Source organism: Crotalus tigris, unplaced genomic scaffold (genome assembly GCF_016545835.1).
Source record: "Crotalus tigris isolate CLP2741 ecotype Arizona unplaced genomic scaffold, ASM1654583v1 scf7180000017568.12009008, whole genome shotgun sequence".
Lineage (NCBI taxonomy): Eukaryota > Metazoa > Chordata > Lepidosauria > Squamata > Viperidae > Crotalus > Crotalus tigris.
In genome coordinates this window covers 2,656,403-3,061,568 of record NW_024096478.1, presented here as the reverse complement: position 1 = coordinate 3,061,568, position 405,166 = coordinate 2,656,403, and the positions used below count along the sequence as shown (strand labels likewise).

Genomic DNA, 405,166 nt, shown 5'->3' with positions numbered 1-405,166 from the left:
AAAAAAAGTCATAACAAACCAAGGATCTCTGCACGTTTTTTTAGACTGACATTTTCATAGTGAAGCATAATAAATGCTGATATCAATCCTTTGTGTAATACAGCAATCTGTTATTTTTATGCAAATTGCTAGGAACATCTGCCTTTACTTTCTAGGCAATTTAATAGATTAATAACAGCTTTGATTCTATATTTTTCCTGGAGTATTCTATAGAATATATAATTATTTTCTACATATATATACAATTGTTATACCAAATACACAAACAGTTTATATTACATAATTATGATTTACAATCCCACAAGAGCATGAAACAAAAACGAATAAAGCAAAGGCAAAAAAAAAAGCAAATTCAGATATTAAAATTTGGGTTCATAGAAACAGAGTTGTGAGGTATTACTTAGTCACTGAATCCAACTCCTTATTTTATGTAAAATCCAAATATATATAAAAGCATCCATGAAGGTAACTATTGTGTTTGAAGGTATCCTGGTGAGTGGGAGAATATTATCTCACGGGTTCTACTATCTAACTGATCTTAGCATTTGGAAGTTTTTTCTAAAACTTTAGAAAAATTTAACCACAATCTGCCTACTCTGAATATGAATCCATTATTCTGTGTCCTGCATTTTGGGATGATGGAGAATAGGACTTGGTCTTCCTGTGAAGTCCTTTCAGATATTTGAAAAATGCCATCAAACACATCCTCCCGTAATCTTACCTGCTGATCTCCATATTTTTCTACTATTGTTTAATTCCTAGTCTGCTAGTTGTCTCTGTTGTCTTTCTCTGAACTTGTTCCAGTTGATTGGAATGGTTTTTTTTTAATTGTGATGTCTAAACCTGGACATAATTCTTCACTTCACTGCAATATGATGTGAAATTATTTCTTCCTACGGGTATGTTTCTTATATTTTGTTATGGTATTTTATTATACTATAAAGTTGTTTCTTTCATTTTTGATAAGACATTATCTGGTTCAGTCACTATAGTTTATTAAGTAACACCAAGTGAAAGTGAAGTGACTGTTATAATAATAAAATTATGAAGATTTCTGACTTACCTGGAAATGGATAGTGGGTTGATGCTTGCTGATTTATTGTGTCAGAAAACATTCCAGTTAATGGAGATAGGGAAAATTAGACAAGAAAATTACTTATTCTATTACAGGTAGCCATTTTTTAGTGACCATTCGAAGTTACAACAGCACTGAAAAAAGTGACTTATGACCGTTTTTCACACTTAGAACTGTTGCAACATCCCCATGGTTACTTGATCAAAATTTAGAAGCTGAGCAATTAACATGTATTTTTGATGATTGCAGACGACTGCAGTGTCCCAGGTTCATCACCTTTTGTGACTTTCTGACAAAGTCAATGGGGAAATCAGATTCACTTAACAACCATGTTACTAACTTAACAGCCACAGTGATTCAGTTAACAACTCTAGCAAGAAAAATCGTAAAATGGGACAAAAATCACTTAACTTTCTTGTTTAGCAACAAAAATTTTGGGCTCAGTTGTGGTCATAGGTTGAGACCACCTGTGTATCTGAACTAGAGATTTAACTTCCATTGGTTCTGGTTTGTTTGGAAAGGATCAAGCCAGGTTTCTAGGCCTCATGTAACAATAGATAAACCATGAAAAAATATATCAGGGTTTTTTTAGCTATACATACTGACAGGATGATCTAAGCAAGGAACAACTGAATGAACAAAACTTAATTTCATCTCTTGATAATTACAGTACATAGATATATCAATATAGTTTTCTTGGTAATTATATGAAGATGGTTTGCCATCATTTTTTTAAATGTTTTGTCTACAGGCCTTTTATTTTCTTGTGTTCTGCCATTCAGTTATAGAATAGGTTTAGCTTTTTCAGATCTGCCAAAGTTCGTTAGGTAGTTTTAAACAAAGATTTTAAATAGCACATTATAGTTTGCTAATTATTTTTTAGGGTTGGTTTAATATTATGCACCAAATAGCAACTCTCTCACCAATATAGCCATGGTATAAAGAGTTTTGTGGCTAAATTTTATTAGCTTTGCAACACTTAATGTGCACACCCTTCTAAATCTAAAGTATCCCCTTGTTCCCAGCTATATTTCTTCTGCTGTGGATGGGAAGTGTTAATACTAGCTATGACAGAGAATAATTTGAAATTAAGAACTACAATTTGTTAGGAGTTGCTGATAAAATTAGTTAAAAATTAATAGAAATGTGCATCTACTATATCTGGGCTACAAATCTGTACAGTATGGCTACAGGTAGTCCTCGACTTACAACAGTTGACCATTTGAAGTTACAACATCACTGAAAAAGTGACTTATGATTGTTTTTCACACTTACAACCATTACAGCACCCCCAGGGTCATGTGATCAAAATTCAGATGCTTGACAACTGACTCGTATTTATGATGGTTGCAGCGTCCCAGGGTCAAGTGATCACCCTTTTCAGCCTTCTGACATGCAAAATCAATAGGGAATTCAGATTCATTTAATAACCATGTTATTATTTTAACTTGTCGATAGTAATAACACAAAATCTTCCAAAGACAATATAGTAATCTCTTTAATCCCATCCATCCTATTTAGCTATTGTCATCCCTAAAACCTGCTGAACATAATATATATTTTATAGTATCTCATTCGAACTTGATTATTTTCTTGCAGACTTTTCATTACCAAACTAGGTAACATCATCAGTTAATGTTATCATGTTACCTAGTCTGGGTAATGAAACATCAGCAAGAAAACAAGCAAGCTCAGACAGCACTAAAGATCCCTTATTTCAGCCCTGAGCTACCTCTTTTATTAATATTTCATTCACTCCCATCATATTCTTCATGAATTTACCTAAGTTGTTATTCTCTTCCTCTCTTCTTCACTTCTCCAGTGAACTGCCCATTTTTATCCTTGATCCCTCCAAAATAAACCAGCTAATTTGTGTAATTCTTCATATTTGATGCCAGAATAATGGTTCAGAGCTCATGGGAACATCAAAGACTTTGCAAGTCTTTAAAACAGCTGCCGCATCTTTTCATTACATGGCTGCTCACTCCATCTAGTCATGGTGGCACAGTGGATAGAATGCAGTATTGCAGGTTAACTCGCTGCTCATGCCAGGAGTTCGATTCTGAGTGGCTCAAGCCAACTCAGCCTCCCATCCTTCCGAGGTCGGTAAAATGAAGATCCAGATTGTGGGGGGCAATATGCTGACTCTGTAAATCTCTTAGAGAGTGCTGTAAAGCACTGTGAATTGGTATATAATTATAAATGCGATTGCTATTGCTATGTACCACATGCTCCTAGATAAAGACTTTTCCCCCCCTCTTCAACTGAGTCTGATTCTTAGATACTGCCTGGACAAGTCCTTACAGTTTTTTTGGCAAGGATTTTCAGAAGTGGGTTGCCATTGCCTGCTTCTTAGAGCTGAGAAAGAGAGTAACTGGCCCCAGGTTACCCAGATGGCTTTTTGCCTTAGATGGGACTAAAACTCACAGTTTCTAATCTGATGCCTTAATCACTACACCAAACTGGCTCTCCAGATAAAGACATAACTGCTCCTATGTTTGTACTTTGCACATTCCAAAGTACTTTTGGAATTTAATTCCAAATCTTGCTCTGCCCTACTATCTACCATCGTCACTTAATCATCAATTGTAAAGTTTATTACACTTTATTACATTTTGTTTGCAAGAAGTATGAAAGTTATAAAGCACAAAATGTTTAGATATGAGGGTGAAAGTTCATCCTCCAAGCTTGTGGGTTGGTTTCCAAATGTTTTGTTACCAGACTAGGTAGCATCTTAGCGGAGTTTAGGGGATGTCAGGGTTCTTCTATAAGGGCTTCATGTTATAAACAGAAGAACACTGACACTGACATTCCTAAACTCTGCTGAAGATGTTACCTAACCTGTAACGAAACATTCCGAAACCAACCCACAAGCTCAGAGAATGAACTTTCACCCTCATCCTACACCCCAGCTACAGATATTTACCACTATTGCATATTTAGATATGCCCATTAGAAACTATCATAGCAAAATTATATTTAGAGTACCCATCAAGTAACAGTTTGCCCTTCCAATTATTCCTGATGTTAACCCATAACCTTTTTTCCAAGTAATACAGGAAAGATACACAAACACACACAAAATAATGGTGTATTCCTTAAACAGCACAATAAATCAAGCTCATATTTAAACACCAGCCTATTTTCTACAGATATACACAATATCAGTTCTTAAAATGATAAAGGGAAGCATTTTCTAACATTGTCTTGTTTCTCCCAGATCCTAGATTTGACATGCTTTCAGTTAAATCTATTAGTATTGGTTAAAAATTAGTGATTTTTTCTGCCTGGAAAAGTTCTGTCTGGACCCAGTACCAACCCAGATTGCAAAAATTAGTGAATTTAATTCCCTATTGATTTGTGGGCTTATTGACAGAAAGCAATCTTTATAATTTGTGGAAGAAAATCTTCAAAACAACCAAAGGATGACCTCATCCCTCAGTGTGAATCATTCAACTGTGAGGTACAAGGCAGAAACAGTCCAACAGAAAATATCAGCTCTATATAAATAGATAATTCAGAAAGGAAAAAAAATATCTTTGGATACAAAACATCACAGAAAAAAATCTAGCTGACATTAAGCTTCTCACATTTGAGAAGATAAAGCAGAATTAGGCCAGGTTCGAGCAGTAATTGAGAAATTGCAACAATCATTAAGGGGTGAGGATGAATACTAGTTCACATTTCTTGTTACAGCAATATTTTATTCCTTCTTCCCTTCCTCTCTTTTTATCATGTTAAATAAGTTCTTCATAGAGTATTATTGCATATATATTGATTTGTTTGACAATTTAGAAGTGCACATATTTTTAAAGCTAATTTTGAGATATCCTCCAAAAGTTATACATTAATGTCCGTTTTCTCTTGTTCTGTTTTTACTTTACTTTTATTTTTAATGTGTTTCTATTTGCTGTTTTGGTTGTTAACCATAGTAAAAATCTTTCTATTCTATTCTTTAATATCCAGAATGAAAGCTCTGTATAATGCCTCATCTATTTTGTTCAAATTAGCGCCATTATTCTTTTATTTATTTATTTGCAAAATAGTGAAAATGTAATTTCTGTGAAGCTCTTCATAGTAATAACAAACATGTCTCAGCAAAATAGAGTTTTAAGATATATTAAATTGTTCTGAAAGAGAATTACCATATAAGTATTTATATTAGGAGGAAGAAGGTATAATAAAAGAGAGGAAAATAAAATGTGCATACAGATAATGAACATTGCTTATAATAGGCATTAACAAAGCTATTGTTGGGAGTGACATAGGCATTTTATATAGATGAGCGCCATTTAGATGCATAATTAGAGAATTAAACAAAAGTACTATCCAATTTTCTTCTCAAAACTTTTGGCAGCAAACCCAGTAGAAGTGTCTTGTGTATAAGAAGATATACATGTTCAGATTATATGAGTGGTCCTTGATGTAGCAATGAAAGTATATGGTATCTTAGTGCTTTTTGTTTGCTTATTGAAGAGACTTTCTGCAGAGCTCCCACATTTCTACTAATTGTCAGACTTTACACACATAAATATGGCCATGAATGTCTACTGTTGAGTCCTTGGCGGGAAGCAGACACGAGAAGCAGTTGAAGTTCTCAGTTTCCTTTATTCAGTGTTCAGCTTACAAGTAGATGGCTTCAGCAGCTCCCCAAACCTCCCAGCTTCTTATATAGACACTTCCCGGGTAAATGCGATACTTTTCCCGCGCATGCGCACGGCGCTGGCGACAGCCTGTCTGGTCCCGGGCAGCTTTGCACCTGCCCGGGACTGCCTGCAAACGCCCGAGCCGTTTGCAAGGCTCGGGACATAACACCCCTTTCCCCCGGGCTAAAACTACTACCAACATATAAACATTTATTTTATGCAGTGTTCTGCTTCTCAGTGCTCCTATCGTTACCTGGCTTTTGTTTAGCCAGCAATGTTATGTAATCCTCTAAGTATTTAGGAGACTTCTTTGCTCTCTGTGACCTTCTCAGCTCTGGGTTACTAGCATGAGTTCCCTGACTGGAGGGAGATGTGAGCCTGTTCTCCTTATTTTGCCTTGGTGCCTTCCAAGGACTGTGCCCCAATGCCTGGCCTGCTTGCTTGCCCACCGGGCTCGTCAGGCCAGGGCTTCTGTCACTTTGTGACCTGGTTGACCTGCCTAGCTGTAGACCCTCGGGCCCCTTGAAGTGATAGCCACTGCTGGGCGTCTCTGTTGAACCTCCTAGGTCCGTCCAAGACCTGTCAGGAGGCTGACCATTCCCTGAACCCCGTTCTGTGTCCGGGCTTGTGTGGGTTCCTGTACTTTCCCAAAACTCAGTTACTCCCTGATTTGGGCTAGAGGTGTTGTAGTCGGGACTTGGTTCCTCGACCACCTCCCTGTATGTTTGACCCCCTGTAGAATTTGGGGTAAGGTCAGGCCAACCTTGGGGATTGTGTGCCAGCTCTCTTGCGGGGAATGATTTGTTGGGATGCCCCGGGTATCCTCCGTGACTGGAGTGCTGTGTGATGTGTGTGGAAGTGAGTATGCCCCCGGGGTGACTCCCTGGCTGGAGTAGGCGTGAGTGCCTGTTGTGTGGGTAAGCTCCATGAATTCCTTTTCGGAGCAATTGCGGAACCCTGGGATGGGCCGTTTGTGGCTCCATCAGTGGAGATGGGCAGCAGCTCGTGCCCTTCCCTTTGCTCCAAAGGGTCCCCCTCTCCCCCTGGAAAAGACCCAGGAGTCTCATCTGAAAAGTCCCGCCGAGGGCGGAGTTGGTCGATGTGCCGACGCAGGACACGACCGTTGTCCAGGGCTACCTCGTAGGAGAGAGGACCTGTGACCCTGGAAATAGAAGCGGGGACCCATGTATGACCAGGCACGTAATTGCGAGTCCAAACCGGGGCACCCACAAGTAGTTGTCTAGGTGCCCTAGGATGTGAGGTAGATGAAGGCAGTCTGTCCGGATGCAACCGGTCAAGCTTCGTAGTAAGTTTGCGCCCCCAGCGAAGTTCAGCTGGGCTTCTCCCTGTAGAAGTGGATGGTGTGGTGCGGTAAGAAAGGAGAAAGTCAGCCAACCTGTGTTGCCAGTCCCCATAGGTGAGTCTTTTCAAGGCGTCCTTTGTGATGCGGACCATGCGTTCAGCCATACCGTTGGTGGACGGGTGGAAGGGTGCAGACGTGGCATGATGAATCATGTTAGCCTGTAAGAAAGCTTGGAATTCGGAGGAAGTGAATTGAGGGCCGTTGTCAGACACGATGACATCTGGAAGCCCGTGTGCAGCAAAAATCCCCATCAGTACCTGAATAGTCTTTGCAGTGGTGGTGGAAGAGACAGGTACAACCTCAAGCCATTTTGAATGGCTGTCAACAAGGACCAAGAAGAACTGGCCCTGAAAGGGCCCAGCGTAGTCAATGTGCACACTAGACCATGGGGACTGCGTTTCCTCCCATTTATGCACGGGAGCTTGGGGCATCTCTGGGCGAGATCGTTGGCAGAGGTGGCATGCGTGCACCTTAGCCTCAATATCTTTATCTAAAGCAGGCCACCACAAGTGGCTTCGTGCAAGAGCCTTCATACGGACAATGCCAGGATGACCCTCGTGGAGGGATTCTAATACCCTAGTCCTCATTGAGGTGGAAATAACAATCTTTTTTTCCCCAAACGCAGACCACCCTGGAAATGGACAACTCGTTTCTTTTGGACCAGAAACTCTGACCTCAGGAGAAGGGGCGTCGCTCCGTCCAACCGGACAAACCAGAACGGACACGTGCAAGTTGTGATCTGTACCTGTTTCGCGGCAACATCCCTGGGAAAAGAGGGAGCCTCGGGCAAGGCTTGGATTGATAGAATGTTGACAGCTGGCGCAGGTCAGCCTTCTACTACTGGCAGAGGCAATCTACTGATCCCATCAGCATGGCCCTTCTTTTCCAGGCTTGTGGAGTAAAGAAAAATCATATGCCAGACAGAAAAATAGACCACCTAAGTCCATTCCTTGGGGAATGATTTGGGCATCTGCTTTAAGTGTGCTAAAAACAGTCCCAGCCAGAGGCTTAGGTCAGTAAGACCGGAATGCCTGCATATAAAAATCGGTGGATTTTTTAATTCCAGCAACAACAGCCAAGCCTCCCTGTCTATCTGAGCGTAGTTGCACTCAGCAGAAGACAATGTTCTGGAGTAATATGCAACAGGAACCTGAGTTCCATCAGACCTGAGGTGGCTCAGGACAGCTCCTACCCTGTAAGGGGACGCATCACATGCGATGCACACAGGAAGAGATTCGTTGAAATGTGCAAGTACACTGTTAGAAGTGAGCAAGGCCTTGACTTTGTTAAGCACAAGCCTCATGTGTATGTGACCACTGCCTACACTGCTTGTTTGTTCTATTAGCCTTTTTAGAGACTCAGCTCCACTAGCTTTATGTGGAAGAAGATTGTGAGAAATTCAGGAGGCCCAGGAAGGCCTGAAGTTCGCCTTGGACTTTGGCCTAGGTTCTTCTAAAATGGCAGTTAGTTTGGATTCAGCAGGGTGAATCCCAGCAGCATCAATTTTGAATCCCAGAAATTCAGTAGAAGGCACCCCAATTTTGCATTTGTCTTTTTTGAGCTTGAGGCCTGTTTTCCTGAATCTTAACAGAACAGCCCTTAGCCTTTCAGCTAGAATGTGTGTGGAGTCTCCTGCAATTAAGACATCATCAAAGTAGGGGCAAACCCCCGGTATGCCGCATAGTGTGTTTTCCATTACGCTTTGGAAAATCCCAGGAGCGACATTCACTCCAAACTGTAGCCTTTTTACCTTAAAGGCTCCCCTGTGGGTCACAATAGTCTGAGCTATAGCAGCAGCATCATCAATCAGGCAGCTGTTGATACGCTTGAGCTAGGTCAAGCTTTGCAAAAACGCGCCCCCCCCTTGAGGGAGGCCAGAATATGACTGACCACAGGAACAGGATAGGCATGTTGCTGCAATGCCTTATTCAGAGTGCATTTGTAGTCAGCACAAATGCGAATGTCCCCATTTGCCTTTAGAGGCGTGACAATGGGGGTCTCCCAAGGACTGGAATCAACAGGTTCTAGGATTCCCTGTTGAATCAGTTTGTCTAACTCAGTGTCAATTTTACTCTTTAAAGCAAAAGGGACCCTTCTTGCTTTAATTCTAATGGGAGTGACAGTGGGGTCTAGTTTTAAGGACACAGGGGGTCCTTTGAATGTGCCCAGCTGGGGGCTGAAAACATCTGCAAATTCTTTGCAGACTTCCCTGTAGGTCGAGTGTTTGTAAGCTGTTGAGTCCTGTGACGTGTATCCCCAGGGCCTCAAACCAATCGAGTCCTATGAGACTCGTTCGTTCACCCCCTACTACTAATAAGTCTAGTGGACCTTCAAAACTCTTGTATTGCACGTTAAGGGTGGCCTCCCCCTTAACACACACTCTTGAATTTTGAAAATCTGTTAACACAATGTCAGAAGGCCTTAACTTGGCCTGAGTTCCACTACCGGAACAAATCTTCCTAAATGTATGCAAGGAGATAATTGAAAAGGCAGACCCTGTGTCTAGTTCCATAGATAATGGAACCCCTTGTAGCTTCACCTTGAGTGACAGCTTTTTCTTAATTGGCTTGTGTGTGCCTGTCCTAAGGATGCTTCTTCGCGAAGCGCAAAACCCTACCCTATTCTGGCTGGGGAATCTGGTACCTTTCAGGCGCGGTTCTTCCTGAGGTTGTACCTTTCGTCGGCCCAGACACACAGCTGCAATGTGTCCTTGTTTGCCGCATGCCCGGCAGGTAGCGGAGCGGAACTTGCAGTCAGTTCTCCTGTGGCAACCTCCACAGCCGATGCACTTGAGCGGAGCTGAAGAGCTTCCCTTCTGTTTTTCTTCCGTCGTGGGGTGGAGATGGTCGACTTCCTCGTCCGGATCCTCCTCGGAGTTTCTGTGGGCGTCTTCCTGGTGCACGGATGCAACCTCTGGACTGTTTCTGATTGGCCGCATGTTCTTGACAGCGCCGCCTGCTGCTTCTTCTGCAGTGACTTCCCTTAAGGCATCTTGGTAGGACAATTCTTCTTTAGCGAAAAGTCTCTGTTGTAGATCTCGATGCCTTAACCCGCACACGAATCGGTCCCTCAGTCGTTCTTCGAGGTCTTTGAACTCGCAGTGCTTGGCGGCCGTCCGTAATGCGGCGATGACTTCTTTGGCCGACTCACCGGGCCGTTGATCCCTCTGCTCGAAGGTGTGGCGCCATGCGATGACGGACATCTTGGGGTGGAAGTGCTCCTTCAGTAGCTTCTTCAGATCTGCGTAGCTGACAGACTCTACTGGAACAGGTGCTGCAAGGTTTTCTGCGATGTCGAAGGCGTCTTGACCGCAAACACAAAGCAGGGTGGCAGCCTTCAAGCTCTCTTCCCTCACTTGGTTTGCCTTGAAGTAGTTCTCCACCCTGGCTACGTATGACTCCCACCGCTCTGGATGTGAGACGTCGAATTCCGAAAGCCTTCCGATTTTCGCCATCTTCAGATCTTCAGGAGACGGGTCTATCAGCCAGCCTACCCCCGAATGCGCACCGGATTGGCGGGCAGCTGCCGAGTCGACGCCGTTCCTTTCCGCCGCTCAGGACTCCTTGGGTAAGCTTACACTTCTTCCTTTCCAGGTAGTGCAAGGCATCCCACCTTCATCGCCAGTATTGAGTCCTTGGCGGGAAGCAGACACGAGAAGCAGTTGAAGTTCTCAATTTCCTTTATTCAGCGTTCAGCTTACAAGTAGATGGCTTCAGCAGCTCCCAAAACCTCCCAGCTTCTTATATAGACGCTTCCCGGGTAAATGCGATACCTTTCCCGCGCCAGCACCTGCACATGCGCACGGCGCTGGCGACAGACTGTCTGGTCCCGGGCAGCTTTGCACCTGCCCGGGACTGCCTGCAAACGCCCGAGCCGTTTGCAAGGCTCGGGACATAACATCAACTCTGTTGAAACTGAACTCCATATTCAGTGACTGGCTAACAGCAGAAGCTTCGTAAACTCGTAACGACTAAAGAAGTTGATTCAATGAAGACAAGAAGAAAATCATACGCATTGAAGATCTGCAATACCAGAAATTATAGAAATCAAGCCATATCTTTATATTAGCCCCTGGATTTAAATCCTAAGCATTTTCCTCTCACACTTTTGACCCAAAGGATTTTGGGATATTCCTTTCACAGCCTTGAACTGGAAAACACCTAAGTAATATTTACCTATCTGCCGAAGAAACACTGGCTGTTACCTTGCCAATTGCAGACATTATACAACCTCCCTCTCTTATTTTATTCTTCCTAAATAAAAGGTGCCATGAGAATTAGAGGATATTATTTCAATACAGTATTATCCATTTCTTTCTTTGTCCACTGATTATTCATCAATAATAAAAAAAAACTTAGCACAGGAAACAGTATTAAATCTTTTAATGGCTCCTGGGTGATGGTTCCTAGGTGTAATGAATTTTCAGAATTCCTTTGCTGAAAGATAGATACCTTTTTCTTTCTTTCTCCAAACGTTATATTCCTCTCTCAGGTCAAATACTTAATGTATCTGGTGAATGGGACTGTACCTAACAAAAATGTATTCTACAGCATTTTTACAAAAATTTATAAGGTATCATAAAATACGTTATCACGGCGTCTACCAGATGCCTTTGACAAGACACTTTATTTTTGCTACAACTAACATAGATAACTGTTTTGAAACACAAAGCTTTAAAATATTTCAGTATCATATATAGGTGGAAAATAAATCAATAAATAAAAAAATGAAATATTATTCATTTAGTGAACAGCTAGAGAATTAAAGCCCAGTCAAGTTGGGCTTTTAATGCATCATAGTTGATTTTCCTGAGCTGCTGTTCAGATAACAGATTTAGCTCTCTATGAAAAACTGGCTCAAAAGCAGCTAATTCATGGTATTGGGAGAGGGGTGAGCAAGAAAGGCTCACTGCTTTTATTTTTATTTTTTTGACAACCCTCCCCACACAAACTCTCCTGCCCGTGATGCATGGGGGTTATGTAGGTAGATGTTGCTCAATAAAGGAAAAGTAAATGGAAGGAAAAAGTGGGTAGATATGGCTCTTCAAAATCTAGGCCTCCAATGCTACCTGGCTGCTATGGAGCACCCTCTCCATAGTCTGCAGGCCAGGGGTCTTTAAACTTGGCCCTTTTATGACTTGTGGACTTCAACTCCCAGAATTCCTCCCCTGGCTGAGGAATTCTGGGAGTTGTAGTCCACAAGTCATAAAAGGGCCAAGTTTGAAGGTCCCTGCTGTGGGCACAGGCAGATGGAGGAATACAGAGGGGCTGCTCCAATCACAGGGGAAGCCAAGAAGGAGCAATTCTTTTGATTGCGAGGCCTATGTCCCCACAAATATATGTAACTTGGCTGGTAAAGAATTCCCTTTTCCAGTTTTTTCTTGTAATCTTTAACAATGTAATATTGTTAGCTGAAAGACACAGTGGAGAGATTGTGTTTTAGCAGAGAGCGCTGTCTTTCTCCTTCTTCATCAAGCAAGACTCTCTGTCTCTCTCTCTAGACTGGGCAGCTATTATTTGGACTAGATACAGATCCCCAAAACGGGGATCAAATTGGAAATTGGATAGGTACAATGGGAGATCCAGGCTGAAAGAACTGGTCTCTCTCCACCCAGCCACATTCCCACCCAAAAAAAAAAAAAAAAAAACCAGAATATAAGCAACCTTGCAAAGTAGTAGCCAGTAAAGAGGACAGTCTAAACTTTCCAATAGGAACTGGGCAGATTTCGACTGCTGAGTGCATCATGAAGCATGCTGTTGGTGAAACATCAAACATCCACACTAAAAAAAGTTTTGGAAGAGGAGAAAATGTACTGCTTTAAAATAGGACTAGCTAACAATGATTCTCTCTAGCTATTGGCTAGGGATTATGGCAACATCGTGAGGCCATGTCATATAAAAGCAATTACTGGGTCATGTTTATGCCATGACTAGGGAATATGTAAGGGTAAAATAAATAACATATATCCCCATAAATGGACACAACTTTCTGATTTATCTGGTCTTTTCCTAATGGTACATCCTTTGAACAACACATGAGATCCAGAGTAATTGCTTTGTGGTGTGTGTGGTTATTCAGTTGCTTCTAATTCCCTCATAACTTGATGCTGTTTTTTCACTATGATTGTTTTACAGTAAATGCTTGAGTCATCAATGATAGCATCTAGTCAGTTGCCTTTTGGTCAGGTTCCTTTTCTATTGCTTTCAATTCCCCCCCCCCCAAGCATTAGAACTTTTATAATTACTCATCCCTTTGCATTATGGGTCCAGTAATTTGTTAGGAACCTTTCCTAAACAAAGTGGTGCTACCTGCGTGGGGTTTTTGGATGCAGCTCCTCACTCCTCTTCAAATTCACCAGAATTGCTTTCCATCTTTTGAAATAAATGAAGCAGAAACACTTCAATATATGCCTTCAATGCACTTTGGTTTAGATAAATCCCTGATTATTTGGCTGGGTTAAAGAGATGCCAAGGCATGAGAGTGCCTCTACTCTTTTCTGCTGTTAGCTGAAGTGTTGCTCTTTTTATATTTCAGCATTTGTACATTATGCTCCATACGGTAGCACTATCCAGCTTGATCCTGATTAGCTGAAGGTATGCAGATATGTGTGAAAATAAGTTAAAGGAAAGTCCCTACCCCACAATATTTGTGACAATACGTGGGAGAAGAGAATGAGAGAAAACAGGGACAAAGAAGAAAACGAGGAGATAATCCTTTTAATTCACTTTAATTTTATAAAGAGAATTTAGAATTATGAATTCAAACAGAATAATGATATTTTGTTGCCCTTTCAAAAATGCTGAGAGACCCAAACAGACGCGATAGTGTATGCGTTAGTATTCTAATGAAGAGAAGCTATGATAAAGAATGTGACTGCTGGTCTTCTGACTCCTCGCTGCCAGTAAAGACTTGGTAGCTGACTCCAATTGCACCGTTTTTGAAACAGCCTCACAAAACGGACAGAGAGGCAATTCACAACGTGGGCATAATGTTGCCACTTTTCCAAGTAGCTAAGTTATCGTTTTCCATTACAGGATGATTTCAGGTGAGTAAACACAATTTGAATTCTCTCCAGAATCAAGCATTTATTATTCCTTTAGCTCCATCACATGTTCATGTTTTAAAAAATAACTATTCAGAAGCAACCTGTTTATTTAATATACTGTACATTTATATTTAATGGGGGAATCTGCCTAATTGCAGGACTTGAGAACCTCATGCAAGATATATTGTGGTGCTTCAGTCAAGTGAAAGGAACTATTGACACAGGGGTCATAGAAGGTGGGTTTATTTTTTCATCTGTTCTTGGAATCAGCAAAGTATTTTCTTTGGCTAATTGTTTGCGTGATCATGGTTTTGTTTCTGTTCAAAGGCTGATGGTGTAAGCTGCAAACAGCACAAATGTGATGAGGTTTTTAAAGGGCTTTTTAAAGGTCTAAAATGTGAATACCACAAACCTGCCTGTTCTCACAGCTTTTATACAGAATCGTGATTCAGTGTGTTAATCATTAAGGCAGAATTCCTCCCCCCCTTTCTGTTTTTGGAAAGGAAAGAGTTGAATAATTTGCTTCTGTTTCTTCATGAAGACCTTGTTAATTGTTACGCTGCATACATTTTATTCAATTTTGATATGAGAAAAGGGGAGCAAAGTCTTTTAAAAAAGAGCTCAAATGTCAAGCTGTACAATTCTTGATTTTATTTTGCCTAGCTGATTTGATAACACCTGTGAAATAAATGAAATTGGTTATCATTACCTTTTAGCCTAATAGCCTTTCTGCTGATATGGGAATTTGCGTTGAACATAAAATTATGCAACTTTTTATCTTTTTTAACAACCAACAAAATATAGGTTCCATTTAAAAAAAAATCAGATTATGTAATGTGGTAAAACATTTTAAATCATTTAAGAAACTATTGGGATCTCTAACAGCCTAAACTCCTCACATTGAACTGTTTGTTAATGTTAACTATTCGAATAGCTAATTTCTCACTATAGCATTTTACTTCAATTAATTAATCTATTAAAAATAAGTAGTTTTTAATTGTTCCTCAGGTGTGAATTTCTGCATTTTGCTATTAATACTACTGTTTTCTGAGTAAAGCAGAATACAGGCTTCAGCCCACAGGGGATAAAGACAGAGAGCAAAGTTAAGGCTATTTTCAGGGAAACCTGCTTTGTAACAATAATAATTTATTACATTTTATGCTGCATGTTAGCCCTGGGAGATAGTCCAAACAAGATACATCACCAAGAACACTATCTTTATTGTAAGGTTACACTGACAGAATCTTGCAAGACTGCAACTATTTCTCCTCTCTTTTCCTTTTATTCTCTGGAAAACTAAAATGTTTCCCACCCTTTCCCCCCTTCTATGGATTGAGACTTCTTTTATGTGCCGGTTGTCTAGTCCAGAGGTCCCCAACCTTTTGGGCACCAAGGACCGGTTCCATGGAGAGAGGTTTTTCCGCGGACTGGAGAGTGCATGGTTTTGTGTGCTGCCTGCATCCCACGGATGGAGCTTTGCTTGTTTATGTGGACTGGTTGCTGTAATGCCGCGGCCTGGTATTGGTCCACAGACTGGGGGTTGGGGGCCCTTGGTCTAGTCTGTGGCTGTCCCTCTGGCTCTGAAGGTCCTTCCAACATGGCATTTACACAGCAACTCTTGAGAGGTTTACAATTGTTAAAAACATTTAAAAACAGAGGAACAGGACAAAACACAAAAATTGCACAAGACAAAAGACAATAATGGCAAAGAAAACAAATCCAGAGGGAAACAAGGGAAAGAAAGGGGCCATCGTGCTCACCAAGGGCCTGGTACAGACTCATGCACACTATTTGTTAGAATGTTAGAGCTTTACTTCTATCATCTTTAAGATGCTGACGAAAACTCAGAAAACTTTATCCTATTTTTATAATTATATTCTTCTGAAATTTTGAGGGTGTTGCATGTAATAGTGCAGTGATTTGCATCAACTTCCTAAGTTGGTATTAATAGTGATGGTAATAGCAATTATATTTAGGATCTGAAGAACCTTGAGAACCATACTGGAGATCATAAACACCTTGAGAAATTAGAACTGGGAATCACTGGCTAGATGTCTTGAGGGACACGCTTTGTATTATTTAGGATAATCATGTTAATTGCAGGGCAATATTAACTTTAGGATAAGTTCCATTATCATCAACACAATAACTTGCTTTTCAAATCTTCAAGATCTTTCAAGGTGGTATATAAACTATAAAGAAAAATAAAATAAAAATTTTTAGCAATAGGGAGAGGGAAAGTTCTAGTAGTTGATTAGAAAAGCTTTAGAAAATGACTGTTGTATATAATAATGCACCTCCATATAATGACTTAAAACCATTTATTCCCAAATGAGTGAAAGATCATTAGCACTCAAGAAGCAAAGATGAAATCTTAGTTGGTTCATTAACGTTTATAAATAACAATGATAGGTTGTAGATCGTAAAGTATTATCTGGGTAGGAGAAATGTTCCCGTCTGAATGTAAGTACTTAAATATATAACGTTTTGTTCTTCGTGTGCTAGTTTCTTTTAGGGTGGCCTTAAGTTATTACCAATAACAAAAAAAAAAAAGCAGATGAGTGTAGTGATTAAAGCACCAGACCAGAAACCTGGACATCATGAGAACTAGTTGTGCCTTACATGAGGTTGTACCTGCATGAAGCTAGCTGGGTACTTAGCCCTAGAAAGAAGGCAATGTAAAACACTTTTGAAAATGTTGCCAACATATAGCAAGATATTCTAGGACTAGGTAGTTACCAGGATCTAACACAACCCCCCCCCCCCAAAAAAAAACATAACATCCCTATACACTATTTATTGTTTACATTGTTACATTATTTCATTGGCATATTGAAAAAAAGAAATTTATTTATGTAAATATAAATTAATCCTAGCAATGTTATTCTCTACATTTCCAAGCTATAAAATTGAATCAAAAGTGTTTTTATGAACTCTTGATATAATGAATATAGGCAATCTGTGTACTGTGTATATCTTTAGTTTTATGATATTCTTATGACTGCTGAGAATCACGATAAAACATCAAAAGCAAATAAATTAAATTATAAATTAATTCAAATCCCTTATGAATTCCTGCAACACTAACAAAAGAGGCATTTAAGTGATGAAGTTGGAAACGTCATGGGACTAGGACTTAAATGAGAGGGTAGAAGAATAGAATAGAATAGAATAGAATAGAATAGAATAGAATAGAATAATAACTTTATTGTTGCTTTGAATGTACACTAATCGACACACATTAAAATGAAATGTCATTGCATACAGCTTTCAAAGGGTCCCCACCTCCGATATACACTGCATAAATATGACAAAAATAAATAAATACAGAATTATGCATATACCCACATATATGACACAGAGAAACAACAGTTTAATTCGGGGTATGTATACATGTACACAGAGAGAAAAGTGAATATTGCGAGTTTACCAGGCAGATGGCATAGGGAACAAAGCTATTACAGAATCAGGTAGTCCGGCTAGAAATACTTCAAAACCTCCTCCCAGAGGGGAGTAACAGAAACGGACCGTAAAGTGTGTGTGGGGGGTCTCTAACAATGCTTTGAGCTCTAAACATAAGTGCTTATAAGCAGCATCCTGAATACCAGGAAGCAAGAAGGGTAAATGCTACACACCAAAATATAAATAATGTTGACACTTCAAAGAAAGCCTTCTTTCATATTCCCCCATAATGCAACTTGTCCAATTCATTGATTTGGGGAGGCTCTTTCCTGAAGATGTTAATGGTTGGGTAGGTACCATACATACTGGTGAGGCATTTCCTCATGTATTAAAATGATTCACCATTAACAGCCTTAAAGATTATTACAAAAACTTTGAAGTCTAATCAATGACGCAGTGCAATTGTGCTAGGACTTGCTATATGGTCTTGAAGAATGTTCTCGATAAGTCTTGCTGGATACATTATTAGTTGCAGTTTCCAAATTATCTTTAATGGCAAGCTGACATGGAATGTGTTCCCACTGTCCAAATGAGAGATTACTACAGCCAGCAGCTACCTATCTAGGAAGAAGTGCAACTGCAACTCTAGATAAAAATTGATTGAACATACTTTGGGCCACAATGCCATGTAGATCTTAAGAGTCAGCAGTCCCCCAAATTGTGTCCTTGTTGTTTCAGAGTTGGAGGCCTACTCATCTGCCATAAGACACTATTCTTGTGCTTTTGTCTTGTTGGAATTCAGTTTCAATTTATTGCTGCATCTAGAAGTCAGTTCAATGCCTGCCCTGATAGGAATAAAGTTGGGGACAGGTTTGTGACAAAATATTTATCCCTTTTGGATCTTCTGAATTTTTGCACATTTCCCTTACTTAGTGTCCTAATTATTTGTTAGTTTGATTTATATAGCTGTCCAACTCTCAAAGAGGTCTCTGGTTGGCTTACAATTGGTTTACAAAGAATGGGATTAAAAATAAAAAGTACACCCCCAGCAAAGAAAAACAGATAACCAAGGCCAACCAGATGGGTTCATTTTGCATTTTAGGCCAGTGCCTGGGGTATATATAGTATAATGAAGGTAAAGTGAATAGATCAAACTGAATTTGATGTTTGTTTAATTTAGTTCATTAATAAAGGCACTCAACATTTGTTATGCCTGTGGGAAAAAGCAATTGCCTGTGAAAAGATTGGATTCTTCCTGTTTTTTCTCTCTGAGCAATGTAGGTACTAAAGACAGGCCTGAATATTTTTGGATGCTTTTTTTCCTCGTGATTGCAAATTCTGAAAGCAATTAGAGAGCACAAACTAAAATTTCAACCTAAAAAATTTACAGAAAAAAGATTATGAGGTTCTGTTGATTTCTCAGGCTATGGTTTCAAAATTTATTGCAAGGGGAAGATATGAATTATCAATTATATATAGATTGAGAATATTTAGATAATACTTAAGAGTGCTAATTTAAAACAATAAATTCATTATTGAGTGGGTCAAAAATACAATCCAAACCTACTGCATATTTCAGTACATAGGGAGAATGACTCTTTGTTGTCCCCTTCAATGTTATTGTATTAGTCTCTGCTATCTGATATGTAAGTCAGCAAAATCTTCTCAAACCTAATGATTCTGGTTTGTGATACAAAAAAAAGTCCCATTGCTAGTAATACTGCAGGCATAAATGTTCAAAATGTGTATTGGCAGCTGTAACAGTACAGGCCCACTTTAAAAGTCCAGTTTTAAACTGCTAACCAATAAAGAATAAATAACTTCCTAAGATTAATTTAATATGAACTGGTTGATCAAATACAGTACAACATTTCAATGCTGGAAATATTAAACAAAAATTAAATTGATATTGCAAAGTTGTCAGGAAAATTGTGAATAACTTTTAATACAGATAGATGATACTTTTCTTCCTTTTAATGGAATTATTATTCATGACACAAAGTTCAGTATGCTGTGTGGATTTGAGATAACGATTCCACCTATGAGAATGGGACTTGCTTCTGTACAGATGTAAACAGGACTGTGTGGGAAGGCTACAATGGTAACAAAGTGTAAATAACTCAGTTAGTTACCACTTGGCGTCTGGGTGCAATTCAAAGCACTAGTGGTGACTTATGAATTCTTTTGTGGCATGGGGCCATTACCCGTGTTTTCCCCAAGACCTATCCCATAAATAAGCCCTAGCTTGATTTTTTATATTACGCCTAATATAAGCCCTATCCCCAAAATAAGCCCTAGTTAAGATCCCACCCACTCCATCCCACCGTCTGGTTGCACGAAGTGGGGTGAGGAGCATGCGTAAAAATCAAGCCCCACATCTGCATACCTCAGGACCTCCGCAGCCAGGCTTCCCACACCCTGACACCTGCCTTGCCTCACAGTGGCAGCAGCAGCAGCGGCAGCCTCATCCAGCAGGAGTCTGTGTGGCCAGTAGCCCACTTCTTCTAGTTGCTGGCAGCCGCTCATAGCAGGACCTCGCCACTGTGAAATGCACCATGTGGTGTTTTGCCATGAGTGGTGGCACCTGCATGATTTGCCACGTGGTATCCTGTTGCGAGTGGCCACAGAAGTTGGGTTGTGATGCAACAGGTGTCGGGGCGTGGGAGGCCTGGCTACGGCAGTCCTGAGATAAGCGGGTAATACATCCCCTTAAAATAAGATCTAGTGCTTCTTTTGGAGGCAAAAAAAATATAAGACAGGGTCTTATTTTCAGGGAAACACGGGTATTTGTAGACCTGCCTCTCCTTCATTGTTGCTATCCATCTGCACTAGGAGGCACAGTAAGATTCCCATCGATCAAGGAGTATCATCTGTCAGAATCCAGAAGTGGGCCTTTTTTGTTGTGGCACCTGCCCTGTGGAACATAATTCCTCCAGACACTAGATGGCTCCAATTCTGCTGGACTTTTATTAGCAAGGAGGACAAATCGTCACGGTCTACGATGGTTATTTTAACTGCTTTTTTTTGTCTTGGATGCCTGTTATGCATTTGACTTTGCTGTTGAGTTTTTAAAACTGCTGTTAGCCACCCAAAATCATCATAGTGAGATAGGCAGCCATAGAAATTGAATAAAATAAACATGGATAAATGATTGCACTATTATCCTATAATTCTATGGTATTTTCCTGGATATAATATTTAGTAATTTATTTCTCAGGAGCTTTCCTCTCTACTGAAAAGTGCTATCAACCCATCCTTAAATCAAGAAAACATACAGCCTGAAATGTACTGCTCCCATTGGTGAGACCTATTCCAAATTTCTTGCACTGCTGCTAATTCTGAGTTCATTGGCACAAAGGCACCATTATCAGGTTCTTAGAAAGATAGCAGCTGACCAGGGATGCAAGAAGAGGTAAAGTGGCTCTCTAATTCCAGTCATTACTGGGTCATGAAATGGATAACACATACCTTATGACTATCCTTGGATGCTATCAGCTAATGAAAAAAAACATTCATTGGCACAACTAAAGACGATTTAACCCTGTTTCACTAACAAGCAGAGGATGAAGATGAAATAAATAAAGGCATTCAACAGTGTAGAACAGTGGTTCTCAACCTTTTTAATGCCGTGACCCTCAACCAGTCGTAAGTCGAGGACTACTCAACTGGTGCAGCACCGTTTGCAGAATGGGACTTTTGGCAGGCTCAGCAGGGCAGAGAAAGCCTTGACAATTCCTATTGGCTTTTGAATAAAAAGGGAGTAGCACAGCTAAGGAAAACGGGAAAAAAATGGTGGACTGCATTGTTTGGTGACCCCCATGAAATGGTCATTCGACCCCAAATGGAGTCCCGACCCGCAGGTTGAGAACCACTGGTGTAGAAAGAAGTCTTCATCACAGTCCAGGCCAAGCTGGGAATAAACAAAATGGAAACTGCTTTAGAAAGGTTGCATTTAAAAGGTTTTATTGAAGGGCATACAGAACGGTGTTGCTGGGAACGGTGGGTTTTTATACCTTCTGCGGCTCTTGAGGTTGTTTCCTGTTTGAGGCTTTGTATTTCCTGTGTCATGTACTTTGACCTGAGTCTGAGTGTGCCTTTTTGGTATTGGTGGGTTAATCCTATTATGTCCCCAAAGGTCATGTCTTTTAGAGTTTGGGTGGGGTATGTAGATTTTAAAGGTCTTTGTCTTCCTAATCTCATAGCTTTTAGCTTCCTGGCTCCAACCATCCTGTATGGATTATTACATCTGCATTTCTAAAAGGTGATTTCTGCTGAGTTTTCTGGCTGGGGGAGGGAGAAGTTTCTGCCTTTTGAAGATCTCCATTATTCCTTTGGAGAAATATATTCTGCCTTTCCCAAATTATTTCTTTCTCTGGATTCTTCCCACAAAGAAAAGATGCTTCCAACATACCTTGCCCTTTGCTGCCAAAAGGAAAAAAAAAAAAAGGCAACATTGAAAAGATGAAGCTAAATAACTGCCCCCCCTCCAACGCACATGTTCTTGGGAACAAACTTAGTTGAACTCACTGCATTCAGGTTTTTTTTTAAGTAGCTTTGCACAGATTTTAGTCCAAAAGGAATTTCTCTTTTGCTTCTATTAAATTTCTTCACCGCGAAAGAAAAACAACTCCAGAGTAAAGGCATACTGTAGTAAGAATATAAATCGTCCTTGATTTTCTTTTAACGCCACCTTCCCGAATTGTAGAGTTCTCCTTTTTTCCGTCTCTTGGCTGAGGTTGCGCCCAGTCCAGCTGACAATGCGGGAACTTTGCCCTTTATATGCAATGCTAACCTTGACGTTACAATCCATATAAGTCGGCCTCGCATTTCGCTCCAATATCGGCGCCCTGAAACTTGCAGTTGCAATTCCCAAGGTTTTTTCACGCCCGCGCAGTGGGCTGATTTTCCCCATCGAAAGAGCTTTGCAGGATTATCACACGCCGTCCCTGGCTGCTTCTGTGTATTTTACCAGCGGGAGGGACTTAGTCAGCAAATCCTGCTCGGAGGAGCTTTAGCCAATGAGGAACCTCGCCCTGCTTGCTAGGGGGGCTTCGGAGTTGGCGCTGGACGCCTGCAGAAATGCGAGGCGGTTCTTTTGCTGGGGCTGCTAGCAAAATGGGGTCCGGCAACAGAGGTGGTGACTTAGCTCGCTCGGCAATTGGCGGGATTCCGTAGAATGCATCCATCATGTAGCCTCGCCTGCCCAACCCCATGGATCGAGAGGACTGTTTACCCCACACTTTTGCATAAATACATCTTTGCCGCTGGAAGATGAAATGCTTTTCCCGCTACCTGCCTTACCTCTTCCGACCTCCGAACACCATCCTCTCTTCCAGCTGCCACACAGAAGGTACTGAGCGGAGAGGAGAAGGGCAGGATGGGTGGGACGCGAGGTAGGGCGCCGAGCCGAGGGGAGGGGAAAGAGGAAAAAGTGGGAGGAGAGCGGCGTCGCTGCTGGAGATAGCCTTTGGCAGCTGGTGCGTGACCGGGCTTGGCAGAGCTGGGGGGGGGGGTTAAAGGTGTGTGTGGGGTGTCCGCGATCAGATTTCGGGGATCTCGGTTTGGCCTTGTGGGAAATCTGCCCTTACAGGAGAGTCGCCGTTCTTCATCAAGGTGAACGTGGTGCACGATACTACTACCCTTCGAGGAGGCTCTTCTGCAATTGGCTGCTTTTGGGCGATCACGTACAAAGGTTGTTTTTAAGTTTCATGGGCTCTGACTGGTTTAGGGTTTGTCCGGAGAAGAAACGAAGAGAGAGGTTTGCACTCCCGTGGAAGCAATCTCGTTCGGTCCGTGGAAAGCGTATTTTACACAGTGGTTGATTTCGCTCCCCCTCCCTCATCCTTGGGAGTCTGGTGTTTTTTTTTTGTTTTTTTTTAAGATCTCTGCCCTGTAGAGGTGAGATCAGCCACTGCATACAGTACAGTAAGTTCTGAGTAAGATTTTACATGCTAAGGAGTGAAGGTAAGCTTATCGAGGTACAAGGCTTGGCAAACATCCGACTTTTTTGTGCAAGTTTTTCGTTCTGCACTGGTCTGCATGATGTTTACAAGAGCAATATCAGGCCTTTTTTTAAAAAATGAATTATCCTTCATTCACAGTCTAAGAGTTAATGTAAAAGCTTACAGAAAATAACACCGAAACGTTATTCCCTCGTACTATAAAAAATTATCGGGTAGAGGGGCCACTATGATAGGCATAGTACAAAATCCTGGACCTATAATTAGTGAGCAGTAGTAAAGAAAAGTTTCCAAAATGTAAGTTGTGTTAATTTATATGTAAACAAGTCAAGTGAGTGTATTAAACAAGCTTAAATAGGACTGTGATGCTGCAAGTTAACTAATTAAAATGTAAAACTGTAATTGTCTACAGAGCACATTCTAATGCTGAGTTGCCATTAATCTATATATTTTAGATCAAAATTCATTTTAGTTTGGTTCAGTAACTTACAAGATGGGAGAAGAAAATAAGATAGGGTTCTAATTGTCCTCATAAAAGGCCAGAATATTAAAAAAAAATGTGCTTGAAATTGGTTCACTTGGGATATAATGCAAATTTAGTAAATTTGCCATCAGGAAATAGGCTTGGATTATGCTTTCCTGCCTTTGATTTGTACAAATAAAATATTTCTACAATAATATATTCTGTTTTTACATGACTAATCTGCATCCTATAATTTTGGGACTTTTTTAGAAATATTCCAGCATTGAACATTTCTAAAATACTATTACATTTATTTAAAATCCATTTGTTTTTAAGAGACACATTTTTTTTTAATGTGACCTGGTATGTGACAGGATTTCCAAGCATGTCTTAGTTAACTATCTTGGTTTATCTTAACTTGCTATAATTTCTATTTTCTTTCTCCCTTCTTGTCTCAATTTTCTCATTATTTTGATAATGGCCTTTTGACTTCTATGGCTCTTTCAATGTTTTTAAATTTGATACTGATCAGATATACCGGTACTGGATTAGCATATATCCTTAGTCTAACAGAATGTGTAAATTGCAATCCACTTCAACACAGCAGGGTACATAATTAGGCAAAGGTAATGAAAAAGCCATTAATATTGATATTGCTGCAAAGTAATATTGAAATCAATGCAAAGAAATGGCCAGATATTGACACCTGAAGGTAGACCTGAAAATATACTAAAAGAAAACAATATACATCTCCTGGTGGAGATGGGCAACAAATTAATAAATAAAAAATAATACACATGTGTATTAACTGATCTGCTGAAGAAGTGGCAAGGAGGAATCCCTTAAAGTAGAAAGTAATCAACCAGCTATCCCTGTGAACAGTAAATGTTAGTTGATATTTCTTTCCTTTTGATGTTAAAACACAAACAATATAATTCAAAAGATGTGGCCACTTCTAAATTTGATATTGGAAGTAATTGGATATATTATCCCTTGAATTCTTTGTTTATACTGTGAATTTCCCAGAGCTTGTCTGGAGTCAAATGGCACTAAATAAAATTAAAGGAATAGATAATAAAGTCTATCAAAAGAAAAAAAAGTGAAGCCACTTCAATCTAATCTAACCAGCCAACCATAGGAGAGAAGCAAATCAAAAATTGTGTCAATTATTTCTGTAATTGATATGTAGGATTACATACTTTTCTGAATTCTGACAATTGGCCCAATATTTGTTTATTTAAACTATATGGCCTATTCATCTCATTACAGTACTGTGATTCTGAGTGACTACTGTAACTTAAAACTAGTAAACAGCAAAACAAATAAATTAAGAAATTACAACAGTCAATCGCTATATCATATGCCAGAGATCTAAACAGATGTTTCTGTTTTGTAATTAATAAGAAACAATAAACTAACAAATCTCCCTTAACACCGGGTCCAAATGCCTGAGGGAGGGAAAATAGGTCTGCAGTCCCTTATGAAAGATCAGCAGGGCCATTCTGCCCTGTAGGAATGCTGGTCTACAAAGCAGATGCTACAGTGGTGAAAGCATAGTTCCTGAGTCTCAGAAGATGGCATTGCTTAAAGAAAGAGACCAAGAACATGGCCACTCTGTCAATCCTGATGGGGTGAGCCAAACAATCTGAGATAGTAAGTTCCACTAGTAACCTGGCTCTGTGCCATGTAGACACTAACCATCATCTTGAATTGCAATCTAGAAGCTCATTGGAAGTCAATGTGTTTTTTAGAGAAACATTCAGAACTGCTTGCCTCATTACATTCTGAACCAGTTGCAACTTTTGAATGTTCTTCCAAGTGCAGCTCCATGTAGAACAGGAGTGTCAAACTGTTGGCCCAAAGGCCGGTTGCATTATACGGAGGTTATGCCCACTCTAGCAGTGCACATCATGTGATGCAGTGGGTTTGACACCTGTGATGTAGAACATTCTACAGCAGGGGTGGGGAACTTTGGCCCTTTTATGACTCGTGGACTTCAACTCCCATGCAAGTTGAAGTCCACAAGTCATAAAAAGACCAAGGTTCCCCACCCTGTTCTACAGTAATCGGTGTGGAAAATGATTAAGCTTTGTATAATCATGAGTAGGGTCTCCTCATCCAGAAACAGATGTTATTGGCTCAAAATTTGAATTGGGCAAAGGCCCTCAATGGTTGCGGCTTGCTTCTGGATTCCCTCTTGTCAGGATTGAAGTGAAACCCATTCTTCTTTCTCTAGATACCAAATCTCTAGGCATTGGGAAAGAATTTTGACAGCATCACTTGGTTGACCTGGGGCAAAAATGTAGGTTTCTGTGCTATGCTATGTTTACATAAAGTTTGTTGCCACAATTGATTGTCTTTATGCAGCATATGAAACCATAAACATTATATTATGGCATTGTGCAACTACAAACCTTGTTGATATAATCAAGTGGATTTTTATTATTTGTTGTAATATTTTTATGTTATTGTATGATGGCTTAGTTACAGTATTCTATTGTAAGTAGCCTGGCAGGATGTGGCATATAAATCTGGGCATAAATAAATAAAAAATACAAAGTTGTACTCTCAGATTAATAATATTTTTGAAAGCCATCCAAAGATTTTCTGTGAATTTGACATGATTTTGACTGGTGATTGATTTGGCAGGAGTTGTGTCATAATGCAAGTTACATAATTTGCATCATTTGTATAATGATGATGTCACAAAACATGTGAGATAATTGTAGATTGTGCCTGATGTACATGTGGTAGAAAAAAAATGCTGATGTTGGTTTTGTCCATCCTCATGTTTCGCATCATCCATTATTAAGGAAGGGCCCATTTTGCCTGGGTAATTTCAAGCTAGTAATTTTCATCTAGACCAGGGGTTCTCAACCTTGGCAACTTTTAGACTTGTGGAAAGAGCTAGAATAGCACTATGTAGCTATAGATTCTAGAATGTATTGCCAATGTATGTGACCCCATTCAATGACATGGCTGTAAATTCTCTCATATAGTCAAAGTTCTATAAAGTTCCTAATGCCCTTAATAAGTACATGTTGCTTTATCTAGGTTTGTAAGAGTAAGCGAAGAACCAGGAAAGAAAAAGGAAAAACATATTTAAATTCAAAAATAGTACAAAGCTCTAGAGAAAAATCTGCTGTTTATGTAACAAGGAAACATTCCTGGTGCCATTTTATAGCCAACAGATTTGGGATAATAATTCAGTCAAGAAGAAAGATAGAAAGAAACTGGCTTTGTAACTTTAACTGTGGTATTGGCCTAAATCACACAACATAGTTAGTCATAATGTTTGGAGACTTCATGGGAAAAAGATTCAAAAAAGTCAAGATGGTGGATGCAATTGTAATTGAAATTCCATTCCTTCTTAATACGTATTATATGCACATAAAAATGGGTAGGGCTTTTCATGAGCATTTTAATGCTCTTTCATGCATAATGCTATTTGTTTGTGAATAAATTGAAGGTGTGAATTTAACAAGTGCAGTTTATTCAGTAAATAATAGCTAAACAGTTACTTAGTACATGTAAACCTAGTGACAATTTTAAGAGGGTTTTATGAGAAGAAAATAAAGCAAATTATCTCTGCAAGGCTATGCGTATAGTAAACCCATGTTTGTTTATTAGTTTTATATCCCACCTCTTATTCAAGAGCAGAAAGCTTGTTTGGAATAATGAGAATCAACTCAATAGTCAATAAATTGATATCAAGGAAATGATTTACTTTTAATTTTAAATAACATTTTCAGCTAGCAACTTTGGACTTGATTAGCATAAAATGTTGAGCAGCTTAGAGAAGTTTAACATTTTTAAAATATCAAAATTATTCTTTCCCAGAATTTTTCTGACATATTCATGAAGCTGAATTCTATTTGAAACAATATTTATTCACTGAATTTCTGGAATATTCTGGTTTAAAAAGAAAAATGTGCTCTCACATGATAATAGATATGTTAATAACTGCTTAGGTCACGCTGGCTTTTTTTTAAATATTGTTGAGGAATTCATCAGATTGCAGGAGAAATAAAAAACACATTATGTCCAATCAGAGTTAAAGCTACTTTTGCAGCAAAATTTAGAGAGTTTAGATGAAATGTAAAGAACTAAGCTGTCTTTAATTTATAGAGCTCCAGAAGAATGGAAATAATGCTGTGGCATTTCAGCTGGCAGGTCTTTTACTCAAAAGACCCTATTTCTGATTTTTTTTTCCCTAAGGGAGGGTACAACAGTATTCATGCTTTCTTAAGTTGTCTGGGAAAAAAGGAAACCTAGGCAGCATTTTAAAAAAGTCAAATTGCTTTCCAAGTGAATTCTCAGTTGCTGGGTAAGAGCTTTACATGGCAACCAATTGAAAAGTTTTCTTTATTCACCTGCCAAGAAAGAAAAGACAAAAGAATAATCAGAAACAAAGCTAGGAGGAATTATAATATACCTCAGGGTGTCTTGATTTCCTGCCAGTTCTCCAAAGCTGGTTAGAAGATGGGTTCACTCACTGTACTACATTTAAATCAAATTCTATAATGATTTAATGCGACTGACTTCTATGCATTTCTCGTGACTCAACTCCGATTTCTGTTTAGCTTTTAACCAATTTATAGTAGAAACATGAAGCATTTAACTTGTGTCCATCAGCTAAAATTTACCTTTAAGTAGTTAAGTAAATACTATTTTAAAGAGATGGTGCACAGCAGAGTGACAAGCAAAAATCTAGGTGGCAAAGAGACTGACAGTTTTAGTGCTATTTTGTGGTTGGTCATGCTTTGGCAGCCCAGATCTGAGAACCTTGTTGTTGAGAGATTTGGATTATATCTGGATAAGTTCATATTCAAAGCCCTCCTTAGTCATAGAGATCACTTTGCCAGTTATTATCTCTTAATTTATCCACATGATAATATTGTGAGAATAAAATACTAAATATGTTATTTTGAACTTCTGAAGGGAGGCTGAAATATATATGTAACAACTATATATATGATTTTATTTAATTTTTCCATCTGGGTGTAAAATAGGAGGAATTTAAAGTTGCATTAATGCAGATATCTCTGTAGTAGCTTTAAATGGCTTTGAGTATAAAGGTAATTCAACACTTATTTGGCATGTTTAATCACAATGAAATGGCGCAGCATGGACATTGAATTGTGGTAAAATTGTGTTCAGAAGTATTTATTTGAAGAATACTTGGAACCTGGCAAAAGAAAAGGAATTTCAGATCTACTAATTGGGTGTATATACTGATTACTCAGCTTGGAGTTTTCAAATTCTCAGTTTCAAGAATATTATTTAAAGATTCTCCTTTTTAAAATATAGTTTTAAAATAGGATGTCCTACAGCTCTGTGTAATTATTTAAATGAAGGTTGTTATAAGAATGTAATTACAGGAAATAATCTTATTCCAAAAAGATGGCTTTCGGGGTATTATATCAAAAAGAGAATGTAATGGTATTGAAAATTTTTATTATGGCATAAGCTTTCATTGGTAGGACTGGAATTCATTCATTCATTCTTCATATTTCTTAACCACCCATTTATTTATTTATTTATTTATTTAATTTTATTTACATGCTGCCCAATCCCAATCTTCCTTAGTATTAATTAGTATTAATCAAGTAAATAGTTTGGCAGGTATCTTTATGCATATTAACATAGAGAAGAATAAAGATGTAAATAATGAAGCCAAAACTTATGACTTCTCTAAATATCTATGTAGAGTCCAAATGTAAGTAAAAGAAAGATTACTAAGCACAGTACAGCAGCTACTAGAATTACAGTAATGATAAATACATATCTGAGTTTCTTTATACAATATATTTTGAATAAAACCTACCTTAAGAGCAACATAGTTATATAGGAAAATTCTAACATTTGACCTGTGCCTCTTTATAGTGTTCCAAGAAAAAAAAAATGCTTTATATATTTTAGCCTCCAGTCCCCTAATTATCTTCGTTGCTCTTCTCTGCACTCTTTCTAGAGCAGTGGTTCTCAACCTGTGGGTCGGGACCCCATTTGGGGTCGAACGACCATTTCACGGGGGTCGCCAAACAACGCAGTCCGCCATTTTTTTCCCCTTTTCCTTAGCTCTCTTGAATAGAGTCTAATTCTATTGGCTTTCAAAAGCCAATAGGAATTGTCCAGGCTGTCTCTGCCCTGCTGAGCCCGCCAAAAGTCCCATTCTGCAAACGGTGCTGCACCAGTTGAGTAGTCCTCGACTTACGACCGGTTGAGTAGTCCTCGACTTACGACCGGTTGCGGGGGGTTCGCGGCATTAAAAAGGTTGAGAACCACTGTTCTAGAGTCTCAACATTTTTTTTAAACTGTAGTGACCAAATCTGGATGCAGCATTCCAAGTGTGGCCTTACCAAAGCATTATAAAATGGTATTAACACTTCACATTTGTCCATTGGTGTCTTTTAGCATACCAATTTGAGGTTTGAAGCTCCTGAGTTTATAGATCTTTTGAAAGATTTCCTTGTGTTTCCATCTTCAGTGTCTTTACAGATGCTATTGAAGTACTATTTTTTGCCTCTTCTAACAGCTTTCTGAAACTCTTTGTTAAGTTTCTTTCTGAGATTTTTGTCTTTCTTGGTTTCTCTTCTTTTTCTGGGCAATTTCCATGGTCCTGCGACACTGAATTTGCTTTCTTCACATTCATCATTAATTTTTAAGTTCATTCCATAATACCTTGCCTATCCTCTTGACATAGTACACCGCGGACCTGGTGTGTATAACATAGTTTGTGTACAATCTTAGTTTCACATTATATTAAAAGTAGTCAGTTTGGTTTAATGTATTGGTTTATAAATCCAGCAATTATGGTTTATATGATAAGGTATAGCTTAACAAACCTGATTAGGTAAAATATATGAAATTATCCAAATTTCCTATCTTTTTCTGCCCTCATGGGATCTGAATTCTCTTGCTTAAAACGTTTAAATCTTTGTACTGTACAGTTCTTACAAGCTAATGAATAAGTGTGTGATCAGAGGGAAGTCCTGCTATATATTTAGAGAAATGGCTGGTGGAGCAGTTTTTCAAGCTGTTATAGATGTGGTGTACAAATCCATCTCGCAGGAACTCTTGCCTGAGGTGTTACTTTTATTTCAAGTGCTCATAATTTGTCTTTTTAAAAATTACTGCTTTCATGAATCATTTTGGTTGTGGAATGGCAGGTATTTAAATATTTATGATATTTTCATTCTAAGACTTGAGCATAAAATACTAGGGAGGAGCTTAATAAATAGACAGAAGCCAGCTAGCTGAATGAACGTTGGGAAAATACAAGCTTTCCTTTAAGGATCTTCAGCAAATGGAGACATTGGCAGTTCAGAATAATTTCTCTGGGCTTAAAATGCACAGCATCAGTTTCTCCTTAGGTTGCTAACCAGGATAGGACATGCTTTCATTATCCTTTCCAGGAATGGATAGAAATTTAGAAATAGGCCACAGCTGAGGCTAGGGAATGCAGGGAAGACTTTTTATCTTTAAAAGAATTGGGTGAAAATAAAACAAAGCAGATCCATTTTTTGGTTGGCCCCATTAATCTTATAGAAGACGTTTAAGTCATCCAAAGAAACAAAATCCATAATATTTGTTAGCATATTGAATAAGCATCGTTTGTAAACTATGGGTTTATGGCTGGTTGTATTATGCAAGCCCAACCAGTTGTGATTATTTTGGTAAAACCTGGTTCTCCAACTTGTAGCCAGCCTTATTTTCTTAAATGCAAAATGAGTCTTCATAATTGACATTCATATATTGTTTTAAAAGTACTTCAAAGCATTTTTGCCCACTCTTCAACCAGCAAAGCTGCCAGATTGCCTTTGGGCTGTTAGAGTCAAAATAGGAAAGGGAGTTATTGAATGGGGATGGTTATAAAAGGCCTATTAATCAAAACCACATTTTCTCAAAAATCGACCCATGAAATGGAAAGTGATTGGTGATTTTTTTTTCTAGCTTAGGCAGGAGCAATAAAAAAGCAGAGCAATATGTCAGGTCTTAAAAACTGCTGCCCAGATAGAATACCTGACCATCATAGTTGCCAAAGTTGAAGAGTGGATTGAAATCTGGAAGCAGATTCTTAAGCCAGTTTCTTCATTTCCAGTCAGTTTTAGTTGAATGACAAGCAATGTAAGGCTGCTGTGTGGAATAATCCTCAGGTAATATCAGTGGGAATAACACAGTCTTATTTTTTGGTGCCTTCAAGTTGATGTTGAGTCCTGATGACTACCTAGACAAGTCCCTGATATTTTCTTGGCAAGATTTCAGAAGTGGTTTGTCATTGCCTGGTTTGTTTTTTTTTTTTAACAAATTTTATTGGTTTTTTATTTCTTAAAACAAAGTGGTGCTGGGGCAATCAGACATCCAACAATAAGGCCATATATGAATAACTCAAATCAATGCATTAAATATTCCCTCTCTATTTCCCTCAAGTAGCATAATATATTTAAAATAATCCATTTCTAAATTAAATTTCTATAAATTCTAAACCTGTTTTTAAGCTTTATAAATTTACAGTTACCATAGTCAAATTTAACCTTAAATAAACACATTATCACTTCAGGTATCCTTTTCAGATATATTTTAGTTCTGATCTCTTAAATCCTTAATTTTATCACAAATCTTGTTTATTTCTTCTTCCACTACATACTATGTATCCTGATTAAAATAAAATATTAGTCTACCCTATACATATATAATCCATCAATCAATCAATATCTTTAACCTAGCAAAGTAATATCAAACCTTAAATCATTTCAGGCTGTTAGGCAAAATTCAAATTTCATCCAAGTAATCATCATGCCTTAAAACACCCATATTATCACACAAAAACATCATCTTACTAATTTAACATGTTCAATTAATTATTGAATCAATCCAGATCTAAAAGATTTTCTTCATTCCATTACATAGTAGTTTTCATACAAATAAACCTGTTATTCTAAAAGTACATTCTTAGTCTATTTAAAATATATATTCTAGTAATCACCCATTTTTATCTTACTTCGAACTCTAAATCTTAATCCTTAAATCAGTCCATAATTCTACAGTGCCTTTTAATCCATCCCATATAATTTTAAGTTTCTCTTTTCAGTCATATTCTGGCCTTCTTTTTGTGCCAGGCAGGTTTCCATAACAAAGCTTCCCTTTCAGCCGATAGATCTCCTTCTGTTGCTTGTAATGTCATTTGAGTCAATAAACAGCATCCCATCCTCTGGATTGAGCATCTGTTTCTCTTGTCCTTAAAGTCTCGTTGCTTTAAAGGTTCAAATCTCAGTCCTTGGTTCTTCTGATCCTAAAAGATGTAGATGAAGTGTTTGTAAGGTAAAATAAATTTCTCTTTAATCTCAATTGATTCCTCTTCTGGTGTATTTTGATTTATAGAATGGTCAGGTGCAGTCTGAAAGTCAGTTTTGGGGTAAGGTTTCTGGCTCTTAATTCTGTAGTAATCTCTTTCATTTTAGTGCATATTTCTTCAGTAGCCTCATAAATCTTTTCCAATATAAGTTTACAGTTTAATTGAGAATGAGGTTTCTCCATTTTAATAGTAATTGAAGAGAGTCCCTTTTTTCTTTTAGTGGAGGCTGTATTTAATAAAAATTAAGCAATGTCCACCCCCACAATTCCCACATTTGCCTCATCTTATCTTTTCTCTTCAAGAGTAGCTTGAAGGTCAAATCCACCTCATCTCCAAACAATAACCAGCAGTTGAAGTGTTAATTTTTTGCCACTAGATGTCCTCAGTAGATTAAAAAATCATTCCCAGATACCATTTTCCCCTTTTTTCTGTCTTTTAAAGAAAAAGGTGGAAAAAGAAATAATCTTCCAGTATAAAATAATAGTACAGCTCTAAAAAAGAATTTTTTCTGTACCCCAAAGTAAATAAAAAATAAAATGTGATCATTAAAATTATTTATTCTATCCTTTTGTTCCCACACAAACAAAAGCTGCTTTTTCAAGATAGGGAAATAATTCCAACGAAGCTTTTATAGGGAAAAAAAGACAAAATAGGGTGAAGAGAGGAGCAGGAGGGGTCTCACCTGGATCATCCGCAGTGGGTCTTTAACGCTTAGATGTTCCTGTGATTTCAGCTGGTGCAGCAGGGTAATCGGCCATCTTACTGGACAATCTTTGCTCCGCCGGCCCTAAGGAGATAGCTGGGGTTGCGGGAGAAGCTGCCACCCTCCCGCAGTCACCAGCAAGCCTCCTCCTCGGTGGTCGCCCCTCCAGGGTGACTTTTGACCCACTAGGTGGCGAAGAAAACACGACCGGAGTGGAGACAAGTCTCCAAACATGACCGGGATCATCGCAATCCGGAACCGGAAGTCATCATTGCCTGGTTATAAGGCTGACAGAGAGGGACTGGCCAAGCTAGCCAGTCTGGCTTTGTGTCTAAGGTAGGACCAGAACCCATTGTTTCTCAGTTTCTAGCTTGATGCTTTAACCACTACACCAAACTGGCTTTCACCGTGGAGGGCATAAAAAAGAATTATGTCATTAGATAATTGTTTAACTTATCAATTACTCTTAACTTCTCTTGGTGACAGGAATTGAACTTGGGTGAAATTGAACCTGAGTTTCTCATCTCTTCATTGAATATCTGAATCATGGTGCCCCACTCTCAGGTTATTAGATTTTGGCTGAAAAAAATCGGTGGTACAAAAAACTTCTCTTTGCTATCTTCTAGTGCAGTATCTCCCAACCTTTTCTATACCCCCTACCCCTAGAATGCTTCTGATATATTCTCGCACCCCTTACAAAAGTTCTAAATAATGGCAACGAATTATGCATATACACTATAATTTTGAAAACCCAAGTTTTCGCACCCTCTGTAATATCGTCTCGCACCCCTGGCTGGGAACCCCTGTTCTAGTGGTTATCTGGATGCTTGCATCTGATAGCCCTGTTCCACTCACTGTTTACATGAAATGGGTTTCATTGTTGGGGAGAGGGGTTTAATGTGGCTTTCCCTCTGATTTCTCTTGGGCAGGAATAGGCTGGCTCTGGGTACCCATTTGGGTAGGCAAGGGGAAAAAAATGACACTGCTTAAAGAATAGTGCCCAACTCCAAAGTGTTTGAGTACCCTTGTTTCTCTAGACCAGGGCTTTTCAGCCAGTGGTATTGGTACCACCTGTGGTACATTGGCACCTGGCAGGTGGTACACGACCATCCTAGAAAAGTGGTAGCGGGGAGGGGAATAAGCTGAACCAGTGGCAGCACCACACAAGCCTGAACGAGATATGGCTGGAGCTGCAGGGCTGTCGGGGCTCAGCAGAAGCGCCAGGATGAGCGCCAGGCTCCAGCTGTAGCTCGGCGCTGATCCTGGTGCTTCTACTGAGCTCTGAAGAAGCGCTGATTAGCTGGAAAGCAGCACTGATCCTGGTGCTACTGCTCAGCTCAGAAGAAGCACCAATCAGCTGGAAAGCAGCACTGATCCTGGTGCTTCTGCTGAGCCCAGAAGAAGCGCTGATCAGCTGGAATGTTGCAGCATCTCAGGGTCTTGTGATTTACATTCAGATGCTTGGTAACTGAGTCATATTTATAACGGTCACAGTGTCCCAGGGTCATGTGAAGTGATCAAAACCTGCTGCAATCACCCAGCAGATGGGGGGAATAAAAACCAAACACCCTCCACCCCACCCCCACTGCCGGTCCTCAACAGAAATGCTCACAACAATAAAAACCTCGGACAGGAAGAAGAGTGCGGCGGGGCGGGCAGGCAGGTGTCTTTCTCGGCTGTGCCTTGGGGGGCACTTTTTCAGTGCCCTTGTAACTTCAAACAGTCACTAAGTGAACTGTTGTAAGTCGAGGACTACCTGTACTTTATCACTTTTTTCCTTTTTTTTTTTTTTTTTGGTCATCAAGTTTTTGACACTTTGCTAGGCGACTGGTGGTCCTTGGATATTGCCATATCTTAAAAGTGGTATAATGAGTGAAAAGGTTGAAAAGCCCTGCTCTAGACTACATGATAATACCTAGAAGAGTCTAAATCCCATGTGGTGGGTTCAGTGGCCCTTTCTGACCCTCTCAGTCCCCACAGTTTGCTATGGCTATGATCCTATGTGATGGCTTGGTTAACCCTGATTTATTGAATAAATCACAGTTGTATCCTCCCAGCATGGTAAGTTGTAAACCATGTTTTAATGGCTGGGTGCTCAAAGCTTAGTCAAAACCAAAGCAATGACAAAAAATAATCAGGATATTAGAATTAGGCCTTTTGCTCACTGTATTACCATGGAGTAATACAGAAACCCACTAGTTGTAAGTATTATAGTATAAGATTCAAAATATCATTGGGCCAATATTTCCCACAGTGGAATATAAAAACAATATATAATTGTATGTAATACATGGCTTGCTGGTTGTAATATTTAAAATTATTTTCTATAAACATGAAAAAAAATCCCTACAATAGGTGATGATTTCATTATGTTTATTTAGCTGCCAATATTGCAAGATTCTGATGGTATTTAAATACTGCATTAAAATCATAAAAACATGATTAACCATTGGGGACATAGAGTACATTGCATCTGAATCAGGAACAGTGTTTTGGAGGGAGAGGAGGTGAACTATGCCATTTAGACCCTCCTTAATTAAATTGTTTCTTTTCTTGGGCTTGTGTAATGTGGATTCTTAGGATATGTAGGTTTGAGTCAAGGAGATGCCAACAAGAGGTAACTTGCTGCTTCAAATTGATGTGATTGAATTTTTGGTGCCTCCTTACCTCAAAAACATATTTTCCTGAGATCTGTCAGCCCTACAAGGTTGACCAGACAAAGAAATAGCTCTAAATTGTAGGGCTAAAGCCATTTTTATCAAGACTGGCTAAGTAACAGAATCTTGCAAGTCTGAATGTGCTTCTCTTCCTCTTTCAAGTGAATTTGGGATGTCTGAGATGCTTTTGGACCTTCCTCTGTTTATCTGCTAGTTGACCTTCTGCAATGTTTATCTGCTAGTTGACCCACTAATGGATCTTCCCCCTTTCCATCAAGATCATTCGCTTTACTCTCCCAGCAATTATGCAAGTTCAGGAAAAGACTCATGGTCTTTAAGGAAACATTGACAAGTTAAGGAGAGAATAACAAGGAGGATGCATGTACCATGCCTACTCTAAGTACCTTTTTTTGCTTCAGATCTGGAATGTTGTGTATACCTGTTAATCATAAAAACAAATTAATTGTCCTACCTGCAGCTGAAGTTGGATGTAGGCAGAGAAGAAGCACTTATAAGTCTTTGAATTTTATTGACTTGATCATAAATGAGCAAACAAGTAGCAGAGAAAGTAACAGCAGATAGAGAGTTGTAAATCAGATGAGGCATCTATGCAGTTTATGTGTTATTTGTAAAGCAACTTTATAAATATGCTGGTTTGTGACCAACCAAAGGTTAAGGCCTGTTGTGGCTTAGAGTGAAAGTTAATCATCTAGAGCAAATGAAGTCTATAGAATCCAGTTTCAGGGTCAGAAGTTGAACATTTGTAAGGTAAGGAATATAAAAGACCAGGAGAACGTGAAACTAAAGGAATGTATGTCAAAAAGCTTCCCAATACAGGCTGGCAATCTAGCACAGGTTCCTCTCCAGTGTCAGTATCCAAGGAGTCCATAACAACAATAAATCCTATATAATCATAAGGACATGATAGCATCAGCATTTCAGCCAACCTTTTTCCTGAAATCTGATGGTCTTCACCCAATTTCTGGAAATATAAGTGCAGAAGGTTCATCTTCCAAAATATTGGAGAAGTCACAAAGAAAGACGGCCTCCATATTATTGTTCCTCAACAACAATCCAGGAAGAAGGAATCAGAAGCATGACTTTCTAAATGGAACAATGGAGTGTCAAGATTGTCTCCACAGACAAGTAAGTCCCATAAGAAATGGGACGTGAACCATATACACTTTAATAGGTAATAACCAGCAATGTGTATTCAGAAACCTAATGGTAACTACTGCAGCTCTCACATAATTCTGCTAACTTGTATCCTACCAGCAGTCAGACAACTGTATTTTTCAGTAATTCACCTATGACAGTGGTTCTCAACCTTTCTAATGCCGCGACCCCATAATGCAGTTCCCTATGTTGTGGTGACCCCCAACCATTTATACATCACCGGGTGCCAGGGGTGTGGCCAAAGAAAAGGGGGAAAAATGGCGGACAGCCTTGTTTGGCGACCTCCGTGAAATGGTCGTTCGACCCCAAATGGGGTCCCAACCCACAGGTTGAGAACCACTGACCTATGAGATGATGAGGGCACGAGTTGCCAGAGCATACTATTCCAGAAACACATCTAGACAAAGGTTGCTAATTTGCCTATATTCTAGTAGGAACTCTAGAGAAGGAGTCCCCAACCCCTGGTCCATGAACCAATACTGGGCCGTGGCATGCCAGCAACCGGTCCGCACAAACAAGCAAAGCCCCATCCACGAGATGCAGGTAGCACACAAAACCATGCATCCTCCGGTCCACGGAAAAACCTCTGTTCATGGAACTGGTCTCTGGTGCCCAAAAGGTTGGGGACCTCTGCTCTAGAGAACTCTTAGGAACCCAAATCAACTCCCTTCAAGGAAATCAAAAGATAACAATGTAATTATATTGGATATAATTATATTGGTTATAATTATATTGGATTATATTTGGACAAGTCCCTCTGTCTTGCTAAGATTTAATTTGAGCTGTTTTGTCTTAATCTAAATTTTAAGAATTTCCAAATACTGAGTTAGGACATTCTCGTTCAATCCAAGATGGAGATACACAGTTGGTTATCTTGAATTGATTAAATTAATCCTGAATGGATAGGTGGTTTCTTGCAGTAATTTTATGAGATTATTAAATAGAATGGGCGAGAAAGGAGACCAGGGGTATTTCACACCACAGAGCTTGTTACAGTTTTCTCTGACAGACCAGATGGACAATCTGCTTGAGAGCTAACAGGCAACCTAAGACAACTCCAGGTAACACTGAACCTAAGCATATACTAACTGACATCTTATCTAATGAAGGACCATATTTCAATAAGCTCCTACCTCCAGGACAGCACAGCAGTGATGGGAATACAGAGCAAAGATGAGCAGTGTCTCTCTGTGAGAAGAGAGAGAGGCAATGCCCCTAATTAAGCTATGCCAGCAGCTGGGGCTATATACAAGTAATCAGATTCTTACCCTTCTGTTGAAAACAGCTCTTTAACTGTGGACCTGTATTGTTAATTGGTTTTGCTCCTTGCAAGTCTGACATTTGGACCGGCTCATGAAATTATCTGGTACCAGAACTCTGGATTGTTATCAACAACTCTGATGTCTCTGCCTCTCTCTTGCTAGCAGATTGTTAATGGTTCAGGTTACAAAGTTATTTATGGACTCTGCACTTCTCCATCAGGATGGATATAGACTCCACTGATTTAATCCCACCTGCTCAGACTAAGACAAAAAAACTCTGCCACGCCTCCTTCTGGGTGTGACTTCCCAGTTTTTGTCTTAGTCTCGTGCTCAGCAAGACGCTTTTCAGAAGGCTCCTAGCTAAGTTTGATTCTTTCCTTTTTTCTTTTAGGCTATTCAAATTAAAATTGGATACTTTAAATTCAAATTGATTAACAATTAGATTAATTCGGCTTCACTTCCAAATTAAGAGGATTGCGTTGGGGGGGATAGGGACTCTGTCCTCCCTCCCCTGCAGCCCTTTGGGCTTTGAAAAGGAGGCTGCAGGCTTCGTTCGTTAGGGAGCTCCCGTTCCGACGATCTGTAGCCTCTTTGCGATTCCGCCAATTCAGCTGGGTAGCGGAGGTCGGCTTTTCAACTCGGAGACCTCCTGAGTGATTTACTTGCCTCGAGGCCTTGAGGGAGAATTCCTGACTGCAGCTTTATCTGGATCGCAGCAGGGGCTGCGCTACTAATCGCAAGTGCTTGGGGACTGGGGGAGGAATCCCAAATCAGCCTTGTATTCCCCTGCTGTGTAATTGATTCTCCTGTTTAAAATACGACAGGGTTTTGCTTCTCCAGGCCTTAAGGCCTGGTGGCCGCCATTTTGACCGCATAGTCTAGCGCGGCTGCTTCTAGAGGTCCCACGTGGCGGATGCCATTTTGGAGGCCTAATTGAAATTTTTGCATAATCATTGGCAGTTATTCCTGCATTATTGCGGACGCATAGTTGTTGCCTGTGTCACTTGGTCTGTGAGCAGACCTGTTCAGGGGGGAAGATATTTTTGTATCCACAGGAGTTGTGGTCAAACTTGAGGGGGCTACTCCAGGTGTGGGCCTTGGCTGCATTTGAGCAGACCAAGGTGTTATTAACTGGTCCTAAGGCCTAGAAGAGAAGAGCGAAGAGATTCTTTTATTGTCCACCTGTTTCTCAGTTTAGCCCGTGACCTTTTGTCACAAGGCCTGTACAGACAGCATTAGAACACTGTCTGGCTGTTCTTGCCATTGACTTCTGTTCAGAGCGAGGATCGGTTTTCCATCTCTGACTGTGATCTGCGTGTTGGGTTCCTCCCCCCATTTCTAGGTACTACTGTCCAGGAATACCTAGACAGCAATGGCAGACAGCTCCTCGCCCCAGGCTTCTCAATCTAGTGTCCCCCCCGCTCAAGCAAAGCGCAGATCTGAAGAATTGGACATGGGGGGGGAAGAAAAAAGCTAAAACCAAACATCTGTCTTCCAAAGATACTTCCAAATCAGCCGGGCGAGAGGCCACAAGGAGACACTTAGCATTGGAGAGAGAATTCTCCAAGGCACAAAGGCTCAGATCCAGTGGGACTGAAACGGTTTCCCCCGCCCCACTGGATACTCCTTTGACAGAACCTCAATTTGAATCATCTCAGGATGCCCCAAGACCTTGGTCTCCTCGGGGGGAAACCGAGCAGGTAGGTCCTCCTCGCTCCTCTCCTTCATCAGCACACCAACCACCTGAGACCAGGTGTGCCTCAACGGAGGTTGGGGTCAGTTCCAGGGACCAAGGGGAAATGTGGTCCCAGGCTCAATTCCAGGCCTTCATGCACCAAGCATTCAGGCAGTTTATGTCATCAACTGAGAGTAGCCAGGTGCAGTCCCATCCTACTCCTCCCGCATCTATTCCCCCACCTCTGGTGGAGCGTGATACTAGACCTAGCTCTGCTGTTTCGGAGACATCCTCACAATTAGGGGAGGAGGGATCAGTGGAACTGGGAGTTGCAGACACTCCCTTGTCTGAGGAGGAGGATCCAGCTCCTGAACAGGTGACCTCTTCCGGGCTTTTCGATCCGGCCATTTTTCGGTCACTCCTCGTAAGGGCTATTGACACGGTAAAACTTACCTCAGCCCAGGAGGAGACTCCTTCTTCCTCATCCAACCGGGAAGCCAACCCTCTGTTTGCGGAAAAGGTCAAGGAGGAACCGCAGATTCCATGCCCACTAGTCTTCAGGTCTACGGTGGAAAAGCAGTGGGCATCCCTTGCTACCACTCCTTCACAGAGCAGTTTAGACAAGAAACTTTACAATGTCTCTTCTTCTTTCGCTTCTCTTCTAGAAGTCCCATCTGTAGACGCTCCGCTGACCTCTCTGTTCTCCAATACCGCCGTCCCGGGGGACATGGCTGAATTTCTTGAAGGCAGAGGACAAAAAGTTCGAGTTCTCTTTTCGTAGAGCTCACCAATCTTCGGCTTGGGCCATAAGGGCGGCAACCTCATCCTCCTTCTTTGCACGCTCGGCAATTATGTGGTTGCAGGAACTCCAGACGCTCATTCCGCCGGATCAGGTCAGAGCGCACCAAACAATAGGGAAAATAGTGGCAGCATCCGAATACATTGCGGATGCATCCTTACACTCGGCTAGATGTTCAGCCAGATCCATTGCAGCCTCAGTGGCGTCACGTAGGCTGCTCTGGTTGAAGCAATGGCGCACGGATTTAAAGGCAAAGTGGCGCTTAGCAACATCTAGGTACAGTGGCACCCAGCTTTTTGGTCCGGTCCTAGAGCCTCATATCATTGAGGGCAAGGACAAGCGCAAGGCGCTGGCCCATCCCTCTAAAAAACCAGATAGACGGCCCCAACAGGACTTCCGTAGGCCATCATTCCGTCCCAGCGGTTCCTGGGATTGGAGACAGCCCTTTCGGGCAGGGCAGTCCTGGGATTGGCCCAGAGGCTCGTGATCCTATTCTTTCAGACAGGATCGGCAACAGGACCGCCAGAGTAGTGCAGCCAGGGGTCAGTTCCAGACCAAGCGTCCCTTCAGGGGATCAGGCAGTCGTCCTTACAGGCGGTCCAAGTGACGCCAAGGAGGACTACCCCATTGGGGGTCGACTGGCACTGTTTTACGACGTTTGGGAAAACACAACCACAGACGCCTGGGTCAGAGAGACCATAAGACAGGGTCTCTCCCTAGAGTTTCGATCTTCTCCCCCAGATCGTTTTATACAGTGCCCGGTTTCAAACAATACATCAAAAACACAACTAATCACAACAGCCATCGCTCATTTATTAGAGATCAGAGCCATAGAAAGGGTTCCTCAGGAACAGATCGGGGAAGGGTTCTACTCCATCCTGTTTGTAGTTCCCAAAGCCTCAGGCGGTTGGAGGGCGATACTGGACCTAAAGGGTCTAAATTACTTCCTCATTTACAGGAGGTTCAAGATGCAGACCCTAAAGTCCATCTTGGCAAGTATCAGGAAGGGGGATTTCCTTTCCTCCATCGACCTGACAGAGGCTTACTTACACATTCCGATCATCCAGGAACACCGCAGGTTCCTGCGGTTCTGTTACGCACACAAACACTACCAGTACCGGGCTCTTCCCTTCGGCCTATCCTCGGCCCCGAGGGTCTTCACAAAAATCTTGGCCGTGCTGGCGGCTCATCTAAGGATGATACCCGTACGGGTACAGTGCTACCTGGACGACATACTGATACAGTCCAAATCTTTCCAATCAGGGCAGTCGGACCTGGCAATCACTATTCAAACACTTCAGGATCATGGGTTCTCCGTGAATTTCAAAAAGAGTCACATCACACCCACAAGACGTCTGCTCCATCTAGGAGCTCTGATAGATTCCAGCCTATGCAAGGTATATCTCTCCCAGGAGCGACAAGTCAGCATCCGGAAGCTGACACTGCAGATCCGAGGGGAAAAAAGAGTACCCCTGGTACAATTATCCCAACTCCTGGGGAAGATGGTCTCTTGCCTGGGCATCGTTCCTTGGGCCAGACTGCACTCCAGGAACCTCCAGTGGTTCCTTCTTCCTTTTCAGAAACGCAACATCAGCGCCTCCAACAGGAAGGTCAGGGTTCCCCATCACACTCTGTCCTCCCTCCTATGGTGGACCTCGTCCGCCTTGTCCAAGGGCACTCTGTTCAAGGAACCCACCAGGATCACCCTCACCACAGACGCCAGTCTGTTCGGTTGGGGCGGTCATATTCTGAACCACTTAGCCCAGGGTCAGTGGTCCAGTTCAGACTTGGCTCACAATATAAATTGGCTGGAGCTCAGGGCCATCCACCTGGCTCTCCAAAGATTCTCCCCCCTGGTATCAGGGAAACACGTATTAATCCTGACAGACAACATTGCGGCCAAAGCTCACGTAAACAAACAAGGGGGCACCCACTCTTGGACACTCATGCAGGAAGCCCAGGCCATAGGGCTGTGGGCAGAGTCCAACCTGAGGTCCATCAGGGCAGAGCACATATCGGGGGAGGCGAATCAACAGGCAGACTCCCTGAGCAGGGTCACAGTGGATCACTCAGAGTGGAAGCTAGACTCAATCCTATTCCAGGAAATATCACGCAGGTTCAGACAGCCCATCCTAGATCTCTTTGCCTCTCCGATCAATGCACAGCTCCCCAGATTTTTTACCAGGTTTCCGGCGAGGGGGGCGGAGGGAACGGACGCCTTCCGGAGCAGATGGCCGGAGGGCGTACTTTATGCATTCCCTCCTCTTCCACTAATACAAGCGACCATTCGCAAGCTCATCCAGGAACAGGCAGAGCTAATCTTAGTGGCTCCATTTTGGCCAAGACGCCCGTGGTTTGCCGACCTGGTGGACCTGTCAATTTCACCTCCATGGAAGATTCCCCCGGACCGAGTAGCTCTCAGCCAGGGGAACCTCCAACATCCGGATCCACAGTGGCTCCAATTAGCCGCTTGGCACTTGAGCGGGAGAGTCTGACCAAACAGTCTTTCTCCTCTGGGGTTATTTCCGTCATCCAGGCCTCGAGGCGTCCCTCGACCAACAGAATCTATGACGCCACTTGGAGAAGTTTTTGCTCTTGGTGTACCAAAAAGCGGCTTTCACCGCTTGCTGTCTCCATCCCAGACATATTAGATTACTTACTTGAGGGGTTAACTAGAGGTCTGTCAACCAGCACCATACGTAGGCAGATAGCAGCCTTGTCGACAGTTCTCACCTGTGACAACCAGGTTTCCCTGTCCCAACACCCAGCAGTCAGTGCCTTTCTCAAGGGTGCGGCCAATGTAGGGCCCCCCACGGTTCATCGTTATCCATCCTGGGACCTCTCTAAGGTGTTACAGGCTTTAACGTCCTCTCCATTTGAACCTCTGAAAGTTTGCTCCCTTCACTTCCTTACATTGAAGGTAGCCTTCCTAGTGGCCATCACGTCGGCCAGGAGGATTTCAGAATTGGCGGCCCTGTCGGTCAGGGAGGACTTGTGCATGTTCCATGAGGATAGAGTGGTCCTCAGGTTGGATCCTGCATTTGTTCCAAAGATCAATACAGGGTTTCACCGCTCGCAGGAACTAGTCCTTCCTAACTTCTGTCCTAACCCTTCCCATCATCTGGAGAGACGGTGGCATATGTTGGATGTGCGCAGGGCTCTGCGCCATTACATTAAACGAACCTCGACCTTCAGGAAGTCCGAGGCATTATTCGTGTCCTTTCAACCCTCAACTATGGGTCGGAAGGTCTCTTCTTCCACCATTGGTCGGTGGATAAGGATGTGTATTTCCAGGGCTTATATTTCCCAGTCCCTTCCGGTACCTTCACATATTACTGCTCACTCTACACGTAGTGCTGCTGTCTCAGCGGCTTGGTCTACCCAGGCATCACTCGAGGAGATTTGCAGGGCTGCGACATGGTCCTCTCCTTCCTCATTCATAAAACATTATAGGATAGATCAATTTGCAGCAGCTGAGGCTGCTTTCGGTAGGAGAGTCCTACAGCAAATAGTGGGTTCTCAGGGGTCACAAGCCTAGACTCCCTCCCTATAGGGACATGAGCAGCTTTGGTATGTCCCAATCAGTGGAGTCTACATCCATCCTGATGGAGAAAAGAGCGTTGTCTTACCTGAACGCTTTTTCTCAGCAGGATGGTGTAGACTCCACACCCACCCTGTTAGTGTTAGTCTAGGCCTGTGTCTTCCTTTTTTGTTTGGAGCCTTGCGTCTGGTAGCTTCGCCTCGACAAAAACTGGGAAGTCACACCCAGAAGGAGGCGTGGCAGAGTTTTTTTGTCTTAGTCTGAGCAGGTGGGATTAAATCAGTGGAGTCTACACCATCCTGCTGAGAAAAAGCATTCAGGTAAGACAACGCTCTTTTTTCAGACCTTAAGTGCTAACTGACTAATTACTTGCCAATTCTTGGTTACTATCAGAAACCTGATGACTGGGAAATGCCTCAAGTGACTGCTAGAAACAAAGAATCTACAAGACACCCAAAATGGATTTTATGTCCTTATGTGTTTGGTCATGGCTTTAGGATAAATAGAACGTGGTCTTTGATAAAGAATTAACAAATTGTTCATATACAGTTTATGACCTCACTGATCCGAAGCAAAAATTAGGTCAGATATATGCTTACCTGTTTACATGAGAATATAGAGGGAGGGCAGGGTGGGAGCAAAGATGACATAAAACAAAAAAATGCCTCTCATGTCAGACACAAGTACACAATAGCTACATTTTTCTGACAATCTCATCAGATTTTCATGTTGGTATCATTGCTTTGGATTGTGTTGCCTCTATAAGTTGGACTAGTGGTTACTTGGTACTCTTGGTACTCTTCTGTAGTAGATATGATAGCCAGAAAGTTTTGTACAACTACCAAGTCAGATCATGGCAATTGAAATTCCCCAAAACTTTAAATCTAGAAGATTACACCACCATTTCAAGGAGGTCAGAAAGAGAGGATATTGGGCAGCCGGATAGACAGTAGCATATGTAGTATGTTTATAATCCCCAATATCATACACGTGTTCATATCCTGATAGCTTTGAAACACAGCATCTGGTCACCCTCGGTACCTTATCTTAGAAAGTCATCCCAATTTCTTCTATCAGATCCTGGGGATAGGGTTGCTGCAGTATCTGAAATTCAGTTGTGTAGATTTCCAAGAGAAGAAAACTGCTCATCATCTCCCATCTAGGACTTGGGAAGTTCTAAGAAAATGTTTCCAGTAATAAAAATATCAAGGCAGAAGAATATTGTAATGCCGCCTTCCCAATTCAGTGTTTACTATACTGCTAGGGGATTTTAAGAGTTGTTATCCCAACACCATGGGCAAGTTGTCAAATTATACTGAGCCATGGTGGCACAATGGTTAGAATGCAGTATTGCAGGCTAATTCTGCTGACTGACAACTTTCAGCAGTTTGAGTTTCACCAGCTCAAGGTTGACTCAGCTTTCCATCCTTCTGAGGTCAGACAAATGAGGACCCAGATTGTTGGGGCCAATATACTGACTCTGTAAACCTCTTAGAGAGGGCTGTAAAGCACTGTGATGTGGTATATAAGTGCTATTGCTTTGTTATTTATTAATCATTTTCTTTAAAGTTTTTAAAAGAAAATGATAAATGAACATGTAATAAAAATGAATTTGATAAGATCTCTTATATTACTGAGTTTGGGGCAAGATGATGGTAATAAATTTAATTATAAATTTATTGTTTCAGGGCTGAGTTCTTGAAAAACAGTTACTTGCATATATACTGAGAAATAAATTCCATTTAATTTAGTTAAAATGTATCATAGATTGTCCTTAAAAGAATTTGCAAATGAAATGGGTTTTTTTCCTGCAAAATTGACACATCTCAAGATTGTTTTGTGGGGTAGTCTTGAATATATAACTGAATCTGATCATTTAGGCTCCAGAAAAAAAATTTCCAGGTTCGATTATGCTTTGAAAACAAAATAAATGGATACGAACATTTTCATGAATGTTCATAACTTAACAATTGTAAATGCATTGACAAGCTTATAGGAAATATCCAGCTTCCATGATCATGAAAGTTAACATCTTATAGAAGCAATTCAGTAGGTGAGTTTGATTTTTAGATGCAAAAATGGAGGATAGAATTTTAGCATCTGTAACTTCCATAACCCCAACTTACACACAGTTATTAAAGATATAGTCCAGGCCTTCAGACACATGTGGACACCTAGTTCTCTGGAGAAGGTTTCAGTGCTGAGAAAGATGGAAAGAAAGAGAAGAAGAGGTTGACAAGCAAAGAGATAGTATGAACTTAGATGATGGGTACATTATTAAAGATCTAAAAGACCAGATTAGGGACAGATCATCTGAACAGAAAACCTACTTATATGGTCATTAAGACTCAACACCGTCATAATAACACATTATCAGTCAATGCACAATTCCTAATTGTTTTTATAAGGCAATTTCCAGTTTATCCTGGAATTACATGGTTTTTTGAACTATATAAATTATGTATATTATAATAATATTTTGTAAGTAAAAACTCATAATTTTTTCAGGGTAAGAGAATACTCTTTTACAATAAGTGAAAAAAATTCTGCAAAATAGGAATTAAAGCAATTGTCAAAATTTATCTCTATATTACTAAATCTCTTACAGTGATTATGTTGTGGTTCCGGCTAATGAAACATTCCAAAGAACTTCCAGGCATTTATTTTTCCTAAAAGTCTTTTATTGTTACAAAATGTGGGCACAGGCACAAGGGAGGGATGCTAGGATCTAAGTTCTCTTCCTCTGAGCAGTTAAATTATCAGCATGTTCCCTCCCTAAATTAGCCCTCATATCTCACATTATCCAATTAGTGTGAAGGTCAAATGTTTTCTTCCTCTTTCTTTCCTGGGCTTTACCCCCAACGCCCCTTCTGCTCTTTATTAACCCCATATTTACCAGACAATTCTGCATATTGTCAAAAGCAAGAATATACAATATTTGCAGCGTTGACAGATTATCTGTTAACCCAAATGGTATAATATACAGGTAGTCCTCAACCTAAAACTAGTCACTTAGTGATCATTCAAAGCTATGACAGACCATTCAAAAGCTACTTATGAACTGATTTTGAAGTTGTGGCAACTGCAGAGCCCCTACAAAATTTAGGCACTTGGCAACCGCAGAGTGAACAAAATTTAGGCACTTGGCAATCAACCTGCCCTTATGACTGACCACAAAAATGCTACAGTGGCCAACCATACCTATATCCCCTCCACACCAATTGGGAATGACTGTAATAAATTGGGGCCACTTCAAAATGGTGCCCGCTTCTTGGATAGAGCTCTGGAGATTGTATTGGGGAAGGAGAGCAGGCCATTCTGCCCCTTGGCTTCCTTGTAGGCCATGCAGTTCTGTCCTGGAAGAAGGTGCCCTTTCAGAATGAATTGTGGCCATTCCCAAATTGCTTTTTCAGGCACCGAGTCATTTAGCCTTCAGCATATAGAAAGTCATATAATGGAGTGGATGCTTCCAGAAGGAGATCTACAGTAAAAGGTAAGTAACCAATAGGTGACAGGGTGTGCGGAAGAGAGTGTGGGACCTAGCAAGGCCTGCAGGGATCCAGTGGGACATGGAAGAAGGCCCAAGGCCTGCAGGGATCCTGATGGATAAGAAATGGAGCACAGGGTGCCAGAAAGGGTGAAAGAGGTCTTGGATGTCTGGACCAGGCCACATGTGAGCTGGGGCAGTGCTTAGCACAGTCCTGGGCTGCGCTAGGTCTCCCAGGGCTCTCCACCCCTCAGCACCCATGCTCCACCTAATGACCACAGGGAGAGCTAGGATGTTGTTGTTGTTAATTGCGAAATCGTGTCCGACCCGTCGCGACCCCATGGACAATGTTCCTCCAGGTCTTCCTGTCCTCTGCCATCTTCTGGAGTCCATTTAAGTTCACACCTACTGCTTCAGTGACTCCATCCAGCCATCTCATTCTCTGTCGTCCCCTTCTTCTATTGCCCTCAATCTTTCCCAGCATTAGGCCCCTCTCCAGTGAATCCTTCCTTCTCATTAGGTGGCTAAAGTACTTGAGTTTCAACTTCAGGATCTGGCCTTCTAAAGAGCAGTCGGGGTCGATCTCTTCTAGGACTGACCGGTTTGAACGCCTTGCAGTCCAAGGGACTCGCAGGAGTCTTCTCCAGCACCAAGAGCTAGGATAGAGAGTCATTAAGTGAGGCAATCACATAGGTGCCCCGCTTAATGACCATCACAACTTTTGCAGTCTCCATTATGGTTGTAAATTGAGGACTACTTGTACTGCAACAAGTTTTGCATCGAGGTACCTAAAATCTGCCAATTTAAGGAAAGTATAAAAAATTTGGGACCCATTACGCCTTGGAACTGAAATTTCCACAATGTTCAAACTAGTTGTATTTGCAAAGTTGTGGCTATTTCACTATCCCCACGATTATGGCATTGGGAATTCTGACTGTCCCTGCCAGTTTCTCACAAGCAAAGTCAGTGGGGATGCCAGGGTGAAGACATGAGTCAAACCCTCTGATTTTTTGCCAAAAAGAATGGTCTTTCTGTTTATCTGTTTAGATAAGTAAATACTGACTTATTAATGAAGTTCCTTTGCCTCTTCAATTATTTTTCTATGTATGATGAATCCTCTTCTTAGATGATCATGGGGCCATCCATCAGTGGGGTTAAAAAAATTGATCATTCTAAAATTTAATGTCCCTTTTGGTAATCTGAAAGGATTACCCAGTGGGTAACAGGGTTGTTTTTAAAATGAGCTTGTACAACAATGTTGTAACTATACATCAGCATCACAGATTCTTAGAAACTTGTAAGAATGACCTCATTTCCTTTGTCTCAGCTTATCTTAGTTGTGTTCCAGGATATTTCTCCAGTTATTTTTCAGACCATTGTGCATCAATGGTAGTTACACTATTGTTTTACAAAGTAGGCAGTGAATGAGGTAAATGGAGCTGCTGGCTATATGCTAGTTTGCAGAACAAAACAAAATGGAGTCTGCTGAACAGAAGACAATACTTTATATTTTTCTCCCTCAATATAATACGCAGTGGTTCCATAAAGAGTACCGTATTATGAATGTACTGTTTGCTTGCTTGTTGTTACCTCAGGCTTCCACAGGGTGGGGATGTTCATTAACAATCAATTATCATTCTGTAACTCAGTTCTTGTTAACTACAAATGCCTCCTAAGGTCCTTTGTTAGCAACATTCCATTAAAAAAGAGAGAAGAGCATTCCAGTTTTTGCATTTCAGCTAAAAAGGTAGTCAAACAAGGGGGAAAGGGAGAAAAAGAAGTTATGTCAGTATTTGATGTGGCATGGAAACTTTTTTCAAAGGAAAGTTGTTGGTTTTTTGTTTTTTTGTTTAAAGGCAAATCAATTGTACTTGAAATTAATTAACCAATTTGTAAACATGATGTTCCCTGTATTCTTTGTTTTTAAGACATTTTGCCCGTGGGGTATATGATTAGCATTTCCCCTTGGAAATTAGTAACTTGACTAACTTGATCAAGCTCATAAGTGCTCAATCTGGTTGATGTAAGAGTTTTATTTTTAATGGCTTCATGGTGCTAAAAAGGACTGGGAAGCCAAGAGTGTTGAGAGACCATTAACAGATACAATATATTGGCAGTTTATTTAATAAGGCAAACAAACAAGGCTACTTTAATTACGGGAGCTGGTCTAGAGAGGCAGCAGCAAACCAGCAAGCAAAGAACCCCTGTTGTGAAAGTGTTTTCAGAAAAGTGCTCTGAATAGAAACATTATGATGACCTGTCAATATTGTCCTTTCAAGGAAAATAACAGCATTCATGCATTTTGTATAAGGGGTAGATCAAACAGGCAATCAAAGTCATCTTATTATATATATAAGCTCCCCTGCGTTGTTTGTAGCACTATAGAAAAGCACAGGCATTTCAGGATGGGCTTATTTGCCTGCAGCTGTTGAAGCAGTCATCTTTCAGTGTCCTTAAGGAAACTGCCCTGCATTTTAAGGTTGTATCTTATCCATTTCTGCCACATCCTTTACATGATTTAGGTTTTTTTTCCCTTTGTGTGTCTTGGGATATTAAATCTGAAGTATTTCTGGCGATTATATCATGACATAAAAGAATGATAAGAACCATTCATTGTAAAAAATGTCCTTCTTCACTAGGTGAGTAGTTCCCAGCATGATGCCAGACTGCAATCTGGAGTGGTCCCAATGTCCTCTACTGCATGTTTTCAGCAGTCCAGACTCAGTAGTAGACTAGCAGTTATTTGCAGCATAAGCAGCTGCCTAGTCAGCATTGCATCTGGCCTATTGATAGAACATGGCTAAAAAAGAAAAGTTTCTTTCCTAATTCAGCGGTAAGCAATGTTTAAGCAATCTCATCCCAATAGCAGTGAATTAAAGTTCTTGGTATTTTTTTGCAAGAGTACACGTGAGAGAATAATAAGCAAAGAACTTTTTCAGATGTTCAGCCTAGAGCTATTCACAGATCTATTCACTGTCCAGCAGCATTCTGGTCTAACTGCAGTTGTTAAATATGCTGTGATTTCTTGCATTTGATTGATCTTTTAACCATGGTCATTGTTGTGTCCTGAGCCTGCTGAAGTATTCAGCAGGCTCAGAAATGTTGCAAACGGTCCCGGGCAAACCAAAAGCTGCCTGGGACCAGACTAGATGGCACCAGCCTTGTGCACACGTGCAAGGTGCGAAATAGCCAGATTCTTATTGGTTGTTGTTGTCCGGGTTCAGGATGCTATAAAAGGCCTGCGTGCCTTTTGCTGTTTTGCTGGTTGTAAGGAGAAGATCAATAAAGAAGCTTGTTGTTCACAATGTGCCTTCGTGTGATGCCTGAATCCCCAATACATAAAACTGGCGACAAAGGTGGGATCCCTGCAAGCAAGAGAAACAAATAGGACTCACCGAGAAAGTCCTGAAGACTGGGAAGACGGCGTCCTGCATTTGCGATTCAGCCTGCCAGTACAGCATCGCTGGAGGTAAGCTCGGCAAATGGACCCTTTCCCCAACTACTAGCTTGCAGAGGAGGCAATTAGCGAAGGCAGTAAAAGTTTACAATGTCGAAAATTGGCCGCTTGACGGACTTTGATATCTCCCACCCAGAACGTTGGAATTCGTATGTAGAGAACTACTTGAGAGTTAATCAAATTAGGGAAGATGGCCTTAAAGCGGCAACATTTCTGTGCGTCTGTGTCCAGGAAACATTCGACATTGCTGAGAACCTGGTGGCCCCTGCACTTCTGGAGTCAGTAACATACGCTGACTTGAAGAAGATGCTTAAAGAACATTTCCAGCCTAAACTTTCTGTAATTGCATGGAGGCATGCGTTCGAGCAAGAAACCAGAGGCCGGATTTCATTGCTGCCTTAAGACAAGTGGCCAGGCCTTGTGAGTTCAAGGACCTGGAAGAGAGGCTGCGAGATCGTTTCGTTTGTGGCCTACGAAGTAGAGAACTGCAACAGAAGATATTCGCCAAAGAAGAAGTATCGTTCCAAGATGCCTTAAGAGAAGTTGCAGCTGAAGAAGCAGCAGGCGGCGCTGTGAAGGCTTTGCGGCTCACCAGAAACCCTCCAGCTACCGTGACCGTCCATCAAGAGGTCACTCGAGAAGATCCGGAATCGGATCCTGAAGAGGAGGTGGACAGACTTCACCAGCCAGCAAAGAGAAGGCCAAAGGGGCATCCAGACAAGGCCCCAGCATCTCCTCAGTGCTTCGGGTGTGGAGGATGCCACAAGCGAGCTGATTGCAGATTCCGCTCCGCCATTTGCCGGGCATGTGGCAGGCAAGGCCACATTGCCTCCGTCTGTTTGGATCACCAGAAGGTCCAACCTCGGGAAGAATTGCTTCAGAAAGGTACCAGGGTCCCCAGCCAACACAGGGTGGGTTTCTGTGCATCGCGCAGGAGTATTCTGAGGACAGGGACACACAAATTCCTTAAGAAAAAGCTTCGCATTGACGTAAAGTTGCAAGGGGTTCCCTTATCGATGGAGTTGGACACAGTCTGCTCTATCAGTCATTTCACATGACACCTTCAAAAGGATTTGCAGCAGTAGTGGCCTTCAAGTCAAACTCAGGCCATCGAACTTAATCCTCACTGACTTCCAGAATTCTAGAGTCAGTGTGAAGGGGGAGGCTACGCTCAAGGTGCAGTGTAAGGCCTTTGAAGGCCTACTAGATGTGGTAGTTGGGGGTGATTGCACGAGCCTTATTGGCCTCGATTGGTTTGAGGCCCTGGGAATCCAAGTGACTGGGCTGTACAGCTTGCAAACGCCAGGCCTTGCAGAAGTCTGCAAGGAGTTTGCTGATGTGTTTAGCTCAGAGCTTGGTTCCTACAAGGGGCCTCCCATTTCCTTACGCTTAGACCCAGCTATCACACCCATTAGGATTAAGCCTAGAAGGGTGTCTTTTGCTCTCAAAAGCAAAATTGATGCAGAGCTGGACAAACTGCTGCAGCAGGGAATCTTAGAGCCTGTGGATTCTAGTCCATGGGAAACCCCCATTGTGATGCCTCTAAAGGCTAATGGAGAAGTCCGAATTTGCGCGGACTAAAAGTACACACTGAATAAAGCACTGCAGCAGCATGCATATCCAGTGCCTGTGGTAAGCCACATCCTGGCCTCCCTCAAGGCGGGGCGTCTTTTTGCAAAGCTTGATTTGGCTCAGGCCTTTCAACAGTTACCTGTTGATGAGGCAACAGCTGAGGCTCAAACCATTGTAACACAGAGAGGAGCCTTCAAGGTTAAAAGACTACAGTTTGGTGTTAATGTAGCTCCTGGCATCTTCCAAAGCGTGATGGAGTGCACACTTCGTGGTATTCCTGGGGTTTGTCCCTACTTGGATGACGTCCTCATTGCTGGGGAGTCATCTCAAAATCTAGCTGAAAGACTAAGAGCTATTTTGCTTTGTTTCCGATAAGTAGGCCTGAAATTGAAGCAAGACAAATGTAAAATAGGAGTCAATTCTACTGACTTTCTAGGATTCAGAATTGATGCTCAAGGTATCCACCCTGCTGAATCCAAGCTTCAAGCGATTCAGCAGGCCCCCAAGTCCCAAGTCCAAGAGTGAGCTGCAAGCTTTCTTGGGGCTTTTAAATTTCTATCACGCATTTCTCCCACATAAGGCTGCAGTGGCAGAGCCGGTACATCGGTTCTTAGACAAGCAGGCTCCATGGCAGTGGACTAAAGTCCATGGAAGGAGTTTCAATGAGGTTAAGGCCTTGCTCTCTTCAAATGCTGTATTAGCGCATTTCAATGGGCAACTGCCTGTGTGCATCGCATGCGATGCATCTCCTTATGGGGTGGGAGCAGTACTAAGCCACCTGAAGGCTGATGGGACACAAGTCCCTGTGGTCTACTACTCAAGGACTCTGTCATCTGCAGAGCGGAATTACGCTCAGATTGACAGAAGCCTCGGCCATAGTGGTTGGCATAAAGAAATTCTATGATTTCTTATATGGCCACCACTTCACGATCTACACAGAACATAAGCTTCTGCTGGGTTTGTTTACTACTAACAAACAGACACCACACATTATTTCTCCACATATACTGAGATGGTCCATTTTCCTGTCAGCATATGACTACATGCTAATTCACAAACCTGGAAAAGAGATGGGCCATGCAGATGGTCTCAGCAGATTACCTCTAAAACAGATAGAAGCAGATCCTGCTCCTGCTATTAATATTCTTCCCATTCAGGAGTTGCCTGAATCTCCCCTCAATGCTAGAGATGTGGCTGCTAAAACAGCCACTGATCACACGCTTACACGTGTGCTGACATGGGTGTTGTCAGGATGGCCTGACACGTGTCCAAATACTGAGTTTCAAAGCTTCTGGCAAAGGAAGCATGAGCTTTCCCATGTTCAAAGGGTGCCTGTTATGGGGTAGTAGGGTAGTCATCCCAGCCTCATTGAGGTCTAGAGTCTTGCTCTCTCTGCATGAGGGACATCCAGAAATAGTAAGGATGAAAGCGCTTGCGCATAGACATCTCTGGTGGCCTGGGCTCGATAAAGATATTGAGGCCCAGGTGCATGGATGCCAAGTGTGCCAACAGTCACGGCCTGAAATGCCTCAGGCACCAGTACATACATGGGAGGAAACACAAACCCCTTGGTCAAGGGTACATATAGATTACGCTGGGCCCTTTCAGGGGCAATTCTTTCTTCTTGTTGACAGCCAAACCTCCAAGTGGCTAGAGGTTTCCTGTTTCCTCCACTACTACTGCCAGGACCATCCAGGTGTTGAGAGGAATTTTCGCCTCACATGGACTTCCAGATGTTCTGGTTTCAGATAATGGCCCCCAATTTCCCTCTTTTGAGTTCCAAGCTTTTCTTCAGGCCAACTTGATCCGGCATGCGACTTCTGCTCCCTTCCACCCATCTTCCAACGGCCAAGCAGAGAGGATGGTGCGCATTACCAAAGATGCTCTCAAGAAACTGACTTATGGTAACTAGCAGATTTTCTTCTTGCCCACCGCACCACCACAGGAAAGAGCCCAGCAGAACTCCGCTGGGGTCGCTGCCTCATCACCAAACTGGACAGGTTGCACCCAGACCGGGTGGCTTCACAGGTGTCACAGCCGTGGGCACCTAGGAGACTTCAGGTGGGCAATCCGGTCTGGGCCAAGGATCTATGGGCCTGGACGTGTCTGGGTCACAGCAGTGGTATGCAAGGTCTCGGGGCTGTGTCATACGAAGTGGCCTTGGATGATGGACGTGTCATCCGCAGACACATCAACCAACTGCGCTGGAGGCTTCACAGCAACACTTCTGCTCCTGTCTCTTCTCTGGGGGGGGGACCATAATCTGCATTCTGGTTCACAGTTTCCTAGTTCCGGCAGCGTCTCACACGATGCTGAAACTGCTCCTGTGGCAGTTCAGGGGTATTCACAAACTTCAGCAAGTGCTCCAGACAGGGAGTCGCACCGGGGGTATCCACACAATTCAAATACAGCCCCAAACAGGGAATTTCACCGGGGGCACTCACACAGTTCAGCTATTGCTCTAAGAAGGAAGTCTCCAGAAAGGGGGTTTGCCATGGAGGCGGCTCCTGACTCTGGCACCTCTGGCACGTACACAGGAGCTATGGGGTACTGGGGCACTTCCGCCACTCAGGCCACTCCAGCTGCTGGTCTTGGGCTCGAGGGACAGGTCTCCCAAGAGCACAATTGCAGACTTGGGGAATTCCACCCCTCCACTGGACTTGGGGAATTCCACCCCCCTCCAAGGAACTCTGGCTTGGATTCAGAGGATCCAGCCAATTGGCAGCTGGGTGGGTCACCTGGGTCCTTGGGGCATCAAAGTCCTGGTCTGCCTAGCCTGGCAGGCGAGCAGGTAGGCCAGGCACACCCACCGGCCATTAGAAGGTCACAGCGGGCCAAGTGCCCACCCAAACATCTTGGAGACTATGTGAGGTTTGTGTCAATGCAAAGGGATCCTTGCTAGTCTGGAACAGGATGCTGACTAACACTCAGTATAGAGTGTTATCTACAATATATGATTTTGGGTGCATTTTTGTTTAGTTGAAATAATTATTGTGTATACGTGCTCTGCCTGTGTGCAGGCCATTGCAACTGCACTATTCCCTGCCTCTTGAACAAATGTACCTGTGTGTACAGCTAAGATGTGTTTTATCTAGGGGGGAGGGGTGTTGTGTCCTGAGCCTGCTGAAGTATTTAGCAGGCTCAGAAATGTTGCAAACGGTCCCGGGCAAACCAAAAGCTGTCTGTGACCAAACTAGCTGGCGCCAGCCTTGCGCGCATGCGCAAGGTGTGAAATGGCTAGATTGCTATTGGTTGTTGTTGTCCGGGTTCAGGACGCTATAAAAGGCCTGCATGCCTTTTGCTGTTTTGCTGGTTGTAAGGAGAAGATCAGTAAAGAAGCTTGTTGTCCACAATGTGCCTTTGTGTGATGCCTGAATCCCCAATACATAAAAGTCACCGCAAATTGTATGCTTAGATTTGGAGAAAGGATAAGGCGCAAAAGTAAAAAAAAAAATACTTTCTATTATAACATTAATCACAAGTTTGGCTTACATTTGTGAGCATTCCATAAGGTATAATGAGTAATGCAGCATGAATTCCAATTAACCTTGACTCTAAACGAGCACCTATGAATGTCAACACAAATGTGTCTTTGGAGACTGAAATCAACTCCTCAATTTGGCAGAAATCCCTGGTCTTCTGAGGTGAAAGCAATTCTGCACAGAAAGCAAGTTTTGTATTTTATGCCCTACCAAGCCAAGGGCTTGACTAGTGATAAAATCAAAATATTATAATGTGCCCAGTTTTGACAGCACATCAGATTTATATATTGAAATACATAAGGTAAGTAAGGTACACACAATATGTATGCAGGAGAACATATTTTAATGAATATCGTGCAATTGGAAGATAGAGAAGAGAATATTCAGTTCTCTCTCTTTTAATACTGCATGGATCCTCTAGAACAAAGTGAAAATAAGTGCTTGAGCTTATTAAATCATATAATAATAAAATTTCTGATTATCCTGAAATATTTCAAAAATCATTTTTTTAATATTTAGGTAGGAGCCTAGAAAAGCAGTTGATACCAGCTTCCTCAACATCTCATTTTTTTTATAAAGAAGAGCTCAAAAGTGTTTGCCTGCATTTACCCTATAACACATATATGTAGGGACACCTATAGGCAAATTTGATTGTTATTGTTATTCAGTACTTTATAGTGAGTCATACACAAAACAACTTGATCTATCTATAATTAGATTGGAAGAAGAAACATTGGAGAGGAAGAAGAAGCAAAGTTGTCCAGTAACATGTATTTCTTTTTCCTTGTGGGTATCTGTCCATGCTGAGAATGTTCAAATGTTGAACATTTGTAATTTGGAAGGTGCCAGGTATTCTGAGCACCTGAAAATGCCTCTTGTTTTCTTTAAGTTGGTCATCTCAGCCTAGGATATAACAACAGAGATGTGGCTGCAGTAACTATACAAGGGAAAGGATTGTTGAGATAAAGACAGTAAGATCTTATTTTCTGCACATAAATGCATGCAGCCTCTTGAACTTTTCCATTTCACCATTGTCTGCTCTCCATCTGGACCTTGAATGACTTTCTAATGTGGATTAGAATGTGAAACATGTCTGCCATAGGATTATCTAGTTATATTTGTGGGGGTAATATATCACCAGCTTTGTAAAATCCATGGCGGGTGTATTCATAATCAGTAGTTCCATTTAAATGCAAGTTCATGGCTGTTTGTAATAAATTTTCCAACGCACAACTCAGTATGCTCTTTTTCTCCTGATCTGACTCAGTGGGACTCTGCTAGGTGTAATTTTTTACACTGACCATTGTTTGCACACACTGCGGTGGATTGAAATATTACTTATCATTTACATTAGTGGTTCCCTAGTGACTGTTGGCTGCTTTATCTGTAATTTCTGATGCCACATGCCCTCCCTCCAGCCTTCATAGATCTCAGCTGAATACATAAAGATGCCCTTGAGTCAAACTTGAATTTGGTGACTACATAGACACAAACACGGGCAATTTTCTTGGAAGAAACGTTTTTGCCATTACCTTCTTTAAGGATATTTTTGGGCTTTGACAGCCCTATAATACTTTGTTCAGATTAACTGGGTCCAACCCCATGCAGCATCAGCCAGGTGCTGCCATCTGCTGAGATAAGCTGAATATTTATGTTTGCTTGCGTTCCTGAGCAAAACAGATTTATTGCTGGTTAACACTGTACAGATGCAGATGTAGGGTTTCCATTTTCTCAACTCTTCCAACTGCCATGGTGCTAGGGCTGGAAAGGGGGAGCAAAGTGCGGTATTTTGGCAAAATTCCAGGGAATTAATTGTTATTCTTTGGAGTTCTCTGTACCCAGGAGTTCCAGGACAAGCCAAGACAGAGAATAAAATCAATTTAATTCAGTTTGCTTATTTTTTCCCCATGAAGTTGTATATACAAATGCATAACTGTATGGGTAAGAATGCTATCTTTCCCTGAAAATAAGACCTGGTCTTACATTTTTTTGCCTCCAAAAGAGGCAGTAGGTCTTATTTTCAGGGGATGTCTTTTTTCCCAACACTTGCCTCAACTCACGGCGGCAGCACCAACAGTCCCATCTAACAGGAGGCCGCGTGGCTACCAGCCCACTTCTGCTGTTCAAGGCTATTTGCGACAGGAGGCTGCATGGCCTGCCACGCCGTGCTGCCGCCATGAGGTGAAGCAGGTGGAGGAGGGGGTGGAACTGCCCCAAGCACCCCATAGATGAGAAGCTCTGTCTGCTTGCGAATGGGACGCTTGGAGACGGAGGTAATCATTCCATTTCAAAGAGCCCCATTTGCAAGCAGATGGAGCTTCTAGTCTCTGTCAGGTCTCTGGGGGGAAAGTGTTTGGGCACCTATGGGCACTTGGGAATGAAGTGAATCGCTTCTTTCCCCAGTGTCCCGTAAGGGCCCAAACACTTCCCCCACCTCTGTCTCAGCATGTGGGCTTATCTGCTCTGTGCCAAGGGACCGGTGGACTGTGGCTGCTGCTGGACACCGTCGGTCCCCACGCACTCACAGCCGCTTGTGCTGGCCACGCCCAACCCCCAGGCTTATTTTTGGAGTAGGGCCCATCCCCTAAAAATCAGGCTAAGGCGGTGGGTCTTATTTGGAGGCGAAACACAGTAGCATCAAACTGTGGACTAAAAGAGCCAATAGCTAACTATGATCATAAATGCACTTTTTTCAGCCTTTGAAATTATGAAGATTTCCATGCAATCAGATGATTATTGATATATTACTTGGTTCATGCTGTTCTTCGTAATGGTAAGAGTAATCATAACACAGTAAGCAGACATAACAGTAGAAAGTCTAATTCAGCAGCAAGAATGCTATCCTGAAATAATAAGGTAATGGTGATTGGTTGGAGAACATGCCTGCTAATGATTTTCTAGCCAAGTTGCCTCCTTTCCTGGAAGCAAAAGATTAGAAAATGGCTTGTTCAGGGTTTGCTATGTGATTTGCAGGATTTTTCTTGGAGCAGTTGACCAGGGAGTATCCTTGTAAACAATCATAAAACAGTCCATCAGATTCTGAGATGGTTAGCTGTTCAGAGATCTCAATAAGCCTTAAACCAGGTATGAATAGTCGCTTTCTGTCTGCATCAAACAAGGGAAATATTAATGGGCATGTTTCCCAATGTACCATTCCTATGCTTGTCATCATTTCAATAACTGAATATATAGACTCAGTGAAGCATGAAGCCAATTAGTTTCCACTTTGCCAACCTGAGTGGGTGTTTTACTCCTTTGCTGTAAGTGAAAGTTGGACACTTGTAGAGTTATTAATGTGACCAAAACAAGGCTTCTTTATCCTAATATTTGTATAAAAGATAGAGTTGGGCAGATTTGTTGAAGAACGAATGTACTCACTGACATTTCCTTTTCTATAGAACTATTGAAAGTACAGGAGTTCTGGTCTTATTCACAAGCTACGTTAATTTTAACATGTGATCATTCAAAAACTAGTTTGGGTGCAGCATGAAGAAATCTCATTCTTCATCTTTGCTCACACATGGCTTTCATTTAAGTGGCTCCAAATGCTGTGCTGTTTTGTAGGATGTGTTTCTGAATTCTGGCTATATAGATACTTGCTAGTAAAACATAAATGATATATTAACAAAAAAGAAGCTCTCCCTAAAAATAAATTAATCTGTACAATAATAGGTACTCTAGGCTTGAAAAAAGCTCTCTGTTGATAGAAGTGTATAGGACAAACACAAGGCCCACAGGCCATATCTGTGGGCTCAGATTTGGCCACAGTGTTGTCCCAAAGATGGCAAGGGACCAGCCACCGCTGGCCCTGGCCCACAGCAACACGGCTGGACGCCCCCCCCCAGCGCATGCACAGGAAACATGAGTGCTTGTGAGCTGGCGGTGCGCAGCAATAGCTGCAGCTCATTTGTCTCATCCTGCTCTGCCAGACCTTGCCCCATCACGCCTGGCCATGCCCCACTTTGCCGGGCCTCTGCTCCAGCAGAGTTCTTTGAAGTGCTTCATTAGTCGGAACCTCTGACATCTGCTTTGCCGGCCCCACTTTGCTGGGCCTTGCCTCTCCTTGCTCAGGCTATGGAGTTCCATCAGCCCTGCACCCCTGGACATGGGGTGCAGCCATCCTTTATGGGATGGCTCACACGGTGCTGGCCGCCAGCAGTTCCAGTGGGAAGGTGAGGCCATTTGGGGAGTCGCATTGTGATTCCCAGAAAAGTGAGAGGCCCAAAATAAATATGTTTAATTATTTGCAAAGGACTTCTGGGCAGATGGCATGGAGATGGTGCGCAGGCAGGCGAGAGAGCAAACTTGCAGATTGGCTTCATGGTCTATTCTTGCCGTCTTCCCTCCTTAAAATCCAGCTGATAATAGAACTCAATGGGAAGATAAGAGGAATTGGCATGAGTTGAAATTAAAAGGCCGAGTCAACCCTCGTCCCCCGAATTATTTTGTCAGAGACGTTTGTCACTTCTGCTTCCTCTCATCTGCTCTTTTATAATTTAATCCAGCCTTACCCATACTAATCTCTTTTGGGTGTCATGGACCACAGTTCCCATCATCCTGTGGCTATGCTGGCTAGAAATGGAATGCCTTATTTTCTCTGCAGTATGCGCTTAGGAGGCAGTAGGTCTGTGGGATTTAGATGTATTTAAACATTTGATTCTTCTGCCTAATTTATTAAATCAACATCTAATTTGAAATTAAATGTTTCGGAGAAATCCAGGGTGGTTTACAAGAAGAGTTTCAAAGACAGCTGTTGTAAAACATCACCAGCATTGCTTAAAATAATATTAAAAGTGTGTATTTTAAGAAAGAAAAATATTAGTAGTAATTTAATTAGTGCCGTTTGATCATTAAATGTGTTGTTGTTCTACATATGCCTGGCTGAACAGTGTGTTTGGAGTTGCCTCTAAACGGGTGAGGGATGCACTGTTCATATTTTCCTTGGGAGAAAGTTCTATAATTGGGGTGCTGTCTCTGAGAAGGCTCTGCTTGTGGCCACTGCTCTATAAACCAAACCAGTGGGACCATCTGGTCTTAATGGATAGTAAACAAAGATGATTAAGGGGCTGGAGGCTAAAACATATGACAAATGTTTGTGGGAATTGGTTATGTCTAACCTAGTGAAAAGGAGTAGGGTGATAGCAGTGTTCCAATATTTGATGGGCTACCACAGAGAAGAAGGGGTCAACCTATTTTCCAAAGCATCAGAAGGCAATAATAGATGGAAACTAATCAAGAAGAAAACCAGGCTAGAACTAAGGACTTGTGAAAACAATTAACCAGTGAAAAGGCTTGCCTTCAGAGGTTGTGGATGCTCCATCATTGGAGGCTTTTAAGAAGAGATTCGATATTCCATTGTCTGGAATGGTATAGGTTTCCTGCTTGAGCAGGGGGTTGGACTAGAAGACTTCTAAGATCTCTTCCAACTCTGTTATTCTTTGAGAGAAGCACTGCCAACCTTTCCTCCTCCCCTCGTCCCTTCCTGGGCACAGAGAGACGGAGGGAGAGAGGGAATAAAGGAGGAGAGGGAAACAGGAAGGAAGGAAGGAGATTGGAATAAGAGGGAAGGCGGGAAGATCTGAGGGAAGTCCTGCCTTAGCATGGGCACCAGCAGCCCTGCTGCTCTTTTGGTGGTCTCCCATCCTATTGTTGAGGATATTTTGGTTACAAATCCAGTCTCCTTGCATAGAGAGGGAGGGGGCCTCCCTCTGATCCACCCACTTTGCCCTCCTACACCCACCATGAGCAACCTGGCCAAGGAGAGCGAGCACAGCAGCAGCAGCCTTGAGGAGGAGGTAAGCACAGCTGGGCACCAACTTGTGGAAGTGGGTCTAGGCTAGGCTGGGCTGCAGGGTCCGGTGCCGCAGGAGCTCAAGGACCAGGCTAGGTGCTTAACCTCCACTGTCCAGAGCTTCAGGCAGCCTGCCTCCCATCTGGGGGGCCCCTGCGTAATCTGAGAGGGACGGTGAGGCTCCTCCAGTGGAACATGCCCTGGCGCTTGGCCCAGTCCCAACCCCCTCCGCCCCAGGCATCCAGAGGCACGCGACATGAGCGACGTCAAGCTGGCCACGCCCACCCAGTAGGCCATGAATACCCAGTGGGTCACACCCATCCGGCCCTCTGAGGGCAACCACAATGCTGATGCGGCCCTCAATGAAATTGAGTTTGATATTCCTAGTATAGGAGGTCCTTAGGAATAGCTTTAATAGATATGTTTGAAATAGAGCTAATCAGTGAAAACTAATACGCAATCTAGAGCTACCAAATATGGGTTGCAGAAATCCAGAGGATCATTAGAGAGCAACAAAGAGCTTCAGAAGACTCTCCTTTTTGCCCTCTAGTGCTCATCTAAATTTAGAAATTTGCTCTTAATCATTTGATTATAATCTTGAATATATGGTACCACTTTCTCTCAATCTCAGTCATTCTCTCGCATATACACACATGTAGAGTATGTATGTATGGAAAAAAGAACTTTCCACACAGCAATTAGCTCCATGCTAAAGGCCATGAAGGAGCCTTGAATGTTGCTCTTTCCACTGATGTCACTGGGAGCTCATTATCCTCATTATTGGATGTGAAATTCCTCTGGGGTTTTCTGCATCTACTAATATTCTAAGTTATAATAACAGAAATACCTAAAATTGGGCTTGACAGCAATAAGGCAAAATGTGGATAGTTTTGTATATTGAAAGAATGAATAGTTGAAGGATCTAATGCTTTATCCTTCATTTTCTGAATATTTCAGGCCCTCTGTGCCTGTAATCTGCATATGAATTTCATACTTAAAACCTGACTTAACTTGGTTATTTCTGTAGTATAAATAGCCAGTTGAACAGCAACCAAGTGTTGCTCCTGGAACACATTGAAACGAGAGAAAAGTCACACTTGGACATGCATGCTAGAGAAAAACAGAACACCCAAAGGTGATGCGGGACAACTTGCTGGGTGGCACACATAATTGCTTCTCTGAGTTGAAGCAACCTACATGCCCTGCCATCTGCTGCCTCAGTGCTTGCAGCTGTGCGGGCTACATATGTGCCAGCAGGAGGAGGTGGAGAAAGAAGGAGGGAGGGAATAAATATGGCATTTCTTGTGAAGATCTCACTTCCTTGGGAGACATGGTGAATGAACTAGACATGTCTCCAAGGATCCTCCTGGATATGATGAGAAAAAATACTTGATAGCAGCTGCTCAAAGTTATGGTGACTATGTCTTCTCTTTTAAGAAGGGACAGCTTGAAGTTAAGCAAGCCATAAAAATTAAACAGGCCTAGGAGATTGCTCACCAAACACTTGATAGTGAGTGGACGTGTAGGTTTTCATTCAGTTGATTATCAGCCTTGCTTCTGGTTCATTGAGGAAAATTCTAAGAGCACTATATATTCTCAGATCAATGGTATTCACTGAGATGTTAGTTAATAAGGATGGGTGAAGTTGCCTGGCCAGTTTTAATTGTACAACATTCACTTCTTTCACTTCACATGTTGTATTTTAAATTGCCATGTTGACCCTTTTAGAACTCGGCTTTGCACATAATTGGCTCTGTATTTTCATATTGTCTGCCTCCATGTTTGTTGTTTTTTTTAAAATCTGGTTTAATGCAAAATATGATGGTCAAGGCACACATATCTGGTAGGCATAATGCAGTGAGCCATCATTTATTTAAAAAAGCAAAATTGTCTCAGTTTGCACCATGCTACACCACAACTTACAAATTACTCAATATATTAGCCAAAACCAAACAATTTTTTGGGGCTCAAATTCAGCATGTAAGAATTCATTCCTCATCTTAGGTTAAAAAATTGATTCCCCTGGGTTGGCTGCCATTCCAGTTCAACATCTCACCAGCTAGCAGAGAAAACGTCTACCAATCATAGAACTGCAGCAGGAATTGGGCAAGTCTGATCACAGGACTGTTGTCATTCCCAGACTTGTCCCATGACCCATTCAGTTGTTGTATGAGTTGAATAATAGAAAGGCCACAAGAGATTTGAATCATGAGCTTTGAGCAGATTTTCTCCTTTGCTTTGATAAAAACAGATGATGTTGATTTCTAGCTTCCTCCATGTTTTGTTGGGAGGAACTAAGAGACGGGGCTATCGTTCCACTATTATGTTTTTTTAGTCTTTCACAAAATGGGCAAGGACCATAAATTTAAAGCATGTGCATATTGCCAGCTGAACAATCTAGCACCATTGTGTAAGTCTGTTTTAGAGAGGCAATAGCAGAATGACAGCAGGTCATACAGATGAAAGGAAGGAAGCTGGCTCACATGAACTTGAAAGGCCAATGAGTACCTCTCAAATCTAATCCATTCTTGGTCACTTTGCCTCCAAAATAATAGATGGCAAGGCTTTGCAGCCATCACTGGGTTCTGTTAAAGGGGTAAAACACTACTGTAACACTGGTATATAATGAAAGAATTATGCTTGACCCACTCATAGGCTGAGAACAAAGCAACACCATGGGTTTGCTGCAAAAAACCAAAATAGGTTGGCAGGCATGTTTGTCCCACAGTTAGATACAAAGGGTAAAACTGTCTCAGTTCAAACTGAAACAGTCAAATTGCTCTTACAGCAGCCAGGCTTAATGTACACTTCCAGAGAATCAGGGTTATTTGTTTTCTAGATCTGCAAAAGCTGAAATTCATGAATAGCAGGAACCCAACAGTTCTCAGATCAAATGGAATTGTTATGTAAACAGCCGTCTCCCATGGCCATAAAGAGAGAGACAAAAGATCTATTGAGTTGGACAGTATATCCCAGCAAAATGGATCTCATGTTTTTCCCAGAATGTAACACCAAAGGTCTCACCCAAGTGTCTTCAAACATGGCCCTTTTATGACTTGTGGACTTCAACAGGCACGCTGGCTGAGGGATTCTGGGAGTTGAAGTCCACAAGTCATAAAAGGACTAAGTTTGAAGACCCCTGGTCCAACCACTCTTTTCCAGTTGACACTGAAATATCCATCTGCTTATCATAATTATTGTTTTGATTAATTCCCAACCTCAGAGTCAACTTCAGAGATCTCTATTAAAGGTGGGACTTTCTGTCTCCTTGACTTCTGTGAACTTCAGTTGGCTGATTAGGTGGGTGTGCATGTATATATGATTCTGTCATTTCTGCTTATCAAGTTATGTTGATTCTGAGAATCTCTTGCTGTCAACCAGTTAAAAAAATAGTTTCTAGAGAGCAGAGATTTACTGTGGTGTCTGGTAGGGATTTCCAGTTAGGATGGTGATTTGAGAAGTTGAGCTTTGCAATAACTCCTCTGAGAAAAAAAATCTGCAATTTACATTTCTGCCAATTTTAGGTTAGAAAAAGTGATTAAATCTGATAAAATGTCTGCTCTCTCCCAAACAGAAGTCCAGATGAGGTCTGACTTCTTTCCGTTGTGATTTAAAAGTCTCAAAGATCCTAAAAATGAATAACATGTTTCATATTTATTGTGAAAGACTAATAGTTGAGGCACATAAGGAAAAGATAGGCATTTACAAATCCAAGTTTTTGTCTTGTTAGTTTTTATTTTATCTCAAAAGGTTAACGTATTTGGATTTCATTTCAAAGTATCATTAGCTGCAAAGGTATAACTGTTTAGTGAAATTAAATGCACAACAATTCTCATGTATACATATTTCATTTGCTAAACTATAACAATATTAAATGTGGAATCCTTGATGTTCTCTGAGCTTGGCTGTTTGCTTGCAGATGTTTCATTACCTGACTAGGTAATATCATCAGGACTAGTAAGTATGAGGTTTGTTCCATATTTACCGTATATATAGTAGCTTGCCCTGCCAGTGATGTGAGTTGTGGTTTTCTCCATGGTAGTTCTTTGATTTGGATATTGTTTTTTGGGTTTGATTGTTTATCTGGTGTTAATCCCTGCTTATCTAAGTATAGGCTGCTGGAAAGGATGTGTTCTGTGGTCATTCAATCCCTGATTGAATTCAAGGGAAGTATGGTAACCCTCACAGATATGAACTTTAGATGAATTAAGTAGTCATCCAAAAGACATGAATGGCAGTGTTTGAACAGATCGCTTATATCTTTGGAAAATGAATGACAGAGTGGTATGAATGATAGTCATAGGACATAGCCACAAAGCTAAGAAATAAATGATTAAGTGTTTATATAATCCCCCCCTCCGATGAATAGTATTTTAGACTGGAGAAATTTGTATTTTTGAAATGTTTTTAAGCATGTTTTTTGTGTGATCTAAGAGGCGATGGAACTTTAGATGCTTATAAATATATCCATAATTAGTTATTGCTATTATGGGTATAATTTCTAATCCAGGATATGCATTCAGTTTCCCAAAGGGAAAAATGTACAGTTTGTAAGAAACCAAAACCAGGGAAGTAATATATTATAAATCTTGCTTTTCATGACTTGATATAATATCTACTCATTCAATATTCTAGTCTAATTAATCTAAAAAGAAAGAATTTAGAGATATATAAACAACATCTCAATATTTATAAAATGTATTTTTTTCTACTTTTGATCAGCAATGTGACAGTTTTCAATCAACCCCCTCCCAGCTTCAACCAGTTAAAGAAATTGGATTGTTTTCTTCTTATCCCCCTCCCTTCCCCCAGCATGGAGACATTATCACCATGGTTACCTGGATACCTGTTTAGAGGAGGATGTGCTGTAGTAATTTAGCTATTGAAACCTCTTGTCATTTTGCCTTTAAGGAGAAATTCATCAATACTTCATGGGTTTAAAATGAATGGTTGCTTAAGCAATGTTTATACTAAGTGGCAATAGATTTTGATCAAGAATGATAAAAACTGAAATGAATTTGGAACATTACTGGACAGTGGTCAAGTAACTTGGTCAGTGACACATCTAGAGGAAATAAAAAGGTTAAGATTATGGCCAGCATGAATGATATATAGGAGCAAAGCTAGACAGATAATTGAGGATTTTTGTTACCACTTTGTTCTGTTTTACACTTGAAATATACTTTGAGTTTGTTTGTTTGTTTATAGCATGGTGATTCTTGGAAAGATAAGGATATCTTTATTATAGTCACTGATCAGTTCATAAGATGTAAAAAGCATTAGAATAAGCATTTTCTTTAAAAAAAAAACCACTTTACTACAAAATCCTAAAGATAAGACAGTATTTTCCTGTGTAAAGCAAAGGCAACAATAAGACATTTTTTGGAGATGTTAAAGTTCAGGTCCAATCATGTAAAATTGCCTGCAGAGCAGGAAGAACTACTGTTGGCAGATGGAGTTATTATAGGGAAGCTGCCATAGAAAGGACATTGAAGAGACACATGGCCTGGAGTCTCAGGTTTCCTGCAGATTACAAGGACAAGTTTGTTCTGCAAAATGGGATATTGTTATCCATTCCTTTCAGCATTGAAGCGAGCCAAGAGAGATCTACAGTATGCTGGGCAGATAATTTGCTGGCATGAAAGCTTTCCTTCCCACCCGTATTGGTTACCTATACTTTATTGGAAAGTTAAACAAAAGATATACTGTAAGTTTAATATTTTCAAAGAACTGATGTTTTGAATTTTCATCGGTTTTCTTCTTGGCAATTTTGCCAAGCAGATGCTGGCATTTTAGTGGGGGAGAATAATATCTTTCCTAAATCCCAAACATTATACTGTATTTTATTTGCTATTTTGGTAAATGAATGTGTTCCTTCTTTTCTTCCCTTACTTGTATTTTTGGAGACAAAAATAATTCTTCTCATTTGTCAGAATACATTGTTACAGAAAAAAAACCCTTCAGAAAGTAAGCCTAGCATTTTGTTGTTGTTAGTTGTGAAGTTGTGTCTGACCCATCCCGACCCCATGGACAATGTTCCTCCAGGCCTTCCTGTCCTCTACCATCTTCTGGAGTCCATTTAAGCTCACACCTACTGCTTCAGTGACTCCATCCAGCCACCTCATTCTCTGTCGTCCCCTTCTTCTATTGCCCTCAATCTTTCCCAGCATTAGGCCCTTCTCCAGTGAGTCCTTCCTTCTCATTAGGTGGCAAAAGTACTTGAGTTTCAACTTCAGGATCTGGCCTTCTAAAGAGCAGTCGGGGTTGATCTCTTCTAGGACTGACCGGTTTGAACACCTTGCAGTCCAGGGGACTCGCAGGAGTCTTCTCCAGCACCATAGTTCAAAGGCCTCAATTCTTTGGCGCTCAGCCTTTCTTATGGCCCAACTTTCACAGCCATACATTGCAACTGGGAAAACCATGGCCTTGACTATATATACTTTTGTTGGCAGGGTGATGTTTCTGCTTTTTAGTATGCTGTCTAGATTTGCCATAGCTTTCCTCTCCAGGAGCAAGCATCTTTTAATTTCTTGTCTGCAGTATAAAAGGTCTAAAGGTCACATTCATTTGCTAAGTGCATTACTAAGGAATCAGCTTTTTGAGTAGGGCATCTCAAGAAATGGGTAGGAATTGCAGGAATGCTGGACTAAAAATAAGGAAAGAAGTAAGTTGAAATAATTGAATTGTGAAAGCCTGTCGAAGTCTCCCACTCTCCCATCTTAAACACAACACTATCAAATGTGAGGTTATTTTCAGCATCTTTCTCAGGTTACCAGTCAGTCTCAGGAACAGATAATGTCTTCTCAAAGTCCCCCCTCCCCAGTGTTTCACTGCCTCCTTGATAGTTCTGTCTTTTATAGCTCTCTCATACCATCTCCAATACCTTTATGTAAGGCCACTTCTGTATTGTGCCTATGAACTGTACCCATGCTGATGCCAGGTAAGCAGGCTAAAGAAAAGTCTGATTGTACTTGGTGCTCTCTGAGCTTTGTTGTTTTCTTAACAAATGTTTCATTACCCAAACTAGGTAACCTCATCAGTGTGACTAGCATTGATGATGTTACCTAGTTTGGGTAATGAAACATAGGCAAGAAAACAATCAAGCTCAGAGAGCATCAAGGACCCTTTCTTTCATCCCTGAGCTACAAATATTCTCTTTTGTTGAAAAAAAAAATATCCACCACTCTTCCAGGAGCATAATATTTATAACATCTGTTTAACATGCAGAAGGTCATTGGTTCAAAACCCCAGAGAAATCTTCCTATCTTTTCCCTCCTGAGTTTTGTACTTCTTTAAAAAAAACCAAAAAAACCAAAACAAAACAAATTTACTTGTTTCAGGTTTTTGCTGTCATTTGAAGTACATGGGTTTCATCCTGCTCTCCAGGTACCCCCAGTGCATAATTACTGCAGAGGATTTATCATTGCAATTACCTTATGCCAGATAACAAAAAAAGTCCAGTGCGGCCAGGAGACTTTTTTTTTTTTTGAGCCTAGTGGAATAGTAGGAAGCTCAATAGAAAAAAAGAACAATTGAGGGGGGCAATTTCTGTGAGATTTTTTTAAATATGAAGCAAATATTGTAACTAGTATGCTACTAGAACAGTGCTACTGGTAGCAGTAGCTGCAGCAAAGGTTGGGGGAACTAAACCTGGAAAAATGCTATTATTTTTTTTTTGTAATGGTACTTCAGAGAGCAGCTATTGACCTGGATAGTGGGCATTTCTGCCACTGCACAGCATGGCCAATCAAAGTGCAGAGTTTAGAGTTAAAGGCAAATAATGCTTGAGCTGCCAGAAGTCAGAAAACTCTAATCTAAGCACAGAGTAGGGAAATATTCATAGAATCACATCTGCAGTGCTTTGGCGGTGATATCAGTGTAACCACCCAAATTTGCAAAGCAGAAGTGCCCAAGAGAGCGTGGATTATTTTTGGCACTATTACAGCTTCTCCAAGAAAGAGATGAGACTTTCTTGAGGCAAGTGTTTTTCTTGACAGCAATATGGCTGTTTCTTCTTTTTAAAAATATTCAAGTTTTTTTTAGAATCCAAATACTAACCAGTCCACTTCCAGGCTTTTTTTTTTTTTCCAAGATTATCCAAATTCACCAGCATTACACCCCTTGTGGCTTTTATGCATAAGTTTTACAATTATTAAATGATCTGAATTATACAAGAGGCAAAAATAGCAGACAACATTAAGAGACAAGGAGAAACAGAACGGCAGACCAGAAACTTTGCCGTAAAAGAAGTTAACAATTGTGAAGAAGGGAGAGGACACTTTTGCCTGGATGCAGAGCACTCCAGAGCCCATTCTTTGCCTCCAGTCCCTTTTTATAACAGTAACTCTAACAATAACCCATAGTCGAGGCATATTTGTAGAACGCTCTAGCTCTCTATTGTTTTGCCTCACTTTTTTTCCTTCAAAAATGAAAGAGGTACTGCTATATCTCTTTCAGTGATGCCTTAGACTCAAGTTACCTTAGGCCAGCGGTTCTCAACCTATGGGTCGCGACCCCATTTGAGGTCGATCGACCATTTCACGGGGGTCACCAAGCAAGGCTGTCCGCCATTTTTTTCCCCTTTTCCGGCGGGTGCCTTACCTTCCTTGGGCTGGGCCAGCTGGTGGCCCAGCCGGTGGTCGGCCTGCTCTGTCTCTGACGCTTGCCAGCTACGCCTCGGCCGGCGCAGGAGGCGGCACCACGCATGTGCGGCGCTCCAGGGCAGGGAAAGTCCTTGACTTATGATCGGTTGGGTAGTCCTTGACTTACGACCGGTTTAGTCCTCGACTTACGACCGGTTGGGGGTCGTGGCATTGAAAAGGTTGAGAACCACTGCCTTAGGCCTTATATGGATGAGACATTTTGCTGTGGGTCAGAATGGCAGATCCATTTTTATTGGATTATTGGAAAGTGGAATGGCCAGGTGACCATTTGCCTGCTGTTCATACAACTGTCCATGACTTCACTATGCTGAATGCAAGATAAAAAGAAGAGTGATTCAAATATAAAAAGAAGAGTGATTCTTTTTCTCACAAAGCACATTTTTTCACATCCCTGCCTTTGAATAACAAAGACAAACGGGAGACTTGCATTGTTTCTGTAGTACTTTTGAAAAAAATTTCCCATACTGACGGCTTGTTCCTGAAGCCTCTAGTTAAATGCAATTCTAACAACAGCTGAAAAGAAAATTATGTCCCCTGTTTATTGGCATCTCTTTCAGCACAGAAGGGTCAGCTGCGTACCAGTGAGCCAGAAAATGCTCTGATCAAACATATGTTGGCTCATTTTTGCCATTCGTTTTTGAGACAAAGGAATCAGGATGTGTCAACTGTTATATTCCCTTGGGGAATAATTTTTCACTCTTTATGAAGGTGGTGAATTATTTTTATAAACGCTTATGTTTATAACCATACAAATTATATATCTATAAAATGTGAAGCAATATTGTTTTCCTTAAAATAGATAGGTGCAAATGTTGCCCTTTTGATTCTGTCTTAGGCTGATCTTCTCCATCCTGTCCTGGAGAAAACTGTGTCAGTGTTTCTCAACCTTAGCAAATATAAGAGATAGGGATTCAACTCCCAGAATTCCCCAGCCAGCATTCCCCAGTTCTGCCTTATGGAACATTCTCTCCCTGGTTAGCTCCATTCCTCTTAATGTTCTGGAAGTCCCACAACATCTGGTTCTACCCTGGTGTGCGTGTGCGTGTGTGTGTGTGTGTGTGAGAGAGAGAGAGAGAGAGAGGGAGGGAGGGAGGGAGGGAGGGAGGGAGAGAGAGAGAGGGGGGGGGGGGAACTGGAGACTTGTTTAGACAGCTCCAGTATTGAGATGAATGAACTCATTTTGTCTCTGCTTGGGGTTTGTATATTTTTAGTTTTAATCATCTCAATTTTAATGCTGATTTTTCTATTTTTAAATGCCTTTTTATATAGGTAGCTCTCAACTTACAACAGTTCATTTAGTGACAATTCAAAGTTACAACACCAAAAAAGTGACTTATGACCATTTTTCACATTTACGACCATTGCAGCATCCCCATGGTCACATGATCAAAACGGATGCTTGGCAATTGACTCATACGTATGACGGCTGCAGTGTCCCGGGGTCATGTGATCTCCTTTTGCAACCATCTGACAAGCAAAGTCAATGGGGAAGCCAGATTCATTGAACAACAGGGTTACTAAATTAACAACTGCAGTGATTCACTTAACAACTGTAGCAAGAAATGTTATAAAATGGGGCAAAATTCACTTAGCAACAGAAATGCTGGGCTCAATTGTGGTCACAAGTTGAGGACTACCTATATATGTATTTCTTTTTACTGATTATTGCATACCCACAAGAGTCACTTCTTGTGAAATGGACAGCAATATGGATTTGCTGAATAAATAAATACATTGCTTGGGTTGAGAAACAACTGATCAATGTGGTTGCTAAGAAATGACAATGACTTTATGGCTCATAACCAGCGAGTCAAAAATCATAAACCTGATGCTGTTCAAATTTGTTGGAACTATAGTATTCCTAGTTGGCCAGTGTAGTGCCACTGTGTGGAAGAGAGAATTCCAGTGTCCAAAATAATGTACAGAATGAATGACCCTGAGGAACAAGAGGAAGAGCTTGCAAAGAAGATCGTAGTCAGATAAAGAAATCTGAAGTCCATAATTTGAGAAAGTGTTTCAGAGATGACTTCCCCTCAAGTTCTCATGCACATAAAAGGAAGGAAGGGGGAAGAGCATTCAGACTTGGAAGAAATTTCTGTTACTGTAAACTTAAAATAAAAGTAGTTTAGTATTCATAAATTTGGTTCCTTAGTCTGGTTTACCTTGAAGACTGACTGTCAGGAGAGGAGTGAAATGTGATACACACATGGCCAATTTGAGGCAATGATTACATCCTTAGCACTAGTTCTGCTATTAATTGCAGATAACCTTTTAATCCTCTTTCCCATCCAACCAAGTGTTAGCTTCTCATAGAACAGTGGTTCTCAACCTGTGGGTCGGGACCCCATTTGGGGTCGAACGACCATTTCACGGGGGTCGCCAAACAATGCAGTCCACCATTTTTCCCCCCTTTTCTTTAGCTGTGCTACTTCCTTTTATTTTATTGGCTTTTGAAAGCCAATAGAATAGACTCTCTTGAATAGATTCTAATTCTATTTGCTTTCAAAAGCCAATAGGAATTGTCCAGGGTGTCTCTGCCCTGCTGAGCCCGCCAAAAGTCCCATTCTGCAAACGGTGCTGCACCAGTTGAGTAGTCCTCGACTTACGACGGTTGAGTAGTCCTCGACTTACGACTGGTTGGGAGTTGCGGCATTAAAAAGGTTGAGAACCACTGTCATAGAACATTAACTAGACTAGTTCGCCATTTTTGAAATGGAAGTTCCAGTATAGTTAGAGGACATCAGATTGGAATAAATTGCTTTGTAGTGTAAAATTTAAATCCCAGTAGAATCAACTTTCCCATAATGGATCCTCATGTTAAACTTTGGACTGATACTTTTTTTTCCATCTTTATGTATTATAAACAGGAAACAGGGATGTTTTCACTGGAACCTGAATCAGTGCTTAGCTCCACCTAATAGAACTATTCCCATTCTTTCCTTGGGTCTATGACAATTCGCCACGGCCAACTCGTTATGGGACAACTCTCTGTGGGACAAGAGTTACACTAATATTCAAGAAATGGTGGAATAGAATCATTAAAAAAAGGATGCAAAAGGAAGGACAAAAATGAAATGTGAATGACAAAAATTAAAATATTTTTTATTTATTTTAAATAATTAAATTAAATTGTTAAATTGTCCTGTGGCTATTTGTTTATGGCGAATTGACGCGTCTCTACCTAACAGCCATTCTCATTCTGTCCTAGTAGCGTCTTGGAGAAGGCACAATACATTAAATCTCTCACTTAAGGATTCTGCAGTGATAACATGTTCTTTGTATATAGGAGATCTTTTCGTCTGAAAATTTAGTTAGGCTTTGGGATGCATATATCTGGTTTTGCAAATTGTTTTTATTGGTATGAGATGTTTGGATTTTAATTGCTATGGTAAACCGTCTTCTTGTAATCTAAAGATTAGAACCAAAGTCTTTCTTCCTGTTGAGATACTTGAGTCCCTGTTTCATGTCTTGCTATCATAATTAAATTCATGACACAAGATCCTTTTCATCACAGCACCTAGCCCTTAAAATTCCCAGATCTGGCACAATTGTCTAGTCCATAACTTCAAAGGTTGATTAAAACAAAGATGTTAGGCCTTTGTGTTAGAATTGCTTTCCTCCAAGCTGCTCTTTTTGATACTACTGATTGGGTTATCATGTTACTTCGGTTTTGCTTTTAATATTGTGTGATGGATATATTTGGATCTTTATTGTAATATGTCATCTTAAGTTCCCTTGCCAGTCTTCAGAAAATGCAAGATTTTGAAAAGGAAGCATGGTTTTTTTCCCCTAAATAGCCAGCCTCTTCTTTGTTTTGTGTTAGGAAGACTGTTCTATTAGTGTGTTTTAAAGGACATGATGGATATGTAATTTTTTTAATGTTATTGGCAGGGGTCTCCTTTAATCTGGTTATTTTGATTTTAAAATAGAGGCTTGACAACAGATAGATAATAAATCCCCGTGTGATTTCAACTGGGAAGCTGGAATTGTGGGTGAAGAGAAGGGCATTTATATGTTCTTTTTCTGCAAATCCATAACCTATGAGCTTCTATAGGGTACCTCTGAATGGCAACCACACTGTGAAAACAGATCAGAAACCCACAGTTGCTTGAATTTGTTATCCATTTAAATTAAAAAGCTCAGTATTTTTCTCTCAGCAGCAGTGCTTGGCACGTATATGCATAAAATCCCCCCTACCCCCGCTGCTATCTTTCTTTCTTTTTAATCTGGTTTCTTAGTAACATTCCTGAAGTGGAAATTTCAAAACAACACAAAGTGGCCTTTAATAGCTTTAATAAGAAAAGGTTACTGAGAAAGAGGCTTTTTCTTCCATTTTCAAGTGCATTGAATAAGGAGAATAAAAGAAATTTAAGAGAGCAATGGCATGTTAAACCCTGATTATAAAATCATCAAGATATGTTTTAATCTCATGCCTCATCATTAAAATTAATATGTTCCACAATTTAAATTTCTGTCTAGGATCCAATACTTTAATCAAAAATCCTAAAGCAAGGGAATAATTGAGAAATAATTCAGCTGATAAAATCAGATTATTACTTTTGAGCATCATTATGCATTCTCTGTTACCTAAATAGAATCCATAGCATAACTTGGCTGTTGCAGGATATATGTAGAGATAATGAGAAACTTCCTGGCTGTACAGGTTTTGGATTTTTTTGCTTTTATCTTGTTTTAAAATCTTTGCCCACTACAGCAGTTTGGTCTAACTGACACTGGCCTTTAAAAGGCCCTTTCTTGAAATTCACATGTCATTTTATCTACAGTGTTCCCCCCTACCAGCCTCTCACAAAATGGTGGTGAAGTTGATCTATGATTGTCTTTACTCCTGCAGTCTTCACTTGCCTGCAGAACAGGCAAGTAAAATCATGAGCAATCAATGCTTTTTAAACTGACCAATAGGAGTGCCAACATGCCGCCAGTAACGAACTGGCCAAAACGACTGCCTTTTTAAAAAATTCATAAAATGTTATTTCTGATCATATGCAGAAAAATCCGAGCAGTTGCTATGAGGGGTGATTGCCAAGCAGGCTGGCTTTCATTCTCTTAGCAGAGTTTGTTAACCTCAGTAACTTTGAGGTGTGTGGACTTTGAAGCTGGCCAAGGAGTTCTGGGAGTTGAAGTCCATCCATCTTAAAGTTGCTGAGGTTGACAAACACTACTCTAAGTTAATGTATGTATGTTTGTTAATAATGTATGTTAATATACATATGTAGCATGCTTGTTCAAAACTGGATTGTTCTATGGTTCCTAATCATTACTCTTTTTGTAAATAAAAATGTATTTGATGTTTACCAAGCATTCTAAGCACAAGCTGTGCTTATCTTCTGCGCACCTTTGATGGAGACCACAGCAGTATAAAGAAACTGAAATGGTTTTGATTTTAATACCTTATTTGGTTGCAGCAGATTCTGGATAAGGAATAGAAATGTTTCATAGAGCAATTGTAAAGTGAATGGTGAATTCTTTTCTGTCACTTCTAAAGCTCTCCTTGCTTATCACATCAGGAAGCTGGGAGGAGGGGATATTGTTTTATCTTTAGCAGTTCTGATTTTTGGAAAGGGTTAATTTCTTCTCACCTTAGTTACAATGGGAAGAAAATAGTCGGGAATTTTTGGAGAACTGAGAAGTGATTTACTGTATCCAAGTTAACCACATTCTGATTCTAGAATATCACCTTTTCAAGGTTTAGAACTGGTAAGGACAACACCGGTAGTAGATTTACTTCTGGAGAGTTTTGGTGGGAATTTTAGGGGACAGGAAGACTATTTCTTGTCCTGTTTAAGCTCTTCTTCACTGGTGGAATCACATTCTAACCCTATCTGTCTGTTAATATGTGGAATGGGATTCATTTGGTAATCCATTTGGATGAATAAAAATGACTTATAGGATCTGAGTCAAGTGGGCGTGAATATTTTTATATAAATTCAAAGGCAAATTATCAACTTTCTGCCTTCTAGAAATTTTACTGACCTTTCAAAGATTTGTGTTGCTCATCCAAAATCAACACACATTTCTAGAAAATGTGTGATGCCTATGTATTCTCAAATTATGTATCCTCCTGTAGAATCAACCCAATAGTTTGTTATCTGCCTTATGCTACAGGTTAAAACCTTTCACTTTATCCTGTCAGCCTGACAAGCCCGCTATGCACAGCCAGTAGTCCTTGAGATTGAAAGCATTCCAGGTTGTGAGATATCACACATCAGCATCACTGTCTTCTCTATTTAGATCTACTTAGATCATGCAGTGTTTGCTAATTAAGAAATATGAATTAGTTTAGGAGAGTGACAGTGAACACTCTATTGTGTTTTAAAATATGGTGGGAGGGAAGAAACATTAAAGCGTTATTAAAAACAATAGCCATTGTATATGTTACATAAAAAATAAAATAAAATGAGACTTCTTAAAAAAAAGTAAACCCACCAAATTATGAAGACAATTTCTCAAGTTTGTACAGTTTAGCAAACTGAAATTGTAAAAAGATTTAGGCTTAAAAATACTGTAAGAAGGAGAAAATAATATCTTAAAAACATTAGTGTCCTCTGAATTTTAATGTTCTAATATTATAGGAAAAGCTTTAAACAAGGTTAGACTTTCCAGATCTGTACAGTGATGTAGAATGCATTCTAAATGTCTACTATGCTATTGTATTATGGAAAATTTCATATTGATTTTTGTCATCTGCATTCACCTTTTTCATCACTATCTGCATATCTATTAACTATTCAAACATAAAGTAGGACCATATCATGCTCTGTATCAAATCTCATTCTATGATTCATCAAGTACAGGTAGTCCCAACTTAATGATCATAATTGAGCAAAAAGTTTCTGTTGTTAAGTGAGACATTTGTTATGTGGTCCCCCATTTTTGCCCTATTGCCTCAGTTGTTAAGTGAATTACTGCAGTTGATAAGTTAGTAACCTGGTTGTTATGTGAATCTAGCTTCCCCATTAACTTTATTTGTGAGAAGGTCGCAAAAGGTGATCACATGACCTTGGGACACAGCAATCATAAATATGAACCAGTTGCCAAATATCTGAATTTTGATCACATGACCTGGGGATGCTGCAACTGTGGTAATTGTGAAAAATGGTCATAAGTCTCTTTTTTCAGTGCCATTGTAACTTTGAATGGTCATTAACAAACGTTGTAAGTTGAGGACTACCTGTACAGTATACTACTTTCAAACATCTAAAGTATGTTGCTTTCCTTGGTAAAAACGAACGAAGTTTTGGGTACTACAAGAAGCAAAATCATGATTTACATTCTCATCATTAAGTTCAGCAGCACTAATATATTATTTACTTAGATCTATTCAGAGACTTGATGAATTATATAAATAAGTAAAAATGCATACAAGTATCTTCCGCAGAAAATAACTATTTATTTCAGATGTAGTTTGTGCCTTTTGTCATACTGTTTTTTTTAATATAAATCATAGTTAAAGTCTGCCTTCTTTTAAAAAAAATATTTTTTCTTCTTTCTTCTCTAATGTTATGCTACTCCCCTGTACCCATTATAAATTATTTGAAACCTTTGAGATAGGATAATATAAATATTGATTAAATATTTAATCAGCATGCATACTTATCTAAATTAGATTATCAACTACGATAGTTTTGTTATAGTAAGCATGTGGCATGATAAAAAATATAATTGTGTTCACTTGACATTGAAGCATCTTCATAAAATGACCATATAAAATTTTAGAATTCACATTCTCTTCTTGAAAATTCTTAAATCATTATAAATGCTATGGTTAATGTTATTTATCAAATTGGATTAAACAAACCAGATTACCATCTGGGTTTTAATAAAATAGATGAAATGTTTTCTTTTTATGGAGCTATTTCAAAGAAGGAAATGTTTTAATCATTTAAGGAAAACGGAAACATAACACCAAACACTGTAGTTTACATTTCTAGAATCAGGATTCTATATGCACAGTTCAGCTGTATGGCCTCATAGAATTATTTGACAATGTTAATGTAAATCCAGCTATATTTTGGGTATATGAATCTGCTATGTATACAAATTAAGAGGATTGTTCCTTGATTCTTGATTTAGTTGCGGCTATTAGGTTTCCTTCCCTGAGGCATTTGATAATCGGTTTAACAGAACGTAGTCATTTGTCTTGTTTGCGGACTATATAACAGATGGATTTGTGATTTTAGTAATTATGATACAAATGCTAATAAGATGTGGTATCTGTTATTAATTAACACTTTTCAGCTTCGGTATGGCTGGGTTATAGGGATTGATATCATATTAAGCACTAGGTTTTTATGACTTGTATTTTGAAAGACCTCCCTGAACTCTTGAAAAAAAATCATTTTAAACATGAAAGATTAGCAATGTACCCCTTGTTTGTCCAAGCTTCAAGATAAGAAGCTACTAGTTATCTGAACTCTCAGGTCTTTGATTTAGCTTTCCCAAAGGAATTGTGTTGGTCACTAAGGATTCTCTTTCAAGATCTCTACAGATAGTCTTCAGCTTATGACTATTTGTTTAATGACTATTAAACATTATGATGGCGCTGAAAAGAATAACTTATGACCACTCCTTGCACTTATGACCATTGCAGTATCCCCATGGTCACGTGATCAGAATTCAAGCACTAGGCAATCTGCATGTATTTATGATGGTAAAAACAACTCTGAAGTCATGAGATTGTTCTTTGCGATCTTTCCAGGGGACTGCCAACAAGCAAAGTCGATGGAGAAAGATGGATATGCTTAACAACGGGTAATTTATTTAATTGCAGCAAAAATCAGGTACAACTCACTAACAACTGCATCATTGGATGGAAGTTCAGATCTCAGTTGTGATCATGAGTCAAGGACTACTCATATTTCATTTGACTAGTATCACTTGGGAATGCCTACTGAGCTAAAGTTCAGATTTATAACACTGCCGCTTTCTAAATATATAAGAAAAATGATGATTGTCAATATAGAAAATCCATTGAATATGGATTTGGTGAGCCCACATTTACAGTAGGTAAGGCAGTGGATCATGTGAAACACTTTTGTCAGTCTATTTTTTTTTTAAATAGTACTATTACATTTTAAAATATCTGATTTATCTGTGAGATTAGCAATTGCAAAGAGTACAGTTAGCTTATTCCACCATCTGCCACTATCACTGGTTAAGGGCAGGGAAATTTCGTAGTCACCAAGTATTATGGGTTAACAAGAATTCAGGATAGTCTGAGGGTAGCATCTCCAGGCATCAAAAAAATATAAAAAGAAGTTGCTTCTGAATCATGCTCCTTTAAGCATAACTGAAAAAACAACCCACAACTATTAACAATAGTTAATTAACAATAATGTTTTTTCACACCATTCTGTGATTGACAGAAGCTAAATGTCTTTCTTTCTACCCATTTAATACCATTCATAAACGTGCACAGTATTCATTTTTATTTTCCTTTTCTTCATTTATAAAACATTGAAATATAATTCAAAAAGACATGCACTAGTATCTACAAAAAGTGTGAGTTTTCCAAAACAAAACTGACTCCTAAAATAAGTTCTGTCCACATGGGAGTTAGCATAACACAAGAGTATTTATTAAACTAACATTATATTCATTATGGGGGTGGGTTTGGTGTAGTGGTTAAGGCATCAGACTAGAAACCGGGAGACTGATTTTTAGTCTCACCTTGGGCACAAAGCCAATTGGGTGACCTTTGGCTAGACACTTTTTCTCATCCCTAGGAAGAAGGCAATGGCAAACCACTTCTGAAAACCTTGTTAAGAAAACTGCAGGGATTTGTCCACACAGTCTCCAACACATTTAGCTAAACCAATCAATTTATTTTTGAAAAGGCACATAAATGTCCAATATACATAAAACATTTTCTATTGCAATAATAATAATAATCTATAGCAGAGCTCCCCAACCTTTCTGGGTTGGTGGCCTGGAGGGAAAGGGGGGAGCAGGAAAATGTATGTGCATGTGTGTGAGAGCACATGCAAAATGGGGGCACAGATGGCGATGTTAGTGCCCGTATACATCTGCATGTGGGCCACATTCACCCACAGTGGCACTGGTGGTGGCGCTGGTGCCCACGCGCATGCGCAAACGGGCTTCTAGCACCCTCATGGTGGCACTCGCATGAGTGGGAAGGATGGGTGCACACATGCACGCGCTCGCCAGCCATTCCCATGGCCCGGTGGCCAACAGGTCACAGATTGGTACTGGGCCGTGGCCCACAGGTTGGGTACCCCTGAACTATAGGAACATTACATAGATACTAAAACGGGATTAAATTGACATTCCATAACAAACACTCTAGTTCTTGATTCGCTATGTTCTTGAATATTTGATTCAGTGTGGGTTATCAACTATTTACAAATAGTTATTATTAGTTTATTTTATAACGAGCTTGTTAAATTTTCTTGTATTAGGCAGGATTCTGAATATTTTGGTTACCAGGTGATATATAGACATTGGGAGATATTTTAAAGGAAGATGTTGCCACTGCACTTTTTGGCAAACGTTATTAGTGTTTCACTTCCTCAAATAACAAGCATCAATAATTTATACTTTTAAAGTATACACTCAATAATCTACCCAGTTTCTCCAACAAAGAGATTGCTTTTCTATTTCCAAATTTGGATTTGCCCAGAATATTAATTTAGAATGATCATGAAGATCAAACTGGAGTTAGCCATACTTCCCTATAATGAATGTGGTAGGAGAGCTTTTCCTATAATTGAACAAGCATTACATTGCCATCTGCCATGATTACAGGTTTATTTGTTTCCTATTCTTTAGTAAACTGACTTAAATGCTATTAATTTAGTAAACTGATTTAAATGCTAATAATTTAATTATGTAAGATGTGTATGTACACACAAACTATATATGTAAGACCCCTTTGCCATTTTGTTTAGTATTTGAAAGATATGCTTTAGTAGATTTTTACTTCATTTTTCTCTCCCCCATCTTTTGCATTTATAGTAAAAATAAATTAGAATGTTAATAAAGATTCCACAATTTATTCTTGAAGTGAAATACAATCTTATTGTCAGATATTTTAAATTTAATTATTACAGTTACATGCCACCTTTACCTTTTTGGTAGTTAAGATATATTCTAATTTTGTATCATTTCCCCCTTCCTTCCCCAGTAACAGCCAGTGAGATAGGTTGGTCTGCCACAGAAAACTGTTTTTTATAGAAAGAAATTTGTTAAACATGATCTTTTTGTATGTCAGAAACTGGCAAAACATTTTATTGTGTACCAATCAAAAATAGACATGGAATATAGACAGGTCATATTCTACCAGAATGGGAGTTCTACTGTAATTTTGGCAAGCAGTGCCAAAGAATTGCCTGTTATATAAATGACTTGCATGCAGTATGGAACTTGAAGCTATTCCCATATATTAGCCACTTAATTCTGCAAGGGAAACATATCTGTGTAGACTTCTGTCCACTGAGGCTTTCGCCGCGTTCTGAAAAACTTCATGGTCAGTTCCAAAATCCAAGAAAATTCATTCTGAATATAAGTGTGCAAATATCCACGCAGGTAGTCCTCAACTTACGACCATTTGTTTAACAACTTTTCAAAGTTAGGGCCATGCTGAAAAAAGTGACTTACAACCGATCCTCACACTTAGGACTGTCACAGTATCCCTGTGATCACGTGAAGACACTTGGTGTTTGGCATATAGGATGTAGCATCCTTGTGTCACACGATTGCCATTTGCAACCTTCCCAGGAGAGGAGGGGGAGGGCTTCCAACAAGCAAAGTCAATGGGTGAATTAGATTTCCTTAACAACTGCAGCAAAAAACAAGGGTCATAAAATCACATCACTTAGTGGCAGAAGTTCCAGTCACAATTGTGATTGTAAGTCGAGAGCTACCTGTACCTAATTTTAGAACATCATGGCCGTGACCAACTTTGTCACATGGCCTCATTGGTTGAACTTGGTAAAACTTAGCTTCTTCTCTGCAGGAATGGGGTTTTATTGAAAAGGTCTTCTCCAGGATTTAATGGATTGTGATGGATTAGCGAGGGCTCTGGGGAATATGGCTAATGAATATCTTAGCTCATCAGGCTAAGGATAATAAAAAAGCAATGAACCAGCATCAGAAAGTTTCTAGAAGTATGCATATTAGCAACTTCAAGAAATAGAGCTGTACTCCCAGCAGTTGGTTGTTTTAGAAATTTGGTTGTTAATTAATATATGTAACACTATATGACTATAATGGACTGGATTTCACTTTGGGTTGTATATGTAATAAGCAGTGGTGGGATTCAAATATGTGAACAACTGGTTTTCTGTTTGGATGCCGCTTTCAGAAGTCCATTCTGGGCCTGGACAACATAAAAATAGGTACCGGTTCTGCTGAAGTGGTGTGAACTGAACGAATCCCACCACTGGTAATAAGTGATTTAATTCAATCTGTTTTGTGATCATTAACATGGAAGGTTACTATAATATAGTTGAAAACAATTACTGTAATTTGTTACCTTACGTCAGGGGTGTCAAACTCAATTTCATTGAGGGCCGCATCAGCATTGCAGTTGCCCTCGGGAGGCTGGGTGGATATGGCCAGGGTGGGTGCAGCCTACTGAGTGGGCATGGATGGAGTTAATGTGGCCTACTGGGTGAGCATGGCCAGCTCTACATTGTTTGCTTCAAGGGCGCCTGTGGGGGCCTGGGCAGGAGTGGGACAGATCTGAGTGTCTCTGGCAGAAGGGGGTGGGACCAGGGCAAGTGCCAAGGTATGGTCCACTGGAGGAGCCTCACTGTTCCTCTCAGGCCATGTGCGGGGGGGGGGCTGGATGGTGGCATGGGCTGCCCGGAGCTCTGGGCAGCAGAGGTCAAACACCCAGCCTGGCCCTCAAGCACTCGCGGCACCAAGCCCAGTCCACTTCCCCAAGGGGGTGCCCAGCTGCACTTACCTCCTCAAGGCTGCTGCTGCTGTGCTTGCTCTCTTTAGCCAGGTTGCTCATGATGGGTACAAGGGCAAAGTCAGAAGGAGGCCCATTCCCTCTCCATGGGAGGAGACCCGGCTTTGTATCCAAAGCTTCCTTAGCAATAGGATGGGAGATCCCAGGATAGGCCAGGAGGAGAGGGCAAGGGGATGGTGAAAGGACAGCAGAGTAGGATTAAGGCAGGACTTCCCTTAGACCCTCTCTCTCCTTCTTTCCTTCCTAAATACAGAGTGGTGGGAAAATATTTGAGATGAGGGAGGGAGAAAAACAGGCTAGAAACGCATCTGGGGAGGTGTCACCCTTCGTAGGGAATGAAGAAATGCACCATTGCCTGGAAGTGGCCAGCACATGGCCCTCACCTACTTCATATATCTGGCTTGGTAGGCTCTGGGGGAGGAGATGCCACGAGCAGCATGAGAGTCAACGTTACCTTCACAATGCTGCCCAGCCCCCAGCCTGCCCGGTTTCGGCAGGCAGTGAGGCGCTCTCCTCACAGCGCCGAGAGGCTGAACCAGGTGGCGCAAATCTGAAAAGAAGCGTGATGCTGGCCAGCCCCCAGCCTGCCCAGTCTCAGCAGGTTGAGCTGGAAGGTGCGAAGCTCGCCAGCTTTGCATCTTGCTGCCTGCTGAAACTGGGCAGGCTGGGGGCTAGGCAACATTGCACTTCTCATCAGATTCGCACCACCCAGCTCAGCTCTTGGCGCTATGAGGAGAGCGCCCTGCTGCTTGACAAAACTGGGCAGGCTGGGGGCTGGCCATCATCGTGCTTCTTTTTGGATTCGCACCACCTGGCTCAGCCTCTCGGCGCTGTGAGGAGAGCGCCCTGCTGCCTGCTAAAACCCCTCTCCCAGAGCCCATCAAACCGGATATGTGAAGTAGGTGAGGGCCATTTGCTGGCCACTTCCAGGCAATGGTGCATTTTTTCATTCCTCACAAAGGGTGACATTTCCCCAGCATGCACCCAGGGGGCGGGGCTGACATGGCAGGGGCTGGTTCCTCACTGTTTCCAGATGGCCTTGTGGAGCTAAGGTTGAATACATTTCAGCATAGATGGCCACCACAAAACTGTACATTGGCTCCCAGCTGGCCTGGGCCAGGGCCAAGGCAGCGGGGGCCGTTCCTTCACTGTTTCCAGGATGGCTTTGCGGGCCACATGAAACCACTTCGCTGGCTGCATCCAGCCGCTGGGCCTTGTGTTTGATATGTTTGCTTTACAAAATGAACTGGTAGGTCATAAGAAATTATCCTTTGATATCTGTATCTTGTAATCTTGTTCTTAAAAACTTGTCTTGAGCGCATCTTTGTATGAAAAGGGCACACAACTAAAGAGGTAAAAATACACACAGGTAGACATACAAAAGTGGTTTTGAAGGTATTGTAGAACTCAGCAGGGTTTTATAGTGGCGCTTAAAAGTTTAATTTTCAATATTTCTGCATAAATGTGATCTAAAATGTTATCTGTTTTCAACTCAGGTCCTAAAACTATAGTAGGTAAAGAAAATTATACAAATTAGTCCAAAATATATATTTATGTGGAAGAGCCGAGGTGGCGCAGCAGTTAGGGTGCAGTACTGCAGGCCACTTTAGCTGACTGTGTTCAGCAGGTCAGCGGTTCAAATCTCACTGGCTCAAGGTTGACTCAGCCTTCCATCCTTCCGGGGTAGGTAAAATGAGGACCCAGATTGTTGGGGGTAATGTAAATATATATATATATATATACATTGCTTACTGGTGTATACCGCTTAGAGAGTGCTTGCACTTAAAGCGGTATATAAGTCTCATAAATAAATAAATAAATAAAATATTATACTTGGTCATTTATTTATTAAGGAAAATGATCCAAAGCTGTATATGACAACCAGACAAAGATATTATAATAAAACATAAAAAATAAAAAGATGGCAGACAGGATGAAGTAAGGAGTCTTATTCTTCCTCCCCAAAGGCTTGGATGAAGATTCAAATCTTGCCAGCACTTCTAAACCACAGCAGATTTGGGGCTATCTGGATCTCAGCGAAAATCTCATTCCAGAGGGCAAGGCGTTGCTACAGAGAAGGTGCACTTCCAGGGAAATGATATTATTTAATTGAAGGAATTCTGAGAATGCCAATACTGCAAAATAGAAGCAGCCAAGCAGATATTATGAATGACACTAAGCCATATGCCCATTATATAGTAGCCCTGGTGGTGCAGTGGTTAGAATGCAGTATGCAGGCAAACTCTGCCTACAGTTTGGAGTTCAATCTTGACTGGACTCAAGATTGACTTAGCCTTCCATCCTTCAGAGGTTGGTAAAATGAGGAGCCAGATTGTTGGGCGCAATGTGCTGACATGTATAAACTGCTGTAAAGCACTATGGAGTGGTATATAAGTCTAAGTCTATTAATTAGTGTGGTGTAGTGTGCTGTGGCATGACGTAGCGTAGCATAGTATAATATTTTGAAGTAAATCACCAATGGACTGTAACTATTGAGTTATATACTTTCTCTAAAAAATGTTTCACATTGATAGGTAATTTAGTTTTCATAAAAATGCACTCCATCCAGGAATGCATAATTTTGACACATTGATTCTTGAAATGTCACTTTATCACCTGTGATTAGATCTCCCTTTCTTAAAGCTAGTTACCTTGCTCTTAGACTCTTTTAAATCATTTTGTACTAATAAAGGAGAATATTTGCAGCTCAGAGTGGACATGAGGGTTCCTTGGTGCTCTCTGAGCTTGTTTTTTTCCATGCAGAGGTTTCATTACTAGCACTGATGATGTTATCTAGTTTATAGATAACATCATCAATGCTAGTAAGGCATGCAGTGTGTTGTCAATTTATATTTGGTGGTTTGCCCTGTCAGTGTTGGTGGGGGTGGTCTTAGAAATTCTTTGGTGGAGTGATTTAATGTTGGTTCTTTGGCAGTTTCTTGATTGAGGTATTGTTTACTGCAATTAACAACAACAACAATAATAGAGTTGGAAGGGGCCTTGGAGATCTTCTTGTCCAACCCCCTGCTCAGGCAGGAAACCCTATACCATTTCAGACAAATGGTTGTCCAATCTCTTCTTAAAAACTTCCAGTGTTGGAGCATTCACCGCTTCTGGAGGCAGGTTGTTCCACTGATTAATTTTTCTAACTGTCAGGAAATCTCTTCTTAGTTCTAGGTTGCTTCTCTCTTTGGTTATTTTCCATCCGTTGCTTCTTGTCCTGCCTTCAGGTGCTTTGGAGAATAGCTTGACTCACTCTTCTTTGTAGCAACCCTTGAGATATTGGAACACTACTGTCATGTCACCCCTAGTCTTTCTCTTCATTAAACTAGACGTACCCAATTCCAGCAACCATTCTTTATATGTTTTAGCCTCCAGTCCCCTAATCACCTTTGTTGCTCTTCTTTGTACTCTCAACATCTTTTTTACATTGTGGTGACCAAAACTGGATGCAGTATTTCAAATGTGGCCTTACCAAGGTGCTATAAAGTGGTATTAACACTTCACGTGATCTTGATTCTATCCCTCTGTTAATGCAGCGTAGCACTATGTTGGCTTTTTCAGCAGCTGCAGCACATTGCTGGCTCATATTTAACAGATTGCCCACTAGGATTCCGAGATCCCTCTCACAGTTACTACTATTGAGCAAGGTATCACCTATACGCTATCTGTGCATTTGGTTTTTCTTGCCTAAATGTAGAACCTTACTTTTTTCACCATTGAATTTCATTTTGTTAGATAGCACCCAAGTCTGTCCAGATCCTTCTGAATCTTAAGCCGATTTTCTCGAGTGTTGACTATTCCTGCCAGTTTAGTGTCGTTTGCAAATTTAATGAGTTTCCCATCTATCCCCTCATCCATATCATTGATGTTGAAGAGCACTGGGCCCAGAACAGAGCCCTGGGACACCCCACTACAAATTTCATCCTAACTCAGTGGTGGCGAACCTATGGCATGGGTGCCAGAGGCGGCACTCAGAGCCCTCTCTGTGGGCACGTGCACAGTAGCCCAGTCCTAGGCCTTCAGCTGGGTTTTATAAAAACTTTTTGCTTTAGGCCTACCGCTGTGTGCAAAAAAAAAAAAGTTCAATCAATCATTTATTTATTTATTTATTTTATGAGACTTATATACCGCCTTAAGTGCAAGCACTCTCTAAGCGGTGTACACCAGTAAGCAATGTATATATATATATATATATATATATATATATATTTACATTACCCCCAACAATCTGGGTCCTCATTTTACCTACCTTGGAAGGATGGAAGGCTGAGTCAACCTTGAGCCGGTGAGATTTGAACCGCTGACCTGCTGAACACAGTCAGCTAAAGTGGCCTGCAGTACTGCACTCTAACTGCTGCGCCACCTCGGCTCAGTCAATTTCAACTTCTCGCAGGGGAAAAAAAGATCTTGTAAAGTTGGAATTGATTGAACTTTTTAGTCCCACCCAGTTTGCTGTTACCACTGCAGCCATGCCCACCCAGTGGGCCACACCCACCCAATTGGCCACACCCACCCAGTACCCGACAATGTATAAGTGGGTTTGGGTTGCAGTTTGGGCACTCGGTCTCTAAAAGGTTCGCCATCACTGCTCTAACTCATTGTCCATTGAGGATCACACGCTGAGTATTGCCGATCAGCCAGCTACAAATCCATCTGGTGGTGATGTTGTTTAACCCACATTTTTCTATCTTATCAAGTAGTAGGTTGTGGCCTTAGCTAGTACTAACTAGTACTTAATAGTACTGATAATATTACCTAGTTTGGGTAATGAAACATCTGCAAGAAAACAAGCAACTTCAGAGAGCACCAAGGCCCCCTCAAATTGTCTTGTCCCTGAACCCCTGGACTTGTCAACTTTTAGGGAACTAAAGGTAGATTAGATTCATTAGTATACATGGTCCCTTTGTCCCCAGCAGAACATGACAATAGTTATTCATGTTTTTGGAGCATTATTGATCTTTTCTTTTCCTGACAGTTTGGAAAAGATATTTGTACTCCTTAACTCCCATGAGTTGAACACATATGTACAAAAGGGGTAAGGGTCACATCAGGATACAGCATCCACCATCTTCATTTTTTTGGTCTGACCCTTCCAAGCAATGCTCTTCTCAAACACCCATATATTTTGGCTTTCCACACCACTTCTCCATTTGCAGAATTCCTTGGAGTTCCCTTTTTTATGTTTTTAGTTTAATCTTTTTACCAAAACTCTTTCCTCAAATACCATACCATTTACAGGGGCTCAACTGAAAGAAGACATCTTAGCTTGTTTTCAGAGATTATACCTTTTATTTTCAAAGTTATCACAATTTCATGCATAACTGAAATTATTTATTAAATTTATATGCCCCTTCTCTCTCTCTGCTGAATGAGTCTGGATGGCTTGTGCTGACTCCAGAGCCTTACCAACTCTTTGGTATATGGTACATTCCTTAAACCGTTTTTCCACTTCCTTAGCCTATTTTTTTTTTATCCTGCTCAGCTTATTTGGCTTATAAAGCAAACCACATCTGCTGCCTATAAGGTCAAATATTGTCATGTTCCTTTCATTCCACTCATCCCTTACATGAAATCCTGATAGACTGAAATGCACTTCAGGGGCTGAATAAAATCTAAAATATGAAAATTCATAAGAATACTTTTAATGCATTTCAGAATTACTTTTCATACATTTTAGTGAACAGTATAAATTAGCATATAAAATCTGAAATAAGTTCAAAAATTAGCAACCATTACAGTCACAATAGGTTCCAAAGAAACAGAAAATAATAGAAAATTGTGTTGCCAAAAAAGTTTGCCAATTGCAAATGTAAAAAGAGGAAATTAAGATAAATGCATTACAAAAATTTACAAGACAGAAGAAAAAAATTAGACTTACTCTATTGTCACTTTGAATGTACATTAATCAGCATACATTAAAATGAAATTTCGTTACATTCAAATTGAACTCTTCCATTCAGTTAACTAGACAAGAAAACAAGTAAGATTCTTACCAGACTATTTTTGCTCCTTCAAACATTAGTTTAGTGAGTTGATTAAAATGTATCTTGAAATCATGTACATTCCTCCTGTAATAATGTCATTTCAGCCAGCAGTTAAATTAGCTTTGCATAGTTAAATACACCTCTGAGTGAAGAACTTAATCATTTAAAAATATATCCAGGAAATGTATTCTTCAGTTTGTCCTGTTAATTGTATTACATGCCTTTTTGCTTCAAGAGTAGTATTCTTACAGGTTAGATCTTCAACCAGGTATTATTATTCCATATTTATTTGTGGTGTGCAATTAAGAACAAGAACTAGAAGCCAGAATTTATATCATGCAAACTGCCACATACATTTGCTTAGCTATGCACTTATAAACAGTATTAGTCTAAAAGGGGTCAGGTTGGTGATGTGATGGTATATTAGTAGAAAAACATTCCAGATCCGAGGTTTATTATTTTTTTTAAAAAGCCTGAATAAAGTAATTTATTCTACACTATCAAGAGTTAGTCCTCTTGATAATGTATAAATAGAGCATCGGCATTTAAAAATAGAGAAAACAGAACGTCTCATTTGTGGAAGGGCTTAGAAACAGAAGATAAGCTTATGCTACAAATTTTATGTTTCAGCCATGGAGATGTACTGGCACACTAGCATATGGCTTTGAGCTTTGCAAATTGCAAATCCTATTTACAATGTAAGTAGTTAAGCAAATTACTATTCTGTTGCAGGGTTGTGTAAGTGACAAGGGTTTGCAGCCTTCTTTCTAAAAGGTATTGAAGTGTTATTTGATCCACTGAAAATATTCCATTCTTTTAATTAGCAAGGATGCTGCTGCATAGAAGTCAGTAGCAGGAAATGAACATAATCTATGTAATTTATATAGGTAATAATTTAGATGATACAGAATTCTTTTGCTAGGCATTATTGCTTATTAGATAAAGATATTTGAATTTGGGAGATGTATCACACCGAACATCTGGGGGATGGTTGAGCTAGTCATTTGAAAGAATGTTGAGTTGCCTTGGGAGGAACTGGATTCAAATCTTTAGTCATTTATGAGGCTAAATAGCCCTTGTGTATGTCAGTTTAATCTAAATAGAAAATGGCATAAGGCTGAATGGCAAAAATGATCTTTTATTATAGCAATCAAGTGGTGAAAAATTAAAATATAATTTAACAAAGAACATGAATGGAATACGATTATGATGTGAGAGAGAGAGAGAAAAAAGAGAGAGAATTGGTCTCTCTAATGGCCTTGCGTGCTTTTCTTAATAATTGCAAAACCTTATTGTCATTTATCTAGCGTTCTTGTTATATATTTTATAATTCTGTGAGTATATTATTATTCCCTGTAGTTTATGTTCTTGATGGACAATGTATATTTAGAATTTTATGGTACCTATTTAGGAATGGTATAAATATTACTCTGTGCTCATTCTGGAAGGTAGTTATCTTTGCTTTGCCAGTTTTATCTGATTTTATTATGACATAAATGAAATGCATTCCTCATTATCCCCATTTCAAAGATGGGGAAATGAGGCTGGGAAAAAAGAATTTCCTTAAAATATTAATGCATGTCTGGCATAAAATTTGAACTCTAATTTTCTGTATTAAATTGTGTATCTTCAGTGACTTCATCCAGATGGGCATCATTGTGAATCTGATTTTCAGTCATCTCCTCAATCCATCCAAACTGTCAGAATTTAATTGTGTTCTTTACAACTCTGGCTTCAGAGTTTGCTTCAAACTCTGATTCACTCCTAAGGCGTAATCTGGAACCAAATATCTGTCATGATTTTAGTTAGTGAAAAAGTATCGGTAGTCCTATGACCACAACAAAATTTATGTTGCTAAGTGAAATAGATTTTAAGTGAGTTTTGCCTCATTTTATGACCTTTTTTGCCACAATTGTTAAGTGAATCACTGCCGTTGTTAAGTTAGTAACAGGATTGTTAAGTGAATCTGGTTTCCCTATTGACTTTGCCTGTCAGGAGGTAGCAAAAAGTGATCTCACGACCCCGGGACACTGCAACAGTCATGAATATGAGCCAGTTGCCAAGTGTCTGAATTTTAATCACGTGACCATGAGGATGCTGCATTGGTCATAAGTGTGAAAAATGGTCATAAGTCACTTTTTCAGTGCTGTTATATCTTCAAACAGTTGCTAAATGAACTGTTGTAAGTCAAGGACTATCTGTATTGATTTGATATTCTTTTCTTGTGATCGCTTTCATATAATAGTATAATAAAATTTCTGAACAAAATTTATTTTGATTTACCGTATAGTGTAAATCCCTGCTATCACAGTTTATAATCCATGATTTCTGGCTCAGTGTTTGTTTATTTGTTTACTGAGTATATTTAGATATTGCATACCTCTTAAAACTCCTAGAAAGAGATGAGAAGCAATTAAGCATTCCTTGATTTCCTATGATGTAGGAATCCAGTCTGTGTTTGATTCTGTAGTATGTGCTGTCATTTGGCTTAGGGTTCCTCCTGACTAGGATAAAAGGATGATTGTCAGGCCAGAGATTACCTGGGGAGGTCCTTGGTCACTCCAGAAGTCATGAAATCCTAATCCAATCAGAGGCCACACGGATGGCATTGAAAATCAGTCACCCAGCACAAAAGCCTGATAAACTCTTGAACTATATTTGGCTAGGTCAACTTAAAACTGTGCATCTCACTATGTTACCTTCAATTCTTTTTTCTTTCTTTCCTTATAACTGGACGCATGTGCTTGATTTATGCAGATTTATTAATGTGAAAAATCATTATGAGAGTTTTATGAGATCATTTGTCTTTTATGCCTAGATTGCTTTAGAACCAGTCTTTTGCCTTGGGTGGGCCACGTTGAGTGAAGAGGAATTGTCTTGGGCCGTATATAAAATATATAATATGGTTAATGTGTGTAGATCACAATGTTAAAAGAACCATCTTGTAGGGCCGCATTACCCATAGACCACAGTTTGGACATGCATGATTTCATGTGTTTACACAAGTACACCTAAAAGGAATTAAGTGGAAGCAGGCAGGATTGTCCCCTCATTTCCAAGTACTTAAAATAATCTTGGAGATTTCTCCCATTCCATGATCAAAGGAAAGCAGACTAGATACATCCAAGGCTAACTGGCTTATCACAGATGCTACATCAAATTTATCTTTAGGGAAAGGCATCTGGGGAGGGAAGGGGTCAAAAAGTCAAGGTAGTGCTTGTGATAGCACAGTTGTAACTTCAGCCCTTTTGCAAATGCATTAACAATGTGCACATATACAAGTGGTATGATTTCAGTTGCATAGCTACAGCTGTCATCTTGAATATTTGGTAGCAGGACACTGCGAGTACCAAATCAAATCTGATATTTACTTCTAGCTTGAACTTCAATACATCAGACCATAGTTTATATAACTATGTAATCACTGATATACACTATAAATAGAATAATAAAATATAGGTAATCCCCGAGTTACAAGTGTTCCCTTAGCGAACGTTCGAAGTTACGCAATAAGCAAACAGATTAGATTCATAAACAAAATCATGACAGTCTAGCATTCAAAAATTGAAGCAATATTTTGATGTCTTTCAACTAAGATGATTCTACTTAGGAGTTCAAATTATATTAATTATATTAAAAGAGCCAAGGTGGTGCAGCAGTTAGAGTGCAGTACTGCAGGCCACTTTAGCTGACTGTGTTCAGCAGGTCAGCGGTTCAAATCTCACTGGCTCAAGGTTGACTCAGCCTTCCATCCTTCCAGGGTAGATAAAATGAGGACCCAGATTGTTGGGGGCAATGTAAATATACATATATACATTGCTTACTGGTGTACACCGCTTAGAGAGTGCTTGCACTTAAAGCGGTATATAAGTCTCATAAATAAATAAATAAATAAGTGCATCCAAACTGAGATGTTGGGCCTTCTATTTGATCAGGACAATACCTTTCTTCCTTGACATTAAGAATTTAATATTTAGTACATCTAACTGTTACTTAAAACTTTGAAAAATAATGTTCATAAATACCAAACTCACCTCATGAGGTGACTGCAGAATAAATCATAATAGAACACTATAAATAAACTCCCTAGAATTCAGAACTTAAAATTAAAACAGTAAAGAACAGGAGAGTCAAAATAACCTTTTTAAACATTTTGATTTTTGATATGTTTTAAAGAATATTGATGGTTGAAGCAACTGAAGTTGAATTAAAAAGCAAAGTTGTTGGCTAGCTAGGGAGAAAGACATGTACTGAAATTTGGAATTGTAAATAGAAAATTTATTTAGGATTACTGTAAAGTATGTAATTTGATTGGGTGCATGCATACTGGAATGGAAGAATGCAAATGAAGAGATGCATATGCAAAATATAGAAAAAAGGCGAGTGTAAGAGAGAAGCAAGTTTGGCATAAAAACTTCAAGGTTACGAGTTCACTGAATACTGAAAAAGCTTTGGACTTCATAACTAGACACCATTTATCATAGGCAACTCATAGCTACAATATATTGTTCTATTTATCATGTAGAGAACCTAGGGAGATGAAATCTGTGCCTATTCTGCATTCACTGAAATAATCTTTTTCTTAGTCTGTTTGAAGGTTATGACTTCCATCATCTTTCCATCCATGAAGTACTTCTTTTCTAACCTTTTATGTGATTTGACTTACTAATTTTGCTAACTTAATGCCTGGCTTTATATAGAGCTAAGTGATTCTGGAAAATTCACTGGAAATCAATCATGCTACTAGCCTCCATTACCATGGGATATACTTTTCTAATGTCTTTAGAAAGCTGGAAATGAAATTTATCTTTGGTAATGACATTCACAAAATTAGATTGCATGTTTTGAGAATATAACACACACACACACACACACACACACACACATATACACACACATATACATACATATGTACACATACACACACACTCATGATTGGAAGGATAAAAGTATAACAATTTAGTAGTAGAAATCTTGCTCTTCAAAAAGGGAAAGAAAAAATGTTTATGTTCATTCATAAATAATACTTAGAACATAATTATTTTGAACCTTTTTCAAATAAAATCCCTGTAGGTACTACTGTAGTACACTGAAATCATATCTTTTATGTATTCTGGTAAAGAGGATGTCATTTAATTGAATAGAACTAGTATAATAAAGGAAATCCTTATTTATTTATATTCTGATTGGAAAATATAGGTAGGAGGAGGATGTCCCTGTCTTTCTGTTGTTCTCACCTTTTTCATTGTGTCCAAACTATACAATATAATTGGCATAGAATTCTAATTTAATATTTAACATGAAGAAATTGTGTGGGCTGGATGTTTCAAGTTATTTCTCCAAGTAACATCATATAACATTTCTAGCCCTATATAATTCCATGGCATTTACCTAATCTGCAGAACATTCTCCCTTGCTTTAGTTCTTCCTTTTCCTGATCAAGTAACCTAAAAGCCAGCATATTTGTCAAAGGTGGATTTCCAGGTGAGGAATGGCGAATTTAACACATCTCCAGATGGACCAATCAGTAGAATGGTCCTACAGAAACTCTCCAGAAAAGAAAAGGATGAGAGATTGCCAAGAACTGCTTCTTGCAAGGAGAACATAGGACTGTGGTTTGAGATGGGAAAAGAATGTGAAGAGGGATCAAATCCTATGGCAACATCTGAATGAATTAAAGATCAAGACTGTTAGAAGCAAAAGGAAATAGTATAATGTTGGTTTCTTTGACCAAGGCTATATCAAGACATGTTTCTATAAAGCTCTGGAAACCCTTTATGGACTTTTTGCTGCTGAGCTGACCTGATTATAGGTTTGGGATGCAAGTAACAAGTGTTTAATTGCTGAGTTACATTTAAGATTTTAAATATACATAAACTTTTTCACTAGTCAAGGACACCTGCATTTTTGGATCTGGGATACAGAAAAAGTTCATCATGTGCTACTATACTGTAAATTCTATAGGGATATTTGGAGTGGTTCCATCTTGCTACATCAGTACCTAGCACAGGGGTGTCAAACTCGCAACGTCACGTGACATGTTGTGATGTGTCACAACTTTTTTGCCATTGCCGGCAATGGGGAGGGCGCAGTTTCGCTATGATGCATCTGGCCCGCGGGCCGGTAGTTTGACACCCCTGACCTAGGAAGAAAGACTAATTGTTATATGAACGTCCTTTTCTCTGATACGAAATTATCTGTCATCTGTTCAGTGGCTAAAGTTTTTGTTGCCTTAAAAGAAGATGGCAATTGATGCAAATCTGAAAATTTTTATTTCTCCTTTTTAATTAAGTTTTAGGTCATTTCATGATTGATTAAAGTAAAACTGATCATTTGATTGAATATAACTATTCTTTTATGTTTAATGTATGATTTTATTTATTTATGTATTTAATTTATTTATTTATCAAATGTGTATAGACGTATAGTACTGTATATCTCAGAAAAATTGACCCTGGACAGTGCACAACAAATTATTTCAAACATGGAGTGTTATTTTTGTTTTGGGATGAGGTTTTCTTTGATAGAACAGTAAGGTACAAATATAATAATGAAACTTATAAATAGTACCCAATTATCAGAAACTGTCCTTTTTCATATAGAAAAATTTAGAACTGTTAAAACTGCAGATTCTAACTATGTAGGACAATTGCCAACTCTCACACGTTCATAGCCTCCTATGGTCACATGATCATCATTTGGGACCTCCTGCCAGCTTTTGACTTTGCTTGTTGGAAGCTGACAGTGAATGTTGCAATTACATGACTATAGGATGCTGCAACATTATAATTGCAATCAGTTAGTAGAAATTTCAGTGGCTATCTTTTTTTTAGCAGGAATTTTTAAACAGAATGGTAACCTTTTGCAAAATATTCTTCAGATAATAACATTTCTTGCTCAAGCATCCAAGAAAAATGGGGTTTATTTATTTAAAAAATTTATCAAGATTTAATGAAGGCTTTGTAAGAAATACCGTATATATAGTTTATAACTCAAATAATCTATGTACAGTTTTGCATTAACAAAAATACAACTTAAGACATATGTTCATTTCTTTATTAAAATTAAGATTTCTGTACCCTTAAGGAGCATGAATTCTCCAAATAAAATTTTGTTGTTTCATAATGCTAATAAAATGTGTATCTACCAGTTATTTCATTTACCTCAACTGTTAAAAGCACTAAATCTTAGTTCTGAAAACTAGATGATCCCTTTAACACATAGTATTTATTTTGACATAAAATATGGGAGAGAATCTAATGATATTGAGATTAAATTACACAACTAAATTTGTGCTCCTGCAGATGTCAAGAGAATCTAATCCTAAATAGGATTATAGCCAATGTGCTGTGCTTACGTACTGGCTGACTTTCATCAGTGATCAAACATGAATTTTGTAGCATGTGAAATTTCTGTCTTGGGGTTTATGAGGTGGAACCTCCAGGAGGATACTTACGACTTGCCATGCTAGTAATTTTTGTATTACAAAATCTCTCAATGTAAGATGACAGTATAACCTAATAAATCCTTAAAACTATAAAAGCTTTAGTGGGTCAAGGTGAACTCTGCAAATTTCTACACTGTCCTGTGTTAATGTACAGTTAAAGGCTATAAGAAAAAATATATGACAAATTGAAACTGTTGATTTCAAATCAGAATAAGCAAAGGGATTCATGTTACAAAGCATTACACTTTGGTCAGATGGAAAATATATTTTATTTTTCATACCTATTTATTTATACACACACACACACACACACATGCACCTTCAAGTCAGTTTTAAGTCTTAAGCAACTGCCTGGGCTAATCCCTGCAGTTTTCTTGGCAAGATTTCAGAAGTGGTTAGCCACTGCCTGCTTCCTAGGGACTAAGATAAAGTGACTGATTGACAGTCACCCAGCTGGCTTCATGCCTAAGGTGGAACTAGAACTCACAATCTCCCATCCTGCTGCCTTAACCACTACACCAAACTGGCCTTCTATAAATGAAGCTTCCTGAAAACCTGAATAATACCTCCCACCTTCTGATTTGCTTATTGAATAGATGGGTGATGCAGCTCACATGAATGACATAGATTACCACCATCATCCAGCAGTTTGTACAGAACTGCTGGACATGTGAAATCTAGTTGAGTCTTATTCACATTCTAGTAATGATCTACACATAAGTCTGCTCAAGAATTTAAAGCTTAACTTGCATGATTTCCAATAGGGGTTTAATATTAGAAGCAGCAGTCAAGTGATGTTCAGTCTGGACTTCAGACTTGAAGTGGGTATAATTATTTGAACTAATCTAGATAATTAGAAGTTAGTGTGCAAAAGTGGCATGATCAAGTACTAGGCAATTTCCCATGCCATTTGATGTTGAGACTAACACATTATTACAAAATTGCTAGAATATAATTTGGTATCTTACAACAGAGAGCAACCTTTTGAGCACCAGGGACTAGTTCCATGGAGAGATTTTTCTGTGGACTGGAGGGGGCGTGGTTTCATGTACTGCCTGCATCCTGCGGATGGGGCTTTGCTTGTTTGCGTGGACTGGTTTCAAGCATGCCATGGTCCAGTGCCAGTCCATGGACCGGGGGTTGGGGACTCCTGTCGTACAACATTCTATCCTAAGTACTGTTTAGGGCAGGGATGTACAACTATGACAACTTTATGACCTATGGACTTCAACTCCCAGAATTCCTGAGCCAGCCTCATGGGAGGAATTCTGGAGTAGAAATCCACAAGTCATAAAGTTGCCATAGTTGCCTATCCCTGGTTTAGGGAGATCTTATAGTTAAGTGACTGCAGGAGTCAATATATACAATACAAAAACTTAGAATTTTTTTTTTAATCAAAGTCCTTTCCATGAAATATAGAAGGACATGACTATAAAATGCCCTCTCTTTTGGAGGGGTGGAACAATATTTGCAACTCTAAAGACTATTCAGTACTACAAATATTGTTCTGTTGCTGGAACAATTCTTAAACATTTGTAGAAAATAGAAAATGGTCTAAGGAAAAAAATGTTCATAATTGCCCTAGATCATTACTCAAATAAAGCCTTATCTGTCATGCAGTCATTTTCCATAATCACTTCAACTTTCAGGATACTTAATTGCTAGAAATATTCCCCCAAAAATAGCATACCATCATGTAAGCGTTTAGAAAATATTATTTCATTTCATAGATGCAGTTGAAGATCACCTAGTTGGTGTTCAGTACTAAGTGCAAATCCTTGCATTAAAATAAAATCTAGAATGGTTCTTATGATATTTAGGATTTATTATATGCCAGCTGCATAACACCACTGTGAAACATGGATTTCACTAGCAAGATTGACTCCAACCATTGTTTTGCTTGCGGTAACAGCAAGAACGGCATATCTAAAGAAGTATTTCCCATCAGTACTGGTTTTGTATAATAGTATACTTCAAAGAGTATGCAATAAATAAAGAAAATACCTGAATTTAAATTCCCAACAGTCTTGTGGCCTGATGTTCACATGCTGATGAATTTTTAGCAGTTGCTTAAATGAAAGAAATCTTTTTTTCCCCCTTTGGAGGCTATCATGAATAATGAAAGGGAGGAACAGTGGGAGAGAATGGTGCTGTGGCTAGAGGGGTAAAATTCCATGTAAGACATACTTGCAAAACTTATTTGAAAGACAATATTAAAAAAAAAGCCCCTATCAAAACTTAAGGACAATGTGCTACTGATGAAAATTCCTTTTGAAAACAGTTTTAACAAATTAATCTCTTGGGTTGTTCCTGTTATAAATTGATTCGGTATTCAGGGTAAAGAAAAAAGATGGGAATATAAAATTAGGCTGACATTCCTGTGGCCTTCAAGCAATCCTGGTTCATTTCCTTACTCAAGCAGCTCAGTAGTCACATGATATGGTGGTAAAGATTAGAAATAAAAAATTATGGGAGGACATTTTTTTTGCTTTAGAGATCAGCATATGGATAAAATTTGTCACTTCCACTTGGTAATACTGTACTCAGTGACCCTAAAGACTTAATACGTTCTCCTACAAGAACAGGGCTAAAATAATAAGGTGTTAAGATGATGTAAGGCAGCAGTTCAAATATAATTTTCTTTAAACTAAGCATTAGTTTCATTAGTATAGGATATATAGTTTTGAAGTAAAAGGCAACACTCCACTTCTCTAAATAAGCAGGAAAATAGTTTATATCTGGTTTCATTAAAGATAACCCTTGACAAGCAGTAAAGATAAATCAAAATGTTCTATTAGGCCTGTAGTTTTCCAGCTATGCTGCCCCTCAGGTTCAGTAATTCACGGATAATCTACAGAGCAGCCTCTCACATATTATTGTGTTTCTAAACAGCAAGTATGTCCATGCAAGAGGAAGGGGGGGGTGGGATCAAAAATATTAAGATGGCAGCCACTGTTGAGTGGGCAAAGCCATGCTCCATTTCTACACTTTTACACTTAACCATTCTGTGTGTAAAAGGAATATTCTGAGGAATATTATGGAGAAGAGAGAAGTAAAGAAATCTTTCTAAACTTTGACTAGAGGAAGAATATAATTTGAAAGTGTATTCTCACAAAAGCAGCTTCTACAGTTATCCAGAGTTCTTCTTTAAGATCGAATAGAATGTCACAAAAGCCATTTGGATGAAGTCAGTCTAAGGAAAGACAGTCAGCTAGTAGAGTGATATATATTTATTTAGGGAGTTATCTGCAGGGAAAATGTGTCCAATAATAGTACTAACCGGATTTTAAAAAATCCTATTCAGTTCAACACAGAAGAAAGATGCAATAGCCTGAACTCACAAGCTGAAACACACCTAGAGATTCAACATTCCTTTAATTAAAAAACACCATACTTTAATTTACTATACAGAATAGAAATACTATTTGATTGTCTTAGCTATTAACTCTCAAGTTCCAGTAAAGAAACTATGGCAATTTACATTGGTAAATGTACTGCAGTAATTCCCTAAGAGGGAAGCAGCAACAAAATGAAATCAGGCTGGCAACTCTAGTTACAAATCTAAATAACTGAAAAAAATATAGTTAATATTCTTTGTTTCCAATGTGAGTATGTACCTCATCTTCTTTTCCCTGTTTACTAAGTCACAAAGCTCAGAATGTCTTTGGTTCAATATTTTTTTAATGACTTCACACCCTGTTTATGATCCAAGCAAATACCTATAGGGTTTGCACAATTTTGATCACATTGAAAACTCAAGAGACTTCTCCCCACTCTCAGTTTAAGAATAATGAAAAACAATGGAATAATCAGTCAGATATATGTGAGCATTTAGATTTTTAAAAGGGCCTCAATTTTGTTTATTTTTCACTTTTAGTGGATTGTTATTATTATATTTGCTGCCCAGTGTTTGATGGATAGCTAGGTGGCCATATAAATTTTACAGATAGATAAGCAGACAGTTTTGTACTGAGGGTGAAAGACTCACCATCTGTTGAAGTAAATGCACACACCCTTCTCATGAATAATTACAAGTCATTTTGTGATTAGGACAACATCAATTGCAACCACAAGGGTCATCAAATAGCCTCAAAACTTGTAGTTGGCACTATTACTGCTTACCATAGATACTGTAAAAAGGAGAGAAAACTGCTCAGTTGTCATCTCTAGTACCTGGAAATTGACAGATGGTGTAGAAATGACAAGATTTGAAGTAGCTCTTGCAGGCCTCAAAGTAGCAACCTGTGAAGGAAGGTGTCTGGAATTCCGAGAGACTAAATTGGACAAGTCTCTGGAAGAAGCTACACTTCATCACCTACTCATTATACCTTGGACGATGGCTATGATTTGGAGACATATAGACAAGGAACTATAAAAATGGCACAATTTCTTCTCAGGGTTAACTTCCCAAATGGGATTGATAAATAGAGTCCCTAACAGGCAACAAGACCTTTCAATGAATACTATAATCATTACTTATTGTGAACAAACCAGGTAAAGTCTACTATTGAGAAAACAGCTAATTTAGATCTTCCAGCAGAGATCTAAAATTCTCTGACAAAGCCATTGCAACATCAAGATGCAGTTCCATTTTTATGAAGTGTAGTTTACTACTTTGGATACTACTATTTCTTATTCCTCCCTTATTTAAGGTTTTTTTCCCCTGTTCAGCCTATAGACTAAGTGACTATTGTTAACCAAACCAACATCTCTGCCCTCAGAAACTCTAGTTCCATACATAGAATTCTTAGGAGTATTACCTCTGTAAATTTCTCTAACCCAGTGGTTCTCAACCTTCCCAATGCCGCGACCCCCAACCAAGTGGTCGTAAGTCGAGGACTACCTGTATTTCCCTGCAGGGGGGCAGGAGGTGTGCATGCTCCGCCTCCTCTCCTGTGACTGGAGCGCATGCTGGGCAGGCTGTTGCCCAGCAACCACCTCGGCCCGGGAGCGCCGCGCATGCGTGTGCCGCCCCCTGCGCTGGCTGAGGCATAGCTGGCAAGCGGCAGCGATGGCGCAGACCGACCACCGGCTGGGCCACGAGCTGGCCCAGCCCAAGGGAGGTAAGGCACCTGCCGGGCCCCACGTGCGCCAGCAACTGTCCCTGCGCCCGCCGCTGCCCGTTCAGTGTGGCGGCAGGCAGGCCCAGGCACTCCTGGGCAGCCATGGCACATGGCAGCGAGGGCGCAGGGTGACCACCGGCTGGGCCACCAGCTGGCCCAACCCAAGGGAGGTAAGGCACCCTCTGGGCCCCACGTGCACCAGCAACCCTCCCTGTGCCCGCCGCTGCCCCGCTAGCCTTACCTTGGCCACTGTACGTTCAATGTGGCGGCAGGCAGGCCCAGGCGCTCCTGGGCAGCCATGGCACACAGCAGCGAGGGCGCAGGGTGACCACCGGCTGGGCCACCAGCTGGCTCAGCCCAAGGGAGGTAAGGCACCCGCCGGGCCCCACGTGCGCCAGCAACCCTCCCTGCACCCGCCGACCTCCCACCTCCCACCCCTGGCCCTCTTTTACTTATATTTAATAGTTGCTCAGCAGGGAGGGGTGGAAACGTCCAGAAAGCTCTCCTTTGTTGCAGATAACTTGCAGCACTGTTTGCAGACTGGGACTTTTGGTGGGCTCAGCAGGGCAGAGACAGCCTGGACAATTCCTATTGGCTTTTGAAAGCCAATAGAATTAGACTCTATTCAAGAGAGTCTATTCTATTGGCTTTCGAACGCTAATAGAATAGAATCTCTTGAATAGAGTCTATTCTATTGGCTTTCAAAAGCCAATAGAAAAGAGGGAGTAGCACAGCTAAGGAAAAGGGGGGGAAATGGCGGACTGCGTTGTTTGGCGACCCCCGTGAAATGGTTGTTCGACCCCAAATGGGGTCGCGACCCACAGGTTGAGAACTGCTGCTCTAACCTGTTCATTAGCTATCTCTTTGGTCCCTTAACATAGTATTGTGAGACAGTGACAGCAAAAATACTTAGAATGCTGATTTTAAAAGTGAAGCCAATAATGTTAACAGAGTAGGCATATATAAAAATTGTTTAGTTTGATTATGGTTTAGTGGCACAGTCCTTGAATGATCATGATACAAGCTATGTTTTAGATCAGCTTTTTAAAATATAGGATTAGAGGGTGGGGAGTTGTAGCACTTTGTTTCAGAAAGTCTAGCTTTCATGACCTTATTTTGGATTTATAGCATTTATATCTTATAAAACAAGTTTAGAAGCCCTGGTGTGGGTCAAGACAAACCAATACAATTGAAAGAATTATGACAATGGTATAATTTGTTTGATTTCTTATGTCATTTTATATCAAGGATGCAAATGTGAGGCTCTGGAACCATACATGTCCAGCTTCCCTTTGGGGACATTTTTGGATTTTTAAAGATACAAAATAGATGCTTAAGCTTGTACATTCTTAAGTGCAAAGTGAGGTGCAGTTCCCAAGTTGACAGAAGTTGTGTGATAGATAGATGGATGGATAGATAATGTCAGTTTTAAAATATAAATAAGGAAAGGCTTATTCTCCTAGGAACTGAAGATTTATCTGAAAGCTACTGCTTTCTGATTCATGTACTCATATAATAACAACTACATGCTACTCCTATAAGTGATACATAATTTTTTTTTCTTCAACCTGTGGGAAGCATTTTTTCTTCATTGTTACTACTTGGAGGTTGCTAAGATGGATATTTAAAAATAACCATTTTTCTGACAATGCAACTGTAATATACCTTAAGATAAAAACATTAAGTGCTGAACTCCAGATCTCATTAAAATATCATGAGAGTTCAGATTTGGGCATAGATTTTTGTATTTATTTTGGCTGACAGTGATTGTCCAAACACCCAGCCATAGAAGTTATTTTTTTAGAATGTGCATCTGGTTCTTTGGCACGCATACAGTTGGCGTGAATGGAAGTAGGGACATTTAGCAGACCAGCTACCCACTTAGTAACCATTAAAATGAGATGAGTACTGCATTGTATTGGCCTTGTGCCTATTATTGCCTACAATAATTAACAGAGTGCAATCTGAGGGAAGGACTGAAATAAAGGATGGCCATAGAAGGGAGGATCACACTTTTTTTGCCAAGTCTTTTGCAGGTAGGTTGAAGAAGCAGTGGCTGCTATTTCCCATTTTTAACTGCTAGGCAAATATATGGCTCTTTATTTTATGGTGGTTTTGTTATTAGAAAATGTACTGTTGCATTATTGTTGGATAAGATGGGCAGCATACAAGAATTGGGAAACAATATAATAAAAATACAGTTCCTCCCCTGATTTAGCAAAAGTGCACCCAAGGAAAGCAGGCATGAGGCAGGACCTTTTCAGTGATGACTGCATGTCCTAACTCTTTCTCCAGAGGCAGATTCAGCAAACAAGAGACTGGCCCTTTTTGTTTTTCAATATTGCATGCCAGGAAATGCAACTGAAATTTCTGATCATAGTGTGAGATTATACACAAAGGAATTGTTTCTGTACTATTATTCTCATCTTCCTAAAGAATGTTTATGTTGGTGCAATGCCCTTCCTTTAGGGGGCAAATTACAACATATTGAAAATTACTGCTGTCGGATGGCAAGCTGCTTCAAGACAAATATACTCTTCTAGTATATTCCATCCCAGGGTGTCATGACTTCTGTTCTGTGTGAACGTGTAACAGTAGAGAACATACTTGTTGTTGGAGACTATGTAGTGATACAGAAACCCCCAAATCAATCTCTGAAGCTTCTAAAGAATTATTTGAAAGCAGGAGACATTTGAGAATTGCACCAGGAAATGAAGAGATATTAATTAAGTAGACTTCATTTGAAGTGCTTTTGATCGTTTTCTTTTTAAAATGTGAGAATACTGCATTTCCTAAACAGATCAATCTGTAGGTTAGCAAGAGGTTTATTCAAACCAATAATGTGCATTTAGGAATTATATCTTTAATTTCTCTGCACAGTTTAAATGCAACATGTATTTCTGCAATTATCATTTCTTCCTATCATTTGTCCATTGATAATAGCAGTATACTTAGTACATGTTGATGTCATCAGCATCCTTGAACTGTCATATATACAGTGGGGCAAAAAAGTATTTAGTGGAAAATAAGTATTTGGTCAATATCAAACGTTCTTCTTAATACTTTGTTATATATCCTTTGTTGGCAATGACAGAGGTCAAACATTTTCAGTAAGTCTTCACAAGGTTGGCACACACTGTTGCTGGTATGTTGGCCCATTCCTCCATGCAGATCTCTAGAGCAGTGATGTTTTGGGGCTGTCGCTGGGCAACACTGACTTTCAACTCCCTCCAAAGGTTTTCTAGGGGGTTGAGATCTGGAGACTGGCTAGGCCACTCCAGGACCTTGAAATGCTTCTTATGAAGCCACTCCTTCATTGCCCGGATGGTGTGTTTGGGATCATTGTCAATGCTGAAAGACCCAGCCACGTTTCACCTTCAATGCCCTTGCTGATGGAAGGAGGTTTGCACTCAAAATCTCACGATACATGGCCCCATTCATTCTTTCCTGTACACGGATCAGTCATCCTGGTCCTTTTGCAGAGAAACAGCCCCAAAGCACGATGTTGCCACCCTATGCTTCACAGCAGGTATGGTGTTCTTTGGATGCAACTCAGCATTCTCTCTCCTCCAAACACGACGAGTTGTGTTTCTACCAAACAGTTCTACTTTGGTTTCATCTGACCATATGACATTCTCCCAATCCTCTTCTGGATCATCCAAATGCTCTCTAGCAAACTTCAGACGCGCCCGGACATGTACTGGCTTAAGCAGGGGGACACGTCTGGCACTGCAGGATCTGAGTCCCTGGCGGTGTAGTGTGTTACTGATGGTGGCCTTTGTTACATTGGTCCCAGCTCTCTGCAGGTCATTCACTAGGTCCCCCCGTGTGGTTCTGGGATTTTTGCTCACCGTTCTTGGGATCATGTTGACCCCACAGGGTGAGATCTTATGTGGAGCCCCAGATCGAGGGAGATTATCAGTGGTCTTGTATGTCTTCCATTTTCTAATTATTGCTCCCACAGTTGATTTCTTCACACCAAGCTGCTTGCCTATTGCAGATTCAGTCTTCCCAGCCTGGTGCAGGTCTACAATTTTGTTTCTGGTGTCCTTCGACAGCTCTTTGGTCTTCACCATAGTGGAGTTTGGAGTGTGACTGTTCGAGGTTGTGGACATGTGTCTTTTATACTGATAACAAGTTCAAACAGGTGCCATTAATACAGGTAATGAGTGGAGGACAGAGGAGCCTCTTAAAGAAGAAGTTACAGGTCTGTGAAAGCCAGAAATCTTGCTTGTTTGTAGGTGACCAAATACTTATTTTCCACCATAATTTGCAAATAAATTCTTTCCAAATCAGACAATGTGATTGTCTGGATTTGTTTTCTCATTTTGTTCTCTCATAGTTGAGGTCTACCTATGATGACAATTACAGGCCTCTCTCATCTTTTTAAGTGGGAGAACTTGCACAATTGGTGTCTGACTAAATACTTTTTTGCCCCACTGTAGTTGTTGCAAACATCAGACTGATGTCTCGCAATTCTTTCTGATATCTAACACTATTTTGCTACAACATCACTGTCTTTTGTATGCTTATAAGAACAACTTCTTGTGCTGCAGTCCAGTACTTTCATATCAAGTGTGTGGCCAACTGTTTTTTTTAATCAAGACAAGTTTTTCTTCCCAATTGATTTCCTGATTGTTTAATTGCTCCTCTTTCCTTGTTCTTTAGAATAAAGCACCAATGATTATTCACAACTATCTATTATGAGCTGGACTCCCTCTGTAACAAGACTTTTCAGAGACTTCAGAATAACAGAAGGCCAAATGTACTTTCCCAATTACTGTATATCTCATGCAGCTACTACATACAATGGGGCCACTATAAAGAAGTCTTTTGGTTCATACAGTTTTCCTTCTTACATGGAAGAACCTTTCACATACTCTGTCCAGATATCTGGGTAGAATCAGTGAGCAGATGGTCCCTCATATATCATGAGGTCTAGAACCAGTGTAGTAGCCTCAAGTTGGTTGTAGTCCACTATGCAGGTAGTCCTCCCTTAACATTTGTTCGGTGACCATTCAATTATAACAGCACCGAAAAGGAAACTTATGACCAATCCACTAAGTTCCAGCCATCATAGCATCCCGGTGTTACATGATCACAATCTGGGTGCTTGGCACCATCTTGCACTTACGACAGCTACAGCATCCTGTGGCCACCTTTGTGAACATTTGTGAACTTGCCTGACAGTTTTCCATGAGTGAAGTCAATAGGGAAGCCAGCGGGAAAGGTTGCTATTTGCTTTGGTAAATCACACACACCCTCCTCCACCCAGCAGCAGCCATACCATCACCACCCCGGTCTTACTGTCCTTGTGCCACACATTGTGCCTTGCTTGCCTGCTTGCTTGCAAGCCACCTAAGATTTACATAACGACCCCAAATCTCACTTAATAACAGTGATGGAGATTGCCACAGTTAAGCAATGTGGTCATGTGACATCACATTTTTCAAATGCATTGTGATAGAAATTTCAATCTCTTTACTGTCGTTAACTGAGGACTACAGTACGTGTACCACGTTTTCCATGCCAACAACCTGGATCATGTATTTTGCTTTGACTGCAGTTTCCAAGATGTCTTCAAAGGCAATCTTATAGAAACCAAGTACATACATGTAGTCCTTGATTTATGACTGCAATTCAGACCAGAAATTGGGTTGAAAGTGATCAGAAGTGATTTTATGATTCTTTTTTCCCCAGTGATTAAACAAATATGGTCATTGTACGCGCCAATCCATTCCAATGGATCACATGACTGCAGAACACACGGCTGTATGTAAAGGTGATTGTCAAGCGCCCGATGCCATATGGCTATTTTGAACTGCCAGGCCATAGAGCATCTATCTGTTCCATGGTCATTATAAATGCAAGTGGTTGTTAAGCAACCTGTTTTAAGTTGAGGACTATCTGTAGTAATGAGAATGCTAGTTACTGCTACCAAGTATAGCTGTAAATGTATTAGCTAATGGTCATTTTGGATATACATATATGCACGCCCACCCATAATGATGTCAAGAACCATCAACTGTAAGATAATTATAAGTTGTACTTTCAATTTAAAGAAAAGTGACAAACTCTATTTTGTGTAGTCTTGTGTGTGCCTTCAAGTCAGTGTTGACTTCTGGCGACTGCTTGGATATGTCTCTGCAGTTAACTTATAATAAACAATCTGAAGACACCAGCACTTTGATAATACACAAGCAGTCTACTTAAGACTGATACCGTTTTCATTTAAGAGAAATGAAACATTGTAATTGGCAACAACTGCCAAGAATCATGAAAAATGCAACAAAGCCAGGCAGGGATGCTAACATGTACCAAGAACAAACCAAACAAAATTGCCACTCCATAGATAGAACCCTTTGTGTTACCCGTCTTCTGGGCGATGCACGTTCCAGGATATTGTTAGAAGTAAGGTCTTCATCCTGGTTCATCCAAGCCGGGAATAAATAAGCAAACATGGTGACTACTTTGGGAAGAAGGTTACAGTTTATTGCAGAAAGATAGTTCTTCAGGAAAGTGCAGAGGAGAGAAGGAGAAGAGCGAGATTGAGCACATGGGCAGTAGGTTTTATACCCCTCCTAGCCTTTTGTTTGGAATAGTTTCCTGCTCCTGTGGCATGAACCTTGAGGCTGTTTCTGAGTGTTTGTCTAGGCCTTGATATCTGTGGTTTAATTCTATTATCATATCCTGCTTCCCAGGTGATGGGGCTGACTCCTAGAGTTTGGGTGGGGTATGCAGATCTTCTCTTTTGTCTTCTTGATTGCTCTGGCTTCAACTTTCTGATGGTTTTACATCTGCATTTGTATGGGGCTAGCTCTTACTTGGGGCAGAGAGATAGATTTGGGGCCAGGTTTGGTTTTAAAAAGTCCTTTTGAGGAAAAATATATTTCTCTGCCTTTTTAATATTTCCTTCTCTGGGCTAACTTCCCTCAATATGGAAACCAGAGATTGTGTAGTTGCTATGGCCATTGATTCATTCTTTTATTACCTTTATATCCAGCTTCTCTTCTAAGGAACAAGGTGACATACATGGTTCATTAGAAAAAGAACTCTCTTCCTCAAAAGGAAAGAGACACATTATGCTGTAATTAAGACCAACTGAAACATCATATTGTGAGCAAGCTTATTAAATTTACAATTATTTTTTTTTTCAAAGTAGAGGTTAAAGAGAAAATGTGGGGGTGAAGAGAGACACTGCAAGGCCTAATTTCTTTGTGAAGAATTGAGGTATCTGGATGTGGTTTCCAACAGAATACACTATCTTGTTTACTGCATAGCAAATATTATTAGGTGTCCAGTCTTGAAAATTAGCTTAATGTGGGTTCCAGAATCATTTTGATATTTAATTTCAGGGGTAGAAATGTCTTCCAAGTGGTAATTTCTGCTACTAATCATGGACACTCATGGTCCAGGATGGAGGTAGGCAAGGAAAATAGGAAAGACAACATGGGAGATGTTATGTTTGACCTCCTAAACTTCTGGTATTAAAAGAAGAATTTGAAAAAAGCAGTTCCACTTTACGTTTTTATGGGCACAGCTTTTGAAAAGGGACAGGTTTCTTAATAATAATAATCGTGGATATATTTTATATATAGGAGAAAGGCAGAGAAGTTACTACTGGGAAGTTCTCCTTCCCTAGAAATGCCAAGATTAAAAAAAAAAAAAAAAAAAAAAAAAAACAACCAAACTCCTGATTGCAAACCATCGGCTGCCTGAAGGTCTTTTGGCAGGAAAAAGCCCGGTTTAGAAAGAATCCATATAGGTGAATCCTGAACATTTTGCGCAGCAGTAGGAAGAGAGAAAGCTGCCTTCCCGCCAAATCAAAGCCTCCGTCTACCTCACCTGTCCTGGAGATGCCAGCCCTGACGGTACCACCGAGCTACAGCCCCTTCCCAAGTCGATCCTGGCGAGTCCTCATAACTGAAGGCGTCTCGGATGTCTCCCCCCCACCCCTCCGTGCCCCGTCACTCAAATCGGGACCTCAAGCGACCGAAGACCGGCAAAGACGATCGCACAGGTTCCGCGCGCCTCGACGGCGGCCCTTCCACGTGACCGTCACTACTGTCCAGGCGGGCTCGCTCGCGCGTGGGGACGATAGAATTCCCCGGTACTGGGAGAGGTTCGGGGCCGGGGGGGGGGGAAAGAGAAGCAGCCTCACCGCGCCCCCTCTACCCGACCTTTTCTCGGCGGCTTCAGGGGTGGTGGTCTTCGGAAAGCTCCACTGCAGCAGAAAAGCTGCTCCCGCGCGTGGGGGACGGGTCCCCGGGCCGTCGCGGCGGTTGGCCAAAGCCGAACTGTATGGGAGGAGCCTGGGCTTTAATGCACCATAAGGTTCCAGGAAGCTGCCGCTGCCGTTACCGCAGAAGCCTGAGCGGTCTCCTGCAGCAGCAGCAGCAGCAGCGGTGGCGGCGCGCTCCCTCTCCGCCCGCCCGTGCTCCGTCTCAGCGTGCTTTGCAGCAGAGCCAAGCCGAGCTTTAAAGAAGCCGCCTCGCTTGCCGCAGCGGCGCCAGCTCTGCCGTCTCCCCCTCCGAGAGACACCCCCTCCTTTCCCGTTGGCAGCGCGTGGGGCCGGGGTTTTGGCGTCGCAGCCTGTTCCCCCCGCTCCCCGCTGAAATTGTGCTAAGTGGGGGTGTGTGCGCAAAACGCCCGCGCGCGCGAGGGAGAGGATTGGCGTCGGAGCGGTGATCTTTTGCAGTAAACGGACACCATTTTGTGGCTAGCGGCGTTGTGACTTGGGCCATCGCTGGGAATTGCTGCATGCGGAGGAGAGCTCGCCAGCCACAAGGGGAACCTGTTGGGCGTCGCGATCGGGAAGTAGCCCAGTTGCGGCACTTCGCCTTGGAACTGGGGATTGCAGCAGCTTCCCTGGGCATCGGCTCGTGCGCGGCAGCGGCAGCCTTGGGAGGAGGGAACTTGGAGCTTGTGCAGCAGACGCCGCGAAAACCTCAGCAGCAGCAACCGCAGCAGCAGCAGGCGAAGGGGAATTGGACCTTGCGCATCCCCGTTCCTGGGTGGAGGCGAAGGAGGTTTGCACCTTTGCGCCAACGGCAGGAAGAGAAAAGGGCTTGGACCTTTGCCACAGCAGCGTCCCTGGCAGGAGGAGGAGGAGGTGAAAGCTTGCTTGCTTGCGTTTCTTTTCTTTTTTTTTTTTTTAGTTTTATTTTTTTTTTCCTTGCAGGGCAGAGAAGCATGTTAGTCTCAATGCAGCTCCCCTTCCCTCCTCGCCGCTAATCTCAGTCGTGGTGGGGCGATGATGGATACTTGCCTGCCTGTTCTCACTTCCCACAAAAGTAAGCCCGCTGTCAATGGAGGAGGACATTGATACCCGCAAGATAAACAACAGTTTCCTGCGCGATCACAGCTATGCAACAGAAGGTAATGTAAGACTAGTAGGGGAAAAGAGAGAGAGAGAGAGAGCAGCTCTATTCCACTGCGGGGAGGCGCCTTGCCAAAGCTCAGCTCAGAGGCACAGATCCGGCAGCAGAATGGCGCGGTGTTGAACAACAATCGTGCCTAGGGCGGATCGCGGGGAAGTAGTAGTTGCGGCGGCGGCGGGTACGACGGCGTTAGGGGAGCCAGCATAGCGGGAGCATATAGTCAGCGATGCTCGGAAATCTTGGCCGCCCAGCAGCAGGTGGATCAGGAGGGAAGGTCCCTGGGGCAATGTGTATGAGCCATCTCTAGGTGATGTCAGCTCCAATTCATCAGGGCCTTGATCATACCTTCTCTATGTGTCAGCAGCCTAGCTTAACCCTCTCCTGGGAGGGGTGGGGGTGTCAGGAGCCTCCCTTGGGGCTTGCTGAAGCCAAGGACCAGAGTGGCCCTTGGAAACAATGGAGGCCCATAGGGATGAATGGCAGATGAGAAAGGATGTTGACCCCTGTTGGGTACCATTGAAACCAATGTAAGCTGAGAATAGGTGAGCAAGAAACCAGGGGCTGGATCCTGGGAGGGGGGGATAGAGTGGATGATAAGGAAAGCGATCCTTATCCATCCTAAGCCATTCCTTCCTTTCTTGTTATTTAAAAAAAAAACCTTATTTTTGATTTTTCCTTTTATTTCTTTTGCATCATTTTGAAAGCATATTTTTAAAATTAAAACCTGCTTTTAATACGTGTGTTCATAGTCCAGAGGTTAGAATGACAGATGCCTTGCCTCCACCCTACACACACACACACACACACAGAGAGAGAGAGAGAGAGAGACACAGAGGATGGCAGGCCTGGAAGTGGGTTGACCTCTTTTCCCAAAAAGGAAAGTCATGGCAATGGGATGGTGCCCTCTGGGGGTTGGAATGATAGACTTAAAATAACAAAATGCCCTCATCACCTCTAGAATTGGATTGCCTTCTTCCTGACCAGGGAATGACAGAATTGGGGTGGTGGCTTTGGGGCGGTTTTGAAATCAATTGCTCCTGGGAGCACTGATCCAGCACTAGAATGATTGACACCCAAACACGCATACGCAAATTCAGGATACAAGAACAATCTGGGAACTGGATGGCTCCTGGGAGGAAGAGAAAAATGAGCTGTAGCTCTTTGCTCTTGGGTTTTTCCACTTCAAAGGAAAAGTCCTGTTTTCAGCTGATCAAGATTTTACTATGAAACTATACAGAGGCTGTAATGCCTTTAGTGCTAGTTTTTGTCAGAGAAATCATTTTAATTTTTATGCTAGAACATAAAACTGATTTCAAACCTCAATGAATTCTGTCTAGCTCTGGATCAAGAAGTATTTGAAAATGCTTCTGATTTAGTTCATTGCCATCACAACCAAACTGCCTTTCTTTACATTTTAGTACTCTGCAGATTTTTGTACAGATAAAGTAAATGGAATATTTAATGTTTGAGGGCATGCATTTGCTTAATACTGCTTCTCACAGCTGCAGTGGAACAGAATTTTCTGAGGGGAACCTGTTTTTGACCAAGAAGTTCTAAAAATACCAGCTCATTGTTATTTTAGTGACAAAGACACAGTGCTTCTGCTTCTTTCTGGCTTCAAAGATGCAAAGCAGTTCTGGGTCTTTCTCTGGGTGTGAAGACGCTAGCATTTTCTATAAACTGTTCCCATGTAATGGCAGTTCCCATGCAACTACATTTATTCCTGTCTGGTTTGTAGAATAGTTACTCTCCAACCACACAGAATAGATATTCAGTGTTCTTTATATTTCAGAGTCGTAAGAGTTTATTTGCTGAACAGAGCATGGGAACTTTATGTCTTGCTCTCCTACAAGTAACTGTTGCTTTGATGACTGGCAATTGTTACATGATATTTCAGTCTCTAACTGAACTGTCAGTTGTAATTTTTTAAAGACTGTATGAAAACTGATTTCAAACCCCTAACACTATGGAAAGCCTTATTGCGAGTCATACTTTTTGAAGCTATACGTAAGTTAGTATTTTCTGTTTTTTTATTTTTATTATAAATTGCACACTGCATTCATTATCTGTTTACAAAAGTTATTTTTATAGACGCTTCAGTAATTTGATTCAGAGTAACAAAAACAAAACAGATAAGTAATAATAATAAAGTTGGAAGGGATGTTGGAGGTTATCTAGTCTAACCCTCTGCTCAGGCAGGAAACCCTATACCATTTCGGACAAATGGCTGTTCAGTCTCTTCTTAAAAACTTCCAGTGTTGGACCATTCACAGCTTCTGGAGGCAGGTTGTTTCACTGGTTAATTGTTCTAACTGTCAGGAAGTTTCTCCTTAGTTCTAGGTTGCTTCTCTCCTTGCTTAGTTTCCACCCGTTGCTTCTTGTCCTGCCTTCAGGCACTTTGGAGAAGAGATTGACTCCCTCTTCTTTGTGGCAGCCCCTGAGATATTGGAACACTGCTATCATGTCCTCATCCTTCTCTTCATTAAACTAGACATACCCAGTTCCAGCAACCGTTCCTTATATGTCTTTAGGATTATTGTACTAGATTTATGAGTTTTTAGTAGAAATGAGTTTGTCATCTTTTTAATCATTTCAGAAATAAACTATTCCATGCTTTCATGGAGTTACCTTGCAGTAAAATGTGAGACGCATACACACACGCACACATTCAACAACTATTATTTAGTTTAGATGCTGCACCAAATTATGCATAACTGTAAATATAGAAATTAAAGCATTCAGTTTTTCTCCTATGGAGGGAAGGGGAATATAAGAACTAGAAACTCTTGATTGCCCTGACTACGTTTAACCATGGTGTGCTGTGATGACTAAGTTGTATTGTAAATCTTTTATTTAGTTGATTTCAGGTACAATGGACTCATTGTTTTTGTTTATACTTCCCCTTCATTTAATGCACTTGCTATTTAAATCAAAAATTTTGTCTATTAAATCAAGGCTTTCTTAGAAATTATGCCATTGTGTCAATTGCATAATAACATAAATAATATAAATAAGTTTTAATGGACATTTGGATTTAACAAACATTCCCTACCTCCATTGTTCAATAAATCAAGGGTTATTGTATCTACTTCTTACGAATTGTTTAGTAGCTGAATATTATCACAGAAAATCAAATCACAACTAAAGCTTCAATAGGAATAAATGATCTGAGCTTTGAGCCCTTAAGGCATTGTTATAGATCAATGAAAAGTTCCACTTGCTGTTTCAATGTGGAAATACCTTTATAATTCAGCCTTAGACACCAAGAATGGCATAATCTATGTAGTAATGTAATCTTAATATCACTTATATTAGTTGCTAATTTATCATTGTATACAAACATTATTTTAGAACTGTTAACTATTTGTATACTGACTAATGATCATTACAGAAAGGTTCAGTACGTTAATATTTTACCATATTTTCTTGGACTTGATCAGAAAGGTGTTTTTTTATTACTACATAGAAAGTGCAATCTTGTATTTTTGTAGTGCAAGTGTTATGCTGGCTCTTCTTTAAAAAGTACAGTACATTGATTTCCTTGTAAAGATTCCCATGCTGTAAAAATGAAACATGATGTATTATAATCTTTGGCCTTTCAAATGTATTGATTATTTATGTGTATGCAAAGAGGATGTGAATCTAGATATTACTTGTTTTTATTACATTTTGTTGACATACTTTCATGTATTTCCAAAATTAGACAATAAGTATAATTTCAATATTTGCAGATTGGCAATTGGAAAAATATTGAACACTTTCAGGAGGTCCCATGCCAGTGATAAACATTTAAGAAAATTCATTGTCTGTTTCAATGGGATTTTTATAAGAAAGTTTCAATTATTTTTCATCATACACAAAATGGAATTCTTCAAGTCAAAGTATTCCAAGGCTTTACAAGACTGAGGCATCTAATATTATCTGGCTCCATCCTTATTCTTAGTAATATCCTGGCTAGCATGGTGAGCCAAACTCATGCAATACGTATTAACCTCACTTCCATCTAGAATTTCATTTTGGTTTAACCTAGATAAACATTTCTTCTACCATTTCTTTGAATTGTACTATCTTATCACTATTTATTGCTTAATGGCAAAGTTCTGATAGATCAAAATCTAAATAAACTCATTGCTATATAGATCCTCACTTTTCATTGTTGGTTTGCTGTTTGTTCCTACATTCTATGGATTTTTTTTATTTAATTTCAATTTGAGTTCAGTTGGTGAATTAATATTATATGCGAATTCATCAATTGGGTTTGCAAGTTATGCTTTTATATATCATATGTAAGCCAAATTACTGATTTATTAAGCTAATTATATTTAAAATAAATAATAGTACAAATACCATTCCGTCAATGATGAAACTCTTCTAGTAATTTTAAGTGGGAATCTTGATTGAGCTAATATGCTTCAGATTAGATTTTTTTTTTTTTAAAAAAAAAAGCTTGCCTAATCTAGCTTCCCAATTGATAAGTTTAATTGATGTGTATGTTCACAAATTTGGACATAGGTGATTTTAGCTTAATATCTATCAGAACTCAGTATAATGTATCAGCAAATATTCCTGATTTTCATGACTTAATGTATAGGTGCCAGCATCAAAGAAGCATTTTTACTACAAATTTCAATCAGGAGAATGATCTGGACGATATCTATTTATTTATTTATTCAATTTTTATAGCTGCCCAACTCAACCAAATGTAGTTATAGAACCAATAGAGCATCAGTTTTATTTAGTGCATCATGAAAGCTGGAAAATGCAAAGAAAATACTAGGAAAATGTATAGAAGAGCATCATCATAGGACTTTCCTTTCTGGTAAAGCATACAGTATGAGACAAAATAACAAAATTTAACAGCTAAAGACCACAAAGGTAAAGGGTAAAAAGCTACATTAACAGGAAATTCTGAATGAGAAATAGAGAAAGGGACCCTAATTCAGGAGTCTTTAAACTTGGCCCTTTTATGACTTGTGGACTTCAATTTCCAGAATTCTTCTGCCAGCGTGCCTGGCTAAGGAATTCTGGGAGTTGAAGTCCACAAGTCATAAAAGGGCCACGTTTGAAGACTAATTCATGCTAAAATGATACATCAGCAATAAAATGTATGGATAGTTTTTGGATTATATGAAGATATTGGTTTATTAACTGTTTTTATTACATATTTGAATAATATATGAACATTTCTCCAAGGCAGTTAACGAGAGTCAACAATTAAGCACTAGAAACAAGTGTTTTGTTTTTTTAAAAAAGATAACTTTAGTCATTAACAAAGACATTGTACACATTTCCTAGAGGAGGGTGTTCCAAAGACATGAGACCACCAGCGTCTAAAATAATGAAAATTTCATTCTTAATTTCCGCAATTTGGCTCCAAGTCCAAATCTTTCCACTTTTACTAATCTGGTGGTTTGATTTATGCTGATTTATGACTGTAGAAGGTAGTACAATTTGATCCACAACAGATTTGGTTTAATTGACAGTCAATAGTTTCCCCCTGTTGACAGAATAACCCTAGTATTAATGGGAAACCTTTTTTTAAAAAAATAGATACTTGCTTGGAAATTAACCTCAATAAAATGAGCCTAGCCCCGGAATATTTTGTAATTATATTTTGTGGCCTCTCAGAAGATGTTACTAATCTGCCACTGAATGCCAGGAAATCATATCTGAAACAAACCTTTTGTCTTCTATTCTAATTCACAAGCAGCTATCCAGAATAATCATTTTGGCAAGGATCTACAACAGCGGCTCCCAACCTTTTCTATATCCTCACCCCTAGAACGCTTCTGATATATTCTCGCACCCCTTACAAAAGTTCGAAATAACGGCAATGAATTATGCATATACACTATAATTTTGAAAACCCAAGTTTTCACACCCTCTGGAATATCATCTTGCACCCCCAGAATAAGAAGCATGCTCGGTGCCTTAAAAATTAATAGTCAGTTGACGAGGGAAGATACCATAGACACAGTTCTGTGTGTAGAGCTGAGCTTTCTTGAGTCCTGTAAAGAGTAGAAGTTATGGAAGGTGATTCTCCTACAGGAAGCTAATTTCTGCTAAAGTAACTAAACTGAGGATTCAGACTTGACAATCTAAATATTGAACTGCATTTATTATGGATATTGTCCTGTTCATTGTTTTAAACAAAATACCAAACCACTCCATAATTTGCTTCTTAAGATAAGGTGGAATATATTGTATACAGGTAGTAGTCCACGACTTACAATCACAACTGACCACAAAATTTCTGTTGATAAGCAAGACTTTAGTTAAGTGAATTTTGCCCCAATTTTATGACTTTTCTTGCCATAGTTAAGAGAATCACTGCAGATGTTAAGTTAGTATCATAGTTGTTAAGTGAATGTGGTTTCCCCATTGATTTTGTTTATCAGAAGTTCACAAAAGGTGATCACATGATTACAGGACACTGCAACAGTCATAAATATGAGTCAGTTGCCAGGCATCTGCATTTTGATCATGTGATCATGGGAATGCAGTGACGTAAGTTTGAAAAAGAGTTATAACTCACTTTTTCCAGTGCCATTGTAACTTCGAATGATCACTAAATGAACTGTTGTAAATCGAGGACTACCTATAATTGTTTCTGCTATTAAAATAATATTGGGAAATACATTAGGTAAAAATATCTGCATGTAGTGTTACATTGCATGGCACAAGCCATGTGGAATCTGGGGAACCCATCTGTGAACAATAGTGTTTTCAAAGCATTTTCATAACAGAAAAATGGATAGAGAAAGCAGTTTATGAAGATACAGGTAATCCCCCAGATACGAGTGTTTTTTTAGTGATATTTCACAAAAACGAAGTTATTCAGAAAGGGTACTTACATTAAAAATTCAAAATTGCGATCAAAAACAGGCCTCTGTAGCCATGTGACTTGGATTCAGTCTTGGCTGCTGCGGTGGCCATTTTAACTCTGTGGCTTGCCTGGGCCAGTTCGGGCCTACGAGAAACCAGAAGTGGGGTTTTTTTTGTGCCTGGTCCCATGGCCAAGCAAAATCAGGCCGAAAGGACTCTTTGTTTTGTTTTCCTGGAGCTGCATGAGCAAGATCTGCTGCTTTCTGGGCTTGAGGACTGGGCTTGTAGAGAGCTAGAATTACTTCTCTAAGTATTTTTAAATATTCTTTTTTGTTACTGTATAGCAGGGCTTTTCAACCAGTGGTACGGGTACCACCTGTGGTACATTGGCACCTGGCGACCATCCTAGAAAAATAGTAGTGGGGGAGGGGAATGAGCTGAACTGGTGGCAGCACTGCACAAGCCTGAGCAAGAAATAGCTGGAGCTGCAGGGCTGTCAGGGCTCAGCGGAAGCACCAGGATCAGCACCAGGCTCCAGCTGGAGCTCAGCGCTAATCCTGGTGCTTCTGCTGAGCCCTGAAGAAGCATCAATCAGCTGGAATGTTGCAGCATCTCCAGGGTTTTGTGATTTACATTCAGATGCTTGGCAGCTGATTCATATTTATGACGGTCACAGTGTCCCAGGGTCATGTGAAGTGACCAAAACCTGCTGCAACCAGCCAGCAGAGGGGGGGATAAAAACCAAACACCCCTCACCCCACCCCCGCTGCCAATCCTCAATAGAAATGCTCACAACAGTGAAAACCTCAGACAGGAGGAAGAGCGCAGCCGGGCAGGCAGGTGTCTTGCTCAACTGTGGCTAGGGGGGCACTCTTTTCAGTGCCATTGTAACTTGGAATAGTCACTAAGCGAACTGTTGTAAGTCAAGGACTACCTGTACTTTATCACTTTTTTCCTTTTTTTTTTTTTGGTCATCAGGTTTTTGTCACCTTGCTAGGTACTCGGATATTGCCATATCAGCTTCTGGATGACACGTCCGACCCATGGGCCAGCACTTTGACCACCCCTGCTCTATAATACTGTGCTGTATTGTTTGTAATTACTTTGGGAACTGATCTGCTTTTTATTGCTTTGTAAGTACAGTACATTGCAAGATTGTTTGCATTTGCCTGAAACTTACAGCATGTAGCTGCTGCTGCTCCTTTCCCTAGCATAGACTCACCAAAGATTTTGCTAACACTTACTGGAAGGAAATTCCCCACCACCACCACCTCATTTTGAATTTTGGCTGGAGAGGCTTGTCCTGATAAGGAGAAGTGTTTTTTTTTAAAGGTTTTAAATTTAAATTATCTCCAGAAGTTGTGGGTGTTCCCTCACTGAACGCTTTGAAGAAGAGTCTGGATAGGCATTTATCAGAAATTCAGTACAGTACTGTACTCTCTTGTGAGAGCAGTGGGTTAGATTAGATGACCTCAAGGTTCATTCCATCTCAGTTACTGTTGCAAGCCAACAGTTCTATAAACTCCACCCCCATCTCCCTCTGCATGCTTGGCTGGAGACACTTAAGCTAATGGCCGGCAAGTGTTTGTGTGTGTGTTTTAAAGTAATCAGAGATTTCTGTAAACTCCTAGAGATGCTTAAGTTAATTACTTTAGTGGCAACTACAATCATAGAGTTCTCCACCCCACTCTGAAGAAGCTTGAGTAGCCTAGCAACAAATGGCTTTTTTAAAAAAAAGCCTACTGCCTACTTGGGAGGCAGTTTACAAATACTGTAGTTACTGAAACTGGAAACAGCTGATTTGCGGCTGGAAACAGCCTATAGCAGCTTCGAGAAAAGTTTCTCATTTCAGGCAGCCATAGGAGGAAATAGTAAATCAAATCTTTGTTCATTTAATGACCTATTTGATTCAATTAATAAGTTTGATTTTAAAATGTAATATTGAATCTGATTCATTTGATGATTAGGAGCCTGATGGGCAGGCTCTATTAGGCTCGTACCTCGGGGGCTACCTGTAGTTGTCCAGTGAAATTTGCCCCTTGCTCCAGGCGGGATTGAATTCCACAATTCCATTTCATATATATCATTACAGCGATAGCGTTATTTGGTTTAATATTTGCACTGTTGCTTATCAGAGGAATGTTGGGTCTGTGGTACCTACGTTGTAGTATCTGGACAGCAAGAAAATCCAGAAAAAATAAACTCTGTTGCTACCATCTAGTATTAATCTAGATTTTTGCAAGCCTTATATGGTATGTCAATGTTTAAGTTAGCTTGTTGAACCAATACAAACCCAAGTATGTTTATGTGCTTTTAAAAGGAACTTAATATATATTAAGTTATGAATGTATGTATTTAATCAGTCATTCATTTCTAGCCTGCCCCAATCTCAAAGGAATAATGGTAATAAATACCAATACAAAGACTAGAAGTCAGTTAAAAATAGTTCCAACATGGACAGTAAATTGACATAGAGAATGTTTATTTTGGGCAAAGTTTGAGACAATTGATGCTGAAATAGACAATAATTGATAGAAGAGCAACAGGTGTTGGCCAAATTAAGTGAAAGATAGTGGCTACATTTGACTTTGGCTTGAATGAAATCAGCCACTGTGGTTTTTAAACAGTTGTTTATAGTGTGACATAAAACTACTGACTGTCTAAAGCAAACTGTTGAAACATCTTAATGATAGCTCAAGAAAATAACATATAACTAAGGTTTTTATTAATGAAATTTCTTTGGATTTTTAAGGAAAATCGTGATATATATTGCTAAGGAATTCTTCAGATATGTTCTAGCTTTAGTGAAAGAATGATTTTGTTTTGAGCTTATTCCTTAATCAAACTTTTATTTAAAGCTGAAGAACAGTTTGGATGCATTTTAAAATGTTGCTACAAAGCTTTTGTTTGTTTACATTTAATCGTACTATTTTCTTCTTAGACCCTTATTTTCTCATCAGTGTCTGCACTGTTCTAAGACTTGTAATTTTACAACATCTCATTTTCTGAACCACCCTCTACCATTATTTCCACTAGTTGGAAACTTTAAAACATGGACTTGGAAATTGGTGTACACTGATAATGATTCAGAATATTCTTGATGTGTCAGAATCACAGTTTTTCTGTCAAGTATAGAAATTTATCAGTTTAGCTGCAGCCGCCAAAAATGCCAATGCTGCATTAACAGAGGGACAGAATCAAGATCACGTGAAGTGTTAGAACTGCTTTATAACGTCTTGGTAAGACCACACTTGGAATATTGCATGCAGTTTTGGTCACACAATATAAAAAAGATGTTGAGACGCTGGAAAGAGTGCAGAGAAGAGCAACAAAGATGATTAGCAGGCTGGAGGCTAAAATATATGAAGAACGATTGCAGGAATTAGGTATGTCTAGTCTAGTGAAAAGAAGAAATAGGAGTGACATGATAGCAGTGTTCCAATATTTTAGGGGCCACCAAAAAAAAGAGGGGGAAGGACAAGAAGCAACAGATGGAAACTAATCAAGGAGAAAAGCGACCTAGAACTAAGACTGTTCCTGAAAATTAGAACAATAATCAGTAGAATTCATGCTTTTTTGCTATAAGTATTTAACTCAAAATTTGAGTTCTCCCTGAATACCTGTCTGTAATTTTTCACTACATTTAAACATTGTGGTGCTTGCCAGAACTTGCCACAAAAGTTAGTAATTTCGGCCATAAGCAGAGATTATTATAATCAGAATGGATTATCTATTACAGGGCTTTTCAACCTTTTCACCCATTGTACCACTTTTAGGATATGGCAATATCCAAGTAACACCAGTTGCCTAGCAAGGTGTCAAAAACTTGATGACCCAAAAAAAAAAGGAAAAAAGTGATAAAGTACAGGTAGTCCTCAACTTACAACAGTTCGCTTAGTGGCTGTTCGAAGTTACAGTGGCACTGAAAAAAGTGCCCCCCAAGCCACAGCCGAGCAAGACGCCTGCCTGCCCGGCCGTGCTCTTCCTCCTGTCTGAGGTTTTCATTGTTGTGAGCGTTTCTGTTAAGGATTGGCAGCGGGGGTGGGGTGGGAGTGTTTGATTTTTATTTCCCCCCCATCTGCTGGGTGGTTGCAGCAGGTTTTGGTCACTTCACATGATCCTGACACTATGACCATCATAAATATGAATCAGCTGCCAAGCATCTGAATGTAAATCACAAGACCCTGGAGATGCTGCAACATTCCAGCTGATCGGCGCTTCTTCTGGGCTCAGCAGAAGTACCAGGATCAGTGCTGCTTTCCAGCTGATTGGTGCTTCTTCAGGGCTCAGCAGAAGCAGCAGGATCAGTGCTGAGCTCCAGCTGGAGCCTGGCGCTGATCCTGGTGCTTCCGCTGAGCCCTGACAGCCCTGCAGCTCCAGCCATCTCTCGCTCAGGCTTGTGCAGTGCTGCCACCAGTTCAGCTCATTCCCCTCCCCCGCTACCATTTTTCTAGGATGATCGCGTACCACCTGCCAGGTGCCAATGTACCACAGGTGGTACCCATACCACTGGTTGAAAAGCCCTGATTTATTGTACTCCAGAATCCAGTCTCCCATCTTAAAAGAATCATGAGTTGTGCAAGTGAACAAGCCGAGACAGATAATAAAAGTTCTTGCTAAAATGGTAATGTAGCTCAAACACATTTCATGGGCATCAGGTTACAGCTCTATATTCTGCTGCAGTTTAATATGGTCTAAATTGATCTAATATGACTTTGTTTCTGCTTGAAATTCATGCTAATAGCAAATTAAACAGCTTAGGGGTGAGAAGTTTTTACTTTCTGACTACTGCTGAACTCCCCATCTCTGTGCAAACTGTGGCTATTAAATTATATTCAGCAATACCTGGAGGGTCCTGAACTATTCTAGCATCTGATCATTGCAGAAATATTCCAAAAACAGGCTTAGGCGCCTCCTTATTACCTTCTATGAGAAAAGGGTAAGTTACTTTGGGTATTGCCATTAAACAGAGTTGTCCAAGCTTCACTGAAGTATTTGTAATTAAACCAACCTTTTCTAATGCGGATATTATTCATTTAGTATTCTCTATTGCTTGTATTATTGATTGGGGATTGTCCTTCCATTGTGATCTATTTTTGGACAGGAAACACTTGGAATCAAGAATTATTCCTCTGGTATAGAAGTTTTGTTCTCCCTTCTGCTATTGCCATATCAGAAGGATAAGGAGAAATTAACAGAGGTGTGCCCCAAGTTCTGTTCACTTACCGTAAATGCCGGCGTACAAGGCGACCCGGCGTATAAGACGACCCCCGTCTTTATAGCCGGGCCGCATTCCTAGAACGTCGTCTTATATGCCGGAAACTACCAGTATTTTCGGCGTATAAGATGACTCGGCGTATAAGACGACCCCCATCTTTGGCGCCGATTTCAGCACTCGTGGAAGTCATCTTATACGCCGGCATTTACGGTACCTTTACACTATACAGCATTAAGTGTTGACAAAAATACCTTCACAATAATTATATAAATAGAAGGTGAGGAAAGAGCGAAATGTGTAACATATTATGGTTGTTCTAGTCTAAGAGGGGAAGTGTGTTTGGAGGCTACACATTAAAAAACCAGAATTCTGCTGTAATTTTCCTTTTCTAATCCCCCATTTTAATTTTGAGCATGAAGTCCCAATTTATTAGAAACACTGATTTTATTGGCTTCGATTGGCTGGCTGGCTTGGTTGCTGGGTTTTGTACGTGTAAGTAATTTGTCTCTAACGTCTTTCGATGGATAGCAACCTGTAGTACTAGTTTGTTGCTATAGCAACAGCCTAAAGGTTTTCTGAGCTCAGAATCCTAGAGAATTGGTCAACTTCTGCATAAAACTAAATAGGGTGGGAAGATTACACAGGTTTCATTAAACAAAGAATGCAGCAATCTACAAATTCTTCAATGTGCTCAAACTATTGGGGCAAGATGGCTCAAGAGATAATATTCCCATTTCATTACTTCCTATTAGAAATAGCACCTGCATTGTATAGCTATAATGGAAGGAGAAAACCCACACTGTGTTGTACAACAAAGGCAATAGATACAACTAAGAAAGAAGCAGGAGAATATTAACATTCCTCTGACAAACAGTTGTGAAATATCTGTGTGGAATTTGAATTGGGAGGAAATTTGTCTTCTGCCAGCTGGCTTTCAAGCTCATGCTTTTGTGGACAAGGCCTTGGTAATATATCAGCAGGACCCAAAGATAAAAAGATGGAGCTGAGTTGCCAGCATGATTTTCATCCCAGTGACAGCACTTTTATTCCATTCATTCCTACTTATATAGTATTTGTCCCTTCTTAGTTCTTTTCTGAGGAAGGGCTGATTTCTATTAATTTCAAGGCATTTATTCTAGATAAGTTCACAGAATCTCCATTGTCAGCAAGAGTAAAGATATTCAAGCCCAAGCCAACATTTTCCTGAAAGTGTGCAGCTTTGCCTTCCAATTTTATAAATGATTACAAGGCCAATGGCAATTTGAAGGAAGAGGAGAAGGTAAGATTTATTCTTCCCTCTCCCAGTCACTCTTCTTATGGCTAGGAATGTTTAATTTCAAAGACTCTTAAGTGGGTTGATGGGAGCTTTCTTTTGTAATATTTCATGCCATGTCTGTAATTATTTAAGGAAAATCAGAAGATGGATATGCATCACATGCATTAAGTATAATATATCATTCCCCTGCCAGGAAAGAAAAACAGTTGGTGAGCTTTCTTTTCTCCCCTGAGATGGACATTCCAGAGAAATTCCTGAGACCAGCAGGTGCTGCTTTTTAGCAAGATCAGCTTCCTCAGTCAAACTGACTAGCAGAAGCTACTGACAGATTTCACCTGCTTTTTTGGTGGGTAGGTGGGAAATCTAGTCCATAAAAGGACTACAGGTGGATAGAACCAACACTTTCCTGCAAGGAGAGAAAGAGAAACAGACCAAGTTGCTTACCTTGATAGAAGAGGAAGACACTGCTGCCCTATGATGTCTTCTTGGGTTTCTTGGCTCATACATTGATATTTAACATATTTTATATGAAATTGGTGTGGTTGGTATTCCGAGTACATGAATGACTCTCAGTTCTTTGGAAATCCAGGGAAGCTGTTCAAATTCTAAATCAGTATCACAGAGTGCTTGAAGGAAAAGAAATAGTATTTCGAGTAGGGTAGATTGAAATTTAGACTAGAACATGGAAGAGCATGTTCAATGGCTGGCTTCTCGTAGTTTGAAAACCTGGATTTAGAAGAATATTGTTTGATAAATGTAGAAAGAAGGTAGATCGTATCCAATGGTTCCAAATGCTGAAGGAGAAAAGCGTTCAAGAAAGATTGGAAGTCCTGTGAAACAAAATATGGAATTGTAAACAATTCCCATTAGAAGGAAACATAGGGAGAAATCCAAAAAGTCCAGAGTGGATACAGAGCTCTCTAAAGGCTAAACAGAAAAGAGTCCATATGCTAGGATATGGAAGGAGGAGAACAAAAAATAATCAAAGAATACAAACTAATTTCCAGAAATTGTAGGAATTATGTCAAAGAAACCAACAGTTCAGAATGAGCAGAGGTTTGTGAGAAATATGCAAAACAGTAAAAACCAAACAAAAAAAGAGTTCTTTGTAACCTAGAAATAATAAGGCAAAAAGAGTATAATTCCATTGTGAAGAGAAAGTGGAAGATCAGTAATTCGTGATGGTGAAAAGATAGAACTTTGCCTCCTTTTGCATTTGTCTTCTCTCAGAAGAGAATTGAGTTTACTTATGCCACCAGGGGAAATGGGGAAAATGCAGCTTAGGATAGACAAGAACTGAACTAATTTAAATAGCTAATTTACGTAAATTATTAAGAAAGCAAGTTCAAGTTAGGCATCAGTAAGAACTTCCTGACTGAATTGTTGGCCAGTGGCAAAGGCTACCACAAGACACTGAGTTCTCCTTGGTGGAGGCCTTTAAACAAACTGGATAGTCACCGTCAAACATGTGTTACTTGATCCAGCACTTAGAGTTGGATAAGACAACTTCTAAAGTATTTTGCAACTATTAGGGGTCTATGAAGAGAGGCCAGTAAATTTTCTATTACCATTCTAGTTGTAGGCACTTTTTTTTAAAATGATGCAACTGCATAAACTAGGTTGGCTCTTCAATAAGATATTGATTAGTTGGGTTAGTTGGGTTTATGCAGATGATACCACTCTAATGGCAGAAAGTGAAGAGGAACTAAAGAGCCTTTTGATGCGGGTGAAGAAGGAGAGCGCAAAAGTAGGCTTGAAACTCAACATTAAGAAAACCAAAATCATGGCATCCGGCCCTCTCAATTCCTGGCAAATAGATGGGGAAGAAATGGAGGTAGTGACAGATTTTATTTTTCTGGCTCAAAGATCACCTCAGATGGGGACTGCAGCCAAGAAATTAAAAGACGCTTGCTCCTGGGAAGGAAAGCTATGGCAAATCTAGACAGCATTCTAAAAAGCAGAGACATCACCCTGCCAACAAAAGTGCGTATAGTCCAGGCCATGGTTTTCCCAGTTGCAATGTATGGCTGTGAAAGTTGGACCATAAGAAAGGCTGAGCGCAAAGAATTGAGGCCTTTGAACTATGGTGCTGGAGAAGACTCCTGCGAGTCCCTTGGACTGCAAGGCGTTCAAACCGGTCAGTCCTAGAAGAGATCAACCCCTGACTGCTCTTTAGAAGGCCAGATCCTGAAGTTGAAACTCAAATACTTTGGCCACCGTAATGAGAAGGAAGGACTCACTGGAAAAGGGCCTAATGCTGGGAAAGATTGAGGGCAATAGAGAGAATGAGATGGCTGGATGGAGTCACTGAAGCAGTAGGTGAGAACTTAAATGGACTCCAGAAGATGGTAGAGGACAGGAAGACCTGGAGGAACGTTGTCCATGGGGTCGTGATGGGTCTGACATGACTCCGCAATTAACAACAACAAAAGTTGGGTTATGTTCTCTTTTATTAATATGTTGTCTAAATTTTGCTAATAAACTTCATGTGTTATATTAAGTATTTTAGTTGAATTGTAACTTTGTTTTGTAGTTAATTGCATTCTTTTTTTGTTACCTACCTAAATACCATTATTTGACCAAAAGATAAGTATAAATAAATAAGTAAAATAATAATAAAACATGTAGCTTGACTGAGTTCTTGAGCTGGATTTCCTTATGTATAAGAAAGTTCAGCATTTGAAGGAGAATAGCAAATTATTAGCTATGGGTCTAAAAGATCATTCAAATTTTAGTTTTCATTTGCAGGGACTAGAAATATATGTACTGTGGTATGATTGGATTCATATAACATGTTAAGCTCTAAGTGGCTAAGCAATGATTTTCTTAACTGACGACTATTGAGCACACATAGTAACTGTGTTCATCCAATAAAGCATTACCTATGAACCACTACGGCTGATATCAATCTAAATCAAAATCAAACTAAACCAGCCTCATTAGTATGGAAACTTAGCATATAAACCCAGGTTAATGGCAAGTTTGTGATCCCGGAAGATGAACTTTTCATATTGTCCATTTAAGTAAGGCTGTGGGATAACTAACCTTTATATTTTGTTAAATCCAGATGCTGCCTCCTATCCCTAAGCTTGTATATATTTATCTACTTGGCCTTTTGACAACTGTTACCCATGGCTCAAGGTTATAAAATTACTTAATATATTATTTTGTGGGGGAGAAAAGAGAAATGCGATGAGCAGGGAGAATATTGTGCCAGAGACATTAGTGGCCCATGTGGCGTTTAAAGCTGAGTGGCATTATGAAGTCAACTCTACAAATAGTGCCTAATAGCTTTTGGGTACCTGTATATCATTTCTGCAAGCCCTCAAGCTGTTCTCGCAGTATGTCAGCCAAGATTCTGCCACTTTTGGAATCTGTTCTTTAGTTTTGTTCCCTACTCCAGAACATTAATTGGCATAATTGGCGTTTTAATTATTTTGTTCCCTTTGCTTATATAACTTAAGTGACTACAGTATTTAGATAACAAGCCATGGGCATTCCTTTGAAAAACAGTGCAAAGTTAATAGTTCTAGTGGAAAATGATCTATAGGGTGGTTTCGCCTTTTAATGACTGCAAACTTCTCTATTTGGTCTTTGTTTGGTAGTGCTTGGGCTAGCCCTCAATGCATCATAAAACATAGCTATTAACTAAACCTCCTGACTCTCTGAACAAATTACTGCAACTTTCCTACGCTTGGTTCGGTTTTTGCCTGTAGACTCTGAATAACAATAAAATCTTAATGGAGATAAATACAGTTATCTCCCTGATGTCTAGTTTGTCACTCGAATAACAGTTTCAAATATTGGAAGTACATGAATTTATATGTATTTGGACAGCTCAGGAAAAATATAAATCTACTCTACTGAAAGCAGTAACATTTTGCATCACACACATGGTTAGGTGCAAAATATGAGGGGAGGATTGATACTTCTTTCAGGATCTAAACTGATTGTTAGACTGGAATAATAATTCCAGGATGTTTACATCTGTGCATCTACACATGATAGTTTTACTTCAATTCCATGTGGATAACATGTCCCAAGGGTTATTTCAGTAAAACAAACCAAAAGGGAATTTGATATGCACAGATCATCTAATTTCACTTCTAAAGAATTATTGTCAAAATTAGATGTTGTGAAAATTAGATGTTGACAAAAACCAGTGATTCATTTGTTAGAAATATGTTAGGAACTATTTTAGTAATTTTAGTAATTTTATACATTGTGTTATATAGACTGAAACAGTTGTGATTGAACACATGCTCCATTACTAAGTTGTAAATTGTTCATCAGTTTCATTGCCTATATCTGCAAGAGGAAGTGTGATGCTGTGCCCCAACAGAGCATGACCTTCTCTTCTACTGTGGAAGCTGACAGACAGCCTCTAGAAGCAAAATAATTGCTTTCTTCCTTTCCAGAACCCTGGAGAATACATGGAAAGTACATCAAAGGGATTTTCCATTTCCCTTCATTGCTGATAAGGATTGCAGAATAGAGTTTTTCTACATGTAATATAGAAGGGTGTAGTTTATGCTTCATTCCTTGATAATATGTATCTTTGGAGCATAGTTGCATAAAAAGCTAAAGGGCACATTAATTGGAAAGTCAGTACACTGTAGCAGAGAGTATGAGCCAGAAATGTTTCCTTTTCCTATATGGTAAACAGCAAGTACAATTGAACCCTTAGTATTAATTTTGCTAAAATCATAACACAAAAGAAATAGGATGTTGTAGATCAACTATGTTTCTAGAAATCACAGGAAAATTACCCATCTTACTCATTTAAATTGATTAAATTTAAATCCTATCTTTCCATACATAATGCTCAAAGGTAACTCTAAAAGTACAATCGAAGAGCAAGCTTATTAAAGCATAAGAAGGACCAGTCAGAAAATCTTAATAGTTTTATAACCTGTGCATGATCTCTTTTGAGCAGGCCCAAGACAAGCAATCCGTGGAAGACAGTTCTTTTATTCATGGGTGTCTAGAAGTTATTAGCTCTTCTGAAGAGCCCAGTCAACAGCAGTGTTTGAGAAATCCAAATATGATGTTTAGAAAGTAGAAAGCATGGCAGAAATCCAAATAGGATGTAAGTAAGATATGACATACTGAGCTGATTTATTATATTAGTGGCCCAACTCATAGGAAGTCAAAATCAGCTATACTGAACTATCTTCCAGTACAGTTATATTTTGGCTACAATCCTCCTTAACATAAAGCACAAATCAATTTTTTCTTTTCTTTTCCAAGTAGAAACAAATTTTACATTGTAAACCTTGCATCCATATTGGACTTTTGATCTAGTGCAAGGTTGATTGGACTCTTCTGTAAACTGAATATACTGGAGTGTGCAGTTGACTGGCAGAACCTTAATTACAGAGCATTGCCTTTTTATGACCTGGTCCCTACTGGAAATTTTTGGCTAGCAAAGAAATGGTATGCCAGATGTCTACTTATGATTATCTTTAGTCCTGAAGAGCAGTTTGGAAGGAACCATCTCAGCTGGAAAATGTAAATAATGCACACATCAAGAGACTCTGATTTGGCAGCAGCTAAAATTTCCCCACAGTAGTCCTTTTTAATTGTGTCCATCTCCTTAGAATCAAGGAAGCAGTCATACTTATTTAGCTATCTCTTTGATCAACAAGAGATAGTGAAATACATTGGTTTGCAGCACGGATTATTTTTCTAACTATGTAAACAAACTAAAAGGAAATAAATAGAGTAGACCTAAATCTAAGAGTAAGGCCAACTGAGTTTGGTGGACTTAAATTCTGAAGAAGCATATATAATATCAAATATTCCAACTGCTTGGCTTATACATGAGTGCTTGAACATAACTAGGTCCTGTATGTTTACTTTAGGAATTCTGCTGGGAAGATCAGTGTCTGGGGAATCATTGTCTTTGGTCAAATGTGGTTAAGGTACATTATTAGTATTCTTTCTATTCCAGGAAGTCTTTTTACATCAGTGGTTCTCAACCTTTTTAATGCCGTGACCCCCAACCAGTCATAAGTCGAGGACTACTCAACTGGTGCAGCACCGTTTGCAGAATGGGACTTTTGGCGGGCTCAGCAGGGCAGAGACAGCCTGGACAATTCCTATTGGCTTTTGAAAGCCAATAGAATTAGACTCTATTCAAGAGAGTCTATTCTATTGGCTTTCAAAAGCCAATAGAATAAAAGGGAGTAGCACAGCTAAGGAAAAGGGGGAAAAAAAGGCAGACTGCGTTGTTTGGTGACCCCCGTGAAATGGTCGTTCGACCCCAAATGGGGTCCCGACCCACAGGTTGAGAACCACTGTTTTACATGGTGGAAGCAGCTAATTACTGTAGGTGTCACCGGGGGCCAAAAGTTGCTTTTTTGGTTCTCTGGCTTTTTCCAACACAATGGCATTATTGCCTCTTCATTCTGTACAACTACTGAAGCTCAATTTTATATGTTATTCTTTCAGTACTCGTCATTGTGTTTTCTAACCTAGGGTTTGAATTTTATGTTTGAATTGATAGTTGTTTTTGGAAATAAGAACAATGCCTTTGGTTTGCTGCACAGCAACTTCCCATTTAATGCACAGATTCCTTCTAAAGTAAATTCAGGAGGAGCTGGGAACCTGAGCAATAACAATAACACTGTTTTATGTGAACATCAGGTTTCCCACTCCTGAATTAAACCAAAAGACAAAGTTCTGATCTTGCAATCTTTCTTGGTCTAAAATGCTTCTATGACGAACAGCCATATGTTTGCTACTGGTGTATACCTGAATCCTTAGAACTCTACTAGTAACTGGAAAGACTGCACCTGATATTTTGTTTTATTTCTTTTCTATTCTGGGGAAGAAGGAAACAGAAGAAGCTGCTTTTGTTAATTTGTTCAATAGCTGAGCCTCAGAATGAGAGGCTAAGAATTCAGAGAAAGAAATAATGCTGATAAGAAATTTCCCTGAGAGTCATTCTTCGAAATCTGATTTAAAGTAGGGTGGTAAGGAAGCATTTTTGCCAAAGGCTTAATTTATATTTTGTGAGGAAGCCAAAGCACAGAGAGTGTAGCCATTCCTTACATAGCATCTGCCTATTTTTATGCACATATATTCATACTCCCTTTCCCTCACATGGATACACACAAAGGTACTATATTTTCTGTCTCTCTCACACACACATCCATATGCAAGTGTATTTTTAGAAGTCTTTAAGCCTGGTTGTCATGCACTGTATATGATTGGAGCGAGGTGATAATTATTATGTAGGGCTAAATTTATCTTCTCAAATATAGTCACCATGTAATTGAGGTGGGGCTAACTATCAGTCTGTTTCTATTCTGCCAGAAAATAACTTTTCTACATGAGCCGAGGTGGTGCAGCAGTTAGAGTGCAGTACTGCAGGCCACTTTAGCTGACTGTGTTCAGCAGGTCAGCGGTTCAAATCTCACCGGCTCAAGGTTGACTCAGCCTTCCATCCTTCCGGGGTAGGTAAAATGAGGACCCAGATTGTTGGGGGCAATATAAATATATATATACATTGCTTACTGATGTACACCGCTTAGAGAGTGCTTGCACTTAAAGCGGTATATAAGTCTCATAAATAAATAAATAAATAAATAAATAAATAAATAAATAAATAAATCTATTCAATTGTTGGTAAATGTTTTCCTATATTTCTACAGTTACCTTACCTTGAAACCCCCAAAAAGCAGTTTTCTGATCAGAATCTCAGAAATGTAGACAGACACACAGACAGATAGATCCCACAGTCTATCATTGAGGGTTGATCACCTTTTTTGTTTGGACTCATGTGCATATCTGGTGCATCTTAGCACCTGTAATCGTAGGTGAGGAAGACTTTGGGGCAAAGAGATGCTGTCTAGGGCAGGGATAGGCAACCTTGGCTCTTTTATGACTTGTGGACTTCAACTCCCAGAATTCCTGAGCCAGATGGCTCAGGAATTCTGGGAGTTGAAGTCCACAAGTCATAAAAGAGCCAAGGTTGCCTACTCCTGGCCTAGCGAATAGTCTGATAAGATAGCATAATCTGCAGCTGCATAGTGGGCAGAGGACGAGAAGGGACCTTCCCTAATTTCTCAGGCTGTAAAGGCGGCTAGAGAGTTTTATTTTCAGACTTGTTAATGTAGCTTTACAAAGACACAGAATTAGTTTTATCTGGGTGTGTTTCTGCCCCTGCCTGTATTTCCACCATCAGTCTTGCAAGTCCGAAAATGAAATACTTCCATTTTCTTCTTTAGAACCCGAAATGTTTATTTTAGGTTATGGAAAAATTAATAGTGCTTTAGGCCACAAGAATTGGCATGTCTTCCTATAACATAAAAGTAACTGACATTTGAAGATTCCATCCAAATGGTAGCAGGAGGTACTGATGCTCCCCTTGGTACGTGCTTGAGAATGGAAGGTGCAAATAGATCATCAGATCCTTCTGTATAAGCAGCTGTTTGGGAGTTGGAAGGAATTTATTTGTTCCGGATTGGTGCTGCTTGATTAATATAAGGTATTTTTAGTTTCCTGTTTTATGATGGAATGGGGATTGACAGCAAGTCACTCAGTACGTTATTTCTATCCATCTGTTTCTCTTTTCCACTCTTGTGGCCTTCATTTGGAAATAAGAAGTATATATCAGCAGCTATTAATAGCTAAATCCTGCAGCAATCTGCTCTCACAGATGGTCATCTGAGCCTTTGAAGCCCAAAGCCGTAGATACCCATTTTATTTCTTTATTTCTAATTAGTAGGATCATCTTTCCCTGTGCAGGTGCACCACTTGCACATGCAGGATTCCATGTAGGGATCAATAAAAATGTCTGGCTTTCTCCATTCCTCTATTACTGGCAAAGGAAAAGCAGCACATATTTCCCATATTCATTTGGGTCTTCTCTCTCCACTAACATATTTAGTTAAATTGCTTTTATTTGAAAAAAAAAATAAAGATCTGTTGGAAATAATGGTTGCTGTATAAATGTATACTATGTAACTTATACTAAGTCATTATATGTTGTAGGGGAATGTAAGTATTCTGATCTTTTTTAATGTTGGCTTTATTATTACAGTACTGGAGTTATGATTTGATTATATTTATCTATATATATCCTGATTACTGATTACTTAATGATGTATGTGACTTAGAGTCACTTGCTGACTAATATAGCACATAGATCATGTAAATAAATGAACATAAATTATAAGAATCTACTTGTTTGTACCATGCAATTGGCAATAGAAAAACGCCTGCTCACAGAAGGGAGGGGAAAAGAGACTGTCATTACAAGAACAAAATTAAAATTATTCAAAAGAAATAAAATGAGAATTAATACTGTGGGTGTTGTCAAAGTTAGATTGTCAGTATTTCTTTCATAAGAGTCGCCTTTTCCAGATTACTCTGTCAAAGAATGGCATGATGGATAAATTGCTAAAACATGTCCTAAAATAATGGTTGGAACTGAATCTATTATATATTGTGAAATTCAGTTTATGAAAGTCTATTATATATTGTGATTATTAGTTCTTCTGAAAGCCTGAAAGTGCTCAATTACTGCCCTTGGAGCTTTGTGTTAGAAATAGATTCAGTATGAAAATTCTTTTCTTCTACTTTTGAAATACCATGTGCAGAGATCTAGCATTTCTTTCCACATATGTTGCAGGAGGATGCGTAGCAAGGTGAAAGTGAAAACATAGTTAGTTTCTGTTAACATGCTAATGTGGGCCTCCTACAAATTAAACAAATTACAATTAATGTTTTTTGTTACACAGAGAACATATGTTGAAACAATAAATTCAGTCTATGAGAATCGAAATGTGTCTCACAATTAGAAATGAGAGAACATCATATATTGTGGGACCGTATGAGTATTACCACATAATGTGAAACTCCATATATCTGATTTAATTTTTAAAATGTTATTAGATTCACAAACATTAAAAACCAACAAGGACCAAATAATAAAACAAAATGTAAAAAAACACAATGCAAAACAACGTATACTGGTCTTTTCACAAGATAAAAGTTTTAAAAGCACACCCTTTCATAGAAGCAGGATTTCTGATCACAGGGATATGTCCTTTAGTGAGTCTTGAACCTAGATGTTTATAATTCCAAGGTGGTCTTTGCTGGAGTATAATAATATTCTTGGATATAATAATACACTGATGTTTCATGTTCTCAAACCCTGAGAAATTAATGGGCACCAGTCAGAGAAATAGTTGGGTGGATATAAGAAGAGGCAACACAGCCCAGAGGTGAGAACCATAGGAAGGAAACATTTCAGAGGCTTTCATTTAATTGGCATGCTCTAAATCTGCCTGGGAACCTGCTTTTTCAGTTTCCACCATCCAGTATTATGTTTTCATTAAATAAATATACATTTAAATCCATGCAGTTCTCATGTTTTGTGTTCTCTAGCTACATGAGCTTAACAAATACTAAAATAACAGCTCTTAAAATTCATTTGATCGGAAAGATTGTTAAGTTTAGACTGAGTTAATTGATTAAGTTGAACCATTTCGGGAGTTTTCATTTCAGCACCATGGACAGGTCAGCAATACTGTAGTCTAATCACTGCAATTTCTTGGCAGTGTAAAAACACAATATAGCAGACTATTTGATGAAAAACCTTCAGGGAGAGCAGTGTCCTTGGAATCTAATGAATGGAGAGATCTATATCAGGAATGAAAATCAATAACCACCACCCGTTATTTTTAAAATAATCCTGGGATAGGAGCCACTGAAATAAACTGTGCCGCTACTCCTCTCTTCTGAAATAGGTAAATTAATAATTGATGCCAAAGAGATGGTCCTCTGTTTCAGGTTTGCTTGTTAGTTGCTTGTTACTGATTTTTTTAATGCAATTCAAAAGTATTTATTCAACAAACATGTTGTCTGAGTTTATCATTCACTAATACAAATTAAATTCCTAACCCCTTGTTCGTTTCTCCAGCCATTGATAAAATAAGTCCCAAATTTGAAAATATTCTGTCTCTTCTTTTTCTTTCAACCTCAGAGTAAGGAGGAGGATATTTTCCTTCATCCACATTTTGCAGATCTCTAGATTGTTCCCATTTTCAGTGATCCTGTTACTGATGGCATTACATTCCTTCATGTAACTGAAGATGATTCTCAACTTCATTAATGCGAATTCTATGAAGAAAGGGAGGTTTTGTTGTTTATTAATTCAATGTGTATGTCCACCCACTCATCATATGTAATGGTATGTGGGAATGACCTTGGAAGACAGGTTGAAAACCTGTCCACAGTTGGGAGAAAAGCATGGGAAGCAATTCAAAAAGGGCCTCCCTAGTTTTCTGGACACTAAAAATAGAGAAGGGAAGAAATACTTTCAGTCTTGCAATAATCTGTTTATATAACATTAAAATAAGGTTGCCTAGTCAGCAGGGCCTTCTTCTAAGATAGCAGGGTTTGAGCCATTGGGATATTAGGAGAAGTGTTGCTCCATGAGGAAGGTGCAGTGGCAGAGAAGAGGTGCTTCCTCGGCTTCTGAAATGGTATTGCTTAAAAGATGGGATGCAGAGCAAGCAGAAATAATTGGAGACATGTGGTCTCTAATAACTTGGCCATCATGCCTCAGGAAGAGTTTTGTTGATGATAACCATCATCTTGAATTGGTCTCAGAAACTGAGTGTTAATGGGTGCAGATTACACAGTAATATGTTAGTCGGTCATAGTGAGGTAAGCCTGTAATTATTTGCAATGTTGCATTCTGGATTTTGTATAATTTTAAACTGGTCTTCCAGGACAGCCCCATGTAGAGTGCATTATAGTAATCCAAACAAGTGATCAAGGTGCGAGTTCTAATCCAGGAACACAGCTTGATGGACAAGATGGCTTTGTACAGAGGTCCTTTTGTCACAGCTGCTACGTACTAGTTGAGAATGAATTGAGAGTCTAAGAAGACCCCCAAATTACATACTGTTTAGACTCTGAATTTCCTTCTGTTCTCACTGCAGTATTTCCTTGATTTGGGTGAAGAATTCTGGAATCTTTACAATGTTAGGAAAGGTTCAGTCCTAAACTGGAATTATCTTGACCCAAAAGCAAGTATAGTGATCACACAGTATGCATGATACTTTTTTTGCTTTTATCTGAAATTATTGAAAATATATTTATAAAATCTGCTGACATGAAAAAATAATTATTGTTAGAACTATAGGACCACACATTTTATTAATACCATGTTTTTATTGCCCTAAAATGTTATAAAATCTGAATCCTAGTTATACACCTTTTTGCTTTAACTCTTCATTTTGCGTAAAAGATGATACATGGTTAGAATATAATATAAACATATAATATTAATAGAGCACAATGTTAATTTCTGCTCATCTGTAAATTACTCGCTAATAATAGTGTTATTTGGCCTTTTCCCTGCTATTTATTAGTCATTCTATTATAAGGAGGGTAGTCAGTGTCATAATTAAGGTATTGGATTAGGTCTGGTGAGAATTAAGATGAAATCCAAACACAGCTGTAATTGCTGCTTTGGGGATAAAATAGAATGTTCCCCATATTAGCCAACTTGAACTCCCAAAGGGGGGAAAAATGGGATACGTACATATATAACAAAAGTACAATAAAAAGTAAAATTGTTTATATGAGCCCATTTAAAGAATAATCTCCAGAATATATTTAGATTTGTTTTCCTATGAGTGCATCCACTTCCTTAAGAAAAGAATAGCAATAACCTAAAATACTAAATGACAAAATTTAACAGCATGTTGGACCTACTATCAGTTAATCAGCAGTCTTATTTGATTTTGAAATAATGTGGTAAGTTTCCTTCACGTTTGGTGGAAAGTTTTGGAAACTTTTAATAGTCGCATTTATTCCCCCCCTTTTTTTGTTAGACAGTAAAGTCTCATGGCTCCAATATCTGTTGAAGAAGCAGATTGGATTATTTCAAACTTCTTAAAAAAACACGGTTGCTATGGCATAATATCTCCACTCTTTTAAAAGGGCTAATTGTGCTGGCAGATGAAAGCTGTGACCTCTTTAGCTTAGCAGTACTGATGACTACGTGGTTTATAAGGTTGGGGAAAAGGAGTTGTTAACCCAGATAGCTACTCTTTCTAGCACGTTGCAGTCAGAAAGTGACAGCTGCCCATTTTTAGCTGCCAAGTTGCTCCCTTGAGAATGTTCTTGTAGATGTAAAAGTCTCAACATAGTAAAAAGAGATGGGCCAAATTTAACATAAATAGAAAATTTGAGGTGCTGATTGCACTATTCATATTCATGTATTAATTTAGTGCAGTCTATATTTCATTAAAAATAAATAGGGTTGCTGCACTGTATCCAGAATTTTTCAGTTGATGCACATTAAAAACATTAAACGATGTGACAGGTGTAAATGAGTCTGAAATCTGACGTAGATTTGTGGAATTAGAATAATGTTTCAAATTGTTTGTCATGTACATCCTCACAGAGGTCTTAATTTTGTGTGTGGTGGGGTATACAGTATGCTGTTAAGAGACTGTCAATTAGGATTTCATTTTACGCCTGAACATTATAGCAGAAGAATAACTGCATTAATCTTTATTGCTTTAAAAAAAACAATATCTTGATTGTGCCTATTTTAAAGGCTGTCATGGATGAAGAGCCAAAAATAGACCAGCATATTGTGATAGGGGATGATATTTTTGAGCACGGAAGTGGGATTATTAAATGTGGAAAGCATAGTAATCCAAAGAGCTTGTTAACTCAGGCTCTCAGGGTTAACTAATTTGCAGATCTCAGTGGCAGTGAGAAAAGCAGAAGGGTGTTGATGAGTGTCATGGAGAAAGAAAAAGTAGGGAGATCAGCAGATAGCAGGGAAAGCCATGTGGTCAGAGAGGAAGTGTGATCACACTTAGTTCATACAGAGAAGCACCTTGTGAAATTGCCAGTAGGAAAATAAGAATCTGCGCACAAGGCATTTTTCAAATAAATGTATGTATATATGTATGTATGTATGTATGTATGTATGTATGTATGTATGTATGTATGCAAAGATGTTCTTGGATAGTAGTTACATTCTCCTACTGTCCTGACCTTGATTCCTTTTATGCTTTGCTGAGCCCATACTTCAGTGATGTCTGAGGTTATGGAATCCATAAGGTAGCACCAGCAATATTCATCATGACAAATAGGTAGTATTTGTGTCAGCGTGGCATGAATTGGAGGGCTAAATACATTTAATGGATAAATAAATAGTAATGCTACAATTGTATTGAAGGACAACATAGAATTAAAAAAAAACACATATAAAGAGCAGAAAAACAATGTTTTTAGTATTTTATGGTATATTTCAAAAGTTTTACTGTCAAACCTGATGAAAGCAAACATTATGACATGAGGTACCCAAGAACAAAGAAAAGAAAAGTGACTTCCTTTGGACCATCTGGGGATTCATGGGTTTTGAACAGCTCTTAGAATAAGATCAGTTTGTTTGTTTGTTTCCCACCTTTATTATTTTTATAAATAACTCAAGGCCTAGCAAACATATCCAACATATCTGTTCCTATTTTTCCCACAACAACAGCCCTGTGAGGTGAGTTGGGCCAAGAGAGTGTGATTGACCCAAAGTCCCACCTTGGCTTTCATGGATTAGAATTCACAGTCTCCTGCTTTCTAGCCTGGTGCTGTCATGGTTCCGATAGATCAAACCCATCAAAAGAACTTCAAGGCAAAATTCTTCCTTAAAGAACATTTTATTCAGGAAACAAAGTATCAGCACTACATAATTGAACCCCAAAACTAAATTCCCTTCCCCCAGATACAAAGTAACAAAGTACAATTCCCACCCTCGATGACCTGTCATAAATCACATTCCCCAATTAGAGAAAAGTGCGGGCTTCCTCCCCAGCATCTCAGCCTGGGCCAAAACGTTATCAGTTTGTCCTTGGGTTCCCACAGCAGTGTTATCGTTATGACTAGCTGAGCTTTCATTCCAGCCCCCCTCCCTGCAGCACCTGATTCCTAAAAGCAAGAAAAAGCATAGAAAAGGAGAAGAGAAAATGGCGGCATTTTCATCATTTGTCAAAGTGGGAACATCCAATGTTAGCAGCGTTGACAGGTGCCTTAACCACTAGGCCAAACTGGTTCCCAACTCTCAGAAAAGTTAAAAGATTTCATTGCACATGGAACAAACAAATTCAAGATGCTTAAATACCAAGATTGTGTAATAATATAAATCATATAAAGTATGGGCAGTACAGCACTTTTTCTCTCAGCATATAGCAGCATAGGAAGTACCATTAGTTATCATCAGTAATACACATTTTTTTGTCTGTGTGATACATCACAAAGAAGTTTGCCATCCTTGAAATTGTGGCTTCCATCAACTGTAAAATCTGAAAATATGAACATTTTTGTATGAGAAACATCTCTGCCGGCTTGTGGCTGGAAGCATATGAACTAAGGCCTATACAGTAAAAGCAAAGAAACCCTTAACTTATGAGAGAAGAATATGCAAGAATACACCACAATTGAGACCAAAAGTTCCATTGCTAAGCAAGACAATTGTTCTGAGTTTTGCCCATTTTAGTTATTTATTTATTTTATTAGCTTATAATATAAAAAACAAAAATATAAAAGCAAACAGTAGAGAACAAAGGTAAGAGGAAGGGAAAAAGAGAAGTGTAAGAGAGGGGAGAAAAGAAAAAAAAGGCATTGACTTCCGACTCCCTCTGTTGCAGTAAAATAAGGCATTAGCATTGAACCTCAACTTTTTACATCTCTATAGTAGTATAAACTAGCCATTTCTGTAACAACAAATCAGTCTAATCAGTAAAACCCAAAATCAAAATCATTTTTTTTCCACCTCCAAGTAGAAACAAAAGTACTTATATTATTTTCTTTTATCAAAACAGTGAATTTAGCCATCTCAGCTAACTCCATCAACTTTTGTAGCCATTCATCCCTGGTGGGAATCCAAACGTCCTTCCATTGTTGTGCATCAAGTAGTTTTGCCCCATTTTATGACCGTTCTTGTTGTTAAGTGAATCACTGCAGTTGTTAAGTTTGTAACACAGTTGTGAAGTGAATATGGCTTCCCCATTGTCTTTGCTTATCAGAAGGGTTGCAAAAAGTATTCACATGACCCCAGGACACTGCAGCTATCATAATTACGTGACAGTTGCCAAGTGTCCTAATTTTTATCACATGACCACAGGGATGATGTGAAAAAAATGGTCATAAGTCACTTATTCGGTGATGTTGTACCTTTGGTCACTTAAAAATGGTTGTTCATTGAGGACTACCTGCAGTCATGCACATCTGTACTTTTTGCAAATTAATAGGACAATACTGCCATACATGAAAAATCCTGGTGGACATGGCCACCATCCGGATTCTTTTTCTGACTAACCCCTCCTTAGAACACTCCTGCTAGGGGGCAAAACCTGTCAAAAAGTGGTAAAACAAAAATGACAAAATTTAAGATTGAAAGTGCAGGAAATTGGTTTAGCTTTTCTAAAGGAGAAAGTTACATATATTATGACAAAGGCAGGAGAGGATGTATGGAATTTGTTCCTATCTCAGTATTACTCATCAGCATCTTCTGTTTTAAGCTCCTTCCCTTGGTGATGCAGCATTCTTAAGTTATTTCCCAGAAAAAAAGATCAAGAAATTTTTACTCTCTCTCGGAACTCAGTCCTGCAGTCATTTTTGCAGTCGCAAGACTTCTCGCTTGAATTGGGGAGAGAGACATTAAATGCTAATTGACGAAAAATTATCTCTGAAATCTTTACATTTTAGACTTCTGCATGATGTCCTAGAGGACCTAGACTGATATGGCAATTAATGGGGATTCAGGGATCAACTTTCATTTAGTTTGCATATATTTAAATATTTGATAGCTGGAGGATTTGAGAGATGGAGTAAGAGCTGCAATGTCCACCATGAACCTGAGCCAGATCATTGAGAGCCTGATATACACCTGGGTCACATGTTAGGCTTGGTTTTTCGCTTAGTGTAGTGGCAATGTGAGTTGGCCAGGGGATTGTCAACAGATGTTCCTTGTCAAGGCCAAATCATTTTCTGATTACGGTGGAGTAATTTTGTCCTGCTTCCCAATACAGGGAGGCTCAGTCAATTTGTTTGAGCCACCCCAATGCATCTGTTGGGTTTCAGAAGGAAGTCTGGGAAATTCATGAGACTATAGGGCAGAGTTTAGCCACCTCTAAGATTCAGAGAGTGACAGATGAAGTCAACAGAATAATTGACTGCAGAAGGCTTTAATTTCCAATGGTTTCCATATGTACAAGTAAGAGAAAGATTTTACCATAGATAAAGGTAATGGGAACTGAACAACATAAAAAATAATTTGAGTATGTATAGTGTACAAATGATGAAGTCGTGATTATAAAATGTACAGTGTTTTGACAAATCTTTTTGTTAAGATTTGAAGGACAAGAGGGTTAAGTATAAGGATTAAGCCAAGGATTGCATGATAAAGTGGGCTAAGAATTTTGGTTACAATATTAAGATCATTGGGAATGATTGTGGGTAAATGAAAATCTCACTGTCTTATAGAAGGATTTTTTTTTATATAAAATGATGTACCATTACATATAACACCAGAGAGATTATCTGAAATGTATAAAGTTACTTCTAGGCAAGACTGGAAATGTGAAAGACATGAAGGGACAATTTTAACTATGCAGGGTAAACTTGTGAAAAAGCAAAAAAAAAAAAAAGGTTAGAAATATATATGATGATAAAAGAATTTTAAAAGATTAGTATTGAGAAGAAACCGTAAGTTTTTCTTTTGGGACAGATGGATAGCCAAAATGACTAGAAAGATTCATGGAAGATTGATTTTGCGTATAATAACTGCAGCAAGATTTTTATATGCACATTGATGGAGAAATACTGAAACACCCACAATGGATCCGGAAGAAAAGATTGCAAAGATGGGAGAATTGGCAAAAATAGCAAAGTTGACCTTTTTGGTCAAGGACAAAAAAAATAAAATATTTTTCATAGAAGACTGAATTTTGGGTGAAATAGGAAAAGATTGAAAAGATCTCCAGATTTGAAAGATGATCTCTTGATTTGATGATTGAAAAAACATTAAATACAAGTAAGGAATCAGAGTGATGTACACTTTAGAACAGATTTCACTGTGTTGCCTTTTTTCTTCCTAATAATACTAGCTAAAATAAAATACACGATGGATCATTAAAGAAAAGTGAATTGCCCCATAATACAGTAACATTATACCCTAACTTTCTACATTATTACATGTTTGGAGGTGGATATGTGGATGTGGGTATGTGTATCAGTTATACGCAGTGGTGGGATTCAGCCAGTTCACACCAATTCGCAGGAACCAGTAGCTAATTTTTTGTTGCTCAGGCCCAGAATGGACTTCTGGAAGTGGCATCCACACAGAGAACCAGTTGTTCACATATTTGAATCCCACCACTGGTTATACATTTTTATAATGTATGACTCTTTGTGGCTTTACATATCTAAAGTTATTTAGCTGTGTTTTTTGAGACTCTAGAAAGAGTACAGAGAAGAGCAACAAAGATGATTAGAGGACTGAAGGCTAGAACATAAAGAACGGTTGCTGAAATTGGATATGTCTAAGCAGGACAAGAAGCAATGGATGGAAACTAATCAAGGAGAGAAGCAACCTAGAACTAAGGAGAAACTTCCTGACAGAACAATTAACCAGTGGAACAACCTGCCTCCAGAAGCGGTGAATGCTCCAACACTGGAAGTTTTTAAGAAGAGACTGGACAGTCATTTGTCCAAAATGGTATAGGGTTTCCTGCCTGAGCAGGGGGCTAGACTAGATGACCTCCAAGGTCCCTTCCCACATTATCCTTATTGTTGTTGTTGTTGTTGTTATTGTTTTGCTAATGAGGATGTTCAATGCTCTCCTGTTAAGAATGAAGGCAGTTACTACTATATTTCTGTAAGAGGGCTTTACACTAGACAGAGCAGATCTGTTTATTTCTATGGTTACTGTTTCCTATGAAATTCAAATGTGGATTTGGCTTGGTTCAAAATGTTTCAAAATAATTGAACACTAAATTAGAGCACTGCATATGTGACAATTTTGATTTTGTAGCACTTTTATTTCCAAATGCACATTTTTCCTGTCACCAGGTTCATCCTTCTTTTATGACATCAATGCATCTGAAAAAACAAGAATCTCTGAAAGGGTAGATTATTCAAAATTATTCAGTACTACCATGTACTCTTTTAAGTACAACAACTAGTTGCATTTTTAGGGATATGAATGGATATGAGGGACAAAATGTGGTTGGGAGTATGTGTGGACATTGATGCAGCAACTGCAGGAATCTCCTCGAACTAAATGCATCCTTTCCAGGAAAGATTATTGCTATTTTAAGGTGTTTTCAGCAAGTGTTCCATGTATACCCATGCACCCACTGAATCTTGCCCTTTGAATTTGGATTGCTGAACTGCTCTAATTGCTATAAAATAATAATAAAGATAGATTTATTTATTCCTTACATTTATATACCATCCATTTTGCTGTTAAGTGACTCTGGGCAGTTTACAACATCATAAAAGTGTAACATAAAACAATTAGAATGTTATAAACATTAAGCATTAAAAATTAAAATACTAAAAATTAACAAAATCTAGATAAAAACGGACTAATATGTAAACAGGTAGAGGTGGGATCTTCTCCTAATCTACTAACCTGATCCAGAGTGGATGTGCCCATTGGGCTTTCAGGCTCTTTTGGAAGGTCAATAGGGTGGGGCAGATTTTTTGGGGGGGGGGCACAGTGTCCCAAAGGGCAGGAATTGTGGCAAAAAAAGACTATTCTCCTGGATTCCACAAGCTGAAATTCCCTGGCCAACAATATCCACAGCATGCCCTTTCCTTACTGTATACATCAGTCAGATTAAATTCATAGTGGTTTGAATTCTGAACAAGCATGAAAATTTTTATTTAACTATAGAAATCAGTCTACTTATATTATTGAGAACCCAGCCGTGTGAAAGAAAATTAAGAGTTCTGTTAATAAATTACTACAGGGTTGGGATAGATAGTTTCCCGTTTAATATAAGCTAAGTGCTGGTATTCTTCCAGTGTCTCTTCTAGATATTTGATTAGAAATCACAGTTCAATGGTTAACTGTAATCCAAGTAGAAACTGTGGAAGTTCTGAGGAACTGCATTATTGCATAGCAGATTGTGAACCCAATAGTGAGTGCAATCTGCAAGTTTAATTTTGTCTCTGGGATTGTCTTCTGGGATTGCCTGCACTGGCGGGTCAAATTACCCCAACAAATAATAGCGAACTACCTCCCATATTCATTCATCATTCTTTTATTAAAATCCACATTGTATACATATTTTCTTCTGAAATAGCAAAAAATATGAGATTTATTTGCAAGAAGTCCTTTGTAGTATTATTTAATGAATATCCCTGAATGTATTATTATATTCCATAAGACGGTAATGAGTAGCTAGAGAATGATGCGACGTAAGCTAAATTCTGTGCATGTTTCCTTTGTAAGTAGATGACACACAGATCAGAGGAACTTTCTTCCGAGTTCAGGATTGCGGTTTGAGATATATGCAAACAGTATTTACATGTGCTTGAAATGACTTAGTTCCATGGATCTTTTTAATAAGTTTTAAAAGACATTTTTGAATGGTGATTATTGATTTCAAATGGAAGTTGATGGCATGAGTGAATAATATAGTTGCACTGAAGTAGAAATTAGAAATCCACAGAAACTGAGATTTATGAATGTTACACACAGGAACAAATGCTACAAATAAGATTCTGTTAATTAACTTTCTGGCTAGCTGGAGGTAGCATAGTAAAATATAAAAGCCACTGTGAAGATTTTTCCAAAGACAGAAATTGACTTCATTTCATTTTAGTGGTTAAGTCTGCACAAAGATTTTTAAGTATATCTTTAAAATTCCACCCAGAAGCTGGAATCCCTGTGAGATGGGTGGCATATGAATTTAATAAATAATGATAATAATCTGGACTTGGCTTTTATTTTTATTTTTTCGATAATTTCTCCAAAATACAGATGTAGCAAGAACATTGTTATATATAATGTGCCAGGCCATCACCTCATTGCTAAAAATAGTAATATTTATATATCAAAACATTTACGTTCAACCAGCTTTCTCTGTTAAAAAATATTGAGGGTGCAGCACATCACAGAGTTTAAAAGTAATGAGCTAGTTTAAAGGAGACTTAGATTAGTCATAATTAATTTAAATCAATGAATTTCAGCGCATGACTAAGTCTAAATCCAAATTGCTTGATTTTTAAACAAATAAAATAAATCCCGTGAAAACCAATAGGATTTTTGTTTTAAAAAGTTAGGTGATAAGTAGAATAGAATGAGGCTTTGTCAGCCTCTTACAAAGTAAAATTTTAACAGCTCACCATAGTCCAAGATATAGCAGGGAGAAAAACGGTACAGGATTCTTGGGCCATAATCATGGGTAGGTATAGTAAACACCTGGAATTTCAAAGTCATGTCAGGGACAACTTTGATGGTTGTTTATTCCATCAGTGGCTGAGCATCTGCCAGGAGGCTGTTTCACACATCCTTCACACCAAAATGCTGTCAGTAGCCTTTTGTTCTGTTCTGTTTTCCAGGATACATTTCCAAATAATGCATTGCCGGCACTAACTAAAATGCTGTTGCCATTTTTTGCCTTCTAACAGTGCCTGTAGTATCTATTTAGGCTCATGTTTTTGGAAATAAAGACGGGACTTGAAACTATTGGGTATAAGCCAGTGCCTGCTAGCGCATTGGTCTCCATTACTGTCTTTATATTTCTCTGGTCTAGAGACCACTGCTGAAAACCTTCTGCAGTGAGTGTGTGTTTCTGTGTGTATTATCCTACTTCTACATTTCAGATGTAATTCTAATGCTAAAGTATAGAGAACCTACATAGGACCATGTTTAGAAGGTGAGGGCCTTTGAGATAATGTTGATTTTAAAGATTAAACTTGGAACTTTGAAATGAGCCTGGAATTAAACATACAGCCAAATAAATCAATATAACTACAGAAGGTTGGTTGTTTTTTTAAATGTGCCTTAACTGATTATTTTTTGGTAAGAATATCATAGTGAACAACAGTTTTGTAAAATGATTCCCCGTAAGTGGAGCTTTTTTATCTTTGAAAGATAAAGATTTTTCTTTTTATTCACTATCAAACTATGGTGCAATCAGCAGGATATTCTTTATTTGGGAAAGATTCCTAGGCTTTATGTATGGGAGTCTTAAAAGCAAACTTTTGAAGCTGCAAGTGAGGCACAATTTGTTCTATAGGAACTTGCATTGATCAGGCTAATCATTTCCTGTAATTAAACTCTTCAGAACAGTAAAGTTAATTTCCCTAATGCACATAAAAAGCTGACACACTATATGAACTAGAAGATTTGCAGATATTTATAGGCACCCATGATTTCATTCCACACTAGAATCAATTAATATCATCAAGTTGCTTTTCCTCTGTCACCAGCTCCTTAGTCATACTGTATGACTGACGTAGACTTGGCAGTTCTGTGCTGAGCTAAGCTACCAATACCCTTGAGGCCAATAAAGGTTATTTGGATGCTTTCATAGTTTGGAGAAGGATGAAAGCTCCAGATTGCTGAAGTGCTCCTAAACTGTGATACAACATGTGCAGCTCCAGCCCTTCTGCTGAGGTGGAATTGGTTATGGGGTGAAAATCTAGTCAAATCTATGTTTGATCCATTATAGAAAATGATTTATGCAGTTGTCAGTTCAAAATTTGGTTCGAAGTTGACCTGGAACTTATTCAGGTATGAGTACAATGGCTGCTAATACTGTACAAATCTTCTGGTTTCCATGGGCAAATTAATGGAACTGACAAGTGGATGGAGTGATTTACAACCTGATTTTATTAGAGAAAATATATAGGTAGGCAATCTTTCTCTCTCTCTCTCTCTCTCTCTCTCTCTCTCTCTCTCTCTCTCTCTCATTTTTTCTATCCTCTCATCAGAGTCAGAGTAAGTGTTCAGGATTTGCTCTTTGATGATGTATATAGGAAGGCTACTAGCACGACTAAGTGAGAAGCTTATGTGTTGAGGAGCTTATGTGTCTTTTTATAATATGTATGTGCTCAAAGGGGAAGAAAAGAAGCAGAATCAGAAAGAAGGTTTGGCTGGGCTGAAAGAGGTCCATGGAACCCAGAGTACTATCCTCCTGTCTTGACCAAGAAGGCTTGCCAAGGTGTTTAAGTATTTTCAATGTTAGCACTTTCCATTCCCTGAGAGGGAGGCACAGAATTATAATTCTGCCCTGCTTGCTTAACACAGAGAGCCACTTCCACAGCCGAAGCAAAGAATTACGTTTCTCATGAGATTTGCTAAAATGGTCCAGATAGGAGGCAAGGCCTCCACTCTGACAGGGGAGTGTATTTCAGATGTGATTTTAGTGTTGAGCTATTTGGAAGGCGAGGCTGTTGAATAATTCATAAGAACTAATATATTCTATAAATTTCAGGAGATTGTTTCCTCTTTGCTTGTTCAGGAACGTATTCATTATTTACCAAATTATTTTTATAGACTCTTCTTGCTTTGTATCTCATTTAGTAGCAATTTGATGAAAGAGGAGCTGGTTAGAATTTCTGCTATTTGTTATTGTTTCTTTCTTTTTTAAAACTTACCCTGCTTCTTATGCACTTTGGAGCTAATGTACCTGTATATATGCCCCTCTTACTCTCGGTAGTGACCTGAGGTAGGCTGGGCTGGAACTCAAAGAATCATTATAATTTACTGAGTGAGTTTCTTAGCTTCAGCAGAGAGATTTAAATAGAAGATTCCTCTTCGTCCCAGACTAATGCAATTCTAATTTCACTGACAGACATTGGTATTGGCAAATTCACAGAAACACTTTTGGAACAGTTCACACCTTTGAGTGTGTTGCCATGGTGAATGCAGCGAAGAGGGAAGACCCATCTTTATACACATTCTAGCATATTGTGCCTTTCCGGTGCATTTTTGTGATAATCTTCTGCCTCTTTTTATTATTATTATTATAAAAGTTTTTATTTTCAATTTTACAATACATTACAATCTTAAAAATACTTCAGATAAAATAAAACAAATAAAATAAAACAAATTGATACACACCCCTTTCGGTATTGCCTACCCATTTCCCCCCAAACCGCATCCACCCCCAACCAACTTGCCTCTTTCCCTCTTCTTCCTCTTCCTCACTCTCCACCTCTCCTCAACCTTCCTACTTACTTCTCACCTTCTTCTACCTTCTCGCTCTGGATGCGGTCCAGGGGACATGCCCGAGCAATTCCTCTCTCCAAATTGAAACATTAATATTATATATAGTAAAACTATTTCTACTTTATCTGAACTACTTAAACTTCGACCCATCCACCCCCCACCCCCCTCCCCCCATCCCCTCCCCGCCCCCGACTTCCCAGAGCAAAGTACAGGATTATACAAACATATTAAACATAATCTATTTAAGTTTACTAATTATACAATGAACAAAATCATATTAACCCTTAACTCTCTTCAAAATTTAACATCATAATTTTATAAACAAATTCATTACTCATAAAATAAATGAAACTTTGTAGTTCCATACTTCTTCTGAACATATTCTAGCCATCTTCTCCATACATTAAAATATCTCTCTTGTGAATGGTCCTTTAAATAAGCAGAAATTTTAGCCATTTCTGCTAAATTAGAAACCTTAAATACCCATTCTTCTAAAGAAAGCAGAGTATCCTTCTTCCAATATTGACCCACCAATAATCTTGCTGCTGTTATTAAATTCAACAATAAAATATTTTCTTTAACATTAAAATCCACAAAAATGCCCAAAAGAAACAGTTGGGGAGATAATCTTCTGCCTCTTAAGATACAAGTCTTGCCTTTGGGGTTAGAGAGCCCACTGAAAGATGCCTACAGACTTTTGCCATGTAAACTAGCCATGATTCTGAATCATCCAGAGAACTGGTGAACCTGCTCTGATGTGAGGGTTCATTGCTTTCCAAGGACTGGATACAACATAGCATAGCAAATCTATAGTACACAATACTTTATTGCAGCACACACTTTCTCTAACAATAGGCGATTGCTCTGGGTCAGCTCCATCCTTCTAAAACAGTGGTTCTCAACCTTTTTAATGCTACGACCCACAACTGGTCATAAGTCGAGGACTACTCAACCGGTCGTAAGTCGAGGACTACTCAACTGGTGCAGCACCGTTTGCAGAATGGGACTTTTGGCGGGCTCAGCAGGGCAGAGACAGCCTGGACAATTCCTATTGGCTTTTGAAAGCCAATAGAATTAGAGTCTATTCAAGAGAGTCTATTCTATTGGCTTTCAAAAGCCAATTGAATAAAAGGGAGTAGCACAGCTAAGGAAAAGGGGGGGAAAATGGCAGACTGCGTTGTTTGGCGACCCCCGTGAAATGGTCGTTCGACCCCAAATGGGGTCCCAACCCACAGGTTGAGAACCACTGTTCTAAAACTTGCAAGGTGATAAGTTGTAAATATGTCTTTATTATTCTCTTTAATGCTTAGTGTTTTTTTAATATTGGTTCAAATAAAAGTCTCTAATGTTACATATAGTCTTTGCCTTTCCCCAAACATTCTCAATGTTAGTTGAGGCAAGGTGCTGTTTCAGTTGGGCTGCTCCTTTACTAGTTGCTATTGAATTCCCAGCAAACCTCCCAAGTTCCAGGCAGGACTCCCATCAGACCATGCTGCTCACTCCTAGCGTGTGGTCCTGGCAGCTGAATGAAAGTCCTTCTGCCTGCTTGTAATAGCTCTGATCTCCAGACAATATCCTTGCTTTCCCGACTATATGCCGTTTGCTATTATCTTTCCTGCCACTGTCTTAGATTGGGTGGAGTGAGGCTGCCTCTGGACGTCAGCACATCCAGGAAAACACAGGATGTGGCTCAATTCTTACAGGCAGTTGAAATACCTGCTTGTATGTCTGTGAGTAAATGTATACGTGAATGTCTGAATGCATGAGGGAACTGTTGAGAGGGAAGCAATTCTGTTGCTCCGCCCCAGCTACAGATAGTCCTTGACTTACAACAGTTCATTTAGTGATCGTTCAAAGTTATAATGGCCGTGAAAACAGTGACTTATGACCATTTTTCACACTTACAACCGTTGCAGCATCCCCATGGTCACGTCATCAAAATTCAGACGCTTGGCAACTGCTTCATGTTTATGACGGTTGCAACATCCCGGGGTTCACATGATCCCCTTTTGCGACCTTCTTTCAAGCAAAGTCAGTGGGGAAGCCAGATTCCCTTATGGACAAGATTGCTAACTTGTCAGCTGCGGCGATTCACTTAACAACTGTAGCAAGAAAGGTCATCAAATGATGCAAAACCCACTTAGCAACAGAAATTTGGGTGGTCAGCTGAGGTCATAAGTTGAGGAGTACCTCTGTAGCTGCTTTTCCAGAGCACAGACAGCGGTCCTAACTTCACTCACACCTGGATTGCTTGGGCTCCTTTCAGTCACTTGCCCCCTATCTAAAAAGACAACAGGATCTGGATAAAGTTTATGTGGGGGGGGGGGGATGAAAGCCAACAACTTTCAAGCGTGTGGCAGGGCCTTTTAGCAATAAGTCAGCAATACGGGAGTAGTGATTTGTGCAAGGAGTTTATTGGCAAAATGCACTGAATTGCAATCAGTGCAAAAAAAGAAGAAGAAGCCTTACATAAGCAATTTGTATGTGAGTAGGTCTGATGACTAAAAATCTTAGCAGTGAGATTTTTATAATCAGTGTTATTCCATATATGAATTGTTTATGTGAATTCGTTTCATATATCAAATATTCTTAAATTATGAACCATCTCATGATCAACAGTTTCTAACCTGCTCTAGCTGCTAGCAAGTATACACAAAAACAATGAATTTGTATAAGGCAATACTTTTAAAAATCCCAAGCAAAGCCTGTAATTTTTCCACTCCTGCTTCTTTGAAATTACACTAAACACTACTGGAAGGTATGTCTTAGAGATTTGCTATGAGTCTTTTAAGTAAAGAGTACACCTTCTTTCCCATTAATTTTAAAATCTTGAAATAAGAACTGAACTTTTACATTAAAGTTAGAAAATATAGCAATTATACAGAAAAAGATGACAAATATCCTATCAATAAATTAGTCCAGAGAACTTTGTGATACCTTTGAGGATTTTTTTTCACTCTCATGGAGCATTGTGGAAGGAAATTATAGAGAAACCTTGGCTATTCCTGTTTCTGTAAAGCTAGTCATAAACTAATTACCATATTTTTGCTAGCTTTGGAATTAAGCTTCTTCTAAAGCAGTGGTTCTCAACCTTTTTAATGCTGCGACCCCCAACTGGGGTCGTAAGTCGAGGACTACTCAACTGGTGCAGCACCGTTTGCAGAATGGGACTTTTGATGGGCTCAGCAGGGAAGAGACAGCCTGGACAATTCCTATTGGCTTTTGAAAGCCAATAGAATTAGACTCTATTCAAGAGAGTCTATTCTATTGGCTTTCAAAAGCCAATAGAATAAAAGGGAGTAGCACAGCTAAGGAAAAGGGGGGGGGGAAATGGTGGAATGTGTTGTTTGGCGACCCCCGTGAAATGGTCGTTCGACCCCAAATGGGGTCCCGACCCACAGGTTGAGAACCACTGTTCTAAAGCAAATCTCAACTGTATATTTTAGTCCCAAGGCTGAAAGAAGGACTCAGAAGTGTCTATTTGCATTACCTGAGGTGATTGAAATTCTAAAATGATTTGTGCATAATTTATTACTCTTGATGTCATTTTCCTCATACTGTAACTTCCCCTATTAGCTCATATTAATTTAAATTTGTAAATAAGAAATCTGGGTACATGTTGTTACACATACATACTGTATAGTCATAATCTCTCCCTCTCTTTCAGAGGAAACATAGCTTTGAAGAAATTTGGAACTCTGAGGATGGGAACAGGAGTTTCTCATAATTTTCATATTTTCTTTTCTCTTACAATTTCAGTTTCATTGCAAGAATTAATAATCATAAATGTGGTCTGAGTCTTGCATGAACAAATAATTTCACTTGGCATTTCAAAATAACAACAACAATAAAACAACAACAACATAATAGTAATAGTAGTAGTAGTAGTAGTAATAATAATAATAATACTGTTGGAAGGGACCTTGGAGTCCAACTCCCTGCTCAGGCAAGAAACCCTATACCATTTCAGACAAATGGCTGTCGAGTCTCTTCTTAAAAACTTCCAGTGTTGGAGCATTCACGGCTTCTGGAGGCAGGTTGTTCCACTGATTAATTGTTCTAACTGTAAGGAAATTTCTCCTTAGTTCTAGGTTGCTTCTCTCTTTGGTTAGTTTCCATCCATTGCTTCTTGTTCTGCCTTCAGGTGCTTTGGAGAATAGCTTGATTCCCTCTTCTTTGTAGCAGCCCCTGAGATATTGGAACACTGCTATCATATCACTCCTTCTCTTCATTAAACTAGACATACCCAATTCCAGCAACCGTTCTTTATATGTTTTAGCCTCCAGTCCCCTAATCATCTTTGTTGCTGTTCTCTGTACTCTTTCTAGAGTCTCAAAAAGCACAGCTAAATAACTTTAGATATATAAAACCACAAAGAGTCGTATATTATAAAAATGTGTAACTGATACACATACCAACACCCACATATCCATCTCCAATCATGTAATAATGTAGAAAGTTAGAGTATACTGTTATTGTATTATGGGCAACTCACTTTAATGATCCATTGTGTATTAGAAACACAAGTTAAGATAGGCAAGAAAATGGTAAGTGAGCATCTGTCCACCCTAGATGAATTCAAATCACCAGGACCAGATAGATTACACCCCAAGGTTCTGAAGGAACTGGCAGCTGTGATCTCAGAACCACTGAACTATATCTTTCAAATATCCTGGAGCATTGGGGAGCTACCAGAGGACTGGAAAAGAGCTGATATAGTTCCCATATTGAAAAAAGGAAAGAAAAATGGATCCAGGAAACTACAGACCTATCAGCCTGACCTCAATACCTGGGAAGATTCTGGAAAAGATAATCAAGCAACGAATCAGCGAATGCCTAGAGGCAAACAAAGTCCTTACCAAAAGCCAACATGGGTTTGTCAAAAACAGATCATGCCAGACAAATCTTATTGCATTCTTTGACCAGGTGACAAAATTAGTGGACCAGAGGAATGCTATGGATATAATTTACTTGGATTTCAATAAGGCATTTGATAAAGTAGACCATAACCTACTACTTGATAAGATAGAAAAATGTGGGTTAGACAGCATCACCACCAGATGGATCCGTAGCTGGCTGACCGGCCGTACTCAGCATCTGGTCCTCAATGGAACTGCATCTACATGGAGGGAAGTGTGTAGTGGGGTGCCCCAGGGCTCTGTTTTGAGTCCAGTTCTCTTCAACATCTTCATCAATGATTTGGATGAGGGGATAGATGGGGAACTCATCAAATTTAATTCTGAGAAGATTAGATTTTATGCCAGTCCTTCTCTACATTATGAACTTAAATATAGAACGGTGCAGAATCATTCCAATAATCTATATCTCTTCAATCATTTTGGAGAATTTTGTGAACAATATTAGGGGGACATCAACCATTAGGGTATGTGGGGCTAAATAAATCAATGTGCATGGTTCATTGATCATCTTTGTTGTAAAACAAATGGTCTGTGATTGGATAATCAAATAAAGAAGCATCTTGGGTTTGAATGGAGATGCATTATTTGTAAACCTCACATTCTTTTATTGTTTCATAATTAAATATAGGAAATTTGCAATTAAACAGTAGTAGACATATTTTCAACTGACATGCTTTTTTTGCTTTCAACCATTGTTTTGCTTTTTTAAATCAATTATTAATGTTCCTTTATTGTCAAGATTGAATTGCAAAAAAGATGCTTTGATCTTGCCATTATGGGAAGGCTATTGGTTGAATAGTGGCCTATCAACTTCTTCCTCTTTTTCATTTGCTTGCTTGCCAAAACTCTTAAACAAAACTAATGTACAGTTTGGTCAGCCTTAAATAGCCCAAAGCAAAATTTCTTTATTGACCTTAGTTGTTAATGCACTATGACTGGGCTTTGTGGCTTAGCCATGTTGAAATTCTAGGTTTTGTTGATACTCATGCAGCTTTCAGGTTCAATTAACCTTTCCATTTAACAAATTGTGAGAGTTCATGCCATTGGTGTGTGAACTTCTGCTGATCTGATCTTTCTTTCTGGTATGTGGTACTTTAAACAAATAATTTCAACATATTCCCTTTTCTTGTTCATCTTGTCTCTTTGGTGTACATTTTAAAGATCTTTGGTGTGCATTTTAAAGGCACTTAAAGGTCAGTTAGAGTCACTAGTTTTGTGAAATGGTCAGCTATATAACTTTTTAAAAATAAAAATTATGAAATTTTAAAAATTATGAAATATATCTATTATTATGTCTTTAAAAGTTGACCTTATTCCAGCTGATTATATCCTACTGGCAATGACATGGTAGGGCTTTATTTTTCTGTTTTATATAGTCACTCTTGTTGCATTGTATAAGTTAAACTATATGCTTCAGAAAGATTAGTCCAGTTACAACAAGGGATGGTTGTAAGATTTCATTGCTGGCACTTCTAGGTAGGGTTGAAAAGGCTGTGATGCTACTGCTAGTTACACTAACTCTGCATAAGGTAATGTCTTGTGTTCTAGCGCCAAAGATTTATTTTCAATGATAAAGTTATTTTTATTGAAATATTTGCCCCAGCTTCTGTTCAGTGTGTCTTGATAACTAAATAAGACTGATGGGTACATATACCGTATATGCCGGCATTTAAGACGACTTCCGGAAGTGCTAAACTCGGCGCCAAAGACGGGGGTTGTCTTATACGCCGAGTCATCTTATACGCCAGAAATACTGGTAGTTTCCGGGGTATAAGACGACGTTCTAGGAAGGCGACTCGGTGATAAAAACGGGGGTCGTCTTATACGCCGGGTCGCCTAATACGCTGGCATATACGGTATTAGTGTGACAAAAGTATTGGATTTTAAAAGTAGTATTAACTCACACTTCTGTAGGAACCACATAATTACTACCTAAAATTAAAGTGTGAGAAACCAAATTAAAAAGCCACTCCAATATAATGTGTACTTTGGATACATTAAACTCGACTATGTTTTTTTTTTTTTGCTGTCTTTTCTTATAGCAGATGAAGTGTTACATTCCATTTCCCTACTTTCTCTCTCATTGTCCTATAGATTGTAAGTCAAGCCTGAGACCTGCATCTCAGTTGTGTCCTGGATAAGAGGAGTCACGTGTGTGTGTGTGTGTGTGTGTGTGTGTGTGTATGGCTTATTCCTTTGTCAATCTGTTAATTTAAATTGGTATTTTCTATTTTGGGAAGAATAAGTGCAGAAACTGCTGCCACTGCCTATCAAATATGAAGCTGCATTACATTGCCAATTGTGTAGGAAACTTGATAGTTGTTTTTACTGAGGAAACTCTAGGAACATAATCTGTACAGTGGACGTAATGGCATCTTAGACTGGTGATTTTGTATGAACATCAGAGTGTGTGAAAGCTATGGAGATGAAATGCATATATTCTGCCTCTCCCTTCTCATCCTTGGGGCACAGTTGCTTCTCCCCTACTGTGAAAGGGGTACTAAAATTCCCCAAGTCATTGGAAGAGATATAACCCATCTAGTGGCAATAAAGAAAGACAGCAAGCCCAAACTAATCAGTGGTGCCCTTAGGCTGCTTCAGTTTCTGTGACAAATTAAAAGAGTTTGAGGGGTAAACTGAGGAGAGAAACCAGAGGGGATTGTACAAGACGAGGCAGCTGAATGTAAAAAGTTTGGGGAAATTAGGCTGCCTGAAAGATCCAATTTGCATGTTGAAGAGGCAGAAAAGGTTCAGAGGGTGAAATCCAATTAACAAATCAAAGGCAGTCCCACAATTAATGGGAGCTAGAAGATATAAATAGGGCCAAGATGTATATTCAAAATGGATAAATGGAATTATTTCTGCAAGAATTTCTTGATTCAAGAATATGTCTGACTTCAAGCTCATAAGTAAAAATTTATCCAGCTGGACATCCATATTGAGATATGCAGATCTCTGGCATGGACAACTTTACCTTTAGTGCACCAAGTGAAATTATGAATGTTATGAAAATTGTGAAATGTAGCTTGCTACAACTCTCTAGGCAAGAATTTCAGGAAACTATTAGGACCAGAAGCAGTATTACAAGGATGCTATGTTGACTTATGCAAATGCAAATACAATTTTAACCTACATCAACTGAAGTATAATTTCCAAATCCTGGAAAGTAATTGTTCCAATTCATTTTGGTTCATAGATTCCACTTCAAGTAGATTAAAAGAAATACAAAAAAGTTTAGAGAGCAATAATGGATGTGATCAGAGGAATAGGAACTAAATCCCACGTGAAGGAATTGAAGGAGCTGAATGTATGTAGCCTTACGAAACAACAACAATGAATTGGTCCTGATAACCTTAAATAGTCCTTTCCAACTCTAGTTTTTCATACCTGCCTGGTATTTATCCTATTTGACTGGAAAAAAGCCCACTTCTTTTATACTGTCTTTTAATAATTGATTATGATAGTTTTTCCACTATGGTTACGATCTCTTAAGTGTGGCCACCTCAATTTACAGTTCACATTTAAAGAAGAGGTCCCTTACGTCTTTCCAATTCTCAACATGTTCACTCGTTAAATTATACATATGCTAATGAAGTGTGAAAATCAACCAAATGACAATTCTCTGTAATCGCTTAATGTCTCCAGAGCATTGTGGATTGTTTTTATTATTATTTTATGATTTACAATGCATTCCGAGTCATGTTTCATTTAGGGCGTTGTTCCAACAGCTGGGGTTAATTAGGATTCTGTCCTATACTGTTTTAGAAAGATGTTCAGGTGGGTGTTGCCACCCAGAGAACAGCCTGCATTTGCCATTGTGAATTAATTGATTGTCTTCTTTTTATTAGAACTTGAAATGACTTTTCTTTTTCTTTCTGCAATGTCTGGATGCTACCCACTGCAGCCTAGAAATATTAAATGGGATGAAAAATTAAAATTAATTTGCTAACATGGTGTAATAGTTAAGAGTTGTATTCTGCTGATTCTAGTTTACCATCAGATAATCAAAATTGATTAGGTGACGGCCAGTCTGTGATTCTTGCTTATCGCACAGGTTGTTAGTGGGGATAAAATGAAATTATGCAAACCTTCTTGAGCCCTGGAGAAAGATAAAACATAAATGAAATCAATTTCAGGTTGTTTATGTTGATATACATTTATTTGGATTTTCTGTAAGACTCGCTCTGAATGATTTTTTCTTCACCTTGCTGGCAGTAGTGATTTCTTTTAAAATTAGAATATTTATTATGTAGCTTTATTACGCTGTTGCATTCATTTTTACTTTTTATCTTGCTTCATAGAATTTTCTTTTCTGATAGTAAAGATATGGAATGGAATAGAAGATTCCAAAACATTTGCAAAATATTCTTTCAGTTCGATAAAAAAGAAATCAAAATATCATTTCCTTTCTTTCACAGTTTGCATCTTAGTATCCTTAAAACAAATCATCTTTCATGAACCATCAGATGGATAGTGTTGATAGGTAACCAACATTATATAAAGATAGTCATGTATTTGACACTGTTTTAATTTGCATTAGGAGCAGAATTCTCCAGCTGAGATTTTCATGAATGCCTTTGTGTCCTTAAAATGTAGGACACTGAACTTTGAGGCTAGAACTGTTCCCAAGATTACACATAAAGCTGGGAGGTAGAAAAATATCCAACAAGAAGGCTCTGGTAAACAACTTGTGTACTGTTGGCAAGAAAGCTGCATGGATACATGCAGTGCTTTTTTTCTTAAAAAAAAAAAAAAAAAGGTGCCGGAACTCACACACGTCATACAACCCACCTTGCCTACCCTACAAGGTTCCATCCAAAAAAGGTGCCGGAACTCCGTTCTGGACGTTCTATGAGAAAAAAAGCCCTGGATACATCCATGCAGTCTCTAGGAGTTAAACTCAGCTTCATTTTTTTAAAGATACAACTTTATCATGTAGATATATCATGTAGATATTACTGACATAAAAGGTAAAATCTCTTTGCTATATAAATAAAACTGTAGAAAATACTTGCATCCACCCTACCTTGTTTGGTCTATAGAAAGCATATAAAAGTTAGGAAAGTAAGATAGATTTGAAGTACAGTTGTGTTCTGATGATAAACATGTAATTTCTAAAATGTAAATTTCATAATACAGGCTAAAGACCATATGATCAGGTGAGCTAAGAATTTTGGTTACAGAGATGATTCACTGGAAGAATATGTGGATAAAAGAGTTGAAGTTTACGTTTTGATCTTAAAGAGAATTTTTATAAAATGATATATTGTGACACTAGAGAAACTATCTAGAATGTATAAAGGAATTTCAAATGTATGTTGGAAATGTGAACAACATGAAGGGATATTTTATCATGCTTGGTGGACATGTAAAATAATTTTAAAAATTGATTCAAATACATGGATGCAAAGAATTGTAATTTTCAGTGGAAGCCAAAACTTTTCCTTTTAGGAGTCATGGATAAACCGTTAGAAAAGGGCTATGGAAGATTATTTCAGTATATGATAATTGAGTAAAATTACTATATGCAAAGATGGAAAAATTCGTAATAACCATGCAGGAGTGGTTGGTGAAATTGACCAAGCTTGCTGAGATGGACAAATTGACTTCTTTGATGAGAAAGGTCATTATTGACGATCATCAATGATTGGAAACCCCTTACGGATTTTTTTGCATGGGAAAGAAAATGATTTTGTGACTTACGGTTCTGATGATCAGAAAGCGTATATTATTGAAAGAAGGGAATTCTGATGAGATCTGTGTGATAGAGATTTGATTAGAATTATTCGTATAACTGCTGAAATCTAAAGCACCTTTCATATAGAAGTAATCCTCGACTTACGACCACAGTTGAGCCCAAAATTTCTGTTGCTAAGCGTAAGATAGTTGTTAAGTAAATTTTGCCCCATTTTAATGACCTGTCTTGCCACAGTTGTTAAATAAATCTGGTTTTGCTTGTCAGAAGGTCACAAAAAAGTGATCATATGAGCCCAGGGCATTACAACTGTCATATATATGAGTCAATTGCCAATTGTCTGAATTTTGATCACATGATGATGGGGATGCTGCAACGGAAAACAGTCATAAGTCACTTATTTCAGTGCCATTCTCACTTCAAATGGTCACCAAATGAACAGTTGTAAGTCAAGGACTACCTGTTTGTATTTTCTGCTCTTTTATTTTCTTTTCCTCTTTTTTATTTTTCACATTACTATTTTTTTTTCTTTGAATGTATTTCTTATCAATGCAAAATCTTTAAATAAAAAGTTTTAAAACAAAGAATGTAAAAAAAACTAGAAAAGCAGGAATGCATTTATTTCGCTTACTGTACTAGATGTGCAAACTCCAACTAGCTTATTGGATAAGAGGACTTCCTGGGCTTTGAACTATGTGAATGCTTGCTAATCTCCTGCCTCAGGCAGCAACTCTTGGACCAAGCTCAAGCAGGCTGGCTTGCAAAGGCTTTGCTTGCGGCCTTCTGAGTTAATTACATTCTCCCTGTGTGTGAGCTTGATCTCTCTTTATGTACACTCTTCCATTCATCCTTCTTGGAGGTCAATCTACCAGATGCCCCTGTGAGCATGCTGGCAGAATAGAATCGAATCTAGTTCTCTTTCGCCAGGATCACATAAGCAGTTGAGATACTGTCTTGATGGGCCATTTCCTTTCTGTTTCCCCCTCTTTGATGGGATTACAAATGTGGCATTTTTTTGTGAATAGCCTTACTTTCCTTAGAAGAGTAAACATTCCTCAGAGTCCAGGGATGCTAATTATCCATCTGAAAATACTCCCAGTTTGCTGAGCATTCACAGGGCTGGCAGCGTGGCATAGATTTAGGTAGTTGGATCGATCTCTGCCTTTTGTCCTGCTCTCCAATTCCCTTCCCCATAGCAAGAGAGAAAATAGAGCAAAAATAAGGATATCTGAAATCTTGAAAACTGAAATCTGATGGATTACTCTCTAAATCTCAGGATTTATAAATAGTGTATCTCACTGGAAGTGTTGAGGGCTTGTCATTTTGCAGCTGAATCTTACTCAACCCTGCTCCCCATTAGATATGTTGGATTCTAACACCAGATTGCAGTCAAAATGGTCAAGAAGAATATTTTTTTCCCTTCGTTACATTCATTTTTCCACCAGTGCTCTTTCTTTTAGAACAGGAATAAGAGTTTTTGTCTCAGAGTAACAAGTTTCATTAAGAATGAATTACTTAATGTCCTGTTTAATCTGATGTAAAACCAATTTTGTAAATATGCTGCTTGGGAAAATAGTTTGAAAAGCAAATAGAAGCATTTCTATACCTTCAATTCTATTGTAAGCATATTTTATTGGACATCATCTGGAATTCAGTAACTATTTGATAGAGCATAGGGTATTTTATATTTATTTCCTAAGTGGACTTTGCACTTGTCTGTTACATTTCTTGCTGCTGTAATTCTTTTTTTTTACATATTCCAAAGTAATAGTTTTTCCATCCAATATTAAGCCATCTGTTTAATGTGTTTTTCTATCTCTAATTGAAGTCATTAATAAGTGTTGATATTTTTTCCAGTTTGATGAACACTTTGGGGGTATGATTTTCAAGGTATTACGTATCCACTTAATTATCATGCTTAAATAGCTTTCTAATTAGCATATCAGAGAGTACTCTGTGAAAACAAGATATATTATGTTTATAGTATTCCTACAATCTATTATGGAATTTACCTGATCTAGAACTGAAATAAGAATGTATCTTCTTAATTACTCTTGACAAGTCCATTCCATCATTTATTCATCTCTTTATGATCTACTAATTGTCTAATTCTTTGGGACTTCCTTCTGTCCCATATTGAAGACATTTGTTTTCTTCCATTGATCTGGCTCTTCACCAAAAAATTCTCAAAGATAAGGGCCAGATCATCATATAGATCAGTGTTTCTCAACCTTGACAATTTTAAGGCTTGTGGACTTCAACTCCCAGAATTCCACAGCCAGCATTGTTGGCTGTGGAATTCTAGGAGTTGAAGTCCACATGCCTTAAAATTGTCAAGGTTGAGAAACACTGATATAGATCCTTATTATTTTAGGAAACAATTAATTTGCTTTTGAAGATTTCAACTTATTCAAAGTGTTCTAAGGAAATTGAAGATATTTGGATTTCCAAACAAAAATGGGTATTTTATCATATAGTACACTTCTTCCTTGCATCTATTCCTTTTCAACAAATAGAATCCTTCAGTTGCCATATTCCTGTAATGAAATCCCATCAGACCTCTATAATAGCTTTAAGTCATATTTACTGCTGCCTTTCTGTAGTACTGTAAGAAATCAACCTCTTCTTGTTTATTCTCTATATTCTGAGCATTAGTGTATGGGTAATGAAGGCCATTGACTTTGTAAACCAATGTCATTCCAATATGCCTGAATTCTATGGCGCAAAAGTCTTTATTTGAAATCCTTAATTCAGTAATTTATTTCTGCATTCCTTCTTATGAACCTTGTCATCCTTTTGACGAACACATTCCTATCAGTCTTTTGGATGGACATTCCATTATTTGGCTAATCCAGATCATGATCCAAAAATCCATCCAGTATCATTGGGTTGTTATATTGAGATTCCTATAATATATAAAATCTAGTTTTATAGGCCAGGCTAGGCATATTTCAAAAAGAGGCATCCTTGCTAGATCTCTCTGTCACTCTTCTAGAAGTGAATACATCTTAGAAAACACTTGGAGACTGTTCCCTTGTTGCTTAGAGTGAAAGGAAAATATCCTCACTGACAGATAAGTTATTTTTCAGAGAAGTTTAGCTATAGTTATTTAACTGTTTATTGAAGGGAGTTTTGAGAAACCTCAGAGTTCCCTGGTTCATGACAGAAATTATGTGTATACATTTGCATGTGATTATCTTTACTGAATTGTATGAATCTGCCTGAAGAGATTTACACAAAGATTAATATTAAGTTTATTTTTTAATCTAATGTATTTAATTTAGATGCTACCCAACTCTGGATGATGTTGATATGAAGTGCTCAATCTCTGCTCATCCATTCGTCATATTTTCCAGTAGCATTTATTATTATGCCTATGAGCCTTGCTGTCCATTATGCAAAAAAAAAAATAATCCTTCAGTATCTTTATGTTTTTTTGGAAGGAAGATACGATTGCTTTTGAAAAAAAATGCAGGTAGTCCTTGACTTAGGACCACAATTGAGCCCAAAATTTCTGTTGCTAAGCAAGACAGTTGTTAAGTGAGTTTTGCCCCATTTTACAACCTTTTTTGCCAGTTTTTAAAGTAAATCACTGTGGTTGTTAAGTTAGCAATGCAGTCGTTAAGTGAATCTGGCGCCCCCATTTGACTTTGCTTATCAGAAGGTTGCAAAAGGGGATCCTGTGAAATAGAATAGAGCTGGAAGGGACCTTGGAGGTCTTCTAGTCCAGCCCCCTGCTCAAGCAGGAGGACTTATACCATCTCAAACAGGTGATTGTCCAGTCTCTTTTTAAAAACTTCCAGTGATGGAGCACCCACGATTTCTGGGGGTAAGCTGTTCCACTGGTTGATTTGTCCTCACTGTCAGGAACTTTCTCCTTAATTCCAGGTTGCTTCTTTCTTTGATCCGCTTCCAACCATTGTTTCTTGTCCTTCTCGCTGGTGCTCTGGTGAACAATCTGACCCCCTCTTCTTTGTGACAGCCCCTCAGATACTGGAATACTGTTATCATTATCTCAAGGAGACTGCAACTATCATAAATATGAGTCAGTTGTCAAGCGTGTGAATTTTGATCACGTGACCATGGGGATGCTGCAGTGGTTGCAAGTGTGGAAACCGGTCAGAAGTCACTTTTTTCAGTGCCGTGGTAATTTTGAACGGTCCCTAAATGAACTGTTGTAAATCAAGGACTACGTGTACTTGTAATGCACTCTTAAAGCCCTGTAGAAATGCCAGATCTTATATCTTGAGGTATGTTGAAGGAATATAACGTATTCATTCTTTTTTTTCTTCTTCAGTCATATTGTCGATGCACTGGCATCCAAAAGAAAGTTTCTTGGAAATAAGTGTCATGTATTTCCTTGAAATTTACTTCTAAATGTGCATGTTTAGCTAAAGCTGATGCTTGGTCATCCAGGCCTCCAATGATGTCTAAATATATAGCTGGAGATATGTATCTTCATTGCAAGACCAAGGATAATTAAGGCAATGAGGGTGACGACACTACTTGCTGTAGACACCTACCATTAGTTGCCACTGACCAACATTTTATTGAGACAAGTTATAATCTTTGGAACTATGCAGAAATTGCTTGTCTACCTTTCTTTTGTGACATGGCCTTAACCCATGGGAAATTACATTTTATATTCTGTGCACAGGGCATAGCAAAAAGCGAATCTCTTTATGCAAAACGTCTGAGTCTTTCGGTAAGAGCCCTGCAAAAGCTTCCATTTAAGCCTAGCTAATTATGACTAGCAACCTGTGCTATAAATTAAAGCTTACAAAGAACTTATGACCAGTCAAGGTCTGTAATGTTTACAAGCCAGAAGGTCATGGAGGAAAAACAGCAAGGAACAGCCCTTTAATATGCCATTGGCCTAGCTGTCGAAATTATTAATTAAATTTTATCTCCTCTCCTGCATGCTTGAGTGCCACCCATAAGAATCTTCAGATGAGAGGACCCCATGCACAGGAATAATTGGGTGCTTATCACAGGCCAACCAGTTTTGTAATATGATGTTTTGGTTGGCAGCTATCAAAATGTACTGATGGATGATACCAGAAGTCTTTAAAATTACTAAATTGAGCACTATGTACATATCAGTGGAGTAGTCCTTGGATTTTAGATCTTTAAATAAAGAAGATAATTGAGTATTGATAGAATATGTACTAATAAATGTATTCATAAGTACCTTTAGGGGGAAAAAACCCCAGTGAGTGTATCTCACACATCCCTTATGGAATGTATTATGAAGGAGAAGCATTTTTGTAGAGAATTAGTAGATTAAAGAAACCCTTCTCTTTTCTGCATTTTAGTCTTGAAAAACAATTTTGATTTAGTTTACTACTGTGTCTCGAGTCTAATCCAAAGGGCTTAAAAAGGCTTCATTAGAACTTAATATGTAAGGCATTTTTTTTCTTTTTAGGCATCCTATTTGTCATTCTGACTTCTGCCATTCAGTTGCTCCTGTGTGTTTGGCACAATGTTGCATACAAATTACCTGGATGCATGAGAGGCTGGAGGCTAAAACATATAAGGTTTTATATGCTAGAATTGGGTATGTCTAGTTTAACAAAGAGAAGGACAAGGGGGGACATGATAGTAGTGTTCCAATATCTCAGGGGCTGCCACAAAGAAGAGGGAGTCAAGCTATTCTCCAAGGCGCCTGAAGGCAGGACGAGAAGCAACGGATAGAAACTAACCAAAGAGAGAAGCAACTTAGAACTAAGGAGAAACTTCCTGACAGTTAAAACAATTAAACAGTGAAACAACCTGCTTCCAGAAGCTGTGAATGCACCAACACTGGAAGTTTTTAAGAAGAAACTGGACAGCCATTTGTCTGAAATGGTGTAGGGTTCCTGCCTGAGCAGGGGGTTGGACTCGATGACCTCCAAGGTCCCTTCCAACTTTATTATTATTATTATTAAGATATTCCTGGGATGTGCTAATAGAAATAACAAAAGCTAGGTCAGGTTAGAGAACAGTAATAGCTACAGGCCCTCTCTTATGAGACAGATGAGAAGCACCGCAATACTATTTGATACAGTAAATTTTATCATACCAAGCTAACTTGCATTATTTGATCCATCAAATTGAACACAGCCAGTCGATTGCTTATGGTGACACACCAATGGAATGGAGCAAAATACCTAAATGTTTATTAAACCATACTAGCGATTAGTAAACCTTTAGGTCCAGGTAGTCCTTGACTTACAACAATTCCATTAGTGACCGTTCAAAGTTACAACAGCACAGAAAACTGACTTATGACCATTTTTCACACTTATGACCGTTGCAGCTCCCCCACAATAACTGGAACTGGTTTACATTCCTTTATCCTTTACAGCTCAAGATGACTTTATTTTCTTCTTCTTCCCAATAATTTTGCAAAAGTATTAATGCTTTGTGTTTTGGTGAGGATTATTTCTGAAGATGTTTGAGGTTATGTTTTTAAAAAAATAGCATAAAAACATGTCAATGAATATGAATAATGTAGAGGTTAGTGGAAGCTCACCATGAGTTTAAATAAGTTAGTGGATCACTCCAGAAAGTACAACTTTATCCTGTTGTATGAGTCTGCTCTCCGTAGTTTCTACTGCTTGTCCAGTGCTTGTGAGAACAGGAAGAAACTATTCTACACTGTTTTGAATTAGCCCATGAAGTCATGAAAAGCATCTCCACGTTAAATATACAATTAAAATAACTTACAGCAATATATATACCAAAACACTTAGTTGTTTATTTCATTTTATTAATGATAAAAAGAAGCACTTGAATGGGAAAAGCTTTTATTAATAAAAAAAGCTTTTATTAATAATAACTGAGTGTCCTAATATTGCTTATATGGGTGGGAATTGCTCCAAATGTCGTATTTTCTGGCAACAAAAACAGTTGGTCTATTCTGACATTTGCAGTCTCTGAAAAGTCATAGTGATGGAGAAATGAATTATTGGGAAGGAAAGAGTGATCTCTGCTTCCCGTCTAGCTAGGTTATAAAAGGTCAATTTATTCCGCTTCTGACCCACTGAACCAGTTTATTTAATGCTGTTCCATTTTGGAAATAGTAATAGAAAGCTTAATATCACAAAAACCTCCTTCGTCCCCATTGAGAATTAACAGAGTGATCTGCCAGTAATCTTACATCCATTAATTTCATAGCTATAAAGAAGGATCATGGTGGCCAGGGAATTGCTGGAAGAATGAAGCTTGAATCAAAAGTAAAGCTGTCATAAGCAGACCTTTGATTCTAGCAGAGTCATCCCACTTTCTACCGATGTTCAAAAAGCTGCTAGGGATCTGAACCAGATGGTTTTCTGAGGACCATAATAAAGATATTTCAATAGCACTCTTTCCAATGGAGAAGCTTCCATGTTTGGTTTTGTACTACGATCCTTTATTCCATCATGGTGGGAGCTGATGGAACTGTAATCCAAAATATCTGGAGGTCCAGGTTGGGAAAACATGTCATAGTTTGGCTGGATGACTTTAAAAGCCAAACAAGACTTTTAAACACCAGAGAAGCTACAGAGACCTGTATTATATGGAATGAAATAATGTTCACAATGAATGTTTTAAAACAATTGTTGTAAAACACATTAATGGGTTCAGTAAGGATTTGCCAGAATTTATAATTTGGGGGGAGGTGGGCTCCTCCCCCAAAAGACCTTTGGCAAATTCTCTTTTGAGTGGACACCTTTCCCACCCCACACACATCTAAATAAAGTATCTGAAATGTTTCCAGGGATCAGAATTGTTAGTTTAAGCCAGTAAAGGCAATGGGCTATATTATAAAACTCAATATTGAGTTTTCAATATTGGCCTCTCCTGAAACTCCCATTTCCTAGGCCAGAGTTATCAATACAGAAAAAAATAAAATGAATTATCATTGGATGCAGCATGAAGAAAATGGTAATGGCAAAGTGAGCAAATGAAATTCTGGCCTGAGGCCAGTCTTTAAAAGCCCCTGTTCTGTACAAATGTGGAGGATTACTGGCTGCTCATTCCACAGATAATAGCTCGATTTGTTTACCGTGGCTATTTTTGCGCTACATAACCTAAGATTTCTGTCCTTTATCCCTTCTATCACTTTAGCTGAAGGTGAGTTGATTCTTTGCTGCAAAAGAAAGCAGTCATGTATGAATCCATGGAGTGTGATAGATCTCTATTCTTTGTTGTGCTACTCTCTCACCTCAACAATGATTACTTTGGTAAAGCCACACACTTAATTTACAGCACATCTGTCACTTTCCTCTGTTAAAGGGATAGCAGCCAATTCAATAGCAAGCCTGAGAGGGTCTTTCCAATTCCAAGGTGCCTTTCTTGAGGAGTGCTGAGCTAGTGTGATTTCACTGGGCTCTTGTGATGGATTCTGAATTGGCCTGAATACAGAATAACAGAGTTGGGAGGGACCTTGAAGATCTTCTAGTCCAACTCCTGGCTCGGGCAGTAAACCCTATATCATTTCAGACCTTTGGTTGTCCAATCTCTTCTTAAAAACTTCCAATGTTGGAGCATTCACAAGTTCTGGAGACAAGTTGTTCCACTGATCAATTGTTCTAACTGTCAAGAAATTTCTCCTTAGTTCTAGGTTGCTTCTCTTCTTGATTATTTTGTTATCAGTGGAACCATCCTGGAGGTTCTGCAGCAAGCATTTGCTAATGAGTAATTTGCACAGCCTGGCTTGACTGTAACTCAACACAACAGTGTAGGCGAAGCCAAACCTTTTTTAGCTGTTGAGAAGCTGATGCTGACATTTCACACCTGTCCCTGTTTTGTTTATAACATTGTTCTGCTAATGCTTGAAGCAAGGAACAGTATATAGTGTTGCTCACCAAGCACATGGCTTTAAACAGATCACAGGGATTAAGAGTGAAATAGAATATGACAGGTTGTGTGCAGTGGCATCCATGCCTGGCTCTGCTAACCTTTATTTAACGCAATCCAGTCATATTAGCCCCATTGAAATTATAAGCATAGTTCTCTGGGCACCTGACAGTTAAGTACCAGTGCTAGAATACAAATAGCAGAACAAATAGACCCACAAGCCATTGTGCCCTTCAGAATCCCTCTCATCACTGCAGTAATACGTTAATCCCTTGCTGTGATTTAAAAATTCCATCAGAAGAGAATAATGATTTCGGTTCTGGGGTTTACTCTGGTAAAACATTACTGGATTAATTTTATCTTTGCTATTACAGGCATAATTCAAGAGTTAGTGCAATCTATTTCTTAAAATAGGGACTTCTTTAAAAAAACATAACTCTTGGTGCTTTTCAGGAGAAACCGTGTTTTCCCAAAAACAAGACCCATCCCGAAAATAAGCCCTAGCTTGATTTTTTGGGATGGCCCTACCTCAAAAAATAAGCACGGGGGGTGGACATGGCCAGCACAAGCGGCGGTGATTTGCTCGAATCCCAAGCACCTTATAGGTGCCCAAACACTTTTCCCCCAAACGGAGGTCTGATGGAGACTGGAAGCTTCGTCTGCTTGCAAACAGGGCACTTTGAATCAGAACAATAATCTCCGTCTCCAAGCGCCCCATTTGCAAGCAGACGGAGCTTCTAGTCTCCATCAGATCTTCATTAATTGGAAAAGTGTTTGGGTGCCTATGGGGCACTTGGGGCAGCTCCTTCCCCTCCCCCACCTGCCTTGCCTGGTAGTGGCACAGCACAACAGGCCACGCAGCCTCCTGTGAGCGGTTGTGAGTGGCTGCAGAAGTGGGCCGGCAACCATCCGGCCTCCTCCTGGACAGAGCTGCTGGTGCCACCGTCACAAGGTGAGGCTGGGGTCGGGAAAATAAGACCTACTGCCTCTTTTGGAGACAAAAAAATAAATAAAATAAATAAAACCGGGTCTTATTTTCAGAGAAACACGGAAGTTCATTTTACTAAAATCAGTTTCTTGCATGCATACTATTAGTATTTGTGAGACTAGACAGCACTAAACAAAGCAACAGCGCTTTTCTTTGAATGTACTTTAAGAGTTCCATACACTTGTACCATGGTTTCTTTAGGTTATGCCCATGCTATCTTTTGTTAAATATGTTTTAGGCAGACCCAGATTTATCATGAATACTTGCTTATCTTGAACTCTTGTTTTCTGGTTAGAAATCTGTTTTCTGTTCAAAAGTTCTAAGAAAATCATATTCATCATTGCATTCCTCATACAGCCAAATATTCCTTAATGCAAGGAACCGGCAAACATTTTATCTGGGATCTTAAACACTGAGCATGTTTCAGATTTTTTAATTTTTATTATGTTGTGTTCATCAAAATATTAATCCAAGCATAATACCCCTTCTCCCAGATTTTAAAGTACAAGAATCCTTATGGCCACTATTCTGGAATACAGGTTCGTTTTCTTCTTTCAGTTTGCAATTGTTATAACATATATAATGATTTGTAATCAAAGCAAAGTTGTAACTCAGTAAGATCAGACTGTCTAAGTTAAAGAGCGCTCACAGAAAAAAAAAACCATAATCTCTTATCTATTTTTAAACACTCTGAAGAATCCAATGAGCACAAAATAATATTTTCTGATGATTTCATTTTTAATTCAAGTTTTATGTTTCTTAATTGATACTCCAAAATTGGACCCATTGATACTCCAAAATTGAATATCCCAGTTCTTAGTTCAGCTATATAACAATCCACCAATATAACTCATTTACTTGTTTAACGTTTTAATTCCTTATAAAATTGAACTGTTGGTTTCTGTTCAAGTATTGTATCTTACATTCAATGAGACAGGCAGCCATATAATTGTGTTAAATAAATAAATAAAAAATAAGGATCCTAAAATTGCAAGTGCCTTGGAGGATAACTAGAGCATCTGGGATACACTGTTTAGTTAGAATGTGTTTCAGCCAAATTTATTGCCAGGAAAATATTGTAGCTGAATCACCTTCAAAATGCAGGCTCATGAAGCCTTTGAAGCAGACATTATCTATCTATCTATCTATCTATCTATCTATCTATCTATCTATCTATCTATCTATCTATCTCATTTGGAACTGCCTATTTATCACATAGAGGGACTCTGGGCGGTGTACACTACAATATTAAAGCATAGAAACAATATATAAAAGTTAAAATTTAAAAAGGGCAAAGATAATTAAAAATGACACGAAATCGTTGAAATCATTGTCTGAATAAATGTAATGGTCATTTGTTTGACTCAAGCTTTGGAATAATACATTTCTTCTATTGTCTAATTAGGATTGTTCCATACTGTCAATTTATTCTGTTATGTGGGATCAAAATGTAATGGCTTACCTACCGTTAACCAAATATGCCCATCAACTTTCGGACTGGCAGTGAAAATTTCTGTTTAAATGTTTAAAACTTCCAAGATTTCAGAGGTGTTACACAATTACTCTCCAAGCAGGCCCAAAGATGAAACATTCATTAAAAGGCAGGCATTTTATAGATTTTAATATAAATTTTATAGATTTTAATATAGATTTTATATTTAGATTTTATAGATAGATTTTAATACAAAAACTCAAAGATGCATTTGAAAATCTGGTAGATTAAAGCTGTAATCATTGTAAAATAAGCTCAGTTTAGCTATTTGTTTGTTTGTTTGTTTGTGTCCTGTCTTCACTATTTTTTATAAATAATTCAAGAAAGCAAACATACCTAATACAGTACTTCTTTCTTCTCCTGTTTTCCTCATAATAACAACCCTGTGGAGTAAGTTGGGTTGAGAGAGAGTGACTGGCCCAAAATCAACTCAGCCAGCTTTCATGCCTAAACCAGAACTAAAACTTAAGAGTTTCCTGCTTTCTAGTCTGGTGCCTTAATCACTAGGCCAGGGGTAGGCAACCTTGGCTCTTTTATGACTCGTAGACTGGCTCAGGAATTCCGGGAGTTGAAGTCCACGAGTCATAAAAGAGCCAAGGTTGCCTACCCCTGCACTAGACCAAACTGGCTCTTATTAAATCTAAAACGCAGGGGATATTTTTTTTCACATGCTGATCAAAACTGTTCTAATTACATTTTTAAAAATTTACTCTGCTTTTAGTGGATGAACTCATGGAGTCCTCAGTAGGATTCTAATTTAAAAATTAGTCAATTTTAGATGACATCTGAATATTTCTCTTTTAAAGGATTCTTGTTTTGGGGGGGTGAACTATATTAAGAAGAAAATCTGCACCAATATGTTAGTTCTTAGGGATATTATTTAAGGCATAAAAGAATCATTGCTTTTACCTCAGCAGCAAAAAGGAGATTCAGAAACTCTAATTTTATGCAAGTTGTTCAAGATTCACTTTTATTATATACCAGAATCCCCAGAGACAAATCATTTCAAGCATTTACAGGAAAAAAAATACTTAAACTACACTCAGAACAATTTGAATGCTCTTTGAAATGTGTTAATCAGCACTCCTGGGAATTAGGAGAGAAAGCTGGGAAGTTGTTGGTTTATCATTTAAAACAGAAGAACACTGAAAGTTTTATCTGGAGTTCAGGTTAATAATAGTAATTTACTGAGGCAGCATTGATTTTTAATCAGTTGTATTATTTTTCTATTCATTTATAAATGTTAGGAATACTTTAATTGAACTGTAAATTACCGATTTCATGGAAGTTAATGAAATGGAAGACCTTTCACAGGCAGAGAAAAATAAACTCATAACCTGAGTTTACAAAGGAATTTCAGTATATGAATCCAGGGACACCACCAAGCCAGATGGCCTTCTTAATTGAATGGTAGACAACTTTCATAGAACCTATAATGTTAAAGGTTAATACTTTAATCTATATTTCCTTTATCATTTAATGAGATTTATATTACAGTCATATTGAAATCCAAGAAAGACCCTCCTTGCGAATTATAGACCAAATATTTTTGCTTACTGTGGATGCACATATCTAAACTGTAACATTAACTAGAAAGTTACAGAAAGTAATAGAAATTGTGAAGTTTACATCTCGGTTTGGGTTTATTAAAAAAACTAGATGAGCATCTGACAATATTTCCCTGGTTGATATTTTGAATATTATGGCTATAAATTAGAATCAGTTCTAAAAAGACTTTTAAAATGATTCAGATTGAATTTATGAAGTGCATTCAAAGAAGAGATTATTTCTATCATTTAATTTCAATTTAGTATTTGCGTTCAGATACTGAAGTTAAATGGAATTATTATAAGTGAAATAATCTCTCATTCTATAAATTATGATACCATTTGTCAAGGATTCTTCTTGTCTTCTCTAGTCTTCAGTTTTGTTTTTTTATATTTCTTTCTTGAAACAACTCACAATATGTTGAATTAAATACATCTAAATATATAGATGCAATTTTGGTAAACATAACTTGATGGTTAAAGCTTCCATTAAGTCTCTGGTGTAAAATTAATGGCATTAAAATTAATATTACATAGAGAGTGATGTTTCTTTTAAGAAGGATTGCAGCGTTAATTTCTGCTGGGAATTTTATTCAGCTAGATAAGTTAATAAGAACATTATTTTTGGTGGACTAAAGCCCATTGAATGTCCTTGGCCAAGTTTGTTTTCCAATGTTATGTTAAAGGAAACATGTGAGTAGAGATCTTGAATCAAATAAAAGCAAACACTATCCCCATGGGTATCCTGTTCTTTCTTTCATATAGCAACGGAAGCTAAATCTAGAAATGTGGTTGTAAAGTTAGAAACATACTAATCCCTTAAGCAGTGTTTCTCAGCCTTGACAACTTCAAGGCATGTGAACTTCAACTCCCAGAATTCCACAGCCAGCATTGCTGGCTCTAGAATTCTGGGAGTTGAAGTCCACATGCCCTAAAGTTGTCAAGGTTGAGAAACACTGCTTAGAGTAATGTCTCTATGTAGAGTTAAGGAGAACAAATGAAGTATAGGTTGTCCTTCTATTGCTCTAGCTGTGTCCATTAAAATGAATATATATTTCAGAGGGGATAAAAAGAATTGAATCTATCATAGGGGGGAAGAAACTGCAGCATTGTTCTTCATAGCACAAATAAATTATCTGAATACAGGCAAGTCTAATAAGAAAGAAAATTTTGAAAAAGGCTAGTCTTACTTAAGCCTGCCAATAGGACAGCAGGTTGCAAATGACAGTAGAACTTTGGGGTATGTACGTGCAATTTGATGCAGTGTGGCTTAAGAGAAAGTAACTAAAAATTAAAGGTAAATGATTCCCTTGTCTAATCGTTTTCGATCTAGGGGGCAGTGCTCATCTCCATTTCATAGCCGAGGGAGCCAGCATTGTTCCAGGATATCTCTGTGATCGTGTGGCCAGCATGATTATATGCAGAGGCACAGGGAATGCTGTTACCTTCCCATCAAAATGATACCTATTTATCTACTCGCATTTGCATGCTTTCAAACTGCTAAGTGGGTGGGAATTGAGGAAAGTAACAGGAGCTCACACTGTCACACGGTGGTCAGGTCTTGAACTGGGCTGTCAGTTTTCCAGTTTACAAGCTCAGGGTCTTTAAGCACTGAGCCATCACAACCCCCCCCCCCCAGATGGATATCTGATGGATATTACAGAAAGTAACTGCATCCTTGTAAATACAAGACATTTTCACCTATTCTGTACCTTTTCGATTTTATGTACCATTCCTTCTGAATTTAAGATAACTAGGAGAATGTGAAAAGTGGATTATGCATCTTTTGCTGTAGCTTTTACTTTGTATGCTGATATTCGCTTTTGTGCATTGTTTAATTCAGGTGTTCTTTAAATTATTCATACCATACACAGTCAACAGGGGCTCTGTGGTGACTAACGATCGGTAAGGTTCCTTTCCAGTTATATCTATGCAAACATTTCATGACTGTGTGTTCATGTGACAGTGCAAGCAAGAAAACTTTTGTGCATATCTCAGGTACATCTGGAACATAAATCCTTGGTTTTCCTGTTTACATGGATGCCTCTGCATACAAATCTTTGGTCGTGCATCTTGGTTGGTTAAAATGTCAAAATATGGTTAATATTATATTAAGCTAGAAATAATATGCCTAACATAAAAACTTTGCTACCTTTTTTCAAGAGGATCAATTGTACTTTCAATAATTGAAGGAGAAAAGAGCCTTACCATCAACTTCCAGGTTGTCAATTCATTTAAAGCTAATCTTTGATGTGAACTCACTTTTACCGTGTTGATACAAAGAATCACGAATGAATATTGAATATAATTTTGCCTGCAGTTTTCAGTTCTCTTACTCATCAAGGAACTCTTGTACCATATATTAATTATTAGATTAAGCCCTCAGCTAGCAATATTAGCAAGATTTGAGAGGTAAGAGAATAATGTTTTTCCAGAGCCATTAATTTTACCAGCTAATGTAATTTTCAGGGTAAACTACCACACTTCTCTTCCATTCAGACTATGTCCTTTGTAACAAGAAATATAGAGAAATTACCACTGAGATTTTATGACATGCAAGAAAGAAATCAGTAGTTAACAATTAGTACTCAACAGGCCAAACCAGATGAAAGAATATAGGGACTGATTTAAGAGGGAAATGGGGCACATTTAATTCCTTCTAAGGTGGTTTGTGGAGAGTAACTTCATTTCCAGAACTGCCAAGAAAGGAAAAGATTGAAAGGGACCCATTGCTATTTAAATTATCCTCAACTATTTGTATGAAAATTAAGATGAGATTGGCTTAGTATCTCGTAATTTAGTCAATTATTGCATTTTTAAGAATATAAAATATATTCTGTAGGAGATCACAGAAAATTTAAGTGCTTTGAGAGTCTTTCAACAAAAACAGCTAACTAAATTTAACTTGTTATGAGACTAGAAGCAAACAAAAACTTTTAAAGGAACAACTCCAGCTCCCTAGAAATTGTCTGGTTTTGGGGGGATACCCTTTTAGAATCATTCTGTTGGTCTCATATGACCGTCTACAGAATAAACCAAACAAATCCTTCCTTCTCCACATCTTAGACAAGTTTACTAGTTACCAAAGCAAAAGAGCAAATATCAGCGAGCCCACAATGTATTTCTTAGTCCTGATCTGCTCCACAAGATAAGATAACCTTTATTGTCATTTTTTACTGTGGGCACAACAGCAAATATCAAAAATAAAATTTAGTTGGCCGCTCTCAAAGTGAAACACATACATGACGCACACCTAAACATACTATGAACAACATATGCCTAGACCCACAACCCTACATATACGTAGCAAATAAATATTAAATACTGTCCATCTTGAATATATAACAGAACATATGTCCCCAACCTGATATTGGACACAGAATCTACTCTGATTTAGTCATTCCTTTTTGCAATTTCCCTCTTTGTTCCTTCATCATCACCAAAATTCTCAATTATCAGACCATGTAACGGACTTCTCAAATATACCTCAGTAACTTTGAATGTGTTTTGCATTCTAATAATAATGGCTTATGATAGTCAACTAGATCAAGCTGATAGCGTATGGTTCTTCACATGTGATTAGTGAGCAATGATCTTTTTTAGTTAATCTAACAACTTTACCTCATTCCTTTTATAATAGCAACAATGAGAAAGCTTTATGTTTAGATTAAAATTTCATCCTTCAGCACTAGCCGTGTCATTTTCAGTGAATATTTTTAATTCCTTTTCAGAAGGAATTTAATTAAATGCTTTCTGATTCTTGAAAAAGTATTCAATAAATATAAGAGTCTAAGGTCATATATTTATTACAGTCTGTACTGTAGCCTTTCCAGAAATACAGAGAATCAGAAATCTTCTGTTCTGTAGGAGAGAAATGTATGTGCTTGTGATCCATACACTGATATTAACTAAAAGTGGAATTCAGATAAACACTTTGGATTTGGCTTAGGGTTTTTTTATTTGATTGATTATTTTGGAGGTACAGATCATTATTTTGAAGGATAATCTATGACTAGGAAGCCAAGTGAAATGTACAACTGTTTATCACACATCTCTCTTACCCCACAGTTTTTTCTATGATGTGCAAACACATCATACACACATAATACACAAGATCTACCAACATCTTGTAACATGTTGCTTCTGAGCAACAAAATTCATAAACCCTTTTCTTGGTATCCTCCAAGTTCTTTGCATCACCTGACTTTTATTGAGAGCTCAGTGCTTCTTCTGGAAACATATCCCTCAGTTCAATAGAAAAGGATAAGCTGGGTAACAAAGAGACCTAGGCAAGGGAACAACCCTTCCAATTTGTTTTCTAGTAAACATTACATTCTTCTGAAACAGTTCCATGGTTGTGAAAGTGCCTTCGCCTGCTTAAGCACAATGTATTGTTTGTTCCAGCCTACCTGTATATGCATACCATTGCAGGACATCAGTGGCCAGAATGGAATATAAGTTTTTTCTAACTGTTACTACAAGCAATTGGATAAGTACTTACAACCATCTGTTTAGTGACCGTTCGAAGTTACAGTGGCACTAAAAAAAAATGACTTATGATCAGTTTCCATGCATCCATTGCAGCATCCCCATGGTCATATGATCAAAATTCGGGTGCTCGGCAACTGGCATGTATTTATGACAGTTGCACTGTCTTGGGATCATGTGGTCACCTTTGGTAACCTTCCCAACTGGTTTCCAAACAAGCAAAGTCAATGGGAGAAGCCAGATTCACTTAACAATAACATGATTCACTTAACAATTACAATGATTCATTTAACAACTGTGGGGAGTTACTACCTTATAACTGCTGAAATTTTAATTATGTAAATTTGTTAACTTTATATCCCCTGGAGCAGGAGTATATAAAGTTAACAAAGTTAGCTCTTTTATGACGTGGACTTCAACTCCCAGAATTCCTGAACCAGCACAGCTGGGAGTTGAAGTCCACGAGTCATAAAAGAGCCAAGGTTGCCTACCCCTGCCTTGGAGGAACTTAAATTTGATCTATTGATTTTTCAGTGCTTTTGCGTTTAGAAGTATGTCTTCAGTTTCAGTACAAGATGTTACTCTCAATGCTCATTCAGTGACCATTTGCCAACTCTCCATTATAGGACAGTATTTCCAATTCTCATAAAAAGATGGACTACTCTGCAAATTGTAAAATTGTTGCTGTAAGACAGTATGAGAATGTTTGTAAGGAAATCCTTACCTGAGTTGAATGGAATTTCCCAGTAAGACCTGGAAGCCTGCAGTTGTAAGCACTTTTATTCCTAGTGGTCATTTACACACATTTTATTAATATTTGTGTTAGATTATTGTAAGGACTTATATTACTGGAGAGAGATTGCCTTGGAAACATTTGAAAACTACAACTGTTAGAAATGTCTGCAATCTTCTGCACTTTCTTCCAATGATTTCCTCTTGATTTATTTTTCAGTGTATATAGCCACCCCTCTCAAATATATGACTCTGGGCGGCTCACAACAATTTAAAAATATATAAAACAAAGAAAAAACACTATAGCTTACAATAAAAAGATACTTAAACAATATAAATATCATCCAGTGGACATAATCCATGGCTGAAATATGGCAGAACCCATCAAGAATAATCCACATAATATGGAGCATAGGGGAACTGCCAGGGGATTGGAAAAGAGCTGATGTAGTTCCCATCTTCAAAAAAGGGGAAAAAAACAACCCCAGAAAATTACAGACCTATCAGCCTGACCTCAATACCTAGGAAGATCCTGGAAAAGATAATCAAACAATGAATCAGCAAATACCTAGAGGCAAACAAAGTCATTACTAAAAGCCAACATGGGTTTGTCAGAAATAGATCATGCCAGACAAATCTTATTGCATTCTTTGACCAAGTGACAAAATTAGTGGATCAGAGGAATGTTGTGGACATAATTTACTTGGACTTCACTAAGGCATTTGATAAAGTAGACCATAACCTACTACTTGAGAAGATAGAAAAATGTGGGGTAGACAGCATCACCACCAGATGGATCCGTAGCTGGCTGACCGGCCGTACTCAGCATGTGGTCCTCAATGGAACCACATCTACATGGAGGGAAATGTGTAGTGGGGTGCCCCAGGGCTCTGTTCTGGGCCCAGTGCTCTTCAACATCTTCATCAACGATTTGGATGAAGGGATAGATGGGGAACTCATCAAATTTGCAAACGACACCAAGCTGGCAGGAATAGCCAACACTCCAGAAGACAGGCTTAAGATACAGAAGGATCTGGACAGACTTGAACACTGGGCACTATCTAACAAAATGAAATTCAATGGTGAAAAAAGCAAGGTTCTACATTTAGGCAAGAAAAACCAAATGCACAGGTACAGTATAGGTGGTACCATGCTCAATAGTAGTAACTGTGAGAGGGACCTCGGAGTCCTAGTAGACAATCACCTTAAATATGAGCCAGCAGTGTGCTGCAGCTGCCAAAAAGGCCACCACAGTGCTAGGCTGCATTAACAGAGGGATAGAATCAAGATCATGTGAAGTATTAATACCACTCTTACAATGCCTTAGTAAGCCACCTTGGAATACTGCATCCAGTTTTGGTCACCGTGATGTAAAAAAGATGTTGAGACTCTACAGAGAAGAGCAACAAAGGTGATTAGGGGACTGGAGGCTAAAGCATATAAGGAACGGCTGCTGGAATTGGGTATGTCTAGTTTAATGAAGAGAAGGACGAGGGGGGACATGATAGCAGTGTTCCAATATCTCCAAAAAGAAACCCCCACTAAAATCCAAGATAGAGAACAAGAAAACGGCAAAGCTCTCCTCCCATACATAAAAGGCATCACTTTGGACCTTTGCACCTTTCCAAATTGGCTGAATCTAGGAAGCAATATCAATCTCTTCTAACGCCTCCAAATAAATCATTGTTCAAAATGCAATATTGAACACTTCCTGTTTTAAATGCAGAGTTTTTGTTTTTACAGCCCAGAAATAAAAGGTCTTGAAAAACGGCTGTAGTTTAAAACTGTGATCATTCTGTTAGCTGATAATGCTGCAAGTAATTCCTGCTTCCATTGGTAAGCAAAACATGCAGAGATGTCTTAGTTTACTGCTCTCTTAACCTGTCTTGGCACAGACTTTGATAAAGCTGAAGAATCTTTTATCTTATGTCTTAGATCTAAAGGCAAGAAATAAAGAGGAGGCAAACCTTATTGCAATTCTCCTGTGGTGTGCCTGGATTGGTGAGAGAAAATTGTAATTTTCTCAGCAAGCAAAAGGTATCCTGTTGTGCAGGAAGGTGAGGTTTAATCCTTCCTTCGTCCTCCCCTATTGGTTACTAATAAAAATCATCCCACAGGATCTCCCTGGCAGGAGAGCTGCCATGGTTGTCAGTAGAAGCTTGCCAATCGGGGCTAGTAGATAAAAGAGCTGAATTTTCCTCAAGATTCCTCAGTGTTAAAAGAAAAATTAAGCCTCCCTTCCCTACATATCATGATCTAGATGAAGATCATCCTTATCTATGTTTGCTATTAATCTTTTCTTCATGATTTTGCTATTATGACTAATATCTCATGCTTTGGAGGATGTAACTTTAATGATGATGAGTACTTTAAAAGATATATAAATGTGGTATCCTGCCTTTTAAAAATCTGTCTTGGCTGCTGAGTCGTATCGCAACATGACAGAAATGTGACTGGTGAAACTTTGTTGGAGCAGATGTTGGCATGGCTAGAGGAAATCTTGTATCTTGACCTGGATTTTTTTAATATCAGGACTAGCATTGGTTTTCAAAAGCTAACAATGTTAAGAACATGGTGGCTGCCAATGGCACATGTATGATAGTATTTTACTGCAATGCAAAATGAAGATGTATAAAATAATGTGCTACAAGCTGATGTCATGATGATTCCTTTGTAATTCCATGGAGCAAATTTTAAAGCAGCTCTTTCTTAGAGCAGGGGTCCCCAACCTCCGATCCGTGGACTGGCATTGGTCCATGGAATGCCAGAAACCAGGCCCCGCAAAGAAGTGAAGCCCCACCCACAGGATGCAGGCAGCATGCAAAACCACACCGCCTCCAAACCACAGAAAAACCTCTCCACAGAACTGGTCCCTGATGCCCAAAAGGTTGAGGGACGCTGTCCTAGAGTATAATGATAAGATTATCTGGCATTTGAAAAAGTAATAATTAACAGTAAAAGCCTGTAACCTAATGGCATCCAAAAATCAAAGTAATATTTAAAAGGCAATACTGAAAATTATTTAGCCCAAGAAATGTTAGTATTTTTTAACAAATACCTAGCTGGAATAATGTTTTTTTAAATTGAGTTGTTGATGGAATTAGCTGCCCTCCTAGATCACGGGTGTCAAACTCACCGCATCACATGACGTGTCGTGACGTATCGGGACTTTGTTTGCATTGCTGGAACTGGGGGGCGCGGCCTCGGCATGATGCAACCGGCCTTTGGCTAAACAAACATTTTTCAGATTGAGTTTGGTCCGTTATACAGAGGTTTCTTTGGAATTATTCCTTGTCATGAAAAACTTTTACTCAGTACTTATTACTTCATAATTTCCTGGACCCCATAGAATATTGATTCCAGTGTAAAATGCAGGAACCTAATACTTTGTAGAAGAATTCACTTCTCTTTGTTGTAGGATAAGGTTTGCATGCTTCATTTCAATCAGGTTCCCTGGGAAGAAAAAACTGGAACCTCATGAAATGAAAACAGCATAAATAAGAGTCATCGTCTAATTTAACCCGTCCGAGTTCTCTTGTTTTTGCACTACGTTTGCTATCATAGTTGTACAATTAATGAGTAGCAAAAACATTCCTGGATTGGTCATTTCTGGATAGCAAAAACATTCAGGTTTTAATCCCAAATATACCATGCTGTGTTATTTAATTATGAAAGTTAAGGCCCATGTCTTTTATTTGTACAAAACATTGGGCACAATCAAGAATACTTTTATAGCTAACAGTTTCCCCAGAAGATGTTCAGCTAATAATTATAAGTCTCCTTCATTTCCTGACAAAAGGAAATAGAATCTGTGGAGAATGAGAGGCTTAATAATTTTTTTTCAATACTTGGCCTGTTGACCTCTTGATCTCCTTAGCACAGACTCTGTAGGTTTAATGAAGGGACATGTGTATAGCCACAAGACACATGTTGGGGAGTTTAAAAGAGCCAAATCCCCATATATCTTGGGGGAGGGGGCCGAAAAGGAGGAAATAGGACATGACTCGGTCTTCCATATAATTTGGAGTCTTTATTCATTGTATCCTTGGCTGAAATTTGAAAGCTTTGAAACCTGCCCTTTAGAAAAAAATATAATATAAAAGTTGGTTTCTTTTTAGTTGAGAAGAAGGAGGTACCATTAGCACATATTCTTGATTATGAAATCACAATTTAAAAATAAATGTGCCATTTGGTTATTTATAAGAAGATACTTTATAAGCTGCCCAGAGCAGAGTCACCTTGCGGCAAGATGGGTAGCAAACACATGAAATAGATAGGTAGGTAGGTAGGTAGTAGGTAGGTAGGTAGTAGGTAGGTAGGTAGGTAGGTAGGTAGGTAGATAGATAGATAGATAGATAGATAGATAGATAGATAGATAGATAGATAGATAGATAGATAAAAATACGTTCTTGTTTTATTCAGATGTGGACACATGGTATGTTCAATTACAGATACTCTCAACTTACAACCCCAACTGAGTCCAAATTTCTGTTCCTAAGCAAGACAGGTCTTAAGTTAGTTGCATCCCGTTTTACAACTGCTTTTTGCCACAGTTATTAAATGAATCAGTGCAGCTGATTAGTAAATCATGCAGTCATTAAGCAAATTTGGTTTTCCCCCTCCCCCATTGACTTTACTTGTTGGAAGCCAGAGGGGAAGGTTACAAATAGCGATCACATGACCCTGGGACTGTGCAACTGTCATAAATACATGCCGATTGCCATGCACCTGAATTTTGATCACGTGACCATGGGGCTGCTGCAAAGGTCCTAACTGAAAATTGGTCATAAGTCACCTTTTTTTCAGTGCCATTGTAAACGAATAATGGTTGTAAATTGAGGACTACCTGTGTAGTCAGATAATTATAGTCAGATAATTAAGACCAGTCTTCAGAGTTAAGAATAAAAACAAAATTATGTTAGGAACATCCAGGCTTAAAATATATTTATTTCAATTGATTTGAATTCCCATTTCAACGTCATGACTTGGAGTGGCTTGCAGCAATTTAAAAATATCCCAATAATGTTACAGTGTCCCAATAAATACAAATTGGTAACTAAGGTAAAAAAAGAACCCACCACAATGATTAGTGCAACTAGCCCAGAGCCTTTGCTATATATCCCAACCTCCGTGCATGGTGACATAGCCAAATATTTGAGGCCATGATGATGATGAAATGAAATATAAGCAATTTTTAAAAGATAACTTCTCCCTCTTTCCCATTTTCAATTTCTGTTGTTTACTTTGACTCTCTCCGTTTTTATATCCTAATGTTTCAAAATGATATGCACAGAATAAATGTGGGCAAGCGTTCTGTTCTTACAATTGCAGAAGGAAGCATGTCTGCATGTTACTACAATACAATACTCGATTCATTGCTGCTGTTAGATTCATTGCCATATTCTATCATTTTGGATAATTATTTCTATTTCTAGCACTTATGAGACAGTGAGACAATGCATGGCCTTTGAGCAGGCAAAGAATTTCTGCTGGAAATAAAACTGGAAATCTTAACATAATGCAGGATAACTTCTGTTTTTGGACATGCATTTCAAACTGGGAAATAACTTGGCCCCTTCTCTTCTTTCAGATATTGAAAGAAAATGCCATGATTTATATGTATTCTTTATTTATAGCTATATGTCAGGAAAGCCATTTTGCACACAAAAATTGGTTCCTACTATAAAATACAACACATGACTGGCCTAGGTCATTCTTAATAAGCAATGTGGCTGATATTACATCATTGTGTCATATTGATTAAAGAAAAAGGAAATAATTAAGCAAAGGACTACAGTATGAAACTTATTGCTGCTACTAATATTCTTATATTTTTCCCTACTACTAGTTCAGATAATCACTTGACCTAAAAAAAAAATGGAACAAAATATTTGAAGAGTCCAGAGACAGTTCCAATTAGCTTGAGAATTAGTAGTTTCCGAAATATCAATTGGATTTTTATCATAGTTATGCAATTTTACAATATCCCAGGAATTTAGCGTAGTTCATGAATTTTGATAAAAGGTCTAGACTTTCTCCACCATTTTCAAATAGTAACCCTTTCAAACTCATAAATTTGCTATTAGAATAAGAATACTTCAAAAGACATTAGTTTAGATAAGTAGGTTTGATAGTTGTAGTGAGTACAGCTTGCACCCATCACAGTGATTGGGTAATAATGTTGCAAGCCATTTTTGCTGATGAAATCAGATGCATACTGGGTTTAATGCAGTGGAATTGATTTCTGTTTGCTAGCCTATCATTCCCCTCAGCAGGGGAAAATCAATACAGATCAATCATCTGTGATTTTGCATGCCATTAAAGCCTGATTTAACCTCTTTTGCCCCCTCCCCTACTGTGGACCACACAGTTTGAAAGAAGATTGATTGCTTCAGATAATCTGGGCATGACCCTTCCATTCAAACATCAAGAGCAGTTCTTCCTTTCCTAATACTTTTTAATCTAATTATTAAATGCAGGTCATTCCACTTCTTGATAATTTATACTGGAGGGACGAATCATAGTGGTTATTGTTTTCCATTTTTATTTCTATTAACACTTTGTAGCTCTTGTCATTGTCCTACAAAAGCAGCTTTTAACACTTGAGATGACTTTTTATAAAAAGGTGTAATCTATACATTTTGATTTTTTTTAAAATTACATCTCTAAGCTTTAAACAGTTGATCATTCCAATGAGTACAATGCTTTAAAGGGCCAGCTACTAGACAGGCTATTTATTTTCCTCCTAAATCAAATTTGATAACAAGAAATAAAGGAGGAGATTCCATCTCCCACAGCATTTAAAATTAAGAACCATATTTGCTTCTTAATACTTAATATTTCCAACAATAAGTTAATAATATATATTTTAATCTGGGAGGTTCTTCTGGGGTTTTTTGTTATTTTGCTTCAAGACTATTTGATCTTCAGTTTTATTGCTATAATTGGAAATATACCATATATTGCACACCAGAACGACTAGACATAAGGGCAGTTTTTTCCCCCATGTCATCACGCTGCTTAACAACTAATTCCTACAACACTGTCAAAATACTTAGTAAAGCTATATTACTATGATACTCCTCATCTTTCCTATTACCTATCCTTATCTTCTTATGGCTATAACTTTGCTGCTTTGTTACAATTTATATTGGGGTTTTTTGTACTCTAATATGATTTATGTTGTTTGCTTAGCTAGTACTCTTTAACTATCACTAAGTGTTGCATCTTATGATTTATGATGAAGCATTGTATTTCACGATTTATGATGAATGTATTTTCATGTTGTATATGATCATGATTATCACTATTACTTGTATGTACACTGAGAGCTTATGCATCAGAAACAAATTCCTGTGTGTCCAACCACACTTGGCCAATAAATAATTCTAATTCTAGTATTTAATTTTGATTAGAAATATAAAATATTCCTCTTATCTATAGAGATATGGAACGTTTATTGTTAAATTGTCCTTCCATATTAAAATAAAGACATATCTTTTCTTCTTAGAAAGGTATCCTTCTTGTACGGCTACTAGATCTGGGCTTCAGAATTTCAGTAAATTACTGAACACTGAATACACAGTCTTTGCTCCCATCCAGTGGTCATCCAGATTTTTGCAGCTGTGATCTGGTAAACCTGCCTGGATTTGCACTATAATGTTAGCTTGGTTCTTATAATTTAACTGGAGACCTTATAGCCAATATACTTTATGGTCAGCAGAGTAACATGCAAGAATTAAAGGAAAAACAGAAGCATTATTCTATTCAGAATGCAAGATAATTCTGCCTACCTATCTGATCTGTTAATCTTCCTTAATAGCTTGGATAAATGCATTATTTGATTATCTCAAGTATGCTTCCAATATGGACAAATGCTACTAGTCTCAAATAAAAACCAATTATGTGGCTATTCTGACTGTCCTTTTTCTTTCACTGCTTTCGTCTTGAATTCTGGAGAGATCCTTGGTTTGATCGTAACTAGCAGAATACCTCCTGCAAGGTCTGGCAGAGGGGTGGCCTGGATCTTGGCTGGAAGAAGAAGCAGAGCCCCATCCTATACCTTCTCCAGTGGTTGCCAGGTGGAGGCTCGCAGACCATGTAACTTGACCTTTAAAAGAGTCATAGTTATTCCCACCTGAAAGCACAACAGAAGTGGAAAAACAATGAAGATCCAACTGGAAGATAATACTTAGCCATCCACTCCCACCTCCAAATAACATTCATCCTTAAGCATTGCTACTTTTGAGAGTTTTATTTTACTGTCTACATCTTTGCCTGTTCGCCAGCTCTCTATATCTCATCCCATTTAAGCAAATACTTTTTTCTTGGCCCTTGGCAATAGGTGACTGTATAGTACTGTCAGTTTCTTGGATTCCTGATCCCTGGTTGATTATATATGCTTTCAATTAGGCCCAAGCATCATTTAGGCAATTTAAAATTACTGGTAAAAGGACTACATTTTGGTACATTTTCAATCTAAATATTGTCCAGTCATTGATTAAACATCCACTATTAATGTGCATGGGATGTATTTGCGGTAAGATGATTAGGGAACTAGAGGCTAAAACATAAGGAACTGCTGCTGGAATTGGGTATGTCTAGTCTAATGGAGAGAAGGACGAGGGGTGACATGATAGCAGTGTTCCAATATCTCAGGGGCTACCACAAAGAAGAGGGAGTCAAACTATTTTCCAAAGCACCTGAAGGCAAGACAAGAAGCAGGGATGGAAACTAATCAAAGAGAGAAGCAACCTAGAACTAAGGAGGAATTTCCTGACAGATGGAACAATTAATTAGTGGAACAACCTGCCTCCGGAAGCTGTGAATGGTCCAACACTGGAAGTTTTTAAGAAGAGACTGGACAGTCATTTGTCTGAATAGGGTTTCCTGCCTGAGCAGGGGGTTGGACTACATAACCTCCAACGTCTGTTCCAACTTTATTATTATTAAGATTATGACAAGCCAGGTTCACTCATGGGCACTCTGTGTAAATCAGAGCAGTGCCTGGATCGAAGTCATCTGAGAGGGGGCTCTGTAAAGACCAAATTGGTAAACTGATAAAGTTTATATCACTGTTTCCATGAATGCTTTGCCTCATTTGTGTCATTTTCCACTATATAGAGAGAAGCCTTTAATTCCTCTGCTGATAGTCGAAACCTATTTTAAATGCTAGCTTGTGTGACATTGTGTATATTTAATAGATTTTGAAAAATCATTGAATTCGTTAGAAACTTTTCTTATTTTGGCACAAACCTTAGAAATATCAACAATTAATTTGTCTTCTGCATTTTATTTACTTGCTAGGAATAGCCATAGTTATTTATAACTTCTGTGATAATCATGAAGTAACTGAGGATCTAACATTGGAGAGATTGGTGCCAAAGAACAGCAGCCTCATCTATTCATCGTGACCATCATTTTTAACTCAGGCAGTTTTATTTACCTGGGAAAGTCTGTGAATAGGAGTCAAAAAGTCAAGATGTGTCAGTGCCTGCAGAAATTTCTGTCCATTTTTTATAAATGTGTTGCAGTGCATGTAAACAAGAGTGGGGCTTCAATCATAAGACTATGACCGCCATCTTGATTCCTATGATGAATAGATGTGCCATGACAGGCAGTTCATCTCTCAGCCTTCTGTTCCCTCAGTAATCTACTGTTGACCTCCTTAGTGAGCATTGAACGATTGGAGGAAGGATGACCATATTCTATGAGTTACCAGCATTAAACTACATATGATATCCTTACCTTGGAATTTGAATGAGTTAGAGCTTTCTTCAGTTTTGTGAGAATTTTTTTTTAAACCCACTTCTTAATTTATTATGCATAAATTTGAAATCCTTGCTTATGGCAGAAAGTAGTGATTTTTTAAAAAATGGAGATTTGGGAAGCTGAATCTCAAATGTCTATGAAAAATGTTACAAACAGAGTTCATTCAATACAGGTAATTCATACTTCCTATTTTTCGTGGAATGAGATGTCCAAGGCTCCAGAAGTAACTCTTACTTCCCCATGGAGTAATAAGTACATTAAAAGTGTGGGGAGAGGTAGCATGAATCCTTCCATTTGGTTTATTTCTCATAATGTCTGAAACATGCCATCTCTGTCCAACACAGTGAAACTATTTCTTATTTGCTTTTAGCAAATTAGTTCCACATGTATGTGCTTGAAATGTTAGGCATAAGTGCTTTCTCCAAGATTTCTCCAAGTATAAGACTTATACTTATTTATAACAGGGATATATAAGAACCCTGTTGGCACAATGGTTAGAATGCAATATTGCAGGCTAACTCTGCCCAGAGCCAGGATTTCAGCGGCAGTGGTGTGTCTTATCCGGGATGATAACAAGGATTCTTATAGGGATGAGGTGAAGATTTTGGTGGACTGGTGCAATAAAAATAACTTGGTTTTGAATGTTAATAAAACAAAGGAGATCACTGTTGATTTTAGAAAGAACCGGCATAGTCATATTCCACTTTGTATCAAGGCTGCAACTGTGGAGGTGATCAATAGTGTTGAGCACCTAGGGGTGCAGATAACTAACAATCTGACTTGGTCTCTTCATACGTCATCTTTAGTGAATGTGCAAACCAGAATTTGCATTTCCTGCATCAGATGAGAGAATATTTTTCTCCTTCTGTCCTGGCCACTTTTTACAGAGGCAACATTGAGAGTATTTTAACAAACTACATCAGTGTTTGGTTTAGTGGTAGCAGTGCCTTAGAAGGTCCATACAGAGAGTGATAAGGACAGCTGAGAAGATTATAGGAAACTCACTTCATGTTATTTAGTATACTGCTTATAAGTGCTATGTGCTTAGAGATCACAGCATTGTTAGAGACCCCACACACCCACTTCACAGTCGGTTTCTGTTGCTCCCCTCTGGGAGGAGAATTCAAAGTATTTATAGCAGAACTACTAGATTCTGTAACAGCTTTGTTCCTTATGCCATCCATCTTGTAAATTCGCAGGATTCTTTTTTTCCCACCATGTATATGTATACATTTGAATTAGACTGTGATGTTTGTGTCATATATGCATGTGTATGTGGCTGTATGCATAATGGTATTTTTTGTTTGAGTTGAATGCAACACAATTTCATTTTAATGTATGCTGATTACTGTACATTTAAAGTGACAATAAAGTTTCTATTCTATTCTGTTCTGAGTTTGGTATAATGAGGACCCCCTCCCCATATTGTTGGGGACAATATGCTGACATTTTTAAACTGCTCAGAGAGTGCTGTAAAGCACTATGGAGTAATATATAAGTCTAAGTGCTATTGCTATTTATGTACTCTTTTTCTCTTAAAACCATATTCGAAGATACATTTTTGTACAGATTTTCATGGGGAATAGAATGTCTCAATAACTTTACAAACATAGTATTAATTTTCTTAAAGGTAACAACATATACAGTGAAAGAAATCATGCACTATCAAAATTTTAAATTGTTATATTGTTGTATCTTTATTGACAGAAACCTATTGATGTTAAATTTAATATCACACCTGGACTGATTCAAAATCTACTTTGATGATAAACAATATAGTGTAGAAATGCTTGGACAACTCTGTGTATGTATCTCTATGTCCATGTGGTACTTCTGATTTGCGATGTGAGATACTAGCTGATATCTGAAATTGCTAAGTATAACATCAGATTGAAGGAATTAAAGTAGACATTTCTATTATCTTAAAAGCTGGAAGATTCATTTATGTGTCATCATTTTCTACTCAAAAATAAGCATTGATCTCAGTGATAAGAATATATAGGATTTTAGTCCTAAATTGAAGTTCTATATATCCTTATTTGAAGGGTTTCTACTAAACAAAGAGAGCTAACAAATAATTTTATTTCAAATTCTTTACTTCATTTCCCACTTCCATTCTGCCCTACCTTTATCATGGTGCCAGTTGGTAGTATTTTCTGGGAATGTCCAATTGTTTTTAATGTTTGGATTGATGCAGTATGGTTATTGGATTGCCTTATAATGAGATTGACACTGAGCCAGCTGCTGTAACATACATGGAGTGTTTGAAGTGACAGGTTTCATTAACAACTTTTCAGGAATTAAGTTTTGATTTTGAATTCCTTTCCCTTTCCCTCTCCTCTTTTTTTTAAGTATCTGGTGTTTATCCTTGTCTATTATTACTGATGCTTCATCTCTAGTAGCAGAATGTATGTCAGTATATAATTCATGCAATGCATAGTTGAATAGGAATGAACAAGCTGAAGTGTAATCCTCACAACATGCTTCAACCTGGTCTAGAAAAAGAAATGCTCTTACTGAAAGAACAAATTTGGAGAGCAAGAAACCTTCTGGATCTGTCTTTTTGTGTGAATATTCAATTGGCAAATAATGACAATGAACTCCATTATTAGTGTTAAATGATTTAGCAGTTCCAAATTTTGCTTCTATCCACAAGTTAGAATAGATAACTCTGTTTTTTTTTTTTTCTGTGATGTTGGGTACGAAAAACTGATTTTGACTTCTTAAGCTATTAAAATATAGGACCATGTTAATTTAGAGGCCATTTATTTCCATAGAAACCTCCCTTTGCTTTAAAATAGGTCTTGGTGTGGGATACTCAGCAGTCAGAGAAAATGTATGAGTGTATTTTTTGTACTTTTTAAGACAAAGCATCACCAAGGGGAAACTTTAATATAATTAAATAGAAAAGGCAAGTAATTAAATTATGAATACATGGATATATACAATAATAGTGGTGAAGATTATAAAATAAAAATAAGCATCTAGTTAGTAAATCCTCCCACAATAGATCCAAATAGATGTTGGATGTTCAGGAGATCTTAATTTATTTGTCCAAAGCTCAGCAAGTGTTCAGAGTTAGGACATTGCTGAATGAAGATACTTATAGTTGCAGCTATTTCAGCATCCCTCAGTCCTAAGATCACAATTTTGGCGCTTGATAGTCGCCTTGCAGTATCCTGCAGTCAATCAATCAGAATAGAGCTGAAAGGGACCTTGGAGGTCTTCTAGTCAGGCAGATAAGTAGCTGTCCAGTCTCTTCTTAAAAACCTCCAGTTATGAAGCAACCTCTGAAGGCAAAAGCTGTTCCACTGGTTAATTGTCATCACTGTTAGGTAGTTTCTCCTTAATACCAGTTTGCTTCTCTCCTTCATTAGTTTCCATCCATTGTTTCTTGTCCTGCCTACAGGTGCTTTGGTAAATAAGTTGACCCCCCTCCTTTTTGTGGGAGCCCCTCAAATACTAGAATAATGCTTTCATTTAACACCCCCCCCCCCAGTCCTTCTTTTCTCTAGACTGGCCATACCCAGTTCCTGCAGCCGTTCTTCATGTTTTAGTATCCAGGCCTTTAATCATCTTAGTTGCTCCTCTTTGCACTTTTTCCAAAGTCTCAACATCTTTTTTGTAATGTAATGACCAAAACTGGACACATCCATGTGATCACTGTTTGTGACCTTCACTTCTTGCTTCCAACAAACAGTGTCAGTGGGGAAGTGAGCAGAAAGGTAGCAAATGGCAATTACCTGGCATCATACCAAATGAACACGTAGGATTCATCAAACAACTGGAACTACCACTGCAAATCTGTACAGTCACATGATGTCATGCTTTATAATCATGTCACTTAGCAATGGAGTTCCTAATCCCAATCACCATAATTAATGAAGCACAATCTGTAATTTAAAAAGAATGACAATAATACATACAGGGGGGAAATATTAAAAGGAAATCGCATTCATAGGAAAAGAAAAATCAAATTATGAAGAATATTGCAGTCTTTGTAAACTAACTTTTATAGTTTTAGAGTCCAATGCATGTTTCTCTAGAACAGTGGTTCTCAACCTGTGGGTCGGGACCCCATTTGGGGTCTAACGACCATTTCACGGGAGTCGCCAAACAATGCAGTCTGCCATTTTTTCCCCCTTTTCCTTAGCTGTGCTATTCCCTTTTATTCTATTGGCTTTTGAAAGCCAATAGAATAGACTCTCTTGAATAGAGTCTAATTCTATTGGCTTTCAAAAGCCAATAGGAATTGTCCAGGCTGTCTCTGCCCTGCTGAGCCCGCCAAAAGTCCCATTCTGCAAACGGTGCTGCACCAGTTGAGTAGTCCTCAACTTATGACCGGTTGGGGTTCGTGGCATTAAAAAGGTTGAGAACCACTGCTCTAGAACAATGTTCAGCAAAGTTACACTCTGAAAAATTTGCACAACTCACATTTTTTTTTCAACATTTAGTTATTTTCCTTTCTGTTTAGGATTTGAGAGATCTTTACAAACTCAGTCCCTAAGTTTACTGTTTGTGCAGCTGCTTTGAAAAGGTTGGTTTGGTGTGAAAAAAAAAATTCTGCAAAAGGAGTTGATCACTTCTTGCCAACCCACCACATGTTTTGCATAATAAAAATAAAAGACTTAGACTTCTGCAATTGTGGTAACTGATTATGTCAACCAGAATGAGAAAGGCACTTCTTCCCTTTGCATTCTTTCAAGTCACTCTTGAAAAAAATTCAGGGAGGGACTGAGGGACAGAAATATTATCAAAAGCACCCTACAGTTTAAATTCAGGCTTTTTTTTTTCTTTTTGCAGCTAACAAAAAATTATATTTCCCCCCTGGAGTGAAGACGTTCCTGAGAATTCAGTATTGTCCCACCCACTTGCTGTCCAACAGGTCATTCTGTGGGTGGAACACATTAACAATTATGTTTTAAAATAATGCTGAGCTTTATGACTATATTTAGGTCCCGTCCCCCCCCCCCCGAATTCTAACCTATTGCTCAAAGAAATCAAATCCAGTCTTCAGAATACTTAGCCTGAGAGCAATAAGGAACATAAATGCATTTCAGAAAGGAGAAAACTACAGAGTCATATCATCTGCCACTTGGAAAATGAAGGGTCACCATGGAAACTGTTTTTGTGGAATTGCTTTTATTGAAGGGAGGCACCCAAGATACAGGAAAGCAAGTAAAAGGCAAGATTTCTTATCCGTCCTCCTGCTGTTTCTACCAATATGCTGCTGGAGTCCTTTGAATGAAGTTAGTAATTGTACATCATTCAAATGTTGATTGCGTACAAATCCAAATTAATATTATAGCGTACTAGCTTTTAAATGAGGTTGCTTGAAGTAGCAGGCAACAAGCAGGTTCAGATTATAATGTTCAAGAATGTCAAAAGCAAATCTGAAAAGCAGCAATATCTCAGTAAGAGCTGACATGGATTTTAATCACATGTAACCCATCATTTGGAAGAAATGAGAGCATCGTCCAAGCTAACCAAGGAAGGAAGTCAATGAACAACCAAGAATTTCCCATCCAAAGTGGTACTTTGATCTCATCCTTTCATTTTTTTTAGCAATATAGCAAGAAAAAATATGGATTAAAAAGAATACGATTAGCCAAATTGGTGTCTTCCCTTCTTTCTGTTTGTGCAGTGATAGAACACATCCCTACACACATACGTGGTCTCTTGGTTTCTAACCTGAGGCCTTTAACCACTATACCAAACTGGCTGTCTAAACTCCCTTAGTGTAAGATATTTTTCTTAAGTGGAATTTGCTTTTCTATAATTTAAAATTCTATTCCATGTCAGTGTCAATTTAGACCTCCTGATTTCAGACTAACTCTGGGTGGCTCACAATAAAACAAGGTAAACTTTTAAAAACAACAACAGAAAATCAGAAAAAGAAAGCAAGACTACTATCACATTAGTTTGAGTTACTTCTGAAGCTCTTCTACATTGTACATTGATGTCAATTAGCAAATGCTTACAAAATTGTCAGATTTGTCACCGTTATGTTGGCCATTAAGTCCCAGAGCAATTACATGAAATACACTTTGTGAAATGAGACTGAATTTTTACAGTTTATGTGGGTTGTTTACAGTTTATGTACTGACTTACATCCAGATAGTCAGTATATATTTGATTTCCCATAAAATATGAGTTCTCCAATACTTGTTTCTCCAATCCTGTGAAAGTAGATAATCCATTTTATAGAACTTGATGTTGTTTTTTCCATTTGTATCCTGGGGCTAATGTTCATGTTTCAATTAAATTCTGATTGGCTGGCTGTATGGTAATAATGATGCTTTCACAAATACTGTCTAAATGGGCTGCATGTGCCATGGCTGTATTTAAACAGCTGTGTAGCTGATTTCAATGAAGTTAATTTTAAACTATTGCAAATTAAACTAGAGAATAAGCTATTCCAGTAATCTTTTTGATGTAGAGTTAAGTGACTAAAATATACCAATTTCATTTTCTTTAACTTTGAATGAACAAAAAACCTTAAAAATAATGGCGATCCAGAATACACTTTTATTTGGTGAGATTAGGGCAGTATATCTCAGCCTTGGTAACTTTAACATGTATGAACTTTAACTCACAGAATTTCCCAGCCAGCATGTTGAATGCTGGCGGGAGAATTCTGAAAACTGAAGCCCACACTTCTCAGAGTTGGCAAAATTGAGAACACTGAGTTAGAACAACATGGAGAAAATGTAAAAAAAACAACAACCTATAGTTAGGAAAGAAGCAGCATAGAGCTCACTATTCATTTGTCTTATAGACAGCAGAGAGTGGGAGAGTGGATATAAAAAGGACAGGCTTTATATAGACAAAATGGATGGAGCCATGGATCAGAGAGTGTGTAACTTAGGCATAACCAAGCTGTAACTTGCAAGGAAATGCATCACCATGTATGAAGACAGAAATCTGTAACATACCATCTCCCTGAGAAATTTTCCATTTTCTACTTGTCCGTATTTTTGAAAGCAGAAGTAAACATCCAAGACACAAATTGGCCACTATGTGATTTTCTTCCTTGTAGTGTCACATTTATATATATGAAATACCTTCATAGTGCTGAGCATCATTTTCCCCAATTCCTGGTCTATAAATCAGCATTGGAATCAAACCCAATGCGATGATTCCATTTCACACATTGTGCTAAATAAATATGAAGTGGCAGGGAATCCATATCTGTGGTAAGATACTATATTAATAGAGACAATATTTTGGAAAAAGATAAACGGGATCAGTAATTTTCAGTATTTTAATTATAGCCCCTTTCTGTAAGGTCCATTTCTTAACAAATGCACAATTATGAAAATTTAAATATCTTTAGCAGTAAAGGTTATTTTTAAGTAGAGTTTGAAATGCATTTTGATTATGCAGCAACATTACTAACATACAGCAGTCACCACTTCCTTTAAACAAAGGCCTTATGCCTTTGAACATGACAAGGTTGTGTAGTGTTGTCTCTTCTATATTTGGAGAATTAGCAAGATTCTGGGGGAAAAGCTCCATGTGCTGCATATAAGAATCGGCATTGCAAAGGTTTTTACACTAGCATTATGGAAATAGCCCTCTGATGATAAGGCAGCACAAGCTACCAGCTGGGAAGAAAAATACTTGCTTGGGAAATTAGAATGAAATACAATGGCTGAACTGAAAAATCACCTTGTAAAACAATTTTTTTGTGACCATAGGAAGTGGTACTGTATTAAATAGCATCTTATTGTTTTGCTTATTGGTATTCTTTTCTGAATTAAGATATAACTCTGGCAAGAATAATTAAATGCATACTTACTTACATTTTATATATGTGTGTGTGTATATACATATTTACATACAGACACACACACACACACAAACACAAACATATCTGTGTTTTTATTTTGGTTTTTGTATTTTATGGATTTTAGTTGTTTTATTGTAAGCCAGCTAGAGTAAATGTGAGATGAGCAACTGTATTTATCAAGTACGTAAGTGTGCAAACAAGCACATATTATGATGATTGTTGGATTGCAGTTAATGTTGAGAACCAGTATTCTTTCCAAGCCTATAATGACTCCTATAGTATGAATAGCTGCAGTTATCTGAGTTTGGATGGAAGGGATTGTGTTAGTTCAATCAAATCCAAAATCAAACCTTTCTGTTTTCTTCTTTTTTGCAGCAATCTTAGGCAGAAAAGAAGAGGGATTCATGTACAACCAAGGCTGTGCTATTCACACAGATCATAGTTTAGTCTTACCTCCAAAACAGCCCATGACTTCAAACGCACAAAAAATGCACACATTCTGGTTCCTTCTGGCATCCAAAGGTTATGCATATCTCATTTCAAGATTATGATTGCATTTCTAAGTCTTTTTATTAGGCATGACTATAGAAAGTTACAGTACTCCGATATTTATGCTTCTCTTAGCTGCAGCACTACTGAAAACGTCTAAAAAAACTGGAAAAGTTTATGTAAATACTGGATTTAAAACAAGTAACACCATTGGATCTAGTCTTCTCACAGTGAAGACGGATGCCAAAGGTTCAGAATGTGTGAAAGCTTCGTTGTTGTTTTTTAAAGAAAATGTAGTTAGCAGTATTCCTACCTCTGAAGCCTTCTCTGTCCTTTCTCAGTCATGCTTCGCGTTTGCTGAAATCTGCACTCGAATGTAATCACTGAAGGCAGAGAGGGAGTAATTGCAGTAAAATTAACCTCTGACTTTTTTCCCCCTAACAATAGCTCTGATAAAACTACTCATCAGCAGGTTTCCTGCTTACCTTGACGCAGTGCAAACCCTTTCCCATGCTGCTTTTTAAAAACACATTATTTGTAATTTCTCTGCATCAGAGTCTTTGTTTTTCTTTTAGTTGTATAATATATTGCATTATATTTTAAGTTGCAAAGATGAGTCAGTACTAAATAATAATAAGAATAGAATAGAATAGAATAGAATAGAATAGAATAGAATAGAATAGAATAGAATAGAATAGAATAGAATAGAATAGAATAGAGCTGGAAGGGACCTTGGAGGTCTTCTAGTCCAGCCCCCTGCTCAAGCAGGAGAACCTATACCATCTCAGACAGGTGATTGTCTAGTCTCTTCTTTAAAATCTCCAGTAGTGGAGCGTCCACGATTTCTGGAGGCAAGTCACTGTTGATTGTCCTCACTGTCAGGAAGTTTCTCCTTAATACCAGGTTGCTTCTCTCTTTGATCAGTTTCCAACCATTGTTTCTTGTCCCTCTTCCTTATGGCAGCTCCCCCCCCCCCCAGATACTGGAATACTGCTATCATGTCTCCCTATTTCTTCTTTTCTTTAGACTAGCCAAACCCAAGTCCTGCAGCCATTCCTCATATGTTTTAGTCTCCAGGCCTTTGATCATCTTAGTTGCTCTTCTCTGAATTTTTTCCAAACTCTCAACAACTTTTTTGTGATATGGTGACCCAAAATTGGCTGCAGTATTCCAGGTGTGGTCTTACTAGGGTTTTATAAAGCGGTACTAATATTTCGTGTGATCTTGATTCTATGCCTCTGATTGTATTAGCTTTTTTGGTTGCTGCTGCACACAGCTGGCTCATAGTCAAGTGATTGTCCACTAGGACTCCAAGGTCCATCTCACAGTTACTGTTTTTAAACCAGGTCTCGCCCAATCTGTATTTATACCTTTGGTTTTTCCTGTAAGATTTTGCTTTTCTCCACATTGGAACTCATTTTGTTGGATAGGGCCCATTGTTCAAGTTTGTCTAGATCTTTTTGGATCCTGAGTTTGTCTTCTGGGGTGTTGGCTACTCCTGTCAGTTTGGTGTCATCTGCAAATTTGATGAGCTCCCCTTCAATTCCCTCATCTAAGTCATTTATGAAGGTATTGAAGAGTACTGGGCCTAAGATGGATCTTGTGGTACCCCACTGCTTACTTCTCTCCATGTGGATTTCTAGAACCTATGACCTAGGAACTGATTTGAGGACTGGGCAATGTGGCAAAAGAGGGACTACTTTGTGTAGTGGTGAACCTGCTGGATTAGAAACTAGGAGAGTGAGTTTTAGTCCCACTTTAGGCATGAAACCCAGTTCTTTGACTTTGGGCCAATCACTCTCTTTCAGCTCAGCCAACTTCACCAGGTTGTTGCTGTGTGGGAAAATAGGAAACAGAAGTATTAGGTATGAGTTGTCCAAAAACATAATTTTAAAAAATCAGCATTAGCATCATTGAACTGTTAATACTGTATAAGAAAATATGGAGTGCATGGATTTGGGGAAACTTTAAATACAAGATAACCCATGAGACTTAATTTCTGAATGAGTGTGTTTGTAATTGTGCTACTTCTTTACTATTTGAAGATTGGGCAGCTAGATGGCTTATATGAACTTCAGTAATAATTCAAAAACTGGAAAATCCTCTTTGTTTGGCCTTTCTTTTCCATCTAAAGGATTTTTTTTCCTTTGTTTCATCAAGTTCCATTCTCTTCTCAGTTCTGGACTTTTTCCCAGGACTGATGCTTTCTTGTCTATCCTTCATTAAGATTGGGGACATTAATGCATTAGGAATTGAGAGAAGGACAAATAGGGAAGGCAAACGTGCACTCCTTTTAGTCCTTCAAGTGATTTATTTTGCGAAATCAGAGTGTCCCTAATGAGGCCAACTCTTCTTTTGACCTATGATGTTCTTCCCACTGGAAAATGATAGACCTACCCAGAGGCTACTCCAGAGAGAGGAGAGATTATTTGTTCACTGTTGCAATAAAAAAGTAATGTGCTCCTGTCCATATTGTGCCATTAATATAGAATTTAATTTGAAACATTGCATGTCTATACTGTATACGTCCTGTGTGTGGTTATGAATAGGTCAGTTATGCAGGATAGTGCATCTTTTGAAAGCCGATTCTATTGGAGTGGATCCAACTGATGGAAAACAGTGGGAAAAGAAAGAAGGGTTTAATATTACAAAGTTTCTAGTTACCTGTTGCTATTTCCTGATGCTCTAAATGAGAAGAGTCACGAAATATCTCGTATTGTTTCATGGATTTGAGGCAGGGAATAGGATATGTGCTGGAAGAGTTACTGAATCTTACTAGTCAATTTGTAGTAGAAACAAATTAATCTATTATTATGAGAGATGCTGACCCTTTCTGTGGAATCACATTTCTGTCAATTGCAATTCAAGAGCTAGAAAAGATAATTTGGCTTCCACTTGCCAATCAAAACTGTAAGTCTCCTATGTCAGGGATCCCCATCATGTGGGCCGCAAGGGGGTTGCAACCAGGCCATGGACACAGCTGGTGAGCACGTGTGTATGCACGCACATCCCCACTTGCTTGAGCATTGGGCAAGCATGCTCCATTTGTGTGAGCGGCAGGCGTGCATGCATGCCACATGTAAAATAGAGCTGCATGCATGCATGTGCGCTTGCCGGCTGCTCACACAGAACTTTTCCTTCTTTTCTCTCCCCCCCCCCCCCGCCAGTCTGCAAAGCCAGAAACGTTGGGGAACTCTGTCCTATGTGACATAATTATACAAGTCTCTGGTGCTGTTTTAGATCCTGAGTTGTTCCAGTAATTATTAGTTAAGGTGAGAAAGATTCACAACTCATCCTCTTAAACCTATGCATCTTAAAACAAACAAAATGATTATTCCAAGATGGCATGTTTCTTTCTAACACTAGAAATATATACTGCCTTGATTTTTTTTTCTTTTTTAAGTGAAGAACAGTTAATAAGCTGTTGGCCAATCAGTGTCTTCCTCCAATCAGTTATTTGGCCTTTGCCAAGGCCATAGGCCTTGTGCCATCAGCACAAGCGGGGAAAGGTGTGTGTGTGTGTGTGTGTGTGTGTGTGTGTGTGTGTGTGTGTGTGTGTGTGTCATACTGAAAGTGTTTGAATGGAGTTTAAAGCCACAATACAGGTAGTCCTCAACTTAGGACCATGATTGAGGTCAAAATGTATGTTGCTAAGTGAGACATTTGTTAAGTGAGTTTTGCCCCATTTTATGACCATTCATGCCACAGTTGTTAAGTGAATCATTGCAGTTGTTAAGTTAGTGATGTAGTTGTTAAAGTGAACCTGGCTTCCCCATTGACTTCGCTTGTCAGAAGGTCACAAAAGGTGATCACATGACCCCCAGGACACTGCAACCGTTATAAATATGAGTCAGCTGATATGTGTCTGAGTTTTGATCACGTGACCATGGGGATGCTGCAAGGGTCATAAGTGTGAAAAATGGTCATACGTCACTTTTTTCAGTGTCATATCTTTGAAGAGTCACTAAATGAACTGTTATAAGTCGAAGGACTAGCTGAATTCTTCAGTAATAATGTTTATGAATCCCTTTAACAAGATTCAAGTGTAATTGGAAATCTAAGTGCTCCATAAAAATTATACCAGGGAGGCAAAGGCTTAGCAAGCATTCTACCTCTTAACTGTATAGGCAGTGATGTTCTGGGATGCCAGTGCAAAGCTGGTCTGCAGTTAACTTAAATTGCCTTTGTCTCTTTCTTTTTAGCTGACATTATCTCGACAGTAGAATTCAACCACACAGGAGAATTACTAGCGACAGGGGACAAGGGGGGTCGTGTTGTAATATTTCAACGTGAGCAGGAGGTAAGTGCTGGTGAATTCAAAAATGCCCATTTTTATCCTTTTAAAAGAAGTTTCCTGCTGTTTCCTAATCTTTGTGTGTCACTCTTTACCCTGCTTCTATGCAGCACACAGAAAATTGCAAAAAAAAAAAAAAAAAAAAAAAAAAGGGCCATTAAGATCAATTGGGCAGCTTCTTTCTTAAAGAACACCATACAAATGTTGGATTTTCTTGAATCCTTTTGCATCTTGGAACAATGATTGCTGGCAGAGGATTTCATTCTGCTGCTGAAACTCATAAATACAAGGAGAATTTAGTTGTAATGCTTTTAAAGTCTGGTTTGTTTTTAATTAGCAGGATCCCTACTCTTCCTAAACTGGTGTAACATAAAGATATACCAAGCTTTGTTATAGTGTCTATTGATGGGTTGCATTGTGCTCCTGAATGATGCTCTGGATCTATGCAAACATATAAGAAAAACTAAATATACACATAAAATAAAGCAGATTTTAATAACCTTTTTCCATATTAGTAAATATTATATTTTGATTGGTGTAGTGGTTAAGGTGCTAGACTAAAAATGAGAAACTGTGAGTTTTAGTTCTACCTTAAGTACTGCTCTGCAGATACAAACCAGATTTCTCATTTCAGTATAGCCAGATAGTATCATTCAGAAGTTCTTCAATACCATGTTCTTACTCCTTTGAAAAAAAAAAAAGTCAGATATGAGTCATTTGGTTCACTTTACTGCTATATTTCTATTACTCTGTTATTTATTTAAGCCTTTAACATATATAAAGTGCAAAGTAAGAAAGAACGGCTACAGAGTAAAAACATTATGGAAAGTTTTTAGTGACATTATCTTCCATTCCCCTCCATTTATTGCCCAATACTAGCCTAAATATAGAAGGATTTTGCTAATATCTTCTTCAGTCCTTTCATTTATTATTTTTTATTGGTCCCCCCCCCCCAACACTTTTATTAGAAACTGTATTCCAGATATTTAAGTTTACGTTACTGTGTGAAATTATTTATTATATTAAATGTGTGGTTGGTTTGTAAATTAGAACTGGGTACTTTCCGTGGGAGAGAATTTTGCACACCAGTCAAGTTGGATTTGTTCATTGAAGGGAGTGATTGTTGCTTCATGCCAATTTGTCTTTAAGTTGAGTGATAGGGAGACCTTGATGCATTCTTGAATCAAAATGAAACAGAGATGCTTTTCCTGCTTCCTGTCATTGGTGAACATAGAAAGTGACACAGGAGGAGAAGGCATTGTGCAAGAAATAGCTCTGCTTTGGTACCCAAACTGCAATGTGTCACCGTAATCAGACATTTTTCCTCTCTTTTAACAATCTTCAGAGAACAAAAGAATCAATTGAAAATTTGCTAGCTCTGGCACGTCTAAGAATCTCTTTATGTTTCTTTCCCACTCCCGCAGAGCAAAAATCAGCCCCATCGCAGGGGAGAATATAATGTTTACAGCACATTCCAGAGCCATGAACCTGAGTTCGATTACCTGAAGAGCTTAGAGATAGAGGAAAAGATCAATAAAATACGATGGCTCCCACAGCAGAATGCAGCCTATTTCCTTCTCTCCACCAATGGTATGTTATAACAACAGGTACCTTTTTGCTTTCCAGCCAAAATACCCTGCTTTGATAGGTTGTGATCATTCATGCTTGTAATCTCTCTACAGGACAAGTATTTATTGCTCTATTTGATCCAGAGAGAGCAACAGAAGAGCAATTATGGTGGAGATATCCCTAATGTTGAATTTTCTCTCTTCCTGTCTGTAATATGTCTTAACATGCCCCAAGCGTATTTCTCAGATCATTTACAAAATAAAGAAAGACACAGCCTCACAACAATATCATCAGGTAGCTTCCTCAGCCTGGTATCAACGCCCCTTCTGATATGTTGAGTGTAATTCCACAATCTTGGAATCAGAGATCGCCCCAACTCTTCTGGAAAACACCAGGCCAGGGTAGTAGATGAGAACTGAGTTGGCAGGCTGAAATTTCTCAAACTGCCTGCACATAACATGGTGTTCTGCTCAGAGGGAAGAATACATGCTCTTGCTACTTAATTTGACATTTACGTCATGCCTGAAGGTGTTACTTTTGGAAGATAAAGTATTTCTTCTCCCAAGAGCAGTGGACTACAGGAGATCCTGATTTAGTTAGGGATTTTTAAGTTGTTGCAATACCAACTTCAGTTGCATGGGGCAAAGGATTCTGTGTCAGGAAGTAATGTCAGGGAGTTAAAGCATTGTCCAGTCTGAGCCCAGTCTGAAATACTAGCTCAGGAGAATATCTGTAGTTAAGAAATACAGTATTTGGGGGTAAAGAGGACTTCTCAACAGATGGTCAGGGTTTTTTTTATATTTGTACTGAGTTCCTGCCTTTATACAGCTCTGTGGTCACACATATTAATGAAACACGGGAGTATTGATGAATCAAAGGTAGTAATAGTTCTGCTCTATCCTACACCGATGAGGTCACATTTAGAACTCTGTGTCCACAATTCTGGTTACCATGCTGTAACCCTAGAAAGAGTGCAGAGAAGAGCAATGAAGATGATAAGGGGTCTAGGGGTTAAATTCTCTCAAGAACAGCAGAAGGAACTAGGTATGTTTACTTAACCATGAAGAGAAGGCTGAGAGAGATTTGATAGAAGTCTTCCAATACTTGAAGGGCTGCCAAAGGGAAGAGGGCATTAGTTTATTTTCCATAGCACCCATAGCTTGTCAGAGGAAGATCCAACCTGGAAATAAGGAGGAATTTCCTGACCATGAGAACTATTAAGCAGTGGAATAGCTTGCCTCCTGGAATTGTGGGTGCTTCAATTCTGGGAATTGAAGTCCAAACATCTTAAAAGTTGCTAATGAGGCTGAAAAACATTGTCCTAGGCTGTCCACTGCCTAACAAGATATCTTATAACTCCTATCCCAGCATCGTCTCTTCTACCTTGTTTTCTTCTAGCGTTATCTTGTGACATGTATTCATTTCATTGTCAATTTGAAAACAAGGAATCTTGTTAATTTTAATGGTCACTAAATTGCACAGATTCCTCTAAAAACTCTACATTGTCTACTGAGCATCTAATAAAAAAACTTAATAAAGTGGGTCTGATTAACAATAGAGATCTCTGTAAGATAAGACAAATAATTTTGGTTTTAAAATGTGGGCGTGGTTTTATTATAGGGTAAAATGGAAAAACACGGGTTTGCCAATAACCTGGTGAAAAAAAATCTTCAACAGCAGAAAAATGCTGATCAATTTGTTTCTAAATATGAATCTTTCCGGCTTCCCTATTCTCAGCCTTCTTGTGGTCAATTTATTACAAGGACAGTGACTGGAGACAATTTATCTTTGATAACTCTAATGCAGGGATGTCAAATTGCCGGCCCGTGGGCCAGATGCATCATAGCCAAACCGCGCTCACGCCATTGCTGGCAATGGCAAAAAAGCCGCAATACGTCACGACACATCATGTGATATTGCGAGTTTGACACCCCTGCTCTAATGTAAGAAAATCACTTGCACACTCTAATTTTGTCTTGATTCAGCTTCAAATTGTATCAGGTTTAATATACCTAATGCAGTGACTGAAAACTTAGTAAGGGTTTTTTAATCTCTTGATTGTGCTGGAAAGACCATGGCAGAAATATCTCCTATTTTGTGTATCTGTGTAGGTCTTCTTTCAGTTTTCATTTCCTAAGCATTATCTTAGATTATGTTCACATAACTGTCACTAGGATCCAGTGTTGTTATCAGGATGGATGGTGCTTTAAGATGAATGTGACTTAATTACTACAGAGGAAAGGGGTCTAATTATCTTTCATCGTCAACTTACTCTGTGTTGGAGAATTTACCCTATTGATCATTGTAATAAAATTCTTGAGAGTTATTAAACTCATTTGAGGAGAAGACTCACTGAAACACAATGAAGATTAATTATATAGCCTAATGTTCTGTTAATTGAGTTTTTAAATAGTTTTTTTTTAATTCATAGGAGAATTAGTTTGCAGTTCCAGAAAGTGTTTTCATATGCTGGGAAGACCTCCAAATAGCTGAGATGTTATTGCTATCAGTAAATGTTCTTTAATATTCTTTTCCAAAAACACAGTAGGGGAAAATTTAACTTTTATCAGGATAAGTTAATACAGTGGAATCTATGGGAGTCAGCTTTTCCTTAAGTGAAAAAACGGGGATAGGAGAAATGAAGATGAATAAGATTGTCTTTAAAACTTGTGGGAACAATGACAAACTGCTGATAGAATGCCCACCAGGAGGGGGAAATGAAAACACCATTATTCAGAATAAAAGCCGCATGTTCCTGAGGCTCTTTTTCCTACAGGACTTTGTGGCACACAATAAACAGAATGACAGCAAAATGATGAAGCCAATGGAAATATTCACCTGCCGGGCAAGCTGGCAATTGTGGAATTTAACATGGATTCACAGTCAATGATAAAATGTCAGTTTTTATTCTTATCACTGGGGTTGAAACTGACTTTTGAGTAAATTGCCAGCACGATTGGGTTCCTTTTTCATGCATACATTGCTACCCTTTGTACTTGTAGTGTAATACGTTGCCATCAAAGCTTGGCTAGAGCAGTTAGACCTCATGTAACTCAAAATTGCTTTTATGGAATATTGTGTGTGCTGGCTTTCAGTCTAAATTGTTTCCTCCTCTTAGACCAAAGTAAAATTAATTTAGCTTGACATATCCAACATACAGGGTGCTCAGTTTTAGCACCCATTTTGTAATCAGAACTCTTGTTCACGCAGATCTGCATTTACAGTCTACAACTTCAAAACATGATTTGAAATTTTCAGAAATGAGATGGAAGGAGAAAGCAGGCCATGATTTTTTTTTTAAATCAAATGTCAGTTATAACTGGAGGGGGCTTCAGAAGGACTCCGGAAGGCTACAGAAGAAGTCGTCAAGGGATATATACAACTCAATGGCCACACTTCCCTTTTTCTTCATCTGTATGTTCAGTATTTATTTTCTGTTTTAAGGTGATAATGAGACAATCTGTAAATAGGACATGAATGCCACAGAAACTGAAGATCATGCACTATCTTAGTTTGGAGAGAGTCTCTTACTGTTCTTTTTTGTTTTAATCAAGCAACAAAGTATGTTCAATTATCTGTACTGTATTCTATGAAAAGTTATAGTCAAATAACCAGAAAAAGGAAGCACAACTTGCTTAGGTTGATATCAGGTAGCTTTCCTTTATCTGATTGTAGCCAATGAGCATCAGTGTTTAGAGAGCCAATCAGGTGTCATCTTGTTTTGGCAATGAGCCAATCAGATCACAGTGGGATTCCATTATTGATGTCATGTATTGAAGCTGAGAGGAGGACATTTGTCAGTGTGTTATGTGATCGCTATCAAGTTGGTTGGGTTTTTTTGTGTTCTTTCATTTAGTGAGCTTGTAAAACATAATAAAATTAAAATAATGGTGTAAAGAGTTGACTGGTCGCCCAGAAAGCAATGTAAAATAGTATTAAGTGAACAAGGCTACAGTTATAAAGAAATTAGAAGAAAAATTGGTGGAAACTTAACTAAAGGTGGCATTTCTACTGTACACTTTTCCTAAAAGGTTTACACGATTTTGGCCACTACTGCACTTGAAGAAGTCTCTGGGCTTCAGCCTCTTAAGGTATTGCTTAATTAATGTGATCCAATAGATCAGTGTTTCTCAAATTTGGTAACTTTAAGATATCTGGGCTTCAATTCCCAGAATTTCCTCCAGCATACTGGCTTGGAATTCTGGGGATTGGAGTTCATATATCATAAAGTTGCCAACTTTAAAAAAACACGGCAATTGACAAGGTTCAGTTACACATTTCTCATTTTCCCATAGTCTTTGGTTCTCTTAAGACACTTCATCTGCGTTCTCCCACATAGAAGATGGTAGCAGTGATAAAATAACTAAAAAGGTCACTGTTGATGAATTGTGCAAGTGATAAGTAACAATAAATCCTAACTGTTACAAAATGCATAATCATTCAATAAATCAGTGAAGCGTTCTGATTTTCTTCCAGATAAAACTGTGAAACTATGGAAAGTCAGTGAACGAGATAAAAGACCAGAGGGCTATAATCTCAAAGATGAAGATGGACGCATTCGAGATCCCACCACAATTACCACACTACGGGTATAGCATATAAGACTTTCCTACTTCCTTCCTGCTAAAAGAGAGAATTGTAACATTTTATTCCTGGTTGTATGGATCAGTGGTATCTGATTTGATTTAGTCTCAATGTTTTAGATACCAAGAATTTCTTCTATTTGGCTGTCGCAATTGATGTAACTTGACACTGATGTCATTCCATCATTCTGCCTCAGTTAGAGTTAAGGTGGTTTTAGTTGTGCAGTAACTGCCTGGTTGAGGCACTGAGTACTTTACCTTGGAAAAACTTCTGTTTTGAAAGGCAACATTTATATCCTTAAAACAAGACATAAATACACTTGCACTCGATTTAATGTACTTATTTTACTCCAACAGAAAGATCAGGCTTGGCTACACATAATAAAAGAATCTGGGTAAGTGGGAGCAATTTCTAGCTCAATGAGATGAAAAGTGCGTCATTTATTGCTAGGGTGAACAATTTGTTTGCTATAGTTCCTGAATGCTCAAGAGATGTCAGCAACTGACCCATAGATGTCCATGGGGGAGGGCAAGCAACTGTGGTCATTTGTGTCAAGACATCATCACACAAATGGCATCAGGACACATTTGACATCATTTTGATAGCTCTGAGCTTCAAATAGAGGCCTTGTTGAAGAAAGGCAACTAAGGCCATTGAGCAGCATTTTATATCTTATTGTAAAGGTAAAAGCATAGAATATGGCAGTTTTCTTTGGTTATTCAAGTTCCATTAGACATATGTTTATCAAGGCATGATGGCTCAGAGGTAAAAGATGCCGAGCTTGTCAACTGGAAAGCTGACAGCTCGGGTTTGAGACCCAAGCACCACAGGGTGAGCTCCCGTTCCTTTCCCCAGCTTCTGTCTACCTAGCAGTTCAAAAGCATGCAAATGCGAGTAAATAAATAGGTACCACTTCTGTGGGAAAGTAACTGTTCTGTGTGCCTTTGGCACATAGCCATGCTGTCCACCTGACTTCGTACAATGATGGGTTTCTTGGCCGAGAAACGGAGATGAGTACTGCACCCTAGAGTAAGACAAAATTGGACAGGGAAATCTTTACCTTTACCTTATGTTTATCACCCAGTTAGCATACCATAAGACTTTCGGGCCCAATCAAAGGAACTGCTACATTGTTTTTCTTTTGAAAGAATTAAGAAATATATGAACTTAGATCTGGATGCTTACTTACTAGAGTTCTGAAGCTTCAGCAGTAATTTTGTCCTTAAATTCAGAAAACACAAGCTTCATATGCTGAAGCTCTTTCATTTTTGTTCAGAATACTGAGATATATTTTCTCTTTCCCTCCAACTGTATAAAATGGTTGTCTTAATATTATCATTAATCCATTCTATAGTAATATGGTTCTTCAATATTAATTTTGAACAGTTTTAAACATAGTGACTGTAATTACTCTCACTCAAATTTAGAGCTTCTGGTTTTATTAGTATCAGGCCAACAAGGTCATTTAATAACTCCAGAGAACTAATTAATTCTAAATAAGAAACAAATGTCTTCCATATTGCATTGTCCCTTCTTGCTGGTAGGCACAATGTTGAAGACTGAGAAAATGCTTTCATTTTTCTATACAATATGTTTATTGTCATTTTGGGTGCATCATTTGGGTGCATTTTCACTGAGAGGTGCCTTCTAAAATAATTTCTCAAAGCTCTTCTATTAGTTAAATTGGTTTATGTCAGTAGGGCGGCCTGTTTTTATCTTGATACATTTTCCTTAAAAACACTATGAAATAGATGTTACTCAGTGTTGCCTTCCTCCGTATCTTAGGACATTAGACAGACATGGATTGAGTATTAGGAGAGAGCTTGCATCTTTTGTTTTTGCAGGGCCCAAGCAGAAATTTTCCAAATAACAAAAGTTTGGGTGGTGTTACCGTAGTGGCACCTCATAATGAAATCTTCCATTAATATTCGAACCAGTGTTTCTCAACTTGGCAACTTTATGATGAATGGATTTTAACTCCCAGAATTCCCAGTTCTGTTAAAAATTAGTACCCAATGCTCTTGCTTATCATTAATTCCTTATTGCATTTCTTACCCCTAGGGCAGGGGTAGGCAACCTTGCTCTTTTATGACTCGTGAACTTCAACTCCCAGAATTCCTGAGCCAGCATGGCTCAGCTTGGAAACCTCTCTCCCCTCAACATGGCTGGCTCAGGAATTCTGGGAGATGAAGTCCACAAGTCATGAAAGAGCCAAGGTTGCCTACCTCTGCCCTAGGGTAATGTAATCCATAATCAAAATACATATATACATATATTACTGTATTATGTAGGAAGTCTCAATTCTAAGGAAGGATTAGGAGAAATGATTACACAGTACAGAGATTGAAGCAAATGAGAAAGAAAGTCAAACTAATCCCCCTTGAGTTTGTTTAGTATAAGAGGCAGCAAAAGGAAACTCTGGCAGGCTTTCAGATCGCTGTTTTTCTACCCTACAATAATAATATTCCAGGAATTCTTGCAGTACCCTATCTTTAAGGTCTGACAGACAACAAGCATATTGTCAGCCTCGCTAGGCAGACCAGACCAGGAAATCAATTCCACAAGTCGTTCTAAAACTACTTTTATTTACGTTGGCTATTATACAAGAATCCAGCAACTCTGATTGTGCTATATACTCTGTCCCTTATAGTCCATTGAATCACTGGGATATGCTGTAAGTAGCACTTCAAAATATTATCTGCTTTCTCAGGGCATAAAGAATGTTTGCCTAGATAACAGTTGCTGCATATTTCTGTCAAGGCCATCTTCCTTAACTCTCTATACATTTGAAATGTTAAGCAATAAAAATTATAGTGAGATCAGAGGGAAATTAAATGTGCAATATAAAAACTGTCATAATTACACTGAAATCTAGATCCCAATTGTAGTCACCCTAAAACTACCAAGTGCATAATAGATGCCTTCCTTGGTGCATGTTACGTTTCATGTTCCCCATAATTTTATTTTATTTTAAAAATAAAATTAAACATGTTACTCTTTTAAATTAAATGAAGATCTTTGAAATTAAATGAAAAGTGAGGCTGCTGTATTCAGAATGCCACCCTCTAACATAAGATTTACATTCACGAAGATTCTGGGTCCCATATACACCCAAGACATATTTTTAGACCATTAAAATTATAGACTGCCAGAACCCAGGGCTCAGCTTGAAAATGTGTTTACCTGCCTAGAAAAACAGAAACAAACAAACAAACAAACAAACAACAAAGAGGTAAAGAAGATATTGGGAGATAGGAAGGATGATGGGATGCAACCTCACACATTTGCCTTTAGATAGATGGGTATTTTGTGACTTGCCAGACCCATCATGGCATACATTTTCTGTAATATGCTCTCAGAATTCCAAATGTGACATCCCCAGCCAGAAAAGATGCAACAAAATCCAACTTTATTTTTAAAATGCGGTCCAAGGTATCTGCAGGTCAAAAGAAGCAGGATGTAGCCATAACTACACAACTGGAAGCTCTTCCGTTTTTTTCAACGTGCATTGCACTTCCGTTCACACCAGAATCTTTCTGTTAAGTTTTGGAATGATAAACCAGGAAGCCATGTGTAACCAAGCTAAACTGCTTGATCTGGGCCCAGATAACTGTCAATGCTGCAAATACTGTATATTCTTGCTTTGACAATATGCAAAACTGTCTGGTATTTACTGGGTTAATACATAGCTTAGAGGGGGGGGAAGCCCGGGAAAGAAAGAGGAAGTAAACTTTTGACCTTCACACTAATTGGATAATGTGACTTGTGACTGCAAGATAAGGGAGGGGTTTAGCAAGAAAAGTTTGATGCCAGCAAGAGGAAGTCAGATTCTGGCATCAAAACGTCCATGATGGTGACCAGCAATTTGTAGCTCTGTAATAAAGACTTTAGGAAACATGCCTGAAAGTTCTTTGAAGTGCTTCATTAGTCGGAACCTTTGACATCATGCCAGAATCCAACATTCTTTTCAAACGACCTGCAGTCCCGAACTCCATCAGCTGCCTCTATGCTTGAGAGGAGCTGGCAAAGTTTCGGGGAAGATCTCATTATGGAGAAAGAAAGATTGCCTGAGTGCCTGAGACCAGCCCTGTGGCTGCAACAGTTTCCCCGGGGGGGGGGGCGACAGCCAGCAAGCTGGGGAGAGAGGAATTTGGCAGATTTCCCAGCTGAGAGCGAAGACTTCAAAAGCAGAATGGACAGATAACACAGTTATGGGTGAGTTGTTGGAAAGATTTCAAAACTTAGAAATGAAAACCAGAAATCAGTTCCTACAAAGTGAAACCTACAGCCCTTCTATTGCAAATGTTCCAGCCGTGGAACCAGCCCCAGTGGGGGCCACAGCACCCTGTGTTCGCACCACCCTTCAATGCAACCTTTGATGGGGACCCAGAGAAGCTGATTTTTTTCCTCGACCAAGTGCATTCTCACTTGAAATGCTGGGCCTATCTGTACCCGGAACCAGGGGCCATGGTCGATGTCATTGCGTCCAACCTAGAGGGAGAGGCGTCTGAATGGCTGAACAATTTATATAGCGAGCAAGCCCCCGAATTGGAAGATCCCCACCGCTTTCTTTTAAGTCTGAGAGAACGATTTGAGGACCCATCCATTGGTCTCAAAGCAGCAAGACAAATTCACAAAATAAAACAAGCCGGGAGGCCTGCCCTGGAGTACGGGTGAGAATTCTGCAAGATAGCAGGTCGAATAGAGGGGTGGCCTGAGCAGTCCCTCATCCATTACTTCATCGAGGGATTAGACGATCACCTCTCTCAGGCCTGCATCTATCGAGAAATACCTGATCGGGTGCAGGAGTGGTACCAGACAGCCGTGAAGCTAGATGTTAAGCTCTCTCGCTATAAGAAGCCTCCCCCACATGAACCCGAACAGCAACTAGAGCTACCTGGACAGCAATCACCCCCACGAAAGCCTTCAACTACTGCAAGGGCTGAGAGACCCAGGCCACCTACACGCCCTTCCTTCGAGTGTTTCTGGTGTGGACAAGGAGGACACCGAGCGGCCACCTGTCCAGTCCCCTACCCTCGACTGCAGAGCAAGCCAGGACCGGCAATACAAAAGAAACCTGCTCAGCGGCTAACGAAAGAAAAATCCAATCGACTCATGCAAGAACCAGTTGCCCAGGTTACACCCCACACACAGGAGGATGCCGAGACTCCAGGTAGACCCGCCCCTGCTCTACCCTTCTTTGACAGCAACGATGAAGGAGAAAACGACCCAATGGTGAGTCGACAAATCCTGCCTTTTTCACTGGCCGCCAAACTTATAATCCCTAAATCTGAGGCACAAATAGACTTGAACGTACTAATTGATTCGGGATGCACCTGCTGCATTATTAGTCTGGCATTTGCCATGAAAATGGGCATAAGGGCAAAACAGCTTTCCAAACCAATGAGATTTGAACAAGCTGATGGCTCCCTGATGGGAAGGACTCTTATTACACAATTAACTGAGCCTTTACACCTAGAAATAGGTGCACACTGGGAGTTTATTCGTTTTCTGGTGGCTCCAAAAATGACTGAGGCAGTGATCCTAGGACTAGCCTGGTTAGACAAATGGAAGCCATTTATCTGGTGGGAGAAAGGAATGAGAATTGTGAGACTACCTATAGGGCCTGATCCCCCCATTGAGTCAACTGATGTTACTGGGCATCTTAGGCCACCCAATGAGCGAGCGCACATGGCCGCCTCCCTGCCTCCAGGCAAACCAGTCATCCCCAAGGAATATTTGGATCTGGCGGAGGTGTTCAGTGAAAAAGAATGTGATGCCCTACCCCCACACAGACCCAATGACTGCTCCATCGAACTGATGCCCGGAGCCAAACTCCCACGTCCGAGGATGTATGCTATGTCCCCCCTCGAAATGGAGGAGATGCAGCAATATGTGAACAAAAACCTAGCGAGGGGGTTTATCGAATGGGCCAAATCTTCCGTGGGAGCCCCTGTGTTGTTCAAAGAGAAAAAAGATGGGTCTCTTCATCTCTGCGTAGACTACAAGGGACTTAACGCTGTAAGTGTGGAAAATAAATACCCCCTCCCCCTCCTAAAGGATTTATTGACCCATCTGGCTAAGGGGAGTGTCTTCACTAAGTTAGACCTAAGAGAAGCATACTACCGGGTGAGAATAAAAGAGGGAGACGAGTGGAAAACTGCCTTCAACTGTCCTATGGGGAGCTATCAGTTCAAAGTCATGCCATTTGGACTACAGGGGGCCCCAGCTGTATTTATGCAGTTGATTAATGAGGTTCTACATGATCACTTGTACAAAGGGGTTTTGGTGTATCTTGATGATATCCTGATATACAGCACAAATATGACTGATCACATAAAGCTAGTGAGAGAAGTGTTAAAGAAACTATTGAATGCCAAGCTTTATGTCAAATTGTCAAAATGTGAATTTCACCAAACCCAATTAGACTATCTTGGCTACCGAATTTCCAATGAGGGTATTGAAATGGATCCGGCCAAGGTAAAAACTATAATCGAATGGCAACCCCCAAGGACTCGCAAACAGCTCCAGAGCTTTCTGGGTTTTGCCAACTTTTATCGTCAATTCATCCCTTCTTTTGCCGAGATTGCCCTTCCTCTTACAGAACTACTCAAAACAGGCAAAGGAGGAGGGAAGCCACGACCGGGCCAACCACTAGCATGGACAATGAGCTGTCAAACAGCTTTTGAGAATTTAAAGAGACTATTTGCCGCTGAACTGGTTCTAAAGCACCCCTGCCCAGGGGAACCCTTTGTGATTCAAGCCGATGCCAGCGATGTGGCAGTTGGAGCGGTATTACTACAAAAGAACAAAAATGGGATCCTGCAACCCTGCGCCTACACCTCTAAGAAATTCACTGAGAGCGAGCGAAGATGGGCAATCTGGGAGAAAGAGGCCTTTGCGATTAGGTGGGCATTATTGAACTGGCGACACTATCTAGAAGGGAGCAAGGTGCCATTTGAGGTATGGACAGATCACAAAAACCTAGAGGCACTGAAAACTCCCCACAAATTGTCACCAAAGCAAGTACGGTGAGCACAGTACTTTAACCGCTTCAACTTCACTCTAAAGTACATACCAGGAGGAAAGAACTTTCTAGCTGATGCGCTATCCCGGTTACCACAGTACAAAAGCGAACGAGAGCAGGTTAACGAGGCAATTATTCCCAATCCACAAACTATTGCTCAACTTACACCTCGCAGGGTCCCCAATCCTGATGATCCTGGAGTGAAGAAAATAAAACGAGAGCTCCTCACTGACCAACGGTTCAAAGATAATCAAGTGTCCCTAACATGCAGGGACGGCTTGGCTTACAAAGGGGGGAAATTATATTTGCCAGAAGTGCTCCGTCTTAATGCTCTCAAACACAGATACAATGTAAAGCAGGCTGGACACTTTGGATATTTGAAAACCCTACACCTCACCCGCCGGCAAGTCTGGTGGCCGGGGCTGAAAAAGGATGTGGAAAACTATGTAAAAAGTTGTACTGTATATGCCACAATGAAAAGAATCCCGGGGAAAACTCCTGGGTTACTGCAACCTGTGGCAGACCCTTCTCAACCCTGGGAAGAAATAGCTATGGACTTTATAGTGGATCTACCTGAAAGTAGGGAAAATACTGTCATCTGGACTGTAATAGACCTGTTCTCGAAACAGGCTCATTTCATCACCTGCAAAGGGCTCCCATCTGCCCAACAACTGGCTAAATTGTTCCTGAAACATATCTACCGGCTGCATGGTGCCCCTAAGCGAATAATTTCAGACAGGGGGGTGCAATTCATAGCAAAGTTTTGGAGAAATTTCCCTACATTGATTGGATCATCTCAAGGGTTATCATCTGCTTTTCATCCAGCCACCAATGGGGCCGCCGAAGCCGCTAACAAAATGGTGGAGCAATATCTTAGATGCTACATTTCTTACCAACAGACGAACTGAACTGATCTCCTCCCTTTTGCGGAGGTGGCATACAATAATTCTGTGCACAGCAGCACCGGCTACACGCCTTTCAAAGTAGCCACAGGGAAAGAATTTAAATTCTTTCCCTGTTAAATTCTTAACCCAATACCTGAATATCCTCAGTTGCCCTCCGCTTCACAGACACTTGATCAGTGGGTGAGAGGGTGGGAAGAAGTTTGGAAAAACACAAAAACTGCTTTAAAAAAGACTTTTGAAACCTATAAAAAGCAAGCTGATAAAAAGAGGGCTCCCCAAAGAACATTCCAAATTGGGGAAAAGGTCTATCTGTCAACTAAATATCTACGCCTCAAATTGCCCAGCAAGAAATTGGAACCAAAATTCTTGGGGCCTTTCCCCATAGTAAAGATCATCAACCCGGTCACAGTACAACTAAAACTCCCTAAACTGTTAGGGAAAATTCACCCAGTTTTCCATTGTAGTTTGTTGAAGCCTTATCGGGGCTCCACTTTAAGACCTCCTCCAAAGAAGGCACCTGGGCCCCTCGTAGTGGCAGGGCAGACCCACTATGAAGTGAAACGTATTCTTGACTCCAGAATCTTTAGAGGGAAATTACAGTACCTAGTACAATGGAAGGGATACCCGGTGTCTGAAGCCACCTGGGTGAAGTCCAGTGAAGTGAAAGCTGACAGATTAGTCAAAAAGTTTCATGTGAAACACCCCAGCAAACCGAAAGATAACCCTTAACATATGCTTTTGTTTACTTTACAGGATCTATCCTTCTTGTAAGGGGGGCCAGATGTCAATGCTGCAAATACTGTATATTCTTGCTTTGACAGTATGCAAAACTGTCTGGTATTTACTGGGTTAATACATAGTTTAGAGGGGGGGGACGCCCGGGAAAGAAAGAGGAAGTAAACTTTTGACCTTCACACTAATTGGATAATGTGACTTGTGCCTGCAAGATAAGGGAGGGGTTTAGTAAGAAAAGTTTGATGCCAGCAAGAGGAAGTCAGATTCTGGCATCAAAACGTCCATGATGGTGACTGGCAATTTGTAGCTCTGTAATAAAGACTTTAGGAAACATGCCTGAAAGTTCTTTGAAGTGCTTCATTAGTCGGAACCTTTGACAATAACATTTCACATATCTGATAAATTTTCTGCAGCTGACTAATACAACTACCTACCTGATAATTTAGAACTTTAGTAATGTAGGTAAAGCTGATAAACATACTGTAATACAATCCCATTGTGATATAAGTGACTTTTACTGTTTGCAATTTTGTCTCCCAATGCAAGTTATGCAAAAAAAAAAAAAGTTGATGTAATTTCTTTACATTTGTAGAATACATTTGTATTCTTCAGGGAATACATAACCCCTACATTAAAACACTTTCAAGAAGCAGTGTAGTTTCCAAATGTCAAATTTGATTGCCCTTATTATGTAGCACAGGTATTGTCATTATGTAAAAGTTCTGGGTGTCTTTAAGTTTGTAGTTTCCCATTTTGAGACTTACTAAAAGCAATAAAAAGTTACGCTTGTTTTATTACTTCACTAATGACTTTTTATCTGGAACTGATAGTATTATACAGAAATCTTCTCCCTCAGAGATCAACAACAAAATACCTTGCTTTTTTACAATAACCTCTTGCCTGTTTCTGATGATAATTCCCATCCATTTTCAAATCTGCGCTTTTCCCTAAAGACTTCCATGAAAATAAAGATTTCGGTATTTACAATGAACAGGGAGAGTGAAATTAGGTTGAAGTTCACGAGTGGATTTTTGATATCAAAAGCCCATGCACCATAATTTCAGTAGTTTAGAAACACCTCAAACGTGACATATTTATTTGAACAACTTGATGAAAAGAGGTCCATATTTGCTTAGTTTACATGAAAAGGGGAAGCACGTATTGCTGTCGTTATTGGGGAATCATCGCGTCAGCCAGTTTTGTGAAACATAAAACAGACTGTGAAAATACTACTACTTGTTCAAAAACAGTAAAACAATATTCTGAGAAATAAATCACTGTCATAAAAATGTTTGTGTTGTAGTTTTATATGAAATTTTGGTGTAATCAGTTTTGGATATAAGCTTTTCATCCTGTCATCTAAAGGGGAGGGAAAAGAAGTAATAAATAAATACATCTGCTGGGATAAGGATTTTCTGCTCCCAATAATGGGTTTTAATCTAAATTTCCTTCTTACTGTTTACAGCTGGAAGAAAAAAATATGTAAAGCTAGGTTGTCTAAGCAACAAAATGATTTTTAAGACTCTCAGAAGTACACAGAGTCCTTTTAGAAGGACACCATGTCCTGGACTTAGAGTGTACTGTTTCTGAGCGTGTTGCCAGTAAGGGCATTGATAGCAAAACATTTATTGGTTGAAAATGGACCTACACTCCAGGCTGAAAACGCTTATGGTAATTTTTTTTAGTTAAGATTCCTCTTATTTACTGGGTATAAACCCCACTGAGCTCAGAGTGGGATACGTGAGAGTTCACTGCAAGGAAAGGGACATAGTACAAATTTATGAAAGATGAATGATTGTGAAAAGGATGAGTGGGTATAGCAAAGCATACGATAATATTTGTCTTGCAAAAATTAAAATTGTTTCATGTACAATCCCCAATGTATTACTCTGTTTAAGTTAAAAATACAGAAAAATAGGGAGGGACTTTTGGGAAAAAAATGTCTTCCTTATTTTCTGGTGTCTTTCTCTATGCAAATTTTCTACATAGGAGTGCAGGCATTGCTATTTTGGAATTCCTGATTAACCAAAAGGGGGAAGGCCTGATGAGCACAGTAAAAAACACAAATTTGCAAGAATTCTAAATAATTTTCAACAGTGTTCCTTCTTTTGTTTTCTTAAAGCTTAGCTTCTTCTAATGAGTTTTGATAAATCTGAAAATATGCCTATTGCTTTGCAACCTTTTAGTTGTAACAATAGAAGCTGAGCCCGCCAAATTATCCATTGGATCTTTTCCCACTATTCAATTCAAGTGCTTTCCACCTGCCTTTTAGCTGGCTGAAAGCTGTATCAGCATGAAACTGCTGATCCACACCCTGCTTCTATTGCTTCTCTTTCAAGTTACAGCAATCAGCTGACTTCCCTCTAAAGTAATTTGTAGCAAAACAAAACAGATTTTATACCTCCCAAGGCTGCCCTTGGAAGGAATTGGAAGAAGGGAGAAAATACTATCGGAAGTCAGATGATGAGTTTAATCTGTTTCATTCATGAGCTGAGAATGAGTGAGAGTTAGAGGCAACATCATGAGGATACCTCAGAAAAAAAGATGCCTCCGGGGCATCTTTATCCCACAGGGAAAAGGTCTTGTTTGGTTTGGCAAAACACTGAGAGAGAGGTAACTCAGCTCACTCTTCATAGGAAAAGTGGTTTGTACAATATTTTCTGGAGGCAAAGGCCAGTCAATGTGGACAATTGTTTTTTTTCCCCAAAACCAGAAGAAAAGTACTGCTTTTCTTGGAAGTAGTTGGAGTATTTAGTTGTTTGAGACAAGACTGACTAGCAATAAGAGCCACGGGGTCATCTTCAGAACCATGTAAGATATTTTTGTCTTTGCGATTAGTATTTTACCATCAGTGTGCAGAATATATCCCAGCCCTGTGAAGCTTGCTAGCTATGTTATAGAGAGAGGAAACCACCATAACAGAAGAGGATGGGAAGACAAATTAAGGAAGGAAAAAACAAAGAGACATTTGATGTAGACAAGTTCTCCAAGGCAGGATTAGGCAAACAGTTGGACTCCAATTCCCATCAGGCCCAACTATTATGGCCACCATTTCAAGTATATGAGGGCTGTTGTTCTAAGGCTGCAGGGCCTTAGATTGCTTACTGCTGCTATGAAGAGGTGATACTAGACATTTTATCACAGACATAGATTGATGCATGCTCATCCAATTATTGTGCTTCCCCACTCTTGACTTTTATTGATATTTCTAAATACAGTTTTCATTATTCCTTTGTAGTGCAACTCCTATATGAAACCTTTTCTATTACGGGAGTTTGATTTAATATAACTGGAGTCTTGAAACAATCCAATGACTGTGGTTTCATCTATTCTGCAGGATGTTGCAAGAAATAATTAGCACAAGCAACATCTAGGATTGAAATCTCTTTAAAAGGGAAATGTTTTGATTTTGATCTTGCCTGCTGCAAAACAAGCTTCGACTGAAACACTGATGGGAGTATTTTCTTCACACTTTTAATAACCTTTAAAAGTGTTAGAAGAGAAGGTTTTTTTAAATGTTTCCCTAGAGTACTTTGCACAGCAAGATACTTTTGCTTTCCTTTGAGGAACCAAAAAGGGGGAGACTTAAGGAGCAAAACAGCTTCTGCATCTAGTAGCAGAAAATCTGATTTTCAAAGGCCATGAAAAAACAGCTTTTTGAACATTATTCCAATGGGAAAGCATAGTTTCTAAAAATAGCAGTTGAATATATATGTGTGTATATAAAACAGCTGACCCCTGTAAAAATGTTAGTTGTTTTGAAGCTTATACCTTTGGGAGCCTGCCTTAGGCAATTTAAAACAATTCTGAATAAATTTTGAGCCTATACAGAATTGGATCCGCCTTATATATTATTTTTACTGGAGCTCAAAAATTTAGAGATCAAGTAACATCTGATGGTGATGCCATCCCAGGGAAGGCCTGTCTTTGAGTACCCCACAAGATGGTGTTTTGCCAATACTGGTGCATCTTCTCTGGTGATTTCAGTGATCAACCAAGACTTTAATAATGAAAGCAACATGTAAAGTATCCTGGTCTCCTGTTGTTTCAAAGCTTTGAATCAAGAACAAATCCTTCTATCTCACTCAATAGCTAATTGGCAGTTTCTTCAAGGAAGATGTAACATGTGCATGGCTGGTGTCCCACCTGGCACCTGGCTGCCACATCTGGCACCAACTGCAGTTTTAATCCTCAGGATAGCTCCATATGGTATGGATTATAGTAGTTCAAATGTAAGATAAACAGTGGGCAAACATCAAAAACCAGGCTATCCTTGTTCTGTAAAGCCCATAGAACAGTGATGGCGAACCTTTTAGAGATCGAGTGCCCCAAAACTGGCCCCGCCCCCACTTCATCCCCCTGTCCTGCCCCTGCTCTGCCCCCCCATCCCCCGCCCCGCCTGCCCACAGGACAACTCACCGCCTCCAGGGCCCGCCACAGATCGCCCAGGCAGCCCAGCAGCACTATGCGGCCACACCCTCTGCCCACGCCCTGCAGCATCAACTGCATGATGGGGTGTGAGGGCAGAGTCTGTGCTTTTGTCTATGCTCCTTGGCTGCGCTGCTCCATGTGGGCCACCCTCGAGGGCGACTCTCCTTCAGGGGGCTGCTGGAGAGGGGGTCACGGGGGAAGGCTGGGGCAACGGCACGTGTGCCCACAGAGAGGGCTTTGAGTGCCGCCTCTGGCACCCGTGCCATAGGTTCACCACCACTGCCATAGAAGAGATCCAGTTAAAACTGGCAGTAACCAGTCTTAGTCATAGAACTCGCAGTCCTGCTAAAAATCAAAGAGAGCATGCCCAACCAATATACAAGCGAGTGTGGCTCCACTTAGTCCAGGATGCTCCTCTGTTCCCCTGTCTGATAAGTGCACATGTGCAATATCTCTGTCAAGATTCAGTCATCAGTTATTATGACTTATGCATAACTGCATCCATATAGTGGCAAAAAAACTATACAAGTTCCACAGCCATTATGGAGCAGCCGAGTCAAGTGTCCTCAGCATATTGAGATGTCTGGCACCAAAATCATAATGATCATCCCCCTCCTTTGATTGGAAATAGCATTAGGAACAGAATAGTGACTGGTGGCATCCCATCATGTAGCTGTCAAAGTAGATGTAGAATCACTATAATTCCCCAAATTTCAGCCCAGTCTAGGAAAACATCCGGTGGTATAAAAAGCTTCTATAAACTAAGCAGGGTTAACAGTTATGTGTTAACTGTTATCTGAGGAGATTATCTGAGAATGCAACCATGGTAGACTTTATCCTGAAGCTAACTTTGAACTAAACTGAAAGGGGCGAGATGATCTCTGTCCTCTGTAGTTGCACATATACCATCTCTCCAATCTCCTATCCAAGGATGATAAGTTGGCATAATCCTCCAATTCTTTTGTCTTAAATCTTGTTTAATTCAATGCGCGGTGCCTTAAGTCAGGAGCTGACAGAAGGCAAGCAAGCATTCTGCCCTATATCTAGCTACTTGTAACTTGGAGTAACACAGGTGGTCATTATCAGTCTGGAGTTTTGAACCTGACAGAAGGCAACCTAAATTCTGGTTTCCGTTGCTGCTCACGGATTTTGCCCAAGGAGACATGTTCTAATGTAAAGGTCTGATATTTTAATGTTTTAAATTTATGTATGTCAAAAAAATAAAGAGTTGCTACTGAATAGTGCATGCAATGCCCTCTTGCTGTCAGCCCAGAGCATTGTGAGCCCTGTTAATCACATGAATGCTCAATAAAAAAATTCTACTGAAATACATAGCTCAGACGAAAACTGGAGAGACGGGATATTAGTTGTACTAGTGCCACTGCATTCACAACCAGAGCTTCAAGGCAGAAATTTTTTTTGGGACAAATGGTCTTTTAATAAAAAGCTTGACTTTTAACAAAAGCCAAGTAGGAAAGGCAGTATTGCATGGCCTTAACCAGAGGAGAGTAACTTACTTTTAGGTGATGTCCAGAACCTACTGGATAATTTGAGAATTAGCAAAGTAGAAACATAATGAGAATGAAAAAAATAGTAGTGTTGTTGTTAATTGCGAAGTCGTGTCCGACCCATTGCAACCCCATGAACAACGTTCCTCCAGGTCTTCCTGTCCTCTACCATCTTCTGGAGTCCATTTAAGTTCACACCTACTGCTTCAGTGACTCCATCCAGCCATCTCATTCTCTGTCGTCCCCTTCTTCTATTGCTCTCAATCTTTTCCAGCATTAGGCCCTTCTCCAGTGAGTCCTTCCTTCTCATTAGGTGGCCGAAGTATTTGAGAATTAGCAAACATAGTAGAAACATAATGAGAATGAAAAAAATAGTAGTATGTATTTGTAAATGAAAGGTTGCCAAAGAGGTTAAAAACATTTATATTTGACATCAAAAAGATACTGAAGAAATTGGAACATTTTTATTTTGTGAAATAGTTTAAAAAGTAATGGCAACATAATATATGAATATTGTTTACATTTTTCAGGATTATGTAAATGTATAATGGATGACTGGAAGATGGCCAGTATAATCAAAGTCAATCATTATACAATGGTACCTTGGTACTCATCGCTAATTGGTTCTGGGAGGCACAATTGGCACCAAAAATGCTGAGTACCAAACAATTTTTTCCCATAAGGAATAATGTAGTGAGTCACAAGGCAGCTAACACGGAAACGTTCTAGCTTGTGTGTCGAGTACCAAACAAATCGTGAGTACCAGGACAAAATTTTCATATCAAAATGCATTGAGTACCAAATTTGATGAGTTTTAAAGCAATTAAGTACCAAGGTAACACTGTAATTGATATCAGCCATATCAATTCATGAAATTATAGGCATTGTCTTTATTCCTCTTCTGTGTAAATTGGTTTATGTTGAATAAACTTTTAAGATTCCTTGAGAGTATACTAAGAGTATAGAAAAAGATTGGACTTCTTGAACATTAAAATACTTCTCACAAGTCCTTCACCAAAAACTTAAAAGCAGGCTTGGCAGCTAAAGAAGCAGAAGTCAGGAATAAATGGACTATTTTCACAAAAGAGAAATGCAAACAGTGATTCTCCTACAATCAATATTAGAATTATATTTTTTCATTGACTCATAATTCTTTGACAAATGAGCAGTGAAATTGCCATATTGCCCTGTGATTTAGATAAAAGAGACTGTGAAAAGCTTCAGAAAAATAACTCTGTAAATTGAGGCAGTGCACATTAAAACAGAAAATGTGATTGAGTGCAAGCAAATAAAATGAGATACACACTGCACCAATACAACAAAAACAGCAATCCTGGCTTTATATAGATGCAAATGGATAAAAGATATTATTAGATTGGCATGAGTAAGTCAATCAAGTTTTGACACAGAGGATAGTTGCTGTGAAAAAAGCATAACCCATGATTTTCTAACATGGTTGAAGTACCTAGAGTTGCTCTCAACTGAGGCAGGGACAAATAAAATAAAATAATCCCTTAAGGTGCAAAACTGTCAAAATAGCACTTTAAATCTTAGCCAGGGATGGTAACATTTTTAAAAAAATGAAAAATCCCATCATTGCAGTTGGATATCTGTCATGCTGCCACTGATTTGATTTTGCTTTTTATTTCAGCTATGTAGCCTGAAATGTCCATATTTTGTTTAGGGAAGTTGCTCCAGTCCCTTGATCACATTCTGGACTGACCTCTAGTTTGAAATTTTTCCCCATGAACCATTTATCGAGATATGGCTACCAGTAACTACTAATCATGTGGTTGCTTATATGTTTTCCCCAACTGCAGAAGCAGAATATATCTCAACCCAGTTGTTAGGGATATAGGGAAGATGAAAGTGTCGTGTTTATGTTTGCTTGTGGGTGATTTTTATGGACATTTTGTTGGGTTAACATATTATTAGACCAGAAAAGAGTTTCTGACACAACACAACTTTTCATACCGGACTGGGTGAGAGACAGAGGGGAGCAAATAAACACCAGATGGTCAAATTAAGATTAAAAACAATCAGCTAGAATATCATCCATTGAGAGGACTGTGCAAAAATATCTGGCTTGGAAGTCTGTTCTTAAGGAGATATTTTAAAGATGCTTTAGTTATATAGGCATTGGTGAGCAGATATCTAGCATTTAGATTCATTGCTGCAAGGATTTAAGCCTTCTCCATGCGAAATTCTGTTTTCTTCCAGCCCTGCCTAATGAGCCTCAGAAAATTTGCAGTCAGCCTTTCGGGTGTAATGAAAGAAATGTCATCTAGCTAGTTATACAGGCAAGCCTTATCAGTCTTGAATCACTGTATGGCTCTTGTAGGTTAGTGCTCTTGTTGGAGCATTGTAACATCAAAAAGTTCAGGATATTGAGATAAAGGTAGGTGTCCGCTTTTTGGGACAGCTTGAAGGCACTTGAAAGCAGGGAGCTGGCTTTTAAAGAGAAAGAGACAGAAATCTCCTGTTAGTTTGCCTGAGTCTTGCAGATGCAATACCCATGTCAGGAAAGCTGGCAACATATAAATCATCATCTCAATTTTCTGTGCAATATCAGGTAGTAAAAAAGAAAGTGGGGGCCTAGAGACTCTGGAGGTTGACCAATAGTGTGTAACCTTATTAAAAAGTCTTCAGTTTTCCTTTCAAGCAGAATTTGTCCACTATTGAAGCAAGGAGGAACAGGGTTTGCTGCCTGGTGGGAAGACAGAGATGGATGTCCACAGGTTGGGTTTCTGAGCCAGTCATTTCTGTGACATTTACTAACAGTTAGAGGTGGATATGACTGACTACACGCTGGGTGCTAAACCACTACTGTAGCAATCAAAGACAACCCATCTAGACTTCTTCTAAAAATGCTCAGTTCTGTAATCTAAAAAAAAGGGATCTTTTAAATAGGCTCTGTAAAAGCAGGAGGCTGATGCTAAATATGTTCCTCGAAGGCAACTACTTATAGATACCGTCCTGCAAATAGGAAACGCAGTTCCAGAACTCTTGTATCTTCAGGACCAATTGCAAGTTCCAGGGGATTCTAGTAGCAGTGTCTCCTAAAAGTTATTTTTCTTATCTGGCTTTAACATATTTGATAACAAATGGCGTGAGCCTTGCAGGAAACTGTGGGTAGTTTGTATTTATTATATCAGGACTATTTTGTTCAATTGTATGGGAAATCTTCAGAACTATAGCAAGCTAATGTTTAGCTCTTTGGGTTTCAAAAGGTTTCAAGTAAGACTGACACAAACATGAATTTCCAAACAATCCAAATGGCAATCTTCATAGGGCTATGTCAGAGGCCTGCATCTTCTTCCCATGTTACCATTAATTTTGGATAGTTTTAGAAAAGGATTATCAACAGTTATATATCATACATCAATTGTACTCAATCCCTAGAAAAAAGGTGTAGCAGCATTCTTTCTTATCCTCTTTGCCTAAGGGAAAAAACCTAAAGCAGGGCTCTTCAGACTTGGCCCTTTTATGACTTGTGGACTTCAACTCCCAGAATTCTTCAGGCAAGCACACTGGCTGAGGAATTCTGGAAGTCGAAGTCCACAAGTCATAAAAGGGCCAAGTTTGAAGATCCCTGAGCTAAAAAGACAGTACATTTCTTTCATATTATTAATGTTGGCAGGAAATACGTCTTGTTCCACTTTCAACAGTTCAGCTTGCATTTTGGCTGAATTAGAGAGGAGGAAGATTTCATATTCCCTCTCTTTCTTTGTGCATCTTTATGCCAAGATGCAGTTTCCTAAAAAAAAAATATCCACACTACTGATGCTGTGCAAAAATCCAAAAAACAGATATGCCCTTGTTTTTTTCACTGTCATTACTTTTTCTCTCATTGCCTTTCAAAAATATGCCAGAAGAGGAATCCTCTGGGACCCATATAAGAAAGGGAAAGTAGGCTACAGTAATACTGTGGAAATGCAACACCAAATAACCTAGGCAAAGCTATGAGATGAGTTAACAAGGCATATCTTTGCAGCAGAGCTAGGTACTTCCTGGACAATGGGAGGAATGACTTGCAAATCCTTTCCTTGCCTTTGTCTTTAAGGAGAAAAACCTTCACTTGTGGACTTCCGTATGTGCAGAAGTAAGTCACAATACTGTACATTCATAGCAGAGTTCTGTTTTGATTCATTTTCTTTGGTCATTTCTTGCTTTGAACAGTGTAGGCTTCTCTTCCTGCTGAGGGCCAAGGTAGGCAAGACTGGATTAGGCACTGAAGGAGTTCTTCATTACCGACCACCAGCTGACTTTGCAGACCAGCCCAATTTATATAGTATGCAATTTCAGAAGGACTCAGACTCACTGAAGCATAGATTTTCAGGATGTTGAACATGAAGTTACGGAACCATTGTCAGCAACATGCATCCTTTTTGAGAGGTGGGTGAGGAGGAAAATAATCTGCTTTTAAACCACTCCAGACCACTAGTTCATTTTGTTATGGAGTCTAGATGTAGACAGGCAATGATTTCCAAAATGTCAGTTGACAGCATCCATTTCTAGCATCCTCCTCCTTTACACCGATGGCCGTATGTAAAAATCCCACTAGGAATCCTGGGTAGCATTGCTTGCTTGCTTTTTCATAAATAAATGTAGACTAGGTTGATCTTGCTGAACTTGGCAGCCATTTTGCAAAGATGCTCAGTACCTATGCAAAATTGGAGTCATCACAGCCCCACCCCAGATTGCCTAATCTTGAAGGAGCATTATTTGTAATGCTCTAAGTGAAGACCTTTCTTTTTCACAATACACAATATTTTAAAACTATGCAGTGTCATGTAATCCATTTCTGGTTTTATTGATGTATAGATATTAGGTTTGTTTGATCATTTTAAGATGGATTATAAAGGAAAAGCTAGATAAAATATTATTAATAGCAACAATAGTGGCAGCAGTAACGGCATCTGTTGAGAAATTTTAAATTAGTTATTAGCAATGCAGTTTAGTGCCCGGGAGATCTGTGTGGCAGATACATGATGCAGTGAGATACTTTCCCCTATGGCCAGAAGAGAATGGGAGCCGTTTATAAAGTTTTGTTTTGTTTTTCTTTTAGTGAAGAAGAAAGATGAGTCCCATGACAGATTTGCTTATCTGCACATGCAGCTATTTGAAAAGAAATAAAGAGGAGGGGGCTCAAACATCATGCTAAGCAATCTGTCATTTAAGAATTTGTTATTCCCCTCTCACTTTGCAGAAGAAAACAGTGAGACCAAAAGCTGCTTATCATGTTTGGCTGATTCCTGGGTTGTGCTAAGCCATAGATTATGCCTTAATGCAATGTGTGCAACTGGTGGCTATGGCTTCTAAATCTAACTGTAATATGTGAACTCAGTTAGTTATAGCTTATTATAAAACAATAGCGTAATAACCATATTATGTTCCTGATGTAAAAAAAGGCATTATATAATTAAAACTATCCCTTTATAACTCTCGTCCTAAACTCAGCCCTGCAAACCAACATGATGACATTATTCCTCCTTATGAACCTTAACTCCTTCCCCACGTGTTATATTTAAGCCTTAACCCCAAATGGTTGCCCATCTTCTATCTATGACATAGCTGTGTAAAAGACTTAAGGCTATAACAGTTAATTCAGATACAATTTTTATGAACTAAGTTTTAGATTAAATCTGGTTTTAGCTGATTTCTTTTTCCTGGCTTTCCTAGAAATTGCCAGCATCTTTCAGATTATTCTGGCATCTGCATTTATACCCAGAGGTATAAATATATAAAAAACTCCAAGCATGAAAAAGCTGTTTCTCATGCAGAGAATGTTAAAACTTTTATGCTGCAGGAATCAGTGCTTTGTTTTTTGCCTCAGATGCGGGTTTATTCTGCAGCATGAAAGTATAGATATTTTTATTCCTCCCAGTGTTTTCAGTAACATTAACATTTGTGATAGATAGGGCAATTTAAAACGCATGGCTTTTATAAAAGGAATAAAATGCCATAAAACTCATATGGCAGAACAAATTAATTCTGAGTTATCAGATCCTCACCAAAGCATTGTAACAAAAGTAATTTAAAAAAAAAGTTTTCTCTATTTGCAGTAAGCATGTAAAAAAGTTCCAAAAACGTTTAGCGGATACCATTTGCATGCTGAACTGATCTCATCAAGAAATTCAGTGTATCCAAGACAGAATCATTTGGCTTTTCTGGACCAGGATTGACCAACTCTTGCTAGTTTCTGGTTGGAGTTATTTTATTATGTCAAAGTGCTCTGCGTTACTAAACTGCCCTGTTAATGTTTAATGTAAAAGAAGGTCATTATGTTCCTAATACTACTAAACTTTTTTAATGCAAAGATATCTCACAAGATTTTTTTAGGAATGCCCTTGGGAAGAAATGCTATTAAAAGTCATTAGCAAACATCAAATAACAACCTGGGAATATTTCAGGAATTAAGTTATGAAGTCTCTAGTGTCCTTTCAAAGAAGAACTGGCCCATAATTCCCAGGGTTTACTAAATGACCTTGAACAAAAGAAAACAAAAATTAGAAGTTATTTAATCACTGTAAGTGTTAAATTTGATGTTGCAGCCTCCATCGGTAACGCTAAATTGCAGTTCAAAATACAAGAAGTTTGGTAAATAATGTGTTTACATTATTTAGCATAATCGCCATCTTTATAAACTAGACAGTAGAGAAAGCTGTATAGAACTTATACTAATTAATCTGAACTTAAGAAATTAAGTTGTAAAACATAAACTAATTTGGCTCATTATTATTGCTGTAATTGTTTTGCTGTAAATGAGTGGAATTTGGAAAACAACTTTGGAGAAAAATTTACAGAGGGAGTACAACATAAGATTCATTATCAGAGTCCCTCTGAGCTCTATTACAAAAATAAGAGTTGATAACACAGGGTGTAAAGATATTCCTGGAGGATGAAACATTGAGAAGTGATAATTACAAGAAGATGGCTGTATGGATAACTCAGATACAAAGTTTTAATTCTGAGGCAGATGGCCCATCATAAGAAGGAGAAGAGGGATAGTCCAAAAGCGCTATCAGTGATCTCTTTAAAAAGGAAAGAAATCTTTTAAAATTCTGAAGGAAAAGATCATTTAGAGAACTGGTTAGAACTAAAAGCTGAATGGGAACTTTTAACAGAGTAATGCCAGTTACTGACATTCAGACTTGGAAGAGTAGTAAGTCTGGAACTTCCTTCATTTTCTGCACTTTTTATAAATGATGCTTATAACGCGTAGGAAGAAATAGCTATTTCATGGAGAATATTTTTGAGTGCACATCCATAACAGGATCTGTTTTATTTTGCCTCACTGTGCTGGGTGAACCCAGGTGCTGTGATTCATAAATGATGGTTTGGGTTTAGCATTACACATTAATCAAACCTGTGGGTATTGGTTTACAGTTCCAAGTTGTATTTATAAATCAGTATTTATGTGATGTGTGAAACCAACCATTTTTTCATTGAGAAGTTTAAAAGTATGGAAAGCTGACCTTTTGGGAACTACAGTAGCATCCCAATTTTCATTTGCATGGATGCATGCAGGTTGATTGGTTTTTCCCAGTGATTTATGCTCATTTTATATGTGCTATGTTTTCATGAGTTATGTGGACTTGAGAATAACATTGACAAGCATCTGAAGAGGAAAAAAGGGCACATGGGATCTGTGTTTCCAGGTGTACAATTTTCACTGATAGTCTTCCCTGTCAATTTTTCTTTTCACAAAATTAAAGTCAAAACTGACTGAGAAATCCTTATTTCTGAAAAATAAGCAGGGTGAAAAAGAGGTTTTTATTGCCTCTTTGCCTTTTTATATTCTCTTGCCCTCGTCATAAATGGAATCTTTTCTCCTCATTATTCAACCATTTAATATTGGTAAAATCAGCATTGAGCCTTAAAGGCCAGATCTGACCTCCTGGAATTTTTCTCCCATTCCTCTGATTTTCCACAGCAATTACCTTGTCAGTATCTGCGTCTAGGCATATTGTAAAAACAATATGCCCAACAGAGTTATCAAGAGGAATCTGATTGCTGTGACTTTGCATTTGATAACACAATTTTGGTTTGCATAATTCTCCCTGATTAGTGATACAAGAGGAAACTATCAATCTGAGAGATGACTTTTTGTCCTCTAGCTCTTCCTGGAAAGGAGAAATATATCAGTGAGATCACTTGAAAGGATAACGTATTTTTAGTAGTGAATTGCTAAGAAGCCCATAAATCTATGGAAGCTGTCCATACAGTGGAGAAAAGGCTCCAGTAACTACATTATACTGTTGCTATAAAAAAAAGAAAATATATTCAATTCAAAGGCCCAATTGGGGTTATACCTCAGTTCAGCTTTTAGATCATCATACAAAATCTTTTTCTGCTTCTTTTCCATCTGACCCATCGGTTTCAGATTTGGTGCTCAGATATTCCTCTCTGTCTTTTTCAAGTCAGATGTTTATAAAATTCAACTGGGGGCATTCAGTCTCATACTGGAGACACAATATTTTAAGGCATCTGAGGGGGGATCTAGAATAAATGGTGAACTATGGCCTAATTTCAGAAGCAAAAGCAGTCTGTCCCTTCAATCATGGTTTATAGAAGCAGGGTGAGGCAGAGAACGGTAAAAATGCACTATGTTGTACTGGTAAATTAGAGTAGAGTGGGATGGGATGGGATGGGATGGGATGGGATGGGATGGGATGGGATGGGATGGAATAGAAAGAGAAGAGTTGGAAGGGATCTTGGAGACCTTCTAGTCCAACCCCCTGCTCAGGCAGGAAACCCTATACCATTTCAGACAAATGGTTCTTCTTAAAAATTTCCAGTGTTGGAGCATTCACAACTTCTGGAGGCAAGTTGTTCCACTGATTAATTACTGTCAGGAAATTTCGCCTTAGTTCTAGGTAGCTTCTCTCCTTGATTAGTTTTTATCCACTGCTTCTTGTCCTGCCCTCTGGTGCTTTGGAGAATAGCTTGACTCCCTCTTCTTTATGGCAAGAACTGAGTTATGACTGACTCACTAGGCAAAGAAAAAAAGGTGGGAGTGGTCTTCCTGATTCTGATGTCTCAACACAACATATCCGGCATCCCACCAAGTATCATACATGAACACTGCATACATGCATTCCATATATGTCCTCCCCCCCCCTGTCCCCTTCTTGTCTATAGCTTTCCATTAAACAGATATAAACCCTTCCTAAAGTTAATAGAAGGACACATACACACACTCTCCCTATTAATGCTATGATAGTAAATTCAAGAAAATTGTTTATTAGAATCCACACCTATCCATTACTCCAAATTGCATTACATTCTTCATGCCATTTGGCTTCATGTGGATGACCTTTTTTTTTTGTTTTGATTGCAGCATAGATGCAGAGTATGGTCACTTGTACCTGTTTTGCAAATGATCATCATATTTGGTATATCCACTTACAAGAACTATTGCTAAGACTGGAAGTCCCCCTTTTTTTTTCCTCTGAAAAAGGATACAGTTGAGCTTGCCCACCCACACATAGTCTACCCCAGGGGTCTTCAAACCTGGCCCTTTTATGACTTGTGGACTTCAACTCTCAGAATTCCTCAGCTAGGCACGCTGGCTGAGGAATTCTGGGAGTTGAAGTCCACAAATCATAAAAGGGCCAAGTTTGAAGACCCCCGGGGTAGACTATTGGGAGTGAGATCTGAAAGGGCAAATTTATGCAAGAGATGTGCTAGGATTCCAACTTCTTCCAACATCTCAGCTTTCTCTGTTAGGCTGTGGAGTGATGCAAGTTGAAGAGGATATACAACAATATATGGGGTAATACAAGATATATGGCAGGGGGCTATAATGTGGCAAATGGCATTTTCCTGTTTGCTACTTTATAGCCTCCTGCCCTACATCTTGCATCACCCCATGTATTGTTGTTATTGTTATTGGTGAATGTCTTGCATAGCTTCATATGCTCTGGAGCTGCAGCATATCAGCATGCTAGGCACATGCCCTGTAGGGAAATGGTAATGGAAAGCTCAACAGGGCTCCTGCTTCTGAGTCTATCAAGAGCCACTTAGACACATTCATTAAAGCAAACAGCCTACTGCTTCTGCTCCCCTTTGCACACTCAACAATAGCAGCTGCAGCCTGAAAAAGACCTAAAGGAAGGTTTCAGTCTATTAGGCCAGCTCAGTAACTGTTTCCACCTACACTTTACCTTTTGGCTTTCTCTGCCTGTAGATCCTTACTCCATTCTGCTTTGAAGTTCACCTCTCTTGATCCTTCTCCACAGTCTATTCATAGAACGATCCATAAATGAATAAAATGAATAAAAAAGGCATATGCTGAAAGCAAACCTTTATTTATTTATAAAACCCAAGGACGCAATATGCTTGAATAAGTTTTTGTTCCTTCTGGAGAGATAAATAGATGGACCCAAAGAGATATAAAGTGAGTCCCTAAAGCTCATTTAAAAAAAAACCCTCAGAATAATTGTAAGAAAACAGCAGCGATCAAATTTATCCTTTTTCCTAGCTTAATTTGAGATTGCCTAAAGGTAAAGGCTAAAAGGAAAGCTGTTCCGTTTACTTTTGGAATTACATTAACCTCTGAATCATAGCCAAAAATTAATGTTGGCACTCAGGAAGGATTAATACTTTATTTTATTTTTTTTGTAAAAAATTTTATTTTCAGCTTTACAATACATAACAATCTTACAAATACTTCAGATAAAAAATAAAAGAAATTGATACACACCCCTTTCGGTCTTGCCCGCCCATTTCCCCCCAAACCACATCCCACCTCAAACCAACTTACTTCTTTCCCTCTTTTTCTTCACTCACCCCCTCTCCTCCTTCACCTCAACCTTCCTACTTTCTTCTCACTTTCTTCTTCTCCCTCTTGATGCGGTCCAAGGGAAATGCCAGAGCAGTTCCTCTCTCAAAATTAAAACATTAATATTATATACAACAAGACTATTTCTACTTTATCTGAACTACTTAAACTTCAACCCATCCACCTCCCACCCCCCACCCCCTCCCACCCCCCGACTTCCCAGAGCAAAATACAGGATTATGCAAACATATTAAACATAATCTATTTACTAATTATACAATGAACAAAATCATAAAACCCTTAACTCTCTTCAAACTTTAACATCATAAGTTTATAAACAAAATCATTACTCATAGAATAAGTGAAAATTTGTAGTTCCATATTTCTTCTGAACATATTCTATCCATCTTCTCCATACATTTAAATATCTCTCTTGTGAATGGTCCTTTAAATAAGCAGAAATTTTAGCCATTTCTGCTAAATTAGAAACCTTAAATACCCATTCTTCTAAAGAAGGCAGAGTATCCTTCTTCCAATATTGACCCACCAGTAATCTTGCTGCTGGATTAATACTTTATTAACTTTGGGAACTGGAAATCTTCAGTAAATCACAAGGGTTGTGTGTATAGTGAAGGCAGGTGATGATGATCACCATCCCATTTATAGGGAAGTGCCTTGATATACATATAAGGCTTGTTCTGTCATATTAAAATAGCCCTCTGTTTACAGTAGTTTGCTTGTTTAACATTCATTGTTACAACAGCACTAAAAAAGTGACTTTTCACACTTAATAACCGTTGCAGCAGCCCAGGGTCATGTGATCAAAATGCAGACTCTTGGCAACTGGTTCATATTTATGACGGTTGCAGTGTCCCGGGGTCATGCCATCACCTTTTGGAACCTTCCAACAAGCCAAATCAATGAGGAAGCCAGATTCCCATAACAATCATGTTACTAACTTAACAACGGCAGTGGTTCGCTTAACAAGTGTGGCAAGAAAAGTTGTAAAATCGGGCAAAAGTCATTTAATATCTGTCTCGCTTAGCAACAGAAATTTTGGGCTGCCTTGTAGTTGTAAGTCAAGGACCACCTATATGGCAAACAGGTAGTCAGACAACAGTAAATCCATCATGTGACACCTGACTGGCACATAGGAAGCAGCTGTTCCAGGTATGATTCCCTAAAGCAGAAACAGGAAATGTTTGGCTCACCAGAATCTGTGGAACGGCTCCTGTCATTCCAACATTGAAGAATACTGGATGTTGCAGCTCAGCAATATCTGAAGCCTCCTATGTGCTCCATATTTTTAAATCCATCATTTCATTCATATTCATTTTCTGCCATAATGGGAGATACTAAGTGTGAGGTTTCCACAGTCTGCCTGTTTTCTTGTGACGAAAATGCCCATGATTATAATTCAGGGTTAGCTGAAAAAGTATTGAATAGATTTAGCTTTCATATTTCTGCTCCAATACTCAACATTGTTTAATACTTGATAAAGATAGCATGGAGAAATTTATTCAGTGTTGTATTTCAGTGTAACCTTGCCTCCCTCTGGCACTTCACAATTTTAATTACTCTTTGGCTTTTGTGCATTCCAAGCTTTGTGGTGCATTTCAGTGAGAAATTCATACAAACCAGTACAGAATTGGGAGGTATCTCCAGCCATAGTTTTTGAATATCTAAAAAAATATTTCAGTCATGATTAATCAGAAGATTTGTACAGTTTGGATACTTTAATTATTAACTGTCTTTTATTAATGGAATTCCTACAATTGGGATATGTCTAAAAAAATATAAATGTATATTACATAGGTTCTGGGGACTGGAGGCTAAAACATATAAAGAACGGTTGCTTGAATTGGGTATGTCTAGTCTAATGAAGAAAAGGACGAGGGGGGACATGACAGCAGTGTTCCAATATCTCAGGGGCTGCCACAAGGAAGAGGGAGTCAAGCTATTCTCCAAAGTGTCTGAAGGCAGGACAAGAAGCAATGGATGGAAACTAATCAAGGAGAAAAACAACCTAGAACTAAGGAGAAACTTCTCTAACACTGGAAGTTTTTAAGAAGAGATTGGACAACCATTTATTTCAAATGATATATAGGGTTTCCTGCCTGAGCAGGGGTTGGACTAGAACACTTCCAAGGTCCCTTCCAAATCTGTTATTCTGTTATCTATCTGAGCCTGTACATAACAGCATATGCATGCATATACAAACCATTAGTATTCACATAGGTTCTATAGAAATATGATTACTCTTACTGCACTATTCGTTTCTCAAAGATGCTTTTTCATGAGGCAACTGGACTTTCTTGTTTTTCTTTGATTGTTTTTCTTCTTTCGTTTGTTTCATTTGTAACATTTTAATCCATAGGAGAATGATCATCCACTTCCCTGTCCTGTGGTCCATTTGTTCAACAATACTAGAGTGGAAAGTAACTTTGAAATTAGTTCAGCCATCCATGCAGACAATCTTCTCAAACATATTTAACTACCCTATCCATTGATGTGTTGCTTTGTCCCAGCCTATTCTTACCTATTTTTAATTTCGTTTGTTTCTTGTTTTCAGAAAACTCTGGTCTAACCATTAAACCTGGGAACTTTTGAAAACCATTCCTGTTTCTGACAGTCTGAATAACTGTTTGCCTCCGTCAGGCAGAATACTAGCCTATGTCCCTAGATAGCTACAGCAGGTCCTTCAACGGCAAATGATGCATCATTGCATATGTCAGGCTGAATTAGAAAGCAGGCTCATCACATTACACTCAGAGTTGGAGTTGGCAGTTCCTGTGTCCTAGAGTCACTTGATCTGGGCTGTCATACTCCCACCTCCATCACTCCAGCCATGGGAAATCTCCCTGGACAACATACGGACAATAATGCTTAGTAATGAAGTTGCTCTGAGGAAATGGTTTATTGGCACTGGCCACCACTAGCTGTTCTATTAAGTTGTCTTATGGTGTTACGTAGTTGAAGGCATTATTTATGCTGCTATTTATTTCTGCTGGTGTTAACCGTATGTGCTCATTGACTGGTCCAGCAGCTTATTAGTCTATATTGAATGAGCATAAAAAGGAATAAAATAAAGCCAAATATCTGTCTTCAATGTACCAGCACAATCGAATCCAAAATTTATGTTGCTAAGTGAGACATTTGTTGTGAGTTTTGCCCCATTTTACAACCTTGTTAAGTGAATCACTGCAATTGTTAAGTTAGTAACATGGTTGTTAAATGAATCTGGCTTCCCCATTGATTTTGCTTGTCGCAAAAGGGGATCACATGATCTCAGGACACTGCAGCCATCATAAATATGAGTCAGTTGTCAAGCGTCTGAATTTTGATCACATGACTATGAGGATGCTGCAACAGTAATAAGTGCGGAAAATGGTCATAAGTCACTTTTTTCAGTGATGTTGTAACTTCCAACTCTTGTTCATTTAGGAGGACTACTTGTATTTGATCTAAGGTAATTTGATTGGTTATAGGATGGATCTGAAGTTTCTTTCTTTTTTTCCAGTATTGGGTCAGATATATTAGTTACATTATTCAGTTGGTGTGCTTGTCAAATTCATAAACCTTCTTTGGACTCAGAAAGCAAAATAATATAAAAATAATAATAACTTCATTTTTCTATCAAATGCTGCACATAAAAATATTACAAAGCACTTCAATACAATAGAATCAAATAATAAGATGTGATGTGAAAAACAAAAAGCCAAGTAAAATGGACCAAATAAAGAAAAATGTACATTGATTAGTATACATAAATAACTGTAGAGTATGTATATTTTATCTAATGAAACTAAATGGTCTAGTATCACATTTAAGAATCAGAGGAAGAAATTGTGAACACTGAATTGTTCTGTGGCATTTACAGTGCTGATTATTCAAACAAACATAGCAGCGTAAGGACAATTCAAGGACAACTCTTGCATGCAAATAGTGGAAACAGTAGCAAAATATTGAAACAGACATACAGAGTTTATACTGTGTGATAAACTTCTTTGATAGAAGTATTAATTATATTTGATTAACTCCTTTTGTTTCTTGTCTTTGTTAGGTACCTGTGCTAAGGCCCATGGATTTAATGGTGGAGGCAACTCCCAGAAGAGTCTTTGCAAATGCACATACCTATCACATCAATTCCATCTCTGTAAACAGTGACTATGAAACCTATATGTCAGCAGATGACTTGAGGATAAACTTATGGAACTTTGAAATAACCAATCAAAGTTTTAGTATCCTTTGCTGCATGAGTCTGCCTGGAAATATCATCTAATCAGAAGAGTCCTGTTTTAAGAAGAAGCACATTGCTCAATATACAAGTTTACATCTCTTCAATGGTTGGTTGTAACGTGCAGTTTACATTTATTTATTTTCCTGGGCCCCATCTACCTTTATCCTATACACTAACTTTTACTCAAAATGGTCATATCTGAGGCCTGTTTAATTTGGAGATTTTGCTCCTTTTATATGACTATGGGTATGGTTTAATGTTAAAAAGTATCTCAAGAGCTGAAGTGAATTTTTGCCACTAAAAAAGTAAACCAAGAAATGTAGGACGAACCAAAAAAACAAATATCGCTTTTCAGAGATTCTCTTTAATTCTATTGTTGGAATCCTTATGACTTCTATTTGAAATGTTTCAATAACATGTAGTTTTAAAGTTTAATCAAATGCTCACTTTGATGATGAGCATATGTTCTCCATGGGATTTGTGTCATGAAGGTAAGTTTATGTAAGTATTAACTATTTAAGTGGGGTGCTTCTCTCTATTGTTGTTGCCATCAGCAAAGCAGCATTTCTTGCAGCACTGATCATATTCCTCAAAAGTGTCATCTTTTGTCAACAGTCAAGGATGTGTCTTCTCAGTATGCATGCTCAGATGACCTTAGATGGGCACCAAAGCAGCTGCACAGGACTTTTGGAAAAAGACAGACAGTCACTTTGACAAATAGTGCTTTGCTTATAGCAATGTTGCAGGAAAAGCCCCTCTCAAAATGGTTGGCCCATTTTAAAAATGTCTTTCTTTTAATTAGATACTGAAGTAGACATTTGAGGAGTGAATTGTGTTGTATAAAAGTATTTGTGTCTTTATTTTAAAATCTACAGGCTTTCAAAATATAGAACAAGTTCTTTCATGTACTGGTAAAAACCAGTGTGCTGTAGACAGGAAATATGAAAAATGCCCACTGGACATTTTGAAAGCTGTTTCTCTATGATGGATTTCATGACTTATTTCCATATTCCGCTTATACATATTTTGTCACCCCAGTAGTTTATTCCTGAGATAGAGGCAATAATGGTAGGAAGTAAGCCACACAAATGTCCCTACCCCGTTATCTTCTGCATTGTAAGTTGGCTATGGTGTAGAATTGGGGTGAGTGTTCTTTTGAGCTCTCCTGTTCAACTAGGCCAAGGGTGAGGAACCTTGGCTCTTTTATGACTTGTGGACTTCAACTCCCAGAATTCCTGAACCAGCCAGGAATTCTGGCTGGGAGTTGAAGTCCACAAGTCATAAAAGGGCCAAGGTTTCCCCACCCCTGAACTAGGCCAAGCTTGCTCTAGGCCAGAGGTGTCAAACTGCCGGCCAACGGGCCGGACATGTCACCCGGAAGCCGCATCCACCCCATTGCCGGCAATGACGAAACCGTCCCGATATGTTGCGCGATGTCACATGACGTCACAAGTTTGATATGTCTGCTCTAGGCAACCTTAACAGTATGGTTGGCTTTGGAAAGGTGACATTGTAGGGCTTCCTAGCAAGGCCTGCATCAACTATAGCCATTTTAAGTGGGTATAAGGCTTTGTATTTAAGTTTTATTGACCTGTCCCTTGCCTATCACACTTTGTGAAGAACAGAACTTCCTTCTCAGTACAGATTAAATTGTAGACATATTTTAAATCTGGCATTTGTGTTTGGAGACATGTGGCTAACAGGTGAGTAGCGAGAAAGAAAGGATAGAGAATTCTGTAAACGTTAAACTCAAGTATTAGGAAGAACAGAATTAAACAGAAGACACAGTTTAAAAAAAATTAATCTGGAGGAGTGTGGTAACTGCTTCTCCAAGGCAACACAATTCAGTCAACTGCTAGAACAAAGAGGAAAGGTGACATGGAGAGTCTGTTTCTATGCTGTTAGGTGTAGGGAACAGGAACTTTCAGGAGAAGAAACTTCATCAGCTGTGAGCCTTACAGAGAATAACTAGAAGGGCTCCAGAAAGTGACAGGGAGTGTTTAATAGCGTCATTCAAATTAGTATATCCTAATTTATATCTGCTACGTAGTACTCCTATTCTAAAGACATCACTTATTTCAAGGAGATATGAATCAAGGTCATGGATACGGGTGCTTGGTGATCATCCTGAGTTTGTTTATTTGAAGGGTATGCTGCTCAAATAGCAATAGCACTTAGACTTATACACCTCTTCACAGTGCTTTTCAGCCCTCTCTGAGCAGTTTACAGATTCAGCATATTGCTCCCAACAATCTGGGTCCTTATTTTACCGACCTCAGAAGGAAAGAAGGAAAGCTGAGTCAACCTTGAGTGAGCCAGGATTGAACTGCTGGCAGTGGGCAGAGTCAGCCTGCAATACTGCATTCCAACCACTGTGCCACCATGGCTCAAATAAAGAGCATAAAAGAGAGAGAAAATAGCAACAGAGGACAAATAGCAACAGTGGAAGATGACTGTTAGAATTTGGAGGAAGGAAATCAGGGAAGAAGCAGATGGCATTAAGGAGGAGAAAAAAGATGCAAGGGGGAGCACTGCTGGGTATGGGACGGGTGATCCTCTTCCATAGTTTATTCCTGCAAGACAAATATATGTCTAGATGCCTTTCCCTTCCATTTACAGTATATGTAAGTGGCCTTGCCTTTCAAATCTTGCCTTAACAATTAATTGCTTGAGTCCCTTGCACAGCTTTATTACCAAGAACAGTGAATAGTCTGGTTTAGGTAGCCAAGAACGCACATGCACTCAGATGAGTTGGTGGTGCTATTTTCCAGCTTGGCTGACAACTGTTTAGATTTTGCTTACAGATTAGCATGGGAGATAAGAGGAGACATTGCAGGGTGTAATTTAGAAGACAGGTGCCTTTAGAGAGAATATGGGAAAGAAATGTTAATAGGTAGCTTTCACGATGCTCGCAATGTATGACAGGCTGCCAGAAGCCAGCATTCAAATGAGATTCTGCCAGTCAAGTTTATAAAGCCATAATATGAATTATAATAGGACAAAGAACAATAATTAATTTCTATAAAGCATGTCCAAAACATCACATATTCTTTGAAGTAACACTGCAGGAAATGGAAACCGGTTACTGAAGGTGATTGAAAAAAAGAAAGAAAAACCTTCAGAGCCAGATGTATGCATAAGTGCTTGCGCACTTGTATTTTTTTTTTTCAGCAATCAGATAGAGGCTTGCTGGATAGTATGTCATACACCAGGGGTCCCCAACCTATGGTCCACGGCCTGGGACCGGGCCATGGGCTCTTGGCCAGTGGGCAGCAGAAACGATTGGCTGGTGCATGCACGCATGGGCACACATTCTCCCACGGCCTGTTAGCACATGTGTGTGAGCGCAAAGGGAGATGCTAGCATGGGACGGGTGTCCACAGCTCATTTGCACATGACTGCTAATCTGGGTGGTTTGCGTGGCCCATTCGTGCATGCACAAATGAGCTGCTAACTGCCGTGGGGGGTGTGCGGCTGTTTGAGCATGCGCACAGCACCAGACATGCTGCATGCATAAATGGGCCTGCTAGTGTCATGCCAGTGTGTGTGGCCCTGTGTGTGCACACACACGTGCGCTAGTTTTGAAGCTGCTCTCCTTTCCTCCGGTCCTCGAGCCTGGAAAGATTGGAGACCTCTGTCACAGACTTTTCCTCAAAAGATAGAGGTGCTGGAGAGGCCCTGAGATAATAGTGGTGAAGAGAGGCAGAATGAATCATCATGCATTTTCTCATGTTCAGAATAACCGTCTGATTGTTTGCATATATAGTATGTTGGATGCTGCACTTCATATTTCTCAACCTGCAGTTTACGTACTCTCGGATTATTTTTGCACAAAGCAAGCTATAGAACCAATATCATTCCTGACTTCAGATAGCCAGAAGCACTAGAATAGGTATGCAATATTTTGATAGCCAGCATGGTTTGGTAGTTAAAGTTCTGGATGATATTTTGGAGATCAAAGTTCTAGTCCATCTTCAGCCTTGGAAGCTCCTTGGCTAATTTTCACTGTTTCCTAGCAAATTGAGGGAAAACTTGGAGGAGTGAATGCTCTGGATACTGCCTTCATCTTCTGAAGGAAAGACAGGATACAAATTTATTCATCGTTTTGTCTGCCAAGGGCTGCAGTGAGTTCCCTTGGCTTGCAGAAGGGAGATGGTGGATCAGCATGGACTCATAGGGTTCAGCCTGTATGTAGTAATCTAGAATGTCTTTTATAGCCTTAGTTCTTTTGTTCATTGTATGAAATTACTTTATCCTTGGCAATTAACCTGCTTTTTTGTCACAGGTTACCTTTTGCAGATTTAATGCCATATGTAGTAGGAGACTGTAGAACTTGTTCTTATAAAGATTATAACAATTCCATCTTTATCAAATGGATTTGTCCTTAAAAAAAAAAAAAAGGTTCTTCTGGTTTATCAGTGAATCATACCCAGAACTTAATAAGCTTGTAAGGAAACCTGCCTGATATCTGAAATGGCTGCTTAATTTTTAATAGTTTGTTTATAGGGTTCTACTTAGTTAATATCACTGGATGATACGGAATTGTTGCAAAATGGCCAGTCATTTCTTTTTGGAAGAATAAAAAAAACATCTAAGGGGTATTGCATATGATCTTGCCAGAATTAAGTGCTTTTAGCATTAGCAAAAATAACATTTCAAATACTTGCCATGTATAAAAGCTTAGATACTTTAAAGATCTAATTTTTAAAGAAGGATTATGAAGATGCCTCATTGTTCTGTCAAGACTGTTAAACCTGTGTTTGTTTGAAGTGTGAAATATAAGCCCCATTAAATGGCTTGAGTGGGAAAACTGGTTTAGCCAATTACATTCAAGGTTTAAGGAGGTGTGAAATGTAATTTAACTTTAGCAATGGCTTGTATCAAAAGAGGCATAAATTTTGATTCTCTCTTCTTGCACCAGGAAAGATGCAATCAGCTGAGAACTGCTTCATGCTGCAGATAGAAACTGCTTTGCAGAGGCAATTTTTTGAGACTGGTGGAGTAAACGCTGAAATGAAATATTGGCATAAATAAGAAAGTTGTTCTGTTCAGTGCATAACATTATTTTGTCCTATCTAGACAGTTAGCTGCCTTTTAGTCACAGGTTGCCTTCTGCAAATTTAATACCATACAGAGCCTGTAGAACTTGTTATTCCAAAGACTGTAACATCTTTGTCCAGCTGATACATCCTGCAATCCCAGACCATATGCATCCTCCCACAACATCTTTTATGAAGTTTCTAAAGGCTTCTTCAAAAATTCTGGCAAAATTTTCATTTTTAATCAGATATGAAGAAAAGGTCCTGAAGCACCAAATATACCTGAAACCAATTTAGTTTTTGTCCTAGACCCACCACATTTCTGAAGTAACACTCAAAATCAAATAGACCTCAACTTAAAAAGGTTGGACACTCCTAGAGCAGACAGTTCAGCACAGCCGGATGTACTTTGGAGGTATACTTAATTTCTAATAAATGCTTAAATATCTAACGGAGGCAGCAAAACTTAGAGATTAAACAAGCCTTGGGTGAGCACCATAAAGCTGGAGACATCATAAACTGTGCAGATCTTTCCTGAACATGTACTTTTGCATATCTTTTACAAGCATTCTTTCAAACTGCTTTGTCACTTTGTGGAATTTTTTTTATAACCCTTAATACATTGCTTCAGAGGTGTTGATATGCTCGAAGACACTTGTCATGGAACTTGTCAGACTCTCTAAATATAAACATTTAATATTAATGTTTTTAAAAATTAAAATAATTTTGCAGGTAGTATTTAGTTAACAACCATCATTGGGATTGGAAACTCCATTACTTAAGCAATGCAATTGTAAAATGAAAAATCAGATGACCACATTACTTATCATAGCAGTTCCAGTTCTAATCCTTAAGTGAATCATGCATGGTCATTAACCACAGTGACTGTGTCTTGAGACTTCCTTGTGGTTTCTCCAAAAGCAAAGTCAGTGGAGAAGCCAGCAGGAAGTTGAAAATTGTGGTCACAATAAGCCTTTCCTTCATAGACAGCTGACTTTATTCAAATTTCTTTCTCATAATCGAAATGTAGCTCAATGGAGTTTGATTGGATCCCAAGCAGTGTTTATCGGAGGAGAGGCTCTTATGCCAAAGAGCTTGTTGTGCAAAGAAATAAAAAAAGCTGATGAACTGCATGCTGAGATGGGAAGCAGAAACAGAGAAAGGAAGCCTTCTGAGTCTTGAGTGGTGAAGCGACCATAATATATGTTCAGTGTCAGAGAAGTGTGCCATATGACCCCATTCTGCTGCATTCAAGAAATTCAAAGCCTTCTAATACTCTGTGGAAGCATCTCCAAACAGGAGTGACCTAGAACACTTGGGAACCTTCTAGCACTCAGGAGAAAAAAGAAGAAAGGGACAACCCGAGTGAGACCAGTCACTGCCCTTTCTTGCAGGCTCAGAGTACCTTCATGCTCACAAGGCAGGCCTGCCTCTTGGGAACATGTGGGAATGCAGAAACTCTTGCTTATGCTGCTGAAAACCATGCCCCAGGCAAGCCAGCTCACTCTTCCTGACCTGCGTGCCTTGACGGTTTAATACTACCACTTTTTTTTCCTGGTGGTGGGCCCCCCACAGATCTTGTGATTGCTGATCTGGTACATAGCCCGACTGAAATGGGCAAGAATCATCATTGTGCATCAGTTGCCAAGTGCCCAAATTGCAATTGCGTGACTGCGGGACACCACAACAACCTCAAATACAAGGACTGTCTCCTGATTCAGCACCATTGTAACTTCAAACGATCATTTAGCAAGGACTACCTATAAATAAATTTTAAAAAAATAAGACACACTGCAAAGCAAAGTACCAATTTTCAGAATATCTTTATTTCCAAGAGTTGCATAGAGGCTCTTATGTGTCTTTGAAGTTTCTTAATATTTATCTGTCTATCATTTATTTGTTTGTTTGTTTGTTTATTACATTTGTTATAAATGTCGGCAACTGCAGTTTGGTGCCTATCTGTTCAGCAAAAGACAGAGGTATGCAAAAATAACAGGAAGCATTTTGCAGGAGGCTAGAGTGGAGAGGTAGCAGGAAGAGTTTTGATCAATGAGTACTTTCTAACTGTTGATGTTCCTTTAGGCCAGGGGTGTCAAACTCGCAATGTCGCGTGACCTGTCATGACATATCGTGACCTTTTTGCCATTGCTGGAAATGGGTTGGGCGCGGTTTTGCTATGATGCATCCAGCCCGCGGGCCGGCAGTTTGACACCCCTGCTTTAGGCAGTGATTTTGTGTGTAAGTGGCATCAGTTCTGCAAGAGTGCACACAACGTGCTCTCAAAACTTCCAATATGTCTATAGTTCACAAATATTGAAGAACCATGAATTTGGTGTTCCATGAAAGCTACAGGTGCTTGCAAAAATTGTGTGAGGAACACTCCTCTGAGTTATATAATTGCATCCCACATTTGGGCTCACCTTTTATTGGCTTCAAATAGTGTTCAAAATGTTACAGTTTGAACCAGCCCTTTTGTGTTTGTTTGAAGCATCCTGAGCATAAAGTAACTGTTTTGAGTGAGAAATGTGCTGTTTCAAGCAGCCTAGAAATGTTTCAAACTTTGAACATTTTTTGAAACCTCTGTTTTAAACATACAGTCATACCCCAAAGTGTTGAAGATAATCACAAGCTTGAAGTCAAAATGGAATGTTTTGGAATCAAGTCTGTTCAAATCAAAATACTTTTGGCCTCAGAGAAGAAATTGCTTCTTAATAGTCCACTGCTAATTTCCAGTCTAAAACCAAGTAACATTTTTAAAGGATAAAAATATGCAAAATCTGATAGCCTAACTCTTGCTCTAACCTCTAGAAACCAGTGAAAAAGACTCAGTATCAAACTAAGGCTGAAAGTCATTTCTTTGCTCTAGTGTCATATTATGATTGTCTCAGATATCCATCAATGTAGTAGGAAATATGCCCCTATCTCCCTAATGCAAAACTGCTCTTTTGCATGTCTGGAATTAGCAGAAAATATTTATGTCATAGAGATATGAAATAACAAGTTCCTGCATGCAGTTCGAGTATTGATACCATTGTAACACATACTCCATTCCCTAATCTCTGCAATACTATTTTGAAGTTAATTGTGTGAACCTCTTGATTCTAGTCAGCCTCAAAATGGAGGAAAGATTTTAGATCAACATTAGTCAACATTAGAAGAGTGATAATGGAGTCACTTGGTGGTGATGTAAACAGAGTTAGGAGAGGTTCAGCCCAGCCAGAGCTGCAGAGTACCACAGTTGTCAAGCTTTCATCAAAGTCAAGTTCCAGACAGATAAAGAAGAGGAACATGGAAGAGTTGCTGGCCAGTTTGAAGGAAAAAAATGGGGCCAAGAAAAGACTGCTAGCTGTCCCAGTCTTTCTTCTTTCAATCATCATTTATTTTCTTCCACCACTCATTCACTCCATTGCATACTGGCTGAGGAATTCTGGGAGTTGGTCCACAAGTCATAAAAGGGCCAAGTTTGAAGACCCTTGCCCAAAAAGTGGTAAGGCAGCATTTAATGACAATATAAAATAGATGTGCTTTGGTTGACTCTGATTTTAAATAGACTAGTGCAGAGGGAGAACAAAGCTAATTTTGCTCTTCAGCTATACAAACATAATGTGAAAGTATAATGTGAAGTAGCTGCTTCACATTATTGGTGCAATATTGGTGCAAAATTATTGGTGGAGAGGCCATCATACCTCTTTCAGTGGCATATTCCCCTGTTTGTGCCTTAAAAATGTACATGCCTCTGCAGAATCCCCCAGGGCTAGGAGGAAATATATTGAAATTTGCCCTGTAGCAATGCAAGACAGTTGGGCTACCTACTCTGACTGACAGCAGCTCTCCAGAGTTTCAAACCAAGAGTCTTTCCTTCCTCTCTGTAGATGTACTGGAGTTTAGCATTTGACTCTTGTGTATGCTCTGTAATTGAGTTATAGCTCTTCCTTCTGGGCGTGTCGGTGCTGTATCTATGCATATGTATACTCACTGGTGATAGTAATATATTTCTGTTGCCAAACACTAATCCAGTTAGCTCACTGAAGTCAGTCAGTTTTAACATTTTAGTCTCAGGACATCTTGTATCTAGACAACTTTTTATTTCATTTTGTTTAGGGAAATCTAAATGCCCCAGGTTACAGAAGCAAGAGTGAATTAATGAAGCCATTTACTATCGCTTAGAGACCCCGGCTCAAATGCTATTTAATTTGTAAATTAAATATATGTCAGAAAAATGTGCATCTTAGTTCAGATTTAATGCATGTCACATCATCTCTGAGTTCCTTGCTACAATTTGTTGCAGACATTCTGACTATAGCAGCATTATAGAGATCCATAAAAATAATGCTTTCTGTTATTTTGAATTGAGAGGCAGCATTATCCTTTGATTTAAATCCTCTAATAAACCAAGTCTTGTAATCCTATGCATGTCAGAAGTAAATGACATTGTGGTCAATAGCAGTGATTCCCAGATAAGAAAATAGCGACCTTAAAAAGATAGAACTATAATCACCTACAGTCATCTCACATTTCAAGGAAGTTTTGGAGCTAGTCTAGGTACATATTTGAAAAGGCAGAAATGAGAGTTTCCTGATTGCCTATGCATGGGCTTCCTAACTGCAGCTAGAAATGCTGACTAGTTGGCCTCAGTTTGATGCCGGAATGGGATGGGGACAACTGGCTGCAGCCACCTCGCTGTGGGATAACTCACCATGGGGCAATTCAACAAATATAAAAATTAAATTAATTTTGTTGGAACCATGGCCAATAATAATAAAATAAAAAAGTCAATCCAGAAATACAAGAGTAACAATAATTTCAAAAAAGTGTGGTCACCAATAATAAAAGTAACTGAATTGATTAATACAATATTGAATTGTCCTGTGGCAAATTGTCCTTCAGTCCTGGCTGCGGCAAATTGGCCATGGCAAGTTGACTGTGGTGAGTTGACTATGGTGAGCCGGCTATGGCGCATTGTCCTAGACCCGTCTGATGCATTAGAACTATTTTCATGTTTAAAAATAGAATGCACATCAAAGCAGCAGGATTGCCTTTCTTCATTTTGCCAATGAGCTCACATGTGATGCACAAACTAGGTTTCTCCAAAAGTAAAAGTAAAACCTTTTGCAAAAAGCAGAACTAGCTTTCTGCAAAAGCTAGTCTGCTTTTTGCAAAAGGTTTTACTCTTCATTAGAAAATAACTATGTGCTGCTCAAAGCATTACACAAAGAAGATAGCTGTTGCATAGCCAAGTTGTTACAGTTGTTCTTAGACTCTATCAGCACCATCCTTAAAACAAATCTAGACAAATAAACATTCGGAAAAAACTCTGATTTCCTAATGTAATCTGTGGCCCTTGCCTCCTGCTAACAGGAGAACCTGCAACAATGTTGTTAAAGACAATAACTGAAATATATTACAAGACTGAGGTTGTCAGTCTGTGTCCCGCTTACCCATACTATTAACTAGTTCATCAATTAGTTTCCTTCCTTTGGTAGAAACAACTTGAAACATGGCCATTATCTTCTGTATGAAATGTTCCTTAAATATTTGAAAAATTCTTGCCTATAATCTGACTAGATTCTATTATATTTATGTCCTAGTTTAATTTTTCCAGTCAAGTCTGAAATTCATCGCGCTAATTTTTTAACATTAAATGATGATAATATTTAAAAGTTATAGGTATGTAGTTTTTTAAATCTCACAGTATCATTATTTTTGTAGCATTGAATATTGTTGAGCAGAACGGGTAGCTGTGTCAGCCATAAATTTGGCTAGTTCCCCTTTAAACGCATCCAAATTGATGGCCATTATAAATTCCCTACCCCGATACAATTGTGTTCGTTTTAAAGAAATGCTGTTTTCCAATCAGCCGTTGTTCTGCATTATTGAATTATTCCAGATTCTAACTAACTGTACAGAGAAAAGGGGAAGAAAATCTCCCCATACACTTTTTGCCCCCTAAATAAACTGAAATTATCACACCCTTAATTTATCATATATTTCCTTAGCCAGCAAATAATTTTCCTTTCTTGCCCATTCTTCCTCCATTTGCAGCTTTTTTCTAAATATAACAAAACCATAAACGTTACAGACGATCCTTGTTTAGCAACCACAGTTGGGACTGGCAGTTCAGTTGTTAAGCAAAATGGTCACATTGTGAAACATCACCATTTTATAATATTTTCACAGACTAGTCGCAAAGTTACTTTTTCGTTATCATAACTGCAAGCGGTAGCTAAACAAGACAGTTGCTAAATGAGGACTACCTCTTATTATTATGTAGCTGCGCTATCACAAGCCTATAGAAATCTGTTTTTTTGTTAGGCAATTGGAAAAATGCAATTACTGCTGCCTTATAGAAAGGGAAAGATAGCAAGAAAAAAAAATGTAACAAGATTATTTTGTATGTGAGCCTGGGAAGGTGTTTGGTAAATTGTGGTTGACAGGTTGACAGTGACCAAAATTTGGGAAATACAGTGTGGTTTTATATTGGCCAGGGTAATGCAGAGCATACTTCTGTTCATCAGAAAATAACTGAAAAATCAATAAATACGAGAAAGTTTATTTTACATTTATTGATTTTGAGAGAGTGCATGACAAAGTAAATAGGCTTAAAAATGTTTTACATTAGTATGGATTGCTAAGTTGGTTACTGAGTGTAATAAGAATCACAAATGATAGAAACAAAGCAAGTGTCAGAATAAATGGGAAATTTAATGAATGGTTCAACACTGAGCCAGGACTAACATGTATGCTTAATGTTCTCTTATTTATTTAATATATTTATGGATAACTCTAAGGCAGCGGTTCTCAACGTTTGTGTGACGGCGACCCCCGTCACACAAACGTTCTGCGCATGCGTGGCGCCCCCATGCGCGGCACGCATGCGCGGCAGCACCCCCTGAGGGGAGAAAATGGCGGATCGCCTTCTTTGGCGACCCCCGAAAAATGGTCGATCGACCCCAAATGGGGTCGCGACCCATAGGTTGAGAACCGCTGCTCTAAGGAATCTTGTGATATTAGAGGTGTGCTGATTAAAGGAACATACATACATTTATGTACCCTTTAGCATGCAGGTGATGCCATGTTGTCTGTGAATTTGAATGATTTGCTAATGATGATGATGATGATGTTGGAAGTCCAACTCCCTGCTCAGGCAGGAAACCCTATACCATTTCAGACAAATGGCTGTCCATTCTCTTCTTAAAAACTTCCAGTATTGGAGCATTCACCACTTCTGGAGGCAGGTTGTTCCACTGATTAATTGTTCTAACTGTCAGGAAATTTCTCCTTAGTTCTAGGTTGCTTCTCTCCTTGCTTAGTTTCCACCCGTTGCTTCTTATCCGAATGTTAGAGAAAGTGAATGATACCATGAGGAGCGGTGATATGAAAATTAATGTATCAAAGTTGGGTTTGACAAGGAAAATGGAATGAGGATTTGCAAGTTGTTGTTGTTGTTGTTATTAGATGGGATCTTGGAGGTCATCTAGTCCAATCTGTACTTAGGCAGGAAACCCTATACCATTTCAGACAAATATGTAATGAAAAGTTAGAACAAGTAGATGACCTCATATATCTTAGTTAGTAGAATGATTACTAAAGATGCAAATGCAAAGTTGCATTTAAAATGCGTAAATGCTAGGAGAAAGGTAGTTGGTAATACATTGCCTTCTATGAGGAATTAATATTTGTCAAAAGAAGCCAAACAACCTGTACAGGTAGTCCTCGACTTATGACCATAATTGAGCCCAAAATTTCTGTTGCTAAGCGAAACATTTGTTAAGTGAGTTTTGCCCCATTTTATGGTCTTTCTTGCCACCGTTGTTAAACGGCAAGTTGGAAAGTTAGTAACACGGTTACTAATTTACAGAGTCCCCATTGACTGCTTGTCAGAAGGTCACAAATGGTGAACACAAGACTCTGGGACACTGCAACGGTCCTAAAAATGAACCAATTGTCAAGCATCCAAATGTAAATTACGTGACTATGGGGATTCTGCCAGAGTCGTAAGTGTGAAAAATGGTCATAAGTCACTTTTTTCAGTGCCTTTATAACTTTGAGTGGTCACTAAATGAACTGTTGTAAGTTGAGGACTATCTGTATTATAAGAAAAGGCTCTAGCCCACTTTGCTGTATGGAACCTGAATGTGTCAGTAGAAGCATAAAAAATAATATAGAAGGAATGATGTATGTAAGAAGTGCATGTGGAAAAGCAAGAGATAGGGGTGAATGGGTAGCAAATGAATATGGATTTAATACAAAAGTGAGTGATAATAGTAAAACAGTACATTGAGAGGGTTCAATTGTCTAGAGAAAATGAATGAGAATCAAACGGCCAAACAAAAAGAGAGAAAAAAGAGGTTGGGAAACGAAAAAAAAGTCCTATAAGTGGAATTGATAACTAAAAAAGAGAGAGGTTTAATGAGGGCTCCTTCTCTAGAGAAGTTTAAACAACAAAAGTGTATGAAGTAGGATAGAAGCAAGAAAGTTTACATTGATAAAAAATGTGGAGAACTATAATGAATTGTGTTGGTATAAACTAGATACAGACATATGTTATTTTTTTAACCTCTTGCTTTTAATTCTTACTCAATTTCTGTGCTTTGCTTTTATACTGCTTGCTCCAAAAGAGGATATTGCGACAGGTGTTAATTAATTATTTCTCGTAATTTACTCAGAAGAACCATTAAACTAGATATTAAACTAATTGATCTGTAATTTCCCAAATCGCTACTTTAAATATTGGTGTTACATTTGGTCCTGTGGAAATTCTTAGAGTCAATGTTACAGATATTGATAAGAAGATTAATAATTTCAAATCTGACTACTTTAAAGTGGTTACCATCCAGATAGGGTGTACGATAAATTTTAATTTTATCCCTCCCCCAAAAATCTAGGACATGTAAAGGCAGCTGTTCATTCTGGTCTCATGCTGAGGGCATGACCAGCAAACTGAACCTCCTTATCTGTCTCAAACAGAATTTTCATTTGCGAGTGGATAAGAAGGAAGTTATGGCCACCTATTCAATTTCCCCATCATATAGCATTAAAGAAAGTAATCTTCATACACAGCCACCTTTTCTCAATAATCTCTAAGGGAATGGGATGTTCTCATCCTCCCATTCACTCCTTTTAACAGCAGGAACTTAATTTATTTTCCACATGGGGCGAAGCAAGTCTCGGTTTCCTTGTTCTCTCCTCTCTGCTCTCTCTCTAAACTAAGATTTCAAAAAGCCAATACACTTACCTCATGCTGGGTTTTTACTACTGTAGTGTGAAAACTTAACACTAGTAGCCACTATGTTAAAACATGACTGAGGGCAGCAGTATTTGCACTAAGCAGGGATTTCAAAAATACCAAAATATCTAAGAAATCATGAATCCTACAATGTTTTGCCTTGTGACAGTCGTGGACCAAAAACAGTGGGGAAAGTCCTCTCAGCCAGAATGATTAATATTGGAAATGCTATGAATCTTTTTCTTTTGGATGGCTTTATTTGGTCTAAAGGGAGAAAAATAAAAACAAGATTACAATTTGTCCCCCTTAGATCAAAGAGACCATCATTACCTGAAGGTAATACAAGGAAAAATCAATCAAGATAACAAAAGGCTGAGATGTAATAAGTGAAGACGCAAACATTTTTGTGAGCCTTTTCTCCCCTTGCTTGCTTCCTTTCAATGGTGAAAAAAGCAAGGTTCTACATTTAGGCAAGAAAAACCAAATGCACAAGTACAGAATAGGTGGCACCATGCTCAATAATAGTAACTGTGAGAGGGACCTCGGAGTCCTAGTAGACAATCACCTAAATATGAGCCAGCAGTGTGCTGCAGCTGCCAAAAAGGCCAACACAGTGCTAGGCTGCATTAACAGAGGGATAGAATCAAGATCACGTGAAGTATTAATACCACTCTTCAATGCCTTGGTAAGGCCACACTTGGAATACTGCATCCAGTTTTGGTCACCACGATGTAAAAAAGATGTTGAGACTCTAGAAAGAGTACAGAGAAGAGCAACAAAGATGATTAGGGGACTGGAGGCTAAAACATATAAGGAACGGTTGCTAGAATTGGGTATGTCTAGTTTAACGAAGAGAAGGACAAGGGGGGACATGATAGCAGTATTCCAATATCTCAGGGGCTGCCATAAAGAAGAGGGAATTAAGCTATTTTCCAAAGCACCTGAAGGCAGGACAAGAAGCAACGGGTGGAAACTAATCAAGGAGAGAAGCAACCTAGAACTAAGGAGAAACTTCCTGACAGTGAGAACAATTAATCAGTGGAACAGCCTGCCTCCAGAAGCAGTAAATGCTCCAACACTGGAAGTTTTTAAGAAGAGACTGGACAGCCATTTGTCCGAAATGGTGTAGGGTTTCCTGCCTGAGCAGGGGGTTGGACTAGATGACCTCCAAGGTCCCTTCCAACTTTACTACTATTACTTTATCCCAGATTTTTTAATGCAAGATACTTTTTAAGAAGAGACTGGATAGCCATTTGTCTGAAATGGTGTAAGGTTTCCTGTCTGAGCAGGGGGTTGGACTAGATGACCTCCAAGGTCCCTTCCAACTTTACTACTATTATTATTACTTACCGTATTTTACTTGGAAAACAATGGTCTACCAAAAAAAATTGTATTCATCCTGGATCTACTCTTCATTTAGATATATGGTAATTTCTAAATTGAATCTTAAAATATAACAGACGTATAATGCTAGCTGTAATGTGAACCTTGCTACAGATCTCTGAGCATTTCTCCCCTTGCATCTAACCATAATACAAATGCTCCATGAAAACATCTTTATTTATATAAAAATGCCTTCATCTCCTGTCTGGCCCTTAGGTGACACAAGCTTAAATCTTCCTTACCTATACCAGTATTAAAATAACATTTCTGCCCTTTGTTTTGTCACCTCAAAGATATATAAGATTGGCTAGGTTTTGTCCCCCATTTTCTTGGAGGGCAGTCAGAGGACAGCACAGATTGGAAAGAAGGGAAGTAGAAGTGGGCTAATGATTAACAGTTGGGAAAGCCAAGTTCATTTATAACATTGCACTGGCTTAAGGGTGGCTGAATAGCATTATTTGTGAGTAGTGGGTAGATGTCCTACCTTAAAAAGTTATAGCTCTTCTGCAGATGTAATATTGGCTAGGAATCCTGTTCCTGCTACGGCATGTAATGGTTTGATAATTTAGCCCTCATTAGCTCTCTCTAACTATTTGACATTTTTTTCATTTTTGCAAGATATACACTCAATACCATTTCATTTTAAAAGGAAGCTTTATTTATAGACAGTTAATTTGGACATATATAAACATATGAATATATTTTATTTATTAAACCTATAGCTTGCCTTTCAGGAGCTCCACCGTGGTCCCTTCTCCAGTGTTTTCCAATCTTGTCTAGACTGGAGAGAATGATAAGCCCAACATTATTGACTGAATTTCCATGGCGGAGACTTAAACTGTGTTTCTCCTGGGTGAAAAAAAGGAAGAAAGGGGAGATACTGAATATATTATAATGGACAGTTGAAGTAATGAGAATGCTGTAAGATTGTCTTCTTGAAAAAGAAATGAAGGCTGCGGTCTTAACTATGTTCATATAGATATGGAATATACAGAGACTTACTTCCAAATAAACATGCATAGGATTTCATGGAACATAATAGAAGGCTTTTGTCAGTTTGAAACTGAGAATAAACAGGGGTGAACAAAAGAAAATTATTTGGATAATTGAAGGTTGTCCACTCTCCATAGCACAACATATAACCAATCTTGGCTGATCTCAAAAAAGAGGCAAGTAAGTTTGTATCTGATTAGTACCCGCATAGAAGACCAAGTCATTCCAAGCTTGTAGTGAGACTGGAAAGTTAAAAAAAAAAGTGTCCCAGAAAAAAGCAATGGCAAAGCATCTCTGTCCTTTTACCAAAAACATAACATGGATAACTCTATGCAGTTAATCGAAGTTGATTTGACAGTTTATTTCTTTTTAGAGGAACAGTAAGGAATATAGCAAAATAGTCGCCCAAGTAAACAGGGAACATTGACCATGTACTTGAGATGTATGGGAGTGTAACTAAAAACCTCTGGAGAGCATTAGATCCTTTCTTTGTCTAGCTTCTCAGTTGATGTATCTTGGCAAAAGTTTGTAATCCTCACTGCGCTGTTCCTGCAAAGTATGGATAGGCTATACAATGGTCTTAGAGTTGCTCGACTTAGTAGTAAGCTGTACGAGTAATCTTTAGAGGATTTGAGATTTTGCTCTGGGAAAAGAAGATGAGATCATAGGATGGATTGTTTGGGGAATATACTTTATACCCAATTCCTCATAATTACAGGTTCTCTCAGTATAGAGAAATCAAGGGAAATAGCTACAATGCTGTTACCTTCATTGCAACTAGCAGCATGTAGAAACATTTTGGTAATGGGAAATCAGTTACAAGTCAGACCCTGCCTTCATTTCCTCAGCTCTTAGCTGGGTCCAAGCGACATTCGCAAACAGAAAAGATCCAATATATGTAGCTCAGGGTTGAACTCTGGAGTCCTGCAGTGCTCTCTGAGCTTGGTTGTCAGAGAGCATCAAGGGCTCCACAAACAGAAACAAATTATTTGGTGGCTTGTAATGGAAAACGATATCCTCAGTTGCCTAGCAAGCTAGGATTTCTTTTTCCTGACCTTGAATAAAATAAGATAAAATTGTAATAGCCTTTGTTTAGCCTGGATTTTTTTAGAATGAAAAAAATCTTTCTATTAAGTTCCAACTCCCAAATCAAGAACAGAAGGTAGTACTTAATATGCATTAGGTAGGCACTTCTCTACTCAAGAGTAGGGTGAAAATAACTGGCTGTGACTGTAATGATATATATCTGCAGCCAAACATGATTAGACACCTGCATTTATTCTGGAACCTTGCCTTCTTAGGATTCCTAACATGCAGATAAAATTTCTTTTTCATTCAGCTGTTTTTCAGTTCTTTTCAATAACCATATATGGGTTTCTAAAAGCAGCTAAATGCACATGAATATAAAGAACGAAGCTTCTGGGGAAACCCATAATGCTCCCCAACGTTGTTGCTGTACTTAGATTGCATGCTTAAGGGTAATGTGATGACCATATTTCCACCTATATTTTACTACTTAACTGTTCAGTAGAGAAGGGAACTAGGGGATCAGCCATATTGGACAATTTTCACTAAAAGAGATGAAATGATAAAAGGTGTTGAAGCTACAGGAACCTTGGGGGGGATTGATTATGCAATATTGGAATTCAACATGATGCAAGCACAAGCAGTAGAACAAAATCAAACTAGAGTTTTGGACTTTAAGAGAGCTAATTTCAATAAACTTAGATGAGAATCCTTAAGGGAAAAACACCCCAATAAGCTTGGGAAATTTTGAAAAGTGAGATTATAAAACCCAGTCTAGCAGAATAGCAATGAAGAAGAAAAACAACAGCCCTCAAAAGGAACCAGCATGGCTGCATAAAGAACTATTTGATAAATTGAAAGACAAAAAGGACAAATATAATAAGTGGAAAGAGGGGCACATAATTAAGGCAGAATATCAGCAAATAGCCCGAGCCTGTAAAGATGAAGTAAAGAAAACTAAGACTCAAAATGAAATAAGGCTTGCGACAAAAGTCAAAAATAACCAAAAAAAAGCTTATTTCAACATGTAAAAAGCAAGAAAAAAGTCAAGGAAACAGTTGGTCTATTAATTGGAGAAAGTGGCAAAAATGTGACAAGCAAGAAGGAGAAAGCAGAACTGCTTAATTAGTTTTTTGCATCCGTCTTTACACAAAAGGAAAAAACAGTCCAACCTACCAAAACAGTACCGTAAAAAACAGATTAGGAATACAGGTTAATACAGGTTAAAATAGGCAAGAAGATGGTAAGTGAGCACCTGTCTATCCTAGACAAGTTCAAATCACCAGTACCAGATAGATTACACCTCAAGATTCTGAAGGAACTGAGATATGATCTCAGAATCACTGAACTATACTGGACTGGAAAAGAGCTGATGTAGTTCCCATCAAAAAAGGGGGAAAAATAGATCTAGGAAACTACTATCAGCCTGACCTCAATACCTGAGAAGATTCTGGAAAACATAATCAAGCAATGAATCAGTGAACACCTAGAGGCAAGCAAAATCATAACCAAAAGCCAACATGTTTTTGTCAAAAACAGATCATGCCACACAAATCTTACTGCATTTGTTGACAAAATGACAAAATTAGTGGACCAGAGGAATGCTGTGGATATAATTTACTTGGACTTTAGTAAGGCATTTGATAAAGTAGATCTCAACCTACTACTTGATAAGATGGAAAAAGCTGGGTTAGACAGCATCACCAGCAGATGGATTCATAGCTGGCTGACCAACTGTACTCAACGTGACTCAATGGAACTGCATCTACATGGAGGGAAGTATGCAGTGGGGTACCAGTACTCCTCAATATCTTCATCAATGATTTGGATACATGGGGAACTCATCAAATTTGCAGACAACAACATGCTGGCAGGAATAGCCAACACTCCAGAAGATAGGCTTAAGATATGAAAAGATCTTGACAGATTTAAACACCGGGCACTATCGAACAAAATGAAATTCAATAGTGAAAAAAGTAAGGTTCTACATTTAGGCAAGAAAAACCAAATGTACAGGTATATAGTATAGGTGGTATCTGGCTTAGTAGTAGTAACTGTGAGAGGGTTCTTGGAGTCCTAGTGAACAATCACTTAAATATGAGCCAGCAGTGTGCTGCAGCTGCCAAAAAAGTCAACACAGTTCTAGGCTGCAATAACAGGAATAGAATCAAGATCAATGAAGTGTTAATACCATTTTATAATGCCTTAGGACCACACTTAGAATACTGCATCCAGTTTTGGTCGCCACGATATAAAAAAGATGTTGAGACTCTAGAAAGAGTGCAGAGAAGAGCAACAAAGATAATTAGGGGACTGGAGGCTAAAACATATAAAGAACGGTTGCTGGAATTGGGTATGTCTAGTTTAATGAAGAGAAGGACTAGGAGTGATATGATAGCAGTTTTCCACTATCTAAGTGATTGCCACAAAGAAGAGGGAGTCAAGCTATTCTCCAAAACAATTGAGTGCAGGACAAGAAACAATAGATGGAAACTAATCAAGGAGAGAAGCAACCTAGAACTAAGGAGAATTTCCTGACAGTTAGAACAATTAATCAGTGGAACACTTGCATCCAGAAGTTATGAATGCTCCCACATTGGAAGTTTTTAAAAAGAGGTTGGACAACTATTTGTTTGAAATGGTATAAGGTTTCCTGCCTGAGCAGGGGTTGGATTAAAAGACCTTCAAGATCCTTTCCAACTCTATTATTCACGCATAGGAATGTCATTTTTTTTCCTCTTAAGGGGAGGATGTCATTTTGGATTTGAAAAGGTTGGAAATGACTGCAGATATCACTGCCACTAAGAATGATTTTGAAGATTAGTTTCTCTCCCTAGTAGCAAGAGGTGAGGTTCATCCCTGTTAATAATGAATGTTAACCCTGTTGGTTAGGCTTAAACAAAATGTCACTCACTTGAGTGCCAGTGGCCATGGAGATGCTACTGGCATTGGAGGACATAGCTGGGGCTGCTCAGCTGGTGAAGTCAGGAGTCTTAACTTTTCTCTACAGTACAACTCTCATCCAAAAACTGTAAGGCCAGCCTCAGGATTGCCAACCGCACCAACTTGCTCCAGCTAAATATTTGGCAGATGAAAGCAGCTTGCCCTCAAGATTGGTGAAAAAGGATGATCTTACTCAGTAGTCCACAACAAAGGAAAAGGTGACAATTTCTGCCCACAAACTTACAACAAGGGCATCCTAGAGATAAAGAACAGACCTGATTAAATTCCTCATTGTATGGCTAACTTCTCCATTTCATTTGACCAGTTTGCTTATTTTCCTCTGACTATTTCCCCTGATAACACAAATTGATTTTTTTTCTGAAAAGAAAAGTCTATTGTGTAGCTACATCAGCTTGTTGACTAATTAGTGGGGAGTAGTTTAGAGTCAATACCTGGACTCGAGTTGATAAGCAGATAAAACAAAGCATTCATGCTTCCATACATGAAAATGTGGTATGGGGATGGATAAGAGGCTCAGAGACCCAGAAATCAAATAATCCCAACATATATAGTGGAAACCGAGGGAGGGAAGGATGACAAAGAGGTGAAATGAAGATTTGCCCAAATAATTGAGAAACGTGCTACTTTTCTTCTATTGATTGAATTGGTTTATCTTCCAAAAAGTGGACAACTTTGGGAGCCAAATCCCACTGATGTGTATAGTTAGAAAAGGTAGGGGGGGAAATTGTACTAAACTATTCCTGCACAGGTGGTAAATTTAAGAAATAGAAAGAACAAAGGTTGTTAAAGAGGAACTGATCTCTATTAACTAAGGAAAAATATGAATTCTAGGATTTGTAATTAGGGTCTGCAAAAACTGTAATGATTTCTAATATAAACTCCCATTGGTACATAGGGATTTGCTCCATGACAGGGTTTTTTTTATTTTCTTACTTCATATCAATATAATGCCAAGACTAATTATGTTAGAATATTTAGATAGCTGGAACCATTAAGGAGTCTCATCTAAGTGTGGAAATATGTATTTTACTAAGATGATGCTCAGTTACTGAATAAATGCTAGAGGTTTTATTCAGCAGGCATTTGAGAGTAGATGAAACATGTCCCTTTGTCTCTGATTCCATTTTACCTCATAAAAGTCCTATGTGTTAGAATGTTCTAAGACAGAAAGTACTGGATCAAACTTTCCCTAGTGAATAAATAGCAATTTTAATCCCAAACCCATCCACCCCCAAATCCTAATTTAACATACTCTATTATATCCTAAATCATCCTGAGGTTAGTTTTGAGAAACTCTACATTGTATTGTTTATGTTGCCTTGACTCTCACGTATCAGATATTGTAGATATAAAACCAGCAAACATGGAAGAGTTGACAGAAGTGATTACAGCTGCAGAATTCCATCCGCATCACTGCAACACCTTCGTCTATAGCAGCAGCAAGGGGACAATAAGATTGTGTGACATGAGAACGTCTGCTTTGTGTGACAGACACTCCAAATGTGAGTATGGTCCAGGCATTTGTCGAAAGACATAGAAAAGGGAATGTTGAAAATGAATTTTGTGTTAATTTGTATGGAAGGATTTTCCCTAGCATATAAAAGAATAATACGTATGTTGTATTGTTTGTATTGTTTGTGATCCGTGGCCTCCATTTATCTTTGTTCAAGATAAAGCTATAAGAAGAAAGTAACCTCTTGCTTTGGTGATCAATGACTCCCTTCTTCTTTGCTAAGTAACCTGGGGAATGGTTCTTTCTTTTGCCTATCAACCCATCCTACTGGAACAAGCAACATCCAGAAAACACTTCCATAACTAATTAATTGGATTCTCAGGTATCTTTTCTGGATTGTTCAGTGTCAGACTGGAAGTTCAAAATATACAGAAAATGCCTGGATGGCGCAAGAGGAAATGGCACAGGCAGTGGACTGCTGATTTCATGCATTCGAAATCTGGTTACGCCACTAGGTTCTGTCACTATGAAAGAGAAAAATGGAATGGTTACCATGAAGGATCCAATTTAATTGAAAAAATTTAGAAACGGAATTGCTTACCAACTTCAGAACATTTCAAAATGTTTGAAGTTCAACCATTGGCTAAAATGAAAAATTTTGCAACTCAGGTAGAAATATTAAATTATGGTCTTATTTTGCTTAACAGAGGTGAATGAGCACATCTGAGTAATAGAATTGGAAGGAAATAGAGGTTTCATTCATTTTTAATCTCTGAAAATAGAGGTTGAATAGAAATTGTTAAAGTTAATCTCAATAAAGTTAACTTAGTCTAAAACCTTTTATAGGTAAAGAGTTTAAACTGAGGAATTATTTTTTTGACTCAATGTAACTGAAGTAGTTCCTTCAGGTTTTGTTGTTGTTTTGTGAGTTCTTAGATAATTGTCTCTACTAAGTCACTTCAACACTGGAAGTAATAATAATAATAGTAGTAAAGTTGGAAGGGACCTTGGAGGTCATCTAGTCCAACCCCCTGCTCGGGCAGGAAACCCTACACCATTTCGGACAAGTGGCTGTCCAGTCTCTTCTTAAAAACTTCCAGTGTTGGAGCATTTACTGCTTCTGGAGGCAAGCTGTTCCATGATTAATTGTTCTCACTGTCAGGAAGTTTCTCCTTAGTTCTAGGTTGCTTCTCTCCTTGATTAGTTTCCACCCGTTGCTTCTTGTCCTGCCTTCAGGTGCTTTGGAAAATAGCTTAATTCCCTCTTCTTTATGGCAGCCCCTGAGATATTGGAATACTGCTATCATGTCCCCCCTTGTCCTTCTCTTCGTTAAACTAGACATACCCAATTCTCGCAACCGTTCCTTATATGTTTTAGCCTCCAGTCCCCTAATCATCTTTGTTGCTCTTCTCTGTACTCTTTCTAGAGTCTCAACATCTTTTTTACATCGTGGTGACCAAAACTGGATGCAGTATTCCAAGTGTGGCCTTACCAAGGCATTGAAGAGTGGTATTAATACTTCACGTGGTCTTGATTCTATCCCTCTGTTAATGCAGCCTAGCACTGTGTTGGCCTTTTTGGCAGCTGCAGCACACTGCTGGCTCATATTTAAGTGATTGTCTACTAGGACTCCGAGGTCCCTCTCACAGTTACTACTATTGAGCATGGTGCCACCTATGCTGTACTTGTGCATTTGGTTTTTCTTGCCTAAATGTAGAACCTTGCTTTTTTCACCATTGAATTTCATTTTGTTAGTTAGTGCCCAGTGTTCAAGTCTGTCCAGATCCTTCTGTATCTGAAGCCTGTCTTCTGGAGTGTTGGCTATTCCTGCCAGCTTGGTGTCATCTGCAAATCTGATGAGTTCCCCATCTATCCCTTCATCCAAGTCATTGATGAAGATGTTGAAGAGTACTGGGCCCAGAACAGAGCCCTGGGGCACCCCACTACACACTTCCCTCCATATAGATGCAGTTCCATTGAGGACCACTCGCTGAGTACGGCCGGTCAGCCAGCTACGGATCCATCTGGTGGTGGTTCTGTCTACCCCACATTTTTCTATCTTGTCAAGTAGTAGGTTGTGATCTACTTTATCAAATGCCTTACTGAAGTCCAAGTAAATTATGTCCACAGCATTCCTCTGATCCACTAATTTTGTCACTTGGTCAAAGAATGCAATAAGATTTGTCTGGCATGATCTATTTTTGACAAACCCATGTTGGCTTTTAGTAATGACTTTGTTTGCCTCTAGGTGTTCGTTGATTCGTTGTTTGATTATCTTTTCCAGGATCTTCCCAGGTATTGAGGTCAGGCTGATAGGTCTGTAATTTCCTGGATCCATTTTTTTTCCTTTTTTGAGGATGGGAACTACATCAGCTCTTTTCCAGTCCTCTGGTAGTTCCCCTGTGTTCCAGGATCTTTGAAAAATATAGTTCAGTGGCTCCGATATCACATCTGCCAGTTCCTTGAGAACTCTGGGGTGTAATCCATCTGGTCCTGGCGATTTGAACTCATCTAGGCTGGACAGGTGCTCCCTAACCATTTTCTTGCCTATCTTAACTTGTGTTTCTGTTTTGTTTTTTATGGCACTATTTTTGATAGGTTGGTCTGTTTTTTCCCTTTGTGTAAAGACAGATGCAAAACACGAGTTAAATAGTTCTGCTTTCTCCCTGTTGTTTGTCACCTTCTTGCCACTTCCACCCACTAATGGACCAATCGTTTCCTTCACTTTTTTCTTGTTTTTTACATGTTGAAAGAAGCTTTTTTTGTTATTTTTGACTTTGGTCGCAAGCCTTAGTTCATTTTGAGCCTTGGCTTTCTTCACTTCATCTTTGCAGGCTCGGGCTATTTGCTGATATTCTGACTTAGTTATGTTCCCCTCTTTCCACTTTCTATACTTGTCCTTTTTATCTTTCAATTTGTCAGAGAGTTCTTTATGCAGCCATGCTGGTTTCTTTTGAGAGCTGTTATTTTTCCTCTTTGTTGGTATTGTGCTAGACTGTGCTTTTATTATCTCATTTTTCAAAATTTCCCAAGCTTCTTGAGTTGTTTTCCCCTTGAGGATTCTCATCCATGGAATCCTTCCCAAGCCCTCTCTAAGTTTATTGAAATTACCTCTCTTGAAGTCCAAGACTCTAGTTTGACTGTGTTCTATTGGTTGTGCTTCTATAATGTTGAATTCTAATATTGCATGATCACTTCCTCCCAGGGTTCCTATGGCTTCAACACCGTCTATCATTTCATCTCTGTTAGTGAGAATTAGATCCAAAATGGCTAATCCCCTAGTTCCCTTCTCTACTTTTTGGGAGACAAAGTTGTCTGCTAGGTTTGCCAGGAACCTGTTTGATCTTCCACTTGGTGCGGAGTTTGTCTCCCAGTTGATGTCAGGGTAGTTAAAGTCCCCCATTACTATTGTGATGTGCTTCCTACATACCTTAGTTAGCTGACTGGCAAAAAGTTCATCTATTTCCTCTGTTTGGTTGGGTGGTCTGTAGTATACACCTATGGCAATGTCATTTCCCCCCCCCCCTTTTATATTGACCCAAATGCATTCAAGACAGTTTTTATCATTGTTGTACTCTATTTCTGTGGAGATGTAGTTATTTCTTATATAGAGAGCAACTCCACCTCCTCTTTTATTTGGTCTGTTTCTTTTAAATAATTTAAATCCCTCTAGCTGTGTGTTCCATGTGTGGGTTTCATCCCACCATGTTTCCGTAATGGCAACAATATCGTATCTGCCCTCATTAACCTGAATTTCTAGTTCACCCTGTTTGCTGTTCATACTCTGTGCATTGGTGTATAAACATTTGAGTCCTTTGTGGGTGGCCCTGTGTTTCCTTTCTACATAACCTGTGTGGTGCCTGAGTTCCCCTATTGTCTTACCACCTATTTGGTTAGTGCACTTTATGTGGCACTCGCTATTAGAGGCTTCATTTTGATTGATAGCAAGGTTGATATTCTTGTCCACACACACATCTATGCTACATGCACTGATAGCCCTATAGTTTTTAAATTGCCGGGGACAGGGTTGTTCCGTATCAATTAACTCCCTGTCCCCGCTGTTTAGTTTAAATTTCCCTCCAGAAAATCTGTGAATTTATAGCCGAGTAACTCAGTCCCTTTTTTTGATGGATGCAAACCATCTCTTTTGTACATCTTTTGATTGGACCAGCTACTGACATCGTGACTAATATATCCAAAGCCTTCCCCTTTACACCACTCCTTTAGCCACATATTGAATTGTGCTATGTGCTGGCCTTTTCCGTTTTGCTCCTTATACACTGGTAAAACCTCTGAGAAAGTAAGCCTACAGCTTATTCTGCTAAGTTCCTTCCCCAAGCTCTGGAAATCATTCTGCACAGAGAGTACATTTTTTGGGACAGATCATTAGTGCCAAGATGTACAATAGCCTCCACATCACAGTCCTTGCTGCCATTCTTGATTATTTTAGAAATACGCTTCTTGTCCCTACTGGCAGTAGCACCTGGAAGACACCTGACCTCTTTCAAAGCCTCTGTGTCCTTTCCTAAATTTACATCCCTTATAATTGAATCACCTACCAGAAGGTAGCTTCTCTTTTTGGGAGCCTTTCTATTCTTGCATGACTGTTGTGCAATACCTGATTCACACTTCTCCCTGTCAAAATCTAGTTCTTCATCTCGGACCACAATCCCCTGCTTATTTGAGTTATCTTCACAAATACCTTTACCAGTCTCCTTAATGTCCCTATTAAGGTCAGCAAGGGCACTGTAGCTGTTGTGCAGGGACACAGAGAAAGCTTTGTGTTTATGGTTCACAGCTCTCACCCTGCCAGATCCTGGACAGTCATCTGTCCGAAATGGTGTAGGGTTTCCTGCCTGAGCAGGGGGTTGGACTCGATGGCCTCCAAGATCCCTTCCAACTTTTTATTATTATTATTATTATTATTATTATTATTATTATTATTATTATTACTTACGCCAAGCAAATACAGATAACATTTTGGATAAGATGACGGTTTGATCCCGACATGATAAATTATGACTTACTAGAAAAAGCAACACAAGTTTTAGTTTGTTTCTTCAGGGGAGCAAATCAGAGGCATTTGGTTCTAATTTGCATAAAATTATTCTTTGACTTAATATCCAAGAATGTAATCACCAATGTCCACAAATCATAGCTTGCCTGTAAACCAGAGTGATGCCCTACATCACAAGTGAATGACTGAGACAATAATCCAGATTAAGACAGGCCCCCACTTGTTCCTGCAATGATACATCATAGTTTGGTGCTAAAGCTGAACCGATTTATATCAGCTTTTCCTATACTATATGTTCCATTCCTTGAAAAAGATCCACATTTTGACTTCTATAAATATTGATCGACTTCCTAATATAAACATGATCAATTTCCCAAAGGTTTTGTGACCATCGATTATTCTTTTAAAGTACATTCTTCTTCCTTTTTTGAACTATTAAAGTATAGTTTGGGATGAGAAATTAAATCCTAAAGGCGATGTCCTTTTAGGATTAAAAAAGTTTCCAGTGCCTATATTTTTACTGTAATTTACAGTGCTCTTTTGCTACCAAATCAGTTCCTAACCTCTAATAACCAGGTTCTTGAAATGATCTCTTCAGTCTTATCTCTCCCATTTAGTGGGAAATGCCATGGCAGCCAATTATATGGCTGCTGCAAGTATCTGATTGCATCCTGATATCTATAATTCGAATTTCTTGGTTAGCCTTTTTTTTCACTCCTTCCACCCACTATCTGATTACTGTAAAATAGACAGTTCAGTTCAGATTAAATATATTAGTAATAAGACACAAGCTGGGATCATTTCCTTCCTTTTCCAGGCACAGATCCCTTGACTTGGTTAGCATTATTCCTTTGTTCTGCTGCTGCTGCTGCAGTGTTCTTTAGAGCACATTCAAAGCAATTGTGAAAACAAGTTCAGATTGATCTCTCCCTTGATGGCCGATATTGATTTTTTTTTCCTATCCTTCAGAAATGCTGCTTCTCAGTCGATAGTGATTCAGCAGACCTAGAAGTTGGAATTTAGGCTGTTCATCAAGATTCAAAATAAATGCAATTTTGGCCTTTAAAGATGATCTTCCCTAGCCCCAAAGGAAATCTTTTATAAACATGTTTTAATCAGCACATTCCTGATCTGTGGTTTATTCCTCAGTATCAATTTAAAAAGCCAACTCACAATTCTTCTCTGGACAAAGAGCATTCTTGTCATAAATGAGCTGTCCTGGATCTTTAATGAAAAGAAGGACTAGCAGTCTTCCACTATCTAAGTGGTTGCCATAAAGAGGGGGGAGTCAACCTATTCTCCAAAGCATCTGAGGGCAGGACAAAAAGCAATGGGTGGAAACTAATCAAGGAGAGAAGCAACTAGAACTAAGGAGAAATTTCCTGACAATTAAAATAATTAGTCAGTGGAACGACTTACCTCCAAACACTGGAGCTTATACATACAGTTGATTTCAAAACAGTTGTATTTTTAATGGGGGCAGTAAGCAGGAAGTCTTAACTGAAAGGGAAAATCTAGGAAGAGAAATGTAAGGTCTTCACTTTTTTTTCTCAGTTGCCAGGTCAATTTTGCAGGTCTCAAAGCAGCCGAACATCTTTCCAAATCACAAACCATTTTTAACCTGTTTCAGGTTCTCATCTCCAGTTCTGTGGGTATATGCCCTTAGATTGTCTTATGATGTCATGTCTCTTCATGGCCCACACCATCCTCACCTGGTGAATATGCCCAGCAGTTTGATAGTCTGCCATCTAATGCCTGCCTCCAGAAGCCACCAGCCGATCACATTCACCATTATTTTTTTAAGTTATCCAGCCCATGTTCACTGTTGTTGTTGCCTTCTACTCTCTTTTTCACCCCCTTTCTCTTTACTCTCTACTCGCTTCAATCCAGCAACATTCTTATTATCCAAACATATATCCCAACTCAACTTCTATCACTGTCTCTTTTTTCATTCTCCATCACTGACCTCTATCACTTTCTCCATTTCTATCTCTTCTTACCACTGAAATAACAATCCATCGACACTCAGAGCAATTTGGGGGGGAAAATAATGACAGAAGAATGATCAAACTCTTAATTAAGAACTAGTTGAAGACACCACCCATTGATCAAAGGTGAACCTCATGGTTGCTTAAGCATTTGGTGCCGATTTCATCATTGTAAGGAAAGAGCTGATGTATCTGACGTGTGGGGTCAATAGATACTTAGTACTACAAGTACGTAGTCCTTGACTTAACAACTATTTGTTTAGTGACTGTTCAAAATTTATATGGCACTGAAAAAGTGACTTATGACCATTTTTTCACACCTACAGCTGTTGCAGCATCTTCTTAGTCATGTGATCAAAATTCAGTCACTTGGCAACTGGCATGTATTTATAACGGTTGCAGTGTCCCAGGGTCATGCAATCACATTTTGCAACCTTCTGATAAGCAAAGTCAGTGGGGAAGCCAGATTCACTTAACAACAGTGTTACTAACTTAATAATTGCAGTGATTCACTTAACAACTGTGGCAAGAAACATCATAAAATGGAGCAAAAGTCATTTAACAACTGTCTTCCTAACCACAGAAATTTTGGGCTCAAATGTGCTGGTAGTTGAGGACTGCCTGTACTACTACCTCTTCTTTTCTCCTCCTCCTCATTTGTCCCACATAATTGCAGATTCTACTTCTTGTTATACTTTGCTTACCCGGTTCTTACAGAAAAGCTATCAATGCATGACATGACGAGGGTTTCTGTTCATCAACTGGCCTTTTGAAGACCCTGATACTAATTAGAGGTGAGGCAAAATGACTTACTATTAGGTCACCCAGGTAGTTTCTGTGGAAGTCTAGAATCTGAGACTCCCTGCTCCTAATCCCAGGACTTTAACCATCATACCATACTTGCTCTCAGGGATGATATAATGTAGGGAATGTTAACTCAGTTCTTCATATCATATTTCCTTGGTAGCATTTGTGTAACTTAGAAGCATAAATAACCAGCAAACAAAATCCGCTTCTGAGCATCAAAGCAGCTTTCTTGCTGAACCTTCGTTGTGCTCTTGGATTCCAGAAGAGAAGCCGCTCTTTATAAAATTATCTTGTTCTTGGCAGGTAGCCAGTTCAGAAGATGGAGTGGTCTAGGTTTCCTTCCCAGGGCAGTGTCAAGAGTGACATCTCTGAACAAAACTGTGACAGAGAAATCAGATTCCTGAAAAAATAAATCCAACTTTTTAAATGTCTCTGCTGTTGTTCAATTTTTATTTGATTTTGAGCCTTTTTCTAGACCTCGAAAGACAAAACTTCATTGCCATAAAACTTGTATTCATTTACATTTTTGATATACCGTATATTCCGGCGTATAAGGCGACTGGGCGTATAAGATGACCCCCAACTTTTGAGAAGATTTTCAGGCTTTAGAAAGTCATCTTATACGCCAGAAAATACAGTACAATATTGAATTTCTGTTTATAGATGAGCACAATAGGAGCTCCTTTGCTGCTAGAAAGCTTTGTCCTGTCAGTGCTTATTTCTGTAAAAAAAATAGGGCTGGCCACTAGGGAGCAGATTGGTTTTAAATTCAGAGAACAGCTACCTGTATATTCCTGTGTATAAGACGACCCCTGACTTTTGAGAAGATTTTCAGGCTCTAGAAAGTCGTCTTATACACCGGAAAATACGGTACTCAGATATTTCCAGTGAACTATGAATATAACCAAATTTGATTTTTTTGCATATATTTCAATGCATTCTATATCTGTAAACCAAACATAGATGGGTGGGGCCTTGCAACACTGATGGATACTATGTTTTCCCGAAAATAAGACCCACCCCGAAAATAAGCCCTAGCCTGATTTTTTGGGGTGAGCCTAATACAAGCCCTGCCCTCAAAAATAAGCCCGGAGGTGGGCATGGCCAACACAAGTGGCAGTGAGTGCGCAGGGGCCGACAGTGTCTGGCAGCAACCGCAGCCCGCCAGCCCTAAGCACGGAGGCAGAGGCAGGGGGGGAGACAGGCAATCCAGACATGCCACACACTTTTCACCCAGAGGGAAACTGGAAGCTTTGTCTGCTTGCAAATGGAGCGGTTGGAGATGGAGTGAATCACTTAGTTTCTAAGCCCCCCCCCCCAATTCACAAGCAGTCGAAGCTTCCAGATTGTCTGTGATCTCAACTCAGTTTGCCTGTAAAGCGAGGGAGCTGTAAGCCTTGAAGAGATTTGTTGTTACCATGTGAATTCAACTAGCTTGTTTGGAATGTCTGGGATTGCATGAGACTGACCCTTTAAACGAACGTAGCAGGATGGAAAGGATTTCTTGCTAACTTTGGCAAATTTCTGTTGGCTTTGTTTGATGTTCAGAAAGGGTGATTCCCCCCTCTTTTCTGGCCCCAACACAAGCAATAAAACCATTTGTTGCCGTAGCAACCCACCAGAGCTAAACTCCCCCCTCCCTTTGGAATGTTTGGAATTTCAACCAATGTCAATGGAATAAGAAGGCATCTGGTTTCAGAGGCAGAACCAACCCCAATAGCATCGCAGTGGCACCCCCTGGTGGCCAATCTGCACATGACACCCTGTTAAATTTGATTATGTTGGATTACAACAACTTGATAATTAATTCACCACATAACAGGCTTATACCAAGCCAAGCTAAGAGAACCTCATAGAAGGGAAAGAAGGTACTTCACTGCACGCTTCACTAACTACGCAGAGTAAATCTGATAGTTAAAGAGCAACTTACTTAAATTTATCCCAAGCTACCAACACCCCCTAGAGGGCACAGAGTGAACTTCACCAAAGTATTCACTCACTCAAGCTGACGACCAAGTTGTTCCAGTTTGAGGGAAACTAAGGAGAAGAACAAGCAGAGCCAATTGTCCTTGCTTATTATCACAAGCTGATGACAAGGGGTTCCAGCCTGCAATTTAACGGCCAGGTGGGAGTTTTGTAGCTCTACATTCTCTCAGTGGCTACTAGTACTAACATGATAATAAGAGGAATTTGGCTGGCCTTTCTTTAGTCGCCCCCTAGTGGTTAAAAGAGGAACTACATGCAAGCCTTTAATCATGCCCAGAGCCAGCCCTCTAGTGGACAAAGGATAAACCTCTAAGGAAGAGCACCCTGGTAGCTGACCCGCAACAAGTGACCCCTAGTGGTGAAGGGGTGAATTATGCTGAAGTACCCACAAACGCAGGAGAACACACCCAGTGGCGCCTCCACCCACAGACAGCAGCCCAGCAGCTGATCTGCAAGCAGCGACCCCTATTGGTCAAAAAGAGAAGTTCATCTAATTTGTTTCAAAATAGCTAGGAAGAACACTGAACTATTCTAGCCTTGGCAGAGCATCTCATTGATTAGATGAAGGGGTTCAACCAACCAGCCTAGATGAGACACCTCAACCAGCCGGTCAAGGAGAAATGCAGTATTCTAGGTGTGGTTTAAGTGAGGTGCTGTTCCGTTACTGGGAAAGGAGATTTTTGAGATGCTCACCTGGGTTGGGGTTTATGATTGATCAACACAAACCATCCCTCCTATGGCCCATCCGAGTTCCGTTTTAATGGCTACTGGGGTTCCTGGTGGACCTTTGATTCTCTCATCGGAGCCAATGGATCTGGGGCGTCTCTTCCCACCATGAGTAGGATTTCAGCTTCGGGATCTAGAGGAGGCATTAAGTCGGCTATGTGTGCTAAGTGAGGTATTTTTCTTGCCGCCTCTGGTGTTGAGATTTCGCTGCGAACATCTGGTAAGGTCTCCCATTCTAACACTGATGGTAACCGGAATTGTGAATTTCCATCTGTCGCTTCTATGCATAGACCAGTGATTTTCCTCCCCGCCTTGCACATTGGTACTGTGCACGTATTTATTGCAAAATACTTCAGTTCACTCGGGAGGTCAAAGAGGTCGAAAAAGGCGGGCTTAGCTACAGTAACTTTGCTGTGTGGGTCTAGTATGGCGTACATCTTTACGGCCCTTTCAGGTTGCCTGTCGGGGTAGACTTTTGCAAGAGAGATGGGTGAGCATGAAGGAGGGCATGGTGAGTCGCCGCATATATTTGTGTAGAACGTCCCATACTATTTCGGCTGCTCTTTGGAGTCAGTTTGAGTCTCCGTCATTGAAGTCGCTTGTTGTGTTCCCTGAGAGGGCTTCTTAGTTTCTAGATGTAAGGCTGCTAGGTGCTTGTTACTGTCACACAGGTGGCATTTCACCCTAGCTGTGCAGTCTTTGGCATGTGCTCCATAGAGTCACAGCATTTGAAACATATCCTATTCTCTTTGAGTAGGGTCTTTCGGTCATCTAAGGATTTTTTCCTAAATTCTCTGCAATCATTTAGAGAGTGTGAGGACTTGTGAATTGGAGAAGTCAGGCCTTTTTTAGTTGGATGAGGGTTCGAATGAACACTTTTCGGTATTCATTTGTCTGGAGACTTCTTTGGGTAAGGCGTGATGTCTGTTTTGTACACTGAAAAGGTATTTTTGTCCTTTGTAGCTTGGACGGGTCCCTTGACTACATCAGGGTTTTGACTGCTTCGCTTGGTCGTTGGGAAGTGTGCTTCTCTGGTGGAGAGGTATAGGGGGTCGTTGTAGAGATCAGCCTGGTCACTGATAAATTCAGCGAGAACTGCAAAGGGGGGAATTTTGTTTTGATTCATTTTCCTGCAAGCCAGAGAAAACTCTATCCATTTGTCACATATCAACCATGGTAGTTTTTGGATGATAGGATTTTGTGTCCTGAACAGGTCAAGGTAAGCTAGTTCCATCAAGGCAGGATCCTGTTGTGCTGTTTGTAGTTGAGTGAGGAGCGATGAGAATGTCTTCAACTGTTGAAGTTCGTTGATTCTCATGTTGGGGAAACTGAGAAAGTGGTCTAGGAGCGAGGACTTTGTCACTGTGGGTTCACTGTAATCCTTATCAAGTGTGGCCCAAGTCTTTTCCAGGCCAATGTCAGGGTTACGCAGATGAGATGCGAAGATGTTGTTCACTGTGATGACGGATTTTGGGCCTAACCAGGCTGTCAGCTGGACAAGTTCCTCATCTGGCCCAGCCTTTTCCTCGCGGATGGTGCGCTTGAAGATGTGCTTCCACAATAAGTAGTCTTTTCCTGGTTTGTCGGAGAATCTTCATACGCATTGCGGTGGCACAGCAGGCCACAGAAGTGAGCCAGCAGCCACACAGAGTAATGCTGAATGGGGCTGTTGATGTCGCCACTGCAAGACGAGGCAGGTGTCAGGAAAAAAATAAAGACATCCCCTGAAAATAAGACCTACTGCCTCTTTTGGGGGCAAAAAAAAATATAAGACCGGGTCTTATTGTTGGGGAAACATGATAGGTGCTTCGTGAAAATCTCATATCCTCAAAATCCCAACCAAAAACCATGACTTGTTTATTAAAGATAAATTCAGTCACTTTAAAACACACATCAGGATCTCTTATTGAATTGAATATGTTAATAGATTAGGAGTATTAGTCTCCTGCTTAAAGCATAGTAGATACGAAAAAGCCAGCTACGCAGCAAGATTTAGTAAAAATACTGCTTGTCTTTGTGGGAGAGCTTAGAAAATAAGATATTGCATTTTTATCAAAGTACACATAGCTAATTCTGAAACGAGAGGTTAAAGAAAAACCTAAGCTGATTTTGTTTATTCTAGAGAAAGAAGAGGAAATTAAAGAGAGAGAAAGAGAAGGCAAGGGCTGTTCAGTTCAGCAGCAAAATATGAAGGTCATTCCTGAATTAAAAGAATCTTCTGAAATCCTACAATTAATAATAATCTGCTTTATCCTTTCCCTTGGGGATTTAGTAAAATAAAACTAAGTTCTACTTCAGTATGCCCTATCAGAATTTGGAAACCATGTTTAAGGAATCAATCAGAAGGGAAGAGACAAACTGATTTGCCTTCTCATTCCTGAGCTGGGGGAGTAAAAGAGAAGTTAGCTACATTTTAGGAAAAGGATCTGGAACAGTTTTTCATAGTTATTCAGTCTGAAAAAAGAAGATTGCCCCTAAATAAATAGCCTTCCTGAGATAGCAAGATGTAATAACATCTGTAACCGTGATGAAGTTTGAAAGAACAGATGGGGAGCCAAGTTTGTTTTTCTTTTGATACAGGAGCTTCCTGATTTTACTTTGAACATAATATTGGAATATGAAAAGTAAAAAAAAAAGGTTGTGAGTACACTTAGATACGTTCAATATATATTCAGTTAAAACTGACCCTATAAAGGAAGATTAAAATCAACATAAGACACTGTTGTTAAATCGTAGCAGAGGGATGAAAATATTATAAGATAATAGGGCCCATCCAAGTTACTTGAACAAGCCTGCATATATTCAGTACCTTACCTGAATTTATGTTATGAAGCAGTTTCTCTTAATTTTTGTTAAGTTGGAATAGGGCATCTCTTTCCAATTGCAGGCTATCTTCACGAAAAAAACAAAACTCGTGGTAGCTTTGTTACAACAGGTTCCACTGTTGGTCTAATTGTCCTTTCTGACAAGCAAGAGTAAGCCCCAGACACAGAACACTTCATGTGATATACAGTGATATCAAGAAGAAGATCAGGAAATATCTAGAAAGACTATTTTCTCCATTTATACAACTACTGATCCCAGGACTCAGTATGATTCTCTAGCTCTGCTGTGGTGTGACTTACTACACTACTGTTAACTTAAACTTCTGACTTTTTCCTCTAAGTCTCAAAGTTGCAAAGGATTGACTGCCAGCTTCTCTGATATCCACTTTCTCTATATTAAAGATTAACACAAAAATCACCAGTGGGAAAACTGAAAAATTGATGGTTTCTTAAAATGGTTGCTAGTTTCGTAAAAAAGGGTGCACTTTTATCATATTGTCTGAGAAGCTGGCAGCCTTGTTCCCCTGCTGCAAAAGTACTGTCTGTATTGTTCTACAGATGAAATATTTATTTCCAGAAGAAGCATTAGCCTTTTATCAATCTTGTCCAGCACATCCTGAACAAAGGATGATCGGTCTTTTGGAAGCTCTTGAAGACCAAATTGTTTTAGAGAACTTTTCCCTGATGTGACTATTGCCATCTTTATTTTTATTTAGTTTACTTTTAGTTATATTCTAAAAGTTTAGGTTTTTTTTAAGAAAAAAATCTAGTGCTTTTGTAACTGTGTTATCCTTACCGTGGATATTTTAATCTGTATTCTATGTAAACTTCCAGGTTTTTTTTTTATTGTGACAGCATAGAAAGAAGTTTAATGAGTAAATATTGAAAGGCAAAACCATGAATGCAAGAAAGGAGAGATGTTCGTACGGAAGCAAGTGCATTGCTGCTCAAGTCAACTGAATAATGCATTACAGAATCACATACTCTTCTTTGAAAAAGCCTAAACAGCTTTTTGAAATAAATTATTTTGATTTGTTGGTAGAAAATGACAATTCAGTTTGGGGAAAAGTTGCTCTTACCAACTTAAATGTTTTAAAATGGATGCCTATATAAATATAATAAATAAATGTATGTACAGTACATTTGTATGCATGCATGTTACCTCGGGATAGAATCCCCAGATTAGTTTAGTAGTGTTGAACTTTTCGTTTTTTATAATTAATATTCTCAACTCCTGTCTCAAAGATCTCTTGTCTGATGCCTCTGAATCAGAGGTCCCCAACCCCTGGGCCACACCCACTACCAGGCCTTGTGCCTTTTGGAATCCGGCTGCGGAAGTGTGTGCGCGTGTGCTCCATTTGCTCAAGTGGCAGGTGTGCATCCCTGACACTTGCCCAGAACCATCCCCTCTCCCCCCCAATGGTCCACAAAGCCCAAAATATTAGGGAGCACTGCTCTAAATTGCCAGGAAGTTGCAAAGATTAATGGGGTTCCAGCTACCCTTTTTGTGTCCTGTCTTCAGAGGAGATGTGTGCCCAGGCAGCAGGCGAGCAAGATGCATGGCGTGCTGTGTAGAGTTATGGTGCACAGGTGAAAAGGTGCTAGGAGAGGGCTCTATAGAAAATGTCTCAATGGGTAGGTAAAGGCAAGAGGAAAGCATGGCTGCAAGTGAGGCTCATGGAAGCATCAGGAACTGTCAGCCCTATAAGGTAGGCCAGACTGAGAAACCAATGCCATCAGGACTGCTTTTATCGTAACAACTCTAGGAACAGAATCTTGCATTCTGGATATGCGTTTTCTCACTCTCCCTCCCTTCATTTTTGGGTGAATTCAGGAGGGGCCTTCGGAGACATTTGCTCAACAGACTCATTTCTTGGAACAGGATCAAGCTCTGCTTATCTGACTTTTGTCTTGGTAGTAGTTCTTTCTCCTGTCCTTCAAGGACTTTCCCTCTTTCCTCTAAAGCAGGGATCTCCAAATTTGGCAACTTTAAGACCATGCTGGCTGGGGAATTCTGGGACTTGAAGTCCGCAAGTCTTAAATTTGCCGTGCTTGGAGACTCCTGCTCTACAGGAGCCAAGCACACAAGCAGTAGGCAGGGAGCTGAAGGAAAAACAGGAGAAAAGTACAAGCACAGACAGCCAGAAGCAGTCAAAGTGTGATTACAAGAGTGGAGTAACGACAGGAAAATAAAGACTATGTTTTGCACAACAGATTGACCAGTAGCTGAGGAAGAGATATGAAACAGAGACAAATAATCCATAATCTGTCAAGCAAATGAAGTTTTAGAAATATCAAGGGGGGAAACCCCAGAGACTTGAAGGTCAGGAAGATAGCAAAAGTCAGGAACAAGAAAGCCCGAAACATGGAGCACAAAGCTGGATGCCAAAGTTGCTTCTAGTAGTGGAAGAGAGTCCCTGGAGGTTGAAACCCCTCCCCACTAAGTGTGCACAGATTAAGCTTTTTTCCCTCCGTATAGCAGATAATGAATGAGGCACCCAGATGGCTTGATGTGTCTGTAGCTGTCACTTGCATGTATGCTGCTGATTTTGTTGAGACGCTGTCCCTTGCTTCTTGGCAGCCTTTTGTCTGGAGAGGTTTTGGTGGTGACCAAAGAGGTCCCTTCAGTGTTGGCAGAAGAAGAGCCTGCTATCTGTGGGGGCAATATGTGATGGGGTCTAATCTGCTCCCCTCTTAGAGCCTGGCTTTTGGGCTCTGATAACACTAATATCAGGTCAGAAAGATACTGTAGGATGCCATCGAGATTACTCTGGAGAATCCATCTGTTCAGGAAACAACAGATACAGAAGCATGTGTTAAGCCCAGGGAGGAGGGAGAATATGGGAGAATATGGAGGAATGGGAGGAGTTTCCTCCCCAGTGGGAGGAGACTGGCTCCTCCACTCTTCTCCCTCCATGGGAGTATAAGATTTTTTGGGGGGGCTAATATAAGCCCTACCCCAAAAATAAGCCCTCACCTCACTGCCTCAATGGGGCAGGAGACTGCGCCGCACACCATGCTGCTGCTGCCACAACAAGGCCAGTGGGGGAGGGGGTGCAGCTGCCCTACATGCCCCCACACCCACTTACTGGTACTTCAAGTCCCCCCACCAGGCCATTCCTTAATCCATGCTATGGTGGATGGGATGAGTGAGATAGGCCTGGTCTCCCTCTGCCATTTCGGAGCCAGGGGAAGTGACGGCGAATGGCTCCAATGCCGCTGGGTCACCTGTCTTGTGGAGAACAGAGAACGCAGTGGCTCTGCGCAGGGATACAGAGCAGAGAACAGCACTTGCTTACTGCCCAGCATTGTCCTGTGTCTCCCTTCTCCCTTCTGGAAACGGTAGCTTCTTTTCCTGCCGCTTCTCCTCCTCCTTCGCGAGAAGTTGGAAGGTCTGACTGAACTTTTTTTAGTCCCACAAACTCAGTTTCCCTGCAGCAGAAGAGAAAAGCACCAGAGGTGGACAGCAAGTTAGCAAAGAAATGCTTTCGGGAAGAGGGAGGAGCTGTGCTGGGAGGGGAAGTGGCAGGAAATGGGGCTGCCATTTCCAGAAGGGAGAAGAGAGACACAGGGCAATGCAGGGCAGCAAGCAAGTGCTGTTCTCTGCTCTGCATCCCTGCGCAGAGCTGTTGCATTCTCCGTTCTCCGCAAGACAGGCAACAAAAGGCAGGTGATCTGTGGGGCGAAGCTTAAAGAAAGCCCTCCAGTGGTACACAGCGGCAGCAGAGCCGTTTGCCGTCACTCCCCCCTGGCTCCAAAACAGCGGAGAGAAACTGGGCCTACCCCATCCACTGTAGCATGGCAGTCCAGCTTGGGAGGGGAGTGAAAGGTCGCTGATCAAGGAATGGCCTGGTGTGGGGGCTGAAATACTGGTAAGTGGGTGCGGGGCACGTGGAGCAGCTCCACCCCCTCTCCCATCTGCCTCGCCTTTTTGTGGCGGCAGCAACGCGATGTGCCACACGGCTTCCTACCACGAGCATCCGCAGCAGGAGTGGGTCAGCAGCCACGTGGGCTGCTGGACGGGGTTGTTTGTGCCGCTGCCATGAGGCAAAGTAGGTGTCACGAAAAATATAGGACACCCCAAAATTAAGACCTAATGCCTCTTTTGGAGGCAAAAATAATATAAAACAGGGTCTCACTTTCGGGGAAACATGGTAGTAAATTTCTAGTTTCCTATGGAATCCGTTTCCTCATCTGTCTACCTTATAGGACTGATATAAATTGCCTATGCTCTGACTCATTTCCAACATTTCAAAGATGACAGAAGGAATAGTGATTATCTGGAGATGTATATTTGGGTCAACAGATTTAGCCATAGTGTAATAGATTAACTGAAGTCTATAGAATGGATGGGTGGAGGTCCCAAGTTACTTTTTCCCTTAAGCAGTGCCTAGATCTTTACATTCTGTTCCCACTGTTCAGTTTGGAGTATTCCTGGGTCCACCATCAATGTTCCAAAATCTTCCCACTAACCTAAATGTGTGTAAGGGAGACAACTTGTGTTGTATTTTGGTGTTTGAAAGGTCAAAATACTGAAATAATTTCAGTAATGCCCATTCTGGCCATCTAGCATGGAGTTGAATTATTAGAAGATGCAGCTGCTATTGTTCCCTTGGGGAATCTCACGGGCAATAAACAAAAATCAAACTTTTATTTAAAGGATAGCTTTGTTACTGTTTTAGACGAAGATATGGTCAAAACACTGATTTCTAAAATAAAGTAAAAATACAGTAATAGATTTAGCAGCATAAATCTACACATTGCAGCCTTTTTTCAAATGTTGAGTTAAGCCTTTGGAATAACAGATACAGGACAAATCCTTGTTAGAAACAAAGAAAGGGCAACCAAAAACATGACCTTGTACTCTCTGCTGAATATAATTAATTGAGTATAAAATGCATCTGAGTGCCCTGGAAAAAAATGCAATACAGGCTAAATTAAATTAAGTCAATAATCAGTGTAAAACAGGCGGAATAGTGGGTTATATTCCGTTAACTTGCTCTTACCTGATTCACACGATAGGGCCCCTGAGAAACAGGAGTTTTGTGCAAACTGCCTTTCAAAAGAGGATGAAATATGGGCTCTTGAAAATGTCCATTGGTATTTGAGATGCAAAAGGGAATATAAATCAACTGCCCGAGTAAGTCTGGGGTGCCCTTTCAATGATATTTATAATATTGTTGAGGCTTGACAACTGTTTCCACAATTCTGTACCCAAGATCAGCTATTTAATAATCTTTTAAACTTCATCCGCTTCTAGAGGTAATAGACACCCAAGATAAAGATGGCATGGAAAATGCTTTGCCTGGGGTCCTTTTCCACAATGTCGGTCTAAAACTGGCCAGTAGTATTAGCAGCAGCAACGCATCTGCTAGCAGGATCAGATTTAGCCTGGTAGGCTAATGTCATGGGAGACTAATAAAATCAAAATATTTTTTAAAAATATTTTTTAAATGTTTAAAATTTTAAGTATTAAATTGCAACTATTCATTGTTGAGGAAAATATATTACAGGGCTGCCCATATTCAGCTGGTAACATGCTACAAATAGACACTTTGCATCTAAAATACTGTAAAACAATTAGACAAATTCCTATTAATAATAATAATAATAGTAATAATAATAATAATAATAATAATTGTAATAATACAGGTAGTCCTCAACTTACAACACTTTGTTTAGTGATCATTCAAAGTTGCAATGGCACTGAAAAAAGTTATTTATAATTATTTTTCATTTACCACTGTTGCAGCATCCCCATGGTCATGTGATCAAAATTCAGCCGCTTGGCAGCTGATTCATATTTATAATGGTTGCTGTGTCCCGAGGTCATGTGATCACCTTTTGTGACCTTCTGACAAGTAAAATCAATGAGGAAGCCAGATTCACTTAATAACTGTGGCAAGACAGGTCATAAAATGGGGCAAAACTGACTTAACAAATGCTTCACTTTGCCACAGAAATTTTGGGTTCAGTTGTGGTCGTACATCAAGGACTACCTGTATTGACAAATTCACACCATCGGCATTGACAAATTTAGCATCGGTCAATTGCAAAAGGCAGCTTTACTGGGAACAGTGATCATACCTCTAACACCATCAAACATCAACATTTGCCTATCCCAGGTCCTTGGGAAGGACTTGATACGTGGATTAAAATGCCAAATCCAGTCTGAAAATCTGAACATCTGGCTGACTGTGCGATGAATGATAATAATAAACCACAGGAGTTCATAAAGAAAATGTTATATTTCCCTGTACAGATTTGATATTATATACCCAATTCCATACCTTATGCATTGTCTCTCTGAGGATGGTGTTAGACAGAAAACTGAAATCAACAACTTGGCGTAAATTCCTGGCTAGATGTATTTGCTTCGTTTCTGAGAAATAGAAGGTTTTCCAAAACAAAGCTAAACTAAATTAGTAGGAACGAACTTTTGTGTAATATGGAACCCTCCTCTGTCTAAAGGTATCCTTTGGCAGTACCCTTCCCCCAGCAAATATTTGGCTACTAGTTGTGATGATTGAATCCAAAGCTGCTTCTGTGTAAGTTGTCATGGTACTGTCAAGTTTTCTTCTTTTATTTAATGAAGGAGCACCATCTGGTAATTGCAGATAATTAAAATGAGAATGTACAGAGGAAGGTGTTGATGTCACTCTTTTGATGAATAAATCAAAAGCTGTTTATGTCAATCTTTTGATGAATAAATCACAATTCTTTTAAAGTGGCTTTTACTAAACTTGTTGGGCTTGGATATGTTCAAGGAAACCTGGATTTAAATCCATTTCTAAACCCTTGCAACCAAAATATGATTGTTTATGTGTTTTAAAATAATTGTTCCATGTTATTTGACTTCAATCTGTATTAAACTAGGGTTGGTGAAATGTATTTAATTCACATTTTAAGATAAGCACATCTGAGTCTAATATGCAAATTGGAAATTAAGATTCGCCCTCAACTTTTACACTGGCGTTCTCAAGACATGTGTGCTTGCGTGTATATATAACACACCCACACACATCATAATTTAGTACACATCGCACTCAGACACCCACACATAGAGCCTATATATTAAAAGAAAAATGTATACAACATGGGGAAATGTGGTTGTACAGATCCTACTGTGCTCAGCAAAAGTATGCAGATATAGAAGAACGCTGCTCTGTGGAATAGAATACAGAATGCAGAATGACAGAGTTGATTCAGAGTTGGCAACCATTTGTTTTCCTTCATTTAGTCCACACAATTTTAAGACTGGAACAGCTTGGGGATTTTGCATGTTTTCGTTTTAAGATATTGGATGCTTTTCCTGTCCAGTAATGTGAACTTGTCAGTTACAGAAAAGGTGATAGTGCCACAAATATTCTGTATGGATTAAGATTGTGGTACTCGGTTTTCTTATGGAATGTGACAAAGAGCAACAAAATAAGAACGCCTAGATAGGTTATATTGGTGAATGCCATGTAATGAAGTTACAGTCATATCCAATATTATAGGTTATCACTGCCCTACTGATAAATTCCTCTAGATGCCCATGATAAAATGATGTACAGGTAGTCCCTGACTTACAACTATTTATTCCGTGACTGTTCCAAGATATAGCGGCATTGAACAAAGGGACTTATGACTCTTCCCAAAACTATGGCCATTGCAGCATCCCCATGGACATGTGATCAAAATGTGAGGTGTTTGGTGGCCCACACACGTTTACAACTGCAGGGGCACTTCAACCTCTCCAATCCTATCTCCCCCCCCTTAGGGTCTCCTGCACTCTACAACCCTATTGTGCTGACCTTTGCCATCTTCTTTCTCTCATTGCTGACCAAGAGTGCCCACGCTGGCCCTTCATGAGGCAGTTGCTGGCCACATAAGACATTGCTTATGCGGCCATCACAAACAGCCATGGAAGCAAGAACACTTAGAGCTGAGTGTGGAGTGCAGGGTAGGGAGGGCAGCTGGGACTGGGACTGTGCTGGGATAGTGGCAGCCTTCTGGGCTGGCATGAAGCCCCTTTGTGCCACTCGGCTGGGAGAGACGGGGGCTGAGCTACATGCTGCACTGTAAATCAGGAGCTTCCAGTATGCTGTAGTTTTCTGAGGTGTGGTGGCTTTGTGCTATGTTGCTGGACCAGGCTGGAGTGGCTGTCGTTTCCCAGAGCCACAGTGCATCAAGAAACCCCTGAGCCTCAGCATACTCTTTCCCTGGCCTCCCTGAACTGATGCCATGCTGCATTGCATCCAAACTTGTGCAAAGTCTGCACCAGACCTCCCAAAACCTTTCCCATCCTTCCTGCAGCACCCCCAATCTCCTTACCTGGGACTCCTCCCGCTTCTTGCGTAATGGCCCTTATGTCTGGAATTTTGACAGCAAGCAGGACTGCCAGGATTACTGTCATTAAGCAATGCAGTCACATGACATTGTGCCTTTTTGTTTATTATTATTTTTATAAATTACCCAAGGCAGCAAACATACCTAATGCTCCTTCCTTTTTTTTTATTTTCCCCACAAAAAACTGTGAGGTGAGTGGAGCGAGAGAGAACAACTAGCCCAAAGTCACCCAGCTGGTTTTCACACCTAAGGCAGGACTAGAACTCACGGTCTTCTGCTTTCTTAGCTTGGTGCCTTAACCACTAGATCAAACTGATCTGGTCAAAACTTTACAGCTGCATTGCTTAGTGACAGAAATGCCAGTCTCAATTGTGGTTGTAAGTTGAGGAATATCTGTCAGCATGATTGATGGGTGGTGAATGACTTAATAGTGGTGTGTGTTGGGGGGGGGGGGCTTTGATCAAGAAAACAGAACAAGGGAAGGATTAACCTTCCATACGCTTCCAGTAATCCTGCCCCAATCAATCTAAAGCAGTGGTTCTCAACCTGTGGGTCGGGACCCCATTTGGGGTCGAACGACCATTTCACGGGGGTCGCCAAACAACGCAGTCTGCCATTTTTTTCCCCTTTTCCTTAGCTGTGCTACTCCCTTTTATTCTACTGGCTTTTGAAAGCCAATAGAATAGACTCTCTTGAATAGAGTCTAATTCTATTGGCTTTCAAAAGCCAATAGGAATTGTCCAGGCTGTCTCTGCCCTGCTGAGCCCGCCAAAAGTCCCATTCTGCAAACGGTGCTGCATCAGTTGAGTAGTCCTCGACTTACGACTGGTTGAGTAGTCCTCGACTTACAACCGGGTGGGGGTCGCGGCACTAAAAAGGTTGAGAACCACTGATCTAAAGCCTCCAGAGTCTGCTCTAAAGAAAAATGTCACATCTCTCCTGTGTCACATACAGGATAGCCTTACACTTCTTATTTGTATTACATGTTGACATTTTGATGGTAGTTGCAAATTCTCCCTTGTGTCAACATCAGAAATAGTCAGTCCCAGGCTTCTACTGCCATGTTCAACCTATGTTTACACAGAACAGATCTCCTAGAAATGATGGCAATGTTTGTTAGGTTTCTTTAATCTCCTAAATTGTGCTCCCTAGTGTGGCCAAGTCCATGATTATGATATAGAAGTTTGATACTTTGTACAAGCCACCTGAGGTCTTGATTTTTTTTTTCTGCTGTGAAGTTTTTATTATTATTTTTTTGAAAAATTGTAAGTCATTAGATTTCCTGCTGGCAATGACTAAACGTTAAGCTTAAGAGTGCTGTGAGGGATGCTATTTCATATTTGGAGAGAGAACATTTATCCTAGCATTTGAGAATTATTTTTCCTATTGCCTTCCTATATACCAAAAAACAGGATTATCAATCCAGTCTTCCACTGCAGAGTAATAAAGTTGGCCAAATATTTATGCAGAGAAAGTAAAAGAAAAAAAAACCCTTTGCTTAATAAGTTTTTATTATTATTATTATTTTGCTATGAAACTGCTACTGCCTGTTTCGTACTGCCTTTGAAAAAATTTCTGTGGTGTCTAGATGTTAAATGTCTAGTGAAGCAATACCTCCCTGAGGGGAAGGATACATACAGCATTTCTGCTATTTCATGATTTTATATTGTGTATGTATGTTGAAAGAAATCCCATTGTCTTCAGAAAATTCACCTTTTTTCATTTCTTTTATCTTCATGGTTGCAGAGTTCCTGTCAAATTGTCTTAGATCCATCTTGAAATATAGCTGTTTGCTTCAAGCTTTCAAGAAACTGCCCATCTCTCTCACAGAGTGACTGATATTTAAGCATATATTCAAGACATTTTTAAATGAAAGGACAACTTAGGTATCTTATATGTAGCTAAGGATTTAGTATTTGTGAAATATACTTTTTAAAATTTTTGCTGTGGTGTGATTGATGATGATGTTAAATCAAAAACAAACAAGCCATAGTAGCACAGAAATCCACTGTTTTCATCAGTTGCATCAAACTTTGCCTGTTGGGGTTGAGGCTATACTCCTGAAGTGGAGCAGGACTCATTTTTCATTGAGTTTAAGGGAGTCAGTAGTAATTATCTCCTTTAGTTGTACAACTGTAGCTGACTCAAGTGCCTTTTCAGGATACACAAAGAACGATAAGTGAGTTTGTTTCTGTAGTGCTCTTGTTACATTGTCAGGTGGACTCCTCTTAATATTATCTCAAAATAAAATCAAATTCTGTGATGTGAAATAACCAGGGTAATTTTCCACATCTTAAAACACAGCAGGTAGGATTTAGTCGTGACTAAGTTAAGCTTCATTGATTCCTGTGGATCACTTGAGCTGTAAGCAGGACTAAGCCTGCAAGAATCTACTGTGCTGCTTTCTATATTAAACTAATACATGCAATAATAAGTGAAAATTAGTGTGGATAAAAGGTTTGAGCTGTGAGCACAACAGCCTCAAAGGTATTGCATCTAATGTGATCATTTAGTTTCCCAATGAAATTGATGAAACGTAAGTTTTTATCTGTGCGGTTCCATTTCACTGATTTCAGTGGGATTTGCAATATAATTTTACACTCTTTTCTACTCCAAAATAAAGGCAATGAAGTCCAGGGAAACTTATTTTCAAGCAAATATGTTAAGTCTTTTTTAGGGATTTTTAACATGTACTCACAGAATTTTTCTTATGCCTAACCAGGTGGGAAATTCAAATATTTTCATAATTTATCAGATTGAGTCCAGCGATACAGATACCTTGATTATATTTCTGTTGTTTCTTTTGTGTGTGTGGTATGTGTAGTTTTTGAAGAGCCTGAAGATCCAAGTAACAGATCTTTTTTTTCGGAGATCATCTCTTCAATTTCTGACGTAAAGTTCAGCCATACTGGGAGATACATCATGACCAGGGATTATCTCACTGTCAAGGTGTGGGATCTAAATATGGAGAACAGACCTATTGAGACATATCAGGTATTTTATCTTGATCCTTTGTTTTTGGGGATGTGAATGAATGGTGTAGGTCACGGGTGTCAAACTTGATTGCATCGTGTAACGTATTGTGATGTTTTTTGCCTTTGCGGAGTCGGGGTGGGCGTGGCCTACACGTGATGCATCCAGCCCGCAGGCCACTAATTTGACACCCCTGGTGTAGGTGTTAAATACAGTGTGTGAGAGTGTGGCTATTTTCCCAAGCATTCGTTAAATGCTTCAAAACCATTTATTTTTACATGTATTCATTTATTACTGCTGTGAGATCTTGGAGTTGGCCAACACATAATTTACTGGTTTCAATTATATTGCTAATGCAGTTAAAAAAAAAAACCCAGACTCTTGGTGCTTTTTAGTAGTAAGAACAACAGAAAACAAAACACTGAAATTAAAACATCCATGGCAGAAGCTAAGATAAAATAACTGTTGCTAATCACTTCAGACTCTTGTCCTCTGGAATCTGTGAGCAGAGCTTGAATCGAACTTTAGCATGGCTTTCTTTCCGAATGCTTCTTTCTTTTTATTCTTTGTGTCTCTCTTTCTCCTAGGTTCATGATTACCTCCGCAGCAAGCTGTGCTCCCTTTATGAGAATGATTGCATTTTTGATAAATTTGAATGTGTATGGAATGGGTCAGACAGGTAAGGAGTTATACGCAGGATTATTGTTTGTTTGTTTGTTTTCATTTTCTGATTCCTCAAATCCATCCACTTTTATCTTTTCAGCACTTTGCTTCTTCATGCAGTGCAGAAAAGATTAATCTTGCAAATGAAAAAAAAAACATTAAAATTCAGATTTTATTGAAATTTGGACAGGAAGGCCTGAGAAACGTTGTCCATGGGGTTGCGGTGGGTCGGACACGACTTTGCAACTAACAACAACAAAGTCTCATGACTTGTTCAAATGTCAGCTCTTCTTTTTTTTTTTTTTTTTTTTTTATTGAAAGTTTTATAAATTTTACAAAAAAGGAAAAATAATACAAAACAAGAGGCAACATATACAGAAAAATAAAACTAAACAATACATATATTAAATAAAAAAAAAAAACCCCATCCCCCAGCCCTCCCCAAAAAAAAAAAAAAAACCCTCCCTTCCCCCCCCCCGAGCTTCCCAGAGCAGAATATAGGCTTAAAAAATAAAAATAAAAATTAAATTAAAAACTTTATATTTATATATATAAAAAAATTATCTATAATATATATGAAAATAAAACTTATGAAAAAACTATATAATATTTTTGTATACCCAATCTAAATTGTATAAATTTTATCCATTTATCCCAAACAGCAAAAAACTTCTCTTGCGTTTGTTGCTTTAAGAAAGCCGAAATCTTTGCCATTTCTGCCAGATAAGCTACTTTAAGAAACCATTCCTGCAATGTAGGCAAAGATTCCTTCTTCCAGTATTGTCCTACTAACAGCCTAGCGGCTGTGATCAAGTTTAACATCAATACAACCTCCTTTGTATCACAATCTGTAACAATACCTAACAAAAATAATTGCGGAGTAAATTTTACCCTCCTTCTAAAAATTCTCTGGATATTCCACCATATTTTAATCCAAAATGCTTTTATCTCTCTGCATGACCACCAAATATGATAATAGGAAGCCTCCTTATAACCACATCTCCAACATTTGGGTTGCACGTCAGGATACATATAAGACATTTTTTGTGGATCAAGGTGCCATCTATAAAACATTTTATAAAAATTCTCCCTTAAGTTCTGTGCTTGAGTAAATTTGACATTTCTCACCCAAATAGTTTCCCAGGTGTCCAATGAAACTGGCTCACCAAAATTCTGCGCCCATCTAATCATACAATCTTTAATTAGTTCCGTTTCTGAGTCCAATTCAACTAAAACCCCATAAATTCTCTTAATGTGGGTTTGTCTTTGATCCTTCAGTTGCTTAATAAGATTTTCATCTTCTCTAAGAAAACCCACCTTACAATCCATCTTCCATCTATCTAGTAGTTGCCTATATTGGAACCAAGAATAAGTAAAATTTTCTTGTGCTAATTCTTCCCGTGATTTTAATTGCCAGTTTTGTCCATCCCATTTAAGTAACTGTCTATAAGACACCATATCCATTTTAACCCCTCTTTTTATTCCTTCTATCGCATGCCAAGGTATAGCCCATAATGGTACTTTAAAATCACTTTTATAATATTTTCTCCAAATCCTAAGTAAAGAAATTCTTAAAATATGAGATTTAAAAGCCCAATCTATTTTTTTTATTAAATATTAAATAGGCATGCCACCCATAAAGTAAATCCCATCCCTCTAAGTAAAGTATCTCAGAATTTGTCAAATTTACCCAATCACTAATTAATGTTAAAACCACCGCATCATAATATAATTTCAAATTTGGTACCTTAAGTCCACCCCTCTCACGGAAGTCTTGCATAATTTTAAACTTAACCCTTGGTTTTTTCCCTGCCCAAATAAATTTGTTGAGACCCTTCTGCCACTCATTTAAATTAATCTCATTTTTCAAAATTGGTAACATTTGAAACAAAAAAAGAAACTTGGGTAGAATATTCATTTTTATCACTGCAATTCTTCCCATGAGGGATAATTGCAACTTTTCCCAATTCTTCAAGTCCTTCTGTACCCTGACCCACAACCTTTCATAATTATTTTTAAATAATTTTGCATTAGAAACAGACAGCATCACCCCCAAATATTTTACCTTATTAACAATCTCAAAACCCGTCAAGTTGACCAAAATCTGCTTCTCCTGACTCGACATATTTTTAGGTAAAATTTTAGTCTTATTTACGTTAATCTTAAAACCCGAGACCAAACCATAATGATGAATCAACTGTAATAAGTTTACTACAGAATAATCAGGTTGCGACAAAGTAACAACCAAGTCATCCGCAAAAGCTCTCAACTTATATTCTTTTTTATTAACATATATTCCTTTAATTTCCTGAGACTCTCGAATTTTGATCAATAATATTTCCAATGTTAAAACAAACAACAATGGCGATAAAGGACACCCCTGTCTAGTACCTTTCTCTATTGTAAAAACCTCCGACAAACCTCCATTAACAATAAGTTGTGCCGTTTGTTTTTGATATATTACCGTAAGGGCTTGTAATATCTTTTCACCAAAATTCATTTCTTCCATTACTCTTAACATAAAATGCCAATTCAATTGATCAAATGCTTTTTCAGCATCTAAAAATATGAGCCCTGCAGGAACTTGGTTGTTCTTGTCTAAATATTCTAGTAAATTAATAATTTGTCTGACATTATTTTTCATATACCTTCCTGTTATAAATCCTGATTGATCTTTATGCACAAGATGATGCACCACCCTCATAAGCCTATTTACCAAAATTTTTACAAATATCTTATAATCCACATTTAAAAGAGATATAGGCCTGTAATTTTTTGGTAAGGTAAGATCTTGATCCTCCTTTGGAATCAATGATATAAAAGCACTACGCCATGAAGGAGGAATCTCTAAACCCTGTAAAATACCATTAAAAAGATCATGTAATGGTTGGATCATCTCCTCTATTAGAACTTTGTAATAAACAGCTGTTAACCCATCCGTACCCGGTGCTTTCCCTAATTTCAATTGTTGAATTGCTGAGGTAATTTCCTCCTTAGTAATTAAACCATTAATTTCATATTTCTGATCCTCAGTCAGTTTAGGAAAACTTGCCTCAGCTAAATATTTATTTATATCTAGCATTTGTATATTAGTAGATTTATATAGGTTTTGATAATAATCCAAAAAAGATTTTTTAATCAATTCCTTCTGAGAAACTAATTTACCCTTATAGTTTATTTTCTCTATTATTCTTTGTCTCTGTTTCTTTCTTAATTGATAAGCCAACCATCTCCCAGGCTTATTGGCATTACAAAATGTATTTTGTTTCATAAATAATAAGTTGGTTGCAGCTTGGTCTGCTATCAACATATTAAATTGTGACCTTAATAACTTTACAGATTCTTTAATACTCTCATCAGAAGGATTTAAAATCAAAGCCCTTTCTTTTAATTTAATTTCATCTTCAAGTTCTCTACGTTTCTGAATCTGATTTCGCTTATAAAAATTATTCATTTTTATCAAAACACCGCGCATAAATGCTTTACCTGCATCCCATACCATTGACATTGAAGTCCCCTTATACATATTCAAAGCAAAATAGTCCTTTAAACACTCCTTTAGTTTTTGAACATTCTTCTCTTGTCTAAACAAATTTTCATTAACTCTCCAGGATCTTCTTTCCTCTTTCTCTTGAATCAGCTCCATCCAAACTGGACTATGATCCGTCAGTGATCTAGGAAAAATCTTTACATTCTTTACTTTATTATACAAATCCGTGGTAATCAAGAAAAAGTCAATTCTTGAAAAAGATTGGTGTCTGTCAGAAAAAAAAGTAAAGTCTCTCTCCTCTTGATTACGTTCCCGCCAATAGTCCCTTAATTCCCAGTCTTCTTTCATGTCAAAAAAGGCTTTAGGTAGCCTTGCTTGTTTAAGAAAAGGAGAGGAACCTTTCTTATCCCTTAGTGTATCTAAGACACCATTCCAATCACCCATTAATACCACTGATCTATAATCAAGCAAAGTTATTTTTGATGTAACTGTTTATAAAATTGTTCCTGTTGTTGATTTGGAGCGTAAAGTCCAACTATAAGTACTTTCTTACCATATATACCAAGTTCAATCATCACATATCTCCCCTGGGGATCTGATTCTACCAGACAAGCTGGTAGGTTTTGTTTAACATATATAACAACTCCCCCTTTCTTCCCAGGAGCAGGAGATATAAAATGATATCCCAAACGAGCATTAACTAAATATTTCTGGTCTTTAAGTAAAATATGAGTTTCCTGTAGACAAATAACATCATTGGTATGTTGCTTCAAATAATAAAAGATTTTTTTCCGTTTCTGAGGAGAATTCAATCCATTAACATTCCAGGTCAAAAACTTTGCCATCTCCCTTGGCACGCAGCCTGGAGAAGACACCATCAAAATCTGACAGAGCTGCGTGTGTTGCATAACTCTTGGGTCTTGCTCCTCCCACCGGCGGTGAAGCACTTCCAGGAGAACTCTCTTTGGGCTCTTTTTTACGTTGCTCCTTCTCTTTACGCTTATAGGCTGCACGAGTCATCCTCTGCTCTTTAGCCTCCGTCTGGCGTTGCTTTGCCGCTTCTATCATCCCTGCGGAAACCAAATCTAATGCCTCAGATTGCTGCTCAGCTTCCTTACCACTCAAAGATTTCCGACCAGATGAAGTTGAGCCTGCACCCAGGACCGAAGTATAAAAATCTCTAGCTTTATCAACTGTGTTCAATCTGTAGCGTGTCCCAGCATGGCTCAAAACAATACCCATCGGAATTTCCCATCTAAATGGCATCGATCTAGCTTTAAGCTCATTGGTTAAAAAAGCAAAGTCTTTTCTACTTCTTAAAATTTTGGATGGGATTTCCTTTAGAATGATGACATCTTGGGCGGCAATCTGAAATCTTTTGTTGTAAAAGGCTTGTATAATCTCATTCCGCAGGGACTTCTTTGTAAAGTAAATCACCACATCTCTAGGCAAATTCTTCTGCTTAGCAATCCAGGAGTTGAGTCTATAAATTTTTTCCACTTCTCTCTGTAATTCTCCTTTATCCATATCCAAGGCCAGCGCCAGATCAGTAAGGACCACCTCCACCAAATCTTGATTGATATCTTCCTTGAGGCCTCTAATCCTCAAGGCATACTCCATCTGTCTGTACTGAAACATCAAAATATCTTCTTGTGAGGAGTCCACCTTCCTTTCCACGTCTTGAATTTTATCATCCAAAGAGTCAACTTTGTCTTCCACTTCCTCAAGCCTTGCGTCGAGCTTAACCACCACAGTAGCCAAACCTGAAACAGCTGCCAATATATCTTGTCGTAGTTCATTATTGTTTTCTTGCAATTTAGACTTTATCCCCGTTATCTCTTCTTTGAGATCAGATTTAATTTCTGATTTAATCTGTGAAACAAATTGATTCATTTCCTCTCTCATTTGAACTACAATCTCTCCCATTATGCCTCTAACCTCTTGTACTGAAAGTCCAGGTAGAGGAGGGGAGGGTGGTGGCTGAGCCGGTGGTACATGTTTAGATTGTTGTTGTAGCTGTGCAGTGGAAGTTATAGGAGAAGAAATAACCTTAGGTGCTGAGGAAGGCTGCTGCCTCTTTGAAGCCATTTTAAAAAGCACAATTGTCACTTCCCTTTCCCCTCCAGCCAAAAAGGGAGGAGGAAAGAAAAAAAAAAAATTTTTTTAAAAAGAGACAAACTATAGTCATTAAAAGTCCAGAGTAAATCCAAAGAATAAGTAGTAAAAGAGCAAACAGTTCAAAAGAAAAAATTCTAAACCAAAAGCAAAAGCAGAAGCAAAAAACAGTCCTTAGAAAGGGAAAGTAAAACAAAAGAGAAAGGAAAAAAAACTCCGACAGTTTCAAAACGCCATCTTAAATCCTTTCACTAGTATAACAAAAAAAAGGAGGAAAAATAGTAAAAATCAAAAGATAAAAAAATAAACACCTAAAATATAACAAAAAATCCTTTAAACTGCTCCGTCCGTTTAAAAATTACTCACCAAAATGCTGTAAACACGGAGATAGAAGCGGCGGTTTCTTTTGCTTCCTAGGAAGCAAAAACAGCTGGGAGGCGGAGATCAGCAAGAGCTCCGAGGGAACACTCCTTTCACCCCCTCTAGAAATAAATCCAGAGGGGGTTCAGGGGTTCTACCTCTACTCTTGCGTTCTCTGTCCCTTCCCTTTGCCCGGGAAGGGATTTCCGAGCCGCGGGCCAGCTGATGCGCGCTGCGCTCCGCGGCTCTGACACTTCCCCAGCTGGACGGCTAAAAGCTAGCCGCCATCGCCGTCGCCTCCCACCGGAAGTTTTCGTCAGCTCTTCTTGTCATCCAGAAAACTAACATTAGACATATAAAGAAAGGCTGCAAGCAATCTGAAGAGAAGTTACTTGAATTAAGATAGCTGAATGAGTACTGCTATGTTGGGCCAAGCCTACAGATCCCAAAAACCTGATCAGCAGAGGACTGATAATGAAATGAGCTGCACACAATGATGCCAGCCTATTAATGTTCTTATAGTACATAAGCATTGTGATGAGCTGTGGGTTTTTTTAAAATGCAAAGTAACTTTCACTAACTGACATAAATTAGAATTTCTAAAATAGCTAGGCATGCAAAGCCAAGATTTAATTGGCTCCATTTATGAAATAGAAATGAAATTAAAATGACCTATATAATTGTTGCTTAATTCTTCCTTGGAAACTATGGCTAATGGAATTAGGATTTTTCTTTTTGTCAACATTATACTTTCAGCTATGGACAATTAGAAAATTAAAAAGTAATTCAAATATTACTCATTTGTAACATAAAATTAAGCATGAAATTAACTTGCCATTGTAATTAGTTTTTACATTTTCAGTCTAAATATTAGGCTGCAGGATCTGTGGACAGGAGTATTTCTCTGAATCCACCAGTCCCAAGAACGGCCCTATTTCTAAGGGATGGTGCTGCACTGGGATCCTTCCTTATTTGCAAGCAGCATTCCCCTTGATCTAAATATTTATGGGGGCAACCAAGCCAGCTGTTGAATTTGCTGAAGCTTTTAATTGGATCCATGTATCATCATTCTCTTTTCAGGTGGTTAGTGCTTATTTGACTGATCATTATTCTGATATTTAAGATTTTTTTGAAAAAGTCATCATCCTGCATTTTGTGAATTGGGACAAACACACGAAATAATGATAAGAAATGAGATGACTTCCAGCAACTGTCCCCATGCCACCTACCAAAGTGTGGTCCAATTTAGCTATCTTACCTTACTATAAATGGAAATTGCGGGAATGAAGAAGGAAGACTTCTCTCATTGCATAAATGCATTAGCTGTAACTGGCCTAACTACCAATGGTGATTATAGTCCCCCTTTAAGTTGACATTTATAGAGCCAGCAAATTGCCTCCTGACCTGTTATTCTATCCCTCACTGCTTTGGGGTTTCCCAAGAAAGGAAATAAAGGTAAAGATAGGTTTCCCCTGTCCAGTCTTGCCTGACTCTAGGGGGCAGTGCTCATCTCCATTTCTTAGCCAAGGGAGCCAACATTGTCCCAAGACATTTCTGTGGTCATGTAGCCAGTATGGCTATACGACAAGATGCACGGAATGCTGTTACCTTCCCACTGAAGTGTTACCTATTTATCTACTCGCATTTGCATGCTTTCGAACTGCTAGATGGCAGGAAAGCTGGGGTAAGTGACAGGAGCTTACCCTGTCATGTGGCGCTCAGGTCTCAAGCCAGGGCTGTCAGCTTTGTAGCTGACAAGCTCAGCATCATTAACCACTGAGCCATCACACTGCCTAAGAGAGGAAGGAGATATGGTAGGTATTTTTTAAAGCTGGATCTGTCCTGAAATGGGATGTGGTTGAGAGAAGAAGAAAAACTAAAAAGATTCTAAATTTCACTGGACTTTTTTTTTTTTTCTCAGCGTCATCATGACTGGCTCCTACAACAATTTCTTTAGAATGTTTGATCGCAATACCAAGCGTGATGTGACTCTTGAAGCCTCAAGAGAAAACAGCAAACCCCGTGCCATCCTGAAGCCTCGCAAAGTTTGTGTTGGGGGCAAAAGGAGGAAAGATGAAATTAGCGTGGACAGTCTGGACTTTAGCAAAAAGATCCTGCATACAGCTTGGCATCCTTCAGAAAATATAATAGCAGTGGCCGCAACAAATAACCTGTATATATTTCAAGACAAGGTTAACTAGGAGGGAGAAAGGATGCTCCTTTGGGAATCTAATATTCTGGAGATTAGCAAACAAAAGTTTTTTTTAAAAAAAAATTGTCCTGTTTTCTTCTTCTCGTTTTGTTTTTTGTTTTTTGTTTTTTTTCATCATTCCTCTGCAGACACTAACTGTGTAGAGGTAAACTCTCAGATTCCAACATTTATTGCTTTCCCCCCAATATAAAGAAATTGGATGGCAAAGCAAATTAGGAACAGTTGAATTTTAAGTAATTAAAGCGACCAAGCTGCTACCACAACAGTGAGCTTGAAATCTGTATGCTTTCATTTCCCCAGTAGTTACTGATAAATTTAATTCCTTTACAAATATAATTTGTAATCTAGAACCAAAGTAAGATTACTAAATTATATTTATGAAAAAAGAAAACAAAACTCAGCCAAGGCCATGAAACAAAGATGCATTGGATTAAGCTATCTCTTTTTTTAAAAAAATTACTTGGAGATTTTTCTTTTGTTTTACATTGTTTGGAAACAGGAATTAAGATACCCGTTGGTTCATTTCTTGTAATTGATCATTTACCTTTTTAAAGTGGTGTGTTCCTTTTATTAACTCAGGGCCTTTCCAGATGATCATTTATTGTGCGCATTTACCACACAATGAATGTTTTCCTGTAACTCAGTTCTTGTGAGAGATAAATCTTTTTTTTTTTTTGCCCCAGATTGCACATTGGATTAAAAATAACATAACAACATAAGGTTGCAGCCTGTAAAAACACCATCTTCAGGTTTTCACCCCTTCCACAAAGGACTCACTGCCTTGAAAGTGCAGTGAAGTCTAGGTGCACAACTCTCATTGTCACCTGTTGAGTAGTGTCTGTGACATCAGAGGTGACCTATGATCCGTCTTCACTTTGACCATGTCACTAACTTACTTACATTAGGAATAGATGAAGACCATTAAAGCCACACTAACCCACCTAAGGCTTTCTGACTTCCTTCTCTTTGTCTTCTTCCTTTACCTATACTTCTGTTGATTCCGGGTCCAGCATTGATGCAACCGTCCTTTTTTTAAACAAACAAGCAAAAGCAAAAACAAAAAACCCAAGACTTATTTTTTAAAATTTAGGAATTAGGTAAACTTCCCCAGTGATATCCTGCCCTATCCCATCCCACTCAGCAAAGAAGAGCTGTTTCCCTTCCACAAATGCAAATTCTCTTTTCACTGCATTTGGACAGGAGACTGCACTATTCTTGCTGAATGCAGGCTAATGTAACTTTATTCTAAAGGCCAGAAAGCCCCATTTTCTTATCTGGAAAGAGCCTCAGACAGGAAAAACAAAGGCAAGTCAGAAAGACCAGGTTTGCCGCAGGAACATTTTGACTCGTCATTCATGAAAGGGGCAGGAAGGCTACCACTAGCTGCAACCTGCCGTCACAATTCCCCACAAATGGCCTCTGATGGATTTGGCTGAGTCAATCCTTTGGTGCCTTTTGATGGTATTCAAAATACCTTAAACGCAATGCTTCCAAAATGTGGTATTTGCAAACCAAATTGAATCTGAGCTTTCTTCTGCAATTCCTGCAATTTTATTTTGTTTTTGTTTTTTGTTTGTTTGTTTGTTTTAAATGTTTTAGTTCTGATTTGCTTTGGATAAGAAAACTCAGAACAGTTCTCTTTTAATCTCTTGCATGTCATAAATATATATGTGTTGATGGGGCAGACCCCTTTTTTCTTCTAGTCGTATATTTTTTAAAGTATTGTTTGTTTGTTTATTTATTTATTTATACCGTCATTTTTTTCCCTTTCTTTTTGAGAGAGAAAAAAAGAACTCTTTAGTTAAAACTGTATGGCTTTTAAAAGAACTCAAACAAAAATAACCACCAAACCATCTTGTAATGCTATTATTATTATTATCCTTAGCACTCGGCTGCTTTTCTAAGAGAGGTTGCCCATAGATGGGCAGTATGAAGATTTAACTCAAATAGCTCTTCATCTTTGCATGGTAAACTGTCCAGTTCTAATACAAGGATAATGCCGGTCCTGCCTTCATTTGATCAGTTTGGGAGGTAAAAAAAAGTGGGGTGGTGGGTGGGATTGGAGGGGGAAAAAATCAAATAGCCAATTCTACAAAAAATAAACTTAATTCTTTCTCTAACAAAGGCAGGTATTAGAAGATCAATGTGCTTTGCATTTTTCTGATTGTAAAAACTTTTGTGATGGTTGCGGTGAAGCATACAAGAATTCCCGGATACGTTTTTTGGTAGAATGATTGAAAAAAAAAAACCACTTTTTTTCCTGATCTGGGCTACCAAGGCTTTCACTTTATAAATGAAATTGTGACCACAGATTTATGAAGAAGATATCACATTTGTGTGGTTATCCAGAACACTACAAGGGAGGGGACATGAAAATCCTGGAAACAAGAGGAAGTTTAAACATTTGGAACCAAATTTTTTCACTAATATACCACTTGCAACCTTGTCCTCTCTTCATAAGACTGATGAGGACATGGTTACATTAGTGGTTTTGCCTTGTTTGAAGGAGTGATTACAGGACAAAAAGTATTTGTGGCTTATAAACTTATGGCAAGTAAACGGCTTTCAGAAGTAGCCTCTTTTTTGTTTAAAGAAAAATGATTTAAAAAATTGATGGGTCATTTTTCTATAAAAAGAAACAAAAATAACAAGCCTACATTCTGGTACCAGAAGAAGCATTTTTGCCCAAGTTGCTCTGATGTGAAGCTACCCATTATTAAATGTTGAGCAATTCAGTTCAAAGGTCTGGCTGAACCCCAAGCGTTGTCTAGATCAGCCTTCCCCAATCTGGTTCCCACGTTTGAAGAGTGGCAGTTTGGGAAAAGCTAATTTAAATATAGAACTTCTGACATCGTTTAATCTCACATGTGCTCCTATGAAGAGAGAATAAAGGTGATGTGTTTTATGGAAAGTAGTGTCTTTGCTGAATGCCAGAGTAAATCGAGCATTTAGCCATCTTTGGAGCAGCGCTCAGACAGCATTGGTTAAAGGGCAGTCATCCCTCAAGGTTTGTCAGCCAAATCTGGTATTATTTTTATTTACTTATCATGTTTTATGGCCGTTCATCTAGGAGTTTGGGCAGTGTACAAAAGTAAAATTCTTATAAGGAAGTCAGCGATGGCGTATCAAACATAGTTATGAACCAGAGAAGGCTATGGATGTTTGCAAAGGGTTCCTCGCGCTCTTTGATTTTAGTTCTTCTCACTGTATTATAAACTACTGTTGAATCTCTTAAGCATTTTAAAATACCTCATCAAACACCGCACTGCTCCTGTTAGAACATTATACATCCAACTGCCTGGAAAGAGCTTACAGGAGAATTCTATGATCCATATTATGCATGTATTCCCTGGGTGGTCCTGTTGCAATGTAGTCATTCACATTGTGTTTCATCATGCACAGTTGGATCCAGATTGCCTCAGATTATCTTTTTTCTTTCAAGGGTACCCCGGAGAGCGTAGCACACAGAAACACTCAGGGACCATGAAGCTGTTAAATTATTGGACTAGGGTGTTAAGGATTTTGAAAATCAATTCACATTTACTTTTCCTTCCTGTGATAATGCCCAAACTTGGTATAGAGCAGGGGTCTTCAAACTTGGCTGTTTTATGACTTGTGAACTTCAACTCCCAGAATTCCTCAGCCAGCGTGCCTGGCTGGGGAATTCTGGGAGTTGAAGTCCACAAGTCATAAAAGGACCAAGTTTGAAGACCCCTGATACAGAGGACCTGGTCCTTTTCCATATGCTGGCTAAAGATAGGGCTTAACTTTTTCATTTATTAAAAAGGTTCTTAACATCAGGCACATTCAACAGAGATAGTTTACAAATTAAGTGGGCATTTCTGGTACCGTTGAGCGCATGTGAAACCCAAAAATCTGCTCCATAGTGTATGAGATTACAACAGATGAGGACAAACAATATTATCCCACAGTGTACTAAAGGTCTTCAGCTTTCTTGATGCTTCAAAGAAGCAAAAAAACTAAAAACAAATCTGGAAGAGGAAAAAAATACCCCAGGTTGAGAATGTTATGCCCTCCAAAACATGCAAGATAGAAGATTTCTTGTATACTAGAACATCAGCCTAGAATACATCACAGGTTCGTGCTTTCCAGATGCTTCATGTCTGCAACTCTTAGAAGACGGTGGAATCTAGATATTCAAGATGTTGGACTCAACCTAACTGGAGCTGCCATATTATAGAAGATGCCTAAAAAAATGGCCTGGAGGAAAGAATCAATTGATCTGGTATAGTCATATGTCTGAAGAGCCATAAGAAAGCAGAGGATAATCCCAGAGACTATGATTATGGTTCTTAAAGCTATAAATATGGTTTCTAAGAGAAACCTGTCAACCTATCACCTAAGTGAAAGACTATTCTTGTATGGCAGTATTATAAAACCTCATAATTTCAAATGGCTCATGGTTGTTGTAATTATGTTTACGTTTGACTACTAGCTTTGTTTGTTTTAAGAATTTCAAGTAATTTGATAAAAACTGGTGAAACACAATGAAGACTTTTGGGGGTTTTAATATTGTGTCTAGTTCACATACTACTATAATTTATATAGAAAAACCTGTTATTTTTTGCTTTATTTCTTGAATTTATTCCCAAAATAACACTCAAGCCCACTAATAGTAAAAAATAAAGTGGGGACAGTTAGAAACAGGATAAAAATGCTCTGTGGTTGGTGAGAGAAGGTTATGAGGAACAAGCTTTCTTGTTCTGCCTATGATGGCAAAAACATATCTCTTTACTGTTGAAAATTTTTATCTGGATCACCTTTGCACCAGAAACTCTAATTTATAATTACATAAATGAATTATTCTTGGTCTACCAAGTACAACCCCAACATATTTGGGGTGCAGCTTGGCTGATTTCCTGAATACCTGCAACAGGGCAACAGAGATCTTCAAGAAGTGTATTATGGAGACACGTGGATGGTTTTGCTGGCTGTCTTACAAAATGTGGGAGAACAATGTGGCATGATTCCTTGTTACAAATAGGCATCCATAAAGACTCCCCAAATCATAACAAGTCACAGTCAATACTAAGTTCACTGAAGCAAGAAACATTTTTCATCCTAGTTATAACCCCAACAGCCCAGCCTCAGCACTCAATATTTCCCATAACAAGGCTATGTGAACCTGTGATCTAAATCTCTGAAAATGAAGAGACCAAAATTTCCCCTTTGAGTTTGTTGGGGCCAGTTTCCTCAAGTCCCGCATCAGGAGTGCCTTTCTAAACAACTCGAGATCGACAGTTCTAATTAATGGGGTTGCCAGTTAGCACATTTCATTGGTGAAAGAAGTTAATTGTAGGTTTCTCTTGTGTCTTGTATTCATCTCCTAAAAGATAGAAATTTGGTTTCAATGTATCAGGAAAAATGAAGATTAATAAATGAAACCTTCTCCCAGCTTGGATTGATTGATTGATTTGATCTGCACATCAAAAAAAAAATGTTTTTCAGAGAACTGTAGTTTATCATAAAAGAAAAGGCACTGAATGAAATAAAAATCAATTCTACAATACAGATCATTACTGCAAAATCTTGCGAAACCACAGGCACTTTGTTTTCTTTTATGCTAATCTGAAAACATAATTAAAAATATAGAAAAGGTTGTATTCAAAATCTTATTTTACTATAACTGAAACTTCCCTATTTCATAATATCTTGTATAGTTTTCTTGGCCCATTTGCTGAATCTTTTCTGAATGAAAGTCCTGAAATAAAAACTGATTTCACAAGGCACAAACTGGAGATAATCTATGGAGTTTGCTCCTTCAAAATATGATCACACCGAAATGTCCATCACATCATTCCACATCAAAATTTAATGCTCGTGCATCTTCTTGAAACTGATAAACAATGTCATACAACAGTATATCCTAACATAAAAATAAATGGACATATGTTTTCATTATGCAATTTCTTTGGTTTCTATTACAAAAAGAAGGAAAGAACTTTTGCAAGTAATTGTAGACAGAATAGAGCAAGAGAAGAAAGAAAGGAAAGAAAAAGAGAAAAAGAAAGAATGCTAGATAATTGAGAGGTGATAAATATCAAAGTTTTTAATAGGTAACAAGGAATAGAGAAAATGTGTGGTCCTGCTTTTCATACAGCCAAAACTATATGAATGTGTTTTTTTTTCAATAACAGACCTCTACTAAATCAGGCAATTTATCCACATGTTTTTCCATAATTTTGCCCTGCTCTACTATGCACCTGGGTCTAGGACAACTTGCCATGTCTGACTTGCTGCGGCCAACACAGCATAGCCCAGTGATGGCGAACCTTTTAGAGACTGAGTGCCCAAACTGCAACCCAAAACCCACTTATGCATTGTCGAGTGCCGGTGGGTGTGGCCCATTGGGTGGGCATGGCTGCAGTGGTAACGGCAGACTGGGTGGACTAAAAAGTTCAATCAATCCCAACTTTGCAAGATCTTTTTTTCCCGCGAGAAGTTGACTGATTGAACCTTTTTTTTTTTTTTGCACACGGCAGCAGAGGCCTAAAGCGAAAAGGTTTTATAAAACCCAGCTGAAGGCCTAGGACTGGGGCGACGGTGCAGGGGCCCACAGAGAGGTCTCTGAGTGCCACCTCTGGCATAGCTAATCTGCTGTAGCCAACTTATCGCAGTCAACTTGCTGCAGGATAACTAACCATGACCAACTCACCATGGGACAACTTTCCATGTGGGACGAGACTTACACTAATATATTGAAGAAATGGTAGAATAGAATCATTAAAGAAAGGATGCCAAAGGAGGGACGAAATGAAATGTGGATGACAAAAATTAAAATAATTTTCTAAGAATTTTAAATAAATGAATTGTTGGATTGTCCCACTGCAAATTGTTTCACAGCAAGTTGGCTGTGGTGAAATTGAGATTTGAAAGAAAACAGCAATTCATTGGTAGAGTGTATATGCACAGCTTGGAAAATATTCTCTGGCATCTTTCTTTATTATAAGCCAGCAGTCCCCAACCTGCAGTGGCAGCGGTGGGGGAGGGGGGGAAGGGGATGGTTTCGGCCACTCAAACTAGCTTCCATACATGTGTAAATGAAGACTTGCACACTCACCTGCCTTGAATGGCCCAGTTCTAGTGGTGGGATTCAAATATGTGAACAATAGGTTCTCTGTGTGGATGCAGCTTCCAGAAGTCCTTTCTGGGCCTGGGCAACAAAAAATTAGCTACCAATTCTGCTGAACTGGCGCGAACTGGCTGAATCCCACCACTGCCCAGTTCCCAATGGGCCGCTGACTATTGGGGACCCCTGTTACAAGCAGCCCAACAAATTGAAGGGACAATATTTGAATCAGAGAGTATTCGATTTTATTCAAGTGCTCTCTAACATTCAATGTTGGCATTCAATTGCAGAAAAAAACACACATAATTTTTACCAAGTGCCATTTATCTTCCAGTGACACTAAACCATGTACAGTATGTTCTGCTGAAGCAAACAGATTATTAGGAGTAAATATGCATTTCAGTGAAAAGGATATACTGAGAAATATTCCTTTTGTGTTTCATGAAACAGCAAAATTGGCTTTTTGTCTTCGTCAGCATGCTTACTCCTTCCTAAAGGGGAAAAATAATCACAGGTGTTATCCAGCTTGTGCAGCACCATAATGAAATACTAGACACCCTTCCCTTCCAAATTCAGATTGCAGTGCCTAAAGGAAAAGGTGTGCATCCGACTGCCAAATATAATGAGCTCAGAAATTCCCGTGCAGCATGATATTTACTACAAAAAATGGCAACAACAACAATAATACGAAAACCCTTCAGGAGCCTGTTTTGATACACTTTTATCAAAGGAATCCGTAAATGAAACAAGATCGATAATGGCTTGGTTATTACAAATCTTAAAATAAGATTAACAAAAAACTTTAGGGAGATTGTATGCCTGGTGGTGGGGGGCATGTGTTAGTTAAAGAATCTACAATGTAAGAAGCACTATTTCCTGGAAGAAAAGGCAGAGAGTGTTCTAGTTTGTCCTATTCAACTCTTAACTTCTTCTGTCATTAACAAATGGGAAATCTACTGTACCACTATGGGATTGTTTCCTACTCTGGCACCCTATATTGAGAAGGAAGGAGCTTTGAACTTCAAATGACATTCAGATGACATTCAAACCTTCACTTCTCCCTCTTATCTCACAACATCTTATGATCTCTGAGCCACTCTCCCAGATTGGAGTAGTCATCAATACATACTCTGTTCTTTTCAGGGATGGTTTAAAAATAGTCCTCAAGGTTACCATAAATTTAGGCCCTTGCCAGATTTGAATTAAAACATTTTGCAAAGTGCTCCTGTACCAGTCTAGGCAAGGTAGCCCACATGTTTAGAGCATTTAAAAAACCCCCCTAAAACTTTATAGCCTCTTTGCTTATTATATAAGTGATTTATACTATAACTGTGACTAGAAGCCTTGAAAATAAGCTATGCTGGGTTCCTTGTGGGCAAATGAAAATATGGTATGAGTATAGATAATAGAGTTGGAAAGTGAATGATAGCCTATACTTCTGGAATTCTGGTTTCATCTTTGGTCATCATTAAATATACCACAAAAAATAACTATGATGATTGTGTTTGAGACAACAACCTTAAAAGGATAATAGCTAAAGTACAGCAATGTTTTGGGATGATAATTTAAAATTATCTCTTTATTACACTCTTCAAGCTCATAACAATAATAATGTTATTATTATTAATAATAATTTATTATTATGTATTAAATGATTTATACTATAATATAATAATTTTAGGAAAATAATAATTTTATGGACACAACCCTTTGCTTATTGTACACAAACTTATTTTTATTCATAGCTAGTAAGAACATTTTCAGTTTTATATATTGGAACAGAGGGAAGGAAAGTCCAGAGCTGGATTTAACTGATGTTTATCAATAAAGAATTTTAATAACCTTTTGTCTGTGCCATCAGATGAGTGATGTCTCTAAGCATATATAGGCCTTCTCCACCATAATATTGTCTATGCTTGTTGTTTTCTTGGTAAAATGTAGGAGCTGTCACTGTTGCCATCTTCAATGTAATGTAAAATTACTGTGTTACCGTTTTAATGAAAATGATCATCCATTTCTACCATCTTCCTATGTCACTGCTGCCTGATATGGATAGCTGCTTGCATTAGCTGGATAGCTGGGATGGTCTTCATTCTTTGGATGATCCTGTGGGTCATATGCAAGAAAGGTCTTTCTTTCAGTAATGAAACTTTAAAACAGACTCCCCTGACACAAATACTGCTATTTTAAAACCTGATTTCAGCATGTGGGCTGGGATTCAGCCCTTCTTTCCTCCCTCTCTCAGGAATGTAAATGCTCCCATGAAATTTATGGACACCTTAAAACTACACCCACTGATTTCAGAACAGGACATTACATATTTTGGGACTCTAGGGGGAAGAGCTGTTTTTCTTTACCAGACCCAAGAAGCGAAGGTATTCAGAAGAACGTTGTGCATCAGGCTAACCTTCAGGATCCATATGAACTATAGCTGGCTTATGGATTAGAGGACACCATGGCTGGTTAAATAACAGTGGAATAGCAATTGCAATGGCAATAGTACTTAGACCAGGGGTGTCAAACCGGCGGCCTGCGGACCAGATGCATCATGTGCAGGCCATGCCCACCCCAGTTCCACAAAAGCAAAAAATGACACGATACATCACTTGACGCGATCGAGTTTGACACCCGTGACTTAGACTTATATTTATATACTGCTTCCTAGTGCTTTACAGCTCTCTCTGAGCAGTTTATACAGTCAGCATATTGCCCCCAACAATCTGGGTCCTCATTTTACCGATCTCAGAAAAATGGAGGGCTGAGTCAACCTTGAGCTAGTCAGAATTGAACTCCTGATAATGAGCAGTGAATTAGGCTGCAATACTGCATTCTAACCACTGCACCTCTATGGCTCTAGAGAATAATTGTGAGCATGAAAATAAAGTCAATTGCGGATATTCTTGATTAGTCAAATTTTCAGAGTGAGCACTACCACTATCTATATTTTTCATTCTACAATTATTCTGTGAAAACAAGCTCTGCATGTTTAAACAGAGGCTTGCCACTGTCATGTCACAAACTGAAAAACCATTTAAGACTTAGGTAGGAAATGTTTTCCTCCTATTCATAATTCTACCTCAGCTACAAGGATGGACACCAGAATTTAAATATTCAACTTAGTAAATTACCTATCAGTCTGTAAAAACAAGAAACTTTAGGGATAAACTATTTTCGTCCCAACGTTCTCAAACAATATTTTAAATCAGTCATAATAGCAATGCAAACATTGTCACCATGTAGTTGTGAGGTGATTTGTAAATTACCATCATTTCTATAGTAAGTAAGGCATAATTCTTCTGTTACGTTCACAAAATGTACAATATGTGAAGGTCAAAATGCAAGTCATGAATGAACCATGTAATTAACTGCACTCAGATGAAGAGGCATCAAATGCATTTCTCTACGCTTGACTGTAGAGAATTATATTACTTCAAGGCAAGATTTCTGATCTTGTTCATGCTTTGAAGTTTTAGAAGATGTATCATGAATGCGGGGATAAATTATTGTCTTGAAAATCATCGTTCTGAATATAACAGCTATTCAAGGATGATGCTCCGTGTATTTTTTTCTGACCTCATCACACAGATACTCAATCAGACTTACAGGTAGTGTGAGAAATAATTGCATTCTGTGCCAGCTTCCTCAAGCTGGTGCCCTCCAAGAAAGTAAGAATTATACCTCCTATAATTATCAGCCATCATAACCAATAGGAATTTGGGGAATTGTAGTTACAACACTTGGTGAAGATGGCATCTGGGCTATTTCTTTCCCACACAATGATTCATTACTTAAACCATTAGAAAGGTGAATTATCCAGCAGCAAAAAAGGAGAGTGCCCAAACAGAATTCAAACAACAATACAGGTTTACATACCCATTGTATATGTTCCTTTATCAATGTTTGCAAATTTAGAAATTATCAATCCTTTAAAGCAAGACTCCCCAATGACAACTCAAGGCTGCTCTCAATGGCAGCTGATCATCCAACCCTGGGTAACACTGTCTCTTTGCTAGCCATCTCTCCTTCAGGACCAGGGGTTAGTGTGGAGCTCTACAGGGACCCCCAAAAGATTGAACCGAACTGACCTTCCATCCTTTAATAGCCACTATTGCCCCCCCAGACATTTACTGACCCCCCTTTTGACCCTCAGCTGTTTATTGACCCCTTGAATAAACTCATTGACCCTTGGGGTTAATACTGACCACTTTGGGGAAGCCTGATTCAATGGAAAATGAAAACTATTTTACCACAGTGACATGCCAGACCAGAGGTATAGGAAGCAATAAGGACTGATACTTGATTATAAGAAGAGGCTCAAAGCCATATTCCATGGATAGACTTTAAGTGGGCAGTCTCTGAATCCTACTTCTACTTGTACATGTGGTTCTGTCCTTAACTATCACAGTTGCTTATCATAGCTGCTTATCATAGTTGCTTATCCCCAAGGAGGTTGGACTAGAAGATCTCCAAGGTCCCTTCCAACTCTATTATTCTGTTATTCTGACTTAAAATACATGACAGCATTATATAAACATGATGCAACCTAGCTTTCCTTCTAGGCTTCTGAAATAAGCAGTCATTGGAAATCAGAAGCATATGGCCAAAATTACTTTGAAACGTAAAGCCTTTAGATATAAGGATAGCCTGACTGACTGGGCATAACCCTGTCTAGTCCACAATTCTTGCACAATTTTTGCAGAAGTCAGCGAAAAGTCCCTGCTTGCACACATAGTATTGGCAATGTATCCAAAAAGAATCTGTTGCGGAAGCAAAGAATCCTTCCTTCAAGAAGTCACGTTCTCAAGATTGAATACTTTGAAAGTTGTCCTTTGTGGAAGGTGCACATAAAACATTTCTGTTGGGATTGACTGCTAAGCAAAGAGGCATGTGTGAACGCATGCAGGCATTCACACACATACACACATAGTTATATACTGTAGTTTCTCTTTGTGAATTAGACTGAGCCATCAAAGCTCCCCAGCTTATTTATTAAGCCTCCAGAGTAAAAAAATAAAAATATGAAATAGGTGATTCAGGTGTCCCCAAAACTTAATTTATCTTTCAGAATAAAGCTTATTTAATCCCCAGTACCAAAAAGAGGGGGAGGGCACAGACCAAAATTCTCATCTCTGTCCAGAGGGATGACATCCTCCTACACTTTTCAGAGTTTACAAAAAAATAAAAGAAAAATGCAGCTTCTGATTGTCAAGGAGTTTTCTTTCTCTCTTACATGCGGTACACTAATAATAAACATTTTTCAAGCATCACATGGCTAAAGTACTTTTTTATCTATGGTGGAAAATTACACCAATAAAGCTACCCAATATTATAGCCTGTTTTCAGTTATGCTGAAATGGGACATAAAGTTCTTTTCCAGCTTCGGTACCTACTCAGCAAATTTAAGAATGAATAAATGCATTTGTCCAAACAAAAGGCGCATAAATTTTAAATTGCACCAAGAAGCACAAATAGTGTTGGGCAGCCAGTCAGTGGAAGCCTAAGGATGTGAATGAGTTAAAAGCAACTTCAAATCTTCTACCTTCACCTGCCCACTGTGACTGTTCTCTCATTAAAATGTTATTTGCTGTAATTCACTAGAAAAACATTCACTAGCATTTCATGGGTTTGTTTTTTTCTATCTGTAAAGTGTTGTGTCCAGTCTGTTTCTTTCCAAAACACTCTGCTTTACATTCAAACCTCTGCCTAATTAAATCACCATCAATCGATTGCAAAAGGAAAGCTTATGGCCTGTGATGAAACCTTTATCAGACAACAACATCTGCCTATCCCAGATCCTTGGAAAGAACCAGTAGGTGGATAAACATGCCAAATCCCATCTAAACATCTGTCTGGCTGTGCAACCAAACATAATAATAATAGACTTTATTTTTGTCCCTCTTTTAGGGATGCTTCTTAAAAATTATTCTTCAGCAGAGCTATCCATTAAGGAGATATCTTGTCAACCATCCCATCGGCACGTCCAAAAAAAAGAAACTCTTGGCATGTAGGAATTACCAAGAGTAAAACTTTCTTGAAAGATCCATTTAGGCACAGCAGAAGCAAAGTCAGCTCTGAAGTTTTCCCGCAAAAACCCACTTCGTGTAGGTAAAACCCCATTTTCACCCCGAGCCACCCACAGTTCACTGCCAACCAATCACACTCAGTACTTTTGGGAAAACATTCTGCTCTGGCTGGTGGGTGTCTCCTCTCTGGGTGGCAGAAGGCTCTTATGTATTCCTTAGCCTCCCCCCCTTAGGAATTTACCAACCCGCTCCTCCAATTTCTGTTTGGCAAACTGCAAGCTGGAAATTGATGCAGGCAAGGAAGAAAGCAAGTCAGTTTTGACACATCTCTTCATGTACGTCTCCACTTTCAAGTTTTCTGTTCTTACGTAAAATAGAAAAATATGTTAACTGGGGCAAAACATGGATCAGTTCAAGGAAGCCAGGTATGTAGGACAATAAAGCGTAGGATTTGGCAGCCCACAGCACAATCCCATGGAGCCTCACCAGATTATGCTACAAAAATTTGGGTCTTTGTTGAAGCATTTGTTAAAAGTATTTTGAAGCAAAATAGGCCTTTGACATTCTTATTTGGCATAACTACTAAGAATTAATTCCTATATAGACAAAATATCTCCATTTTTCTTGTGACATTGAATCACTACTGTGGCACAACAAGTTATTGGAGGTTAATATTAAACAGAAAGTTTGATTTTTTTAAAAAAAAACCAGTCCACCAGGAATTTTAGCCTGTTTGGATTGGAGACATACAGTTGTAAATTACAGGTAACCAAAGCAATCATTTGTTTTCAAATAATTTATTTTAGTTACTTGAAATAATTCAAAATAGCAATTAGCCCTGTTTTATTTTTAAGCAAACAGATTTTAAGCTATGCATATGCAAGCTAATTGAATTGTTTAAACAGCCACCGTTCAATCCTGGGATCAAAATTATATGAGGAAAAATATGGAGGCTTCTAATGAAATCTCCATTGAGTCAAATTATATTCCCTGACATTTTCTAAAATCAAACATTCCTTTAAAGCGAATGGGCCTTGCACATTTGGGAAACTGATATATAAAAAAATATCTGTTGGCCTTCATCTGCTCTAAAAAATGGAAGGGAGATTTGATGCACTGGAAGGAAGGAAGAAGAGTAATAGCAATAGTACTTAGGCTTATATACCGCCCCACAGTGCTTTACAGTTTTCTCTTGACAGTTTGCAAGGTAGAGGCTCCCAACAATCTAGGTCTTTATTTTACTGACCTCGGAAGGATGGAAGGATGAGTCAACCTTGAGCTCCATCAGGATCGAACTCAATTAATATAATGTGAAAGCTGGCTATCTCTATGGCTTATGACACCCTTTCCTAAAATTGAGGTGGTCCATCACCCAGTGATGACAGGAATGCAGTAAACACTTTTGAATTGTTTTTCATTTGTGGGCTTTCACATTCTTATCCTTCCTTAACACAACCTGTCACTGGAGCAAGACTGCTGCACCAGCTAAGTGACGTAACATATAACAAGGATTATGGTCTAATTCATCAGAGAGGCTGTATTATCCATTTTGATGTAAGTTTCTCCTCCTTCTCCCTTCTCCCCTCATTCTTAATCCAAGTTTAAGACCCAATTGCTTTCCATGGAGAAGATCAGGGAGATGAATTTGGGAGTATAAGGCCTCTACTATACATAGCCAAAGATGGGAGCCAAAGAAAGAGCTTTCAGCTGACAAAAAGAACTTATTATAATTCACTCTTATCCATTAGATTTCCAGTGGGTTTAGGCTATGTAGCACCTTGTTAAGGCTCTGCAGGGAATCCTGTTGCCAGGGTAGGCTGCTATTCCCAATGATATATGCACTTCCTTCTTCCTATTAGACTTTGCACTTCTTCTAGCCCTATCAGAATGAAGTGGCAGATTGATGGCCTGCTTTTGCCACCACTCAGCTTTAAAAGGGATTTCACTGGAAAGCTTTCTTAGGGTCTTTTTATTTTAGTCATTTTCATATGATTGGAAAGAGACTAGAGAGCTTCTAGTCCAACCTTAGGACAGGAATACATATATTCATAAACATGTACACATATGCATACACACACACACACACACACACACACATGTTTTCTGAGGTTTTCGCGGGTGTTTGTATGTAGGTCTTTGGTTGTTCGGGTTTTCTCCCGCGTAAAATTGGAAGTGTCTTGGTGACGTTTCGACAAAGTCCCATTCGTCATCTTCAGGCTAGTGTTTTCAGCTTCTTGCTTCAAGGAGCAATGTGTGGTCTTAGCTGTTTCTTCCTTTTAACTGCCAGTGGGGGTATGAACTGATTGGGTGGGAGCTTGGCTGTGTTCTGATTGGGTGGAGGTGTGTTCTGATTGGTTAGGGGCTTGGCTGTGCTCTGATTGGCTGGGGGCTTGGTTGTGCTCTGATTGGCTGGGGGGTTGGCTGTGCTCTGATTGGATGGGGGAGTGTTCTGTTTGGGTGGGGGCTTTGTTGTGCTCAGATTAGTCTGAGTTGTAGGGGGGTTTAAGATGGTGGGCTGCCTTGCTATTTTTTGGCTTCGCGTTTGTGGTCGTGCCTCATCTTCATGGTGGGTGTCAGTTTGCTTCGTATATGGATTGGAGGGGTTTAAAGTGGCTAATTATGCAGCTGTGGTCTGGCTTCTGGTTTGTGGTCATGCCTCATCATTGGTGTGGCTTTGGGTTTGCTTTTTGCGTGGATGTGTGGTGGTGACATCCTGTGTGGTTTTTGTGAGTGTGGGTCTGGTGTCATTTTTTGTGTTAGGGAGTCGTTTGTCAATAAGGGCAGGTTTCCAAATGGCTGGTAGGCGGGATGGATCATCTTGTTTGTTCATGCTGTGTGGGTGTTTTTCTATCTCGATGGCTTCTCTGATTATTCTGTTATTAAAATGTTCAGTTTTGGTGATAGTTCTGGCATTTTTAAAGTCAATTTCATGTCCTGTGGCTTTAAAGTGTTGGACCAGGGAAGATGTTGGTTCCTCTTTTTTGACTGAGTTCTTATGTTCTTTAATGCGTGCACTTATTCTTCTGTTGGTTTGTCCGATGTATGTGTTGGGACAAGCAGCGCATGGGATTTCATATACTCCTTGATTTTCTAACTCAATTTTATCTTTGGGATTTCTTAGGATGGTGGATATTTTTCTGTTTGTGCAGAATGCTGTTTTGATGTTGTGTTTATGGAGGATCTTACTGATTCTGTCTGTGGTGCCTTTTATGTATGGGAGGAGGGCTTTGCCGTTTTCTTGTTCTTTGTCTTGGATTTTAGTGGGGGTTTCTTTTTGGATTAGGTTTGTAATCTTATTTCTTTGGAATCCATTGGATGTTAGTACATTGGTGAGAGTGTGTAGTTCGGTTTTTAGGTGTTGTTCGTCAGCTAAGCGTTTTGTTCTGGAGATGAGTGTCTTGGCTACGGAGTTGATCTGTGCTGGGTGGTGGTGTGAGAGAGCATGCAGACAGCGGTTTGTGTGTGTTTTCTTCTGGTAGATGGTGTGTTCTAGGGAGCCATTGGATTTCTTGTAGACTAAGACATCCAGGAAGGGAAGTTGGTTGTTAGCTTCTGTTTCTATGGTGAACTGTATTTTGGGGTGTAGGCTGTTGAGGTGTGTGAGGAAGTTGTCCAGTTTTTCTTTCCCATGTGGCCAGATTATGAAAGTGTCGTCTATGTATCTGAGCCAGAGTTTGAGTTTGTGATCCGATTTTTCTAGAACTTGGGTTTCAAAGTGTTCCATGTAGAGTTTGCAATGACAGGTGAGAGGGGTAATCCCATGGGTGCTCCTTCTGTTTGTTTGTATTTTTGTCCGTTATAGATGAAGTATGTGTTGGATAGGCAGTGGTTGGTCAGATCTAAGATGTGTTTCGGGGGGTTATATTTGTTTTGGATAGCTGTCAAGGCTTCTTTGATAGGCACTTGGGCGAAGAGGGATATGACATCAAAGCTCATGAGTAGGTCGCTGGGCTGTAAGTTTTGTTTCTTTATGATCTCTATAAACTGGAATGAGTTTTTTACGTGTGAGGTGATGGATTCTGCATAGGGCTGTAGTTGTTTGGCGAGAAAAACTTGAAGTCCAAAAAGCTTCCATTTTAGGCGACCTCGCATTCCTACGCAACTGCCGAGATCAAAATTTAATCCCCACATGTTTTCAACTGAAATTCCACTCCAACTCTGCAGCCACCAAACGCATCCTGAAAAGAACAGAATTGGCCCTAATCAGAAATGAACTTCACACAAAAAGATTCCTCCTAGACTGAATTAACAAAGATCTCCTCACACTTCACCTCAAACTCAGCAACAAGATCCACCCCGCACTTTGGGACAAATCCAAACAACTCGCCGTCTGGAGAGCCGAAACACAGACCACCCTCAAGACAGACACACAGACCAACAAACTCCAAAGACTACAAGAACGCCAGAAACAAACCCCTCCTCCCTCACAGCCACACATGAAACAAACAGGGCATAACATCTCAGATAGGATCCTCACCAAAGCCAAAACCAATGTCCTTTCCAAAGGATTCAACTTTGCAGTCGCTCCCAAACACATCCACACTGAAACCATTATATGTGGAGTTGAAACCAGCCTGACCAAAATCAACCCCGACATGACCACAAACCAGAAGCCAGACCACAATGCTCTTCATGCAACCACACCAATTTCATCAGGGGTCTCCCATTTTTCTTTCTTTAGGCTTTTTTTTTTTGTATAATTTTCTATGTAGTTTTTCTATATAAGCAGGCTGCAAACACTCATATTTACACTGAAGATGTAACCTAGTTGGGCAATGAAACTTCTGCAAGCAAACAACAAAGCTCACGGAGCACCAAGAATTCCACAGTATTAGAATCTTTGCTAAAAGCTGACCTTGTCCGCCTTGTAGGGGAGTGCTTTTTGGTTTTCTTCCCCAATACTAATCTTCCCTATTGAGCTTGGCTTTGGGGTCATATACTGGCTACAGTATATAGAGAGCAAAAGATCACTAAGCCATTAGAGAGGAGTATTCCATTGCTTTGCTGCCACTGAAAGATGTCTTCCGACTTTCAGACTTTGCAGCTTCTAGCTGTAATTCTTGTTTGCTCTGCATAACAAGCCACAAGGGAAGGAGAAAGTGCAGTGTTAGTTTAATTATATTGATGGGAGAAAACTGGCAGCTGTACATTTCTGAAAGAAATGTGCCATTTCCTTGATATTTTGGATACGGGTTTCACAACATTCAGTTCAAAATGACAATAGTCACAATGTATCATTTATTACTTATTGGGAGAATCAAGAATATATTTCAGGACATTTTCTAAATTGCTACCAGTAGGAGAAACAGGATGCATGATTACGATTTGATAGTATATTTCTTTTTAAATAAGGCTGTCTATGTGTCTGGTATTTGCATAGAAATTGCCAAAAGCAAAACAAAATGCCAAAAGGTAGAGAGGTGACTAATTTCTACTTCCTCAGGTTTGAAGATTGTGTTTATAAGGATTGAATCTGACATTTTGTTGGGGTGGGGGGGGTGTAATTACCTAGGACGATCTCTCTGTTGTATATCATTTTCACAATTCTTCTGAAAATACCACAAAGAGTTTGCATGTTCTATTCTGAAACTCCAGCTTAGCTGAAAATAAAAACACAGTTTGCTTTTTAAAAATAATCAAAATCTAAACATACCCAGTGCGCACATTCATTTCCATCTGCTTATCTGAAATTTGCCACATATACGGTAATCTTTCCAGAAAGGATGGCTGTTCTTGCACATCTAATTCTGCCAAATAGAAATTGGTTTAGCTATTTATTGATTTCTAGGTATAGTAATCTGAAATCATGAATAAACTTAAATAAAATGAGCTTTTTACTTTTTTTTTTAAAGTACGGAGTTAGGGTTGAATCTGAATCTTGTGGCATCTTCCATATCTTCTGTTTATACTTTTGTCAAGGAATAATATCAGACTTTATCCACAATACAAATTTCAACAAGCGTACAGTGGTGGGATTCAGTCAGTTCGCACCAGTTCAGCAGAACCGGTAGCTAATTTTTTGTTGCCCAGGTCCAGAATGGACTTCTGGAAGCAGCATCCACACAGAGAACCAGTTGTTCACATATCTGAATCCCACCACTGCAAGCACACTACAAAAAAAATCATTAAATAAAAAAACAAAAATCTTGAAAACTCTTTTTCTCCCATGATTTGTTGGGCCATCACCTTCCCTCATCTGTCTTGCTTACTTGTGACCAATCTCCATATATGAGAAGTTTCATGAACTGGTAAATGTTTCTAATTTGTTCTCTGAAAGTCAGCATTTCAGCACTGCTTCCTGTCTTGATGCTTGTAAACTTGAAATTTTATGCTGCTTGTGTTTTTTTTTAATTAGGGCTTTAGAGGTTGGAGAAACAAACAACTTATATTTAATTAAAAATCACTCATGTGCTTCCTCCAATTGAAATGTGCTGAATGCAAGACACCCAAAGAGACCTGGGAACAGTCTGATAACTAGAAAGAGAAGAAGATATCAGAATCTTGCTATATGGTAGTAACAAATACATTACTGTAATAGTGAAAGTTCCTATAACTGCCATATAGACTTCAAGTTAAGGCCTAATGCAGGCATGTCAAACTCGTGACGTCACATGATGTCGTGCAACGTATAGGGACTGTTTTGCCATTGCCGGCAATGGAGTGGGCACGGCTTCCGTGTAACGTGTCTGGCCTGCGGGCCGGCAGTTTGACACCCATGGCCTAATGCAACGCAGCCATCCACCTTGTTACTGTTTCTGAAATATTTTAGTCAGCCAATAATTTGAACTATTATTTTCATAATAATATGATATAAATAAATTATTATTCCAATTGTTCAGTAAAGTAGACCTTCTCAATACAAGTGTCCTACATATTTTTGTCTTAAAGTTCCCAGTATCCCCAACCACCATAGCCACATTGGCTATCCAATATAGATACAGATGCCATAGTTATTCAAACAAATAGCAAAAAAATCATTCTAATTATTAATTCACTCTAAAATTCAAATTGCAAGGAATGGCTTCCTCTCTTAATGTATTGATTAAATCAAACTTAATAAATTACTAGAAATTTTACTTATTGAAAGTTATGTCTAGAATTGAAAGTTTTTGTTCTGGATGCTAGCACCCAATGTCATAGATTGTTTAAATCTATTCTTTGTCTGCAGCCAATATTTTTATATGAAAAAGTTCTAGCAATACATTTGAGTCAACATACTACAGTATTTTTAAAACATCTATAAAATGAATATACTTTAAATTTAAAGGTGACTGCCTTACATTAAAACATTTTTCATGCACTATAATAAACAAAATTAAAAGTAGTTTTGTCCTACAAGAATGATGTTCAGTGGAATGATCATCAGTAAAAGACATGATGCATGTAAGCTTCAAGGATAAAGCAGTTTTGAACAGCTGGATGAACAGCTGGTATAATAAAAAGCCAAGGCCTCCCTGACCATTTCCTGCTTGTTGTTTACATGGATAGAAATTATAGATGATAGATAGATAGATAGATAGATAGATAGATAGATAGATAGATAGATAGGATAGACAGATAGACAGATAGATAGATAAACATATGTGGTTGAACAGATTATTTCTCTGTCTTCAGTTTTCTTAATCACAGAGTTAAGATACATCCTGATTCTTTTTCATTTTTTTTTTCATTCTTTACAGGGAACGACACTTTTCCTCAAAAATCCAAAGGATTTCTTCCAAACACACTAATCTGATTGAGATGCAAAGTACCCAAACAGGAGGCATGCCCCACCCTCCATGAAATATGAAGAAACTCTGGTAGGGACTATAAGCATTTCAATAATATGGAACGACAGACATTGAAATATACTAACTTTCAAATTAAATTTAACAGATTCGGAAAATCATTGGGGGTAGATATGTAGAGAGGAAGGAGGAAGATAAGGCCTGTGAAGGTTGGCAGGTGTGTGGTGGGAAGATTGGAGTGGTGGACAAGAAAGAGGGAGAGAAAGTGAAGGTGCTGTGGCAGGTCAGAGGAAAGAAGATCAGGCCTGATGGGGAAAAGAGATGGAGAACGCTGTAAAGATTGGCAGAGGTGTGGGCCAATAACAACTCTGGCACCAGTTCTTGGGAAGATGGATGACGAGAAGCTTTATATATACTTTGGTGTAGTTTTTTTGGAATTGGCATACATATATAATACTCTTATGCTTCCACAAAATAGCAGACAGAATTAACAGACATTTGGGTAGGGAGAAACAAATCTTTCTAAAAATTTAGAAAGGGGTCATGATACTGAAAGATTTGTGAATCCCAGATAGAACGTATTCCTGCACTATCCACGCCAATCTTCTGTATCTGTCAAGAGGATCTGCCTCTGTCATTTTGTTTTTTAGTATCCTAGTATGATTTATGTTTTTTGCTCAGCTAATATTCTATGACTATCACTAAGTGTTGCATCTTATGATTTCTGATGAAGCATTGTGTTTTACGATTTATGATGTATATATTTCATGATTATCACTATTACTTGTATGTATAATAAGAGCTTATGCACTGGAAACACATTCTTTGTGTGTCCAACCACACTTGGCCAATAAAGAATTCTATTCTATTCTATTCTATTCTATTCTATTCTATTCTATTCTATTCTATTCTTATTCCATCCTATTGCTATTCTATTCTATATTATCTTATCCTATCCTATCTTATCCCTCACTTCAGAAGTGAAACAGAGGGCAAAGTCAATGTCATTGGTCCCATTCTTCCAGTCATATGAGACAAAATCCCAACTAGGCCTGCATCTTCAATAAGCCAGGAATGTCTCCAGTCTCAAATGCAAAAATTGAATTAATGGTCATCAGGAGCTTCTTGCACTGTTGGGAACTTTTTAATTATATCAGGCATCTGTTTGGCATCTGAAATCACATCTAAGTAACATTTCAATTCCAAGCATCCCTGTATAAAATGCTGTCAGTGCAATTTCTTTCATCTGTATTTTTCTCAACAGAAATTAATATGAACCTTAATGAGCTATAGTTGTTGAACGTGATTATCAGTGCAGAATTTATAAACTGAAAATTAACAGAGTGACCCTTGTCATTGGTGTCACTTATTTCTGTACATCAGACTACAGAAGATGCTTGGGATGCTTTGTTCACTCACTTCCCATCTTCTTGATTATCTGAAGGTCTTTATGTTCCACTTATTAACAACCTTTTGCTCCTCATTTTCAAGAACAGAAATTTATATAAATTACAAGTTAATTCACTAACATGCGTCTCGCTGAATTCCTTAGGCAAACATCACCTTGAAAAGGAAGGAAGAGAAAAGAAGAGAAGAAGCAGAAACCTTCAAACTGCTAGATACTGGAAACAGAAGGTTGGAATCTTTATTCATAGAGTATTACTGTGTATAAGAAACAAGCTGTTTTGTTTTCAGGTGCTTTTAGTCTCTGGATGGAAGTATAATGTAATGCTGTCTTTATTTTATTTTAAAATGTAGAAAGTTATCTTCTTTGTCTGGGCCATCCTGTTTGCTCATTTGAGTATGACTCTAGAGCTTTGGCCTCATATCCTTTCCCAAAAGCTGTTCCCCAGCTAAATTGTTTTTTTTTTAAAAAAAAAAAAATAATGCACAGAAAAAAAGTAGGTGGAAAAGAAAAAAACAGCTTACTTCTGTCTCAAATCATCCATAACTAATGAGGAATTGTGATGTACAGAGGAGCTGAGTAAGCACATGCAAAGTGATACAAAGTGGTGTTTATGTGTGGTTTTAGGAGAACAAACAGTAACTGATGCGGGAGGGGGAAGAGGAATGGGAGAAGAAATGGGACATAAAACAATATTGACAGGCCAGATGCAATAATTGCAGAAAATATTTTAATTTAAAATAATATAATATCTTTTGTAAGTGAAATATTCTCCTGTCATGTAACCCCGCCGCTGGCATTTGAAGGGTAACATGTATAACTCGCAGGATAACATTAACAGTTGAATGCTACCCATATTTCCTGGAATAAATTATGTCCATAGCCTACAGTCTCCTCCCTGGGGTAAGAGCTGCCTGGCAGATAGCTCATTCTCTTCAGATGGCAACAAATCATGAAGAATGGGGAGCACATTCCAGAGCCAAAAGGATGTGGGAACATCCCACCCTAACTTCCAGATGCTTGTTTGAAAGAGCCATTAAAACTTGACCTCTTTCACTAGAAGAGATAAAGTGGGACAGGACAGAAATTGCCGAGATAGGACTAGACTTTTAAGACAATCAGGCTCACTCATGATTTATTTTCATCTCTAAATGTGTGCCATACTAACAGAGAAAGGTCCAGATGGGACCAACTTTACGGGTTTCTGATGTGAGGTCTCAACAATGATAAACGTGGTTGAAATAAGGTAAGTAAGTTATGGAAATTAAAACAGTTCTCACAGACTTGGCATACTTTAAAATTGGCTGGTAATGATTTATTTATTTATTTATTCAAACCCATCCTTCCCTTTGCGGGCTCAAAAGGATATTGGAATTGCCATATCTTCGCAGCGAACTCTTGAGGCAAGATGGTTAAACATTCTGGAAATCAAGCATGAATGGGGAGGCATGAGTGGGGAGGCATTTTGGTTGGGCCTGCACCAAGCTGAAGTCTTAACTAAATTATCAAGAGAAGTTGCAGGATTAATATTGGACTCAGTTAAGTACAGAAGTGGCCTTAACTGGCACCAAGGATTCTTCTCAATCCATTCTGGGGAGAATTATTTTTGGTATCACATTATTTCTTCTTTCAAGCAAGTCTCGAGCACTTTTTTCTTGTTTTATTTTTAAAATAATCTTGTCTGATTAAGAGTTTTTGAAAATGCTATAACTTACAACTATTTTGTAATTTTTTCTGTTGGCTCAGGTTGACTTAAATAGATTGGTAAAGATTTCAGTTGTATTTTCATAGAGATGCTTTAGCTTTAGTTTGCTAGGAGATGTTTTGCTTATACATGTTTTGTTTTGTTGTGCCCGTCAGTAGTCTAACTTGTGATTTCTTATGTGTATCTCCTTTCACCCATCTTCTAAATTCTGCTTCTTAATAAATGTGTGTACCTTCTACCCATTTATAAACAAATAGGTATGTTTTGATATCTCCGATTTACAAGAGACTCAATGGGGTTTTGGTTCAGGCATAGCTCCCATTGACAATCATGCATCTCTCCCTTCACAAGTGCTACTAATATGTTGCCTTCCTCTCCTTCATAAAATATCTATATATAATATTGTGTGTGTGCGTATGTGTGTGAATATGGATATGAAATATGAAGTTGTTTGGAGACTGAATAGCTGTTGTTATAAGCTATGGAATATACATTCCTGAAAATTAATCTGCCTCCCTAACCAAAGGGATGAAATTCATCCTATTGTGACCTCTGGCAAATCATATGAGTTGATCCTCTTGAATATGTTGGCTTTCAAAATTGACTTTTCCTCCCCTAAAGTGAATTTCATTTAAACCCAAATGTATTGGACCTTTTCTGACAGCTGAAAGAGTAAATAATGTCCATGGTTTTCAAGGAATGAACTGGCAGAGTTATTTCCCTTCAGGGGGAGTTTAGATAATGTGATGCTCCCTTTGTACACTGTGAGGGTGTTCCAGAGAAATGCTGCATAAAAAGATAGGACAAAGTTGCTCGTCTGTAAATGATTTTATTTTCCCACTTTGAAGCCGTCAGCACAGATTATTATTTTTAAAATGTAAAGGAATTAATTTGTTTGTTTACGTAACTTAATATTAACATTGTGAAAACAGAACCTTATTGGATAGATTAAACTCGATTATGTATTAACACAGGGCAAGGATATAAGATAAATGCACAACCTAATCCTGTCCTAATTTATTAAAAATAACAGATTCTCCCCCCCCAGCCACTTTGTGTCTGCACATTCAAGATTTTAAAAAAGTTGCCTTAAAAGCTCACATGTTTTCTAAGTAGCTAAGTAATTATTAGCATTATCCAGTCTGTACGTTCACTCTCCTAAGTGCAGAGAGAGCCTTGCCCTTGTTTTAAGCATGGAGGTTTGGATCCAAGCCATCTGTAAATGGAGATCAATTTAGGCTAGAAGAAGGAAGGGACTTTACCAATAGCCCATAGCCACTTGGAAAGCTATACCATACTGTTTGGAGTTTACTGGAAGAGCATGTGAGACAGTGTAGGGGATGCAACGGGAAGAAAAACTGACAAGTTTGTTTTCCTGTTTTCTCCAGAGACCATGTTTTCTGCTGAATATTAATTATTTCCATAGATATGTTTGGATACACTCTTTTTTTTTGCATTTCTTGACAATGTTTCAAGTAATTGGATTGCTAATGCATGGATGTCCTTTTTCATTTATTTGCTATTGCTAATTGTTTGAGAAACTTATTTATTAAAAGTATTCTTATACTGGTTTTCATTGCAGCTACTCCTAAAACATTAAAAATAAATACGGTCTCACTGATAATATTAACTCATAAAAAATTGACTTCATGAATCCATGAAGTCTTCTAAATTGAATCACGTTAGAAAAAAAAAACCCAGCAAAAGTATTTGGGGGGGGGACTCATTTTTTAAAATGTCCTGGGGCAGACTGCCTGATCATTGTGTGTGGGCTCAGTAACCCAGAAAGGGACATCAACAGGAGCAAAGACACTTAGCAATAGCACTTAGACAATAATAACAATAACAATAATAAAGTTGGAAGGGACCTTGGAGATTATCTAGTCCAACCCCCTGCTCAGGCAGGAAACCCTATACCATTTCAGACAAATGGCTGTCCAATCTCTTCTTAAAAACTTCCAGTATTGGAGCATTCACAGCTTCTGCAGGCAGGTTGTTCCACTGATTAATTGTTTTAACTGTCAGAAAATTTCTCCTTAGTTCTAGGTTGTTTCTCTCTTTGGTCAGTTTCCATCCATTGCTTCCTATCCTGCCTTCAGGCACTTTGGAGAATAGCTTGACTTCCTCTTCTTTGTGGCAGCCCCTGAGATATTGGAACACTGCAATCATGTCACCCTTCGTCCTTCTCTTCATTAAACTATAAATATACTGGCTTATAGTGTTTTACAGCACTCTCTAGGCGGTTTACAATATCAGCATTATTTGCATATATTGCCCCCAAGAATCTGGGTCCTCATTTTATCAACCTCGGAAGGTTGGAAGGCCAAGTCAACCTTGAGCTAGTCAGGATCGAACTCCTGGTGGTGAGCTGAATGCAGCCTACAATACTGCATTCTAACCACTGCGCCACCATAGCTCAGCTTCATAGGATCACCTTTGCTGCTTAAGGGGGTCAGCACAGATGAGGATCTGCAGACTGGAGGGAAATTATTCCGTGTAGGTAAAGGAGTTCCAAGGTCAGCTCCAGAAGCATATCTTAGCAAATTATTTTTTTATTTTTGCCTGGAAAAATATGTGGACTTGGTTTCAACATATACACAAGTCTGAGTGGAGATTATAAATAGTACTTTTCTAGCTACTGGGAAAGAAGACTGAACTTCAACAAGTAAATATGGAGGTGATGCCATAACTTCCTTTTATGAATATCATGTAATATCAAAATTAATATTTGGAGGAAGTGCAGTCCTAATCCTTTTGAGTAAAAGACATGAGACCATTGCTTTCTAGATTCTTGATGTTCTCCTGCATCTACATGCCACATGCCATCTGTCATGCTACTTGGCATGACAGGGAGCACAAAGGCCTGATAATGTTCCACCCAATTGTTTTATTCCTACTAATGGACTGTGCAGTCCAAACCCACAAAGTCTTTCTGGCCATGATGTGCAGGGATCTTTTGCATAATTGGTTTAGCTGCAAAATAAGCAGATAAATAAATGTTAATGAACAGCTGGTCTCAATAAACAAGATAAATTAAAATTAATAATAAACTCATACATTTAATGAACATGCTAACCATATTTTTAAAGACAGGGATAAAAAATGCATGAACTCCTGCAGGGTGGTGAGAAGTCAAGCGAAAGAAATGTGTTTCCAGGCTCAGCAGGGTTACTTTGAGCTACTAGAGAGTTGGCATTTTGCCAAGGCTTGGGGCCGAAAGCCAGCTTTCGGCTGCATTGGGAAGAATTGCTGTTGCATCAGTTAGTTAGCTTCTGGCCATCAGAAACATGAAGACAGATGTAGCTTTTTATTTTTGCTTTGTACCAACATATCTATCCAGCCAACTATCCAAAGAAGGCAGGGCCTACTCTTCTTTTCAACGATCACTTCCCTCCACATTAGGCGGGGTTCTCTTACCGCATGTTGGAATCCTTCTCTTGCAGAGTTATCTTTGCATCCAGTTGATTTATTTATTTAGTTGATTTATTTAGTGGAGCTGATTTGAAGGTTATCTTTTAAAGTTCTGTCCAAAAATGTAGAAGTAGTAGATTCAGCAGGGTAACAATATGCTTGTAGCTAAGTAATAAAATCAGTAATGAGGAGTAATGTGAAGAAAAAGGAAGAGAGAAGGAGGAGACTATTAGAAAGTCTAAACAAGAAGGGTAGGTTTGCAACTATTTTGTAAGATATAACCTTGATGAAGTAGGCTTTTTACTGTGTAGAACAGGGGTTCTCAACCTTGGCAACTTTAAAACTTGTGGACTTCAACTCCCAGAAGCTGGCTGAAGAATTCTGGGAGTTGAAGTCCACAAGTCTTAAAGTTGCCAAGGTTGAGAACCCCTGGTGTAGAAAGTTACCCTAGTAATGGAAAAGTAGACAACTGTTCAGAGGTTTTTTTGCAGTGCATGGAGACATAGAGACATAGATATGGATATAGATGATAGATATAGATGATAGAAAGATAGATAGATAGATAGATAGATAGATAGATAGATAGATAGGGAGGGAGAGAGAGAGAGATAAATAGGTAGGTAGGTAGATGGATGGATGGATGGATGGATAGATAGATAGATAGATAGATAGATAGATAGATAGATAGATAGATATAAAGAGAGAGAAAGAAGTAGACCTAGACCTAGACTTAGATCTAGGCCTAAAGCTAAACCTAGACTAGACCTAGATCTAGACTTAGATCTAGGCCTAAAGCTAAACCTAGACTAGACCTAGACCTAGACCTAGATCTAGACCTAGATCTAGACAAATGTGAATAATGCTAAGAAAGATAATTTCTTGGGAATACACATAACCTATACCTGTAGATGAGGCTTTGTCCCTGAGTGAGGACTTGACCCAAACAAAAGAATTTTAAATACATATCAATTAACCCAAGAGATGAAAAAGAATGGAAAGGGAGCATGAGAAATTATCCTTTATATATAGACAGAATCAGGGCCAATCGATATGACTATTTAATTTGGATGCCTCCATCACTTCTGTGAAGGTGGGTAATCTCATTGCTATCATTATTGTCAATGACTGCACTAGCAAATCCTGGGGGGGGGGCCCCAGAAATCAGGATTGATATTCTTCCTTATTTACACTCTTTTTCTTCCATTGGGCCAGAAAAATGAGAATAATCAAGACAATGAGCCAAATCTGAGACAAAATATGAGAAGTTTCTGTTCAGTTGTAGCAATTTGCTCAACATACTACTCTTTACTTCCTCTTATGTTAGATAAGTTAAAATACTATCATAAGTGAAAGGAATATTTTGATCAATATTTTTGAATTATTTATAACAGGTTTAGCTGCCACTAAACAATGCCTAATATTAATTGATTATTTCCAAACGCAAAGCTGGGCAGAAAAATTTCAAGAGACTTTTTTTGGTACAACCTCAATCTCAGTATGGATTAGACTGTTAGTCCTGAAAAATATCATTAATAACTTTGCAAGGAAACACAATCTATAAGTCTGATGTAATTAAATTTAGGACTAAAAAATAATCCATGGCTACTTCACACACTACAGAACACTTGCATTGTAGGTTCCATCTTAAGAATAGTCTCTCATATTTAAATACTGAAAATTGAACCATTGGTTATGTTCCTTAACTCCTAAAATTAAAAACATCTGTAATATATTCTTGGTCTGGTGTTATTGGGGAAATTGAGACAAAATTAATATGTCTTTCAGTAAACATTCTACATTCATCATTGCCAAATGACTATGTTTGTTATATTTCATTTCAAATAATGACATGATGTGTTTATTTTAAAACATCCTCCCCCAACACACAAATACTCTACAACTATTGTTATACCTTATTCTCTTCACCAGTGGATAATCATGATTGTGATTTAACTCACAAATCATAATTTAATTATGTATTTAATTATCTATTTATACTCAGCTCATGATTTTAAATTTACAGACAATGGATTGATAGAAACAGTAAACGGTAAACCTGGATAGTACAGAGCATTTACTTATTATGATAAAGGACATTTTAAAAGAGCTGAGCAAGATTAAAAATACACATACATTTTTTTGAAAATTGACCTTGGTATCGGAATTACTCAAGAGCTTAGATAGTCGTTCATTCTCAGTCTGACTTCATTCCTATTTCAGAAATCTGTGAAGAAGCAATGCCATCTAGTGTGTCAAGTCATTTTTTCATTGGAAATAAAGGCCAACCTGGCTATAAGCAATTGCAACAAAACAAATAATTCATAATCCCAAAGATCCTCCAGAGCTGAAGAAGCTTCTTAGATGAGAAGCGAAACATCTTCAAAGAAAAATGAGAAAGTCTAGTTGCCTTGTGTAAAAGCACATTTCGAAAGAATATAGAGAAGAGCAACAAAGATGATTAGGGGACTGGAGGCTAAAACTTACAAGGAATGGTTGCTGGAATTGAGTATGTCTAGTTTAATGAAGAGAAGGACGAGGAGTGACATGATAGCGGTGTTCCAATATCTTGGGCTGCCACAAAGAAGAGGGAGTCAAGCTATTCTCCAAAGCACCTGAAGGCAGGGCAATAAGCAACAGATGGAAACTAACCAAAGAAAGAAGCAACCTAGAACTAAAGACAAACTTCCTGACAGTTGGAACAATTAATCAGTGGAACAACCTCCAACATGGAAGTCTTTAAGAAGAGATTGGACTACCATTTGTCTGAAATGGTATAGGGTTTCCTGCCTGAGCAGGGGTTGGACTAGATGACCTCCAAGGTCCCTTCCAACTTTATTATTATTATTATTATTATTATTATTATTATTATTATTATTATTATTATTACTACTATTACTATTATTACTATTACTATTATTACTATTATTATTTATTACTATGACCTGGATGACTGAGAATCTTTATAGACAAGTAATTCACAACTTCCTTGAATATTGATGGATAGGAGAATATAAGCCATACAATTTGGAGTAAGATCAATAATCTCAAAATGAATGTAATTCCCAGGTCACTTTCTATTTTGCTTACTATATACATATCTAGATGATATTTTCAAAAGCATGGTTTTTATGGGGTTCTTCAATTCTGAAGGTATCTTTGAAAATAATTAATTCCTTGTTATGAAAGTTTTGGTTTCCCAAATCTTGCCACTGTAGATATCTTTTGACTAATACTAAATTTTGGATGCCTTTATGTAGTATAAATTCCTCTTCCTGCTGCCTTTTGGAATATTCATGTAGAGCAACTTCAACTAACTGGACTGTTTGGGATCCAACAATTCAGATACATTACTCGTTAATATTATTTAATATCAGTTTGAAAATTGTTGTATTCCATTTCTGGAAAATTGCATTTTATCCTTTTTCTCATGTCAAACTGAATTCACGGGGTAACTGAGCTCTTAAAAATTATTTTAAAAACCTGTTATATATGGAATGTTTGGATGGATGCTGGAAATGTTACTTTAGACCAGGGATCTTCAAATTTGGCGGCTTTAAGACTTGTGGACTTCAATTCCCAGAATTCATCAGCCAGCCATACTGGCTGAGGAATTCTGGGAATTGAAGTCCACAAGTCTTAAAATGGCCAAGTTTGGAGACCCCTGCTTTAGACCATCTAAAGCAGACATGTCAAACTTGTGACGTCATGTAACATCGCGCAACGTATCAAAACTTTTCCCCCATTGCTGGCAATAGGGTGGGCGCAGTTTCCTCATGACATGTCCAGCCCACAGGTTGGCAGTTTGACACCCCTGATTTAAAGGATGACAAATGATGAGTTTTTATTATTGCCCATGCTAAAAGATAAATACTATTGGTCTGTTGCCACCCACTGGCAGTTATTTCTAACTACAGCATTTACTGACATCTCAGTTTACCTCACAGACAATTTCTGCATCAGAGACACCTACAGTAGTCCTCAACCACAACTGAGCCCAAAATTTCTGTTACTATGTAAGATAGTTGTTAAGTGAGCTTTGCCCCATATTATGGCCTTTCTTGCATAGTTGTTAAATGAATCACTGCAGTTGTTAAGTTAGTAACACATTTGTTAAGTGAATTAGGCTTCCCCATTGACTTCGCTTGCTGGAAGGTGGCAAGGTCCCATGACCCTGAGACACTGCAATCGTCATAAACACATGCCCTTTGCCAAGCCCCTGAATTTTGATCATATTACCATGGGGATGCTGCAATGGTCATAAATGTGAAAAACAGTCATAAGTCACTTTTTCCAGTGTTGCTGTAACTTTGAATGGTCATTAAATGAATGGTTGTAAGTTGAAGACTACAATTATTTTTGAGTTTGAGATAAAAAAAATAGTTATGGCTTTATATCCTATAAATTCACACTTGTTACTTGGAAATTGATGCTAGGACACAAAAATGGTATCTTTGTGTCCTTATTGCTAAGACACTGATCCTTCGACACTGAAAAGATAAATGTATGGCCCAATTACTCAGTAGATTGATGACCTGATGTTTCTTGTGACTTATGAATGAGTTACAACCATAGCTTTGGTATAGATGACTATACTGAAATATAATTCTCTTTTATGGAAATGTTGAGTAAAATAACTTATTTATTACTCCAAAATCAGTCAGGATAAGGCTTCTTCACTGAAGATTATGGACTGCAATCTACTACACTGGTTCAGTGAGAGTTGTTTGATAGATGCTTTCCAACTTGTCCCTCAAGGACTAAGAGGCAGTGACTGGCTCAAAGCCACCCAGCTGGTTTCCATGCTGAAGGGAAGGCTAAAACCTGGGTTTTCCCATTCTAATCCAGAACCTTAACCACTACTTTTATTGGTACTCTCTCTTTCCCCCCTCCCCCTCCCCCAATTTTAAGAAGTTTAGGATACAAACGTCAGCTTCAGCTCATCTTTAGCCCTAAAATGTATGTGACTTATTTTGGCTGATCTAGTTTTAAGATGATACTTCCTCTCTGCTTACAGCAAAAATTGTGTCATGCAAATGATCAATAATCAACTCAATTATATAATTGAATTAAATCATCATCTCAGCCTGGAAAAAATTTGGCATTCATGCCTGCAAAGCTGCAGCTTCTCTTTTTGATACCAGCCCTATAATATACAATGTAAGTATATATATTTAAGTGTCCTTGATTATGCTAAAAATGCGAATCCTGGGTATACTCATATTTAAAAGAAACAATCAAACACCAGGATGAAATACAAACAAAACTGTTCAATACACTTAACTTTCGTCAGCTAACCACTGACATTGTCAGAGTAAAATGCCGGCATTTTGGGAGCTTGCTTATAAGGCCGGCCGTTTTTGCACTCTGCTCATGAAGCGAGTTACTGGTCTACCCGCCCCAATTGGCCGTATTGTTTCTAGCTGTCCCGCATCAGCTAGAAACGGACTGATGCGGGACAGCTAGAAACAATACGGGCAATTGGGGCGGGTAGACCAGTAACTCGCTCCATGAGCAGTGCACAAAAATATATATGTCTCTATTCCAGAAATCCCAACTTTATTGGCAAAAAAATTCGCAATGGAGATTCCCTAAGCAAAATTGTACTTAAAAATTTGTCCCCTCTAAATCCTTGCTTTATCAAGTTACTATCAAAACTGCTTTGGGCTAACGTAGAGCCTTACCTGTGCCAGTCACTCTCTCTCAGCCCTACTCATTTCTCAGGGTTTCTATTGTGAGGAAAATAGGAAGAGGAAAGTGTGTTGGATATGTTCTTTGCCTTGAGTTATTTGTAAAAAGAATAAAGGTGGGATACAAATAAATAAATGTATGCAAGCTAATTAGATGAACCAAATGATTTGATAGTATGTATTTTAGACTTTTTAATGAAAGAGGTATGAAATATAACTTTGAAATAGAATATGTGAAATAGAAAAAGAATATTTTATTATGGAGTAAGCATGCACTTAAATCTATGTCTCTCCATCCCACTCACTTGCCTTTTTTAATAAAGGTTGCTATTGGGTTGAAATATGTTTAGTGTAAAAGAAATCTGTATCTTTCTATAGATTTGGTTGTTTGTGTGATGGTGGCAGAAAGAAAGAAAATAAGCTCTTCCACATGAGTGCTGTGAATAGATACCCTTGTAGACTCCCTGGTGTTCCCAGTGTCTGCATAGTTAAAACCAGCCTTCAGATGAAACAAAAATGATTCATTAACTGGGCTTTCTATATACTAAAAATCAAATCTCTAAACACTAGATGTGCTGCCAGGAGATTAAACAGGTATTATTGTTTTGAAAAGTATCACATTTGTTAATTGTTACAAACAGCTAATCCATTTAGTTTCCTTTTTGGAATATTTGCAATATTTTTATCGCTCACAATCTTTTTATTTCTCTCTTCCCTCAGCAAAAAGTTGGAAACAAGATGCAATGTAGCATCAACTACTATTATTAATAGTAGAGCAGAGATTTTTCAAAATAGGCAGAATGGGAATTGTATAATTGATAGTAATGATAATGAAGTCCACTTCATAGGCATAATGAAAGTAGCTTCTTCTTCTGTTTTATTTATCATTTAGTATTTAGTTAGCAAAAAAATATGATCTAGGCTAAATAATTAACAAAGAAAAGACTTCATATTCTTTTGGGGCTAAGATAGTCCCAATGTAAAATTCTTTTTAATGGTGGGCCTAGAATGACTGGATTTTTAAGCTTGACTTCTGTTCATCTCTGCCCACTGATGGACTGACCTTTTGTCTGCCATCGTTTGCTGTGCTTCCATCTTCTTTCCCATTCCCATATCTATCATTGGAATTTTATGCATCTCTTTGCTGCTATCTGGATTTTTCCAGCCAGTTATGACAGCTCTACTGTGAGAGCGAATGGTTTAGGAGAGAAGGAAAGAAGTGAGGTAAATAGCTGTCACTCATAAATCTTTTCCAATACAGAATACAGAACAAATCTTGAGAAAAGCAGTTGCTCTTTGTTCTTCATACCCCTTGTATTTTCCATCTTAAGTCTAACCACATTCAAGTATTACGCAACCTGGTAATGCCCAACCGGTGAGTGGCCAGGGTAAGCTTTGTTTCCTCTGATGATGTCCTTGGAACATTGTTTAAGAGCAGGCATCTGCCTGTGTACTATGTGGATATTGATTGTGAAGTCTTCATGCATCCAGGGGTGTAGATAGTGACTTCTACATATTCCTAAGAACTGATAATGCAGAATTAGAAGAGCCAATACACATTGCAATACAGGTTTCATTACCTGTGTCTACCCGTTGACTCATGTTTCTCTTTAAATGACATCACGGTGGACAAAATCACCGATGATCATGTTGGGAGGTTTGCCCTTTTTGAAATGGATAACTGAACAATGCTTTTGCCTAATAGAATTACAAATTAATATTTTGTTATATAAACCAGCAAACAAAGAAGTCACAAACTGTAGAAAATGAATGTCTTCAAAGGGTTCCAGATTTGAAGTCTAGATCCTGGAAGGCTTCTTTGTCCCTGGGAATGATGAAATAGCAGTACAGCTAAGAGGAACAAATCTCATCTAAAATTTCATCATGTGGAACTCACTTTCGGTAAGCCTCATAGTCTTATTTTGCAGGATCTGGATATCAAAGTTACAACAGTCTTATCATAATTAATTAGATCTTCAAGCATCACTTTTTGTAAAACAATATAAAAATATTAACATATTTTACTTCGCAAGACTTCTGCAGTGTTTCTCTCTTAACCCAAAGGTGCTTTTTCAAGAGGCAACTGGACTTTCTTGTTTTTCTTTGAAGACATTTTGCTTCTCATCCATGAAGCTTCTTCAGCTTTGCCTCTTGGACATCTTTGGGACAACCATGACCTGGATAACTGAGAATCTCCACAGACATTTCTTTCTTAACGTTCTTTAAAATCTCAAAATAGAACTCCAGCTAGAAATTAGACATTTCAGCCAACAACCTCTAGCATCTGACTGTATCTCTGTCCAGCAAAACAACTTTATATCCTGTTATAATGATCCCCATTCTTCAATTCTTTTTCTTCATTTGACACAATTTTTTGATGAGCAGCAGCAAGTGCTGCAATTAAAATATACACCAGTGTTTCTCAACCTTGACAATTTTAAGGCATGTGGACTTCAACTCCCAGAATTCCACAGCCAGCAATGCTGGCTGTGGAATTCTGGGAGTTGAAGTCCACACGCCTTAAAATTGTCAAGGTTGAGAAACACTGATATACATGCCAGACTCCCACCAAAGATGGAGGAAAACATACCTCAACGTCAAATGCAGAACAATAATTTGTGTTAAATGAATTTTGTACCATAAAGTTTCAAATGCTAAGGCAAATTTCTGCAAAGCTGAATGGTTTGCACATGTAACAGTGGAACAGAGCTGGGCTGTTTCTCTGTATGTTTTGTACTTGCGCACAGTTGCTTTAAGCGTGCCCCTAATTCAGAATATCACCAAAAGTAGAGATCTTCTGAGCTTTGCTGCTTGCTTCAATAATTATCTAGAATAGATTTCCAAATGGTGTTTTTCTGAATTGTACACCCGTTGTGGAAGAATGGTTTTAATTACTCCACGCGGTTGCTGTACTGGTTGTCAGACTGGCTAATAAGCAGCTGGCTTTGTGCTCCCACCCACTGGGAGACTGTCAATCAAAGCTTGTAGCAGTTATATAGCAATGAGAAGCTCAGTTAAGATCCATATGTAGCAAACTGAGACACCTTGCAGAGGTTCTGTATTATATACAGCATTACCAATTTGTCTTAGCCGCAGAAGTTGAACAAAAGAGGGAGAGCAAAACAAGAAGAGGCACATCAAGAACGACCGACGCTTTCAACATCATGAACAGCTCTCTGATTGAACCTCTCCATTATGCGGGGGGCTACCAACCCCAGGACTCCAAGGAATTGAAGGTGATCATCCCGGCTTTCTTGGGGGTGATTTGCCTGGCTGGCTTTGCAGGGAATGTGTGTGTAATTGGAATCTTAGTGTACAATACAAAGAAAGGGAAGCCTTCGGTGATCCATTCTTTGATCTTCAACCTCAGCCTGGCAGATCTGCTCCTCATTCTTTTTGTCTTGCCCTTCAGGGCCGCGGCTTATTCTCAAGGAGTCTGGTACTTGGGCTGGTTTCTTTGCAAAACCTCTGACTGGTTCCAACAAGCTTGCATGACAGTGAAGAGTCTAACTATTGCTGTGATCGCCAAGACATGCTTCATGTATGCAAATAATCCGGCAAAACAAGTGAATATTAAATGGCACGTCGTCTGTGCAGTGCTGATGGTTATTTGGCTGATCGCCTTGGGAATCCCACTACCTTTGTGGTTCTTCAACAACCTCTGGGAGCCAGAGAAAGGCTCATCTTTGTGCATTGTGATCATTCCAGCCCAAGCTCATGAGTTTATGTCAGCTTTTGTCAAATTTTATCCCATCCTGGTATTTTGTGCCCCTCTCACCTTTGCTTTCTTTTATTTCTGGAGAGCATACGGGAGATGCCAGAAGAGGGGGACCAAGACTCAAAACCTAAGGAATCAGATTCGATCCAGGTGTTTGACGATGATGCTTCTGAGCGTTACCATTACTTCTGCTGTGATGTGGTTTCCTGATTGGATATCTTGGTTCTGGCTCTGGCACCAGAAGGATGGACCTGCTCCCCCGCAAGGTTTCATGGCCACTACCCAGGTTTTGATGTTTGCCATCTCTTCAGCAAATCCTGTTATGTTTGTACTCATGTCTGAAGAATTCAGAGAGGGTTTTAAAGGTCTATGGAAATGGTTTACACTGAAAAACCCTCTACCTACTACAGAAGATCTGGCAGAAACAGCAGTTGATAACTTGGAGGGAATCCCGAGCAGTACTCCTTCACCAGAGGCAATGACTCCTAATCAAGAGGAAGAGCCACCCCCTGTCCCTGCTACCTCAGAAGATTTGGAAATAAAGGAGATGCCCGTTTTGCCAGATGTTGAGCAATTCTGGCATGACAGGGAAGCTGTTCCTGATGCCCAAAGTAATGATCCTGTTCCTTGGGAACATGATGGACGAGAGATACCAGGTTGTGATCAACCCAAGTGCAATTAGGAAGCTGGAAACCCAATTTAACTAAGTTGGATTCAGACATAGTCATGTTTAGGGTAGATCCACTGAAATCATGGGATGTTCCTTGAATAAGGCTAACTTTAAAAATCTATCAATGTATCTCATTCTAACATGCTTAAATCTGATTGCAACACTAGATTTCTATTACTTAGGTGATGTTGAACTGGCAGTTGTAGCTTGTAGAACAGTTATTTTCATTACTGTACTTAGTTTTTGTCTTTTAATGTGTCTTCATTGTCTTCACATTTGTCTTCAATTATTGTGTGATGCACTGATGCAGCAGTCATTCTCATTACTCTGCTGTTTAAGATTTTATTATTTATTTATTATCATTTAAAAATTTCATTGCACTTCTGATGCTAATTTAAAGTTTCAGAATATTATTTTTTTAAAAAAATGGTTAAATTTGCAAAGTAACATTGCTTACAAGCTGCTCTATGCGATCTAATTATAAAACAAGGGGATTCATGAATGTTTAAACTTTAAACATTTGAACAAAGAATTGCAAAGGAAAAAGTATAATTTGATTTTCAGTAATGAGAATATTTATTATAGTTTTTCTTATCAGTACTACAGAAAATGTATATTAAATATGCTGAAAAAAAGATGGATAAAGTTATTATATTAACTGATCACCTTTCCAATTGGTAGTTTTTCTATTGCTGTACCTCAGTAATTGAACTGAATTTATATTTTAATATTCTAAGAAGTCAATTCCTATGTGCTGCATTAAGATCATTTAGTAAAATGAGGTTTGTAGCTGGCAGTATTCTATTAACTTGTATTTTAGTCTCATCAAATAGACAAGGATTTCACATTATGCAATTTAGAAGTTTTTCTAAAGCTGTATCAGTATATTGATCGTATACTGTTGGCATTTTCATCTTACTGCTTGTGAAACAAGTTAATTGATGATACTGGTTATTATTCAGATGTGACAAGCTGTGATATGCCCATTTGTCTTATTATGATGTCCAACAACACGCACACAGTATATAACTGTGCATATAAACATATATAGCAAAATTAATATTCTACTTTTATTTTCTAAACTGTTTAATGGAATCCCAAAAAATTACGAACTCTTGAGTTGTATACGTTTAATAATTTGGAAAATAATTAAATGAAGAGCAGGCTGTTGCTAAAGACACCAACTCCAGCAGCAGTTTAAAGATCACTCGCTTTCTTGGTTCATGGTAAACTGAATGTGTGGAGGGTGGCATATTTGCCCATTTTTATGATTATCCAGTGTTTATCTACATCAGTACTAAAAATTGTGAGAAAAGGCAGTAGTCTGTAGCATGCAAAAGCAGCATCTGTCCTATTCTCCATTCAGCTATTGAGCTACTCTAGCAGCTTGTTAGTGTGCATGCGGCACTAGCAGCAGTGCATTTGCCACTAAAGCTTTTATTTTATTAGATAAAAGGTTTGGTAAGAACGTGCCAACACACAAACACACACAAACACGGAGCACTGGAAAAAATGCACTTTGGCGTCTTCCGTGACATTGCAGATGAAACAGCTCTTGACTTCTGTGCCATTTTTGCCTCACATGAAAGAAAACTGGATTGAACAATATGCCAATTAAGATAACTTCCAGATGCACAGGTAGGTGTGTATGCACATTTATTTCATTTCGGACAAAACCTCCTCCCCCCCAAAGCTCTTAATATTCTGATTTCATCTGTGTTGGTTATTATTTGTGCAACTTTGTAATCCAATATGCTAAACTTGAATAACCACATGCTTGTGTTACTTTGAAATATGTGCAAATACGGTATGTCATGGAAACACAATAACAATTCCTGTCTTCGTTTCTTTTCTATTTTAGAGATATTACCCCATCATGCCTTAATTTAATTTTAATCTATGAGCATTAATTATATTATATAAGTATGTCCCCACCATTTATATTAGAATTTTGTATAATTAAGGTTACAAGATATTACCTAATCAGGTGGGTAGATTTTTTAAAAATAAGAAATCTATAGTCAACCAATTGAACTGCAATATAAATCACATAAACATATAGACTCATGTGCAAGTCCTTCCAAGGATAAGCCAACTCTTGAATTTTTAACTAAAACACCATAAAAAATGTACCACCCATGGCTAAACTGACCCCCAATTTTCATGGTACTCTTAAGTTAAAAATTTGAGGGTTTGCTTAGCTTTGAGTAGTACTGTGCATATACAAGGACAAGTCCACTTGCAGATAAGCTGAACAAATGTTTTGTGATTTTGGCACCTAAACTCTTGGTTTATTTCCAGGTTATATGGTACATATTTTTAAAATTCTGTGAGTATAAATCTGCACTGAGAAGCATCTAAACTGAACAATATTCATAGCTCTACATACACACAAATACCCATTTTGAGGTAGTGTATTATAGAATAAGTGAAAAACAAGGTTATTGCCAGGATTAACAGCTCATTAAGAATCAGAAATTGTTGATGTATTGCAAATTAAGTGGTGTTCTAACTGTGAAATTCACAATATAAATATATTCTGATTTATTTCAAATTCAAGACATGTGGTTAAATTAAATTACAATTTTGGACTACTTGAATTTCTTCCTTTGTCCAGGCCCCAAGTTACTTAGAATTAGCACTTTGAACACTGAATTAGTGAAGCTGGTAACAAAACAAAACAGTTCTATCCACCAACAAATGAGTTCCTATTGGAACTTTAGATGCTGTTTTATATCAAACTTTTTTCAAATATAGTCCCATAGTTTGTAAACTAGGTATTATCATCTTCAGAAACCTGAATAAACATAGTCTAACCAAAAATATAGTCTAAATATCCTGGAATAAATACATTGTCCACAAACAACTCTTGCGTGCTTACCAGATTCCTTTTAGCGAGATGAAGTATCACTCAAAACATGTGGGATTCTTCAACAATAGAAATAAATGAGAATTTATGGTTGGTATTGAATTTCAATCTTCTAACTGACATCCAATTTATTATTGATGTCAGATACAAATTCAGAATCATTAAGATGGGGTGAAGAGAGCAAAGCAAAAAAACAAAACAAAACAAAAAATTGAGGGTGATTTTATTGAATGATACCATCAAATATGTGGATAATTTCATAAATTATTTTCTGAAGTAATGTGGAACACTATGGAGGACAAAAAAATTGAAGAAAAACTGCAAACTAAAATTAGAAATACAGTGAAATGCTCAGCAATTTCACTACTATTCCTGCTATTTCCTACTATTCAGGAGGAACTAAAAAAACCAAGAAGCATCTTTCCAAAGTTCATTCTAGTTAGAAAGATGAGAATATTGGTTATTTGTACCAAAAGTCATGAGGATGGCTAGCTAAATCCAAAGGATAAATCCAACTCAGCACACATACGCACATAAAAAAGAGGTCTCAAGCATTCATAAACTATTTTAAAATGTTCAGAGACAGACAAAATTAAATAGAAAGCTTTACAGCTATACAATTAGTATTAATATAAGGATTACATGATCTGTAAAGCAAAAATGACTATATACACAGCAGTTTCAAATATAACCGATTTCCTCCATTTTTAATGGAATTTCAAGTGATTATATAATTGTATCTTTAGAATGTAACACACAATTACTAGTATGTACAATGCATATATAAAAAGGGTTGGTTTATTGTCGTTCAAATACATAAACTGAACAATCCCAACATTTCAAAATTAAACTATAGAAACACAAGTTTAACATTCAAAACAGAAACATAGTTTACAAGAAATATCCAGAAAAAAAATCCATATTCTAATCCAAAGCAGATAAGAGACATTTTTAATAGTAAATAAAAATGTTTTTGTACAACCATGCTGTCCTGGCAATTTTTCCCCCTTGTGTATTTTCATTTTAGAGCAAAGCATTACCAAACTACCAGGCAAAGCCATTTGATTGTGCCTAACCAGGGGGATTTGGGAGAGCAGGGAAGGCAGGCTTATTAACTAGGTCAAATGATGTTTATATAATTTGGTCACTGCACTTTTATTTTCCTCTCATGCTGGATCAGACATTAATGAAGTTAATCCTGATTTATGCAGGAAAAGTCACACATGAGTAAAAGATTAGGCCCTATCTTTTCAGGTTCACCAAAGGGCATTATCTCATTATGGTCTTCTGCACTCAATAGATTAATCCTCAGAGTGCATGACTTTGGCTCTCCTGGTAGGACATGTGGGGTATTTTTTACAGTTCTCAACTTCAGTTCATATATCCATCTTCCTATGGCTTTGACATGTAACACTGTCAGGAAGAACACTTCCAAATGCTACCAATATCCAAGCCTTGTACATAGATACTGTATTGTTCTAGGATTGAAAAATCACTGGAAATAGTTGCATGGTTAGAATATTTATCAGTCATGCAACAAAGAGAAAAAGCATAAATAATGCAAATATTCTCTCTGTACAGAGACTGCTTAATGTTCATAAATGTTGCTTCCTGGATAGTTTTGCAATAGGTTCATGGTAACGCATATGATTAGAACTGACAGATGGCTCATGCAATTTTCTTGATTTAATCTTTTGCTCAAGAATATTTTTTAAATTATTTTGTCGTTCGCCTTGTAGGTTCTGAAGCTGTAGGAGGTGGAGGGGGACCTCTGCGATCTAAGTCATCAACATAGGATACGATGAGTTTTCGTCTTTCCTCTGGCACACAGTCTAGTACCAGATAACGTTTGTCATTCTGTAATATCTTTTCTATATCTTTCAGGTGTTGGTCAGATTCCTGGATTAACTTTTTGGATCTGCAATTAAGCATAAAGATTATCATTATCATCAAATGACTGGATGTTACATAAATCAACTAGAATTTGGGTAATAATACTCGTGGACGAGTATCCAGTTAACAATTCTACCCACCTAAATAGAGCCAGTTTGGTTATGGCACCAGGCTAGAAACCAGGAAACTCTGCATTCTGGTCCCACTTTAGGCATGAAAGCCAACTGGGCGACTTTGGACCAGTCACTCTCTCTCAGCCCAACTCATCATACAGGGTGGTTGTTGTGGGGAAAAGGGCAGGGGGAAAGAATACTGGGTATGTTCACTGCCTTGAGTTATTTATAAAAATAATAGCATGAAAATTAAAAAAAAATCTTGCTGCCAAAGAAACAATGTCTTGGTTTATCCTCTCACTTAAAATACAGCCTCTTCAGGCCTGAAGTGAAGCAAAGTGTTAAGAAGGCAGGACCATTTAAACAAAATTCCCTGTCATTGCGTACGATCTATATACAGGGCCAGACTTTGGTTTTGAGAACTATAAGGTTTAAAATTAGTACTAATTTAAGCTGTAAAATGTAAATAAGAAAACATTTGTCACATCGTAACCAAACACCACCTGTAGGAAACATATTCCCATAACCTAGTAGTAGTCTAGGTTAATTTTTAGGATCAAATTAATCTCATTAATAATAGGCAGCATTAGGTTGATTTTTCGAATTGTTGATCTCTTAAACTTGGATGAAAGCAAGAGGAAGGAAAATAAGATTTAAAATTCTGTTAATTCAGGTATACAATTTCTCTTGATAAAGTACCATGTTCTGCCATACCATGTCATAAGATTGCTCTTCAGAAACACCCCCACAAAGACATACATTTAGGTATATACACATACAGACATATTCCTAAATTTTTATGTGTATATGTATATGTGTGTGTGTGTATACACACACACACACACACACACAGACACACACACAACACAATTTCCTTGTGTGTCAAATAAAATATTCAATTCAATTCAATTTTCAGAAATATCAGTGTTGAACACTATCAAGGTGATACCTAACTCATAATCTGATACATCTATAATTTTTGGAAACGAGAATAAACCAAAAGTCCGGTTTCCCAAATCTACAATATTAACTAAGTATAATCCCATATTAGTCATTTAAAATAAAAACAATGCAGAATGAATAAAAACATTTGTGTACTGTATCTTATAGCATACCTGTATGTTATAAATTTGGTCTCTTTTAAAAGTGTTCTGAAATCAGCTTTGGCTGTAATATATTTGTCTCTGATATATTCTTCAAACTCCCTTTGCTTTTTCTGCATTTAAAGAAATAGAAATAATCACTAGAAATTTCTGTCAGATGTTATACTTTCTTCTTGAGGAAAGAACATATAAAGAGGAGGTTGTTATATTTATTTTTAAATTCCAAGACACAAAGCCAGGGCAAACCAGTATATTAGTTTCTTACTCTGTCACTGGAAGAAAATTTAATACACCTTGGATCTTCTTTAATTATCTTCTTTACTTCTTTCCACGTTGATGTTAAGGTAATCTTTGAAAGAAAAAACAGAAAAATTGCAGGTTTAGTGAATGAAATGAAGTATCTAAATTTTCAGTGTACAGGGCCACCATCTGCAATTTAGAACAGCTGCATCCCCCACCTACCCGCAATCACAAACCTGTCATACAATCCCAGGAAAAGGCATGCCTCCTTTAAAAAGTTGCAAACAGGCGCTATACTCTTTCCAAGTCCTTTTAGATTTGAGTCTGAACTAGCACACTCTTAGTCATTGAAAAGGACCCAATTATGATGACACAATAATAGAATATTCAAATAGTGCAAGATATGAGAACTCCCTATCTGTTATGCGAGGCCAGCTTCCACTGCATGGCTTTTATACACACACACAGTTTTATTACCCAATGTTTCCTTTCTATCTCTCCTCACTCCTTCATTGATGGAAAAGCATAGATGGTTCTGTTTCATTCAGGAAGGAATTTCAGAGGTACTAATGAAGCTCATAGATCCATACAGCAGGTAATTATTATAATATTTTGTTGCATATTGAGCTGAATTTTATTTTACTGTCCAAACCTTTTTAAAAGGATGATAATCTGAGATAATTCATTAACAGTATTTAAAATAAATAAAATGTGAGGCATTTACCTTGGTACTATTTATATTAGTATATGCCACTGCACCTATTGGTAAGTTGTTTTAAGTATAGCGATACATACAGGATCAAATCTATTCCCTCTCTTGCCAGTGATTGGTTCATATATTCCTGAGATCTCCAGCCCTTAAAACACTAAAAGGGAACAAAAAAATGTTTACACAAATCCCTCAACTATCTTTTTCCTATGGTTTAGGTCTAGAAGTAGAAGTGCAGTATAGGCTTGTTCTAATCTTTCAGCAATGGTTTCCAGATTTTGTGAATCTTAAAATAATGGTGAATTGGAAGACACTAATTTCTCTGAAGAATAACATAATTAAGATATAAATATAAATTGAGCTAATGAACCACAAAATTATGACATTAAAGTCCGGAGAAAATATAAAACGTATTAGCCTTACTGATGAAGTTTCATCTAGAAGTTGCCGGAAATGTTCTTTTTTCTTCTTTGCAAGTGCCTCAATGTGTTCATTAAAAAGTTTTTCCTTCTCTTCTCTTTCCAGAAGGGAGCCAGATTCCCAACGATGATCTTTTCGAAGTGTCCTCCTTGTATCGGACCATGACACATCTGAAGATCGTACCTGGTAGAGGAAAACAAATATTTTATTACTATACACTGAAAAGTGCTGATACTACCATGTTTTCCCGAAAATAAGCCCGCGGTTGATTTTTAGGGGTGGGCCTAATATAAGCTCTACCTGAAAATAACCCCAGAGGATGGGCATGGCCAGCACAAGCAGCAGCGAGCGTGCAGGGGCTGACGGTGTCCGGCAGCAGCCAAAGCCCAGCGACCCCGTGGAGCAGCACAGGTAAGTCCATCGGGGAGGCAGGTGATCCGTACGCCCTGCACACTTTTCGGACAAATATCAGAGATTGGAAACTTTGTATGAAAATGGGGCGGTTAGAAATGGAGGGATTCGCTCCGTTTCCAACCGCCCCATTTTTAAGCAGATGAAGCTTCCATTCTCCGTCATTTCTATGTCCGGGTGAAAAGTGTTTGGGTGCACCATAGACATCCAAACACTTCTCCCCCAGAGGGAGACTGGAAGCTTTGTCTGCTTGAAAATGAGGCGGTTGGAAACAGAGGGATTAGCTTTGTTTTCCAACCACCCCATTTTCAAGCAGTCAAAACTTCCAGTCTCTGTCAACAGCAACAGCAGAATTCCCCAACCTCCCAAGGACAGAATACTCTGCCGCTGCTTTTCCCTCGGAGATGCAAGGCAGCTTTGAGGCAGCACCTGACTCCTTTAAGCCAGTGGTGAAGGTGGAGCTTGGGAGGCTGTGATGGGGTGTAGCCCAGCCCAGCAGCAAAGCAACACCAGAATCCCCGCACAACAGCCTTGCTGGAACCAGCTTGGTCTAGGCGTTTAGTGTTACCGGTAAATACTGATAGCGTGCTAGGCTCGCGCAGGATTTTGATGCACACTGGGTGGCTTGGGAGGCAGTGGTGGGGGTGGCCAAGGCGTAGACCAACGGTAGCAGCAACAGCAGAATCTCCCTGGGATGGTGGCTCCACATGCACCTCACATAGCTGGCACGAGAGATGAAGCGCTCACCAGGGCCCGAAGAGCAGGGGGCTGCCCGTCCCGCATGCGCCACCACCCAGATGCCCTCGCTTCCCCCAAGCATTTCTTTGCTTACCTGATTTCCAGCCCTGTCACATTTCTCTGCTGCCGTGTACAGGAAAATGAAGTTTGTGGGACAAAAAAAAAAAGTTCAATCAATTCCAACTTCTCATAAAAAAAAAGATCCCGCTAAGTTGGAATTGATTGAACTATTTTTTTTTGTCTCACAAACTTCTTCTTTCCCTTCACGTGGCAGTGGAGGAAAGCGACAGAGAAACCCAATGGAGCTGGAAATCAGGTAAGCAAAGAAATGCTTGGGAGAAGGGAGGGCATCTGGACGATAGTGGGGCAAGTTGTCTAGCTCCGCAGTGGCAGAGAAATACAACGGAGCTGGAAAGCAGGTGCCAGGCAAACCCCCTAAGGACGCCAGGCGCTGAAATGGGTCTGTTGCTCTCCAGCAGCTGCCCAGGCCCGCCATAGGAAAGGCCAGCATCTACCGGCACTTACAGTAAACGTGGCGGCATTCCGGCTCTGGTGGAAAAGCGGCAGCCAGCATGGGGACTGATGGCAGGATGCCCACTCACTTCAGCATCCTCCCTCATGGACCCTCCGGCACTCCACCTGCAGCTTTGGCCCTTGGCTGCCGCCTCCCCACTCTCCTCTTGGGTGGGACTGGCCAGAAAGGCAGGTCCTCAGCATCCCTGGGGCAAAGATCCCCCCCACTCCATCTGGAGGAGTGTCAGCCTGGCCGCCCTGCCTTGGTGCCCTTCCCGCCACCCAGCGCAGCCATCCCGGGGCTGCAGGGGCTAACCTGGCAAGGGAAGGGCAGGCCCGTGTCTAAACTCTGTCATATGGTGCCTTTGCTGTAGTTGGTCTGCCACCGTGTTTCGAGGTTGGCCCATTGCCACATGTGCTCACCATCTATTAAGTAAGACATCTCCCGAAAATAAGTCCTAGTGCTTATTTCTGAGCTCAAAGGAAAATAAAACTGGGTCTTATTTTCAGGGATTTCCCCCCCCCCCCAGGCTATGCGATTCAGGAATCCATGTTCATACCAGTGTTGCCAGTACTTCAAAAATTACTTTCAGTTAGAATTACACAACCAATTTTAAGACAAAGAATCCTCACCATATCAGATAAGAGTGCTTTGAAATTCTGGATAGCCTCTTCTCGTTTGTGCTGTTCTCGTTCTCTATCAATCTCTTTTGTCTGCTCTGAACGAGCTTTTTGAACTTCTCTCTCTCGTTCACGCAAGCTTGCCTCAATTCGTGCTTGTCTTTCCAGTTCTTTTTCTTTTTCAGAGTCTACATTCTGAAATGCAATCCAAAGCAGACATACTGCATTTATATTAGCCTAATAAGTAAAAGTACTAACAAAAGTAAATTCAAGGGAAAAAAACTAATATACTTAAAGTATGATCCACAATGACAGAATTATGATAATATTTGTGTTACATCCTCTACAGTCTTTTTCTGACTTAAAGAAAATATACAAAAAAAGAAAATAGAAAAATAGAAAAAAACCTAATATTAATATACTAATTTGATTCAAATATCAAATATTCATTAATTCGTATTATAATACATCAAATTATTCATGTGTCTACATATTATATTAGTTACATAAGCTATATAGAGAAATGTGTTAAAAATTGCATCTGGTATAATCAAGCATTTTGAGAATCCAAAATCTATGACTAAGAAACCATTTAATCCACCATAATAGCTAAATAATTATAAATTGTCTAATGTAAGAAAGTACTAGGGTTGTAGTTCAGGCTGAGCTAAGTAGAAAATACTGTCATATAGCTGCAATATATTCCTGAAGCCGGCATATGTAAAGCTTCACTTCATCAAAATCAAAACAAATATATGAAAAATGGTATGACGATTGGGAGATAACCAAAAAAGCATTCTCAATCCCAACTGAACATATTGCCTACTTACACTTCAAATCATGAAATGATCTAAAATAAGATTATACAAGAGAACTAAAGTATACATAGTTCAACAAATGATATACCTTAGTATCGGAAATAAATAATAGTTTGAAGAGGCAAGGATTTCCAAATTGGAGAACCCAAATGCCAGAACTCTTGTTTCTTTTCTGTTTAAATTATTTTGGCATTGCCTTAAGTATTACAATGACGTATTTTATAATGATTGTAACCTTGCAGAATTTATTGCACTGGCTATTCAAACTATAAATTGCAAGTTTCAGAACTTAACTCAAAACCCTTTTTTAGAAAGTATTAGCACATAAATAAATCCTTTTGTCACTATATGAGATTTGGGCAAAGATCTTTCTCTATATATGCCCACAAGTGTTCCTAATTATTGTTTTACCCTTTCAAAATGCATTCTTTCATTTGAGATTGTCATTCTAGCAAAAATAAGATAAAAACACTAGTCTGAGAATACAAACAATGCTTACCACTAATCAACTGAATTTTAAAACAGCATTCCACAAAACAGTACTTCAAATTCTATACCAATTGATCCAAGAATGAAATACTAAGAAAATGGAAACAGTGTTGTCACTGTCACACATACTTTGGCTATTTTTTCAATATACTGTTTAAAAAGATCCTCCCTTTGCGAAGAGCTATCCACAGCTTTGTAGCGAGGGTCAGTCTCTACTTTGTCCTTCACTTTACTCCAGCGAGACTGACTGTCCAAGTGGTGATTAGATAACAGTTCAAAGAAGTCCATTTTAATCTATGATTTTAAACAAAAGACAAAAGAAAAAGAAGAGAAAAATAGTCACTTTGCTTTCCAAATATTCCAAAGTAATAAAAAAGCAACAGACTTACCGCAATGAAAAAATAGTTTAATTAGAAGCTGAGTACTGTCATTAAAATTTTAAGGAACAGTAGTAATGACTATGTTTACATTTATGTCAGAGAACTGCTTCAATACTAGAAGATGTCTTGACAAGTTTATACTATGCTGGTATACCCTACTATTCTGTTTTAGCAGTGGTACCGTAAGTGCACAACCAAATCAGGCTGTGAAGATAGGCCAATCTATAGAATTACTATAGATTGACCTATCATGCAGCAACTTTCCGCAATCTGGTAATCATTTGGATAGGTGGAGTTAGAACTCTCACAATTTTCTAGTCACTGCTGAGAATTGCAAGAGTTTAACTATAATTTGGGCAACTGTATTTACTATAAAAAAATAACTGGACTAATCTGGAAGGTGCATATATTGGGGAAGGCTGATATAAATAAATCATGTAATGAAAATTTGTAGTTAAGTATTATTGTGCATTTTTCCTCTTTAAGGAAATACATGGAATGCTGCCTGTCCACACTTGTATTGCGTTCCTGGAATACATCCATGTGCAAACTGTACTTCTGAATACCAGCTACTGTTATCATTATTTCACGGAAGCAATATTTGATGGGATATATACCCTTGGTTTATTAGTACATTTTTAAATACTGCATTCACCGAGTTTCTGGTTTAGAAGTAAAGCATCAACATTTACATAAGTACAATAAAATGAATAAATTAATCTTTCATGGACATTAGGGATAATAGAAGCTGGAGATTTAGTTTAAAAATCTGTTCAAAGGTTACAGCTAAATTTCACTGAACTTAATAAGACACTATGCTGCTATCTGATTGAAGATTAAATTAAAACAAAGAATATAGGTATATTTCCATTTTATTAGAATTTGATAGATTAATCATGGATTTGCTTTCATATGGATTTGCCATAATTTTGAAAGAAAATATGGGTAAATACTTTAGTTGGTAAATAACTAGAAATCAGTAGATACATAGCAAAATTCAGCCTATTCTGATGTGTTTCATAAAATAATTATTTTGCAAACAAATGTAGGCTTTCTTCTTTCCTATCCCATACTCTAAGAATTCAAAGGATTTTTCTTCACCAGAGGTTCTTGCAAAATCTTGGGGTCTGTATATGTGTGTATGGATATATGTATTTCTCCATCTATAAACACATGTGTACACACACAAGACATGGATGCTTGTGATACATCCACCATTAACTCAGCTTTGTATTATAATCTATCTAAATCAAGGAGTTATGGGTGCAAGAATTTTAACGGCAGTAGAGCAATGAATTCTTTGTTTAGTGCATTGCAATTTGTGTAGTACAATTGCTAAATCACATGAATAGCTTATTCACACTTAATAAAAACTATGATCCATGGAACAGAGCTTTTTATCTTGTTAATTAGCAATGGTCATCTTTCAGAACATTCACACATTTTTTGGTACAAGAGAAAAAGGTTTTTATTCTAGCTTCTACATTCAATGAACTAGATTGTTCATTTCTAAGTCTCCCATACATCCAGAATTATACAGGGATATAATGCTAATGGTAAACTTTATTTTTAATGTGTTGTAATAACTTTCCTCACTGTAGCGTCCTTTAGATTTACTGGGCTTTAACTTTCATTTTCTCAACCATGCTGACTAGGAATGCTGAAATTGTAGTCCAGTATATTCAGAGGTATAAAGCTGGAAAAAGGTGCATTAAGAAAACCAAATCTTCTGCGCTTATTATTACTGCTTGGTGCACCTTTACTGGTCAATTAAAACTTGCATTTGTGATTCCTTTTATCATTAGTTATAATGTCTACATAAAGGGCATAATACTAATATTCTGCTGATATTCCTCAATATTGACATTTGGTTATTAGCATAGTATCCTCACATACAAGTACATCAATGAATTTTTTGCAGTAGAAAATCAAATTAAAGAAAATAATGTATACAGCAATTTGGTAATCGTCCATCAATTGCAGAAGTATACAATACAATTAAGATTTACAACATCCTTATTTTTTTTAATGTGACTTGGGTCCAGAGATATCTTGCTTTTTCATTCATGACAGGCAACCTTATTTACTGTTCTTGATTTCACTATCCTACTATAACACTGGGAGTCTATCACACAGAATTGGAAAGGATCCCTTGATCCTCAGACTGAGTTTTTAGATAGAGCACACAGTGCTATAGTGGGAGGGAGAGACCAGGAAAGTGTTGTATCAGCAAAGTTCCACTTTTCTCTCTCTGGATCCAACATAATATCTATTACTTCAAAGATGAATTTAAACACATAAGTAGTATTGAAATATAAAGCTTTCTAAGCCAGATGTAAGAAAATTATAGTTCAGTACTATCTTTAAAATAAGGATAATTGAACAGGCACACTAATGAATAAATGCTACTTCTCTTATTTCTTTTTATATCAGTTCTTGAGTTTAATATACTATGTAGGTAGTCAAGTCAAAATAAAATTGGGAGATCATTTTAGAAAGACTCGGAATATTACAACTATACATAAATCTTGTCGATCATTCACCCAACGCGTATTCCTGTTTCAATAGAAACAAAAGCTCTTATCTCCTTTTCTGAAAGCCAGCATGTTATTTTTATGTCAACCACCCCAAAAGAGGGAGTAAAAGGGTCAAAGGCAGCTGCAGTACTCATATCTAATAAAGAAATCAATTCTGATAAGTAATATTTTAATTTAGTATCATTGTTGAGAACTCACAAAATTTTTAGTTTTGTGCAGGAGATGTTATTCAAAAGCTGTTCAACTTTAAGATTAAAGGAAGAGCAAAGCAGAAATCACAGAGATATACACTTTCCTGCTTGGGGGAGAGAAAAGAAGTGTTTCAAATCAAAAGGATAGGCTATGGAATTGTTTAGACAGGTATTAATCTGATACTCCTCTGCAGTACTTTAAATAAGAGTAAAGATCACATACAGTCAGGTCCAGAAATATTGGGACATCGACACAATTCGAACATCTTTGGCTCTATACACCACCACAATGGAGTTGGAATGAAACAAGCACAATGTGCTTTAATTGCAGACTGTCAGCTTTTAACTTGAGGGTATGTACACCCAACTCAGGTGAACAGGGTAGGACTTGTAGCAGTTTGCATATGTGCCTCCCACTTGTTAAGGAACCAAAGGTAATGGGACAATTGGCTTCTCAGCTGTTCCATGGCCAGGTGTGTGATATTCCCTCATTACCCCAATTACAATGTGCAGATAAAAGGCCCAGAGTTCATTTCAAGTGTGCTATTTGCATTTGGAATCTGTTGCTGTCAATTCTCAAGATGAGATCCAAAGAGCTGTCACTATCAGTGAAGCAAGCCATCAATTAGGCTGAAGAAACAAAACAAACCCATCAGAGAGATAGCAAGAACGTTAGGCGTGGCCAAAACAACTGTTTGGAACATTCTCAAAAAGAAGGAACGTACCGATAGCAAGAATGTTAGGCGTGGCCAAAACAACTGTTTGGAACATTCTCAAAAAGAAGGAACGTACCGATAGCAAGAATGTTAGGCGTGGCCAAAACAACTGTTTGGAACATTCTCAAAAAGAAGGAACGTACCGGTGAGCTCAGCAATACCAAAAGACCTGGGAGACCACGGAAAACAACTGTGGTGGATGACCGAAGAATTCTTTCCCTGGTGAAGAAAACACCCTTCACAACAGTTGGCCAGATCAAGAACACTCTCCAGGAGGTAGGTGTATGTGTGTCAAAGTCAACAATCAAGAGTTTACCAGAGTGAATAGAGGGTTCACCACAAGATGTCAACCATTTTTGTTGTTGTTAATTGCGAAGTCGTGTCCGACCCATCGCGACCCCATGGACAACATTCCTCCAGGCCTTCCTGTCCTCTACCATCTTCTGGAGTCCATTTAAGTTCACACCTACTGCTTCAGTGACTCCATCCAGCCATCTTATTCTCTGTCGTCCCCTTCTTCTATTGCCCTCAATCTTTCCCAGCATTAGGCCCTTCTCCAGTGAGTCCTTCCTTCTCGTTAGGTGGCCAAAGTATTTGAGTTTCAACTTCAGGAAGGCTAGATTAGAGTTTGCCAAACAACATGTAACAAAGCCTTCACAGTTCTGGAAAAAGAGCCTATGGACAGATGAGACCAAGATCAACTTGTACCAGAGTGATGGGAAGAGCATGGAGAAGGAAAGGAACTGCTCATGATCCTAAGCATACCATCTCATCAGTGAAGAGTGGTGGTAGTGTCATGGAATGGGCATGTATGGCTGCCAATGGAACTGGTTCTCTTGTATTTATTGATGATGTGACTGCTGACAAAAGCAGCAGGATGAATTCTGAAGTGTTTTGGGCAATATTATCTGCTCACATTCAACCAATGCTGCAGAACTCATTGGACGGTGCTTCACAGTGCAGATGGACAATGACCCAAAGCATACTGCAAAAGCAACCAAAGAGTTTGTGAAGGGACAGAAGTGGAATGTTATGCAATGGCCAAGTCAATCACCTGACTTGAATCCCATCGAGCATGCATTTCACTTGCTGAAGACAAAACTGAAGGGAAAATGCCCCAAGAACAAGCAGGAACTGAAGACAGTTGCAGTAGAGGCCTGGTAGAGCATCACCAGGGATGAAACCAAGCATCTGGTGATGTCTATGCGTTCCAGACTTCAGGCTGATTGACTGCAAAGGGATAAGACTGCAGGTCTTAGCCCAGTTTTATGGGATGAATTTGAGTCTGTGACCGCTGAGGATGTTGACAGAGCGGTGGGAGCGATGAGCGCCTCCACTTGTTTATTGGACCCGTGTCCTTCCTGGTTGGTCTCGGCTGCCAAGGAGGTGACACGAGGCTGGCTCCAGGTGTTGATCAACGCTTCGTTGAGGGAGGGGTCTTTCCCGCAATCCTTGAAGGAAGCGGTTGTGAGGCCCCTTCTCAAGAAGCCTACCCTGGACCCGGCTGACTTAAATAACTTCCGTCCAGTCTCCAATCTTCCCTTTTTGGGGAAGGTTGTAGAGAGAGTGGTGGTGCTCCAGCTCCGACGGTCTCTGGATGAAGCGGATTATCTAGACTCTTTTCAATCTGGCTTCAGGCCCGGCTTCAGCACAGAAACTGCTTTGGTCGCGCTGATGGATGATCTCTGGCGGGCCCGAGACAGGTGTTATTCCTGTCTTGGTGCTACTTGACCTCTCAGCAGCTTTTGATACCACCGATCATGGTATCCTTTTGCGATGACTTGAAGGGGTGGGAGTGGGAGGCACTGTTTTACGGTGGTTCTCCTCCTACCTCTCTGGCCGGTCGCAATCGGTATTGGTGGGAGGGCAGAGGTCCACCCCGAGGCCCCTTGAATGCGGCGTGCCACAGGGGTCGGTCCTCTCCCCCCTATTTAACATTTACATGAAGCCGCTGGGTGAGATCATTAGACAGCACGGGGTGAGGTTTCATCAGTATGCTGATGATACCCAGCTATATATCTCCTCCCCGAGCTCTCTCAGTGAAGCGGCTGATGTGATGGGCCATTGCCTTGAAGCCCTGAGGGTCTGGATGGGGGTTAACAGACTCAGGCTCAATCCTGACAAGACCGAGTGGCTTTGAATATTGCCTCCCAAGGATGTCGACTGTCCAGTGTTGACTCTAGCGGGGGAAAATATACCCCCTTTGGAGCGGGTTCGTAACTTGGGTGTCCTCCTTGATCCACAGCTGAATTTGAAACATCATTTGATGGCTGTGGCTGGGAGGACCTTTGCACAAGTTCGTCTGTTGAACCAGTTGCGACCCTACCTGGACCGGGAGGCTCTCCTTACAGTCACTCATGCCCTTGTCACCTCACGTCTGGACTACTGCAACGCGCTCTACATGGGGCTACCCTTGAAAAGTATTCGGAGACTACAGTTGGTCCAGAATGCAGCCGTGCGAGTGATAGTGGGTGCTCCTCGATACACCCACTTTACACCTATCCTCCGTGAGCTGCACTGGTTGCCTATTGGTCTCCGGGTCCAATTCAAGGTGTTGGTTATTACCTTTAAAGTCCTATATGGCTCAGGGCCAGGCTATTTGCGAGACCGCCTACTACCTCATAGTTCCCTTCGTCCGGTTAGATCCCACAGGCTGGGCCTCCTTCAGGTCCCGTCGGCCAAGCAGTGCCATTTGGCGGGGCCGCGGAAGAGGGATTTCTCTGTGATGGTGCCCACGTCTTGGAACCAGCTCCCCCCGGAGATTAGGACCGCTCCCACCCTGTTGGTTTTCCGTAAGCTGCTTAAGACCTGGCTTTTCCGGCAGGCCTGGGGTTTATAAAATCTGACCCCTGGATGACTGTTATTGTACTGTTTGTTTTGTAATGTTTTATGGTGTTTTTATTGTTAGCCGCCCAGAGTCCTGTGGGAGTGGGGCGGTTTATAAATTTTAAAAATAAAATAAAATAAAATTTGCAACCAAGTATTAAGAAAGGAAAGTTTGATTTATGATTATTAAATCATAAATCATTATTACCTTTGGTCCCTTAACAAGTGGGAGGCACATATGCAAACTGCTACAAGCCCTACCCCGTTCACCTGAGTTGGATGTACATACCTTCAAATTAAAGCTGACAGTCTGCAGTTAAAGCACATTGTGTTTGTTTCATTCCAACTCCATTGTGGTGGTGTATAGAGCCAAAGATGTTTGAATTGTGTCGATGTCCCAATACTTCTGGACCTGACTGTATTTTGGGAGGATAGCATAATTGTGTGGGTATAATAATGAAGAGGCTGATGCAATCTTTACTTTCACCACTTTAAATCCTAATGTTTGTTGAAAAGACAAAGATGTTTCTAGGATATGTGGTGAGCACTTCATTGCTGCCCCTCCCCCCATATAAGCAACATGCAGGTCTTCTTTCATATTATCCAAATCCTATGGTTAAGCAACAGAAGCTTTCAATGAAACATCTTCAATCTATTTCAACAAAAAAATCTGACTGCATCTTAGGCTATTTTATTTCTTTCACTTTTAATTATTTTCTTTAATTTGAACATTATCTAGGAAACAAAATGGGAAAATACTGATAAGCAATTAATCAAAGTGTGCTATTTCCAATCCTTACTTGAAAGGGTTCATGGAGAAATCATGCAATAAAACTCTTTTCTGATAAACTGGCTGAGAAAGCTTCACAACATTGTGGGGCACATTTCTTGTTAACATTTAGCTATTCTTTGTAAAATAAGAAAAGCAAGGCAGAAAATACTGTGTGTATTTAGTAGGACTTTTTTTTTGGCAGTTTACACATTCTGGGTACAACTCTCATCACTTCACAAGGAAATAAACTGAAAAAAATGTAAAGTACCGGAACTGCGGGAGGCTAAAGTCACCACACAGAGATACCAATTCTTTCCTCACTAGGGAATCCCATAATACTTTGCGTGTCAGTGATTGACAGCTGTCAGACTGAACTGATTGACAGGCCGCACAGCACAAAACTGTAAAATCTATCCACTTGTTACAAAACAGAATACATAAAATGGTTACAAGAGGTTTTGGGAGAAAAGAAATAATTAGTTTCAAATACAAAGATAAATACAATATTTAACACAAAGTATTACTGATTGTTGTTCATGCAATATTAAAGAATTTATTGATGATTATGGCTAAGATGCAACAATAATTTTTCAACCATAACTATGAATAAAACAAACAGTAGTTTATGCTGAAGTTTCAGATTTCACATATTCACTTCTAGAGAGCTGATGACTGATGTTGTATGAAGACTAATTGCTACATCTAGCATTAGTCAAAGGACTTATAACTGGGCATTCCTGTTTTCCTGCTTTCCACCCACCTGAAGGTCTCTGTGTTTTCCCTCCATACACGAGAGGGCTCCCCAACTTTTCAGATCAGAGTGAGGGGAGTGCAAGAGGAAAAGAGAATCCATTGATACTATATATATCAACACTAAAGTAAATCGTGACTAAGTTCAATAGGTCTTATTCCTAGATAAGTGGGTATATGGATAAGAACAGCAATGCATCAGGAAATTTTCCATTTGAATCTCTTATCTCCCACAAATTAAACCAAGCCTTAAACTAGTCATTCTTATCCTGAGTTCCTTATTTGCAATATGTTAACAACAGTACTTACATATCCACTTTATAAGAGTGAACTGCAGTATGATGTATACAGTAGAGCACTTCTGAACAATAGGCACAGCAGGAATAACAATTACAGTAATAGCAGCAAATAAAGGGAATGAATTACAACTACTATGAAATCTATGAGAAAATTATCGTATTTTTTAAAAAAGTTGAAAACAGAATATGGGTCATTTTAATTGTTTATGAATGACAGCTTTTGCATGATATATCACATATCTTTTTATTAACAAGAACTTACATTAATTTCAATTAAAGTTTAGGTTAGATATGTCTTTTCTTTCATTCACTCAGTTAGCTGGGATACTAAAGAAAGCTTCTACATATTTTAATGTTAATACTGTTGAAAACAACTGCCTTCCCCAGTGATACGCACTTTGTCTCTTGAAGTGACAGTGCAGACAAATGACATTTGGAATTCATTAATTTTTGATAGGTGACCTTTAATTTTGATAACTAGCCAAACTAAAACATATTTAGCTGAAGATTTTGAAAAACCTAACAATAAAATATTAGCATTTCGACAGAATGCCATTTAAAATTTGCCCACAAGGAGGTCTCAGAATCTTATCCACAGAACTAAAGATTTGGTTAGCAATGGTTTGATTAGAGTTTTCAAGCAATTTAAAACTAAGTTCTAGATTCTGGAAGAAGGGGGCAAATTCTTCTAGAAAATGATGTTCTTCTGAGTTTAGATATAAAATTATATGGCCAAAAGGCAGAGAAAAATAATGGGAATGAGACTTCCAGCAATGGGAGCCTGGAAGCTAACATGAATCCCTCTGCCTCATTCATACTGTTTTTATGGTCTTCATATGAAAATCTTACCTTCTCTCCTCTGGTCTTCGAATCTTCTTTTTCCTTCTTTCTTGCTGCTGTGATAAATTCATTAAACAAGGCCTCTCGGTCTTTCATTTTTTCAATTGCTTTGAAACGTGAATCTTTAGCATGCTTGGCTGCAAATTCACTAAAAGTAGTTCTGTAAAAAATGGTAAGTGTACTGATTTGGCAGAGCTTTCTTAACTGGAAAATGAATTCTAAACACATCTTTGTATTCTGCTACAAAGTGTGTGCTAAACACTATTACATAATTATCTTCTCTTCAGGTGTATGTCCAAGAAGTAAAATATTTATTTTCATGAAAAAAGGCAGCCTTTTTGATTTCATCAAAAATCTGCAAGGGCAGCCTTGCAGATTTTTGATTTATAAAGAGTATGCATGTAGAATAAAATTTCCAGCAACTGCACAATCCTTGTTGAATGGAAATTCCTTATTCACCGGTCCTGAAATTTAAGGTTATGAATTAAAAAATTAACAGTACTCATTTGCCATCCAATTGTACCAGGTGTGAAATTAATAGCAGTATCTGCCAAACTTCACACTTTTTCTTCTTGTAGTTTTTCTACAAGATATTCTCACCTTCAGGGCCAGATTCCAAATTTCAGACGTGCAGTAGATATAATACTGCCACTTACCTTAAAAAAAAAACCATTATTGTGCTTTTTCCAAGATCTGATGCTAATCTGACCCCAAGATTACGTGAGATATTATAATCCTATGAATGTTTTCATCACAGCATGGAAATAATTAGACTTGGGAAATCCCGCCTACTGTTGCTGTAGGGTAAATTAAAACAAGAGAAGAATTTGGTAGCTTATTCTATTATTTAGAAGTGAACTTAAGCCAATGCTAAAGAAAATGACCTGCAAAACCAAGTTTGGGCATAAATTTGTAAGTATAGAAAATATAGAGATGACTTTCAAGGAATGCAAGTGTCCAAAGGGACATCATTGTTACTTTGAACTAAAAGGGATAAAAAAGCTTATGACAAGACATGCAGAAGTTATCTTGCTTATATATTGATGATCAAAACCAAACAATAAATATATAGTAATAGATTTGATGCAGACTACTTGCAGTGAAATTTTCCTACTGGAAGAAGTTAACATTTCCTTATTTTTCCTCTTTCCAGCAGCAATCCCTCTTTGATTTGGGCCATTCCATCAAGGAAAGAAGGCTTTTTATTCTCAAAAGGATAAACCAGAGCTAATTTTATGATTTCTACACCCTTTGAAATATAAAAGGCAATTTGCAATTACTGAGATTAAATTATGAAAAAGGCTAGTCCAAATATTAAACTATAAAAAATTTACAATTTTATTGTATTCCAAAACTTTAATATAAATATATGCTTATTTATTCAAAATTCAGTTTGTCTGTGTCAGTAGAGCTTAATCCCAATTAACTGTATTAAGGATCAGAAGTCTAATCAAAGAGGTCTTTTGGATAGTAAGTTAAATTCAAGCAAAATAAACGCAACAGCTGAAAATAAGCCAGTAGACAGCACAGAACTGAGAGTTAATGCAAACTAATTCCTAACTAGTTTAGGTAAAATAAAATTGATCAGTTCTCTAAAAAAGTAATAATTACACACAGTCTAACAATGTATTAAAGGTATCCTGTGTGCAATATGACTTGTATTTGGGCATTAACAGTAAAAGACTATAGCCTAGAAACCCACTTGGACATTAGCAGTAAAAGACTATAGCTAAGAAACTGAATGCCCACATAAGTCTTTCCCTTTGTTGACAATGGGATGGCAAAAGGATCCAGGAATGTAGTTTGTTGAAGTAGGTCAAATCGATTTTTAAAAAAATACTGTGAGGTATCACTAGAAGTTCCTATAAGGTATTCAGTATTAATACTAAAAAAAAAAAGGGGGGGGAAATCTTCCATTACATCATATATTTTCTATATTAGAATTGTCAATGGTTAGCTAAAATTAGGAAATATTATAGTATTACACATATGGGTTTACTAGAGTTAGTAAATTTATCCTCATAAAATAGTCTGGATTCCTCCATTTTCTGAAATAGTCAACATGTATTAAGAGTTCAGGTTACAATTAAAACTGGATATCTGATAAAAGGGAGAGGGAGGGAGGGAGGGAGGGAGGGAGGGAGGGAGGGAGGGCACTTACCTAGGATTAATCTTTGCTTCTTCCATCATTTTCTTGAAATCTTCTTTGGCCTGCATTATTTTATTTTTCTTTTCTTTGCGTTCTTCTTCTGCCCTGGTTTTTACATACTGATCAAATACCTGAGTAAATAGCAAATATAATTTGGAGCATTGTTGCAAGAAAAAACAAACAAACAAAGATTAGGATTACTTACTTGTGATGATGTGACAATATACCAAAGAATGTAAAGGGACAGTGCAGTGAATCTCAAACTCATTGAAATGAGTATCTTTCAATAGCAACCTTTACACCAATTCAGTTTTACTGCTATTTTTTAATGCTAGAAATTATAGTAACAGAAAGAAACAGACTTAAACAGCTAGAAATGTGAATAGATGTTTGCTTTCAATAAGAAGAATACATGTAAGTTTATGTGTCAAGGAAATTTTCCAAAGGCAACAGATTCCAAAGTTAGATGGGTGCGCTTAGAAGCAAATGTTCCTTCCTTTTCTACTATCTGAAAATGTTAAAGAGAGATCACGGGACTGACCCATGCAGCACTGGAGACCAACATGGAAGCAGACAATCTAAAAATTGGACAGAAGCAATTTCTTCTGTAATGCAATAAATAATGGTAATTGAATACATTTATTCAATATAAATACCAGGCATCCTCAGCAAGCTTGCACAATTGCTTCAAATACTGTCTATAGTTATTTCTGCAAAGACAACACACAACTGGACCTGACAGTGAAAAGAATATGCTCTTGACGCACATTCATATGAAGAACCTTCAAAACAGTTGTTTGCTTTCTGCGAAGGGCACAGCAGCTTTGATACTTTGAGAGATGCTCCTTTTGGGTTAATGCACTTGTGAAGCATCTATTTTTCTAGCTTTGCACAGCCCTAAGAGATATTATTGTATTACTATTATAGTAATGAATAGTTTGGGTAAGATGAAATTACATCTAAGATAGAACAGATGATTTGGCACAAAAGATGGTATGAAACCACTTTGAATCCAAGGTACCTCTAATAACTTTGTGTGTGTGTGTGTGTGTGTGCGTGCGCGCGTGCATATGTGTGTACTGCTTTGAATAATTAAAAACAAGAAATAATTTATTTCAGATAAATTGTACCAAACTGATACCTATAGAAATAAATCACAACACCAAACAAAAAAGATGCCAAGTTACTGTAGTTAGATGCAGAAGTTTATAATTTTCCTCCTATGGAAAGTTCTGCCTCTAACTACAGTAACTTGTCATCTTTTTTGTTTGGTGTTGTTTTTTATTTCTATAGGTATCAGTTTGGTGCAATTTATCTGAAATAAGTTGTTTCTTGTTTGTAACTATTTAAAGCAGTACATATATAATTTGCTTAAGAATGAAGCTTCTATTTCTCAATAGAAAATACTGTTTTACTTTATAGATTTTCTTCCTTCTTCCACATAATTTAAATTTCGGTCATTTAAAACCTTCCAGATATTAACGAAAGAAGTCCAACTGAAGAAGAATAAAAAAACTGCATTGTAAAGAGCCTGAAAAGTTTTCAAACATTTCAACCTTTAAAAATACTGTTTTTGTACTTTATTATACGAATATAATACATAATTTATTTAAAAGACCTTTTCTTTTACCTGTTTCCTTTCCTTGGGGTTAAGAAGGAGGTACCGGGGATCAAAAACTATTTTGTGTAGTTCTTTTTCCCATGTAGAAAAAGCAGAAACCTTTAAGAAATAAAGTGGGGAAAGTAATGATTTTGCAGGCAATTAAAGTCAGGCAAATAGATATAAGTTGTGCAATTTTGCTTGAAATCTACAGGGCTTCTATTAGAAAGAAGATATAACCAAAATCTTTACAGCAGTTTCATCACTAATAGATGATGAACTGCAGGAAGTCAGCAGGACAAATTTCCACACTAATTGGCTCTGAAAACTTCTACATAATTACAAAGAACTAACACATATCTAATTACTCATTAAAATGACCACTACTGTGTGACATTTAAAAACTGCTATATCAAAAGAAAGCCTTGAAGTTCTGTTCTTACTTTCTTTGCTTTCTTAGGTCTCTGCAGAATGATCAGAAAGTCCACTTTCTCCCCATAAATTGAAGTACTATGCATATAATCAACTCTGTAGCATGTAAAAGGGAAGATTCTGAAATGCTTAATAAATTATATTGACATTTCATAGAAAGTGCACCAAAACCAGAAATTTCCTTACAAATATGCTCAGTTGCTTAATCAAAAGTGCATGTAGATCTTTAAAAAATGAAATTTTTATTTATTCCCTAACTGCAAACACTATTCATTAATCAAGCAGTACTAAATGTTTTGACAACAATGATAGGGATAGATATGAATAAGACATTAAATAATTACCTTAATAGAGCAATATTAATATAATAAGATTAAAACAAAATTCAAATTAGCATAATTATAATCAATCAATCAATATAACAGGACCAGGATAGTCACACTTTCTCCCTTCTAGTCCCATTGAAAGTCATAAAAAAGAGTGACTAATGTGCTTTGATTTCACACTCAGGTGTAAATCCTGACTGAAAAGAATCCAGATTATGTTTCTTTTAGTATTTTCTAACTGTAGAACAATGGTTTTCTCAACAATAAAGAGGAAAGATTGAACACCAAGCTTTTTGACTATTTTATATTAGAGCATATGACAATCTATGTATCTTATCAGTTTAGGAAATGGTCCTCAGTGATTGCATAAACAATGAAATATTTTGAAAAATGCACATAAATTTAATATTAGAATTGTTTCTGACCCCTCTTTCCAGAAGCATGTCTTTGAACTGTTTCATTCGAGCCTCAAGAGGGACAATGGCTCTGTCTCGAGCAGCTTTAATTTCTGCCTCCATGGCAGCCTCTTTTTCTGAATCCATGTCTTTGTTATCTTCTTTCCTATAAAACAAAAACATATAGTAGGATTCTATTCATTTATTTATCAAATAATTATCAAAGTTGTATGATACGAATTTCATCAAAACTCATTTTGAACCAATATTACAATTCAGTTATCTGTTCTTTATACTCAGACAACTATCTCTTCATTCTGAGTTCAGAAATAAGAAACAGTTAACTTAGCTTTATGGTTGATCATGTGCATTCTTCCTTTCACATAGAAACTTACTTCCGCTTCTTTGTTTTAATAGGCTCATCATCATTGGCTTCTTCTAGCATTTCATGCTCATCTTTCACTGAAAAAGAAATACCTATTTTTACTCTGTAGACCATCATTCAAATGTATTAGTTATGCCTGATTAATGTCTACATAAAAAGTTTAAAGAACACTTTCTTCCTACCATTTCCCTACAAGTGCTGATTTGCTTTTTTAAAAGATCCATTGGGTGTTGATCCATTGGGTGCTATAGAAATTGACAGACCAACTTGTCACCTGAGCCTGATGTTGTGGGCTGAGAGACAGTGACTAGCCCAGTCACCCAACTAGCTTTCATGCCTAAAATGGAACCAGAACTAAGTTTCCTGATTTCTAGCCCAATGTCTTAATTATTTGATCAAACTGTCTGTCTATATATCCCATATTATAATTAAATCTCATGTTATAAATTAAATATATCACATATTATAATTAAAAGACAGAATACTATTCTACACTGGCAGTATCTTAAAATTCAATATATTTCTTCAACAACATACAGCTTGTTCAAGTTTAAAAATCCATACATTTTTTAAAAAGTATGTAGCATAACTTCCAGAAGCTATTATTCTTTCCAAGAAAGATTCAAATTGACGAAAGGATTAATTGATACTATCTTTGAACAGAATTATCACTTGAACGATACAGAACTATTTTACAGGATAACCACCAAAGAACTCAATGAAAATACTGTAGAAGTCATGAATTTCAGGAAATAAAGAATTAATTAGCATCAGGCTAATTGATACATGTAATCCTCACCTTGCAATCAATTGCTTAGTGTCTGTTTGAAGTTATAGCAGATTTGCCAAAAGCTACTTACAACCTGGTCCTGAAGCTACTGCTGCAGTGCCCCTGTGGTCATTTGCTTGTATGTCTGAATCTCTCCCACTAGGTCCCCATGGGCCTTGGGCTTGTTTTCCACCCCACCACAACCCGTACTCTCCTTCTCCCTTACTTTTCGAAGATCTCCAGAGATTGGGTTAGGCAAGCTGCTTAAGTGTTGGGCTTTCCGGAAGGCCTCCATTTTCCAAGCAGCCCCACTGAACTATGGCAACTTGGAAAATGGTGGCCACACCATACTGCCCTGCCATGAAATGACTAGCTATACTTCCTAATGAGAGCTCTGCAGCCTTATGCAGCATTCACGGAAAAATTGGGTTTATCCTTTAGAAATACTTTTGGTTTTACTTCTAAATATAAGTACCACTTTTTTGGACTGGCCCAGACCTCTTTTAGTCACCCAGTGCTAATTAGGTCTGCTCCTAATATAATAATAGGCTGATTTTGAAGATATTTTAGAAGGGTCTTACAAATACAATAGTCAGACCATAATTTCTTTGGTAGATTATGATTTCCAGTCATCTTCTCCTGTATGAACCTACTCAGATGTTGAAATCTTTCTCTCATCTTAAATGCCTTGTGTGAAAGTTTGGGAAAAGGCATTCTCAGTAGTTATACATTTTATCAAATGTGGATGATTTGGCTCTGCATTTACTATATTTGTGATTTCTCTCAATCTAAAGACTCTGGGCAATGTATAACCAGTATAACAACTTCAAAATTAGTGTTATTCTGCAATGAAGGGGGTTTTATCCACCAGTACTTTGAACCAGTTGTAATTGCTGAATTATCTCATGTAGATAATTGTCCACTTTATTCCATGTAGTGTTAACAATAGAACAAATATGGGATCAACTCGAGAATTACTTAGGTTCACCAGCAAAATCTGGGCAAACAAACCCGATATTGCTGCTGCTTGAGCTGACAGCTTCCAATAATCTGTTAATTTTAGGAGCCTTTGTAGATGAATCACTTCTTTCTAAAGAGACTTCCCCAAAAATGGATAACTGAAGATTGAGCAAAGAGTACTGAGTAGAACCGTTGTTGTTTAATACAAACTATTTAAATATATGTGTTATTCTTTTCCTCAGAGAAGCTTTAGCAATTTCCTAAATCAAGCTGCTCATACCAAGTCTGGCTATCTGAAGGAGCCAGAAAGGACACAGATCTAGTTTACAGGTACTAAACAAATAACCTTATTTAGTTCCCAAAACTGCAGACCAATCGCAACTATTTCTAGTCCTGTTTATATTATATCCCTTCATATCAAATGCAATTTTAAAGAAGTAACCTATTAGTACTTAAAATTGAGCAAATAAGTGAGTCTTACTTAGTTTCTTTCCTTCATCCATTCCTTTTTTATGGGGAGGTTCCTGAATAATTTTATCCACATCTGCTCTTCCTATTAAATCATCTGGTCGATCCCACATTGATAGTCTAGTGGTAGGGTTATAAAAGAAAACCCGTTCATCACCTGTCCACACCACACACCTAGGAAAAAAATGCATAGAATATATAATTATTGCAGGATTTAAATAATATTTAATTTTATATTAAAGTTAACAAGCAAGAAAATGCTTTTCACTTTTATAGGCTATGTAGAGTAATCTTAAGTAAGTTTTTCTAATAATAAGTAAAATCTCCTTGAAGTTGAATTCAGCTCCTGGAAACTTTGTAGCCTTGACCATTTCCTTTCCAACAAAATAAAAGTGGTTGGTCACTGCCTTCTCCACACCATCAATCTATTGATTTGAGAACAAAGGCTACATACCAGGGAGTACCAGGTATAGGCGTAGTAGCAACAGGTTTTGCTTTTTGAGCAGCTTTTTCTTCTTCAGTCATTTCTTCTTCTTTGGGCTCCTGGTAAGGAATATTAAGATTGAATAGAAAGAACAATAACTGTTTTCTTACTATAGAGATGGGAAACATTTCTCCCACCAGCCTCAATATATAATCTGTGAAACTAAAAGCTTCCCTTTATCTCTACCAAAGGACATTGTATTAAGGGCTGCATCTTCATTATATAGTTTTAACTTTTTCTACTGGAGAAAGATGGGACTGCAATGAAACAAGAAATTAAGATGGTAGTTTCAAGGTGCAAGTAGCACTCAGGACTGCCACTCACACAGAAGGTATCAGTTTGTTGTTTTAGGAAGAGACCCCTAAAGTCCTAACATTTAACATTATCATCATCATATACATTTGTGTCTATACAAGCTCCATACCTTGCATAGAATTCAGTTCATAGTCCCATACTAATAACTACATAAATGTAGCATAACGTGTAAGATTTAGTGTAAATAGACACAAATAAAAAAGATTGGATCTGATATGTGTGCAATAACAAAAATATTTTCACAAACATTACAACCATTTTCTAAATTAGATTAGTTAATTCATACTGAGACTGAATCAAAATTAAGCACATTTTTAGAAAACAGTGAATTATAGCTAAGTCTTCTTTCCATGAATGATACAATTTCCCCTACATCCGGAAGGTTTCCAATCCAGTGCCCATGTTTCTACAGATACAGGAGCAATCATCATTAATTCACCACTCTTCTGGTGAAAAGTTTTGAAGAATATTTCAGAAAGCACCAAATGATGAGAACTGATGAGGAAAATCAGTAAAGGCTGACTTCTCTTCTCACACGATCCGCAGGAATTTCTAAATTCCATTTAAGGTTTCTTAAAACTACCTTTTAAGAACCCACTTAAATCAACCCACTGTTTATTAAAACCTCAGCAATAAACCTACCAAAGACTTAAATCTCATATGTCTATGGAGATTCTCAGTCATCCAGGTCATGGTTATTCCAAAGGTGCTTTTTCAAGAGGCAACTGGATTTTCCTGTTTTTCTTTGAAGACGTTTTGCTTCTCATCCAAGAAGCTTCTCCAGATCTGACTGAGTATAGAAGGATTTATATTCCCTGCAGACAGCCGACTTCAAGGAATATAAATCCTTCCTTTCCCCACCATCCAGTCAGAGCTGAAGAGGTTTCTTGTGTGAGAAGCAAAAGGTTTTCAAAGAAAGAAAAGCAGGGAAATCCAGTTGCCTCTTGAAAAAGCATCTTTGGGACTTAAATCTCATAAAATTTAAATTCTGTATTTCCAATATTCACTTTATTTATACATTTCAAAATATAATTGGCAAGTTTTCAATATATAAAGTACTGAATTTGTATTTTAAAATATATTCCCAATATCTGTAATTGCAATATTTTGGAACAAATCCTAACGCTGTTCTTTGTTTCTTCATATAATCTGTAATATTGAACAATACTTCTAACAAGAAGATAAAATATAAAAACTATGCAGTTCGCATTAGAAACTATCTAAAGAAAATGGCAAATAAGTTCAATAAGTTATTTCAAGATGGTATTATTTTATCTTCCTCTTGATTTCACTTTGTTATTAAAAGAATAAACAAATATCTAATTAGACTTTAGTTATATCAGTGCTTTTACCTCCTTTATAAGTTCCTTGATGGGTTCAATTTTGGGTTCTTCCTCTTCTGTTTCCATAGGCAAAGGATCTTCAACAGGTTCTTTAATGCTATCTTTCATCTTTTCTTCCACTTTTTCTAAGAAAAAGGTATAATTTATTTACTTTCCACCTGCTGGACATCCTTTACTTTTCACTAACATACATTCAAATTCATTTTCTGAGCAAAATAATCAAAATCAGCTTTTGTAAAACCCTCTCATCCCCCAAGTTAAAGGCAATGAAGACTATACTTTCAATGAGCAAGAATTCTTTAGGACAGAAGTTACATTGCAGGAAGCTGTAATATAGAATCTCAATTTTCAGTTCTGAATGCTGTTATATATTGTAATGATTGGGTTTTTTTTCTGTAGTCTTTTTTATGGCCTAGTGTAGTTTGGTTTTGTCATTTTCAATCTACACAGAATGCAACTAGTTCTTACTTTCTGACAGTTTTGCTAGCCTGTTAAATACCTGGTATCTTAGTTTTTTAAAATTTGCTTCTAAAAACAGATTCTTTTACTGAATGAAGAGTTATAAGATTTTAAGTTTCCTTATAGCAAAGCACAATAGAAATAGAATCCAGAAAATCATTACAGATTTACTGTTCTCAAATACTCAGAGGCAAAAGAATATTAGATAGCTAGCTAGCTAGAACCAAAGAAAAAATAGCAAAATCATAAGACATAATTATTATTTTTTAAAATGAAGAAGAATATATAAGACCAAGAAAATATTGGGAAACAGGAGAAAATCCTAATAGCAGCCATACAAAATAATTAAAAATGTCCAAAGCAAATTAGAAACTCAGTATTTACCAGAGGCAAATTGTCATTTGTATATAGTACAGCAATCCTTGAAAAAAAAAATCATTACTACCAATGGATTGACTCCAAATTAACATCATGAAAAAAATTATTTTTAAAAGGTAAGTTAATGAATGGAGTTGGCTACAAGTTTACATGCACAATATCAATACAGAACTCAAGATAATCACAAGAAAGACAGGTTACTATTTCCAGGACCAAATTTAATCCTTTCAGCCAACTCATTCATTTTCAAATTGCAAAGGCAATGATTCTAAATAATGGGCTATTTGCAATGACTGTAAATATCAAACTTACATTAAAAATAATATTCAAATGTGAACAATTATATACATAGGAATGACCAAAGTAAGTCTATTGGGAATATATACATATACATTTACTATACAGCTCTATAAGGAAAATTTACTGATGAAAAATAAGCACATACATCAAATAGCACTCAAAGAAGTATTAGTACAGCAAAACATTTCTTGGGAAAATCAAGGAAGGAATACACAAACGCAAAGTTAATTGAAAAGTTAATTTACTTGTTCTAATTGGTAAAACAAATGCATTAACAAAATCACCCAGAACATTCTGAAAAAAAGCTCTTTTATTAGCATTGCAATGTATTAAAACATTAAATTAGGTAAACACTTCTACTTATTATTGGCCAAAATCTTTACTGACTCTTCAATTGTGATGTCTCTTTCCTGCTGCATGTTAATGTTTTGTTCAATCCCTCCTTCGCAAATCATTCAGTTACTGCAATCATTACATTACCCAATAAGACATACTAAGTCTTCTAGCTCTGTCATACATTAAAAACAAAGTGTCTGTTCTATGGACTGCAGAATAAATAATAGGTGTCATTTACTTGTGTCAGATATAATTCTTTCTGAGATGCTTTGAGAAAATTGAGATGCTCTGAGAAATAGTGAGTGGCACCAATATTTTTGGCAATGTCTTATGTGAATTCTTGCAGAAAAGTACAAATATATTAGTCAACTATACTATATGTTGATTTTATCCACTTTGATTCAGTAGATTTTGGATTTATAAGACAAAAACTGAATTTCAAGGAATAGAGGGATAAATGGTAGCAGTAAAAAAAATCTGAAATTAGGCCAAGAAAATGAATGATCTAGTACAGGAAACTGCCTGCAATGAAGAATTGCTCAAATATTATGTTCAAGAAATTTCATGTACATGGAGTGAATCAACTGAAAATAAATTAGAAAATTTAGTGATGAATTGCTTTGTCAATTTTGTGAACAGAATGAAATTGTTAAAAAACTGAGTGCTTCAACAAAGAAAGCAGAGTCTTCCAAGACACATTGGACATTTTCTTCAAACCTCTCACACATCCAATATCATTGTAACTGTAAACCAGTAAACTCCCCTGCCCCATCTCTTCCCAGGTTATCGATAAGGTTTTCTTTTTACAAGTGTATTTTTGGTCTTGAAACCACTTATTGTACATTAGTTTTAATAGATATCCATCTCAGAGTCTATTAAAACTGAGGGTTCACTGCAATTTGTCTTAATTTTCTGAACTAACAAAACTAAACATTGTACCTTTCTCTTTCAGTTCTTGAGGCTTCTCCCATGTTGATTCTAAGGTCCTATTATTATAGTAGTATGTCTTTCCGTCTGCTGTTTTGTACTCTGTCCATTCAGAGACTGCTGTTGCTCCAGCCAATGCAGCAGGTGAAGCGGCAATAGCAACCTGAGGATGGATCATAGGTACAATAGGAGGAGCCATTCCTGGCAAGACACCTACATAAGGAGCAATAAAAAGATAAACACTGATGAAAAGTAACTCTATGAATTAAAACCACCAACCTAAAATCAATATATAAAGCAACTGAAAATCTAGTCGTTATTAATAGTAGTTCATATATTTCTTCTAAACAGTAAAGTGTGCTTCCAGCACAAATTCTAATCACTATCATTCCTACTTCTAACACAAACTGTAGTCAGCATTCGACATACCATGTGAAGTTGTATCATTCATGTTTAAAAGGTTTTCTAATGTTTACATTAGTTCTTAGCGTTAAGTAAAAATAATTTACTGTTCTTGAAAAGCAGCAATTTCAACATAACTAAGAGTGGTAAAATTAAAAAAGCCAACAATTGCATAGTGAATATCAGTAAATAATCACTTTTAGTGCTTTTTCTTTCTAATTAAAGTATGTGATCTACCAAGTTTTATATATGAAAGCACCACGAAAAAGAAGAGACACTTATGAGTTCCATTTCCTATCAATGGCAGTAACCATTTATAGGAATCAGTATTTTCCTATGTCTTGGCAACCTGAATACCGGAAACGTTCCAACAGACTGCCTCTTTATAGCAATTTTTAATAGGAAAAATATTTCTTTTGAAGATTAACTTTACAGTGTTTTATTTCTAGACTTAAACTTTTCTTAGAACAGTTTTTGGAATGCTTAATACAATTTCAAATAGCTGCTGGGTTAAATAGTGATAGTTTAATTTAATGCATAATATTAAGATTTCTTTATAACTGTGTTGCCAATTAAGAATTTTTCTTTTAAGTACATCAGCGTAAAGTATTATTTTCATGTTAACAAAAATAACAGGCTTAGTGCCACATAAATGTAGTTTTCAGTGACAATGCTATTTATTTTTAATGAAATATAGGTATGTAGAACAACCTTCATAATATTGATTTAAAATCAGACATATATATACACAAACACAAACACACTAACATGCAAACAAGATCTGGTCACTGTACAAATGGCAGGAGAGGGAAAACCAAGCACTGTATCCCCATAAAGAAAAATAAAAACAAAACATGGACATGGAAGAGATTCACATGAGTAATTTTAACTTGCAGAAAATCCATACTACAATAATTAAACTAATAATTTCAGTTAATTGGGAGAGTTTCTTGCTGGCTACATGTGAAATCTGTAGTTACAAGTATATTTTGAAAACAAAGATAAAAATCCAGTTATTTGGGAAAAAGCAAATAAAAGGTAAAACAACAACATTCACTACCATGCCAACTTACAGACAAAACAGACTAAGATGTTTTTAAAAAATTACCGGTCTTGGTGGTAGCGACTGTCTTTACATACGGGCAGCTGACTATTTGCATCATTGCTACACCTGTAAAATGGATAAGCAAGCATGTTGGAAAGCTGCCACTGTATGTCAGCTACCACTGGGAATCTGAGAGTATCAATTTCCTACTAGAAATTTAGCATGCCATTTTTTCCGATGGCAACAAGAAATAAGTAGGAAGATTTAAAGTCAGTTTTGTGATAGTATTTTATTAAAGTCATGCCAGAAAATTACCGGTTTTACAATAATCTTGCTTTATAATGAGTAAGAGGACTTGAAAGACACCAGTCCTTTCTAAAAAACAAAACAAAACTAACAATGACCCAGGGGTTTATATTCAATGAAGACACGCTTCTTCACCCCCTTACAAAGCAATGCTATGAGAATAAATCATACTTATTCTGCTCTATTTACATAATTTTATCAAGTACTTAGGTAAGAACAGCTTATAAAAATCAATTATCTGTGTGTTTACTTTGAAATAACTCCCACTGTGCTCAATAGGGCTCAATAGTGCTTACTGGACTGCTTTATATTTAACAAGAACAGAAAGCTGGTGGTGAGAAGTCAAAATGTAATTAGAAGGTCAAGAAGTATCAGTTTGGAAGGGGGAAAAAAGACTAGATTGAAGGCAAGGAAGTAAACTGAGATAAAAAGTGATAAGATAAACAGGGCAAAATAAAGAAATAGAAAAGCTGAGTTGATGGCTCATTAGCAGCCTACACTACCTCTGTCTCATAATTTTTTTCACCTCAAAGTTCTCATCTAAATTTCAAATAAGCTCCCCAAAACATGGGAGCTTCTGCTAATTACTGTACAGTAAAGATAGCTTTGAAAAAATCTGATTAAGCGTATTTGTTGAAAGGAATAAAATTGGTAAGTGTTTTATAGTTAAAAAACTGATTGTCAGATCACATAACATTAGGCATCCAATAATAAGCAGAGAAGGGAGGAAATAATATGCAGAATGAGTTTCCACACAAGAGATTATTTAAAGAAGATAACTGCAACAGAGGTATTTTATTATTGTATATAATATATACAATATCCTAACACTTAATATGAAAAATTTGGGACTTTCTGAATATTTTTTTAATATTTTCACTCCCATTTATTATTTAGTAACCAAATATAAAATTAATTTTCAGTTCAAGCACATATACAAAAAAATAAAACTAAATGCTTCTCCACAAGTGTCCAACAAAAATGTTGAAGCATCATTGAATTGAATTGATCCAGAATCTGCTAATTATTTTTTCTGTCTATGGAGATTCTCAGTAATTCAGGTCATGGTTGTCCCTGCTTTTTCAAAAGGCAACAGGACTTTGATTTTCCTTGAAGACATTACATTTCTCATCCAAGAAACTTCTTCAGTTCACTGAAGAAGTGAAGAAGCTTCTTGGATGAAAAACGAAATGTCTTCAAGGAAAAACACAGAAAGTCCAGTTATCTTTTGAAAAAGCACATTTGGGATATTTTTTCTAATAAGATGCAGAGCCTTTATTTCTGTATAAAGCAAAACTGTTAAGGTTTTGATTGTATGCTAAGTTGTTTGAACAACTATGAAAATAAGGCATTCCTATATACTTTTATTAAGAACAAGCCTCTTTTCATTTAGAGGAAATTACAACCACATACACAACTGTGCTTAAAGTTATTATTAAAAAATATGTATGGAAGAATCCATACAAGATTTCTGAAAAAAAAAGCAGTAATTTTATCAACTTTGACATATAAATCTATATGTTCAAATAAAGAGCAATTACATTTACAAGAAATGTTCAAATAAAGAGCAATTACATTTATAAATACTAGTGTAAACTGTGCTACACTGATTTTTCAAATCTGTGCTGTTGTAATTACACAAGAGAGAGCCAGTTTGATGTAGTAGTTAAGGCACCAGATTAGAAACCAGGAGACAGTGTGTTCTAATTCTGGGAGTTGAAGTCCACGAGTCATAAAAGAGCCAAGTTTGCCTACCCCTGGGCTAGTCAATCTGATTCTCAGCCCTAAGGAAGCAAGAGCAAACCACTTGCAAAATCTTGCTAAGAAAATTGCAGGAACTAGTCCAGGCAATCTCCAGGAATCTATACTGACTCAAAGGCAAAATAGTGTTTATTTAATTATTCAATAGATCAAATATGTGTTTCCCTTAATTATGTGATTTCTTTAATTATGTAATTAAAAAATAAAAATTCCAGTTGTGATAGCAAAGAAGCTTTTAGGATTACATAAAGTCTAAACTGGGACATCTCTCCTTAATTACTTTATTGCTGATCTTATTTATTAGTAAAATGTAAAAAAAAAAAATCAATATCTAAAATGCTCCAACCCTGTATTTTTCCCCTCAGTGAAATAGAATTCCAACCTGACAGGACTTCAAAGTAACACAGAGATTGAAAAAAATGTACCATGGTGGCATGAACAACTGTGCAAAAACTTTTTTATTTTAAATTATTTTAACTGACGAAACTGAAAATTATCCTACTTCAGCTACAAAACTGCTATTCTGAATATTCTGGAAACATTTCAAGCTTAAGGATAAAATAAAAAGGGATTTCTCTGTAAACTATCTTGAACTCCTGGAGGAAAGGCAGAAAATAAATCTAAATATTAATATACATAATAAAATGGATTGATAAAACAAATTATCATTTATGCTGATATTTTAGAGAATACTACTTTACAAAATAGCTACTAGAGTATCACTTTGTATGTTATAAAGAGGCCAGGTTTTCACTACAAATTCAAACATTTTGGCAAGAAGCAAAGACCCAGAAACAACCAGCGTTTCTGAAATGTGATCTTATGTCTTACCATGACATTGATAGTGTCAAAGTATGAAACTGGCATTGTATATATATATATCTCTATTCTAAAAAGTGCTTCCAGGCAACTGAGAATGGTTGCAACATTAGCGACCATTTTCATAAAAGAGCCAAATCTGTAATTAAATCCATTTTCAAATATATTTCTATGATTGGGTTACTACTTGGGAAGAGTAACTAAGCGAAGCAAGCCAATGTCTCTGCATTAGATTCAAACAAGGAAATTACATCTGATAGTTTCCAAAAGAGCCGGGATATGAATTTATAACTGGACTTTTAAATCTTGCTTGTCAAAATGCAAAAGTCATAGCTAGTAGCTTGCATGCACTTAATCAACAATAGCTTTCTAGCCTGTATCCATATTCAAGCAAAGGAAGGAGTGGAGAAACAAGGATTTGAGTAAAGAAACATAATGTTTATTAAGAAAAGATTTAATCAATTAACATGGCTATCACTTGCACATCTCCTTTTAAGTAAGCTACCTGACACTTGATTTCATTTTGAGAATACAAAGTATATGTTGTATCAGTTAAAATGGAAATATGGACTGATCAAGTGAAATTTAAGATAACATTATGTTCTACTTTCTTCCCTGAAATTCATGAGGAACTTACGGCTATAATTTGAGATGCAGAATTAAAGTCTCTACCTCTTTCCTAAACCTTATATAAATGGCTTTTAATTTCCTTATTCTCTCAGTTTTTAACTGAATGAGCTATTTTATACTATTTTAATCTGTTTATATTTTGTATTTTAACTGATCATAAATCATTTTGATATTTGCAATAAAGTATTACGAAAATATTAAATGGCCAATATGTAACTGAAAATACTAATAATCTAATAGAGACTTCAGTATAGATAGTGTGTATATATCTAAATATCTGTCCATAATTGTGAACTTTCTTGGCCAAATCAGCTTTACAAAGGAGTAAAAAGGATATAATAGGAGCCAACCACACATGCTGTCATATATTGTGGTCCTTGTTTTTAATCATACATTTCACCTGATAATTACCAGTAAGCAAAATAACTCTTAATACTTGAAAGTATTTTAAAATTCTATAATTTATCAACTTAATATTTATCATATATGTATATACATAAAGGGCCTAAATTAGTACATAATGCTGAACTACGATTCTCAGCATCCTTCATTATTCATCATGATGATTGGGGCTATTGAAAGCTCTGATCAGGTAATATATGAGCTCAAAGGTTCTTCTCTTCTCTAAATCAGAGGTCCCCAACCTTTTGGGCACCAGAGACCGGTTCTGTGAAGAAAGGGGGCGTGGTTTGGTGTGTTGCCTGCATCCTGCAGATGGGGCTTTGCTTGTTTGTGCGGACCGGTTGCTGGCATGCCACAGCCCGGTACCGGTCCACAGACCGGGGGTTGGGGACCCCTGCTCTAAATAATAAATACTGCTATTACCAAGTACAGTTTAAACTCATTTCTGACAATTTAATGAACTTGTATAGGTGATTAGTTGTTTAAAACTCTGAATACACAGTTTTGTTTAACATCAACATTTTCTTCTATCCGTAACAACATTTATTTTCAATATCTCATTCTTATGTCACAATCCTATGCTTGGCTACCTGAAAGCATTATTTATCAAATTTAAGACCACTTATTCAAAAACTAAGTTCTAAAGGTTTGCAACTTAAGCATCAGACAAGGTGAATTTCTTCCAAATGTTAATTGAAATAAATACATTTTAAACCACAAGGTGTATTCTGCTCAAGCAAAAAAAATGTAGCTTCATTCTAATAAAAATAGATATCGAGAGCTGTGTGAGGATGTTTTAATTAGTCTAGCTAAAAATTCCAAATTTTAACAATAAATTTTAAATGAAGAGGATTCAGGCAAATTGCATACACAGTGGACACATGAGTGCAAACAAATTGACAACACGGACATGTGGCTAATAAGACAGTCATTGTTTCCCAATTTACCTGGAAGTGGAATAGGCATGCCAGGAAGGGGAACACGAAATGGAGGTACCATTACTGGTGGAAAAGCAGGTATTGCTGCTGTTGGCTGAGGAACTGCATGAGGAACTGCAGGAGGCAGCGTCTGTGGGACTGGCTGGGGTACAGTCTGCACTGGTGTAGCAGAAGGAGCAGAGGTTGAAACACTGACTGAAGGAGTGGCAACTGAAACAGCTGAGCTGGGGGTCTGGTCTTGTGTTGTAGGTGCTGATAAAGAAAACAAACATCTGAAACCCTGGATCATATAATACAAATTGTATATTTTACAGGGTTCACCAAGACTTCCTTGCAAAGCTGGGTATATTTATAAATATATAAACAATTTGCAAAGAGCTGCTTAAGAATTTACACACTTTTTTCATTATAGTAAAAACTTGTATAACAGATTTAAAAGTTAGAAGTAACATCCTTAAGTTGCTCTATTCTTTCAAAGGTATTTCTGCTTCAAGGAATAAATATTCTGGATAACTCTAAACAGATACCTTATATCCATACTCAATCTCAAGAGCAAAAGTGAGCTATACTTCTAAATATAACTTTTTTTTTAAGTAACAGTAATATTTCACCTCATTTTCTGTACAATTAACCTAACAAACCTTTATAGCAATGCCAAAATATTTCTGTTTATACGTATTTTTATGTTGATTTACTTAAGTAAAACAAACATCTAGTCACTTAAAAAATGGATGTAATAATATAAATGTATACCAAGATGATACAAATCAAAACTTTCAAACCAAAAGGAAAGCACTACAGGAGTATAATGTCTAATCTTTCAAGCTTGAATTAAAACATTACAAGTTTTAGAATCCTATAGCACCTCCAGCTGGCACTAAAAAGTAATGCTACATTTGATCGGTTGATATATTTTGATACTATATTGCATTTAAGAAACTAAAATAGATCATATTGAATGAAATCAGAAGCAGCAACTTGGATTAATTTACGAGTTATTTACTCAATACGTACTTATTTTTATATGATTCTAAAAAGAGTAAAAGGGGAAACACACATTTTGTAATTCAGAAATTCAATGCCTCCCCAAACTGGAAGTATTTCATTTTTTAGCAGATCATATGCATTTTTTGTCATTTTAAAAAAGTAAATCAACAGCTTATAGAAAAGCCTAATAACATTCTCATTGCTTCCAGAGTCAGAAATATAAACGACTGTTGCATAAGAAATGCCACTTTCTACAAATTGTCTGTACTGCCAAGTATTTATACTTTAAAGACAAATGGAAAAAGAGTATACTAAATAAATAACTATATGAAGTGATTTTTCCCCCCTCTCTTCCTTGGTTTAACCGCTTGTTACACAGATGGCAAGTAGGAATGAACTCTGGAGAGAGATGTGTATATGTATATATACACACAAGTACAAAGACATAAAACCACACTTAACCACTTCACATTAATACATAGACATCTAGAGATTTAGAAACTTTATATGTTAAATTTCTTATGAATCACTGCCATATATTCATAATACAAGATCAATCAGGCATTTATGATATAAGCTGAATATGGTTAATATACCACAAAATTCAGCACTTCTCACAAGCTCAAACCATTCTTCCTTGAACTGGCATGAGTTTGGAGTGCTGCAGAGTCATCAAACTCAGGAGAAGGAAAAGGAAGAAAAAGAAGAAAGAAATACATTTGACGAGCCATAGGGACTAAACATACGGAAGAATAAAGAATTTTAGTTGTTCTCTATTTTGTAAGCTAATAGTGCTTTGGAAACAATTAGCTGTGGTTATTTTGGGACAGAAAATATGAGTTTTATATTATTAAGTGTTGTGATTGCTCTTATACTTTCCAACTGTATACGTATACATACATATAGTTTAACAGATTAGGACTGTCACCAGCTGATCCATTAGTAAGAAATGCCAATAGAACTCAAATATTTCTGTGAAATATGAAGACCTTTGAAGCAAGTAAGCATGCAGGGTTGTTCCTCTCTTGAGCAAAAGAGCACATTGCATTAGCAATTCAGTTAAGAAATTGGAAGGTATGGTGTTTCAAAATGTGCCTCAAAACATACAGAAGTACAAATTGAGCTTTTCCTAGGAGCATGCCCAGTGTTTACAAGGTATTGCAAATCAGTGCTACATTCACATATTGCAGTAGTTTCTAAAGATAAGATTTAAAGCACAGTGCCAGCCTAGAGATTACTGTCATACATTTCTCTACTAATGACATTAGCTAGAATTGTTCTAGAATTCTGCTTTGAGGCAGAATTTGATCAATTACATGTTTAAGCCAGCAAATGCATGTGAAGAATTTTTTACTTCTATTATCTCAGATTTTAGTATCTGTATCACAAAAGTAAACAAAGTTGAGAAAAATCTTGAAGAAATTTGCACCTTCCTTTTTTAAAGAGGGTTTTTTCCTGTTAAAACAATGAAATTATTTTGAATATAATACAAATGACCATAGACACTATGGAGATGCAACAATATGCACACAGGACAGGTGCACAACTTAAATAACCTGACTCATTTATAAAGGTACTCTTCAAAAAGGCTAGACTGTTTACAACACAAATCATCAATACAGATACAGATACTCTTCTTGTTGGGAATAACAACAGAAAAATACGACAAGGGAACAATCTACCTGCTGCTACACATCCTGACTGCAGCTAGGCTTGCTTTAGCGCAAAAATGGAAGAACAAGGAAATTCCCACAGAGGAAGAGTTAATACATAAAATACTAGCATGTGCGGAAATGGACAGACTCATAATGATATTAAAAGATAAATGTGGATCAATTTATTATGAAACCTGGGATAAATTTTACTGCTGGAGGAATTTGAAGAGGACAGTCAGGATTAAAGATGAATGCTAAGATAGAAATACCGTATATTCCGGCGTATAGGGCGACCCGGCGTATAAGACGACTCCTGAGTTCGGCGCCGAGTCTCATGCCTAGAAAGTCGTCTTATACGCCGGAAACTACCGTGATTTCCAGCGTATAAGATGACTCCCGAGTTCAGCGCCAATTTCAACGCTCTCAAAAGTCGTCTTATACGCCGGAAAGTACGGTATATGTTATTTTAGAACAAGTATTGTATATAAAACTTAGATGTATATGTAGAGATGAAGAATTGATTGTAAAAAGTCTGATAAGAATGATCTGATCTGATAAGAATGTATATACTGGAATGTCATGTTAAATCCAATGTTTGTTTGTTTTTAACTGTATTATAAATAAAATTTGTATAAAAAAAGGCTAGACTGTTTACAACACAAATCATCATTGCTAAACAATGCTCCACTTAAGTACTGATTAACAATATGATAATATGTACCAAAGGCATATACATGGGGGTCACAAAGACCTACAAAATTATATTGATACAACAAACTACATAATAAAGTATTTCCAAAGTTCATAAGCTTCCTCAACCCTCTCTTTTGTTTCATTTTGCAAATTTTACTCACTGGAAACTGTTTGTGAAACCGAAGTTGCTGTTGTAGTGGTAGATGTAGTAGAAGACAAGCTACTTGAAGATGTAGATGGAGATACTGCTGATGCAGGACTACTAGTGGTAGGTGTTGAGGCACCTACAGCCTGGGCCTGCGCTTGAGCTTGAGCAGCTAAAATTGGGGTTAATTCAGACTGTTGAATAACTTTCACTCCATCAGGTTTAGTCCATGCCGACTCACGTGTCCGTGCATTATAATAATAAACCTAGAAGAAAATTACATCTTTATTATTCCACATAATTTTCCATTCATCCTATACTATCTAGCCACTTTAATATTTAATTTAGTTTTAAGCTAAAATTATATCCCCCAGGATGAAGTCTGTCTCCATCCTCTTGTCCTTCCATAAGAGCTTGAAGACCAGGCTCTGCTGGTTGGTCTGGTGATCCAATGGGGGAATACCACACTGGAAGATGTTATTTAATAGCAGATCTGTCTTTCCCTCCCTGCTCACCTTTTAAATTATATTACTGTATTTTCATTATTTGTTTTTGTGTTGTTTTACTATTGTTATATTTGCATAATATTTACCTGTATGTATGTGTGTGTATACATTTCTATATATATAAAATTTTATGTTCTACTGTTGTAAGCCGCCAAGAGTAGGCCTGTGGTAAGATGGGTGGCAAATAAATTTAATAATAAAAATAAAATAAAAAATCTGTTTTTACCTTCTCTTTCGAGAATTTAAAATGTGATTTAAAATATTTAAATGTGCTAATTGGCCAATTTTAATAAAATTGATTACCCGTGCCAATCAACATTTTTGAGCAACAAAGAGTTTTCAGTTATGACTGTTCTCAAACGTTCAGAATATAAAATACTCCAACAGTATGTATTGATTAGAATTGTTTAGGCTATGCGAAAAAACTGTTTTCCATTTCATTTGCTGACATTATAATTACTATTGTAATTGTTAACAGATATAACACTGACCTTTCCATCTGGAGTTTTGTTTTCTACCCATATCTCTTCATTAGGTGGCATAGTTGGTGTTCCAGGAGCAGACACTGGTGGCATCCCTGGAGGAAACATCATACCAGGAGGGGGTGGCATAGGAGGAGGCATAAAAGGTGGTCTCTATAAATAGAAATAATAGTAATACATCAAACACTAATTCAGCACCTTCATAAAAAGAAATGTTATTTTCTACAGAAGTGTTAAACATGTAGTTCATGTAAAAGAAACAAGGTGATCATGGAAGAGGGAAAAAGTAGCACAGAACAGAAAAATGCTTTTCCTATTACAGGAAAACAGAACTTGCCCAGTGCAGTTCCCAAAACAAGCACAAAGATTATTATATAACTAAAACATCTATGTTATATAATTACATTAGTAACAAACGCAAAGTAATAACAATTCAATGTGTGAAATTTATTCAATCCATTGGAATTGAATGCTGGATAAAGCATAATCTTACTACTATATTTTCTAACTCTGAACAACTGGTCAAATAGCATGAATGTGGTCCTACAGATATTCCTAGGACCCATTGCTTCCCAGAAGGCAATAGGTTCTCCTAACCATGATTGCAAGGTGGTTACTGTCAGATGCAAAAACAGTGAAGAAGTATCAGCATTTTGCAGCCCTTATCATTACAAAGTACTGTAAGCCCAAATGTGGGCTGTTATCTGTGTTTAGACAGATTCATACTTTGTCTTCTACAAGAGTGCTCTAAACATTTATTCTGGTGCTTTATTTCCCTGAGAAACAAAGAAAAGTAAGGTGCACCTCTGGATCTGTACACAGAAAGAAGCCGCATAGGAGCAATCCAGTCCAAAGTCTCATATCTACCTCACCACCCACCTAGTCATTAGGTAAGCTGCCTACCAGATTCTCAGAGAAAATCCCAAGGTCCCATTGGAACTGAACAGGATCCTTTAGTAGCCTGAGGCAGGTTGAACACCTCCCTGGGGAGGGGGTGACGCCAGCAAACCAGAGGGCAATTAGAGAGTGATCTGTTCATAGCAACAGGTTGGTGGCAATGCTCTCCAACGTTAGATCACGTTACAAAATAAAAACAAATCTAGCATGCAATCCCTGCTATGCATCAGGCCCTCAATTACTTGGTACAAGTCCATAATTGACATAATGGCCATGAACTCCTGAGCCACCTTGGACTCAAAATCCCCAGGAGACAGGTTAAAGTCCTTGAGAAGTACAAGTACTTTATTAAAATGTAAATTTACTTTATTCACATTTGAATATATTTGTCAACTACTGAGAGACTGTCAAGACTGAAGTGGTAGATAAATTACACAAATGAATAAAATTAGAAGAGCATTAACATCAAGAAAAAGTTAATTGCACCAACTTAACATTCTAAGACACAGAACTAAAATAGTTTGGGAAACGTGTAAGATCTTCATCACATCAAATCAATGTGGATGTGTGGCAAGCCTCTTCATGAAAGAAATCCCATAACTGCAAGATCTTGATATAATCTTTAAACTTTTCTAGAAATTATTTTCAAATAATCCAGATACTCTGTGCACATGTTAATTACCAAAAAATTACACTGTAATTTCTCTGGCACTGATTAAGCTCACTGATATCATACAATAATAAACACTGTAAAAGATCAGAGGGAACAATTCTGCTATTGTGAGAGTAGTGAAGGACTGGTCTGCCTGGAAAATTGGCCTCCTATACCTCTAGCAGGTATGGAAAAGAACATTTCATTAAAACCAAACAGCTGATGAGCCAATAAAAATGAATCAAAAATTAAAGAAAGGCTCAGGTGACAGGCCTTAAAAGCACACTCTTTACTTAAATGCACACTCTTGAATGATGACTTAGTTAGCACAGTTAGTTAGATTTACAACCAGTTGCTTAACCACCATTTGAAGTCATTGGGCACTCTTCTCACTCCAACTTCTTCCCAGATCCAACAATCTCCTCCTCATTTATCTTTTAAAGATCTCTAGAGCTTGGGTTAGGGAAGCATAGCAAGCTACTTGATTGCTGGATCATGTGGTGCAATCCTAAAAGCAGCTGTCATTTTCGAAGCAACTGCATGGAACTGTTGCGTCCATATGGCCCAGAGTTGTGTCCATATGGCCCAGCAACAAAACGATCCTTTCTGGGTCCTTAACATGGTCTGTGCAGCGCTGTGAAAAGCTCCAGAGGACTGTTTCATTGCTGTGCTGTGCAGCTGCATCCTGGAAGCAGCTGCAATTTCATCACTGTTACAAGGAATTGTGGCCATATTGAAATGACAACCGCTTCCAGCATGTGGATGCACAACTCCAGCATGCTGAGAGATGAAGCACCCTCCTAACATGAATTCCAGACCTCCAGAGATCTTCAAAAGATAAGTGCACGATGAGTCATGGGGAGAAGGCCCAAACCCTGCAGGGACCTGGTGCAGGGGCAAGACCAGTAGGGAACTAGTGTTGGGGGCGAAGCAGCCCAAGGGCTGTGGGGATTCCAAGGGGCAGGAAGCAGAGCATGGGGTGTCTTGGGGGAAGCTCTAAAAGTCCAGAGCAGGTGGTCCTTGGCCTTCTCTAGGCCTCCCTTATATCTTAGGCACCCCATTCCGCTTTACAATATCAGGGACAGCAAAGAGTGAGGTTGTTAAGCAAAACAATCTTACTTAAAGACTCTCACAATATGCAATTGTAATGGGTAGGCTCCACTATGGTTGTAGGTCAAGGATTACATGATATATAAATTAAATAAAAAGGCAAGGTGAAAACTGGCAGTTAAACAATAATCTGAGGGATTAGAAAAAGCTTAGTAGATCTGCTAAAATGGTTTGGCTAGGTAGCTGAATCCCTACAGTGATGGACAACATGCCACTTCATCAGGCAACAAATTCCACTAGCTGAGAGCTTTTAAAGGACTCTGGATTAAAATTCTAGTGTGGAAAAATGAGAAATAAAAGCCAATAATGAAGAATATGAGAAAAACTTCAGGGCTCATTATAGCTAAAAGAAGGCACCTTTAAGAGAGATACACCATAAAGATACTAGAGCAGAGGCTCCCAATCTTTTCTATACCCCGCACCCCTAGAACACTTCTGATATATTCTTGCACCCCTTACAAAAGCTCGAAATAATGGCAACGAATTATGCATATACACTATAATTTTGAAAATCCAAGTTTTTGCACCCCTTGGAATATTGTCTCGCACCCCCGGTTGGGAACCCCTGTACTAGAGAGACCAATAGAACTAGAAAACTCAAAGAAGACAAGGCTGGGGAAAAAAGTAAAAACCTAGAACTGTTGGAGGAATTTGAAAGTGGAATAATGAAAATAGGAAAGAACAGTTGAAAACAAATCATGTTAGATGCCTCTACCAGAGACAAAGAAAACAAACTAAAGTAGGCAGAGAGCTAAATGATTGAATGAAAAAAAAGACATAATTTGAAATACTAAACTACAATACATAACTAGACACATTTGAAGTCAAGTTCAGACTTATTCAAAACATTTACAGAGTGGAGCCCAATTCTAGTTCTAAACAGAGGACATTTCAGAAGTTAGTAGTCAGATATGCTTTTTTTATGTGCCAATGTTTTTGTTGTAGGGAGAAACCTAAACAAGCAAGCTTGTCTTGAGGATCTTAATAACTGGGGAAATTTCAAATTAAAAAGCCAAACAAAATCTTGAACAGAATTAACGACAACCAATATTTCAAAATGTCATTTATTTGAGTGGTCCCTTGGTGCTCTCTGAGCTTGGTTGTTTTCTTGCAGATGTTTCATTACCCCAACTAGGTAACATCATCAGTGCTAGTAAAGAGTCGAGTTTGCTCTCAATATATTCTAGTGGCTTGCCTTGTCAATGTTGGTGGAGATGGTCTTAGAGCTTCTTTGGTTGGGCTGTTTGACTTGTTTGGCAGCTCCTTGACTGGGGTATTGTTTATTTGATTGTTAGTCTGATGTTAATCTTGGAGGTAAACTATGCTCATTTGATTGCTGGTGGGGAGGTGTTTTGGTCTCCCCCCCACTTTTTGGCTTGTTGATTGTCTCAATTGCATAGCATGTAGATATTGTTTATATTTATGTTGTCTATTGATGGCTAATTTATTGAAGATACAGGCTTCTAGAAATTCCCTAGCATTTTAAGAATTGGCTTGATCTAGAATGATCAGTTTCCCAGTTGAAACTATAGTTAAATCTCTCCATTTGTTGTGAAATCAGTTTTCATCTGTCTTATGATTGCTGATTGGTGTTCATGGATGCATTCTGCTGGTCTTCAGCCTGTTTGTCCTACATAGTGGCTGTTGCAGTCATTACACTGTATGTTGTAGATGACTCCTGATTTTTTTTTCCCCCCTTCTGGGGCTGCTGGGACTTTTAGTTTACTTTAGGATGTTTTGAAGGGCTTTAGTTGGCTTGTGTGCTATGCTGATTCCATGTAGTTATACTAGTCTGTTGGTGATTTCTGAGACTTTTTGATATATGGCAGTGTTATTTTTTTTTTTGTAATTTACACACACATATAGTTTATATATAGTTTAGCAACCTAGATGTTACATTATGTACCAACTAAATCATCTAGATTTAAAGTCCTAGTTAACCCTAGAATTCATTGAAATAGTCTAATAAAGGGTTTGTAAAAGTATAGGTTGCACTCCAAGGGATCATTTCTGAGTGAGGTCAGAAATGTTTGTAGTTTACTCATTTAGGCATTTTCTTTCAGAAAAATATCTGATAAGCATCTGAAGCAAATAAGCATCGGAAGTCTTCTATTTTATTTCAAATGTTTTTCTCAGCATTATTTACTGCTACTGATTGGACATTTTAAAAAAATCAAATAAAATTGGTTCAGTACACTGGAAAGACTATCATTGCCATGTTAATTTGCTTTGTCAGGTAGCTAGCTGGGGACAGACAACATCTTATGTTTCCTATCTTAACAGAAAACAACTTGAAATCTTTTAACGTATCTTCAAAGTTTAATGAAAAAAGGTACAAATAGCAGGACAAAATTAGAACTCAGTAAGAACCAAGTATGCAATTCAGAAAAACTTTTCATTGTAAATGTATTACAATGACTTTTCAGCAGATCGAATTTTACAAAGAATCAATCAATAAAACCTTTTACCTGTAAATGTGGAGGTCCCATAGGAGGAGGAATTCCTCCAGGTGGTGGCATTGGAGGCATATTAGGATCAAATGGAGGACGCCCAAAAGGAGGCCGAGGTGGTGGAGGTGGCCCTCTCATCATACCAAAAGGTGGTGGAGGACGCATAAGAGGTGGTGGGCCTCTCATAACAGTGTTTGGTGGAGGAGCTGGACCACGAAATCTTAATGCTTGCTGTTGAGCCATTCTGTGAGCAAAACCAAAAGAACAAGATTTTGTTCATCATCAAAAAGCACTGCTGTTATACATGCAACAAAATATAGTCAGAGAAATTCTCATGAATAAAACTGAGTCCAAAATTATAGGGAGGCTTTGTTTTCACCATTTAAATTACTATGAACCAGTAGCTAGGCAGGAATTACTTAGAATGAAAAGACACTATGCAAGTTTCCTTCCCAATAGAAAAGTATCTCAGACATGAGATAACAATCTCACACCCTTCTTACAGATATATGATTTCCTAATCAATTCTCATAATACCAATACACCCAACAGTATCATAACATGAATGGGTGTGCAAAACATAGCTGTATGAGAATATCTATATTATTTTCACTTTTTAGTAGAGCAGAATTTGAGTACAGTATATTAAACCGACCTAGCCCTCTACAAAGATACTTTAGTAAATATATATAGAAAAAAATGTTCACCTTTGAAACTATCAAGTGTTATTCGGATGCTCTCAGGAAAACAATTTTGCCCACCATTTAATGTCAGTGCTATACCAATGTTGGCATGATTCAAAATTGAAAAAATAAACAAAGGTTATAAGGTGGTGAATAACAAAGATACATAATATTTAATGTCTTCTAATTTGGGAATCTGCCCAAATTCAGATGCTTAAGAATGGTACTGTTAATAGTAAATTCATAATTTGACAAGACATGAAAGATGAACATGTGTAACCATTTTATGCTTTTAACATTGGTGAAGCCAGTGTGATAGCCTCTACCCATTTAAACTTCAAGCCCATAAATTATAGCTAGAAAAAGTAAATAAAAATAGAAAACAGCGCAACATTCAGTTTGTGGCATTTTTAAAATATCAGCAATGCTGACCTAACCCTTTCATCTGTCATCCACATGTCTCATTAGATCTCCTTATGAAGTATTTTTAATTATTTGCTTATAGATAAATACAATGTATTTCCAGTAAATGTAATCACCCTGAAATCTGATTGGGTTAGCTCTTCCAAGAGTAAATGCATCTACAATCATAAAAGGTAAACATTAAGTGACATGAACTCTTTGAAAAGATAAGTTTAACTCCTGAACCAAAACTTGTATAAAGAGCTATATTTTTCCCCTTTGTCATGCAGATACAGAATGCAAAAATAAATTCTCTCATGATTACTAACTGGAGATTACCAGTGAAGCAAGTGTCTTCTGCAACTTCCTCTAAATCAATCAAAGCAGAGACAACATAAGAGATTCAATGGAAGATGTGTCTTTTATTCTTTCCTATGTATACACATATTTTCAGTTTAGTTCATAATAGGCATTTAGAAAAACCTCTTCAGGCTTACATAATGCTTTCACAAAATACAACCTTTCCTCCATTACCTTTCTCCACCAAAATCTCTACTGTTCACTGGACATAACCACTGCTGGCTTCCCTGCATAGCCTAGTTTTTTTTTTCCTAGTTTGTAATGTTTAGTACAGTTAGTTCTTGTCTTACAATTGTTCATGTAACAACTGTTCTAAGTTATTATATCCTTGGAAAAGTGAATTACTCACTTTTATGACTTGCATGCATGACTGTCTCACTACCCCATGGTCATGTGATCATGATCCAGGCATGAGGCAATCGGCTTGCATTTACAACTTTTTGCAGTGTCTTGTAATTATGTGGTTGCAATTTGTACTTTTTTTTTTGCTAATTTCTGGCAAAAAACAACAATCCTGGATTCGTTTAACTGTGGGGATTTGCTTAATGACCCTGTAAAAATTATCATAAAATTGGATCCAACTTGACTCACAACTACAAGAAACTACAATGGAAATTCTGCTCCAAACAGTAAGTTAAGGACTACCTGTAAGAACACTGTCGTTTACTAATCCAAAATACTATATACAAACCTGGGTAATTGCAGTCTATTATCATAAAACCTAAGGCTGCAGTCATGTAAGATTTTATACCTGATTATTCTGAGAATAATTTTTTAAACTAAAAACTTGGGCAAACTTTTTACTAAGATTTGCTGTTGGGTAATATCTTAACCAAGGTTACCTTGTTATCCAGATTCAAAACATTGGGTTATTTTGATATAAATTGACTTCTAGCCACCAGACACAGACTGGTAAGGCTAAAGTAACCATAAAAGGGACAATTCCAGCTATATTTGTTCTTTTCACTCTTTTTCATTTTTCCATCATGATGTACTTTTTTCAGTGCTCTCCATCATGATTAAATCTCCATGGACACTATGTAAAATGGTAACTGTTCACTTGTCAGTAACAAAAGTATCTAGAATAGTGGCCAAAATGGCTGTTATAAATCACATGATTTGTTGAATTGTCTAATGCGATACTCACTAGAAAAAAACCAGAATCATCTGCATTGTAGGAAAGACATCATAGGAATTAAGATTTAACTATCCTTTTAATATAATTATGGGCAATTTTTTGGAAGAAGGACAAGTCCCTTATCATAAGAGTACCCTGGTAAACTCTTTTTTGCTGCATACACTACCCTATGATTGTAGTCCTATATGTTGAGCACCCTCAATTTCACCTTGAAAATGCAAAGGGTTTTAATTACAATCCAACAGTAACTGGATTCAAACATCTTCCATGGTTAGTTTCATAGCATACCCTTAAAGTCTTCTGAAGACCATTTAATGTATGCATAATTTAATATTTTCTAACGGAAATAGTACACTCATTCTAATAAAGGGATGTTGAGTAATATTTTCTAATGGAAATCCCGTTAGTTACCTTATCGGAGTACCCTATACTGGATCACAGACACTATTTTGCTCCGCAGTCACATGTTGAGAAGCTGCAGCTTTCCAGCATGCGCTCCACAACACGAAGCAGAAGGTAAGCATCCACAAACACCAGTAACCTAGATCGCATTTTATAAATGAGAAAAATGGGCTTTAGCTATTTGACGGGTTGGGAAACATCCTCAGACGGAGGTTCGTAGGAACATGTTCGACCGACAAACCCTGATCGCCTCGCCATATGTATACTCTTCGTGTATCCATACCAACGTCTCGCTGCCTCCTGCTGAATGACCCCGGATCCAGTCTGAGGCGCCAAGACTTAGGGAAAGTTTGCGTACAGTCCTCCCTCAGACTTCTGGGCTGAGCCCATCAACCTTTCTGACGCCCGGGGAGCACGTGCCAGGCTTCGGGAATCAACCCAGAGAGGGCGAGATCTCTCTCTCTCTCTCACACACACACACACACACGCTTGCTGAGTAAGGTTCCCCGCGCCCAGATGCAACCACCCCCCTCCCACAAAAGCCTTCACAAAAGCCTCCACAAAAGCCCACCACCACGGGAATCCAGCCCTGAGGAGAGAAAACGCTCGCCGTCCCCGCAGCGTTTCTCTTCCCCTAAGACACCAGGCGCGGACAGCCGTTAAGAGACAGAAAAGCCCACCCCCCCAACGACACATACTTTCGCGACGGAAAAACGAGGGTCCCGCCCGGGAGAGCAAAGCGGGGGAAATCTCACCGGACCTGAAACGAAGACTGAAGAGGGGCGGGAGGGATGTGGCGGGGGGGAAGAGAGTAGGTGAACCGCCGCTTCCGCCTCGCGCCGAAGGAGGGGGGGTTGAACCACTGAGGAGTGGAGCCGAAGAACGCTCGAGGTTTTGGCGTTTTATGTGCGCAGGCGCGCGCAAGCGCGCGCTCGCAAAGGCCTCGTGCTGCCGGCGACCGCTGTCTCCTCCAGGTATTCTGAGCGAAGTGATTCAAGTGGAAGATTCCTCCTTACCTGATTTCATTGTTGTACCGTTCCGCTACACCTGCATCTCCTTCGCCCCCGCCACCACCGCTAGGACCAGGGCCACTGTTACCACCTCCGCCGCCGCCTCGTTCCGCCATCACCAGCCGATTCTGGCTTTGCCCACGCCCATGGCTGCCAGGCCCATCTGTACGCTAGTGGCTGCTGGAAACGTCAATCATAGAACGAAAGGGCTCAGCTTATCTCTGATTGGAGGTGGTCGCCGCCGATTTTGAATGAGAGGCGGAAAGCGCGCGATGACTGGCCATTTTTGTTCCTAGACCGTCAGGTAGCGCCGTAGTGGGCGCCCTCTTCTGGACCGGTCGGGTTGTGTCATGTGACCTGTAACCCGGAACGAGCCTTGAAAGAAAATGTAGTGTTATACCGAAATCGCAGAGATAGAAAATGAAGAAATGTGTTGAAATGTGTTGTAAACTCACTCGTACGCCTACCGTATGTCCGAGATTATATTGTAGCCCAATTTAGTACCTTTTGAGGTCTTGCTTTATGTGAATCAATTATGATTTACTCTTACATGTGCTACCGTATTGCTAATTCCAATTTCAAGGCAGCTATCAGATTCACTCTACAAATTCTAAGTGACTGCTGCCAATTTGCGGCGTTTTAAGGGAAAATTCGTGGACTGAGAAAAATCTAAAGAAGGCATCCGTCTTTGTCAGTCTTCGTATGGACGTCTAGTTTTTTTTAAAAAAAATGGTCCTTAGATTTCTGCACGTGTTTAGGTGTTTAAATTGTAATTTCAGCTGTTTCTAGTGGACTTTTATTTAATTATTTAAAAATATATCTCATTAATAAGCTCTTGACCAACCCAGCGACTTAATAGCTGGATAACCTTGGATTTTGCCATGGATTTCCGTTATGCATTCGGAGAAAGGGGGAAAAAGCGACTTAAGTAACTATTGTGTCCCAGAAATGTTAAGCTTCTGATAAAAGGCGAGTTTTACACATTTGTAAAGGGCAGCTGCTATATCAGCATAATACCAAATCATCTTCCAATTTAATAGGCACGTGGGAAGAGACGTTTGAGCTGCGGGATCCAATCAGCAATAGCAGAATCACTTTTACAGAAGAGGCGGTGGCAGAATTGAGAGGGAATTTTTGATTTAAGCGCGTGTTTGTGTCGGACGGATTCAGTATATTGCTTTAAGCCGCTGCTCTTTATGGTGTAAAACAATAGAGCTTTTGGGGAGGTGATTCGGAGATAGCAAGAATCGCTTTTTCTGCAGCTTTGTTGAAGGTAAATATAGTGCGGGTTATTTAACTTTCAAAAACTGTATATGAGGTTTTTTCCGCACTATCGCCTTGGCTTAAACTGTTTGTTGCACTTCTACCCATGCCAAGAAACAAAATTATTATTTTTTATAACAAAACAATCTTTAATCTTAAAAAAGAGGAAACCTAACAAATGAAAAATGCGAACTAAAAATGCCACCTAAGGAAAAGAAAAAATATATATTTTACATTTATCAATAGTCAGTTTACCAATAAATTCATCACTGTAATATGAACAACACAAGACATTATTGTAAGATATCACCGAATCTGTACTAACACATATTGCTGCATTCTTTGGTATAAAATATTGTCCTTTCCAAAATAGATCACAGGTTGAAAATGTTCATCAATTTCAATGAAAAGGAAAAAAAGGAGGGGGGACCATCTTTGTGTTTTATAATTGAAAATCTAAACAGCAAGAACAACAGCATAAAACCCACAGAAAATATCTACCAAAACAGGCATTCACTGGATGAGATAACTTCAAAAATATTGACACATGGCAAGAAAGGAGGGGAGAGGTTACTTCCTATTAGTCAGTACAGGATGATGTGCATCCTGCCTCCAGAAAGGGGTAATGGGTTATACTCAAGCTGGAGCAACTTGCTGGTACAGATCAGATTTTCGTGTGTGTAATTTATGTTACAAGATACTGTAAACCAGGGCTAGGCAGTTCACGAGTACCTCTCCCATGAAACCTACTTTATTAAAAACATTTTTTTTAAAAAAAACCAAACAAGCACAAACACAGGAAGCTGGCATTCTTCAAATTGAAAAATGGTAATCTTTATTTACCCATAAATACTCCATAAGCATTCTTGGAAAATAACAATAATGGAGGGCTAAACCCTAGTATTATGTTTGAGACTGTACCAGTGTCATCAGATAATCTAGCTATTAGGTTTACAGTAGACTGCAAACTTTTGCACTGGTCAGCATGTGCAGACATAAAGTTAGTGAAATTGCTTCTTACCATCCCCTCTATGTCTCTGGACCAGCTCACCAAGAAAAAGAAAAAAAGAAGAAACTTCCAGGGACACAGTAGGGAAAGTTAAGAAGCAATTTCATTAACTTTGTGCCTGCACATATTGACTAGTGCAAAAATTTGCAGGCAATTGTAAAACCAGTAGCTAGATTATCTTTACTGTGTTCTTACACTACTTTTTCCTAAATTATTTTATTATACTTATATAATTGCCAAATAATTCATAGCAATTTTCAGTGTATTAAACATAAAATGAAAGGTGATTTTGGTACAAAGTCATTGGAAGAACGCAATGACAAAACAATTTTTGAAAAAGTTAAGGAAACTATACTGGGCTCATCCATCTAGTTTCCAGGAGTCAAGAAAAGCTGCCTTTTCATGTTAGAATGGGGAGGGGGGGAATCCTACCCTCCTTTTTTTAGAATATCCTGTAGAAAAATTTCTTCCTTTTTCTTGATTTTTTCATTGCTAGCCAGGATCATTTCTAAAAAACTTGTGTCTATCATGGTTCTTCAAGCAAATCGTGTAATTCTGTCTAATTCTTGGAGACTGCAAGGTTTTTCTGAAGTGGTTTGCTATTGCTTCTTTCCTAGGGGTGAAATAAAGTGACTAGCCCAAGGTCAACCAACTGGCTTTGGGTTGTGGGAAGTCAGCCCTCCAGAGAAAGAAATATTAAAAGGGCAGAAAAATATATTTCCTCAAAGGACCTTAAATAGGCAGAAAAGCATGCCCAGTTTTTTCTCAATAGCCCCAGGTTTCCCTCCCCCAAGCAGAAACCAGCTCTGTAGAAATGCACATGGAGGCCCCAGCTAAAAGATCAAGAAGACAAAGACCTAAAATCTACATACCCCACCTAAACTCCACCACAGGACATAATAGGATTAACACAGAGATACCAAAGGGCACACTTAGACTCAGGTCAAAGTTCATGCCACAGGAAGCAACTCCAAACAAAAAGCTCCAGAGGGTATAAAAATCCACTCCCCACATGTGCTCAGCCCTTTTTTCTCAGCCATCTTTCTGTCTGACTCTCCTTTTCAATAAAGTATAACCTTCTTTCTAAAGCAGTCGCCATGTTGTTTATCCCCAGCTTGGACTGAACTATGATGAAGACTTTTCTTCCAATAGGGTGTAAGTTAGAATTAGAACTCAAGTTCCCTTGGTTTCTAGTCAGATGACTTAACCACTACACTAAACTGGCTCTCATATAATAATATAAACAAGTTTATTATTTATTTTAATAAAGGCATAAAAATGAATTCCCATCTATGTTATTCAAGGTCAGTCCTGTCAAAATTTTAAGCAAAATATCTTCCTGCAGATTTGAATGCATACTTTGTTATTACATGTAGCTAATTTCAGGTTCAAAATAAGAAAACTGAATATGGCAAGTGCAGATATTTGACCATTTTTAATCAGTATTTTGAAACACTTTCTTTGGCCAGAATAGCAGTTTCTGTATATTTTCTCTTGCCAGTTAAGATTTTTTCCCCCCTATTATTGCATTTGGAAAATTTGGAACTTTTCAATCAGGTTCATTAAACAAAACAATTCTGGGTTATTACTTAAATCACACATGACCAGGCTCAAATTATAATACTTTGGGCACATTATGAAATGACATAGAAGTCCATAATGCTGAAAGATGGAAGGAAAGAAAAGAGGATGATATCAGCAAGGTGGATGGACTTACGTAATTACAGAGATTGTGGGTGCGTTCTTGGAAGATCTGAAGAACCAGTAGGGGACAGATCATCCTGAAGTAAATGTACTTATCTGGCCACTAGGAGTCATACCAATTTGATAGCACAATAATCATTAATAATCATGGTCTTAACACAAACAGAACAAGAGTACACCTAATTCAGGCATTTGTATTTTCCTACTTAAATGTTCTCTCCTTGTTTTCAGCATGTTTGTTCCATCCCCCCCAAATTATTCCAAAATCCAGTCCTCTTTCTGTCATATGCCAGTTATATTAACTCTTTCCCAGCTGCTTTTTTTGTTTATTGTTCCAATAAGCAACAATTCCAAGGAATACATTTCTCTATGACTCAAGTAAACACTATAATTTTACTACATAAACACAATTAAACTCACACCCTCTGAAACCATCCCTTTAATTCCTAGCACTTACTTGGCTCTGCTACATTTTCTGGAATAAATTGCTCTTTAGGTCAATAAGTCGGGGCAATGGTGACCAAGATTAAAAGCCTAGCTACACATCTGTAGAACATTATCATGTTGGAGTTCTTTTGTAACAGTGGTAGGTAAAGAACAATCTTCCAATAACGAGTAAATCTTAAAATGTATGTATAGCAAATTCTAGTAAATAACAATATCGCCATCGGAGGTAATCAAATTAGTTTTAAAAGAATTGAATCCCAGAGCCAATAGAAATAAAAATTACAACTTCTATTACATCGTGTCTATAAATTTTTTATTTACAGGTTTTATTTTCCTTTATTTTCATTCTTCATTTTAGCCACTAGGAGATCCCCTTCATCTGCTTTAGCTTTTTTTTATGAAGGCACATACTTCATCAGTGTAACAATGCAACCCATTAGTTAAACTTGCTCTTCAATTCTAGATCTGGATTTTGGATTATTTTATTACAAATTAAAGGCATAATAAGACCAAATTTCAGTCAGCCTGATTTTTTGGGACTCATCTGGTCCTTGGGAAGAATAACAGTTGTGTCTGGACTAGTACCTGAACAACATATAACAGTGGTGGCGAACCTATGGTACGCGTGCCAGAGGCGACACTCAGAGCCCTCTCTATGGGAACACTTGCCATGCCCCAGAGATGGCAACCGTCCCTCTTTAACCAGCTGCCCGCTACTTGCCGAGGTCCCATGTGGCCGGATGCATCCCAGCACGGTTGGTTTTCCTCCCCCCCCCCCCGTCTGTCCCTCCTGGCTCGCATGCTCTCCTTTTCCCAGGCACAACCCACTGCATCACCTCCTTAGCTGTCAGCCAGCCATCCAGCTCAGAGGCGGCTTCTCTGAACTGCTGCCAGTGGGCTGTGGAGCCCCAGAGTGCGCCGGTCAAGGGGCCAGCAGGCTGTGGCTGCTGACGGACACTGTCAGCCCCCATGTGCTCTCTGGCCTCTGTGTGCGGGGGCCAATGGTGTCAGGTAGCAGCCGCCCTGGCCCCTGCCTCGCCTTGCTCTGCAACAATGGCACCTCCACCCTGTCTCGCCTTGCCTCGCCTCACCCCACAGGACGAGCCTCCTGCCCCACTGCCAGAAACCCCCTAGATCTCTCCCAACCCTACCTGGCCCCCACAGGCATCCCTCCCCACGAGCAACATTGAGGTGACCACACTCACCTTGGCAACACCCACCCAGTTTGCCATGAGCACCATAGCCACATCCACCCAACCCCCCCCCCCACCTGGCACCCAGTGATAAATAAGTGGGCTTTGGGTTGCAGTTTGGGCACTCGGTCTCTAAAAGGTTTGCCATCAATGCCTACAATGCCTTGATAAGGTCACACTTGGAATACTGCATCCAGTTTTGGTCACCACAATGTAAAAAAGATGCTGAGAAGAGCAAAAAGATGATTAGGGGACTGGAGGCTAAAACATATGAGGAACAGTTGCTGGAATTGGGTATGTCTAGTTTAACGAAGAGAAGGACGAAGGGGGTCATGATAGCAGTGTTCCAATATCTCAGGGGCTGCCACAAAGAAGAGAGAGTCAGGCTATTCTGTAAAGTGCCTGAGGGCAGGACAAGAAGCAACAGATGGAAACTAATTAAGGAGAGAAGCAACCTAGAACTAAGGAGAAACTTCCTGATAGTTAGAACCATTAACCAATGAAACAACCTGCCTCCAGAAGCGGTGAATGCTCCAACACTGGAAGTTTTTAAGAAGAGACTGGACAGCCATCTGTCCGAAATGGTATAGGGTTTCCTGCCTGCCTGAGCAGGGGGTTGGACTTGATGACCTCCAAGGTCCCTTCCAACTTTATTATTATTATTATTATCACTGACATATAATAACCTCTCTCTCATTTTCCATTAAGCAGATAATTACTACTAAGGAAATTGAACTTGCTAATCTCAAGGACCTGTGACACACTCTCTCTCTCTCCCTCCCTCTCTCTCTCTCTCTCTCTCTCTCTTTCCCTCCCTCCCTCCCCCCTCCTTTCTTCCTTCTCTCTTTCTGTCCTCTTGCTGAATGTCACAACAAGAAATGGCTGCCAGTGCTTAACCAAGCCAAAAAGTTTTTTTAAGTGGACTCATAACTCTTTTTGTTTTTTTGTAGGTAATTACAACAGATATTTCTAAAAAAAATTCTGAACTGAGCAATTTAGTTCTAAATTTTTATTTTCTTCCAGGTGGTATGCCAATCAATTGATTAAAACAGGAAGGAAACTGCATTCTCTCCAGTGCTTTTTAGCTTAGAAATCTCTTCCAGCATTGGTTTCCCCCCAAATATTCATGTTCTAAATGTTCTCTACTTGCAGTTGGTAGGACATGTATAATATATACTACACACAATAATCCTATGTTTGTGTTAATTGAAAATCAAGCCTGTATATACCTAGTAGGACATCTGTATATGTTCATAATTTTACCATTCTTATTATTGGACTGAATGCTATCACAAGACTATAGGAGGAGAGGCTGTTCAGCAATAGCATAATGATGGTGGGTGTTGTGTCCTGAGCCAGCAAAGGCAGGCTTGGGACATTGCAATGGTCCCGGGCAGTTGCAAGCTGCCTGGGACCAGACAGGCTGGCGCCGGCTTCGCACGCATGCGCGAGGTGTGGAGCGCGCCTAATTGTTGCCATTCTGCCCGGGGAACATTGTTAAAAGAAGCAGAGAGGCCTGCGAGCCTCAGAGCTGTAACAGAGTGGAAGAGACTGCAAATAAAGACTTGTTGGAAGTACGAGATGTTCTGTGCTCATTCGCCATTAAGCCAAGGACTCAACAGTGGGCATGACATTCTTGTTACTTAATTTAAAGACTGGTGTTCTGTGTACTGACTTAATTAGCAATAACAATCAATTGACCCAATGTTGAAGTTGGCAGCTTTTCAGACTTATCACAATTTCATTGCTCTATTCAAGAGAAAGAAAACCCCCCAATATATTTCAAAATGCCATGGGAATGGAACAAATAAAAACTTGTTTCATTCTGCTGTGTGCACTGTGTGTTGTAATACATTTTCCTTGTAAAAGTGTTTATTTCTGATTATAGTCCATTCTGTCATTCACCATTCACTGATAGCTGTTTAGAACTGAAATTCATCTCTCTGTGGCTCAATATTTCACTTTAATGGCTCTATTCTGTTTCTTGGTCATAGCGTGGTAAGACAGAATGTTAGAAACTGAGAAATATCTCTGTGTATGTATCTGTATATCTGTATGCTTGCCAATGTGTGAATAACTGGAAGTGGTTAGTATTAAGCACACCAACAAAAGTCTATGGAAGCATCATAGATGGTGTTATTCATTGTACAATAATTTAAAATAATGTGTTTTTCTAAATCCCCATTTCTTTTGTTTAATTTAAGTAAGTTGCCCACCTGACTTCTGTGCAAAAGCTATTTTATTTATTTATTTATTTTTATTTATTTTTTCATTTATCAGAACAGCTAAATAAGGGGAGTATAAAAGAAAGCAAGAAAGATTGTGATAATAAAGAGATATACTTATAGGATAGAAACATTCAGCTACTTTAAGTTATATTTTGCAGCATTTTTAAGGAACTGAGTAACCTAACCAGAGAGCTTTGGTTAATTGTCTAGCTACGAAATTAATGAAAATTGTTTTGTGTGTGTTCTTACACAAGAATATCCTTTGATGTTACTAATGAATGAGTTCTTTTTAACTTGCTGTGATGGCTGATGGTCATGCTTTGGCTCCTGGGCAAAAGTTATCAGTAATGTGGGTTTGTAGAATGGCCCCTGGCATCAAATATTCATAGAGTCACAGATGGGAATCTACAAAGAGTTAGCATAGAAATGGAACATATTCCCAACCATTCTGTGGTGATCACGTCAAAACTTCAAGAGCAACTACTGGGTTGTTGCTACAAATATGTAGATAGATGACATCTGCATTCTTAGAAACATAGAAGGGAGTGTGTTTGCTCAGTGCTATTTCTAATGACTGTAAACCATGGTATGTCACAAAATAACTCATTATATGACAATTATGCTCCTGCAGTACAATCCTTTTCCTCATTTATTTCGTATCTCATCTCAATTAAATCTCTCTGGGCTTGTGGATCCTAAATATATATTAGTGTTGAGGGCTGTTACAGCAAAGCTCTACACTTATGTTGATGTAATGCAAGAATGAACAACTTTTTACAGATATAAGGAGGAATCCTTCAAACAGTAACGACTGGGCAAAACTGAAAACTATAATTTAATTTATATTTAAGTTGGATAAGATTAAATAGTTAATATGAGGACTCTCCAGTTCATTATTTAATATTTTCTGTCCTGTCAGATTAAATATTACAAATTGATTATTCTTGGAAATTCTGGGTGCTGAACCCAAGGCTCTGGAGAGCCACATGCCTTCTTGGAACAATGGCTATGAACTGATGTATTTTGTGTTAATGGCATATTGAGATCATTTTGCAACTATAAAGGTGCAGATCAAAGAAGTGTGCAGGCGTATTACATTGGAATGCTGTGCTTATTCAAAAATTAGCCTTGTCCCCAACAAAATTCAGTGTGAAATATTAAAGCGATTTCATTTCAGTTAAATAAAATGCAGTTAAGAAGAACCCACATAACTGTTTTCCCATCATCCCCTATTCTTCCTTCACAGTCATGATGGAGAAAACAACTGACTCTTGATTTGGTCATAGTAACATAGAAAAATGATGGCTGAAAAAAAGGCCTAGTGGCCCAGAGAGTCTGCCCTTTGAGTTTGTTTTTTGTTTTCTTTATAATTTATTTGTTATTTTTAATTTAATTTTATATATATATATATATATATATATATATATATATATATATATATATATATATATATATATATATATGTAGGTCTTTGGTTGTTCGGGTTTTCTCCCACGTAAAATTGGAAGTGTCTTGGCGACGTTTCGACGAAGTCCCATTCGTCATCTTCAGGCTGGTGCTTTCAGCTTCGTGCTTTGAGCAGCAATGTGTGGTCTTAGCTGTTTATTCCTTTTAACTGCCAGTGGGGGTATGAACTGATTGGGTGGGAGCTTGGCTGTGTTCTGATTGGGTGGAGGTGTGTTCTGAATGGTTAGGGGCTTGGCTGTGCTCTGATTGGCTGGGGGAGTGTTCTGTTTGGTTGTGCTCAGGTTAGTCTGAGTTGCAGAGGGGTTTAAGATTTTGGGCTGCCTTGCTGTTTTTTGGCTTCGTGTTCGTGATCGTGCCTCCTCTTCATGAAGGGTGTCAGTTTGCTTCATGTATGGATTGGAGGGGTTTAAAGTGGCTAATGATGCAGCTGTGGTCTGGCTTCTGGTTTGTGGTCGTGCCTCGTCATCGGTGTGGCTTTGGGTTTGTTTTTTGCGTGGATGTGTGGTGGTGACTCCTGTGTGGTTTTTGTGAGTGTGGGTCTGGTATCATTTTTTGTGTTAGGGAGTCGTTTGTCAATAAGGGCGGGTTTCCAAATGGCTGGTAGGCGGGAGGTATCATCTCGCTTGTTCATGCTGTGTGGGCGTTTTTCTATCTCGATGGCTTCTCTGATTATTCTGTTATTAAAATGTTCACTTTTGGCAATGGTTCTGGTATTTTTAAAGTCAATTTCATGTCCTGTGGCTTTAAGGTGTTGGACCAGGGAAGATGTTGGTTCCTCTTTTTTGACTGAGTTCTTATGTTCTTCAATGCGTGCACTTATTCTTCTGTTGGTTTGTCCGATGTATGTGGTGGGACAAGTGGTGCATGGGATTTCGTATACTCCTTGATTTTCTAATTCAATTTTATCTTTGGGGTTTCTAAGGATGGTGGATATTTTTCTGTTTGTGCAGAATGCTGTTTTGATGTTGTGTTTATGGAGGATCTTACTGATTCTGTCTGTGGTGCCTTTTATGTATGGGAGGAGGGCTTTGCCGTTTTCTTGTTCTTTGTCTTGGATTTTAGTGGGGTTTCTTTTTGGATTAGGTTTGTAATCTTATTTCTATGGAATCCATTGGATGTTAGTACATTGGTGAGAGTGTGTAGTTCGGGTTTTAGGTGTTGTTCGTCAGCTAAGCGTTTTGTTCTGGAGATGAGTGTCTTGGCTACAGAGTTGATCTGTGCTGGGTGGTGGTGTGAGAGAGCGTGCAGATAGCGGTTTGTGTGTGTTTTCTTCTGGTAGATGGTGTGTCCTAGGGAGCCATTGGATTTCTTGTAGACTAAGACATCCAGGAAGGGAAGTTGGTTGTTAGCTTCTGTTTCCATGGTGAACTGTATTTTGGGGTGTAGGCTGTTGAGGTGTGTGAGGAAGTTGTCCAGTTTTTCTTTCCCATGTGGCCAGATTATGAAGGTGTCGTCTACGTATCTGAGCCAGAGTTCTGGGTTTGTGATCCGATTTTTCTAGAGCTTGGGTTTCAAAGTGTTCCATGTAGAAGTTGGCAATGACAGGTGAGAGGGGTGATCCCATGGGTGCTCCTTCTGTTTGTTTGTATTTTTGTCCATTATAGATGAAGTATGTGTTGGATAGGCAGTGGTTGGTCAGATCTAAGATGTGTTTGGGGGGGTTATATTTGTTTTGAATAGCTGTCAAGGCTTCTTTGATAGGCACTTGGGTGAAGAGGGATATGACATCGAAGCTCACTAGTAGGTCACTGGGCTGTAAGTTTTGTTTCTTTATGATCTCTATAAACTGGAATGAGTTTTTTACGTGTGAGGTGATGGATTCTGCATAGGGCTGTAGTTGTTTGGCGAGAAATTTGGCTAGGTTTTGTAGAGGTGAGCCTATGGAGCTGACTATAGGTCTGAGTGGGGTTCCTTCTTTGTGTATCTTGGGGAGACCATAGAGTTTGGGGCATCTGGATGATTTCTCTCTGGGAATGATTCTTTGCTGGATCTCTTCGCTAATGGGGGAGGCTTTTATTTTGGATCTGGTGGTTTTTTCCAGGTAGGTGGTGGGATCTGTATTTAGGGGTTTGTATGTGGAGTCTTGGAGTAGGTTGGTTAATTTGGTTTGATTACGTAGACGACACCTTCATAATCTGGCCACATGGAAAGAAAAACTGGACAACTTCCTCACACACCTCAACAGCCTACACCCCAAAATACAGTTCACCATGGAAACAGAAGCTAACAACCAACTTCCCTTCCTGGATGTCTTAGTCTACAAGAAATCCAATGGCTCCCTAGGACACACCATCTACCAGAAGAAAACACACACAAACCGCTATCTGCACGCTCTCTCACACCACCACCCAGCACAGATCAACTCTGTAGCCAAGACACTCATCTCCAGAACAAAACGCTTAGCTGACGAACAACACCTAAAACCCGAACTACACACTCTCACCAATGTACTAACATCCAATGGATTCCATAGAAATAAGATTACAAACCTAATCCAAAAAGAAACCCCCACTAAAATCCAAGACAAAGAACAAGAAAACGGCAAGCCCTCCTCCCATACATAAAAGGCACCACAGACAGAATCAGTAAGATCCTCCATAAACACAACATCAAAACAGCATTCTGCACAAACAGAAAAATATCCACCATCCCTAGAAACCCCAAAGATAAAATTGAATTAGAAAATCAAGGAATATACAAAATCCCATGCACCACTTGTCCCACCACATACACCGGACAAACCAACAGAAGAATAAGTGCACGCATTGAAGAACATAAGAACTCAGTCAAAAAAGAGGAACCAACATCTTCCCTGGTCCAACACCTTAAAGCCACAGGACATGAAATTGACTTTAAAAATACCAGAACCATTGCCAAAAGCGAACATTTTAATAACCGAATAATCAGAGAAGCCATCGAGATAGAAAAACGCCCACACAGCATGAACAAGCGAGATGATACCTCCCGCCTACCAGCCATTTGGAAACCCGCCCTTATTGACAAACGACTCCCTAACACAAAAAAATGATACCAGACCCACACTCACAAAAACCACACAGGATGTCACCACCACACATCCACACAAAAAGCAAACCCAAAGCCACACCGATGATGAGGCATGACCACAAACCAGAAGCCAGACCACAGCTGCATCATTAGCCACTTTAAACCCCTCCAATCCATACATGAAGCAAACTGACACCCTCCATGAAGAGGAGGCACGACCACGAACGCGAAGCCAAAAAACAGCAAGGCAGCCCAAAATCTTAAACCCCTCTGCAACTCAGACTAACCTGAGCACAACCAAACAGAATACTCCCCCAGCCAATCAGAGCACAGCCAAGCCCCTAACCATTCAGAACACACCTCCACCCAATCAGAACACAGCCAAGCTCCCACCCAATCAGTTCATACCCCCACTGGCAGTTAAAAGGAATAAACAGCTAAGACCACACATGGCTGCTCAAAGCACGAAGCTGAAAGCACCAGCCTGAAGATGACGAATGGGACTTCGTCGAAACGTCGCCAAGACACTTCCAATTTTACGTGGGAGAAAACCCGAACAACCCAAGACCTACATATATATATATATATATATATATATATATATATATATATATATATATATATATAATTGTTGGGTGATGGACATATGCTTACCCCGAGCTTGTTTAAAGTCAGTCATGTCAAACTGATATTGCACATTCTGTGCCATCACAAGCAGAAATTAATTCCTGTTGTATTTCTCTAAGTCTCTAGCCAATCCTCAGAGATGCAGAAGAAAGCAGGAAAGAAAACAAATCAAGATTTGCCAAAAAAGATACGATTACTTTTTAAAGACTAATAATCTTCTTTCTAAACAAACCATGATTAAAACAAATTTAGCGTCAGATATGAATGAAAGTTAATCTACAGCTGTCTGACAGCTACTTGGCAAGTCCACATCAGGCCTGTCTAACAGAGAGCTAGAATCTACCTTTCATAATATGGGATATGAATATACAAATCCTTGAATTCGTAGACAAAATTCCATAACAGATTGAAGAGTACAAATGCAAAGGAGTCTAATATATGTATTAAATAATACCTATCGTGGGACTACCTTGACCTATTATAAATTATAAATATATGCATGCTTAGAAATTTAACCTTAACTTCCAGTACAGAGGTTTTGTTTGTGAAGCTACAGTAACAAGTCCTTGTCAGGACATTCTTTTTTTTTTTTTTAGAAATGTAAAGAGCAGCAGGTACCGTAGAACAAATGCTTGCTCAGCAGTTGGGATTCAAACAGTGTTGTAATTGTATAATGGTTGCTGAGATCAACATGAAGGTATGTAGGACAGAGAACAGAGTGGGGAAAAAAAACTTTTAGCAAACTCCCAAATAGAAATAAACAAAACATGGATTAGTCCTAAGACTTCTCACTGAGGGCAGGGGTGTCAAACTGCTAGCCCACGGGCCGGATGCGTCTTGTTGAAACCGCGCCCACCCAGCTCGGCAATGGGAAAAAAGTCACGATATGTCACGACACATCACGTGATGTGGCAAGTTTGACACCCCTGCCTTAGGGGAAACCTGGTTATGTTAACTCACCAGCTGAAGTTGAAAACTATTAATAATGTTTAATGAAAGATAAACCAGGAGGAGTTTAAGATCTGTAGGATCAATCCAAACATGATATAAAAGTTGAACTAATTCTTAGTGGAGGTATGGAAGTGTGGTCTTTTGGAGGAAATTATGTGTTTTTGGGAAAGAATGCCTCTTGTTCCCTCCTCCTGCCCCCAGGGCTTCTTGAACATCTGATTATGTATTCTATTGTCAATGAGCTTAAGGCTGAAGAAATTATATGCATATTTACTGCTAAATATTTAGATTTTGTTTTAATTGTGTTACAGAAATTCCCTATAGAAAGTGGAAGCACCACACCAAATCATTCACACACACACATGCAGTATATGCACACATACACACCTGTGAGATAATGAAAGAAGTTGTTCCTAAAAAGTGAAGTTGGGCTTTTCCTTCTCAAAAGTTTTCTCCTGCAAGAAATTAGTGCTTTCTGTAATGTGTAAACCTTATAATTTTGTTTTAGTATGGGAAATAATAGATCTGTATCTAAAGAACCACAGGCAAAAATACTTCAATGAATTCAGTTAAAGAAGCAGTGTTGTGATGAGAGAAACTGACATAATGCAGTCCAGCACATAATCATTACATAACAGTAGTTATCAAATCATTGTCAACCTCCATCACTGGAGGTTTAAGAAGAGATCGGACAGCAATTTGTTCAGAATGGTATAGGGTCTCCTGCTTGGGCAAGGGGGTTGGTCTAGAACAGTGGTTCTCAACCTGTGGATCGGGACCCCATTTGGGGTCGAACGACCATTTCACAGGGGTCGCAAAACAATGCAGTCTCCCATTTTTTTCCCCTTTTCCTTAGCTGTGCTACTCCCTTTTATTCTATTGGCTTTTGAAAGCCAATAGAATAGACTCTCTTGAATAGAGTCTAATTCTATTGGCTTTCAAAAGCCAATAGGAATTGTCCATGCTGTCTCTGCCCTGCTGAGCCCGCCAAAAGTCCCATTCTGCAAACGGTGCTGCACCAGTTGAGTAGTCCTCGACTTACGACTGGTTGAGTAGTCCTCGATTACGACCAATTGGGGGTCGCGGCATTAAAAAGGTTGAGAACCACTGGTCTAGAAGATCTCTAATGTCTCTTCCAACTCTGTTATTCTGTTTAGCAGGATTCAACACCTGGAATTCCACAACCTTATGACTGTCACTAAAGATTCTGAGAATTGAACATGTATCTGGAGAATGGGCAGGTTAGAGAAGTCTAATGCAGACTGCTTCATTCTTGAAATATTCAGCATTCATTCAACAAATTGAGTGTTCTTATGGATAGAATTATTGCTAATAAAAAAGTGTGAAATAAGTATATGTGTTTAAAATTATTTTTGTTTTTAAAATCTAGACAACTCCTTCTTTCAAAATTAGCTTGATAAAAAAGCTGTCTTTTAACCAAACCATTTTAACTCAAAATAGCATAGCATATTCATTCTGAATAATGACATGGATAGCAAACAATTTACTTTATGTTGATGTCTCACATTGGTATAATTTATAGAAAAGTAAAAAACAGATTTTTATTGTTTCTTTTTTTCTTTTTCATTATCAGCAAAGTCACAGGTGATGTTCAATGGAGTAGCAGTTACAATACTCTGAAACTTACCAAAGCACCTTTGAGTTGCTCTCCAGAGGGAATGCATTGGCTGAAGATTATCATTAAAAAGGCACAAATTCCATTTATTGATCGTTGGGGTTCTTTCCTTGGAATTCTGAGTCATACAAGCTCTTTTTTTCTTTCAATCTTAAAATGGAAGAACATCAAAGGATAAACATCTGTGACTGGTTCTTCAACTACTTAACATACTCAAATCAGAAAATTCTGAAAATGACAGTTCTGGGTATCTGAAAGGTACCAAAGCTACCACGAACTCCACAGGAACTGCGTGTCACCAATTCCACATGTATGACATTCCTTCTGATAGGAATAAGTGAATGGTTCTCAAAATTTAATATTGAAAGAAAAATTTAAAATTGAATTTGCTGCAGTGGAAAATAATACTGAGTGGAGAAATAAGCCTACCAAAGAAAATGGATGGGAACCAGGAAAGGGTAGCATTAAAGGAGGATGTAAGATACACACGTAGGCAAAATTTAGCTGGGCCTTAGAGTGGGAAAGGAAGAACACAAGCTGTAGAAGCCATAGCAGGAGGAAACCAGAGAAAAATCACTGAATGAGAAAACAGGAAAGGACCTATTTTTCTAAGAAGTCATAAAAAAGAGGCCCAAAACTCAGACCACTGAGCATGTGCAATTAGTTGATTAATATTAACTGACACACCTTGCATAAATTAACTCCTAATCTTAACGTACATGTGATGTATGATTTAGTATGTAGCAGGAAATATGTAGGAGGCGGTCGGAAAGAGTGCAACCTTATATTACCTCAGCCAATGGGGAAAGAGGAGGGATGTGGTGGCTGGGACAGGGCTATATAACGAAGGGAATATTTTGGGTTGAAACTTTGGAGAGAACCAAGCTTTGGTAGCTTCTCTCCCTGCTTATGGCAATAAACAAAACAAAAGGCCTTCACTTGGCTGGTTATTGGTCAGGCAACGGAGTCCCTAACACTTCCCTGTTACTGATCTGCTGTCATTCTGTTTTCCTAGTTTCTCTCTACTTTTCCCTCCATGAAACAGCTGTCTACTTTGAATAACCACAATTACTAAGGGACTCTTTTGATGGGCAGGTGTTAAAACAGATCTTGGTTGCTTTCACTTTGGTATTATTGTTGCGCCACTTCATTTTTATTTGTATATTTATTTAGCTTAAAACCATGGGCACTGCATGTTTAGTGACAATGCAGAATGATTGTCAGTTGCCAGTACAGACTGAACAATCCACTCTGTTCCTCTTTTTTAAAAAGACGCCCCTTGGGTTCCAGAAGGCATTTTTTTAATCAGTTATTTGATGTACAATAAATGACATACTGCTGCCAGTGGTGGCTAGATCTCCAAATCATCGAGGGGATGATATTTAGAAAAACCTTCCAAGGATCAGTAGAATGGAACCTGGGAGATATTGCTGACTATATCTGATTTTGCAAGATGGGAAGAGTCTACCTGGAACCGTGAGAATAAGAGGAAGTGGAAATGGTCTGCACAGGCCTTACATGTTCATTTGCCATAATTTTCTCTTCCAGCTTAACTTTTCCCACAGTAAGATATTAAAACAAACTTTTTGGACATAAGGAGCTCACCATGAACCTAATTTCGTAACATCTTTCATTCCTTTAACTCCCAGGTTCAGATTTAGTTTAACAAAAGTATAGAATTAAAATGATGGACTTCTGCAGACTCGTTAGGAGAACAATGCACTTATTTAGTTTTCAGAGTCCTCATACGACTCAGTTGTTGGTCACTTCCACAATGGCAACTTATAGTGTCCTCAAAGCATCACTCAGAATTATTGATTTATTTGTTAAGTGAATCATGGCAGTTGTTAAATTGGAAATGGATAGAAACATAGGAAACATGTTCATATTATTGTTTTGACAAAAATTTTGGCTGGTCCTTGAAGATGGTATAAATTCAAAACTAAGCGTAGCTTGAAGGAAGTTTTCCACAAATTTTTCACAACCGAAGTTGAGAGTTAATAATATCTTGAGGGGGTATGACCATTTTTCACACTTAAGACCATTGCAGCATCCCCATGGTCATGGGAACAAAATTTGGATGCTTGGCAACTGGTTCATATTTATGATGGCTGCAGTGTCCTGGGGCCAAGTGATCACCTTTTGTGATCTTCTGACAAGCAAAGTCAATGGAAAAGTCAGATTCACTTAACAACTATGTTCCTAATTTAACAACTGCCACGATTCACTTATCAAATATGTGTAAGAAAGGTTGTAAAACGGGGCAAAATTCACTTAGCAGATGTCTCACTTAGCAACAGAAATTTGGGGGCTCAATTGTGTTCGCTAGCTGAGGACTACTTGTATTAAAAGGCTTAAGTGGTCTTTTGTTTTTATTTATTTGTTTCTTTGTTTAATTTATTTGCCACCTATCTCACCATGGGGTTACTCTAGACCAGTGATGGCAAACCTTTTAGAGACCGAGTGCCCAAACTGCAACCCAAAACCCATGTATGCATTGTCGAGTGCCGGGTGGGTGTGGCCCATTGGCTGGGTGTGGCCCATTGGGTGGGCATGGCTGCAGTGGTAAAGGCAGACTGGGTGGGACTAAAAAGTTCAATCAATCAATTCCAACTTTGCAAGAACTCCCCCCCCCCAGAAGTTGAAATTGACTGATTGAACCTTTTTTTTTTTTTTTTGCACATGGCAGCAGAGGCCTAAAGAGAAAAGGTTTTATAAAACCCAGGTGAAGGCCTAGGACTGGGGCGACAACGCGCGTGCCCACAGAGAGGGCTCTGAGTGCCGCCTCTGGCACCCATGCCATAGGTTTGCCACCACTGCTCTAGGCAGCTTGCAATAATAAAAGGAAGAAAATGAAAAGGTATGTAAACGGAAGTAAAATAACAGAACAATAAAGGAAACAATGACAAAGGGACAGGATGAGAATAAATACATCCATATGATAACCATTTTGGGTTGAAAGGTCAGGTAAGAAGCGGGATAAACAGGGTGATATGGGGGAGTGAGATTTGATCTTCCTACAAGCCTCTGCTAACTACTGTTGGGCGTGCGTGCATATGTTTGGCCTAGAATAGGACATTCAGAACATGTTCTGCAAATGTGGTTTGAGGTTCTGTCGTCATATCCTAAGTGTAGAGGGCAAGATTCAGTGCCTGTCTGATGGAAGAGTAACGAGGCTTTCAAGACTCTTGTGAACCTTTCAAGGTAGGCACGGTCGGGAAACAGAAGTAGCATGGAGTCCAGGAATGCTCTTTATTGAGGTGGAATCTTGAATACCTGTCATTCTTTCTCGACTACATTTTATGCTGAAGAAAAACAAGTCAGGATTCTTTTGAGTTGATTTCTCAAGTTTGTTTCTTTCCCAGAACTGAGTTATCTTTTCCCTTAACGGTTTGTTCTTCCCTTACCTCATTTTTTTGTAGCAGTCGTGTTTCTTTCGATTCATCCATTAAGCATCCCTTTCTAATATCTTCCATTAGCATAACTCCACATACTTCTCTGGCACTCTGGACATAATTCTTTTCTCTTTCCTTTAAGCAGAAGACATTCTGTGTCTTCGCGTTTATTTGGTGGAGAAACTAATTTATCTTGCAATATGAGTTGTGTATTTTCTCTTCTTGCATGTATTCTATTGTATTTTGATTTCTTTCACTTCTTTCTCTTTCTTTCCTGTCTATTATTTCCTAAGAGCTTGGCATTTACCAAAAAAAAAAAAAAAATCTGTCCCATTCAGAACCTCTCATCACCTTTCTAGTCTTCATTCTCTTAATCTTCCATTTTAACCAATAAAATCTATCATGCTTTTAGAGTTATATTCATTCTTTTTCCAGATACACCCATGAATAGATTTATGTTGAAATCTTTCTGTTGAAAACGGATCTTTTTCTGAATTGATATTCACCCACTATCCTTATTTAATCGAAATGGCAAATGGCCAGGTTGCTTTTTATGTACTCTTATCCATTAATTCATGTTATTCAAAGGTTATCCCCCAGGCTGCTGTGTAATAATTTTTTTATTTAGGAACTCTGCACTCCCTTGGGACAACAAGGGACTCTACTTGCATATCTAAGGTATTTTACTTCTATTTACTTCTTTTTACTTTTACCTTTTGAGGCAATGTCCTTTTTGTTTCCGGCTTCTCAAACCAACTGGCTGGTTGATTGTGCTTGGTCTCATTTAGTCTCAAGTTCCTTATTTCCTGTCTCATCAGCCCAGCCCTTGCATGTCACCTAAAAAATGACTTCTCCCCTTGTTTTGCTTTTAGCTTTCCTGCCTCCCCCAAAATTGTCTCTGATACTTTCACTATCACCATCCATTGCTGCATAATATGCAACTAATATCAATCTTTTAATTCCTACTTTCATATGTATACCTACAGATGACTCTAATTTATGTTTTTATATATATATTTAGAGGAGGACACGGTGGCTCAGTGGTTAAAGATGCTGGGATTGTTAGCTGGAAAATTGACAGTCTGGGTTGAAAACCTGAACACCATGTGACGGGTGAGTTCTTGTTGCCCCAGCTCCTGCCCACCTAGCAGTTTGAAAGCATGCAAATGAGAGGAGATAATAGGTACCATTTTGGTGGGAAGGTAACAGCGTTCCTTGTGCTTCAGCATATAGCAGTGTTTCTCAACCTTGACAATTTTAAGGCATGTGGACTTCAACTTCAACTTCCACAGCCAGCAATGCTGGCTGTGGAATTCTGGGAGTTGAAGTCCACATGCCTTAAAATTGTCAGGGTTGAGAAACACTGGCATATAGTCATGTTGTCGATGGAAATGCCTTCGAACAAGGCTGGCTCACATGGCTAAGAAATGGAGATGAGCACTGCCCCCTAGAGTCGGACACAACTGGACAGGGGTAACCTTTACCTTTATATACATCTTAGCCTCTTCGTTCACAATTAAACCAACTCCTTCAGTTCCCTGAATGTATTCATTCATTTTGTTCCCTAAGATAAGAGCAGCTTTATTCAGATTTATTACATTCTCCTCTTATTTCTTTAGCCAATCAAGACTTTTATATGTTTAATAAGATCAAGAAGATGTAAGCTAAAGTTGTCAGCCTTAATTATATCCTTTCTGTTTGAAGAATTATCTGAAGATGGCAGTAAAAAATATTAGTAAATTTGGGCACATAAATCCCAGTTTTAACTAAAGCAAATTCATGCTATTATATGCAAGCTAGGACCTCTACTTTAATCCAGAGGGTAGGTTTCTTCTCCACTTCCACTGACATACTGTACACTCTGGATTGCAACCATTTTGCACATTGAAAATATTCCATGGATGAGAGGCATCAACAGTATCAAGCTTCTGTTTTATCCAAAGAACAGAAGTAGACAGTCTACATCTATACAACCACTCTGAAACTTGCTGCTGAATCATCATTTATATCACAGTAGAAACAGGACATTATTAAGCAAGAAAGAACAACCACATTACCTGCATTTGATTCATTTAATTCTGTTTGCTTCAGATTAAGTCGCATTAATATTTATTTTGGCTTACCCATTTTTGAGACTATGCTCTTGAAATGAATATCAAAGATAAAAAGTGTCCGCACTCTTGCCCTATAGATTTCATTAAGACATTTTTTGGCAGAAGCCTCTTGGTTTTTGTCATGTGTTTAGAGTTCTTGTCATTATCGAAGTTGTTTGCTTTAGCTTTCTGGGAAAAGAAATTATTATTTTTGAACTCCCTGTCAAATTGACCTTCAAGGCACTGGCATGAATGCACAGAGCTCATAGGACCTCCGATTAGCTGGCAATTATCATTCATTATCAGGAGTTCTCTGATCCAGATCAGCGAAGTTTGAAGTACCCCTAAATAGGTTCAGAGAAACTGACATCTTGTCATTTTTTTTCTCTCTCTCTCAGATTTCAAGCTGAAGTTTGATGTTGAATTAAAAATTTTGCCCAGGGCTGTCTGGAGGGCCTGTAGACTACAGCAGTGGCAGCATCTGCCATGGGAGACTCACAGGTCCTATTTCGGACTGTGGCAATCTTTGGCTGGCAGATGAACACGATAAGGATGAGGAGGGGTGACAGATGACTTCTTTGGGAATGGCAGAGCAAGCATCTGCCTCTCCAATTATGTGAACTCTGCTCTTCAATTTCTAGGATAAAACAGTGTTTCAACTTACATTTTTGATGGTGCTGTGATCAACAGAATGGGGAACTAAGGCAGTATAAATGGAAGGGATTTGCTAGCTGAATAGATTTCTTTCTATCAAATTCACAGATGCTTACTCATCTGTCTAAAAACTTACATTAACTGAAGGGCTGGCATTTTTCTCAGTATTGAGTTAGAAGAATTTGTGAGTAAATCTTGTAGGGAACTCATCCTGAATTTTTATTAGGAAAGTAGGGAAAATTATCTGCGAGCTGTATAATCCCCCCCCTTTGTTGATACAATATTTATTGGGTGCCTCTCATTTTGCGAATCAAACATCCTTTGTGCTATTTTTTTTAGCTATGTTAATGCGATTAATGGGTGTTCCCAGTAGAATTCATGGCAGCTCCATCTCTGTGACTGTAATAAGAAAACAATACAAAGAATGTTTCCAGTTTTTACAGTTTGGACGGTCCATTTCTCTTTGCTTATGTTACAAATGATTTGTATTTATACATAATGGATTTACACAAAATCTTTAATAAAATCCTAAAACAATTTTCATATAAAAATGAACAAACAGAAGGATTTCATTCAAAATTCTTTTTCCCCCAGAATTTTGTAATGTATTTTCTTGTTTTAAAAATGATTGGGGAAAAGCCTATATGCAAATTAGGAACAAATGTTTGCCCAAACGGGATACACTAAGAGAGAAAGTAAGTGCAAACCAAAATACCTATTTTGCAGAAATATATACACAAATATATACAGTTTTAATATAAATACATACATTTAAGTTTGAAGACCTGAACTTGACAGATTCACCAAACTGAGAAACACCAAATGTACATTCATAAATTTTTAACACAAATTAGGAGACTTGTGGATGATTCCTCTTATCCCAGCCCCAAACAATACCGATTCTAACACTGAACTGAAAATGTATATAATAAATCTGAAGTTTATTTTATCATATAAAAATTCCTTTAGAAGTGTTTTAAGGATGCTCTAGTGGATTAATGGTTAAGACGTTGGGCTTGTTGACTGGAAAGCCATCAGCCCAGGTTTGAGAGCTAAGTGCCACACGACAGGGTGAGCTGTTGTCCTCCCTCCCAGTTCAAAAGGGTGCAAATGCGAGTAGATAAATAGGTACCACTTTGGTGGGAAGGTAACAGCGTTCCGTGATAACATGCTGGCCACATGGCTATGGAAATGTCTTCAGACAGCACTAGCTCAATGGCCTTAAAACAAAGATGAGCACTGCCTCTTATAGTTGGCAACGACTTGCTGAGTAAAATCAACAAGGACAGCTTTGTTTTTTTAGAAGTGTTTTAACCTTCCTATTATTGTCTCTTAAATTTCAGTTTCTTTCTGAATGGCAGGAAACTCCTTGGTTGGCAGGTGGCTTTCAGTGGTCTGATGTAAAGAGCAAAAAAGATGACCTTGACAGAGATATACAGGAACTGTTACCCAGGCAAAAAGAGCTGAAGCGTATTTTTTTTTTACTCCAAACAATGAGATAACATTTGGAAGCAGCACAGGCTGATCGTCCCTAAAACTGAAGTATAAGGAGGAGAAGGTACGGC

General features: G+C 38.6%; 3 protein-coding genes across 14 annotated transcripts; 2 read left to right on the top strand and 1 right to left on the bottom strand.

Annotated features, from left to right (window-relative positions):
* The first annotated feature begins 13,986 nt into the window (after positions 1 to 13,986).
* Positions 13,987 to 297,758, top strand: PPP2R2B (protein phosphatase 2 regulatory subunit Bbeta). 6 transcript variants are annotated; one of them, XM_039351753.1, is made up of 10 exons: positions 13,987 to 14,129; positions 14,288 to 14,365; positions 200,890 to 200,987; positions 202,406 to 202,571; positions 207,027 to 207,139; positions 236,590 to 236,767; positions 258,735 to 258,899; positions 283,355 to 283,524; positions 284,091 to 284,182; positions 292,053 to 297,758. In XM_039351753.1, the coding sequence occupies exons 1-10, from the start codon at positions 14,120 to 14,122 to the stop codon at positions 292,330 to 292,332; spliced, it is 1,350 nt and encodes a 449-aa protein (XP_039207687.1). In that variant the 5' UTR covers positions 13,987 to 14,119; the 3' UTR covers positions 292,333 to 297,758. The 6 variants fall into 6 exon arrangements, with proteins under 6 accessions (XP_039207687.1, XP_039207696.1, XP_039207715.1 ...); XM_039351781.1 differs by lacking the exons at positions 13,987 to 14,129; positions 14,288 to 14,365 and adding exons at positions 21,840 to 22,881; positions 112,208 to 112,404; XM_039351771.1 differs by lacking the exons at positions 13,987 to 14,129; positions 14,288 to 14,365 and adding exons at positions 111,937 to 112,055; positions 112,208 to 112,404.
* A 30,797-nt stretch (positions 297,759 to 328,555) lies between these two features.
* Positions 328,556 to 329,791, top strand: GPR151 (G protein-coupled receptor 151). Its single transcript, XM_039350944.1, has one exon. The coding sequence runs from the start codon at positions 328,556 to 328,558 to the stop codon at positions 329,789 to 329,791; it is 1,236 nt and encodes a 411-aa protein (XP_039206878.1).
* A 3,536-nt stretch (positions 329,792 to 333,327) lies between these two features.
* On the bottom strand, positions 333,328 to 382,091 carry TCERG1 (transcription elongation regulator 1). Of its 7 annotated transcripts, none has more exons than XM_039351678.1 (21): positions 381,935 to 382,044; positions 377,952 to 378,177; positions 372,834 to 372,977; positions 371,853 to 372,102; positions 368,366 to 368,608; positions 363,564 to 363,626; positions 362,066 to 362,266; positions 359,663 to 359,778; positions 357,966 to 358,054; positions 357,525 to 357,685; positions 355,325 to 355,391; positions 354,960 to 355,095; positions 353,807 to 353,896; positions 352,189 to 352,307; positions 350,037 to 350,187; positions 340,846 to 341,010; positions 339,422 to 339,604; positions 337,130 to 337,309; positions 336,023 to 336,106; positions 335,770 to 335,870; positions 333,328 to 334,566 (listed from the first exon to the last, which is right to left on the bottom strand). In XM_039351678.1, the coding sequence occupies exons 1-21, from the start codon at positions 382,042 to 382,044 to the stop codon at positions 334,365 to 334,367; spliced, it is 3,081 nt and encodes a 1,026-aa protein (XP_039207612.1). In that variant the 3' UTR covers positions 333,328 to 334,364. The 7 variants fall into 7 exon arrangements, with proteins under 7 accessions (XP_039207612.1, XP_039207635.1, XP_039207628.1 ...); XM_039351701.1 differs by lacking the exon at positions 381,935 to 382,044 and adding an exon at positions 381,679 to 381,804; XM_039351694.1 differs by lacking the exon at positions 381,935 to 382,044 and adding an exon at positions 381,617 to 381,730.
* Between the last annotated feature and the right edge of the window lie 23,075 nt (positions 382,092 to 405,166).

Bases quoted from the DNA above. Each gene is read 5' to 3' on its own strand.
- TCERG1 (XM_039351678.1), bottom strand. From the start codon at position 382,044: ATGGCGGAACGAGGCGGCGGCGGAGGTGGTAACAGTGGCCCTGGTCCT. The intron at 358,055-359,662 runs GTAAAAGCACTG...ATTCCTTACCAG, and splicing joins TCAAGGAACTTATAAAGGAG to GAGCCCAAAGAAGAAGAAAT. The intron at 341,011-350,036 runs GTAAGATTTTCA...TTAAAATCATAG, and splicing joins CGAAGACCAGAGGAGAGAAG to ATTAAAATGGACTTCTTTGA.
- GPR151 (XM_039350944.1), top strand. From the start codon at position 328,556: ATGAACAGCTCTCTGATTGAACCTCTCCATTATGCGGGGGGCTACCAA.
- PPP2R2B (XM_039351744.1), top strand. From the start codon at position 111,787: ATGCGGAGGAGAGCTCGCCAGCCACAAGGGGAACCTGTTGGGCGTCGC. The intron at 112,139-200,889 runs GTGAAAGCTTGC...CTTTCTTTTTAG, and splicing joins CCTGGCAGGAGGAGGAGGAG to CTGACATTATCTCGACAGTA. The intron at 202,572-207,026 runs GTATGTTATAAC...ATTTTCTTCCAG, and splicing joins TTTCCTTCTCTCCACCAATG to ATAAAACTGTGAAACTATGG.